This window comes from Carcharodon carcharias, chromosome 3 (assembly GCF_017639515.1).
Source record: "Carcharodon carcharias isolate sCarCar2 chromosome 3, sCarCar2.pri, whole genome shotgun sequence".
NCBI lineage: Eukaryota > Metazoa > Chordata > Chondrichthyes > Lamniformes > Lamnidae > Carcharodon > Carcharodon carcharias.
In genome coordinates, this window is record NC_054469.1 from 95,167,168 (window position 1) to 95,732,079 (window position 564,912).

Genomic DNA, 564,912 nt, shown 5'->3' on the forward strand with positions numbered 1-564,912 from the left:
CTGATGCTGAACGTTCAGTGCTCAGCAAAGGACTTAGTTTCATACCCTTACGCCCTCACCTCAATGAATTTCGGGCTCGGCATGATGCTGAACTCTTCTTCTGCTGTCTTCGTCTCCGGGCTCACTTCTTTGGGCAGCGGTCCTCTCCCAGTTCAACGGATCCTTTTACCCATCTCCAATATTCTCCCTCCACCTGGACCCCTCCCTCTGGATTCTTACCTTCTCTTGATCTTTTCATTGAGAACTGTCAGTGTGACATTAGTCATCTCAATTTCTCTGCTCCTCTCACCCATTCTAACCTGTCTCTCTCTGAACTTACTGCACTCCATTCTCTCAGGTCCAACCCTGACATTGTCATCAAACCCGCTGACAAGGGTGGTGCTGTTGTTGTCTGGCGCGCTGACCTCTACCTCGTGGAGGCTGAGCGTCAACTCGCAGACACTTACTCCGACCTCTCCCTGGACCATGACCCCATCACTGAACATCAAGCCATTGTTTCCAGGACTGTCACTGACCTCATCTCCTCTGGGGATCTCCCTCCCACAGCTTCCAACCTGATAGTCGCCCAACCTCGGACGGCCCGCTTCTATCTCCTACCCACAATCCACAAAGAGAACTGCCCCGGTAGACCGATCGTCTCAGCTTGCTCCTGCCCCACAGAACTCATTTCTCGTTATCTTGACTCTCTTCTCTCTCCCCTTGTCCAGTCCCTTCCCACCTACATCCGTGATTCCGCTGACACCTTACGTCACATCAAAAATTTCCAGTTCCCTGGCCCCAACCGCTTCCTCTTCACCATGGACGTACAATCCCTCTACACCTCCATCCCCCACCAGGATGGTCTGAGGGCCCTTAGCTTCTTCCTCGAACAGAGGCCCGAACAATCCCCATCCACCACTACTCTCCTCCGTCTGGCTGAACTTGTTCTCACGCTGAACAATTTCTCCTTCAACTCCTCTCACTTCCTCCAAATAAAAGATGTGGCTATGGGTACCCGCATGGGCCCCAGCTATGCCTGTCACTTTATGGGGTATGTGGAACATTCCTTGTTCCAGTCCTACTCCGGCCCCCTTCCACAACTCTTTCTCCGTACATCGATGATTACTTCGGTGCCACTTCATGCTCTCGTCGGGACTTGGAAAATTTATTAATTTTGCTTCCAATCTCCACCCCTCCATCATTTTCACGTGGTCCATCTATGACACTTCCCTTCCATTCCTTAACCTCTCTGTCTCAATCTCTGGTGATAGACTGTCCACCAATATCCATTACAAACCCACCGACTCCCACAGCTATCTCGACTACAGCTCCTCACACCCCGCTTCCTGTAAGGACTCCATCCCATTCTCTCAGTTCCTTCGCCTCCGTCGCATCCGTTCCGATGATGCTACCTTCAAAAACAGTTCCTCTGACATGTCCTCCTTCTTCCTTAACCGAGGTTTTCCACCCACGGTCGTTGACAGGGCCCTCAACCGTGTCCGGCCCATCTCCCGCGCATCCGCCCTCACGCCTTCTCCTCCCTCCCAGAAACATGATAGGGTCCCCCTTGTCCTCACTTATCACCCCACCAGCCTCCACATTCAAAGGATCATCCTCCGCCATTTCCGCCAACTCCAGCATGATGCCACCACCAAACACATCTTCCCTTCACCCCCCCATCGGCATTCCGTAGGGATCGCTCCCTCTGGGACACCCTGGTCCACTCCTCCATCACCCCCTACTCCTCAACCCCCTCCTATGGCACCACCCCATGCCCACGCAAAAGATGCAATACCTGCCCCTTCACTTCCTCTCTCCTCACCGTCCAAGGACCCAAACACTCCTTTCAAGTGAAGCAGCATTTCACTTGCATTTCCCCCAACTTAGTCTACTGCATTCGTTGCTCCCAATGTGGTCTCCTCTACATTGGAGAGACCAAACGTAAACTGGGCGACCGCTTTGCAGAACACCTGCGGTCTGTCCGCAAGAATGACCCAAACCTCCCTGTCGCTTGCCATTTTAACACTCCACCCTGCTCTCTTGCCCACATGTCTGTCCTTGGCTTGCTGCATTGTTCCAGTGAAGCCCAACGCAAACTGGAGGAACAACACCTCATCTTCCGACTAGGCACTTTACAGCCATCCGGACTGAATATTGAATTCAACAACTTTAGGTCGTAAGCTCCCTCCCCCACCCCACCCCACCCCCTTTCTGTTTCCCCCTTCCTTTTCTTTTTTTTCCAATAAATTATATAGATTTTCCTTTTCCCACCTATTTCCATTATAAAAAGAGAAAAAGAAAAAAAAAAATTTATTTATTTTATTTTTTTTTTACATCTTTTATGCTCTCCCCACCCCCACTAGAGCTATACCTTGAGGCCCTACCATCCATTCTTAATTAGCACATTCATTTAGATAATATCACCAACTTTAACTTTAACACCTATGTGTTCTTTTGTTTTATTGTTGTTGACATCTTTTGATGATCTGCTTCTATCACTGCTTGTTTGTCCCTACAACCACACCCCCACTCCACCTCTCTCTCTCTCTCTCTCTCCGCCCCCCACACACACACCTTAAACCAGCTTATATTTCAACTCTTTCTTGGACTCGAACTCAAGTTCTGTCGAAGGGTCATGAGGACTCGAAACGTCAACTCTTTTCTTCTCCGCCAATGCTGCCAGATCTGCTGAGTTTTTCCAGGTAATTCTGTTTTTGTTTTTGTTTTGGATTTCCAGCATCCGCAGTTTTTTTGTTCTTATCCCCAAACTGTTCATTACTTCCTTAAACTGTTGTGACATGAAATTTGACCCCTGATCTGATTGTATTTCCTTAGATCAACCATATCTTATGAAAAATTTAATTAACTCCTCCACAATCTTCTTAGTTGTAATATTTCTGAAAGGTATCGCTTCAGGAAACCTGGTAGGCACATCCATTATTGTTAATAAATACTGATTTCCACTTTTAGTCTTAGGGAGGGGTCCTACACAATCAATCATGACCCTAGTAAAAGGTTGTTCAAATGTTGGTATTGGAATTAAAGACACAGGCTTAATCACTGCTTGTGCTTTTCCTGTTACGTGGCAGATATGACAGGTTCTACAGAATTTGACAATATCCCTATGCAATCCTGGCCAAAAAAAAAACCTTTGTATCTTTTCCTGTGTTTTCCTAATTCTTAAATGTCCCCTCATTGGAATTTCATCAGCAATCCTCAGAATCTCATTTCTATACTCTAATGGGATAACAATCTGTTGCACCTCCCTCCAGCTTTCATTTGCTGAGATGTAATCCGACCTCCATTTTCTCATTAACATATTTCCTTGAAGATAACATACTGGAATACATTTTGCCTTGGTTTCTGAATAAGCTTTCTGATATAACTGTTTTAATTGCAAATCATTTTTCTATCACTCCACTAACCTCTTTGAGTTAAACACTTAACTGAACTGTCCTGCATTCATTCCTCCTGAAGAATGTTATCAAATACAGTGCCAGCTAATTGGATTTCAACACCTTCTTCTTGCCTTTGAACTGCCTGCTTATCTTGTTTGTTTTTTCTTCCCTATGGGCTTTTGATCTTGTTATGGCACAATCAGGAAACAATCCAGGATGTTCCTTCTGTAGCACTTCTGTTGAAAACACTTCTACAGGCTGTTCAACTGCCACAGGCATCACCAACATTTGCGATGCAGCTATATCATTACCCAGAATAAACTGAACCCCTGCAATGTGCAATTTTTCCACCACCCAACTATAACTTCACCTTCCTCCATTTGCTCTTTAAATTTACCTTCCACAATGCAATAGATTTAGCATTTTAATGAACCCGACTTATTATTACCTTCTCCTGCAGCACTCCCTCTGAACAACAAATATCATTGTCCCACAACATTAAGGATCGACTAGCCCCTGTGTCTCTTAATATTTTAACATCTTTACCGATTTCACCCCGTACACATGGAAAGGCTTTCCCTTCACATACAAAGTCTTTAAACATTCCTGCAACCTGCTGCTCAGAATTTTCTTGAATAAACTGTGTACACATTCCCACTCCTTTACCTTTCACTGATTCTCCCTGTTTCACCTGTACACAAGCCATTGGTTTCTCCTGTACCTGAACCTCAGAACCCACAGTACTTTTACTTCCAAAGATTTTCTGTACTCCAATAATTCCTACAGATTTTTCCTGCAACCTCCAATACACTGACTTTATGTGCCCCACTTTATTGCAATGAAAACACCTAAATTTTTGAATGTCACTTCTATCTTCAGCGCCTTCCTTTTTGTTCTGAGATAAAACTTCCTGTGAACTTGCAGCTACTCCTTCTATTCCCTGACTACCTGCCTTCCTTTCACCTTCTCACTTTTTATCCTTTTCCAATTTGAAAAGGTGACAGAAAAAAGTTTTAGCTCTATGAACTAACTCATCAGCTATCTCTGCTGCTTGTCTTACAGAATCAACCCTCTGTTCCTACACATGAGTTATCACTACCAAAGGGATTGAATCTTTAAATTCTTCCATAAGAATGACTTTCCTAAGAGCAGCATATGTAGTCTCTATTTTTAATGCCCGTATCCACCGGTCAAAATTACTTTGTTTTACTCTTTCAAACTCATTATAAGTTTGCCTATGCTATTTTGTCGTATTTCTAAATATCTGCCTGTATGCTTCAGGAACCAACTCTTATGCACTCAAAATAGCTTTTCTCACCACATCATAATTCACTAACGTTTCTTCTGAAAGCAAAGCATATACCTCAAGCTCCCTACCTAATAACTTAGATTGTAGTAATAACGCCCAGTAATCCTGTGGCCATTTCACCTGTTTAGCTAGCTTCTCAGATGAGATAAAGAATGCTTTAATATCTGTTTCCTCAAACTTCGGAAGAGCTTGTACAGATTTAAATATATCTCCACTGGATTCCACTCTATTGACAAATCCTTCCTCACCGACTGACGTCACTTTTCTAACTGCCAACATTTGCATTTGGAATTCTTTCTCTCTCTCTTTCTCTTTCCTCCTCCATCTTTGCAATTTCAAATTCCCTTTTAAGAGCCATTTCTTGGTCCTTTCCTTCTAATTCAAGCTTTTTCATTTGCAATTGAAGTCTCACTACCACCAGCTGTGACTTACTAGTGTCAGGTTTCACTTCCAACTATAGATGCTGTGCTATACTTTGAACTATATCAGATCTCCTAGCTCCTGCGGGTAACCCCAATTGTAACTTATCCGCCAACTCTGTTAACTTACTTTTGGTTATTTTCTTCAACTCACTCAGAGTTATCTCTTCTACTCCCAGACAAGTCTGAGCACTTGCCAAAGTCAGTTTGCAGGCTCACCACTTCTAAAACACCTCACCAACTCCTGAATTCAAAACGCCTTTCACATTCGTAAGCTTTAGGATCCACAAATTCCGAACCTATCAAGGAATTAGAAATATAATTTAATACCGGACAAGCCCCCAGATGTTATGACCAATGCAGTTGGTAAAGCAGAGTTATTTTTTTTTAAATCCCAGAGGGAAACTTTAAACAACTGTCATAACCAATAATTTTGAGTCTTATGTTTGAGATGCGAACTTAAATTCAGGAATCAGACCATTAGTTCTCGAGGTTTACATTAAACTAAATGAAACATTTTATTAATTCATACAAGTTAAAATATATGTACACATGGCTACAAATTACTACTGTCATAACTTTTAACAAATTCCCAAACTCATCCCCATTAAAGCAATGGCAATCCATAGACTTAACAAAACACCAGGCAAAGCATTTTTACCTTACAAATTCAAAATGAGGTTCTTTTCACTGTGGAGCCTGTTGGAGGCTTGCAGCTGCCTTTTGATCTTACATTGCCTCTTCCTTCACAGCAAAAGACTACTGAAGTTATACCTACCACCACTGATTGAATTCAAATTCTCATTGTCTCAACAGCCTCTTTGAACTCCACCTTTTAACAATGAAAATCCTTTCATAGTACCAATTTTATTAGTAATATAAACGTATGGCTTGGTAGCTGCTAGATGGGCATCAAGTTCTATTCAAAAAATGCAAATGCATGCTATCTCCCTTACTTGTCAAAACTAGTACAAATCAAAGCACCCAAACTAGCTGGCTTTAATCCAAATAAGCCATACCTGCAGACTAAACCTCTGTTTTAAAAGAAAAATGTTTTCGAAAATATTATATACATTAACATGGTACAATTTAAGCTTGTTATGGGCAAAGAAATAGACAAGTTGCAAAAAAATGTTTTGGATTGCGAGAGAGTTGATTTTAGTAAAATAAAGCAGGATCTGGCCAAGGTAAACTGGGAACAGCTACTTGTGGGGAAATCTACAGAAGGGCGATGGGGGGGAGGGGTGTTCAAAAAGGAAATGGGGAGGGTAAAGACCCAACATGTTCCCTCTAGGGTGATAGGAAGGAGTAACAAGCCCAGAGGACCATGGATGACCAGAGATATTCAGGATATGATGAGAAGAAAAAGAGAGGCTTTTAGCAGGTACAAGGGAAGCAAATCAGCGGAGGCATTAATGGAGTACAGACAGTGTAAGGTAGAACTTAAGAAAGCAATTAGGAGAGCGAAGAGGGGATATGAGAAAGCTCTTGCTGGTAAAAGTTGGGAAAATCCCAAGATATTCTATAAGCATATAAATAGGAAAAGGATAACCAGGGAAAGAGTAGAGCCCATTAGGGACCAAGGGGACAATTTATGGGTGGAGCCAGAGGACATCGGTAGGGTGCTGAACGAATGCTTCACATCCGTCTTCACCCAAGAGAATGAGGGTGAGGTTTTGAACTCGGGGAGAGAGACGGCGAGGTTCTTGAGCAAATTGTTATAGGGAGTGACAAGGTATTGGAGGTGTTGGCAGGCTTAAAAGTGGACAAATCTCCAGGTCCGGATGATATGTGTCCGAGACTGCTGAGGGAGGCAAGGGAGGAGATAGCAGGGGCTCTGACCCAAATTTTTAATTCCTCTCTGGCCACGGGGGAGGTGCCAGAGGACTGGAGAACAGCTAATGTGGTTCTGCTATTTAAGAAGGATTGTAGAGATAAGCCAGGGAACCACAAGCCAATGAGTCTCACGTCAGTGGTAGGGAAACTATTGGAGAAAATTCTGAAGGAGAGAATCCATCTCCACTTGGAGAGGCAAGGTTTGAGCAAGGATAGTCAGCATGGCTTTGTCAGAGGGAGGTCATGCCTAACAAATTTGATTGAATTTTTTGAGGAGGTGACCAGGTGTGTAGATGAGGGTAGTGCAGTTGATGTAGTTTATATGGATTTCAGCAAAGCCTTTGACAAGGTCCCACATGGGAGACTTATAAAGAAGGCAAATGCACATGGGATACAGGGTAATTTCATGAGGTGGATTCAAAATTGGCTTAGTTGTAGGAGACAGAGGGTGATGACAGATGGATGCTTTAGTGACTGGAAGCCAGTGTCCAGTGGCATACCACAGGGATCTGTGCTGGGTCCCCTATTTATATTTATATTTATATGAACGACATAGATGACTATATGGGGGGCTGGAATTAATAAATTTGTGGATGACATAAAGATTGGCCGTGTAGTTAACAGTGAGGTTGAGTGTCTTGGGCTACAGGAAGATATAGACGAGATGATCAAATGGGCAGATAAGTGGCAGATGGAATTTAACTCTCAAAAGTGTGAGGAGATACACTTTGGAAGGAGTAATTTGACAAGGAAGTATTCAATGAACGGCATGACACTAGGACGTTCTGAGGAACAAAGGGACGTTGGTATGTTTGTCCATAGATCTCTGAAGGCAGAGGGGCATGTTTGTGGGGTGGTGAAAAAGGCATATGGGACACTTGCCTTTATCAATCGAGACATAGATTACAAAAGTAGGGAGATCATATTGGAGTTGTATAGAACCTTGGTGAGGCCACAGCTGGAGTACTGTGCAGTTCTGGTTGCCACATTATAGGAAGGATGTGATTGCACTGGAGGGGGTGTAGAGGAGATTCACCAGGATATTGCCTGGGATGAAACATTTAAGTTATGAAGAGAAGTTGGATAGACTTGGGTTGTTCTCATTGGAGCAGAGCAGACTGAGGGGTGACTTGATCGAGGTGTACAAGATTATGAAGGGCATGGACAGGGTGGTTAGGGAGCAGCTGTTCCCCTTAGTTGAAGGGTCAGTCACGAGGGGACATAAGTTTGAGGTGAGGGGCAGGAGGTTTAGGGGGGATGTGGGGAAAACCTTTTTTAGCCAGAGGGCGGTGACAGTCTGGAATGCGGTGCCTGGGAGGGTGGTGGAGGCGAGTTGCCTCACATCCTTTAAAAATGATGAGCACTTGGTACGTCATAACATTCAAGGCTATGGGTCAAGTGCTAGTAAATAGGATTAGGTAGGTAGGTCAGGTGTTTCTCATGTGTCAGTGCAGACTTGATGGGCCGAAGGGCCTCTTCTGCACTGTGTGATTCTGTGATTCTGAATAGCTTCATGACACCGCCATCCCTCAGCTGATGTATCAGTATTCCTCTATGTTGAACACCACTTGGAGAAAGCACTGAGGATGGCAAGGGTGCAGAATGTACTCTGGGGACTTCAATGTCCATCACCAAGAGTGACTTGCTAGCACCACTACTGACCGAGCTGGCTGAGTCCTAAATGACATAGCTGCTAGACTGGGTCTCCTAGGCTCATAGACGTTTACAGCACCATCGTGTCTGCGCCAGTTAACAAAGATCTGACTACACTAACCCCATTTTCCAGCCCTTGGCCCATATTCCTGGAGGCAAGTGAATATCTAAATACTTCTTAAATGTCACAAGAATTTCTGACTCAGCCACCCTCTCAGGCAGTGAGTTCCAGACTCCCACCACCCTCTGGGTGAAAAAATTTCTCCTCAACTCTTCTCTTAGCCTTTTACCTCTTACCTTAAATCTATGCCCCCTGGTTATTGACCCCTCTACTAATGGAAAAAGTGCCTTCTGATTCACCCTATCTAAGCACCTCTTAATCTTATACACCTCTATCAGATCCCCTCTCAACCTTCACTGCTCCAAGGAAAACAACCCCAGCCTATCCAATCTTTCCTCATAGCTCAGATCGCCCAGCCCAGGCAGCATCCTGGTAAATCTCCTCTGCACCCTCTCCAGTGCAATCACAACCTTCCTATAATGTGGTGACCAGAATTGTACGCAGTACTCCAGTTATGGCCTAACCAGTGTTTTATACAGTTCCAGCATAACCTCCCTGCTCTTGTATTCTATGCCTTGGCTAAGGAAAGCAAGTATCCCATATGTCTTCTTAACCATCTTATCTACATGCCCTGCTACCTTCAGGGATCTATGGATATGCACACCAAGGTCCCTCTGATCTTCAGAACTTTCCAGGGTGCTACCATTTATAGTGTAATCCCTTGCCTTGTTAGCCCTCCCCAAGTGCATTATGTCACACTTTTCCGGGTTGAATTCCATTTGCCACTGCTCTGTCCATCTGACCAGTCCATTGATATTCTCCTGCAGTTTACAGCTATCTTCCTCACTATTTACCACCCTACCAATTTTTGTGTCATCCACAAACTTCTCAAACATACCCCCTACATTTAAGTCCAAGTCATTTATGTACACTACAACCAGCAAGGACCCCGGCACCGAGCCCTGTGAAACCCCACTGTATACCGACTTCCAGTTACAGAAACATCCCTCCACTATCATTCTCTGTTTCCTGCCTCTCAGCCAATTTTGGATCCAATGTGCCACTTTGAATTGGATCCCATGGGTTCTTACTTTCTTGATCAGTCTGCCATGAGGGACCTTATCAAAAGCCTTGTTAAAGTCCATATGGACCATATCAAATGTATCACCCTCAACAACACTCCTTAAAAAATTCAATCAAATTTGTTAAACACAACCTTCCCTTAACAAATCTTTTATGCTCTCCCCACTCCCACTAGAGCTATACCTTGAGTGCCCTACCATCCATTCTTAATTAGCACATTCGTTTAGATAATATCACCAACTTTAACACCTATGTGTTCTTTTGTCCTGTTGTCTGTGACTTCTTTTAATGATCTGCTTCTATCACTGCTTGTTTGTTCCTACAACCACACCAACCCCTTCCACTTCTCTCCCCCCACCCAAACTCCCCCCTCCCCGCCCCATCCCCAACATACCTTAAACCAGCTTATATTTCACCCCTTTCTTGGCTTCACTCAGTGAAGGGTCATGAGGACTCGAAACGTCAACTCTTTTCTTCTCTGCCGATGCTGCCAGACCTGCTGAGTTTTTCCAGGTAATTCTGTTTTTGTTTTTGTTTTGGATTTCCAGCATCCGCAGTTTTTTTGTTTTTATCTTAACAAATCCATGCTGACTATCCCTAATTAATCCGTGTCTTTCCAAATGCAAATATATTTGGTCCCTCAGAATTCTTTCTAGTTACTTGCCCACCACCGAGGTTAGACTGACTGGCCTGCAATTTCCTGGTCTATCCCTTCCCTTTTTAATAATGGGACAACGTCTTCAACCAATTCGATTCACTCCATGTGATATCAAGAAACAGCTGAAGGCATTGGATACTGTAAAGGCTATGGGCCCTGACAATATTCCGGCAATAGTATTGAAGACCTGTGCTCCAGAACTTGACGCACCCCTAGCCAAGCTGTTCCAGTACAGCAACAACACTGACATCGACCCAGCAATGTGGAAAATTGTCCAGCTATATCCTGTACACAAAGGGTAGGACAAATGCAACCTGGCCAATTACCGCCTCATCAGTCTAATCTTGATCATCAGTAAAGTAATAGAAGGGGTCAACAACAGTGCTATCAGGTGGCACTCCCTTAGCAATAACCTGTTCACTGACACCCACTTTGGGTTCTGCCAGAGCCACATAGCTCCTGACCCCATTACAGCCTTAGTTCAAACATGGACAAAAGAGCTGAACTCCTGAGGTGAGGTAAGAGTGACTGCCCTTGACATTAAGGCAGCATTTGACCGAGTGTGGCATCAAGGAGCCCTTGCAAAACTAGAGTCAATGGTAATCGGGGGAAAACACTCCACTGATTGGAATCATACTAGCAGAAAGGAAGATGGTTGTGCTTGTTGGAGGCCAGTCATCTCAGCTCCAGGGCATCACTGCAGGAGTTCCTCATGATAGTGTCCTAGGCCAAACCATCTTCAGCTGCTTCATGAATGACCTTCCTTCCATCATAAGGTCAGAAGTGGGGATGTTTGCTGATGATTGCAAAATGTTCAGCACCATCCATGACTCTTGAGGTACTGAAGCAGTCCATGTCCAAATGCAGCAAGACCTGGACAATATTCAGGCTTGGGTTGACAAGTGGCAAGTAACATTCACACCACACAAGTGTCAGGCATTGACCATCTCCAACATAGAGAACCCAACCATCGCCCCTTGATGTTCACTGGCTTTACCATCACTGAATCCCCCACTATCAACATCCTGGGGGTTACCATTGACCAGAAATTGAACTGGACTAGCCATATAATACTGCAGCTACAAGAGAAGGTCAGACGCTAGGAATCATATGACGAGTAACTCACCTCCTGACTCCCCAAAGCCTGTCCACCATCTACATGGCACAAGTCAGGAATGTGATGGAATACTCCCCACTTGTCTGGATGAGTGCAGCTCCCACAACACTCAAGAAGCTTGACACCATCCAAGACAAAGCAGCGCTTTGATTGGCATCACATCCACAAACATTCACTCGCTCCACCACCGACGCACAGTAGCAGCAGTGTGAACTGCAGGAATTCACCAAGGCTCCTTCAACATCACCTTCCAAACCCACAACCACTACCACAAGGACAAGGGCAGCAGGGGAACACCACCATCTGGAAGTTCCCCTCCAAGTCACTTACCATCCTAACTTGGAAATATTTCTCCATTCCTTCACTATTGCTGGGTCAAAATCCTGAAACTCCCTTCCTACCAGCACTGTGGGTGTGCCTACACCGCATGGACTGCAGCGGTTCGAGAGGGCAGCTCACCACCATCTTCTCAAGGGAAACTAGGGATGGGCAATAAATGCTGGCCAGCCAACGAAGCCCATATCCCATGAATGAAAATAAAAGCATAGCAAGAGCAATACATCTCCAGAAGCAGCTCAGCCTCTGTGCAAGTAAATTTTAGTCCTTTAATTGTTATCAACATACTGGTAATACTTGCCACATTGTGCTTCCCCTTGATAAGCGTGTGTGACTGATGTGTTCAAAATAATTAACTCCTTCTTCTCTATTCCTCTCCAGGAACAGGACTATGGAAGAAGGTTAGCTGCTGTATATCAAGAGGCTTGTGTGATTGAGGTGGCCCTCAGATCCAGTTCTTTAGCTATGGGAGTGACCTGGGTCTGCATATTTCCTGGCATTGAGTGGAAGAGAGAACCTTGTCATCTGCAATTGTAAAAGCCTTAAACAAAAAGCTATTTCCATGTGAACAGCAGCCAGCCCAAGGCCAAGGAGAGATTATGTTGCACACTGGAACCAAGGGCAACCCCCAGAAGATGGGTTCCAGGAGTTGTTCTCTGCTGGATCCGGTAGCCACACATTGTCTGTTGTTGAGAAAGTCACCACCTAATTTCTTTGCCTCTGGCTCCTTTCAGTGTGCCACAGCTGACTGAATCTCTCAGTTGGTTGCGCATAAATGTATAAGGAAGGTGATGAATGGGTTGTTTGTTAGGGCATTGTCATGAAGCTATTAATGTATACATTTTGGAAAATATTTTTCTTTTTAAATAGAGGTTTAGTCTGTGAGCGTATCTTAATTGGATTAAAGCCAGCTAGTTTGGTTGCTTTGATATGTACCAGTTTTGATATGTAAGAGAGATAGTGTGTATTTGCATTTTTTGAATACAACATTCAAGAAGTGGGGTGAAAATGATATCTATCCAGCAGATACCTAGCCATATGTTTATATTGCTAATAAAATTGGTACTATGAAAGGGGTTTCATTGTTAAAAGGAGTTCAAAGAGGTTGTTGATACAATAAGAATTTACATTCAATGGGGGCGATAGATATAACTTCAGCAGTTTTTGGGTGTGCAGAGCAGAGGCAATGTGAGATCAAAAGGCAGCTGTAAGCCTCCAACTGTCTCCACAGGAACCAAAATGAAAAGAACCTCATATTGAATTCATAAGGTGAAAATGCTTTGTCTAGTGTCTGGTTAAGCCTATGGGTTGCTGTTACGTTAATGGAGATTAGTTTGGGGATTTGTTAAAAGTTATGATAGTAGTAATTTGTAGCCATGTGTATATATATTTTAACCTGTGTAAATTAATAAAATGTTTCATTTAGTTTAATGTAAAACTTCGAGAACTGGTGGTCTGATTCCTGAATTTAGAGTCGCATCTCAAACGTAACACTTAAAATTATTGGTTATGACAGTTGTTTAAAGTTTCCCTCTGGGATTTTTAAATAACTCCATGTTACCAACTGCATCGGTCATAACAGGCATCAGCATATCAGCTTTCCCTGGCTATTGGATTCACTTTCTTGGCTGGCTTCCCACAGGTACAGGGTGCCATTGATGCCACACACACATGACAGTACTAGAACCACCAGATCAACCAGCAGGTCTTCTAAAACCTGAAGGATTTCATCACATCAATGTACAGCTGGCATGTAACCACAAGAAAAGGGTCATGCAGGTGTGTGCCATATATTCTATGAATTGTCAATGATGCAATTACACCATGGCAATCCAATATCAATCCAACCCACTTCATAGGAAGACACAGAATTAAAACAGTGTATAGTCTGGGGAGAAAGGATAACCTCTTCAAACTTAGCATAGCATGGAACACCACAAGTGAGGTGCAACAGCACTAAAAGAGGCACATGTGTATAAGGTGTATCATCTACAAAACCATTTGCATGTTGGAGATGCATTTCAGATGCCTAGATAGGTTTGGAGGCACCTTGAAGTACCCGACAGCAAGGGTTTCCAGGATCATAGTGGTGTGCTGCATCCTGCATAACAGTGTACAGCAGAGAGGATTAGAGGTGGAGCATGACCAAAGCACTCGTCAAGTATCTTTGATAAGGGGAATGCAGAAGAAGAAGAAGAAGGTGAGGACAAGGAGCAATATGAAGATGGGGTACCCATTGCTAAACCAGCCAGGTACATTGCTGCCTGGGATACCCTAATAGCTTGAAAGTTCTGCTCATGGTGACTCACCTCTGGCCTGATCCACCACCAACACCATCACTCCACCTCCCTCCTTTTGCATAAAACAGTCCTCCAACCATTCATTCACCCATTGAATGTCTGCCCAATGGGTCCCAACATGTATTGACATTCACCATGAAGCAAGTGAAAGGGAATGCTGGCACTTAGGACACATTGGGCAGGATGTGAAAGTGGTGCTAATTAATACATTTTGCATGTCATTACAAAAAAAGGAACTGACCAACATAACATTTTGTCAAACACCCATGTGATACCCTTGGTGATTTGCAATTGCTTTAACTTATGCTTCCTTCAGCAGAGGTACAGGCAGGCTGCACAGTTCCCTGCTATGACTGCTGAGATGCTTTTAACCTACAACCTCTAGGTTTCAGAGCCTCTGAAGGCCCGGCCAAAGACTGCTCTATCTGCACCTGTGCAGGGGCAGACTCAGCCATCAGGAGACAAGGCCGGATATTGGACATTGGCTGAAGGCAAAGGACAAGAAGTGAGAACACTTTGAGTGGAGCTTCCATTTCCATGCCCCTTTTGACATTATCCATCTCTTGGGTCTTTCCCACAGTACTCCTACTGCTCTGCTGGAGAGCAGCTTAATGAAGATCAGTGACATAGTGTAAGACCACAGATAAGATATATGTTTAAGACAGCAAAGATCTCCTGGGTGTGGTCATGGAGGCATTCCTATGGTTGACATTCGTGCAATTGCTTGCGACACTAAGCCATAGCTGTTGGAATTGAACTCCTCCAGCCTCTCTGCAATTGTCAGTACCTTGCAAAGTTGCTGCTTCTGCTCTGTTTTGCAATGAAGGCACTTGGGCTTCAGCAGGTAAACACAGCTGAACAGAACAGAACAGAGAACTGCACCAACCCACCACCACCCTCCAGTGATTGCAGACTCTCCACAGCTGTCCCTGTCACTAGCGCCTGCATGTGCTCACTTGTGAATTGTGAATCGCTTGGTAATAACCCAACTAACTCTTGAACTGGACCCACCAAAATTCGAGCATTTGCACTGCTGCATGATTGTATCTCCTGTGATGTACCTCAGAGGGATGAAGTCTTCTATTTGAATAATCATTGTCATGCATGCAGACTCTTGCTTGATATGTGAAAACACTGGAAGAAAAATGAATATTCCTGGCAAAATAGCAACCTTGACAATCACCATAATCAGGCTTCTCATAGATCGGTTATTGTTAAATAAAGTGAAATGATTGTCAATTCTGTCACCAGGCATCTGTGACTTCCTAGTTTCTCTACCTCCAATTGACAGCAATGCCAATTATCTCCATGGCCTCTGTCTCTGCATCTGTAAGCTGTGTAATTTGTGGCAGGCCAGCGCCAGTCATCTCCCTCCCCTTTGTGTTTTGCACTCTGTTCTCTTACAAAGAGTGAGTGATTTAAGGTCACTTATTCACCAGATGAATGCAGTGCAACTGGTGAATAAATGACATTAACACTCATGACTATCAGACAGATGTGCTACATTGCATAAGTTCTGGGTTGAGTGGCAGTGGTGAATAAATAGAGTGGCCATGGTGGAGGTGAAGAAGTGTATAGGAAATGAAGGGTGACTGCTCCTGCAACTAAAGTGGGTGTGAGGAGTCATATGATGGAGCACACTTGACAAATGTAGAGCAGGGAGAATGTACGCCACAGGAAGAAGGCTAATCAACATCTGTACTCACCTTTCATTAAACTGATTCCTGGTGATGGTACTCTCATGTATCTGCTACCCTTGTCCCTCCTCGGTGGTAGAGGTCATGGTTTGGAAGATGCTGTCAAAGGAGGCTTGTCCAGTGTATCTTGTTAGAAGGTACACACTGCTGTCACTGTGTGTTAGTGGTGGAGGGAGTGAATTTTGAAGGTGGTGGATGGGGTGCTGATCAAGCAACTGCTTTGTCCTGAATGGCATCAAGCTTCTTGATGTTGTTGAAGCTGCACACATCCAAGCAAGTGGTGAGTATTCCACCACACTCCTGACGTATGCCTTGTAGATGGTGAACAGGCTTTAGAGTCAGGCAGTGAGTTACTCGTTGTATAAGTTTGTCTCTGACCTGCGCTTGTAGTCAAAGTATTTATATGGCTGGTCCAGTTCAGTTTCTGGTCAATGATACTCCCAAGATGTTGATGGTGCTGGATTCAATGATGGTACTGCCATTGAATGCCAAGGGGAAATAATTAGATTCTCTTTTGTTGTAAATGGTCATTGCCTGGCACTTTTGTGGTGTGAATGTTACTTGCCACTTATTAGTACAAGCCTAGTGACTCCTCTTTGTGAAGAGTTTTCCCCAATTCCAATTCATTTCAACTTTGTTCAGGCTCCTTGATGCCACATTTATTCAAATGCTGCCTTGATATCAAGAACAGTCACTTCCTTCCCCTCTTAAATTCAATTCTTTTGACAAGTTTGTAGAAAGGCTGTAATAAGGTCAGGAGCTGAGTGGCCATGACAGAACCCAAACTGAGCAGTAGTGAGCAAGTTATTACTGTGTAAGTGCCACTTGAAAGTACCTTTCATCGCTTTGTTGATGATTGTGTTATGATATGGCAGGTGGTAACTGTCGGGCTGACCAACTCTCAAAGGGGAACTTGGCCAAGCTATCACAACAATTTTCAATTTGTAATTTTATTACGAATAGGTATGTGCACAGAAGTCAAAAGTAATGATTCCATTACTGCTTTTGAAGATTTTAAAATTAAAACATTGATTCACAGAAGAAGAGAAAACTTAAATACACAAGATTACAGTTACGCAGTTAAATTTAGTCTTACAACATTTCCCAAAAGATTTCTATTTAGCTAGATTCCCAAGTAAACATCCTTCTCCCAGGCAACAGCCCAAATAGATTCTTAATTGATAAAACATCCAATAATATTACCATAAGGCACCCACTGTTGCTATATGGGAGGTATATCACAGGGCTTCCCTCTCACTACACAATGGAAATCCAAGGCCTTTAACAAAACCTTGATTTCTGGAACAAGCAAGCACTTCTCTGAGGTGGCTAGAGGCTGCTTTTCACAAATCTATCTTCGCATAGCCTACCTTCCAAGATCTCACATGGCCACTCACTTCATGCAGTTTACAATCTTCTCTTAAATATATTTTAATCTTTAATCTTTGTTCTCACACCCCCTTTGAAAACTCAAACTCTTTCAAACATAAGATCTTTCATGCTTCCATCTTGTCTTTGCTTTTAGGTCAATAAAATTATGATATCCCCAATACTTGTTTACCTCCTGCAAAACACAAACATTTTCCTTGTTACCTTCTGATTCCCCTTTGAAATTCAAACAACTTCTTAACTTACCTACAAATGAAAATGTTAGTTCATCTATTTCCATTTCAAAATGCCTGCATTTACTATCATCCCTTTGATGATTTAAACCTTGCAGTCTGACTGTCTTCAGTTTAATTAAATTAGTCACACACATACACAACACACATGCAGCCTTCATAATTCTGCTTCAGTATCCCATGGTAATATTAGGAAAAATTATATTCTCTTTACAATTGAGAGTGGACTGATGGGCTGTTAACTGGCCAGATTGGATTCATCGTGCTTTTTGTGGACTGGACATGGGCAATTTTCCACATTGTCAGATAGATGCCATTGTTGATGTTGTCCTGGAACAGCTAGTTGTGTGGCTAGTTCTGGAGCACAGGGAACTGTGCAGCAGGTCAGAATTATTGTGAAGTTGGTCATGAGGAGTGTGAAGCAGGTCAGGATCATTTTGAAGCAGGCCAGAATCATTTTGAAGCAGACCAGGAGCAATGTGAAGCAGGTTGGGATCACTGTGAAGCAGATTGTGAGGAGGTGAAGCTGCTCAGGATCATTATGAAGAAAGTCAGGGTCACTGTGAAGCAGACCGGGAGGAATCAGGATCACTGTGAAGCAGACCAGAAGGAATCAGGATCACTGTGAAGCAGACCAGGACGGGTATGAAGCAAGTCGGGATCATTGTGAAGCAAGTCAGGATCACATGAAGCAGACTGGGAGGAATATGAAGTAGATTGGGATCACTGTGAAGAAGACCAGGAAGAGAGTCAAACAGGTTTAGTTCACTGTGAAATAGACTGAGAAGAGTATGAAGCAGATCAGAATCTCCGTGGAGCAGATTAGGAGGAGGATGAAGCAGATCAGGAGCACCGTGAAGCAGACTGGGAGGAGTATAAAGCAGATCAGGAGCATGTAAAGCAGATTAGGAGGAGAATGGAGTGGATCAGGATCACTGTGAAGCAGACTTTGAGGAGCATGAAGCAGGTCGGGATCACTGTGAAGCAAACTTGGAGGAGTATGAAGCAGATTGGGATCATTGTGTAGCAGGCTGGGAGGTCGTATGAAGCATATCAGGATTACTGTGAAGCAGACTGGGAGGCGTATGAAGCAGATCGGGATCACTGTGAAACATTCTGGGATGTGTATGACACAGGTCAACACTGGCATCTGCCCGGCTATGTGTAAAATTGTCCAGGTATGTCCTGTACACAAAATTCAGGACAAATCCAATGCAGCCAGTCTACTCTCAATCATCAGTAAAGCAATAGAAGGTGTCATCAACAGTGCTATCAAACGGCACTTGCTTAACAATAACCTGCTCACAAATGTTCAATTTGGGTTCTGCCAGGGCCACTCAGCTCCTGACCTCATTATAGCCATGGACAAAAGAGCTGAACTCCCAAGATGAGGTGAGAGTGAGTGTCCTTGACATCAAGGCCGCATTTGACATAGTATGGCATCAAGGAGCCCTCACAAAATTGGACTCAGTGAGAATCAGGGGGAATGCGCTCTGCTAGTTGGAGTTGTACCTAGCACAAAGGAAAATGGTTGTGCTTGTTGGAGGTCAGTCACCTCAGCTTCAGAACATCACTGCAGGAGTTCCTCAGGAGTTCCTTCAGCCCAACCATCTTCAGCTGCTTCATGAATGACCTTCCTTCCATCATAAGGTTAGAAATAGGGATGTTCGCTTATGATTGCACAATGTTCAGCACCATTTGCAACTCTTCAATATCCAGGCTTGGGCTGACAAGTGGCAAGTAACATTCACACCACACAAGTGTCAAGCAATGACCATCTCCAAGATGCACTGCAGGAATTCAGCAAAGTTCCTTCGACAGCACCTTGCAAACCAGTACCATCTAGAAGGACAAGGGCAGCAGATAGATGGGAATGCCACCACCTAGAAGTTCCTTTCCAAGTTACTCAACATCCTGACTTGGGAATATATCACCATTCTTTCACTTTTGCTTGTCAAAATCCTGCAGCTCCTTTCCTAACAGTACTCTGGGTGTACCTACACTACATGGACTGCAGCAGTTCAAGAAGGCAGCTGATCACCACCTTCTCAAGGGAAATTAGGAATGGGCAATAATTGCTGGCCCAGCCAGCGAAGCCCACATCCTGTGAGTTAATTTTTAAAAATCACTCCCCCGCACCCCCCTCCCCAATCATGTGTCCAGGCCTCCCTCCCATGCTACACTCACTACCACTCCACCAGTCATGCGTCTGTGTTGCAGTCTTCCCTCCCATGCTCACTCCCTCCTAGTCATGCCTCTGCCTTCCCCATTTCCACAGGTATTGTCTCCCATGCAGCAGTCTTTGCATAGCTTCATAAAAGCACCAAAGTCTCGCAGCAGCACTGTGAAAGGTAGGCAAAAAATCTGTCCGCATACCCCAAGGTCGCTAAAGATGTGAAGGTCGCTCGGTGCATGCCACTTATATCTGGTTGTGAAACAGATTGTTCTAATTATCTGCTGGCAGGGCATTTAAATTTGGAGGGAGATCATAATTCCAGAGTGTTGCATTTTTAATATGCATTCATGAGATGCAAAGGGATGCAAATGTAGATCCCGACATGGGTCAGCAGGAAGCTCGACCCACCATGAAAGTTGGGAGAACAAAATTCCAAACTAATTTCCAGCCGGCGGGAAACTAACTTTTGCTAGTCGGGGCAGAATATTCTGCCCGATGTGGCAATAACAGAAACCTGGCTGAAAGAAGGGCAGGACTAGATATTAAATATTCCTGGATGCAAGGTGTTCAATAAAGAGAAGAAAGGAAGGAAAGGAGGCAGTATTGATTAAGGAGAACATTGCAGAACATTGGAGAAGAGGAAGTCCCAAAGGGATCAAGGACAGAATCTATTTGACTAAAGATAAGGAATAAAAAAGATGCAATTACAATTGCTTGTCGTAATCTATAGGCCACCAATTAGTGGGAAAGATGTGGAAGAACAAATTTGCAAGGAAATTACAGAGAAGTGCAAGAACTATATTGTAGTTATAATGGGGGACTTTAATTATCCAAATATACACGAAGATAGTGGAAGTGGGCAAGAGTTTCTAGAGTGTGTTCAGAAGATTTTTCTACAACAGTATGATTCCAGTCTGAGTAAGAAAGCACTGCTGGACCTGGTTCTTGGGAATGAGGTGGGCCAAGTTAACCAGGTGTCAATAGGGGAACATTTATTGACAGTGATCATTGTATCATATGGTTAGGTTCACTATGGAAAAAGACAAGGAGCAATCTGGAGTAGGAATAATTATCTCAGGGAAAGCAATTTCAATGGGGTGAGAATGTAACTGGCTCAGATATATTGGAGTCAAAGATTAGCAGTCTAAAATTGTAACTGAACAATGGCTGCCTTTAAAGAAGATATGGTTCAATTACATTCAATGCATATTCCTACAAAGGGCAAAAGTAGCAGAAATAAATCCAGAGATCACTGGATGTCAAAAGAGACAGAGATAAAGATGAAGCAGAAAAAGTGTGCTCATGACAGATGTAAGCAGATAATACAACCACTCTGAATATAGAAGGTTCAGGGGGGAATTTAAAAAGTGAATAAGAGAAGCAAAGAGAAAGTAAGAGAAGAGACTGTCAGCTAACATAAAAGGGAATCCAAAAATCTTCTTTAGACATATGAAGAGGGAACACATGGTAAAAGGAGGAGTGGGGCTGATTAAGGACCAAAAAGGGGATTTACGCATAGAGGCAGGAAACATCGCTGAGGTATTAAATGAAGGAAGAAGATGCTGCCCACATAGTTCAGATACTTGAAGGATTTAAAATTGCTCAGGAGAAGGTATTGGATAGGCTGTCTCTACTTAAAGTTTAAAAGATACCAGGGTCGGATGAGATGCAACTAATGATACTGAAGGAAGTGAAAGTAGAAATTGCAGAAATTGCCATAATTTTCCAATATTCCATGGATTCAGAGGTGGTGCAGAGGATGGGAGAAATACAAATCTTACATCCTTGTTCAAAAAAGGATATAAAGATAAGCCCAGCAACTGCAGGCCAGTCAGTTTAACCTCAGTGGTAGGGAAGCTTCGAGAAACAATAATTCTTGACAAAATTAATAGTCACTTGGACAATTGTGGGTTAATTAAAGAAAGCCAGCATGGATTTGTTAAGGGAAAATCATGTTTAACTAACTTGCTTGAGTTTGGCAATGATGAGGCAATATGAGGTAATGTTGATGTGGTGTACATGGACTTCCAAAAGGCATTTTGATGAAGTGCTGCACAATAGATTTGTGAGGAAAGTTAAGAGCTCATGGAATAAAAGGGACAATAGTCGCATGGATGTGAAATTAGCTGAGTGACAGGAAACAAAGAGTAATGGTAAATGATTGCTTTTTCAGACTGGGGGAAGGTTTATAGTGGAGTTCCCTAGGCATCAGTGTTAGGAACCCTGCTCTTCCTGATATATATTAATGACCTAGACTTTAGTGTACAGGCACAGTTTCAAAATTTGTGATGATATGAAACTTGAAAGTATTGTGAACAATTAGGAGGAAACTATAAAATTTCAAAAGGACATAGGTTCGTGGAATGGTCAGACAAGTGGCAGATGAAATCTAATACAGAGAAGTGTGAAGTGATTCACTTTTGTTGGAAGAACGCAGACAGACAATATAAAATAAAGGATACAATTCTAAAGGAGATGCAGGAGCAGAGGGACCTGGGTGAACAAGTGCATAAATAATTGGAGGTGGCAGGACAGTCAGAGAGAGTGATTAATAAAGCATACGGCATCCTGAGCTTCATCAGTAGGGGCATAGAGTACAAAACCAAGAAAGTTATGATAAATCTTGAGGTAGTGCATCCAGTTCTGGGCAGCACCCTTCAGGAAGGTTGTGAAAGCATTAGAGGGAGTGCTGAAAAGACTCATGGGGATGGTTCCAGGGATGAGAAACTTCAGTTATGTAAAAAGATTGAGGAGTTGGGACTGTTCTTCTTGGAGAAGGGAAGATTAAGAGGAAATATGACAAAGGTACTCAAAATGATGAGAGGTTTGGACAAAGAAGATAGGAAGAAACTGTTGGTGGAATGATCAAGAACCAGAGACACAGATTAAAGGTAACTGGCAAAAGAAGCAATAGTGACAAGGAAAAACTTTTTCACGCAGCAAAGTTAGGATCTGGAATGCACTGCCTGAGGGTGCAGAAGAGGCAGGGTCAGTTGAAGCTTTCGAAGGGTACCTGGATCATTATCTGAAAGGGAAAGAGTTTCAGGGCTATGGGAATAAGGCAGGCGGAGCAGTACCAGGTGAATTGCTTCTTCAGAGGGCCAGCACATACATGATGGGCTGAATAACATTTCTGTGATGTAACCATCTAGGATTTGATGATTCTATAAGTCTTCAATACTATTGGCAGGATGTTTTCAGGTGTCATAGACTTTGTTGTATCTGGTGCCTTAGGTTGCAAACTAACAGCAGTGATGCTGGGGATCTCAGGAGGAGGCTGTGATGGGTCATCTACTTCTGGTTGAAGATGGTTGCAAATGTTTCAGTCTTCTCTTTTCCACTGACATATTGGGCTACCCCATCTTCGAGCATGGGTATATTTATCGATCTTCCTTCTCTGGTTAATTGGATATGGCAGAATTACAGAGCTTTGGTCTGATCAGTTGATTGTGGGATTGCTTTGCTCTGTCTATCACATGCTGCTTTTGCTGTTTGGCATGTATGTAGTCCTGTGCTGTAGTTTCACCAGGTAGCATCTCATTTTTAGGTATGCCTGCTGCTATAGTTGGCATGCTCGCTTACACTCCTCATTGATCCCCGGGTTTGAAGGTAATGTTAGAATGAGGGATATGCCAGGCCATGAGGTTACAGCTTATGAATACAATTCTGCTGCATCTGCTGGTCCAAAGCACTACATGGAAGCCCAGTTTTGAGCTGCATGATCTGTCCTGAAATTAGCCCATTTAGCATAACAACATAAGAACATAAGAAATAGGAGCAGGAGAAGGCCATGTGGCCCATCAAGCCTGCTCCTCCATTCAATATGATCATGGCTGATCTTGGGCCTGAACTCCACTTTCCTGCCTGTTCTCCTTATCCATTGAGTCCCTGACAGACCAAAAATATCTCTAACTCAGCCTTAAATATATTCAATAATCGTGCACCCACAATCCTCTGGGGTAGAGAATTCCAAAGATTCACAACCCTGTAAATGAAGAAATTGCTCCTCATCTCAGACCTAAATTATCAGCTCCTTATCCTGAAACTGCACATCCTTGTTCTAGATTCCCCAGCCAGAGAAAACAATGTCTCAGAATTTACCCTGTTATATGCCTTCATAATCTTGAGTATTTCAATCAGATCACTTGTCATTCTTCTAAACTCCAGAAAATATAGACCCAACTTACTCAAACTCCCTTCATAGGACATTCCCCTCATCCCAGGCCCAATCTAGTGAACCTTTGCTGAACTGCCTCCAAAACAAGAATCTCCTTCCTTAAATATGGAGGTCAGAATTGCACACAGTATTCCATATGTGGTTTCACCAAAGCCCCGTAAAATTGTAGCGAGACTTCTTTATTCTTGTTCTTCAATCCTCTTGCAAATAAAGTCCAACATGCCATTGCCTTCCTATTTGCTTGCTGCACCTGCATACTAACATTTTGTGTTGCTTGTACAAGTACGCTCAAGTCTCTCTGAATATCAACACTTACAAGTTTCACACCTTATAAAAATATTCTCCTTTTCTATTCTTTCGACTAAATTGAATAACCTTACACTTGCCCACATTACAATCCATCTTCCCACTGTTGCCCATTCATTTAATTTGTTTATATCTCTTTACAGTCTCTTTGTGTCCTCCTCACAGCTTGCGTTGCCACCTAGCTTTGTACTGTCAGCAAGTTTAGACATATTACTCTGTCTCTTCTTCTAACTCATTAATATAAATTGTAAATAGCTAAGCCCCAGCACTGATCCTTGCAACTCTCCACGGGTCACAGGCAACTTGAAAATGCCCCACTTATTCCTACTGTCTGCTTTCTGTCCAATCAACCAAACCTCTATCCGTGCTAATATATAACCCCCAACTCCATGCGCACTTATCTTGTGTATTAACCTTTTGTATGACACCTTATCAAAAGACTTTTGGTAATCCAAGTATACGACATCTACTGTTTATCCTCTTTATCTACCCTAATTACATCCTTAAAAGAATCTAATACATTTGTCAGACAGGATTTCCCTTTCATAAAGCTATCGTGACTTGTTCTAACCATGATACTTTACTAAGTGCATTGTTAAGACCTAGTTAATAATAGATTCCAGCATTTTCCTGACTGATTTCAAGCTAACTGACCTGTAGCTCTTTGTTTTCTTTCTCTCTCCATTCTTAAATAGCATTGTTACATTTGATAACTTCCAACCTGCTGGGACTGTTTCAGAATCTAAGAAATCCACTTTCACTGCATCAATCTCTTTTAGAATCCTTGGGTGTAGGCCATCAAGTTCCGGGGATTTGTCAGATTTTAGTTCCTTAAATTTCTCCAGGACTTTTTCTCTATTGATATTAATTGTCTTAATTTCCTCACTCATATCAGCACCTAAATTACCCTTTATTTCTTGTTCGTAACCTATGTTTTCTACTGTGAAGACAAACGCAAAACATTTGTTCAATGTCAAAAACAAAAACAGAATTACCTGGAAAAACTCAGCAGGTCTGGCAGCATCAGCGGAGAAGAACAAAGTTGACGTTTCGAGTCCTCATGACCCTTCAACAGAACTAAGTAAAAATAGGAGAGAGGTGAAATATAAGCTGGTTTAAGGGGTTGGGGGGGGGGGGGGGGGGGGGCGGGTGGTTGTAGGGACAAGCAAGCAGTGATAGGAGCAGATAATCAAAAGATGTCACAGACAAAAGAACAAAGAGGTGTTGAAGGTGATGATATTATCTAAAAGAATGTGCTAATTAAGAATGGATGGCAGGACACGCAAGGTACAGCTCTAGTGGGGGTGGAGTGAAATAAAACTAAGAGTGGAATAAAAGGTATAGATTTAAAAATAATGGAAATAGGTGGGAAAAGAAAAATCTATATAAATTATTGCCAATAGTGTAATGTCTGTATAAACTGCCTATAAATTACTCCTACCAGTGTTTTCTGACCCTTGCTATTCCTAATCTCCACCCATACTGATTCTACTTCCTGATTTTCTGAGCCAAGATCCTTTCTGCCTAATGTCTTTATGTCTTTCTTTATTATCAGTGCTACTCTCCTCTTTTTCCATTCTGCCTTTTCCTAATCCTGTGTACTCTGGAATATTTATTTCCCAATCTTGGTCATCTTGTATTCATGTCTCTTTTATCTTTTTTCATTTTTATTTGTGCCATTAGTTCTTCTATTTTATTGTGGACGCTGCACACGTTTAAATAAAGTGACTTCAATGTTTTTTAACTACAAAACCCTACATGGAATTTACTCTCCGATGCACTATTACATCCTGTCCCATTCAGCTTGTCTTTACCTACATCAATATACTTTTCTACTGCCTCAACTTATATCTTTGGATTTCTAAATCTTCCTTCACCTGGGCCCTCCTTTCCCTCAAAGCTATTTTTCCCTACCCTGACCTTATTTGCCAGTGCACTCCTTTGTTTGCATGCTTTATCCCTTCCTGTCACACTCTGGTTACCACGGTGATAAATCGCATTGTAGTACCACACAACATGATAGATGGTATCCTCAGAGTGGAGGTGGGACTTTGTCTCCAAAACGACTGTGCGGTGGCCACTCTTACATGCTGTCATGGACAGATGCATCTCTGACAGGTAGACTGGTGAGGGTGAGGTCAGGTAGACTTTTCCCTTTTGTTGGTTCCCTCACCATCTGCCACAGGTCCAGTCTAGTATATATGTCCATCAGGACTTGGTCAGTACTGGTGCTACTGAGCCACTTTTGGTGATGGGCAGTGAAGTCCCCACCCAGAGTTCACTCTGTGTCCTTGTTACCTTCTGTGCTTCTTCCAAGTGGTGTTAAACATAGAGGAGTACTAATTAATTAGCTGAGCGAGGGCAGTCAGTAGTAATCAGCAAGAAGCTTTCCTGTCTATGTTTTGCCTGATGCCATAAGACTTAATGGGATCTGGAGTCAATGTTGAGAACTCCCTGGACAACTCCTTTACAACTGTTTACCACTGTGCCACAACCTCTGCCCTGCCAGTGGAAGGGGACATAATCAGAAATGGTAATTGAGGTGTTTGGGATATTTGTTGAAAAGTATTATTCTGTGAGCCATTACTTGACTAGTCTGTGCAGCTTCGGACAAGTCCTCAAAATGTCTGAAAGGAGGACTTTACAGGGTTGACTGTATCCAGTGCTTTGGCCGATACCAGGTGGTCTGTCTGGTTTTATTATTTGTGAGGAGCCCATTTTTGAAAAATTGAAGGACATTGAACTTTGGACATTCTTCCTCATGAGATATTTTAAAAAGTTTGCAATATTAATTCAGACTGAGAATATGCCATTCAAGAAACCACGGGTCAAGATAGATGTCCGGCAGGGAACACTCGGCGAGGGAAGAGATACTTTATATATTTAATTTTACAAAGAACCACTGTTGCTGAGCTAAAGACTCTTGCTGACTGGTTAAAAACACCTAGCCCAAGAGAAGTATTCTTTGAACATCTTAGTCTTTAAATAAGCTTTCAGGGAGAATGAGTGTGGGGTGCCTTAGAAGTAGGCTGCAAGAAAAAGACTCTCTCTTTCCCTTTCTGCCCCACCTTTGTGTAAGCTTTCCTCAGAAATGTCTCATCAGGATAACTAAGCTGTTTTTTTGAGAGTTCACAAAGTTGCAATAACTAAGAGCCATCAAGGATAGTTTCACCAACAAATATGTCTGAAAGAACTTCCAAATCTATTGTGACCAGAATTCTGTTTGATCAACAGCACTAAGATCTCCTTGAATTTTATCCTTTTAAAATAAATGTTCCCATACTACAGCCTCTGCAGGGGTCTGTGTTTGTTTCGTCCTGTTTTATATTTGTGTGTGTGTGTATGGGGGCTCGAATATCTGTTTTGTCAAAAAAGGGGAAAATCAATACACTTCTAAACTAAAACTTGTATGTTAACCAGTTCAGTAACTTGTTTTTAAAAAGTAGTTTGTTGTATAATAAACCAGTATTTTTTGTGTTTACTGAAGGAAGCCTGGTTAGAGTCTTTTTATGCTGGGAATAATAGTATCAAAGGGTAATAATGGGCCAGTTTTGTGGGTGAGTTAAACAATTAAGCTATTGTTACGACCTCTGGAGAAGTGGGGCTAGAATTAACTGCACACTCCTTCTATCACAGTCTGTAACATAAGATTGGGGTCTTTTGCAGGATTTGAAATGCAGACGAGTGATTGGATGTAGATTAATAATCGTTGTTAAAGGATAAAAAGACAGATACCAGGTTTCTGATTCACTGGTAGCTGACATGGCTTTGGAAGCTGCTACGACTTGGTTAGACTCATTTTATGCTAGGAACAACGGTTTCAAAAGGTAACAATTGGCCAGTTTTGTGGGTGAACTAAACATTTAAATTAGTGTTAATACCTATGGAGAACTGGGGCTAGAATTAGCTGTGCACTCCTCCCATCATGGTCCATAATCTATTGTTTCTTGTAGCTGATTGTTACATGACTTGCTAGGCTATTTCATAGGATAGTTAAGAGTTAATCATGTTGCTGTGGGCTTGGACCAAACCGGGTAATTATGGCAAATTTCCTTCCCCTAAAGGACATGAGTGCACCAGATGGGTTTTTACAATAATCTGATGGTTTCGCTATTACTCAGACTAGTTTTTAATTCCAGATTTATTAATTAATTCAATATTTTAAATTCTACCAGCTACCATGCTGAGATCTGAACTCATGTCCCCAGAGCATTATGTTGAGCCTGTGGATTACTAGTTCAATAACATTACCAGTACACCGCCATCCCCTTGATGTCTGCTACACAGCTTAGAGACGTGAAATCTGTAAGAAAAAATATGATCAGCCAATCAAGTTTAAATGAGAGAATCTGACCTGATTTATTCCACGTTTGGCACAAGCAAATTCGCCTGCCCCTGCAGACCAGGTAAGATAGCTGATTTCCCTTACATCGGATATATGGCCTAGAAAAGGTAATTCAGCCCAACCAGTGGTGATTATGCTCTACTTGAGCCTCCTCCCATCTTTTCTCATCTAAATCTACTATCATAACCATTTGTTCCCTTCTCCCTGCTATTCTATCTAGTTTCCCCTTAAATGCATCTATACTATTTGCTTTAATCACTCCCTGTGGTAGCAAGTTCCATTCTTTGGGCAAATAAGTTTCTTCTGAATTCCCTATTTGATTTCTTGCTGACTATCTTATGTTGATGGCCTCTAGTAATCCTCTTCCCCACAAGAGCGATCATTCTCTCTGTATCCATTCTATCAAAACCTTTCATAATTTTAAAGAATTCTATTCAGTCACTCTTTAGACTTTTTTTTCAAGAGGGAGACTCAGCCTGTCAATCCTTTCCTGATATATATACCCACATAATTCTGGTATCATCCTTGGAAATCTTCTCTGTACCCTCTCCAGTGCCTCTCTATCTTTCTTTTAATGTATGGCAACCAGACCTGCATGTAGTACTCTAAGTGTGGTCTAACCAAGGTTCAATGCAGGTTCATCATAAATTCCTTACTTTTCAATACAAACCCTCTAGAAATAAAACCCTGTTCTTGGTTTTCTTTTTTAATAGCATTGCTAATCTGTGGTGCAACTTTTAGTGATTGATGTATTTGTCCTCCAAAATCCCTTTGTTCCTCCACCCCACCTAGATCTGCACCTTCCAAGTAATAAGTGACCTCCCTATTCTTCCTACCAAATGCACCGTCTCACATTCATCTCATGAACCTTATTTGGCAACTATGCAAGTCTATTAATGTGTTCCTGTAATTTATTGCAGTCCTCCTCAGTATTGACTAATCGTCCAATTTGGTATCATCCACAAATTTAGAACCCGTGACTTTGATTTCAAAGTCCAAATTTCATTAATGTAAATTGTGAACAACTGTGGTTCCAGCAATTATCCTTGTGGAACACCATTTCGCACTTTCTGCCACTCTGAATAACTACTCTTTATTCCCACTCTCTGTTTTATGTCATGAAGCCAGCTAGCAATCCATTCTACCACTCCTGACTTCACATTCTCTGAACTTATTCTTTAGTCTATTGTGGGCCATGTTATTGCAGGACTTTTAAAAATCCAGGTAAATTACATGTACTGCATAACCATTGTCTACTCTCTGTGTTACTGCCTAAAAAATTCAATTAAGTATTACTGGGAAAAGAGACATACTGAGAAAGCTTTTCATCTTGCACTCACCAGGACAGACACAAGAATACCAAATTTCAAAGGGAAGAACAATTTATAGTGATTGAGAAAAGGGTGTTGAAATTTTTAAAAGAGGGTTACATTTATTATATTTATACCGGTCTAAGTAAAATAATAAAATCTCTCCAACATTTATGTACACATGCACTCAGATTCACAAAAATAGATTACAGAGTGGGAAGATAGATTCAGTAATATTTTGAAATTCAATAAAGATCAAAATTATATAGTTTTCATAGGTTTTTGACTTGGGTGGAGTTTGGTCTTTCTAGGGTTAGCGTCATGACATTTTAAAGATGTAGTCGGATGATTTATCTGCACTTCTGGAGAAAGCAAATGTTGGGTTGATTTTCTTTTAAAATATCTACATGTGACATGTAGAAAGTCAAAAAGCAGACAGGGTTCCAATAGGTGGAGAGAGAGAAAGAGGCTCACACAGGGGCCTTGCCACTTTGGCATCTTTTCTGCTTCTGTCTCTGGCCTGGAGAAAACAGTTTCTTTAAACACAAGAGAGTTAGTTGGCTTGTCACATGATCCCCTCTCTCATCAACTGTCCAGTTACTCAAATATGTCCATATCCAGTGTATTCCAGCAGGATGGTTTCAGCTTGATTGATTACGGCTGGGTGAATTCCCTTCTTAGCTAGAATTAATTATCTGAGGTGATTACATCTGATAAGAGACCTGGATTTTTTGGGTATTATGAAGTACCAACAGGTTTCCATTTATTATTAAATATGGTTTGTGATTTCCTCTCTTTCAGCTGTCTGAACCATTGTTTTCCAGGCCCCAATCACCTTTGATTGGATCAGGATAAGATGCAAGATAAACAGGAGTGATGTATGCACAGAAGTAGTGACTTCTTGATTGCAAACACTTTTTATGACAAGGTAGAAGTATCTTTCTGCAACATGCAATGTAAAAGTGTGTGTTACCACAGCAACTCGGACTCCTTGGGGTTGACTTGATTGGCTGGACAGCCGGTATAGGTTAGATTGGTGCCAACAGCACAGGGTATGATTCCCATTCCACTTGGGGTGGATTTGGGACCTGTCTTCTTGCCCAACCTGCGGTGCAGACTGTGGTGCTGTGGGTTGGACCTGCCTTTGGGTGGATAACTCAAGAAGAAGGAGAAGTAGTATCTGAATTGTAATTCAACATACAATATTCAATGGAAGAATACAGTAGTTTAAATCTTGTTTTTCTGTGGCACTGCTAAAGGCTTCAGTTCACCTGCATGAATTGCTTATCCATACACTTCTGTGTTTCTTAATACATTCGACGTTTGGGTGCAAAATGGAGGGACATATTGTGCTTGGAGAAATAGTTACCCCTACAGCTTAAGTTGCGTCCTATGTTCACTTCCATACACCAACAGGACACATGCATTTACTTCAAATAAGGGAGGTATGTTAGTCAAAGCTCAGATTTTCATGTTCATTAAAACAATGCACATAGAAGTCCAAGAAGTAATAGTTAGCAAAATAATCAGAGACTATTGTTACTTATTGATTAACTAAGACAGTTTCAGCAGAGTGGAACCATAATTGTTCAACTGAAACAACTGACCAAAAATGATCAACATTAAATGAATTATATTTTATTTCGTACTGTATACATCATTAACTTCTGGCAAAGAATTAGCAAAACGTTCTTTTTCCAGTTATTTGAATTTAGGGTTTTTCATTTAAAAAAGTAAAGTACATTTAAGTAATTGAATCAAAACAGAGAATAAAAGCATATGGCAGCCAAACGAAATGAGTCTGAAATGAAAGAAAATGTAAAACAAAATAATCATGTGGTGTTAGCAAAATATTTATTATTGTCATATGCATTGTCACTAATTTTGCAGATTTGTGACAATGGCTTTGATCAACGACCTTTTCAATAAGAGGGTATTCAGCACTTTACCACAGCCTTAAACAACTGAAAAGTGATCTTCTTCAGGGAAACTTTAGAATTCATTTGTTGAGGTTTGTGTTTACTTTCAAGAGCTAGAAAGGCTTAAAACCTCAGTATTACTGGGGAACACGGGAAAGATATTTGGCCCATTTATCCAACCCTAAGAACGCCTGCTTGTGTGCTACTGAGTTATTTTTCTTACATCAGACTTTCTCTGAATACAATTCCTATTTGCTTTATGCAGAATATTAGGAAATAGAGGTTAAAGAGTAAATGGGGTTACTTTCATGATACAGTTTCATTTCCCTATCTATAAAAAGATTTGAAATAATTTATTGAGTAATAACTTTTCAAACATGAGCCTTTATTATTTTGGTTGCTGTCAACCAGTCCTGCTTTCATGAACTAGACATTTGTAAGTAAAGGAGTATATTAGGTCTTTGAAACAGAAATTTCTAACTTTATCAGGAACATCCTAAACATGTTATTTTTTAATTTAAATTTGGTTCTGAAAATAAAACTGATTACTAATTTTAAAAAAACTTCTGCCCTCTCCTGAAGGAGACCACCAGCAGCTCGCTTGCAAAGTAGTTTTTAAATCGCGTGAGCCTACACAGCGGGTGTGTGCAGATTATTCCATTGTGGACGGCATCACACATGAACCTGGTTCTATTCTCATCTGATATTCTCACATCTACACTTTCCAGGAGATATTACTGAGTAGCGAATTTTTTCTTTCCAATTCAAGCAGTGGTGAGGGCAACTATTGAGATAAATTGAGAACACAGTAAAATCAGCAGTTTTACCCCCAAATCTGACAATTATAATCTAATAGTTGGATATTACACTATATAAACTACCAATAATATTTCCATAATTTTAAAACGTTTCCGCACAAAGTATTCCTCTCAAAACCTAAAAGGTAAACAGTGACGTCTAATTTACCTTTTAGTCAATTTTGAGTTGCTCAAAGCTACTATCCCTGTCTTGATTACACATTGATCGGGATATTACTACTGACCTTCACCGTGAAGCGAGATCGACATATCCTTCAAAATGAACACTGCCTCTATAGTGTGGTTTTACAAAAACAGTATGTACAGTTTAGTTTACTCTGTATTTTTTTGTGAAAGGTTTCGTTTGGCCTATCTTTTTCTTAAATCTTGACGGGACGAAAACACATCTGCTTTTGAGATTAGAACAGCTAATAAGCGTCTTTCTGGATCAACTATGGACGTCAGAGGAGCAGACCACAGCTGGTAGTAAGCAATTCATCGACTGCCGGAGAACGGTTCAATCTGCTAGCTGGGCGAGTCTGCAAGGCGACTGTAAAGAGCTATCGTATCAAAGATAAATAACCTCCGTGAAAATTAATTCTGGGGTTTTAAGAAAGTGGGAATCCGAGGGGGAAGAAGCAATAAAGTGGAGGATTATAACTAGGCTCTTCCAGATATGATCAATTATGGCTCGGTTTAAACTTTTGGATCCGAGTGGAAACTTTCCGTCAGAGCTGCACAGGAAGACCTCTAAAGGCAGGATAAACCTGAGTGCTGCCGTCCCTTTTGGCTGCCGATTGCTGTCCCGTAATAAATATGTCTGGTTGTTCTAGGAGAGAACTCCTTATCAAAAGGATGCCTGCAGTGTTGCCATGTGCGTGCACAACTCAACCGGAAATTTGCAGGGAAAAAAAGCAAAGCGCGGAAAAATAATAAAGTGTAACCTTTGAAAAGCCAGACATCTATCAAAGTGGAGTAGTACAGGGAAGCACCAGGACCTGGAGCTCAGCGACTGTAACCATATACGTACACGATTCAGATCTGGGCACGCAGGACATTTTACATTACACCTACGGCTGGCCGCAAGTATTCTAGGAGGTAGGCGATGCTGACGTCTTGGACACATTTTATGTGTTCTCCCGAAATTGCACCATCACCAGTAGCATTTTGCAAGGCAAGAAGGAAAGCTTCAGAGTTTTAACCCTGTCCCTTCGGTCGCTACTCGGCGTGTGCGCGACTCAGATTGACTGCAATTTCCCACGCGTTGTGTGTGTGTGTGTGTGTGTATGGGGGTGGGGGGGAGGTGAATATTAATCCAGTTACCAGGTTCCTTCACCATTTGTACAAGGAGATTTTTGATGCGGTCGGGAGTTGGTTGAGGAAATTCAGATACACTTTATTCCGTTTGTAACTACGGATCGACTCCTCCCATCCACTCCACCCCACCCGTATGTTGCTAACGGCCACGGGCCGCTCGCGCACCGGCAGTAGTTCTTCTTTCTCCGGGAAGGGAGGGAGGAGGTTTGAGTTAGCGCGGGCGGGGTCGGTTGGTTCAGCCGCGTGTGCTCACGCGCAGCTGCAGTTACTTTTTCTTGGGGGGGAACAAAAGTTGGGATTGTGCGCGCGCACGCGGGCGAGACGTCGCCATTTTTTTAAAGTGGCCGTAGCGCGCGCTTACGCGCGCAGTGAAGGAGGAGTTACCGAGTGAGAGTGGTGAACTAGAGGGAGGGAGGGAGAGAGGGGTGGTTAGAGTCAATCAGTTAGTCAGGGTCGGGACAAAAATCAAATCATCTTGGCAGGACTAGGAACCAGGATTGAAGTGAGTTCTGGTTTTGCTTTATCTTTTACTTTTTGCTCCCCTACCTTACCTTGTGAATAATGTGCTCTTGTGTGTGTGTGTGTGTTAGTTTTCTTGTGTGTGCCTGGGAGGAGAGGAGCAGTTGGAAAGTGTTTTTACTGCATTGTGGAATGTCCGGCGTGCAGTGTGTAAAGTAGTGGTGAAGGGTGCCTGGCAGTGTTTTAAAGCCCGCATCATATGCATTTGAGTTGAAGAGGCGCTGCGGTCAGTGCACGTACGCAGTGGGGTACAGTCGGCACCCAATGGAGCTGGAAACCTGAGTTCAACTTCGTTTAAACAAGTACAGAACGCACAGACAAAACAACTTTTTTTTAAATGTAAGCTTTTGACTTAAATTTCGCTGTTACATTCCATTGCACCCTTCTATTGGTGAATCTAGTAGATGAAAAGGAACCAAAAAAGTTACGCGGGTGAAGAAGGCTAAATAAGTGCGAATTGTGCCATGTCGTTAAAACTTTTTTCGCAACCTGTTTTGCGATAACGCATTCTCCCGACTTTAGATACTTCGTTAATTAGAACTTGAGCAGGGCCTCGTGATTCTGAAATACCACAGGTATCCCTTTAAACATAGTTTACAAACTGTGGGCCCTGGAATAACGAGAGCTTGGAAAAGGGAAACGATGATGGGGTTAATAAACTGCTAAATATATGCGTTTTCTTTGGTGACATCTAAGCTATTGCTTGGAAAGTCTGGCACCTTTACTCATCGTGTGTGTTTAAGAGTTGTGCATTATTGCGTAGAATGTAACAGCGTTTTACAGCAAATGAAGAAGCAACTTTTTTCCTAAAAATGTTAACGTCACTTCCACTTGGGTGGAAAACTGCATTTGCTACTGATATTTAAAGTCAAACTGTAAGTCAAACTATTAGCTGCAAAAAGACTGGAAAAGATAGGTGTAAATGAAAATTTAAACACTGAACTGTGAAGCTTGAATATCTTCAGTATCGTTGAAATTCAAACTTTCTGAATGTGGGCTTAGACAGAAAACTGATGCAGCATTAAATTTTAGTTGAAAAGAAGTCTGACTAGATGAAACGACGTTTCAGGCGGTCAGCTCTACTTTCCCTTGATTGATTGTACTTAGTTTGTTTTGGGGGTGGGTATAGGTAAAGTTAAGATTGGCAATGGGAGATAAGATTGTGGTACTATTGATTCAAGGTAGTGAAGCCAAACCGTTTCACATGGCTGCTTGTTTAAAAAGTGCATATTTACTAATCTTACCAAGAATTATATACCTTTTTAAAACAAACAAAACTTGAATACAGAAATAGCTTTGTAAAGCCTTGCTGAACTTTTGGGAATTTTTAAAGGCCTGGAAAGTATTTCTTAATTCGTTTCTTGATGTCTGCTGGTTCAAAAGTACAGCTGAATCAGCAGTTTTGTGGAGAGTAGTTCTGTCTTAGTTTAATATAATGTAAACGTGACAATCCAGCAATTACCCAAACTTTTTGATAAAAACAAAGTGAACACCACACTTTTAAGATGATGTTTCATAGTTCTGTACACCGGTGTTGAGAGTGTCATCTGTCACCGTTTTATAATTCCATATTAATCACCTTGCTGTCATACCGGTAGGGTTGTAACTTTTTGATCGACATCAAACCCTAGCATGAGCAGTTGATTAGCTGATGAAATGGCTGATTCTAAAAAATGTAGATTAGTTGGCATTTCAAATTCTTGACCATGTTTCTTGAGACTGCTGGTTAATGCTTAATAAATTGCAGCTTAATTTAACTGTACCATATCTTTCCTGTAGTGTTGGTTTTTGATTCCTGATGTTCTGTCCATCTTTCTATTTTTAAAAAACCCTAACCTCACTACAAAATATTTGAAAATTAGAATAGCCCTGAACGTGGGCATGCTTATCGTTCTGATCAATGACGTTCTTTGGCACCTATGCTTAGGAATAGTACATCAGTTTTTCTTACTCAATGTCATCACATAAGTGCAATCATTCACTCTGTTTTATAGACTATCTTGGGCTAATTAATCAGTTGTCAAAACTCACCTTCCAAAGGAAGTATAATTTAGAATGGAGTTTGAACTTTGGTCCAACAGTAGCTATTGTGCTGCTGTTATCATGATTTCACTTGTCTTCAATGAATCTCTATGGCATGAAGATTAGTAATGGGTTCGTTATACAGAACCAATGTAGAATTATGGTACCGTGCAGTATTAGAAAAATATTGCTGGTTTAACAGTGAAGCTCAAAGCAATAGTTTTAATTCTTTTAATAATGAAAGTAGTAACATGTAACTTTTATAGGTGCTAATTTCTGTATGTACATTGTAAATAGGCAGGGTGGGTTGGTTTGTTGAAACATTGTTTTGTCTCCAGCTGACATCCCTTGCAGACTACCTGATAATAAGTTTGGACGATGGGGAGGTAAATAGTAGGCCATTTAGCCATTTGTGAACGCGCTTTGCCGTACAATACGATCATGGCTGATCGACCTCAATTCAATCTTCCTGCACTATCCCCATACCCTTTTGAAATTGATAGATGTTTGGGTACAGGCATGAAAATACTCAACGACCTGAGCATCCACCTCCCTTTTGGGTAGAGAATTTCAAACATCTGCTGCTCTTTGAAGAAATTTTTCCTCTTTTCTGTTCTAAATGGCTAACCCTTTTATTCTTAGACTGTGGCCCCTAGTGTCAGGTAGAGGCATCCTTCTAGCATCTACCCTGTCAAGCCCCTTAAGAATTTTGTGTCAATGAGATCAGCACTCATTCTTTTAAGCTCTATGGAATATATGCCTAGTCTACACAACCTCTCCTCATACTGCAATTCCTTCATCCCAGTAACCTTTGCACTCCCTCTAAGGCTAGTATGTCCTTCCAACATTGAACACAGTACTCCATGTGGTCTTAAGATCATGACTTTTTCACTCTTGCTGTCTGACCTGTTTGTAATAGAAGCTAACATACCATTTGGTTTCCTCAAATACCAATATTTCCCAGTCTTTTACCATTTGGAAGCAAAATCCACCTTTCTATTTTTCAGCTTATCAGTGACAGCTAGAAGGAACTTGTGAAGAGTCAGTTAGGTCTGACCTACTGATTGAATCATCAAAGTAATGGATAGTGGAATGTCTATGGATGTTGTTTATATAGACTTCCAGAAGGCATTTGATGAAATCCTTTATAACGGACAGTTCACTAAAGTTGGACCCCATGGAATTGAAGGCAAATTATTGAGCTGATTAGGAAATTGGTTGAGTAGCAGAAGGCGAATAATGGGTGTGTACTCACCCATGAGAACCCACTCTGGGAATTCTGCAGCGAGTAACTTACCTGATTCCACAAAGCCTATCAACCATCCACAATGCATAAGTCAGGAGTCTGATGGAATACTCTCCACTTGCCTGGATGAGTGCAGCTCCAGCAACACTCAAGAAGCTCCACGCTATCCAGGACAAAGCAGCCCGCTTGATTGGGACCCCATCCACCACCACCAATTTTTGCACTGCATACCGACGCACAGTGGCAGCAGTGTGTGCCATATACATGATGCATTGTAGGAACTCACCAAGGCTCCTTCACCAGCACCTTCCAAACCTGGGACCTCTACCACCTAGAAGAACAAGGGCAGCAGATGCATGGGAACACGGGAACACTATCAACTGCAAGTTCCCCTCCAAACCCCACACCATCCTGACTTGCAACTATATCGCCGTCCCTTCACTGTATCAGAATTCCTTAACAGCATTGTGGGTGTACCTACACCATATGGATTACAGTGGTTCAAGAAACTGGCTCACCACAACCACTTCATTGGCAATTTGGTTGGGCAGTGAATGCTGGCCTAACCAGTGATGCCCACATCTCATAAAAGCATTTTTTAAAAAAAGTAAGATGTGACTGCAATGATCTGTGCTGGGGCCTCAACTGGATGATGGACTTATAGACTACAGAAGCAAATTTGCTGACCTTTGTGCAATTGATGCTAGATTAATTTAGAACTGATTTTGATGGTACGTAAAAACGTACGAGATAGGAGTAGGCCATTCGGCCTCTAGAGTCTGCTCCGCCATTCAATAAGATCATGGTTGATCTGATTGTGACCTCAAATCCATATTCTACCTAACCCAGATAACCTTTGACTCTTGTTAGTCAAGAATCATGCACCTCTGTCTTAAAAATATTTATTGAACCTGCCTTCATCGCTGTCTGGGGAAGAGAGTTCCAAAGATTCATGACCCTCTGAGAGAAAACAATTCTTCTCATCTCCATCTTAAATGGGGGACACCTTATTTTTAAGCTGTGTCCCCTACTTCTCATCTCTTCCACAAGGAGAAACATCCTTTCATCATCTACCCTGTTAAGTCCCCTCATATCTTGTATGTTATCAGATCATCTCTCGTTCTTCTGAAACCCAGTGGATATAGGCCTAACCTTTCTTCATAAGAAAACCCCCACAGCCCATGTATCAGTCAAATGAACCTTCCGTAAACTGCTTCTACCTTATTTATATCCTTTTGTAAATAAAGAGACCAAAACCGTACTGCCAATGCCCTGTACAACTGTAGCAAATCATTCCTGCTTTTTTATCTCATTCCTCTTGCAATAAATGACAACATTCCGTTTGCCTTTTGCTGTATCTGCGTACTTTTTTTTGTGATGTATGTCCCAGGACACCCAGATCCTGCTATACCTTTTGAGTTCTGCAATCTCTCTCCACTTAAATAATATGCTGTTTTTCTATGCTTCCTGCCAAAGTGGACAAATTCACATTTTCCGACATTATACTCCATCTGCCAAATTTTAGACCACTCACTTTAACCTAACTATATCCCATTGTAGACTCCTTTTGTCCTCTTCACAACTTAGTCTCCTACCTATCTTTGTATCATTAAATTATCACCATACATTCGGTCCCTTCATCCAAGTCACTGGTATAATTGTAAATAGTTGAGCACTGATCCCTGTGGCACTCCACGTGTCACATCTCGCCAACCTGAAAAAGACCAATTTATTCCTACTCTCAGCTTCCTGTTAGCTAACCAATTTAGTTCCCATGCTAATATGTTACTGTCTAGACCATGAGCTTTATTTTGCATCTTTGTAATCTTTGATGTGGCACTTGGTTAAAGGCCTTCTGGAAAACTAAGTACAGCAAATCCACAGGCTCCCCCTTATCTACGTTGCTGGCTACTTCCTCAAAGAACTCCAATCAATTAATCAAACATGATTTCCCTTTCACAAAATCATGTTCACTCTGCCTGATTGCATTGAGATTTTTGAAGTGGCTTGCAGTAAGCTCCTTAATAATAGATTCCAGCATTTTCCCTATGACATGTTAAATGAACTGACCTGTTGCTTTTTGACTCCCTCCTTTCTTGAATAGACAAGTTACATGCGCTGTTTCCCAATCTGATGGGACCTTTGCAGAATCTATGGAATTTTGGAAAAGTAAAACCAATGCATCTACTATCTCAGCAACCAAGACCCTAGGATGAAGCCCATCAGGACCTTGGGACTTGTAGGCTTTTAGTCCTAATAATTTTCTCTACCTTTTTCCCTGGTGATTATAATTGAATCACAGAATCTTTACAGTGCAGAAGGAGGCCTTTCGGCCCAACGAATCTGCACTGGCTCTCTGAAAGAGCCTTCCACCTACTTCCCTGCCTTGTCCCTGTAAACTTGCACATTCTTTCTTTTCAAATAGTAACCCAGTTCCCTTTTGAACACCTTAATCAAATCTGCCTCTACCACCCTCTCAGGAAGTTGGTTCCAGACTCCAATCAGTCCCTGGGTGAAAGCATTTTACCTCGCCTCACTTTTACTTCTGTTGTCAATTATTTTGAATCTGTGCCCTCTAGTTCTTGATGCTCCCTTGAGTAGGAACAGTTTCTCACTATTTACCCTGTCCATACCCCTCAGGATTTTAAATACTTCTATCAAGTCTCTCCTTTTCTCCAAGGAAAACAGTCCCAGCCTTTCCAGTCTATCCTTGTAGCTACAGTTCTTCATCCTGGGAATCCAGAACTGGATGCAGTACTCCAGATGAGGTCTAACTAGTTCAACATGACTTCCTTACTCTTGTACACAATGCCCCTATTAATAAAGCCACAATACTATATGCTTTATTAATTGCTCTCTGAACTGCCCTGTTACCTTCGGTGACTTATGTACGTATACACTGAGGTCCCTCTGTTCCTGTACCTCTAGGCTTTCTCCCTTTATTTCATAATGTGTCTCCATGTTCTTCTTGCCAAAATGAATCACCTCACACTTCAGTGCATTGAACTTCATCTGCCATTTGTCTGTCTAATTCTCCAACATGTCTATGTCCTTTTGAAATTCAAGACTATCCTCATCACAGATGACAATGTTTCCAATCTTTGTATCTTATGCAGATTTTGAAATAATGCCCTGAACACAATATATGTCAGGAAGAGCAAGGGTCCCAACACTGACTCCTGGGGAACCCCACTACAAGCTTCCTCCAATCTGAAAAGCATCTGTTAACCGCTACTGTTTCCTGTCACTCGATCAATTTCTTATCCAAGTGCCTACTTTCCCTTTTTATTCCATGAGCTAGAATTTTGCTCACAAGCCTGTTGTGTGACACTGTATCAAATGCCTTTTGAATATCTATATACACCACATCAACAGCGTTGCCCTTATCAATTTTATATTACCAGCTCAAAAAAAAACTCCAGAAAGTTAGTTAAATATGATTATCCCTTAATGAATCCATGCTGGCTTTCCTTAATTATCCAGCACTTGTCTAAGTGACAATTGATATTGTCCTGAACTCTAGTTTTCTGTGGTAGGGAAACTTCAGGAGACTGGTCTGTAATTGCCGGCTTTATCCCTCATTTTTAAATGAGGGCGTAACGTTCTCAATTCTCGAGTCCTTTGGCACTGCCCCTGTGCCTAAGGAAGACTGGAAGATTGGAAGACCAGTGCCTCTGCAATTTCCACTTTCATCTCCCTCAGTATCCTTGGATGCATCTCATCTGGTCTTGGTACTTTATAAGTAAAGAGAGCCATTCTAACACCACCTCCTCCTCAAGTGTAAATTCTTCTAGTATACCAGTTACCTCCTTCCTTGCTTTGGCTTGGGTAGCATCTTCTTCCTTTGTAAAGACAGATGCAAAGTCTTTTAATACTTGCACTATTTCTCCTGCCTCCACATGCAATTCCCCTTTTATCCCGAATTGGCCCTACTTTTTCTTTTACTACCCTTTTATGATTTATATGTTTAAAGAAGACCTTGGGATTCCCTTTTATGTTAGCTGCCAGTCTCTCTTCACGTTCTCTCCTTCCTTTTCTTACTAGTTTTTTCAGTTCCCAGCTGGTCCTTCTATATTCAGTCTGATTCGCCATTGCATTTTCTACCTGACATCTGTTGTATGTGCACTTCTTCCTTTTCATTTTCACCTCTGTCTCTTTCATCATCCAGTGCCCTCTAGATTTATTTGTCATGTCTTTCCCCTTCAAGGGAATATACCATATTATCTGCAATACTGTTTCTTTGAAGGTGGCCCATTGGTCAGCCATCATCTTTTCTGCCAACATTTGATTCCAACTCACTCGACTCAGATGTATTCTCATTCCAACGGAATTGGCTTTCCCCCAATTAATTATCCCTGCTCTGGATTGCTCCTTGTCTTTTTCCATGTCCAAACTAAGCCTTATGATACAATGATCATTGTCTCCTAAATGATCTCCCACTGATATTTGATCCACTTGGACCAGGTCCAACAGTGCCAGACCTCTCATTGGACTGGAACATACTGCTGCCGAAAATTATCTTGAACACGTTCCAGAAACTCTGGCCTCTCATGTCCCTTTGCACGATTCCTATCCCAGTCTATATTTGGAAAATTCAAGTCCTCCATTATAATTATTCTAATTCTTGCATCTCTCTGTAATTTCTTTGCAAATTTGTTTCTCTACATCACTTTCACTGGTCAATATACTACACTGATCAATGTTATTGCACCTTTTTACATAGAAACTAGGAGCAGGAGTAGGCCATTCGCCCCATCGAGCCTGCTCCGCCATTCATTATGATCATGGCTGATCATCCAACTCAGTAGCCTGCTCCTGCTTTCTCCCCATATCTGTTGATCCCTTTCGCCCCAAAAGCTATATCTAACTCCTTCTTGAAAGCATACAATGTTTTGGCCTCAACTACTTTCTGTGGTAGCAAATTCCACAGGCTCACCATTCTCTGGGTGAAGAAATTTCTCCTCATTTCAGTTCTAAATGGTCTACCCCATATCCTCAGACTGTGACCCCTGGTTCTGGACTCCCCCACCATCGGAAACATCCTTCCTGCATCTACCCTGTTAGAATTATACAGGTTTCTATGAGATCCCCCCTCATTCTTCTGAATATAATCCTAATCAACTCAATCTCTCCTCATATGTCAGTCCTGCCATCCCAAGAATCAGTCAGGAAAACATTCGCTGCACTCCCTCTATAGCAAGTACATCCTTCCTCAGATAAACAGACCAAAACTGCACACGCTATTCCAGGTTTGGTCTCACCTAGGCCCTGTCCAATTGCAGCAAGACATCCCTGTTGCTGTTCTCAAATCCTCAGGCTATGAAGGCCAACATACCATTTGCCTTCTTTACCACCTGCTGCACCTGCATGCTTACCTTCAGCGACTGGTGTACGAGGACACCCAGGTCTCATTGCACATTCCCCACTCTCAATTTATAGCTATGCAGGTAATAATCTGCCTTCCTGTTTTTGCTACCGAAGTGCATAACTTCACATTTATTCACATTATACTGCATCTGCCATGCACTTTCCCACTCACTCAGCTTGTCCAAATAACACTGAAGCATCTCTGCATCTTCCTCACAGTTCACCCTCCCAACCAACGTTGTGTCATCTGCAAATTTGGAGATGTTACCTTTAATTCCCTCATCTAAATCATTAATATATATTGTGAATAACTGGGGTCCCAGCACCGAACCCTGCGGTACCCAACTAGTCACTGCCTGCCATTTGGAAAAAGACCTGTTTATTCCTACTCTTTTTGTTTCCTGTCTGCCAACCAGTTTTCTATCCATCTTAATACACTACCCCCAATCCCATGTGCTTTAATTTTACACGTCGGTCTCTTATGTGGGACTTTGTCGAAAGCCTTCTGAAAGTCCAAATAAACCACATCCACTGGCTCCCCTCATCAACTCTACTAATGACATCCTCAAAAAATTCCAGTAGATTTGTCAAGCATGATTTCCCTTTCATAAATCCATGCTGACTCTGTCCAATTCTGCCACTGTTTTCCACGTGCTCAGCTATTAAATCTTTTATAATGGACTCTAGAACTTTCCCCACTACTGACTTCAGGCTGACTGGCCTGTAATTCCCTGTTTTCTCTCTGCCTCCCTATTTTAAATAGTGGGGTTACATTAGCTACCCTCCAATCTGTAGGAACTGTTCCAGAGTCGTTAGAATCTCGGAAGATGACCACCAATGCATCCACTATTCCTTGAGCCACTTAAGTACTCTGGGATGTAGATTATCAGGCCCTGGGGATTTATCAGCCTTCAATCCCATCAATTTCTCCGACACCATTTATCTACTAATATTGATTTCTTTCAATTCCTCCCTCTCACTAAACCCTGTGTTCCCCAACATTTCTGGCATGTCATTAATGTCCTCCTTTGTGGAGACAGGACCAAAGTCTGTGTATAGTTGGTCAGCCATTTCTTTGTTCCCCATTATAAATTCCCCTGTTTCTGACTGTAAGGGACCAACATTTGCCTTCACCGATCTTTTTCTCTTCACATACTTATAGAAACTTTTACAGTCAGTTTTTATGTTCCCTGCAAGCTTTCTCTCGTGCTCTATTTTCCCCTTCTTAATCAATCCCTTGGTCCTCCTTTGCTGAATTCTAAACTGCTCCCAATCCTCAGGTCTGTTGCTTTTTCTGGCCAATCTGTATGCCTCTTCCTTGGATCTAATGCCATCTCTAATTTCCCTTGTAAGTCATGGTTTGGCCATCTTTCCTTTATTACTTTTGCGCCAGACAGGAATAAACAATTGTTGCAGTTCACCCATGCGCTCTTTGAACGTTTGTCATTGCCTATCCACCGTCATCCCTTTAAGTAAAGTTTCCCAATCTATCATAGCCAACTCACGCCTCATACCATCGTAATTTCCTTTACTAAGAATCAGGACCCAGAATCAATGACGTCACTCTCCAATTTGATGAAGAATTCTATCATATTATGGTCACTCATCCCCAAGGGGCCTTGCACAACTAGATTCCCAATTTTTTTTTTCTCATTACACAATACCCAGTTCTGGATGGCCTGCTCTCACATTGGTTCCTCAGTGTATTGGTCCAGAAAGACATCCTGTATACACTCCAGGAGTTCCTCCTCTACAGTATTGTTACTAATTTGACTTTCAAATCTATATGCATATTAAAGTCACCCATAATTACAGATGTTCCTTTATTGCATGCATCACTAATTTCCTATTTAATGCCATTCCTAACATCATCATCACTACAGTTTGGGGGTCTATATACAACCCCCACTAACGTTTTTTGCCCCTTACTGTTTCTCAGCTTTAACCATACAGATTCTACGTCGTCGGAGCTGATATCTTTCCTCACTATTGCGTGAATTTCCTCTTTAACCAGCAATGCAACTCCACTGCCTATTCCTTTTTGTCTGTCCTTCCTAAATACTGCATACCCCTGGATGTTCAGTTCCCAACCTTGGCCACCCTGCAGCATGTCTCCGTAATCCCGACTATATCATTGCTGTTTACATCTATTTGCATGGTTAATTCATCCACTTTATTGCGAATGCTCCTCGAGTTAAGGCACAAAGTCTTAAAGCTTGCCTTTTAACATGTCCCGTTCCCACTATTTTTCACTGAGGCCCTGTTTGATTCTTGCCGTTGACTTCTCTATCACTTTTCCTATTCTCTGTCTTTTGTTCTTGTCTTTGATTTCTCTTCCTCTGACTCCTTGCATAGGTTCCCATCCCCCTGCCATTTTAGTTTAAACCCTCCCCAACCACTCTAGCAAATGATCCCCCCAGGATGTCAGTCCCGGTCCTGCCCAGGTGTAACATGTTCAGTTTGTACTGGTCCCAGCTCCCCCAGAATCACAGTGCAGAAGAGGCCCCTCGGCCCATCGAGTCTGCACCAACACGTGAGAAACACTTGACTTACCTACCTAATCCTATTTACCAGCACCTTGCCCAAAGCCTTGAATGTTATGACGTGCCAAGAACTGGTCACAGTGCCCCAGGAATCTGAAACCCTCCCCTTCACACCATCTCTTCAGCCATGTATTCATCCGATATATCCCGCTATTTCTACTCTGACTGGCACCTGGCACTGGTAGTAATCCTGAGATCATTACCTTTGAGGTCCTGCTTTTCAACTTACTTCCTAACTCCCTATATTCTGCTTTTAGGACCTCATCCCTTATTTTTACCTATGCCGTTTGTATCAATGTGTACCATGACCACTGGCTATTCACCCTCCCCCTTCAGAATGTCCTCTAGACGTTCTGAGACATCCTTGAGCCTAGCACCAGGGAGGCAACATACCATCCTGGAGTCGCGTTTGCGGCCACAGAAATGCCTATCTATTCCCCTTACAGTTGAATCCCCTATAATTATTGCATTCCCACAATTTTTGCTCCTCCCCTGTGCAGTACAACTAACTGCGGGGCAACAAATTTGACTGTTGCTGCGTTCTCTTAAGAGGCAATTCCCCCCCAACAGTATCCAAAGCGGTATATCTGTTTTGCAGGTAAATAGCCACAGGAGATTCCTGCACTGTCTGCCTAGTCCTCTTGGTTCGTATGGTGGTCACCCATTCCCTTCCTCCCTGTGGACTCTTAGCCTACGGTGTGATCACTTCTCTATACGTGCTATCCACTATACTCTCTGCCTCGCGGGTGCTTCACAGTGTCCCCAGCCGCCGCCCCAGCTCCAAAATCCGGGGTTCCAGGAGCTTCAGCTGGAGACACTTCCTGCACACATCACGGCCCCGGGCTCTAGAAAAGTGCCCGGCTTCACAAATAGAGCATGAGGAGCACACCACGGCTCAGAGCTCTCCTGCCATGACTTACCCCTTTAAATTAAATTAAATCTTTTGGAACATACTTAGTATGGCTTACTTCTGGGCCCTTCTTCTTTGCTCCTCGTTGTTATTGATTATAGCCCCTACAATCGATGAACCATGAAATAAGACCTTAAAAACTATTAAGTAATAAAAGTAGTAAATGCTTACTCGGCCGTACTCACGGTACTCAAAGGATCAACTCGTTCCCTCCTCACTGAACTCCCTCAGTCACCCTTGCTCTCCAGGCTTCTCTCCCAGTCCCGCCTCTCGCGCGTCTCTCCCAGTCCCGCCTCTCGCGCGCCTCTCCCCGTCCCGCCTCCTCTCGCGCCCCTCTCCCCGTCCCGCCTCTTCTCGCGCCCCTCTCCCCGTCCCGCCTCCTCTCGCGCCCCTCTCCCCGTCCCGCCTCCTCTCGCGCCCCTCTCCCCGTCCCGCCTCCTCTCGCGCCCCTCTCCCCGTCCCGCCTCCTCTCGCGCCCCTCTCCCCGTCCCGCCTCCTCTCGCGCCCCTCTCCCCGTCCCGCCTCCTCTCGCGCCCCTCTCCCCGTCCCGCCTCCTCTCGCGCCCCTCTCCCCGTCCCGCCTCCTCTCGCGCCCCTCTCCCCGTCCCGCCTCCTCTCGCGCCCCTCTCCCCGTCCCGCCTCCTCTCGCGCCCCTCTCCCCGTCCCGCCTCCTCTCGCGCCCCTCTCCCCGTCCCGCCTCCTCTCGCGCCCCTCTCCCCGTCCCGCCTCCTCTCGCGCCCCTCTCCCCGTCCCGCCTCCTCTCGCGCCCCTCTCCCCGTCCCGCCTCCTCTCGCGCCCCTCTCCCCGTCCCGCCTCCTCTCGCGCCCCTCTCCCCGTCCCGCCTCCTCTCGCGCCCCTCTCCCCGTCCCGCCTCCTCTCGCGCCCCTCTCCCCGTCCCGCCTCCTCTCGCGCCCCTCTCCCCGTCCCGCCTCCTCTCGCGCCCCTCTCCCCGTCCCGCCTCCTCTCGCGCCCCTCTCCCCGTCCCGCCTCCTCTCGCGCCCCTCTCCCCGTCCCGCCTCCTCTCGCGCCCCTCTCCCCGTCCCGCCTCCTCTCGCGCCCCTCTCCCCGTCCCGCCTCCTCTCGCGCCCCTCTCCCCGTCCCGCCTCCTCTCGCGCCCCTCTCCCCGTCCCGCCTCCTCTCGCGCCCCTCTCCCCGTCCCGCCTCCTCTCGCGCCCCTCTCCCCGTCCCGCCTCCTCTCGCGCCCCTCTCCCCGTCCCGCCTCCTCTCGCGCCCCTCTCCCCGTCCCGCCTCCTCTCGCGCCCCTCTCCCCGTCCCGCCTCCTCTCGCGCCCCTCTCCCCGTCCCGCCTCCTCTCGCGCCCCTCTCCCCGTCCCGCCTCCTCTCGCGCCCCTCTCCCCGTCCCGCCTCCTCTCGCGCCCCTCTCCCCGTCCCGCCTCCTCTCGCGCCCCTCTCCCCGTCCCGCCTCCTCTCGCGCCCCTCTCCCCGTCCCGCCTCCTCTCGCGCCCCTCTCCCCGTCCCGCCTCCTCTCGCGCCCCTCTCCCCGTCCCGCCTCCTCTCGCGCCCCTCTCCCCGTCCCGCCTCCTCTCGCGCCCCTCTCCCCGTCCCGCCTCCTCTCGCGCCCCTCTCCCCGTCCCGCCTCCTCTCGCGCCCCTCTCCCCGTCCCGCCTCCTCTCGCGCCCCTCTCCCCGTCCCGCCTCCTCTCGCGCCCCTCTCCCCGTCCCGCCTCCTCTCGCGCCCCTCTCCCCGTCCCGCCTCCTCTCGCGCCCCTCTCCCCGTCCCGCCTCCTCTCGCGCCCCTCTCCCCGTCCCGCCTCCTCTCGCGCCCCTCTCCCCGTCCCGCCTCCTCTCGCGCCCCTCTCCCCGTCCCGCCTCCTCTCGCGCCCCTCTCCCCGTCCCGCCTCCTCTCGCGCCCCTCTCCCCGTCCCGCCTCCTCTCGCGCCCCTCTCCCCGTCCCGCCTCCTCTCGCGCCCCTCTCCCCGTCCCGCCTCCTCTCGCGCCCCTCTCCCCGTCCCGCCTCCTCTCGCGCCCCTCTCCCCGTCCCGCCTCCTCTCGCGCCCCTCTCCCCGTCCCGCCTCCTCTCGCGCCCCTCTCCCCGTCCCGCCTCCTCTCGCGCCCCTCTCCCCGTCCCGCCTCCTCTCGCGCCCCTCTCCCCGTCCCGCCTCCTCTCGCGCCCCTCTCCCCGTCCCGCCTCCTCTCGCGCCCCTCTCCCCGTCCCGCCTCCTCTCGCGCCCCTCTCCCCGTCCCGCCTCCTCTCGCGCCCCTCTCCCCGTCCCGCCTCCTCTCGCGCCCCTCTCCCCGTCCCGCCTCCTCTCGCGCCCCTCTCCCCGTCCCGCCTCCTCTCGCGCCCCTCTCCCCGTCCCGCCTCCTCTCGCGCCCCTCTCCCCGTCCCGCCTCCTCTCGCGCCCCTCTCCCCGTCCCGCCTCCTCTCGCGCCCCTCTCCCCGTCCCGCCTCCTCTCGCGCCCCTCTCCCCGTCCCGCCTCCTCTCGCGCCCCTCTCCCCGTCCCGCCTCCTCTCGCGCCCCTCTCCCCGTCCCGCCTCCTCTCGCGCCCCTCTCCCCGTCCCGCCTCCTCTCGCGCCCCTCTCCCCGTCCCGCCTCCTCTCGCGCCCCTCTCCCCGTCCCGCCTCCTCTCGCGCCCCTCTCCCCGTCCCGCCTCCTCTCGCGCCCCTCTCCCCGTCCCGCCTCCTCTCGCGCCCCTCTCCCCGTCCCGCCTCCTCTCGCGCCCCTCTCCCCGTCCCGCCTCCTCTCGCGCCCCTCTCCCCGTCCCGCCTCCTCTCGCGCCCCTCTCCCCGTCCCGCCTCCTCTCGCGCCCCTCTCCCCGTCCCGCCTCCTCTCGCGCCCCTCTCCCCGTCCCGCCTCCTCTCGCGCCCCTCTCCCCGTCCCGCCTCCTCTCGCGCCCCTCTCCCCGTCCCGCCTCCTCTCGCGCCCCTCTCCCCGTCCCGCCTCCTCTCGCGCCCCTCTCCCCGTCCCGCCTCCTCTCGCGCCCCTCTCCCCGTCCCGCCTCCTCTCGCGCCCCTCTCCCCGTCCCGCCTCCTCTCGCGCCCCTCTCCCCGTCCCGCCTCCTCTCGCGCCCCTCTCCCCGTCCCGCCTCCTCTCGCGCCCCTCTCCCCGTCCCGCCTCCTCTCGCGCCCCTCTCCCCGTCCCGCCTCCTCTCGCGCCCCTCTCCCCGTCCCGCCTCCTCTCGCGCCCCTCTCCCCGTCCCGCCTCCTCTCGCGCCCCTCTCCCCGTCCCGCCTCCTCTCGCGCCCCTCTCCCCGTCCCGCCTCCTCTCGCGCCCCTCTCCCCGTCCCGCCTCCTCTCGCGCCCCTCTCCCCGTCCCGCCTCCTCTCGCGCCCCTCTCCCCGTCCCGCCTCCTCTCGCGCCCCTCTCCCCGTCCCGCCTCCTCTCGCGCCCCTCTCCCCGTCCCGCCTCCTCTCGCGCCCCTCTCCCCGTCCCGCCTCCTCTGGCTGCCTGTACCAGAGTTGTCCTCTTGCTCTCTCCTCCTCTTTTCGTTCCTTACCTCTAGCCAGAGCAATTCCGTCCTTGGCCCCTCTGGAATAAAGTCTCTCTCTGGTACTGTAATGCTATGTTTAATCAATACTACTGCTTTCACCCCCCACCCCCTCTTTCTTCCTTTCCTGTCTCTTCTAAACACCATGTACCCAGGAATATTTAATGCCCAGTTCTGCCCTCCTTTCAGCTAGGTCTCTGTTTTAATAGTAATATCATAATTCCATTTGTCAACCTATGCCACCAATATTATTAATCACACTCTGTGCATTCACATACATGTACATTAACCCTGATTTAGCCTTTTTTACTTTCCTCCTTATTCTGACCCTATCTAATGACTTACTATTGCCTACTCTATTCTGTGAAACTCTTAAGTATTCCATCTACCTTGATACAACTCTGATATATCCCTGTTATCTGTAATGCTTCTCTACTTTCCACTGCCAGTTTTTCTTCTCTCCACTCTGAATTTTCCTTCACGTTCCCATCCTCTTGCCAATCTAGTTTAAACCCTTCCCACGGCACTAGCAAACCTCCCCGTGAGGACACTTGTCTCAGTCCTGTTAAGGTGTAATTTGTCCCTCTTGCACAGGTCTCACCTACCCTAGAAAAGGTCCAAATGCCTCAGAAATCTAAAGCCCTCCCTCCTACTCCATTTCTCCAGCTCTGTGTTGAACTGCTCGATCTTCCTAGTCTTATGGTCACAAGTGCATGGCACTGGGAGAAAAACTGAGATTACTGCTCTTCAGGTCCTGCTTTTTAATTCTCTTCCTAACTCCCTAAAATCTGCTTTCAGGACCTCACCCCTTTTTCTACCTTTGTCACTGGTCCCAATGTGCATCACAACCGACTCCTGGTTGTTCACCCTCCCAAAAAAGAATGTCCTGCTGGCGCTCTATGACACCCTTGACCCCGGCACCATGGAGGCAACATACCATCCTGGAGTCACGTGTATGGCTGCAGAAACGCTCCCCTAACTATGGAATCCCCTACCACTGTAGCTGATCCAGTCTTCTTCCTCCCCTCCTGTGCAGCTGAGCCACCTGTGATGCCATGAACTTGGCTCTTGCTACAGTCCTCTGAGAACCATATCACTCGCTAGTATCCAAAATGGAGTAATGGCTGGAGAGCGAGCTAGCCTTGAGATTCCTGCACTACCTGCCTGTTTCTCTTAGATACTCTGGTGGTCACCCATTTCCCCTCTGCCTGTGTATTACTTACCTGCAGTGTGACTACCTCTCTAAATGTGCTGTTCACGTAATACTCAGCTTTGCAGATGTACCACAGTGACTCCAGCCATCGCGCAACTTCTGCAACCCAGAGCTCGAGTTTCTGCTGCTGGTAACGCTCGCTGCAGATGTCGTCATTGAGGGCACTTTGTGCCTGCATGACTTCCCATGTCCTGCAGGATGCACATTCCACATGGCCGAGCTACACTGACATACCTTAAACTTTATATAAAGTGTTTACTACAGTATGGTATAATATAATAACTTGCCTGCCACTCATGAGTTGTCTCCTCTGTGCTGAATCTGGAAAGGACTATACTCAACAACCAATCAACTTATGGGACTCCTGTGATGTCACTTTTAGATTTTATCTGTAACTTGTATTCAGTTCCTCCCTCCCTTTCACCTGATTCAGCTATTTCTGGGTTTTTATTTGTATCCTCTACATTGAAGACAGGGAGAACCATTGGTTCATAAAAATCTAAAGGATATGGAACAAAAGCTGATGTTTGGAGTTCGGTTGCAGATCTGTTATGATCCCATTGAATGGCGAGCGAGTGGAACAGCTCAGGGTTAAGTAGCCTACTCCTGTTCCTATGTTCCTTCCAAAGTGGATAACTTTGGGTACGGTCCATGGGTATAGTCCTCAATGAACATTTTGCAACGGTCTTCACAATAGAAAAGGACAATGCAGGTATAGACGTCAAAGTAGAGGACTGTGAAATGTTAGAGGAAATTAACATGGCCAGGAGGTACTAGTGGCTTTGGCGGCCTTAAAATTGGATAAATCCACAGGCCTGGATGAGATGTATCCCAGGCTGTTGAGGAAGGCAAGGGAAGAGATACCAGGGGCGCTAGCAGTAATTTTCAAATAGTCTCCGGCCACAGGGGTGGTGCCAGAGGACTGGAGGACTGCTAATGTTGTCCCATTGTTAAAAAAGGGAGGAAGAGGTGGACCAGGAAATTACAGGCCAGTCAGTCTAACCTCAGTGGTGGGTAAGTTACTAGAAATATTTTTTCCCTCAGGATTCTATCTGCACTTGGAGAGACACGGATTAATCAGGGATAGTCAGCATGGATTTGTTAAGGGAAGGTCGTGTTTGACAAATTTGATTGAATTTTTTGAAGAAATTACCAGGAGTGTTGTTGAGGGTAATGTATTTGATTTGATCTATATGGACTTGAGCAAGGCTTTTGATAAGGTCGCACATGGCAGACTGATCAAGAAAATAAGAGCCCATGGGATCCAAGGTAAAGTGGCATGCTGGATCCAAAATTGGTTGAGAGGCAGGAAGCAGAGGGTGATGGTGTAGAGATGTTTCTGTGAATGGAAGTCTGTTTCCATTGGGGTTCTGCAGGGCTCAGTGCTTGGGCCCTTGCTGTTTGTGGCGTACATAAATGATTTGGTTTTAAATGTAGGGGGTATGATGAAGAAGTTCACGGATGACATGAAAATTGGTAGGGTGATAAATAGTGAGGAGGATAGCCGTAAACTGCAGGAGGATATCGATGGACTGGTCAGGTTGGCAGAGCAGTGGCAAATGGAATTCAACCCGGAAAACTTTGAAGTAATGCACTTGGGGAGGACTAACAAGGCAAGGGATTGCACAATGAATGGTAGGACCCTGGAAAGCACTGAAGATCAGAGGGACCTTGGTGTGCATATCCACAGTTCCCTGAAGGTAGGGCAGGTGGATAAGGTGGTTAAGAAGGCATATGGGATACCTGCCTTTATTAGCTGAGGCTTGGAATACAAGAGCAGGGAGGTTCTGCAGCAACTGTATAAAATGCAGCAACTGGAGTACTGCGTGCAGTTCTGTTCACCACATTGTCGGTAGGATGTGATTGCACTGGAGAGGGTGCAGAGGAGACTTACCAGGATGCTGCCTGGGCTGGAGGCTCTGAGCTATGAGGAAAGATGGAATTGGCTAGGATTGTTTTTCTTGGAGCAGTGAAGGCTGAGAGGGGACCAGATAGAGGTGTGTAAGATTGAAGGGCATAGATAGGGTGGACAGGAAGACATTTTTTCCATTAGTAGAGGGGTCAATAACCAGGGGGCATAAATTTAAAGTAAGAGGTATAAGGCAAAGAGGGGATTTGAGAAATTTTTTCACCCAGGTGGTGGTGGGAGTCTGGGACTCATTGCCTGAAAAGGTGGTTGATTTATAACTCTCAGAACATTTGAGAAGTATTTAGATATTCACTTGCATAGCCATAGTGTCCAGGGTGTCCTCGGGCTGGCATGGACAAGATAGGCCGAATGGCCTCCTCCTGTGCTGTAACTTTTCTATGGTTCTATGGCTATGGGCCAAGCACTGGAAAATTAGTGTAGTCAGATCTTTGTTGATCGGTGCAGACACGATAGGCTGAATGGCCTCCTGTGCTGTAGACGTCTAACCATGAGTATACATATCTCCACATATTAGCTGCCGTGTTGTTGCTCCGTCACTTGAGCCAGCATTTAACCCTTTGCAGACTCTGTCCTCTTAGCTTATCTTCCCACCTATCCTTGTAGCATCAGCAAACTTGGTACATTACTCTCAGTTCTGCCATCTAAGTCATTGATGCAGATGGTGAATATCTGAGATCTAAGCACTGATCATTGTAGTGCCCTGCTAGTTACAGCCTACCAACCCGCAAATGATCCCTTTATTCTTACTCTTTGCTTTTTGTCTATTAACCAATCCCCGATCTATAATATTATCCCCAATCCCGTGAACTCTACATTTTTGTAATAACCTGTTGTGTGGTACCTTATTGGATGATCTCTTGAAAATCCAAATGCATTGCGTCCTCTGGTTCTGCTTCATTCACCCTGTTAGTTGGAACCTCAGGAAACATGATTTCCCTTTTATAAATCTGTGACTCTAACAAATATTTGATCAATTTCTAAGTGTTCTGTTATTGTGCCCCTCATAAGATTCTGGTTATTGCTATCAGGTCAACTGACCTATAGGTCCCGGTTTCCTTGCTCCTTTCGTTCTTGAGTAATGAGGTTATGCTTGCTACTTTGCAATCCATGGAAACTGTTCTTGAATCTAGGGAATTTTGGAAGAACAAAATTAATGCTTCCACCATTACTATAGCTACCTTTTTCAAAACTCCAGGATGCAGATCACTTGGTCCAGGGATTAAATTCTGTTAAATTCTCCAGTATTATTTCTTTCATAATATTCTTGAGTTCATGTTCCATTCGGTCCTTGGTTTCCCAATGTTTCTGGAATGTTCTGCCTTTTAACATGTTGCTTTTGAGTAGTTTAGGGATTAATGCACAATTATGGTGGATAGCAACATAGCTATTTTCTTCATGTTTTGGATCTAAACTTACAGGTATCTCCCGTGATATTCAATGTTCCTTGAACCATTGCCCTCAGCACTTCAAGATCCACGCTTAATGCCATGTACTGCACTTGAATGCTATCTATCTCTCTTTCTGATGCTTCCTTGATTGGAGGCCCAAACAGTTCCTTCCTCTTAGTGGTACTTTTTCTTGTGTTGAACAAGTTCTCCTTTAACTCCACTCACCTCCTCCAAATAAAAAAAAATGTCGTTATGGGAACCTGTATAGGTCCTAAATATGCCTGCCCTTTTTGGGATACATGGAAAGTTTTGTTCCAGTTCTTCTCTGGCCCCCTCCCTCACCATTTCCCAGTACGTTGACTTAATGATGTTGAGTCCTGGTCTCTAGCCCTGAAGTGGAAAATGTAATGAACTTTGCTCTTAGTTTTCACCCAGCTCTCCCTGCCCATCCCCCCAACTCCACCCCCCTCCACCCACCACATGTATTTCCTTAAAGAAGTTGAGAAAGGTAAGACTCTATCTCCATTTCTGGGGATAGACTGCCCACTATCTACTAGTCCTCCAACAGACACCTCGAGTACACTTCCTCCCACCTGTTGTAAGAACTCTTGCATACTCTGCTTCTCCATCATGTTTGTTCCAATGATGCTACCTTCCATACCAGCACTTCTAACATGTCTTCCTTCTTCCTTAACTTTCCTCCCCACCAGTCAGGACCCCAAACATTTCTTTCAGGTGAAACAGCATCTCACTTGTGCTTCAGACTTGGTACACAATACTTGCTGCTCACCATGCAGGTTCTTTTACATTGGGGAGACCAAACAAAAGGTAAGTCTGGATGGGAATGGGATCACTAGAGGATGGATAGGATGAAATCACAGACATGATAGTGATGCGGCATGCGTATTTAATTGCTTTGTTTTCATTTTTACAAGAGAGATCACATGGACCTGACATTAGATAAGATTAGAAATGATATAACCAAATTTAAAATTGTGGCACTCTGATCCAAATAGATTACATTCATACATTTTAAAGAATCAAAGCAAGAGACAAACACACATTTAGAATGTTAGAGGACTGGTGGATAGCTAATGTAATACCTATATTTAAGAAGGGAGATAGAGCATCTCCAGGGAACTATAATTTAGATCGTTTAACATTGCTGTTATGAAAAACAATGGAATCCCTCCCAATGGAGAGAATAGAAAAACATCTAGAAACCACAAACATAATGAATAGTCAGCATGGATTTCACAAGCGGAAAACTTTGCTTGATCAACCTTGTTGAATTCTTTGAAGAGAAAGTAGATGAGGGTAATGATGATGGTAAATTATTGAGGTTTCTAAAAGGCCCTTGATAAGTGCCATGTAAGCCTGATGACTAAGGTCAGAGCTTGCAGAGTCAGGGGAAATGTGATAGAATGGATTGCTGACTGCTTTCAAGACTAAGCAGAGAGTATGGTTAAAAAGTAGCTCTTTAGAATTGCAGATGATAGAAAATAGGACCCCACAAGGATCAGCGCTGAGACCATTGCTCAGAATTTATTATTAGTGATTTAAACTTTGGAAATCTAAGCAATTTATAAATTTGTAAATGACACCAAATCGATGGAAGGTGGTGGATATTGTAGATGTTGGCGTATAAGTTGACCTTTGAAGTTTCAAAATCCCTCCAAAAATGGGAGTCAACTTATACGTAGAGTATGAAAATGAATTGCCAGGGTGACTGTAGGTGGTCGCCATTTTGAAATGCTGTTAGCATCTGACACAGAGTGGGTGAGTCTTAAATACCCACGTATCTTCGTAATGCAGCCTATATCGCTTATTTGATTCCTTGTATCCAGCTACAAGATACCAAATAAAACATACATTTGTGGGGTAAAAAATTGACTTTGGCCTCAAATGCAAGTATAGCACGTCATGGCCGAAAATGGGAGTCGACTTTCATGCCAAGTATGTGCAAAAACAAGATTTTTGGGACCTGAAAAATGGAGTTGTCTTGTACATCAGGTCAACTTATATGCTGAGATTTATGGTAATCAGTTCTGCGGAAGATCGCAAATTACAACAAGACATTTTTAGGCATATAATTGGCATATGAGTTTTAACACAAGTGAGGTTCTGCATGAGGTGAGAAAAATAAGGTACAATATTTGGAAGAAAGGAAAATAATCTAGTTGGGATAGAGGAGCAAAGGGATCTTGGAGTACGGATACACAAGTCATTAAAAGTAGTGAAGCAGGCTAACAAGGATGTTTTTAAGTATAAAAAGCACAACAAACCAAATATGAGGTTTTGTTTCTAGGTGGATAGAATTGTAGCAAAGCTTGCTTAGACCATACTTGGAGTACCGCGTATAATTCCAGTTGCCATATTATTTAAAAAGATATAGAGCTACGAGAAAGATTTGTAGTGATGATATCAGAAATGTAAGGATATACATCAGGAAAAAGATGAGCTCTCTATTTTTTCTCTTGGAAAAGTAAAGGCTGAGGGATGATCCAATAGAGGTCTTTAAAGTTATCTACTCGATCAAAACCTTTCATAGAGTAAACAGTGTTTCCAGAAGCAGAATGGTGCAGATGCTGGAAATCTGAAATAATGAAGTGCTAGAAATACTCAACAAGTCTGGAAAATATCTATGGAGAGAAACGGAGCTAATGTTTCAGGTCAGTAAGCTTTCATTGGAACACAAATGTTTCCACTTGTGGCATGGGGCAAAACTAGATACCGCCAAGAAATCTGATAGGGAATTCACAAGAAACTTCTTTACCCAGAATGGTGGGAATGGATGGGCGATGGCCTCCATTGCCCTCGGCCGATTGAAAGGAAGTCAGGTTCAGATCCCTGACTCTGGAGTGGCGGAGACGGGCGCCTCACGGCGTCCAGTGCAGTAACACAAACGATCCTGGAGAAGCCGGCAGGAGCCCCGGGGAGAGTGTTCTCTTTGTGAAGGGCAGGGTGCCCTGGAGTGGGTTCGCCCTGAGAGTGGGGCCCGTGCCTTGGAAAGCATCGCGGTTCCGGCGGTGTCCGGTGAGCTCTTGCTGGCCCTTGAAAATCTGGAGGAGATGGTGTAAATCTCGTGCCGGGCTGTACCCATATCCATGGCAGGTCTCCAACTGAACAGTAAAGATGCATTTAAGGGGAAGCTAGATAAGTATATGAGGAGAAGGGAACAGAGGGTTATGCTAATAGTTTGATGACAAAAATGGGAGGAGATTCAAATGGAGCAGAAAGGCTTGACATGGGCTGAATGGCCTGTTTCTGTACTGTTTGTTCTATGTGGAATCGCAGATTGGTGATCATTTTGAATGCTTTTGTTCAGTCCGCAAGTGTTATTATGAGCTTTGATCAGTTGGCACTTCAGTTTTTTTCCCAAAAATGTGCTTTATTCATAAGATGTATAAAAGTACATTATATGACAGTTTAATTTTCCATCTCAACCTGACCTCTGTTCATAGCCTCTTGCAATCTTACAACAAAGCTCAGTGCAACTTTGAGGAATAATACCTCACCTTTTGGGCCTGTAAATTCTAAGCTCTGGGGCATTGTAACTGGGGGTACCCCCAAAGATGCGCTGGGGACCCCCCTCCCATGCCTCTGGGACAGCCCCCACATAAGGATTGCACAGCAATCGCCTGGGAAGTTTAAATTTCTGTTGGGCAATTGCCCAATTTTATGGACTGCTATTAGGTCATCCCTCAGCCTTGACCTTTTGCCTGACTACCCCCCCCCCGCCCCCCAAACCACCACCACCACCACCTGGCCCCCTCAATCCTACCTACTTAGTTACAAACTTACCTTCTCCCTGGCTTCTCACAGTGGCCGGACCTTTAAACTTAGCTGCTGGTTTAAAAAACAAATGGGGGCATGTCTTCCTTACCTTTGACTCTCCTGCCCACAACGCAAGACCTCAGGCATTCACTACATGTAGTTCTCACCCAGCCTGAGTCGGAAGGTTGGGTGAGAAAGGAGAGGCTGAAATTCAAGCTTAAAAAAAAACTAGGAGTGGAGTGGCAATCCAACTCTGATTGCCACTCCACAGAAGTTATGGACCCCTATTTAGGCCTTGTGGCCTCATTGAGCTCTAAAACATGAGGTTGTGACCAATGTTGTCATTTTCTCGGACTACATATACTGCTAGGGGTTCTATAGTTATGCTTGGACCCATTCTTTTTTTACTTGCCCTCCTATCACCCTTTCGCCTTTTACTTTCATCCTTTCCTGTGTTTTTAATTACTCCTGCTTTCTGCCCTATTCACCAGAAGAGTCATACAGACTCGAAACGTTAACTGTATTCCTCTCCGTAGATGCTGTCAGACCTGCTGAGTTTTTCCAGGTATTTTTGTTTTTGTTTCAGCAATTTACTTGTACTACTTTCAATTTAGTCTACTGTATTTGCTGCTCACAATGCAGTCTTCTCTACACCGGGGAGACCAAATGGAGACTGGGTGACTGCTTTGCAGAATACCTCCACTCATTCTACAAGCATGACCCTGACTTTCCAGTTGCTTTTGCCAAGTGCCACTCTGTACCTTGTTTTGATGCTTTTGCTATTAACACTTCCTTTTCCTTTTGTTCCATGACACCATTGCAATTTAACCTCTCCCCGCCATCTGACCTCTTTTTTGTTCTGCCTGAGCCTCCCCACTGTCCCCCTGCCCCCACACCTTTTTCAGCAGCATATAACCAATCACATTTCTACCTCTCTTCCATTCTGAAGAAGATTCGTATTGGACTTGGAATGTTAACTCTTTCTCTCTCCATGGATGCTGCCAGACCTGCTCAGCTTTCCTAGCGTTTTCTGCCTTTATTTCAGACCTCCAACATTCGCTGTGTTTTGTTTTTATACTAGCAAATTAAACTGGGAGTCTATGATCGGCTTTAGTAGAGTTGTATTTAACCATGGTTTATAACCTCGTGGCCTGGCATATCCCCCCTCTCAACCATTGTCATCAAGCCAGGGACCAATCCTGGTTTATTGAGGATTGTCAGAAGAGCCTGCCAGGAGCAACACAGACATATCTAAATGAGGTGGCAATCTGATGAAGTTGCAACACGGACAACCATGCATTATATAAACCTTAGCAGCATCATGCTATACAGGATCTCACAACCAACCGATCAAATCAAAGCTCTGCAATCCTGCCACATGCAGTTGTGAATGGTGGTGAACGATTAAAAGCTAACTAGAGGAGGGGCCTCCACAATATTCTTATCCCCAATATTGGGGGAGCCCAGCATGTCAGTGCAAAAGACAAGACTGCAGCATTTGCAACCATCTTCACTGATCCCTGTCTTCTCCTGAGGTGCTCAGCATTACAGCCAGTTTGAATTCACTAAAGCCTCTTTGACAGCACCTTCCAAACCCACAACCACTAGAAGGACAAGGGCAGCAGATAGATGGGAACACTACTACCTGGAGGTTCCCCTCTAAGTCACTCACTACCCTGACTTGGAAATATATCGTTCCTTCACTGTCACTGAGTCAAAATCCTGGAGCTCCCTTCCTAACAGCACTATGGATGTACCTGCACCACATGGATTGCAGTGGTTCAAGAAGGCAGCTCACTACCACCTTCTCAAGGGCAACTAGGGATGTGTGATAAATGCTAGCCCAGCCAGCGAAACCGTCATCCTGTGAATGAATTTTTTAAATTATTCCACGTGTTATCAAGAAATGGCTGAGCACACTCGATACAGCAAAGGATATGGGCCTTGATAACATCCCAGCTGCAGTGCTGAAGGCTTGCGCTCCAGAACTATTCATTTAGTCAAGTGGTTCCAGTACAGCTACAACACTGGCATCTACCTGACAATGGAAAATCGGTCAGGTATGTCCTGTCTGCGAGAAGGACAAATACAATCTGCTCAATTACCACCTCATCAGCCTACTCACCCATCAACAGTGATCTCATCATCATTGCGATCATGTGGCACTTGCCAATAGCCTGCTTAGTGATGCTCACTGGGTTCCACCAGGATCACGAGCCTTCAGACCTTATTACAGCCTTGGTCCAAAAATCAGCAAAGAAGATGAGGTGAGACTGTGCGCTCTTGACATCAACGCAGGATTTGACCGAGTATGGCATTAGGGAGCCCTTGTAAAATTTGAAGTCAATGGAAATTGAGGGAACATTCTCTACTGGCTGGAGACATATAAAGCGCAGTAAAAAGATGGTTGTGGTTGTTGGAGGCCAGTCGTCTCAGTCGCAGAACATTGCTGATGGAGTTCCTCAGAGCAGTGTTTAGGCTGAACAATTTTTAGCTGCTTCATCAATGACCATCGACCTATCATAAGGTCAGAAGTGGGAATGTCCGCTGTTGTTTGTTCAGTTCAAGTTGCAATTCAAAGAATTATGGAATGTTGACAGCACAGAAGGAGAACCTTCAGCCCATTGTGTCTGTGCTGTATTTCTGCAAGGGCAATTCAGCTCATCCCATTTGCCTACCCTTTCTCCTTGGCCGGGCAAATTTTTCCTCTTCAGGTGCCTTTTTCAAAGCCCCTATTATATCTCCCTCCACCACACTGTCAGGTAGTACTTTTCAAATCCTAACCACTCTCTAACGATTTTTCACGTTACCATTTGTTCCTTTTCTAATCACCTTTCTAATCTAATTATCGGTGCCCTGATTCTCGACACTTTCACCAACGGATGATTTTTCGCTCTCGCTCACTGGCTCTGCTCTGTCTAAACCCCTGATAATTTTGAATACATATCAAATCTCTCAACCTTTTCTTCTGAGAAGAGCCTCAGCTTCTCTAACCTAAGTAATTGAAGTCATTCATACCAGGAACCATTCTCAAATCTTTTCTGTGCCCTCAAGTTTTTAATATCCTTCTGAAAGTATGATGACCAGAATTGGACATACTCCATTATTCCAGTTGAGGTGGAACCAGTGTTTTATAAAGGTTCTTCATCACTCCTTTGCTTTTGTATTTTCTGTTCCTATTTGTAAAACCCAGTATGACTTTGGAACCACTTTCTCAACCTCTCCTGCCAGCTTCAATGGGTGGTGAAAAATACCACAGATCTTTGTTTTCTTGCATTCCTTTTAGAATTGTGCCCTTTTATTTATTTCTTCCTCATCCTTCCGACTATAAAAATGTATCTCTTCACACTTCTCTGCATCAAATTTCATCTGTCACCTGTCACCATTCCACTAACCTTTCTATCACTATTCTCCCCACAGTTCATAATACTTCCAAGTTTTGTCATCTGCCGATTTTGAAATTGTGCGCTGCATACCCAAGTCTAGGTCAAAAATAAGCAGTGGTCCTAATAATAACCCCCAGGGAACCCATACTATACTTTTCTCCATTCTGAAAAATAACAGTGCACTAGTACTGTTTCCTGTCACTCTGCTAACATATCATGCTCCTGCTTTCCCTTTTTATGGGCTTGAACTTTGCTGGCAAACCTTATTAGGTGGCACTCCTCAATGCAGCAGTGAGGGCCAAGCAATGATCATCTCCAACAAGAGAATTTAGCCACCTTCCCCTCTTTTTCAATTCATTTACGGGATGAGAGTGTCACTGGCTCAGCCAGCGTTTATTTCCCACCCCTCAATGCCCTTGAGAAGGTGGTGGTGAGCTGCCTTCTTGAACCGTTGCACTTCTTGTGGTGCAGGTGCACCCACAATGCTGTTAGGGAGGAAGTTCTCTGATTTTGACATAGCGACAGTGAAGGAGCAGTGATATATTTCCAAGTCAGCTGGGTGAGCGGCTTGGAGGGGAACTCCAGGTGGTGTTCCCATGTGTTTGCTCCCCCTTGTTCTTTTCGAGGGTAGTGGTTGTGGGTTTGGAAGGTGCTGCCTAAGGAGCCTTTGTGAGATTCTGCAATGCATTTTACCATTGAAAGTCACAGGGTGACCGATAGATACTCACTTGTGGGGATGGTCATCGCCTGGCACATGTGTGGTGTAAATGTTACTTGCCACTTGTCAGCCCAAGCCTGGGAATTGTCCAGGTCTTGCTGCATTTAGACATGGACTGCTATAGTATCTGAGGAATCGTGAATGGTGTTGAACATTGTGCAATTATCAGTGAACTTCCCCACTTCTGACCTCATGATGGAAAGAAGGTCATTCATGAAGCAGCTGAAGATGGTTGGGCCAAGGACACGACCCTGAAGAAATCCTGCACTGATGTCCTGGAACTGAGATGACTGATCTCCAGCAAATACAACCATCTTCTTTCATGCAAGGTATGACTCCAACCAGCAGAGAGTTTTCCCCCCCGATTTCCATTGACTCCAGTTTTGCTAGGGCTCCTTGATGCTGCATTTGGTCAAAAGCTGCCTTGATGTCAAGGTAGTCACTCTTGCCTCACCTCAGGAGTTCAGCTCTTTTGTCCATGTTTGAACCAAGGCTGTAATGATGTCAGGAGCTGAGTGGCCCTGGTGGAACTCAAACTGAGCATCAGTGAGCAGGTTATTGCTAAGCAAGTGCTGCTTGATAGCACTGCTGATGATCCCTTTGTCATTTTACTGATGATGGAGAGTGCATTGATGGGGCCGTAATTAGCTGGGTTGGATTTGTCCTGCTTTTTGTGGACAGGACACACCTGGGCAATTTTCCACATAACCAGATAGCTGCCAGTGTTCGCTGTGCTGGAACAGCTTGGATAGGGGTGTGATAAGTCCTGGAGCACATGTCTTCAGTATGATTGCAGAATATTGTCAGGACCCATAGCCTTTGCAGTATCCAGTGCCTTCAGCTGTTTCTTGAGATCACGTGGAATGAATCAAATTGGCCGAAGAGTGGCATCTGTGATGTTGGAGACCTCCAGAGGAGGCCGAGATGGATCATCCACTTGACGCTTTTGGCTGAAGACTGTTGTGAACGCTTCAGCCTTATCTTTCTCACTGATGTGCTGGGCTCCTCCATCATTGAGGATGGCGATATTAATGGAGCCTCCTCCAGTGAGTTGTTTAATTGTCCACCACTATTCATGACTGGGTGTAACAAGACAGCAGAGCTTAGACCTGATCTGCTGGTTATGGAATCGCTTAGCTCTGTCTATCACTTGCTGCTTATGCTGTTTGACACACAAGTAGTCCAGTGCTGCAGCTTCACCAGGTTAACACCTATACATGCACTACATGGACTGCAGCGGTTCAAGAAGGCAGCTCCCCACTGCGTTCTCAAGAGCAACTAGGGATGGGCAATAAATGCTGAACCAGCCAGCGAAGCCCACATCCCTTGAATTAATTAAAACTCATTTTTAAGTATGTCTGGTTCTGCTCCTGGCATGCCCTCCTGCACTCTCTGTTGAACCAGGGTTGATCCCTTGGCTTGGTGATAATGGTAGCATGGGGGATATGCTGGGCCATGAGGTTACAGATTGTAGTCAAGTACAATTCTGCTGCTGCTGCCAGGCCTATGGATGCCCAGTCTTTAGTTGCTAGATCTGTTCGAAAGCCATCACATTTAGCATGGTGGTTAGTGCTACCCAACATGATGGAGGGTGTCCTCAATGTGAAGATGGTACATGGTCTCCACAAGGACTGTGTGGTGGTCACTCCTTCTGATACCGTCATGGACAGATGCATCTGCGGCAGGCAAGTTGTTGAGGATGAGGTCAGGTATGTTTTTCTCCCTTGGTTCCCTCACCACCTGCAGCAGACCCAGCCTAACAGCTATGTCCTTTAGGACTTGGGCAGCTCGGTCAGTAGTATTGCTGCTGAGTAACTCTTGCTGATGGACATTGAAGTCCCCAGAGTCCATTCTGCACCCTTGCCATCCTCAGTGCTTTCTCCAAGTGGTGCTTAACATGGAGGAATATTGATTCATCAGCTGACGGAGTGCAGTATGCATTAATGAGCAGGAGGTTCCCTTGCCTATGTTTGACCTGATGCCATGAGACTTAATGGGGTCCGGAGTCGATGTTGAGAACTCCCAAGGCAACACTCTTCTGACTTTATACCACTATGCTGCCAACTCTGTTGGGTCTGCCCAGCCAATGGGATATCCAGGGATGGTAATAGTGGCGTCTGGGACATGATCTGTAAGGTATGAGTCTGAGAGCATCACTGTCGGGCTGTTGCTTGACTCACCTATGAGACAGCTCTCCAAATTTGGCACTAGACCACAGATGTTAGTAAAGGAGGACTTTGCAGGGTCAACAGAGCTGAGTTTGTCTAGGTGTCTAGGTCGATGCTGGATGGTCCATCTGCTTTCATCCCATTCTATTGGCTTTTTAGCTGTTTGTTACAACTGGCTTGCTAGGCCATTTCAGAGGCCATTTAAGAGTCACCCATATTGCTGTGGATCTGGAGTCACATGTAGGCCAGACCAGGTGAGGACAGCAGATTTCTTTCCCTAAAGGACGTTAATGAGCCAGATGGGTTTTTACGACAATTGACAATTCAATTCATGGTCATCGTTCGACCTTTCCAGATTTGTTTTTATTGAATTCAAGTTCCACCATCTACCATGGTGGGAATTGAACCCTGGTTCCCTGAGCATTAACCTGGATCTCTAGATTACCAGTCCAGTGATAGAAGAACTAGAAGTGGGCAATTCAGCCCCTCAAGCCTGCCCCGCCATTCAATACGATCATGGCTGATCTCATTTCGGCCTCAACTCCAATTTCCCGCCCTCTCCCCGTAACCTTTCAACCCGTTACTAATTTAAAATCTGTCTCTCTCCTCAAATTTATTCAGCATCCCGGCATCCACTGTTCTGAGGTAGTGAATTCCACAGATTCACAACCTTTTGAGAAAAATAATTCCTCCTCGTCTCTGATTTAAATCTACCACCCCTTAGCCTAAAACTATTGCCTTTCGTTCTGGAATTCCCCACAAGGGGAAACATCCACTTCACGTCTACTTTGTCTATCCCCTTTAGCATCTTACATACCTCAATTAGATCTCCTCTCATCCTTCTAAACTTTAGCGAGTATAGGCCTAAACTGCTCAATGTCTCCTCATCAGACAAGCCCCACATCTCTGAAATCAATCTAGTGACCCTCCTCTGAATCGCCTCTAATGCAACTCCATGCTTCCCCCCCAGGTAAGGGGACCAAAACTGTGCACAGTACTCCAGGTGCGGTCTCACCAATGCCTTGTACAGTTGCAACAACACTTTTTCCTTAACAATAAATGCCAAAATTCCATTTGCCTTCCTTATTACCTGCTGTGCCTGCATACTAGCTTTCAGTGATTCATATACGAGGACACCCAGATCCCTCTGTACTGAAGCATTCTGAAGTTTCTCTCCATCTAACTAATAAGTTGTCTTTTTATTCTTCTGACCAAAATGGATATCCTCACACTTTTCCATGTTAAACTGCATCTGTCAAATTTTGGCCCATTCACCTAACCTGTCCATATCCATTTGTAATTTTTTTATTTCTTCATTGCAACTTGCTTTCCCACCTATTTTGGTATCATCTGCAAATTTAGCTATTAGTACTTTCTAACCCTGAATCCAAGTCATTAATATAGATTGTCAATAGTTGGGGCCCAAGGATCGAACCCTGTGGCACCCCACTAGTTATAGCTTGCCATCCAGAAAAAGACCCATTTATCCTGACTCTCTACTTTCTGTTGGTTAGCCAATCCTCTATCCAAGCTAATATATTACCCCTAACTCCGTGTTATCTTATCTTGTGTATTAATCTTTTGTGCGGCTCCTTATCAAAGGCCTTCTGGAAGTCCAGATATACTGCATTTACAGGATCCCCATTTTCCACTTTGCTTGTCACATCTTCAAAGAACTCTAGCAAATTAGTCAAACACAATTTACTCTTCATAAAGCCACGCTGACTCTGATGGATTGCATTTTGGCTTTCCAATTGCCCCGTTAATACTTCCTTAATAATGGATTCCAACAATTTCCCAACGACAGACGTTTAACTGGTCTGTAGTTTCCTACTTTCTGCCTCCCCCACTGCCTTTTTTGAATAAGGGTGTTATATTAGCATTTTTCCAATTCATTGGAACCTTTTCAGAATCCAGGGAATTTTGGAATGTTATTATTCCAACAGTAACAGGATTAGCAGTCCAGTGACAATACCACTACACCACAGCCTCCCCTGAATCTCTTGATTTTGCTACCCAATTGAGGTAATGAATGTCTTCTGTGGGTAACTTAATGTTTTATTGCTATTTTCCTGCTCCAATCAAAATTAGCAGACATTTGGAGCTTTGGTTTGCCATTTTCTAGTCCAACTAACCGACTGGGAAATATGATAAACTGCTGATCAGCAATCTAGAAACTTTTTAGTCTGCAGTGCTTTGTTCTAGCCATTCTGAAACAAACATCTTTGATTATGTTTAATATAATTTCCAAGTTTCCTCAGTAGTAGAGTGCAAGAGTACAACACAGCCACAGACACTATAGAGTCATTACAACATAGCCAGACACCATTTGGCTAACAAGCCCATGCAGGCTTTTTGGAGGAGCAGTCGGATCATCCCATCCCCCTGGTCTAAACACATAGCCCTACAAGTTTATTTCCCTCAAGTGCCCATCCAGTTTCCTTTTGAAATTCTCGTCTCTGGTTTCACCGCTCTCTCAGCCCCACAGGGTGGATGTGGAGAGGATGTTCCCTCTTATGGAAGAATCTAGAACTTGGGGTCACTGTTTAAAAATAAGGTGTCATTCATTGAATACAGAGATGAGGTGAAATTTTTTAACCTGAGGGTCATGAGTGTTTGGAACTCTTCCTGAAAAGGTGGTGGAAGCAGATTCTTTGAATATTTTTAAGGCAGAGGTGGATAGATTCATGGCAAGCACGGGGGTGATAGGTTATTGGTGGTAGGTGGGATGCAGATTTCAGGTTAACATCAGATTAGCCCCAGTCTTATTAAATGGTGGAGCAGGCTCGAGAGGCTGAATGGCTTACTCCCCCTCATCTGAACAGAATGAGTTTTAGGTAATTACCACTTAAGCATCCTATTTACATGCAGGTAGAAGTGTTTTGTGTGCCCATTTGTTAACTGCCATTTTATTCCCATATATGCTCATGTCATCACCCTCCCCAACCCCCCACACCTCTTGCTCAAAACCTTATGAACCCTCGTCTTTGTACTATCCATTAATGGGAGCAACCTTTGTCTACCTTATTCAAACCTGTTATAATTTTGCTAATCTCTATTACATCGCCCCTCAATCTCCTTTTCTCCAAGGAGAACAAGCACAGCATCTCCAGCCTAACCTTGTAGCTAAAATCCCTCATCCCTGGAACTTCTCTGGTAAATTCTCCTCTGCACCCTTGCATCTTCCTAACGTGTGCTGACCAGAACTGGATGGATGCAATGCCCTAGTTGTGGCCCAACCAGAGCTTCATAAAGTTAGCATAACTTCTCTTCTGTTGTACTCCTATGTCCTATTTATGAAACCCAAGATTCTATATGTTTTCCTAACTCCTCTCGCATTATATGCTGCCACCTTCAAAAATCTATGCACTTGAACTATCGGGTCCCTCTATCCCTACATGCACTCTAGAACGATATCATTAAATCTTTCCCTTCAGTCAAGTTGCATCACCTCACATTTTTCTGTATTAAATTCTGCCTGCTCGTTCAGGCTAGCCTATCTTTGTTCTATTGCAGTCAATGCTTTCATTGGCAATGTTTTAAATTTTGTTTTGTATTCCAATATCTAAGTTATTTGTATATATTGAAAGCGTGGTCCTAACACTGACCCTTGGGGGAACACTACTGCCGATGATCGTCCTGTCTTAAAAAACAACCGTTTGCCACTTGCTGTTTTTTGTCCTTAAGGCAGTTTTTATCCAAGCTGATGCTACTATTCCATGAGTCACAATATTGTTATCCAGCCTTCTATGTGGTATTTTGTCAAACCCTTAAAGTCTATACAGTCAACATCTCCCTCATTCCCTTCATCAACCTTTTGATATTCATCAAAAAAATTCAATTAGATTAGTCAAGCACGATCTACCTTTTATAAAGCTCTGCTGGCTCTGATTAATTGACTTGAACCCCTCCAAGTGCCTGTTGACTTTTTTTCCCCAATTATTGTTCTTAAATCCTTACACACCACTGAAGTTAAGCTGACCGGCCTGTAGTTAATAAGAATGTCCTTTCTTGAATTAGGGTACCATTTTTCATCCTCCACATGTCCCCCATATCTAGGTAAGATTAGAAGGTTATGGCAAGACCTTCTGCTATCTTCCCACCCACTTTCCTTAACCTGGGATGCAAGCCACCAGACCAGGCAACTTATTTACTTTAAGCATAGCCAGCCTTTCCAGTACCACCTGCCACCCAATTTTCATCCCATCTATTACCTCTACCATTTCCGTTTCGACCAATATTTTGTCAGCATCTTCTTAGTAAAGACCAGTACAAATTACTCAAAGGCGTCGGCAAGGCTAGAATGCTTAAAGCGTATAGCAACCTCTTTGTCGCAATGGGGACCTATCCACATCATATTTTGTGTGGATCAAAGACTTTTGGGTGCCCTTTTATATTAACTGCCATTTTATTCCCATATTCTCTCAATGGCAGTCTTATTTTCCTTCTCTACCACCCACCCCCTCCTCGGACATATAATATTTGGCTTGATTGCCATCTCAGTATGCATCCTACATTTTTTTGTTTCCTCATATCCTCTACCTCCCTCATCATCTAAGGAGCCCTGGTTCCCCTACCTTTTCCTCTTGTTAGAATGTACCTCAAACCTCACCTCAAAGATGAACCACTGTTCTGTTAAATATTTTCCTGTCAGCCTTTCGTTTCACTTTACCCTGGCTAGATCTCTTCTCATCCTGTTGAAGTTAGCTGTGTTCAAATTTAGAAGTTCAACTTGAGGTTGTTACTTGTCTCCATTACTAATGTAAACCTTGTGATACGATGATCACTCTTATTCAAGTGTTCTCCGGTGGACATTTTGTCCACTATGATTCTTGGCCCACCTCATTCCCCAACACAAGATTCAGCATTGTCCCCTTTCTAGTTGGATGAAGAACAAACTGGTCAAGGAAGTTTTCCTGAACACATTTCAGAAATTCCTCCACCGCCTTTTCCTTTACACTAACATTATCCCGATAGATAATTAGGTGATGTAAGTCCCCCACTATCATCACTCTATACCTCTTGCACATCTCTGGTGAGTTTGCTGCAGATTTACTCCTATACCTCTCTCAGTATTTGGAAATCTATAGAATACCCCCAGTAACAAAAAGAATTCTGTCCTTCTCCCGTTGAGGACAGCCTCTCTTTCTGACACTACATTGTCTTCTCTAATAAGTACTGCCACCCCACCTCCCTTTCTTCTCCGTCCCTATCTTTTCTGAACACTCTGTATCCATGAATATTAGATGACCAGTCCTCATGGCTTAAAAAGTGATGTTTCCAATATTGCCACTACATCATATTTATACTGGGCTATTTGTGCATGCAGTCTTATTCACCACACTTTTTTTTCTTTCATAGGTGTGGGCATTGCTTTCAAGGATCAGCATTTGTTGCCCACTCCTAATTGCTCTTGACCTGAGTGGCTTGCTAGGCCCTTAGGCTTTTCAGAGGGCAGTTAAGAGTTAACCTCATTGCCGACAGTCTGGAGTCACACGTAGGCCCGACTGGGCAAGGATGGCAAATTTCCTTCCCTTAAGGACATTGGTGAACCAGATGGGTTATTATAACAATTGATGATAGCTTCATGGTCATCATTACTGAGACTAGCTTTCAATTCCATTGTGGGATTTGAATCTGTGCCCCCAGAGGATTAGCCTGGGCCTCTGGATTACTAGTCCAGTGACATTATCATTATGCCACCATCTCCCCCATTTTGTGTAGCAAACATGTATTCTCAACCTGTCTCAGTATTCCTTATAGTCATCTTTAATCTGTTCCTATCTAATATGCTTCCACTTCTGGTACCATATAACAATCCTATTATTTTGTACACCTTCATTCTCTCTTCTACTTCTATAAGCTGGTACCCACCCTCCTGCCAATTTAGATTGAACTCTTCCCAACCATAATAGTAAACCTTTCTGTGAGGGCACTGGTTGTTGTCCTTTTTTAAAAAGCGCCTCTTGCTCCAGAAGTGGTCCCAATAATCTAAGAATCTAAAACTCTGCATCATGTGCCGTGCCTCAAGCCACACATTGATTCTTCCCTAACTTCATATTTGTACTCTCTCTGAATCGGAATTGTAGGTTAAGACATGTAGTCTATTAGTTTTATTTGTTCAGTTGGGGAGGTTGTTTTCTTGATTCCTGTACATACATTAATAAGCCCAATTATTGTTCATCTAGAATTGTCCAGATGATTTGGTTTAATGTAAAAGGAAAATAATAGATGATGAAAATACCCAGCAGGTCAGCCAGCATCTGTGGAGAGAGAACAGTGGTTCAGAGGTCATCATTTGTGGTGTACCTTTAAGAGATGTGGTCCTTTGTCAAATGTACAGTGTAAGGGATGTGATATAATGTAGCATGTGACTGTTGGCAGAAAGAACCTGCACTGTGTGTACATATAGAAGCTTGAATAAAGAGTCCACGTTATTTCTGCTCCTGTTTTGAGTGGCCATTGCCTTATGCATAGTATTTTACAGAGGTTAAGAAAACACAATATGGCAGCAGCCAGTGGGAATTTCAGCATCTCAACTTTTTAACCTTTTTGGAGACGTGCTAGCCACAGCCATTGCCAACTCAAGAAACCTTTAAGGCCCTGAATATTGGTGCCATCTACCCTGAGGTTAAGAACGCTCTTGAAACAACGGGGAAGGATGAAAGAGGTGCATGATAGTCATGCTAGAAACAAACTTTCTGAATTAGCTGGTAGGACAACAGTTGATTATATAGAATCCTGTAGCTGGTACATGAAGTACTGCGCAAGTCTCCAGGGTTCATCCAGAACCACATTCATACAAGGTTGCTGCTTCTAATCGTGCTATGTTTCATCAGTTTAGAGGTCAGAAGAGAATAGCTTATGATCCCAGATCAATGGAAGTCTATTGCAAACCAGACAACGTCAAAGACGAAGCCTGGGGCAGGTCTGTGCATTCTACTTAGAGAATTGTACATGTAAATCTGTTCCAGATTCCAAGACCTGTTATCTTGTTTTTGTCATATAAAGGGTTAATGTTGGATATGTAAATATATGGTCTACACCAATAATGTTAGATCACATGGTAACAGAGCGGAGAGAGAGTGAGTTCCATGTCGAGACTACTGCGTGAATAGCATCAAGTTAAATAAAACATAGTTTGCGAATGTATCCTCTCCAGCCTTTTCTTTAAGTCCACGGCTGTGACTATCACATACCAGATCAAAGACAACAATGTCAAAGTTTCTAGATCAGGTTCATTGATTAAGCCACCTTTATGTTACTGTGACTGATGAGTCTACATGTTTCTGTGTCTGTATAGCATTATATATATCTATCTCCTATGACTATTGTTGAAGTGTATATAGTTAACTTTTATCTATTTGGTGGGGGGGAAATATGTTTTTATTTGTAAAAATGTGATATTGTGATGCACTTTGTAAGAGATAAGAGATGTGTATGTTTCAAATGGACAGTGTCAGGGATGTGATGTAACACAGCATGTGGCTTCTGCATGTTAACAGCCTGAAGAAGGTACCTGTACATTGAAGACCTGTGTGTGTGTGTGTATATATGCAGAACCACCCTTGAATAAAGAACCCATATTATTATGTTATTGATCCCATTTTGAGTGGTCAGTGTCTTAATGCATAGTTGGAGCTATCACACAGGTTGTCTCTGCAGACATCACAGATATCATTCTGGAATGTTGTTAGAATTGATGAAACCTGTTATACCTCTAATTTTTTAGCAATTACAAAGGCAGGACAAGAAGGAAAAAGCAAAGGAAGGTTTGCCTTAAGGTGGAAGGGAGGTTAGCAAACAGGGATGATGGTACATTGCAAAAGGAGGCACTCGCTCTTGCCTTCTGGAGCCCTGAAGGAATCTATCCTTGATACTCTCTGTTACATGCCGCCCATAAGTCTCATCATCTTCAAGTATGTGGGCCAGATAATCCCTTTCTTGGCTGATGACAGCCAACTTTTTCCCTGCCAGCTGTTTGTTTCCCCATTTATAAATTATTCTGTACTTGATATTTCCGTAAAACTTTGATATCCTCTTTTTAAAAGCATAAAACCAACATTGTTGAATTGTTTCCCTTTTTCTTTGGCTTGACATTTTGTTTTTCTTGTGCCTATGGGCACTGTTCTTGCTGCCTGATGCCTTTTAAGTATTAGGAAATGCCAGTGATAATGGGACCCACATTCAAATAGGTTGTGTAATGGGCTAGATAATCTCTGATTGGACATTTGTTATGTAATAGTACAGCATATATGTGGATTATTAATAAGATTTTTCTTAAGTTCTGAATAAAATTTTGTGTTTTCATATAAAATTATAAGATAGCAGTAGCTGCAAATTTATAAATGTACTAAATCAGAATTTTGGGCATCAACTCCTGGTCAAAACCGAAAGCTGACATATTCAAAACTTTGTACCTGTTTTACTTTCAAAAATATGTCCTGCAAGTGTTGTTTAAGAACCAGACAAATGTGGTTTTGCAAGAGTGCATTGTTGATTTTTGGCAGTGTATATGACGTGTACTAGATTTCGCCACTGAGATCAACTGTGAAGTACAGTACTTTAAGTACCATGCTAAAAATAAGCTAGCTATTTTAGGCAGTGGCGGGGGGGGGAGAATGTATAGCTCTCTGATGCACCCTTGGTTTAGTGCAATCTTTATTATTTTCAGATTTAAATCCTCAATGGAAGTCACAGAATACTTTCCTGTGGCTAATAGTGAATGTAGCACCTCAGATTCTGTCCACTGTAATTAGACTATATGGGATCTTTTGCACATCACAAGTAAACCTCAGCATGGTGGCCTTGTCCTTTGGGATGCCACAACACAGCAAATTGAGGTAAAGTTGTAAGGTTGCCATTTAAGCCAGATAGCTGCAAGTTTCATTGTCTAGCCAGTCAAATTTACTGTTCTCAGCTTGGGAACAGATAGTGCTATAATTGACCAAGGAGCCCCTGTGCTAGGGTGAGAAAACAACTAGAATTCCTCCATCATTATTCTGTAACACCTTCTTTCAAAGATGCATTTGTAAACATGAGATCAGAATTGAACTGAGTTTTGATGCCTTCCATAGAAGAATAGCTTGCATGTATTAAATTATAAGCTTGCATAAAATGGCTATTTGGATGACATGCTGGACTGAGTGACAGCAACTGAATTATACTTCAGCATTCAATACTTTTGTAAGGTGAGCTCGACATGGAACTCCCTCTCTCCATGCTCTGTTACCATGTGATCTTATGTCATTGGTGTAGACCATATATTTATGTATCCAACATTAACCCTTTATATGACAAAAACAAGATAACAGGTCTTGGAATCTGGAGCAGATTTACATGTACAATTCTCTAAGTAGAATGCACAGACCTTCGTCTTTGATCTTGTCTGGTTTGCGATAGACTTCCATTGATCTGGGATCATGAGCTATTCTCTTCTGACCTCTATTCTGATGAAGTTGCAATGAAAAGTTAAATGTTTACATTTGTAATAAGTCTGATTTTCTTATCTTGGAGCTATCGAACAGGAGATCGTGTCTGCCAGCACTAGTAAAATTATTGTAAGTATGCTATTAATCTGTAATTGATTGCCCCAAGCTAAATGTGCTGTAGTTCTAAAGCAGGAACAAGATGGAAGCATAATGTAGACATGGGCAACTGGGCTTGGAGAAACCTGAACTGCACCAATTCACAGCCGTGTACAACCATATTGGCGACAACGGAGGGTTATGTAGCTAAAGATATCTTCACGGAGGATGAAACTGGTGGGGAAGTCCCCTGTGAAGATGCAAAATGAGTGAGGATAGAATTTTTTTTTATTTATATCTCAGTCAAATAAAAAACTTGTGCTTTAAAGTTTGCTTTAGTTATGGATTAGGAGCTTGACCTGATCCTTGCATTAATAACTGTAAGAAACAAGGAACAACGTGGATTTATGCATCACTTCCTCAATGTCTCAAACTGTTTTATTGCTAATGAATTAATTTTTGAAGTATAATCATAGTTATGTAGGCAAATATGGCAGCCAGTTTGTGCATTGGAAGACGTTCCATACCAGCAAAGGAGTGTGTGTTTTGGTGGTGTTGAGTGAATTTCAGCCAGGAGAGCGCATCTTTGCATCAACAGTAACCACACTTCAAAAGCACTTTCATTGGCTGTAGAGCATTTTGAGACATCTGATGGTTGTGAAAGGTGTGATATGAATGAGTGTGAGTCTGCTTTTTCTTTCAGTAGTGCTGTAGGATGTTGTATATCAAATTGAACAGGCTAAAGGGATCTTGGTTAATGGCTCATTGGGAAAAGAGCATCCTCAGTGCTACACTAAAGGATCAGCCTATATTATGTGCCTAAAAATGGTGATGGGCATTACGGTAAATAACAGATGGTTCTGAACGTCCCATCCTCAACTATGATGGGGCCAAGTAATTTGCTGTGAGGCAAAGCTGAGGTGTTTGCAAGTATCTTCAGCCAGAAGTACTGTGAACATTACGACTTGGCTTCCTCCTGCCATCCCTACTTTCATAGATACCAGTGTACAATCAATTCAGTTCACTCTACACATCTAAGAAGAAGCTAATACAAAAGCAAAATACTGTGGATGCTGGAAATCTGAAATAAAACCAGAACATGCTGGAAATACTAAGCTGGTGAGGCAGCATTTGTAGAGAGAGAAATGGTTAATATTTCAGATCAATGACTTCTTAAGTGGGATCTGCTCATGACCATTTGAGGTTCTGCCAAACTTTATGGTGGTGTCCACTTCAAATTAGTTTAAAGACCCATAATTCCCGAGGAGTGAAGTTTGTGTATGTGTGCGCATGTGGTTTTGAGAAAAAAAATGTTGGCTTATGCCTGTTTTCTTTTCAGTTTAAATACTGGTGTGTAGAAACTGAATACTTTCCTTGTGTTGTGACCTTAAAGTTTAAAGGAGGGGTGATGATTGAGGATATTGATGAAGTCTTCCAATTCTGCTTCTGTCCAAATATCCAAACGCCATCCAAATATCTGTAGTAACATATAAGGAGCTTGGGACACTTTTTAAAAACACTCTCCTCCCACACTGCCACGTATATGCTTGCTTAGGCTGGGGCAAGGTTTTTACCCATAGCTGTACCTTTGATTTGAAATAAAATTTATTATTGCATTTGGTTGTTTCTTTGTTAAATCTAAGTGTAATAACTGGATAATAGCTTCACCTGGTCTATCAGATTGAGGAAGTTTATTAAAGATATTGTGGACAGCCAGCGTACCCTTCTCTGTTTCTACACTCATACTTTCAATGTCCATTATAAAATATAGTGTTGGGGGTATGGGGTACAATTAGTGAGTTACCACCTCTCTATAAAGTGCTATGTGACTTTATTGTTACTAGGATGCTTCTGTGCTAAGGGGTTTCAATCTATGTCTCAAGAAAGCACAGATGATCCTGTGAGGAGGTGCATTAGCTTGGGGGGGAAAAATCGCTGAAATATAAAGTATATGTGAATTAAACTATTAATTATTTGAAGGTTAGCTTGCTGTTGCAGAATCAATTGGTGTGTATTTCCCTTGTTGCACAGTTGGACCTTTGGAAGTCAGTATCCTTTCATTTTTAAAAGAGTTGCAGATGTGAGACACATGCGCAATAAGTTACCTTATGCTAAGTTGTTAGAGTTTTTATTTTGGACATGAGGTATGGGAGATTTATTTATAATAAAATAACAAAGACACCTTATTTACAAATTTCAAGTGAAAATATTTAAAAATATATAATATATATACAGTCTCTGGTACTTGTGCTTCTTAAGGCAGAAAATTAATATTTTCCTTATGTTGTGACCTTTAAGTTTAAAGGAGGCATGATGATTATTGAGGATATTAATGAATTCTTCTAATTCTGCTTCTGTCCAAACATCCAAATATCTGTAGTGACACATAGGGAGTTTGGGACACTTGTTAAATACACTCTCCTCCCACTATACCGTGCATATTACATTCTGTATTTGCTTTTTAGGGTTTCCTCCTTTAGATAAGATTACTACAAGGTTGCATCACCTAATAAAGGAGTTAGTGAGAATGGAAAAAAAATGAGCCCCTGAAAACTAAAGAGTAACCCCATAAAATTGAAAAGTAAGCCTCAAATCTCAAGAAGAGCCCTTGAGGAGGAAAAAATTTTGACCCCTGATCAGGGCAGTATTTGACTAACTAATGCATTAAGGAACCCCTTCAAAATTAAGGTCAAGGGAAAAATCCATTTGAGCTTGAGTTAATCTGCCATATAGGAAAACAGTCATCATTATGAGGCATTCCTCTGAGCCTCAGGATGATGTGGAAGGAATTTTATAAAGTAGTTATCTTGGCCAAACCATTTTCAGCATGTGTCATCAATGCTCTTCCCTCTATTATAAGGTCAGAAGTGGGGATCAGTCAAAGTTTTTGATGTTCAGTTTAATTCACCACACTAATACTGAAGAAGCCCATGCTGTGCTGGAACAGGATCTGCACAGCGTCTGTGTTTGGGATGGCAAGTACCTGGGAGCATCTGTACTACAAGAGCCAGGCAATTACCATATATAAACAGAAAAACAAATCCCAATCTTAGATAACATCAACATCCTGTGGAGTTATTGTTGACCAGGAACTTAACTGAATCATTGGCAATAATAGCAATGCAGAGACTAGTTATTCCATGATAAATGGTACAACACCTGACTTTCGCAGCCTCTTCTAGCATCTGCAAAGTTTGTCAAGAGTATAATGGTGCGCTCCCATTTACAGATATATCTTCAGCAGTGCTGTCACAATTTGACACCGTCCAAGGGCATAGAAGTCTGGTTGATCAGTATCCCTCTTGTGCATCTCTCTTCGTGAGTTCCCCAATCCACTGCTTCTGCATTGCTAGTTTAATGTGCCTACAGTAAGAGCTATTGACACACAGCACTGCAGCAACTTAGTATCCCATGAAGGACTAAAGCAGAAACATCTTTGGTGTGCCATCATGTCCAACTAGAACATTATCTTGACAACACAAAATACTGTCCCTTCACAGTTGAATTAAAATCCTTCAATTTCTTACCTAGCACCTAGCACTGTCACAAGAATCGCATCAGTGAGGGAGACTTTGCCTGAGTGAGACAGAAACCGAGTGGGTAGAATTGGGAATTTTGATTCAAAGTGGGAATTTTGTACATAGGGGAAAGAGAAGGTTTACTGCAAGAAGTAAAGTGTGCTGAGTGGTGAGTTCAGTGAAGGGCAGGGAGGAGGTGCTTTTTTTCTTCTTTTTCAGCATCCAGTATTTAATTTCCATTGGGTGCAGCAAAAGAAGCAGGTAAATTAGTCACTGGTATTATTAGAAATTTAAGTATTGTATTGTTTCTTCAGTATTGTAAAGTTTACTGGCAGTGCCAAACCAATTGGGAGGTGTAGGCTTTATTAGTTATAAATTAGGAATTATTAGTTAATTAAACATATTGGAGATGGCAAGGCAGGTAACGTGCTGCGATTGCAGGATGTGGGAGCTTTTGGATACTGGTGATCCACAGCAAATACATCTGCAGTAAGTGTTAGCGGCTGCAGGAACTTTGACTCATAGTTAATAAGCTGGAGGGTGAGCTGCAGACACTACATCTCAGGGAGGGGGAAAGTTACCTGGACACTTGATTCCAGGAGACGGTTGCATCCCTTAGGATAGGGTCTTCTGGTTTGGTCAGTGGTCAGGAATAGGAGGGTGTGACTGCAAGTGAGGTAAATAAAGGGATCCACAGGGCAGGAGTGCAGGAGCCTTGGCCTTTGTAATTATCCAAGAGGTTTGAGTTTTTTTTGGCTAGTTTGGATGATAGTGAGGGCTGCAGGGTGGATGAGCTAACTGGCTATGGCACCTGGCTATGGCACTGTGGTACAGGAAACCAGTCAAGCAGGGGGAGTAACAAGGAATGCAGTGGTAACAGGAGACAGTATAGTCAGAGGAATTGACACCATTCTCCGCAGCAAAGAGCGTGAGCCCAGGCGGCTGTGTTGTCTGCCCGGTGCCAGGGTTCGGGACATCTGCTCGGGGCTGGATAGGAGCTTGCAGTGGGAGAGGGAGGACCCAATTGTTGTGGTCTATGTAGGTACCAGTGACATAGGCAAGACAAAGATGATGATTCTGCATAGAGGAGCTTGGCACAAAATTAAGAAGCAGAATTTCAAAGCTCATAATTTCTGGATGATTACCTAAGCCATGTGCAAATTGGCATATGACAAATCAGATTAGGGCGATTGAATGCATGGCTCAAAGATGGATGTGGGAGAAGTGGTTTCCGGTTCGTGGGGCACTGGCACCAGTACTGGGGAAAGTAGGATCTGTACCGTTGGGATAGTTTACACCTGAACCTTGCCGGGACCAGTGTCCTTGTGAGCAGCATAACTAGGGAAGTCGAGAGGATTTTAAATTAAGTAGTGGGGGCAAGGGATCAAATTTAGGAAGGTGTGATAAATCAGAGAGAGACTAGGCAAAAGAGAAAGGTGTTATTATGGGAAATGAAAAACATCCTGTGACAGGAACGGATAGAGAGTACAAAGCTAACAAATCAACAGATGAGACTAGAGGTTATAAAAAGAATAAAAGGATAAAACTCTAACTGAATGCATGAAGCATGCAAAACAAAACGGACAAATTGAGAGTGCACATAGAAATAAATAAGTACGATTTGATAGCCATTACAGAGACATGGCTGCAGGAGGACATGGCTTGGGACCTGAATATTGAAGGTATGGGACATTTAGGAAGGACAGGAAGTGAGGAAAAGGTGGAGGGTGGCTCTGTTTAAGGATGGTATTCGCACAATAGAGAGGGATGACCTAAGTTCAGGAAACCAGGATGTGGAAACGGAAATACCTGGAAAAACTCAGCAGGTCTGGCAGCATCTGGGAGAAGAACAAAGTTGACGTTTCGAGTTCTCATGACCCTTCAGCAGAACTAAGTAGAAATAGGAAAGGGGTGAAATATAAGCTGGTTTACGTTGGGAGGGAAGAATGGGGGTGCTGTTGTAGGGACAAGCAAGCAGTGTTAGGAGCAGATAATCAAAAGATGTCACGGACAAAAGAACAAAGAGGTGTTGAAGGTGGTGATGTTATCTAAAAGAATGTGCTAATTAAGATTGGAGTGCAGGACGAGCAAGGTAGCTCTAGTGGGGGTGGAGTGAAATAAACCATGGGTGGAATACATTTAAAAATAATGGAAATGGTTCTTGGTAATTTTATTACCACCAACTTTATAATTCCATATTATTTAAACTGGACACTCATTCTCAGACTACCGTGATGGGTTTTGAACTTGCATGCTTGAAATGACTGTTACATTAACTTAGCCACTACATTACCATTGCCACCATTTCTCTTGAAGCATGGCACTCTGACTGTAGCTTTCTCTTGGATAAAGATGAGGCAGACCACTTGCCACTTCAAAATGTCATCATTGAATAAGATGTTGATAAACTGGGACAAACTGTGGCAGATCTGATTGCCATCTCTTGGCAATAGCGGCAATTAGATCTGGTGAGGTGGGATTGCGTACATAAATAATTTGAATTTGTTATAAACCTTGCCCAGCTATTTCTCTTGGGTGTTACCCCAACAAACTAAATGAAGGCTCATGCAAAGCCTGTGCTCCAGATGAAACTGTTCCCTGAGTGTACATTTGACATCCCTGATATATCTGAACCCTTAGGTGTCTATTCTGCACTAAATGCTTTGCCACTTTGAATATATGCTCTCTCCTTATCCTTCCTTCCTAAATGTTATCATGTTTATGTGGGAGATGGTGGCGTAGTGGTAATGTCACTAGACTAGTAATCCAGAGGCCCAGGCTAATTTACTGGGCACATGGGTTCAGTTCCCATCATGGTAGCTGGTGCAATTTAAATTCAATTAATAAAATCTGGAATTGAAAGCTTGCCTCGGGAATGTTGACCACAAAACCATGATTGTTGTAAAAACCCATCTATTTCACTAATGTTCTTAACTGGTCTGGCCTACGTGACTCCTGATCCACAGCAATATGGTTGACTCTTAACTGCCCTTTGAAATGGCCTAGCACGCCACTTTCAAAGGCAATTGGGGATGGGTGACAAACGCTGGCCTTGCCTTTGATGCCCACAGCCCAAGAAAGAATGAAGGGAAAAAAAACCTCCCCATCAAATTTCAACTGATATCATCTTCTGAAATTGCTTACAGCCCCCATTAGTGAAACACATTGCAAAAATAGATGTCAAATTTTGATATGTGGCCCTCTTGCTTTAGTCTGGATAAATTTTACACACTAAGAACAGTTAAGGTCCCAACGCTGGCCCCTGGGAAGCATATGTGTTTACATCCCTTGGGTCTGAAAACATCTATTAACTACTATTCTGTTTTCTGTTCTTTAACTAACCTCTTACCTGTGCTGCCACATTTCCTTTAGTGCCCTGCACCTTCATTTTATCAACAAGCCTCTTATTCTTGTTGATTAAAATAAACCCAGTTCTCCACAGGAGAGACTTCTTTCTCAACTATCAGGCCAGTTTCTGTGTCAAGACTCTACGTACTTCCTGTTGCCTGTTTGTTTATTAAAAAGGTACACTTACTGCAACAAAGCCTAGTTATTGGTTATGAACATTTTGGCTTGCGTAAACTGGGGGCAAATCAAAGATGCAGTAGGAAATGAAAAAAATCTCGGATGGTCAAGTAGGTCTTCTGAAAGATTTTTCTGCTTTGTAAATAGTTAGCAGTATTATTAACTTGCATCTCAAGCGATTATTTACTGTGCCCAGTTTACCCTTTTTAACCTGAGTTGCCAGTGGAGTGTCCTTTGGTGTCTTTGCTTGAGGACAATTTGAAAACACATCCAAATTGGGGCAGTAATCTGATACTATTGGAATTGTAGTACTCTCCTTACAGATCTCCTTTGCACGTTATGTTCCTGCTGTGGAAGACTGCGTTTTTCATGGTTTTGATTTCAGCTGGCAGAGTACATGAAAATTCGGGCACTGGTTTCTGATCAGCCTTATTTGGTTTGGACACTGATCAGTTCTTAGCACTCTCATGCAAAACGTAGTCTTCCACTTCCATTTCGGGCAGCATATTCTCATCCCTTCAACCTTCACAAGTGACAGCTTGTATGCTCATTGAGTTGAACTTTTACATTGACTGCACTAAATCACTTTGGCAAATGCAGCATGGTTTGTTCACCCTCCAAAACCCAAGGCAAAAATATTTTTGCACAAAGATTACCAAAATGGATAAAATACATACTCTCTATCTATCTCTGGCTGGAAACCCAGGGGCTCAGCATAGTGTCATTTCAAAATTGCAATATTTTGCCAGATTTGGGAGGTATTGTCAACTGTGAGGAGGATAATGAAAGATCTCAAAGATGGTAGAGACAAGATGTTGCAATGGCGATTTAAATTTAATGTACAGAAGTGTGAAGTGATACATTTTAATATGAAAAATGAGGACAGGCAATATAAAATTAAGGGGACAATGCTAAAGAGTGTGCAGAAGTGACACCTCATGGTATATGTGCACAAATTGTCGAAGGAGACAGGGCAGATTGAGAAAGTGGTTAACAAAGCCCAGGATCCCATATGCTTTGCAAAAGATGCAGAGGGTGCAAGAACAAGGAAGTTACGATGAATCTTTCAAGAACAGTAATTCAGCCTCAAATGGAGTAATGCATCCAAAGAAGGATGTGAAGGCTTTACAGAGTATGCAGAAAAGATCTATAAGTGTGTTTCCAGGGATGAGGGACTTCAATTACATTGATAAATTGGAGAAGCTTGGACAATTCTCAGAAGAGAAAGTTGAGAGGAGATTTGATAAGTGCTCAAAATCATGAGGAGTCTGGACAAAGAGAGAAAATAACTGTTCCAATTGGCGTAAGGATTGAGAGCCAGAGGGTACTGATTTAAGCCAAGTGGCAAAAAAATCAGAGGCAACAGGAAACAATTTCTATGCAGCGAATGCTTAGGACCTGGAAAGCATTGTCTGTGTGTGTGCGTGTGTGTGGTGGGGCCTGACTGGGGTTTGAAAAGGAAATTGGAAAACCTGAAGAGAAAAATTGGAGGACTGTGCAGAAAAGGCAGGAGGAGAGAGGGACCTGTTGAGTTGTTCTTGTGGAGACCTGGCAGAGACATGGCAGGCCGAATGACCTATTTTTGTGCTATAACCATTCTGTGATTTTACTTTCCTCATTCCATAGTTTGAGCATTCTTGTATCTGGTATCTGAGTTCATTTAAGCTGCCATTTAGAGTTTACTGAATGTTTTTACATTCAGCCTATATTTTGCTGGTAGATCTTTCCTTATGATTTGGGACTATGCCCTTGCCCTCAACCACTTACAAAGGCCATTCGGTCACTGCTGAGTTAGACTCCAGCGTGTGGAGGTCTTTGTGTGCATTGTAGAAGAATAGGCATCTCAACTTTTCAGACTAGAAGTATCTCGGCGAATCAAGCTTCTACCAGCCTTCCTTTTTGCACATGGCTCATTTAAGTTTTATTTGCTTAGCATTAGAAAGATCAGTGCTGTTGTCATTGGCACCAGCCAAAATTCTGTACACTCATGCTTTGGCTCTACCTTCCACTCCAACCACTGTTTCTTATTGGACCAGATTTTTGGATATTTTTCTTCCATTTACTGAGCTAAGTTTCCAACACAATGTTTCCTCTATCAAAAATATCTCCTTGCATTCTAACATCATACAAACATATCCATCCCTTTGTTCTCCCTAGATTGACCAATCCAATGCACACCTGGCTGACATCCCATATTCTGCTTGAGGTGATGCAAAACGTTGCCCATCTTCTAATGCTTGCTAAGTTCAGTTGACCCATTACTACTGTCCTCTGACCTATATTAGTTTCTTGTTAAGTAGCACCTCGTTTTAATTCTCGACCTTGTTTCGAATTCCCCATGACTTTGCTCCCCTTCTGTCTGTGTATTCTCCTCCAGCCTCCGAACCCTGTGAGGTATTTGCAGTTCTCCAATTTTGGCCTCTTAGATATTCTTAATTTTAATAGCCTCACTGGTGGCTGTACCTTCAGGTGCCAAGCCCCTAAGCTCTGGAATTCATTCCCTGCCCAAAGTGTCTTGTCCCTCCAGCTCTCTTTCCTCCTCAACAGTCCTAAAAAACCTATTTCTTTGACCAAGCTTTGGGTCATTTGCAAAATCAAATCAAAGTTCTACAGTCCTGCCACAGGCAGTCATGAATGGTGGTGAACAATTAAACAACTAACCAGAGGAGGAGGCTGCACAAATATCCCCATCCTCAATGATGAAGGAGCCCGGCACATCAGTGCAAAAGGCAAGGCTGAATCAGTTGCAAGAATCTTCAGCCAGAAGGGATGATCCATCATGGCCTCCTCTTGAGGACCCCAGCATCTCAGTTATCTGTCTTAAAGCCAAATCAGTTCACTTCACATGATACCAAGAAATGGCTGAAGGCACTGGGTACTGCAAAGGCTATGGGCCTTGACAACATTCCGGCAGCAGTACTGAAGATTTGCGCTCCACAACTAGCCATGCCCCTAGCTAAGCTGTTCCAGTGTAGCTACAACACTGGCAACAACCTGACAATGTGGAAAATTGCCTAGATATGTCTTACACACAAAAAGCGGGGCAAATCCAGTACGGCCAGTTACTGTCCATCAATATGCTCTCTATCATCAGCAAAGTGATGAAAGGTTACTGTCAACAGTGATATCAAGTGACACTTAAACAGAAATAACATGCTCAGGAATGCTCAGATTTGGTTCCACCAGGACCACTCAGCTCCTGACTTGATTACAGCCTTGGTCCAAACATGGACAAAAGAGCTGAAATTGAAAGGAGGTGAGAGTGACTGACTTTGACATCAAGGCAGCATTAAACCTGGTGTAGCTTCAAGGAACCCTAGCAAAACCGAAATCAATGGGAACTCCTCTCTAGCACAAAGAAAGATGGTTGTAGTTGTTGGATGCCAATCATCTAGGTCTCGGAACATCCTGCAGGAATTTCTCAAAGAAGTGTTCTAGGCTCAACCATCATCATCTGCTTCATTAATGACTTTCCCTCTGTCGTAAGGCCAGCAGTGGGGATGTTCACGCATTATTGCACAAGGTTCAGTACCATTTGCTATCACTAAGACACTGAAGCATTTCAAGTCGATATGCAGCAAGACCTGGACAAGATTCGGGCTTCGGCTGCAAAGTGGCAAATGACATTTGTGCCACACGAATGCCAGGCAGTGACCATCTCCAACAAGAGAGAATCTAGCCATCTCCACTTGGCATTCAATGGCATTACCATTGCTGAACCCCCCCACTGTTAAACTGTACTGGGCCAGTTATATGAATATTATGGCTACAAAAGCAGGCCTGAGGCTGGGAATTCTGCAGTGAGTAACTTGCCACCTGATCTTCCAAAGCCTGTTCACCAGCTATAGGGCACAAGTCAGGAGTGTATTCCTTGCCTTATTTGGATGAATACAGCTCCAACAACAGTTCAGAAGCTTGACACCTTCCAGAACAAAGCAGCCCACTTGATTGGCACCCCACCCACCACCTTAAACATGACTGTCTCCACCACCACTGTGCAGCGGCAGCTATGTTTCCCGTATGCAAGGTGCATTGCAGCAACTTATCAGGCCTCCTTTGACAGCACTTCCCAAACCTGTGACCTCTACTACATAGGACAAGGGCTGCACATGGGAACACCCCCACCTGCATGCTCCCCTCCAATCCACACACCATCCTGACTTGGAACTGTATCACAGTCTCTTCACTGTTGCTCGGTCAAAAACCTGGGACTTCCTTTCTAACAAGACTGGGCGTACCTGCACCAGATGGACTGCAGCAGCACAAGAAGGCAGCCCACCACCACTACCTTGGGATAATTAGGGATGGGCAACCAATGCTTGTCTTGCCAGTGACACCCACATCCCATCAAAGAGTAAGAAAAAAACTCCTTTTTTGGCTCAGTGTCAAACTTTGCTTTGTAACACAAACCCCACGAGACCTAAAGAATAAAAATTGTTAGAAAAAAAGTGCACGAGACCAGCTAGTTCATGAAATCTGTCTAAAATAAACATGTAACTAAGTATTGTGACTGGTAATATTCCCACCCACTAACAGCTTTGTAACCTGGAAGATGCGGGGGAAAAATTTGAGCTAATTCAGTTAGAGAAATCCAGGTGAGTTCAGATTAAGGTAATCCAGGTGAGTTCAGATTAAGCCAACATCCCACCTGGCTTTAGTAAGTAATAATATTTATCATAGCAAGGAATTTGTCCAGTTCCCTTTTGAAATACTTATTCTGGCTTATCTGCTCTTGCAACAAACTTATTTAAAGTGTCAGTAACACACTGTGAAGAAAAAGTACATTACATTTAACATAGTTCTATACTTAAAGTAGATCAAACCCCTTGTTTTCCCTAACTTATCATGTTAAGACAGTTGTCCTTGTAGGTGAGTGAGTCCCTGAAAGTGTAGAAGTCCTGAGAGGCTATTGCAAACACACAATGTCAGGGTGGATAGGGAGGAAGGTCCAGTATAAAACTTAGAGCTATCGTGCACTTCAGATTGCACATCTGAAATATTGTGACCAGTCTGGTCTCAATGTTTGTTAGTTCCATTTGATCACCCAGGGGTCTGTCCCTGCACAGAGAAACCAGCATGGCTTTATGAAGGTTAGATAATAGAACTGACCTGGCTGAATTTTTTTTAAGAAATCTACTAATGTGGTAGATAAGAGTGTCTTTCAATATTAGTAACACGGTCTTCCTGAAAGAATCAAAGGTTTCAGACAGGAGACTTGACCACAGATGAAAGTGTAAAGATTGACATGGGTAAGGATTTGGTTAGGACAAAGAGAATGATAATAACCGCTTACTCTAATTGGCAGGATGTGATCAGTATTCTCCAAAGATCTGTGCCTGGGCCTCAGTTGCCTTTTTAGTGATGGCTTGGATGAAAACATAGGAAACCATGTATCTGTGTTGCAAAAACAGAATTACCTGGAAAAACTCAGCAGGTCTGGCAGCATCTGTTGAAGGGTCATGAGGACTCGAAACGTCAACTCTTTTCTTCTCTGCCGATGCTGCCAGACCTGCTGAGTTTTTCCAGGTAATTCTGTTTTTGTTTTGGATTTCCAGCATCCGCTGTTTTTTGTTTTTATCTTTGTATCTGTGTTGGCTGGCACTGCATGAGCCTCCCTCCATTCAATTGGAACAATCCCTGTCTACTGCACTATTAAATATATAACCAGGGAGGGCCTTGCTTAATACATCTCTTATTTCTGTTAGTACTGTGCACTGGGGTGAATGCTGAGACCCAGCAGCCTGACTTTATTTGATATTTATCCCTGTTCTTCTGGCAGTTATTTTCCTTTAACCCAAAATAATTTTTGTTTCAGTCTGATTAGATCTGTGCATGACCAGTTATCCACTTGGGTTTTGCTTTAACATTTACCTTTTCGATCATCCTAGAGACATGCACCCCTGTGTCTGCTCCTACCTCAGCACTTCTGCTGAATTCTCCTTCCATACCTTTGTCACCTCTGTGCTCATTTCAAATTTCTTCTCATCTCCTCTATGGAATAAGCTTCAGCTTATCCAATATCTGCCCACGCTATCCTGCAACAAGTCCTGCTCGCCCATCTGACTGACTTAGATTGGCTTTCAATTCTCCATCTTAAACTTAAAATTCCCATCCGCAAATGTAAATCCATTCATGGCCTTATTGTCCCCTTCTCTGTAACTTCCTTAAGCCCTTCAGCTCTCAGACTCTGCAGCCCTGGTCCCTTGTGCATTTTGCATTTGCTTCACTTTGTCTAGGTTCTAAACTCGAATGTCCTCTGTAATTCTCTCCTTTAAGACTATCCTTTAGAACTCACTTCTTGGCCAAACCTTTAGTCACGCCTCCTAATATTTACTTTGGCTCAACGTAGTTTTTATCTGAATCTTTTGTGAAGCATCTTAAGCTGTGTATGCTAAAGATTCTGTATAAATCATTATTGTAAATTAGAGGTAGATAGTAAAAAGAGTTGCTGTTCCTTTGCTGAGCTTTTGCATTGCAAAAGGGAAGGGGATGTTATCAGTGCAATGCATTGCTGACTGCTTCCATTGCCTAAAAGCCATTGCACAGCATCCACAGTATGGTTTCCCTCAAAAATAAGTTGTTTAACAGGGCAGTTAAGTGAACTCCAATTGATGTTTTTTTTTCTGGTCAAAGAATCAAAAAAGCCTGAAGTTTTTTTTTCCTAATTTGGCCTAAGAGACTTCTAAGGATGGAAACTGACAGCAAAGTAACTACATCTTGCAGGTTAAATTTAGTAGTGTAAAAAAAAAATCAAGTCCCCATGTTTTTGCTAAATAGCAAATGAGGCAGATGTTGGGTACTGAAATTTCTGTAGTGTGTTAAGGAACTGTCACGTTTTTCCTAATACTGTGGCATACTTGTGTACGTATGTGGCTAATTTAATTAAACGGGACACAATTAGAGTGCAAAGTTTAAATTATCAAAGGAGTTAGGTGTAAAACAGGTATTTGAAATGGAGATGAGTAAAGCTAGGGTGAGGTCAGCAGATATGGTGTGAATGAAACTTGCATTTTTAGGTAAGTGGAGAAGTGTTTGATATTTCAAAGGGACATGGAAAATGTCTACAACTGGCAAGATAAATAAGGCAATGTTATTACGTTGAGTTTCCCAGAAGCACTAGCCATAATGATGACATGAAAGATTGGTATATTCTGGGAAAAGTAACTTCTAAAGACAAGTGGAAACAATTGGACTTACAAATCGAAAGGGATAAAATGTATTTAAAGAGGGATGGAAGGCTGTGTGAATTGTGGCTGCGTGAGATCTTGAAAGGTGATTGTGTGAAACTGATTTGGAGGTTAGGGTAGGGGAAAGCCTCTCGCCATCTTGTAGAAGTTACTGTCCAATAACCAAAGTTGTGTTAAAAGCCTTTGGAATTCCTTTGTCCGGTGGGTGCTTGTGGTAATATTGCTGGATGACCTTATAAATTTGAAATCTATTTGGACTGTTTTAAAGGGGGTGTGTAGTTAGGATTCTAGTTAAGTAGAAATTTTGGGAACCGTGTGACTGTAAGTTTGTTGTTCTTTTGTTAATTGTTTTAATTTAACCTTTAAAATCTCTAAAGGTGGTAGCGGGCTCATTACTTCTGACTTCAGTGCACCGGCCTTCTTGTAATAAATACGAATTGGAAAATCGTTGTGATAGCGTGGCCAAGTTTCCCTTGTGGATTTGGTCAGCCTAGCAAATACCACCTGCCAAATCTTAATGAGTGAATTTCATAGAATTTCATTTGAAAAATATCTTAACTCCTTTTCGATAATTGCAAGTTCTATATGCACAACTCAGCATTATGTTGTAAGTTGTGAACTTGGTTGTTGCAAATGAAGTGAACTTGTGTAGTTAAGCAACCATGGTCAACAAGCTAGGTAGGGAACAATTTCCAGCTAAAAGAAAAAGTGAATGCAATAAGAAAGTGGAAAGTTCAGCCTGCAAGATTATAGAAAGCGGCAAATAGATATGAATAAAATAATGAGATACAAAAAGGATATAAAATAAGTTGCAAGGGATCTCAAAGTGAACAGCAAAGGTTGTTGGTCAATAATCTGAAGAGAATTTGCAGAGCTACGGGGAAAAAGCAACAAAGTGGGACTAGGTGAGTTGCTCTTGTGCAGACACAATGGGCTGAATGGCCTACTGTGCTGTAACCATTTTATGATTTTTATTTATAAATAAACTATGGCAAAAAGGGACTGTGGTCCCATTAAAGACAATGTTGGCAAGATTATAATAGAATCATACAGCACAAGATGATAATAAGCCAAGAGGAGGAACTTCTGATGAATTAAAAATTTTAAAGAAAAAATAATGGAGAAAAATAACGGATTTAAGATAGACAAATCTCCAGGATCTAATGGTGTTCATCCTAAGGTATTAATTATGTCATTGCATTCTTTGAAGCAAGGTAGAAGAAATTGCAAACTTGTTGATTCAGCAGCTGTGGCAGATTCTGGCAAGATTCTATCATTGGAAACAGTAACTGAACACTAGAACACAGTGTGCATTTGGTCAACTATGAGCTGATTGGAGAGTTACTGTAGATCTGTGAAAAGTAGGTCATGTCTGCCTATTATTGTTGAAATATTTGAGGCCAGCATGGTGGATAGGAAAGTGCCTATGAATGTTAGCTGTATGGTTTCCGGAGATCTTTTGATCACAGGTGGTTAGCAGCATATAAGGGACCACACAGAATTAGAAGGAAACTTATGAAATGGATCTGTAATTTGCTGTAAAGTAGGAGATAATTTAGGAGTAAAGTCAATATGCTGTGTTAGAATGTGGCAAGTGGTATGTGCTGGGGTCTCGACTGTGCCTCATCTTTTCAATATGCATCTAAGTAACTTGGATGAAGAAGTAAGCAGTTGTATATCCAAGTTTGCAGATGATACTGTTATCAGGCATAGTAATTGTTTGGAAGGAAGTAGAATGTTACAGCGAGAGAAAAAATGAAATGTTCTTGCAACAGTGAGAAACTAAGAATCGTTAAGGAAAAAGGTTTTAGTTGCCTTGTATCTGCTGATCACACATGGATTGCAGCGGTTCAAGGTGGCGGCTCCCCACTGCTTTGTTGAGGGCAGTTAGGAATGGGTAATAAATGCTGGGATAAAAACAAAAAAACTGTGGATGCTGGAAATCCAAAACAAAAACAGAATTACCTGGAAAAACTCAGCAGGTCTGGCAGCATCGGCGGAGAAGAAAAGAGTTGACGTTTCGAGTCCTCATGACCCTTCGACTGAACTGGCCTTTTCAGTGTCGCCCACATCCTGTGAAAGAAAAAAGGCTGGTGCACAGATGCAAAAAGGTGAATAGAATTTTAGCGTTACATTCAAGGGGTTTGGAATTCAAAAGCAAAGATTTAATGCTTCAAACAGACTTGTTTGACTCATCTGGAGTATGGCATTTAGTTTTGGGCACCTAACGTCAGGATAAATCTGGCATGGAAAGCACAAATTAACCTGAAATATACCAAGTCTTCAAATGTTAAATTGTGATAACAGGCTGTATGAACTTGGATTGTATTTACTTGAGTTTAGAAAATTGAGTGGCGACCTAATCAAGGCATTTGAGAAAGGAATTTAATATGGTAAATGGAGAAACTCTTTCCTCTGGTAGTATTCACAAAAGGACAGAATCTAAAATTGAAGGTGGATCAATGAGTGAAATGAGGAACGTTTTTAAACAAAGTCTGGTTGTGGATAATAGGTCAATCGAGATTTTCAATGTTTCTGGTGTCTAATTTCTTTGAAGGTATATGGAGCAAAAGATAGAACCGAGTTGAGATGCAGGTCAACCGTGAACTAATTAAATGGTGCATAGGTTCCTATTAAATTATTTAAAGAGATGGTAAATGAAATGTTCGGTAAATGAAAATGTATTAGAGACTGAATATGACCCAAAAGAGTGAATTTTATGCAAGCTATTTAATTTTTACTGGGAGTTGGATATTGCTGACAAGTCCATTCTGAGCTGCCTTTGAGAAGATGGTGAATAGCCTTGAACCACTGTAGTCTGTGTGATTAAACTACACCCACAATCTGTTAGGGTGTCACAGGATTTTGACCCAGCGATAATGGAGAGCAATATACTCATAATGGAGAGCAATATACTCATAATGGAGAGCAATATACTCATGCTGAAGTTGAATTTTTTAGCCCAGAAGTCAGGCAGTCAACTTGCACAGGGGTAGTATTTTCAAGGGAAAACTTGCATGATTGGTTCGAGCTCAAGTAAAACCAAGAAAGAGCATTACCATGGAATAAGCTTTTTCAATAATTTTGTAACTTTTTTATAATATTACAAACTACAGGTGTGTGTGTGTGTGTGTATATATATATATATCCCGGAAAAACTCAGCAGGTCTGGCAGCATCGGCGGGGAAGAAAAGAGTTGACGTTTCGAGTCCTCATGACCCTTCAACAGATATGACCCTTCCCTCCGGGACACCATGGTCCACTCCTCCATCACCCCCTACTCCTCAACCCCCACCTATGGCACCTCCCCATGCCCATGCAAAAGATGTAGCACCTGCCCCTTCACTTCCTCTCTCCTCACCGTCCAAGGCCCCAAACACTCCTTTCAAGTGAAGCAGCATTTCACTTGCATTTCCCCCAACTTAGTCTACTGCATTCGTTGCTCCCAATGCGGTCTCCTCTACATTGGAGAGACCAAACGTAAACTGGGCGACTGCTTTGCAGAACACCTGCGGTCTGTCCGCAAGAATGACCCAAACCTCCCTGTTGCTTGCCATTTTAACACTCCACCCTGCTCTCTTGCCCACATGTCTGTCCTTGGCCTGCTGCATTGTTCCAGTGAAGTCCAACGCAAACTGGAGGAACAGCACCTCATCTTCCGACTAGGCACTTTACAGCCTTCTGGACTGAATATTGAATTCAACAACTTTAGGGTCCCTCCTCCATCCCCACCCCCTTTCTGTTTCTTCCCCCTCCTTTTGCTTTTTTTTCCCCAATAATTTATATAGATTTTTCTTTTCCCACCTATTTCCATTATTTTTAAATCTTTTATGCTCCCCCACCCCCACTAGAACTATACCTTGAGTGCCCTACCATCCATTCTTAATTGGCACATTCGTTTGGATAGTATCACCAACTTCAACACCTCTGTGTTCTTTTGTCTATGACATCTTTTGATGATCTGCTCCTATCCTAACACCCTCCCCCACCCCTCCACTTCTCTCCCCCCTTTAAACCAGCTTATATTTCCCTCTCCTTGTAGAGAAAGATCAGTTCTGTTGAAGGGTCATGAGGACGCGAAACGTCAACTCTTTTCTTCTCCGCCGATGCTCCCAGACCTGCTGAGTTTTTCCAGGTAATTCTGTTTTTGTACAGGTATATATATTTCATCAAATGTAATATGAATATCTCGCAAATTAGCTACAAGACATCATGTTGAAATCCTTTAAAATCACTCTGATTACCATCTGCGCCTGTGACCCATTGACATCATGTTGCTAGTGAAAGGTGGTTGCATATTTCCATCCTTAATGTTCTTTTGCCTTCTGACATTCAGTTCCATATCTTTGGATACTGTCCCTGAGTGGTTTATTTGCATCTACATTCAAGCGCAACCGTATCAAGGAGGTGGGATTTGGACATGTCACAAATGAACAAACATTTTTTTTTAAGTAGTCCTGGTCTCAGATTTCAGACTAATTTGATCCTTCATCCAGCCTTTCTTGTGAACATGAATGACAGTGCCTTTCTGAAAATCCTCTTTGGGGAAATGTTTTGCTTGAATATCACCTTCGGCTTTAATTTTGTGCTATCAGAGATACATGATGGAACCACTATGAACCGCTTTTTTGTACGGCTATTTGACAAAAGGACGTTTTTTTCCCCATCAGTATTGGTAACGGCCTTGTTTGCTGGTATGTCAAAATTCATCGGTGTTTCATCCGTATTTTTAATGTAGACCAATCAATACATATTCTTCCCTCAATATTGGATGACAAATCAGTGGAATTTGGTGATTTTTATTGTCCAGCTGAAATGGCAGATGCTGTGAAATTTTTATTTTCTGACACTAAATTGTGCATTTTCTGAATCTTGCTGTCCACCACCTGACCCTACCCTAAAATTTTGGAATTGCATCTACCTTTGCATCTTTGAAGGCATAGAGCCAGGTGGCTGCTCGGGTGATATCATTTTGCCAATATTTGTTGAGCCTTTATGTCACTTTGTTTTTCAGTTTAAATTGAACTGTTCTTGTTCTTTCTCAATGGAATCGTGATGGATTATGCTGTACACATTAGTCTTGTTGTTAGGAGATTGCTGCTAGAACTGGTGGAGGGAAAATCTAAAGGTTCCCATGTGTGCCTTGAAATTAATGAACCATAGTAGTTACCATTGTGTGGTTACTAATCACAACGTGGTTTAATCCCTGAAAAACTAGGGTCAACTTTTTAACTAGGTATATGAAAAATTAGTTTTCCGGCCAAGTCATGGGGTCAATTTTTACATGAGATCAACTTTACATGACTTGTGTACAATATTTCCAAGATATGGTGTGGAACTTGATGCTCCCATGTATCTGCTGCCCTTGACCTTCTAGGTGATAGTGGTTGCAGGTTTGGGAGGTTCTGTTCAAGAAACCTAAGAGTTGCTGCAGCACATTGTGGTGACGTAGATTCAAGATAAGTGGCAGAAGTTGTGGGGGGGGGGGGGGGGGGGGGGGGGGGGGGGGGAGGGGTTTGGTGGGGGACGGGACATGAGGAAGAACTTTTTTACGCAGAGGGTAGTGGGTGTCTGAAATTCGCTGCCCAAGTTGGTGGTAGCGGCAGAAGCTTTAAACTCTTTTTAAAAAGTACCTGAATCTGCACCTAAAGTGCTTTAAGCTGCAGGGCTATGGGCCGGGTGCAGGAAGATGGGATGAGAAAGGGCACCTACGTGTCCTCAGGCTGGCATGGACAAGATGGGCCAAATGCTGTAACTTTTCTATGGTTCTACTGTGAGTTGTCCACATTGCTGCCATGTTGATGGCGGAGATAGTGAATCCTCCAAGTGGGAGATTGGAGTGCCAATCAAGCAGACAGCATTGCCCTGGGTGGTGCCAAGTTTCTTGGGTACTGGACTTGCATTCACCCAAGCAATAGGGAGTATTCTGTCACTCTTGTGCCTTGTAGCTGGTGCAAGTGCTTTGGAGAGTCAGAGGTATCATTCATCACCATATCTACACTGTGATGAACCCAAAGGAAAAAGGCAAAAAAAGGAAGAAAAACTCAGCTGTTAAAACAGAGATCGTGCCTCAGTTTCGGAACTATAATTCACATTTTGCCCTAGAGATTTTTGCACACGCGCAGATCATCCTTTTTCACGCTCTTCGGCTTCTGTGTATTTGTCAGTCAGAGAATAGCTGCACATGTGCAGTTTGTGTGTGTTGATGTCTTCAAGCCGGTAAATGGCCCTGTGCATGTTCGTGGTTTTTAAAAAAAAATTGTTCTAAGTTTGGAAACCAGCTCTGTGCTTGCACAGAAGAAATTAAAATGAAAGTGAAACAGTGCGAAAGAGGGTCAGATGACCCAGGCAAAATTGCCATTCTGCAGAGTGCCAGAAGAAGCTGGACACAGGAGAGGGACCAGGAGCAGGTCCCAAAACAAAGCCATCCCAAACCAGGGAGTGAGGCAGAAAGAGGTCCCAGGAAAACGGCCAAGTTAAGGGACAAGGACAGGAATCTAAAACAGATCCTGTTAAGTAAAGTTAAGAGTGAGGAGCAGAGACAACAGCTCCAAATGAGAGACCAGAGCTGCGAGGAGCAGACTTGGAACGAGGTGGGCTTGTGAGAAGCCAGAAGATCTGAAGAGACAGCTGAAGGTCAGTAACTCCTTACTAATGGGCCGTTGGAGCAATGGTGTTCTGTTTGGTGCAGCCAAATATCTGAGTGCGTGCATGTGGAAGGTGCAGCTTGAATGCACGTAGAGACCCGGGGAAAAGGTCAGAAAGAGAGTGAAATCCTGGAGTTGGATTCTAGTTGAAAATGTCAGAGAGGAAGTGTCATTTGGGAGAGAATCCCAAATTAAGTTCTTAGAGCGTAGAGATTGGAAACCCTCAGAAGGCAAGTGGTGAGGATGACAAAAAGTGTCTACAGAGGGATATAGATAGGTTAATTGAGTGGGGAAAAAACCTAGAAGATGGAATATAATGTGGGAAAATGTGAGGTTATGCACTTGGCAGGAAGAATAGAAGAGCTGAATATTATTTAAATGGAGAAAAGACTGCAGAAAGCTGCAGCACAGGGATTAGGGGGTTCACATGCATGAATCCCAAAAGGCTAGCAAACACATTCAGCAGGTAGTAAGGAAGGCAAAATGGAATGTTGGCCTTTATTTCAAAGGGAATGGAGTATAAAAATAGGGAAATCTTGCTAAAACTATACAAGGCACTCGTTAGACCACACCTAGAATACTATGAACAGTATTGGTCCCTTTATCTAAGGAAAGATATACTGGCAATGGAGGCAGTCCAGAGAAGGTTTACTAGGTTGATCCCAGGGATGGAGGGATTTTCTTATGAGGAGAGGGTGAGTTGTTTGGGCCTTTACTCATTGGAGTTAAGAAGAATGAGAGGCGACCTTATTGAAACATATAAGATTCTTGAGGGGCTTGACAGGTTAGATGCTGAGAAGTTGTTTCCCTTTGTGGGAGAGTCTAGGACCAGAGGGCATAATGTCAGATAAGGGGTCACCCATTTAAGACACAGATAAGGAGGAATTTCTTCTGAGGATAGTTAATCTGTGGAATTCTTTACCGCAGAGGGCTGTAGAGGCAGGGTCGGTAAGTATATTCAAGGTTGAGATAGACAGATTTTTAATCAGTAAAGGATTCAAAGGTTATGAGGAAAAGGCAGCAAAGTGGAGTTGAGGATTATCAGATCAGCCGTGACCTTGTTGAATGGTACAGCAGACTCGATGGGCCTAATGGCTTACTTATACTCCAACATCTTATGGTCTTAAGAGATTCAGTGAGACCGGCTGGCTCACATTGTGACAAGCAATTCAGGAGCTGATGAGATTCGTGGCATCCATCCATTGGAATATGGTGTGTCTGACCGTAGTTCATTCACCTATTTGTTTATATGTACTGCATACATAATGTGAATATTAGTGTTTAAGATACATAAATTGTGTTGTCTTGATGAATTTGTATATAGATCTGGAAAGGTATTATTGGAGTGGAGGAGTAGTGTAATATAGTTAATCTTTTCTCATTTAATAAATGTTTTATTTTGTTGTTAAAAGTTCATTCTGTGACTCTGTTCAGGAGCTGCCCTCCACAATTCTAAAGAAATAAAAGTTAGGATCTATCAAGCTAGGTTCCGCCCTGGGATCTGACTTGCTCAGTAGTAACACCACCTGGGATTATGAATTGGGGGCTCGTCTGGGATCTCGTAACTAGATGGGATCTCTTGTAGATTAGAAAGCTTTCAATTTCGGGGGGAGTGGAATCTGTGAATCCTTTGAGAAACAAGTACATGGAGGTGCCGAGGCACTGAGATACTGGGCATAAAACTTGGATTTGCTGTGAGGTATAATACATGCGCTGGAATTTAAAAATGGCTTTGACTGTTGCTGAGACTTTTCAGGGAGTAGAAGATACTTCAGTGGGATCATTTGAAATCCTTTACTAAAGCTAAACTGAGAGAGTTAGCAGATAAAATGAAGGTAGAAATAAAAGCGGGATATCTTAAGGATGATATGATTAAAGCGCTTACCCAACATTTAAAATTAAGAGGAGATGCCTGAAAGTGATGTGTCACAGCTAAAGGTAGCAAAAATTTAGTTGCAAATGGAACAGCTTGAGATAAAAAGAGACAGAGAAAGGCAAAAGCTTGTGTTGGAGGAAAAGGCAAGGGAAAAAGAGATGAAAAGATTTGAATTGGGGGGAAAAAAGAGAAATGAAAAATCCTGAACTAGAAAGAAGGAAAGAGATAAAGAAAAATTGAAAGAAATGGAACTGAAAAATTTTGAATTGGAAAAAGGAGAAAGAAAAAGATTGGAATGAAATGAAAATGGGAAAGCTTGAGCTTCAAAGAGAGAAAGAAATTAGATAACATACTTTGGCTAGGAAAAAGCTTAAAATAAAAGAAGGAAGAGATGATCATTCAGAGAATGATTGATTCATGTGAGGAATTTAATTTAACTTAAAAATCTTCATTTGTTGCCTAAATTTTCAGAGGGTGGAGTTGAAAAACATTTCACCTCGTTTGAAAAGATAGCTATGAAATTGAATTGGCCAAAAGATGGTTGGACCTTAATGTTACAAAGTGTCCTGTAAGGTACAGCTATGAATGTGTACCCTAGTTTGTCAGAGGAACAATCTGCAGATTATGAAGCAGTTAAAAAGGCAAAATTAAATGCTTATGAACTTGTTCTTGAAGCTTGTCAATTAAAGTTTAGGGCCATAAAGAAACCTAATCAGACATTTGTAGAATTTGCAAGAGAAAAAGAATGCTATGGGATCAATGGTTTTGATCACTGAAGTTAGAGAGAACTTTTGAGAATATAAGGGAAATCATGATTATGGAAGAATTACGAAATAGTACTCCCATAGCCTTTGAGACTTACTTAGATGACCGTCAAGTTTCAAAGATTCGAGAAGCAGCAGTTTTGGCAGATACCTATGATCTCTCACAGGCAGTTATGCAGGAGGAAATGGCCGTATGAGAATCAACAGGAAAATTGGAGGAATAGAAAATGTTAGTGGGAAAGATGATCGTTCTAGAGAGCAGACAAAAGAACGCCATAGTAATAGAGAAGATGTAAAGAAAATGTTATGTTTCTATTGTAGTAATCCTGGACATAGTAAAGCTAATTGCTGGAAATTAAACAGTTTAAATTACAGTACAAAAACAGAATTACCTGGAAAAACTCAGCATGTCTGGCAGCATCGGCGGAGAAGAAAAGAGTTGACATTTCGAGTCCTCATGACCCTTCAACAGAACTGATTAGGAATGCCTAAGGAATCCTCTGGAAAAGTTGCAGCCAAAAAGGAAATGATTATTAAAACAGTAACAGTGGTATAGGTGAAGCATGTTCCTTCAGAACTTACGGGAAAGGGGGATATGGCTCAGTATAGTCCAAAGAATTCTTCTTTGATAACAGGTTATATTTACAATACATGGAGGAGGCAGAGATGGATTATTTACTTGACACTTCTGGTTGAAAATGGTTGCAACCACCAATTTTGCCTTTTCCATTGTATTTGGGTTGAGCTGTACTATCATTGAGGATTGGATGTTCCTGAAGCAGCTACCTCTTCACTTCTTAACTGCCACCAGCGTTCATGATGATGCGGCAGGACTGCAAAGCTGTGATTTGATGTGTTCATTGGAGATTTCTTAGATCTGCCAATAACATGCTGTTTCTGTTGTTAAGCATGCATATAGTTCTGTGCTGTAGCTTCACCAGATTGGCACCTTCATTTTTAAATGTGCCTGCTGCTGCTCTGGCATGCCCTTCTACATTCCTCATTTGAACCAGAATTGGTCCTCTGGCTTGGTGGTAATAGTAGAATGAAGAATATGCCCGATACTGCAGATTGTGGTGGAATACAATTTTGCTGCTTTTTATTTTTAATGGAATATGAGTGTTGCTGGCAGAGTCAGCATTTATTGCCCATCCCTAAATGCCCTTGAGAAAGTGATGGTGAGCTGCTGCTGATGACCCACAGTGCTTCCATGGATGCCCAGTTTGGAGCAGCTAGATCTCTTGTTAATCTATGCCACTTAAGTACAGTGGTGGTGCCACACAACACTGTACTTGGAGCTCGTTCTTGGTGTGAAGATTGGGGCTTTGTGTTCAAGGACTGTGGCTCTGATCATTCCTGTCAAGGACACTAAAACCAGTAAAATGCAGTGAGTGGAGGACAGTTATGATTTAAGTTGTGCATAAGATCAATCCCATATGCTGGCAGTACTGTGGTCACTGGGTGAATTACCCAATCATCTTCATTCTGATCAAGGTTTGTAGAGTCACTGGTCACTGCGCAGGGCAATTCACTCCTAAAGTTACATAAGGCAGACTGCCTTGTGTCTGCTGTGGTAGCAGGCAGCAATGATTTGATGAAGTCAAGCACTGGTCACAAATTGGATTAACCATATTAATGATTAATTAATAATGGTTAGCATTGGGGTTAGTAATTAATAATAATTAACCGTGACATCAGTGTTATTGAGTGACTAAAGTATTACTCATTCCGAACTGTCACTGAGGTGTATACATTACCTTTTCCCAATGCTTTGTTAGAAATGGGTAGCTTTCAGGGGGAGTGACACACAGACTCAACAGGTTATGAACCAAACCATGGTAGCTGAGCTGGTGATCAACCACACTCTAAGGACATAACATAAGAAATAGGAACAGGAGTAGACCATTCGGCCCCTTGAACCTACTCCGCCATTCAATAAGATCATGGCTGGTCATCTTGTGTTTCAATTTCCACATTTACCATGTAACCCCAATAACCTTTGATTCCCTTGCCTAACAAGAATCTATCTACCTCTGCCTTAAAAATATTCAATGACCCCACCTCCACCACCTTTTGAGGCAGAAAGTTCCAAAGTCTCACAACCCTCAGAGAAAAAAATTCCCTTCACCTCTGTCCTAAAAGGGCAACCCCTAATTTTAAAACAGTGCCCCCTAGTTCTGGACTCTCCCACAAGAGGAAACATCCTTTTGACATCCACCTTGTCAAGGCTGTTGAGGATCATGTATACTTCAAACAAGTCATCCTTCACTCTTTTAAACTCCAGTGCAAACAAGTCCAGAGGAATGAAGTCCTGCTGGCAGATTCAGGGAGCCAAGGAAGAAATTGAAAAGTAAAACCTCAAAGATGGTAATCTCTGGAATACTTTGTATGACACCCACTAATGAGTACAGAGGTAGGCAGAAAATGCAGATGAATGCATGGTTGAAGAGACCATACAGGAGAGCGAGAGCTTCTTGGGGCATTGTGACATGTTCCGCAGGAGATGGGACCTATGCAAGTTGGGTGTTTACACTTTAATAGGGCCCAGTCCGATAGCCTGGTGGGGAGGCTTGTGAATGCTGGTGGAGAGAGTTCACATGGGCCTGAAAGGTATGGGAAGCTGAGCATAGATTCAAAAGGGAGAAAAGGAGAGCTGAAAATATGGTGAGGAAATTGGTAAGTCAGTATGGAAGGCAGTAAAACAAAGGCATGTCGCCTGGAGTTGGGGGGAGGAAAGAGGCCGTAAGGAAATGTCTGTCTGCCAGGGAATGGGAGGAAAGAGACCGGAGGGTCTGGCAGCCGGGGAGGGGGGGCGTGTGCGGAAATGAGACTGTGAGGGATCATCTGTCAGTTGTGGGGGGGGTGGGGGGTGGGGTGTGGATTTTGTGTGTTGGGGAAATACAGTATAAATGTTACTGACCCACTTTTGCTAACCCAACTTGCTTACAGAAGGGTTGTTGAGATATGCTACATTTCTACTCGACAAGATCCAGCAGAGCTTTCTTCCTTCTTTCCTTACATGGTACCAATCAATTGTTACGCATAATAGTAATCAAAACAAAGATGATTAGTAGCAAGATAAATTTCCAAGACTTTATCTTTACAAAATTTGCTGATTGGCCCCATGAATGAAAAAAAATTGAAATGTGGCCGCTTGCGTGAAAAGATGGGACACCCCTTTGCTTAGAATGATCATGAAATGAAACCATTTGGGTTAAACTAAGGAACAAAAAGCAACAAGCTCACTGCTGAGATAGACCTGCAAAGAATCAAAGGGAGTGAGAAGAGCAAATATGTAGGCAAATTGCTGAGAAGTACAGAAACAATAGGGCAGTGATGACTTTCAAGTACCCTGATATTAATTGGGATAAAATCAAAACATATTTTGGTTTGTGGGGGGGGGGGGGGGCAAAAGTCTTGAAATCCATTTAGGAGAACTTTTTTGCTCAAGCCCATCAAGAGAAAGGGCAATTCTGAACTTATTTTCTGAGTTGGGCAGGTGGAAGGGATATCAGCAGGTGAACACTTTGATGATAGTGATCATAATTCTGTTAAATTTAACATTGTTATGGTAAAGGATGAAGGAAAACGATCAAGATAGATGAAGAATAAAAGTCTCGAATTGGGGAAAGATAATTTTACTGAGCCAAGATGCGAATTGGCAAAAGTCCCATGGAAACAAATGTTTGAAGGTAAATCAATGTCTAAACAGTGGGAGGCATTAGAGAGAGGGGGAGGAAGAGATGTTGCCATAAAGAAAGGCTCCAAATGTAGAGCTCTTTGGATGTCAAAGTCCATACAGAGTCTGATAAACAAAAAAAGGCAAGACCCAATGCTGAAAGCTCATACTTCTCTAGGATTTCTTGAGTATTAGGAAGTGCAGGGGTGAAAGTAAAAAGGAGAAAAATGGCAAATGAGAAAAGGAAAACTCGAAGGTATTTCGCAAATACATAGAGCAAGAGGATCGCTAAGGAAAGAGGAGGGCTGATTAGAAACCTGTGGAGGCAGAAGATGTGGGTCTGGTTCTTAATACTTTTGCGCCTGCCTTTACAAAACTTGGGGGTGGGGTGAGCGGGGGTGGTGATGCAGAAATTATAGTTGAGGAAATATAGTTGTGTGTGAAATATTGAATAAGGCAAACACAATGAGAGAGGAAATATTAACATGTTTAGTATCTCTAAGTGGATAAATTGCCAGGCATGAAATAAATGCTAAGAGAAGCAAGAGAAGAAATAGCAGAGGTTTTCAAATCCTCTCCTGCTACCGACATGGTGCCAGAGGACTGCTAATGTTTTCCCATGGTTTACAAAAGGGGCAAGATGTGGGCAGAGTTCTCAGTGAGTACTTTGCTTCTGTTTTTGCTAAGGAGAAGGATGATGCAGACATTCTAGTTCAAGAGGAAGTGTGTGAAATATCAGATACAATAAGCATAATCAGAGAGGAAGTACTGGAGGTACAGTCATTATTGAAAGTAGATAAATCACCAGGGTTGGCTGGTTGTATTCCAGGTTGTTAAAGGAAACCAGGAAAGAAATAGTTGATGCTCTGAGGATCATTTTTTCTATGTACAGGTGAGGTACCAAAAGATTGGAGGTCTGCAAAAGGAATAGGCCAGAAAATTATAGGCCAGTCTGACTTTAGGAGTGGGAAAATTATTGAAATCAATTCTGAGAAACAGGATAAATTGTCACTTGAAAAGGCACAGATTAATCAGGGATAGTCATCATGGATTTGTTGGGGGAAGATCATGTCTTACTAAATTAATAGTTTTTTGAGGAAGTAAAAAGGAGGATTGATGAGGGTAGTGTGGTAGATGCTGTCAACATGGATTTTAGTAAGGCATTTGACATGGTCCCACATGGCAGACTGGCTAGAAAAGTGAGATCCCATGATATACAAGGGAATATAGCAAGTTAGATCCATAATTGCTTTAAGGACAGGAAACAAAGGGTAATGGTTGGATGGATGTTTTTGCGAGCAGAAAGAAATTTCCAGTGGCATTCCACTGAGCTCAGTGTTGGGGCCCTTGCTGTTTGTTGCATATATTAATGATTTAGACTTAAATGTGGGAGGCATGATTGGAAAATTTGCAGATGACACAAAAATTGGCAGTGTAGTTAATAGTGAAGAGCATAGCTGTTATCTCCAGAATATCAATGGTTTGGTTGAATGAGTGGAAAAGTGGCAAATGGAATTCAATCTGGAAAAGTGTGAGGTAATGCATTTGGGGTGGGAAACAAAACAAGGTAATATTCAATAAGCAGGAGGCTCTTGAGAGGGATTGAGGAAGTGAGACCTTGGAGTGCATGTCCGCAGGTCCCTGAAGGCGGCAGGACAGGTGGGCAAGGTGGTAAAGAAGGCATATGGCATGCTTTTCTTTATTGGACGAGTATAGAATACAAAACCAGGAATGCAGTGTTGGAACTGTATAAAACACTGGTTCGACCACAGCTGGAATTTTGTGTACAGTTCTGGTTGCCATGTTACCAGAAAACTATAATTGCTCTGGAAAGAATACAGAGGAGGTTTACAAGAATGTTGCCAAGGCTTGAAACTTGCAGCTACGAGGAAAGGTTGGATAGGCTAGGGTTGTTTTCCTTAGAACAGAGGAGGTGAAGGGGTGACCTAATTGATGTGTATAAAATTGAGGGGCCAAGATAGGCTCGACAGGAAGGAACTGTTCTCCCCCAGCTGAAGGGGTAATTATCAGGGGCATAGATTTAACGTGATTGGAGGGATTAGAAGGGACTTGAGGAAAAACTTTTTCACTCAGAGGATGGTGGGCATCTGGAATTCACTGCCTAATTTGGTGGCTGAGGCTAAAATGCTCAACTCATTTAAAAGGTACCTGGTATCTGCAAGGCTACAGACCAGGTGCTGGAAAGTTGGATTAAAAATGAGTGGCTAGTTTTTTTTGTCTAGCACAGACTTGATTGGCGGAATGACCTGTTACTGCACAATAACTTTTCCATGGTTCTATGGAAGGGATAAAGGCCAGTCAGCCTAAACTCGAGCAAATAATTGAAGAAGTTCTGAGGGACAGTGTAAATAATTTAGAAAGCTGCTGATTATTCAATATCAGTGTGGATTTATTAAGGGAAGATCATGTCTGACTGACTTGATTGAATATTTTGAGGTGGTAATGAGGAAGGTCAATAAGGGTAACTCATTTGTCATCTGCATGGATTTTAGCAAAGTTTTTTTTTGAAAAGGTTCCAAATTGCAGACTGGTCAGAAAAGTAAAAGACCATGGAATCCAAGGGAAAGTGAAAGTTGGTTCAAGATTGGCTTAGTGGCAAGAAGCAAAAGGTAACAGTTGGGTGTTTTTGTGACTGGAAGGCTGCTTCCAGTGAGGTTTTGCAAGGTTGAATAATGGGCCCCTTGTTTCTCATGGTATTTATTGAAAATTTAGACTTTAAGGGAGGGGTGATGATTAAGAAGCCTGTAACTCATGAAGAATTGTTTATTGCATGGAAGGACTCCAGGAATATATTGATAGTCAAGTGGGCAGAACAGTGGCAAATGGAGATCAATCCAAATAAGTTTGAGGTTATGGATTTGAGGAGGGAAAATATCACACAGGATTCCATAATAAATGGGAGGATTCTGAGAAATGTTGAGTAACAGAGGGACCTTGGTGTGTATATTCATAGATCACTGAAGGCAACAGGACAGGTATGTAGATAGTGGATGAGAATACATATGGGATACTCCTTTTTATTCCCTTTATCGAATATAAGAGTAGGGAGGTTGTGTTAAAGCTGTATAATATACAAGTTAGATTACAGCTAGAGTCCTGTGTACAGTTTTGGTCACCACATAACAGGAAGGATGTGAGCATATGAGAGGCACTTGGCTTGTGTTTTTTTTTCAACCATTGAAAACTTGACCCAAATGGCTTTGTTAGAAGCCACTAATCCTCCCACACTGAACTAATTTTTTCCCCAAATAGTGGTTCAGAACTTTGACTCTTGTATGAGTTGATAATTAATAACTTCAACTCCACCACCAATAAGATGGATTGCTGCTCCAATAATTCTTCAGATGTTGGCATGAGTTCCAACATAGCATACCTCTCATTCAGGCAGTATAATATTTGGGCTGCATCTTGACTGTGTCCCTGGTTATAATCTGAAGCAGGTTTAAGTTGCTTTAATTAACCTTGTGGTTGCAACAAGCTGTCATATTGTACCTGATCTCAGCTGTTTCAAATGCCGTCATATTTTTACTTTGAGTTGGCACGTCTTCTAAATGCAGACAAAATATCACCAGTTCTCCATTCAAGGTAGCTGAAGAAGCTATGGTTCTAGGAAACACTATAGCCTGTAACTAATGAGCCCTGGGACACCGTAACTAGTGGTTATCCAAAAGGTGCGCTGGGGAATTGCCTGGGAAGATCAAATTTCTGTTGGGCAATTGTCCTCCATTGGGAGCCGTCCGAAAGTACGATTTAAATTGCAAACTTAGGTGACTGTCTTAGGGCAACAGTTACCCATAAAAAGTTAGGAGATTTAGAACTACTTCTAACTTTTGGGTAACTATAGTGCTGGCCCCCTCCTTCCTCACCCTGATTATCCCCCCAACAGGGCTCACCACATACTCTGACCATCTCAATTAACCTTGACCAGCACCCCCCCACTCACCCCCGACTGCCCTCCCTGCTTCACCCACCCCTAACCGCCTGTGCCCCCCCCTGTCCTGGCAACAGATTCTGATATTTCAAATGCAAATTGCAATTGGCGAAAATAGAATTTCTGTAGTCTTTTGGACCAGTTTTTAAAAGAACATGCTGGAAGCTGGCCCTGCCCACACAGTTGGCCACGCCCCTGGAATGAATTGATTATAATGAGGAGTTTCTGCTAATTGCTCTTGCTCCTACAAAGTTCTAAAATTTAAGAGAACACTATTAGACATTTTTTTAAAAAGTTTTTGAATGTAATTTTTTAAACATGCCAGAACTGATTATTTTGCCCTAATGTAACTAACTTATGAATCTGTGTATTTGTTATTTTCTGTATTTAAATTGGGTCACTTACCTCAAATGCATCATACACACCTCTTTGTTTCACTACATTTTCTATTTCTCTTATCATGCACGGGGCCCTGGCTTTAGTTTCCCTAACTTGCCCACTTGTTGGAATGTAACCTGCACCTGAACCATCTGCTCAAAAATCACTCATTGTTCTGTTACAATTTTCCAAGTCAGAATTTGGATCCATTATACTCTTGACTAGATCTACTCTCATCCCATTGAAGTTAGCCCTCTTCCAATTTAGAAGTTCCACTTCAGATTGTTTCTTGCTCTCTTCATTACAAATCGAAACCTTTGATGTGATGATCACTTGTGCCCTTTAGGGAATGAAACCTGCCCTTTCCTGCCTGGCCTACACGAGCCTCTCCGGCACAGTAATTTGGTTGACCCTTAAATGCCCTTTGAAATGGCCTAGCAAGCCACTCAGTTGAATCAAACAGCTAAAAAGTCTAAAAGGCACAAAACAGGACAGACCAGCTGGCATCAACCTAGGCACCAGAAGCAACAATGGCAAACTCAACCCTGTTGACCCTGCAAAGTCCTCCTTATTTGCTTGCATCTGTGCCAAAATTGGGAGAGCTGCCTCACAGATTAGTTGAGCAACAGCCTGACATAGTCATACTTGCTGAATCAGCCCTTCCAGATAATGTCCCAGACTCTACCATCACCACCCCTGGGTATGCCTGTCCCACCGGCAGGACAGACCCAGCAGAGGTGGAGGCTCAGTGGTTTACAGTCTGGAGGGAGTTGCCCCGGGAGTCCTCACCATCAATTCTGGACCCCAGGAAGTCTCGTGACATCAGGTCAAACATGAGCAAGGATTGCACGTACTGCACCCCTTCAGCTGATGAGCCAGTACTCCTCCAAGTTGGACACCACTTGGAGGAAACACTGAGGGCGTGCAGAATGTACTATGGGTGGGGGATGGATGTCCATGGCTTGGTAGTGCAGCTACTGGCCTAGTCCTAAAGGATGTAACTGCTAGAGTGGGTCTGTGGCAGGTGGTGAGAGAACCAACAAGAGGGAAAAACCTACTTGATTTCATCCACTCAAACCTGCCTGGCTCAGGTGCACCTGTCCATGACTGTATCAGTAGGAATGACCACCGCATAGTCCTTTTGGAGACAAAGTCCTGTCTTTTCTTTGAGGATACCCTCCATCATGTTGTGTGGTACTGCCACTGTGCTAATTGGGACAGATTTCAAACAGGTGTAGCAACTCGAGACTGGGCAACCACGAGGTGCTGTGGGCCATCAGCAGCAGAATTGTACTCTTCCACAATCTGTAACCTCATGGCCTGCCATATCCCCAACTCCATTATTACCACCAAGCCAGGGATTAACCCTGGTTCAAAAAGAGCGCAAGAGGGCGTGCCAGGAGCAGCACTGGGCATACCTAAAAATGAGGTGTCAACCTGGTGAAGCTACAGCATAGGACTACTTGCGTGCCAAATAGCAGAAGTAGCAAATGTTAGACAGAGCTAAACGATTCCACAACCAATGAATCAGATCTAAGCTCTGCAAACCTGCCACATCCAGTCGTGAATGCTGGTGGACGATTAAACAACTCATTGGAGGAGGAGGCTCCACAAACATCCCCATCCTCAGTGATGGAGGAGCACAGCACAGCAGTGTAAAAGATAAGGCTGAAGCATTTGCAACAATCTTAGCCAGAAGTGCCAAGTGGATGATCCATCTCAGCCACTTCCGGAGCTCCCCAGCATCACAGATGCCTGTCTTCAGCTAATTCAGTTCACTCCATGGGATATCAAGAAATGGCTGAAGGCACTGGATACAGCAAAGGCTATGGTCCTTGACCATATTCCGGCGATAGTACTGAAGACTTGTACTCCAGAACTTGCCATGCCCCTAACCGAGCTGTCCCTATACAGCTACAATACTGGCATCTACCTGGCAATGTGGAAAATTGCCCAGGAATGTCCTGTACACACAAAGCAGGACAAATCTAGCCCGGTCAATTACTGCCCCATCAATGTACTCTCTGTCATCAGTAAAGTAATGAAAGGGGTCATCAACAGTGTTATCAAGTGGCACATGTTTAGCAATAATCTTACGGATGCTCAATTTGGGTCCTGCCAGGCCCACTCAGCTCCTGATCTCATCACAGCCTTGGTTCAAACATGGACAAAAGAGCTGAACTCCAGAGTTAAGGTGAGAGTGGCTGCTCTTGACATCAACGCAGCATTTGACTGAATGTGGCATCAAGGAGCCCTCGCAAAACTGGAGTCAATGGGAATCGGTGTGGGGTGGGGGGTTGGGGGGACTCTCCGCTGGTTGGAGTCATATCTATCACAAAGGAAGATGGTTCTGGTTGTTGGAGGTCAATCATCTCCGTTCCAGGACATCACTGCAGAAGTTGCTCAGGGTAGTGTCCTCGGCCCAACTATCTTCAGCTGCTTCATTGATGACTTTCCATCCATCATAACATCAGAAGTGGGGATGTTTGTAGATTATTGCACAATATTCACCATTCGCAACTCCTCAGGCATTGACACAGTCCATGTCCAAATGCAGCAAGACCTGGACAATATCGAGGCTTGGGCTGACAAGTGGCAGTTAGCATTCACACCACACAAGTGCAAGGAAATGACCATCTCCATCAAGAGAGAATTTAACCATTGCCCCTTGACATTCAATGGCATTACCATTGCTGCATCCCCCACTATCAACCTCCTGGTGGTTACCATTGACCAGAAACTGAACTGAACTAGCCATATAAATTCTACAGCTGCAAGAGCAGGTCAAAGGCTAGGAATCCTGCGATAAATAATCACTACCTGTCTCCCCAAAGCCTGTCCACCATCTACAAGAAACAAGTCAGGACTATGATGAAATACTCTCCACTTGCCTGGATGAGTGCAGCTTCAACAACACTGAAGAAGCTTGACACCATCCAGGGCAAAGCAGCCTGCTTGACTGGCACCCATCCACAAACGTTCACTCCCTCCACCACCAATGTACAGTAGCAGATGTGTGTACCATCTACAAAATTCATTGCAGGAACTTGGCAAGCCTCCTTCGACAGCACCTTCCAAACTCACGACCATATAGAAGGACAAGGGCAGCAGGTAGATGGGAGCACCACCAAATAGAATTTCCCCTCAAAGCCACTCATTATCCTGACTTGGAAATATATTGTTGTTCCTTCACTGTCGCTGAGTCAAAGTCTGGAACTCCCTTGCTCACAGCACTGTGGATGTAACTACAGCACAAGGATTTTTTAATTTTTATTAATTCATGTAACATGGGTGTTGCTGGTTAAGCCAGCATTTATTGTCGATCACCACCTTCTCAAGGGCAATCACCATGACGCCATCGCCACCCCTGCAGCAGTTTAAGAAGGCAACTCACCACCACTTTCGAGGGCACTGAGGCTTGGGCATTAAATGCTGGCCTAGCCAGCAGTGCCCACATCCCAAGAATGAATTTTTAAAAACTCAAATGTTCCTGCACAGGCATTTGGTCTATTTGGCCATCTCATTCGCCAGCACCAGATACTGCAATGCCTTGGTTCTAGTTGGACCACCAGCTCATGGTCAAGCAAGCTCTCCTGAACATATTTCATAAATGCCTCTCTCTCTCTCACCCTGTAATCTTGTTCCATACAACTTTTGGGAAATCAGCCTCCCAATCCCACTACTATATGATTCTTGCACATCTGTGATTTCTCTGTAGATTTACTCCTCTTTGGAGGAGTAATTGGAGATCAAAAGAATAACCTCAGTAGTGTGGTCATACCCTTTTGAATCTCAACAAAATGTATTCTGTCCGTGCTCCTCGAGGACATCCTCTCTTTCCAATGTTACATTGCCTTTCTTAGTCAGTACTGCTACCCCACCTTCCTTTTCCCTCCTGTACCTTTTCTGAACCTGTTGTACCCATGTTACGTCAATAGTCTTCACAATGTTTAAAGCCACGTTTCCATTGTTGCCACTAATCATGTCCAGGTGGCTATTTGCCCTTGTAGCTCACAACCATCACTCACCATACTTGATGTTCAATAGCATTACCATCACGGAATGCCTCACTATCAGCATCCTTGGGGTTACCATTGACCAGAAACTGAACTGGACTAGCCATATAAATACTGTGGCTACAAGACAGGTCAGAGGCTAGGGACAGTGCGACGAGTAACTCATCTCCTGATTCCTAAAAGCCTATCCTCGATCTACAAGGCACAAGTCAGTAATGTGATGGAATGCTTCCCATTTGCCTGGATGAATGCAGCTCCCACAACACTTAACAAGCTTGACACCATCCAGGACAAAGCAGCTCACTTGATTGGCACCCCTTCCACAAACATTCATTCCCTCTACCACTGATGCACAGTAGCAGCAATGTGTACCATCTACAAAATGCACTGCAGGAATTCACCAAGGCTCCTTCGACAGCACCATCCAAATCCATGACCACTACCATCTAGAAGGACAAGAGCAGCAGATAGATGGAAACATTGCCATCTAGAAGTTCCCCTCCAAGTCACTCACCATCCTGACTTAGAAATACATTGCTGTTCCTTCACTGTCGCTGGGTCAAAATCGTGGAACTCCCTTGCTAATGTGGGTGTATCTACATCATATAGAACAATAGAAAACTTACAGCACAGAAGGAGGCCATTTGGCCCATCTTGTCCATGCCAGCCCGAGGATACCCAGGTGCCCTTTCTAACCCCACCTTCCTGCACCCTGCCCAAAGCCCTGCAGCTTACAGCACTTTAGGTGCAGATCCAGGTACTTTTTAAAAGAGTTTAAAGTTTCTGCCTCTACCACCAACTTGGGCAGTGAATTCCAGCCACCCACTACCCTCTGCGTAAAAAAGTTCTTCCTCATGTACCCCCTGCACCTTCTGCCACTTATCTTGAATCTATGTCCCCTGGTTCTAGCATTCTCCACCAAGGGAAACAATTTTATCCTGTCCTCTCTATCTATTCCCCTCATAATTTTATACACCTCAATCAAGTCACCTCTCAGCCTTCTTTGTTCTAAGGAAAATAACCCCAAACCATCCAACCTCTCCTCGTAGCTACACTTTTCTAACCCTGGCAACATTCTTGTAAACCTCCTCTGCACTGTCTCCAGAGCTATTACGCCCTTCCTGTAATGTGATGACCAGAACTCCACACAATACTCCAGTTGTGGCCTTACCAGTGTTTTATACAATTCCAACATTATATCCTTACTTTTATAGTCTGTACCTCTGCCAATGAAGGAGAGTATTCCATATGCCTTCTTTACAACCTTGTCTACTTGAACTGCTGCCTTCAAGGACCTGTGTACTTGTATGCCAAAATCTCTCACTTCATCTACCCCTTTTAGTATATTCCCATTTATTTTGTAATCCCTGTAACTGTTTGACCTCCCTAAGTGTATGACCTCACACTTCTCTATGATAAAATCCATCTCCCACTTTACCGCCCACTCCACCAACCCATCTATATTGTTTTGGAGATTATGGCTATCCTCTACACTATCCACTATTCAGCCAGTCTTTGTGTCATCTGCAAATTTCCCAATCGTGCCCCCCGCGTTCATGTCCAAATCATTAATATATAACACAAACAGCAAGTGTCCCAACACCAAGCCCTGTGCAACACCACTTGAAGCAACCTTCCATTCGCAAGGACATCCATTGTCCATTACCCTTTGTTTCCTGTTACAAAGCCAACCTTTTATCCAATTTGCCACATTACCTTGAATCCCATAGGCTTTTACTTTTCTGACCAATCTGCCATGTGAGACCTTGTCAAATGCCTTGCTAAAATCCATGTACACAACATCCACTGCACTACTTTCATCAACCCTTCTTGTCAATTCCTCAAAGAATTCAGTCAAATTTGTGAGGCAAGACCTTTCTTTAACAAACCCATGCTGACCATCCCTGACTAGTCCATTCCTTTCCACACGATTGTTAATCCGAACTCTCAGGATTGATTCTACTAAATTGCTCACTGCTGATGTAAGACTAACTGGCCAATAATTATTTGGCATTTCCTTTGATCCCTTTTTAAACAGTGGAACTACGTTTGCGTTTCTCCAATCCTCTGGTACCTCCCCTGTATCTAGTGAAGATTGGAAAATCATCCTCAGAGCATCTGCTATCTCTTCCCTGACTTCCTTCAGCAGTCTCGGAAATAATCCATCTGGCCCTAGCGACTTATCAACTTTCAAGGATTTCAGCTTTCCGAGTGCTTCCTCTCTCTTTATGACTAGCCCGCCCAATATCTCGCAGTGTTCCTCCTGGATTACTATATCTACATTCTCCCTTTCCTTTGTAAACATGGAGACAAAATGTTCATTCAAACTCTTCCCACAGTCTCTGCATCTGCACACAAGCTTCCATCTTCATCTCTGATAGGTCCCACTTTTTCCTTAACTAACCTTTTAGCATTAATGTATTGGTAAAACATCTTTGGGTTATCTTTAACTTTACTTGCTAACCGTTTTTCATGCCCTCTCTTTGATTTCCTTATTTCCTTTTTCACTTTGTCCCTGCACTTCCTATATTTGTCCAGGCTATCTGCAGTGCTTAGTTCTTTGTGTCTTTCGTATGCTTTCTTTTTCTGTTTGATCTTCCCGTGTATTCCTCTAGACAACCAGGGAGGTCTAGATTTGGTGGACCTCCAACTCTTATTTTTGTAGGGGACACGTCTACTTTGTACCATTAGGACCTTGCTTTTTAGTGCTTCCCACTGGTTTTCCACTGTTTTATCCTCCAGCAGTGCTGTCCAGTCCACTTCAGCCAAGTCCCTTCTCATTTCTGCAAAAATTGCCTTCCCCCAGTTCAAGACTTTTACTCCTGCCTTATCTCTGTCCTTTTCCATGGTAATGCTAAATCTAACTGAATTGCGATCACTGTCCCCGATATGGTCACCAACTGTCACTTCACCCACTTGCCCTTCTTCGTTCCCCAAGACTAGGTCTAGAATTGCATCTCCTCTCATTGGGTTTGTCACTAATTGGTCTAAAAAATTTTCCTGGACACACTGCATGAATTTTTCTCCTCAGTGCCCCTCAAATTGTTTGAATCCCAGTTGATATTATGATAATTGAGGTCTCCTACTATTATTGCCCTCTCGTTCTTACAAGCAAAATTTGCCTACATATCTGTACTCCTATCTCCCTTTCACTATTTGGGGGTCTGTAGTATACTCCCAGTAGCGTGACTGCACCTTTTTTATTTCTAAGCTCAATCCATAAAACCTCGTTTGTTGACCCATTTAGTATATCATCACTTCTCACAACTGGAATTGATTCTTTAACCATTAATGCTACCCACCCCCCCTCTCCTTTTTTTATCTCCTACTCTAACGTGTCTGAAGACTCTATAACCAGGGATATTTAGCTGCCAGTTTTGTCCCTTCTTTAGCCAGGTCTCCATTTTAGCGATGACACCCTGCTGCCGTGTGTCTACCTGCGCCCTTAACTCATCTACCTTGGACTGCAGCGGTTCAAGAAGGCAGCTCACCATCACCTTCTCAAGGGAAACTAGGGATGGGAAATAAATGCTGGCCCAGCCAGCGAAGCCCACATCCCATGAATGAATAAAAGAAAAACTGTATTGACATATATACGTTTGAAACCTGTCTTTGAGGAATATAAAGATGGGGGCAGACTCTGAAGGACTGTTATGGTACCGCTTCGTTCTCTAGTGTTTTCCACATCCATGCTCCTTTGTGCACCTTAATCCTTTTTATACTTCATTGTGCTAGTGCCCACCACCACCCTGTCGGTTTCGTCCAATCCCGCCCCAACCACACTAGTGAACCTCCCGAAGGACGTTGGCCCCCATCCTGTTATGGTACAGCTCGTCTTTTTGATTGGTGATTCCTGCCTGAGATCTCGCTGACCCAGGAACCTGAGTCCCTCTATCCTGCACCATGCCTCAAGAAACTCATTGATTCCCCCCATCTTTCCGTTTGTACATTTGAGTATAGTAAATAGCTGAGACCCCAAGACTGATCCTTTTACTACCCCATTGTTAACTTGTCAATGTGCACTACCTGTTTATTGCTACTGTTTTGCCTGTGAATCCATTTTAATACAGAGCTCCCAACCACATGAGCCCTTGTATAAAACCCTTGTGTGACATTGTTGAAGGGCTTTTGAAAATCCAAATGCACTCCTTGCTTTATTCATCAAAATATGCAAGTGCTGCTGGTAAGGCCAGCCCTCAATGCCCATTACTAATTGCCTTTGCGAAGATGGTGGAGAGAGCTGCCATCTTGAATTGCTGCAGCCCATGAGGTGTAGGTACCTCAGTGCTGTTAGGGAGTTCTAGGATTTTGTATCAGCAACAGTGAAGGAATGCCGATATAGTTCTAGGCCAGGGTGGTGCGTGGCTTGGAGGGGAGCTTGGATGTGGTGGTGGTCCATGGAAATGCTACCTTTGTCCTTCTAGATGGTGGTGGTTGTGGGTTTGGAAGGCGCTGTTGAAGGTGGCTTGGTGGGTTCCTGCAGTGCACCTGTAGATGGTGCACACTGCTGCCACTGTGCATTGGTGGTGGAGGCAGCGAATGTTCATTGTGGTGTATGGGGTGCCACTTAAGTGGGCTGCTTTCTCCTCGATGGTGTTGAGCTTCTTGAATATTGTAGAAGCTGCACTTATCCAGGCAAGTGAAGAGTATTCCCTGACTTCTGCCTTGTAGATGGTAGATAGGCTTGATGGTAGATAGGCTTTGGGAGTTGGGAGGTGAGATACTTGGCTGCAGGATTCCTAGCCTCTGACTTGCTCTTGAAGCCACAGTCTTTATATGACCAGTCCAGTTCAGTTTCTGGTCAGTGGTGGGGGAATTTCATGATGGCAATGCTGTTGAACATCAAGGGAAAGTTGGCTAGATTCTTGTTGGAAATCGTCATTTCTGTGCACTTGTGTGGCACAAACATTAGTTGCAACTTATCACCCCAAGCCTGAATGCTGTCCTGGCCTTGTTGGAGGTGGGCACGGACTGCTTCAGTACCTGAGTTGCATAATACACAACACTCTGCAGAATCATCAGCTAATGCCTCCACTTCTGATCTTGTGTTGGAGGCAAAGCCATTGAAGCAGATGAAGATGGTTGGGCCTCAGACACTCCCCTGAGGAACTCATGCATTCGTGTCCTGAGATGATTGAGCCCCACAGCCATCTTGCTTTGTACTGTGTATGACTCCAACCAGTGGAGAGTTTGTGCATCCCCTCCCCTACTCCCCCACCCCTCCACCTCAGTTTCCATTAAGTTGAATTTTGCTAGGGCCATAACTTGATTAAATGCTACCTTGATCTCAAGGGCGGTCATTCTATTCCCACGTCTGGAATTCGGCTCTTTGCGGCATTAACTGAGTGGCTTGGCCCTGTGCGGCTAGTTGTGGAACACCAGAATTCATTGCTATTGCCAGAATGTTGTCAGGATCCATAGCCTTTGCTGTTTCCAGTGCCTTCAGCTTTTTCTTGATATCACATCATATGAAAGTAATTGGCTGAAGACTGGCATCTGTGATGCTGGGGACCTCAGGAGGAGCTGAGATGGATCATCCACTCAGCACTTCTGGCTGAAGATGGTTTAAATACCTCAGTTTTGTCTTTGCATTGTCGTGCTCGGTTCCCCTATCATTGAGGATGGGAGTGTTTTTGGAGCCTCCTCCGTTTAGTTGCCACCACCATTCATGATTGGATGTGGCAGAACTGCAGAGCTTTGATCCAATCTATTGGATTTGGGATCTGTCTATTATGCTGCTTCTGCTGTTTATCATGTATGTAGCCCTGTGTTGTAGCTTCACAACATGGACACCTCATTTTTGGATATGCCTAATGCTGCTTCTGGCATGTTCTTCTATACTCATTGAAGTATGGTTAGTTCTGTGGCTTTGCTGTTCTGTTGCCTCCACCTCTGAGCCCATTTCTTTGGCCAGGTGTCACCCTTCTGTGAAGCTGCCTCAGCCTGGATCCCTCCCTCTAGCTTCTTGCCCTCGATCTTTTTTTTGCGAAATGGTCAGCGTGACATTGGCCGACTCATTTTCTTTGCTCCCCTTGCTCACTAAACTATCTGAGTTTGAGCTTAGTGTATTTTATTCTTTTGTCCAGTCCTAACATTTGTCATCAAACTTGCTAAGAAGGTTGCTGCTGCTATCGTCTGGCAAACTCACCTCGACCAAGCAGAGACCTGACATTTCCTCATATCTCCCTTGGACCATGACTTCACCAATGAACATCAAGCCATCATCTCCAAGATTGTCACTGACCTCTCCCCATCTGAAAATCTTCTCTCCACAGAATCCAAGCTTATGAACCCACCCCCCACCCCCCACTTTAAACAACCTAGTTTCTACCTCTACCTCAAGATCCACAAACAAGACTGTCCTACTAGATCAATCATTTCAGTCTGTTCCTGCCCCACTCAACTTTTTTCTTCCTACCTCAACTTTTTCTTTCTCCCCTTGGCCAGTTTCCTCCAGTCTACATCTACCATTCTTCCAACATCCTCTGCCACTTTAATAGTTTCCAGTTTCCTGCCCCTAATAGTCTCCTTTTGACCATGCACATCCATCCCCACTGAGATTGAGGGTTTCCTCTTCTTCTTTAAACCACCACCACTCCCCTCCAGCTGGCTGAGCTTGCTCTCACATTGAACAACCTCTCTTATAACTCATTTCACTTCCTCCAAATAAAAGGTGTTACTCTGGGTACCCACATGGGTCGTACTATGCCTGCCTTTTTATGGGATTTGCAGAACATTCCCTGTTCTGGCCCTACTCTGCAACCTCCATACCCATCACCTCTCTTCCAGCACAATGACGTCTGCTTCTGCATTCACTCTGAACTTGGAAATTTCACCAACCTTGCTTACAATTTCCACCCTTCTCATACCTTCAATTGGTCCATTTCTGACTCTTCCCCTCATTCGTTGGCTTCTCTGTCTCCCATCTCTGAGGATTGGCTATGAACAAATATTCGTTATTAACCCACTGATGCCACAGCTACCTCTCAGAATTACAGAATTGTTATGGTGTAGGAGGAGGCCACTCGGCCCATTATTTCTGCACTGTCTGTCTGTGTATTTTAACTTAGTGCCAATCTCGTTCCTTTTTCCCGTAACCTTGCACATTGTTTCTATTTAAATAATCATTCAATTCCCTCTTGAATGCCTCAATTGAACCTGTCTCCACCACACTTCCAGGCATTGCATTCGAAACCCTAACTACTTGCTGTGTGAAGAAGTTTTTTCTCGCCTCGCATTTGCTTCTTTTGCAAAACACTTTAAAACTGTGCGTTCTCTATCCATTTATGAGCGGGAACAGTTTTTCCCTATCTACCCTGTCTAGACCCCTCATGATTTTGAAAACTTCTATCAAGTCTCCTTTTAGCCTTCTCTCCAAGGCAAACAGTTCCAACTTCTCCAATTTTTCTTCATAACTGAAATGTCTCAGCCCTGGAACCATTCTTGTAAACCTCTTCTGCACTCTCCAATGTGTTCACTTCGTTCCTATAGTGTAGCACTCAGAACTGTACACTAAACTCCAGCTGAGGTGTAACCAGTGTTTTTTATAAGTTTATCACAACCTCCCTGCTCGTGTACTCTTCGGTCCCTATTACTGAAACCTAGAATACTGTATGCTTTAGAAACATCTCTCCACCTGCCTTGCTACCTTTTGACTTATGTACATATATACCCAGATCTCTCTGCTTCTGCACACCCTTTAGTATCCTTTATTTCATACTGTCTCTCCATGTTCTTTGTACCAAAGTATATCACCTCACACTCCTCTGCATTGAACTTCATCTGCCACCTATCTGCCCACTCCACCAATGTGTCAATGTCCTTTTAAAGTTCTACACTGTCCCCCTCACAACTTACAATTCTCCCAAGTTTTGTGTCATCCGCAAACTTTGAAATTGTCTCAATACCGACCCCTGGGGAAATCCACTACAAACCTTCTTCCAGCCCAAAAATTACCCATTAACCATTCCTCTCTGTTTCCTATCCCTCAGCCAATTTTGTGTCCAAGTTGCTACTGTCCCCTGTATTTCATGACCCATAACTTTCCTCAACTCTATTGTTTGGTACTGTATCGACGCCTTTTGGAAGCCCATATACAACACATCAACGGCCTTGCCCTCATCAACCATCTCTGTTAACTCATCAAAAAAACTCAGCGAGTTAGTTAGATGTGATTTCACTTTAACAAATCCATGCTAACTCTTCTGAATCAATCCACAATTTTCCATATGACTACTAATTCTATCCTGAATAATCGTTTCTAGAAGTTTCCCCGCCATTGAAATTAAACTCTAAGATAAAAGCAAAAAACTGCGGATGCTGGAAATTCAAAACAAAAATAAAAATACCTGGAAAAACTCAGCAGGTCTGGCAGCATCTGTGGAGAGGAACATAGTTAACGTTTCGAGTCCATATGACTCTTCAACAGAACTAAGTAAAATTAGAAAAGGGGTGAAATATAAGCTGGTTTTAGGTGGGGGTGGCGGGGGCGGTTAGAGTTGGATAGAGGGCCAGTGTTAGGTGGAGATAGACAAAAGGGACAAAGAGGAGTTGAAGGTGGTGATATTCTCTAAGGAATGTACTAATTAAGGGTAGAAAGGACAAGCAAGGTACAGATTGCCCTAGTGGGGGTGGAGTGGGGTGAAGGGAAGGGATCAAAATAGGCTAAAAGGTAGAGATAAAACAATGGATGGAAATACATTTAAAAATAATGGAAATAGGTGGGAAAAGAAAAATCTATATAAATTATTGGGGGGAAAAAAGGGGGGGATTGGAAAGAGGGTAGGATGGAGGAGAAAGTTCATGATCTAAAATTGTTGAACTCAATATTCAGTCCAGAAGGCTGTAAAGTGCCTAGTCGGAAGATGAGGTGCTGTTCCTCCAGTTTGCGTTGAGCTTTACTGGAACAATGCAGCAGGCCAAGGGCAGCCATGTGGGTATGAGAGCAGGGTGGAGTGTTGAAATGGCAAGCGACAGGGAGGTCTGGGTCATGCTTGCGGACAGACCGAAGGTGTTCTGCAAAGTGGTCACCCAATCTGGTCTCTCCAATGTAGAGGAAACCGCATTGGGAGCAATGAATGCATTAGACTAAATTGAGGGAAGTGCAAGTGAAATGCTGCTTCACTTGAAAGAAGTGTTTGGGCCCTTGGACAGTGAGGAGAGGGGAAGTAAAGGGGCAGGAGTTACACCTTCTGCGGTTGCATGGGAAGGTGCCGTGGGAGGGGGTTGAGGTGTAGGGGGTGATGGAGGAGTGGACCAAGAGGGAATGATCCCTGCAGAATGCCGCTGGGGGTGTGAAGGGAAGATGTGTTTGCTGGAAATGACGGAGGATGATCCTTTGAATGTGGAGGCTGGTGGGGTGATAAGTGAAGACGGGCGGACCCTATCATGGTTCTGGGAGTGAGAGGAGGGTATGAGGGCGGATGCACGGGAAATGGGCTGGACACGGTTGAGGGCCCTGTCAACCACTGTGGGTGGAAAACCTCGGTTAAGGAAGAAAGAAGACATGTCAGAGGAACTGTTTTTGAAAGTGGCATCATTAGAATAGATGCGTTGGAGGTGAAGGAACTGAGAGAATGGGATGGAGTCCTTACAGGAAGCAGGGTGTGAGGAGCTGTAGTTGAGGTAGATGTGGGAGTCGGTAGGCTTGTAATGACTATTGGTGGACAGTCTGTCACCAGGAATTGAGACAAAGAGGTCAAGGAAGGGAGGGAAGTGTCAGAGAGGGACCACATGAAAATGATGGAGGGGTGGAAATTGGAAGCAAAATTAATAAATTTTTCCAGGTCCAGACAAGAACATGAAGCAGCACCGAAGCAATCATCACCATACGGGAGAAAAAGTTGTGGGAGGGGGCTGGAGTAGGACTGGAACAAGGAATTTTCCACATACCCCATAAAGAGACAGGCATAACTAGGGCCCATGTGGGTACCCACAGCCACACCTTTTATTTGGTGGAAGTGAGAGGAGTTGAAGGAGAAATTGTTCAGTGTGAGAACAAGTTCAGCCACACGGAGGAGAGTAGTGGTGGATGGGGATTGTTTGGGCCTCTGTTGGAGGAAGAAGCGGAGAGCCATCAGACCATCCTGGGGGAGATGGAAGTGTAGAGGGATTGAATGTCCATGGTGAAGAGGAGGCGGTTGGGGCCAGGGAACTGGAAATCGTTGATATGATGTAGGGTTTAGGTGGGAAGGGACTGGACCATGAAGAGAGAATGGAGTCATGATAGCAAGAAATTAGTTCCATGGGGCAGGAACAGGCTGACACAATCGGTCTGCCAGGCAGGCCTGTTCGTGGATTTTGGGTAGGAGTTGGAAGCGGGCCGTGCAATGTTGGGAGACCATCAGGTTGGAAGCTGTGGAAGGAAGACCTCCAGAGGACTTGAGGTCAGCGACAGTCCTGGAAACATTGGCTTGATGTTCAGATTAAACTGACTGATCTGTAATTGCAGGGCAGATCTTTACAACTGTTTGTAATTCTCCAGTCGTCCGCCACCTCCCCCAAAGCCAGGGAACTTTAAAAGATTATTGCCAGTGCCTCTGCAGTTTCACTCTCAATTCTTCGATATTCTCGGGTGCATCTCAGCTGGTCCTTGTCAACTTTAGGTACCAATGGCCTTTCCAATACCACCTCCTTATAAATTTTAAGCCTTCTTGTGACTGAGTTTCCTCCTCTGTCACCATGGCCTGGGCAACATCTACCTCATAGGTAAAGACAGATGCAAAGTATTCATTTAACATCTCAGCCATGCCTCTTGCCTCTGTGTAATTCCCATGTTTGGTCCCTAATTGGCCCTACTCCTTTTACTACTCTTTTACTTTGATGTGCTTATAGAATACTTTGGGATTTCCTTTTATGTTAGCTGCCCGTCTTTTTTCATAATTCCTCTTTGCTCCTCATATTTGCTTTTTCGCATCCTTTCTGAACCTTCTCTATTCAGCTTGGTTCTCAATTGTATTTGCTACCTGACACATGTCATAAGCACATTTTTTCTTCATTAACTTAATTTCTATCTCCTTTGCCTTCCGGGGAGTTCTGGATTTGTTTGTCCTACCCTTCCATTTTGAGGGAACATACTTTGACTGTGCCCAAACTATCTCTTATGAAGGTAGCCCATTGCTCAGCCACTGTTTTCCCCGCCAACCTTTGGTTCCAGTCTATCCAGTTCAGCTCCGTTCTTGCCTCATTGAAGCCCACTCTGTGCCAGTTGATTATTCTTACTCTGGATTGAACAATGTCATTTTCCACTGTCCTTGTAAACCTTAGAGGACAATGATCATTGTCTTCTAAGTGTTCCACTACTGCCACTTGACTTGCTTGGCCCACCTCATTCCCAAGAACCAGGTCTAGCAGTGTCTCCTTTCTTGTTGGACTGGACAAATAGTGCTGCAGGAAATTCTCCTGAGCACAATGTAGGAACGCTTGTCCCTCACTGCCCCTTACACTAACACTATCCCAGTCCATATATAAGTAAATAAAGTCCTCATTATAACTACTGTATGATGTTTACACCTCTTTGTAATTTCTTTGCAGATTCGTTCCTCTATATCCTTCCCATTAGCTGGTGGGCTGTATGTTGCATCGAGCAATGTAATTGCACCCTTGTTATTCCTTAGCTGTAGCCAAATCGACTCTGTTCTTGAGTCCTCTGACACATCCTCTTTCTCTATTACTGCAATACTCTCCTTAACCAAAAATGCCCCCCTCCTCCCCCTTTTCCTTTCCCATCTTTTCTGAACACCTTGTAACCAGGAATATCTGCCCTTCCTTAAGCCAGGTCCCCTTTATCGTCACAACATCATAATCCCACAAGGCTATCTATGCCTGTCACTCCCCAGTTTTATTAACTATACTCTGTGCATTCACATAAATGCAGTGTAACCCGAATTTAGACTTCATTACTTGCTCCCTTATTCCAGCTCCATCTATTAACTTTCTATTCTCTCTTTTGGTGCTATCTGCCTCTTCCAGCATCCTGGTATTACTTTCTCATAGTCTTGCCTGGTTTGCCACATACCTGCTGTTAGTTTAAACCCTCCCCAACAGTACTAGCAAAGCACTCAGCAATGAATTCAGTCCCAGCTCTGTTCAGGTGCAACCCATCTGGCTTGTACAGATGCTATCTCCCCAGAGCCAGTCCCAGTGTCCCAGGAATCTAAAGCCCTCCCTCCCGCACCGTCTTTCCAGCCATGCATTCATCTGCCTTATCCTCTTATTTCTGTACTTGCACGTGGCACTGTGAGTAATCTGGAGATTTCTACTTTTGAGGTCCTGCTTCCTAATTTTCTGCCTAGCTCCCTAAATTCCGATTGCATGACCACACCTCCCTTCCTACCTTTGTTGTTACTACCAATGTGGACCATGACCTCTGGCTGTTCGCCCTCCCCCACAATAATGGCCTGCAGCCGTTCTGTGACATCCTTGACCCTAGCACCAGGGAGGCACCAAACCATGCTGGAGTTGCATTGATGGCTGCAGAAATGCATGACTGTTCTCCCAACTAAAGAATCCCCTATCAGTACTGCCCTTCTACTCTTCTTCTCCCCCTCCTGTACAGCTGGGTCACCTGTGGTGCCATGAGCTTGGCTGTCCTCCAAGGATCCATTGCCCTCACCAATATCCAGAATGGAAAACGGATTAGTGAGCAGGACCTCTGGGGACTCCTGCACTACCTGCCTTTTTCTCTTGGACTGCCTGGCAGTCATCCATTCCCTATTTGCCTGCTTACCCCTAACTTGTGGTGTGATCACCTCTCTGAGTGTGCTGTCCATGTAGTTCTCTGCCTAACTGCACCTCAGAGACTCCAGCCACTGCTCAAGCTCTAAATGTGGAGCTGAAGCTTCTGCAGTTGTTGACACTTCCTGCACATCTGGGTCATGAGAAGTGTCCGTGACTCCCCACATGTTTGACTGAGCTGTCCTGTCGTGCCCTAACCGTAAACTCTTAAATCACTTCATTTACTATAACTTTTAGTTACTTTTATTTACTTTAACTTACTTTAACCTTACTGTTGTGCTATTAACAATAAACTGGAGATTACTTGAAAGTAGAAATCCTTCACTCTTGTTAAACTTCCCTGATCCCTGTTTCCTGCAAGGACAATACAGTAACTTCTTCCTCTTAAGTTGCCTGTTTCAAATTGTTTCGATTTGACAGCAGTGAGTTAATGGGGCAGGTATTCACGTCTACCGTGGGGAGTTTAGTTTTGACCTTGTTTCGCATTGGGTATCATGTAGGGTTGCATGACACTGGGGCCATTTTGGAGGTTGTCCCTCCTGCTCACCAACCCTCCAGCTTGCAGCTTACCTCTGTGTCCCTGCAACTTGAAGCTGCTTTCACTCTGAAGCTGCTCTTGTTGTTTATCTCCAGAGTCCTTAGTCACAGGAAGGGTTGAGGAGAGGGAAGCGGCAAGGGAGAGAGTTGGTGAGTGGAAGGGTCGGTCAATGACCCAGATGGTTGGTGAGCATGATATGTGGTTCAGTGAGCACCATGTGTGGGTAGAAGGAGAGGCCAAGGGATCAGGAGAGGCAATGAGTGGAGGATTGGCAAACAGGAGGCAGGTGGAAATATTTAGCATATTTTTTATTTCGAAATTAATTTTAAAATTTATTTCCTTTATCAATATAGCTATTACAGTACTTCCACTTACAAGGTATATTGTTTCTATACTGACTATAGTTTTTACTTTGGTTGCAATGGAAAAATCTGATTCACTTAATAATTTTTTGCTTGAAGTTGCACTTTATAGGAATGTTACTACAACTTTAAGCAAGGACTTAGTGTATTAATTTTAACCAGTTTTTCAATGTTCATTACATCTGTTCTGTTGATGCAGTCACCTTACCAGCGCTTCTGGGACGTTTGCCTTTTTCCTCAGAGGATCTCTCTCTCCCCCCATCACCATTTTTTGTTATTAATATTATTAATTATTAACCACCATGGTTGATATAGGACCTTTGACCATGCTTGTCCCTTCCCAGAATCATGAGAAGGTTCCCTTGAACTCGCCTTTCACCCCAAAACCCCATCTCTGTATTCAATGAATCATCCTTTTGCCACCTCCAGCGTGATGCCACCACCTGATGCATCTTTCTTTCATTACCCTTTCAAGCCTCAGATTGTTCCCTCTGACACTCTGGTCCAGTCAGTTACCCCCTCCTTTGTCATGATACTTTTCCATGCGAGTGCAGGAGGTGCAGGTCCTCCACTTTTACCACCTCTTTCCTCACTGACCGCTGCCCTAAGCATTCCTTCCAGGTGAAACAGCAATATATGTCTACTTTGAATTTGGTATTGCTGAAATCAACAGATGTTGTTGAAGCTTTTCGTCTTGCATGTATCAGGACAGATTCGCAAGAATCCAAATTTCAAAAGGCACAACAGTTTATACCGCATGAAAAAATGGGTGCTGATTGGTTGGCAAGTGGACTTTGGTAGAGGCATTGTCATGGAGAATGCACCAGGGAACAGCTAACTGTCAAACTTTTGTTTAAGTTCAAACAAGGCAGGTTGACTTTGGTCAAGACATTGCCATGGGGTATGAAACAGGGAATGGCTGTCCCCAAGCTTTTGTTTAGTTGGGAAAGTTGCAATACGTGGGAATGTACTTTCTGTTTACAAAGGACAGGGCTGTGTGCGTGAATATATGTAGATTCTAGCACATGTAAGTGAGCCACACTGAGCCTGACTGATGATCTTAAGTTGGGTTGTTAGTGTAATTCTTAGCACAATCAGGGTTGTTTAGCAAGTGTTGTTCAATCCTTGAATCACATCTAGTATTGGCACTATGCTCTGAGTTTTGCAAGCACGCCTAGTTGAGCACAGTCAGTACTTTGCCTTTTGTGAACAGCTAAAGGGAGGTGCTGCTTGATACGATCCACCAGTCATTGGGATCCATAGCCTACTTACATGACATCACACTGGCACTGAAGTTCATATGCCGCATTACTCATCTCAAATTTTTGAGACGCCTTACCCTTCCAGGGTAACCTGAGGTGGACTGGGCACTCTGAGTTCGAAAGTGGTGGCCTTAGGCTCATTCATGAGTTTGCACTATTTACAGCAAGCAATGATCTAATCACAGAAGCTTTAATGCCCATTTCAGCATCAAGCTTGCATGGTGAGCAAATGCCATGGGCCTTATTTACAAGTTTGCTGTCTGGCCAATCATAAAGCATGTGGAACTGTAGGAATCCTAACGTGTATATTGACCAGTGAAGGTGGGCTTGCGGTACACAGTGGTAGGGAACCCATTGGCAGATTTCTCAACAAGCACGACAAGGAATGGGAGCTTATTTGACTGCTCCATTTCAAAGGTGAAGTTGAGCGCAGGATGGAGCCCATTAAGGTGTGTAAGGAGGTTCTTATACCAGCTGCAACTTCAAATATAACAAACGTATCACCCATGTATCAGTGATAGGCAAGGAGCAGGAGGTTAGGGGTTGTTCCATCAGAGACAAGTTTCTCATGGAAACCAGTGAAGCTGCTGGCAAGAGCTGGGCCTAGAGAGGAGCCCACGGCAGCAGCTTGCGTTTGGACATACATGATGTTGTTAACACTGAGCCTAACTGCACGAGCTGCTGAGTTCATAAGTTCAATGAATACTTTCAATTTAGTGTACTGTATTAACTGCTCATATGAGGTCCTGTCACAGGTTGGGTGGCTAATTGGTAGAACACCTCAGTTCGGTCTGCATGCAAGAACCCAAGCCCCAAGCTTTTGGTTGCCAAGCACCACCAACTCCTTGTTTGTCATTTAATCTCTTTCGCCGTTCACCCTATCACTCTTTTTCCACCCTCCCCTCTTTCACTTGCTTAATACCCATTACATGTCGAACATTTCCCAGTTCTGATGAATGGTCATTGAGCTGAAATATTAACCCTATTTCTCTCTTGCCAGGTACTGCCTGACCTGCTAAGTGCTTTGTATGTGTTTTCTTTTTTATTTCAGAACTTCAGCATCCACAATATTTTGCTTTTGTATTGGTCCCATGGCTTGATGGTAATGGTAGAGTGAGAGACATCCTAGCCCGTGAGGCTATAGATTGTTGAAGCGCCTCATTGATGCCCGTTCTTGAGCTGCGAGATTTGTTCTGAATCTATCCCATTTAGTAGTGTGGTAGTGCCCTATAACACGGTGTGTATTGAAGTGTGAAGACAGGACTTTGGCTCCAAAAGGTGAGTGCTGTGGTCACTCTTTCTAGTACTGTCATGGATGCATCTGCTACAGGGAGATTGGTGAGGATGAGGTCATTAGGTTTTTTTTGTATCTTGGTTCTCTCACCGACTGCCACGGAACCAATCTGGCAGATAATGCCCCTCAGGACTTGGTCAACAGTGGTGCTACTGAGCTACCCTTTCGGCATTGAAGTCCTCCACCCAGATTTTAATTTGTGCCCTTGCTACGTTCAGTGCTTCTTCCAAGTGGTGTTCAACATGGAGGAGGTCAGATTTATTTCTTAATAGCTGAGGGAGAATGATAGATGGTAATCAGGATGTTTCCTTTCCATGAGACTTCACTGGGTTCACAGTCCATGCTGAGGATTCCCAGGGCCAGTCTCTCATGACTATATTGACACAACTGGTGGGTCTTTCCTGCCAATGGAACTAGACAAAGTGATGGTGATGGAGGAGTCTGGGACAGTGCCTGTAAGGAATGATCCGATCAGCATGACTGTTAGGCTGGTGCTTGACTACAGCTCTCCTAATTTTTGGCCTTAGTCTGCAGATGAGGGCTTTACAGTGTTGACTGGGTAGGGTGTCCCTTTGCTTTTGGTGTCTGGGTCAGTGCCAGGCACTCCATCTGGTTTTATTCTTCAACATTTTCGGTACTGGTTTGATATTAGTTTCATGTTACTGAGTGGCCTTGTAAGCTATTTCAGAAGGCAGTTAAGTGTGAAGCATGTTGCTGTGGGGCTGGGGCCGGAAGTAGGCCAGATCAGGTAAGGACGACAGATGTCCTTCCCTGAAGGACAGTAATGGACCAATGGGTTTTTGCACCAATCGGTGGTTTGTTATTGTCATTTTATTCCAGATTTATTAATTAAATTTAAATTCCCGATCCCGAAGGTGCTCTGGTGGGATTTGAACTTGTGTCCCTGGAGCAATACTCCAGGCCTCTGGATTACTTGTTCTGTAACATTACCGCTATGCTACCCATTACTGAATTGCTGCGTATTACTGTTGTTACTTATACCCTCTATGTACCCGACTAGTTACATCCTCAAAGCACTAATAGATTTGTCAAACATGATTACCCTTTCTTAAAACCATGTTGACTCTACCTAATCATTATGATTTTCCAAGTGCCCCTGTAACCACTTGATTCCAACATTTACCCAACAATTGACGTCAAACCAACTGGCAGAAGAACATAAGCAGAAGAAATAAGAGCAAGAGTTGACCATTCTGCCCCTCATCTATGCTCCTCTATTCAATCTGATCATGGCTGATCATCAGCCATAGCTCCACTTTCCTGCTGCCTCCTCAAATCCCTGATTCCCTGAGAGACCAAAACCTCTATCCAAGCCTTAAATATATTCAACAACGGAGCATCCACAACCCTCTGGGTTAGAGAATTCCAAAAATTCGCGGCCCTTTGAGTGAAATTTATACTCCTCTCAGTCCTTAAGATCAACCCCTTATCCTGAGACTCTGCCCCCTTGTTCTAGATTCCCCAGCCAGGGAAACCATCTCTGCGTCCTCCCCATTGAGCCCCTTCAGAATCTTGTATGATTCAATGAGGCACTTCTCATTCTTCTAAACTCCAGGCAATATGGGCCCAATTTACTTTGCCTCTTATCAAAGGACAGCCCTCTCATTCCAGATACCAATCTAATGAACCTTTGCTCCGACACCTCCAATATAGGTGTATTATCCTTGTGTCAGAGGCCAAAGCTACACACACTACTCCAGGTGTGATCTCAGCAAAGCCCTGTATAATTGTAGTAAGACTTCTTTATTCTTGTAATCAAACCCTCTTGCAACATAGGTCAGCATGCCTTCCTAATTGCTTGTTCTACCTGCATGCTAACTTGGGTGTCCTGGTACAAGGGTCACTAAGTCCCTCTTAATATTAACATTGCAATGGTGGGCTGCGTGTAAACAAGGAGGGTGATAATGTACTGGTGAAATGATAAAGTATGTAAAATAGAATGGAAGAGTGGGTTTGGAGGGAGTGCAATTTGGTGGGTTGGGGGAGGCTTGTGTCATGCCACAAAAATAAAACTAACTGGGATCAGCTAATAGTGAAAGGAGAAATAGGTAATGATGAAAACATATTAGCAAGTGAAATAGAATCAAATATACTCATTTATCAATATGGAAAAGACTGAAAGCAGGGGATAGCTTGTTTTAAAAAAAAATGGGAAAAGTAGTTTTTACAAAAAAGTTAAACTGCAAGTCTTGTGATGTCAGACTGGGGAACTGAACTTTATAGTTTAACAGGAGGGTCTTTATTTCATATCCATCTGCAGCCAGAATTCTGTTATTGTTAAGAATGGGAAATTAAAGTATTGGGATACTATATATTTAGCAGGAATAGAAAATATATAACAAGGAGGCTGAATAGCAATTTAAAAAAAAAGTTAATAATTTCAGTGGTAAGTCATAATTTAAACAGAGGAGGAGTAAGAATTCAAGTTCAATTTTTTTTTTAAAAAAGGCTTCATATTAGTACATAGTGCTTTACAGACCTAGACTGTGGAAAGAAAATAGAAAAGAAAATTTGCAGTTAGGTTAGATGGAGGACTCTGAATAACAGTCCAGATTTTTTTGTTCGTTCATGGGATAGGGGCATCGCTTGCTAGGCTAGTTTGTATTGCCCATCCCTTAATTGCCCTTGGGAGGTTGGTGGTGAACTGCCTTCTTGAACTGCTGCAGTTTATATGGCATAGGGACACAGTGTTCCAGGATTTTGCCCCAGCAACAATGAAGGAATGGTGATATATTTCCAAGTCAGGATGGTGAGTGGCTTGAAGGGGAACTTGCGGGTGGTGGTGTCCCCATTTGTTTGTTGCCCTTGTCCTATATGGTAGTGGTTGTGGGTTTGGAAGGTGCTGTTTAAGGAGGTTTGCTGAGCACTTGCACTGTATCTTGGAGATGGTGCACACTGCTGCCACTCTGCATCGGTGGTGGAGGGAATAAATGTTTGTGGATGAGGTGCCAATTAAGTAGGCTGCTTTGTCCTGGATGGTGTCAAGCTTCTTGAGTGTTGTTGGAGCTGCAATCATCCAGGCAAGTGGAGAGTATTCCATCACACCCCTGATTTGTGCCTTGTATATGGACAGGCTTTGGGGAGTCAGGAGGTGAATTACTCACCTCAGGATTCCTAGCCTCTGGCCTGCTCTTGTAGCCACAGTATTTATATAGTTAGTCCAGTTCAGTTTCTGGTCAATGGTAACCACCAGGATGTTGTTAGTGGGGGATTTGCTGATAGTAATACCATTGAATATCAAGGGCCGATGATTTGATTCACACTTGTTGGAGGCGGTCATTACCTGGCAGTTTGGCACAAATGTTACTTACAACTTGTCAGCCCAAGCCAGGATATTGTCCAGGTTTTGCTGCATTTGGACATGGACTGCTTCATTATCTGAGGAGTCATGAATGGTGCTGAGCATTGTGCAATCATCAACAAAATTCCCCACTTTGCCCTTATGGTGGAAGGAAGGTCACTGATGAAGCAGCTGAAAATGGCTGGGCCTAGGACATAAAAGGTAGGGACAGAAGTAGGTCATTCAGCCTATCGAGTCTGCATTCGTGAGGTCATGGCTGATCTGATAATCCTCAGCTGCAGTTTGCTGCCTTTTCCCCATAACCCTTGATTCCTTTACTGATTAAAAATCTGTCTATCTCAGCCTTGAATATAATTAACGACCCAGCCTCTACAACCCTCTGCAGCAAAGAAGTCCACGGAATGACTGCCCTCTGAGAAGAAATTCCTCCTCATCTCTGTTTTAAATAGGTGACCCCTTACTCTGAAATTATGCCCTCTGGTCCTAGACTTTCCCACAATGGGAAACAACCCCTCAGCATCTACCCTGTCAAGCCCCCTTAAGAATTTTGTATGTTTCAGTAAGGCCAACTCTCATTCTTCTGAGCTCCCATGAGTACAGGCCCAACTTACTCACCCTCTACTCATAAGAAAACCCCTCCATACCTGCGATCAACCTAGTGAACCTTCTCTGGATTGCCTCCAATGCACCTTTCCTTAGATAATGGGACCAAAACTTTTTACGGTATTCTAGGTGTGATCTTTTAGCAAGACTTCCCTATTTTTATACTCTATTCCCTTTGAAATAGAGGCAACATTCCATTTGCCTTCCCTACTATCTGCTGAACTTGTTTGCCAGCTTCTTGTAATTCATGCATGAGGACCTCCAGATACCCCTGTGCTTCAGCTTTCTGCAGTCTTTCTCCATTTAAATAATAATCACTCCTCTAATGTTCCTGCAAGGTGCATAACCTCACATTTTCCCACATTATATTCCATCTGCCAAGTTTTTGCCCACTCTCTTAACCTGCCTTTATCCCTCTGTAGACTCTGTCATCTTCACCTCTTGCCTTCCCGTCTATTTTTGTGTCATCCACAAACTTGGCGATAGTACATTTGCTTCCCTCATCTAAGTGATTAATATATATTGTAAATAATTGTGGCCCCAGACAGACCCCTGTGGCACTCCACTAGTTACAGGTTGCCATACTGAAAATGCCTACTTATCCCAACTATGTCTTCTATTAATTAGCCAACCCTATGTCCATGCTAATATACTATGCCATGGGCTCTTATCTTATTAAGTAGCCTTATGTGTGGTACCTTATCTAACATCTTTTGGAAATCCAAATATATTACATCTTCTGGTTCCCCTTTACCTATCCTGCTTGTTACCTCTTCAAAGAATTCTAATAAATTTGTTGGGTGTGATGAGGAACTCCTACAATGATGTCCTGGAACTGGGATGACTGATCTCCAGTAACCACATCCATCTTGCTTTGTGCTAGTTGTGACTCCAGCCAGTGGAGAGTTTCCCCCCCTGATTCCCATTGACTTCAGTTTTGCTAGAGCTCCTTGATGCCACACTTAGTCAAATGCTGCCTTGATGTCAAGGGCAGTCACATTCACTTCACCTCTGGAGTTGAACTCTCTTGTCCATCTTTGAACCAAGGCTGTAATGAGGTCAGGAGGAATGGTCCTGGTGGAACCCAAGCTGAGCGTCAGTGTACAGGTTATTGTTAAGCAAGTGCTGTTTAATAGCACTGTTGATGATCCCTTCCATTACTTTACTGATGATCAAGAGTAGACTGATGGGGCGGTAATTGGCTAGGTTGAATTTGTCCTGCTTTTGTGCACAGGACATACTGGGTCAATTTTCCACATTGCCATATAGATGCCAGTTTGTTTGCTGAACAGCTTGGCTAGGGGCGCAGCAGGTTCTGAAGCATAAGTCTTCAGTACTGTTGCTCGAATATTGTCAGGACTCATAGCCTTTGCAGTATCCAGTGCCTTCAGCTGTTCCTTGATATCATGTGGAGTGAATCGAATTGGCTGAAGACTGGCAATCTGTGATGCTGGGGACCTCTGGAGGATGCTGAAATGGATCATCCAGTCGGCACTTCTGACTGAAGATTGTTACAAATGCTTCAGCCTTAGCTTTTGCACTGATATCCTGGGCTCCTCCATCATTGAGGATGTGGATTTTTGTGGAGTCTCTTCCTCCAGTGATTTGCCTAATTGCCCACCACCATTCACAACTGGATGTGGCAGGACTGTAGAGCTTGGATCTGATTCATTGGTTGTGGAATCGCTTAGCTCTGTCTGTCATTTGCTGCTTACGCTGTTCAGCGTGCAAGTTGTGCTGTATTAAAGCTTCACCAGGTTGACATCTCATTTTTAGGTATGTTGGATGCTGCTCCTAGCATGCCCTCCTACACTCTTCATTGAGCAGTTATTTGAAACAGAGGGAATAAATGAGTAAATAACTGAATTCCTACAAATACGTACAGAACTCCTTTCTCATGGCATATCTTAATAGACCAAGGGTGGAGGCATTGCTGTATCTGTAATGAGCAATAATATGTATCAGGTAGTTGAGATTAATGCGGGTGAGCATGTTGGGAGTCATAATGTGAAATATAAGTTCACAGGGCATTAAAAGCAGCATCACTAGTTGATGTAGCTTTTTTTGAAAAGACACTGCAATTCTTGTTTTATTTCTAGGTATAGACTATTAAAGATGGGAGCTAATGATTGGTCTGTATAAAATCTAGGTCTACTTGTCTGCATGTTGTATAGCACACCGTTGGAAGGATTTATAGAGGGGACTATACTGTTTTTTGAATGTTGCCTTGTATGATGAACTAAGGGTAAAAGTGAACCTTCTTTCATTGGAACAAACACGATGACAACAACAATTTGCATTTATATAGCGCATTTAACACGATGATTCATCCCAAGGCGCTTCATAGGAATATTTTAAAATAAAGTAGGACACCAAGTCACATAAGGGGATATTAGGTCAGATGCAAAAAGTTTGGTCAAAGAGGTGAGTTTTACGAAGTGTCCTAAAGGAGGGAAAAGAGGTGGAGAGCCAGAGAGATGTGGGGGTGGGGTGGTGGCGGAATTCCAGAGCTTGCGGCTTAGGCAACTGAAGGCATGGCCTCCGATGGAGCAATTACGCTTGGGAATGTCCAAGAGGCCACAATTAGAAGAGTGCAGATATCAGAGGGTTGTGGGGCTTGAGGAAGTTAGAGATAGTGAGGGGCAAAACTATGGACGGATTTGAAAACAAGGAAGAAAGTTTTAAAACCAGGTCATTGGTTGACTAGCTGAAGGTGGCTGATATTACAGAGGTGGTAATAGGTGGTCTTAATAGTGACACAAATATGAAGTTGGAAGCTCATTTTGGGATCAAATGTGACGAGGTTGCAAACAGAGTGATTTAATCTCTGTTGCCAGGGAGAGAGCTGGTGTCAATAGCTAGGGAACAGAGTTTGGAGCAGGAACAGAAAACAATTATGGAGCAATATGGCGATGTTTTGAAATTGTATAAGGATGGGATTGGAAGGATGGAAGCAGATGATTTCCAGTCCAGGGTAAAGAATAAGGAGGAATTGTAAACCTAGGTTAAAACAGAGATTTGGAGCAGGAGAAACACTTTGAAACAAAATTGAGCCTCTGAAATTCACTTGAGGTTAATTGTTGAGACAGAAACTCAGTGTGGATGTTAGTCCAGGACTCAGGAGTAATAATCCAGTAAAATAACCATTACAGTATCATTATTATTTGTTTAATTTCATAGGATGGGGAAAATAAACCCCAATGTATAATCTTGGAAATGTGTGGCTCTACAATCATTTTTCCCTTTGTTTTTCCCTGCCTACCTCCCATCATTTTTCCCCCCCGCTTCTAATTAAATTGCAGGTTAGGAGCAACATATTATTTCTTAAGTGGTTTTGTACACCTCTGGGTTTGTTTTTGTCTTGGAAATAACGATTGTGTGTTCCTTGTCTGCAAGGACGAAGTTCTTTATGATGGACAGTGCCCATTCACTTTGTTGTAAAGTAACAAAACGTGCTGAGGAGCTTCAAAATAAATGGTTAATTTGTGTCCATTCCATTTCCTGCACCACTTTCCGACTCAGTAACACAATACCATAACCGTTGTCCTCACCTACCCAATCAGTCTTTGCAGAATGCATCATCCTCTGTCACTTGCATCACCTACCAGCATGATGATACCACCAAACACATCTTCCACTTCCTCCCTTTCAGCATTCTGAATGGACTATTCTCTCAACGATACCCTGGCTCAGTAGACGATCACCCCCTCACCTTCTCTCAGAACCTTCCCAGGCAAGTCTTGAAGGTGCAACAACTACAACTTTATCTTCTCCCTTCTCACCATCCAGGGCACCAAACACTTCTTCCAGGTGAAACAGCAGTTGACTTGTAATTTTCAATTTAACATATAGCGTTCACTGCTCACAATATAATCTCTATATTGTGGTAATCAATCGCAGATTGGGTGATCACTTGGTGGAACATGTTGATTAATCCCCACATTTATTCCTGCACTCCTGGTAGCCTGCAATTTTATATCTCCACTTGACTGACCTCTGTCTTATGCCTCCTACACTTCCTGTGAAGCTCAAGGAACAACACCTCACCATTCGTTTAGGCATTTGAGAGTCTTTGAGACTTGATATTAAGTTCAATGATTTCAGATCATAACCATTGCTTCTATTTTTTTTAATTTTGTTTTTGTTTTGAGTTCTTGAATGGCAGACGTTGGTTATGCTCTGCCCCATTGCACATCCTCTAGAATACATCTTTTGTTCAATAAAGCCAGGACATTCTGGAAATACTCAGCTGGTCTGGCAGGATCTGTGGAGAGAGAAACATCTCAGGTGGATGATCCTTTGTCAGAATCCACAATGCTTTTCTCTTATTTTTTGTTTCTTGTTCTATTACCCCATCCCCTTTTGCCTTGGTCCATCACCACTTTTGTCATTTTAATCTCTACCTTCCACCCTATCACAGACTTTTGCTTTGTTTCTGCCCCTCCCCCTGCCCTCGTCCTTGTTTAAAGCATTCTGGATCTCTAACATTTTCTCATTCTGGTCAAATGTCTTGAAAAGTTAACCCTGCTTCTTTCTCTACAAATGCTGTCTGAGCTGCTGAGTATTTTCAGCATGTCCTCTTTTCATTTTAGCCTTCCAGTATCCACAGTATTTTGCTTTTATTAATTTGTCACACCTTTATGTCCACACTAACTAGAAATGACACCCCCTTAGTAGTTATATTTACTAAAACAACTTGTTTTTATATAGCCACTCCAATGTAATAAAATCACAAAATCATGAGGGGGCCAAGCCCAGTAGGTAGGGAGAAACTGTTCCTGCTTGTAAAAGGACTGAGAACGAGAAGGCACAGATTTAAAGTGATTTGCTAAAGAAGCAAATGTGATGTGAAAAGAAGCTTTCTCACAAAGCAAGTAGTGTGAGCCTGGAATGCACTGCCTGGAAGTGTGGTGGAGGTAGGTTCAATCGAGGCATTCAAGAGGGCAATGGACGATTGTTTCTATTCAAATAATGTGTAAGGGTACAGGGAAAAGGCAGAACAATGGCACAAAATCATAATGCTCATTTAGAGAGCTGGTGCAGACATCATGGGCCGAATGGCCTCCTTCTGTGCCACAACAATTCTGTGATTCTATGATTCACTTCATAGGAGTGTTATGAAGCAAAATTTGACAAAGCCACATAAGGCTATATTAGGCCAGATGGCTAAAAAACTTGTTCAGAGGTAGGTTTTAAAGAGCCAATGTAGGTTAAAGAGCACAATGGTGACGGGTGAAAGGGACTTGGTGTGAGTAAGGACATGGGTTTGATTTATAACATCAAGTTTATGGTGGTTAGAGTATGGGAGGCTAACCAGGTGTACGTTGGAATAGTCAGGTCTAGATGCATCAAACACACGTAAGAGGGTTTCAGCAGCGGATGAGCTGACACAGGTCTGGAACCGGGCAATGTTAAGGAGGTAAAAATAGGAGACCTTAGTGATGATGCAGATCCTAGATTGGGAGTTCACCTTGGGGTCAGATATGACGCCAAAGTTGTGATCAGTGTGGTTCATCCTCAGGCAGTTGCCAAGGAGAGAGATGCAGTCTGTAGCTAGAGAATGGAGTTTGTATTGGGCTCAAATACCATGGTTTTGGTCTTCCCAATATTTGGAGAAAATTTGTGATTATCCAGTACTGGATGTTAGACAAGCAACAGTGATATAGTTGGGTGTCATAAGCATGCATGTGAAAACTAATGCTGTTTTTTGGATGACATTGCCAAGGGGCAGATCCTTCGAGACACCGAGAGGCAATGGTGTGAGAGTGGAAAGAAAAACCATTGCAAATGATAGTCTGGCTATGATTAGATCGTTAAGAACGGACCCAAGTGAATGCAGCCCCTTTCAGCTGGATGACAGTGGAGAGACATTGGAAGAGGGTGGTATGGTCAACTGTATCAAAGGCTGCAGACAGTTCAAGAAGAGCAAGGAAGAATAGTTTCATTCTGTTGCAGTCATGTAGGATGTCATTTGTGACTTTGAGAGCTGTCTGGTATTGTGGCAAGAACAAATATACTATTTAGGTGCTGCTCTTGAGAAGGAAATTTTTAACTTTTGTGTGCTCGCATAATTCCCATATCCTCAGTTATCTTAGGAGTTATCCCAGGTTGGTGGTGAGACACCAGCTTAAACCACGGCAGTTTTGGTACTAAAGCTAGTGGGTATGGAATCTCAATTTTGCCCATCTTTGTTATCCTTAATCTTTTTTGAACTGATATTCGATTTTCTCGTTTTTCACCTCACCGAGCTTGGCAATAGGAAAATGTCTTAAGTTTCATGCTTTTTTGTGAACCCTATAGGACTCCAGTCAAAGCCAAGCTGTTCAATCATGAATCATAATTTGGGTGTTGATTCAAGTTGAGATTCTCATGTGCAACTTTATTAAATGTCTTCAAAATCCAAATAAGTTTCTGTCCTCAACCTTATTGGTTAATCTCATGGTTTGGCAGGGCGAATGCTGAAAGGATGTTTCCCTTTGTGGGTCACCATTTAAAAAGGAGTCTTCCATTTAAAATGGATTTGAGGAAACAATTTTCTCTGGGGGTCATGAGTCTTTGGAACTCTCTTCCCCAGAGAGTGGTGGGGGCAGGGTCAATGAATATTTTTAAAGCTGAATAAGGTGGCTTCTTGATAGACAAGAGACTCCAAGGGCATAGGAATAGGAGGCAGGAAAGAAAGTGGAATTGAGGTCACAGTCAGATCAGCCACGATCTTATTCAGTGGTGGAGCAGGCTTGTGGGGCCAAATTGTCGGCTCATGCTCTTAATTTGTATGTTCGTAGTCCAGGAAAAGATTACAGTGATGACATTTTTAGAAGTTGTGTAGAACCCCTGTTGGGGGTGTAGGTGGTGGGGTTAGAGGGGTGTCGGGGCATGGTCAGTTAGTGGGGGGGGGTGTGTGGTTGGGGAGGGTGGGGGCTAGTTGAGGCCTGACATATTCGGGGCAGAGTGGTGTCCAGTAGGTTGGGGGGCGGGGGGTGTTGGGGGTGGTGGCTCAGTAGTTTAGTTGCTCAGGAGATAGAATTGGTTTTAATCCTTTAACATTTCCTGGGTAACTCTTCTGCTACCTTAGCCTAAACCATCTGAAGTCTCCGACTTTAAATTGCTGTTTCGGAGGGTTCCAGGCGTAGCGTAATTGCCCAAATGGAAGTTGAAACTTCCTAGGCAATTCCCATGTAGTCAGTGCACGGGGACTTCTGAGTGATTACCCAGTGCATCTTCCAGGGTACCTCTGGGGTATGACCATCCAGAGAAAGGAAGATTTGGGCTCTAAGACCAGAGGCAAGGGTACTAGTTAGAGTCCTGGATGGTGTCTCGTTTCTTGGATTGTTGCAGCTACAGTCATCCAGGTAAGTATTCCACTACATTCCTTTTTTTGGCCTTGCAAATTTATAGGTTCTGAGGGAGTCACTAATTTCTGAGAACGAAGTTCCTGACCTGCTTTTGGAGCCATTATGTTGATACGTTTGCTAAGGTCCTGGTGAATGATGTACTTCACATTGAATTCAAGAATTGCATTGAAAGTTAAGCATTCAAATGTGACTTAATTAGCATGCCTGCTGAGTGTCAGCTTGAAACCATTTTCCCTGATTCCTAAGAGTAGCTGTTCCTCGAGCAAAATTTTCAACTCATTGATCCTGACCATATTGTGCTTATCACAGATACGGCGATGGTGTTCTCTGAACCAGCTGCATGGTCAAAAGTTAGCTATCCTTGTAGTCAATCATTACAGTAAAGAACTTGGAATTCACTGAATGTTGTCTGTTTCTGCAGCTGAAATTGCCAGATTATTCTCAATATTGCTGTAAGGCGTGGATGCCATTTATGTGGACAATTCTTAGTTGAAGAGAAAAGTCAACATGGCTTTGGCCGGCTGTCCAGACTCTTTTCTACACCATCCCTACTATCAGGTTGGGCAATTACTTATTTATATTTGTTGGTGAAATATTTTATTCTATACCCTTTTATTTACATATGCATTAGTTAATAATTCTGGATAGTGATTATCTAATCTCAGTTCTGTTAATTCCTAGTCATCACCATTGCAAGTTTGGAAGAAAACAGAGCCCCTGTGATTGAAATATCACTGAAGCTGTGATTTCAAGAGAAACTCTGCAAATTTCTCCATAACTTAAAGCACTTGAATTCAAAATCTACCCTGATCATTCTTAGTTGAGCCCTCTTCAATAAAACTTTGTTTGAAGGTATACTGCCTAACCTTCCATACAGTATTCCTATATGGCTCTCGGACTCTAACTAGATAATGGAAGTTTGGGAAACATGTAGACAATAATGGCCACATCATAATTGGGAAGGACAAATAAGGCATAACCCACAGTAATAAATTGGTTAAAGTTGATTTCAAAGGAAAAATAAACTGAAAAATGTGGGGACTAATGGACATAGAACAACAGTGGGAAGCACTTAAAACAATGACAGAGTTTGTGGGGAGGGATCCCATGAAAAAGCAAGAGCAAAACTAGCCAGTTATGGCACACCGTGGATCAATAAAGAAATACAGGTAAAACTGGAACCAAAGGAAAATATATACACTAAATGCATAAACAATAAAGGCAAGAATTAGAATATCAATGTAAAAATATTCAAAGAAAGCAAATAAACAATTAGGAAAGCATAGAGAAACAATTAAATGATCAAGGAATTATAATGTATTATATGGACACAATGAAAATCAAGAGAGGGATTGGGACCACTAAAATATTAGCTCAATTAATTTGAGACCTGATATCATAGATTTTTCTAGCCAAAGGTTTTTAAGGGATGTGCAGCCAAGGCAGGTAAGTGGAGTTAAGATACAGACACATGATTGCTTACCTTAAAGGTAATGGAGTAATGGCAGAATTATTAACTACTGAGGCGAAGTAACGATTTAATAGGGAGACACGATGTTAAGAGGAGACCAAAGAAGATATAAAGAGATTTGAGATAGAAAGTAGGACGATAATTGATTAACGAATTGTATCTGAAGAGAATAATAGCCCAGATCCAGATAAGTAGCCTGGGTGGACAGTGAATGACCCCTTGTTCTCATTATCACCCCACCAGCCTCTGCATTCAAAGGATCATCCTCCGCCATTTCCGCCAACTCCAGCATGATGCCACCACCCTGACACTTTCAAATAGCATTATAGGAATGAAAATGTTGCTTGTAATTGCATTTCAGTAATTCCCTAAGAACCATTGGAGAAAATGTCTTGTTGTCTTTAACCATGAAACTATGCAATACAATCCCTCACAAATGGACAAAAATGGTTTAGATAACTCTCAACTTGCAGCTGCTATAGTACATTTTGGAAGGCTTTGTTTGTTTTGTTATACAGTTATACATGTGCCTAGGATGATGCCACCACCAAACACATCTTCCCTTCACACCCCTGGCAGGATTCCGCAGGGATCGTTCCCTCCGGGACACCCTGGTCCACTCCTCCATCACCCCCTACACCTCAAACCCCTCCCACGGCACCTTCCCATGCAACCGCAGAAGGTGCAACACCTGCCCCTTTACTTCCCCTCTCCTCACTGTCCAAGGGCCCAAACACTCCTTTCAAGTGAAGCAGCATTTCACTTGCACTTCCCTCAATTTAGTCTACAGCATTCGTTGCTCCCAGTGTGGTTTCCTCTACGTTGGAGAGACCAAACGCAGACTGGGTGACTGCTTTGCAGAACACCTTCGGTCTGTCCGCAAGCATGACCCAGACCTCCCTGTCGCTTGCCATTTCAACACACCACCCTGCTGTCATGCCCACATGTCTGCCCTTGGCCTGCTGCATTGTTCCAGAGAAGCTCAATGCAAACTGGAGGAAAAGCACCTCATCTTCCGACTAGGCACTTTTCAGCCCTCTGGACTGAATATTGAGTTCAGCAATTTTAGATCATGAACTCTCTCCTCCATCCCCACCCCCTTTTTGATCCCGCCCCCTCTTTTTTTCCTACAATTTATATAAAATTTTCTTTTCCCATCTATTTCCATTATTTTTAAATGTATTTCCATCCATTGTTTTATATCTACCTTTTAACCTATTTCGATTCCTTCACTCCACCCCACCCCCACTAAGGCTACCTTGCTTGTCCTGTTTTCTACCCTAAATTAGCACATTCCTTAGATAATATCACCACCTTCAACACCTCTTTGTCCTTTTATCTATGACATCTGTTGGTTATTTCCACCTATCACTGGCCTTCTATCCAGCTCTAACCTCCCCCCCCCCCGCCCTACCTTAAACCAGCTTATATTTCACCTCTTTTCTATTTTTACTTAGTTCTGCTGAAGAGTCATACAGACTCGAAACGTTAACTGTGTTCCTCTCTGCATATGCTGCCAGACCTGCTGAGTTTTTCCAGGTATTTTTGTTTTGGACGGTGAATGTGATCCCTATATATAAAAGGGAAATGCAATAAGTCCGGGGAGCTATAGATCAATTAGCTTAATGTTAGTGGTAGGAAAGATAATAAAATTCCTCAAAGATGTGTCATAACATCTAAAAACTGTAAATAGTAATGGACATGGGTTCTAAAAGGGAAGGGGGAGTGTGGACAAGTGGACATAATCTTAAAATCACCAGGCTATTCAGGAGAGAAGTTAGGAAACGCTACTTCACATGGCGATAGAAGTGTGAAGCAATTTCACAAGCAGAAAGCGCTGGCTCAATTAATTTGAGATCTGATATCACTAGATTTTTCTAGCCAAAGGTTTTTAAGGAATGTGGAGCCAAGGTAGGTAAATGGAGTTTTTTTTTTGCAAAAATATACTTTATTCATAAATCTTCAAAAACATTTCGAACCATTCAAAATCACCATTACAAAAATACAATCAGGTTCAACTTTTACAACATGAATCACAAGGTGTACAAACAATGAATATTACAGTCATTGGCAGACACTCATTTTAAGCTGTACAGCCTGAGGGGCTCTTTACAGTTCCCAGCCCCTCAGTGCACTGTGGCAGAAAGGTCTTAGGCAGCGACCCTTCCCCAAGGTAGGTAAATGGAGTTAAGAAACAAAAACAGAATTACCTGGAAAAACTCAGCAGGTCTGGCAGCATCGGCGGAGAAGAAAAGAGTTGACGTTTCGAGTCCTCATGACCCTTCGACAGAACTGAGGACTCGAAACGTCAACTCTTTTCTTCTCCGCCGATGCTGCCAGACCTGCTGAGTTTTTCCAGGTAATTCTGTTTTTGTTTTGGATTTCCAGCATCCGCAGTTTTTTTGTTTTTATAAATGGAGTTAAGATACTGACCAACAATTCTCATTTAATGCTGCATGGCCTACTCACGTTCCGATGTAGCTATAAACTGATCTCTTGAGGTACACATTTCAATTTTAAAATGTTGAATACATATTGCATATACAGTAGGACTGTTCCCAAAACCTGTTTTTTCATATTACTTGAGAAGTCATCAGACCTGAGTGATGGAGATTCCAGGAAACACTGCTGTTTGTTAATTCAGTCATGGTATTCAGGAACTCTAATTGGTGATTTTTATACATTGCAATATTTAATTTGTATTTTGTACTAAAATTAAAACTGAAGAAACAAAATAAATGACAGTTAATACCCTTTTACTGTGGCAAAATATCAGAAAAGTATTCAAATTGCTATCACTACAATGCATTCTGGTATTTCAATTTTAGAATTTTGAGGGAAATTTTTGAAACAAGAGTGCCCTCTGGTGTACTGACCAACATTGTCATTGTAAATTTTAAATTAGTGTAACATTTTGTTTGCTGTATGTTGTGTTGAAATTCAACTTTGTCAAATTCCTAATCACCCTGGACTGCATTAAAACATATTCACCTTTCTAGAGGATGTACTCACCAAATCAGATCTTCTGTTCAAACAATATTAGTGGTTGTCCAACGTGTATATGTGTGAAAGAACGGGAGACTGGATTATGCGATCTTTGCTCCACTTAAAGAAAGGTAGTGCAATTACTGGGATTATCTTCAGCAAAAAGCCCGACAACATGTTGTTTGCTCACACAACTTTTCCAAGCCTTTGCTTGTTACAAAATATTTGAGATTCTGGCACAGGTGAGGTATGTTCCTGCAAGGGAGAAAGGTAGGGCATGCAAAGCCAGAGTTCCCTAGATTACAAAAGAGGGAGTAAGTTGAAACAGAAAAAGGGTGCATATGACAGATGTCATGATGTTATGGTGATGCAAATAAAAACCAGGCTGATTGTAGAAAGTTTGGAGGGTGAGTGATAAAGGACATAAGAGTAGCAAAGGGCGAATATGGGAACTGACTGACCACTAATCCAAAAGTCTCCTACAGGCATATAAATAGTAAAATGATGGTAAGAAAAGGAGTTGGGCTGATCAGAAACTAAGAGGATCTTCACCTGGAGGCATATAGGGCATTGCTGAGGTACGAAATGAGGACTTTGTATCTGTCCTTACCAAGGAAGAAGACACTGCCAATGTCATAGTGAAAGAGGAAGTAGTTGAGACACTGGATGGGCTAAAAATTGATGGGACGTATTAGAAAGTCTGGCTGCATTTAAGGTTGTTAAGTCACCAGGACTGAATGGGATGGTGGAGGAATAAGGGTAGAAATTGCAGAGACAGTGGCTATAATCTTCCAATCATCCTTAGAGGCAGGAGTGGTACGAGAAGACTGGAGAACTGCAAGTGTTGCACGCTTGTTCAAAAAAAGTGTGCAAGGATAAGCCAAGCAATGGTCAAGTTTAACCTTCGGGACACAATAATTGGTGGGTAACACCAAATTAACACCAAACAAAGATGAGACACAAGTAACAGTAACTTGGGCAAGTGCGGGGGAGTTGAGGAAAGCTGGCGCAAATTTGTTAAAAGGCAAATCATTTTTAACATGATTTGAGTTTTTTATTTGGTAACTGAGGGTAATATGGTTGACATGTAAATGGACTTCCACAAGGCATTTAATAAATAAAAGGATTGCCAACAAAGTTGAAGCCAATGAAGTACAAGGCACAGTTGCAGCATAGATATGAATTTGGCTGGGTGATGGGAAACATTATTGGTGGATAGTTGTTTATTGCACTGAAGGAAGATATATAGTGAGGCTCTCGGAGTTGGTGGTACTATTATTGCTTTTCTTGATGGATATTAATCACCTTGACTTGAATGCACAGGACACTACTACAAAATTTTCAGATGGTGCAAAACTTGGATGTATTATGTGCTGTGAGGAGGATACTGATAGAGTTCAAGAGGACATGGACAGACTGGTGGGATGCACAGACATATGACAGAGAAAATTGAATACAGAGAAATATGAAGCAGTAAATTTTGATAGAATAAATCATGAGGCGATATTACGCCAAGGGCACAATTCTGAAGGAGGTTCAGAAACAAATGGGCAAATGTGTATACATCATTCAAAGTGGCTGAGCAGTTTGAGAAAGGGGTTTAAAAGACAAACGGCATCCTGAGCTTTATGAATAGAGGCAGAGGGTGTGAAATACAGGAGACTTTCCCTGGAGTACCGTGTACAGTTTTAGCCTCCTTACTTTAGGAGGGATGAACTTGCATTGGAAGCAGTGCAGAGAAGGTTCCCACGTCTGATTTCTAGGATGAAGGGATTGTCTTATGAGGAAAGGTTGAGCAGGTTGGGCTGAAACTCATTGGAGTTTAAAAGAATGAGAGGTGTGATCTTATTGAAACGCAAGATTCTGAGGGGGCTTGACAGGATAGATGACAAGGATGTTCCTCCCGTGGAGAAATCTGGAATTTGGGCACAGCTTCAGAATAAGTGGTCTTTTTTTAGGGTTGTTGGTCTTTGAAATACACTCCCCTGGAGACCGGGTCATTGCATATATTCAAAGCTAACTTAGACGAATTTTTGATCAAGGGAATCGAGGGTTATGGGGGCAGGCAGAGAAGTGTAGTTAAGGTCACAAACCTACCATCCATGGCCTTATTGAATGGCAGAGCAGGCTTGATGGGCCAAATGGTCAATCCTGCTTCAATATTTTTTGTACTCTTTCATGGGATGTGGGCATTGCTGGCGAGGCCAGCATTTATTGCCTAACCCTAATTGCCTTCAAGATGATGTTGGTGAGCCATCTGCTTGCACTGCTGCAGTCCATTGGTGTAGGAACACCCACAGCACTTTTAGAAAGGGAATTCCAGGATTTTGAGCCAGCAACAGTGAAGGAATGGTGGTATAGTTCTATGTCAGGATGGTGTGTGACTTGGAGGGAACTTGCAGGTGGTGCTATTTCCATGCATCTGCTACCCTTGTCCTTCTAGGTGGCAGAGGTTGTGGGTTTGGAAGGTGATGTCTAAGGAGCCTAGGTGAGTTGTGGCAGTGCATCTAGCACATGGTGCACACTGCTGCCACTATGTGTCATTGGTGGTGGGAGTGAATGTTTGTGGATGGGGTGCCAATCAAGTGGACTGCTTGGATGGTTTTGAACTTCTTGAGGTTTGTCGGAGTTGCACTCATGCAAGTGGAGAGTATTCCATCACACTCTTGACTTATGCCTTGTAGATTGTGGACAAGATTTGGGGAGTCGGGGTGAGTTACTTGCCACAGAATTCCCAGCCTTTGATCGGCTCTTGTAGTCACAGTATTTACATGGCTGGTCAAGTTCAGTTTCTCGTCAATGACAACCCCCAGGATGTTGATGGTGAGGGCTTCAGTGATGGTGATGCCACTAAATGTCAATTGTAATCTTTATTCTTTGGGAGGTGATCTTATGATGATGACCCTTTTATATATTATTGGCTCAGGCTCGACTGACATATTGTGCCCAAGTCTGGAGTCAAAACTTGCGGAATGATGTGAAAGTTTTTGAGAGGATGCAGAAAAGATTTGTGTGGTTCTATGGTGAAGGACTTCAGACGAGAACTAGAAAACACTTTCTGTTTGGTAATGGCATTAAATCAATGATGACAAGAAGAAAAACTTTTTTGCACAGTGAGTGATTAGAATCTGGAACAAGATCATAAGAAATAGGGAGTAGTAGACCACTTGGCCGATCGAGCCTGTTTGCCATTCAGTGTGACTATGGCTGTTCTTGGGCTTTAGTTCCATTTTCTTGCCTGCTCCCCTATCGCCCTTAACTCCGAGACACCAAAAATCTGTCGATCCCAGCCCTAAATATACTAAATGATGGAACACCCACAACCCTCTGGAGTAGAGAATTCCAAAGATTCACAACCATTTTGAGTGAAGGAATTTCTTCTCATCTCAGTCCTAAATGATTGGCCCCTTAAAACTGTGCCCCTGTGTTTTAGATTCCTCAACCAATGGAAACAATCTCCCTGTGTTCATCCTGTCAAGCCCCTTCAACATTTTGCAGGTTTCAATGAGATCACTTCTCATTCTTCTAAAATCCAGAGAAAATAGACCCAATTTACTCAGCCCCTCATCATAGGACAACCCTGCATCCCAGGGACCAATTTAGTGAATCTTCACTGTACCGTCTCCAATGCAAGTATATCCTTTTGTAAATGTGGAGACCAAAACTGCACAGTACTTCAGATGCAGTCTCACCAAAACCCTGTACAACTTGAGCAAGACTTCTTTATTCTTGTGCTCAAATCCCCTTACAATAAAGGCCAACATGCCATTGCCTTCCGAATTGCTTTACCTGCAGGTCAACTTTCTGCATTCCTTGTACCAACACACCCAAGTCTTCTGAATATCAACATTTGCAAGTTTGTCACCTCTAAAAAAAAAAAAAAAATTCTAGTTTTTAAAATTCTTATGACCAAAGTGAGCAACTTCACATTTCGCTATATTATACTCCATCTGCCATCTTGTTGCCCATTCACCTAACCTGCCTTTATCTCTTTGCAGCTTCTGTACTCCTTATAGCTTTTCTTTTCACCTAGTTTGGTATCCTCAGCAAATTTAGATATATTACTCCCTGTCTCTTCATCCAAGTCATAAATATAGATTGTAAATAATTAAGGCCCCAGCACTGATCCTTGCAGCACTCCACTATTCACAGCCTGCCAACTTGGAAAAAGTTCTCCTTATGCCCACTTTCTGTTTTCTATCTGTTAACCAGTCTTCTATCCATGCTAATATATTACCCTCAACTCCACGAGCCCTTCTTTTCCCTGTTAACCTTTTGTGCAGCAACTTATTGAATGCCTTTTGGAAATCCAGGGATACTATGTCTGCTGGTTCCTCTTTATCTACCTTACTAGTTACATTCTCAAAAAACTCCTAAATTTGTCAAACAGGATTTCCCTTTTGTAAAACCATGTTGACTTGTTCTCATCCTATGATGCTTTAAGTGCATTGTTAAGACTTTAATAATAGATTCCAGCTTTTACTCAACAACTGTTAGGCCAGCTGGCCTGTAGTTCGCTCTCTTCCTTTCTTGACAAGTGGTGTAACATTTGCCAACTTCCAATCTAGTGGGGCTGTTCCTGAATCTAAGGAATTTAGGAAAATCATAGTTTGCTTATCCGCTATCTCTGCAACTATCTCTCAGAACCCTAGGGTATAGGCCATCAGGTCCTGGAGATTTGTCAAATTTTGGTCCCTTAAGTTTTTCCAGTACTTTATCTCTGATATTAATTTCTCTAATTTCCTCACTCTTTGGCACCTAGGTTATCATCTATTTTTAGAATGGAACTTGTGTCTTATACTGTGAAGACAGACACACAATGTTTGTTTAAACTGCCATATCCTCATTCCCCATGATGATTCCTCCTGTCTCTGCTTCTAAGGGACCAACATTTACTTTAGCTACTCTGTTCCTGTTTATATACTTAAAAAAAAAACTCTTGGAATCTGTTTTTATATTTCTGGCTAGTTTACACTGATTCTAATTTTTCCATTTAAATCAACTTTTTGGTGGCCCTTTGCTGGTTTCTGAAACACTTCCAATTCTCAGACTTCATACTGTTCTTTGCAACATTATAAGCCTTAGTCTTTTAATACTATCCTTCACTTGCTGAGTGAGCCATTGCTGAGTTTTTGTTCTTCAATGTAATGTATTTTCCTTGAACATTTTGAATTGTTCATTCACCTCTTTACCCAAGTAACCTTGGCTAGTTCTCCCTCCATACCTATGTAATTGGCTATGTTTAAATTTAAGATTTTTGTTTGCAATTGGAATATGTCATTTCTCCCAGCAGTGTTTTCTGATTCTTGCTAATCCTAATTTCCACCCATACTAATTCTACCACATGATCTTCAGTGACCAGATCCTTTCTCACTAATGTCATTGCCATCTGTTACCATAAGGGCCACCCCTCCTTGTAGCCATGTTCCTGTAATGACAATTAGATCTAAATCATTTACCTCTATTTGTGCCACTAACTCATCTATCTTATTGCAGATGCTTCATGCACTGAGATAAAAAAAACCTTGAATTTCACTTTTTACTTCCCTGCAATGACATTCGCTGATGTCCATTTTTTGTTTAAATTCCCTGTCCCTTCCTGTCCCGCTCTGCTTGTCTTTACCCACATCACTATACTGCTCCAATACCTCGACTTTTGTGGGTTTCTAAGTCTCCTTCACCTGAATCCTTCCCACCCTACCATTAGTTTAAAGTCCTGTCCGCAAACCTAGTTATACAATTCGCCAGGATGCTAGTCCCAACTATCCATCCCAGCAGAATAGCTCTCTTTTCCCTGAGTACGGATGCCAGTGCCTCATGAATCGAAACCCCCTTCTTCCCATACCACTCCTTTGAGCCATGCGTTTTTTGTGATCTGTTTAACCCAATGCCAATTGGCACGTGGCTCAGGTATCAATCCAGAAAACTGCTCATAGACTTGAATACAACCAGTGAAATCTTCAAATTATTAGTATATTATACACTTTTGAAAGATAAAGGAGCAAAACACATGCCAACTAACCTCTCGCTGTTCGTGGCCCCGCTGCTCCTCTTGCACTGTCTTGCTGTTCGTGGCCCCGCTGCTCCTCTTGCACTGCCTTGCTGTTCGTGGTCCCTCTGCTCCTCTTGCATTCTCTCGCTGCTCATGGCCCTGCTGCTCCTCTTGCACTCTCTCGCTGTTCATGGCCCTGCTGCTCCCCTTGCATTCTCTAGCTGTTCGTGGCCCCGCTGCTCCCCTTGCATTCTCTAGCTGTTCGTGGCCCCGCTGCTCTTCTTGCACACTCTTGCTGTTCGTGGCCCTGCTGCTCTCTTTGCACTTTCTCGCTGTTCGTGGCCCCGCTGCTCCTCTTACACTCTTTCACTGTTGGTGGCCCTGCTGCTCCCCTTGCACTCTTTCGCTGTTCATGGCCCCGCTGCTCCCCTTCCTCTCGCTGTTCATTGCCCTGCTGCTCCTCTTCCTCTCTCTCACTGTTCGTGGTCCTGATGCTCCTTTTATATTCTCTAGCTGTTCATGGCCCCGCTGCTCCTCTTGTACCCTTAGTGTACTGCAGACAGAAACAATTGGAGCTTGCAAAAGGGAATTGGATAAAAACCTGAAGAGAGAAAATTTGGAAGGCTACGGGAAATTGTGGCGAGCTAAGTTGCTCATGCAGAGAGCTGCTACAGACACAAGGCTATAACCATTCTGAGATTCATTCTGTATGGAATGAGCATATCAGTTTTCAACAGAAAAGTTAATTGATTGGATGACTTTGAGGTAAGAGATGGCTCAGTGAATACTGCATGAAGCAGTTAGAGGCCTTAAACAAGAAAATGCTGACAGCCGGAGTGGTGCATAAGTAATCACCCATAGCACAGCAGTGAATGGATTGAATATATTGTCTATTATAAGTCAAATGTAATTCTGAAAAGTGGTATCTAAAGCCAAGGAAATGTTCTGATTGCCAAGAGAAGAAAGTTTGTGTTTACTTTGCAGAGCATTGTTAGGTTTGCTATGGATGTGACTGTCAGAAAATTTGCTGAGTGCTTTGTAAGGCAACATTAGAAATCTATTTGTAGTTGAGTATGTGAACTGTCACAGGCAATGGAGGAAAGCTGAGAGTGACTTGGTCAGATGACAGCAATAATAAAAACAAAAAAACTGCGGATGCTGGAAATCCAAAAACAAAAACAGAATTACCTGGAAAAACTCAGCAGGTCTGGCAGCATCGGCGGAGAAGAAAAGAGTTGACGTTTCGAGTCCTCATGACCCTTTGACAGAACTTGAGTTCGAGTCCAAGAAAGAGTTAAAATATAAGCTGGTTTAAGGTGTGTGTGTGGGGGGCGGAGAGAGAGAGAGGTGGAGTGGGGGTGTGGTTGTAGGGACAAACAAGCAGTGATAGAAGCAGATCATCAAAAGATGTCAACAACAATAAAACAAAAGAACACATAGGTGTTAAAGTTAAAGTTGGTGATGTTATCTAAACGAATGTGCTAATTAAGAATGGATGGTAGGGCACTCAAGGTATAGCTCTAGTGGGGGTGGGGAGAGCATAAAAGATGTTTTTTCTTTATAATGGAAATAGGTGGGAAAAGGAAAATCTATATAATTTATTGGAAAAAAAAAGGAAAGAAAGGGGGAAACAGAAAGGGGGTGGGGATGGGGGAGGAAGCTCACGACCTAAAGTTGTTGAATTCAATATTCAGTCCGGATGGCTGTAAAGTGCCTAGTCGGAAGATGAGGTGTTGTTCCTCCAGTTTGCGTTGGGCTTCACTGGAACAATGCAACAAGCCAAGGACAGACATGTGGGCAAGAGAGCAGGGTGGAGTGTTAAAATGGCAAGCGACATGGAGATTTGGGTCATTCTTGCGGACAGACCGCAGGTGTTCTGCAAAGCGGTCGCCCAGTTTACGTTTGGTCTCTCCAATGTAGAGGAGACCACATTGGGAGCAACGAGTGCAGTAGACTAAGTTGGGGGAAATGCAAGTGAAATGCTGCTTCACTTGAAAGGAGTGTTTGGGTCCTTGGATGGTGAGGAGAGAGGAACTGAAGGGGCAGGTGTTGCATCTTTTGTGTGGGCATGGGGTGGTGCCATAGGAGGGGGTTGAGGAGTAGGGGGTGATGGAGGAATGGACCATGGTGTCCCGGAGGGAGCGATCCCTACGGAATGCCGATAGGGGGGGTGAAGGGAAGATGTGTTTGGTGGTGGCATCATGCTGGAGTTGGCGGAAATGGCGGAGGATGATCCTTTGAATGCGGAGGCTGGTGGGGTGCTTGTCCTCACTTATCACCCCACCAGCCTCCGCATTCAAAGGATCATCCTCCGCCATTTCCGCCAACTCCAGCATGATGCCACCACCAAACACATCTTCCCTTCTTTTGTACTTTTGTTGTTGTTGACATCTTTTGATGATCTGCTTCTATCACTGCTTGTTTGTCCCTACAACCACACCCCCACTCCACCTCTCTCTCTCTCTCTCTCTCTCTCTCTCTCTCTCTATCTCTCTCTCTATCTCTCCGCCCCCCACACACACACCTTAAACCAGCTTATATTTCAACTCTTTCTTGGACTCGAACTCAAGTTCTGTCGAAGGGTCATGAGGACTCGAAACGTCAACTCTTTTCTTCTCCGCCGATGCTGCCAGACCTGCTGAGTTTTTCCAGGTAATTCTGTTTTTGTTTTTGTTTTGGTCAGATGACATGCTGGCATTTAGTTGTATGGGAGCCCACAATCAATTTGGAAGGAAAGATGACCTTAATTGAAGGGGAAAGGCAGCCACAGAGGATGAATTGTAAGGCACACCATGTGGAATTCTGAAGAAAGCAGAGTGGTGCAGCAAAAGCATGTTGGGCCCATAAATGAATGAACCAAAACTTTCTCTGCCATGGCATTAACTTTTCTTGTTAATCATTCAGTTGATCTCCACAATAAATGCAGCAAAATGGAAAAATGGTGTGGAGTAATGGCAACATGTCGATAGGTCATCTGTTTTAAAAGTGCAGATAGTCTTACATGAGGGCGCAGAAGAAAAAACTGGCCAAGTGGATTTGTCACAAGCCGGGGGTACTGTTGGCGTGCGAATTGAATTTGTTCAACTGACTGCAACACTTTTTTTTAAAACAGATTTTGCCATTGTAATTTCAGTTGGCTGATAAATTTGCTGCTCTTGACAACCAGTAAGAGGACGGCAGAAATTGGCTTGTGCCACTGAGGCATAGCTGAGGTACGAAATATGTAAATTCATATCTAATTTTACCAAGACCGAAGATGCTGCCCAGGCATGGTGAAAGCGGAGTTAGTTGAGATACTGTATATGCTAAAAACTGGTAGAGAAACTATTGGAAAGAAGAGCTGATAAGAAACCAGGACCGAATGGGATATATCCGAGGGTACGGAGGAAAATAGGGGAGGCAATTGCAGAGGTACTGGCTATAATCTTCCAGTGCTTCTCAAATAGTGGGATGATGCCAGAAGACTGGAGAATTGCAAATGTTACACCCTTGTTCCAAAAAGGTGTAAGATCAGAAGAAATAGGAGTAGGCTATTTGGCCTGAAGAATGTTTTTTGCAGCAAGTCGTTAGGACCTGGAATGCCCTGCCTGAGAGTGTGGTGGAGACAGATTAATTGTGGCTTTCAAAAGGGAATTGGTTAAGCTGCTGAAGAAGAAATTGCAGAGCTTTGGGGAAAAGGCTGGGGAAGTGGTAGCAACTGAGTTGCTCTTTCCAAGGACCCACATGGACAAGATGGGCTGAATAGCTGCCACTTTTGCTGTAAGCATACCATGATTATATAAACTTCACAACCAAAAATTATTATTTTTATGTTGACTTTTTCCTGCCAGCCGCAGCTTTCATTGGTTCAGTGCACTATACGGGAGATAATTTAGATATGAACTCGGAGCAGGAGTAGACCACTCGGCCCCTCGAGCCTGCTGTTTCATTCAATAAGATTATGGCTGATCTGAATTGTAACCTCAACCCCACATTGCTGCCTACCCCTGATAACCTATCACCCCCTTGTTAATGAAGAATCTATCTAGCTGTGCCTTAAAAATATTCAAGGACTCTCTTCTTCAAAAGGAGGTAGAAGCAGAGTTCTCAAGACTCACAACACTTAGATCGAGGAGAATTTTTTTCTCTGTGTATGGTGGAGGCAGAATCAATGAAGGCTTTCAAGTGGTTATTGAATGATTGTTTGTTTTTAAGCAATCTGCAGGGTTATGGGGAGAGGGCAGGAGAATGGCACTAGGTGAAATGCATATTCAGAGAGCTGGTGCAGACACGATAGGCCGAATGGCTTCCTGTGTTGTAACAATTCTGTAATTCTGTAATCTCAGCCTTAAATGAGCAGCCCCTTATTTTTAAACAGTGACCTGTAGTTCTGGATTTTTCCACAAGAGGAAACATCTTCTCCACATCCATCCTATCAAGACCCCTCAGGATCTTAAAAGTTTCAATTAAGTTGCTGCTTACTCTTCTAAATTCCTGTGGATACTAGCCTAACCTGCCCAACCATTCTTCATAAGACAACCCGCCCATTCCTGGTATTAGTCTAGTAAACCTTCTCTGAACTATTTGTAACGCATTTATATCTTTCCTTAAACAAGGAGACCAGTACTGTATACAGTACTCCAGATGTGATCTCACCAGTGTGCTGTACAACTGAAGCATAACTCCCTAGTCTTGTAATCAATTCCCCTCACAATAAATGATCACGTTCTGTTAGTTTTCCTAATTACTTGCTGTACCTGCATATTAACCTTTTGTGATTCATGCAGTAGGACACCCAGATCTCTGAATCTCTGAGCTCGCAATCTTTCACCGTTTAGATAATTTTCTTTTTTATTCTTCATGCCAAAATGAGCAATTTCACATTTGTCCACACTGTACCCCATTTGCCAGACATTTGTCCACTTACTTAACCTACCTGTGTCCCTTTGTAGCCCCTTTATGTCCTCTTCACAATTTACTTTCCTATCTATCTTTGTGGCATTAGCAAATTTAGCATCTATCCCTTTGATTCCATCATTCAAGTCATTGGTATAAATTGTAAAAAATTGAGACCCCAGCACTGGCCTCTGTGGCACACCACTCGTCACATCCTGTTAACCAGAAAAGACCCATTTATGGCAAATCTCTGCTTCCTGTTAGCTAGCCAATCTTCTGTCCGTGCCAATATACTACCCCCTACACCATGAACTTTTATTTTCCACAATAACCTTTGTTGTGGCACTTTATCAAATGCCTTCTGGAAATCTAAGTACATTACATCAACCGGTTCCCCTTTATTCACAGCACATGTGACTCCTAAAAGAACTCCAATAAATTGGTTAAGCATTAGTTATAAATCCTTTCTTCCAGAATTGCAGAGGTGACCACAAAGTGTTTAATTTTAAATATAAAAATATCAAGTAGCCATTCTGTTTATGCTGGAATTATGCTGTTGCTAATGGGCATTTTAACATATGAATTTCAAAAAGTTAGTGACAATCTTCATTATGCTGCAACAAAACAATTATTAAGCTGAGCAAGTATTTTCACTTGTGATTGGATTTTATTTTTATTCTTTGCCATTTACTCTTTTTGTCTATGCTTTCCACTATTTCTGTGGTAACATCTTGAATTGTTGTTGGTCACAAACCTTCAATTTTAAGAACAGAAAATGCTGGAAATGCTCAAGTCGGGTGGCTTCTGTGGAGAGAAAAACAATTCATGTTTCAGGTTTGTGACCTTTGGGTCACGGATTTAATATGTCAACTCGGCTTTGAACCGTTGGGAGAAAAAAACAGCAAAACCAAAGTTCTGCAGGCATGTGTGAAGTTTTGCCTTAAGCGTTTGTATTTTTTTATGTTGATACAGCTGCAGCAGCTTTTCTGTTCCTTGCATAACCATTGATTTCTGTCTTGAAACCTGGCAATTCTTGATCTGTTACCAAGATTATAATAATCAGTGTGGTTCCATTTCTATTTGATCAATTTTGGTCAGATGTAAATTACGTTTAAGTCGATTGGTCTGTGCGTAACATCTGACTCTGCTGGACTGAAAATTATGGATTTTTTTTCTACATTCTGTCAAAAAAAGGCTGCAGTTTTCCATGTATAGTTCACTACCATGCACTCTATTCAGCCATTCATTCTCACGAAAAAGAGGAATGAAGGCCTGTATTTCGACTTTTTGGAACACAGAACTTAGGAGCAGGAGTAGCCACTTAGCCCCTTGAGCCTGCTCCGCCACTCAAGATCATGGTTGGTCTGGTTGTTTTCTCAACTGCATTTTCCTGTGTGCCCCCCATAACCCTCGACTCCCCTGTCCACAAAACATTTAATTCAGCCTCAAATAAATTCAATGACCCAGCTTCCACAGCTTTGAGGAAGAGAATTCCACACATTAATGACCCTTTGAGGGAAAAAAAATGTCTCATCTCCGTCCTAAAAGGGAGACCTCCTACTCTTAAACTGTCGCCTACTTCTAGTATCTCTGACGAGGAAACATCCTCCTGGTATCTGTCCCATCAAGCCCCCACGGAACCTTGTGTTTCAATAAGATCACTTCTCCTAAACTCCAATGGATATAGGTCCAACCTGTTGAATCTTTCTTCATAAGATAATATCTGCCTGCTTTTCAGTATGGCTGATAGGTATAGATGCATCCTAGAAAATTACGTACAATGTACATGTTGACTCTGTGCAATCACAATTTAACTTCGCTGCTATGGGCAAAATATGAACCCAAAGCCAGATTTTTGATTGGTTGAGAGCTTCAAATTAATGATTTAAGAAGCAATTGGATACCATAGAAAATTTAACTAATGAATTTAATTATGATGGTGCATGTGTTTTATTATTCAAGTTTTTGAATGAAAAAGTGCTGCGTAGGGAATATTTTCAGAAAGCATTTTTGTTTTTTTGTGGGAACTCAGTCACCAGGTTGTGTAGTACTTCAGCATAGAGAAAGCTATTGTAAATGTGGTTACAACAATTTATAATACACATTGCCTTAAGGCATGATAAAAAATGTGCCAACAGGAAGTCACCCATATGTTGGATTTTGAATAAAATATTAATTATGACCTTATTTTCCATGCTGTGAATGGTGATTTGGTGCTTTACTGCAATCGGCCTTATGCTTGGTCATGGACAATATATTATGAAGAAAATGACTTAATGTGACTGAGTAAGTCAGGTTGTGTTTTTCCATAGTATTTGGGGATCTTCACTGGTATTTTGTATTTTTAGCATCAAATTCCTTGGTTTCACTTTTTCTCTCTCTTTCCCCCCGACCCCCCCCGGCCTTTCTCTACCACCTGCCCCACCCACCCCACCAAATCAGTGGTTGATGTGTGTTTTGGTTATGTCAGCACACCATTTAATTTCATCCTCCTTTTGAAAGATCAGAATGCAAAACAATACGGTAGGCAAAGCACCAGGTGTTCAGCATTCAATGAAATGGGAAGGTTATGGGATTCAATTGCATTCAGGTGGGATGTTAGATGATAGTACTCATGTCCCTGGGAATTGGGAGCAATATGAAGGTAAAATAAGCAAAATTATTTGGGCCATTTGGTTTGCTTTCACCTTGCCTTTCTGAGAAATTTGCATTTTCAAAGAATTGCAATCAATAACTTTATGAAATGTCAATCATATGTAGGATGTAATGTAGGACAAACTTGAATCACTTAATGCACAAATTTGCCAAATGCTTATGTTCTGAAAGGGTTTTCTAGATGTCCTGCTGCATAAGCATAGATTTCAATAACTTGGTTACGGTGCTAGGGAGTCTTAAAATTATTTTTGTGCTTCAGCTGTTTGGCTGCGTTGAGGTCACTATCCTCATTTTTATTTGCTCCATGCTGTTTGTTCGATATTATGGACATATATTTTTTGCCCCTCATCCAGGAGCTATCCATGGACTTGTGCACATGTGTTCTGCATCCAGTTACGATTCTACTTACTGTGGGGGGGAAAATAACTGCATTTTTATGAAAGCCGGTTTTCCTAAGCTGTGGTATTGTTGTTGGAAAAAATCTCTAATTGCACAAGCAGTGTTTTTAAATGGTTGCCCTTTTTATGAGCAGCATTATATGCAATTTCTCACCCCTGAACCAGGGGACTTTGTGGAAGCATGTTTTTGTTTTGTATGTGCAATGAGTCATGTTGTTAATGCACTTAGCTGAAATTATAACAAATGTATTGTGATATGATTCCATCCTAAAATGTTGACTCCATCACTGGAAACAACACTGGGATATCTGGTTTATGTGTCAGAGATATAAAGTACATTTTTAAATCTGGTTATGCATTTGATTTTTGCTTTCCATTTCAGGACAATGTTGACCGGACATCTCATAGGCCTAGAGAAGAAATTGGACCCAGTTTCCAAGCTTCCTGCAGTCGTAATTCACCTAACCATCAAGGTTAGTCTTTGCTGTTTAGTTATTTCTTTAAAATCCCTCATTCTGACAAGGGATTATCAGTGTTGTATAATAAAATTTTTGGGACATTGTGGTGGAGCTGAGCATTCCTCAATCAAGTTTTAAAATAAAAATGTTTGCATCAATCATGCTCTTTAACATAAGCAGCTGAGGAAACTGGTCAGTAGTTGGTTGGTTTACAATCCCCTTGGTTTATGGTCAGAGTTGGAACTCATGCATCTGATGGGATGAAAACATTTTTCAGTTGCATTCAATACATTTGTACACCTGTACCTGAGTAACAGTATTCTGCACAAACCGATAACATCACCTAAAGAGCCACCTAAAGGGTAACAGATCTAGCAATTAGAGGAAAAAATAGATTATCTGGATGTTAGTTTTGGTTCAGTGATAAGACCTCAGAACAAGGGAACATAACTTTTTAAAATTTGACCTAAGCCAGTTAGTAGTGAAAATGGGAAGCACTTTTTTCCCCTTGAGTAGTGTACATATGGTGCTATTTCCCAAATGGCTGTGATGCTGGGCCACTTGAAATATTAAAACTCTGATTTTTTGTTGTTGTTGTGTAAGGGTACGAAGGGATAGGAAACAATATGAATAATATAGTTGAGAACCAGGTTGAATATAAAAAGTTCAAAGGGGAAGAGAAAAAGAAATGAGAAACAGAGTATGAGAAGAGCTTGGCAGTTGACATGGAAGAGAATCCAAAGGTGTGTTTCTGCGTTTAAATAGCAAAAGGGTGATAAAAGGAGTTGCACAAGTTTGGGATCAAATAGGAGATTTATGCATGGAGTTCGGGGGCATGGCTTTGATGTAAAATGAATACTCTGCATCTATCTTTACCAAGGAAAAAGATGCTGCCAATGTCATAGTGGAAAACATGGTATTAAGTAGGCTGGCTATATTGTCAAGTCGCCAGGGCCGGATGCGATGCACCCAATGATACAGAGTAAGGGTGGAAATTGCAGAAACATTGGCCATAATCATCCAACCCTCCTCAAGTATTGGGGTAGTGCCAGAGGATTGGAGAATTGCTGATGTTAAACACATTTTTTAACATAAGTGTAAGGATAAGCCCAGCAACTATAGAGCAGTCAGTTTGACCTTGGTTGTGGGAACGCTTTTAGAAAGATAATTCAAGCCAATATTAACAGTCACTTTGACAAAAGTGGATGGATTAAAGAAAACCAGGATGGAGCTTTAAAGGGTAAATCATGTTCAACTAAATTTTGAGTTTTTGATCAGGCAACAGAGAAGTTGATGAGGATAATGCATTTAATGTGTACATGGACTTCCAAAAAGCATTTGATAAAGTGTCACATAGCAGGCTTGTCAGCAGAGTTGAAGCCCATGGAATAGGGATAGTGGCAACATAAATACCAAGTTGGCTTCTGACAGGGAACAGAGTGGTGATGAACAGTTGTTTTTCAGACTGAAGGAAGATGTATAGTGGTACTTCCCAGAAGCTGGTGTTGGGACCACTGCTTTTCTTGATCTGTATTAATGAATTAGACTTGGGTATGGAGGGCACAATTTCAAAATTTGTGGATGACAAAACTTGGAAGTATGGTGAACTGTAAGAAAGATATTGATAAACATCTAGAGGCTGGTTGAATGGGCAAACAAGTGAAATTTAATGCAGAGAAGTGTGAAGTGATTCATTTTGGTAGGAAGAATAAGAAGAGATAATATAAGATAAAGGGCACAATTCTAAAGTGGGTGCAAGACCAGAGGGAACTGGGGATATGTGTGCAAATCATTGAAGATGGCAGGGTTGAGAAAGTGGTTTATAACACCTAGGGAACGCTGGGCTTTATAAATAGGGGCATAGTGCACATAAGCAATGTAGTTATGATGAACCTGTACAAAAGCCTGGTTCGGCCTCAACTGGAATATTGTGTTCAGTTCTGGGTACCACACTCTAGGAAGGATGTTCAAGCTTTCAAGAAGGAGCAGAAAAGATTCGTGAGAATAGTTCCGGGAATGAAGAACTAAAGCTCTGTGGATAGATTTGAGAAACTGGGCTGCTTTCCTTTTAGAAGAGAAGATTAAGAGGAGAGTTAATAAGAGTTTTTCAAAATCATGAGGGGTTTGGACAAATTAGATAGGAAAAACTGTTCCCATAGCTGGAAGGGTCTTCTGTCAAAATTGATGAATGGCTGATCCTAAGGTTTTCTAAGATTCCCACCAGCATAAATTCTATTGTCTAGCCAGTTCAGTTTACACAGGTCTGTAAATTGCCAGGTCTGTAATTGCTGGGCTTATCCTTGTGCTCTTTTTTGAGCAAAGATGTAACATTTAGAATTCTCCCATCCTCCAGCACCGCCCCTATCTTTTAAGGAGAATTGGAAAAGGTTGAATACACTGGATAGTATGTAAACTATAGATCTTTGACAATGTGCCATCTGTGTCGTGTAAGACCTGCTCATCAGAGCAACTTATGTACCCTATCTGAGCTCTTCAGTGCAGCTTCAGCACTGGCATTTACCCAAAAATATAGGAAATACCACAAAAAGCAGATCAGACTTAACCCTGCTAATTACAACTTCAGTAGGCTCCTCCCACAAGCAATAAAATGATAAACTTGAACTACTAATAGGGCTATCAGCTGGCACCCGCTCACAAATAGCCTGCTTGATGCTCAATTTTGGTATGACCTAAACCACTTCAGTCCCGATCTCATAGCCTCTATCTGGATATGAACGTAATGAATGCCCAAAAAAAGCTAACAACTGCTTCAGCATCAAGGCAGCACTTGATTGACCATGTCATCAGTGAGCCCTAGCAAAACCTAGCTCAGTGGTCAAGGGTTACATTTTCTACTGGCTAGTATCATGTCCATGAGACGTGAAATTTAAGAAACTAGCTGAATCTGATACTAAAAGGAACAAATTGGAAGTTGAGGGAAAGTTCTGTAGCTGAAACAATCTTTAAAACAATTAAACTGCCGCAGGAATTCCCTTACCCGAACACTAAAACTAAAGGGCAAATTTTGATGCACAAATGTTTGTACAACAAATTAGAATTGGAGCTATAGGCTCAAGAGAGAGATCAGACAGATCAAAGCTGCTAGGGAAAACCTCTCTCTACCTGGTAACTGTCCAAACCTCCCAACCCCAGAACTTAGCTTTGAAGCTCTTAAATACACTTAGTTCCTTCCCAGATTTGAAGAGGGTACTAATTTTCCACTACTTTTGAGAAGGTAGCAGACAGCTACAATAGGTAACAGAAACCTGGACCCTTGTGATACAAGATCAGTTGACAAGGAAGGCCCAAACAGTCTATTCTGTGCTGACTCCTAAAATGTCCATTAGTTATGAACAGATCAAGGCTGCCATCCTTAGTGTTTATGAGTTAGCACTGGAGGCATATTGCCAGCAATTCCAGAATGCTCACAAGAAATTCTCACAGATCTACCTAGAGTTTGAAAGGCTAAAACAAAGTGTTCGACTGATGGGTCTGCTCTTTAAAATTACAGTGCACTTACAATGAGTTACGAGTCCTGATATTGCTAAAGGAATTTAAAAACTGCCTTCCCTTCAAGCTCAATGCACTTAGAGGATCAGAAAGTCCTCACAGCCTGGGATGCAGCAGTTACGGTGGATAGCTTTGACCTCACCATAGGTCTGACAACTCAGGCAGACCCTACCAAATCACCCCCAAAACCCTTAGAAAGATAAGGGAGAACTGGATAGGAAGACCTCTCACACCCAGAAAGGAAGGTGCAAATGTGGGGGTGAGAAGTCTTCCTCAAGCCTGAAAGGAGAGCTCCCAAAGACCGGTGTGTTCCCACTGTAACAAAATAGGACACTCCAGACCTGAATATTGGAAGCTAAAAGGGAAGCCCATGGGTTTTGTAGGGCTTCACAAGAGTAGTCCCAAGGAGGATAGCAAAATAGGTGGTGCCGCAGATCAGTCAAGGTCCCTCGCTGCAGAAACTAGCCTCTCCCTGGGTATTGCCCGATGCGTGGCTGAGCTGGACAAAATCCCTGAGAGCTACTTGAGGTTTGCCCTCCCAGGAACAGTGTCCCTGTACTCTTCCCAGGATGCGAGCAAGTCCATTGTACTGCTCCAGGACAAAGGGACTACTCAATTCTTAATTTTGGCAAAAAACCCAATTCTTCTCTCCCTGAAAGCCAACGCACTGATCAATGGAATGGGAAGAGGATATATATCTGTTCCCCTCCATCTGGTCCACCTACAGTGTGACTTAGTCTCGGGTCCAGTGACTGTAGGAATTACCTCTGAACTGTAAGTGGCAGGAATAGATTTCCTATTTGGGAATGATTGGCTTGCAGTCAGGTGGTAGCATCCCATATAATGCTAGACCAGTGAAAAAAGAGAAACTAACTAGCTGCAGGAGGAAGTTCGAGGGGAATCCTCCCCGATTGTGTGGTGACCTGGTCCCAAGCTAAGTGGGCAAGTCCAGATGATAAAGAACCAGTGCCCCATTGGGATGAACCGGAGGCCTGGTTAGTGGAGACCTTTTTCAAAAGCCTCTCTGAAGGGGACGATGCTCAGCTGAACCTCCCTGATTAAAAGCTGATTCTGAAGTAAAGCGCATAGCACAGACTGCCTGCTCTGAGGCAGAAGCCACCCAGGCCCCTGCATGTTGCTACTTGTGAGTTGGAGTAGTAATGCAAAAGTGGAGACGCCCACCCAGAAGGCCTGCGGATGAGGAGTGGATAATGCCCCACCAGAATACTGTTAGGAGATTATAAGAATTGCCCATGGTATCTTGCTGGTTGGGCATGTGGGTACCTGCAAAACTTTAGTCTGCCTAAGCAAGCACATATCCTGGCCTCGCCTCTGGTCTGATGTGGCGAATCCTTTGACCACATACTGAGACTGTGTGGGTCTGCTACCCAAAAACCAAGATCGGTTATCAATACCTTCTCACCGTAATGGATTTAGCCACCCAAATCCCCAAGACCGTCCCCCTCAAGAAAATCACAAAAGTCAGTGATCGAAGGGCTAACCCAGTTCTCTACTGGGTAAGGCTTGCTGAGAGAGATCCAGTTGGATCAGCGAACCAACTTCATGCCCTGAGTATTTCAGGAGGTTTTACGCAGTTTAAGAATAACCCAGCTGAAGTCATCGGCATATCACCCTCAGTCCCAAGGGCCGCTAGAACGATATTAGCACACCCTAAAAGCCATGATTCGGACTTACTGCTCTGAATATCTACATTACTTGGAAAAAGGGTTTAGGCTTCCTGTTCTTGGTACTAGGAACCTCCCCCCACCCCCCGCCCCAGACATGTTCACTGGCTTCAACCCCTTTGAATTAGTTTATGGGCATGAGGTGTGGGGTTGCCTGAAGCTACTAAGAGGCTTCTGGAGGCAAGGAGGACACCTCCATGTTGGAGTATGTCTCCACCTTCCAGGATCGGCTCCCCAATGCCTGTGCGGTGGCTAAAGAGCATTTAAAAGCTTCCCTGCAAACCATGAAAAAACAGGCAGATAGGCATGTCGAGGCCCAGACTCTCCAATCAGGAGACCATGTCCTAGTGCTGCTGCCCCTACCCACTGACCCTTTCTGAACCAAGTTCAGTGGCCTGTATTTTTTGGCCAAAAAAATCAGTGAAGTCAATTAACTGAACCACACCCTCGAAGGGAGGAAAAAGCACTGGTTATGCCACCTTTATAAAGAAATATTACAGTTGAGAGCCCAGTCAACCAGTGGGTGTTTGCCAGAGGGTGGAAATATCTGAGGGTAGCCAGGAGGAGTCAGAAGAGGGGAGGGGGGAGGGTGGGGGACCTCAGGGTCCGCTGCTTGAACACCACCACGAACCCCCCCCCCCTCCCCCCCGCCAACAACCAGCTACTAGGCTAGCAAACACTAGAGTTTTAGACTTAAATGTCCAGTTAACACATCTGACCAAAGAGCAGAGGGAGTATATGGCTGTCCTGCTCCAAAAATTTAAAGAATCCATAAGGAGCAGCCAGGGGATACCACCCTAACAGTCCACAACGTGGATGTGGGAGATGCCCCGCTGACAAAAAAAAACCCTACCTCCTGAACCCTGACAAGCTGGCTCAGGTCAGGCAGGAAATCCAGTACATGCGGGATAATGACATAATTGAGCCTAGCCAGAGGAATTGGGGCTCCCTCATTGTACTGGTCCCAGATGGATCAAAACGGCCCCGCCCATTTACTACTGGAAAGTAAATGCAGTAGCTAGGGCCGACTCCTATCCAATCCCACAGCTTGAGGATAGTATAGACCCAGTTTTCCTTCTCGACCATGGAGTGCCTTTTCTGATGTTTGTTAAGCTTTTTAAAAAATGGCCAATTGGATGCTCAATCCCGGAATCATCTTCCCGAAGTAGGACGGACCCTATCCCTAGATTGCTGGTGTTGATGGCCCACCTCAGCAAAATTGACCTTTTAAAAGGGTACTGGCAAGTCCCCATCTCTCCCAGGGTGAGAGAAATCTTGGCTTTTGTCACCCCGATGGCCTATACCTGTGTAATGTCATGCCCCAGGTCGTAGCTGGACTTCAGTATTATGCAGTGTACCTGGATGACTTGATCATTTAGTGACACCTGGAGTGACCACCTGGAGGCGGTGTTTCAGAATCTGAAAAGGGCAAACTTTGCAGTGAACTTGGCAAAAAGTGAGTTTGTAAAGGCCAAGGTAACTTACCTGGACATGTAGTGGGACAGGGAAACGTGCTACCCATGAAGCCAAAGTACCTTGGTCGATTTTCCTAATACCAGAAACTAGAGGGAAATGGAGCATTTTCTAGGAATGTGTGGGCTCTACCAGAAGTTTGTCCTGAGTTTTAGCACCCTAGTCACTTCACTAATAGATACAAAGAAATTCAAAGGTGGTTTGGACAGAAGTGTGCCAAGAAGCTTTTACAAAATGAAGAGCCATCCTGGTAAACGAGCCTGTGCTAGGCGCCCCAAACTTTAATAAACCTTTTAGGATGGCCATCAACACCAGCGATCGAGGGATAGGATCCGTCCTACTTTAGGAAGATGATTGCAGGATTGCGCATCCAATTGGCCCTTTTTTAAAAAGCTTAACAAACATCAGAAAATGCACTCCATGGTTGAGAAAGAAAACTGGGTCTCCTCTCTCTCCAGCATTTTGAAGTCTTTTTGCCATGAGCACTGAGAGATCCTAGTAAACACAGACCACAACACTTGAAATTGCTAGAAAAATTCAAAGCAACCAATGCCAGACTGTTCCACTGTAGATTGCTCATACAACCCTTTAACCTAAAAATTACCCACATAGTGGGGAAGAACAATGTTATTGCTGGTGCTCGACATTGAGTTTTAACCCGCAGATTTCAGCAGGGAACTGACATTGCACCTGCTATTGCTAGCTGTGTGTTTGACTTTCAAGTGTGAATGAGAGAATGAATGTATACCTTTTTTCCCTTTTGCAAGAGCTCATGTTTAAAGAAGAAAATAGAATTAAGTATTTTTCTTGAGGGTGGAAGGAATAAGACATGACAGATCATGAACTGTTTAAATCAAACCTTACTTTCTGCTTATTTATACATTTATTTGCTGGACCAAAAATATGGTTGCTACAGGTCACATGATTTGCAAGTTGGCTATAGTTCTGGAAATTTCCAACAGTAATTACAGGACAAAGCTCAATGCTCATCCTTGTGGAATCTCACCTGTCATTGTATGGACCCATCAGAACCAGGGAAATAAGGGAGCAGCAGATGGCCTGTCTGCCCAGCCTGGACTTAAAGCCAAGTGCAAACCATCAAAACTTGTTATACTTATGGAGGCATTAATAATCATCATGGATTTCTTAAGGTGAACAATGGATTTTGACCAGAGGCTTAGAAATGGATTGTTACCCTGAAACTGACTCATTGGTGGGCAATATAACATCACTGAAGCTCCTCTGGCCTCTGGAAAGTTTAAATGTTACATTCCTGGATTCCCAGGCAGTTTGCTGTCAACGCCAAAGCAGGGCTCAGACTGATGACAGAGCCTGCCACAAGTCTCAACCTCAAAGCCTGGTTCTCAAAGATTCTGCCATCGCCTGTAGAGTGGATTAAGTCTCTGGATACCTTCCTCATCTTGCTATATCATTGCTAACTTTTAAGGAATTCTGCAAATCATGCTTTCAGCTAGCTGAACCCACCTGAACTTTAACTCCTACTTGAAGGTACCCTCACTGGATTCTGACATTCACATGTCAGAGTCACTTTAAAATTGAGTTCAAAAACAGAGGGTTCAAAAACACGCCACAACCGGTTTCAGAAATTAAAACACCCCTGTTTCCAGACAAATGGTGAGAAAAGTAAAGGAGTTCAGTTTGCTTCTCTCCCCTGTCTGTAACACTAGTGTTATATCAGATACTAATACACAAGATAAGATCACAGAGTTAGGGGTAATATATTAGCTTGGATAGAGGATTGGCTAACCAACAGAAAGCGAGTCGGGATAAATGGGTCTTTTTCTGGATGGCAAGCTGTGACCTGGGTACCACAGGGTTTGGACCTTGGGCCCCAACTATTTACAATCTATATTTATGACTTGGATTCAAGGATAGAAGGTACTATAGCTCAATTTGCAGATGACACCAAAATAGTTGGGGAAGTAAGTTGCAATGAAGAAATAAGAAATTTACTAATGGAGATGGGCAGGTTAGGTGAATGGGCCAAAATTTGGCAGACGGAGTTTAACGTGGATAAGAGTGAGGTTATCTATTTTGGTCAGAAGAATAAAAAGGCGACTTATTATTTAAATGGAGAGAAACTTCAGAATGCTTCAGTGCAGAGGGATCGGGGTGTCATCGTGCATGAATCTCTGAAAGCTAGTATGCAGGTACAGCAGGTAATGAAAATAAAAACAAAAAACTGCGGATGCTGGAAATCCAAAACAAAAACAGAGTTACCTGGAAAAACTCAGCAGGTCTAAGAAGGGTTCTGTTGAAGGGTCATGAGGACTCGAAACGTCAACTCTTTTCTTCTCCACCAATGTTGCCAGACCTGCTGAGTTTTTCCAGGTAACAGCAGGGAATAAGGAAGGCAAATGGAATTTTGGCATTTATTGCTAAAGGAATAGAGTATAAAAATAGGGAAGTGTTGTTGCAAGTGTACAAGGCATTGGTGAGACCGCACCTGGAGTACTCTGCACAGTTTTGGTCCCCTTACTTGAGGAAGGATATAGTTGCATTGGAGGCGGTTCAAAGGAGGTTCTCTAGATTGATCCCAGAGATGTGAGGCTTGTCTTGAGGAGAGATTGACCAGTTTAAGCCTATGTTTGCTAGAGTTTAGGCCTATACTCGCTTGGATTTAGAAGAATGAGGGGAGATCTAATTGAAGTAAATAAGATGCTAAAAGGGATAGACAAAATAAACGTGGAGCGGATGTTTCTCCTTAAGAGGCATTCTAGAACGAGAGGCCATAATTTTAGGCCAAGGGGTGGTAGATTTAAATCAGAGATCAGGACGAATTATTTTTCTCAAAGGGTTGTGAATCTGTGGAATTCACTACCTCAGAGTGCAGTGGATGCCAGGACGCTGAATAAATTTGAGGAGATAGACAGATTTTTAATTAGTAACGGGTTGAAAGTTATGGGGAGAGGGTGGGAAATTGGAGTTGAGGCCGAAATGAGATCAGCTATGATCGTATTAAATGGCGGGGCAGGCTCGAGGGGCTGAATTGTCTACTCCTGCTCCTAGTTCTTATGTTCTTATGATGCTAAAGATGTCTGTTCATGCCAATCTTTGAAACTCAGAACTTCATTGCATCTTCATCTGCAGTTGCATCATTGGATTTCATCACTGGAACAAGTGGTGCTGTTCATAGTTAGGTGCCTTTTATACCACTGGCAATAATGAAGCAGTCCGTAGCTGCATCCAGCAGGACCTAGACAACATCCAGCTTTGGTTGACAGGTGGCAGCAATGACAGCGACCCAATCACTCCCCTTGACCTTCAACACTCTGCTGATCAAATCTTGCATCCATCAACACCCAAAGACTTGACTGGACCAACCCTGTCGACACTGGCCATAGGGCCATTATGGAAACAGAATACTTGCCGCAGCACATCCTTACCTCATCTGCAAAAATCAAACCTGGTATGTTATGAGACACTAATGTCTTTAGATGCAGCTGAAAAATTTAGACTATTTCATTTTGGATAACTATTTGCTTGATAGTCTCACCACACAACTCAGTACATCAGTGAAGGAATGGATGATACTATGGATACTCGCCAAGCTTTCATTAACAGCGCCTCCATAGTCTGTTCAATTTACATCAAGAAGGACAAGCAATAAAGTCCTAGGAGCACCAATCCCCCAGCTTCCCCTCTTAGCCACACACCATCCTGAATTATATGTTTGTTGCCAATTCTTCAATTTTGATGAGTTGGGTTTCTTGTTCTCTGCCTAACACCACTGTGGGAGCACCATCAACCCAAGGCCGTTAGTTTGAGAAGGGCTCCCAGCACCATCTCAGGATAGCAAGTAGAGAAATGTGTGTAGCCTTTCCAGTATTATTTGATTTGAGTTTTTTTTTGAAAATCCTAATCCTTGGTAACATAGTACATTTCTACTGCATCTTTGCATTGTATTATTTACATTCCACATGGTGCCCGAGGCTTACATGCATGACTCCAACTGCAGTCTAAGGCCTTTAAACAAGTGCAACAATAGCTCTTTTGTATTCCATGTCTCTAGGTACAAAATCAATTATTCATTGCCTTTCTTTTGTTGGTCAGTTTGTGCTTTCATAATTTACAATCCGCAAACTTGCTGCCTCATCCATTTAATGTCTTGCCACTTAGGATAGGGACAGTAATTATCTGTCCACATGGTCATGTTCCTCTGGATTCAATGAACTATTTTTGCCATAAGCCCCATGTAGCCTTGGTCAATAATTTTTAAAATCAATATAGATTTTCTTCATTTTCTATGTTGTTGCTTGACAGAATTTTCTAATAGTGGTCAAGCATAATCTGTCTTTTATAAATCTGTGCTGATCAGTCTTGATCAGCTCAGATTTCGCGAAGTGTTTTAACAATGTCATGTTATGTAGTTGATTAAAAAGGGAAAAAAAATAGAATGAGAGCAAACTGGCCAGCAATATAAAAGCAGATTGTAAGAGCTTTTATAAGTATATGAAAAGGAAAAGAGTAGCTAAAGTAAACATTGTCTGTTGGAATCAGACACAGGAAAAATCATCATGGGGATTGAGAAAACAGCCGAGGCAGTGAACACATATTTTGCCTGTTTTCACACAAGTTTAATTGCAGAAATACAGTAATCTAGGGGTTGAAAAGTGAGGAAATTAGGGGAATTAATATAAACAAATAAAATGTATTGGAGAAGCTTAAGGGACTAAATGCAACAAGTCCCAGGGGCCTGCTGACCTACACCCTAGGGTTTTAAAAGAGGTAGATACAGAGAAAGTGGATAAGCTGATAAACTGGCTGTGATTTTCCAGATTTCATCGGATTCGGGAACAGTTCCATAAGATTGGAAGTTGGAAAATGTTACTCCATTTTTCAAGAAAGGAGGGAGAGAGAAAACGGGGAACTGCAGAGCAGTTAGCCTAACATTAGTTGTTGGGAAAATGTTGGAATCTGTTAAGTAAGTGTTAACAATGCCGTTAGAAAAGTGTAGAATGATTAGTAAAAACATGTTGACTTGTTCTAATGGGAAATTCTGTTTAATAAATTTATAGGAGTTTTTTGAGAAAGTAACTAGTAAGGTAGATAAAGGGGGAACCAATAGGATGTAGCATACCTGGTTTTCCAAAAGACATTTGATAAGGTGCCACGCAAAAGGCACATCGACATGGTTAGGGCGCATGGAGTTGGAATATAATAATATAGATAGAGGATTTGTTAATGGAGAGGCAGCAGAGAGTGGGCATAAAGAGGAAATTTTCAAGTTGGTAGGTCGTGAATAGTGATGTACCATAAGGGTAAATACTGGACTTAGATGAAGAGACAGAGTCATGTATCAAAGATCAAAGTTTGCTGATGAAACAAAGCTAGATGGAAAGCTGAGCTGTGGGGAAGACAGAGGCTACTAAGAAATATAGATAGGTTAAGTGAGAGGCCAAACAGATGGCAGATGGATTATAATGCAGGGAATTGTTACGTTATTTACTTTGGTGAAAAGAATGGAAAAGCTGAATTTTTTTTAAAAGCTGAGAATCTTCCAAGTGTTGATGTTCAAAGATGTCTTCTTCAGAGGGTGTGCTTGTATAAGGGAGGCCAAATGTTAGCATACAGGCACAGCAAGCAATTAGGAAAGCAAATGGCATGTTGGACTTTATTGCAAGGGCATTGGAGTACAGGAGTAAGAAGTCTTGCTAGAATGGTACAGGGTTTTGATGAGACCACGTCTGGGGTACTTTGTACGTTTTGGTCTCCACATTGAAGAAACAATATACTTGCATTGGAAATGGTACAATCGCTAAATTAGTCCCTGCAATGAGGGGCTTGTCCCATGGTAGGCTGAGCAGATCTGGTCTCTTTTTCTCTGGAGCTCAGAAGAATAAGAGGCGATCTCATCAAGGTTCTGAAGGGGCTTGATAGGGTAGGCACTGAGAGATTGTTTCTGCTGGGCAGGGAATCTTAAACAGAGGCAGAGTCTTGGAGTAAGGAGACAATCATTTGGGACTGAGATGAAGAGAAATTTCTTCACTCAAATCGTTGTGAATCTTTCGAATTTTTACCACAGAAGGTTATGGATGCTCCACTGTTAAATACATTCATGGCTGGGATGAACAGACTTTTGGGGCCTCAGGGAATCTAGGGATATGGAGAATAAGGAGGAAAGTTGAGTTAAAGCTCAAGGTCAGCCATAACTGTTTTGAATGGCCGAGCAGGCTTAACAGGCCTTGTGGCCTACTCCTGCTTCTACTTACTTGTGTATAGATGCCAGGTTTTTGCCAACAACCCGAAGATATATAGGCTAAATAATTTCCTATCTTGTCTTGTCCCTCATTTTTAAAAAAAGGAAACATCACATTTGCTGCTACTTAATTATAATGTACAAATTTTCTTTCTACAGCATGGAAAAGTTATATTCATTGCCTTCACTATTTTTTTTCTAGTTTCCGACTGAAATCACTGGGATTTTGATAGCCTTGTGTTTGAATAATAACTTCAACTAAATGTTCTATATGTAACTTGGGTTCTACAATTTTAGTACACATCTATATGGAAACTGTTATGATCGATGTGGTTGGTAAAGCAGAGATATTTGAAAATCGCAGAGGGAAACTTTAAGCAACTGTCATAACCAATAATTTTAAGTGTTATATTTGAGATGTGACTCTAAATTCAGGAATCAGACTACCAGTTCTCACATTAAACTAAATGAAACATTTTATTAATTTATACAGGTTAAAATATTTATAAACAAGGGGAAATATTTTCTCTTCCCCCCCAGCGCCCCCCCCCCCCCCCCCCCCATTAGTGGGGGAAATGTGGGAGCGCCTCCAATTGGCACCCCCAGCAGGGGGCATGCTGCCACTTTACGTAGGTGGGCCAATTAAGGCCTGCCCAGTGTGACATCCACCAGGAAGCACTATGTGCTCCCTGTGCGGGCGGGGGTGATTCCTTCAGACGGGAGTACGCTCTTTCGCACATGGGCATGAAAGGGAGCGCACTGATCTCCCTGAGGCTAATTGCTGCCTCAGGGAGATCGGCTCCTAATTAAAATTTGCAATACAAATGATAGAAAAATTTCCCTGACATGTCCTCTTGTGACACTGTCACGAGTTGGGACATGCCCAGAACTTTTATTAAAAACCTTTATTAAAAATTTAAATAACCTCATCCCGCCCCTTAAGGTTGGATGGGCAGGTCCATTAATGATTTTAATTAGTTTCTCAATGGCCTCAATAGGGCGTGGGGTGGTATCCCGCATCATTTTATGTGTCGGCGAGCGAGCCCTGCTCCGCTCGCTGACCAGAAGATCCTGCCCATGACTACAAAATACTATTAGAACTTTTAACAAATTCCCAAACTAATCTCCATTCAGGCAACAGCAACCCATAGACTTAACCAGACCCCAGGCAAAGCATTTTCATCTTATGAATTCGGAATGAGGTTTTTTCCACTTTTGTTCCTGTGGAGACAGTGGTAGGCTCACAGCTGCTTTGAAGTTACATTGCCTCTGCTTTACACACACCACGTTGCTGAAATTATACCTAGCAAACCCATTGAATATAAATTCTCATTAAATCCCAATCTCTGAACTAAACCTCTCTAACAATAAAACCTCTTTCATAGTTCCAGTTTTATTAGTAACATAAACATATAGCTTGGCATCTTCTTGAATGTGCTGTTCAAAAAATGCAAATTCACACTATCTCTCTCACATATCAAAACTAGTACACATCAAAGCATCCAGACGAGCTGGCTTTATACCAATTAAGACACACCCACACATTCTATTTTAAAAGAGAAATATTTTCCAATAATATATACATCAATAGCTTCATGACAAAACAGACAAAATATTTTAGTACTCCTGCCACAGGTTACCTGCTCATTGATGCTCAGTTTGGGTTCTGCCAGGATCACCGAGTGCCTGATCCCACTACAGCTTTGGTCCAAACATGGACAAAAAAGCTGAACTCCAGATGTTGCGTGAGTGATTGCCCTTGATGTCAAAGCAGCATTTGACTGAGTGTGGCATGCAGTAGCCCTAGCAAAACTGAAGTCAAGCTCCCCACAGGTTAGAGTCATACCTGACTCAAAGGAAGATGGTTGTGGCTATTGGAGGTCAATCGTCTCACTTCAAGGACATCACTGCATGAGTTCCTCAGGTAGCGCCCTAGGGTTAACCACCTTCAGCAACTTCTTCAATGACCTTCACTCCATTATAAGGTTAGAAGTGAGGGTGTTCACTGAGGATTGCACAACGTTCACCATTTGTGACTCCTCAGATACTGAAGCTGTCAGTGCCTGTATGCAGCAAGACCCGGACAACAATCAGGCTTGGGCTGATAAGTGACAACTAACATTTGTGCCACCCAAGTGCCAGGCAATGACCATCTCCAATAAAAGAGAATCCAACCATTTCCCGTTGACATTCAGTAACGTTACCATCATTGAATCTCCCCAATATCAACATCCTGGGGGTTACCATTGACCAGAAACTGAACTGGATCAGCCATATAAATACAAAAGCATGTCAAAGACTGGGAATTCTGCAACGAGTAACTCACAATCTGATTCCCAAAAGCCTGTCCCCCATCTACAAAGCACACAGGAATGTGATGGAACACTCTCCACTTGCCTGCTTGAGTGCAGCTCCAACAAGAGCAACAACATTCAAGCTCGACACCATCCAGGACAAAGCAGCCCACTCGACTGCCACTCCATGAATCACCTTCAACATTCATTCCCTCGTAGCATTGTGTACAAGATGCACTGCAGCAACTCAGCAAGGCTCCTTCGACAGCACCTTCCAAATCCGTGACCTCTACCGCATAGAAGGACAAGGGGAGCAGATGCACTGAATCACCATCAAGTTGCCCTTCAAGCCACACCCTAACCTGACTTGGAACTATATTGCCGTTCATTCAGTCACTTGGTCAAAATCCTGGAACTCCATTCCTTTTTAACAGCATTGTGGGTGTATCTGTGCCATGTGGACTGCAGCGGTTCAAGAAACGGTCTCTCCACCCCCTTCTCAAGGTCAATTAGGGATAGGAAATAAATGCTGGCCTTGCCAGCAATGGCCACATCCCGTGAAAGAATTTATTTTTTTAATTGCCCACTGTAAGCTTATCTCCTTCACCTCTTAGTGGACTGAGTCCTATTGTGATCATCTTGAATATTAATATAATGGTTATTGCTGTGTGCTCGTTTTCTGTCATAGACTCTTAGTTGTTCTTATCTTTATTAGCTTTTCTATATATTTATGTTCCGACGCTTATTTTTTTACATTATATGCTTTCCTATGTTTTCCCTCAAATGCCAAATTTGATGTAATCTTTTCTGCTTGGTTCACCATCTCAGCCAAGAGTATACTTCATCTCTTTAATGGAAGAATAATTATATACCATCCTTTAAATATTTCCTGTTGCTGATCTATTTTCTGTTTTTTTTTCTAACAAAATACAGCATTAGCTTGCACTTACATTGATCTCGATGTGCAAGAAGATATGAAAAGTATTTGAGCATGGAGCAAGGAGAAAACAGCCAAATCTGGGGAATTGAAGAGGGCTTAGAGATTCTGATAATGGATGAATGGAACTAGATGGAGAGATGTAGATGGTTTAAAAAAATGTATAATAACTGAACAAGAAGCTGCCAATGTTAGACCAGTAGCATTGGGGAAATGGAGAGTTTCTGTGAATATAAGAGGAAATCAGCAAGTACAGTACAGTGTGGTCATAGACATTTGAACATAGCCAGTGGAAGGACAGAGTTATAGAACTCTGACTTCAATGGGATTTTGAGGTCAGCATCAAAAGGACAGCACTTGTCATTCATTACACTTACAGCTGATTACAGACATTTTAGGACTTTTGCCTGGCAGTCATTGGGAGTCCAAGAATGGAGTACACTCGGAATTTGGGATCTTTGTAATAAGGGCAAGATTTTTAATGAGGCGTAGAGAATCTAAACCAGGAATTAAGTTAGAATATTTAATTTGATGTGAAATCTTGTACAAAAAGTGAAATTGAGGGTAAGAAGGATGGGCTGGAGAGAAGTCAAAGGAAAGAAAAAATAAGCTCTCCAACAATAATTAAAATCTGATGACATGAGATTCATTCTGAAAGCATTTTCAGTGCAGGAGTGGTAGTTTGGTAGTAATTAAATCTTCAAAATTCATTTATACTTGTATTTTTCTGACATTGTTTGTTGGTATACTTTTAAGTGCAGTTTATTGGCAAGGTAACAACATAGTGAAGTTGGTGGTTGAGTAGAGCAAAGTGAACAGCAACTTCTGATTTCTGAACTTTAACTGTGCATGCGTAAACAAAAAGTTGGAGTCTAATATACTCCTTAATGATGAGCACAGGTAGCCTCACTGTTATCCCTACTATAAAGTATGGTCGTGGTGAATGAAAGCACAAGCTGTGACATTTTGGAAGGGTTGAAGATTGTGGAGAGTTCAGTTAAAGATGCCAGCTTACAGTGTTGGAGATATCAAATTCTACAGGTATTGGAGGCCTGGAGTATCGTCTTGGTTGTAAAAGTGGGTAATGTTGTCAAGGTAGAAAGAAACGCTTTGAATAAAAGTGGAGGGAGATGCTATCCAGTTCGGACACCTTTTTTCTGAACTTGAAAAGATTGTCATGTAAATTGAGGGAATTATGCCAAAGACATGAAGGCTCAAGAGGATGGCCTTGTTTTGATCTACCTTCAGCTAGAGGACGATTCAACTCCTATGAAGGTCATCATCGGGATCTTTTTCGGCATGGTGCTGATTGTCTATTTCTTCTCGGGCCTTGACCCCACTCCTGCTTGACCATATTACCAATTGTCTTGGATCGTGTCCTAGGGATAATCAGATAGTTTTGATCTTTGTAAGTCAATATATCTAACAATTATTAATTTGAAATGTTGCTGCATCAGTCATGAAAATAATTAAGTTTAAGTAAAATTATGTTGCAGGACAGGCAAAAGGAAACCTGTTTCTTTTTGAGTAGGTGATGAGCTATAGGTAGAAAAACTGAAATTTAAATAATTGTTTCTCTTCAGCCTGTTCGTTTTCTGTCTAGGCCATACTATATCGGTAAGCTGCATTATAGTGTTTACTGTATAAGTAAATACACTATGATACTGAATGTAAAATAACTCCTATTTTGTTGAACTGGAAATTTTGCATTTTTCAAAAATATACCATCAATGTACTTCCTTTTATTCACTAATCATGTCTATGTAAAAAGTGATTTTTTTGTGGTATGTTAGTTTGAGAAAATCGCTGAATCTGAGTGAATTGAGGGGAAGTTGAGGCACTTCTTTCGAAATGCAATCAAATGCAGGACTTCATTGCGCACACACACAATATAAAATAGTACAGTTAACATAATTTTGTCAACTAGCTTGTACTTGCCTTTAAATGCATGGTGCTGGATTGCACTTCCCTCAATCGTTGATTTACATCCCATGCGACAGAAGTGAAATTGTGGGTCTCCCTTAGAGCACAACTCTCCTCAAGATCACCTCTTAAACATTTTAAAAAAAATCTAGGTGTCAAGGCAAACCCAGGAATAGTTCAGCATTGTACACGATAATATTGCTTTCCTTGTATTTTCAGGCTCAGCAACTCTTCCATGCTAGTTCCCTCATTGACATCACCATGAACTCTAAGAAAGTTATGTATCAGATTTTGGACTAAGTGGTGATACTCTATTTGTAGAGATGAATGCAGTTTCACATGTCGTTGGGCCAGTTGGTTAATTCGTCACTATAGCGCTGAGCATTGTTTCCCATATATAAAGTTTTTACAGCACAAAAAAACAACCATTTGGCCCAGCAACGAGTCGGCCCAACAATTCTATGCCAATGTTCATGTTCCACATGTGCCTCCCCGCACTTCACTGAAACTCATCCCATCAACATAACCTGTTCTTTCTCCCTCATTTATTTAGCTTGTTTTACTTAAATGTTTCTATACTATTTGTCTGAATTATTTGTGTTATGTATTCTTAATGTTTCCTCGTGGCTTGGAACATTTGCTGTTGGAAATTACACTCTGTCTTTTCTGTGACTTTGCTAAATCTAATTCTCATGTTGGTTTCCAAAGGAGATTAACTTGTGCATGTCCACAAGTATCCACGTTCATCAACTGGTTTGAAACCATTGAAAAAAACAAAAACCTTGCGCATAATATGCCTTTCATAACTGAGATATTCCAAAACACTTCACAGTTAATGATGTACCTTTCTGAAATGTAGTCATTATCGCATAGATAATCTTGTGTACAGACAGTACTGAAAGAAATTCCAGATATCTGTTGGTGGATTTTTTTTAAAGGTTGACTGTTGGCCCAAGCACCCAGAGAAGTTCTCTGTTCCTCTTCAAATAGTACTGTCATGTATTTCATACCCACCTGAGCCAGTGGACAGAGCATTAGTTTAGCACCTCTCCCAAAAGTGGTATCTGTAAAGGTGTGGCAAAAGTACTGCAGTGAAGTATCAACTTCGTTCAAATCTTGAATGAGGCTTCCACCCATGACTTTGATTCAAAGGAAAGAGTATGGCCACTGAGTTAAGGCAGATGTTGGGATTTAATGTTTTGAACAAGCTTGTCAGATCCTTATTAATCTGTGACCAATTGTGATAAACCTCTGCTCAGAGGATCCAGATTCATATCCCTCTTCTTGTTTTGCATTTGACTCTGGAAATACTGTTGCTACTTTTATAGAAGGCTGGATTTGTTGCCAACGCTGTGCATGTGTGCTTAGAGCGTTTAACCCCATTATGTCATTGCGAGTGACAAAGTAGGCAGTGACCAGGACCAAAGATGGTGCTGTTCATTTCCTCATGGCTGTGTTTTAGACAGGTAGCCAGGAAGACGCACTTTTTCCACCTTGATCTTAGTGCCTGTCACTATCTAACTGAGGCCAGTAAAAGCCCTGCACTGGCAACAGTATGATCCATGTTTAAAACACCACCACCGCCCTTAAGAATGCATTTTAAATACATTAGCAGATACCTGCCCTTATTGTGTAAATAGTGTGGCATTCTAGACTGACATGTCACAATTATGTGGTGCTTAGGCAGTGACCAGTTTAAGGCCAACTTGAGCATTCACAATCTCAAAACACCATTTGTTACCTAATCTCCCTTTGAGATGCAGTTGTCAAACCATTAACTAAGCAAAGTAACATTTGAAGACTGCAGCATGCAACATGAGGTCCAATCGGTGTTGGCAGCCCTAGTTAATTAACATTTAAGCTAATGCATAAAAAGATAATCAACTGGTTTATTGAAAAATTATTACCACAAGCATTCAAAAACTTCCTGGCAGGCTGGGCACAGCGGAGTGACGTCATTGGATTTCTGTGCATGTGTAGAGAGGTATCAGTAGCTATCTTGCGTTGGCAAGAGATAGTGTTCATAAAAATGGAAGTATAATGTTGCTAATGGAACTTGAACTTTTAAAATGAATTGTACCAATCCAAATAACATTTATGTAAATTTTGTCAGATTAGTGCACTGAGCTGTGAAAAGGATCTAATAAGAACACTCCCTTGTGCATCATAGGAACCAGTAGTTAACTGAAAATACTTAATGAAATAATTTCTCAATAACAAATACCAAAGCAGCTTCAAAAATGTTAAATAAAAACAGAAAATGATGGAAAAACTCAGCTGGTCTGGCAGCATCTGCGGAGACAGAAACAGAGTTAATGTTTGAGTCAGTATGACTCTTAAGGGCTCTGAAGAAGAGTCACCTGGAGTTGAAACGGTAACTCTGTTTTTCTTTCTCCATAGATGCTGAGTTTTTTCTAGAATTTTCTCTTTATATTTCAGAGTTCCAACATCCGGAGTATTTTGCTTTTATTCAGAAATGTTATGCTCCTTTTTCTTTCCTTCCAGAAGATGATGTAGACCTGGAAGCTTTGGTGAATGATATGAATTCTTCATTTGACAGTTTGTATTCTATATGCTGTGCTCAGTCAGAAACAACTCCACTTATTCAAAATGGTCAGCTTGCCTATAGTCAGTTGGCAAGTTCAGGAACAAACTCACCACAGCCAACATCACCAAGGCAGAAGCTGCGACGTTCTCAGCCAATGCACATTCTGGCAGTCAGGTAAGGTGAAGAACAGTTTTTTTTTATGCTTCTACTGTATTTAGTTTACATTTGTCTACTATTCAAAGAATATTATACATTTTTTGTCACTTAAAGGAATACTTGAAAGTGAGGCCCTAATTTCCCCACAGGTCAGACAGCAATGTGGTTGACTCTTAAAAATGCCGTCTGAACAATGGGCAATAAATGCTGGCCTAGCCAACGATGCCCACATCCCATGAACGAATATCAAAAATTTATAAGTTTGTTTTTATCCCCATCTGATTTTTGCACTTAACTATTTTGCATCATTCAGGAACCTGTGTATTATAATTTTGTCATGTACAGGCACTGTTAGATAAGTATAAAGATGTAACCGTGATGTACCTCATTTACAAGTTTGAGATGTCAATAGGTAATTGCAAGTCTTCCAAGTCAACATTTACAAGTAGAAAATTATTTCAAACTTGCAAAACATTGAGGTATACGAAAGATGATGCTCAGAAATAAGAAGCTGCTGTTTATCACTTTTTCTAGCTGCATCCATGTGCCTTTGTCCTCTGAAAGCCTATTACTCATCTGTCCAATAATTCCATCTTAAAATTCTTGACTGGATTGAAGTGTTCATTGGATACTATGGATCTTCAACAGAATAATAGCAATATGGCTACCCTCACCAAAAAAAAAATTGTTAATGACAACTCCCAGTCGTCTTCAGAAAATTTCATGCCACCCTTCATACCAGATTTCTGTAAATTATTAGCAATTTAAATTATGTTGTGTGGATTCATGGCATATAGCTTCCACTGTGGCTGCTGCCAGTTCCTGGCTTTAAAATTTGCCTCGAGTGCTACAACACTTGTAACACTGTCTTCCATCATACAACATTATGAAATATGCAGCCTGCTCCAGACACAGTATAAGGCTTACTGTGATTAACTTCCTTCATAAAGACAATTATAAAAGCAGAATGTTGAATACCAAAGCTCGATTATCCTAGGTATTTAAATATATTGGAGTTAAGCACAGTGTAGAAGCAGCCCTCCAATCCCAGGTTAGATGGAGAATTGTGTGATCCATGCACAGGGAATGCACTTGTGGAATATAGATCTGTCTTGATTACCATGGCATCAATGTGTCTGGTGCCATCCAAAACTGACAACTTGCTTGAACCACCTGGAAAGAACTCTAATCAGCCTTCAGATTCCCAGACTGTGGCAGAGCTACTAAATGGTTACGTCACATTAGTCTACATACTTGTGGATGAAGTTTCCAGCTGTGGGATGTACTATATGAAATAAAATTCTAAATGTTAAAATAGATGGGAATGTCACCTTGGATAGGATAATAAAACTCATCAAACACATTTTCTTTGACGCTGACCTGTGTCCTTCTCGTACTTTTTCTTTGCCCCACTATTACTGGCTATGCTTTCAGCAGCCTTGGCCCCACACCTTGCTATTCCCACCCTGAGCTATTATGCCTCTCCATGTCCCTGTCTTTGTTGAAACTTTATTTTAACCCTTTGCTCTGATCAAGGTTTTAGTCAGTCGCTTCAAGTTGTCGCCTTTGACTCCGCATCCATTCCTTTCTTTGTACCATGGAGGTTTTCAGTATTGAAGATGCTGTATAGATTGAAGCAGGGGAAACTTGCTGAACATCTTTAATCTGTCCATGGTGTGTAGTTGTTGCTGGCAGGGCCAGCATTCACTGCTTGTTTCTAATTGCCCTTGAAAGTGGTGCTGAAACGCTTGAGTCCATCTCTTGAAGGGACCAATAGTGCAGCTAGGTAGGGAGTTCCAGGATTTTGACCCAACAACAATGATTAAACGGGGACATAAGTCAGGAGATATGGAGGGAAACTTACAGGTGATGCCCCCATGTGCTTGTTTCCCTTGTTCTAGGTGCTGTCGAAAAAGCCTTAGCAAGTCCCTGCATTGCATCTTATAGATGGTACACACTGTAGCTAGACTGTGGCTAGATGATGGAGGGAGGGAATATTTGAGGAGATGAATTGGGTGCCAATCAAAGGGAATGCTTTGTCCTGGAAGTTGCCGAGCTTCGAGTGTTGGAGCTGCATTCATTGAGGCACATGGCAAATATTCTGTCACTCTCCTGACTTTGTGCTCTATAGACAGTGGAACCACTTTAGTGAGTCAGGAGGTGAGTCACTTACTGCAGAATACCCAACCTCTGATTTGCTCTTGTTGCCACGCGTTTATGTGGCTGGTCCAGTTAACTTTGTCAGTAGTGACTCCCATGTTAATGGTTGGGGATTCAGTGATGATTTTAAACTGATTAGACTCTCTTAAATAAAAGCAAAATACTGCAGATGCTGGAAACCTGAAATACAAACAGAAAATGCTGGATAAACTCAGCAGGCTAACAGCATCTGTGGAGAGAGAAACAGTTAATTTTTAGACCCTGTATGACTCCTCTTCAGAGCTAAAGAAAATTAATAATGTGATAATTTATACTATTTAAGGGGGGGGTGAAGCGGATGAAACTGGGTAGAAGGTCAATGTTAGGCGAGGGCTAAAGAGAGATTGACAAAGATGTCATGGACACAAGACAAAGGGAGTGTTAATGGTAGTAGCAAGGGCTAAAGAAGGTGCTGATAGTGGCCTAAAGGTAAGAAAGCAGAATGTTTGAATAGCAGAACAAGAGTCAGCACTCTATGAAAGAACAACATGGAACAAGTAACAGCTGGCTCTTTGGGGGTGAGGTGGGGGGAGGTGGTTGGGGAAGAAGGATAGAAAAAGGGATAAAAACGGGGGATAAAACGATGAATAAATGAATAAAAATAAGTAAATAAAAAAATTTAGAAAAAGGATTAAAAAAGGGGTGAATGTAGAGGAGAGATTTCATGGCCTGAAGTTATTGAACTCTGTGTTAAGTCCAGAAGGCTGTAAAGTACCTAATCGGAAGAGGAGATACTGTTCCTCCAGTTTGCCTTGGCTTCACTGGAACATTGCAGCAGGCCAAGGCCGGTCATGTGGGCATGAGAGCAGGATGGTGTTGAAATGATAAGCGACAGGAAAGTCTGGGTCATGCCTGTGGATAGACTGAAGGTGTTCCGCAAAGAGGTCACTCAGTCTGCGTTTGGTCTCTCCAGTGTAAAGGAGACTGCATTGGGAGCAGTTAGACTGTCTCTTGTTGGAAATGGTCAATGCCTGGCACTTGTGTGGCAGGAATGTTACTTGTTACTTATTAGCCGAAGCCTTAATGTTGTCCAGGCCTTTGCGCATGTGGGTGCAGTCTGCTTCATTATCTGAGGAGTTGCAAATGAAGCTGAACACTGCAATCACCATAAAATACCTCCAGTTCTGACCTTATGGTGGCAGTAAGGCCAGAGATGAAGTAACTGATGAAAGGGGGGCCAGGACATTACCCTGAGGAACTCCTGTAGCAATATCCTGAGACTGAGATAATTGGCTTAGAACAGCCACAACCTCCCTTTGTGCTAGTTATAACTTGAATCATTGAATAGTTTCCCCCTTTTCTTTTTGACATCAATTTTACTAGGGTTGCTTGATGCCACACTTAGATAAGTGTTGTTTTGATCATGGCAGTCACCCTTGCTTTCCCTCTGAAATTTATCTGTTATGCCCTTGTTTGGACCAAGCCGAAAATGAGGCCAGGAGCTGAGTTGTGCTTGGAAAACTAATTTAATTTGATGGTTATATATTTAATATAAAACCAGGGCTCTTCCAAACTGAAGTTGTCATTGTAGGCACATCTTAGGATAAATAAAATGTCGCAAATAGTTGAGTAGGGGTGTAGCAATTGTGTAGGGTTTGTTCCTTCTCCTTGTACGGACTGCACCAAACATCATCTGTCCTCATTAGCTCCAAGCAGTTCTAGACATGTTCATGCCAAATAAGCTTTATGGTTGGTAATCTTTTGGACATCCATCCAAAACATTCAAGAAATTTCATCACAATCCTGCAATTGCTTCATGCTGCTATGATTGCAACTGCCTTCAGTGGGAGATCTGAAAGAGACATCTTCAAAATCCAGACCACATCAAGCAAGGCTGTGTGATCATCCCTGTTCTATTCACAATCTGCCAGATGGTGGCTATTCACCTCATCAAAGATCAGCTGCCCTCTGCTGTCAGTATTAAATGCCAACTAGATGGAAACTCTTTAACCGTAAACAAAAACAAAAATAGCTGGAAAAACTCAGCAAGTCTGACAGGATCTGTGGAGAGGAAGACAGTTAACGTTTCGGTCTGCATGGCTCTGATAAAGAGTCATAAGGACTCGAAACATTAACTTTCTTCCTCTCCACTGATGCTGTCAGACCTGCTGAGTTTTTCCAGCTATGTTTGTTTTTTGTTTCAGATTTCCAGCATCCGCAGTATTTTGCTTTTACTCTTTAACCTTAGTCGCCTCTGAGCCAAAGCTAAACTGACGACCATAAACGTGCATGATCGACAATTTGCAGACAACTGCAGTCTCGTTGCCCACTCTGCATCAGATTTGCAAGCCACTCTTGATCATCTCAATTCTACCTGACCTGTCCTTTAATATTGTTGAAATAAAACATGTACATCAACCTGCACCTGGTCAGCCAAATATTCCACCTCCCATATATGTTGAACGGGAGACTTTGGAATATGTTGAGCACTGCCCACACCTTGAGAGCCACCTCTCTGAAAAGGCCACTATTGACTGAGTCCCATACTAGATTAGCTGCACCAGCTCAGCCTTCTACAAACTATTGCAACAATTTGTTTGACAACAAAGAGCTCTGCAAGTCAACAGAAGTTCTTATGTACGGTGCACTTGGACTGTGCATTAGTGACACCTAAGTGCTAGATGAATTACATCAGCAACCCCTCCGCGCATCCTTTGGATTCAATGGGAGGAACGTTGAACAAGCGCTAGTGTCCTCCTTGAAGCCAGCTCCACAAGCATTTGGGCAAAACTCCTCCAAAGTCAACTTCAGCGGACTGGACACCATCTGAATGGCCAAAAACTCTTTCCCCACCAGGTCCTGTTTCCTCATTTCTCAAATGGCCAACGTTATGGGGGAGGACAAGGAAAACACTTCACAGACACTCAGAAGATCTCCTTGAAGCTCAGTAGCATCGACATTAATGAGGTACTTGCAAATAATCATTCTAAATGGCAGCAACTTGTTCTTCAAGCTGCATCATATTTTGAGTCACAATGTCTTGATGATAAGGCAGAGCAGAAAGAAAAGGAAGCAAATCCTGCACTCCACTGGCTCATGGGACACCCTGCCTCATGTGCCCAGAGATCTGTGGGTCAAGAATCTGCCTGTTTCAGTCACACGAAGACCCATGGCAGAAACTCTCAAACTTGAGTAAGTGTCTTCCTCAAATCGAGGGATGGCCAACAATAGTTTTGCAGTTGGAAGGGTACATTTTTTATTTACCGGTATTGGATCTTGCGGTCATTTGCAGGTCCAGATAGGAAATTTGCTATCTGGGAAAAGCTTCACCTCCTTCTGAGGAGGAATCTGATCAATTAGGCATTTGGGTGAAAATTTATATCTGGGTGACAATTTCTGGGGTGTTAGGAAGATAAGATCAAAGGTGTATATGGGTATGCAAATTGAACAATAGTTCAGTTCAATTCGGTCTTTGTTTCGCCACAGAATTGGATCATTTCTGGCTCACCTGTTCTTTTTGTTTTTCCAGATCTCCATACTTACTCGAGCCAACTTGTAGAGGCAGCTTCAGGCAGCCATGAATCAGGAGCAAATATCAAGTAGAAGAGTAGTAGGATGATTAAGAGGAGAGGGTAGGAAGACAAATGATATGATTGGGTGCTGGGGGGAATAGATTTTTCATGGAAAAATTAGTTGGGGATGTCAAGCGGATGTGGGCTGTGTACGAAAGGACACAATCTCATAGTTTTATATTCACTAAGAGTTGTGAGGGCTGGAGGAGGAAAAGCTGGTAACCCCATTCCAAAAGTCAATCTATGGGATACTAGTATGAATCAGGATTTTAAGTGAGCTATTTTCCTGAAGTGGACCTCTATGCTCAGTAGGGAAGAGTAAGTGCATGTTCAGCAGTCCAAAACTTGGAACCTAGGAATTACTATGGATTCAACAACAGATTTATATTTAGGAACAAAGGGAATAGGAGCAGTTGTACCATTCAGCTCCTCGACCCTGCTCCGCTATTCAACTAGATCATGGCTAATGTTTTACCACAAAGCCATTTACCTGCACTATCTCCATATCCCTTGATATCTTTAATATGTAGAAATCTATCAATCTTTGTCTTGAATATACTTGATGACTGAGTCTCCATGGCCCTCTGGAGTAGAGAATTCCAAAGATCCCCACCCCCCGAGTAAAGAAATTCTTCCTGATTTCAGTCCTAAATGGCTTACCTCTTATTTGACACTGTCTCCTGGTTCTAGACCCCTCCTGCCAGGGGAAACATCCTTCCTGCATGTACCCCATCAAGTTCTTAAGAATTTTGTATGCTTCAATGCGATAATCTTTCATTCTTCTAAATTCTAGAGAATATAGACCCAGTCTCTGCAAACTCTCCATATGGGACAACCGTTGGGTGATCAACCCAAATAAATGGGAAGGGTAGAAGGCTGTGCAAACAGCAGTATCGACCATTTCTTAAAATGAGACACCAACCCAGTAAAACTACAATACAGGACCACTAGCATGCTAATTATCAAATGTAGCCTCTTGGAGACAGCTAAGCGATTCCACAAGCAAGAGATTAGACAGCCAAAGACAATTAAGAAATTAATGAGAGGAGGTTCTAAGAACCTAGCATGTGTGAGGCGAAGCTGGCATCTATGAAAGCTCTTAAGTTCCAAATTATTTCATAGACAGTGAGTCTTTTGAAGTGGTCACATTTTTACAGGAAAATGAAGTAGTTAGTTTTCACACAACATGGTCCCATAAACAGCATTAAGAGCAGTGACCAGATAAGCTGTTTTGGTAGTATTAGCAGAAAGGATGAACGCTGTCTGGGACATCAGGAGAAATTCCTTTTTCTTTTGAGTAATGACATGGGATTTTTCACATTCAATGAAGAAAGCAGGTATTGATTTATAGTTTTATTTGAAAGATGGCCCCTCCGACAATGTTGCACTGGTGTTTGGCTAGAACAGAGCTTAAGTCCATGTACTGGCCCTTGCTTCAACAGCTTTTTGCTCAGGAGGAAAAAGTGCTCTGAAGTCATAATATTCAACAAGAAAAGGTCTAACTACCTTTCTCTAATCTTCAACTGCATCACTGCCACAGGATCCCTATCAACAACATCCTGGGAGTCATCAGTGGTCCTGAAGCTTAACTGAGCAGCCGCATTAATACTGTGGCTACAGAGGCTGGGCGGTACTCCTGACCTATCAAAAGTTCTCCAATCTACAAGGCTGAAGGCAAGTTTATAATGGAATACTCAGTGTTTGCCCACATAGGTATAGCTGCAACAGCTGTTCCATCCAGCACAAAGTTTTTTTTTAAATCTACCACTCCTTTTTCACTGAAATTAGCATCCACCCTCCATCATTGGTGCAATGTTTTATATAAAGAAAGCGTTGTAGCATCTTTCCAAACTTATTTCAATAATGCCTCCTAACTCTGCAACATCTTCCACCAAAAGGCACCACATTCACCTACATGTACCTGCTATTGTGAGCACATCATGTCATTCCTTCAGTGTGAGCCAAAATCCTGTTGTATTCAACTTAATACAATTTTAGGAATGTCATCATCAAAGGGCTGCAGTGGTTTGAGACGAAGGTCCATCTTGGGGCAATAGGCGATGAGCAATAAAGTATGACCTTGCTAGCATCACCTACATCCCAAGAAGATTGGGCAGAATTTTCCATTTATGAGACTTAAGTGTGGTGGCGGGTGGTTTCGGTGGAACCCGTCCGACTGGTGGGAACCTGCACCCGATTCTACGTTTGGAAGCTCGTTAATTTTGCACAAGCGACTAATGATCCAAATCACCTGGCAGATCAGGAACTGATTGGTCCGTCCGCCAGCTGGCGGGGTGGATGGCCTAGGCGCCACATTTAAACGCCAGTCCAACACACAATCTCACTCCCTCCAGCCCATCTGTCTTCAGGACATATGCAGAGATGTCTTCCAGCCTCAAAAAGGCAGTACCCCGCTTCACCGACCAGGCCCTCCTGGCCTTGATCAGAGGAATGAGGGTGCACAAGCATGTCCCCCATCCCAGGGATGGCTCCAGGAGAGCACAGCAGCCTCACTCCTCCGGCCTGGGAGGCCGTCGCAGAGCAGGTCAGTGTGGCTGGCAACTGTGCCCAAAATGCCACCCAGTGCAGGAAGGAGATGAATGATCTCATCCACTCCACCAGGGCAAGTCATCCTTCACCTCCCTCCGAGATCAAACTCTCATCAGGGCATCATGCACTCAAACGGCTACTCGCTTCAGGGATCTCGCACAACCAGTTGCAGTGGACACATATCAACACTCATGCTCTCATTGAGACTTTCACATCACCAGCATCCTGAGTATCATGTTGCTCACACTCCATCCCCTGGCCCTTCTGGGGAGGGCTGACCACACATGGGGAACATACATCTCACCCAACCTCTGCTCCATCCCTCTAATCACATGCCTTTCTTTCTTCATACAGGCCAGGCTGGCATGCAACAGGTGCAAAAGATCACAGACCAGGGGTGGGACAGCTGACACCATTACCCTCATTGAGCTTGAGGAGGCTACAGCCGAGTTGGCTGGGGAGGGCAAGAATCGCTCTTGTGGGGAAGGGGAGATTGGTGCCTCCCAACAACCTAGTATGGATCACAGCTCCATCACTGCATCAAATCCTGATAATCACAGTGACTCTCATGCAGTCTTGTATAGCTCATGCTCATTGATGGAAACTCTATTTTCTAGGCACCAGCAGATGGAGGCCCACAAGCCAGTCAAGCACCAGTGCAATCCCCCAGACCATGTCCGAAGAGGAAACTCTGGAAGGGCCGTCATGGCACTCTCCACCCTCCACCAGCTCAGAGAGAGACGTCAGTGGGGCACAGCTCTAGATTAGGCTTGGGCTCACTTTCTGGAGAACCCCCTACTGACATGTCCCTGAAGCAGTCAGAGTTAGGAACAGCCCAGGCCTTCAGCACTCTGAGGGCTGCTGAAGACCAGCCACCTGCTCAGTCCAAGTCAGATGATTAGCCTCTGGAAGCGGCTGCCAAATCCAATGCTGGAGATGCAATGACAGGCAGCGGAATATCAGGCGCAGATTCGACAGTCACTCAGCAGACCAGAGCAATGGAGGGGTCCGTGATGTCGTGCCTCTGACATGCGAGCGCCTCAAGGTCACCATAGGAAGGCTGGTGACCATCGTGTGGAGACTTTGGTCCAGCAGGTCTTGCTGGATTTGTGGTTGGCCCTTCACTCTATGGCCACACCCTGGTGGGCACCATCAAGATGTAGGTGCCATGGGGTTGAGGTGCCTTGACCTCCCTCCAGGTGCACCATCTCCTGCAGGAGTTAGGGCGGGGCCGTCAGGTACAGACGGAGGATGAGCATCATCTGGACACTCCGGGGGCCTCCTCTCAGGACTCCAAGGGTGTGCATTGGCTCACAGTCCCCTATGCCTGTGACCCCATCCACATCAGCTTCTCGGGCTGCCGAGGGCGCTTCTGCCCCTGAGCAGGTGACCCTTATCCTCCAGGCCTTAGCTCACCAGACAATGTCCGCCAAGGTCATCATGGACATCAGAACGTAGCAGTCAGCAGATTGCCTCCACCTCTGCTGCAGATGTCGGGGCTGCAACCAGGCGTAGCAGTAGGGTTAGGAAAGTTGAGAAAAATTGGTGTCACTTTTGGGTCACAGATGTGCTATACATGTAAAGAAATTGCACTTATGTGAATACCTTTGATGGTTATGTGACTGTTTTGGGCAACTGAAGGCATTGTGATTTCATTCTTTAGAACCCTCATTTAGCCATCCTGTCACTCAGTGATAGTGTCTCACTGCGATTAACATTCCTCTGATGTCAACCTCAGTAGAATTAGCCTCCACACAGTTGTGTGATGTCAGGGAGATGTGTTTAACTCTTTATTTGAAGTGTATTTTGTAAGCATTTCTAATGCTTCTTCCTCAAGGAACACCATTGAGTGAGAGCAGCAGCTCATCAGCATTGATATTCTGGCAGCATTTGTGTCTCCTCAGTGGTAGTGGCAGAAGATAAGGCAAGCAAGGGAGGAGGAAATACCTAGGCATGTCCGCATTTCAGTCGCAGCAGGGTTTGCATCATTGGATAGCGGCGAATTCTTCAAGGCTTCTGTCGTTCCTAAGTGATTTCTCAGTTCCCAGAGTAAGCTCACTCACAGGGCACAGCAGACCAAAGCAGAGATCATGGCCTGGTGATTCATGAGGTCAGAATGTGCAAGTGTGTATGCAGGACTCGTTCTCACTGCAAGTGGTTAGACATCCCTGAGATGAAAGGGAAGGACATTGAGGTCTAGGAGAGATGTGGTCATATGCCCCACTTAACTTTACTCTTCCTGGAACCTGTCAGCAATTCAAGTATCATGGGCACACCTGTCACGTCTTCCTTCCTCCATGGTGTGACTACACTTATAATGACCCTCAGCCTTCTGAGGTTCCTGGGCCTCCGGATCTTCATTCTCTGAGCTCTCATCCTGCTCCAGGTCATCCTCTGGCAGGGGTTCACCTTTGCATTGCCAGATTGTGAAGGGCGCAGTACACTCTGATGATGCAGGAAACCCTATCGGGATTATATTGGAGGAAACTATCTGAGCGGTCCAAGCATCTGAAGCGCATCTTTAGAAGCCCCGTGGTCCTCTCTATAAGGGAGCGCATGGAGCTGTGAGCAGAGTTGTACCTTTCCTCAGGACAACTCTGAGGGCGATGCACCGGTGTCATCAGCCAGCGTTTCAGCCAAGCTGCAATCCCTGCAGATGGAATGGCCCCTTGAAAGTCTCAGGCACCTGGGAGTGACTCAGGATTTAGGAGTCATGGCAACTCCCACGTACCGTGCATTACTGTACAGTATGTGCATCTGATGATCACAAAGCAGTTGTACGTTGATGGAATGGTAACACTTGTAGTTTATAAGCACTCGGGGTTGCTGACATGGAGCCCATAAAGCCACATGGCTGCCGTCTATTGCACACTGCATTCTTGGGAAGCCTGAGATGGCAGCAAAGCCAGTGTATCTTGTGTCCTGGCTATCTTCATCCAGAGCAAACCTGACATAATAAAAACACAAAATACTGGAAAAACTCAGCAGACCTCACAGCATCGGTGGAGAGAGAGAGACAAAGTTAACATGCCGAGTCTATGTGACTCTTCAGAGCTAAAGAGAAGTAGAAATGTGATAGATTTTATACTGTTTAAGAGGGGGTGGAGCAGGCGAAGCAAGATAGAAGGCTGGGGATAGGTGGGAGCTAAGAAGAAATTTGACGAGGGTGTCATGGATGCAGGACAAAGGGCGAGTTAATGTTAATGGTAAGGACTAATGGAGGTGGTGATAGTGGCAGAATAGCAGAATAAGGGTGAACACCCTGAAAGCACAATGTACAAGCAAGTGACAGATGGCCCTGTGGGGGGAGGTTAGGGAAAAAGGATAACAAAAAGTAAATAAAAATAGATAAATAAATAATGAAAATAAATAAATAAGAATAAAAATTAAAATATAAAAATGGGATTAAAAAGTAGAGTTGGAGGAGAGAGTTAATGGTCTGAAGCTTTGAACTCAATGTTAAGTCCAGAAGGCTGTAAGGTGCCTAATTGGAAGAGGAGGTGCTGTTCCTCCAGTTTGCATTGGGCTTCACTGGAACATTGCAGCAGGCCTTGGATGGACATGTGGACATGAGAGCAGGATAGTGCATTGAAATGGCAAGAGATAGGAAGGTCTTGGTCATGCTTGCAGACTGAGTGAAGGTGTTCCGCAAGTGGTCACCCAGTCTGCATTTGGTCTCCCTGACATAATGATGGGCTTTCCTGTAAAGGGCATTTGAGACTTCCTTTATATATCGATGTGTTGTGCATTGAGAAATGCCGCACACATCCCCTGTTGATCTTTGGAAATACCCAAAGACAAAAAAATTGAGTGCTGCGGTCACCTTCAAAGCCACTGGCCAGGGATACCCTCTAACTCCATGTGGCATCAGGTCTTCACGAGGAATACGGCATATGTGATGTACCAGAGCTTGGGACCAGCACAAACCTGCATGGCATTGCCTCACTCTCATTTGTAAATAAGAGACACTTCTCTGATAAACCTAGGTCTGGCAATTCACCTCCATTATCTAGGTGTCTTTTTCTGACCCTCCTGTTCATGCTCTGGCTCTACCTGACCACGGCCCTCAGGCATGGCCTCCTGCTGAGCTGAGCGTGGCATTGCCTCTCCCTTCTTTGCCTTCCCCAGTGCATTAGGACCCTAACAAAGGCAGCGTTGAGCCCTGGATCCAAATGTGCCTTTGTCTTCTTCCTGAAAGGAAACATTTGAAGACAATGATTCAAGGGGCAAGAAAATAAAACTCAGAGGATGGAAACATATGGAAACTGGCTTATTTGCATGGTAGCTGACTCCACCTTGTCCCTGAGACATTAGCACATACACAGAGGTGACCAAGATGGTATCACGGAAATGCAACATCCTGAGCCCTGTGTGGGATGCTAAGGTTTAATTGAGATGAGTGACCCAACTTAGCTTTGTGCTCCAATCTCTGATGTGGCTTATTATTGACCAGTCGTGGCCACTGAGTGGATGCACATTGGCCTGTTAAGAATGTTAAATCTGGTGAACATGTGACAGGCCTTCATTTATGGAATGCCATATATGATGCAGCAGTCCCTTCTTCACTATTGCCTGCATTCCCAAATTTTGCATTCCTGTGTTACTCTTGAGATGCAGCGACTGTGATGTGAAGCCACGGAGTTCTGAATAGCTCTTTAATCGTGCTAATGAAGCTTTCAGTGGCTTTCATCGCAAGGAGGCCTTGTGCCTTTCTTTCTAAGCAGGCTCCTGTTTATTTTTGCAGCAATAAGAGGGTGACCCCAGAAGCGCCCATTCATGTTTGACCTTCCCCCTCACTGCCATTCCACAGCCTTCCTATCCCATTTGCCCAGCTTGTGTTTGTCATCACCACCCTCACATCACAGCCCACTCCCCATTGAAGTGCTAGTTTTGAAAGTGGAGTTCTGCCTGACTACCGCTGCACAGTGATGTCCTTGTGGACAATGGTCTCAGCCACTGTGAGTAGAAGATCCCTGTACTCCCCACCCTGGCTGCAGTATTGGTCACTGTCTGAAAGTGGAGGCCTGCATGAGTACCACAGCACAGTGGTTCCTTTAGGGACAAAGTAGGCAAAGAGCAGGAGCAGACCAACCCTACAGCCCCAGCAGTGCGATGGTCATCGCAACAAGACAGGTGCAGCACTATGGCCGGTGGGCTATGTATGTTGCATTCACCTCGAAGTTACGAGTGAACTGAGGCCCGACTTGTGTACAGCATCCCATTTCATACGGATTTGATGTATGTAATTTTCTGCTGACGTGACGCAAGATTGGAAGGTGTGACAATATTGCAGCAAGCAGCTGTTCTAATAAGCATTTGAGATGTTAATGAATGCAGATGGTGTTCATGCCACTAGTCAGTGGGTTAACCAACCCACCATTAACCCGGCTTCAGGAACATTGCAAACTGTTCTTATGCCGTCGGATTTCCGACTTTTTTGTCAGCCATTGGATTCTCCACTCCCGCTTTCTGCAAAATCCACCATAGGTGGGATGCGAAAATTCCATCCATTGTGTCAGAATAAAAATGACTGTGCTGAGCTGGAAGCATTGAATCTGTAGATCAGACATTTTTTGTGGCAGAGGCAGGAAGTGAAAAAGCATCTGAATTTGTAGCTGTTAATTCATTTGCTAAAACTCCTATCTGTGCCTCATGGTGGTACCACCAGCACTAGAATAAGCAACAGACTTGAAAGGATTTGAAATTTTTTCAACTTTTAATGTGAAAAACTTCATAGGCATTGGAGATAGAAATTCAAAGACGAAACTAATGAAACATGCTAAGAAAGACTCATATGGGGATGAGAAGTATTAGAGGGGAGAGGACGATGCTGAGTAAGTTGCATAAAAATTGAGTAAATTGAGAAATAGACACATTGAGAAATGAGAAAAATATATAATTTAAACAGCCTGTGCATAGACAAACAAAAGTGAAGAGTAAGTATTAAAACTAAAGTAAATGGAGTGAGTATTAAGTGCGTATAGCAATACCACTATGCACCAAACAGCGGTAACTGGTTAATGACCTAGACTCTCTCAAGTTCTGTCGAAGGGTCATGAGGACTCGAAACGTCAACTCTTTTCTTCTCCGCCGATGCTGCCAGACCTGCTGAGTTTTTCCAGGTAATTCTGTTTTTGTTTTTAATGACCTAGAATACCCTGTTGAGTAGGGGTGGGAGAGCAATGGGCAGACAGGTATGCTTCCTGTTGGAGAGATGAAGTGCTAAATGAGGCAAGAGAGAAAAAAAATGGTATTGAAGGGAAAAGGAGAGAAGAAAATTTTTGTGACTGCTATTGACAAAGGGAAGGAGCAGATTCAGGCTTTGAAGTAGAACTGAATTAGATCACCTTTCCATTCCAGATGTATTTTTAAAAAAGGTTAGTGTCCATTGGCACTTTCCCAATAATTGAGGATGTAGTTGGAGATTTTTCAACTATGGAGTTTTGGATAGGAATTGGAATTTCATCTTCTGAAGCAAGCTTGTGAGGTAGAAGCTAAAGTAGCAGGCTTAAATTTCAGAATGTTTAAAAACATATATTTTATCATGGAGAAATTTATCATTCCACAAATAAAACTAGTTTTTCAGAGCCAGGGTGGTGGTTCAACAGTCATTTTGACTCAGTACACTAGTACAAACCCAGTTCCACCTCATTTAATATGACAAAACATTTTGTAGGCACTTCTTGATGAGACTAATTGAGTAAAAAGTGGAAGCTTATGTCAAGTGATTTTTAAAATTTCTGTCAGCAACCTGTGGAGGAGCAGGGAATCGTTGACACCCATTTCTGGAATTCCACGTTTAACACTGCAAAAATGGACACCATTGTAATGACAGTGGACCTTGACAGTTTTCTGTGATGATAACTTTAAAATCTGGGCCATTATGTTTTGTGAAGGTATTCAAGTTGTTGAAAATAGCAGCCCTGCAGATAGTTTTACCTGAAAACCATTTTGAGATTAACACATGAAATAAATTATCTTGTTTGCCCTTCGAGGTAAAGCTGACCATGTTCATCACCTGGGGTGATTGATACTATTCCAATAGGTGACTGCTAAGGCCAATTTGCACCCTGAAGATTCTGCTGCAAATAGGTCAAAGAATAGCAGACGATTGAGTTTTTGGCTCAGGATTTCCTCTCTTTACATTTTCTCCCTATCTCTGATATGTGCTTGCTTTTAAAGGAGGCCACATCGTATTTTATTTGGATGCGCCAGGTGCTGCAATCCTGGGCGAGCTTTTCTTCAGACTCAAATTCAATGTTAAATCATCTGAGTGAAGCCTTCAGAAAGCCCTTGTTGCATTTCCTGTATGAGAGTGCACCCCAGAGGAGATGCTCTAAACTAGTGTCATGCATTCTTGCTACATGACCAGTGCCTGAGTATCTGGCATTTTGTCTTATCAGCCTATCTTAAGAAACTTCCGAAGGTAGCTCAAGTGAAAATGTCTGAACTTCTTGGCATTACACTAGTACACAGTCCAAGTCTCATGTGTGTAGAGCAGAATGGGCAGGACTATTGCTTTGTTTGATGGGCTGACTTGGTCCTCTTCATTCCCAGATTAGTGTTCAAAGTCTGCAGAAGGCTACAGTTGCTTTGGCAATTATTGCATGTGTTTTGTCGCCAATATATACAGCTCAAGAAATAGATATATTTAGCAAAAATACCTTTGATCCCAGTTTAAGACCTTTTGTTGGATAGCAACAAGTAGGTTCTATTTGCCTAATTGTTTTATGGTAATACTAATAAAAAAATTACATTTATGAAGGAGACATGGATTTATATATTGCATTTCATAGCCAGAAAAACAATTTTGAAGTAATCACTTGCTTTGTTGACAAACATGGCGACCAGTTTTCACTTGGTAAGATTCCACAAACAGAAACAAATTGCCAATTAAATTATTTCCATGGTGTTCAAGGGATAAATGTTGCCCAGAACTGTAAAGGAGCTCCCACTTTTGTAAGTATTGTTGTGAAATCTTTGAGTTGAATAATGACGATTGGACTCCTGCTTCAGGACAAAAACAATTAAGGGACTTCCTTTGTAGATTCTTAAATCAGTGGCTTGCTGAGGCTTAGCTAGCATCTGCCATTGAAATAAATGCTCCAAATTATACTTGGAAGAGTAGGTAAATAAAGATTTTGCTGTTGCTTGTAGCATATGAAACTGAAGCTGTTATCACTGCATATCAAATAAGATTGTTCCCACCACCAGTACTGAAATAAAATCTGATTCAAACCACTAACAATGATTTGCCAAACTTAAAAATAACATTGTATGAAATGTTCAAGTAGCAGGGGTTGCGAGTTAAAATTAGAAATGGGAGAAAGTAGGTGGTACTTTTTCAACAAAGATATTTAAGTTGTGAAACAAATTAATGTAACATTAAAGATAGTGGAGCAGTCAGTATAAATGGACTCAAAACTATTTTCTAATGTGGAAACTGGAATACCACAATTTATCTTTTGTTTGTTTAAATTGGCTACCAGTTGAGCCACGCCTTAATTTTATAATTCTGATCCTTGTTTTCAAACTGCCAAATTACCTTGCCCCCTCCCTATTTCTGTAGTCTCCTCCAGCCCTCAGATATCTGTTCTCCTCTAACTTCCACCTCTTGGGCACTCCTATTTTAATTGTTCCACCATTGGTGGCAGTGCCTTCAAATGCCAAAGCCGTAAATAGAAGTTGTCATCATTGACCATAAGATGTTATCGCTTGAGATTTCAATTAGTGCCGCATCAGACACTGAATAGGATGGTTGAAACATCAGCCTTACTCCATTCCTCTTTCAAGAGAAAGATTTGACGAATCTAAGAAAGGTCACTTGTTTTTGTTGTTTTCCTTCACAAAGACTACAGCCTAGTGCGTCATTCATTGGGTAAGGGTAGGATGTAAGGATGACAGTGTATGGGGATGATGTAAGATTTTTTCACAAATAAAATTGAACAAACTGAAGCAGCAAAAAGATGTAAACAAAAAGAAGAAAACAGTAGAGAGAAAAATGTGAAAAAGATTGACTGAAAGATGGAATTTATCCATCAGCAATCAAAGCTGATTAACATAATTTATCTCTTTGTTTGAAACCTTTTTGTGCATGAATTGATTCATTAGTAATAATTGGCTGTGAGGTTCTTTGATGTCCTGGAGATGTGAGAGGGGGCAAGCAGGAATACATGCTATAGACAGCCAGGTGATCCGACAGCATAGATCAAAGCTCAAAAGTCTTGCCACATCAAATTGCGAATTGACAATTAAACAACCAACAGGAGGAGCAGGCTTCAAGAACATTTCCATCCTGATTGATTTCAGAGCACAGCACAGCAGGTTGAAAATGCTTCAGCCTTTGAAGCATTTTCAACCATCCTCAGCCACAAATGCAGAGTGGATGATCCAGCTGTGCCTGTTCCCGAACTCCCGAGCATCCATTTGATTCAATCCAGTTGATACTCACATGATTGGGCACCTGACAACATCTCATCTGCATTGCTGAAGACTTGTGCTCCAGAACTAGCTGAAGCCCTAGCCAACCTGTTCCAATACGGTTGCAACAATGGCATCTCCCCGAAATGTGGAAAGTTTCCATCATATGGCCTGTCCACAAAAATCGGGACAAATGCAATTCAATTACCACTCCATCAGTCTACTCCCAATCATAAACACAATGATGGAAGGTATTGTTGACCAGCAGCATTTACTCACCAATAACCTTCTCACCAATGCTTCATTTGAGTTCCACCTTGACTACCCAGCTCCAGGCTTCACTACAGCCTCAAGTGAGAGTGACTGTACTTGATATCAAGGTAGCGTTTGCCCGAGAATAATTTAAGTTGTTGGGAATTGGTGAGTCATACCTAACACAAAGGAAGGTGGTTGTGGCTGTTGAAAGCCCATCATCCCAATTCCAAGGCATTACTGCAGGAGCTACTAGGGGCCAACCATCTTGAACTAATCAAATGACCTTCTCTCCAGAATTGGGGATGTTTGCTTAATGAAGTTGCAAAAAGGACTAAACACTGCAGAGAGGAGGAAGCAGTCCATGCTTGCATGCAGCAAGACTTGTGCAATGTTCAGACTTGTGCTGAAGTGCCAGGTGATGACCATCTCCAATATAAAAGATCAAACTGTCTCCTTGAAATTCGAATCCCCCACTGTCAACATCCCGGGCTGGAGGGATATGATCGACCAGAAACCTGACTGGACCAGGCACAAACACTGTGGCGACAAGAGCAAGCCAGAGCCTGGGAATTGTATGATGAGCAAATCACCTCCTGACTCCCCAGAGCCTATTCACCATCTACATTGCATAATTCTGTAGTGTGATGGGATGCTTTACTTGCCTGAAGGAGTGCAGCTGCAACAATTCTTGAGGACATTAACACCACCTGGAACAAAGCCTGCTTAAAACATTCGCTCCCTCTCCCTGGGGTGCACAGCGGCAGCAGTGTGTACCATCTACAAGATGTGCAGCAGCAACTCACCAAGTTTCCTTTGACAGCATCCCAAAAACCCCAACCTCTATCATCTAGAAGAACAAGGGCAGCAGGTGCAGAGCCACCCTCAGTTCCTCTCCTGGTCATGTACCATCCTGACTTGGAACTATAATGGGTCAAATCTTCCAAAGAGTGTCAATCGCTGTTGGATTACCACTCTTCCCCTGTTTACTTCGTATGCATGAAGCTCCGAATTTCGCACCCAGGACTTCCAAACTCGGTGGATGGGCCAGTATTTATTGCCCATTCCTAATGGCTCTTGAGAAGGTGGTGATGAGCTGCATTCTTGAACCGCTGCATTCCCTATGGTGCAGGAACACCCACACTGCTGCCTTGGAGGGTGTTACAGGATCTTGATCCAGCGACAGTGAAGGAATGGTGATATATTCCCAAGTGAGGACGGTGGGTGGCTTGGAGGGCAGCTTCCCATGTGTCTGCCGCCCTTGTCCTTCTAGATGGTGGAAGTCGTGGGTTTGGAAGGTGCTATCTAAGGGGCTTGGTGAGTCCCCGCAGTGCATCTTTTTGATGGTACACACTGCTGCCACTGTTTGTTGATGGTGGAGGGAATGAATGTTTGTGGAAGGGGTGCCAATCAAGTGGGCTGCTTTGTCTTGGATAGTGTCAAGCTTCTTGAGTGTTGTTGGAGCTGCATTTATCCAGGCAAGTGGAGAGTAATCCATCACACTCCTGACCTGTGCCTTGTAGTTGATGGACAGGCTTTGGGAAGTTTGGTGGTAAGTTACTTGCCGCAGGATTCCTATCCCCGACCTGCTCTTATAGCCACGTTATTTATGTGGCTAGCCCAGTTCAGTTTCTGGTCAGTGATAACCTCTAAAATGTTGCAAGTAGGGGGTTTAGCAATGGTAATGCCATTGAATGTTAGGGGACGATGCTTAGATTCTCTCTTGTTGGAGATGGTCATTGCCTGGCACTTGTGTGGTGCAAATGTTACTTGCTACTTGTCAGCCTGAGCCTGGATATTGTCCAGGCCTTGCTGCATTTGGACATGGATTGTGGGTGAGGGGGTAGGTGCATTGGTCTTGGGGGCAGTAGCATGTCTTTCAACTCTTTGAGCCTGTTTCGCCAGTCAATAAAGATGTGGTCTCAATTGCAAGTTCCTTCTGCACCCCCATACCAGTTGACTCCGTTGCCTAACAAAAATCTGTCTAAATCTGCCTTGAATAAATTCAATGACCCAGCCTTCACTGCATCTTGTGGAAGAGAATTCCACATGCTAACGATCCTCCGACGAAAAAATTTATCCTTATCCCTATCTTAAATGGTAAACCTCCTGGGCAAATGTTTCCGGACCTGCCAGCTGGGGGTTTCATTGTGAACAGGAGCAGAAAATTCAGAGAGAGACCAAAAGTCAGATTCTCACTGCTGGAAAAATGAGTCAGAATTTTCCCTTCACTTTCATGGTTGAATGATGGTATGTCGGCTTTCTGGCTGATCCATTTTGAGGATGCTATTTGCACGTATTAGCGTATCACAAATACTCATTAAAAATGCAATTCGCCGGAATCATGTTCCCCTCCCGATTGTGTGCCACACCAGTGAGAAATTAGACTGGTCTGAATTGCGATCAGGTATAAATGGTGTGCAGCTTTTCAACCTCGATTCACTTGTGACTTTGAGGTGAGTGCGATATTCAAAGCCTACCTCCAGCAACGCTGCTCTAGTTCCTCAACGATGCCAGTTTGTCCCACATTGGTGGGCTGTGCATGGCAAGGCTGTTTGCTGTGGTTGTCTTAGATGTTGAGTTGGGCTGGGCTGCTCAACGTGGTTGCCACTCTACTCCAGCAGGACAGCATTGGGTGCTGAGAGTCTCAGGCAGGGCTGCACTGTAAGACAGAGACTGGCATTGTGACCAGGGTTTGAGGGGTGGGAGATGACAGAGACATGAGGGTGAAGAAAGCTTGGTAGGGTGGATGGGGGGGTGGAATGAAGTCAGAGACATGAGTGAAGAGAGCTTGGGAGGGTTGGAGGGAGGGATACAATGGCCGATAGAGGGTAGGTTGGGGGTGGGGAAGCTGGAACTGACAGGGAACAGTAGAATGCAGTCACGGAAGTGGGTGGATGTGATTCGATTTGCATGAAGGGGATAGGATATAGACACAGCAGAAAGTGGGGAGGTGGGCTTATTGTGCACAAGAGGAGCGGGTTGCACATAGTCAAGGAGATGGGTGGAAGGGAAACCATCTTGTGGTCATTCATGGAGGAGCTAAGTGAAAGACAGGTCATAGTCCCTGGGCTGATGCAAAGAGGTCAGGGGGAGAGATTAAAGACAATCCTGGGCCTCTGTGGGCCATGCTTCAAGGCTATATAGCATGCACGTTGTGTTTCTGCTCCAGGGAGAGGCAAGGCTCCCTGTGTGCTTAATCGGGATCAGACACAGCTTGGTGTGCAGGGCATGGTTATAGTCTCAGTCGATAGTGATGGGGATGTCTGGCTTGGTACAGGGCTGCAGGTGGGATGGGATGGTCATGGTCAGGGAAGCCATCTGCAGCCTGTAAATGGGGAAGATATAATAAAGGAGTTGGGGTGGGGGGGGTGTAGAATGGGTACTTGAAAGTCTCCGTGGGGTCGGGGGTGTCACCTCTGTGACCGTGCACACAGCCTAAAGATGGTGAGGGTTGAGTTCCACATGGGGACATCTCCAGTGATAGGTTCAGTGGGGAGGACAGGAATTTCCACAGCAATGACACATGGATTCAGGGTTACTGGAGGAGGCTGGAGAATCACTGTTGGGAGTACTACCTGCTCATCTTGAGGATCCAGGAAGCTTGAGGGACCCAAACTCTGATGGGGGAAGAGTCGAAACAGGTCTCAAAGTAAAAATGCAGCACCACCATCTTGAGACCCCAAAGTTATGCTGCAGTTTAAAATCAAAAAATCTACAGGGATGGAGCCCACGGCTGGACTTGGGCCCTAACAGGGGCACCCTCTCACTGCTTAGGGCAACAACATGGAAAAGGAGTCTGAGCTGATAGAACTCAGGTTGTGTTTATTGAAAAGGTGCAATTGGAACCACTGATATTTGGATGCCTTTAAAGTGAGACTGCAGGAATCATTGGGTTCACAATGAAGTTGTTCAATTTGAGCATTAACAGAGATGAATTTGAGAATGGAAGATGCAGCCAACCATGAAGGGAGCACAGCTGCTGGATATCTGCAAAATAATTAATGAAAGCCTCTAAGGTGCTTTTCTGCAATTGGCATGGCTAACAGACCAAAGGGCATCCAGTCATTCCAAAAGTTCAGGTTAGGCATGATCAGCATACCGCATCAGACATAGTAGGAATGCATTAGGTAAAGTTGAACATAACCTGGATGTGCTCAAGCCTCTTCCAACTTCTCCAAGATTAAGATATCAAGTGGCTGGGGTAGCATCTTGGTCACCTAGAGGTTGCATCTCAGCTGGAACACTGGAAAGGCGTGTAGCACAGATGCAGCTCTAGGGCACGATGATGGCTTTCTAGTCACCATTGGGAGATCTACTATAATTGCCCATTACTCTTTTAACCTTTTGGATCCATATGTCAACAGGGAGGAGGAGGATTGAATAATGGAGCCTGCGCTTAATGCTGCCGCCTTGATGGCAATGATCTGATTGAGGAGGAGACGCCGCCTAGCATAACTTCAAGAAGAGGCCCAGACTGAGGACTGTGGTCCAGGGAAGCCCCAGCAAAACCTGGAGGATGAGGAGGTCAAACCCATCCCATGGAGGTGACTCACAAGACCAAGGGTCTACCGAAGACGCTACTCCTATTTGGAGATAAGCAAGAGACAATGTCATGCGCGTCTGCGCTTAACAAGAGATATGGTGGCTCATATCTGCCAGATTCTGTTGGAGAAGCTAATGTCACATGGACTGGGAGGACACCCGCTGCCAGTGGCCCTGAAGGTCACCGCCTCACTCAATTTTATTCTTTTTGCCTGCGGATTGATCCAGGGATCCACTGAGGACCTATGTGGCATCTCTCAGTCCTCAACACACAAATTTATCAAGGAGGTGACAGATGCCTTCTTCAGAGAGGCTTATCATTATATAAAAACAAAAAACTGCGGATGCTGGAAATCCAAAACAAAAACATTCTGTTTTTGTTTAGGCTTATCATTATGTCAAGTTCACACTCTATGAAGTTAGCCAGACTGCTAGATTCCTGGGTCTCGCAACAATGTCTGGTTTCCCTAGAGTACAGGGTGCGATAGATTGCACAAATGTGGCTTTCAGAGCTCCATGGCAGCAGCCCCTGATGTTCCTTAACAGGAAAGGGTTCCACTCCCTCAACGTTCAACGTGTGTGATCATCAGAAACACTTCATGCACGTTTGTGCCAGGTACCCTCGGACTTAACATGACTTGTGCATCCTGAGGCACACCCAGGTGTCTCAGATATTTGAAGGATTGCAGTGCTTACAAGGCTGGGTGCTTGGTGATAAGGGCTGCCTGCTGAAACGATGGCTCATGACATCCATGCATTGTCTTCAGTGTCTCAGAGGAAGGGTACAAAGCAGCACATAGTTCCACTAGCTCTATCATAGAGCAGACCATTGGCATCCTGAAGATATATCTTCGATGCTTAGACTGCACGGGTTGGGCTCTGCAGTATTCTCCAGAGAGGGTGTCCTGCTGTGAGGCTGGAGGTGATGAGGGTCACAGGCAGAGGGGATTGGGATTGGCTGAACACTCACGGAGTCACGAGTAGATGGCCCCGGGGTGTCCAACATGCTCGTGGTCAGTTGCACCCTGAACATCCTGGCGCTTCAAATGGGACTTTACTTGCCAGAGGGAGACATGCAGCAGGCTGAGAATTTCTTGGATGTTGAAGAACTGGAAGGGCAGGAACCTGAAGAGGGCGCTGATGGGGTGCTTCCACATGAGGATGCAATCAAAGCCACAAGACGCTGAAGAAGTGTCCGTGACACACTTATAACCACAAGGTTTCAGGAGGAGTAAAGTGTGCCAAAGCACATTTCTCCCGTCCTTTATTGGTATGTCAGTGATCTGAAAGGCCTTTACAAACACTAACATTGAGAGCAATGTCAGTATTGGGCCTTGGACTTCAAACTCTCATGTTTCACCAGGCCCTGATCTTTGAAAGGTCAGTAGCCACTCTGGGGAGTGAAAGGCACCACAGGAGCGCAAAGCCTGCATCAAATGGACTTGATGCAGTTGTGGCCTCCTCTAATGAGACACTTCTTGCTGCCATAGAGATGCACTCGTGGCCAGAAAGACTGTCATGGCTGCATGTCTTGTGCTTTGGTAAAAACAATGAAGACAGCTATTTGATGATAAGACAAAGAATGGTAACCCTCCAATACAATTGAGCGTGTATAACCCCATAGTGTCTTTTAATGAATTTTCACTTCCTAACACAATTTGCAGTCACTTTCAATAAAGAGGTTGATACATTTCCCTGACATTGGACAAGGGGCAAGTAACTAACATGAGTCAGCTAGACATCACATGAACGTGAGGCTCACAAGAGGAGGTGAGCACAGAGTGAGCGCTCCGGTCACCCTCGCAATAAGAGGCCACATAGATGCGTATGCTTGATGCATTCAAATGACGAGAGCATTGTTGTGAACAGCAAATGTATTTATCAAGGTGCATGATATATACAGTGAGTGAACACCAGTGACCCAAAAGTCATATCAAGGTTTCTTTATCTTTCTAACCCATCCGCTGGAAAGATGGCGGCAAACTGTTCACTGCTACACCCTGCTGTCTTTTGATGACTTTGTCGGGCATCTTCTGAGGCCTGAAGGGCCCTGGCCTGTTTTGGATCTTCTGCTGTGAGGCTGGAGGTGATGGGGGGTCACAAGCAGAGGGGATTGGGATCGGCTGAACACTCACGGAGTCACGAGTAGATGGCCCTGGGGTGTCCAGCTGCTGGTGGTCCTTCCTGTGATGCCTGAGGAACCCCCCCATGACTCCTTGAGAAGGGGCACCTGGAGGGGTGGGGTGCATCGAGCCTGTCTCAACTAGCCACTGATGGATTCTACCAATGCCTATGGTGATGGAGTGCAGAGCTGTGTGCAAACTGGCAGAATCTGCTGGGCCAAGGTCTCCAAGGCTGACACCACCCTTCCTATGTAGGCCTCAAGGCCATTGCATGTTGGAGCCACAGCAGCAGAGAGAACACTGATGGACTCCTCCATCCTTCGCTGTAATCTGTTGGCTACCTCTCGCAACTCTGCCTGATGTTCCACAGTCTGTCTTTGCATCTCCAGGTTTGTGATGGCTGCTTCCAGAGGTTCATCCATCTGATTCTGCTTCTGCGGATGGCTGCTCTCCAGCAGTCCTCCAAATGCCAGAGTCCTGGGCTGTCACTGCCTCCAGTTGCTGTGGAAACGTGTCTATGAGGTGTTCACCAGAAAGTGACTCCAAGCCTAATGTAGATTTGTGACCTACTGGGGTGTGTGCCTCTGCTCTGATGCAGAGTGCAGATGAGCGCTGTGATGGGTCATCTTTAGATAGCTCCTTGGTATCCTCCTGTGAAGTGGCTTGGGGGCTGGGGCTTACATTGCCAGTGCAGGTCTTTCTAGATCTGCTGCTGCCGATAAGAGAGATTTAATTCATGAACAGGCTGAGTACAACATTGCACGTCACTCGTGAAAATGTCAGGGTGTGATCAACTCATGGAGCGCTTATCCCTACTGTTGTGCTGGGAGAGGCCAATCTCACCTTCCCTGCAGGAGTGATCTCTGTCGTCCCCTGCCAACTTGGTGGCATTCTCGAATTTGGGATCTTTTGGATGTTGGCTGTCCTTCCTTTTAGTCTGGGATCTCTTCCTCTTGTAGACATGAAGATAAATGAATGGAATGTGATGAGAAGGGATGAAGCAGGGGTTTGGAAGTATGTTTGCCTACTGTGTGCCAAGCAGCCCTGCAACCTTGGCCAACCCCTGCCTCTCCCTTTCCCTCTCCCTCTCCCTTTCCCTTTTCTCCCCCCCCACCCCCCCCACTCCCCAACCACCACCACAATAAGGGCTGAAGATGTTGTTTCTGCAGGATGATAGAGAATATGCTGGTGAATATTCTTTCAATGCTGATATTCCACCCATTAATATTGTGAGAGATTCCTGAATTGAGATGCTTTTGAGTGCATAATGCCATGTGAGAGTTTAAGCTGAAAGTTGACTTACCCTGGCAGTGTGGATGAGATCATTCATCCTCTTCCTGCACTGGATGGCATTTCTCCGGCAGTTGCCCGCAGAGCTGACTTTCATTACTGCCTCTTGGGCTAATGAGGTGAAGTTAGTGGATGTTCTGGATCCATCCCTAGGAAGAAGAATCTCCCGGTGCTGGCAGATACCTCTAGCCTCAGGGAGCTGTGGCTAAACCTTGATGCACTCTTCTTGTTCCTTGGGGTCACCTCTGGAATTTCCAACTACATAGCTGTGCTGTGTGTGTGCGCGTGTGCGCGTGCGCGCGTGCGCGCGTGCGTGCGTGCGTGTGTGTGTGTGGTTTAAATATGGTGCCCCGAACTTACGTCGAGTGAACCTTTTCTGAACTGCTTCTAATGCAGTTCTGTCTTTTTTCAAAACGGGAGACCAAAACTAAGACCCTCTACAGCTGCAGTAAAATGTTCCTACTTTTGTGTTCCATTTCTCTTGCAATAAATGCCAACATTCCATTTGCCTTCCTAATCATTTGTATCTGCTTACTAACTTTTCCTGAGTCATATACCAGGACACCCACATCCGTCTGTACCACCAAATTCTGCAATCCCTCTCCATTTAAATAGTATATTGCTTTTCTATTCTCCCTGCCAAAGTGGACAAGTTCACATTTTCCCATATTATCCTCCATATTCTAGATTTTTGCCCACTATCTTAGCCTGTCTGTATCAATTTGTGGACTCCCTGCCTCCTCTTCACAATTTACTTTCTTACCTATCTTGGTGTCATTGACAAAATTAGCTACCATGCATTTGGTCCCTTCGGTCGCTTCAATAATGTAGATTGTAAATAGTTGAGGCCCCAGTTCTAATCTCTGGCACTTCACTAGTTATAGCTTGTCAACCTGAAAAAGACACATTTATTCCTACTCTACTTCCTGTTAGCTAATCAATCATTTATCCATGCTAATATGTTAACCCATACACCATGTAATCTTGTCCTGTACCTTTCATTTGGCACCTTAACAAATGCCTTCTGAAAATTCAAGCACACCCCAACTACATATTTCCCTTTATCGATCTTGCTTGTTACTTCGACAAAAAACTAATAAATTAATTAAACACTATTTCCCTTTCACAAATCTATGTTGACTTTGCCTGATCAAATTATGATTTCCTAAATATCCTGCTATAACCACCTCAATAATGGATAATAGCAATCTCCCTATATCAGATGTTAGGCTAACTGGTTTGTAGCTTCCATCTTTCTGCCTCCCTCATTTCTTGAATAAAAATGTTACATTAGCATTTTCCAATCTTCTGGTGTGGTAGGTAAGAGGATGAGGGAGGTGGACAGTGGTGTAGCTACTCAGGAGTTAGAGCTGGTTTTAATCCTTCTAACATTTGCTGGGATGTGAGTTGGAGCCTTTTGAAGTCTCTGACTCTAACTCCAAGTTTCAGAGGGTTCCAGGCACACGGGAATTGCCCATCAGAAGTCTGAACTTCCTGCATGGTCAGTGCATAGTGACTTTGAGGGGTCCCCTAGCACGTTTTGGGGGGTACCTCTGGGGTACAACAGTCCTGAGGTCGGAGGTTCTGGGCTAATGCTATTCCTTCACTGTCTTGGTTTTGAAGTGTTGGAACTCTCCAGCAGCATTGGATGTATCTAAACCATAAGGACTGCAGCAGTTCAAGAAAGCAGCTCACCACTTCTCAAGGGCAATTAGGGATGGGCAATAAACAGTGATGCCCACATCCCATGAATAAATTAAAAAGCAACTTAAGCTGTTTATGTGCAACGGTAGGCTAGCACAATTTAATAAATATTTGTCTATTAACAATGCCATGAAATCAGACGAGTATATTGTATAATGTATTTTTCATACTTTCATGTTCCATGACATAACAGGAGCAATCTCACAAGAGATCACAACAGTATACTTCTAATTCAAAATTACTTCATTGATACTATTTGATTCAAACTTTTAACACTAAATTCCCTTTCTAATGTTGCTCATTGAAATAGTTTTGTAAAAGTGAAAAACAGTGCAAGCTTTTTCAGACTTGAGGTTGGGCACAAGCTATCAATAAATTGTAGTATTCATATCAATTGTAAAAGCTTCTTGTATTTCAGGTGGTAGAATGGCGTAAATTCTGCAGATACCCACTGATTGATGCAAAAGTTTACTTGCGAATTATTCAACTCAAATTTTTGTGTACAATCTTTTAATCTTAATGTACAGAAGACTTCAGGAAGATGATCAGCTCCGTACATCGTCATTGCCTGCCATCCCAAACCCTTTCCCAGAATTGTGCAGCCCCGCCAGCTCTCCAGTGTTGACTCCTGGTTCTATGCCTCAGGATCCACCTGCCCATAATCATGTGAGTATAATTGCATTTAATGCTGCTTCAAAATGTGAACCACTTTATACATAAATGAATCACCACGTATTTCTAGTGTGATAACTTATCTCCTAATTTTCTTGATAATGCCTGCAAGAAAGTTTCAAATTAATATTTTCAACTTATATTGAAAACAATAAATTCTTTGCATTTGGTAAAACGTGAACATAATCTGAGGTTACCAACAAATAAAAAGGCAGAGATTACTCCTCTTGAAGATCTGATGCCAGATGTTGTTTGTGTATATAATGACACTTCCTTCAGTATTCCCGCCTCCATGAGTCTGTCTGTAGCTCTCATGTATTGATTAAGTTGTCATTTATGTAAGTTGTTTGTATTATTATGGAACAATGTTTAGTTTAAATACTGTCTCGGCTGTTATTGGGTGTTCTCTATGGGAGATGTTTCTTCCAAGTGTGAAGGTAGTTTGCTGAGCAATCATGGATTTTTATTAGAACAATTGACGGTGCACTGTGCCCAGGTTAGCATCTGAGCACAGTTATAATGTGCTGGCATCTACCTGAGTTGGTATCAAGCACACTAACATATTGAAGCAGTACTTCAAAGTTGCTTGATAGAAACCTGCAATAGAACACAGCTAAGCTGGTCTTGCCTTTTAACTCGGGAATTTGGCCATCACATTAACAGTCCTGTCAACAACAACAACACTGAAGTGCAGTAAATCTTTTAGCCTACTTACTTTTCATATTTATGCCACCTGATGAAACATGCTTGTTTGCATTTTCAAGAACAAACAATCCGCACACAATTCAGTTCAACCATGTTTTCAGTGTCAAAACGTGTGACTGAGAATGCCTAGTATTGCTGCTAATGTGTATGTTCTTAAACCTGTCATTGTCCTACTCCCAGTGGTGCACTGAAAGGTGACAGGCTGCACTATGTGAGAATGGGAGTCTCTATGGATTGACAAGACCCTTCTCCCTCAAACTTGAGCACTGAGATGAATCCTTCTGTCTGCAGCCTTGCTCTGTGGTCATTGAGGTATCTCTGCAGACTTTAGGCAGTCCTAGTAAAGAGACTGGATTTGTTGACATTGAGGCAACAGTATAATCCCTGCCCATTCTTGCCATGCCCCTACTAGAAGGTGGTGATTCACTATGTCTTCTGGTTGGTGTGGCAGCAGACCTCATTATGCCAGTGAAAAAGTCTACCTCATGGCCATGGTCTGTGCACTCAAAACTGGAAGAGAGAACTTGTCTAGATCCCCTTCTGAGAATTTGATGGAAGACTATGCTGCAAAAGTCTGTGGAATTTCCACATACTCATGGTGGTTCTCACTTTTGCCAGATGGTTATCCAAATTAATGCACTCCATGGAACCACCATCCTATAGCAGTATCAGTACTATTGCCAATACACTTGATACTCGGAACATCCTTCTTTCTAAAATGAGTCCCATATATTCCAGATTACTATGCTCTGTGGCCAAGGCAGTGCAAGGTGGCACTCTGGAAACTGCATTCATAACTGTCATCCTTATCTTTATCCTTGCTCTCCTCTTCCCTTTCCCACTGTCTCATCCATTGTAATGCTTTCATGCTTAGTCTCTCTAGGTAGGACCATAGAGTTGTGTAACTTGGGTAGTAAGAATCAAAAGCACAATATTTTTTACATGGCATGAAACTTCGAAATGTTCATGTTGGGTGTATTAATACAATGACACAAAGTTAGCATGCAGGTACAGCAAGCAATTAGGAAGACAAATGTCATGTTGGCTGTTAATGCAAGGGTATTAAGTACAAGAATCAAGAAATTGTACAGGGCTTTAGTGAAAACCCACCTGGAATACTGTGTACTTTTGGCCTCCATGTTTAAGAAAGGATATACTTATTTTGGAGGTAGAGCAGTGAAGATTCATTAGATTGGTACCTGGAATGAGAGGGCTGTCATATGATGAAAGGCTGAGTAAATTGGAGCTTAGAAGAATGAGAGCGGATCTCATTGAAACATCCACGATTCTGAAGGGGTAGACACAGAGGTTGTTTTCCCTAGCAGGAGAACATAAAACATGGGGATACAGAATCAGGATAAGGGACCAATCATCTAGTACTGAGATGAGAAGAAAAGTCTATGGAATTCTCTACCCCAGAAAGTTGTGGTTGCTCTGTCATTGAATGCATTTAAGGTCGAGTTAGAAAGATTTTTGGGAATCGAGTGATAAGGGCAGAGGGTGGGAAAGTGGAGTTGAGGCCCAGGATCAGCCATGATTGTATTGAATGATGGAGCAGGCTGGAGGGATTATATGTTCTGCTCCTGCCCCTGCTTTTTATGTTCTTAACTGCTGTGCAAGGCTGCCCAGAATTTTTGAGGACTTGCTTAATCACAATCAAGTGATCACTTTAAGTGATCTGTTGTGGTTGTTATCAATCATCGTCTATAAGGAAGTAAAAGAAAGTCAGTTGTTTGGAACAATATGAACCAACCCCCAAGTGCCATCATGCATGCGCTGAGAGTATGATGGTGTGTATCAGCGAAAATGAAAATTGGTGGCATACTTAAACTCTTCACTTAAATATTTACAAAAGAGACTATTGAGGGCAAGATAACTCCTCAATTGGTTGAAGGCAAAATGAGCAATATGATGCAGTTGTAATGACAGTAGTGCTGTCAACATTCACTCTTTATTACCCTGTGAAACTGACAGCAACTTGTGGCATCCACATACAATTAAACTTGGAAATTCAGAACTTATCACTGATTCTCTGCTCCTCCACAGGATGTGCTATGGTCTCCGCAGATAGCAATCTTTAGAAATCACTGAACTGACAACTTGTCCTTTTACACTAACATTGCTGCTACAAAAACCCTGGTTAAAAAGGAGTAATTGGGTTTTTAATTGCATATGAAGTCATAACTCCTGCCTTTCTGCCCCTGGAAAACTAGTTTTGTATTTGTAGAATTTCTTTCTTTTCATTACAATTCAGTGCTTTTACTATAACCTTTCAAGTTTGATATTCAGCTTTTAATGTCTTATTTTGTCTCAAATTTATAAAAAATGAACAATATTTTACTTTCTGGTTTACTGTAAGAAAATCCTATAGGCTGATTGGCTGCCTACCCTGATGACATCACTGCTGGATGCCTGGATGTTGCTTCACTTGGCACCAGGTTCAGATTAACTTCAGAAAGGTGAAATCCATGCCACAGAGATTGCTAAGTCTTTGAGTAACTTTCTTCAAAGTCGTTGACGAGCGCTGTCGCTTCACCACTGATCACAAAATCCAGGCCAATAAATAAAAGCCTGGCATCAGAAAAGTTAGTCAGGCTAAAGGAAGGTGAAAGTGTTGGAATATCGAACACTGTCAAACTTGGACTCACCCCACAGTCTTTCTTAATGCAGAAGAATCATGATGGCCTCATTGCAGAACAAGCCACACTGCCTAACTCGACTTCGAAGGATTTTTTCTTTATAGAAGGTTGTTAACTTGCATTTTTGTTTGAAACCGTGTGGGTGCTTGTAGCTATAGGTCTTTTTCTGCAACTGTCCACTATTTCTCATTCATCGGTTGTCGGGCTCTCATTCAAAACCCGAAAAATTAATCGTATTTTAATTGGGCAATTTATGCAGCACCCTGCTTGCACTCAGGTTTCAGTCAGGCTAACTTGAACCATTTTCAATTCATTAAATATACAGTGTGAAGTTTTATATATGGCCATTCAATGATGTGTTTTGATGATTTGTGAGTCAGATGTGTTTTGAAGATTAATGGTCAGATATGGTAAATCAAAATAAACATCCTTGCAAAAAATTAGTAATTGAGTATTTTATAGTCACTTTCTCATTTTCTTCCCCCTCATTCAAGCATCAGTATTTTGATAGGTATAGCATTGAGCAAAGTGATAACACAGTAATAACAGGTGGTGGACAAGAATAATCCTCTAATCTGCAGTCTCCTACTTCTTTTAACCCTCCCCATTAATCTGGGTATGCTTCTGGAACGGCAACATTATGTACTTACAAGTGCTAGGTTCATATTTAATTTGCATTTATTTTCCCAGGATGCTTAAGATATAATTTAACAGTTCCAGAATGTTGCAGTTGACCCAGTTTCACCACACCAGATATACTAAGCTAAGTGTTACTTTGTAACTATTTTACAACAGCCAGCAAGTCTTTATGAATATGTATGACTTCTGATAGTATGAATATAGTATACTATGTATATTAATTTTTGTACCTTTTGGGCTAGCTTTTTCAAAATTAAGGTGCATACATTTTATTATTCATTTGAGTCTTTCTAGCTTGTTTTCAGTTCTATAATGGTTAATCGGGGTTTCATTACAAAGTTACCCACTGTCTTGAGTCCTGGGCCACTTTCACTTAAGCAATTCATCTTTTTCATGTATCCCATTGAATCAAAACCATCTGGTACATTTTAAAAACTTGCATCAAATATTTCTTAGAATACCTATTAAAAATTGATCTGAAGAAAACAATGTAATTAACAAAATCTTAAGTTGTATGTGCAGGTAGTTAAGTTAGTTTATTGTGCAAATTAAAACAGTTCCCAGTTTTATGAGACCATAAGCCATAGGAGCAGAAATTAGGCCATTCGGCCCATCAAGTCTGCTCCACCATTCAATCATGGCTGATAAGTTTCTCAACCGCCTTCTTCCCGTAATCTTTGATCCCCTTACCAATCAAGAACCTATTTATCTCAGTCTTAAATACACTCAATGACCTGGCCTCCACAGCCTTCTGCGGCAATGAATTCCGTAGATTCACCACTCTCTGGCTAAAGAAGTTTCTCCTCATCTCTGTTCTAAAAGCTCTTCCCTTTACTCTGAGGCTGTGCCCTCAGGGCCTAGTCTCTCCTACTAATGGAAACATCTTCCCCATGTCCACTTTATCCAGGCTTTTCAGTATTCTGTAAGTTTCAATCAGATTCCCCCTCATCCTTCTAAACTCCATCGAGTATAGACCCAGAGTCCTCCAACGTTCCTCATATGTTAAGCCTTTCATTCCTGGGATTGTTCTCATGAACCTCCTCTGGACCCTCTCCAGGGCTAGCACATCCTTCCTGAGATACGGGGCCCAAAATTGCTCACAATGTTCTAAATGTGGTCTTGACCAGAGCCTTATAAAGCCTCAGCAGCACATCCCTGCTTTTATATTCTAGTTTATGTTTTAGTGCAATGCTTTGAAATGTAATTGCTCACTTGTGGAAGTTTTGCCTTGACAAAATGGCTTACCTACTATTATTTATGTTTAAATTGTGAAATTTCTTTCAAATGTTCTAGTACTGAATAGATTTGACCTCTAGATTGCTATTAATATAAAATGCCTGTTGGTACTATACTAGGCAATCAAAATCTCATCACAGAAAACAGCTTCAAACTGTTTTGAAAATCATCAGCTTTGATTTAAATAATGGTCTTGAAGGTAAAACTCTGAAATTGGCATTGGTTTTCCATTTTGCACTAGGAGTGATTTAAAGACGCACAATTTTGATGATTAGCTAGACATATTTATCATTGGCTTTAGATATTTTTTTAAATGAAATTATTTTCATGGTTTCTGTTCTGGGGAGAAAATGTTTAAACCTCATCCAGATGGGAAACGTAGTGTTTACATTGTGTGTTTTGAGGATAAACTTTAGCGAAGGAAAATATTATATAGCATTGTTTGATTTACCAAACTGATTCCTGGGATGGCAGGACTGACATATGAGGAGAGATTGAGCCGGTTAGGATTATATTCGCTGGAGTTCAGAGGAATGAGTGGGGGGGGAATCTCATAGAAACCTATAAAATTTTAACAGGACTAGACAGTGTAGATGCAGAAAGGATGTTCCCAATGGTGAGGGAGTCCAGAACCAGGGGTCACAGTCTGAGGATATGGGGTAGACCATTTAGGACTGAGATGAAGAGAAATTTCTTCACCCAGAGAGTGGTGAGCCTGTGGAATTCGCTACCACAGAAAGTAGTTGAGACCAAAACAGTGTATGTTTTCAAGAAGGAGTTAGATATAGCTCTTGGGGCGAAAGGGATCAAAGGATATGGGGAGAAAGCGGGAGCAGGCTATTGAGTTGGATGATTAGTCATGATCATGATGAATGGCAGAGCAGGCTTGAAGGGCTGAATGGCCTTCTCCACCTATTTTCTATGTTTCTATGTAACTATTATCCAAGTCCTAGAAATATATGCTTCTGGAAAGAGTTCCAAAAATTATATGTATGGGATGAAACATTTAAACTCCTTCTAGTGACATTAAAAATGTAACTTGGTACAAAGCAGATTATAAGGTCCCTTGAACCTGTTATGCCCTTAAATACGATCATTTGCCTCAGCTCCATTTCCCTGCTTGCTTCCCATCTACCTTGATTCCGTGAGAAGCCAATAATCAGTATTACAGCCCTGAATATACTCTATGAAGCATCCACAACCATTTGGGCAGAAAATTCCAAAGATTCACAACCCTCAGTGAAGAAATTTCTCCTCTTAGTCCTAAATGATTGAACCCCCTTATCTTGAGAGTGTCCCAGTGTTCAAGATTCCCTGGCCAGGGGAAACAACCGCTTGTTGTTTGCCCTGTCAAACACCTTCAGAATCTTGTATGTTTCATTGAGATTGCCTCAGTCTTCTAATCACTCCAGAGAGTGAATGGCTCTCATTACTCAGTCACTCATCATAGGGACAACCCACTCATCCCAGGAACCAATCAAGTGAACCTTCGCTCTCTTGCCTTCTATGTGCTTCCTTAGCTTTGGAGACCAGACTGCATATAGTATTCCAGGTGTGGTCTCATCAACCCTATTTATACAATTGTGGCTTCCTTATTATTGTACTCGTCACCTTGCACTAAAGGCCAACATGCCATTTGCCTTCCTGATAGCATGCACGTACAGCAAGCAATCTTTTCTGTGTTCCTTGTACAAATACACTTGAGCCCCTCAAAATTAAGTTCGAATTTCCATACCTTTTTTAAAAAATATTCAGCTTTTCTATTCTTACCTAAATAAATAACCTCTCTTCCCCCCTGGGCGGACAAGGGTTAACATGGGACTTGAAAACTGTACCACCCATGGTATGATGGAGAGTGTCACAAGATAGTAGACTTTGAGTACAGTAGAAGAGTCTAGCAGAAGCCAACATGGAGACAGCATCATATAGAGTGGTACCTTGGAAAAGTATCTCGTTATGAGTTGTACCATATAAACCTCCAGACTTCTTAGTGAGACCCAAACAACCGTACAACATGGTGGCAGTGAAGGATGGACCCCAAAATCCTCAAAGCATGTAAAAGTAAAGAAATTGCTGTCTGACCTGGGAGAAGTGTATCTAAATCTAGATGTAGCTGGAGATCATCTAAAAAAGCTCCATTGTCAGACCTGAGTGAATGCAGCATCATGACACCTAGTGAGATCACAAAAGGCTGCGCAGATTCAAAAATAAGATTGGCTGAAAGGCAGTAGAATAATCCAGAGTGCAGATGAAACGAAGAACTGAATGAATGCAGAGTCAAGGGGCCTAGCCAGAACACAAAAAGGGTGAGCAAAATACAGTTAAAAGACAAAATCGGCAGCAATTGGGATCAACACTCGCATTCCAGAGTGTCACTGGAAGAAGGCTGTAGCGGATCTATAGGTGGCGCCATCACACAGTGGCTTAGCTCAAATGAAGGAAAGGAAAAATGGTTTTTAAATTTTTGGGCAGGTCTGAAAATCACCTTCCATTTGATTCCCAGGCCTACAAGAACCAAGTACCTGACCCAAACAACTTGTTTAAGGATTTCCTGGGGAACTGATTGCTTTGAAGAGTTGCGCCAGTGATCGCTGTGGGAACCTGCCAAGATGGGGGAAGTAGTGGTGATGGGACAGTTAATGCAGTGTCATCTTGGAAGAGAGAGAAAAAAATTAAAGCTATACTTCCCCCTTATGGAAAACGGCCATGGATAGTAAATTAATACTACAGATCAGTTTGGACTCATCCAAGGACCAAATCTAACAGAAAATTGGGTGTCCTAGGAAGAGACTTTTTAAACTACAGGAGTACATCGGGTCTAAGTCAGAAATCATAAGAAGACGAATTTAATACGTTTTTATACTTGTTTGGCCTATTTGCTGATGATGTAATCCCAATGGAAGATATTGAGGAATCCTCATCCAGCTTTGAGTTCTTAGAAGCCCTTGCGATTATTTTAATCTTCAAGTTGTGGAGCGCACTCAGCTTAAAAAGAGGCACAGAAAACCCCCTGTCAAGTGCCAAAGGAGAAAAATTCTACACTCCAGTAAATGACATGAGGGTAGCAGAGAAACACGCAACTTTCTGGGAGTCTCAAAAATAAGCAATTTTGGAAATCTTGAAACTGCAGCAGCAGGTGACAGTGTGGAGTGAGTAGCTGGCTCTGAACGAAGGAAAGCTCTCTGATATAATCCAAAAGAAACAAACCCCGGAAAAGAAAATTAAGTAAGACAGAAAATTGGTCATATAAAATCAGAATTGGAAGACTTGAAACACAGCATTCCAACAGGGTATGTATCTTGGAAAATGCATAATAAACTGAAATAATCAAGGATCAAAATTGTCCAAGGTCTGAACAAACAAATTTCTGAGGTGCCACAAAGGTGCAAAGAGGCTTTGAAAGAACCAGAAAGGTTGAATGTTGAAAAGAATACAATAAGTGATCATCTGAATCTTGTGCAGATTCAATACATATCTCCAGAGAAGCGCAAGGAGAAAATAACAACTCTGAATTCCATTGTTGATAATTGAAGTGGGAAGTACAGCCAGGCACAACAGCAGACAGAAAATGTACTTGAAGTTTTGGCCTTAAGAAGTTTTTGAAGAATCAATACATGCCCCTGGGAAAACATGCGTTAAAAAGATGCTGACTAATAGTTCCGATACAGCTTTTTATGAAGTATCAGTAGTGACAAAGTAATATACCGATGCACAGAGTGAGATGTAAGAGATGAACAAGAAAATGAACAGTTGAAAGAGCAGCTGATTGTCCTCAAAAGTCAAATTCAAAAAGGAACACAAGTCTTCATGCTGCTGAAGAAATGAAGACTGCCTTAACAGCAGAATGGAAGAACAGCAGAACAAAGTCGAAGATACTCTGAATCATAAAACTCGACGAAGAAATTGAGCTTTGCAAGAAAAGGAAAACCTGTTTAAGGACCTTCACATGCTACAAGGGTCCCTCAGGTCAACGTTTGTTCCTCTGGAAAATGACTAAGAGAAGCAAAATGAATTTGATGTCACTCTGAAGGAACTGAAGAACCAGTTGGCAGAGAAGACTCGGCCATGTTCTCTATTCCAGAAGGAAGCCAGAGGTAGAAGGGAGAGACTGAAGAGCTGAAGAATCAGCTGAATAGACAAGAGGAGGCATTGTAAGGAAAAGACATAGAACTTTCCAAGCTGTGAGCAGATAATGAAGCTATGAGTAGCAGAATCACAGAACTGAAACAAGTTAAGACTTCACCGGAGGCAGACCTGGCCAACAGTGAAACCAAAATGAAGGATGAGGACAAAGCTCTGCTGCTGACAGAGAAAGAAAAGACCAAAATAAGATCAGAAAATGCAAATCTGAAGCTTAAGGAAAAGTGCTGGATGTCTTGAACTTACTGAGAACTTATTGAGTTGTTGAAAAATGAAATTGTTGAAATAAAAATCAAGAACCTGTAATGATGAGAGAAAGTAGAATTTCTCACAAAGGAATGTGAAAAGTCTTGGAAACAATTAGCAGAAATGCAATTATAGAATGAGAGTTTCAAGAGTAGCACACAAGAATTAGGCTCTTCTAACTGAATACAGTCCAGTGTAGCAAACCAACATTCACATATGAAAGATGAGTTTGCTAATGAAAAATTAGAACTTGATGAACTTCAAGTATCAGAAGTACATATTAAGTATTCTGAAAAATGATAGATAACTCTAAAATAGACAACTGAACTCCCCAGAGTAGTTAAAAGCAAAATACTGCGGATGCTGGAAATCTGAAACAAAAACAAAAATAGCTGGAAAAACTCAGCAGGTCTGACAGCATCTGCGGAGAGGAACACAGTTGACATTTCGAGTCCATATTACTCTTCATCAGAACTAAGGAAATAGATTCTATTTCCTTAGTTCTGATGAAGAGTCATGCGGACTCAAAACGTCAACTGTGTTCCTCTCCGCAGATGCTATGCTGACAGACCTGCTGAGTTTTTCCAACCAATTTTGTTTTTGTTTCCCCAGAGTATTTGCTGAGCTGAATCTTTGCATCCATAAGCTTGAAAAATTATTAGGAAATAAGAGAATAAACAAATATTTGCCAGAAATTGTGAAATGAGGAAATGAAGGTTCCATTTTTTTTTTTGGAAATGTCAATTTCCAGGAAGAACATGGCAGACCCCACAGAAAAAAAAACCAAGTTCACTCTTGGAAAGAATGGAGTGAACATTCCCTTTGGAAAGAATGGGACAAACCCATGATGTTGAACAAGGCAGATGAGGTGTCAATAAAGAGAAATGCAAGTTGAAGGAGCACAAAAAACAAATCAAATGGAGAAATCCAAGTACTGGAAATACAGCATAATACAATTTCAACGCCAAACCAAGAAAGTCAACCCAATACAACTGAGACTATCACTCCTCCAAATGTGATAAGTATGGGACCTGGAAGAATTGTCAAATGTCCAAACCAGCTGAATATATAAAGCCAGAGACTTGAGGGGGGTGGGGGAGAAGGGATAGCAAGTCAAGAAGATTGTATTGTACATATATTTGGTTAAAGGCTTAGAACATAACATAAGAAATAGGAGCAGGAGTAGGCCATTCAGCCCCTCAAACCTGCCATACCATTCAATGAGATAATGGCTGATCTGCCCCAAGCCTCATTCCACTTTTGTGGCAGCTCCTTATAACCCTCTACTCTGATACTTAAAAACTCTATCTTACGTCCTCTTTAAATACTTTGTGATCTAGCCTCCACAACCTCAGTGAGTTGGGGGAAGTGCAGTATTAGGGTATTTGAGCAGATTATGTTTTAATGTGGGACTGAAGCACAGTACCACCCAAAATATTATGTGGATAGAAGACTGAGTACAGTAGAGGTGTCTGGCAGAACCCAATATGGAGACAGCACCCATGCAGGACTGTACCTTGAAGATTTATATAGCTCTGTGGTTATAGTTTATGTTCAGCCATACAAGCTTCCAGACCTCTTAATGAGACACCAAGCAGCCTTCCAACATTCCCTACATTATGCTCCATTGTCCACCCTGTTATCTGCTCATTTAACCTGTCTAAATCCCCCTCTGTGTCATCCTCAGTTTATGTTCTTTCCCAGATTTTTTATCATAAGCAAACCAAGAGTCTAGGTCTCTTTGTCTAAGTCACAAATGCAGATTGTGAATAGTCAAGGCCCCAAATCAACTGCATTGCTCTTGTGTTGCTCAGGGACATTACTGGAGAGTCTCTGAAATCCTATTTGAGAGTCTTTGTGCTGTTCATAACATTGAACTGTTATTTAAGAAGCTACTTTAACTTAATACCAGCAAATCAATTACTGTTCCCTTCTACTTAATTAGAAAAAATGCACTTGAAATGAAAAGTACTCACCGAAGTCTATCTTTTCTCTAATTCCACTGGTTTTAGCAAAGTGGGAATGAACTTTGCATTCGGTGACTTGTGTCAAATGTTCATCCGCTTAATTTTTTAAATATCAGGCGCAGCTTGTTCATAAAAGAACAAGTACATATCAAAAATAAAGTTTTAATTTAAATGTACTGTTATTGTATCGTGTGCTATGTGAAATGGATTATTTGAAAGTTGAGGACATGTTTTAATTTAAATTAAAACTAATTTAAATTACTTCAAATGGCACTATTAATTAGACTTTTTACTGCCTACTTTGTTTTTGGTATGTGAGCTTAAAATTATTTTGTCGTGTGTATGGTAATTCAAATTACAGTTGAGTACTTGTTTATAGTGCAGGTGGAATGTTGGCAAAAGAATTTCTTGCATTAGTTTCTATTGACTTATTTATTTAAAAAATCGCATAATATGCAATTGTTTTCCCAAGTTAACATCTTAAGTTATTGTAGAAGCCAAGTCCATATATTATTTTTAAAGGCAATTAAAAACTAATATTGAGAGCCATATATGGAGAGTGAGCCGGAGCATAAAAATGGACCTGGTGCCTTAGTTAAGTTTGAAAGGTTTGGCATGTGATCAAATGGTCTGTTTCTATTTGTCACATTCTGTGGTTCCATCACTGAAGTTTCTTTTTTATTATTTTATGGGATGTGGGCATCGTTTGTCACCCATTCCTAATTGCCTTTGAGAAGGTGGCATTAAACCACTGCCTTGAACTGCTGCAGGCAATCTGGCGCAGGTACTCCCACACTGCTGTGAGGAAGTGTTACAGGATTTTGATCCAGCAACAGTGAAGGGATGGCGATATACTTCAAATCAGGATGATGTATGGCTTAGAGATGAACTTAAAGTTGATGGTGTTCCCATGCACCTGCTGCCCTTGTACTCCTAGTTGGGAGAAGTTTGGGAAGTGTTATCCAAGGAGCCTTGGTAAGTTGCTGCAGATAATCTTGTATACAGTGCACACTTCTGCCATTGTGCATCGTTGGTGGAGAGTGAATGTTTAAATTGGTGCTTAGGACGCTGATCAAGTGGACTGCTTTGTCCTGGATGGTGTCAAACTTCTTGGGTTGTTGGAGCTGCACTCGTTCAAGCAAGTGGAGAGTATTCCATCACACTCACGACTTGTGCCTTGCAGATTGTGGACTGGCTTTAGACACCAGGGGATGAGTTACTCACCGCAGTATTCCCAACCTGTGACCTACTCTTGTAGCTGCAGTATTTGTGGTTGGCCTGGTTCAGTTTCTGGTGAATGGTAATGGCCAGGATGTTTAAAGTGGGAGATTCAATTATGGTATTGCCATTGAATGACAAAGGGGGATGGTTAAATTCTTGTTGAAGATAGTCTTCACCCACCACTTAGGTGGTGTGAATGTTTCTTGCCATTATCAACCCAAGCCTGAATGTTGTCTAGGTCTTGGTGCAAATGGACACAATGCTTCAGTATTTGAGTCATCGCAGGTGGTACTGAACATTATGCAATCATCTGCAAGTATCTGCATTTCCTGGCTAATGCGGGAAGGTCATTGATGAAGCAGCTGAAGGTGGTTAGACCGAGGACACTACTCTAAGGAACTCCTGCAGTGATGTCCTGGAGTTGAGGTGATTGACCTCCGACAACTACAACCATCATCCTTTGTGTTAGATATAACCCCAACCAGTCGGAGGATTTTCCCCCGATGCCCATTGACTTCAATTTTGCTAGAGCTCCTTGATGCTACATCTGGTCAAATGCTGCCTTTATGTCAAGGGCAGTCACTCTCATCTCATCTCTCAAGTTCAGCTCTTTGTCCATGTTTGGAACAAGGCTACAATGAGGTCAGGTGCTGAGTGACCCTGGCTGAACCCAAACTGAACACCAGTGAATAGATTATTACTGAGTGCTGCTTGATAGCACTTTCAATGACACCTTCCATCACTTTCTTGTTGAAAGGCTGATAAAGTGGTAATTGACCAAATTAGATTGGTCTTGTTTTTTGTGGACATGACAAACTTGGACAATTTTACACATTTTCGGGTAGATGCCAGTGTTATAGCTGTACTGCAGCAGCTTGGCTAGGGGTATGGCTAGTTCTGAAGAGCAAGTCTTCAGTACTATTGTGGGGGATGTTATCGGGGTCCATAGCCTTTGCAGTATCCAGTGCCTTCAACCGTTTTCTTGACATTATGTGGAGTGTATCAAATTGGCTGAAAATTGGCCTATTGTAACGCTGAGTACCTCAGAAGGAGGCCGAGATGAATCATCGACTTGGCACTTTTGGCTGAAGGTGGTTGCTAATGCTTTGGCCTTATCTTTTGGACTGATGTGCTGGTCTCCCCCATCATTGAGGATGGTGATATTTGTGGAGCCCCCTCTGTTCGTTGTCCAATTGTCCACCATCATTCATGACTGAAAATGGCAGGACTGTAGACCTTAGATCTGATCCATTGGTGTGGGATCGCTTAGCTGTCTATTGCATGCTCTTCCGCTGTTCCGGTGTTGTAGCTTCAGCTTGGCACCTCATTTTTATGCCTGGTGCTGCTCCTTGCGCATTGTTCTGCACTCTTCATTGAACGCAGCTTGATACTAATGGTAGAGTGAAGGATATGCTGGACCATGAGATTACGGATTATGGCTGAATATATTGTGGTTGCTGTAACCCACGTACCCTCATGGATGCCCAGTTTTGGGCTGTTAAATCTGTTCTGGATCTATATCGTTTAGCAAAGTGGTACTGCCACATAACATTATGATACATATGCTCAGAGTGAAGACTGGATGTTGTATCTATACTGATGAGAACGGTATGAAGATTTACTTTTAAATAAACCTCATGAATTTACTCTGGTGATATAATCTTAAGGTGGAATCGCAGAATCGTCCCAGATTTGCACTAAGTGCGGTAGTGGTCGGGTGTTTTACCCACTGGCTGCAATGGCAGCTTTTCACACCATATCATCCCAAACCCACCACATTAATTATGCATTCCCAGGGAACACTGTTTCCATGGTTGGCGGGCTCCCATTCGCCCGCCCACACCATCACCTCACCGCTTCATCATGCCAGGCGCCACATTTTAAGTGCAACCATGCACACATCTCTGTGCTCCCAGCCCAGGACTGCTGCAAAGAATACATGGCCCTGAAAGCCAAGAAGACCGCTGCAGCCCCCAGGTTTAATGAAGTGTCTCTCGAGTGCCATGAAGGCCTGCAGTGATGTCCTCTATCCCGTTCTGGCCGCAGGATGGGCAGCTGGATCACCAATCCGGCATGGGAGGAGGTGGCAGCAGTGGTTAGCGCCAATGGTCTTGCAGAAGACCCGGTGCCACAACAAGGGGTGGAGTGGCCCACATTATGCCCCTCACTCACTTTGAGGAACGTGCCGTCGTGCTGACTGTTGAGGATGTGGACCCTGCCTGCATCGAGGTTGGTGGCAAACACCCACCTGAGGATCCTGCATCACATTATTCCTCTCTCAATGCAACTGAGTGCTATCTTCCCTGCTTTTGACTCTGCTGCCATGCGCTAGTTATCTTTGGTTCACAGGGAGCTCTGCCAAGTGACTGACACCCTCAGCCAGTTAGTCTCTCAGTTCCATCTCCTCACCTTCAGCCAAGAGGACTCCTCCATTGAAGAGCTGGAAATAATCAGCCTGGGAGACCCGTCACAGTCCTTACCCACACCCTGCACCAGTGTAGAGAGAGAGAACTCACTGGGATCTAGATCTAGAGCAGGCTTGGGTTCACAATCTAGTGGTCACCACATGGATACATGTCCGGAGCAGGAGGAGCCAGACTCAGCCGAGCCTGCCAGCACTCTGAGGACTGCTGGGCAAGAGGCACCTGTGAGGTCTGAGTCAGATGACAAGCCTCTGGATTAGGTCTTCCAACTCATCCTGGAGAATTAGCAGAAGGCAGGGGAACATCACGCATTGCTGTTGGAAGCCCTCAACAGTGGCTCGTGAGTTGGAGGAGTGCATCCACCTGCTCCCTAATGAAATGTTGCCCCCGTGCGTGTATGGAAGTCTCATGGGGCGGATGGCGGATGCAATGGAGACCGTGGTCCAGCAGAACGCAAAAATGTGTGCGGACTTGCAGAAGGGTGAATTCCTGCGGTGGCAGCATGAGAGGGAAACTGGGCATCTCTACCTTCCTCCTGGTGTGCCTTCCCCTCAACGAGTCAGGCTGGGGCCCTTGGGCACCTGAAGGGCGGAAGAGTGGCAGCTGGACACCCCTGGATCAACCAGAGGGAGGCTACCCCCTCCCTCCAAATCCCCTTTGCCTGTGAGCCCCTCAGCTTTGTCCTCTGTCACCACACAGGGAGCAGCTGGCCCACGAGTGATTCTGGAGGGTGAAGAGTGTGTGTGTGGCAGGGCTTTTCGGAGCCTTGTGCGAACATTCTCCCATGCACACAGATCCTTCCCGTATCACACCTCATCTCAATGTCATGAGTATTTTCAATGCTGCCTGCTTTCAGTTGATCATCTGAGCTGACCTGCATTTCTGCCCACTCACTGATCACACTCCCATACTGTACCTGATCTCGCCCACCATCACTCTCGTTTCACTTTTGATTTGGACAGCATGGTGCTAATTCGGTTTTATTTTCGCTTCCCCGTCCTTTACCCTCCCCCAGTCACCCTTTTCCTTTTTCCCCATCACAGTTGATCCCCTCAGATCACTTTTCACCTCCCCTCCATGACCTACCAGCCACAACCCTTTTCATTCGGGGATGTCCTGGTGAATGTGCACATTCCTTTCCTTCGCAAAACTCCCACCCCAATGTACATTAACCTCCCTGACCTCTTCCTTCCCACCCCCCAAAGTCTGTGTCTGCCTCCAAGTCCCCACCAACCTCCCTTGCCGTCCCTTCTACAGCTACCATCGAACCCTCTCACCCTACTGCCTTACTCTGCCGTTGATCATTCCCAGCATCTCCTCATACCATGGCTGCCCTCATTTTTCTCCCCAGGAGGCAGTCATGGGCCCATCAGATCCCTTGTTCGTGCAGACATCACACTCCCCCTACCCCCGTTGGACTCCCTCAGCCAGCCTTACTCCTTCCTCCACCTTTACTACTTTCTCCATCCTTATTTTCTCCCATCTCCACACTCCTTCCCTGGACTCCCTCCCTCTCCGCACTCCTTCCCATCCCATTTACACCCACCTCCCCAGTTGTTGCTATCTTCCCCCATTACCCTCTCTCTACCCCCCCCCCCCCCCCCCAACTCTTTCCCTGGCACCTCTTCCTCTCCCAGTCGATCCTAGACCTTCCTCTTCCCCACCACCTCGATCACCATCTGTGATCCATGAGAATCCATCGTGTGTGCCATGGACGTTCCACCAGCTGTTGAGCTCCAGCATCATCTGCTCCTCAGATGTCCACAATGTGAACAAGGTCTTGGAGGTAAATCCCAACTTCTGCATGTCACAGTTGTCAAGACGTGTTCTGCGCCAGTGTGTTTTCCTGCTGACGTGGGCGGACGATCCATCGGGGAAGGGGGAGGATGGGTCCAGTGGCCTGGCCTTATAATGGCATGCTGATGTATTACAATGAGTTTCTTGACGTCTGATGTGGGGAATGCAGCCCGTTATTAACGGGCTGAGAGGACGATCGCAAACTGGTTTCACAATGTCATGAAACCGATTTTTGGCCTTCTCATCGTATTGTCCGCTCATTCCACCGAATACAGCTGACACCAGAGGACACGGAAAATTCTGCCCCTCAATACTGTAGCTTTCATCTCACATTTTTAACTGTAACCAATAGTTTGTTGGAACCTTAATTTTTGCCGTTTGCATTAAGGCCTCCTTGAACATGTTAGACTCCTCTTCTGCAGTCATTGTTACTTCCGCCTGCAGTACTGAAAGTGGTTCTTTACCTCTAATTGATTCCAACAAAAGCCAAGCATTTCAAGCAAAAATGGATGACAAGAAATTATGGATTTGATGGTAGAAAGGAGAAAAGTGAAACAAGTGAGAATCTGAATATAACAGACTGAACATGGAAATAAAAATGAAGTGCATAGAAGAAAAAGAAAAATGGCTGAATGACATGCAGTTCAATTGAGACAAATTAAAAATTGCATCCTAAGGAAATTGACCAACTTGCTAATGAAATTTCAGGAAAGAGAAGTTTGTAGCTTCAGTGGATATTTGAAAGTGAAGGATGGTTTAAATCTAATGGAAAAGCAGAAAATCAGGAAAAGCTGCAGTGAATACAGAAACGAATTGTATGACTATAACATTGACCTCAGCCTCCTATCAAAGATGAAGGTAGAGGCCCAGAAATTTTGCAAGAAGTGGAACTTGCACTGAAGAAGGAGAAGAATGGAAAAGCACTGGGATTGGTTGAAATACTGAAAGGGATTATTAAAATAACAAATGAACTGGAAACTTAAAAACTGACAATTATCGGCAACAAGATCTACGATGCTGGCATTACCCCTGAAGATCGAACTAAGTCTGCTTTTATCACTTTGCCAAAGAAATAGAGACAATAAAATGCGAGATACATTGAACAATCAGCTTAGATGAGTCATGTAGCAAAGGTCATCTTCAGAATCCCAATGGCCAGAGCTTGAGAGAAAATTAAATGAGAGATTTCAAACACTGGTTTTGTGAAAGATAAAGAAACACTAAATGTGATCTATCTTTCTGAAAACCTTGGCAGGAGGGGCTATCGAAATGCAAAACGGCCTTTAGCTATGTTTTATTAATTACTGAAGCATCTGATAAACTCCAACATTATCATCTTATAAAAATGTTGGAAGATTTTAAAAAAAAATTTGTTCATGAAATGCAGGTGCCGCTGACAAAACCAGCATTAATTGCCCATCCCTAATTACCCTTGAAAAGGTGTTGGTGAGCCACCTTCTTAAACTGCTGCAGTCCTTGTATTGTAGGAACACCCACAGTGCTTAGCAGGCTCGATGGACTGAATGGCCTATTCCTGCTCCTATATTCTTAGTACTGTTAAGAAAAGAGTTCCAGGATTTTGACCCAATGACAGTGAAGGAATGACAATACAGCTCCAAGTCAGAATGGTGTGTGGCTTGAAGGGAAAATTGCAGGTGGGTGGTGTTCTCATGCATCTGCTGCCCTTGTTCTTCTAGGTGGTAGTGGTCACAGATTTTGCTGTTAAAGGAGTCTTGGTGCATTGTTGCAGTGCATCTCATCAACAGCAGGAAGTAATCATCAATTCATCAAGAATATGTACTGGAATCAGGTTGTGACAGTCAGGTATGAGAACATTCATAAAGGAAAGTGTTAGATTTGGGCTTACACTCAGTTGCAAGAAAATGAACGTCACAGTCACGACAAAGAAAAGGGACATTCCAGTATGTAGCATCATACTAAATGGAAGCAAGTTGGAGCCAGTCAATCAATTCAACTATCTAGGAAGCACAGTAATATGCGATGTCAAAGCCATACTGAAATCCGAAAAACAATTAGATAAGCCAAAAATGTTCAGAGGTCAGTGCACTGTTGTTGTCTGGCGCACTGACCTCTACCTCGCAGAGGCTGAACGTCAACTCGCAGACACTTCCTCCTACCTCCCCCGGACCATGACCCCACCATTGAACATCAAGCCATTGTTTCCAGGACTGTCACTGACCTCATCTCTGGAGATCTTCCCTCCACATCTTCCAACCTCACAGTCTCCCAACCTCGGACAGCCCGCTTCTACCTCCTACCCAAAATCCACAAACACTACTGTCCCAGCAGACCGATCGTGTCAGCCTGTTCCTGCCCCATGGAACTCATTTCTCGCTTCGTTGATTCCATTCTCTCTCCCCTTCTCCAGTCCCTTCCCACCTACATCCGTGATTCCTCTTCCACCCTACATCATATCAACGATTTCCAGTTCCCTGGCCTCAACCGCCGCCTCTACACCATGGACGTCCAATCCCTCTACACCTCCGTCCCCCACCAGGATGGTCTGATGGCTCTCCCCTTCTTCCTCGAACAGAGGCCCGAACAATCCCCATCCACCACTACTCTCCTCCATCTAGCTGAACGTGTTCTCACACTGAACAATTTCTCCTTCAACTCCTCTCACTTCCTCCAAATGAAAGGTGTGGCTATGGGTACCTGCATGGGCCCCAGTTATGCCTGTCTCTTTATGGGGTATGTGGAATATTCCTTGTTCCAGTCCTACTCCAGCCCCCTCCCACAGCTCTTTCTCTGGTACATCGATGATTGCTTTGGTGCTGCTTCATGTTCTTGTCTGGACCTGGAAAAATTTATTAATTTCGCTTCCAATTTCCACCCCTCCATCATTCTCACATGGTCCATCTCTGACACTTCCCTTCCCTTCCTTGACCTCTCTGTCTCAATTTCTGGTGATAGACTGTCAACCAATATTCATTACAAGCCTACCGACTCCCACAGCTACCTCGACTACAGCTCCTCACACCCCGCTTCCTATAAGGAATCCATCCCATTCTCTCAGTTCCTTCACCTCCATCGCATCTGTTCTGATGATGCCACTTTCAAAAACAGTTCCTCTGACATGTCTTCTTTCTTCCTAAACCGAGGGTTTCCACCCATGGTGGTTGACAGGGCCCTCAACTGTGTCCGGCCCATCTCCCGCGCATCCGTCCTCACACCTTCTTCTCCCTCCCAGAACGATGATAGGGTCCCCCTTGTCCTCATTATCACCCCACCAGCCTCTACATTCAAAGGATCATCCTGCGCCATTTCCGCCAACTCCTCATGATGCCACCACCAAACACATCTTCCCTTCACCCATCCCGGCGGCATGTCGCAGGGATCGTTCCCTCCGGGACACTCTGGTCCACTCCTCCATCACCCCCTACACCTCAACCCCCTCCCACCGCAACTTCCCATGCAACCGCAGAAGGTGCAACACCTACCCTTTTACTTCCCCTCTCCTCACCATCCAAGGGCCCAAACACTTCTTTCAAGTGAAGCAGCATTTTGCTTGCACTTTCTTCAATCTAGTCTACTGCATTCATTGCTCCAATGCGGTTTCCTGTACACTGGAGAGACCAAACGCAGACTGGGTGACCGCTTTGCGGAACACCTTCAGTCTGTCCACAAGCATGACTGAGACCTCCCTGTCGCTTGCCATTTCAACACTCCACCATGTTCTCATGCCCACATGTCCGTCCTTGGCCTGCTGCAATGTTCCAGTGAAGCTCAACACAAACTGGAGGAACAGCACCTCACCTTCCGACTAGGTACTTTATAGCCTTCCGGACTGAATATTGAGTTCAACAATTTTAGATCATGAACTCTCTCCTCCATCCCCACCCTCTTTCTGATCCCCCTTTTTTTTCCAATAATTTATATAGATTTTTATTTTCCCACCTATTTCCATTATTTTTAAATGTATTTCCATCCATTGTTTTATCTCTACCTTTTAGCCTATTTCGATCCCTTCCCTTCACCCCACCCCCACTAGAGCTATCTGTGCCTTGCTTGTCCTGCTTTCTACCCTAATTAGCACATATTTTTTAGATTACATCACTGCCTTCAATACCTCTTTGTCCTTTTGTCTGTGACATCTTTTGGCTATCTCCACCTATCACTGGCCCTCGATCCAGCTCTACCTGCGCCCCCCCCCCCCCCCCCCCCGCCACAAACCAGCTTATATTTCACCTGTTTTCTATTTTCACTCAGTTCTGTTGAAGAGTCATATGGTCTTGAAACGTTAACTGTGTTCCTCTCCGCAGATGCTGCCTGACCTGCTGAGTTTTTCCAGGTATTTTTATTGTTGTACTAAATCAGTGAAAGGATCAATGAAGAAGAGCAAGGAGCTGACAGTGAAGGAAGCAGTTGGACAACATTAAAGACTGGCTTAACCAGAACTCAAACAATGAGGTCCTGCACGGTTTCTATGATCGAAAAGTTTGGAAGACCATAGTCGCCTGCGCCACTTGGCATCGCACTTGGACATTGAGGAAGAACTAGGTTCATTGTCATCTGTGTTCCTCAATTTTAAACCATTCGCATTCAGTCATGCAGAATCAGTTAATATTGCAACTATTCAGGCGTCAATAGCAAAGAGAAATGGTGAAAACATGGATAGCAGGCACTTGAGGTCAAAGAAGTTGTGGTTGATGTTTGAGTTTGGTAGATCAGAATTAAAAAGGGCACTCTTGCCTCGCAGGAAAAAATGCAAAGATTATTACCCTCTTGACACCCAGCTCTAATTCACTGTCTCAACTCCCTCCAGTGCCCCTGATTTGCCACACTGCTTGTCTGATGTCCAGCACTGGATGAGCAGCAGTTTCCTCAAACTAAATATTTAGAATTAAATAAAACATACAGCACAGAAACTGGCCAGTCAGCCAACTAGCCCTTACTGGCATGTATGCTCCACTGAGCTGCCTCCTGCCTGTCTTTCCTGCCTGTCTTTCCTGCCTGTCTTTCCTGCCTGTCTTTCCTGCCTGTCTTTCCTGCCTGTCTTTCCTGCCTGTCTTTCCTGCCTGTCTTTCCTGCCTGTCTTTCCTGCCTGTCTTTCCTGCCTGTCTTTCCTGCCTGTCTTTTTACTCTATTGAATAATCCTCTATTCCCTTCACCCCCATATGCTTACCCAGTCTTACCTTAAATCTATACTATTTTACTCAACCATTTTCTGTGGTGAGTTCCATATTCTCTTGATCCTGGGTAAAATTTCTTCTGAATTCTCAATTTGCTTTCTTAGTGATTATCTTCTGTTGATGGCCTCTGGTTTTGCTGTTCCCACAATTGGAAGTACTCGCTCCTTGTACCACCTTTTTAATATCCTTTTCAATGTCTCCATATCCTTCTTATTTGGCAAACAGAATTGCCTTTGGTTGTTGCCACAAATTCCATTCACCAGTCACCAACTCCATCGCTTTCCCTCACTGTGTCTGAGGGTGAACCAAATGGTTTGCAACCCTTGGCATCCTATTTGACCCTGCAATGAAATTTTTTACTTTATTCCTGCTCCATTTCCAAGACCTCCTACTTTCATCTCAGTAACATTGCCTGTCTCGGCCTGTTTTAGCTCACCTTCTGCTGTACTCATTCATGCCTTCACTATCTCTGGGGACTCGACTAATGCTATCCTGGGCAGCCTCCCACTAAACACACTCCATAAACTTAAGCTTATCCAAAATTTTGCTGCTCATATCATACCCATTACTCGTGCTCATTAACCTGCATTGGCTTCCAAGCAGAAAAGCCTAGATTTTAAAATTCTCATCTTTCCTTTCAAACCCTTTAGTGGGCTTCTCTCTCCCTATTAGTAGAACAATTGCCAACCATACTTGCCCAAGATCTATGTTCCTTCAATTCTGGCCTCTTGCACATTTCTGATTTTAATCCTGCAGGATTGGTTGCTGCACCAACAGCTGCCTAGGCCTGAAGCACTGGAATTTAGTCCCCCTATCTTCTAACACTGTTCATTGAGATGATGGGAGATCTGCAACCTAATTCCATACACCCTCCTTTACTCTATAGACCTTAACAGCTATGATGACTGAAAATTTATCAATCTGATTTCAAATTAACAATTGATCTGGCCTGAATTGCTGTTGACAGAAGAATAAGAAGAGCATTGCATCACTGCTCCATAAGTGTGCTTTTTTGCCTTGGAATGTGAGCAACACTGTTGATGTCATTTTTTTTTTTATTCATGTTCTCTGTCAGTGGTAGTGGACTTGCTGTTGATGATAGCATGACAGAAATGTGACTGATGGAAAATAAGAGCACAACAAATTGTATGTAGATGCTTGAATGTTAATTTGTAACTAGCTGTGGTTCTGTGGAACCATTCATTAAGTTTGAGGCTTTATAAGCACAATGATGCTGTACTTCGTATCATCACGGACATTATTTTATCAGTATTTGCTGTGGCCTTTTGGGTTTGGGAGCCACTGCTCCCTTTATTCACATTGTGGAGCAGTCCCACCGCAACCCAGTCAATCCTGTCCAGTTTTTTCACACCCTGGAAACTATTCCTCAACTATCTCCGCCCCCCCCATCTGCGCCCCCACCGAGTTCCACACATCCCATACCCTCAAACAGTCGTTTGGTAGTACAGAGCTTGAATATTGCTGAAAAGAGAGACATATTAATGAAGCTTTCCATCTTACACTCATCAGAACAAATACAAGAATGCCGAATTTCAAATGACCACGACAGTTTATACTACAGGAGAAAAGGTGTGTTGATTGGTTGGCAAGTTGACGCTGGCTGAGGCCTTGTCATAGAGGAAACAATGGGGAACTATTCAAACAAGGCTTGAATGGATTCCTTCTGTTGCAGAGATCGGGTCCCTGCATATGCATATGCTTGCTAGAAGCAATATATAACTGAGTCATGTTGCAATATATAAAATAAAAACAGAAAATGCTGGAAAAATTCAGCAGATCTGGCAGCATTTGTGGAGAGAGAGAAACTGTTAACTGAAGAAGTCATATGGACTCGAAGACTCTGTTTTCTCTCTCTGCAGATGCTGCCAGACCTGCTGAGTTTTTCCAGTATTTTCCGTTTTTATTCCTGATTTCCAGCATCTGCAGTATTTTGCTTTTATCAGTCATGTTATATACGCTTGTTCAAAATTTGAACAACAGGTTAAGTAAGCCTTTTTGCACTGCTACGATGCAGTGGCAACATCAGTGGTATTTTCCACTATCAGGATGCTGCCATCAATCCAAAAAGATACTTTTCCTACCACACAATTGGGCCACGCCATGTATGAATTTCAGTGTTGGTGTGATGCCCAGGTATGTAGGCTACATGTCCCAGCGATTGGCTGATCAAATCAAACAGCATGTTCCTTTGGTTGTTTGTAATGGGTAGAGTGCAGACCGTACTCAACTAGCCCACCCAAACAAAACCCAAAACACAATGTCTGCTTTTAGATTCCGTGACTGGGCAGAGTTTGTTGTACAATCTGGAGGCTGCGAGGAGCTGCACAAATAATCAATTGAAAATAATCAGTTGAGTTCATATGGTGGCTTGTGCCATACATTCATACACAGGAATCCATTCTCTGAAAATGGAAGAAATATGTTCAAGCCTTGCACGTTTTTTGAATCATCTGGGATATTAGGAAGCCTAAGGTTCTCCATTGCTTTTTCCATGGCAAAGTCTTGGCCAATCAATAACCGACTTGCCAACCAATCAGCACTCTTTTCTACTGTGCTATAAATTATTGTGATCGTTTGAAAGTTGGCATTCTTACCTGATTAATACAAGTCAAAAAGCTTCAGCAAAATGTCCCTCCTTTGAGCAATACCCTCAAACTCAGACCTCCTGGTTCTCCAGAGTATAGATACCTTTTCTTCCCATTTGCACCTCATCCCACCTTAATCTTGCATTCACCACAAATTTCTAAAAACCCATTATTTTCCTCACCTTAATTTCAAAAGCCTGCTTTACTACCTGTTTATTATCCAAATTCCGTACCACCAACAGTACAGCATCTCAATGCTTTTCCATCTTCCTGCAAGGTTTTATTCCCTTCTGTCACTCAACCAAACTCTTCACCCAGTTTTGAAGTCTCGACAAATTTCACTGACTAATTCTCTTTGAAAACAAATTTTCTACTTGAAGCAAAGTTCAAATTTTCTGTCCCATAAGTTGCATTTATTCCATTAGATTCCATGTGTACCCTCTACAAGGGCAACTCCTTGGCTCATTTTCTGCTAATGCTTCATCCTGAACCATCTTCTTATTTTTTTAAATCAATGGTGATTTTCCATTGCCTTCCACTCCCAGGGGAAGGGCAAGGATGCCAATCCCAAGTCTACTTCATCTGGAGTAGGAATTGATCCTGGGCTTCTGGTATGATTCTGAACTGTATGCCAGCCCCTCTAGTCAACTGAACTAACCAGCCCTCTAAGTCGCATTTATATAATTGTCTTTAACGTATGAAAACAACTCTGTGCTTTGCAGTAGTACGATCAGAAAAAAAACAGAAAAGCTTGGGGTCAAGAAAGGAAGAGTTAGGAGGAGGGTTATAAGCACCTAATGTGTGATGCTCACCAACATATGTACAACACAGGCAGACTAACAGTTTTTTAATGAAATTTACATTTATTGTATATAAAGTGCTAAATTATATCTAATTTGTAAAAATGTTCAAATTATATTTGTCAATTACATATGCATTTGTAATTTTGTGTTAACATTCGTTCTCTCTTCACAATTCTTTAATCATACATAAATCATAAATTATTCAATATAATTTCACTTTTCAGTCAAATTAATTTTGTTCTATTCCATATATTTTTTCTTCCACTTCATACTTCTAACCAGAATTCCTTTATTTCAGATAACACCTGAAAACCATGTAATCCTTGCTCTTTGACAAACAGGTTTCTGGACAAATATCAATACAATGAAATTTGCGCCTGAAATACTACAAAACTTCAATGTAGTATTCACAAAATGCATTTGGGTTTATTGAATTTAAAGACACTTTAGCATTCCCTCTGTCAGTGAGCAAAAGCATGGAGAGTTGAAATAGACAGATCTTGATGCCGAAGGTACCAGACCATCAGATGGTGCTGTGACCAATTGAAAACCTCATCATGGAGTAGAGGTCCAGCAGTAGGCATGTCTCGAATTTGTTCCACCGTTCATTGAGGTGATGGCTGATCTGTGACCTAACTCCATATACCCACCTTTTCCCCTTAATACTTTTGGTTACCAATCTCATTTCAAATTATCAATTGACCTAGCATCAAGTGCTGTTTGTGGAAGAGCATCACTCGTTGCATGTATTAATGTTTCCTAATTTCACTCCTGTGAGATCTAGCTCCAATTTTTAGGCTATGTCCCCTAATTCTAGTTACCCCAGTTTGCAACAGTAGCTTTTCCTCTTGTTCCTCAATTGGTTCTGCTTAATATCTTAAATTTTGATCACATCACACGCAAACTTCAAATTCCAGGGAATACAGCCCTAGTTTGTAATCTCTTTGTAATTTAATTCTTGGAGCCCAGGTCTCATTCTGATAAATCTATGATTCACTCCATCCAAAGTCAGTGCATAATTTCTAAGGTGAGGTGCCTAGAACCCCTCCCTCTAGTCTGATTGTGGCCTTAAAAGAATTTTGTATAGCCATAGTATAACTTCTACCCCCCTTGTATTTTAGCCCTCCAGATAGGATGTCCACTGTTCAGCATTTTTGATTTATTTTCTGTACCTGTCCATGATGTTTTAATGATTCCCAAGCTCCACTGTTTCTAACTTTCCACCATTCACTTAATCTATTGATATCTTCGTAATTTTATGCTTCCATCTACACAGATTTCAATGCTGTTCATCTTTGCGGCATTGGTAAACTTGGATATCTGGCTCTATCCCTTCAAAGTCGTAATATATATGGTGCATACTTGTAGCCCCAACACAAATTCCTGTTGGCTTCCTCTGGTTATATCCTCTCAAATTAGAATACCTGCCCATAATCCCTACCATCTCTTGCTGCTTGGCCAATTTCATAACTTGGTCAATGATTTGGTTTAAAGTCAATGGGCTTCTATTTTAGCTAATCATCTCTAATGAGAGATGTTATCAAATCCTAAAGAAAGTCCATATAAATTACATTTATAACCATTCCTCTGTTCATTATTTTAGCCACCTTTTCAAATCCAGATTGTCAGGCGTGACCTATTACAAATGGATGTTGGCCATCTCTGATCAGCTAAAATTTTCCAGGTGTACAGTTTCCCCCTATCCTTAATTACCCTTAATTATAGACTTTAGTCAGTTCCTGAAGACAAATGTTAGGTAAAAGGTCAATAATTTGCTGTTTTCCCTCACTTGCCTTACATAGCTGAGTGATATGCAGTTTTTCAATCTAAAGAAATAGTTCCCAAGTCAAGAGAGCTTTGCAGATGCTCTAACGATAATCTTCTAGTGGTCTAACTTTTTTCCTTTATAACTCTGGGATGGAAACCATCAAGTCCTGAGGATTTGTCACGCTTTAGTACCATTATTTCTTCTTTGTAATTATTTTTTTGATGTGAATTTTGGTCAGTCTCTGAACCTAATCCAATTTGGTTTCCTTGTGATTTCCAGCATCATTACCTCTTCTTTTCACTGTAAATAATGGCACAGTAATTATTCAACATGCCTGGCATTTCCTTATTTTCATTGGCCAGTGAATCCAACTAACACTAAGCTGTAGCAGTTCACTTCCCCTGTCTGCAGCTTCTACCATCAAGAAAGCAAGGCAGCAATATCATGGGAATATTATCACCTTTAAATTCACCTTCAAATCCCATGTCATTCTGACTTTGGTATTATATCATTGTCATTCATCAAGGTTGGATCAATATCATAGAATCTCAGTGCAGAAGAGGCCCTTCGGCCCATCGAGTCTGCACTGACACGTGAGAAACACCTGACCTACCAACCTAATCACATTTACCAGCACTTGGCCCATAGCCTTAAATGTTAGGACATGCCAAGTGCTCATCCAGGTACTTTTTAAAGGACAGAAACAAAAATACCTGGAAAAACTCAGCAGATCTGGCAGCATCTGCGGAGAGGGATACAGTTAATGTTTCGAGTCCAAATGACTCTCCATCAAAACGAATGAAAAATAGAAAAGAGGTGAAATATAAGCTGGTTTAAGGGGGGTGGGACAAGTAGAGCTGGATAGAGGGCCAGTGATAGGTGGAGATAGACAAAAGGACAAAGAGGTGTTGACGGTGATATTAGCTAAGAAATGTGCTAATGGGGACTTTAAGCGTAGAAAGCAGGATGAGCAAGGGTCAGATAGCCCAGTGGGGGTGGGGCGTTGGGGGTGGTGGTCGAAATAGGCTAAACAGTAGAGATAAAAAAAATGGATGGAAATACATTTAAAGATAATGGAAATAGGTGGGAAAAGAAAAATATATATAAATTATTGGAAAAAGGAGGATCGGAAAGGGGCTGGGGTTGGAGGAGAGAGTTCATGATCTAAAGTTGTTGAACTCAATATTCAGTCGGGAAGGTCAGAAGATGAGGTGCTGTTCCTCCAGTTTGCGTTGAGCTTCACTGGAACATTGCAGCAGGCCAAGGGTGGACATGTGGGCATGAGAGCAGGGTGGTGTGTTGGAATGGCAAGCAACAGAGAGGTCTGGGTCATGCTTGTGGACAGACCGAAGGTGTTCCGCAAAGCGGTCAACCAGTCTGCGTTTGGCCTCTCCAACGTAGAGGAAACCGCATTTGGAGCACCGAATGCAGTAGAGTAAATTGAGGGAAGTACAAGTGAAATGCTGCTTCACTTGAAAGGAGTGTTTGGGCCCTTGCTTGGTGAGGAGAGGGAAAGTAAAGGGGCAGGTGTTGCACCTTCTGTGGTTGCATGGGAAGGTGCCGTGGGAAGGGGTTGAAGCATAGAGAGTGATGGTGGAGTGGACCAGGGTGTCCCGGAGGGAACGATCCCTGCGACATGCCGCCGGGGTGGGTGAAGGGAAGATGTGTTTGGTGGTGGCATCATGCTGGAATTGGCGGAAATGGTGCAGGATGAACCTTTGAATGTAGAGGCTGGTGGGGTGATAATGAGGACAAGGGGGACCCTATCATCATTCTGGGAGGGAGAAGGTGTGAGGGCAGATGCTCGGGAGATGGGCCGGACATGGTTGAGGGCCCTGTCAACCACCATGGGTGGAAAACCTCGGTTTAGGAAGAAGGAAGACATGTCAGAGGAACTGTTTTTGAAAGTGGCATCATCAGAACAGATGGGATGGAGGCGAAGGATCTGAGAGAAGGGGATGGATTCCTTATAGGAAGCGGGGTGTGAGGAGCTGTAGTCGAGGTAGCTGTGGGAGTCGGTAGTATTGTAATGAATATTGGTGGACAGTCTTATCACCAGAAATTGAGACAGAGAGGTCAAGGAAGGGGAGGAAAGTGTCAGAAATGGACCATGTGAAAATGATGGAGGGGTGGAGATTGGAAGCGAAATTAATAAATTTTTCCAGGTCCAGACGAGAGCATAAAGCGGTACCAAAGCAGTCATCGATGTACCAGAGAAAGAGTTGTGGGAGGGGTCCTGAGTAGGACTGGAACAAGGAATGTTCTACATACTCCATAAAGAGACAGGCATAACTGGGGCCCATGCGGGTACCCATAGCCACACCTTTTATTTGGAGGAAATGAGACGAGTTTAAGGAGAAATTGTTCAGGGAGAGAACAAGTTCAACCAGACTGAGGAGAGTAATGGTGGATGGGGATTGTTCGGGCCTCTGTTCGAGGAAGAAGCGGAGAGCCATCAGACCATCCTGGTGGGGGATGGAGATGAAGAGGGATTGGACGTCCATGGTGAAGAGGAGGTGGTTGGGGCCAGGGAACTGGAAATTGTTGATATGATGTAGGGCATCAGAGGAATTGCGGATATAGGTGGGAAGAGACTGGAGAAGGGGAGAGAGGAGGAAGTCAAGATAGCAAGAAATGAGTTCCATGGGGCAGGAACAGGCTGACACGATCGGTCTGCTGGGACAGTCCTGTTTGTGAATATTGGGTAGGAGGTGGAAGCGGGCCGTCGGAGGTTGGCAGACTATGCGGTTGGAAGCTGTGGAGGGAAGATCTCAGAGGAAATGAGGTCAGCGACAGTCCTGGAAACAATGGCTTGATGTTCAATGATGGATTTTAAAGAATGTGAGGCAATCTGCCTCTACCACCCTACCAGGCAGTGCATTCCAGACCATCACCACCCTCTGCGTAAAACAAGTTTTTTGTCACATCCCCCTAAACCTCCTGCCCCTCACCTTGAACTTATGTCCCCTTGAAACTGACACTTCCACTAAGGGGAACAGCTGCTCCTATCCACCCTGTCCATGTCCCTCATAATCTTGTACACCTCGATCAGGTCGCCCCTCAGTCTTCTCTGCTCCAATGAAAACAACCCGACTCTATCCAACCTCTCTTCATAACTTAAATGTTTCATCCCAGGTAACATTCTGGTGAATCTCCTCTGCAACCCCTCCAATGCAATCACATCCTTCCTATAATGTGGCAACCAGAACTGCACACAGTACTCCAGCTGTGGCATCACCAAGGTTCTGTACAACTCCAACATGACCTCCCTCCTTTTGTAATCTATGCCTCGATTGATAAAGGCAGTGTCCCGTATGCCTTTTTCACCACCCCACTAACATGCCCCTCTGCCTTCAGAGATCTATGGACACCCACACGTCAAGGTCCCTTTGTTCCTCAGAACTTCCTAGTGTCATGCCATTCATTGAATACTTCCTTGTCAAATTACTCCTTCCAAAGTGTGTCAAGTCACACTTTTCAGGGTTAAATTCCATCTGCCACTTATCTGCCCATTTGACCATCCCGTCTATTTCTTCCTGTAGTCCAAGGCACTCAACCTCACTGTTAACCACCTGGCCAATATTTGTGTCATCCACAAACTTACTAATCCTACCCCCCCATAGTCATCTATATCGTTTATATAAATGACAAATAATAGGGGACCGAACACAGATCCCTGTGGTATGCCACTGGACACCGGCTTCCAGTCACTAAAGCATCCTTCTGTCATCACCCTCTGTCTCCTGCAAGTAAGCCAATTTTGAATCCACCTCATGAAATTACCCTGTATCCCATGTGCATTTGCCTTCTTTATAAGTCTCCCATGTTGGACCTTGTCAAAGGCTTTGCTGAAATACATATAACTTACATCAATTGCACTACCATCATCTACACACCTGGTCACCTTCTCAAAAAATTCAATCAAATTTGTTCGGCATGACCTCCTTCTGACAAAGCCATGCTAACTATCCCTGATCAATCCTTGCCTCTCCAAGTGGAGATAGATACCCTTCTTCAGAACTTTCTCCAATAGTTTCCCTACCACTTAGGTGAGACTCACTGGAACAAACTTCCTAAGACTGTTGTGGAGAATCATCAGCACAAAAAATTAAGTGGCTCAAGAAGGTCTGCCAAAACTACCTTTGGGGTGCTTGTGATGGGCAATAAAAATGACCTTGCCACTTCACCCACATCCCAGGAACACTTGGAAGAGAAACCAAAGGCTTTTGGAGAATACCCCTACTCTGTTCTTAACAAGTCCTTAAGTGGTATATGAACAGTGACTGAATACCTGTATCGTCTTATGGTCAGGAGGATTAAGAGAATTCATAGATAAAGCAAAAAACTGCGGATGTTGGAAATCCAAAACAAAAACAGAATTGCCTGGAAAAACTCAGCAGGTCTGGCAGCATCGGCAGAGAAGAAAAGAGTTGACGTTTCGAGTCCTCATGACCCTTCGACAGAACTAGGCGAATCCCAGGAAGGGGTGAAATATAAGCTGGTTTAAGGTGGTGGGGGGGTGGGGTTGGGTGGGGGGAGAGAAGTGGAGGGGGGTGGTGTGGTTGTAGGCAAAAGCAGTGATAGAAGCAGATCATCAAAAGATGTCACAGACAGCAGAACAAAAGAACACAGAGGTGTTAAAGTTGGTGATATTAGGGCCCTACCATCCATTCTTAATTAGCACATTCGTTTAGATAATATCACCAACTTCGACACCTATGTGTTCTTTTGTTCTGCTGTCTGTGACATCTTTTGATGATCTGCTTCTATCACTGCTTTTGCCTACAACCACACCACCCCCCCTCCACTTCTCTTCCCCCACCCAACCCCACCCCCCCACCACCTTAAACCAGCTTATATTTCACCCCTTCCTGGGATTCGCCTAGTTCTGTCGAAGGGTCATGAGGACTCGAAACGTCAACTTTTTTCTTCTCCGTCGATGCTGCCAGACCTGCTGAGTTTTTCCAGGTAATTCTGTTTTTGTTTAAGAGAATTCATGTCTCTTTCTCACTGGCCATCATGGTGATTCCAGGCACAATGCACTCAGGCATATGGGAAGATTGCCTCCAGCTCTGACAGTGGGAACTTTGACCGATTTTTAAAAAAATGGTATTTGGGAGTTGCTGACTATGCCTGCATTTATTGCCCATCCCTAATTGCCCTTGAGAAGGTGGTGGTAAGCCCCCTTCTTGAATTGCTGCAGTCCATGTGGTATAGGTACACCCAATGAGCTGTTAGGAAGAGAGTTCCAGGTTTTTTTTTATCCAGTGACAGTGAAGGAACGGCGATATAGTTCCAAGTCAGAATGGTGCGTGTCTTGGAGGGGAACTTGCAGGTCATGATGTTCCCATGCATCTGCTACTTGTTCTCCTGGATGGTAAAGGCTGTGGGTTTGGAAGGTGTTGTCAAAGGAACCTTGGTGAGTTGCTGCAGTACATCTTATATTTGGTACACACTGCAGCCGCTGGTGGTGGGGAGAATGAACGTTTAAGGTGGTGTGCCAATTAAGCGGGCTACTTTGTCCTGGATGATGTCATGCTTTTTTGAGTATTATTGGAGCTGCACTCATCTAGGCAATTGGAGAGTATTCCATCACACTCCTGACTTGTGCCTTGTATATGTTGGACAGTCTTTGGTGGGTTACTCGCTTCAGAATTCCCAATCTGACCTGCTCTTATAGCCACAGTATTTATATGGCGGGTCCAGTTTATTTTCATGTCAATGGTAACTCCCAGGCTGTTAATGGTAAGGAACTCAGCAATAGTTGAATATCAAGGGAAGATGGTTAGATTCTCTTATTGGAGATGGTTATTGCCTAGGAGTTGTGTGCTGTGAATGTTATTGTCACATATCAGCCCAGGCCTGCAAGTTGTCCAGGTCTTGCTGCACTTCTGCAGTACTGTGTAGAGTTTTGGTGTCCTTTTTTGAAAAAGGATAGAATTGTATTAGAAGCAGTTCAGAGAAGCTTCACTTGACTCATTCCAGGGATGAGGGCTTATCTTAAGAAGCAAGGTTAAACTGGTTGGGCCTTTACCCATTGGAGCTTAGAAGGTTGAGAGGTGATCTTATTGAAACATAAAATAAGATCCTGAGGGGACTTAACAGGATGAATGCTGAGAGGATGTTGTGGGGAAACTAGAATTAGGGGACACCATTTAGGAATAAGACGGAGATGAAGAGAAATTTATTTTCTTGGTGGGTTGTCAGTCTATGGGAATTCTCTTCCCCAGAAAGCAGTGGAGGCTGGATCATTGAATTTATTCAAGGCTGAGTTGTTTAGATTTTTGATAGACAAGGGAGTCCAGGGTAAGAGTTGAGACCACAACCAGATCAATCACAATCTTATCAAAAGGCAGAGCAGGCTTGAAGGGCCAAATGGCCTCCTTTGCTCCTAAGTCTTATGTTGCTGTGTTGCATTTGGGGCACAGACTGCTTCAGTATCTGAGAAGCCACGAATGGTTCTGGACATTGTGCAATCATCAGCAAACATCTCCATTCTGACCTTACGATGAAGGGATGGTCATTGATGAAGCAGCTTGCCACTTGCCAAATATCTCAAATGAATATAATTATGACTGGGTAAACTACTTATGCTATCGTGCTCTAATTTTCCCTTATCCAGTATGCGATCTTAGGCTTTGGAGAGTTTTCTGCTCGCCCAGCAATCTGGTGACGGCTGCCATCTTGCAATACAGATGAAACATGGCAAGTTTCCTTTTCAACTCAAGATTCTTAATTCCTCCAAAGTATCCGAACAGGCAGACTTGGTTTAGCATCTCATCCAAACTACAGCAAAACGTTACCCTTGATTTTTTTTTGTGCCCAAGCTGTGAAGTAAAACAAATGTATGGAACAAGAGGATATATAAGCAAAATGTGCTCTTCCCTTCCCCCAGATTGATTTGAATACTAGCCATTCATCACTTAATGAGCTGCCTTGGTTAAGAATAGACATAATTTGTTTGATTTTCACCCCTCCACCCGCCACCCTTGCCTGGTAAGATTGGTGGTTGGGAAGAGTTAAGGTCAGGCTGAATCCGCTTAATCGTCTTAAGCAGCACCATTCCCACCCAGTGAGAGCAAATCTTCACTGGTGTCAAAATGGCCAAGCCTCCTGCTGCAAGCAGGCAGAACCTAATTTAAATTTAAAAGTTGTGGGCCAATGCAGCAACATTGACAACAATACCATTTTTTTTTTAAACCGTGACTTGGTGCTGAACTTGCTAGCAGACTGGTGAGATGTAACAGGGAAGCCAGGAGACATCAGACTAAGTAAGGTCATTTTTATTCTTGGGTCAGAATCCTTGAAAGGCAGGAGGAGCAGGAATGAATCCTTATGTCTCTCTCGCTGGCTCCTCCCTCTCCTGTCACACTGGTGTCTGTTTGAGAACCACCACCTGCTTTCCATCCCCAGCATTTACCTTGGGTCAGGCCCATTCCTTAGGTCCATGAATATGTTGGCATCCGCATCAATTCCCACTCCAACCCATTGACCTTGACAACATTCCCACCAGTTTCAAGGGGGGCAATAATTTCAAATGGGGCTCTGCAGTTAAAATAGCCTGAGTTTGCTTTGATACTCATGCACTTTTCCTGTCCCCCATGCCTTTAATATTGGGGCCAACATACCTTCTTTGACATTTCTCTGACTGCATTCTCTCTGTTTAAATGTAGATTTATTTAGAGTTGTGCTTGTGTCAGGAAATTTATAATGCCAATTAGCCTTATTTCTTCCTTTGAAAACTAATTATTACTCAGTTTATGTACTCTGGGAGCGAGGCCTTGATGTAAAAGAAAGGCTTTCATTTATACAGTGCTTTTTTCAATCAAATCACTTAATAGCCAATGAAGTATTTTTGAAGTGTAGTTGCTGCTGTAATGTAGGAAAAGCAGCAGCCAGTTTGCACACGACATCTCTCTCAAACAGCAATCTAATGACTAGATAATCTGTTTTTGTGATGCTGATTGAGGGATAAATATTGTTCAAAATACTGGGAAAGCTCCCTGGTCGTATGGGTCTTTAAATTTATCCAAACAGGCAGACTTGGTTTAGCATCTCATCCAAACTACACTAAAACGTTACCCTTGATTTTTTTTTGTGCCCAAGCTGTGAAGTGAGACTCGAACTCTGAATCTTATCGGTTGGAGGTGAGACTGTGACCAACTGAGCCACAACTGACATAAGATAAAGGACCTTTGTTCATATGGTCAGGCTCAGTTAGTGGCGCACATTCCTTGTGGAAATGTCATGGAACATTTATATATAATTTAGGCTGACACACCATCACTGCTGTACTGTCTTTGTCATTTAAGGCATGGAAGGAGGTCATTCAGCCCATTGAGACTATGGCGGCTGCACACACAGCAATCCTGTCAGTTCCACTGCCTGCTTCGTCCCTGTAGCCTTGCAAGTTTATTTCCTTCATGTGCCCATCCAGTTTCATTTTGAGATCATTGATTGTTTGACATCCACCATCCTTGTCAGCAGTAAGTTCCAGGTCCTCGTTTGTTGCTTAAAAGGGTTCTCCCTTGTATTCGCCTTCACTTGCCTAAAATCTTAAATCTTTGTACAATTAGCTAATGGAAAGAGCTTTACCTGGTCTACTTTATCTAAACCTATCATCTTGTACATCTCTATCAAATCTCGCACCCCCCCCCCCCCCATCTCCTTTGCTCCAAGGAGAACAATCGCAACCTTTCCCACCTAACCTGGTAACAAAAACCCCAATCTCTTGAATCATTTTGGTAAATCTTCTTTGCCACATCTCAAGGACCTTCACATCTTTTCTAAAGTGTGGTGAACAGAACTGGAAGCAATATTCTAGTTGGAGCTCTACCAGAGTTTTACATAGGTTCAGCATAACTTCCCTGCTTTTTTTTCTCAATTCCTCTATTTTTGAAGATTGCATGTTTTGCTAATCTTCTCTCAATATGTCAATACTGACAAAATATTAAATTGTAACTTAGGATGTATGAGATACCTGGGCAGTGTTTGAAAACTGAGCAAGTGTGACAAGTATCCCAGACAACATTTATTCCTGTTTGTGGGACCCAAAAGTGTGCGGCTGCATTTGTTTGCAAAACAGTTATTGCATAAAAGTAGTCAATTGGTTGAGAAGGGTTTAAAATGTGAAAGGCTTCAAAAATGCAGATCACTAACAATGATTAGTCTTCAAAACCTTAGGAGTGTTTACATTTTTCATGTCTAAACGGAAACCAGCACATCATACTGCTTGTTGTTCATGTATTGGTAAGAGACAACAAACCCTCTTTACTCCTGTGCTCACGTGACCTCATCACTATTGAGTAAGGATTGTTCTATATCTTTAAGGAATGGGAACCTTTGCTGTGTTTTTCAGTTTGGAGCTCGAGGCCAATTACAGGGCTTATACCACTGCTGCAGTAAAATCTGTGAAAGCAGCACTAATAGAGAGCAAGCCAGGTTCTACCTGGTTGGATTGCTCAGTACCTTGCCAAATTGTACATTTCGGCTGTAAGTCATTAGGGAAGATGACTAAATGTTTTTTTTAATAAAACCTCAGAACAAATGATCAAGCTCTGTAAGTTACGGTTTAATCTATGAAAAAGTAGACAAGAAGATGTTTTTCAACATTATTAGATCCCATCTTAAAAATGGGAATATGTAGAATAAATATATTTTTGATGTGGTTTATCCGGGCTGTTTTGAACTGATTGGTTTAGAAGAGCTGAATGAGATGTTGCTTGCAGAAGCATTTTATAAATGCAGTAGGTTCATACTCTGACTACTCCGTCAGTGAAGAACAACAGAAGCAGTTGAATGCCAGAGAAGGGAGGTTATCTTCTACCTTAAAGTATATTGCCAATCAGATCTATTTACCCTCAATCATTTGGATTCTAATGCCTTCTTCACAGGCTTAAATTCACTAGGTAGGCCATGATTAACTTCTGCAAAGAGGATCTGCAGCCGAATAGCAAGGCAGGCTGGATGCTGGCAGTAAGTCTGACAGCTGCCTGGACCTTTCTTGCCTTGGGCTATTTTCAGGGTATGTTCGAGACATCAGTAGCATCAATCAATCTGCAGTCCAGTGCTGCCTAAACAGGTGCCCAATGAATTGTTTGTATAAGCCTAGGCAAAAGGCAGCGCTAGTTTTATTTTGTGTAAATGTCAAGCTTCCCCACAATTCTGAGTATATTTGCACATGTTCTTTACATGGTGCACATATATGTATCTCATATTTGTAAACAAGGCATTCCATTTGCTCAACTTTTGCCTTTTGTGTTGCCATTAACAGAATAATACATATGAATGTACATTTCTCTGACGGTCTTGATGACATCATTTTACAACAGTCCACCAATCTCCCATTGTTTGCTGCTATTTAACAAGTCAAGAGTTGGATTTTGCAATCTGGGTTCACTATGTCTCTTTTATCCATTGACAGGAGCAGAACTGAGGTAAAATGAAGTTTAGAGCTCCAATTGATGCCACTCCTATACCTGTGTTCTTGCCTTAAATAAATAATACCTAGAATTCCTATTTTGTTTATTCATTCATGGGATGTGGGCGTCGCTGGCTAAGCCAGCATTTATTGCCCATCCCTAATTGCTCTTGAGAAGATGGTGGTGAGCTGCCTTCTTGAACTGCTGCAGTCGCTGTAGGACTTTGCAGGACAGAGTTTGTTGGTGTCATTTCTGGTGCCTAACCCAACACCAAGTGGTTTGTCCAGTTTCATTCCTTATAGACTTAGTAATTTGCTAGGCAATTTAAGAGTCAACCAGATTGGTCTGGAGTCACATGTATGCCAAACCAGTTAAGGACTGCAGATTTCCTTCCATAAAGGAGATTTGTGAATCAGATGGGTTTTTACAACAATTGACAATGGTTTCATGGTCATAATTAGACTTTTAATTCCAGACTTCTATTGAATTCATATTCCACCATCTGCCGTTGTGGGATTGGATCCCAGGTCCCCAGAGCATTACCCTGGTGTTGTCACTGAATTACTAGTCCAGTGACAATGACTGACTGCCTCCCTAGTACAATATCACTATTTCTCTCAGTAAACCAGACCAATTATCTTCAGTAACAAAAGTAGAACAGACTGGCAATATTGTATCCTTTATTTCACTGAGGTTTTTTTTTTGGAGGCAAGTTGCCAATTTTATTTCCTCCAGTTCTTTCATTGGTGTTTTTGCGAGGGAAAGAAAGGAAATCGGTGGGATACTCCTTTCATGTGTTCATTTAGCAATGTTGTGATGGGCAATGTCAGTTTGAGAGTCTTACTTAAGTAGAATTCTTAATATTAAACTGAGTAAATGATGAACAAATACTTCATAACATTGTTAATTTATTGGAAAGACACTTCTGGCAAAGCTTATATGTTGGGAGGAGTGATGAGTTTTCAGCTTTTTTTTTTGGAAAGTTAGACCTGTTTTAGCATGATTCCACAGTACCATTTCTATATTTCCTCATTAGGTTACCTTCTCTAGTTGTTCTCAAAAGTACATTTATTTTGTCTAAATCGCTAGAACATGTATTGTGACCCTCATAAAATACCTTAAGTAAAATGTGATTATTAGACTCAGTAGATTTGGAAAGAAATAAAGTAACAGTTGTTGAATCTACATTTATGATTTCCTTTTCTGCATGAATTGGGAGAGAAGTACTTCCAAATGTTATTTTTTTGTATTTGTTACATGATTTAAAAATACTAGTTTAACTGAGATTGCAGTTATGGTTTTCTTGCCACTTGTGACATTACCAGATTTTTGTTTCCTTTTAAAGTTTTGTTAAAGCCTCAGTGCTGCATGCCTAAGTGTTAATTTGACTATTGTAGCTGTTTTATGTATTTTATTGTATGTTGCTTGTTCTGTTTTAGTACACTGTTAATGTATATTTCTAAGAGTCTCTCGAGAAGCTGGATTAAATATCCAGAGCATATCTGATTTATTGACTTTTGAAGTATGTTTACATTGATGATATAGAGGATTGGGACTGTGAATAAGATATCTGAGTTGGTAAAATCAAATAACTTGTGTTTTTGTTATAGTCGAATTTTTAAACTGGACCTTTCTACAATGCAATTTCTAGTTTAAAGGACCGAGGGTTAAATGTCAACACACCAATTAAGAAAACTGGCTCTATCAAAACCATCTATTGGGTGACTGATGCAATATAATTTTGAAAAATTGAGATTTTGCTGGGAACATCTGTGCTGTGCATTTGCATTCATGTTACTGAGTATCTAAAATAAGCTGTTTGCATTTATGACAGCACACAGACAAGCTGCTTTATTTAAGCAGCCTATAATACTATACAGTAACAGATTACAGCAACTGGTTTAAACAAAGATGTCATTCTTAGCTTTGGTAACTCTCTTGCTTCTGAGTTGATGGTTGTGGGTTCAGGACCCATTTCAGACACTTGAAAATATAATTTAGGCTGACACTCCAATGCAGTCCTGAGGTAGTGTTATAATGTTGAAGATGTCATCTTTCAGATAGGAGATTAAACAGAGGACTTGCTTTCTCTCTCGGGTGGATGTGAAAGATCCTATGGCTCTATTCAAAGAAGGGCAGGGATGTTCTCATGTCCTGGCTAACACTTATTCATCATCCACCACAATTAAAACTGATTATCTGCTTATTTATCTAATTTGATATGTGTACCTGCTCTGCACAAATTAACTGCCACATTTTCCCATAACAATGACTATACTTCAAAGTACACCCTTGTACTTTGTAGATTGTAGCCTTGGGACATCATGACTTTGTAAAAAATGATATATGAGTGCAATTTTTTTCAGTGTATAAATGAGTTAAGCTGAGTTTAAACAATTGGAAAATTAATTACAGAAACAGATTAAAATGGTTTAAAGATTGTCTAGTTTTACAGTAAGTACAAAACGCAACCAATTACCTTTGTATCTGGCAGTTATTCAATTATACTTTTCATAGTATGCAGTGTGCTGAGATATGGTCATACATTTGACATCATTTATACATTAAGAAGAATCTGGATAGTTTGTTAATCATTTCTAATAATCATTAATGATCAGAATCAGCGTGGCCTTGTTGTAAGCACTCCCATCTGTCAGAAGGATAAGGGTTCAAATCCTGTTCCAGGACATGAGCTTGTAATCTAGACCGACACTTCAGTGCAGATCTGGGCATGCTGAATGATTACAAGTGCTGTCCCTTTGGCTGAGAAATTAATAGATTTGCTAAAAGATCCCAGGGTACTTTAAAGCAAGGGATTCTCCTGATGGTTGGAATAGTTTTGTGTTTATGTGGACAATTGTTTCTGTTGGAGAAGTTAGGAGATGTGTGTGTTATCTACAAGATGCACTGCAGGAATTCACCAAGGCTCCTTTAACAGCACCTTCCAAACCTACGACCACTTCCATCTAGAAAGAAAAGGGCAGCAGATAGATGGGAACACCACTGCCTGGAAATTCCCCTCCAAGAAACTCACCATCCTGACTTGGAAATATATCGCTGTTCCTTCACTGTCGCTGGGTCAAATCCCTGGAACTCCCATCCTAATAGCACTGTGGGTGTACCTACACCACATGGACTGCAGTGGTTCAAGAAGGCAGCTCACCACCACCTTCTTAAGGGCAACTGGGATGGGCGCTAAATGCTGGCCCAGCCAGCGAAGCTCACATCCCATGAATGAATAAAAAAAAGTTATCTGAGGGCTGAACTAAGTTAGATATTGGATTGTTCTTTCCTCAGAGCAGTGGACCAATGAATCAGGTTTCCAGATCTTGCAATGGACATTGATTCATTGTATTTTTTCAAGCAATGGACCTGTTTTTGTTTGGGTTGGAAACCTTGCACAGGAGGTAGGTACCCTGTGATATAAATGAGTGTCATTGTGATCTCTCAGAGCAGTTTCAATCATACAAAGGGGACAGGGAGGATTTTTTTTCAGTATCTTTTTCCACAGTTGTCTTGGTTTTTTGATCAGTTTCTTTTCCTCTCAAAGGAGATTAAATGATCCTGGGTGCATATGGTTGACCAGTGGATCTTTTCCCTGTCCATCATTTTCATATCTGCCAAAATTAATTCCTTAACTGACACGAAAAGGGAATCAACTGGGCATTCATTTTGTTGCTATTTGTACCTTGCTAGATGAAAATTACCTGCTGCATTTGCCTCTATAACATTTCCTATGTAATTTGCTTACACTGTCCACCACCGATACACTTTGGCAGAGGTGCATACCAGAGGATGCAATGCAGCACCTCTCAAGCCTATGGCCTTTACCACCTAGAAGGAAAAGATGCATGGGTTTAATATCTTCTGCAAGCCCCCCTCCAAGTTACCATTCTTATTTGGAAATATATTGTCATTCCTTCATCATTAAGTCAAAATCCTAGAACTTCCTATCTAACAGCATTTTAGAAGTACATATTCCGCATGGACTACAGTGGTTCAGAGGCAGTTCATCACCACTTTCTCAAATGTTTTGAAATGCTCAGTCAATCTTGGAGATGTGCCAAAGCACTAGAAATACATTGATATCATTCCTCCTCACTCTTAATTTTTCTGTAAATAATAGTAGCATATATCGAAGCTTTAGTGCAAGTTTCACTGAAGATGTCCATGTTTACATTCAAGTAAAAGTTGATGCTTGCATTTGGAGCTTTTGTCCTCTTAACACAGGAAGAAATTCTTTAGCTTTCCATTTTCTTTTCATTCACAAGATGTGCATGTCACTGGCAAGGCCAGCATTTATTACCCATAGCTTACATTTGAGAAAGTGATGATGAACTGCCTCTGAACCACTGTAGTCCATGCGGAATATGTACTTCTAAAATGCTGTTAGATAGGAAGTTCTAGGATTTTGACTTAATGATGAAGGAATGACAATATATTTCCAAATAAGAATGGTAACTTGGAGGAGGGCTTGCAGATGATATTAAACCCATGCACTTTTTCCTTCCAGGTGGTAAAGGCCATAGGCTTGGGAGATGTTGCATTGCATTCTCTGGTATGCACCTCTGCCAAAGTGTATCGGTGGTGGAGAGTGTAAATGTTTAAGGTGATGGATAGGGTGCCAGTCAGGTGAGCTGTTTTGTCCTGGACTGTTTTGAGCTTCTTTTGTGTTATTGGAGCTGTATTCATTGAGGCAAGTGACTTGTGCCTTGTTGGTGGTGAAAAGATTTGGTTAGTCAGCGTGGTGAGCTACATACTGCAAAATACCAACCTCTGACCTGCTCTGGTAGCTAAAGTGTTTATGTGACTGTTATAGTTAAGTTTCTGGTCCATGGTGACCCTGCCCCCCCCAGAATGTTGGTGGGGATTTCAGTGATGCAAAGGCCATTGAATGTCCAGGGGAAGACCCTTGTTGAAGGTGATCATTGCCTGATGCTTGTATTGCATACAGTTTCCTTGTCACTTATCAGCCCAAGCCTGTATGTTGTTTATGCCTTGCTGTATGTGGGCACGGACTGCTTCATTATATGAGGCACTGTGAAAGGTACAAAGGACTATTCAATCATCAGCGGACATCCCCACTTTTGACTTAATAATTGAGAGAATGAAGTGACTGAGGATGGCCTGGCCTGGGACACCAACCTGAGGAATTCCTGCAAGTGCATTCTGGGCCTGAGATGATTGGCTTTTAACAACCACAAACACCTGCCTTTGTGCTTGGTATGACTCCAGCCAGCAATGTGTTTCCCCTCAATTCCCACTGGATTAAATTTCAATAGGGCTCCTTAATGTCACACTCGGGCAGTCACTGTCAGCTAACTTCTGCATGTTTGGGCAAAAGCTGTAATGAGAATTGGAGCCAAGCGATCTAGCCAGAACCCAATACAAGCATCAGTGAGCAGGTTATTTGTGAGTAATTGCTTCTCAATAGAACTGTCGACAACACCTTCCATCACTTAGCTGATGATTGAGAGAAGACTAATGGGGCAATAGTTGGCTGGTTGAGATTTGTTGTCCTGCTTTTTGTAAGCTTAAGCAGGACACACCAAGGCAATTTTTCACTTTGTCAAATAGGTGCCAGTGGTTAGCCAAGCTGTTCCTGTAGAGCTATTTCTGGAGCAAAAGTCTTCAACAGCTAGAGCCAGCATGCTGTAAGGGCGCATAACTTTTGCTATACATCGTGTACCTAGTCATTTCTTCTGAAACAAATTGGTTGAAGATTGGTGTATACAATGGTCGGGGGGTCCGTAGGAGGAAGCTGAGATGGATTGCCCCCTTGACACTTATGGTTGAAAATGGTTGCAAATGCAAATGTCTAGAGTTTAAGATGAAGGGCAATTCTGAGGGCATGAAAGCATAGCTGGCTAAAGTGAACTGGCAATTTAGATTAAGGGATAGGTCAATAGAAATGCAGTGGCAGACATGGGAGGGGATATTTAAGAATACACAGAATAGATGAAAAAGAAAAATTCCAAGGGGAAGACCCACCATTTGTGGCTAACTAAAAAAGTTAAAGTATCAAACTTAAAGAAAAAACATATAATCGTGCAAGGATGGGTGGCAGGTCAGAAGTCTGGACAAAATATAAAAAAAAACAAGAATGGCTAAAAGATTAATAAGGAAGGAAATATTACTGTGAGTTTAGAGTATGAGAGAAAGCTAGCGAGAAATATAAAGACAGATGGGAAGAGCTTCTGTAGATATTTTAAAAAGAAAAGAGTTAAAGTGAGCGTTGGTCCAATAGAAATGAGTCTGGGGAATTAATAATGGAAAATAAGGAGTTGGTAGGTGAATTAAACAGATATTTTGCATCACTATAGAGGATACAAGTAATATCCTAGAAATAGCTGTAAGGGTGGAACTCAAGTAGTGGTACTGAGTAATTTGTTGGAGCTGCGAGCTGACATCTCTCTGGGTCCTGATGGACTTCATCCTAGGGTCTTAAAAGAAGTGGCTAGTAAGATAATTAATGTGTTGGTTTTAATTTTCCAAAATTCACTAGGTTCAGGGAAGATTCCATTAGATTGGAAAATAGTGAATGTAACTCCTTTCTTCAAAAGGGAAGGGAAGCAGAAAGCAGGAAACTGCAGGCCAGTTAGCTTAACATCTGTCATAGGTAAAATGTTAGAAGCTATTATTAAAGACATAATAGCAGGGCACTCGGATAAATTCAAGGTAATCAGGCAGAGTCAATATGGTTTTGTGAGGGAAATCAAATTTATTGGAGTTCTTTGAAGAAGTAATATGTGCCGTGAATAAAGGGGAACTGTTGAATGTACTGTACTTAGGTTCCCAGAAGGCATTTGATAAAGTGCCACATCAAAAGTTATTGCGGAAAATAAAAGCTCATGGTGTCAGACGTAACATATTGGCATAGATAGAAATGTAGCTAGTTGACAGGAAGCCTAGAGTAGGCATAAATGGGTCTTTTTCTGGTTGGTAGGATGTCATGAGTGGTGTGCCACAGAGATCAGTGCTGGGGCCTCAACTTCTTACAATTTATATAAATTTCTTGGATGAAGGGACAGAAGGTATGGTTGTTAAATTTGCTGATGACACAAAGATAGGTAGGAAAGTAAGATGTGAAGAGGACATGAGGCTACAAAGGGATATAGATAGGTTACGTGAGTGGGAAAGATCTGGCAAATGGAGTATAATGTGGACAAATGTGAAATTGTCCATTTTGGCAGGAATAATAAAAAAGAAGCACATTACCTAAATTAAAGATTGCAGAGCTCTGAGATGCAGAGCGACCTGGGTGTCCTAGTGCATGGATCACAACAGGTTAGTATGCAGGCACAGCAAGTAATTAGGAAAGCTAATAGAATGTTATCACTTCCTGTGGGGGTAATTGAATACAAAAGTGTTGAGGTCATGCTTCCCATTGGTGAGACCATATCTGGAGTACTGTGCACAATGTTGGTTTCCCTATTTAAGGAAGGCTATAAATGCTTTGGAAGCAGTTCAGAGAAGGTTTACTAAACTAATATCAAGAATGGGCAGGTGGCTTTATGAGGGAAGATTGGATAAAGGCTGTAAGTTTGTATCTGCTAGAATTTAGAAGAGTAACAGGTGGTGTGATTGAAATGTGTCAAGATCCTGAGGGATCTTGACAGGGGTGTTTGTGGAAAGGATGCTTCCTCTTGTGGGAAAATCTAGAACTAGGGGTCACTGTTTAAAAATAAGAGGTAAACCATTTGAAACAAAGACGAGAAATTTTTTTTATCAGAGGATTGTGATTCTTTTGGTACTCTGTTCCTCAAAAGATGGTGGAAGCAGTCTTTGATTATTTTTAAGGCAGAGCTAGATAGATTCTTGATAAGGAAAGGAGTGAAATGTTAACGGGTAGGTGGGAATGTGGAGTTGAGGTAACAATCAGATCAGCCATGATCTTATTGAATGATGGAGCAGACCAGTGCTCCTAATTCATATGTTCATGAGCTAGTCTGTGTTGTTGCTTCACCAGATTTGAACCTTGTTTTCAGGTACATCTGTTGCTGCTCATGGCATGCCCTCCTACACATCTCATTGAACCAAGGTAGGCCCCTAGCTTCATGATAAAGTGAGGGATCTGTGGGCCATGAGATTTCAGATTGTGGTGGAATACTGCTGCTGCTGATGATGACCCACTGTGCTTCATGAATGTATGGTTTTGAGCTACTATAGTCAATGCCACCTAGCACAGTGATAGTGCCACACCTCACGATGGAGAGCGTCCTTGTTGTGAAGATGGAACTTCACTGCATGGTCCTTGTGAAGATGATCAGTCCTATGAATACTGTCGTGGGCAGATGCATCTGCGACAGGTAGCTTGATGAGAATGAGGTCAAGTTGGTTTTTCCCTCTTGTTGGTTCTCTCGTCATCTGCCGCAGGCCCAGTTTGGCAGCTTCAAGAGCCTTTTCATCCTCAATTACGGCAGAACCCAGCAAGGGTAAAAGATGAGGGCTAAGCTTTTGCAAACATTTTCAGCCAGAAGGGTTGAGTGAATGGCCCATCTTGGCCTCCTTTTGATTGATTAAAATCAGAAATTCCAGCGTTTGCTGCCTCATTGCACGTTGCAATTTTGCTGGACCCCAGATATTTCAATGTTTCCTCTAAGCTAAGTGGCAACACAGCAACCTGAAAGTCCCTATACAGCCTGCATAAAGTCGGCTTCTAAGTTACTGTGTATTCGACTGCACAAAAAATTTAAAGGAGTTGGCACTTAAATCGCTGAACATTCCAAAAGGAAAGTGGGTGTGTTGGTCCAGCACAGAGAACTTGATGATCTGCTGTTCATGTTTGAAAGTTTGAACTGTTGGTATTTAAGAAATATCTCAGACCAACTCGAGCAGGTTAGGTCTTGGAGTTCTGACAAAGGTATATAAGGCTCCCTGTAAGAGGGAATTCTTATTGGTGCTTTTAATTGTTGTGTATTTTTGACAGACTTTATGAACAGTGGGGGATAGTTTACTGTTGACACTCTGGCTTTAAATGTACATAGATTGACATCTCTGACTCATTTAGTCCAGCAATGATTCTGAATTTGGCCTGTACAGGTACAGACCCTTGAAATCTGGGAAGGCTGTAATGAAGTGGTGGATTTGCACATGCACAATTGCTTCAAACTCTTGTGGGTCACTTCAACTCTCTCCAGTTGTAGTTATCCGTTGTTAGTAAATGCACCTCAGTTTAAACAAGCCAGATTCAACAACAGCTTCTCAATTTCCATTCCTTAATTTTAGATAGGGAAACAAAATTTTGAAGCAATGTTAAAATCTGTCCAACTGCTGTGTGCAGTCACTGCTTAAAAGTAAAATAAGGGTGAGGTTTTATGTTGATTTATATCTTTTGCAAAACCAATAGTTTGTGATCGCTAGTGATCCAGAATCATAATCAGTGCTACAGGTGACTAAACCTGACAGTGCTGCAGAAGTGCAGTGCATAAATTGCTTTTAAAATTACATCAGTTACCACAAAGCTCTCCATTGTGTGGGGAAAGTTGGCAAACATGCTAGATTATAAACTTCATGTTTGCTTTTATCCAGATTTCTAAACCTTTTTGTTTTCATTAATATGTTAATATGTCTGAGATTCTTCATGACATCATATGTGGGTTCTCTTGAAACATTCTCAAATTGGCTAGAACGGCAAAGTAAATTGGAACACTGTAATGATCTGTGTGGGAACTGATTACATCAGCCAGAAAAGGTTACTCTGATTGGTCAGCATGCATGGTTTGATTCACTATCTAACTGACTGTGTGTACTAACCCTTTGTGGAGCTACCAAGTCCTGTACACACCCTAGAGTAATGTAATATCTTTCAATACTAGTCAGTGCTTGGAGTATGTGACAGGTACAGTAATCCATTGATACATTATAACATCCTGAGTGTGCTACATTACTGAAAGGGTTTGCAAGAGACAAAGAACCCTAGCTAAAGCAGCAGGCTTAACTTTAAAATGCCATCCTGTTCTCCTAACTGCTATCTTTTCCAAGCTGAGGTAAGATATTCATAGCAAATTACCCTGAAGGTTTCCTTCATATCATATTCTGATGTCATGTGTCTTTGTTGGTGTGAGCTGATAATACTAACAGGACTGTCTAAATCCAGTTCATATTAGCCTTCAATTGCTTTCTTCAGTTAATGTCAGGGGGAGGGGTGATAGAAATCAAGTTATTACCATACAGCTGATTGATTTGCCACAGTTGACTGTTTTAAAGTCCTTTAAAAATGTAACAGAATGATTAACATTTGAAATGTTTGGCAGAGGGAAAGCATTGTCTGTAGTCGAAAATCTTGTAGTTTTGAATAAACTTAATGGTGAGTGGAAATTAGTTTCAAAATTTCTGCTTCTGTATTTCTTGCAATAACTTAATTATTACAATAACCATATTTAAAATATTGAACAATGGGTGTACATTGCTTAACCAACTTTTTATTGTATAACAACAGTAGTTCCTTTTTTTTGGTAGGTTATTAAAGTTTTCAGCGAAGATGGAACAAGCAAGGCAATTGAACTTCCATCTGAAATGACTGCCAGAGATGTGTGCCAGCTGTTGATATATAAATGTCATTGTGTTGATGATAACAGCTGGACATTAATTGAACATCATCCACATCTAGGTCTAGGTAAGATTATCAAAATGCTAAATGAATTTAGGTACCATCATTCATTTTTATCATTTGGCATAGAAAAGTAAAGCCAAAACAAAAACACTTGACAGTCACGGCTTCATAGATGTGTTTCACATCAATGCAGTTAAATATTTATAGATGCTGGTATGGAGAGCAGCAGGAGTGAAACATGAGAAATATGTTGATTAAGGTCTTGGGTACTGTGTGCACAAGTGAGTTAGGGCTGAAGTGATTTTTTTTCTGAATGCATTACAACTTGCAATTTGTGTATCCTGTTTAGACCACACATTTTTCTCATTTTGAAATTCATTTAAGAACATCTTGCCTGAGCTGTCATTGTTTTCTTGTAATTCTCATTGATGCATAGTTTAGTGTTGCATACCTTCTTTACCTTGAGATGACTACATCGAAGAGTTCAGAGCTAGATCACAGATGGAGACATGCTATGGTTCATTATTTTATGTTTAAGTAGTAATGGTAAAATAATACTTGGGAAGTAACCAAGAACACGGAGGTAGGTAGCTTGAAAAATCCCTGATGTACCTCAGAGACTCTGTGCCACTTGCGTATCACCTTCAGAATACATAATTACAAGCTACAAATGGCATAATCTTTTTAAAGTTACTTATGTTAATATTTTGCACCAATTCATATGGAAACATGCAGCATTTCTGCTCAAACTGCTCTGGCTATGCTACATGAATTAACAAGCTAAAAAGCACCAAATTTCTATTCTAGTCCATTGGTGAAATATGTGCAGGAATCATCTTATTAATTTGACTGTTGAAATATATGTCCTTCATGACCCTAGAGTTGCAGAACTGGTGGTGCGACAAGCTTGTGAGTAGTAATTTGCAGTGCTTTTCTTTGGTAGTGACAAGGCTCTGGTTAAGAAGTTATGTGAACTTAACAAAAATTGTGTGAGGTGACATTTTATGTAAGATATTTCGAAGATGCTGCCCATCTTCTGGAGACTGAATTAAATCACTGCCGTGTTCCCATCTAAATGAGTCTTCATTGGTATAGGCATACGGAATGGTCACTTCTAAGGTCTTGACAAAATTTACAGATGCTGTAGACTTTAATCTCATCTCTTGTCTGAAATGATGCATGTTATTTTGAGATTGTCTGGAAGCATTTTCACTTAATGTAAAAGCAAAGATGAAAGAAAGGGAAAGAAAAATAAGTAAAGCAGAACAGTAGTGATAGAAATGAAAAATTGAAAACATAAAAATGCAAGAACAAGCAAAGAAAATGGAAAAAAAGCTGCAAGGTAAGTTATAATGGCAGCAACATAAACTGGTAAATTTTACTAGTTTGATCAGAATTTTACATGAGTGTTACTTTGGCTTGATATGCACTTGTCTCAGTTGTTCAGTAGTTCATTTCAATGCAAGTGGAATATCTTTAAAACTAATATTGAGCATACAGAATAAATACCTTAATATACTTCAGTTGTGCTGAGTGGGTTATACTAGTTACATTGAGAAATGACTCAATTGTGCACAAGCGGCATTAAATGAAGAAGGACATGTGATCATGTATGTTCCTGCTCTTTAGGAATACTGTAGGATACAGTCCCACTTCAGCATGTAGGGTGCATTGTTGAAAATATTATCCTTTGGATGGGATATTGCAGAGATCCTACTTGGGTATAAAAAAGAGCCAAGAGTTGACTTAATATCCTGGACAGCTTTCACCCAATGCCACATGTGGATTAACTGTTACTTAGTTTGCTTGCTGTTTCTGGTAGCTTGTTGTGTACAAATGAGCACCGTGTTGGTCGACAAAATGGTGAATATGCATGAAAAATAATTCTGTGCCTGTAAACCACTTTAGGGCATCCTTAGACATGAAAGGCCCAGTATAAGTACAAATTCCATCTTTCAGGGAACTATTGGAAGCATAAAAGCAAAATAATGTGGATGCTGGAAATGTGAAATAAAAACAAAATGCTGGAAAAACTCAGTATCTGGCAGTATCTGTAGGGAGAGAAGCAGAGTTAACATTTTGAGTCTGTATGACACTTCAGAGCTAAGGAGAAGTAGAAATGTGATACATTTTATACTCAAAGAGTATAAAATCCAATATCTGTTATTTACAGTGACATTATATCTCCATGATTTCTCTTGTCATACTCTGAGAAATTTACCACCTAAATTCTGTTAAACATTTTTACAGAAAGATGTTTGGAAGACCATGAAGTGGTAGAACAAGTGCAATCCATGTGGACAATGGGAAATCAAAGCAAATTTTTATTCAGAAAAAACTATGCCAAATATGAATTTTTTAAACATCCAACAGTAAGTACCTTTTCACCTTCTAACTGATATTTAAAATGTCTTAGCCATATTTTTGAATAATTTATGCCTTAACCAGTCTTAACTTTGAAAGTGATTTAGTACATGTTTTTGCACAGGCTTGTATCATATGTTGTAAAAACTGTAATAACATTAAGGAAATATCCTTTTTATGCAATATTGTGAATTTATTTTTGGAAAAGATGCGAGCACAAGCAGTTAAACATAAGAGGCTCAATTTATTCCTTTATAATTAACTTCTGAATTTAAACCAATTCAGAATTTTTTTTTTTTCTTTATTAAAAACACATGTGCGGGTTTAAATCTGGTAGCATAAAGCAAGCTTACAATTGTTGACTGTTCCAGGTGTCTGTTCTTTCTTTCTATGGTCGTGTTGGAATTTAAGAAGACCTGAATCTTAAGGTTTTCAAATGTGAAATGTACCAGAATACCTGTTAACTCACTCCTTGCTGCTGAGGGATCCAGCCGGAGATGGGCTGAGGCAGAAAAGGTGACAGAGGCTTTACAGTGGTGGAAATAGGCCATCGTTGTGACAGATTGAATTTGGGGTCAGGAATTCAGGATCAAATAGATCACCGAGGCTCCTAACAGTCTGGTTCAGTTTGAGACACTAACCAGAGAGAAAGATGGAATCAGTGGCAAGGGAACACAGTTTGCAGCAGGGTCACAGTCAGTGGCTTTGAGCTTCCCAGTGTTTACTTGATGGAAATTTTTGCTCATGGACAATGAGCTTGTAAGAGGGCATGTGGATGGACCAGGAAAGGAAGAAACTAACAAAAGCTGCAACATTAAAGCTAGGGCATGGGCAATCAGTAGAACCTTGGTTTGGTGGCCAAGGGAAGAAAGGGATCTCAAATTCAATGACTAAAGTGCATAGCTCCTTGTGTTTGTTGGTGAGGGTGGAGGTGCCAGGTAGGAGAGGCTTAAGGAGACTAATGTTAGTTGGGTGGTGGGGAAGAATGCTGCTGTTATCTTTGTATTCCAGGATGATTCTTTGGCAAGAAGTTTTGGAAGCAGACAGCATGGCCAGAAAGTTTGAAGTGGTCCAGTAGATCTTATGATTAATGGCTGAACAAGTTGTGCACCGTAAATGTTCAAATATATGTCCTTAGACTTGAGCAAAGATGAGGATTGTATTGGTGGGAGAGAAGTTTTACTGTGGACAAGTCCACCAGTAATGGACAAAGGTGTGATTGAGTAAATCTGTAACCAACTTACAGAAGTATCATGCCAGATGGAGGGCTAAAAGCCAGGCATTTTTAAGTTTGAAAGTGTCTTGCAAGTAACTTGGGAAATAGTTTTTACTGGGACATATGCAGAAGAAAGTGAGGTTAGAAGGAGCAGTGATCAGAGAGACATTGCCTTGTCTGTAATTGAGAGGAGGGAAATAAAGAGGTTATGTATGACAGCTGATTGCGAGGTTATATAGAATGTAGTGCAGTGAACTCGGAGGAGAGATGACAAGGTGTCTTAATATGGAGGCTGATATTAGAGGATGAGCGCAAAGGCTAAAGAAGGAAGGCAATAAGTATCTGAGAAACATGACATTGGGCTTAGGTGGACCATACAGAATGAGGAATTTCAAGGAGAGAAGATAGGTAACACAAGTTCAGCTGCTCAAAGGAAGGGAAAATGAGGTGTAGGAAGAGAGAACTGGGTGGAATTGGTGATAAGGTCATTGTAGTTTGGGCAGGACAGGTAATGGCCAGTTGATCCACCCAAAGGTTTAGGGGCCCATGTTCACAGAACACTGAAATGTAGTTCAAAAGCAAAATAATGCTGGAAAATCAGAAATAAGAACCCAAAATGCTAGAAATACTCAACAGGTCAGGCAGCACCTGTGGAGAAAAACAGTTAAGGTTGACCTTCCATCAGAACTGAGTATTTCTAGAGTTTTCTGATTTCAAATTAAAATGTAGCTAGGGTACAAAACAAAAGGATAATGGTATTGTTAGACTTCATTTTTAGAGGGCTAGAATATAAAAGGGAAGTTTTGGTGTAGCTGTACAAAGTCCTGGTTAAACCTAATTTTTCTTTGCTTTCATGAGATGTGGGTATCGCTGGCTCGGCCAGCATTTATTGCCCATCCTTAAATTGTCCTTGAGAAGGCGGTGCTGAGCTGCCTTCTCGAACTGCTGCAGTCCATGTGGCGTAGGCACACCCACCATGCTGTTAGGGAGGGAGTTCCAGGATTTTGACCAATGACAGTGAAGGAACGGCGATATATTTCCAAGCTAGGATGGTGACTGGCTTGAAGGGGTTCTTCTATGAGGTGGTGATCCCATGTATCTGCTGTCCATGTCCTTCTAAATGGTAGCAGTTGTGGATTTGGAAGGTGCTGTTGAAGTGAGTTCCTGCAGTGCATCTTGTAGATGGTACAAACTGTTACCATTATGCATCGGTGGTGAATGTTTGTGGGTAGGGTGTCAATTGAGAAGGCTGCTTTGTCCTGGATGGTGTCAAGCTTCTCATGTTGTTGGAGCTGCACTCATCCAGGCAAGTGGCAGAGTATTCCATCACACTCCTGACTTGTGCCTTGTAGGCAGTGCACAGGCTTTGGAAAGTCAGGTGAGAGACTCGCTTCGGGATTCGTAGTCCCTGATGGGCTCTTGTAGCCACAGTATTTATATGACTAGTCCAGTTCAGTTTCTGGTCAATGGTAACTCCCAGGATGTTGATAGTGGGGAAAGTCAGTGATGGTAATGCCATTGAATGTCAAAGGGCGATGGTTAGATTCTCTCTCGTTGGAGCTCGTTATTGCCTGGCACTTGTGTGACTCAAATGTTACTTGCCACTTGTCAGCCCAAGTCTAGATGCTGTCCGAGACCTGCTGCATTTGGACATGGACTGCTTCAGTATGTGCGGAGTCGAAAATTGTGCAATCATCAGCGAACATCCCCACTTCTGACCTGATGATGGAAGGAAGGTCATCGATGAAGCAGCTGAGGATGGTTGGGCAGAGGACACTACCCTGAGGAACTCCTGCATTGGTGCCCTGGAGCTGAGCTCATTGACCTCCAACTACCACAACCATCCTCCTTTATGCTAGGTATGACTCCAAGCAGTGGAGAGTTTTTCCCTGATTCCTGTTGATTGCAGTTTTGCTAGGGCTCATTGATGCCACACTCAGGCAAATGCTGCCATGATGTTAAGGGCAGTCGCTTTCACTTAACCTCTGGAGTTCAGCTCTTTTGTCCGTGTTTGAACCAAGGCTGTGAAGAGGTCGGGAACCAAGTGACCCAGGTGAAACCCAAACTGACCATCAGTGAGCAGGTTATTGCTAAGTAAGTGCCTCTTGATAGCCATGTTAATGATCACTTTACTGATGATTGAGAGTGGACTGATGTGGTGGAAGTTGGCCAGGTTGGATTTGTCCTGCTTTTTATGTACAGGACATACCTTGCAATTTTCCACATGCTGGGTGGATGCCAGTGTTGTAGCTGTACTAGAACAACTTAGCTAGGGGCACAGCTAGTACTGGAACAGGAGTCTGAAGTACTAGTTGCAGAATGTTCTCATAGCCCATAGCCTTCAGCCGTTTCTTGGTAGCATGAATTGAATTGGCTAAAGCCTGGCATCTGTGATGCTGGGAACTCAGGAGGAGGCCCAGAGGGATCGTCTGCTCAGCACTTCTAGTTGAAGAGTGATGCAAATGGTTTAGCCTTGTCTTTTGCACTGATGTGCTGAGCTCCTCCATCATTGAGGCTGGGTATATCTGTGCAACCTCCACAACCAGTTGGTTGTTTAAGTGTCCATCACCATTTGACTTGATGTAGTAGGACTGCACCATTTAGATCTGATCCATTGACTGTGGGATCTCTTGGCTTTGTGTGTGGCATGCTGCTTCCTCTGTTTGACATGCAAGTAGCCCTGTGTTGTAGATTCACCAGCTTGAAACCTCATTTTTAGGTATGCCTGGTGCTGCTCCTGGCATGCCCTCCTGCACTCTTCATTGAACCAGAGTTAATTCCCAGCTTGATGATAATGGTAGAGTTGGGGATTTTTTTTTTATTCATTCACAGGATGTAGGCTTCGCTGGCTGGGCAAGCATTTACTGCCCATCCCTAATTGCCCTTGAGAAGGTGGTGGTGAATTGCCTTCTTGAACCGCTGCAGTCCATGTGGTGTAGGTACACCCACAGTACTGTTAGGAAGAGAGTTCCAGGATTTTGACCCAGTGACAGTGAAGGAACAACGATATATTTCCAAATCAAGATGGTGAGTGACTTGGAGGGGAACTTCCAGGTGGTGGCGTTCCCATCTATCTGCTGCCCTTGTCCTTTAGGTGGTATTGGTTGTGGGTTTGGAAGGTGCTGTCAAAGGAGCCTTGGTGAATTCCTGCAGTGTATCTTGTAGATTTCTGCTGCTACTATGTGTCGGTGGTGTTTGTGGAAGGGGTGCCAATCAAGTGGGCTGCTTTGTCCTGGATGGTGTCAAGCTTCTTGAGTGCTGTGGGTGCTACACTCATCTAGGCAAGTGGAGAGTATTCCATCACACTCCTGACTTGTGCCTTGTAGATGGTAGATATGCTTTGGGGAGTTGGGTTACTCGTCGCACGATTCCTAGCCTCTGACCTGCTCTTGTAGTCACAGTATTTATATGGCTAGTCCAGTTCAGTTTCTGGTCAATGGTAGCCCCCAGGATGTTGATAGTTGGGGAGTCAGTGATGGTAATGCCCTTGAACATTAAGGGGCGATGGTTGGATTTTGTCTTGTTGGAGATGTCATTGCCTGACACTTGTGTGGTGCAAATGTCACTTGCCACTTGTCAGCCCAAGCCTGGATATTGTGCAGGTCTCACTGCATTTGGACATGGACTGCTTCAGTATCTGAGGAGTCGTGAATAGTGCTGAACATTGTGCAATCATCAGCGAACATCTCCACTTCTGACGTTATGATGGAAGGAAGGTCATTGATGAAGCAGCTGAAGATGGTTGGGCCAAGGACCATTTGGGCCATGAGGTTACAGATTGTGTTTGTATGCAATTCTACTGTTGCTGATGGCCCACAGCACCTCGTGTATGCACAGTTTTGAGTTGCTAGATCTGTATCACATTTTAGCACCGTGGTAGTGCCACACCAACACAATGGAGGATATCCTTAATGGAAAGATGGGACTTCATCTCCACAGTGACTTTGTGATGGTCTCTCCTACCAATATTGTCATGGACAGATGCATCTGGAGTACTGTGTACTGTTTGGCCAGCATACCTTGAAAGGATATATCATTTTGGATGGAGAACAGTGCAAAATTTCCAGAATGTTACCAGCACTCCAAGTTTAGATTATGGTTATGAGGAGAGATTATGCAATCTAGGCTTGAATTCACTGGAATAGAGGTTAAAGGGGAGATTTTGTTGAGGTTTTGGGGGTTTTTGAAAGAAAATGATAGGATAGGTGGAGAGAAACTTTTTCCACTGATGTGGAGGGAGTCTAGGATAAGGGGGAAAACCTTAAAAGTCAGAGCCCAGTGTTCGTGGGATAAGTTAGGAAAACCTTTTACATAAAAGGTGAATTGTGGAATTCTCTCCCACAAAAAAACAGCAAATGCCAGCTCTAAATAATTTTAAATGTGAGATTGATAGATTTTTGTCAAGTAAGTGTATGAAAGGTCATGGAACCAAGGCAGGTGGATGGTATTAATATACATATTGAGGGGCTGAATGGTGCAGTCCTAATCTAATGTTCCAATGTGCTCCATGCACAACAGATGTTGGGCTCAGTGATATATCATTCCTTAGTCTGCCCATGTGCTCCATTTTAAAAATTGGTGTTCTGTTCTCAACGTGGGGCAGTACTCTCATTTTAATAATTCCCTGAAGGTAGTAATAAATAGTGACCAATTTTACTGAGCCAATTCTTTGGTTACGCTTGGATGAAGTTCAGCCAGGCCCCATTTGGAATTTTTAGTACTTCCTCAGTCCATAGTAATTCAACTTTGTGGCAGAGACTGCTCACAGCTTCCTATGTGTATATGATAATTTATCATATTATCTATTATCTCTTGGTCATTTGAGTTGGGCTCAGAGGTTTCAGTTGCTCTTTTCACCTTTTAGCTGTGAATATATTTGTAGAAATACATGACTTTTTCCCATGCTCCATGCTATTTTAGCCTGTAGTTCAGTTGTTCCTCACCTCTTTCACCTTGTTTTTTTATTCATCTAGCCCACCATGTTATCTGTAGCTTTATACATTAGGAACAATCACTCTTTTTGCTCTCATTCCTGCATTATTTCACTGGCGACTTATAACAGTCTTTGACTTTGTGAAGAGTCATACGGACTCGAAACGTTAACTGTATTCCTCTCTGCAGATGCTGTCAGACCTGCTGAGTTTTTCCAGGTATTTTTGTTTTGACTTTTTATCACTCTCCTTGTTACGTATCAATTTTGTACTCTTTAATATTTCTAAATATAATCCACTGTTTTTCATTTTGACTATGTTGTACTATTCAGTTTCTTTAGCACATTCCCTCAAAATTTGGATAATTATCTGAAGAGAAAAAAATTGCAGGGCTACAGGAAAAAGACAGGCTAGTCAGATTAAGTGCATTGCTCTTGCAGAAAGCTGATACAGGCTTGGTGGGCTGAGTGGCCTCTGTGCTGTAACCATTCTGTGATTCTATGAAAATCTGTCTTCCTAAAATTGAACGTTTCTATTGTACTCACTCTCTTTTCTATCTTCACCCTAAACTTAATGCCACCCTGTTGTGGTCATGGCTGTCATTCGCTGACTCTACCATCTCTTGCCTGTTAGATAATATCAAAACCAAACTCATCCATTCTCACGTAGGCTACTTGGCCAAATGTTCAATGTAACAATCCATACTGTGTTGAGGATCATGTTTGAGCTTCCATTGTACCCTATATATATTCCCAAATTTTCCTGATAAATTAAGATCTTGTATAAAACAGCATAAAATATTTGATTGCAAGATTCTTGATCCACTTCCCTAGAGGCTGATCGTTAGTTTCCTTTTCTCCTTCTCTTTTCCCCCTTGCCCTCTATTGACTGACATAGGTACATCTCGGTTATAATCAAGTTCCCTTTCAGATGAAAGGCTTCATCCCCTCAAACAGAAATTAGGAAACTGGACAAGCTGGCATATGAAGTCCATGTATAGAATAAAAATGAAATTGGGGGTACATAACAAGTACTTTGTTTATGTTTGCAGAAGAGCAGAAGGTTGGGAGCAGGTAAATCAAATTATTTAAAAGCAAAATGGGATATTTTGAAATTTTTAAAGGGGAAGTATTCTGGCGATCATTAGGTTAAAGGGAGAACATTGTGCCAGGACCTGGCAAGAAACGTTCACCTGATCATGAGGGAAATGGGGGATAAAATAGTGTAGACTCTAGAAGTAATATTTATGGGTCCCCTTGAGTGCAAGTGTCTGCCAGAGGACTGGGGATTGGCCAATTTTAACATCCTTTTGCAAAAAGAGAAACATAGTTAATCTGGGTTGTCCCAGACCTTTTGCTTTAACTACTATGGGGAAAATGTTGGAATCGTCAACTTTGGTGAAATTGCTAAATATTGATGAGAAAAGAATTAGAAACTGCCAACACAAATTTCAGAAAAGAAGATTGTGCTAACAAACCTGATAAGAGTTCTTGTTGGAAGTGACAGATAGTGGTTGGGGAAATGCAGAAGATGTGGTGCACAAATGCTTTCAGAAAATCTTTGCCACAGTGCTATGCACAGAGTGCTTGAGAAGGACTAGTTTGAGTGGTTGGAAATAGGTAGCTGTGGTTCACAGGATCCTGTTCTGTAATAATTTCTGTTGATTTGCATCAATAATTTCAATACAAGGTAGTGGGTATTGGAACTAAATTTGCAGACAGTATTAAAATAAGATAATGGTAAATAATTGAGAACCAAAGGAAGCCACAAGGGATACTGAAAAAAAATGTTGAAATGTGCAAAAAGAAGTAGTAGAGGGAATTCAGAAATTTTGTTTTCAAAAATCCTGTGGATGGGAGGGAGCTTTGTTGATGTGCAAAAGCAAAAGAGTTTGATATAAAGGTAAGGTATAAAAGCACTTCAAGTTGTTAAAAAGGCCATTAAATAGCAGATGAATATTAGGTTTAATGGTGAAGTGTGTTAAATATTAAAAAATTGAATTGTAGCTGAGCATCTACAAGACCAGCAGTTGGAGTACTGTGTTCACTTTTGGGCTGCATGTAATAAAAAGAATGTTGAAGCACTGGAGAGGGTACAACAGCTTTATTCGAATGCTGCTTAGTGTAAGGAATTGGGGTATTTTTCATCAGGACAGAAGAAATTAAGGGTTTGATTTGAAAGAGATGTTTCAAGTTATGAAGGGAAGAACAGAATAACCAGTGAACTTGGGATGAATTGATAAACTCGACTGGGGAGGAAATACAGGCGGGGGGGCAGCAGTTTTAATTAAGGAGAAAATTAGTGCTAAAAGAAAATTGATTTTGAAGAGTCAAAGAATCTACTTGGTGTTGAGAAACACTAAATAAAGTATTATGCTACTGGCTGTATACTATAACTCATCAAATATAGAAAAGGAGATCAATGAGCACATTTGCAAGGAAGTTACTGAGATGTGCAAAACTATGGAATTGTGGAAATGGGAGTCTTTAATTGCCCAAATATTAAATGGGCCAGTGATTATACTAAGGGAGGAATTTGTGAGGTCTTATCTGATGAAATTTCTTGATCAAAATGTTTCCTGCCAATGAGGGAGGCATTCCTGGATCTAGTGTTAGGAATGAATTGGGTCAAGTGGAGAATGTCGCACTGGGGGAGCATCTCTGGAATAACAATCAGTGTCATATGGTTTTGATTAGTTATGCAGAAGGAGAGGGGGCAATCTAGAATAAAAACACAACTGGAGAACAGCTAATTTCAGTGAATGGAGTTGAGATCTGTTCTGGATAAACTGAAGTCAAAGACTAAACAGATATAGGTCAGTTAGCAGCCTTTAAAAAGATAATTGGTTACAGTACAGGTATATTTCCAAAAGAGGGAAAAGAATGGGGACTAAAGCATGAGCTGTCTGGATGATGGAGTTAGAATGGGATGAAGTTTGAAAAAAGGGGGAGGGGCTTGATATTACAATGGAGAATTGGGCTAAATATAAAAAGTACAGAAGAGAAATGAAAAAGAGCACAAGAGAATTGAGACTAAAATCCTAGAACCTTTTCAGGTGACCATGTTCCTATTAACAGGAAAATGGTAGAAATGTTTTGAAATCCTTTTGATTTTTGCACCATGTATCCTTCGTCCATTAATTATTCATGCTGCTAGGTGTTGTAACTGGATGTGTAGATTAAGCATGAAGGCTTGGGTGTTGTTTTACAACTCTGCTCCCTGCAATTCCCCCTGCAAGATGGTCAACCATCTTATTAGCAACTTGTCTTATGTCTGGCACTGATCATACTGAGATGATGGTGATGAATTGTGAACAGCGTTGGGGAATGAATTCATGGCCTGTTAGTTGGGAGGCAACCACCTCTTCTGCTGAATTAAATTGTTTAAAGTTTGTTAGGTTTTTTGTTAATAAAATCTAACCAATGGCAAGGAACTTTGTATAACTTATAATGGAACATGTTTATTGACCAAGGTTTGAAAAATATTCTGTTTGGACAGAGCTTCTTTCCAGAGCAAATGGTAGCTTGTTGCCAGGAGTTAAATGGAAGTAGCCCACATTCACAGATTTTGCAGGTAAGTGTATTATATTTTGAAGTATGTTGCACAAAATGTTTTTCTAAAGGATTGTGCATGTTTCTAATTGGTAATCAAAGCAAGATATATAGTAAGGTTGAAATAACTTGACGTAAATAGGGGCAGCGAATAGACAGTAACAATGGTTTTGAAAAGCCTAAAGAGTCTAGGAAGAAGCCAAGCCTGAGGTAGGTAAGGATTGTCAAGTTTTACGGTTCTGTGGAACAATGAGATACGGCAGGAGTTGTGCAAGATTTGATTTTCAAGGCAGTTTTAGTGGGAAGAATGTGTAGATTAATTTTAATTAATTAGAAGGAACACAACAAACTTCAGGCAAGCACCATCCATAGTCTCCATAAAATACAGATAAACAGAGGAGGTAAAGAGAGGGAGGTTCAAGGCTAGAGGGGCTGTGATTTTTTTGATTCATTCACGGGATGTGGGATTTATTGCCCATCACTAGTTGCCCTTGAGAAGGTGGTGGTGAGCTGCCTTCTTGAACCGCTGCAGACCATGTGGTATAGGCACACCCACAATGGTGTTAGGAAGGGAGTTCCAGGATTTTGACCCAGCAGCAGCGAAGGAACTGCTTCACGGCAATGTATTTCCAAGTTAGGATGGTGAGTGTCTTGGAGGGGAACTTCCAGGTGGTGGTGTTCCCATCTATCTTCTGCCCTTGCCCTTCTAGATAATAATGGTCGTGGGTTTGGAATGTACTGTCTAAGCAGCCTTGGTGAATTGCTGCAGTGCATCTTGTAGATGGTACACACTGCTGCGTCGGTGGTGGAGGGAGTGAATGTTTGTGGATGTGATGCCAGTTAAGTGAGCTGCTTTGTCCTCGATGGTGCCAAGCTTCTTGTGTTGTGGTATCTGCACTCATCCAGGCAAGTGAGGAGTATTCCATCACACTTCTGACTTCACAGAATCTTAACAGCACAGAAGAAGGCCATTTGACCCATCGTGTCTGCACTGACTCTCCAAATGATCATTATTACCTGGTGCCATTCCCCATACTCTTGCACATTGTTTGTATTTCTATCCAAATAATCTAATGCCCTCTTGAATGCCTGTATTGAACCTACCTCCACCACGCTTCCAGGCAGTGCATTCCAGACTTGAACCACTCGTTGTGAAAAAACCTTGGCTCCTTCATTCATGTGTTAATTTCCTTTTAAGTCCCTAGCCAGCCCTACTGCTCCTTTTACCACCCTTTTACTATTAATATGTCTATAGAAGGCTTTTGGGATTTCCCTTTATGTTGGCTGCCAGTCTTTTCTCGTACCTCTTTGCTTCTGATATGCTTTTTCATCTCCTCTGAACATTGTATTCCTTTTGGTTCTCAATTGTATTTTCTACCTCACATCTGTCATATGCACAATTTTTCTTCTTTCTTAATTTCAATCTCCTTTTTCATCCAGGGTGCTCTGGATTTGTTTGCCCTACCTTTCCTTTTCAATGGAATAAACCTCAACTATGCCTGAACCAATTATTTCTTGAAGGTAGCCCAGTGTTCAGCTTCAGTTTTTCCTGCTAGTCTTTTGTTCCAGTCTGCCTGGCCCGGCTCCATTCTTGCCCCATCGAAGTTGGTTCTTGTCCAATTAATTATTCTTACTCTGGATTGCCTATCATCCTTTCTGTCATCATCCTAAATGTACAATACAATGATCACTGTCGCTTAAATGTTTCCCCACTGACACTTGATCTACTTGGCTGACCTCATTTCCAAGAACCAGGTCCAGCAAGTGCGTCTTTTCTTATTGGGTTGGACACATACTGCTGTAGAAAATTCTGAACACAATCTAGGAACTTTTGCCCTCTCTGCCGTTTACACTACCAGTCTGCATTCGGGTAATTAAAGTCCCCCATTATAGCTATTCTATAATGCTTGCATCTCTCTAATTTCCCTGCAGATTTGTTCTTCTGCATCCTTCTCACTATTTGGCAGTCTACAGTCTACATCGAGCAATGTAGTTGCACCCTTTTTGTTCCTTAGCTGCAGCCAAATTGATTCTGTCCTTGAACCCCCTGGGACATCCTCTTTCTCGAGCACTGCAATGCTCCCCTTAACCAATACTACCATCCTGCCTCCTTTCCTTCCATATCTCTTCTGAACACCTTGTACCCAGGAATATTTCACACAGTACTGCCCTTGAGCCAGGTCTCTTATCGCCACAACATCATACATGGCTAAAACAAAAACAGAATTACCTGGAAAAACTCAGCAGGTCTGGCAGCATCGGCGGAGAAGAAAAGAGTTGACGTTTCGAGTCCTCATGACCCTTCGACAGAACTTCAAGTTCTGTCGAAGGGTCATGAGGACTCGAAACGTCAACTCTTTTCTTCTCCGCCGATGCTGCCAGACCTGCTGAGTTTTTCCAGGTAATTCTGTTTTTGTTTTGGATTTCCAGCATCCGCAGTTTTTTTGTTTTTATCATACATGGCTATCTGCACCTGTAATTCCCCAATCTTATATACTACACTCCATGCATTCACGTACATTCATTGTAACCCTGATTTAGATTTTGATACTTTCTCCCTTACCTGACTTTACCTATTAACTTACTATTCTCTATACTAGTGCTGTCTGTCCCTCCCAGTATTTTGTGCACCCTGGTATTCCTCTCAAATATTTTCTCTTAGTTCCCACCCCCCTGCTGAGTTAGTTTAAAGCCCTCCCAACAACACTAGCAAGGAACTCAGTGCCAGCTCTGTTCGAGTGCAACTCATCTAGCTTGTACGGGTGCTACCTCCCCCAGAGCCAGCCCCAGTGTCCCAAGAATCTAAAGCCCTCTCTCCTGCGTTATCTTTCCAGCCACACATTCATCTGCCTTATCCTCCTATTTTTGTACTCGCTAGCACGTGGCACCGGGAGTAATCCAGAGATTATTACATTTGAGATCCTGCTGGCCAATATTATACCTAGCTCCCTAAATTCTGATTGCAGGACTACACCCCCCTTCCTACCTAAGTCATTGGTACCAATGTGGACCATGACCTCTGGCTGATCACTCTTTCCCAGAAAAATATTGCACAGTTGCTGTGACATCCTTGACCCTGGCAACAGGGAGGCAATATACCATCCTGGAGTCACATCTATGGCCACAGAAACACCTGTCTGTTCCCGTAACCAATGAATCCCCGATCACTATAGCCCTTCCTTTCTTCTTCCTCCCCTCCTGTACAAGGCACTCGTGCCACAAACATGGCTCTGCCTGCACTCTGAGGAACCAGCACCTTCACCAGCTTCCAAAACAGAAAACCAATTTGTGAGCAGGGCCCCAGGGTACTCCTGCACTACCTGCCTACTTCTTTTGGACGCCTGGCGGTCACCCATTTCCTCTGTCTCCAGGCCCTTGAGCTGCGGTGTAACCACCTCTCTGAACATGTTATCCATGTGGCGCTCAACCTCACAGATGCACCACAGTGACACCAGACACCTCTTGAGCTCTGAAACCCAAAGCTCAAATTTCTGCTGACAACACTTCCTGCACATGTGCTCAACTAGGATACTGGTAGCATCCATGACTTTGCACATATTGCAGGACACACATTTCACTCAACTGAGCTGCCCTGCCATGCCTTAACTCTACCTCCCTTAAGTTAACTTTATTCTACTTTGGATTATTTATATTACTTTATTATATTGGTCCTAAACTTCCCTTATTCCTGGCGCTCCTCTGTTAAGTCCAAGTTTAGCAATTTGTTTAAAAATATTGCACTTTTCTAATTTCCTCACCAGTTCCATCTTACCAAGGGCCACCACTCTTTTTTCTGAGGGAAGGTAGAAAAAGAAAGGAGCACCTCCTCCCTTCTCACTGAACTCCCTCAGTCACCAAACTCCAACTGAAGCATTTGATTGCAGCCAAAAACTGCACTCCGGTGCAAAGCCAGCACTATAATATCCCTACTTCTATACTCTCTGAACCTAGCCTCTGAAAACCTGATTAAGCCATTTGTCTAATTAACTAGCTGCAGCTGCAAGCAGAGCCTCCATGAGTCCTGTTTTAAGGCTGGACTAAAACCCACCTTCCAACCCTAACAGCAACTTTTAGTTAATTGCTAAATTAAAGAAAGACTGGACTATAGATAGAATTTAACCCTTAAACTCCCTCAGTCACCAAACTCCAACTGAAGCACTTGACTGCAGCCAAAATCAGCACTCCAGCGCAGACTTGTGCCTTCTTGATGGTGGATAGGCTTTGGGGAATCAGGAGGTGAGTTGCTCGTTGCAGGATTCCGAGCCTCTGACCTGCTCTTGTAGCCACAGTGTTTATATGGCTAGTCTAGTTCAATTTCTGGTCAATGGTAACCCCCAGGGTGTTGATATTGGGGGATTCAGTGATAGTAATGCCACTGAATGTCAGGGGATGATTGTTAGTTTCTCTCTTGTTGGAGATGGTCATTGCCTGGCACTTGTGTAGCACAAATGTTACTTGCCATTTGTTGGCCCAAGCCTGGAAAGTGTCCGGGTCTTGCTCCATTTGGACATGGACTGCATCAGTATCTGAGGAGTGCTCAAATGGTGCTGAGCATTGTTCAATTATCAGCAAACATCCCCATTTATGACATTATGATGGAAGGAAGGTCATTGCTGAAGATGGTTGGGCCTAGTACACTACCCTGAGGAACTCCTGCAGCAGTGTTCTGGAGCTGAGATGACTGGCCTCCAACAACCACAACCATTTGTGTTAGGTATGACTCCAACCAGTGGAGGGTTTTACCCCTGATTCCCATTGACTCCAGTTTTCCTTGATGCCACACTTGGTCAAATGTGGCTTTGATGTCAAGGGCAGTCACTCTCACCACACCTTGGGCGTTCAGCTCTTTTGTATGTGTTTGAACCAAGGTTGTATTAAGGTCAGGAGCTGAGTGGCCCTGGCAGAATCCAAACGGCATCAGTGAGCAGGTTATTGCTAAGCAAATGTCGCTTGATAGCACTGTTGATGAGCCCTTCCATTACTTTATTGGTGATGGTGAGTAGACTAATGAGGCGATAATTGGCCCGGTTGGATTTGTCCTGCTTTTTGTGTACAGAACATGCCTGGGCAATTTTCCACATAGCCGGGTAGATGCCAGTGTTGTAGCTGTACTGTAACAGCTTGGCTAGCTCTGGAGCACAAGACTTCAGCACTATTGCCAGAATATTGCCAGGGCCCATAGCCTTTGCACTATCCAATGCCTTCAGCCATTTCTTGATATCATGTGGAGGCAATCGAATTGGCTGAAGACTGGCATCTGTGATGCTGGGGACCTCCAGAGGAGGCCGAGATGAATCATCGACTTGGCACTTGTGGCTGAAGATTGTATTAAATTCTTCAGCCTTGTCTTTTGCACTGATGTGCTGGGATCTCCCATCATTGAGGATGGGGATATTTGTGGAGCTTCCTCCTCCAGTGGGTTGTTTAATTGTCCACCACCTTTCATGACTGGATGTGGCAGGATTGCAGAGCTTAGTTCTGATCCGTTGGTTGTGTAATCACTTAGCTCTGCCCATCATTTGCTGCTTATTCTGATTGACATGCAAGTAGTCCTGTGTTATAGTTTCACTAGATTGACACTTCAATCTTAGGTATGCATGGTGCTGCTCCTGGCTTGCCGTCCTGCACTCCTTATTGAACCAGGAATGATCCCCTGGCTTGATGCTATTGATAGAGTAGGGGATATGCTGGGTCATGAGGTTACAGATTGTGTTCGAGTACAGTTCTGCTGCTGTTGATGGCCCACAGCGCCTCGTGGATGCCCAGTCTTGAGTTGCTAGATCAGTTTGAAATCTATCCCATTTAGCATGGTGGTCGTGCCACACAACATGATGGAGGGTATCCTCAGTGTGGAGGTGGGATTTTGTCTCCACATTGACTGTGCGGTGGTCACTCCTACCAATACTGCCCGTAAGTACAAGTAGTATATGTTTAAGCTTCCCAGATAAAGAGACATCAAAACAGGATTAGATCATTTATTTCTTTGGTCATGGGTTGGGTGTCCCTGGAATGGCCAACGTTCCTGAGTGCCAATGAAGTGAGTGGCTCACCAAGCCAAATCAGAGGGCAGTTAAGAATCAACCATATTGCTCTGGGTCTGGAGTCACATGTAGACAAGACTGGATAAGGATGGCAGATTTCTTTCCCTAAAGGACTGTGAAGGTTTTACAACAATCAGTGCTATTGTCATGGTCACCATTATAGAGAGTAGCTTTATATTCCAGGTTTATTAATTGAACTTAAATTCCAGCAGCTGCTGTGGTGGGATTTGAACCTGTGTCCCCAGAGTATTAGCCTGGGCCTCTGGATTGCTAGTCCAGTGCCATTACCACTATGAAATTACTTTCCCATTAATCATTTACTCCACTGAGTCTGCTCCTGTTGTCATGACAGCTCTTTGGCTTTTTTAACCTCAGTTCCTGTTCTTTATTATTGATAAGCGTTCATAAAATTGCATCTCGAGGAATAGATGTTTACAGCACACTTCGCCAATTTGCAAGGCTATCAGGAAAGAGCAGGAGAGTGGGACTAATTAGTTAGCTATTCCAAAGAGCTGACACAAACACAATATACCAAGTGGCTTTGTGTGCTTTTTGATTCTATGAAAAATGTTTATGCGCAGGCTATTCGCTAAAGCAGTCCAAAACCTGTTCCACTGCCCTTCACTTGAGTGGACCCTGCATTATCAGCTGCTTCAAATGTTTATTTACACTGCACTTAATGCATTGATGGCAAAGCAGTTCATGCTGTAACAATTAAATATCCAGTAACCTTTCTTCTCAATCTTTTAGTGACAATTTTAAAATGATGACTCCTCGTCAGTGACTCCCAAACCTGAAGATGTTTACTTTTTGCCAAATCAAAATTCTCCGTGTTTTAAAATGCTTTCTATGAACCAGTTAAATTAATCCCAATATTTCAATTCTCTGCTCATAGTTACATCCATAGACTGGAGAGTACGTACCTCAGAGTCAGTATCAGGATAAAGGGTTAGCATTTGAATACGATGAGGATATTTTTCATTCAGCGGGTTGGGGAATCTTTGGAATTGTCTACCCCAGAATGCTGTGAATGCCTAGTTGATGCATATGTTCAAAACTGAGATCAATAGATTTTTTGGGCAGTAAGGGAAACAAGGGGTATGTGAGTATGGCAGGAAATTTGTAGTTGTAATGGTTCAGCCATGATCATATTGAATGGTGGTGCAAGCTGCAGGGCCCATGTGGCCTACTTCTCCTATTTTTTTTATATTATTTGTAGTTTCACCCTGCAGAATCTACATGCTGCATGGTTTAACATCCTTTCTGAAGGGAATTTCACAATGTGGACCTCAGACAGCTGAAGGTGCAGCTACTCAAAGTGAGTCAAGGAAAGGAGCGTTGCACAAATGTTGAGCGTAATAGAAATAGTGTTTTTGAGAGGAGAGGGCTGAAAGATGTTACAGAGAGGCTCTGGCAAGGCCACAAGTGATTCACACACATGAATCTGATTTCAAGGTGGAGGTTTTGGGGATCAAGCCAAAATCGGTCAGCAAGCACCACTTAATTGGTGAGAGGAAGCTCGTGTAGGATAGTTACAAGCTGTAGCATTGTACATGAGCTGAAACTTATGGAAGGTGGAGAATTGAGGCTAATCAGGGGAGTCAAAGGGTGAGGGAGAGTTGTCAGCATGTCTGACAGCATCAGTGGAGAGAAAAACAGAGCTCATGTTTCAGGTCGGTGACCTTTCAAGAATTTTCCTTTGCAGTGTTCCCAAAATCCTGTGACCATCATGTGCTTCTAGACCTTGGAGCTTCCCTCAAATTACAGCTGGACTATGAAACTCCATCCCTGTGCTGTGGCCCTGTGCTTCCAGATGCTCGAGGCGCTCTTCCTCTTTGCATATATATAGTTCAGTTTCCCTGATGTAACAATCTTGCTCTTAAAAAAACTTTTAATTTTACTGTGAATAATATAATGGGAGATCTGCTGGTCTACTAAATCTTGCATGTGGTGTGCATTTGCTTTCCACAAATATTTATGCACTCATTCTTGAATAAAAGTATTTTTGATCTACATTTTAAAACAATAATGCTAGTATAAATCTTGTTACAGAACTTCTTGAGCTCTAGCAGTTGCCCAGAAATTCAAGGATCCTTGCATGTAAGGGAAGTGGGAAGAAAGTCTTGGAAGAAGCTGCATGTGTTTATGCGAAGATCAGGACTTTACTTTTCCTCAAAAGGAACTTCAAAGGTAAGCCATAGTTTAGAGTGTTTATATCTATAAGAGGACAGTTTTGGGAGAGGAGGTTACTCGTAGGTTTTTTGTTTCCTACTGACAAAGTCCAGGACTCATAGTGTAGGACAGGACCAAAGTTGAAATGAATCAGACAATGAATGCAAGAGCTATCACAGACTGAGTGGCGATGAATGGTGTCTTTCTGTGCTGTCTTCTTCAGTGATTTCATGACATCCAATAAGGCAAAGCCTTGAAATGGCCAGATGATTAAATGGATAAATAGACCACATGGCATAATGCTGGATTGTACTGGCCAATAAGGTTACAATTGCATTCATACATCTCTGATATATCTGTAGTATCCTTCAGTGGCACTGGGCTATATGATGATCAGTGGAAATCTTTGGAGCATGTGTTGCATAGAAGACCAGTATTTGTTGTTTCACTGACCTGTGAATGGACTCCATGTCACTTGATCTCATTGGCCTCCTTTGACTTTGTTTTGAGAAATCAATTTTATCAGAGTGTGTGCTATTAAAACTGGATTTGGTGTGCATTAAGCTGTGGCTTGCATTACTAATAACGTTACTGTCTACAGTAGATTTCCTACTTGCTTGCTGATTATCTGTCTTGCCACGTGATTAGAAGATGCCAATAATATCCTAGACCATAAAGGAAAAAGCTTGCATTTTTATCGTGCTTTATTACTCCCTCAGAAGGTCCCAACGTACATCTCAACCAATTATTCGCTTTTGACACAATAGTAGCTGCTATTATACGGGCAATGGGATACACCCACTCTATAAACAACACATTAATCAGACTTTTTTCTGTTGGCAGTTGAAGGAGAATACTGGAGAACTCCCTGCTTTTTTTTTCTGGAAAATGCCCTGAGACCTGTGGTATTTGCCCATTTCCAGAGTTTTCAACAATATCAGGGGAAACATGCCCTTTTGTAGGTTTTAAGTTGATTTGTTATGATTTCTGTAATGACTGTTATATGGGGCCTTATAAAGTGCAAGTGCAACAGTGTTGGTGACATCAAGCTGGAAATGAACGTGCAATTGATGCCATCGTCAAATGTGCTGGGAAGTCTCTTTGCTGAATCAATTTCTGACTATCATTTTTAAGCCTTTCATATGAAAAATCATTACTTGGTACCAAAGGATTTCCAGCACCATCTTCAAGAGAGGGATGGGACTAGGGGAGAGTGTGGTTCAAAAGTAAGAAACTTGTCCTTTTGGAAATGAGAATGACATATATTTTCAGAAATGCAAGGCCTGTGCCATCAGCATAAAGGTTTGAAGACAATTGAAAATATTGTCCTTTCTTCTGACGAGCATTAAAATAAATTTCAGAAATTTTGACAGTTTTCTCATGTGCAACCTTGGTTTAATACCACTGGCAACAGTGTATTCTTAAAAAGAGTGATGTAAAACTGTTTTGTGTACTTTTAAAATTTAGTTCAAAGGTGCAATCCCTATGTTGGATATCATGTTCACAGAATCACAGAATTGTTACGTGCAGAAGGAGGCCATTCAGCCCATCGTGTCTGCACCGGCTCTCTGAGCATTTTAACTTTGTGCCAATCTCCTGCCTTTTTCCCGTAACCCTGCACATTAATATTTGAATAATCATCCAATTCCCTCTTGAGTGCCTCAATTGAACCTGCCTCGACCACACTTCCAGGCAGTGCATTCTAAACCCTAACTACTTGCTGTATGAAGAAGTTTTTTTCTCACCTCGCATTTGTTTCTTTTGCATAACACTTTAAAACTGTGCCCTCTGATTCTCGATCTGTTTACAAGTAGGAACAGTTTCTCCCTATCAACTCTATCCAGACCCCTCATGATTTTGAAAACTTCTATCAAGTCTCCGCTTCACTTTCTCCTCTCCAAAGAAAACAGTCCCAACTTCTCCAATCTTTCTTCATTACTGAAGTATATTATCCCTGGAACCATTCTCGCAAATCTCTTTACTTTCTCCAATGTGTTCATATCCTTCCTATAGTGTGGCGCCAAGAACTGTACACAATACTCCAGCTGAGGTCTAACCAGTATCTTATATAAGTTCATCAAAATTTCCCTGCTGTTATACTCTATGCTCCTATTAATGAAGCCTAGAATACTGTATGCTTTAGAAACAGCTCTCTCTACCTGTCCTGCCACCTTTAATGACTTATGTACATACACACCCAGATCTCTCTGCTCCTGCACACCCTTTAGAATAGTATCCTTTATTTTATACTGTCTCTCCATGTTCTTTATACCAAAGTGCACCACCTCACACTTCTCCGCATTGAACTTCATCTGTCACCTATCTGCCCACTCCACCAATGTGTCAATCTCCTTTTGAAATTCTACACTGTCCCCCTCACAGTTTACAATTCTCCCAAGTTTTGTGTCATCAGGGAAAGTAAGGGTCCCAATACTGACCCCTGGGGAACTCCACTACAAACCTTCTTCCAGCCCAAAAAACACGCATTAATCACTACTCCCTGTTTCCTATCGCTCAGCCAATTTTGTATCCACATTGCTACTGTCCCTGACCTATAACTTTCCTCACAAGTCTGTTGCCTGGCACTGTATCGAACACCTTTTGGAAGTCCATATACACCACATCAACGGCCTTTCCCTCATCAACCATCTCTGTTACCTCTTCATTTCTCCAGTCTTCTAGCACCTCCCCCCGAATCCAGGGAACATTGAAAAATTATTGTCGGTGCCTCTGCAATTTCCACTCGCACTTTCTTCGATATTCTTGGATGCATCTCATCTGGTCCTGGTGCCCTATCAACTTTAAGTACCAACAGCTTATCCAATACCACCTCCTTATCAACTTTAAACCCACCTACTGACTGAGTTTCCTCCTCTGTCACCATGGCCTGGGCAGCATATACCTCATAGGTAAAGACAGATGCAAAGTATTCATTTAACACCTCAGCCATGCCTCTTGCCTCTGTGTAAATCCCCTTTTGGTCCCTATACGACCCTACTCCTCTCTTTACCACCATTTTACTGTTGATGTGCTTTGGGATTTTCTTTTATGTTAGCTGCCAGTCTTTTTTCATAATCCCTCTTTACTTCTCATATTTGCTTTTGCACGTCGCTTCTGAACCTTCTGTATTTGGCTTGGTTTTCAATTGTATTTGCTACCTGATACCTGTCGTAAGCACGCTTTTTCTTTAACTTAATTTCTATCTCCTTTGTCATCCAGGGAGCTCTGGATTTGTTTGTCCTACCTTTCCCTTTCAAGGGAACATACCTTGACTGTGCCCAAACCATCTCTACGTTGAAGGTAGCCCATTGTTCAGCTACTGTTTCTCCTGCCAACCTTTGGTTCCAGTCTATCTGGTCCAGCTCTATTCTTGCCCCAGTCTGCTAGTTGATTATTCTTACTCTGGATTGATCAATGTTCCTTTCCACAGTCATTCTAAACCTTATGATACAATGATTACTGTCTCCTAAATGTTCCCCCACTGTCACTTGATCTACGTGGCCCAGCCTGTTCCCAAGAACCAGGTCTAGCAGTGCCTCCTTTCTTGTTGGAAATTCTCCTGAACACAATGTATGAATGCTTGTTGCTCATTACCCCTTACACTACCACTATCCCAGTCTATATACAAGTAATTAAAGTCCCCCATTATAACTACTTTACGGTGTTTACACCTCTTTGTAATTTCCTTGCAGGTTTGTTCCTCTATATCCTTCCCACTAGATGGTAGTCTATATATTACACTGAACAACGTAATTACACCCTGCTTCCTAAAGGACCTAATCCATAAAAGTATTTGTTAAATATCTATCTTAATTATACAAGTTATAGGATTTTGCTTGCTGTAAACATTTAACCTCTTCATTGGAAAATGAATGCTCAGTGTTGAAAGCTGATGATTTTGATGCACAATCTCAAAGTTTAAATGTGTGCTTTGTTAGTCACTTTCTTGAACAAAGGCTGTGGGCCCTGACAAAATCCCCATTGTAGCACTGAAGACTTCTGCTACACAGCCATGTCCCAGCTGTTCCAGTGCAGCTACAACACTGGCAGCTACCTAACAATGTGGAAACTTATCAATTACCACCTCATCAATCTACTTTCAATCATCATCAAAATAATTAAAGGTGTTGTCAACAGTGCTATCATGTAACACTCAGTCAGCAATAATCTACTTGCCAGTGCTCAAGTTTGGGTTTCACCAGGTCCACTTGGCTTCAAACCTCGTTGCAGCCTTGGTCCAATCTTGGTAAGCCACCTCCTGATTCCCCAAAGCCTGTCCATCATCTACAGAGCACAAGTCAGGAGTGTGAAGGAACACTCCCCATTTCCCTGGATGAGCACAGCTTCAGAAACACTCAAGAATCTCAACATCATTCTAGGACCAAGCAGCCCGCTTGATCGGCATCCCACCTGCTACTGACACAGCAGTGTGTACCATCTACAAGATGCAATGCAGCAACTTGCCAGGACTCCTTCAACAGTACTTTCCAAAACTGCAATCTTTGTCATTTAGAACAACAAGGGCAGCAGATGCAAGGAAACATCACCACCTGCAGGTTTCCCTTCAAATCACACACCAACCTGACTTGAAAATATATCTCAGAGCCACAATCCTGGAACACTCTCCCTAATAGCGCTGGGGGTGTACCTGCACCACATAGACTGCAGTGATTCAGTTCAAGGAAGGTTTACTGGACTCATACTAGGAATGAGTGGATTGCTTGATGAGTAAAGGTTGGACAGGTTAGACTTGTATCCACTGGAGTTCAGAAAAGTAAGAGGTGACTTGATTGAAACCTTTATGATCCTGAGGGGTCTTGACAAAGTGGCTATGGAGAGGATGTCTCCTCTGGGAGAATCTAGAACTCGGGGTCACTCTTTAAAAATAAGGAGTCGCTCCTTTAAGACAGGTGAGGAGAAATTTTTTCTGAGGGTTGAGAGTCTTTGGAACTCTTCCTCAAAAGGCAATGGGAGCAGAGCCTTTGAATATTTTTAAGGCATAGCTAGATAGATACTTGATTAACAAAAGGATGAAAGGTTATCGGGGCAGGAATGTGTGGGTTGAGATTACAACCCGATCAACCATGATCTTACTGAATGGCAGAGCAAGCTCGAGGGCAGAGAGTCTTACTGCTCCTAATTCATATGTTCAAGAAGGTGGCTCCTCACCACTTTCTCGAGGGCAATGAGGTATGGACAATAAATGCTGGCCTTGCCAGTGATGCCCAATTCCATGAACAAATAAAAAAGAAGTTTGTATTAATTATGGCCACTGTTTTGCAAATTCTAAACATTTTTCATCTTGCCATTTGCACAGGAACCAAGACATCTTCAGCTGTTAGCAAACATTGAAGACAATAATGTATTTTCATTAGTAGCTGGCAAGAAAACATACAGTGCACCATCAGACTATGGTTTTTGTATAAAGGTACTTTTTCTGACTAGATTATTTGTGCAAATACTTCGTGTTTGTTTTATGTTTGGACTTGCGATTTTGCATTATTTATAAACATCTAATATTTCCTCTGCAGCACAGAAGTTCCCCAGTAAAAACGATGTTTTAGTGAATTATTTATTTGCTATGCTGTACATTATTTCCCTTGACTTCAAATTTCTATATTGAACATAGGGCTAAATGTTCTACAAGTACATTCAACCAAATATTAACTCAATTGTCAATATCACATGAAGTATTCTGAAAGCATTTTTTGACCTGCTTTGGTGAAAACCGGTATGGAATTAATAATTTTTGCAAATCCAGATCTGGCTGGACCACATAAAGCACTATCAGATTCTGCTCTCTTTGCTAAAATTGTTCACTATTGCAACATCACCCTAGAATACAAAGGTAACCCCAAGCTTCTTTTGTCTGCTTCAAATGGTTGTCTTAATTCCCTTTCCTCTGTGCCCTCCACCCTCACCTCCAACAAGTGCAAGGAGGTCATGAGCTTTGGATTGTGTCACTCTTAGTGACAATCAGCTGCCTCTGCCATTCTCTCTATTCCACTAGCCCAGCACACTAAACTTCCTCTAAAATTCCCACATGCTTTAGCCCTGAACTTGCATCTTTCTCTACTTTCTCTTCAATCTCCCCTTATACTGGAGCTCATCTTGTCCTGGACTGCTGACCACACAGCTTCCCTTCCTGGTTCCCAAGTTAGCAGATATTGTTAACAGTGCTCTCTCTTCAGGTATTGTTCCTCCTTTAAATCTGCCATTATTACATCTCTCCTCAAAACATACTCCTTGACCCTGCTGTCCTAGCAAACTGCCATCTCACTTTCCTCTCCAAAGCCCTTGAGCATATTTTTACCTTTAATATCCATACCTATCTTTCCCAGAACTATATGCTTGAACCGCACCCCCCCCCCCCCCCCCCCCCCCCCCCCCCACCAAATTGGTTTCCACCCCTGTCAAAGGACCAAAACTGCTCTTATTTAGTTATAAATGACTTTCCATGTGACTGACTAAGGTGAATTATACCCTCTTGTCCTTCTCGACCTGTCTGTAGCATTTCAAATGTTTGATTACACCATCCTCTTCCAACCCCTTTCCACTGTCATTCAACTGGTTGGGACAGCAGAGGCCTGGTTCCATTTTTATCTATCTAATCAGAGTATCACTTGCAAGGCTTCTCTTCCTGTTCTTGCACCATGACCTCTGATGTCCCCTAGTGACATTGTTTGAAAATGCAGCATTAGTTTCCACATGTACATTGATGAAACCCAGCTCTGGCTCAACACCAGTTCTCCCGACTCCTCCACTGTTAAATTATCAGGCTACTTATCCAGTATTGGATGAACAGAAATTTCCTCCAATTAAATATTCAGAAGTCAAAAGCCATTCTCTTTGGTCCCCACTCTAAACATATTCCCATAGCTACTGACTCCATTCCTTTCCCTGGCACCTATCTGAGACTAAACAAGACCATTTGCAGTCTTAGTTTCACATTTAATCCAAGATAAATTTATGACCACATATCCATACTGGGTAGCATCATCTGACTTCGTCCCAACTCAGCTCATCATGCCTTTGTTACTTCTGGTCCTGACTAATCCAATGCATTGCTGGCTGGCCTTCCATATTCTACCCTCTAGACTTGAGATCGTCCTAAATTCTGCATCCGTCTTTATTCGCATGAAGTCCTGTTTACCCATCACCCATATTCACTGACTTGCACTGCTTGACCAGGTGCCAGTGTCTCTCTTTTAAAATCCTCATCCTTACTGTATCCCTCCATTGCCTTGCCCTTCCCTGCCTCTTAACATCTCAAGCCCCAAACCTTCACAGTAAGACAAGCAATGAAAGAGTATGAGAGGAGATTGACAGTTAATATAAAAGGAATACTAAAGTCTTCTATAAGCATATAAATAGCAAAGGGGCAGTAACAGGAGTGGGACTGATTCAGAACCCAAAAGGGAATTTTCAATAGAGGCAAGGTGCATGCTACAAAATGGTGCTGAGGTACTAAATGAGTACTTCGCATCTGTCTTTACTAAGAAAGAAGGTACAGCTCAAGTGATTAAGAAAGAGGAGGTAATCGAGACAGTGGATAGATTAAAAATTGATAAAGAGCAGTTATTAGAAAAGCCAGATTTTCTTAAAGCTGATAAGTCACCAGGACCAGACCAGATACATCCGAAGATACTGAGCAGTTGAGGTGGAAATTGTGCAAGCACTGGCCATAATCTTCTAACCCTCCTTAGATAATACGGAAGCATTAGAGGGTGCAGAGAAGATTCACAAAAATAATTCCAGAGATGAGACACTTCAGTTATACTATGTGGATAGATTGGAGAAGTTGGGGGTGTTCTCCTTCGAGAAGAAAGGATTAATAGGAGATTTGATACAGGTGTTCAAAATCATGAGGTATCTGGACAGAGAAGATAAGGGAAAGCTCTTCCTGTTGGCAGAAGGATTGATGACCAGAGGAGTCATAGAGTCCCTGTCTCTCTGTCGCTGTCTCACTCACTCTCTCTGGCTTGCTCTCACACTCTCTCTGGCTTGCTCTCACACTGTCTCTGGCTCGCTCTTGCAAGCTGTCTCTCTCTGGCTCACTCCCTCTGGTTCACTCTCGCGTGTCCGCCTTCTGGCTCACTCGCTCTTGCGCACATCCTCTGGCTGGCTGGCTCGCAGGCATGAGCATCCTGTAGCTCGCTCGCTCACTCTCGCACGTGTGCACACCCTTTGGCTCACTCACTCTCGTGGGCGCACCTTTTGGCTCACTCGCTCACTCTCGTGTGTGCGCCCTTTGGATCACTCTCTTGCTCGCTCTCGTGCGCGCGCCCTTTGGCTCACTCTCTTGCTTGCTCTCGTGCGCAGTCCCTTTGGCTCACTCTCTTGCTCGCTCTCGTGCGCGCACCCTTTGGCTCACTCTCTTGCTCGCTCTCGTGCGCAGTCCCTTTGGCTCACTCTCTTGCTCGCTCTCATGCACGTGCCCTTTGGCTCACTCTCGCGCTGTTGTGCGCACATCCTCTGGCTTACTTGCTCGCTCTCGTGCGCGTTCCCTTTGGCTCACACTCTCGCTCTCGTGCGCGTGCCCTTTGGCTCAATCACTTGCTCTCGCGCCCATGCCCTCTGGCTCACTTCCTCGCTCTGCATGTAGTGTAGATACACCCACAGTGCTGTTCAGGAGGAAGTTCCAGGACTTTGACCCAGTGACTGTGAAGGAATGACAATAAATTTCCAAGTCAGGATGGTGTGTGGCTTGGAGGGGAACTTCAGGTGGCGGTGTTCCCGCTGTATATTAAATTCCATCTTCCTCCTCTCTGCCTGTTCTGCTCTTCTATCTAGGTTCAATTGCTGTTGAATAGTATCATCCTCCCTGTGCTGCTCCTCTAAGTTTGATACCATTGGCAACTTTTGAAATTGTGCTCTGAATTCCAATATGCAATATTTCTGTATATCAAAAAACAAATGATCTCTTACTTCATCAAAGGATTCCATTCGATTAGTCAAGCACAATATGCCTTTTAAAGGTCCATGCTATGTCTCCTTAATGAATTCAAAATCTCTCCAAGTGGCTGCTATTTTTTTCCCCCTGATTATTGGTTCTAAAACTTTATCCACCATTGATGTTAAATTGACTGACCTGTAATTGCTAAGTGTATCTTTATACCCTTTCTTGAACAAAGGCGTCACATTTGCCACTCTCAATTCTCTGGCACCTCCCCCACACCTGGGAAAGATTATAATGCTATGGCAAGCCCTTCTGCTATCCTGCCTCCCATTTCCTTTAGCAACCTGGGATGCAAGATCCAGACCAGGTGATCTATCCACTCAAAGCATAGCCAGCCTTTCCGATACCTCCTGCCTCTTAATATTCCATTACTTTTATCATCTCCGCTTCTTCTAATATTTTGTCAGTATCTTCTTCCATTGTAAACACCAACACAAAGTATTTATATATTCTAGCCTTGTGCCACTAAGCATCTATCAGCCTCTTTGTCCACTCCACCTCTTACTAACTGCTTATTGTTTAGATCCCAGTAGAAGATTTTTGGCTTCCCTTTTGGTTTAACTGACCTTATTTTATTGTTGCATTATTTTCCTCCTCTTTTCCCTTCTCAACTTATTGTATTTTGCCTGGTAAAAACAAAAAACTGCGGATGCTGGAAATCCAAAACAAAAACAGAATTACCTGGAAAAACTCAGCAGGTCTGGCAGCATCGGCGGAGAAGAAAAGAGTTGATGTTTCGAGTCCTCATGACCCTTCGACAGAACTAAGTGGAAATAGGAAAGGAGTGAAATATAAGTTGGTTTAAGGTGTGTGTGTGTGTGTGTGTGTGTGTGTGTGTGGGGTGGGGGGGGGTGTGGGTTGGGTGGGGGGAGATAAATGGAGGGGGTGGTGTGGTTGTAGGGACAATCAAGCAGTGATAGAAGCAGATCATCAAAAGATGTCACAGATAACAGAACAAAAGAGCACATAGGTGTTGAAGTTGGTGATATATATCTAAACGAATGTGCTAATTAAGAATGGATGGTAGGGCACTCAAGGTATAGCTCTAGTGGGGGAGGGGGAGCATAAAAGATTTAAAAATATTTAAAAATAATGGAAATAGGTGGGAAAAAGAAAAATCTATATAATTTATTGGGAAAAAAAACAAAAGGAAGGGGGAAGAAACAGAAAGGGGGTGGGGATGGAGGAGGGAGCTCAAGACCTAAAGTTGTTGAATTCAATATTCAGTCCGGAAGGCTGTAAAGTGACTAGTCGGAAGATGAGGTGTTGTTCCTCCAGTTTGCGTTGGGCTTCACTGGAACAATGCAGCAAGCCAAGGACAGACATGTGAGCAAGAGAGCAGGGTGGAGTGTTAAAATGGCAAGTGACAGGGAGGTTTGGGTCATTCTTGCGGACAGACCGCAGGTGTTCTGCAAAGCGGTCGCCCAGTTTACGTTTGGTCTCTCCAACGTAGAGGAGACCGCATTGGGAGCAACGAATGCAGGAGACTAAGTTGGGGGAAATGCAAGTGAAATGTTGCTTCACTTGAAAGGAGTGTTTGGGCCCTTGGACGGTGAGGAGAGAGGAAGTGAAGGGGCAGGTGTTACATCTTTTGCATGGGCATGGGGAGGTGCCATAGGTGGGGGTTGAGGAGTAGGGGGTGATGGAGGAGTGGACCAGGGTGTCCCGGAGGGAACGATCCCTACGGAATGCCGATGGGGGGGTGAAGGGGAGATGTGTTTGGTAGTGGCATCATGCTGGAGTTGACGGAAATGGTGGAGGATGATCCTTTGAATGCGGAGACTGGTAGGGTGATAAGTGAGGACAAGGGGGACCCTATCATGTTTCTGGGAGGGCGGAGAAGGTGTGAGGGCGGATGCGCGGGAGATGGGCAGGACACGGTTGAGGGCCCTGTCAACGACCGTGCGTGGAAAACCTCGGTTAAGGTAGAAGGAGGACATGTCAGAGGAACTGTTTTTGAAGGTAGCATCATCGGAACAGATGCGACGGAGGCGAAGGAACTGAGAGAATGGGATGGAGTCCTTACAGGAAGCGGGGTGTGAGGAGCTGTAGTCAAGGTAGCTGTGGGAGTCGGTAGGCTTGTAATGGATATTGGTGGACAGTCTATCACCAGAGATTGAGACAGCGAGGTCAAGGAAGGGAAGGGAAGTGTCAGAGATGGACCACGTGAAAATGATGGAGGGGTGGAGATTGGAGGCAAAATTAATAAATTTTTCCAAGTCCCAACGAGAGCATGAAGCAGCACTGAAGTAATCATCGATGTACCGGAGAAAGAGTTGTGGAAGGGGGCCGGAGTAGGACTGGAACAAGGAATGTTCCACATACCCCATAAAGAGACAGGCATAGCTGGGGCCCATGCGGGTACCCATAGCCACACCTTTTATTTGGAGGAAGTGAGAGGAGTTGAAGGAGAAATTGTTCAGTGTGAGAACAAGTTCAGCCAGACGGAGGAGAGTAGTGGTGGATGGGGATTGTTCGGGCCTCTGTTCGAGGAAGAAACTAAGGGCTCTCAGACCATCCTGGTGGGGGATGGAGGTGTAGAGGGATTGGACGTCCATGGTGAAGAGGAAGCGGTTGGGGCCAGGGAACTGGAAATTGTTGATGTGACGTAAGGTGTCAGAGGAATCACGGATGTAGGTGGGAAGGGACTGGACAAGGGGAGAGAGAAGGGAGTCAAGATAACGATAAATGAGTTCTGTGGGGCAGGAGCAAGCTGAGGCGATCGGTCTACTGGGAGAGTTCTGTTTGTGGATTTTGGGTAGGAGGTAGAAGCGGGCCGTCCGAGGTTGGGCGACTATCAGGTTGGAAGCTGTGGGAGGGAGATCCCCAGAGGAGATGAGGTCAGTGACAGTCCTGGAAACAATGGCTTGATGTTCAGTGGTGGGGTCATGGTCCAGGGAGAGGTAGGAGGAAGTGACTGTGAGTTGACGCTCAGCCTCCGTGAGGTAGAGGTCAGTGCGCCAGTTGAATTCAACAACTTTAGGTCTTGACCTCCATCCCCACCCCCTTTCTGTTTCTTCCCCCTTCCTTTTGTTTTTTTTCCCAATAAATTATATAGATTTTTCTTTTTCCCACCTATTTCCATTATTTTTAAATATTTTTAAATCTTTTATGCTCCCCCTCCCCCACTAGAGCTATACCTTGAGTGCCCTACCATCCATTCTTAATTAGCACATTCGTTTAGATATATATCACCAACTTCAACACCTATGTGCTCTTTTGTTCTGTTATCTGTGACATCTTTTGATGATCTGCTTCTATCACTGCTTGCTTGTCCCTACAACCACACCCCGCCCTCCACTTCTCTCCCCCCACCCAACCCACAACCCACCCCCCACACACACACACACACACACACACACTTAAACCAGCTTATATTTCACTCCTTTCCTATTTCTACTTAGTTCTGTCGAAGGGTCATGAGGACTCGAAACATCAACTCTTTTCTTCTCTGCCGATGCTGCCAGACCTGCTGAGTTTTTTCCAGGTAATTCTGTTTTTGTTTTGTATTTTGCCTGGTCTTGTTTGAAGAATTCGCTGACATGCACCAAACACCACCTCTTGTCTCATCATATTCTATATCTCCCTCATTATCCAAGGAGCACTGGCTTTGGTTTCCTTACCCTTTGCCCTGGTTGGAATGTACCTAGCCTGTAGCTGAAACGTCACCTCCTCAGAGATCTCCCATAATTCTGTTACAGTTTTTCTTGTCAGTCTTTGGTTGATATCAATTTGAGGTGGTTGGCAAGAGAAGCAACAGTGACATGAGGAAAACTGAGTGGTCAGGATCTGGAATGCACTGCGTGAGACAGTGACAGAGGTTCACTCAAGGCTTTCAAAAGAGAATTGGATAATTATCTCCAGAGAAAGTGTTTGCAGGGCTAAGGGAGAAGGCAGTGAAGGGGGATTAGATGAGTTGCTTTTGCAAAGACCTGGCACAGACACAATGGTGCAGCAGTTATGATTGGGAATGTACAAGAGGCCAGAATTGGAAAAGTGCAGATATTTTGGAGAATTATGGTGTTGGAGGAGATTACAGAGGTAGGGAGGGGCAAGGCCATGGAGGGATTTGAGAATAAGAAAGAGAATTTTAAAATCAAGACCTTGCTTGACTAGAAGCCAATGTAGGTCACGCACAGCAAAGATAGGAGAATGGGACTTGCTGTGAGTCTCTCCATTGTTACATTGGGTTGACTGGCCTGTAGTTGCCAGATGTATCCCTATCCCCGTTTTTAAATGGGTTAATATTTGCAAGACTCCAGCCCTCAGGCACCACTCCATTTCCAAGGATTGTGGCCAGAGCCTCTGCAACTTCCACTCTAAATTTTCCTCGTTAACTTAGGATGCATCCTAACTGGACCAGGTAACTTTTCTACTTTGAAAATGGCCGAGTTTTTATTTACATCCCACCCAATATCAGTTAATTTACACATTGACTACTGTTATAATTCCCCTTAGATACCAATAACTTAAAACAAGAGATTTGAATTCCCAGTGACCAACTTAAAGGAATTGCACAACAAGATATCAAGTTTTAAGACTTCACTGTAACAAACAAAATAAAAATTAACATTATATTTAGTAAGTGACTAATACAGAAAAGATATCTCCCCTCTTAACTTTTAACACAACCAAAATTCTCATGCTATGGCTATACTTCACTGCCCGCACCCTGCAGAATTGCAGTTTTTATAGAAACCAGTCCACCAACATTCCCAGCTTTCATTGGGTTTGCTTCTCTCTTTTTGCTGAGTCATAACGTCTGCTTTTGGAGAAGTCATGAACTGAATACCAGCAGTAAGGCCTGCTTTGACAATCCCCGCCCCCAACCCCGGACAAATCTTCCAGATTCCTTCAATTGTGACAAGATGTGTCTCTTTGACTAGAGACCATCTTCCCCCTGTATTCTGCCTGACTGTCAGAAAAGCCACAGTCTCCTCTGCTGACCACACTAGTTGCTGTCCTTTGTTTCTCTGTGAGACCTCTCACGTGCGTGCTCTCCCGACTACCCCCTGCCCCCTTGACCGGCCCCAGCTACTCCCACCACCCCGCCCCCTTGACTGGCCCTGACTAGCACCCCCTTGACTGGCCCTGACTACCGACTTGCCCACTTAGCACTTGCCACCCTATGCATACACTCATCAATCCACTCACCTGTTCACGAATATTCAAACTGGATCTTTAAACTTGCCATACGGCAACAAAAAAAGTGTGTATTCTGTCATCCCTCGATTCTGCTTGCTGCGTTGGAGCTCTTCGAGTGATACTGCAGTTGGTGTTTCTGAAAAAGCCGGGTTTGGAAGATCCCAGAAGAATAGCGGAGTAAGGTTGAGTTGGGGGAATGTTCAAGTGGAGTTGCAATCCGATGATGATTGCTGCTGCTCAGAAGATCTGGGCCTTTGTCTCTCTCTCTTGCTCGCTTAGAAATCATGGAGACAGAAAGGTCTTGCTCTTAGTAACTCTTGACTTTAACCCTCGTGCCTCCATTGTAACCAAACAACTTGACCTATTGCTGAGCAGAACTGATAATAGATCACATGACCTTCACAACTGTATTTTACTTTGTTTTAAATCATCTCTTTAAATTATAATTGTAAAAAAGACCTACATTAGCAACATTATGTCGGTGCTCCAGGAACAGAAAGCGCAGCTGGCTGCTACGCACTAACCACATAGCCCACACATTGCTCCTCATTTATATCTTAGAAGAAACCTGAGTTGTCTGCTCAGGTAGAAGCTCATGTTGCTGTCTACCCCCGGGGAATTGACGTTGCCTACATAAGACCACTTGTTGGTGCTGCAGAAATGAACTTGTTACCCTATATCTTTTGTCATCCGGGGATCTCTAGCTATGAGTGCCTTCCTTTTCCCTCACTGAAATGTATCCATTCTGTACCCAAGCCAATCTCCCCTTTGAAGGCCTAACAATTTTTGATTCCAGTACACCTGGACCTGATAACTTTTCAACTTGCTGAAGTTGGACCCCCTCCAGAAGTATTTCAATGCTTGATTGTGCTGTCATTTTCCATAGCTATTTTAAATTAGATTTGTTCCCCAACTACTCTCCCACTGAAACATGCTCCTCTCGCCCCACCTCATTTCCCAGAACTAGATTGGCACTGCTCCTTTTCTTGTTAGGCTGCAATTAGATTAATCAAAAAAACGCTTTCTTATACACAATGCAGGAATTCCTCCCCCTCTAGCCCACATTAAGATGACTACTTAGTAATCCATGCAATTTTCTGTAATTTGCCTGCAAAATTTCTCCCCGTCTCCATCCTACAATTTGATGGCCTATAGTACATACCTAGTAGCGTAAGTGTTCCTCTTTTGCTCTTTACTCTAACCAAATACAGTTTCTGGTCCATCAATTACATCATCGTGTCCAGTGCTGTAATTCTTCTTTTGATCAATGTAGCCACCCAAGCTCTTTTTTTTCATTCCCTATCTTTTCTGAAAACCTTGTGTCCGGTGTTGTTAAATTCCCAGCTCTTTACTTTGAGCCAGGTTTCTGTTATTGCACTATCATGATCCCATTTGGTGACTTGTGCCTTTTCAACCTAATCTAAGTGTTCCGTGCATTTATGTATATGCATTCTAAAATGGGTTTGAAGTTCTTTGCATTTTCCCTTGCCTGATGCCTCCTATTTCTGAACTCTTAAGTTACTCCAGTGCTATTTGTCTCTCCCAGTCCTCTGCATCTTGTTTCTCTTTTCTGTATTATGATAAAATTTATCTCTCAATCAACATCACAAAAAAATTATCTAGTCTTTATCACATTGCTGTTTATGGGAGTTTGCTGAGCACAAATTGGCAGCGTGTTTCCTAAATTACTATGACTATGCTTCAAATGTAACTTAATTGGTTGTAAAGCACTTTGAGCCATCAGGTGGTCATGAAGTGTTGTATAAATGCAATCTTTAATTTTTCATCCAGCTGCTCAGCTGCCTGCCATATTAGTTTAAACTCTACTGCGCAGTATTGGTTTATCTTCACATGAGAACATTAATCACAGCTCTGTTAAGAAGCAATACATGCATGTGAACAGTCACAATGCCCCAAGAATCTGAAACTCTTCCTCTTGCAACATTTCTCCAGCCACGCATTAATCTGTCTTAGCCTACCATTCCTATACTCAATAGTGCATGGCGCTAGGAGTAATCCAGAGATTACTACCTTTTGAAATCCTCCTTTTTAACTTTCTCTCTAGCTCCTGAAACTTTGACTGTTGGACCTCAACCCTTCTATTTCCTATGTCATTGCTTCCCACACGGACCATGACTTCGACAACAGATCGAAACGCCTGTTGATTCCCCCGACTATGGAATCCTCTATGACCACTCGATTTCTACACTTTTCTTTCAGTGCCAATCTGTGCTGTCATTTGCCTTATTGTGCCATGGGTGTGCTTTAGACTGCACAGGTGTCAAGCTGGTGAAGCTATAACACAGGACTGCTTGCGTGTCAAACAGTATAAGCAGCAAATGATAGACAGAGCTAAGCGATCCCAAAACCAACAGATCAGATCTAACCTCTGCAGTCCTGCCAGATCCAGTTCTGAATAGTGGTGGACAATTAAACAACTCACTGGAGGAGGAAGCTCCATAAATATCCCCACCTTCGATGATGGGGGATCCCAGCACATCAGTGCAAAAGATAGGGCTAAAGCATTTGCAACAATCTTCAGCCAGAAGTGCCGAGTGGATGATCCATCTCGGCCTCCTCCTGAGGTCCCCAGCATCACAACACACAAAAAGCAGGACAAGTCCAACCCAGCCAATTACCGCCCCATCAGTCTACCCTCGATCACCAATAAAGTAATGGAAAGGGTCATCAGCAGTACTATCAAGCGGCACTTGCTTAGCAATAGCCTGCTCGCTGACGCCCAGATTCGTCCTGCTTTTTGTGTACAGGGCATACTTGGACAATTTTCTACATAGCCAGGTAGATGCCAGTGTCGTAGCTATACTGGAACAGCTTGGCTATGGTTGCAGGAAGTTCTGGAGCACAAGTCTTCAGTACTATTGCCAGAATAGGCAATATTCTAGGGGCCCGTAGCCTTTTCAGTATCCAGTACCTTCAGCCATTTCTTTATAACACATGGAGTGAATCGAATTGGCTGAAGACTGGCATCTGTGATGCTCCTGACCTCATTACAGCTTTGGTTTGAACTTGGACAAAAGAGCTGAACTCGTGAGGTGAGAGCGATTACCCTTGACATCAAGGCTGCATTTGACCGAGTGTGGCATCAGGGAGCCCTAACCAAACTGAGTCAATGGGAATCGGGGGGTAAAACTCTCCAGCGGTTGGAGTCATACCCAGCACAAAGGAAGATGATTGTGGTTGTTGGAGGTCAGTCATCTCAGCTCCAGGGCATCACTGCAGGAGTTCCTCAGGGTAGTGTCCTCAGCCCAACCATCTTCAGCTGCATCATCAATGACCTTCCTTCCATCAGAAGGTCAGAAGTGGGAATAATTGCTGATGACTGCACAATGTTCAGCACCATTCACGACGACTCAGATACTGAAGCAGTCCATACCCAAATGCAGCATGACCTGGACAACATCCGGGCTTGGGCTAACAAGGGGCAAGTTACATTTGCGCCACATAAGTGCCAGGCAATGACCATCTCCAACAAAAAAGAATCTAACCATTGCCCCTTGATGTTCAGTGGCATAACCATCACTGAATCCCTCACCATTAACAAATTGGGGGTTACCGTTGACCAGAAACTGAACTGGACTAGCCATATAAATACTGTGGCTACAAGAGCAGGTCAGAGACTAGGAATCCTGCGATGGGTAACTGACAACCTGACTCCCCAAAACCTGTCCACCATCTGGAAGACACAAGTCAGGAGTGTGATGGAATACTCCCAACTTGCCTGGATGAGTGTAGCTCCCAAAACATTCAAGAAGCTTGACACTGTTCAGGACAAAGCAGACTGCTTGATTGGCACCACATCCACAAACATTCACGCCTACCACCACTTACGCACAGTAGCATCTACAAGATGCACTGCAAGAATTCACCAAGGCTGCTTAGACAGCACTTCCTAAACCCACGACCACTGCTATCTAGAAGGACAAGGGCAGCAGACTGATGGGAACACCTTCACCTAGAATTTCCCCTCCAAGCCACTTACCATCCTGACTTGGAAATATATCACTGATCCTTCACTGTCGCTCGATCAAGATTCTGGAACTCCCTAACAACACTGTGGGTGCACCTACACCACATGCACTGCAGTGGTTCAAGAAGGCATCTCACCACCACCTTCTCAAGTGCAACTAGTGATGAACAATAAATGTTGGCCCAGGCAGCGAAGCCCACAATCCTGTGAATGGAATAAAAAAAACTGTACCAAGATATCATCAACCCACCAATATTTAATACTGAAAATTGGTTTGAGAGTTCCACAATCCCAGAATTCCTGTACTTGCCAGCTTCTTTCTACCTTGCCCCACTTACTATTTTTGTGAACCCTCTGTAGCTGCAGGGTGAACAGCACCTTGAACTTGCACTCTGGTAATTTAGCTTCCCACATGCTGGGCAGTGACTCCATCCACTCTTCCAACTCAAACCCTGAGATCAAATTAGTAACTGGAGCCACTTTGTGCACAGAGATAAAAACAAAAAAACCTAGTTCTGTCGAAGGGTCATGAGGACTCGAAACGTCAACTCTTTTCTTCTCCGCTGATGCTGCCAGACCTGCTGAGTTTTTCCAGGTAATTCTGTTTTTGTTTTCCACTTTGTGCACACATGGCTATCCAGTACACCTGAAGCATCTTGAAGTTTCCACAGGAATTGCAGACAATGGGTCCCATATTTCTTAAAGAAAATCCCTTTTAGATTTAATTACTTACTCTGATTATTTATATATTTACTGTTACCTCTTGTTTTACAGCACTTAGGACCTCCTTCCAACTCTGCATGAAATTTTCCTGCTCACCAAATTCCTATTTCCATTTTGTTTAGCAACCTCTCTGTTTAGCAGATATAGTACTTTGAGTTCTGTGCATACAGCTTTTATCTTCACATCAATTTTTAGAAGAGATTCAATTAGTCTGTACTTTGATTGGAGCAATGAAAGTTGCTGGATGATTAGTCATGGTTTCAGTGCACTAAAAGGAAATTTTTCACGTTCTGTAAGAAGTAATAGTATGGATGACTGGAGTTTCCTTGTCCAATGCAGCCCATAAAAATGAGGAATGAAACAAAGGACCTTCGATTGTTATGTGCCGAAGATGAGCAGAGCAGAACATGTTGGATGACAGCCTTTCGACTCCTCAAGGTATTGATTTGTTACTTTTAATGTTCAATGAAGTGATTACCACACCCTTAATGTTTTCTGTTTCCTTCATTGCACCACATTCAGTGACACACTTCCCGCAATCTTGTCAGACAAGGTGGTACACAACCAGAGGCAGCAGCACTTAACTGGCAGCGGGTAAGACAGGGCTGCATGTCCTTACCCTCAAGGAGCAGACAGTGCTTGCCATCATTGGAATGGCCATGGCTGAGGTTATGGCCTGTCATAGGACTGAAAGTATAGAAGGTGACTGTCTCCTTATAACTACTTCTCCTTCTCACTTCCCACATCTTCCTCACCCCACAATATCTTCTGATTTAGAAGCTGCAGATTGTGTAAGCAAGCACCTCTTACTTTCTGCCATAACCCTTCTCCCACCTTCACTGCAACTCTACCATTTGCCTTTCTCCTTTCATATATCCAAGAACTTCATTGTCGCAGAAACCACTCAATAGTGTGTTGTAGTGAAAGTTCAGACTTTAGTCTTGCAAGTTCTGCTAAAACTGCTCCTTTGTAAGCTCAGCTTACTGCCATGCAAGCATAGGCTACTGCCACTATGACTACAAGTACCACTGTTTAGGGGGCTTCACAACAACCACAGAGGTGCCATCCAGGGGAATGGCAGTGACTTCATGGAGCATGAGTCTGTTGTCCCCTCTCAGCTTCTGTACTCCTACTGCCACTCTGCCCAGAGCTTTTGCTGTTGTCCGTCAGCCAGCAGGCTGCTGCTGACCATGCCAAGAGGTAGCAGTCCAAATCTGGACCTTCTAGGCCCAGAGTTACTCAAGTAATCCTCCAAGGCCATCTGCAGCTTCCTCAACTGAAAGTCAGCAGCTTTTCACTAGCTATGCCTAAGCCACTGTGTTAGCAACATGTAGCAGTACTAGGATAGCACAAGGAAGGCAGGGACTAAGGAAACGTGCGAGGGTAATTCATTGGCATTTGTGTGCAATGTGGCATGGTTTGATATGTTTATTTTCTGTTGATTTTTATATTTGCTTTGTGGCCAAGTGGATGCTATGATGGTCAGGGACAAAGAGAAGGTATGGAGTGGGACTATTGAGGAATTGGTCATGTTCACAGGTATCACAGTTGGATGAGTTGTTCACAGGAAGATAAGGTGTGAGACTGTTGGTGAATGGGGAATTGGTGTTTCCTACACTTGTATCACAGTTGGACGAGTTGTTCACAGACAACCCTGCTAGAAAGTGGCTGTCTAGGTTACGTCCTCCCTTTCCCTTCCTCTTCAGCTGGTTGCCGTTTAGACGCTGGCAAGGGTTGCTCCTTCATGATGGCAGAGTTGTATAGCAGACCATCATGAATTTTAGTACCCACTTTGCTGTATATTGCAAGGCTCCTTCAGATCAACCAGACAGTGGAAGTGTTGTCTCAACATTCCAATGGTCGGCTCTGCATCTTTCATTGTATGCAATGTATACATGTCATGCACATGTGCCCGGATTGGGTACTGGACTCATCAGTGATGACTCTTGTAGCCCAGTAGGCAGCTTTACTTTGTCATGGTAGCTCAAATACAGGTGATACAGTGGACTGTCGCAGAATGAAAGCATCATGAATTCTGCCAGATTACCAGCATTGACCACCATAATTTGCTGTTTGTATGATTGCATACCAAATGCATGTTGAGAGTGGAATCCCCATTAGCTTTGGTACATCTCAATTGACATGGGGCATCCACAAAGTGCCAAACGTGATGTCAATGCACCTTATTCCTTGGTAGAAGCCAACAATCCTAGTGAAGCCACATGCTCACTCCACCTGCTGTTTCCTGACAATTTAGGAGTAAAATGTAGTCTACTCTCTTTAAATACAGAACATCACTGACCTCCCTTAAGTAGTGGATGGCAAACTGAGTTGCAGATATCTCTAGCTCAAGCTTGGAAGGAGCCCAATGCACAAACGTTAATGGCCACAGTCACTTACACAGCCACTAGTAATTCCATCCTCACCCTGCTTTGAGGTTGTCATCATAGCTGCAGCAGGTGGCAGATTTCAGTAAGGATGTCCTTACTGAAATGTAAATGTTTCTCACACACTTACTTGCTGAGATTCAGGAAATTCCCTGAATGTCCTGGGTGGATATGGCCTGATTCTGAGAGCCTATGACCTTATATTTCTCCCCCTTGTAGCAGCTTCTTCTGCTCTGCCTGCCCTCTGTTCATTCTCTGTCATGCTGTTTTCCAAGGGGATTGCCTACCACTGCACCCAGCTGGGAGCAAATGGTTTTTTCAGAAGGCAAGAATCAAGTCCTTCAGAATCACCAAACCACACTCTGTGGACTTTAGCAACCTTAAAGAACTTTTGAAAACACGAAACATTTCTACAAGTTCAACCATCCATGGGGATTTGTCAGTAACTGACTTGAAAGTAGCTGATCACTTTAAACAGCATTGGTGGGGAACCTCCCTGCTGCTGAACGTGTTCAGCCGTGCGTGATAAAGGGAGGGCAGTAGCTGGACCATTGAGCTCCAAAATGGCAGAGCTGGCATCACATCAGCATTGTACGCTGATTGACATCATGATCTGCATACTTTTGGCTGGCACATGCGCTAATGCCTGCACCAGTATGACATCCGGTGTGACTCACACTAGAGGCGTATGCATGCACTATGGACGACATTTGAGTCTCCAAGGTTGCTCAGCCTTGCGCATCCAAATTTTGCATTGGTAATAATTAAATCTCTTGGTTAGGAAATAGATATGGACTCGTGATATCTGAAAGTTTTCTCTTCGTGAAGTATGCATTTCCTTTTTAAAGTTAGCATTTTTTTCTCTCCTGTAGTATGGCATCCTATTGTATCAGAACTATCGGATTCCTCAACAAAGGAAAACAATATTATCCCACTTCTCCACACCAGTGGTAGGTCACCTTCTCTTAAAAACAACCTCTCCTAAATTGTTGTTTTTTTTCCCATTATTGTGGTATATTTTTGAATGTTTTAAGTTAATCATTTTAAAGTGCTTGCGGTATTCAGCAAATCATGCAGATTTAGAACACTATTTTGTTTCTGTCATTATTCCTTTCAGAGAAGCATATCAGAAAATTCCTTGGTAGCTATGGACTTCTCTGGACACACAGGCCGAGTCATAGAAAATCCTGCAGAGGCCCAAATTGCAGCCATGGAAGAAGGTCAAACATGGAGGGTAAAGACAATTACTTTTTTTGGGCCTGGACAGCTGAAAGCACTATCATTAATGACAAGGCAATGGGAGAGAAGATTTGTAAGAGGTTGGAATCAGGTGACTAGTTTGTTGGATTGGAATGAGGCAATAGAAGGAATTAAATACCACGATGACTATTTTCAATTTCAAACTTTGGACTGAAGCTCACTGTAGGTCAGTGATGGGTGTGTGGTTATGGGATGTGACATAGAAATTTGAGTTTTAGATGAGTTGAGATTATGAAAGCCAGGTGATGAGAAGTTGATTGAGAGCAGTGAAATGATAAAGGAGGTGAAATAATAAAGGCAGGAGCAAGAGTTTCATTGAAAATGGTCTGAGGTCAGGACAAGTGAGTTGCTGTTAGAGATGCAATTATGGTGGTTTTACGGCTGAGACTTTCAACTTGGAGTTGAATATAATGACAAAGTTACGACAAGTCTGATTCTGCCTGAAATAGTGATTGGGGACGGGTTTAAACCAGTGGGAAGGGTATAGAGTTTCTGCACATTATCAAAGCCATTGGATTCAGTCTACCTAATATTTAGCTAGAGGATACCATGGATGACCCAAAATTGGCTGTCGAGCAAGTGGTGGAACAGCACAAACAGTGGAGGAAAGGGGAGGTAAAACTGTGTGTCTGATCCCATATGTAGGTGATGGCCCAATGAGCAGTAAGTGATTAGCAAAGAGTTCATTCTGGGTGACTCTGGACTTGACAGTGCGGGGTGGGAAGAAAAGCCATTGCTGGTGAGCTCTGCCTGTGATTAGATGAGAGTGTGGAAGCAAGCAGCAACAACTTGCATTTATATAACATCATTCATATAGTAAAGCATTCAAGACATCTCATCGGAGCATTGTCAAACAAAATTTGACAGCAATTTACATAAGGTGACATTGCAGCAGATAACCAAAAACTTGGTCTAAGGGGTAGGTTTTCAGGTGTGTTGGAAAGGAACAGAGCGAGATTGAGAGGTTTAGGATAGGAATTCCAGAGCTTAGGCCTTAGGCAGCTGAAACTACAACCGCTAATGGTGGAACAGTTAAAACAGGGGTGTTGAAGAGGCCAGAATTGGAAGAGCACAGACATCTCAAATAATTGTAGGGCTTTAGGAAGTTATAGAGATGGGGAAGGGTGAGGACATGGAGGGATTTGAAAACCAAGATGAGAATTTTTGAATTACAGCATAGCTGCACTGGGAGCCAATGTAGGTTAATGAGCACAGGAGTGATACATGTGTAAGGGACTTGATGTGAGGTAGGATTTGAGCAACAGGAAGGAAATGGCTTTCCCACTATTTAATTAGAGGAAATTTCTACTGATCCTGTACTGGATGACAGGCAAGCAGTCTGACAATGTGAAGAGAAGTGGTTTTGGGTACCATCAGCTTATATATGTGGGACCAGGCTTATGCATTCTGAGGGACAGCATCTAGATGAAAAATAGGGGTCCAAAGATGGATCTTTGAGTAACTCCAGAGGTAGTTGTGTCGGAATGGGAAGAGAAGCCATCGCTTATGGTTTTCTAGCTACATCGGCAGCAGGTCAATGAAAAATTGTAGATAATTGGGTTGTAACAAGTTAATTAGTGATCTCAAAAAGGCAGATGGGCTGCTAATTTCCGCGCCTGCTTGCCTTCCGTAATTTAGGAGGCAGATGTGATAATACTGTATGGCCGATGCATATCATCGTTCCCTATTTCACATTTGCATGGGGGTCAGCTACCTGACTTGATGTAAAAATCCAACCAAATGTTTCAGGTTGATGACCTTTCATCAGAACTAATAGATTTTTACTAAGATAAAAGCAAAAAACTGCGGATGCTGGAAATCCAAAACAAAAAAACTCAACAGGTCTGGCAGCATCTATGGAGAGGAACACAGTTAACATTTCGAGTCCATATGACTGTTCAACAGAACTAAGTAACAATAGAAGGAATGTGAAATACAAGCTGGTTCAAGTGGCGGGGGGCGCAGTGGTTAGAGCTGAATAGAGGGCCAGTGATAGGTGGAGATAACCAAAAGATGTCATAAACACAAGGACAAAGAGGTGTTGAAAGTGGTGATATTATCTCAGGAATGTGCTAATTAAGGGTAGAAAACAGGACAAGTAAGGTACAGATACATTTAAAAATAATGGAAATAGGTGGGAAAGTTTTGCAGAACACCTTCGGTCTGTCCGCAAGCATGACCCAGACCTCCCTATTGCTTGCCATTTCAACACACCACCCTGCTGTCATGCCCACATGTCTGTCCTTGGCTTGCTGCATTGTTCCAGAGAAGCTCAACGCAAACTGCAGGAACAGCACCTTATCTTCCGACTAGGCACTTTACAGCCTTCTGGACTGAATATTGAGTTCAACAATTTTAGATCTTGAACTCTCACCTCCATTCCCACCCCCTTTCCGATTTTCCCCCCTCCCTTTTTTCCCCAATAATTTATATAGATTTTTCTTTTCCCACCTATTTCCATAATTTTTAAATGTATTTCCATCCATTGTTTTATCTCTACCTTTTAGCCTATTTCGATTCCTTCACTCCACCCCACCCCCACTAGGGCGATCTGTACCTTGCTTGTCCTGCTTTCTACCCTTAATTAGCACATTCCTTAGACATTTTTCGGCTATCTCCACCTATCACTGGCCCTCTATCCAGCTCCACCCTTCCCCCCTCCCCTAAACCTGCTTATATTTCACCTTTCTTCTATTTTTACTTAGCTCTGTTGAAGAGTCATACGGACTCGAAATGTTAACTGTGTTCCTCTCCGCAGATGCTGCCAGACCTGATGAGTTTTTCCAGGTATTTTTATTTTTGTAATAGCGTTTTACTGTTGTTTGTGATTCAGTTCAGGATGGTTTGGCCAGCTGAAAGGCTCATATCCTCCAAATATATGTTAGTATTGTTAATTTTTAAATGGTTAAAGAATTTTGTCATGATATAATGACAGTGGTGTTTCAAACATTTTTACCTACAGAAACGTAGTCAGCGGATGAACACTCTGGGTAGTTCAAGTCCTTTACATCCCCCCACGCTCAGCCACAGTAAGTTGCATGTAAATTGAAAAATTCTATTTAATCTACTTAATAGTGAAACTCACATTGTGAAAGTTTGATGAAACTTGAACCTGTATGACTAATTTCTTTAAATGTTCAGCTATTCACAGAACTCAACCATGGTTTCACGGCCACATCTCTCGAAAAGAGGCTCATAGTATGATCGAAAAACAGGGGCCTGTGGATGGGTAAGGAGAAATACAAGGGGGAAAACAATTATTACAGCTGTGTATCCAAGAAGCATCTCTATTCTGCAACTTGTGCCCATGTACAGTGCTTTTAATAGAAAGCAAACATTTTAGGAAGTTATTGAAGATCAATAATTCAATAGAAACATTTTCTAGATTGTTTGCACAAACCTATTTAATTATTAAAAAGATAATATTTTTACTCTTTAAGCATTATACTTTATTAACTTTGTTATTCATAACAAATTGTTTTCAAAAATGCATCTTCCAATTTACTGTCGGTAACGAAAGTGCTGTTTGGATGAATAGCAAACAAAAACAAAAATGGGCATCAGTTTTCTCTGGGAATATGTTCACTGCTTTGCACAATTACCTTTAATCTGTACCAGATGGGCAATATGCCTTCGCCATCAAGTACCCGATTCTGAGTATTGTATTTTCTGTTGGAGCTGAAGTTTGTTCTTTTTAGTTTTGCAGATTCTTTCCTATTTCATTACTTTTGTTCTGCTTTTCTTTGTTTATCTATCCCACTTTTCTCCCTGATTTTTTTTTTCGCCTTAATGTTGTGTCCAGTTGCAATTTTGGTCTCGAAGCTATGAGTCATGTTAAAACAGGTTCAGCAGATGTGTCTGTTTAGCCCAGCTAAGATTTCCAAAATCATTGCGTGTTACACCTTGAACAATTTTGCTTCATACGCAGCAGTTACTTTGGACAAGATGATGAGGCCAAACTGCTACCATCAACAGAAGACCATAAGGCTTGAAAATGAGAAGATGAAATGGAATTGTAACCAGTTTGCCAGTTTCTATTTATTTATCCAAGTACATAAGCCATCTAATGTACATCCAGTTTTATCTACCTATACGCAGTGAAATAACCCAGTAAATACTATGATAAAAGCAAAATACTGCGGATGCTGGAAGTATGAAACAAAAACAGAAAATGCTGGAAAAACTCAGGCCTAACAGCATCTGTGGAGAGAAAAACAGAGTTAATGTTTCAAGTCCTTACGACTCTTCTTCAGAGCTAAAGAGAAGTAAAAATGTGATGAAATTTATACTGTTTAAGAGGGATGGAGCTAGATAGAAGGCCAGCAATAGGTGGGGGCAAAGAAAAGATTGACAAAAATGTTATGAACAAAAGGACAAAGGGGTGTTAATGGTAGTGGTACTGGCTAAAGGAGGTGCTGATGGTGGCATTAAGGTAACAAAGCAGAATATGATAATAGTAGGACAAGGGTAAGCACTCTGGAAAGAACTACATGAACAAGCGACAGATGGCCCTTGTGGGGTGAGGGGAGGGGACGGTGGTCAGAAAAAAGATCGAAAATAAGACAAAAGGTGGGAATAAAACAATTAATAAAAATGAAAATAAATAAAAATGTAGATTAAAAAAATAAAAATGAATATTGAAAAAAAGGATGATAAAGGGATGAGGATGGAGGAGAGAGTTCATGTGGTTGACAGGGCCCTCAACCACGTCCGACCCATCTCCTGCACCTCTGCCCTCATACCTTCCTCTCCCTCCCAGAACCATGATAGGGTCCCCCTTGTCCTCACTTTTCACCACACCAGCCCCCGCATTCAAAGGATCATCTCTGCCATTTCCGCCAACTCCAGCCTGATGCCACCACCAAACACATTTTCCCTTCACCTCACCTATTGGCATCCTGTAGGGACCGTTCCCTCCGGATACCCTGGTCCACTGCTGCATCACCCAAACACCTCATTCCCCTCCCATGGCATCTTCCCATGTAATCACAGAAGGTGCAACACCTGCCCCTTTACTTCCTCCCACCTTGCTGTCCAAGGGCCCAATCACTCCTTTCAAGTGAAGCAGCATTTCACTTGCCCTTCCCTCAATTTAGTCTACTGCATTGGCTGCTCCCAATGCGGTCTCCTCTTCATTGGAGAGACCAAACACAGACTGGGTGACTGCTTTGCGGAATGCCTTCCATCTGTCCGCAAGCATGACCCAGACCTTCCTGTCACTTGCAGTTTCAACACACCATCCTACTGTCATGCCCTTCCTTGGTCTGCTGCAATGTTCCAATGAAGCCCAACGCAAATTGGAGGAAATGCACCTCCTCTTCCAATTAGGCACTTCAGCCTTCTGGACTTAACGTTGAGTTCAACAGCTTCATACTATGAACTCTCTCCTCCATCCTTACCCCTTTTTTATCCTCTTCTTTTCATTGTTCATTTTTAATTTTTTATTTTTATCCACATTTTTATTTTTATTTATTTTCATTTTTATTAATTGTTTTATCCCCACCTTTTGTCCTATTTTTGATCTTTTTCCCCCACCACTGTCCCCTCCCCCACCCCACCCCCACAAAGGCCATCTGTCACTTATTCATGTTCTTTCCAGAGTGCTTACCCTTGTTCTGCTATTATCATACTCTGCTTTCTTACCTTAATGCCACTACTATTAACACCCCTTTGTCCTTTTGTTCATGGCATCTTTGTCAATCTCTCCTTTGCCCCCACCTTTGGCCTTCTATTCAGCTTCACCTGCTCCATCCCTCTTGAACAGTATAAATTTCATCACATTTTTACTTCCCTTCAGCTCTAAAAAAGAGTCGTATGGACTCGACGTTAACCTTGTTCTTCTCTCCACTGATGCTGTTAGACCTGCTGAGTTTTTCCAGCATTTTCTGTTTTTGTTCCAGTAAATACTATGTTGACCATTGCCATGTAAAAAATAAAGTTGCATTTTATCATGTCCACAGGCAAATAATGGGACTAAGCCGTCTAATATATTTTCTCTAATGCAAGTTATTCACTATCTCTTTGTGCTTTGTCATGAGAAAGCTCCGCAGCTACTGATACCGTCATGATTCTTTGGCTACCTGGTTCTTTGAAATGTCATTCCCATGATTACTTTAGGGGGCCTGTTGGATGGTCCAGCAGTGGCCTCATTTGAGAGGCAGCATCCTCCATGTGTATCTATTTATGCCAAGCCCTAATATTCAGGCCCTTTGCATATTTCAGGATCTAAGAGACTGCTGACTAGCATTGAATCTTGAATCAAGTTTCGCTCAATCCAGTTTCCCGGCCTGTTAAATCCTTCCTTGCAAGACTTCTGTAACATGCAGCCTTGGGTTTCAGATGATTCAAGAGAAAATAAAAGATAAACTGCACTTGACCTCTGGCATGCAGATAGCTATGGAGATACCATGCACTCAATGGTGACCTGCGGTGCTCTGAAGTGGTCATTTTGCCACTGCTTGAGCGCACAAACAAAATATTGCAAATTCTGTAAATCAGAAATACGAATAGAAAATGCTGGAAATAATCATATTAGGCAGCATCCGTGGAAAATGGAATCGATTTCCACAGATCCTGTCTGACCTGCTGAGTGTTTCCAGCATTCTCTGTTTGTTATTGCACATATGTGGGCAGCTTCACATTTGCTAAAAGGTTTTGCCGTATCCTTTCTGCATTATCAAATATTGGTGCGAAGTACTGCCCTTCTCTGTACGCAGACCCAATTTGCCATATAACAGCTCAGCAAAGTCTCAAATTGTTACTCTGGTTAATTGTCTTCTATTTCTCCACTGCCCCTGTACTTCTCCCCAACTTGGGCTTCTTGTATCACCTGATGCTGCCCCCTCATTCAGGCTTACTAAACACGGCTGAGCTGGTTACCTGTATGAGAAGGATTGATTGCTGGTTTTTAGTCAACACTAAGGATTGATGCTTCATTTTGGGAATCTTCCAAATTTCCCAAGGAAATGAGATGAGGAACATGTATTAGGATGGCAGCTATAAAGAATTCTGTCAAACAGCAATGAGATTTTCTATAGTACTATGTGTGGTGTTAGAAGCGTAATTCTGTGCACCTAACCAAGTCGTCTTTGGAGCCATAGGCCATGTGTGATGAGTTTGAGAGAGCAATAGATTGCTTGAATTCTGAACGTGCAGATGAGTGATACTGCATTTTAGGTGAGAGCGAGAACTTGACAGCATGCATCCTGTAACTGTACTTGGAGTAAGATTAGATATTAACCTAATTCTGGTCAAAGGGTTAAAATAAGTTTCATTTAACAGACATGACAATGATTTAGATTTTTTAAACTCATTTGCAATCAGTCATTTCTCTGAGGAATATGCCAAGAAGAAGGGCCAAGCTATTGAATTTAAATACAAACATTTTATGGGGCACATTTGAATATATATTTTTGGCAGTTCTTTAGGAGTTTAGCAGATAGTTATTTAAATTTACTTGGTCACAAGCTTTATTGTTGGAAGGTCATTCTCAACCTCTGGTTCAAATTGAAAGGTCTGTTTGAAACCCTTAAAAAAGAGTGAAGCAAGAGAGTCTTTGTGGGTGGGGAAGAAAAAAATTCACTTGTTCTCTCATTACAATTGTTTGATGGTTAAGGTCATAGTTCTGTGTTATTTGCTGAATTCTAAAGTTGATGGAGGTTGCCTAAGGGCACAAAAAATTAGTAAGCCAGAAAGAAGTGAAGAGGATTCTGATTGCTGCACAAATTATAAATTTTCCCAGCTATCTAGACTAGTGAAAATGCTATGAAACATAAGGGGCAAGGACTCAGTCCATGAATGCTTTGAGAAGTTGACCCCAAAAATATCTTGATTTAAAAATAACAAATTTCAACCCACTCGTAGCCCAATTTTGGCAATATACCTGAAGCCTGAGAACTGTTTACTCATTTTCTCCCACGAGATACAGGTGGCAGAATATATTCAATTGCTCAACCGAAGTATTTTCTTAATTTACCCTTGACATGAGGGTGTCAGTTAGCTCAAAATTACAGTATTGATGGGACTATTGCTGCTCTGCCTCCATTGTTCACTGATTTATTTTCTGTGCTTACTGTACATTGTACCTACAATTTTAATAAGTGGTAATCATTTTGATTTTTTTCATGTAGGTTATTTCTTCTGAGAGATAGTCAGAGTAACCCAAAGACATTTGTGCTAACATTGTATTGTCAACAGAAGATCAGGCATTTCCAGATATTACCAGTAAGTTTTTGATTATTTTTCTAAATGTTTTGGATTTATGTTATTGTCTCCCTTTTATAATCCATAAGTAATTCATAATTCAGTCTTTTACGGGCAAGCGCTTTGCGGTAGTTCCAACTGACAACACTAAAATAAAATTGCTTCCAGCTATTTGTAACTGATAAATACTGTAGACATATTAACTAATACTGACTAAACTCCACTCTCAAAAGAGAATTCCACATGGCACCAAGTGATGTTTATCATCATTCAACATTTCTTAGCCTGCCGTTCAACATTGTCAGTTTTTGCTTATTTAAGTTGATTTCCTGTGGCATCGCAGACAAGGGAGTCGAGACTAATGGGTATTTCTAGGTTAGAGGATAGGGAGATAATTGAAAATTGTAAGGGAAGAGAAGAGAATTGCAAGAGAAGAGGGGTGATGTGGAAATGGTGGGAGACAGAAGAGGGGGAAGAGGAAAGGAAAAGGGGGAGGGAGATGGCGAATTGGAAAGAAATGAGAAAGAGGAAAGTAAAGGTTAATAGGTGGGAGATCAGAGAAGAATAGAGAAGAGGGAAAGGGTGAGTTCGGGAGCAAGGTAAGGATGCTGAAGGAGAGGGAGACTGGGGACAGGATGAGAAGGGAGTGGACTACATCTGGGAGTATGGGGTGGAGGAGTGTATAGGAAGACAGAGAGTAGGGAATGAATGGAAGGAGGAAAATTGGGGAAGGGTTAGAAGTGGAAAGGTTAGATGAGGGCAAAGAAAATGTGAGCCAGTGGAAGTGCGGGGGCAAGAGGTAGGTTGAAGAATAGTCGAGATGAGAGGGAAGTGGAAAAATGAAGGACAGAGATGCAGGAGAAGCCTATATGTTGGACTGTGACTGTATTTTGTAACATTGATGGAGTGGTAGGCCTATGAACTAATTTTTATCAGGGTTGGGAATACCAGAGTTTTGATTTTTACCATTCCCAGGAGAGACTTCATCGTATTTTGAGCCTAGTTAAAAGTTGAGGTTCTGGCTTCTGATTTCTATTGGGGGCAGTATGAGTAGTTGGCGGATGGATTGAAGATTGTGTGCCATCTGACACATTCTGCTTTGGCCTGGGGAGGGCCTCAAACCTGAGATGATTAAATGCTCTTTCATTCTCCAGTAGTGCAGGAACTAGAGATTGACAGAATTGAGGACCTGTACTGCTGGTCAAAGTTAAATATTATGGTGCTTTGAATCATTATCTTCAGGGTATCAGTTGTAACTTTATACATGTTACTTTAGAAATATTTGTGCTAATTCTTTATAGAATTACTAAGTTCTACTGAAAATATGGAAGAATTTAACCTTATTTGACACTTTGTGATACTGTATGAGGAATTTTGAACTATAGTGGAACATTAAAATGTTCATTAAGAGTCCATAGTTAATAAATGTCTCCTGTCAGTAGGACTCAGTCATCTCTTGTAACAAATAATGTACATCTATCTTATAAAACAATGGTTGAAGGTGTGTAGTACCAGTTTTGATCATTTATAGTTTTTTTTACAGTGTTTATTGCATGTTATTCATTTTTTATTCAATAATTTTTTCCCCATAGTTTGAAGAGAATGGACAACTTGTCTTCAGTCTTGATGATGGAAATACCAAGTTTACTGATCTTATCCAGCTTGTTGAATTTTATCAATTGAACCGAGGAATCCTTCCTTGCAAACTAAAGCATTACTGTTCCCAGATTTCCTTATAACTGTTGATTGTTGTTTACTGATTTGAATTAACTATAGCAGACTTGAATTGCTACCTGATTCTCTGCGTCGACTCTGGAGTCTTTTGGAGAAAATGAACTGCATTCATTTAACAGAACTGTGAAATCCAATAAAAACATTCATTGAAGACTAAAATTGAGACTATAACTTCTTGTTCACAAAATATGTGGTAATACAGAAGAAGACATGGGCTGAGCAATTAAGTATTTGCAAGTTTCAATAATCACTTTGTAGAAACTGAAAAAGACCCTCAAGATGAACTACAAACATATAAAAGATTTGTTTGTGACAACAAAAACTTGACTATAGTACCTGCTTTGGAGTAATCTTGGTACTGACTTTGTATTTTTTTAAAAATGGGCGACCCATTTGCTCATTCAAAAAAAAAGAAAAATAGACATCATCCCATTGCTGAAGAGACATTTCCTTTCCTACAGCACTTAATGTTTCTTTTACTTCCATAATGCAGCTTCTTATGAGTAATGTTCAAGTGTAGAGATGATGAAAGAATGGGACAAATCATATGGCTACTGCTTTTGGAAGTTAAAATCGCTCTTGTCATATAATAGGTTGATCAAAAATGCAGATCCAACCCATTTTACTGCTGTGAAATAATGTGTTTAAATCACGTTTTGAAACAATGATGCATTGAAGTTAAATCAATTTTAAGTACTTTCTGGAGATAACTGAAAAGCTAAAAACATTTTAATAACTATGAATTTAGACACGAGAGGGGTAATTTTTACTTTTACTTTAGGTGCAGGTGGAAGGTGGCAGTGCCTGATAGTTTGCCTGTTATCCGCCCTTCATTGACTGAAGTGGAGTGGGAAATCAGGTGGGGTGTAAAATGGGCAACCGATTGGTAACCTTCGGTTGATCCAAAATGAAAATTACCTCCAGCACTCTTGTATTAGTCCAGATCTTTGACAAGTACTCAGATTTAATCTTGTTTTCTGAGAATTTGCTCCTCAGCACTGGATACCATATCCACTCTGAGGTTTAACTAATCGTTTAACCACATGTGGAATTGGTTTACTGCATTGTTTTATCTCCCAGAGAGTTCTGTTGTCTAGCTCTGGTAATCAAGGTCATTCACGTTGTACAGGTCAATGACCTTTTATTGTTAGCCCACAGCAATAAAACTTTATTACTGTATTTAGATTGCACAGGAGCACTACAAAACAAATGTTTTCAAAATGTACAAAATCCATTCTTAAAAAAGGCAGCATATTTTTACGAAATCATGCATTTCAGATGGTAATGTTGTAAAAGTACCAAATTGGTGTTCAAATACAATTCTAATGAAACAAGTATGAAGGCAGCCCTGTTTTAAGAGAATCTGTAGATGTTGAACACTATAGTTTACAAATTACAATTTCAATTAGTATTTGTTCTATTGATTTTCTTTCAAAACCTGTCAACTTATTGAAGGTGAGGCTTGATTTGAGTTTAAGGGCATCGTACACTTGCCTTTATCATAAGTAAATGATTTTCATTATTTTCTGCTGTGTTGTATTTGTTGCAAAAGTGCCCCTTTCAAAGAAAATGTTGCCTAATGTACCACCACCCAAGAATATACATGCATGCTTTTGTAATAAGTTGCATAAACTGCTCCACACAGCCAATGCTGGCCTGAAGGCATTTAACTTTAACAAAATATCACTGGTTCCAAAAATAATATTCCAAAAATGTTGTGTATTTTTGAAACCAGGCTCCAGATACCTTATCTGTAAACACTTGGCCAGAATTTTTAAATCAGTATTGCATCTCATTGCATATTTATGAATGTAAATTATATTTAAATTTAGAGGTGGAAAAGGTGTTTAGGATGCGTTCTGATAAAGTGTAGTGTCTGACGGTTTGAACACTCAATAGTTATTCATCAATTAGCCTCATCCATTAGTTCAGCAGATAATATGCATATACTATTAATTATATTCTTATTATCAGCTTTACTGAGTTCCTGTATTGAAATTCTGGCAGACTCTTCAATTTGACTGGGCCCAACAGGTTCAGCTGGCTGTCAATACCAGAAGCCAATGATATTTTATTTTTGTATTTGTGATATGAATGTACAGTAAAAGGGGACTCTCAGGGTTGATGAAGCCTGTTGATTTTTTTCCTTGGCCTGTGGAAAAAAAATCCTGATGTAGCATGGCTTAAGGAGGATATACCAAACATATTTGGTTATTAACATCTACATTGACTTGTGCGTCTATATTTAACAGCAAGCTAATTCACCCATCAAACTGAAAATAGGTAATGCACTTCAATTTGTATGGGTCTGCCCCTCTTTTTTTGCATGAAGATTTAACCAACCATTTGACCAATCAATGCACCTTTTCCAGTGATAGGATTTGCTTATCACAGATTAAATTTGACACAATGCAAAAACTGATGACTATGAAATGGAATACAGCAAACCTTTCTTTCAGGGAATGCTTGAAGGTATTAACTTTTTAAATGAAAATCTGTATTCATAATATGCTTTGCTTCTTGATGTAAATAGCGGTAAGGCTTGTGAACATAACTGTAACTGTTCAGGTATTTTTGTATAAATAAGGGACTGATATATTCTGTTTATTGTAATTAGAAATAAACATTAATGCAAACTTGCTCATTTACAACTACTTAGTTCAGATCTCCAGCCTCTTCCTTTTGATTTCCAGTAACTTAATTTTGCCTCATATTTGTGCAAGTGATCCATTTAATGGTGAACCACAAGAGCGGTGGTTTGAGCATGGAGAAAACTCCACAGATCTCATTTCCAGAACTGGTTTCCCCTCGTGCTCCACCATTCTCTCTCCTAATTCCCTCTGTGTCTGATGATAGCTCCTAGTTTATTTTTTCCTGTGGGCTCAATATACACTCTTTGTTAACCTGTGACCCAAGGCAGTAAGTATCAGCAGGCCAACATGCTCATGGGGAATATCATGTCTAAACTCAGTTTTATTGTGACCTGACATCTACTTTCCTATAGCAGTTTCTAAATAAAGAACTGGAAACTGGACTACGTTTTCTCACTTGATTTAAAGTTGCAAATTCTCTCTTGTACCCTGGCTGAGATTAATTTACTCAGCACAAACTGGGGGTTGAAGTTGGGACTTCCTAGTCTGTCTGAGCTTGTAATATACCATGTAATGCTTTATATAGCCCCATTGCCCACCCCACCACCGCCCCCACCCCCCCCCCCCCCCCCCCCCCCCAAATCCCTGCACCCCCCCCCTCAAAAAAATAAAGCTAAACTGTAGCACTTAACCCATATGCCTGTAGAAAATCACATTTTGACAAGAGATCTGTAAATTATTTGACTGATTTGTCAAATTGGAGAATATTTCTCTCTCTCAATTAATACGGTTATAATTTAATTTTAACTTTCAACCTCCTATGTTTACTTTGCAGATTGGACAAAGGAAAATTTACTGTCAAATAACAGCACTAATAAGTTAAAATTGCAGGAGATTGGATTTCAATTTAATACTTGGCAGTGTATAATACATTATTAGTTTCTCTTTGTTGGGGGTCAGGGAAGAGATGCAAAAACAATGGGAAGAGATTTTGTATCAGTAGCAAACAAACTGTGTTCACAATTCATTGTGTTTAGAGCTGCCCACAGGTCTTTCACAAGATTTTGAGCAGCAGTGTATAGGTATCAAGAGATCTGGGACCTGTATGAACAGGACAAGCAGCAGCATGTCTCTCCATTCAATCAGACTGAAGAATCCTTACTGAAGCGTGCAGAGGCTAAACCAGGATGTGTATGTTAGTATATCTAATTCTGTCTAAAATCATGTATGATAAGTAAATGAAAAGAGGGAGAGAAAAATGGGATTAGGAGATGAAAACGTAACCAATGTATTATGTATAAATAATATGATGATCCTCGTAAAGACCAATGATTTTCGGAAGTTATCTTAATAGCTGAAAGAATGACATGACAAGATTTCACATTTTAAAATATTTACAGTAACAACTGTAAATCTCTATTGATTAAACTCTATCTTTGTAGGCAACCTATACCTTAAACCACAGAATAGAATAACCCTTATTAGCACAACCGGTAAAAAAAAACACACCTTGCAGGTATACGTTACACTGCCCATTAAGTAGGCATTCAATTCTCCTGAAATCTGTCCAAAGTGATTCTTTGTTCCTGAGGGCTTACTTATGTTCTTTTCCTTTCTCAACCTGGTAACTTCTAACTCCAGAACTGTCCTTAAAGTTGAGAATTACCGAAGATCCTCCCTGTAATGCAAGCTCAGCGAATCTATCAGCTTCATTGTAACTAGTTCACTAATTTGGTCTTTAAAATCTCTTTTTCTCTCTGTCTCTTTTTCTCTGGCTGGAATTTTCCATGCCTGCAAGCGTCGGGCATGTCCAGCAGCATGAGCAGACAATATAGCGAGAAGGCCAAAAATCAGTTTCACGATATGAAACCACTTTGTGATTGGCTGCTTGATGGCAGGCCACGTTCCCCACCATTGGACATGGGAACTTCATCGTAATACCTCAGCCTATCATTATAAGGCCGGCCCGCCAGACATCATCTCTTCTTTCCGCACCCCCCCCACCACACTGGATCGTCTGCCCACATTAGTGGGAAAACATGCCAACGTGTTTCGCAACAGCACATAAAAGGCGTGCAATTGACAGGCTGTACTTCGCTTGGGAGATCAAGGTTTGTTTGCCCACCTTGCTTCAGTCAGCATTCGCAGTCATCAGCGCCAGGCTACGCAGACAGCACCACGTCACTTTTAGGAGGGCTTACTGGTAGGTGTCTACCACCAGGTCGGCCATTTGTGGGCGACTTTTCAATGGCTGCAGGGCAAAGTCTTGCTTGGGGAAGGGAGAGAAGTGACCTCAGGCAAGGGAAGATGCTGCCGGACGAGAGCTGTTCTGGGGAAGGAAGGTAGCCCAGGATGTGTGTGGGGCACATGTTAATTTGTGCAAGTGACCTCAAAATGGTGAGGGCTGAGGAGGCAGTCTCCAGAGGAAATGAGGCAAGATGGACATGAGGGTATGTGTGAGAGAATGGGTGGTGATGTCCCTTGAGCTGGTAGAGAGAGAGATGCCAGTGACTGTGTGATGGGCTTGTGTATGTGAGTTTAGAGTGATGAGATCTATCTGCATTGGATGTGCAACATCGGCACTGATCACCACTACCATCGCCTACCAAGCCAGAGTGGTTATGTAACTGCCCCCCCTGCAGCCAGAGTGGGGGTAGAGGACATCACAGCGGCCATCCATGGCGTCCAATAGGTGCTCAAGGGCTGCGGTTGTCTTGCCTTTCAGGCCCATGGGCAGAATTTTTCATCCTGTGGGCGCATGCGCCCCCAACCCGATGGGGGTAAAATAGTACGCAAATGACGTCAGGTGAGCATCCTGATGTCATCGTGCACTTGTGTGATATTTCGCTCAGCAAGTGCCAGGGCATCACCTGCCATTAATTAAGCAGCCACTTAAGGCCCTTAACAGTCCAATTATCTATGATTTTTTTGTTGCCTGTGCAATTTTCTGCTCGTCACACGGGCGAAACAGGCAGGCAGCCAGCCAACATGTTCTCAAACCTCATTCAAGGCTGGCATAAAAAGGGTCAGCAGCATTGCCAGTGTGAGTAGTGAGGGATTTTGGAGATAGTTTGCAGCTGGTTCATTCTTGGTACTTGGCAGTTTCATCTCTGTTAGGGGCTTCATTCTTAGCATTTCCAGGCTTCGTTTCAGGACTCCTTGCTGTCCTGCTGCTGGAGGATTCAGACCATGTGGTATCACAACCTTCCCTTATTCTGGTAATGGGGATTGTGGTCTCTGCTGGAGGCACCTCCTTTGAGGAGGAAGAGAGGGGCAGAAGGGAGAGGAGACCACGTGTCCCTATGCAGCTTCCATGGGAGGGACCAATGGGAGGAGAGGCGCAGGCACAAGGTGCGTAGGGCCAGCAGGTAGTCCAAGGCGGAAGGGGCTGCAGAAGATTCCACTATCCTGCTGCCAGAGTTTACAAGCCGCAATGCAGCTACCTCCAATATGTCTGAGGTGCAATGCCAAACAAGGCTCTGCCTCTCAAAGGAGAGCGTGACCTCCATTTGCCAGGTGATTGGGCCTGAGATCAGCTCCAACTGTGGGTGGGCACCCCGTGACAGTGACTCTGAAGATTGCAGTGGCCCTCAACTTCTATACCTCTGGCTCTTTCTAAGGGTCAGTGGGGGATCTTTGTGCAGTTTCCCAATCAGTTGCCCACAGTTCTGTCAAGCTGATGACAGAAGCTATGTTCAGGCGGGTACTGACCTTTTATTCTTTACCATACAGAGGAGGCCAGCCAGGCTGAGCAAGCCAGAGGGTTTGCAGTGATTGCTGGGTTCCCCTGCATCCAGGGTGCAATCAACTGCAAACATGTGGCCATCAAGGCACCAGCAGGTCAACTGGATGGGATTCCACCCTATGAATGTGCAGATAGTGTGTGACCCACAGGATGCAGAGTCTGCAAGGTACCCAGGCAGCTCCCATGACACGTACATCCTGAGACAGTCCTAGGTGCCGAGGCTCTTCAGTGCTCCAGCCCAATTGGATGGAGGCTGCAGTGTGACAAGGGCTATTACTTGAAAAAGTGGCTTATGACACCTCTCTGGCATCCAAGAACAGAGCCAGAGAAGTGTTACGAGTCATGCCTCCACAAGGGTGGTGGTAGAGAGGACCACCAGTCTCGAGATGCGCTTCCTCCGGTGCCCGGATCGTTCAGGGGGAGCACTACAATAGCTCCTAGAGATAATGGTTGCATGCTGTGCTCTCCAGAATCTGGCACTGGCAAATGGGGACCCACTGAAGGGAGAGGATCTTGACACAGCTCCACGGGCCACGGATGATGAGTCCAGTAGTGAGTCAAAAGAGAAGCACGGTGAGGAGAACGCTGAGGGCGCGGAGCCAGGCCTCAGTAACATCTAGCGATCCAATGCTCTTTCAGCTCGGCTACCAGAGATCAGCTTCAAACACATGCCAGGGCTGCTGCCTCCATCCTGGATGTCTGAAAGGACCCTTTCATTTGAACCCAAAGAACACTGTGCAATAAAGTTCAGAGCCACCTATGTCCAGCATTATATACTGGCGTACCCTGCACCAATGAAATAAAAAGGTGAAGCATACTCAGACCATGATGACAAAAACATAATTTATGTCATTCTGACAGTTCAATAATCTTAACAGAAACATTTCTGGTATTCAACATCAGACTAGTTTACATATAGTAAACAAAAACGAACATAAAATCACCCGTGACCTGTCCCCCTTGACCTCATGGTGCCTTCAGCTTACGTTTGCGCATGCTACATTTAGGTGCTCCCCCGTTGCTGGCACCAATATTGGAGACAGTCTGCTGACTCTGCTGTCCTGTTGACCTTGATGACCTTGGTGGTCGTCCTCTGGCCAGTGGAGCCAGTGCTGACCCCGCCTGGAGGGAAGTGGCCAGTGCCATGGCTGGTAATTCCCCAGTTGCTGCAGCCTCATCGGATGCCACGGTCACTGGCAGAGGAGCTGCTGTCACCATCCAGAGTACCCTGTGTAGAGCCCGCAGAGACGACAGGCAACTCATACGCCAACAAGAGGTAACTATGGGCTTCCCTACACATCTTTGATGGACGGGCACTCAGCCAGGATACTGAGTGCCTCATTCATCTCCCACCCTGAAACTGACCACTTGAGGTCATTGCCTATGTGAGGGCTTGCATGCAGGTCTGAGCACAACCCCAGAAACTGCTTGTTCTGTCCCTGAAGCTGCCTCTCCATGAGAGGCATTGGAGGAAGCAGTGCACTCGGCCAATACTGTGCTCACGCTCCGCATGGAGTCCTCCATCATGGAAACCATAGCATGCACACCCTCGTGGATCTTCACTAGACCCTCTCGTACATCTCACTGGACATCCAGCAACTGCTGCCAAATGGACGACTCGAGATGCTCATCATCAGCCTTCGTCTGAGCATTGTCCTGGTCCCCAGCTGTTCTCCAGCTGCAGGCATCCTGGGCACTCTCTACCTGCGTCAGCATCTCAAGCGATTGTGAAGTGCCCTCACCACAGTGCATCATAATACTAGCCACTGCTCTAATGCCCACTGAGGTGCTGGTATCTGCGCTGGTGCCTGCTTCAGAGAGTGGGTGTGGCACAGGTGCAAATTACGCCTGGTGGTCCTCCGGTGTCAGGGGTGTCCCTTTCAGATCCGCAGAGCGAACACCTGCTGGCAAATCTAAAAGGGAGAAGAAGGATGTGAAATTAGTTAAAGCCATCACACTGTCACTGTGCATGTCAGACACCCTGGTGAGACAATAGAGATCTGCATCATGGTGCCATCATCTTCCAATGGTCAATGGGGACTCCTGGTTCGAGGTTCACATCAAATGAAGAGACTGCACTAGAATAAAAACAAAAATACCTGGAAAAACTCAGCAGGTCTGACAGCATCTGTGGAGAGGAACACAGTTAACGTTTCCAGTCCGTATGACTCTTTAACAGAACAGTTCTGTTGAAGAGTCATACGGACTCGAAACATTAACTGTGTTCCTCTCCACAATTGCTGTCAGACCAGCTGAGTTTTTCCAGGTATTTTTGTTTCTGTTTTGGATTTCCAGCATCTGCAGTTTTTTGCTTTTAGATTACACTAGAATGGTTGCACAAGCAGAAACTGTCACCTTTGTGCGCCGCACCCTTACATTTGTCTGGCACCTCCACCTCACCATGCCCGGTTGCACATGGGGCGTGCTGGCACTCAAGCTCTAGGGTGTCTTGCTCATACCTTGGGAGGATTAGGAGGCTAGCGGGTCCTCTGCTGGTCCGCAAGCTCTCTATATTGTTGTGGGTCGTCTTCTCCTGAAACAACAGAGGAGCATTGATTATTTCACTCTGCTCCTGCAGCGCCATTACAGCCTGGCTAACCCCAGCTGAGGGATACAAGTTAGGGCACGTCCGAGTTGTGGCCTTCAAGCTGCAAGGCACTCAGTCCAAGCAGTCAGGGCTCAGCCCCTTGGCCAGCTCCAGTATGACTGACGATTGGTACTCAGACTCTTGCACCCCTGAGGTCCACTGGGGGACGGCCAGACCTTAACACATCTGCACATTGATCTATGCCAACACAGTACCCACACCATCGTGAGCACACAAGGGCATTGAAGCGCTTCTGGCACTGCACCCAGAAGCATGGCACCATGTGATGGCTGCTAACCAGTGCTGCCACCACCTCCCATGCTCTCTTGCTGAGTTTCAGTGGCCTCCTCCTCCCATCCCTGGGGACAAGGGTGTCTATCCTGGCAGCCACCTCCTCTTGGAGGATGACGAGGCACTCATCAGAAAAGCAGGGAGCCAAGTGCTTAACCAACCTGCCCTCCTGCCTGCCGTGTCCAGCTGCACTCGGGTCCATAGCGCCGGCTAAGGGAATGTCCTCCGTGGCAACATTCCAGGTGCTGCCTGGGCCGCTTTTAAACCAGCTGCTGGTTCACCATTGCACCCAGCAGCTGACAGGGTCCTGCACCCGCTCAGCCCTTGCCAGCCAGGGCGGAGCCACGTTTCATGCTAGGCGGTCCTAATTTGGCCCGCCAGTGTGAAATCGCGGTCAGGACGAATCACGGGCAGTTGTCCGTTGCCCTGAACTGACCCACTGTGCCCACCTGATGGGCAAATACTGCCCCATGTCGCCTTTGCTCCACTGGGCTGGAAGTGCTGAGCGAGGCTGAACTATAAATGTGGTGCCCGGTGTGATGAAGTGGCGAGGTGACGGAGCCAGCTGGCCATTGAAACGGCGTGGATCCCAGGAATACATAATTAATGTGGTGGGTTTGGGACAAGACGGCATGAAAACCCACGATTACAGCCAGTGGGCAGTGCGTCATTTACCTGCCCATTACAGCAGTTCATGAAAATCTAGGATGATTCCGCCCTTTGTCTCTGGCTCTGTTTGTCTCTCCTCTCTCCCTCTGCGTCTCTCTCCTTCTGTGTTTCTCTTTCTCTCTCTCTCTCTGTCGCTCTCTCTCTGTCGGTTGCTCTCCCTCTGTCTGTCTGTCTCTCTCTCTCTCTCTCACTCTGTCAATCTCTCTCTCTCTCTCTCTCACTCTCCCTCTCTCTGTCACTCCATCTCTGTCTGTCATTCGCTCTCTCTCACCCTCTTCCTCTCTCTCTCTCTCTCTGTCGCTATCTCTCTCTCTCTCTGTCGCACTCTCTCTCCCTATCTCTCTGTCACTCTCCCTCTCTGTTGCACTCTCACTCGCTCTCTGTTTCTCGTTTGCTCTCTCGCCCTGTCTGTCTCTCTCTCTCTGTCATTCTCTCTGTCTTTCTGTAGATCTCTATCTCTCTGTCGCTCGCTCGCTCGCTCTCCCTCTCGCTCGCTCACTCTATCGCTCGCGCTCCCTCTCTCTGTCTCTCGCTCTCTCTTCGCTTGATCTCGCTCTCTCTTCACACTTCGCTTGCTCTCTCTCTGTCGCTCTCTCGGTCTATCACTCTCTCTGTCATTCTCTCTGTCGCTCACGCTCCCTCTCTCTGTTGCTCACTCTCTCTTCACTCACTATCACTCGCTCTCTCTCTGTTGCTCGCTCTCTGTCTCTGTCACTCTCTCTCTCGCTCTATCGCTCTCTCTGTCGCTCGCTCTTTCTCTGTTACTCGCGCTTTCTCTCTGTCGCTTATGATTACTCTCTCTCTCCCTCTGTCGCTTGCTGTTTCTCTGTCGCTCATTCTTTCTCTCTCTCTATCACTTGATCTTTCTCTCTATCACTTGGTCTCGCTATCGCTCTCCCTCTCTCGCTGTCGCTCATCCTCTGTTGCTCACTCTCGCTCGCTTTTCGCTTGCTCTCTCTTGCTCACTATCTCTATCACTCGTGCTCCCTCTCTCTGTTGCTAGCCCTGTCTTCACTCTCTGTCACTTGCTATCTCTGTCGCTCGGTCTCTATGTCGTCGCTTTCTCTGTTGCTCTCTCTCTCTCTCTGTTGCTCACTCTCCCTGTCACTTGCTCTCCCTGTCGCTCACTCTCCCTGTCATTCGCTCTCTCTGTCGCTCGCTCTCCCTGTTGCTCGCTCTCCCTGTCGCTCACCCTCCCTGTCGCTCGCTCTCCCTGTCGCTTGCTCTCTCTGTCGCTCGCTCTCTCTTTGCTCTCTCTCTCTTTCTCGCGATCTCTCTCTGTCACTCTCTCTGTTGCTCGCTCTTTCTCTGTGGCTCACTCTTTCTCTGTTACTCGTTCTTTCTCTCTGTCGCTTGTGCTCACTCTCTCTCTCTCCCTCTGTCGCTTGCTGTTTCTCTGTCGCTCGTCCTTTCACTCTCTCTATCCCTTGATCTTTCTCTCTATCACTCACACTCGCTGTCGCTCTCCCTCTCTCGCTGTCACTCATCCTCTGTCACTCACTCTCGCTCGGTCTTCGCTTGCTCTCGCTCTCTTGCTCACTCTTCCTATCACTCGCACTCCGTCTCTCTGCCGCTAGCCCTCTCTTTATTCTATGTTGCTCACTCTCTCTTTGCTCGCTCTGTCTTCACTCGCGATTTGTCTGTCTCGCTCTTTCTCTGTCACTCGCTCTTTCTCTCTCTGTTGCTCGTGCTCTCTCTCTGTCACTTGCGCTCTCTCACTCTGTCGCTAATGCTCTCTCTCTGTTGCTCTCTCTCTCTCTCTGTCACTCTCGCCCTCTCTCTCTCTCACACTCTGTCGCTCTCGCTCTCGCTCTCCCTGTCGCTCTCGCTCTCCCTGTTGCTCTCGATCTCCCTGTTGTTTTTGATCTCTCTGTCGCTCTCGCTCTGTCTGTCCCTCTCCATCTCTCTGTCGCTCTCATTCTCTCTGTCACTCATGCTGTCTCTGTTGCTCTGCTCCCCCTCTCTTTCTCTCTGTCGCTCATCCTCTCTCTCTGTCGCTCGGACTCTCTCTCTGTCGCTCGCACTCTCTCTCTGTTGCCTGCCCTCTCTCTCTGTCGCTCGCCCCTTCTCTGCCGCTCTCTCTCGCTCTCTCTCTGTTACTCGCTTTCTCTCTCTGTTGCTCTCGGTGTCGCTTGCTGTCTCTCTCTCTTGCTTGCTCTTTCTTCGCTCGCTCTCTCACACATGCGATTTCTCTCTCTCGCTCTCTCTCTCTGTCGCTCTTTCTCTGTCACTCGCTCTTTCTCTCTCTGTCGCTTGCCTTCTCTCTCTCTCGCTCATGCTCTCTCTGTAGCTTGTGCTCTCTCTCTGTCATTCACCCTCCCTCTCTGTTGCACTCTCACTCGCTCTCTGTCACTCGCCTTCTCTCTCTGTTGCTCATTCTCTCTCTCTGCCGCTCGCTGTCTCTCTCTGCTGCTCTCTCTCTGTCGCTCTCTCTCTCTATCGCTCTCACCCTCTCTCTTGCATTGTGTTGCTCTCGCACTCTGTCACTCTCACTCTCCCTGTCGCTCTCGATCTCCTTGTCGCTCTCGCTCTGTCTGTCGCTCTTGTTCTCTCTGTCACTCATGCTCTCTCTGTTGCTCTCATTCCCCCTCTCTCTTTCTCTCTGTCACTCACCCTCTCTCTCTGTCGCCCGCCCTCTCTCTCTGTCGCTCGACATCTCTCTGCCGCTCTCTCTCTCGCTCTCTCTCTGTTACTTGCTTTCTCTCTCTGTTGCTCTCTGTGTCGCTGGTTTCTCTCTCTCTATCACTCTCTCTCTCTCTTGCTCTTTCTTCGCTCGCTCTCTCACACACGTGATTTCTCTCTCTCGCTCTCTCTCTCTGTCGCTCGCTCTCTCGCTCTTTATCTCTCTGTCGCTGGTGCTTTCTCCCTGTCGCTCGCTCTTCCTGTCGCTCGCTCTCCCTGTCGCTCGGTCTCCCTGTTGCTCGTGCTCTCTGTTGCTCGCTCGCTCTCGCTGTCAATCTCCCTGTCGCTGTCGCTCTCTCACTCTGTCTCTTGCCCTCTATCTCGGTCGCTTGTGCTCTCCCTGTCGCTCGTTCTCCCTGTCGGTGCGCTCTCTCTGTTGCTCGGTCTCTCTGTCACTCGCTCTCTCTGTTGCTTGCTCTCGCTGTCAATCTCCCTGTTGCTGTCGTTCTCTCTCTCTGTCACTCGCCCTCTCTATCTGCCACTCTCCCTCTCTCTCTGTCGCTCGCCCTCTCTCTCTGTCACTCGCCCTCTCTCCCTGTCGCTCTCTCGCTCTCTCCCTGTCGCTCTTGCGATCTCTCCCTGTCGCTCGCTCTCCCTGTCACTTGCTCTCCCTGTTGCACCCTCTATTGCTCTCGCTCTCTCTGTCATTCATGCTCTCTGTCGCTCTCGCTCTCTCACTGTCGCTCACCCTCTCTCTCTGTCGCTCGCCTTCCCTCTCTATCGCTTGGTCTCTCTGTCGTCGCTCTCTCTGTCGCTCTCTCTATGTTGCTCGTGCTCTCTGTAGCTCGCTCTCTCTGCCAATCACTCTCTCTCTCGCTCTCTCTCTCGCTCACTCTCTCGTTCGCTCGCTCTCTCGCTCGCTCGCTCTCACTGTCGATCTCCCTGTTGCTGTCGCTCTCTCACTGTCGCTCACACTCTATCTCTGTCGCTTGTGCTTTCTCTCTGTTTCTCGCTCTCCCTGTCGCTCACTCACCCTGTTGCTCACTCTCCCTGTCACTCACTCTCTCTTTCGCTCGCTCTCTCTGTTGATCACCCTGTCGCTGTCGCTCTCTCGGTCTGTAGCTCACCCTCTCTTTCTGACACTCTCTCTCTCTCTGTTGCTCTCTCTCTCTGTCGCTCTCCCTCTCTCTGTCGCTCGCCCATTCTCCCTGTCGCTCGCATTCTCTCTCTGTCGCTCATGCTCTCTCTCTGCCGCTCGCTCTCTCTCTCTGCCGCTCACTCTCGGTCGCTCTCTCTCTCTCTGTCACTCTCGCCCTCTCTCTCTCCCTCTCTGTCGCTCGCCATCTCTCTCTTTCACTCGCCCTCTCTCTCTGTCGCTCGCCATCTCTCTCTGTCACTCGCCCTCTCTCTCTGTCGCCCACCCTCTCTCTCTGTCGCCCGCCCTCTGTCTGTCGCTCGCCCTCTCTCTGCCACTCTACCTGTCGCTCTCTCTCTGTTACTCGCTTTCTCTTTCTGTCGCTCTCTCTCACTTGCTCTCTCTCTCTATCGCTTGCTTGCTCTTTCTTTGCTCGCTCTCTCACACACGCAATTTCTCTCTCTCGCTCACTCTCTCTGTTGCTTTCTCTCTCGCTCTTCCTCTGCCACTCGCTCTTTCTCTCTCTGTCACTTATGCTCTCTCCCTGTCACTCGCTCTCCCTGTCGCTCACTCTCCCTGTCGCTCGCTCTCCCTGTCGCTCACTCTCCTTGTTGCTCGCTCTCCCCGTCACTCGCTCTCCCTGTCGCTCGCACTCCCTGTCGCTCGCTTTCCCTGTAGCTTGCTCTCCCTGTCGCTCGCTCTCCCTGTCACTCGCTCTCCCTGTTGCTCGCTCTCTCTGTCGCTCGCTTGCTCTTTCTGTCTCTCGTCTGCTCTGTCTGTTGCTCGCTCGCTCTGTAGCTCACTCTCCCTGTCGCTTGCTTTCCCTGTCGCTCACTCTCTCTGTCCCTCGCTCTCTCTGTCGCTCGCTCTGTCTGTCGCTCGCTTGCTCTGTCTGTCTCTCGTCTGCTCTGTCTGTCGCTCGCTCGCTCTGTCTGTCGCTCGCTCTGTCTGTCGCTCGTTCTGTCTGTTGCTCGCTCTCTCGCTCGCTCTCTCGCTCGTTCCCTCTCTCGCTCACTCGATCTCACTGTCCGTCTCCTTGTCGATGTCGCTCTCTCGCTCTGTCGCTCGCCCTCTATCTCTGTCGCTTGTGCTCTCTCTCTGATGCTCACTCTCCCTGTCACTCGGTCTCCCTGTTGCTCGCTCTCCCTGTCGCTCGCTCTCCCTGTCGCTCGCTCTCTCTGTCGCTCGCTCCTTCTCTCGCTCACTCATTCTCGCTGTCAAATTCCCTGTCGATATCGCTCTCTCGCTCTGTCGCTCGCCCTCCAACTCTGTCGATTGTGCTCTCTCTCTGTTGCTCACTCTCCCGGTTGCTCGTTCTGCCTCTCGCTCATTTTCCCTGTTGCTCACTTTCCCTGTCGCTCGTTCTCTCTGTCGCTCGCCTTCTCTTTCTGTCGCTCACCTTCTCTCTCTGTCGCTCGCCTCTCTCTTTGTTGCTCATGCTCTCTCTCTGTCGCTCTCGCCCTCTCTCTCTCTCGAACTGTGTCATTCTCGCACTCTGTCGCTGTCGCTCTCGCACTCTGTCCCTCTCGCTCTCCCTGTCGCTCTCGCTGTCCCTGTCGCTCTCGCTGTCCCTGTCGCTCTCGCTCTCCTTGGTGCTCTCGATCTCCCTGTCGCTCTCGATCACTCTGTTGCTCTTGCTCTCTCTGTCACTCATGCTCTCTCTGTTGCTCTCACACACCCTCTCTCTTTCTCTCTGTTGCTCACCCTCTCTCTCTGTTGCCCGCCCCCTCTCTCTGCCGCTCTCTCTCTCGCTCTTTCTCTGTTACTCGCTTTCTCTCTCTGTCGCTCTCCTTCTCTTACTTGCTCTTTCTTCACTTGCTCTCTCACATACGCGATTTCTCTCTCTCGCTCTTTCTCTGTCCCTTGCTCTTTCTCTCTCTGTCGCTTGCTCGCTTTCTTTGTCTAGCTCCGTGTGGCTGTCGCTCTCTCTCTCTGTCACACTCTCTCTCTCTCACTTTCTCTCTCTCTTTTGCCTGCTTTTCCTTTGCTCACTCTTTCACACATGCGATTACTCCCTCTCGCTCGCGCTCTCTGTTGCTCTCTCTCTTGCTCTTTCTCTCTGTCACTTGTGCTCTCTCTCTGTCGCTTGCTCGCCCTGTTGCTCGCCCTCCCTGTCGCTTGCTCGCTCTCTCTCTCGCTCGCTCTCTCTCTCGCTCGCTCTCTCTGTCGCTCGCTCTCTCTGTCGCTCGCTCGCTCTCTCTGTCGATCTCTTGCTCTGTCGCTTGCCCTCTATCTCTGTCGCTTGTGCTCTCTCTCTGTTGCTTGATCTCCCTGTCGCTCACTCTCCCTGTCCCTGCGCTCTCTCTGTCGCTGCGCTCTCTCTGTCGCTCTCTCTCCCTCTGTAACCCGCTCTCTCCCTCTGTCGCTCTCTCTCTCCCTGTGGTTCTCTCTCTCTCTCTGTCACTCCCTATTGCTCTCGCCCTCTCTGTCTCTGCCGGTTTCTCTGTCTGTTGCTTTGTCTCCCTCTCTCTCTCTGTTTCTCCCTCACTCTCTCTGCCACTCGCTCTCCCTGTCGCTCGCTCTCCCTGTCACTCGCTCTCCCTATTGCTCGCTCTCCCTGTCGCTCGCTCTCCCTGTCGCACGCTCTCCCTGTCGCACGTTCTCCATGTCGCTCGCTCTCCCTGTCGCTCGCTCTCCCTGTCGCACGCTCTCCCTGTCGCACGTTCTCCATGTCGCTCGCTCTCCCTGTCGCTCGCTCTCTCTGTCGCTCTCTCTCTTGCTCTTTCTGTCACTTGTGCTCTCTCTCTGTCGCTTGCTCTCCCTGTTACTCGCCCTTCCTGTCGCTTGCTTGCTCTCTCTGTCGACCTGCCTGTCACTGTTGCTCTCTTGCTCCGTCGCTTGCCCTCTATCTCTGTCGCTTGTGCTCTCTCTCTGTCGCTTGATCACCCTGTCGCTCACTCTCCCTGTCCCTGCGCTCTCTCTGTCGCTGCGCTCTCTCTGTCGCTTGATCTCCCTCTGTCGCCCGCTCTCTCCCTCTGTCGCTCTCTCTCTCCCTGTGGTTCTCTCTCTCTCTCTGTCACTCCGTATTGCTCTCGCTCTCTCTGTCTCTGTCAGTTTCTCTGTCTGTTGCTTTGTCTCCCTCTCTCCCTCTCTCTCTGTTTCTCCCTCACTCTCTCTGCCACTCGCTCTCCCTGTCGCTCGCTCTCCCTGTCGCTCGCTCTCCCTGTCGCACGCTCTCCCTGTCGCACGCTCTCCATGTCGCTCGCTCTCCCTGTCGCTCGCTCTGTCTGTCGCTCGCTCTGTTTGTCACTCGCTCTGTCTGTCGCACGCTCTGTCTGTCGCACACTCTGTCTGTCGCTCGCTCTGTCTGTCGCTCGCTCTGTCTGTCGCTTGCGCTCTCTGTCGCTCGTGCCCTCTTCACTTGCTCTCTCTTCGCTCGCTCTCTCTATCGCTTACTGTCTCTGTCGCTCGCACTCTCTCTCTCGCTCACTCTCTCTGTCGCTGTCTATCTCCCTGTCATTGTCGCTCTTTCGATCTGTCGCTCGCCCTCTCTCTCTGTCACTCGTGCTCTCTCCCTGTCGCTCACTCTCCCTGTCGCTCGCTCCCCCTGTCTCTCTCCCTGTCGCTCGCACTCCCTGTCGTACGCTCTCTCTTCACTCGCTCTCTCTATCGCTCGCTCTCTCTGTCGCTGTCGATCTCCCTGTCACTGTCGCTCTTTCGATCTGTCGCTCGCCCTCTATCTCTGTCACTTGTGCTCTCTCCCTGCCGCTCACTCTCCCTGTCGCTCACTCTCCCTGTCGCCGTGCTCTCTCCATCGCTCGCTCCGACAGTCGCTCACTCTCTCTGTCACTCGCTCCCTCTTTGCTCACTCTCTCTTCGCTTGCGCTCCCTCTTCGCTCACGTTCTCTCTTCACACGCGCTCTCTCTGTTGCTTGCCCACTCTCTCTGTCGCTCGCCCACTCTCTCTGTCGCTCGCCCACTCTCTCTGTTGCTCACCCTCTCTTTCTGTCGCTCGTCCTCTCTCTCTGTCGCTCTCATGCTCTCTCCCTGTCGCTCAGTCCCCCATCGCTCGCTCTCCCTGCCGCTCGCTCTCCCTGTCGCACGCTCTCCCTGTCGCTTGCTCTCCCTGTTGCTTGATCTCCCTGTCACTCGGTCCCGCTGTCGCTCGATCTCCCTGTCACTCGCTCTGTCGCTCTTGCTCTCTCTCTGTCGCTCATCATCTCTGTCTGTCACTTGCCTTCTCTCTTTGTCGCGCACCCTCTCTCTCTGTCACTCTCATGCTCTCTCCCTGTCACTCAGTCCCCCTGTCGCTCGGTCTCCCTGTCACTCGCTCTCTCTGTCGCTCGCTCTCCCTGCCGCTCACTCTCCCTGTCGCACGCACTCCCTGTCGCTCGCTCTCCCTGTCGCTCGATCTCCCTGTCGCTCGGTCTCCCTGTCGCTCGATCTCCCTGTACCTCGGTCCCCATGTCGCTCGATCTCCCTGTCGCTCGATCTCCATGTCGCTCACTCTCTCTGAACATCGTTCTCCCTGTCACTCACTCTCCCTGTCACTCTGTCTGTCGCTCTCGCTCTCTGTCTGTCGCTCACCCTCTCTGTCTGTCGCTTGCCCTCTCTCTCTGTCGCTCTCCCATTCTCCCTGTCGCTCGCATTCTCTCTCTCTGTTGCTCTCGCCCTCTCTCTCTCCCTCTCTCTGTCACTCGCCCTCTCTCTGTGTTGTTCGCCTTCTCTCTCTGTCGTAGGCCTTCTCTCTCTGCCGCCCACCCTCGCTCTCTGTTGCTTGCCCTCTCCCTCTGTCGCCCACCCTCTCTCTCTGTCGCTCGCCCTCTCTCTGCCCCTCTACCTGTCGCACTCTCTCTGTTGCTCGCTTTCTCTCTCTGTCACTCTCTCTCTTGCTTGCTCTCTCTCTCTATCTCTTGCTTGATCTTTCTTCGATCGCTCTCTAACATACGTGATTTCTCTCTCTCGCTCACTCTCTCTGTTGCTTTCTCTCTCGATCTTTCTCTGCTGCTCGCTCTTTCTCTCTCTGTCACTTGTGCTCTCTCCCTGTCGCTCGTTCTCCCTGTCGCTCGCTCTCCCTGTCGCTCGCTCTCCCTGTCGCTCACTCTCTCTGTCGCTCGCTCTCTCTGTCTGTCTCTCGTCTGCTCTGTCTGTCGCTTGCTCTGTCTGTCGCTCGCTCTGCCTGTTGCTCACTCTCTCTCTCGCTCGCTCCCTCTCTCGCTCACTTGATCTCGCTGTCCATCTCCTTGTTGATGTCGCTCTCTCGCTCTGTCCTTCGCCCTCTATCTCTGTCGCTTGTGCTCTCTCTCTGTTGCCATCTCTCCCTGTCGCTCGTTCTCCCTGTCACTCACTTTCTCTGTCACACGCTCTCTCTATCGCTTGCTCTCTCTGTCGCTCGCCCTCTCTTCGCTCGCCCTCTCTATCTGTTGCTCGCTCTGGGTCGTTCGCTTTCTCTGTCGCTCGCTTTCTCTGTCGCTCACTCTCTATTCGCTGGCTCTCTCTTCTCTCGCTCTCTCTTCTCTTGCTCTCTCTGTCGCTCGCTCTCGCTGTCGATCTCCCTGTCACTGTTGCTTTCTCGCTCTGTCACTCTTCGTCTCTCTCTGTCGCTCTTCGTCTCTCCCTGTCGCGTGCCCGCTCTCCCTGTCGCTCGACCTCTCTCCCTGTCACCCTCTCTCTCTCTCTGTCACTTGCAATCTTTCTCTGTCGATCTTGCGCTCTCTCCCTGTCGCTTGCTCTCCCTGTCGCTCGCTCTCCCTGTTGCTCGCTCTCCCTGTCACTCGCTCTCCCTGTCGCTTGCCCTCTCTGTCGCTCTCTCTCCCTGTCACTCGATCTCCCTGTCACTTGCTCTCTCTGTCGCTCGCTCTCTCTGTCACTCTCTCTCTGTTGCTCTCGCTCTATCTCTCTGTTGCTCACCCTCTCTCTCTGTCGCTTGCCTTCTCTCTCTGTCACTTGCCCCCTTTCTCTATCACTCATGCTTTCTCTCTGCCGTTCGCTCTCTCTCTCTGCTGTTCGCTCTCTTGGTCGCTCTCGCCCTCTCTCTCTCTCGCACTGTCGTTCTTGTATTCTGTCGCTGTTGCTCTCGCACTCTGTTGCTCTCGCTCTCCCTGTCACTCTCGCTCTCCCTGTCGCTCTCGCTCTCCCTGTCACTCTTGCTCTACCTGTCGCTCTCGCTCTCCCTATCGCTCTCAATCTCTCTGTTGTTCTTGCTCTCTCTGTCACTCTTGCTCTCTCTGTTGCTCTCACACCCCCTCTCGCTTTCTCTCTGTTGCCTGTCCTCTCTCTCTGTCACTTGCCCCCTCTTTGTTGCTCTCTCTCTCACTCTTTCTCTGTTACTCGCTTTCTCTCTCTGTCGCTCTCTCTCTGTTGCTCGTGCACTCTGTCGCTTGCTCTCTATTTGCTCGCTCTCTCTGCCATTCGCTGTCTCTCTCTCTCTCTCTCGCTCGCTCTCTCGTTCGCTCTCTCTCTTGCTCGCTCGCTCTCACTGTCAATCTCCCTGTCGCTGTCGCTCTCTCGCTCTGTCGCTCACACTATATCTCTGTCGCTTGTGCTTTCTCTCTGTTTCTCGCTCTCCCTGTCACTCACTCTCTCTGTCACTCACTCACCCTGTTGCTCACTCTCCCTGTCACTCACTCTCTCTTTCGCTCGCTCCCTCTGTTGATCTCCCTGTTGCTGTCGCTCTCTCGCTCTGTCACTCACCCTCTCTTTCTGACACTCTCTCTCTCTGTCGCTCTCTCTCTGTCCCTCTCCCTCTCTCTCTGTCGCTCGCCCACTCTCCCTGTCGCTGGCATTCTCTCTCTGTCGCTCATGGTCTCTCCCTGCCGCTCGCTTCTCTCTCTGCAGCTCACTCTCGGTTGCTCTCTCTCTCTCTGTCGCTCTCGCCCTCTCTCCCTCTCTCTGTCGCTCGCCTTCTCTCTCTGTCACTCGCTTTCTCTCTCTGTCGCTCTCTCTCTCACTTGCTCTCGCTCTCTATCTCTTGGTTGCTCTTTCTTCGCTCGCTCTCTTATACACGCGATTTCTCTCTCTCGCTCATTTTCTCTGTCGCTTTCTCTCTCGCTCTTTCTCTGCCGCTCGCTCTTTCTCTCTCTGTCACTTGTGCTCTCTCCCTGTCGCTCGCTCTCCCTGTCGCTCGCTCTCCCTGTCGCTCGCTCTCCCTGTCGCTCGCTCTCTCTGTCGCTCTCTCTCTGTTGCTCTCGCTCTATCTCTCTGTTGCTCACCCTCTCTCTCTGTCGTCGCCTTCTCTCTCTGTCTGTCGCCCTCTCTCTCTGTCGCTCATGCTCTCTCTCTGTCGCTCATGCTCTCTCTCTGCCGCTAGCTCTCTCTGCTGTTCGCTCTCTCGGTCGCTCTCGCCCTCTCTCTCTCTCGCACTCTGTCGTTCTTGCATTCTGTCGCTGTTGCTCTCGCACTCTGTCGCTCTCGCTCTCCCTGTTGCTCTCACACCCCCTCTCTCTTTCTCTCTGTTGCTCTCCCTCTCTCTCCATCGCTCACCCTCTCTCTCTGTCGCTCGCCCTCTCTCCCTGCCGCTAGCCCTCTCTCCCTGCCACTCGCCCTCTCTCCCTGCCGCTCACCCTCTCTCCCTGCTGCTTGCCCTCTCTCCCTGCTACTCACCCTCTCTCACTGTCGCTCGCCCTCTCTCTCGGTCACTCGCTTTCTCTCTCTCTTGTGAACTCTGTCGATCTCTCTGTCGCTGTCGATCTCACTGTCACTCGCTCTCTGTCGCTTTCTCTTGCTCTGCCGCTCTCTCTCTCGCTTTCTCTCTGTCGCTCGCTCTCTCCCTCTGTCTCTCGCTCTCACCCTCTGTCGCTCTCTCTCTCTCCCTGTCTTTCTCTCTCTCTCCCTGTCTTTCTCTCTCTCTCCCTGTCATTCTCTCTCTCTCCCTGTCACTCTCCCTGTCACTCTCTGTCGCTCTCTGTCGCTCTCTGTCGCTCTCTCTCGCTCCCTATCGCTCTCGCTCTCTCTGTCTCTGTCGCTTTCTCTGTCTGTTGCTTTGTCTCCCTCTCTCTCTCTCTCTCTGTTTCTCCATCTCTCTCTCTCTGTCCCTCTGTCACTCTCTCTCTGTCACTCACCCTCTCTGTCACTCGCTCTCTCTGCCACTCGCTCTCCCTGCCGCTCGCTCTCCCTGCCACTCGCTCTGTCTGTTGCACGCTCTGTCTGCCGCTCGCTCTGTCGGTCGTTCGCTCTACCTGTCGCTCGCTCTCCCTGTCGCTCGCTCTCCCTGTTGCTCGATCTCCCTGTTGCTTGCGCTGTCTGTCGCTCATGCTGTCTGTCCCTCGCGTTGTCTGTCGCTCGCGCTGTCTGTCGCTCGCGCTCGCTTCGCTCACTCTCTCTGTCGCTCGCTCCCTCTGTCGCTCACACATTCTCGCTATCAAATTCCCTGTCGATATCGCTCTGTCGCTCGCCCTCCAACTCTGTCCTTTGTGCTCTCTCTCTGTTGCTCGCTCTCCCTGTTGATCATTCTCACTCTCGCTCACTTTCCCTGTTGCTTACTTTCCCTGTCGCTCGCTCTCTCTGTTGCTCACCCTCTCTCTCTGTTGCCTGCCCTCTCTCTCTTTCGTTTGCCCTCTCTCTGCCGCTCTCTATCCCGCTCTTTCTCTGTTACTCGCTTTCTCTCTCTGTCACTCTCTCCCTCTTGCTTGCTTTTTCTTCACTCGCTCTCTCACACACGCGATTTCTCTCTCTCGCTCTTTCTCTGTTGCTCGCTCTTTGTCTCTCTGTCGCTCGCTCTCTCTGTCAATCTCCCTGTGGCTGTTGCTCTCTCTCTCTGTCACTCTCTCTCTCTGTCGCTTTTTCTCTCTCTTGCTTGCTCTTTCTTTGCTCACTCTCTCACACACGTGATTTCTCCCTCTTGTTCGCTCTCTCTCCTGCTCTTTCTCTCTGTCACTTGTGCTCACTCTCTGTTGCTTGCTCACCCTGTTGCTCGCCCTCCCTGTCGCTTGCTTGCTCTCTCTGTTGCTCTCTCTCTCTGTCACTCGCCCGCTCTCTCTGTCAATCTCCCTGTCGCTGTCGCTCTCTTGCTCTGTCGCTTGCCCTCTATCTCTGTTGCTTGTGCTCTCTCTCTGTCGCTTGCTCTCCCCGTCGCTCTCTCTGTCGCTGCGCTCTCTCTGTCGCTCGCTCTCTCTGTTGCTGCACTCTATCTGTCACTCACTCTCTCCGTCGCACTCTTGCTCTCCCTCTCTCTCTGTCACTCGCCCTCTCTCTCTGTCGCTCACTCTCTCTCCCTGCCACTCACGCTTTCTCCCTGCTACTCACCCTCTCTCCCTGCTGCTCGCCCTCTCTCCCTGCTACTCACCCTCTCTCCCTGTCGCTCGCCCTGTCTCTTGGTCACTCGCATTCTCTCTCTCTCACTGTCTCCATCGATCTCTGTCGCTGTTGCTTTCTCTGTCGCTCGATCTCTGTTGCTCTCTCTCCCTCTGTCGCTCGCTCTCTCCCTCTGTCGCTAGCTCTCTCCCTCTGTCTCTCGCTCTCTCCCTGTCACTTTCTGTCGCACTCTCTCGCTCTCTCTCGCTCTCCCTGTCTCTGTCGCTTTCTCTGTCTGTTGCTTTGTCTCCTTCTCTCACTCTCTCTCTGTTTCTCCCTCACTCTCTCTGCCACTCGCTCTCCCTGTCGCTCGCTCTCCCTGTCACTCGCTCTGTCTGTCGCTCGCTCTGTCTGTCGCTCGCTCTGTCTGTCGCTCGCTCTGTCTGTCGCTCGCTCTCTCTTCGCTCGTTCTCTCTGTCGCTGTCGATCTCCCTGTCACTGTTGCTCTTTCGATCTGTCGCTCGCCCTCTATCTCTGTCACTCGTGCTCTTTCCCTGTCGCTCACTCTCCCTGTCGCTCACTCTCCCTGTCACTCATTCTCCCTGTCGCTGCGCTCTCTCCATCGCTTGCTCTCACCGTCGCTCACTCTCTCTGTCACTCGCTCCCTCTTTGCTCACTCTCTCTTCGCTCATGCTCCCTCTTCGCCCGCGCTCTCTCTTCACTCGCTGTCTCTCTGTCGCTCGCTCTCTCTGTCGCTCGCCCACTCTCTCTGTCGCTTGCCCACTCTCTCTGTCGCTCGCCCACTCTCTCTGTCGTTCACCCACTCTCTCTGTCGCTCGCTCTCTCTTTCTGTCGCTCGTCCTCTCTCTCTGTCGCTCTCATGCTCTCTCCCTGTCGCTCGATCTCCCTGTCGCTCGCTTTCTCTGTCGCTTGCTCTCTCTGTCGTTCGCTCTCGCTCTGTCGCTCTCCCTCTCTCTCTGTCGCTCGCCCTCTCTCTCTGTCGTTCGCCCTCTCTATCTGTCGCTCGCTCTCTCTGACGCTCGCTCTCTCTGTCGCTCGCTCTCTCTGTCGTTCGCTCTTGCTCTGCTGCTCGCCCTCTCTCCCTGCCACTCGCCCTCTCTCCCTGTCGCTTGCCCTCTCTCCCTGCCGCTCACCCTCTCTCTCTCTCTGTTGCTCATCCTCTCTCTCTCTGATGCTCGCCCTCTCTCCCTGCCTCTCACCCTCTCTCCCTGCTGCTCACCCTCTCTCCCTGCTACTCACCCTCTCTCCCTGTCGCTCGCCCTCTCTCTCAGTCACTCGCCTTCTCTCTCTCTTGCCAAATCCGTCGATCTCTCTGTCACTCGCTCTCTGCCGCTCGTTCTCTCTCCCTATGGTTCTCTCTCTCACCCTGTCACTGTCTCTTGCTCTCTGTCGCTCTCTGACGCTTTCTCTCGCTCTCTCTCGCTCCCTATAGCTCCCTATTGCTCTCGCTCGCTCTGTCTCTGTCTCTGTCACTTTCTCTGTCTGTTGTTTTGTCTCCCTCTCTCGCTCTCTCTCTCTGTTTCTCCCTCTCTCTCTCTGTCCCTTTGTCACTCTCTCTCTGTCGCTCGCCCTCTCTGTCACTCGCTCTCTCTGCCGCTCGCTCTCCCTGCCGCTCGCTCTCCTTGCCGCTCACTCTCCCTGCGCCTCACTCTGTCTGCCGCTCGCTCTCCCTGTCGTTCGATCTCCCTGTCGTTCGCTCTCCCTGTCGCTCTCTCCCCCTGTCGCTCGCTCTATCTGTCGCTTGCTCTGTCTGTCATTCGCTTTCCCTGTCGCTCGCTCTGTCTGCCGCTCGCTCGGTCTGTCGCTCGCTCAGTCTGTCTCTCGCTCACTCTGTCGCTCGCTCTGTCTGTTGCTCGCTCACTCTGTCGCTCGCTCACTCTGTCGCTCGCTCACTCTGCTGCTCGCTCTCTCTGTTGCTCGCTCTCTGTCGCTCTCTCTCGCACTGCCACTTTCTCTCTCGCTTTCTCTCAGTTGCTCGCTCTCTCCCTCTGTCACTCGCTCTCTCCCTCTGTTGCTCGCTCTCTAGCTCGCACTCTCCCTCTGCTGGTCGCTCTCTCCCTCTTTCGCTCGCTCTCTCCCTCTTTCACTCGCTCTCCCCCTCTGTCGCTCGCTCTCTCTCCCTGTCATTCACTCTCTCCCTGTCATTCTCTGTCTCTCCCTGTCGCTCTCTCTTGCTCTCTCTCACTCTCTCTCGCTCCCTGTTGCTCTCGCTCTCTGTTTCTCTGTCTCTTTCTCTGTCTGTTGCTTTGTCTCCCTCTCTCGCTCTCTCTCTGTTTCTCCCTCTCTCTCTGTCCCTCAGTCACTCTCTCTCTGTCGCTCGCCCTCTCCGTCACTTGCATTTTGTCACTTGCTCTCTCTGCCACTCGCTCTCCCTGCCGCTCGCTCTCCCTGTCACTCGCTCTCCCTGTCGCTCGCACTCCCTGCCGCTCGATCTCCCTGCCGCTCGATCTCCCTGTCGTTCGATCTCCCTGTCGCTCGATCTCCCTGTCGCTCGATCTCCCTGTCACTCACGCTGTCTGTTGCTCGCGCTCTCTGTCGCTCGCTCCCTCTCTCGCTCACTCATTCTCGCTGTCGAATTCCCTGTCGATATCGCTCGCTCGCTCTGTCGCTCGCCCTCCAAATCTGTCGCTTGTACTCTCCCTCTCTTGCTCGTTCTCCCTGTTGCTCGTTCTCCCTCTCGCTCACTTTCCCTGTCGCTCACTTTCCGTGTCGCTCGCTCTCTCTGTCGCTCACCCTCTCTCTCTGTTGCTCGCCTTCTCTCTCTGTCGCTCGCCTTCTCTCTCTGTCGCTCATGCTCTCTCTCTGTCTCTCATGCTCTCACTCTGCCGCTCGCTCTCTCTCTCTGCTTCTTGCTCTCTCGGTCGCTCTGTCGCACTCTCTCTGTCGCTCTCGCCCGCTCTCCATCTCACACTGTGTCGTTCTCACGCTATGTCACTGTCGCTCTCGCACTCTGTCGGTCTCGCTCTCCCTGTCGCTCTCGCTCTCCCTGTCGCTCTCGATCTTCCTGTCGCTCTCGCTCTCCCTGTCGCTCTCGATATCTCTATTGCTCTTGCTCTCGCTGTCACTCATGCTCTCTCTGTTGCTCTCACACACCCTCTCTCTTTCTCTCTGTTGCCCGCCCTCTCTCTCTGTCGTTCGCCCTCTCTCTGCCGCTCTCTCTCTCTCGCTCTTTCTTTGTTACTCGCTTTCTCTGTAGCTTTCTCTCTCTCTCGCTTGCTCTTTCTTCACTCGCTCTCTCACACATGCGATTTCTCCCTCTCGCTCGCTCTCTCTGTCGGTCTCCCTCCTGCTCTTTCTCTCTGTCACTTGTGCTCACTCTCTGTCGCTTGCTCGCCCTGTTGCTCGCCCTTCCTGTTGATTGATCACTCTGTCACTCGCTCTCTCTGTTGCTTGCTCTCTCTGTCGATCTCCCTGTCGCTGTCGCTCTCTTGCTCTGTTGCTTGCCCTCTATCTCTGTCGCTTGTGCTCCCTCTCTGTCGCTTGCTCTCGCTGCCGCTCTCTCTGTCACTGCACTGTCTCTGTCGCTGCGCTCTCTCAGTTGCTCGCTCTCTCTGTCGTCACACTCACTGTCGCTGCACTCTCCCTGTTGCTCGCTCTCTCTGTGTCGCACTCTCGCTCTCCCTCTCTCTCTGTCGCTCGCCCTCTCTGTCGCTTGCCCGCTCTCTCTGTTGCTCACCCTCTCTCTCTGTTGCTCGCCTCTCTCTCTGTCGCTCGCCCTCTCTCTCTGTCACTCACCCTCTCTCTCTGTTGCTTGCACTCTCTCTCTGTCGCTCGCCCTCTCTCCCTGCCACTCGCCCTCTCTCCCTGTTACTCATCCTCTCTCCCTGTCGCTCGCCCTCTCTCTCGGTCACTCGCCTTCTCTCTCTCTCGCTGTCTCCGTCGATCTCTGTTGCTGTTGTTCTCTCTGTTGCTTGATCTCTGTTGCTCTCTCTCCCTCTGTCGCTTGCTCTCTCCCTCTGTTGCTCGCTCTCTCCCTCTGTCGCTCTCTCTCTCTCCCTGTTGCTCTCTCTCTCTCCCTGTCTTTCTCTCTCCCTCCCTGTCATTCTCTCTCTCTCCCTGTCGTTCTCTCTCTCCCCCTGTCACTCTCTGTCGCTCTCTGTCACTCTCTGTCGCACTCTCTCGCTCTCTCTGGCTCCCTGTCACTCTCGCTCTCTCTGTCTCTTTCGCGTTCTCTGTCTGTTGCTTTGTGTCCCTCTCTCACTCTCTCTCTGTTTCTCCCTCACTCTCTCTGCCGCTCGCTCTCCCTGCCGCTCGCTCACCCTGTCGCTCGCTCTCCCTGTCGCATGCTCTCCCTGTTGCACACTCTCCCTGTCGCTCGCTCTCCCTGTCGCTCACTCTCCCTGTCACTCGGTCTCCCTGTCGCTCGCTCTGTCTGTCGCTCATGCTCTCTGTCGCCCGTGCTCTCTGTCGCTTGCTCTCTCTTCGCTCACTCTCTCTATCACTCGCTCCCTCTTTTCTCACTCTCTCCTCGCTCGCGCTCCCTCTTCGCTCGCGATCTCTCTTCACTTGCTGTCTCTCTGTCGCTCGCTCTCTCTGTTGCTCTCCCACTCTCTCGATCGCTCGCCCATTCTCTCTGTTGCTCGCCCTCTCTTTCTGTCGCTCGTCCTCTCTCTCTGTCGCTCTCATGCTCTCTCCCTGTCGCTCGGTCTCCCTGTCGCTCGGTCTCCCTGTTGCTCGGTCCCCCTGTCGCTCGGACCCCCTGTCGCTTGGTCCCCCTGTCGCTCGAGCTCCCTGTCGCTGCACTCTCTCTGTCGTTTGCTCTCTCTGTCGTTCGCTCTCGCTCTGTCGCTCTCCCTGTCTCTCTGTCGCTCGCCCTCTCTGCCGCTCGTCCTCTCTCCCTGCCACTCGCCCTCTCTCCCTGCTGCTCGCCCTCTCTCCCTGCCGCTCGCCCTCTCTCTCTCTCTGTCACTCGCCCTCACTCCCTGCCTCTTACCCTCTCTCCCTGCTGCTCGTCCTCTCTGCCTGCTACTCACCCTCTCTCCCTGTCGCTTGCCCTCTCTCTCGGTCACTCGCCTTCTCTCTCTCTCTCTCTCCGTCGATCTCTGTCACTGTTGATCTCTCTGTCACTCGATCTCTGTTGCTCTCTCTCCCTCTGTCGCTCGCTCTCTCCCTCTGTCACTCGCTCTCTCCCTCTGTCACTCTCTTTCTCTCCATGTCTTTCTCTCTCTCTCCCTGTCATTCTCTCTCTCTCCCAGTCACTCTCTGTCGCTCTCTGCCACACTCTCTCGCTCTCTCTCACTCTCTCTCGCTCCCTGTCACTCTCGCTCTCTCTGTATCAGTCGCTTTCTCTGTCTGTTGCTTTGTCTCCCTCTCTCACTCTCTCTCTCTGTTTCTCCCTCACTCTCCCTGTCGCTCGCTCTCCCTGTCAAACGCTCTCCCTGTCGCACGCTTTCTCTGTCGCTCGGTCTCCCTGTCGCTCGGTCCCCCCGTCACTCGGTCTCCCTGTCGCTCGGTCTACCTGTCGCTTAATCTCCATGTCACTCACTCTCTCTGAACATTGATCTCCCTGTCACTCATTCTCCCTGTCGCTCACTCTGTTGCTCTCGCTCTCTCTCTGTCGCTCACCCTCTCTGTCTGTAGCTTGCCTTCTCTCTCTGTCGCTTGCCCTCTCTCTCTGTCGCTCGCCCTCTCTCTCTGTCGCTCGCCCTCTCTCTCTGTCGCTCTCTCTCTCTGTCGCCCCCCCATTCTCCCTGTCACTCGCATTCTCTCTCTGTCGCTCATGCTCTCTCTCTGCCGCTCGCTCTCTCTCTCTGCTGCTCACTCTCGGTCGCTCTCTCTCTCTCTGTCGCTCTCGCCCTCTCTCTCTCCCTCTCTCTGTTGCTCACCTTCTCTCTCTGTCACTCACCCTCTCTCTCTGTTGTTTGCCTTCTCTCTCTGTCGTTCACCTTCTCTCCCTGCCACTCGCCCTCTCTCTGCCATTCTACCTGTCGCTCTCTCTCTGTTACTCGCTTTCTCTCTCTGTCGCTCTCTCTCTCGCTTGCTCTCTCTCTCTATCTCTTGCTTGCTCTTTCTTCGCTCGCTCTCTCACACACGCGATTTCTCTCTCTAGCTCATTCTCTCTGTCACTTTCTCTCTCGCTCTTTCTCTGCCGCTCGCTCTTTCTCTCTCTGTCACTTGTGCTCTCTCTCTGTTGCTCGCTCTCCCTGTCGCTCGTTCTCCCTGTTGCTCGCTCTCCTTGTCGCTTGCTTTCCTTGTCGCTCGCTGTCCCTGTCGCTCGCTCTCCCTGTCGCCGTGCTCTCTCCATCACTCGCTCCCTCTTTGCTCACTCTCTCTTTGCTCGTGCTCCCTCTTTGCTCGCGCTCTCGCTTCACTCGCTGTCTCTCTGTCGCTCGCCCACTCTCTCTGTCGCTCGCCCACTCTCTCTGTCGCTCGCCCACTCTCTCTGTCGCTCGCCCTCTCTCCCTGCCGCTCGCCCTCTCTCCCTGCTGCTCGCCCTCTCTCCCTGCCACTAGCCCTCTCTCCCTGCCGCTCACCCTCTCTCTCTGTGTTGCTCGCCCTCTCTCTCTCTCTGTCGCTCACCCTCTCTCCCTGCCTCTCACCCTCTCTCCCTGTCGCTCGCACTCTCTCTCACTCGCTGTCTCCGTCGATCTCTGTCGCTATTGATTTCTCTGTCGCTCGCTCTCTGTTGCTCTCTCTCTCTCTCTGTCGCTCCCTCTCTCCCTCTGTCGCTCCCTCTCTCCTTCTGTCGCTTGCTCTCTCCCTCTGTTGCTCTCTCTCTCTCCATGTCTTTCTCTCTCCCTGTCGTTCTCTCTCTCTCCCTGTCACTCTCTGTCGCTCTCTGTCGCTCTCTGTCGCTCTCTGTCGCTCTCTGTCGCACTCTCTCGCTCTCTCTCACTCTCTGTCGCTCCCTGTCGCTCTCACTCTCTCTGTCTCTGTCGCTTTCTCTGTCTGTCTCCCTCTCTCAGTCTCTCTCTCTATTTCTCCCTCACTCTCTCTGCCGCTCAGTCTCCCTGTCGCACGCTCTCCCTGTCGCTCGGTCTCCCTGACGCTCGATCTCCCTGTCGCTCGATCTCCATCTCACTCACTCTCTCTGAACATTGTTCTTCCTGTCACCCATTCTACCTGTCGCTCGCTCTGTCGCTCTCGCTCTCTCTCTGTCACTCACCCTCTCTGTCTGTAGCTCGCCTTCTATCTCTGTCGTTCGCCCTCTCTCTCTGTCGCTCGGCCTCTCTCTCTGTCGCTCTCTCTCTCTGTCGCTCCCCCTTTCTCCCTGTTGCTAGCATTCTCTCTCTGTCGCTCATGCTCTCTCTCTGCCGCTCGCTCTCTCTCTCTGCTGCTCACTCTCGGTCGCTCTCTCTCTCTCTGTCGCTCTCGCCCTCTCTCTCTCCCTCTCTCTGAAGCTCGCCTTCTCTCTCTGTCACTCGCCCTCTCTCTCTGTCGTTCGCCTTCTCTCAATCGCTCGCCATCTCTCTCTGTCACTCTCTCTGTTACTTGCTTTCTCTCTCTGTTGCTCTCTCTCTCGCTTGCTCTATCTCTTTATCTCTTGCTTGTTTTTTCTTTGCTCACTCTCTCACACACGCGATTTCTCTCTCTCGCTTACTGTCTCTGTTGCTTTCTCTCTCGCTCTTTCTCTGCCGCTCGCTCTTTCTCTCTCTGTCACTTGTGCTCTCTCCCTGTCGCTCGCTTCCTGTCGCTCGCTCTACCTGTCACTCACTCTCCCTGCCGCTCGCTCTCCCTGCCACTCGCTCTGTCTGTCGCTCGCTTTCCCTGTCGCTCGCTCTCTCTGTCGCTCGCTCTCTCTGTCGCTCGCCCTCTCTTCGCTCGCCCTCTCTTCGCTTGGCCTCTCTTTGCTTGCTCTCTCTTCACTCGCTCTCTCTTCGCTTGCTCTCTCTTCGCTCACCCACTCTATCTGTCGCTTGCTCTCTCTGTCGCTCACTCTCTCTTCGCTCGCTCTCTCTTTGCTCGCTCTCTCTTCGCTCGCTCTCTCTTCACTCGATCTCTCTGTCGCTCGGTCTCGCTGTCGATCTCCCTGTCGCTGTTGCTCTCTCGCTCTGTCACTCTTCCTCTCTCCCTGTCGCTCGCCCAGTCTCTCTGTCGCTCGCCCTCTCTTGCTATCACCCTCTCTCTCTCTCTGTCACTTGCAATCTTTCTCTGTCAATCTTGTGCTCTCTCCCTGTCGTTCGCTCTCCCTGTCGTTCGCTCTCCCTGTCGTTCGCTCTCCCTGTCGCTCGCTCTTCCTGTCGCTTGCTCTCCCTGTCATTTGCTCTCCCTGTCACGCGCTCTCCCTGTTGCTCGCCCTCTCTGTGGCTCTCTCTCTGTTGCTCTCACTCTATCTCTCTTTCGCTCACCCTCTCTCTCTGTCACTCGCCCTCTCTCTCTGTCGCTTGCCCTCTCTCTCTGTTGCTCATGCTCTCTCTCTCTCTCGCACTCTGTCATTCTTGCGTTCTGTCGCTGTTGCTCTCGCACTCTGTCGCTCTCGCTCTCCCTGTCGCTCTCGCTCTCCCTGTCGCTCTTGCTCTCCCTGTTGCTCTCCCTGTCACTCTCGCTCTCCCTGTCGCTCTTGCTCTCCCTGTTGCTCTCCCTGTCACTCTCGCTCTCCCCGTCGTTCGCTCTCCCCGTCGTTCGCTCTCCCCGTCGCTCGATCTCCCCGTCGCTCGATCTCCCCGTCGCTTGATCTCCCCGTCGTTCGATGTCCCCGTCGCTCGCGGTCTCTGTCGCTCTCCCTCTCTCTCTGTTGCTTGCCCGCTCTCTCTGTTGCTTAGCCTCTCTCCCTGCCTCTCACCCTATCTCCCTGCTGCTCGCCCTCTCTACCTGCCGCTCGCCCTCTCTCTCTCTGTCGCTCGCCCTCTCTCCCTGCCTCTCACCTCTCTCCCTGCCGCTTGCCCTCTCTCCCTGCTGCTCACCCTCTCTCCCTGCCGCTCGCCCTCTCTCCCTGCTACTCACCCTCTCTCCCTGCCGCTCGCCCTCTCTCCCTGCTACTCATCCTCCCTCCCTGTTGCTCGCCCTCTCTCTCGGTCACTCACCTTCTCTCTCTCTCGCTGTCTCCATCAATCTCTGTCACTGTTGATTTCTCTGTCGTTCACTCTGTCTGTCGTTCGCGCTCACTGTCGCTCGCTCTTGCTTCACTCGCTCTCTCTGTCGCTCACTCCCTCTCTAGCTCATTCATTCTCGCTGTTGAATTCCCTGTCGATATCGCTCTCTCGCTCGCCCTCCAACTTGTCACTTGTGCTCTCTCTCTGTTGCTCGCTCTCCCTGTCGCTCGTTCTCCCTCTCGCTCACTTTCCCTGTCGCTCACTTTCCCTGTCGCTCGCTCTCTCTGTCGCTCACCCTCTCTCTCTGTCGCTTGCCTTCTCTCTCTGTCGCTCACACTCTCTCTCTGTCACTCATGCTCTCACTCTCCGCTCGCACTCTCTCTCTGCTGCTTGCTCTCTCGGTCGCTCTGTCACTCTCTCTCTGTCACTCTCGCCCTCTCTCTCTCCCACACTGTGTCGTTCTCACACTCTGTCACTGTTGCTCTCGCACTCTGTCGCTCTCGCTCTCCCTGTCTCTCTCGCTCTCTCTGTGGTTCTCACACCCCCTCTCTCTTTCTCTCTGTTGCCTGCCCTCTCTCTCTGTTGCCCGCCCTCTCTCTGCCGCTCTCTCTCTCGCTCTTTCTCTGTTACTCGCTTTCTCTCTCTGTCGCTCTCTCTCTCTTGCTTGCTCTTTCTTCACTCGCTCTCTCACACACGCGATTTCTCTCTCTAGCTCTTTCTCTGTCGCTCGCTCTTTCTCTCTCTGTCGCTCGCTCGCTCTCTCTGTCAATCTCCCTGTGGCGGTCGCTCTCTCCCTCTGTCACTCTCTCTCTCTGTCGCTTTCTCCCTCTCTCTCTTGCTTGCTCTTTCTTTGCTCACTCTCTCACACACGCGATTTCTCCCTCTCGCTCGCTCTCTCTGTCACTCTCTCTCTTGCTCTTTCTCTCTGTCACTTGTGCTCTCTCTCTGTCACTTGCTCGTCCTATTGCTCACTTCCCTGTCGCTTGCTCGCTCTCTCTCTCTCTCGCTCTCTCTGTCGCTTGCTCACCCTGTCGCTCACTCTCCCTGTCGCTCACTCTCCCAGTCGTTGCTCTCTCTCTGTCGCTATGCTTTCTCTGTCGCTGCGCTCTCTCTGTCGCTCACGCTCTCTGTTGCTCGCTCTCACTGTTGCTGCACTCTCTCTGTCGCTCGCTCTCTCTGTCGCTCTTTCGCTCTCCCTCTCTCTCTCTCGCTTGTCCTCTCTCTCTGTCGCTCAGCCTCTCTCTCTGTCGCTCGCCCTCTCTCTCTGTTGCTTGCCCTCTCTTTCTGTCACTCACCCACTCTCTCTGTCGTTCGCCCACTCTCTCTGTTGCTCGCCCTCTCTATCTGTCACTCGCCCACTCTCACTGTCGTTCGCCCACTCTGTCTGTTGCTCGCCCACTCTTTCTGTCGCGCTTATGCTCTCTCTCTGTCGCTCTTATGCTCTCTCCCTGCTGCTCGCTCTCCCTGTCACTCGCTCTCCCTGCCGCTCGCTCTCCCTGCCGCTCACTCTCCCTGCCGCTCGATCTCCCTGCCGCTCGATCTCCCTGCCGCTCGATCTCCCTGCCGCTCGATCTCCCTGTCGCTCGATTTCCCTGTCGCTTGGTGTCCCTGTCACTCAATCTCCCTGTCGCTCGGTCTCCGTGTCGCTCGATCTCCATGTCATCGATCTCCATGTCACTCACTCTCTCTGAACATTGTTCTCCCTGTCTCTCACTCTCCCTGTCACTTGCTCTGACACTCTCACTCCCTCTCTGTCGCTTACCCTCTCTGTCTGTCGCTCGCCTTCTCTCCCTGTCGCTCGCCCTCTCTCTCAGTCGCTCGCCCCCTCTCCCTGTCGCGCTCTCTCTGTCACTCTCATTCTCTGTCTGTCGCTTACCCTCTCTGTCTGTTGCTCGCATTCTCTCTCTGTTGCTCGCCCTCTCTCTCTGTCACTCTCGCTCTCTCTCTGTTGCTCACCCTCTCTGTCTGTCGCTCGCCTTCTCTCTCCGTCGCTCACCTTCTCTGTCCGTCGCTCACCCTCTCTCTCCGTCGCTTGCCTTCTCTCTCTGTCACTCGCCTTCTCTCTCTGTTGCTCACCTTCTGTATCTGTCGCTCATGGTCTCTCTCTGTCACTTGCGCTCTCTCTCTCTCTCTGCCGCTCACTTTCTCTGTCCGTCGCTCACCCTCTCTCTCCGTCGCTCACCTTCTCTCTCTGTCACTCGCCTTCTCTCTTTGTCACTCGCCTTCTGTATCTGTCGCTCATGGTCTCTCTCTGTCACTTGCGCTCTCTCTCTCTCTGCCGCTCACTTTCTCTCTCTGTTGCACTCTCTCTCTGTCGCTCTCTCTCTCCCTATCGCTCTGTCTCTCCCTGTCGCTCTCGCTCTCCCTGTTGCTCTCGCTCTCCCTGTTGCTCTCGTTCTCTCTGTCATCTTGCTCTGTCGCTCTCGCTCTCCCTGTCGCTCTCGCTCTCCCTGTCATTCTCGATCTCCCTGTCGCTCTCGATCTCCCTGTCGCTCTCACTCTCTCTGTCACTCATGCTCTCTCTGTTGCTCTCACACCCCCTCTCTCTTTCTCTCTGTTGCTCACCCTCTCCCTCTGTTGCCCACCCTCTCTCTCTGTCGCTTGCCCTCTCTGTCACTCGCTCTCTCTGCCAGTCGCTCTCTCTGTCACTCGTGCTCTCTGCCGCTCTCTGTCATTCACTCTCTCTGCCACTCGCTTTCCCTTCCCCTCTCTCTCCCTGCCGCTCGCTCTCCCTGCTGCTCGCTCTTGCTGCCGCTCGCTCTCCCTGCCGCTCGCTCTCCCTGCCGTTTGGTCTGTCTGTCGCTTGCTCTGTGTGTCGCTCGCTCTGTCTGTCACTCGCTCTGTCTTTCGCTCGCTCTGTCTGTCGCTCGCTCTCGCTTCGCTCGCTCTCTCTGTCGCTCGCTCCCTCTCTCGCTCACTCATTCTCGCTGTCGAATTCCCTGTTGATATCGCTCTCTTGCTCTGTCGCTCGCCCTCCAACTCTGTTGCTTGTGCTCTCTCTCTGTTGCTCGCTCTCCCTGTCACTCGTTCTCCCTCTCGCTCACTTTCCCTGTCGCTCACTTTCCCTGTCGCTCGCTCTCTCTGTCGCTCGCCTTCTCTCTCTGTCACTCGCCCTCTCTCTCTGTCACTCATGCTCTCTCTCTGTCGCTCATGCACTCACTCTGCCGCTCGCTCTCTCTCTCTGCTGCTTGCTCTCTCGGTCGCTCTGTCACTCTCTCTCTGTCGCTCTCGCCCTCTCTCTCTCTCGCACTGTGTCGTTCTCACACTCTGTCACTGTCGCTCTTGCACTCTGTCGCTCTCGCTCTCCCTGTCGCTCTCGCTCTCCCTGTCGCTCTCGCTCTCCCTGTCACTCTTGCTCTTCCTGTCGCTCTTGCTCTCTCTGTCACTCATGCTCTCTCTGTTGCTCTCACACCCCCTCTCACTTTCTCTCTGTTGCTCTCCCTCTCTCTCTGTTGCCCGCCCTCTCTCTGCCACTCTCTCTCTCGCTCTTTCTCTGTTACTCACTTTCTCTCTCTGTCGCTCTCTCTCCCTTGCTTGCTCTTTCTTTACTCGCTCTCTCACACTCGCAATTTCTCTCTCTCGCTCTTTCTCTGTCGCTCGCTCGCTCTCTCTGTCAATCTCCCAGTGGCTGTCGCTCTCTCTCTCTGTCACTCTCTCTCTCTGTCATTTTCTCTCTCTCTCTTGCTTGTTCTTTCTTTGCTCACTCTCTCACACACGTGATTTCTCCCTCTCGCTCGCTCTCTGTCAAACTCTCTCTTGCTCTTTCTCTCTGTCACTTGTGCTCTCTCTCTGTCGTTTGCTCGCCCTGTTGCTCGCCCTCCCTGTCGCTTGCTCACTCTCTCTCTCGCTCGCTCTCTCTGTCGATTGCTCACCCTGTGCTCACTCTCCCTGTCACTCACTCTCCCTGTCCCTGTGCTCTCTCTGTCAGTGCACTCTCTCTGTCGCTGCGCACTTTCGCTGCGCTCTCTCTGTCGCTCGCTCTCACTGTTGCTGCACTCTCTCTGTCGCTCGCTCTCTGTCGCACTCTCGCTCTCCCTCCCTCTCTGTTGCTCGCCCTCTCTCTCTGTTGCTTAGCCTCTCTCCCTGCCGCTCACCCTCTCTCCCTGCCGCTCGCCCTCTCTCCCTGCCTCTCACCCTCTCTCCCTGTTGCTCGCCCTCTCTCTCTGCTACTCATTCTCTCTCCCTGCCGCTCGCCCTCTCTCCCTGCTACTCACCCTCTCTCCCTGCCGCTCGCCCTCTCTCCCAGCTACTCATCCTCTCTCCCTGTCGCTCGCCCTCTCTCTCGGTCACTCGCCTTCTCTCTCTCTCGCTGTCTCCATCAATCTCTGTCACTGTTGATCTGTCTGTCGCTCGATCTCTGTTGTTCTCTCTCCCTCTGTTGCTCCCTCTCACCCTCTGTCGCTCACTCTCTCCCTCTGTTGCTCTCTCTCTCTCTCCCTGTCATTCTCTCTCTCTCCCCGCCCTCTCTCTGCCACTCTCTCTCTCGCTCTTTCTCTGTTACTCACTTTCTCTCTCTGTCGCTCTCTCTCCCTTGCTTGCTCTTTCTTTACTCGCTCTCTCACACTCGCAATTTCTCTCTCTTGCTCTTTCTCTGTCGCTCACTCGCTCTCTCTGTCAATCTCCCTGCGGCTGTCGCTCTCTCTCTCTGTCACTCTCTCTCTCTGTCGCTTTCTCCCTCTCTCTCTTGCTTGCTCTTTGTTTGCTCACTCTCTCACACACGCGATTTCTCCCTCTCGCTCGCTCTCTGTCACTCTCTCTCTTGCTCTTTCTCTCTGTCACTTGTGCTCTCTCTCTGTCACTTGCTCGCCCTGTTGCTTGCCCTCCCTGTCGCTTGCTTGCTCTCTCTCTCACTCGCTCTCTCTGTCGATTGCTCTCCCTGTCGCTCACTCTCCCTGTCGCTCACTCTCCTTGTCCCTGCGCTCTCTCTGTCAGTGCGCTCCCTCTGTCGCTGCACTCTCTCTGTCGCTGCGCTCTCTCTGTCGCTCTTTCTCACTGTCACTCGCTCTCCCTGTCACTCGCTCTGTCTGTCGTCGCTCTGACTGTCGCTCGCTCTGTCTGTCACTCTCTCTGTCTGTCGCTCACTCTCTCTGTCGCTCGCGCTCTCTGTCGCTTGCTCTCTCTGTCACTCGCTCTCTCTGTCGCTTGCTCCCTCTCTCGCTCACTCATTCTCGCTGTTGAATTCCCTGTCGATATCGCTCTCTCGCTCTGTCGCTCGCCCTCCAACTCTGTCACTTGTGCTCTCTCTCTGTTGCTCACCCTCCCTGTTGCTCATTTCCCTCTCGCTCACTTTCCCTGTCACTCACTTTACCTGTCGCTCTCGCTCTCTCTGTGGCTCTTGCTATCTCTGGCACTCATGCTCTCTCTGTTGCTCTCACACACCCTCTCTCTTTCTCTCTGTTGCCTGCCCTCTCTCTCTGTCGTTCGCCCGCTCTCTGCCGCTCTCTCTTTCGCTCTTTCTCTGTTACTCGCTTTCTTTCTCTGTCGCTCTCTCTCTCTTGCTTGCTCTTTCTTCACTCGCTCTCTCACACACGCGATTTCTCTCTCTCGCACTTTCTCTGTCGCTCGCTCTTTCTCTCTCTGTCGCTCGCTCGCTCTCTCTGTCAATCTCCCTGTGGCTGTCACTCTCTCTCTCTGTCACTCTCTCTCTCTGTCGCTTTCTCTCTCTCTCTCTTGCTTGCTCTTTGTTTGCTCACTCTCTCACATATGCAATTTCTCCCTCTCGCTCGCTCTGTCACTCTCTCTCTTGCTCTTTCTCTCTGTCACTTGTGCTCTCTCACTGTCACTTGCTCACCCTGTTGCTCGCCCTCCCTGTCGCTTGCTCGCTCTCTCTCTTGCTCGGTCTCTCTGTCGCTTGCTCCCCCTGTCGCTCACTCTCCCTGTTGCTCACTCTCCCTGTCCTTGCGCTCTCTCTGTCACACTCTCGCTCTCCCTCTCTCTCGCTCGCCCTCTCTCTCTGTCGCTCACCCTCTCTCTCTGTCACTCACCCTCTCTCTCTGTTGCTCGCCCTCTCTCCCTGCTTCTCACCCTCTCTCCCTGTCGCTTGCCCTCTCTCCCTGCCTCTCACCCTCTCTCCCTGTCGCTCGCCCTCTTTCTAGGTCACTCGCCTTCTCTCTCTCTCGCTGTCTCCATCAATCTCTGTCACTGTTGATCTCTCTGTCGCTCGATCTCTGTTGCTCTCTCTCCTTCTGTTGCTCGCTCTCTCCCTCTGTCGCTCGCTCTCTCCCTCTGTCGCTCCCCTCTCTCCCTGTCTTTCTCTCTCTCTCCCTTTCACTCTCTGTCGCTCTCTGTCGCACTTTCTCGCTCTCTGTTGCACTCTCTCGCTCTTTTTCGCTCCCTGTCACTCTCACTCTCTCTCTGTCGCTTACCCTCTCTGTCTGTCGCTCACCTTCTCTCTCTGTCGCTCGCCCTCTCTTTCTGTCACTCGCCCCCTCTCCCTGTCACGCTCTCTGTCACTCTCGCTCTCTCTCTGTCGCTCACCCTCTCTCTCCGTCGCGCACCCTCTCTCTCCATCGCTCGCCTTTTCTCTCTGTCACTCGCCTTCTCTCTCTGTCGCTCGCCTTCTGTATCTGTCGCTCATGGTCTCTCTCTGTCATTTGCGCTCTCTCTCTCTCTGCCGCTCTCTTTCTCTCTCTGCCGCTCGCTCTCTCAGTCACTCTGTTGCTCTCTCTCTCTGTCGCTCTCTCTCTCTGTCACTTTCTCTCTCTCTCACCTGCTTCCTCTTTCTTCGCTTGCTCTCTCACATATGCAATTTCTCCCTCTCGCTCGCTGTCTTGGTTGCTCTCTCTCTCTCGATCTTTCTCGCTTGTGCTCTCTCTCTGTCGCTCGCTCGCCCTGTTGATCACCCTCCCTGTCACTCGCTCGCTCTCTCTCTCTCACTCGCTCTCTCTGTCGCTGCGCTCTCTCTGTTGTTCGTTCTCTCTGTCGCATTCTCGCTCTGTGGCTCTCCCTCTCTGTCGCTCGTCCTCTCTCTCTGACGCTCGTCCTCTCTCTCTCTCTGTCGCTCACCCTCTCTCTCCGTCGCTCGCCCTCTCTCTCCTTCGCTCGCCTTCTCTCTCTGTCGCTCGCCTTCTCTCTCTGTCGCTCGCCCTCTCTCTCTGTCGCTCACCTTCTCTCTCGTCGCTCGCCCTCTCTCTCTGTCGCTCACTCTCTCTCTCTGTCGCTCACTCTCTCTGTCACTCGCTCTCTCCTTCTGTTGCTTGCTCTCACCCTCTGTCGCTCGCTCTCTCCCAGTCGTTCTCTCTCTCTCTCTCTCCCTGTTGTTCTCTCTCTTTCCCTGTCACTCTCTTTCGATCTCTATCGCTCTCTGTCGCTCTCTGTCGCTCTCTGTCGCTCTCTGTCGCTCTCTCTCGCTCCCTGTCGCTCTTGCTCTCGCTCTCTCTGTCTCTGTCGCTTTCTCTGTCTGTTGCTTTGTCTCCCTCTCTCGCTCTCTCTCTCTGTTTCTCCCACTCTCTCTCTGTCCCTCTGTCACTCTCTCTCTGTCAATCGCCCTCTCTGCCGCTCATTCTCCCTGCCACACGCTCTCCCTGCCGCTCGGTCTCCCTGTCGCTCGCTCTCCCTGTCACTCGCGCTATCTTCGCTCGCGCTCTCTTCTCTCGCTCTGTCTTCGCTCGCCCTCTCTTCGCTCGCTCTCTCTTTCGCTCACTCGTTCTTGCTGTCGATCTCCCTGTCGATGGCGCTCTCTCGCTCTGTCACTCGCCCTCTATCTCTGTTGCTAGTGCTCTCTCTCTGTTGCTCACTCTCTCTGTTGCTCACTCTCCCTGTCACTCACTTTCCCTGTCGCTCACTTTCCCTGCACTCACTTTCCCTATCACTCGCTCTCTCTGTCGCTCGCTCTCTCTGTCGCTCGTTCTCTAAGTCGCTCACTCTCTCTTCGCTCGCTCTCCCTGTTGCTAGTTCTCTCTGTCACTCGCTCTCTCTTCACTCGCCCTCTCTATCTGTCGCTCGCTCTCCCTGCCGCTCGGTCTCCCTGTCGCCTGCTCTCCCTGTCGCTCGCTCTCCCTGTCGCTCGCTCTCCCTGTTGCTCGCTCTCCCTGTTGCTCGCTCTCTCTGTCGCTGGCTCTCTCTGTCACTGGCTCTCTCTGTCGCTTGCTTACTCCTCGCTCGCTTTCTCTTCACTCGCTTTCTCTTCGCTCGCTCTCTCTTTGCTCGCTCTTTCTTCGCTCGCTCTCTCTTCACTCTCTCGCTCTGTCGCTCTTCCTCTCTCCCTGTCTCTTGCCCTCTCTCCCTGTCACTCGCTTCCTCTCTCTGTCGCTCTTGCACTCTCTCTCTGTCGATCTTGCGCTCTCACCCTGTCGGTCACTCTCCCTGTCGCTCGGTCTCCCTGTCACTCGTTCTCCCTGTCGCTCGCTCTCCCTGTTGCTCTCTCTCCCTGTCGCTCGCACTCTCTGTCGCTCGCTCTCTCTGTTGCTCACTCCCTCTGTCGCTCGCTCTCTCTTTGCTCACCCTCTCTATCTGTCACTCACTCTCCCTGTCACTTGCTATCTCTGTCGCTTGCTCTCTCTGTCGCTGGCCCTCTCTGTTGCTTGCTTACTCTTCGCTCGCTTACTCTTCGCTCGCTTTCTCTTCGCTCGCTCACTCTTCGCTCGGTCTCTCTTCTCTCGCTCTCTCTGTCACACTCTCTCTCTCGCTCTCACTCTGTCGCTCTCATTCTCTCTTTCTCTCACTTTCTCTCTCTGTTGCATGAACCTTTCTCTGTCACGCTTGCGCTCTCTCTCTGTCGATCTCGCGCTCTCTCTCTGTCGCCCGTGCTCTCTCTCTGTCACCCGTGCTCTCTCTCTGTTGCCTGCTCTGTCGCTCTCGCTCTCCCTGTCGCTCTCGATCTCTGTGTCGCTCTTGCTCTCTCTGTCACTCATGCTCTCTCTGTTGCTCTCACTCCCCCTCACTCTTTCTCTCTGTCATTCACCCTCTCTCTCTGTTGCTCGCCCTGTCTCTCTGTCGTCTGTGCTCTCCCTCTGTTGCCCGTGCTCTCTCTCTGTCACCCGTGCTCTCTCTCTGTCGCCCGTGCTCTCTCTCTGTCACCCGCGCTCTCTCTCTGTTGCCCGCCCTCTCTCTCTGTTGCCCACCCTCTCTCTCTGTTGCTCGCCCTCTCTCTGCCACTTTCTCTCTCGCTCTTTCTCTCTTGCTTGCTCTTTCTTCGCTCATTCTCTTACACACATGATTTCTCTCTCTTGCTCTCTCTCTGTCGCTCTCTCTCTCACTCTTTTTCTGTTGCTCGTTCTCTCTCTCTGCCGCTCGCTCTCTCAGTCACTCTGTCACTCTCTCTCTGTTGCTCTCTCTCACTGTCGCTCTGGCCCTTTCTTTCTCGCCCTCTCTCTCTCGCAGTCTGTCACTCTCACTCTCCCTGTCGCTCTTTTGCCTGCCCTCTCTCTCTGTCGCTCACCCTCTCTCTGCCGCTCTCTCTCTCACTCTTTCTCTGTTACTCACTTTCTCTCTCTGTCGCTCTCTCTATCGCTTGTTCTCTCCCTCTGTCCCTCTCTCTCTCTGTTGCTTTCTCTCTCTCTCTTGCTTGCTCTTTCTTCGCTCTCACACACGCGATTTCTCTCTCTCATTCTTTCTCTGTCACTTGCTCTTTCTCTCTCTGTCGCTCGCTCGCTCTGTCACTCGCTCTCTCTGTTGCTTGCTCTCTCTCTCTCTTGCTTGCTCTTTCTTCGCTCACTCTCTCTCACACGCAATTTCTCTCTCTCGCTCTCTCTCTCTGTCGCTCTCTCTCTCGCTCTTTCGCTGTTGATCGCTCTTTCTCTCTCTGTCGCTTGTGCTCTCACCCTGTCGCTCGCTCTCCCTGTCACTCGCTCTCCCTGTTGCTCCCTCTCCCTGTTGCTCACCCTCCCTGTCGCTCGCCCTCCCTGTCGTTCGCCCTCCCTGTCGCTCGCTCTCCCTGTCGCTCATTCTCCACGTGATCTCCCTGTTGCTCTCTTGCTCTGTCGCTGCGCCCTCTATCTCTGTCGCTTGTGCTCTCTCTCTGTCACTTGCTCTCTCTGTCACTTGCTCTCCCTGTTGCTCACTCTCCCTGTCGCTGAGCTCTCTCTGTCACTGCACTCTCTCTGTTGCTGTGCCCTCTCTGTTGCTCGCTCTATCTGTTGCTCGCTCTCACTATTGCTCGCTATCTCTGTCGCTCGCTCTCTGTGTTGCTCGCTCTCCGTGTCGCTCGCTCTCTCTGTCACTTGCACTCTCTGTCGCTCGCTCTCTCTGTCGCTCGCCCTCTCTGTCGCTCGCCCTCTCTCTCTGTCGCTCGCTCTCTCTGTCACTCACTCTCTCTCTTGCTCGCTCTCCCTGTCGCTCGCCCTCTCTCTCTGTCGCTCGCCCACTCTCTCTGTCGATCTCCCTGTCGCTGTCGCTCTCTTGCTCTGTCGCTCGCCCTCTATCTCTGTCGCTTGTGCTCTCTCTATGTCACTTGCTCTCCCGATGGCTCACTCTCCGTTTCACTCACTCTCCCTGTCACTGTGCTCTCTCTGTCACTCGCTGTCTCTGTCGCTCGCTCTCTGTGTCACTCTCTCGCTCTGTCGCTCTCCCTCTCGCTTTCTCTCTGTAGCTCGCTCTCTCACTCTACCGTTTGCTGTCTCACTCTGTCGCTCGATGTCTCCCTCTTTCGCTCGCTGTCTCCCTCTTTTGCTTGCTCTCTCCCTCTGTCGCTCACTCTCTCCCTCTGTCGCTTGCTCTCTCCTTCTGTCGCTCGCTCTCTCTCCCTGTCGTTCTCTCTCTCCCTGTCATTCTCTCTCTCCCTATCGCTCTCTCTCGCTCTCTCTGTCGCTTTCTCTGTCTGTTGCTTTGTCTCCCTCCCTCTCTCTCTCTAGGTTTCTCCCTCTCTCTCTGTTCCTCTGTCACTCTCTCTCTCTGTTGCACCCTCTCTCTGTTGCTCGCTCTCCCTGCCGCTCGCTCTCCCTGCCGCTCGCTCTCCCTGCCGCTCACTTTCCCTGTCGCTCGCTCTCCCTGTCACTCGCCCTCTCTCTCTGTCGCTTGCCTGCTCTCTCTGTTGATCTCCCTGTCGCTGTCGCTCTCTTGATCTGTCACTCGCCCTCTATCTCTGTCGCTTGTGCTCTGTCTCTGTCACTTGCTCTCCCTGTTGCTCACTCTCCCTGTCGCTCACTCTCCGTGTCGCTGCGCTCTCTCTGTCGCTCACTCTCTCTTTCACTCTCTCGCTCTGTCGCTCTCCCTCTCACTTTCTCTCTGTAGCTCGCTCTCTCCCTCTGCCGCTCACTCTCTCCCTCTGTCGGTTGCTGTCTCCATCTTTCGCTCGCTCTCTCCCTCTGTCGCTCGCTGTCTCCCTCTTTTGCTTGCCCTCTCCTTCTGTCACTCTCTCTCCCTGTCATTCTCTCTCCCTGTCATTCTCTCTCTCCCTGTCGTTCTCTATCTTTCCCTATCGCTCTCTCTCGCCCTCTCTCGCCCTCTCTTGCTCTCTCTCGCTCTCTCTGTCTCTGTCGCTTTCTCTGTCTGTTGCTTTGTCTCCCTCTCTCTCTCTCTAGGTTTCTCCATCTCTCCCTGTTGCACCCTCTCTCTGCCGCTCACTCTCCCTGCCGCTCGTTCTCCCTGCCGCTCGCTCTCTCTGCTTCTCGCTCTCTCTGCCGCTCGCTTTCGCTGCCGCCCACTCTCCCTGTTGCCCGCTCTGTCTGTTGCCTGCTCTGTCTCTTGCCTGCTCTGTCTGTCGCCCACTCTCTCTGTCACTCGCTCTCTCTGTCGCACGCTCTCTCTTCGTTTGCTCTCATTTCGCTCACTTTCTCTTCGCTCGCTCTCTCTTCGCTCGCTCTCTCTTCGCTCGCTCCCTCTGTTGCTCGCTCTCTCTGTTGCTCTCTCGCTCTGTTGCTCTCCCTCTCCCTCTGTCGCTCGCCCTTTCTCTCTGTTGCTCGCTCTCTCCCTCTGTCGCTCGCTCTCTCCTTCTGTCGCTCTCTCTCCCTGTTGTTGTCTCTCTCCCTGTCGTTCTCTCTCTCTCCCTATCGCTCTCTCTCACTCTCTCTCGCTCTCTCTCGCTCTCCCTTACTCTCGCTCTCTCTGTCTCTGTCGCTTTCTCTGTCTGTTGCTTTGTCTCCCTCTCTCTCTCTCTAGGTTTCTCCCTCTCTCTCTGACCCTCTGTCACTCTCTCTCTGTCGCACCCTTTCTCTGTCGCTCGCTCTCTCTGCTGCCCACTCTCCCTGCCGCTTGCTCTCCTTGCCGCTCGCTCTCTCTGTCCCTCGCTCTCTCTGTCACTCACTCTCTCTGTCGCTCTTTCGCTCTGTCGCTTGCCCTCTCCCTCTGTTGCTTGCCCTCTCTCTCTGTCGCTCACCCTCTCTCTCTGTTGCTCACCCTCTCTCTCTGTCGCTCGCCCGCTCTCTCTGTCGATCTCGCTGTTGCTGTCACTCTCTTGCTCTGTCGCTCGCCCTCTATCTCTGTCGCTTGTATTCTCTCCCTGTCACTTGCTCTCCCTGTCGCTCACTGTCCCTGTCACTGCGCTCTCCCTGTCGCTGCGCTCTCCCTGTTGCTGCACTCTCTTTGTCGCTGCGCTTCCTCTTTCGCTGCGCTCTCTCTGTTGCTGCGCTCTATGTGTCGGTGCACTCTCTCTGTCGCTCGCTCTCCCTGTCGCTGGCTCTCCCTGTCGCTCTTTGTTGCTGCGCTCTCTCTGTCACTGCGCTTTCTCTGTCGCTGCGCTCTCTCTGTTGCTGCGCTCTATGTGTTGCTGCACTCTCTCTGTCACTCGCTCTCCCTGTCGCTCGCTCTCCCTGTTGCTCTGTCGCTGTGCTCTCTCTGTCACTGCGCTCTCTCTGTCTCTGTGCCCTCTCTGTCGCTCACTCTCTCTGTCGCTTGCTCTGTCTGACGCTATCTCTCTCTGTCACTCGCTCTCTCTGTTGCTCGCTCTCTCTTTCAGTCGCTCTCTCCCTCTGTCGCTCGCTCTCTCCCTCTGTCACTCGCTCTCTCCCTCTGTTGCTCGCTCTCTCCCTCTGCCGCTTGCTCTCTCCCTCAGCCGGTCGCTCTCTCCCTCTTTCGCTCGCTCTCTCCCTTTTTCGCTTGCTCTCTCCCTCTTTCGCTTGCTCTCTCCCTCTGTCGCTCGCTCTCTCCCTTTGTTGCTTGCTCTCTCACTCTGTCGCTCGCTCTCTCCCTCTGTCACTCGCTCTCTCCCTCAGCCGGTTGCTCTCTCCCTCTGCCGGTTGCTCTCTCCCTCTTTCGCTCGCTCTCTCCCTCTTTCACTCGCTCTCTCCCTCTGTCGCTCGCTCTCTCCCTCTGTAGCTCGCTCTCTCACTCTGTCACTCGCTCTCTCTCCATGTCGTTCGCTCTCTCTCTGTCATTCTCTGTCTCTCCCTGTCGCTCTCTCTTGCTCTTTCATGCTATCTCTTGCTCCCTATCGCTCTCGCTCTCTCTGTCTCTGTCACTTTCTCTGTCTGTTGCTTTGTCTCCCTCTCTCGGTCTCTCCCTGTTTCTCCCTCTCTCTCTGTCCCTCAGTCATTCCCTGTCACTCGCCCTCTCTGTCACTTGCTCTCTGTCGCTCGCTCTCTCTCCCGCTCGCTCTCTCTCCTGCTCGCTCTCTCTGCCGCTCACTCTCCCTGCCGCTTATCTCCCTGCTGCTCGCTCTCCCTGCTCCTAGCTTTCCCTGTCGCTCACTCTCCCTGTGGCTCTCGCTCTCCCTGTCGCTCTCGCTCTCCCTCTCGCTCTAGCTCTCGCTCTCCCTGTCACTCTTGATCTCCCTGTCACTCTCGCTCTCTCTGTCACTCATGCTCTCTCTGTTGCTCTCACTCCCCCTCGCTCTTTCTCTCTATTGTTCACCCTCTCTCTCTGTTGCTCGCCCTCGCTTTCTGTCGCCCGTGCTCTCTCTCTGTCACCCGCCCTCTCTGTCGCCCGCCCTCTCTCTCTGTCGCCCGCACTCTCTCTCTGTTGCCTGCCCTCTCGCTCTGTCGCTCGCCCTCTCTCTGCCGCTCTCTCTCTCGCTCTTCCTCTGTTATTTGCTTTCTCTCTCTGTCCCTCTCTCTCTTCCGCTTTCTCTCTCTCTCTCTCTCTTACTTGCTCTTTCTTCACTCGTTCTGTCACACACGTGATTTCTCTCTCTCGCTCTCTCTCTGTCGCTCTCTCTCGTTCTTTTTCTGTTGGTCACTCTTTCTCTCTCTGTCGCTTATGCTCTCTCTCTGTCACTCACTGTCTCTCTCTGCCACTCTCTCTCACTGTTGCCCTAGCCCTCTCTCTCTCGCCCTCTCTCTCTCTCACTCTGTCACTCTCGCTCTCCCTGTCGCTCTCGGTTTCCCTGTCGCTCTCACTCTCACTGTCGCTCTCGCTCTCAATGTCACTCTCGATCTCTCTGTCGCTCTCGATCTCTCTGTCGCTCTCGATCTCTCTGTCGCTCTTGATCTCTCTGTTGCTCTTGCTCTCTCTGTCACTCATGCTCTCACTCCCCCTCTCTCTTTCTCTCTGTCGCTCACCCTCTCTCTCTGTTGCTCGCCCTCTCTCTCTGTTGTCCACCCTCTCTCTCTGTCGCTTACCCTCTGCTGCTCTCTCTCTCGCTATTTCTCTGTTACTCGCTCTCTCGCTCGCTCTCTCTGTCGCTCTCTCCCTCTGTCCCTCTCTCCCCCGTCACTTTCTCTCTCTCCCTCTCTTGCGTGCTCTTTCTTTGCTTGCTCTCTCACACACGTGAATTCTCTCTCTCGCTCTTTCTCTGTCGCTCGCTCTTTCTCTCTCTGTCGCTCGCTCGCTCTCTCTATCGCTCGCTCTCTCTTCACTCGCTCTCTCTTCGCCTGCTCTCTCTTCAATTCACCCTCTCTATCTGTCGCTCGCTCTCCCTGTCACTCGCTCTGTCTGTCGCTCGCTCTCTCTGTCGCTCGCTCTGCCTGTCGCTCGCTCTTCCTGTCGCTCGCTCTCCCTGTCACTCGCTCTCTCTGTCGCTCTCTCACTCTATCGCTCTCCCTCTCCCTCTGTCACTCGCCCTTTCTCTCTATCGTTCACCCTCTCTCTCTCTGTCGCTCTCCCCCTCTCTCTCTCTTGTCGCTCACCCCCTCTCTCTGCCGCTCGGCCTCTTTCTCTGCCACTTGCCCTCTGTCCCTGTCCCTCGCACTCTCTCTCTGTCGCTCACCCTCTCTCCCTGTTGTTCGCCCTCTCTCAGTCACTCGCCTTCCCTCTCTCTCGCTGCCTCCATCCATCTCTCTGTCGCTGTCGATCTCTTTGTCACTCGCTCTCTGTCGCTGTCTCTCACTCTCCTGATCTCTCTCTCTTGCTTTCTCTCAGTTGCTTGCTCTCTCCCTCTGTCGCTCGCTCGCTCCTTCTGTAGCTCGCTCTCTCCCTCTGCCACTCGCTCTCTCCCTCTGTTGCTCGCTCTCTCCCTCTGTTGCTCGCTCTCTCCCTCTGTCGCTCGCTCTCTCCCTCTGCCGGTCGCTCTTTCCCTCTTTCGCTCGCTCTCTCCCTCTTTCGATTGCTCTCTCCCTCTTTCGCTCACTCTCTCCCTCTGTCGCTCACTCTCTCCCTCTGTAGCTCGCTCTCTCACTCTGTTGCTCGCTCTCTCTCCCTGTTGTTTGCTCTCTCTCTGTCGTTCTCTGTCGCCCCCTGTCGCTCTCTCTTGCTCTTTCTTGCTCTCTCTTGCTCCCTATCGATCTCGCTCTCTCTGTCTCTGTCGCTTTCTCTGTCGCTTTGTCTCCCTCTCTCGCTCTCTCCCTGTTTCTCCCTCTCTCTCTGTCCCTCAGTCACTCTCTGTCGCTCGCCCTCTCTGTCACTTGCTCTCTGTCGCTCGTGGTCTCTCCTGCTCGCTCTCTCTGCCGCTCGCTCTCCCTGCTGCTCGTCTCCCTGCCGCTCGCTGTCCCTGCTCCTAGCTCTCCCTGTCGCTCGCTCTCCCTGTGGCTCTCGCTCTCCCTGTCACTCTCGCTCTCCCTGTGGCTCTTGCTCTCCCTGTGGCTCTCGCTCTCCCTGTGGCTCTTGCTCTCCCTGTCAATCTCGATCTCCCTGTCGCTCTCGCTCTCTCTGTCACTCATGCTCTCTCTGTTGCTCTCACTCCCCCTCTCTCTTTCTCTCTGTCGTTCGCCCTCTCTCTGTTGCTCGCCCTTTCTCTCTGTCACCCGTGTTCTCTCTCTGTCGCCTGCCCTCTCTCTCTGTTGCCCTTGCTCTCTCTCTGTTGCCCGCCCTCTCAATCTGTTGCTCGCCCTCTCTCTGCTGCTCTCTCTCTCGCTCTTCCTCTGTTATTTGCTTTCTCTCTCTGTCCCTCTCTCTCTTTCGCTTTCTCTCTCTCTCTCTCTCTTGCTTGCTCTTTCTTCACTCGTTCTGTCACACATGCGATTTCTCTCTCTTGCTCTCTCTTTGTCGCTCTCTCTCTCGCTCTTTTTCTGTTGCTCGCTCTTTCTCTCTCTGTCGCTTGTGCTCTCTCTCTGCCGCTCTCTCTCACTGTCACCCTCGCCGTCTCTCTCTCACTCTCTCTCTCTCGCACTCTGTCGCTCTCGCTCTCCCTGTCGCTCTTGCTCTCGATCTCCCTGTCGCTTTCGCTCTCTCTGTCATTCATGCTCTCTCTGTTGCTCTCATGCCCCCTCTCTCTTTCTCTCTGTTGCTCACCGTCTTTCTCTGTCACTCGCCCTCTCCCTGTCGCTTGCTCTCTCTTCGCTCGCCCTCTCTATCTGTTGCTCGCTCTCACTTCGCTCGCCCTCTCTATCTGTCGCTCGCTCTGTCTGTCCCTCCCTCTCCCTGTCGCTCGCTCTATCTGTCGCTCGCTCTATCTGTCGCTCGCACTATCTGTCGCTCGCTGTCCCTGTCGCTCGCTGTCCCTGTCGCTCGCTGTCCCTGTCGCTCGCTCTGCCTGTTGCTCGCTCTCCCTGTTGCTCGGTCTCCCTGTCGCTCGCTCTCTCTGCTGCTCTTATTCTCTCTCACTCATGCTCTCTCTGTCACTCATGCTCTCTCTGTTGCTCTCCCTCTCTCTTTATCTCTGTTGTTCACCCTCTCTTTCTGTTGCTCACCCTCTCTCTGTCACCCGCGCTCTCTCTCAATTGCCCGCCCTCTCGCTCTGTCGCTCGCCATCTCTCTGCTGCTCTCTCTCTCGCTCTTTCTCTGTCACTCGCTCTTTCTCTCTCTGTCGCTCGCTCGCTCTGTTGCTCGCTTTCCCTTTTGCTCGCTCTCCCTTTTGCTTGCTCGCTCTATCGCTCGCCCTCTCTGTCGCTCGCTCGCTCTCACTGTCGCTGTCTCTCTCTGTCACTCTCTCTCTCTCTGTTGCTTTCTCCCTCTCTCTCTTGCTTGCTCTTTCTTCGCTCGCTCTCTCACACATGTGATTTCTCTCTCTCGCTCTCTCTCTCTGTCGCTCTCTCTCTCGCTCTTTCGCTGTCGATCGCGCTTTCTCTCTCTGTCGCTTGTGCTCTCTCTCTGACACTCGCTCTCCCTGTCGGTCGCTCTCTCTGTCGGTCGCTCTCTCTGTCGCTCGCTCTCTCTGTCGGTCGCTCTCTCTGTCACTCGCTCTCTCTGTCGCTCGCTCTGTCGCTCGCTCTGTCGCTCGCTTTCTCTGTCACACTTTTGCTCTGTTGCTTGCCCACTCTCTCTGTCGCTCACCCTCTCTCTCTGTCACTCGCCCTCTCTCTCTGTCACTCGCCCGCTCTCTCTGTCGATCTCCCTGTCGCTGTCGCTCTCTTGATCTGTCACTCGCCCTCTATCTCTGTCGCTTGTGCTCTGTCTCTGTCACTTGCTCTCCCTGTCGCTCACTCTCCCTGTCGCTCACTCTCCCTGTCGCTACGCTCTCTCTGTCGCTTGCTCTCTCTGTCACTCTCTCGCTCTGTCGCTCTCCCTCTCGCTCTCTTCCTCTGTCACTCACTCTCTCCCTCTGCCGCTCGCTCTCTCCCTCTGTCGCTCGCTGTCTCCCTCTTTCGCTCGCTCTCTCCCTCTGTCGCTCTCTCTCCCTGTCGTTCTCTCTCTCCCTGTTGTTCTCTCTCTCTCCCTATCGCTCTCTCTCGCTCTCTCTTGCTCTCTCTGTCTCTGCCGCTTGCTCTCTCTGCCGCTTGCTCTCTCTGCCGCTTGCTCTCTCTGCCGCTCGCTCTCCCTGCCGCTCGCTCTCCCTGCCGCTGCCTCTCCCTGTTGCTCGCTCTCCCTGCCGCGCACTCTCCCTGCTGCTCGCTTTCCCTGCCGCTTGCTTTCCCTGTCGCTCGCTCTCCCTGTTGCTCACATTCCCTGTCGCTTGCACTCCCTGTCGCTCGCTCTGTCTGTCACTCGCTCTGTCTGTTGCTCGCACTGTCTGTCGCTCGCTCTGTCTGTCGCTCGCTTTCTATTCGCTCGCTCTCATTTCGCTCACTCTGTCTTCACTCGCTCTCTCTTCGCTCACTCTTTCTTCGCTCACTCTCTCTTCTGCTCGCTCTCTCTGTTGCTTGCTCTCTCTGTCGCTCTCTCACTCTGTCGCTCTCCCTCTCCCTCTGTCGATCGCCCTTTCTCTCTGTCGCTCACCCTCTCTTTCTCTGTCTCTCGCCGTCTCTCTCTCTCATTGTTGATTGCCCTCTCTGTCTGTTGCTCGCCCTCTCTCCCTGCCCCTCGCCCTCTCTCCCTGTCATTCACCCTCTCTCGGTCAATCGCCTTCTCTTTCCTTCGCTGCCTCTGTCGATCTCTCTGTCACTGTCAATCTCTCTGTCACTCCCTCTCTGCCGCTCTCTCTCTCGCTTTCTCTCAGTTGCTCGCTCTCTCCCTCTGCCGCTTGCTCTCTCCCTCTGTCGCTCGCTCTCTCCATCTGTCGCTCGCTCTCTCCCTCTGTAGCTTGCTCTCTCCCTCTGCCGGTCGCTCTCTCCCTCTTTCGCTCGCTCTCTCCCTCTGTCGCTCTCTCTCTCTCTCTGTCGTTCGCTCTCTCTCTGTCATTCTCTGTCTCTCCCTGTCACTCACTCTCGCTCCCTGTTGCTCTTGCTCTCTCTGTCTCTGTGGCTTTCTCTGACTGTTGCTTTGTCTCCCTCTCTCACTCTCTCTCTGTTTCTCCCTCTCTCTCTGTCCCTCAGTCACTCTCTCTCTGTCGCTCACCCTCTCTGTCACTTGCTCTCTGTTGCTCGCTCTCTCTGCCGCTCGCTCTCTCTGCCGCTTGCTCTCCCTGCGCCTAGCTCTCCCTGTGGCTCACTCTCCCTGTGGCTCGCTCTCCCTGTGGCTCACTCTGCCTGTGGATCGCTCTCCCTGTCGCTTGCTCTCCCTGTTGCTCGCTCTCCCTGTTGCTCTCACTCCCCCTGTGGCTCTCGCTCCCCCTGTCGCTCTCGATCTCCCTGTCGCTCTCGCTCTCCCTGTCGCTCTCACTTTCTCTGTCACTCATTCTCTCTCTGTTGCTCTCACTCCCCCTCTCTCTTTCTCTCTGTCGTTCACCCTCTCTCTCTGTCGCTCGTGCTCTCTCTGTCACCCGTGCTCTCTCTCTGTCGCCTGTGCGCTCTCTCTGTCACCTGCGCTCACTCTCTGTCGCCCGCCCTCTCTCTCTGTCACTCGCCCTCTCTCTGCTGCTCTCTCTCTCTCGCTCTTCCTCTGTTACTTGCTTTCTCTCTCTGTCCCTCTCCCTCTTTCGCTTTCTCTTTCTCTCTCTTGCTTGTTCTTTCTTCGCTCGTTCTGTCACACACGTGATTTCTCTCTCGCTCTCTTTCAGTTGCTCTCCCTCTCGCTCTTTTTCTGTTGCTTGCTCTATCTCTCTCTGTCGCTTGTGCTCTCTCTCTGTCGCTCGCTCTCTTTCTGCCGCTAGCTCTCTCAGTCGCTTTGTCACTCTCTCTCTGTTGCTCTTTCTCACTGTCGCCCTCACCCTCTCTCTCTTGACCTGTCGCTCTCGCTCTCCCTGTGGTTCTCGCTCTCCCTGTCGCTCTCGCTCTCCCTGTCGCTCTAGCTCTTGCTCTCCCTGTCACTCTTGATCTCCCTGTCGCTCTCACTCTCTCTGTCACTCATGCTCTCTCTGTTGCTCTCACTCCCCCTCTCTCTTTCTCTCTGTCGTTCACCCTCTCTCTCTGTTGCTTGCCCTCTCTCTCTGTCACCCGTGCTCTCTCTCTGTCACCCGCCCTCTCTGTCACCCACGCTCTCTCTCTGTTGCCTGCGCTCTCTCTCTGTTGCCAGCCCTCTCGCTCTGTCGCTCGCCCTCTCTCTGCTGCTCTCTCTCTCGCTCTTCCTCTGTTATTTGCTTTCTCTCTCTGTCCCTCTCTCTCTTTCGCTTTCTCTCTCTCTCTCTCTCTCTTACTTGCTCTTTCTTCACTCGTTCTGTCACACACGTGATTTCTCTCTCTCGCTCTCTCTCTGTCGCTCTCTCTCTCGCTCTTTTTCTGTTGGTCACTCTTTCTCTCTCTGTCGCTTGTGCTCTCTCTCTGTTGCTCTCTCTCTCTGCCGCTCTCTCTCACTGTTGCCCTAGCCCTCTCTCTCTCGCCCTCTCTCTCTCTCTCGCACTGTCACTCTCGCTCTCCCTGTCGCTCTCGGTTTCCCTGTCGCTCTCGCTCTCACTGTCGCTCTCGCTCTCACTGTCGCTCTCAATCTCTCTGTCGCTCTTGTTCTCTCTGTCGCTCTTCATCTCCCTGTTGCTCTTGCTCTCTCTGTCACTCATGCTCTCACTCCCCCTCTCTCTTTCTCTCTATCGCTCACCCTCTCTCTGTTGCTCGCCCTCTCTCTCTGTTGTCCACCCTCTCTCTCTGTCGCTTGCCCTCTGCTGCTCTCTCTCTCGCTATTTCTCTGTTACTCGCTCTCTCGCTCTCTCTCTGTCACTCTCTCCCTCTGTCCCTCTCTCTCTGTTGCTTTCTCTCTCTCTCCCTCTCTTGCGTGCTCTTTCTTCGCTTGCTCTCTCACACACGTGAATTCTCTCTCTCTCGCTCTTTCTCTCTCTGTCGCTCGCTCGCTCTCTCTGTCGCTCGCTCTCTCTTCGCTCGTTCTCTCTTCGCTGTCTCTCTCTTCAATTCGCCCTCTCTTCGACTCACTCGCTCTCCCTGCCGCTCGCTCTATCTGTCACTCGCATTATGTGTCGCTCGCTCTGCCTGTCGCTCGCTCTTCCTGTCGCTCGCTCTCCCTGTCGCTTGCTCTCCCTGTCACTCGCTCTCTCTGTCACTCTCTCCCTCTATCGCTCTTCCTCTCTGTCTGTCACTCGCCGTTTCTCTCTATCGCTCACCCTCTCTCTCTGTCGCTCTCCCTCTCTCTCTCTCTCGTCGCTCGCCCCCTCTCTCTGCCGCTCGGCCTCTCTCTCTGCCACTTGCCCTCTGTCCCTGTCCCTCGCACTCTCTCTCTCTGTCACTCACCCTCTCTCCCTGTCGTTTGCCCTCTCTCGGTCACTCATCTTCCCTCTCTCTCGCTGCCTCGGTCGATCTCTCTGTCGCTGTCGATCTCTCTGTCACTCGCTCTCTGTCACTGTCTCTCGCTCTCCCACTCTCTCTCTCGCTTTCTCTCAGTTGCTTGCTCTCTCCCTCTGTCGCTCGCTCGCTCCTTCTGTAGCTCGCTCTCACCCTCTGCCACTCACTCTCTCCTTCTGTTGCTCGCTCTCTCCCTCTGTTGCTCGCTCTCTCTCTCTGTCCCTCTCACTCTCCCTGTCGCTCTCGGTCTCCCTGTCACTCTCGCTCTCACTGTCGCTCTCGATCTCTCTGTCACTCATTCTCTCTCTGTTGCTCTCACTCACCCTCTCTCTTTCTCTCTGTCGCTCGATCTCTCTGTCACTCGCTCTATCTGTAGCTCACTCTCTCAGACGCTCGCTCTCCCTGTCGTTATCTCTCTCTCCCTGTCGTTCTCTCTCACTCCCTGTCGCTCTCGCTCTCTCTGTCTCTGTGGCTTTCTCTTTCTGTTGCTTTGTCTCCCTCTCTCTCTCTCTCTCTCTCTAGGTTTCTCCCTCTCTCTCTGTCCCTCTGTCACTCTCTCTCTGTTGAACCCTCTCTCTGTCGCACCCTCTCTCTGCTGCTCGCTTTCCCTGCCGCTCGCTTTCCCTGTCGCTCGCTTTACCTGTCGCTTGCTCTCCCTGTCGCTCCCTCCCCCGTCACTCGCTCTGTCTGCCGCTCGCTCTCCCTGTTGCTCGCTCTCCCTGTCGCTCGCTCTCCCTGTCGCTCGTTCCGTCTGTCGCTCGCTCTGTCTGTCGCTCACTCTCTTTGATGCTCGCTCTCCCTGTCGTTCTCTGTCTCCCTGTCATTCTCTCTCTCTCTGTCTCTGTGGTTTTCTCTGTCTGTTGCTTTGTCTCCCTCTCTCTCTCTCTAGGTTTCTCCCTCTCTCTCTGTCCCTCTGTCACTCTCTCTCTGTTGAACCCTCTCTCTGTCGCACCCTGTGTCTGCTGCTCGCTCTCCGTGCCGCTCACTTTCCCTGCTGCTCGCTTTCCCTGTCACTCGCTTTTCCTGTCGCTCGCTCTCCCTTTCGCTCCCTCCCCCTGTTGCTCGCTCTGTCTGCTGCTCGCTCTCCCTGTCGCTCGCTCTCCCTGTCGCTCGCTCTGCCTGTCGCTCGCTCTCCCTGTCGCTCGCTCTGTCTGTCGCTCGCACTGTCTGTCGTTCGCTCTGTCTGTTGCTCGCTCTCTCTGTCGCTCGCTCTAGCTGTCGCTCGCTCGCTCTGTCTGTTGCTTGCTCCCTCTCTCGCTCGCTCCCTCTCTCATTCGCTCGTTCTCGCTATCGATCTCCTTGTCAATGTAGCTCTCTCGCTCTGTCACTCACCCTCTCTCTGTCGCTCGCCCTCTCTCTCTGTCGTTCACCCTCTCTCCCTGTCGCTCGCCCTTTCTCTCTGTCGCTCGTGCTCTCTCTGTCACTCACCCTCTCTCTCTGTCGCTTGCCCTCTCTTTCTCTCGCTCGCCATCTCTCCCTGTTGCTCGCCCTCTCTCTCTGCCGCTCGCTCTCCCTGTCGCTCGTTCTCCCTGTCGCTCGCTCTCCCTGTCACTCGCTCTCCCTGTCGCTCGCTCTCCCTGTCGCTCGCTCTCCCTGTCGCTCGCTCTCCCTGTCGCTCTGTCTCCCTGTTGCTCGCTCTCCCTGTGTCTCGCTTTCCCTGTTGCTCAATCTCTCTTTCGCTCGCTCTCCCTGTCGCTCGCTCTCCCTGTCGCTCGCTCTCCCTGTTGCTCATTCTCCCTGTCGCTTGCTTTCCCTGTCGCTCGCTCTCTCTTTCGCTTGCTCTCCCTGTCACTCGTTTACCCTGTTGCTCGCTCTCCCTGTCGCTCACTCTCCCTGTCGCTCGCTCTCCTTGTCGCTCATTCTCCCTGTCGCTTGCTTTTCCTGTTGCTCGCTCTCTCTTTCGCTCGCTCTCCCTGTCACTCGCTCTCCCTGACTCTCACTTTCCCTGTCGCTTGCTTTCCATGTCGCTCGCTCTCCCTGTCGCTCGCTTTCCCTGTCGCTCGCTCTCCCTTTCGCTCACTCTCACTGTCGCTCCCTTTCCATGTCGCTCACATTCACTGTTGCTTGCTTTCCCTGTCGCTCGCTCTCTCTTTCGCTCGCTCTCCCTGTCGCTTGCTCTCCCTGTCACTCATTCTCCCTTTTGCTTGCTTTCCCTTTCTCGCGCTCTCTCTTTCGCTCGCTCTCCCTGTCGCTTGCTCTCCCTGTCTCTCGGTTTCCCTGTCGCTTGCTTTCCCTGTCTATTGCTTTCCCTGTCGCTCGCTTTTCCTGTTGCTCGCTCTCTCTTTCACTCGCTCTGCCTGTCACTCGCTCTCCCTGACTCTCACTTTCCCTGTCGCTTGCTTTCCATGTCGCTTGCTCTCCCTGTCGCTCGCTTTCCCTGTCGCTCGCTCTCCCTTTTGCTCACTCTCACTGTCGCTCCCTTTCCATGTCGCTCACATTCACTGTCGCTTGCTTTCCCTGTCGCTCGCTCTCTCTTTCGCTCGCTCTCCCTGTCGCTTGCTCTCCCTGTCACTCATTCTCCCTTTTGCTTGCTTTCCCTGTTGCTCGCTTTCTCTTTCGCTCGCTCTCCCTGTCGCTTGCTCTCCCTGTCTCTCGGTTTCCCTGTCGCTTGCTTTCCCTGTCTATTGCTTTCCCTGTCGCTCGCTTTTCCTGTTGCTCGCTCTCTCTTTCGCTCGCTCTCCCTGTTACTCGCTCTCCCTGACTCTCACTTTCCCTGTCGCTTGCTTTCCATGTCGCTCGCTCTCCCTGTCGCTCGCTTTCCCTGTCGCTCGCTCTCCCTGTCGCTCACTCTCACTGTCGCTCCCTTTCCATGTCGCTCACATTCACTGTTGCTTGCTTTCCCTGTCGCTCGCTCTCTCTTTCGCTCGCTCTCCCTGTCGCTTGCTCTCCCTGTCACTCATTCTCCCTTTTGCTTGCTTTCCCTGTTGCTCGCTCTCTCTTTCTCTCGCTCTCCCTGTCGCTTGCTCTCCCTGTCTCTCGGTTTCCCTGTCGCTTGCTTTCCCTGTCTATTGCTTTCCCTGTCGCTCGCTTTTCCTGTTGCTCGCTCTCTCTTTCGCTCGCTCTGCCTGTCACTCGCTCTCCCTGACTCTCACTTTCCCTGTCGCTTGCTTTCCATGTCGCTTGCTCTCCCTGTCGCTCGCTTTCCCTGTCGCTCGCTCTCCCTTTTGCTCACTCTCACTGTCGCTCCCTTTCCATGTCGCTCACATTCACTGTCACTTGCTTTCCCTGTCGCTCGCTCTCTCTTTCGCTCGCTCTCCCTGTCGCTTGCTCTCCCTGTCACTCATTCTCCCTTTTGCTTGCTTTCCCTGTTGCTCGCTTTCTCTTTCGCTCGCTCTCCCTGTCGCTTGCTCTCCCTGTCTCTCGGTTTCCCTGTCGCTTGCTTTCCCTGTCTATTGCTTTCCCTGTCGCTCGCTTTCCCTGTCGCTCGCTCTCCCAGTCACTCGCTCTCCCAGTCACTCGCTTTCCCTGTCGCTCGCTCTGTCTGTTGCTCGCTCTGTCCCTCACTCTGTCTGTCGCTCGCTCCCTCTCTCGCTCGCTCCCTCTCTCATTCACTCGTTCTCGCTGTCGAACTCCTTCTCGATGTAGTTCTCTCGCTCTATCGCTCACCCTCTCTCTGTCGCTCGCCCTCTGTCTCTGTCGTTCACCCTTTCTCCCTGTCGCTTGCCCTTTCTCTCTGTCGCTCGCCCTCTCTCTCTGTCACTCGACCTGTCTCCCTGTTGCTCGCCCTCTCTCTCTGTCGCTCGCTCTCCCTGTCGCTCATTCTCCCTGTCGCTGATTCTCCCTGTCGCTCACTTACCCTGTTGCTCGCTTTCCCTGTCGCTTGCTCTCCCTGTCACTCGCTCCCCCTGTCACTCGCTCTCCCTGTCGCTCGTTCTGTCTGTCGCACGTTCTGTCTGTCGTTCGCTCTGTCTGTCGCTCGCTCTACCTGTTGCTCGCTCTGTCTGTCGCTCGCTCTCCCTGTCGTTCGCTCTCTCTGTCGATCTCCCTGTTGCTCTGTTGCTCTGTCGCTCGCCCTCTATCTCCGTCGCTTGTGCTCTCTCTTTGTCACTTGCTCTCCCTGTCATTCGCTCTACCTGTCGCTCGCTCTCCCTGTCGCTGCGCTCTCACTGTCACTGCACTCTCTCTGTCGCTGTGCCCTCTCTGTCACTCACTCTCTCTGTCACTCGCTCTCTCTGTCACTCTCTCGCTCTGTCGCTCGCCCTGTCTCTCTGTCGTTCGCCCTCTCTCTCTCTCGTTCGCCCTCCCTCTCTGTCGCTCGCCTGCTCTCTCCGTTGATCTCCCTCTCGCTGTCGCTCTATCTCTGTCGCTTGGTCTCTGTCTCTGTCACTTGCTCTCGCTGTCACTTACTCTGCCTGTCGCTCACTCTCCGTCACTCACTCTCCCTGCCGCTCGATCTCCCTGCCACACGATCTGTCTGCCGGTCGCTCTGTCTGCCGCTCGCTCCGTCTGTCTCTCGCTCTGTCTGTTGCTCGCTCTGTCTGTCGCTCGCTCTCTTTGTCACTCGCTCACTCTGTCGCTCACTCTGTCTGTCGCTCGCTTTCTTTGTCACTCGCTCACTCTGTCGCTCACTCTGTCTGTCGCTCGCTCTCTTTGTCGCTCGCTCTCTGTCGCTCTCTCTCGCACTGCCACTCTCTCTCTCGCTTTCTCTCAGTTTCTCCCTCTCTCCCTCTATCGCTCATTCGCTCCCTCTGTCGCTCGTTCTCTCCCTCTGTCGCTCGCTCTCTCCCTCTGTCGCTCGATCTCTCCCTCTCTAGCTCACTCTCTCCCTCTGCTGGTCGCTCTCTCCCTCTTTCGCTCGCACTCTCCCTCTTTCGCTCGCTCTCTCCCTCTGTCGCTCGCTCTCTCCCTTTGTATCTCGCTCTCTCACTCTGTCGCTCGCTCTCTCTCCCTGTCATTCGCTCTCTCTCTGTCATTCTCTGTCTCTACCTGTCGCTCTCTCTTGCTCTCTCTCACTCCCGGTTGCTCTCGCTCTCTCTGTCTCTGTCACTTTCTCTGTCTGTTGCTTTGTCTCCCTCTCTCGCTCTCTCTCTGTTTCTCCCTCTCTCTCTGTCCCTCAGTCACTCTCTCTGTTGCTCGCCCTCTCTGTCACTCGCTCTCTCTGCCGCTCCCTCTCCCTGCCGCTCGCTCTCCCTGTCGCTCGCTCTCCCTGTCGCTTGCTCTCGCTGCCACTTGCTCTCCCTGTTGCTCGCTCTGTCTGTCGCTCGCTCTGTCTGTCGCTCTCCCTGTCGCTCGCTCTCCCTGTCGCTCCCTATCCCTGTCGCTCGCTCTCCCTGTCACTCGTTCTGTCTGTCGCTCGCTCTGTCTGTTGCTCGCTCTGTCCCTCACTCTGTCTGTCGCTCGCTCCCTCTCTCGCTCGCTCCCTCTCTCATTCACTCGTTCTCGCTGTTGAACTCCTTCTCGATGTAGTTCTCTCGCTCTATCGCTCACGCTCTCTCTGTCGCTCGCCCTCTGTCTCTGTCGTTCACCCTTTCTCCCTGTCGCTTGCCCTTTCTCTCTTTCGCTCGTGCTCTCTCTGTCACTCGCCCTCTCTCTCTGTCGCTCGCCTTCTCTCTGTCACTCGACCTCTCTCCCTGTTGCTCGCCCTCTCTCTCGGTCACTCGCTCTCCCTGTCGCTCATTCTCCCTGTCGCTCATTCTCCCTGTCGATCACTTACCCTGTTGCTCGCTTTCCCTGTCGCTTGCTCTCCCTGTCGCTCGCTCCCCCTGTAACTCGCTCTCCCTGTCGCTCGTTCTGTCTGTCGCACGTTCTGTCTGTCGTTCGCTCTGTCTGTCGCTCGCTCTACCTGTTGCTCCCTCTGTCTGTCGCTCGCTCTCCCTGTCGTTCGCTCTCTCTGTCGATCTCCCTGTTGCTCTGTTGCTCTGTCACTTGCTCTCCCTGTCATTCGCTCTACCTGTCGCTCGCTCTCCCTGTCACTGCACTCTCTCTGTCGCTGTGCCCTCTCTGTCACTCACTCTCTCTGTCACTCGCTCTCTCTGTCGCTCTCTCGCTCTGTCGCTCGCCCTGTCTCTCTCTCGCTCGCCCTCCCTCTCTGTCGCTCGCCCGCTCTCTCCGTTGATCTCCCTCTCGCTGTCGCTCTATCTCTGTCGCTTGGTCCCTGTCTCTGTCACTTGCTCTCGCTGTCACTTACTCTGCCTGTCGCTCACTCTCCCTGTCGCTCACTCTCCCTGCCGCTTGATCTCCCTGCCACACGATCTGTCTGCCGGTCGCTCTGTCTGCTGCTCGCTATGTCTGTTGCTCGCTGGGTCTGTTGCTCGCTCAGTCTGTCGCTCGCTCCGTCTGTCTCTCGCTCTGTCTGTTGCTCACTCACTCTGCCGCTCACTCTGTCTGTCGCTCGCTCTCTCTGTCGCTCGCTCTCTGTCGCACTGCCACTCTCTCTCTCGCTTTCTCTCAGTTACTCGCTCTCTCCCTCTGTCGCTCATTCGCTCCCTCTGTCGCTCGTTCTCTCCCTCTGTCGCTCGCTCTCTCCCTCTGTCGCTCGCTCTCTCCCTCTCTAGCTCACTCTCTCCCTCTGCTGGTCGCTCTCTCCCTCTTTCGCTCGCACTCTCCCTCTTTCGCTCGCTCTCTCCCTCTGTCGCTCGCTCTCCCTGTCGCTTGCTCTCGCTGCCGCTCGCTCTGTCTGTCGCTCGCTCCGTCTGTCGCTCGCTCTGTCTGTCGCTCTCCCTGTCGCTCGCTCTCCCTGTCGCTCCCTAGCCCTGTCGCTAGCTCTCCCTGTCACTCGTTCTGTCTGTCGCTCGCTCCGTCTGTCGCTCGCTCTCTCTCTCGCTCTCGCATGTGCTCTCTCTCTGTTGCTCGCTCTCCCTGTCGCTCATTCTCCCTGTTGCTCGCTCTCCCTGTCGCTCGCTCTCTCTCTCACTCTCGCTTGTACTCTCTCTCTGTTGCTCGCTCTCCCTGTCACTCGCTTTCCCAGTCTATCGCTTTCCCTGTCGCTCGCTTTCCCTGTCGCTCGCTTTCCCTGTCGCTCGCTCTCCCTGTCGCTCGCTCCCCCTGTCGCTCGCTTTCCCTGTCGCTCGTTCTGTCAGTCGCACGTTCTGTCTGTCGTTCACTCTGTCTGTCGCTCGCTCTCCCTGTGTCTTGTTTTCCCTGTTGCTCGCACTCTCTTTCGCTCGCTCTCCCTGTCGCTCGGTCTCCCTATCACTCGCTCTCCCTGTCTCTCATTCTCCCTGTCGCTCGCTTTACCTGTCGCTCGCTTTCCCTGTTGCTCGCTTTCCATGTCGTTCGCTTTCCCTGTCGCTCGCTCTCCCTGTCGCTTCCCTGTCTGTCGTCGCCCCGTCTGTCGCTCGCTCTCTCTCTCGCTCTCACTGTGCTTCCTCTCTGTTGCTCGCTCTCCCTGTCGCTCATTCTCCCTGTCGCTCGCTTTCCTTGTAGCTCGCTCCATCTGTCGCTCGCTCTCTCTCGCTCTCGCTTGTGCTCTCTCCCTGTCGCTCCCTCTCCCTGTCGCTCCCTCTCCCTGTCGCTCGCTCTGTCTGTCGCTCGCTCTCCCTGTCGCTCGCTCTCTCTCTCACTCTCGCTTGTACTCTCTCCCTGTTGCTCGCTCTCCCTGTCGCTCATTCTCCCTGTCGCTCATTCTCCCTGTCATTCACTTACCCTGTTGCTCCCATCTCTCTTTCGCTCGCCCTCTCATTCGCTTGCTCTCCCTGTCACTCGCTCTCCCTGTCGCTCGCTCTCCCTGTCGCTCGTTCTGTCTGTCACACGCTCTGTCTGTCGTTCGCTCTGTCTGTCGCTCGCTCTTCCTGTGTCTTGTTTTCCCTGTTGCTCGCTCTCTCTTTCGCTTGCTCTCCCTGTCACTCGGTCTACCTGTCACTCGCTCTCCCTGTCTCTCATTCTCCCTGTCGCTCGCTTTCCCTGTCGCTCGCTTTCCCTGTCGCTCGCTTTCCCTGTCATTCGCTCTCCCTGTCGCTCGCTCTCCCTGTCGCTCGCCCTGTTTGTCACTCGCCCCGTCTTTCACTCGCTCTCTCTCTCGCTCTCGCTGTGCTCCCTCTCTGTTGCTCGCTCTCCCTGTCGCTCATTCTCCCTGTCGCTCGCTTTCCTTGTCGCTCGCTCCATCTATCGCTCGCTCTCTCTGTCGCTCTCGCTTGTGCTCTCTCCCTGTCGCTCCCTCTCCCTGTCGCTCCCTCTCCCTGTCGCTCGCTCTGTCTGCCGCTCGCTCTCCCTGTCGCTCGCTCTCTCTCTCACTTTCGCTTGTACTCTCTCTCTGTTGCTCGCTCTCCCTGTCGCTCATTCTCCCTGTCGCTCGCTTCCCCTGTCTATCGCTTTCCCTGTCGCTCACTTTCCCTGTCGCTCGCTTTCCCTGTCGCTTGCTCTGTCTGTTGCTCGCTCTGTCCGTTGCTCTGTCTGTCGCTCACTCCCTCTCTCGCTCGCTTACTCTCTCATTCACTCATTCTCGCTGTCGAACTCCTTCTCGATGTAGGTCTCTCGCTCTATCGCTCACCCTCTCTCTGTCGCTTGCCCTTTCTCTCTTTCGTTCATGCTCTCTCTGTCACTCGCCCTCTCTCTCTGTCACTCGCCCTCTCTCTCTGTCGCTCGACCTCTCTCCCTGTTGCTCGCCCTCTCTCTCTGTCGTTCGCTCTCCCTGTCGCTCATTCTCCCTGTCGCTCATTCTCCCTGTCGCTCACTTACCCTGTTGCTCGCATCTCTCTTTCGCTCACCCTCTCATTCTCTTGCTCTCCCTGTCGCTTGTTCTCCCTGTCACTCGCTCTCCCTGTCGCTCGCTCCCCTGTCACTCGCTGTCCCTGTCACTCGTTCTGTCTGTCGCATGCTCTGTCTGTCGTTCGCTCTGTCTGTCGCTCGCTCTCCCTGTGTCTTGTTTTCCCTGTTGCTCGCTCTCTCTTTCACTCGCTCTCCCTGTCACTCGGTCTCCCTGTCACTCGCTCTCCCTGTCTCTCATTCTCCCTGTCACTCGCTTTCCCTGTCGCTCGCTCTCCCTGTCGCTCGCTTTCCCTGTCGCTCGCTCTCCCTGTCGCTCGCTCTCCCTGTCGCTCGCTTTCAGTGTCGCTCGCTCTCCCTGTCGCTTGCTCCCCCTCTCGCTCGCTCTCCCTGTCGTTCGTTCTGTCTGTCGCACGCTCTGTCTGTTGTTCGCTCTGTCTGTCGCTCGCTCTCCCTGTGTCTCGTTTTCCCTGTTGCTCGCTCTCTCTTTCGCTCGCTCTCCCTGTCGCTCGGTCTCCCTGTCACTCGCTCTCCCTGTCTCTCATTCTCCATGTCACTTGCTTTACCTGTCGCTCGCTCTCCCTTTCGCTCGCTCTCCCTGTTGCTCACTTTCCCTGTCGATCCCTCTCCCTGTCGCTCCCTCTCCCTGTCGCTCGCTCTGTCTGTCGCTTGCTCTCCCTGTCGCTCACTCTCTCTCTCACTTTCGCTTGTACTCTCTCTCTGTTGCTCGCTCTCCCTGTCGCTCATTCTCCCTGTCACTCGCTCTCCCTGTCGCTCGCTTTCCCTGTCGCTCGCTTTCCCTGTCGCTCGCTTTCCCTGTCGCTCGCACTCCCTGTCACTCGCTCTCCCTGTCGCTCGCTTTCCCTGTCGCTCGCTTTCCCTGTCGCTCGCTTTCCCTGTCGCTTGCTCTGTCTGTTGCTCGCTCTGTCCGTTGCTCTGTCTGTCGCTCGCTCCCTCTCTCGCTCGCTCATTCTCTCATTCGCTCGTTCTCGCTGCCGAACTCCTTCTCGATGTAGGTCTCTCGCTCTATCGCTCACCCTCTCTCTGTCGCTCGCCCTCTCTCTCTGTCGTTCACCCTCTCTCCCTGTCGCTTGCCCTTTCTCTCTTTCGCTCATGCTCTCTCTGTCACTCGCCCTCTCTCTCTGTCACTCGCCCTCTCTCTCTGTCGCTCCACCTCTCTCCCTGTTGCTCGCCCTCTCTCTCTGTCGATCGCTCTCCCTGTCGCTCATTCTCCCTGTTGCTCATTCTCCCTGTCGCTCAATTACCCTGTTGCTCGCATCTCTCTTTTGCTCAACCTCTCATTCGCTTGCTCTCCCTGTCGCTTGTTCTCCCTGTCACTCGCTTTCCCTGTCGCTCGCTTTCCCTGTCGCTCGCTCTCCCTGTCGCTCGCTCTCCCTGTCGCTCGCTCCCCTGTCGCTCGCTGTCCCTGTCACTCGTTCTGTCTGTCGCACGCTCTGTCTGTCGTTCGCTCTGTCTGTCGCTCACTCTCCCTGTGTCTTGTTTTCCCTGTTGCTCGCTCTCTCTTTCGCTCGCTCTCCCTGTCACTCGGTCTCCCTGTCACTCGCTCTCCCTGTCACTCATTCTCCCTGTCGCTCGCTTTCTCTGTCGCTCGCTCTCCCTGTCGCTCGCTCTCCCTGTCGCTCGCTTTCAGTGTCGCTCGCTCTCCCTGTCGCTCGCTCCCCCTGTCGCTCGCTCTCCCTGTCGTTCGTTCTGTCTGTCGCACGCTCTGTCTGTTGTTCACTCTGTCTGTCGCTCACGCTCCCTGTGTCTCGTTTTCCCTGTTGCTCGCTCTCTCTTTCGCTCGCTCTCCCTGTCGCTTGGTCTCCCTGTCACTCGCTCTCCCTGTCTCTCATTCTCCATGTCACTTGCTTTACCTGTCGCTCGCTCTCCCTTTCGCTCGCTCTCCCTGTTGCTCACTTTCCCCGTCGATCCCTCTCCCTGTCGCTCCCTCTCCCTGTCGCTCGCTCTGTCTGTCGCTCGCTCTGTCTGTCGCTCGCTCTCCCTGTCGCTCGCTCTCTCTCTCCCTGTTGCTCGCCCTCTCTGTCACTCGCTCTCCCTGTCGCTCATTCTCCCTGTCGCTCATTCTCCCTGTCGCTCGCTTTCCCTGTTTCTCGCTCTCCCTGTCGCTCGCTCTCCCTGTCGCTCGCTCTCCCTGTCCCTCGCTCTCCCTGTCACTCGCTCCCCTGTCGCTCGCTCTCCCTGTCACTCGTTCTGTCTGTCGCACGCTCTGTCTGTCGTTTGCTCTGTCTGTCGCTCGCTCTCCCTGTGTCTTGTTTTCCCTATTGCTCGCTCTCTCTTTCGCTCGCTCTCCCTGTCACTCGGTCTCCCTGTCACTCGCTCTCCCTGTCACTCGTTCTGTCTGTCGCTTGGACTGTCTGTCGCTCGCTCTCCCTGGCGCACGCTCTCCCTGTCGCTGGCTCTCCCTGTCGCACGCTCTGTCTGTCGCTCGCTCTGTCTGTCGCTCGCTCTGTCTGTCGTTCGCTCTGTCTGTCGCTCGCTCTCTCTGTTGCTCGCTCAAGCTGTCGCTCGCTCTGTCTGTCGCTCGCTCTGTCTGTTGCTCGCTCCCTCTCTCGCTCGCTCCCTCTCTTATTCCCTCGTTCTTGCTATCGATCTCCTTGTCGATGTAGCTCTCTCGCTCTGTCGCTCACCCTCTCTCTGCCGCTTGCCCTCTCTCTCTGTCATTCACCCTCTCTCCCTGTCACTCGCCCTTTCTCTCTGTTGCTTGCCCTCTCTTTCTGTCGCTCGCCATCTCTCCCTGTTGCTCGCCCTCTCTCTCTGCCGCTCGCTCTCCCTGTCGCTCGTTCTCCCCGTCGCTCGCTCTCCCTGTTGCTCGCTCTCCCTGTGTCTCGCTTTCCCTGTTGCTCGCTCTCTCTTTCGATCACTCTCCCTGTCGCTCGGTCTCCCTGTCCCTTGCTCTCCCTGTCGCTCATTCTCCATGTCGGTTGTTTTCCCTGTCGCTCGCTCTCTCTTTCGCTCTCTCTCCCTGTCACTCGTTTTCCCTGTCACTCACTCTCCCTGTCGCTCGCTCTCCCTGTCGCTCATTCTCCCTGTCACTTGTTTTCCCTGTTTCTCGCTCTCTCTTTCACTCGGTCTCACTGTCGCTCACTCTCCCTGTCTCTCGCTTTCCCTGTCGCTTGATTTCCCTGTCGCTCACTTTCCCTGTCGCTTGCTCCCACTGTCGCTCGCTTTCCCTGTCGTTCGCTTTCCCTGTCGCTCGCTCTCCCTGTCGCTCACTCTCCCTGTCGCTCGCTTTCCATGTCGCTCGCTTTCCCTGTCGCTCGCTCTCCCTGTCGCTCGCTCTCCCTGTCGCTCGCTTTCCCTGTCTTTCGCTTTCCCTGTCTTTCGCTTTCCCTGTCGCTCGCTTTCCCTGTTGCTCGCTCTGTCTGTCGCTCCCTCTGTCCGTCGCTGGTCAGTCTGTCACTCGCACTTTCTGTCGCTCACTCTGTCTGTTGCTCGCTCTGTCTGTTGTTCTCTCTGGCTGTCGCTCGCACTGGCTGTCGCTCGCTCTGACTGTCGCTCACTCTGTCTGTTGCTCGCTCCCTCTCTCATTCACTCATTCTCGCTATCGATCTCCTTGTCGATGTAGCTCTCTTGCTCTGTCACTCACCCTCTCCATGTCGCTCGCTCTTCCTCTCTGTCGCTCGTGCTCTCTCTGTCACTCGCCCTCTCTCTCTGTCGCTCGCCCTCTCTCTCTGTCAGTCGCCCTCTCTCCCTGTTACTCGCTCTCTCTCTCTGTCGCTCATTCTCCCTGACGCTCATTCTCCCTGTCGCTCATTCCCCCTGTCGCTCATTCTCCCTGTCGCTCACTTACCCGGTTGCTCGCTCTCTCTTTAGCTCGCTCTCTCTTTAGCTCGCTTTCTCTTTGGCTCGCTCTCCCTGTCGCTCGCTCTCCCTGTCGCTCATTTTCCCTTTCGCTCGCTTTCCCTGTCGCTCGCTTTCCCTGTCGCTCACTTTCCCTGTCGTTCGTTTTCCCTGTCGTTCGCTTTCCGTGTCGCTCGCTCTGTCTGTTGCTCGCTCTGTCTATCGCTCGCTCTGGCTGTCGCTCGCACTGGCTGTTGCTCGCTCTGTCTGTCGCTCGTTCTTTCTGTCGCTCGCTCCCTCTCTCGCTCGCTCCCTCTCTCATTTGCTCGTTCTAGCTATCGATTTTCTTGTTGATGTAGCTCTCTCGCTCTGTCATTCGCCCTCTCTCTGTCGCTCACCCTCTCTCTCTGTCATTCACCCTCTCTCCCTGTCGCTCGCCCTTCCTCTCTGTCGCTCATGCTCTCTCTGTCACTCGCCCTCACTCTCTGTCTCTCGCCCTCTCTCTCTGTCACTCGCTCTCTCTCCCTTTTGCTCGCGCTCTCTCTCTGTCGCTCGCTCTCCCTGTCACTCATTCTCCCTGTCACTCATTCTCCCTGTCGCTCATTCTCCCTGTCGCTCACATACCCGGTTGCTCATTTTCTCTTTAGCTCGTTTTCTCTTTCGCTCGTACTCCCTGTCATTCGCTCTCCCTGTTGCTCGCTCTCCCTGTCGCTCTCTCTCTCTGTCGCTCGCTTTCCCTGTCACTCGCTTTCCCTGTTGCTCCCTCTCCCTGTCGCTCGCTCTGTCTGTCGCTCGCTCTGTCTGTCGCTCGCTCCCTTTCTTGCTCGCTCCCCCTCTCAATCTCGCTGTCGATCTCCTTGTTGATGTAGCTCTCTCGCTCTGTCACTCGCCCTCTCTCTGTCGCTCGCACTCTCTCTCTGTCGCTCGCACTCTCTCTCTGTCGCTCACCCTCTCTCTCTGTCTCTCACCTTTTCTCCCTGTCACTCGCCCTTTCTCTCTGTTGCTCGAGCTCTCTCTGTTGCTCGACCTCTCTCTCTGTTGCTTGCACTCTCTCTTTTTGCTCGCCCTCTCTCTCTCTCTTGCCCTCTCTCTCTCGCACTCTGTTGCTCTCGTTCCCCCTGTCGCTCTCACTCTCCCTGTCGCTCTCGGTCTCCCTGTCACTCTCGCTTTCACTGTCGCTCTCGATCTCTCTGTCGCTCCCGATCTCTTTGTTGCTCTTGCTCTCTCTATCACTCATGGTCTCTCTGTTGCTCTCACTTCCCCTCTCTCTTTCTCTCTGTTGCTCACTCTCTCTCTCTGTCGCTCGCTCTGTCTGTCGCTCGCTCTCTCTGTCTCTGTGGCTTTCTCTGCCTGTTGCTTTGTCTCCCTCTCTCTCTCTCTTTCTAGGTTTCTCCCTCTCTCTCTGTCCCTCTGTCACTCTCTCTTTGTCGAACCCTCTCTCTGTCGCACCCTCTCTCTGCCACTCGCTCTCCGTGCCATTCGCTTTCCCTACCATTCACTTTCCCTGTCGCTCGCTTTCCCTGTTGCTCGCTCTCCCTGTCGCTCGCTCTCCCTGTCGCTCGCTCTCCCTGTCACTCGCTCTCCCTGTCGCTCGCTTTCCCTGTCGTTCACACTCCCTGTCGCTCGCTCTCCCTGTCGCTCGCTCTCTCTGTTGCTCGCTCTGTCTGTCGCTCTCTCTGTCGCTCGCTCTCCCTTCGCTCGCTCTCTCTGTCGCTCTCTCTCTCTGTCGCTCTCTTGCCCTGTAGCTCCCCCTCTCTGTCTGTCGCTCGCCCCCTCTCTCTGTCACTCGCCCTCTCTCTCTGTCGCTCGCCCTTTCTCTCTCCCTGTCGCTCACCCTTTCTCTCTCTCTGTCGTTCGCCCTCTCTCTCGCTCTCCCTGTTGCTCGCTCTCTCTGTTGCTTACTCTCCCTGTCTTTCGCTCTCCCTGTCGCTCGGTTTGTCTGTGGCTTGCTCTCCCTGTCGCTCACTCTCCCTGTGGCTCGCTCTGTCTGTCGCTCGCTCTGTCTGTCCCTCACTCTGTCTGTCTTTCGCTCTCTGTCGATCTCCCTGTTGCTCTCTTGCTCTGTCGCTCGCCCTCTATCTCTGTCGCTTGTGCTCTCTCTCTGCTCTTGCTCTCCCTATCATTCACTCTCCCTGTCGCTCACTCTCTCCGTCGCTGCGCTCTCACTGTCACTGCACTCTCTCTGTCGCTGTGCCCTCTCTGTCGCTCGCTCTCTCTGTCACTTGCTCTCTCTGTTGCTCTCTCACTCTGTCGCTTGCCCTCTCTCTCTGTCGCTTGCCCTCTCTCTCTCTCACTCGCCCTCTCTCTCTGTCGCTCACCCTCTCTGTCTGTAGCTCGCCCTCTCTCTCTCGCTTGCCCTCTCTCTCTGTTGCTCGCCCGCTCTCTCTGTCAATCTCCCTGTCACTATCACTCTATCTCTGTCACTTGGGCTCTGTCTCTGTCACTTGCTCTCGCTGTCACTTACTCTCCCTCTCGCACTGTCTGTCGCTCGCTCACTCTGTTGCTCGCTCACTCTGTCACTCGCTCACTCTGTCGCTCGCTCTTTCTGTCGCTTGCTCTCTCTGTCGCTCGCTCTCTGTCGCTCTCTCTCGCACTGCCACTCTCTCTTGCTTTCTCTCTGTTGCTCGCTCTCTCCCTCTGTCGCTCATTCGCTCCCTCTGTAGCTCACTCTCTCCCTCTGCTGCTCGCTCTCACTCTTTCGCTCGCTCTCTCGCTCTGTCGCTCGCTCTCTCCCTCTGTAGCTCGCGCTCTCCCTCTGTCGCTCGCTCTCTCTCTGTCATTCGCTCTCTCTCTGTCATTCTCTGTCTCTCCCTGTCACTCTGTCTTGCTCTCTCTTGCTCTCTTGCTCTCTCTCACTCTCTCTCGCTCCCTGTTGCTCTCGCTCTCTCTGTCTCTGTCACTTTCTCTGTCTGTTGCTTTGTCTCCCTCTCTCGCTCTCTCTCTGTTTCTCCATCTCTCTCTATCCCTCAGTCACTCTCTCTCTGTCGCTCGCCCTCTCTCTCTGTCGCTTGCCCTCTCTCCATGTTGCTCACCCTCTCTCCCTGTTGCTCGCCCTCTCTTGATGTCGCTCTCTCTGTCTGTTGCGCGCTCTCTCTCTGTTGCTTGCGCTCTCTCTGTCGCTCACCCTCTCTCCCTGTTGCTCATCCTCTCTCTCTGTCGCCCGCCCTCTCTCTTTGTCGCTCGCCCTCTCTCTGTCGCTCGCCCTCTCTCCCTGTTGATCACCCTCTCTCCCTGTTGCTCGACCTCTCTCTCTGTCGCTCGCAGTCTCTCTGTCGCTCGCCCTCTCTCTGTCGCTCGGCCTCTCTCCCTGTCACTCGCCCTCTCTCCCTGTTGCTTGACGTCTATCTCTGTCAATCACGCTCTCTCTGTTGCTCACCCTCTCTCTGTCGCTCTCACTCTCTCCCTGTCACTCGCCCTCTCTCCCTGTCGCTCACACTCTCTCCCTGTTGCTCGCCCTCTCTATCTGTCGCTCACCCACTCCACCTGTCGCTCACCCTCTCTCTCTGTCGCTCTCATACTCTTTCCCTGTTGCTCTCGTGCTCTTTCCCTGTTGCTCTCGTGCTCTCTTTCTGTCACTCATGCGCTCTCCCTGTCGCTCACTCTCCCTGTCGCTCATTCTCTCTGTCGCTTGCTCTCCCTGTCACTCACTATCCCTGTTGCTCCCTCTGTCGCACTCACTGTCTCTGTCGTTCATGCTCTTTCTGTCACTCTCCATCTCTCTCTGTTGCTCGCCCTCTCTCTCTGTTGTTCACCCTCTCTCTCTGTCGATCTCCCACCCTCCATGTCACTCACCCTCTCTCCCTGTGGCTCACCCTCTCTCCCTGTCGCTCACTTTACTTATTGCTCGCTTTCCCTGTTGCTCGTTTTCCCTGTCGCTCGCTTTCCCTGTCCCTCGCTTTCCCTGTCCCTCCCTTTCCCTGTCCCTCGCTCTCCCTGTCCCTCGATCTCCCTGTCCCTCGCTTTCCCTGTCCCACTCTTTCCCTGTCCCTCACTTTCCCTGTCCCTTGCTCTCCCTGTCACTCGCTCTGTCTGTCGTTCACTCTGTCTGTCGTTCGCTCTGTCTGTCGCTCGCTCTGTCTGTCGCTCGCTCTGTCTGTCGATCGGTCTCCCTGTCGCTCGCTCTCCCTGTCGCTCGCTCTCCCTGTCGCTCAGTCTCCCTGTCGCTCGCATCACCCTGTCGCTCGTTCTGTCTGTCGCTCGTTCTGTCTGTCGCCCACTCTGTCTGTCATTTGCTGTCTGTCGCTCGCTCCCTCTCTCGCTCGCTCCCTCTCCCGCTCTCGCTGTCGATCTCCTTGTTGAGGTAGCTCTCTCGCTCTGTCGCTCGTCCTCTCTTTGTCGCTCTCACTCTCTCTCTGTTGCTCAACCTCTCTCCCTGTCGCTCGCCCTTTCTCTCTGTCGCTCGTGCTCTCTCTGTTGCTTGCCCTCTCTCTCTGTCGCTCACCCTCTCTCTCTCGCACTGTGTTGCTCTCAGTCTCCCTGTCACTCTCGCTTTCACTGTCACTCTCGATCTCTCTGTCGCTCCCGATCTCTCTGTTGCTTTCACTACCCCTCTCTCTTTCTCTCTGTTTCTCACTCTCTCTCTCTGTCGCTCGCTCTCTCTTTCGCTCGCTCTGTCTGTCACTCGGTCTCTCTGTTGCTCACTCTCTCTGACGCTCACTCACCCTGTCGTTCTCTCTCTCTCCCTGTCATTCTCTCTCTCTCCCTGTCGCTCTCGCTCTCTTTGTCTCTGTGGCTTTCTCTGTCTGTTGCTTTGCCTCCCTCTCTCTCTCTCTCTAGGTTTCTCCCTCTCTCTCTGTCCCTCTGTCACTCTCTCTCTGTCGAACCCTCTCTCTGTCGCACCCTCTCTCTGCCGCTCACTCTCCGTGCCACTCGCTTTCCCTATTGCTCACTTTCCCTGTCGCTCGCTCTCTCTGTAGCTCGCTCTCTCTGTCACTCGCTCTCTCTTCGCTCACTGTCTCTTTGCTCGCTCCCTCTGTCGCTCTCTCTCCCTGTCGCTCTCTCGCCCTGTAGCTCCCCCTCTCCGTCTGTCACTCGCCCCCTCTCTCAGTCGCTTGCCCTCTCTCTCTGTCGCTTGCCCTTTCTCTCTCCCTGTCGCTCGCCATCTCTCTCTCTCTGTCGTTCGCCCTCTCTCTCGCTCTCCCTGTCGCTCGCGCTGTCTGTGGATCCTCTCCCTGTCGCTCACTCTCCCTGTCGCTTGCTCTCCCTGTCGCTCGCTCTGTCTGTGGCTCGCTCTGTCTGTGGCTCGCTCTCCCTGTCGTTCGCTCTCTCTGTCAATCTCCCTGTTGCTCTCTTGCTCTGTCGCTCGCCCTCTATCTCTGTCGCTTGTGCTCTCTCTCTATCACTTTCTCTCCCTGTCATTCACTCTCCCTGTCGCTCACTCTCTCTGTCACTGCGTTCTCACTGTCACTGCACTCTCTCTGTCGCTGTGCCCTCTCTGTCGCTTGCTCTCTCTGTCACTCGCTCTCTCTGTAGCTCTCTCGCTCTGTCGCTTGCCCTCTCTCTCTTTCCCTCGCCCTCTCTCTCTGTCGCTCGCCCTCTCTCTCTCTCGCTCGCCCTCTCTCTCTGTCGCTCACCCGCTCTCTCCATTGATCTCCCTCTCACTGTCGCTCTATCTCTGTCGCTTGGGCTCTGTCTCTGTCACTTGCTCTCGCTGTCACTTACTCTGCCTGTCGCTCACTCTCCCTGTCACTCACTCTCCCTGCCGCTCGCTCTCCCTGCCGCTCACTCTCCCTACCGTACACACTGTCTTGCGGTCACTCTGTCTGCCGCTCACTCTTTCTGTTGCTCGCTCGGTCTGTTGCTCGCTCAGTCTGTCGCTTGCTCAGTCTGTCTCTCGCTCTGCCTGTCGCTCGCTCTGTCTGTCGCTCGCTCACTTTGCCACTCGCTCACTCTGTCGCTCGCTCATTCTGCCGCTCGCTCTGTCTGTCGCTCGCTCTCTCTGCCACTCGCTCTCGCACTGCCACTCTCTCTCTCGCTTTCTCTCAGTTGCTCGCTCTCTCCCTCTGTCGCTCACTCTCTCCCTCTGCTGCTTGCCCTCTCCCTCTGTCACTCGCTCTCTCCCTCTGTCGCTCGATCTCCTTGTCGATGTAGCTCTCTCGCTCTGTCACTCGCCCTCTCTCTGTCACTCGCCCTCTCTCTCTGTCGTTCACCCTCTCTCCCTGTCGCTCGCCCTTTCTCTCTGTCACTCGCCTTCTCTCTCTGTCGTTCACCCTCTCTCTCTGTCGCTCGCCCTCTCTCCCTGTTGCATGCCCTCTCTCTCTGTTGCTCGCTCTCCCTGTCGCTCATTCTCCCTGTCACTCATTCTCCCTGTCACTCATTCTCCCTGTTGCTCACTTACCTGGTTGCTCGCTCTCTCTTTCGCTCGCTCTCTCTTTCACTCGCTCTCCCTGTCGCTCGCTCTCCCTGTCACTCATTCTCCCTGTCGCTTGCTCTCCCTGTCGCTCACTCTGTCTGTCGCTCGCTCTCTCTTTTGCTCGCTCTCCCTGTCGCTCGCTCTGTCTGTCGCTCGCTCTGTCTGTCGCTCGCTCTGTGTGTTGCTCGCTCCCTCTCTCCCTCGCTCCCTCTCATTCTCACTATCGATCTCCTTGTCGATGTAGCTCTCTCACTCTGTCGCTTGCCCTCTCTCTCTGTCATTCACCCTCTCTCCCTGTCGCTCACCCTTTCTCTCTGTTGCTTGTGCTCTCTCTGTCACTCACCCTCTCTCTCTGTCGCTCGCCCTCTCTCCCTGTTGCTCGCCCTCTCTCTCTGTTGCTCGCTCTCCCTGTCGCTCATTCTCCCTGTCGCTCATTCTTCCTGTCGCTCACTTACCCAGTTGCTTGCTCTCTCTTTCGCTCACTCTCTCTTTCACTCGCTCTCCCTGTCGCTCGCTCTCCCTGTTGCTTGCTCTCCCTGTTGCTTGCTCTCCCTGTCGCTCATTCTCCCTGTCGCCTGCTCTCCCTGTCGCTCGCTCTCCCTGTCGCTTGCTATGTCTATCGCTCGCTCTGTCTGTCGCTCACTCCCTCTCTCGCTCGCTCCCTCTCTCGCTCTCACTGTCGATCTCCTTGTTGATGTAGCTCTCTTGCTCTGTCGCTCACCCTCTCTCTGTTGCTTGCACTCTCTCTCTATTACTCACCCTCTCTGTCTGTCGCTCGCCCTCTCTCTCTGTCGCTCGCCCTCTCTCCCTGTTGCTCGCCCTCTCTCTCTGTTGCTCGCTCTCCCAGTCGCTCATTCTCCCTGTCGCTCATTCTCCCTGTCGTTCATTCTCCCTGTCCCTCACTTACCCGGTGGCTCGCTCTCTCTTTCGCTCACTCTCTCTTTCACTCGCTCTCCCTGTCGCTCGCTCTCCCTGTCGCTCGCTCTCCCTGTCGCTCGCTCTGTCGCTCACTCTGTCGGTTGCTCACTCCCTCTCTCACTCGCTCCCTCTCTCGCTCTCACTGTCGATCTCCTTGTTGATGTAGCTCTCTCGCTGTGTCGCTCACCCTCTCTCTGTTGCTTGCACTCTCTCTTGCTCACCCTCTCTTCCTGTCGCTCGGCCTTTCTCTCTGTCGCTCGTGCTCTCTCTGTCGCTCGCCCTCTCTCTATGTCGCTTGCAGTCTCTCTCTGTCGCTCGCCCTCTCTCTCTGCCGCTCGTCCTCTCTCTCTGTCGCTCGCCCTCTCTCCATGTTGCTCACCCTCTTTCCTTGTCGCTCGCCCTCTCTCCCTGTCACTCTCTCTCTCTGTCGCTTGCTCTGTCTCTGTCGCTCGCGTTCTCTCTGTCGCTCACCCTCTCTCCCTGTTCTTCGCCCTCTCTCTCTGTCTCTCACGCTCTCTCTCTGTCGCTCGCACTCTCTCTCTGTCGCTCGCCCTCTCTCTCTGTCGCTTGCCCTCTCTCCATGTTGCTCACTCTCTCTCCCTGTCACTCGTTCTCTCTCCCTGTTGCTCTCTCTCTCTGTCGCTCGCTCTCTCTCCCTGTCGCTCATCCTCTCTCTCTGTCACCCACCCTCTCTCCCTGTCGCTCGCCCACTCTCCCTGTCGCTCACCCTCTCTCCCTGTCGCTCGCTCTCCCTGTTGCTCGCTCTCCCTGCCGCTCGCTTTCCCGGTCGCTCGCTTTCCTTTTCGCTCGCTTTCCCTGTCGCTCGCTTTCCCTGTCCCCCACTTTCCCTGTTGCTCGCTCTCCCTGTCCCTCGCTCTCCCTGTCCCTCGCTTTCCCTGTCCCACGCTTTCCCTGTCCCACGCTTTCCCTGTCCCTCGTTCTCCCTGTCCCTCGCTCTGTCTGTCGCTCGCTCTGTCTGTTGCTCGCTCTGTCTCTCGCTCGCTCTGTCTCTCGCTCGCTCTGTCTCTCACTAGCTCCCTCTCTCGCTCACTCCCTCTCTCGCTCGCTTGTTCTCGCTCTCGATCTCCTTGTCGATGTAGCTCTCTCGCTCGCCCTCTCTCTGTCGCTCGCCCTGTCTCTCTGTCATTCACCTTCTCTCCCTGTTGCTCGCCCTCTCTCTCTGTCGCTCATGCTCTCTCTGTCGCTGTCCCTCTCTCCCTGTTGCTCACCCTCTCTCTCTGTCGCTCGCTCTCCCTGTTGCTCATTCTCCCTGTCACTCATTCTCCCTGTTGCTCACTTACCCTGTTGCTCGCTCTCTCTTTCGCGTGCTCTCTCTTTCGCTCACTCTCCCTGTCGCTCACTTTCCCTGTTGCTCGCTCTCCCTGTCGCTCGCTTTCCCTGTCGATTGCTTTCGCTGTCGCTCGCTTTCCCTGTCGCGTGCTCTCCCTGTCTTTTGTTTTCCTTGTCGCTCGCTTTCCCTGTCGCTCGCTCTGTCTGTCGCTCGCTCTGTCTGTCGCTCGCTCTGTCTGTCGCTCGCTCTATCTGTCGCTCGCTTTGTCTGCCACTCGCTCTGTCTGTCACTCGCTCTGTTTGTTGCTCCCTCTCTCATTCGCTCATTCTCGCTGTCGATCTCCTTGTCGATGTAGCTCTCTCGCTCTGTCACTCGCCCGCTCTCTGTCACTCGCCCTCTCTCTCTGTCGATCACCCTCTCTTACTGTTGCTCGCCCTTTCTCTCTGTCGCTCGCGTTCTCTGTCACTCGCCCTCTCTCTCTGTTGCTCGTGCTCTCTCTGTCGCTACCCCTCTCTCCCTGTTGCTCGCCCTCTCTCTCTGTCGCTCGTTCTCCCTGTCGCTCATTCTCCCTGTCGCTCATTTTCCCTGTCGCTCACTTACCCTATTGCTCGCTCTCTCTTTCAGTCGCTCTCCCTGTCGCTCGCTCTCCCTGTCGCTCGCTCCGTCTGTCGCTCGCTCCCTCTCTCGCTCGCTCCCTCTCTCACTCTCGCTGTCGATCTCCTGGTTGATGTAGCTCACTCGCTCTGTCGATCGCCCTTTCTCTGTCGCTCGCCCTCTCTCTCTGTTGCTCGCCCTCTCTGTTGCTCAAACTCTCTCTCTGTCGAGCGCCCTCTCTCCATGTTGCTCACCCTCTCTCCCTGTCACTCTCTCTCTCTGTTGCTCGCTCTCTCTCTCTGTCGCTTGTGCTCTCTCTGTCACTCACCCTCTTTCCCTGTCGCTCACCCTCTCTCCCTGTCGCTCTCTCTCTCTGTTGCTCGCTCTCTCTCTCTGTCACTTGCCCTCTCTCTGTTGCTCACCCTCTCTCCCTGTTGCTCGCCCACTCTCGCTGGCACTCGTCCTCTTCCCTGTCACTCACCCTATCTCTGTCACTCGCCCTCTCTCCCTGTTGCTCGCCCAATCTCCCTGGCACTCGTCCTCTCTCCCTGTCGCTCGCCCTCTCTCCCTGTCGCTCGCCCTCTCTCCCTGTCGCTCGCCCTCACTCCCTGTCACTCGCCCTCTCTCTCTGTCGCTCATGCAGTCTCCCTGTCGCTCGCCCTCTCTCTGTCGCTCGCCCTCTCTCCCTGTCACTTGCCCTCTCTCCCTGTCGCTTGCCCTCTCCCTCTGTCGCTCACCCTCTCTACCTGTCGCTCACCTTCTCTCTCTATCGCTCATGCATTCTCCCTGTCGCTCGTTCTCTCTGTCGCTCATGCACTCTCCCTGTCGATCACTCTCCCTGTCACTCGCTCTGCCAGTCACTCGGTCTCCCTGTCACTCGCTTTCCCTGTTGCTCTCTCTGTCGCTCTCGCTCTCTCTGTCATTCATGCTCTCTCTGTCACTCTCCCTCTCACTCTGTCGCTCGCTCTCCCTAACGCTCGCTCTCCCTGTAACTCACTCTCCCTGTTGCTCCCTCTGTCTCTCTCGCTCTCTCTGTCATTCATGCTCTCTCTGTCACTCTCCCTCTCTCTCTGTCGCTCGCCCTCTCTCCCTGTCACTCACCATCTCTCTCTGTCACTCACCCTCTCTCTCCGTCGCTCACCCTCTCTCTCTATCAGTCATCCTCTCTCTCTGTCGCTCACCTTCTCTTCTGTCGCTCACCCTCTCTCTCTGTTGCTCACACTCTCTCTCTGTCAGTTGCCCTCTCTCCCTGTCGCTCAGCATCTCTCTCAGTCGCTCACCCTCTCTCTCTGTCGCTCACCCTCTCTGTCGCTCGCCCTCTCTCTCTGTCGCTCGCCCTCTCTCTCTGTCGTTCACCCTCTCTCCCTGTTGCTCTCGGTCTCTCTGTCACTCTCACTCTCACTGTTGCTCTCGATCTCTCTGTTGCTCTTGCTCTCTCTGTCACTCATGCTCTCTCTGTTGCTCTCACTCCCCCTCTCGCTTTCTCTCTGTCGCTCTCGATCTCTCTGTTGCTTGCCCTCTCTCTCTGTTGCCCACCCTCTCTCTCTGTCGCTCCCTCTCTCTTGCTCTTTCTCTGTTACCCGGTCTCTCTCTCTGTCGCTCTCTCCCTCTGTCCCTCTCTCCCTCTGTCGCTTTCTCTCTCACTCCATCTCTTGCTTGCTCTTTCTCCGCTCGCTCTCTCACACACGTGAATTCTCTCTCTCGCTCTTTCTCTGTTGCTCACTCTTTCTCTCTCCGTCGCTCGCTCGCTCTGTTGCTTGCTCTCCTTGTCGCTCGCTCTCTCTGTCGCTCGCCCTCTCTATCTGTCACTTGCTCTCTCTTCGCTCGCCCTCTCTATCTGTCGCTCGCTCTCTCTTCGCTCGCCCTCTCTCTCTGTCGCTCACTCTCTCTGTCGCTCGCTCTCTCTGTCGCTCGCTCTCTCTGTCGTTTGCTCTCTCTGTCGCTCACTCTCTCTGATGCTCGCTCTCCCTCCCTGTCATTCTCTCTCTCTCCCTGTCGTTCTCTCTCTCTCCCTGACGCTCTCGCTCTCTCTGTCTCTTTGGCTTTCTCTGTCTGTTGCTTTGTCTCCCTCTCTCTCTCTCTCTAGGTTTCTCCCTCTCTCTCTGTCCCTCTGTCACCCTCTCTCTGCCGGTTGCTCTCATTGTCGCTCGCTCTCTCTGTCACTCGCCCTCTCTATCTGACGCTTGCTCTCCCTCCCTGTCGTTCTCTCTCTCTCCCTGTCATTCTCTCTCTCCCTGTCACTCTCGCTCTCTCTGTCTCTGTGGCTTTCTCTGTCTGTTGCTTTGTCTCCCTCTCTCTCTCTAAGTTTCTCCTTCTCTCTGTCCCTCTGTCACTCTCTCTCTGCCGCTCACTCTCCATGCCGCTCGCTTTCCCTGCCGCTCGCTTTCCCTGCTGCTCGCTCTCTCTGTCGCTCACTCTCTCTTCGCTCGCTCTCTCTGTCGCTCTCTCGCCCTGTCGCTCTCTCGCCCTGTCGCTCTCCCTCTCTGTCTGTCGCTCGCCCCCTCTCTCTGTTGCTCGCTGTCTCTCTCTGTCACTCGGCCTCTCTCTCTCTCTGTCGCTTGCCTTCTCTCTCTCTCTCTCGCACTCTGTTGCTCTCGCTGTCCCTGTCACTCTCACTCTCCCTGTCACTCTTGCGCTCTCTGTCGCTCTTGATCTCTCTGTCACTCTCGGTCTCTCTGTTGCTCTTGCTCTCTCTGTCACTCATACCCTCTCTGTTGCTCTCACACCCCCTCTCTCTTTCTCTCTGTCGGTCACTCCCTCTCTCTGTTGCTTGCCCTCTCTCTCTGTTGCCCACCCTCTCTCTCTGTTGCTCGCCCTCTCTCTCTGTTGCCCACCCTCTCTCCCTGTCGCTCGCTCTCTCTCTGCTGCTCTCTCTCTCGCTCTTTCTCTGTTACTCGGTCTCTCTCTCTCTCGCTCTCTCCCTCTGTCCCTCTCTCCCTCTGTTGCTTTCTCCATCTCTTGCTTGCTCTTTCTTCGCTCGCTCTCTCACACACGTGAATTCTCTCTCTCGCTCTTTCTCTGTTGCTCAGTCTTTCTCTCTCTGTCGCTCGCTCGCTCTGTTGCTCACTCTCCTTGTTGCTCGCTCTCTCTGTCGCTCGCCCTCTCTTTCTGTCGCTCGCTCTCTCTTCGCTTGCCCTCTCTATCTGTCGCTTGCTCTCTCTTCGCTCTCCCTCTCTATCTGTCGCTCACTCTCTCTTCGCTCACCCTCTCTATCTGTCGCTCGCTCTCTCTTCGCTCACCCTCTCTATCTGTCGCTCGCCCTCTCTTCGCTCGCCCTCTCTATCGGTCGCTCGCTCTCTGTCGCTTGTTCTCTCTGTCGCTCTCTCTCTGTCGCTCTCTCGCCCTGTCGCTCTCTCACCCTGTCGCTCTCCCTCTCTGTCTGTCGCTCGCCCCCTCTCTCTGTCGCTCGCTGTCTCTCTCTGTTGCTCGCCCTTTCTCTCTCCCTGTTGCTCGCCCTCTCTCTCTGTCGCTCGCCCTTTCTCTCTCTCTCTTACCCTCTCTCTCTCGCACTCTGTTGCTCTTGCTCTCCCTATCGTTCTCACTCTCCCTGTCACTCTCGCTCTCACTGTCGCTCTCGATCTTTCTGTTGCTCTTGCTCTCTCTGTCACTCATACTCTCTCTGTTGCTCTCACACCCCCTCTCTCTTTCTCTCTGTCGCTCACTCTCTCTCTCTGTTGCTCACCCTCTCTCTCTGTTGCCCTCCCTCTCTCTCTGTTGCTCGCCCTCTCTCTCTGTTGCCCACCCTCTCTCTCTGTCGCTTGCCCTCTCTCTGCCACTCTATCTCTCTCGCTCTTTCTCTGTTACTCGGCCTCTCTCTCTGTCGCTCTCTCCCTCTGACCCTCTCTCCCTCTGTCGCTTTCTCTCTCTCTCCTTCTCTTGCTTGCTCTTTCTTCCTCTCTGTCACTCGCTCTCTCTGTTGCTCTCTCACTCTGTCGCTTGCCCTCTCTCTCTGTCACTCGCTCTCTCACACATGTGAATTCTCTCTCTCGCTCTTTCTCTGTTGCTCACTCTTTCTCTCTCTGTCGCTCGCTCGCTTGCTCTGTTGCTCGCTCTCCTTGTGGCTCACTCTTTCTGTCGCTCACCCTCTCTATCTGTCGCTCGCTCTCTGTCGCTCGCTCTCTCTGTCACTCGCTCTCTCTGTCGCTCGCTCTCTCTGTCGCTCACTCTCTCTGATGCTCACTCTCCCTCCCTGTCATTCTCTCTGTCCCTGTCGTTCACTCTCTCTCCTTGTCGCTCTCGCTCTCTCTGTCTCTGTGGCTTTCTCTGTCTGTTGCTTTGTCACCCTCTCTCTCTCTCTCTCTAGGTTTCTCCCTCTCTCTCTGTCCCTCTGTCACTCTCTCTCTGCCGCTCGCTATCCGTGCCGCTCGCTTTCCCTGCTGCTCGCTTTCCCTGTCGCTCGCTCTGGCCGCCGCTCGCTCTGTCCACCGCTTGCTCCGTCCATCGCTTGTTCTGTCCACCGCTCGCTCTGTCTGCCGCTCGCTCTGTCTGTTGCTCGCTCTGTCTGTCGCTCGCTCTGTCTGTCGCTCGCTGTGTCTTTCGCTCGCTCACTCTGTCGCTCGCTCTGTCTGTCGCTCGCTCTGTGTGTCACTCGCTCTGTCTGTCGATCGCTCTGTCTGTCGCTCGCCCCCTCTCTCAGTTGCTCGCCCTGTCTCTCTGTCACTCGCCCTTTCTCTCTCCCTTTCGCTCGCACTCTCTCTCTCTCTGTCGCTCGCCCTCTCTCTCACTCTCCCTGTGGCTCGCTCTCCCTGTCTCTCGCTCTCCATGTCGCTTGCTCTGTCTGTCGCTCTGCTCTCCCTGTCACTCACTCTACCTCTAGCTCGCTCTTCCTGTGGCTCGCTCTGTCTGTCGCTCGCTCTGTCTGTCGCTCGCTCTGTCAGTCTGTCGCTTTCCCTGCCGCTCACTTTCCCTGTCGGTCACTTTCCCTGTCGCTCGCTGTCCCTGTCACTCGCTCTCCCTGTCTCTCGCTCTGTGTGTCGCTCGCTCTGTGTGTCGCTCACTCTGTGTGTCGCTCGCTCTGTCTGTTGCCTGCCCCCTCTCTCAGTCGCTCGCCCTCTCTCTCTGTCGCTCGCCCTTTCTCTCTCCCTGTCGCTTGCACTTTCTCTCTCTCTCTGTTGCTCGCCCTCTCTCTCGCTCTCCCTGTGACTTGCTCTCCCTGTGGCTCGCTCTGTCCGCCGCTCGCTCTGTCTGCCGCTCGCTCTGTCTGTCGCTTGCTCCCTCTCTCCGTTGCTCGTCCTCTCTCTCTGCCGCTCGCTCACTCTGTTGCTCGCACTACCTGTCGCTCGCTCTCCATGTTGCTCGCTCTGTCTGTCACTCGCTCAGTCTGTCGCTCGCTCTGTCTGTTGCTCGCCCCCTCTCTCAGCCGCTCACCCTCTCTCTCTGTCGCTCGCCCTTTCTCTCTCCCTGTCGCTCGCACTCTCTCTCTCTCTGTCGCTCGCCCTCTCTCTCACTCTCCCTGTGACCCGCTCTACCTCTGGCTTGATCTCCCTGTTGCTCTCTTGCTCTGTTGCTCGCCCTCTATCTCTGTCGCTTGTGCTCTCTCTGTCACTTGCTCTCCCTGTCACTCGCTCTCCCTGTTGCACAGTCTCCCTGTTGCTGCGCTCTCACTGGCATTCGCTTTCTCTGTCGCTGTGCCCTCTCTGTCACTCGCTCTCTCTGTCGCTCTCTCACTCTGTCACTTGCCCTCTCTCTCTGTCGCTCGCTCTCTCTGTCGCTCGCTCACTTTTTCGCTCTCTCGGTCTGTCACTCACCCGCTCTCTCCGTTGATCTCCCTGTCGCTGTCGCTCTATCACTGTCACTTGGGCTCTGGCTCTGTCACTTGCTCTCGCTGTCACTTACTCTCCCTGTCGCTCGCTCTCTATTGCTGTGCTCTCTCTGTTGCTCGCTCTCCCTGTCGTTCACTCTCCCTGTCGCTCGCTCTGTCTGTAGCTCGCTCTCTCTGTCGCTCGCTCTCTCTGTCGCTCGCTCTCTCTGTCGCTCGCTCTCCCTGTCGCTCGCTCTGTCTGTCGCTCGCTCTGTCTGTCCACCGCTCCCTCTCCCTGTCGCTCACTCTCCCTGTCGCTTGCTCTCCCTGTCGCTCGCTCTGTCTGTCGCTCGCTCTCTCTGTCGATCTCCCTGTTGCTCTCTTGCTCTGTCGCTCACCCTCTATCTCTGTCGCTTGTGCTCTCTCTCTGTCACTTGCTCTCCCTGTCACTCGCTCTCCCTGTCTCTCACTCTCTCTGTCACTCGCTCTCTCTGTCGCTCGCTCTCTCTGTCGCTCGCTTTCCCTGTCGCTTGCTCTCTCTGTCGCTCGCTCTCTCTGTCGCTCGCTCTCTCTTCGCTCGCTTTCTCTGTTGCTCTCTCACCCTGTCGTTCTCCCTCTCTGTCTGTCGCTCGCCGTCTCTCTCTGTCACGCACACTTTCTCTCTCCCTGTTGCTCGCCCTCTCTCTCTCTCTGTCGTTCGCCCTCTCTCTCCCTCTCTCGCCCTCTCTCTCTCGCACTCTGTTGCTCTCGCTCTCCCTGTCGCTCTCACTCTCCCTGTCACTCTCGCTCTCACTGTCACTCTCGATCTCTCTGTTGCTCTTGCTCTCTCTGTCACTCATACTCTCTCTGTTGCTCTCACACCCCCACTCTCTTTTTCTCTGTCGCTCACTCTCTCTCTCTGTTGCTCACCCTCTCTCTCTGATGCCCACCCTCTCTCTCTGTTGCTCGCCCTCTCTCTCTGTTGCCCACCCTCTCTCTCTGTTGCTCGCCCTCTCTCTGCCGCTCTCTCTCTCACTCTTTCTCTGTTACTCGCTCTCTCTCTGTCGCTCTCTCCCTCTGTCCCTCTCTCCCTCTGTCGCTTTCTCTCTCTCTCCCTCTCTTGCTTGCTGTTGCTTCGCTCGCTCTCTCACACATGTGAATTCTCTCTCTAGCTCTTTCTCTGTTGCTCACTCTTTCTGTCTCTGTCGTTCGCTCGCTCTGTTGCTCGCTCTCCTTGTCGCTTGCTCTCTCTGTCACTCGCGTTCTCTTTGCTCGCTCTCTCTTTGCTCGCCCTCTCTATCTGTCGCTCAATCTGTCTGTGGCTCGTGCTCTCTGTCGCTCACTCTCTCTGACGCTCGCTCTCCCTGTCATTCTCTCTTTCTCCCTGTTGTTCTCTCGCTCTCCCTGTCACTCTCGCTCTCCCTATCTCTGTGGCTTTCTCTGTCTGTTGCTTTGTCTCCCTCTCTCTTACTCTCTCTAGGTTTCTCCCTCTCTCTCTGTCCCTCTGTCACTCTCTCTCTGCTGAACCCTCTCTCTGTCGCAACCTCTCTCTGCCGCTCGCTCTCCGTGCCGCTCGCTTTCCCTACCGCTCGCTTTTCCTGTCTGTCGCTTTCCCTGTCGCTCGCTCTCCCTGTCGCTCGCTCTCCCTGTCGCTCGCTGTCTCTGTCGCTTGCTCTGTCTGTCGCTCACTCTGTGTGTCACTCGCTCTGTCTGTCGCTCGCTCTTTCTGTCACTCACTGTGTCTGTCGCTCGCTCACTCTGTCGCTCGCTCACTCTGCCGCTTGCTCTGTCTGTCGCTCGCTCTGTGTGTTGCTCGCTCTGTCTGTCGCTCGCTCTGTCTGTCGCTGGCTCTGTCTGTCGCTCGCCCCCTCTCTCAGTCGCTCGCCCTCTCTCTCTGTCGCTTGCCCTTTCTCTCTCCCTGTCGCTCGCACTCTCTCTCTCTCCCTGTCGTTCACTCTCCATGTCGCTCGCTCTGTCTGTCGCTCTGCTCTCCCTGTGACTCGCTCTACCTGTGGCTCACTCTGTCTGTCGCTCACTCTGTCTGTTGCTCGCTCTCTCTGTCGATCTCCCTGTTGCTCTCTTGCTCTGTCGCTCGCCCTCTATCTCTGTCGCTTGTGCTCTCTCCCTGTCGCTCACTCTCCCTGTCACTGCGCTCTCACTGTCACTCGCTCTCTCTGTCACTCACTCTCTCTATCGCTCGCTCACTTTGTTGCTCCCTCGTTCTGTCGCTTGCCCTTTCTCTCTGTTGCTCACTCTCTCTCTCTGTCGCTCGGCCTCTCTCTCTGTCACTTGCCCTCTCTCTCTGTCACTTGCCCTCTCTCTCTGTCACTCACCCTCTCTCTCTGTCACTCGCCCGCTCTCTCCGTCGATCAGCCTGTCGCTGTCACTCTATCTCTGTTGCTTGGGCTCTGTCTCTGTCACTTGCTTTCAATGTCACTTACTCTCCCTGTCACTCACTGTCCCTGTCACTGCACACTCTCTGTCGCTCGCTCTACATGCCGCTCACTCTCCCGACCGCTCGCTCTCCCTGCCGCTCACTCTGTCCGCCGCTCGCTCTGTCCGCCACTTGCTCTGTCTGCCGCTCACTCTGTCCACTGCTCGCTCTGTCTGCCGCTCACTCTGTCTGACGCTCGCTCTGTCACTCGATCTCTCTTTCGCTCGCTCTCCCTGTCGCTCACTTTCCCTGTCGCTCGTTCTCTCTTTCGCTTGCTCTCCCTGTCGCTCGCTCTCCCTGTCGCTCGCTCTCCCTGTCTCTCGCTATCCCTGTCGCTCGCTCACCCTGTTGCTCGCTCTCCCTGTCGCTCGCTTTCCCTATCGCTCGCTCTCCTTGTCACTTGCTCTCCCTGTCTCTCACTTTCCCTGTCACTTGCTTTCCCTGTTGCTCGCATTCCCTGTCGCAGGCTCTCTCTGTCACTCTCCCTTTCTCTCTGTTGCTCGCCTTCTCTGTTGCTCGCCCTCTCTCTGTCGCTCGCGCTCTCTCTCTGTCGCTCGCGCTCTCTTTGTTGCTCGCTCTCTTTCTCTGTTGCTCGCCCTCTCTCTCTGTCGATCGCCCTCTCTCCATGTTGCTCGCCCTCTCTCCCTGTTGCTCGCGCTCTCTCTGTCGCTTGCCCTCTCTCTCTGTTGCTCGCCTTCTCTCTCTGTCACTCATTCTACCTGTCGCTCACTTACCCTGTTGCTTGCTCTCTCTTTCATTTGCTCTCCCTGTCGCTCGCTCTCCCTGTCGCTCGCTCTCCCTGTCACTCACTCTGTCTGTCGCTCACTCTGTCTGTCGCTCGCTCTGTGTGTCGCTCACTCTCACTGTCGCTCGCTCCCTCTCTCGCTCGCTCCCTCTCTCGCTCTCGCTGTCTATCTCCTTCTTGATGTAGCTCTCTCGCTCTGTTGCTCGCCCTCCCTCTGTCGCTCACCCTCTCTCTGTCGCTCACCCTCTCTCCCTGTCACTCGCCCTTTCTCTCTGTCGCTCGCTCTCTCTCCCTGACACTCGCCCTCTCTCTCTGTTGCTATCGATCTCTCTGTCGCTTGCCCTCTGTCTCTGTCGCTCGCGCTCTCTCCCTGTCACTCTCTCTCTCTGTTGCTCGCTCTCTCTCTCTGTCGCTCGCGCTCTCTCTGTTGCTCGCCCTCTCTCCCTGTCACTCTCTCTCTCTGTTGCTCGCTTTCTCTCCCTGTCGCTCTCTCTCTCTGTTGCTCGCTCTCTCTCTCTGTCTCTCGCGCTCTCTCTGTTGCTCACCCTCTCTCCCTGTCGCTCATCCTCTCCCTCTGTCGCTTGCCCTCTCTCCCTGTTGCTCGCCCACTCTCCCTGGCACTCGCCCTCTTTCCCTGGCACTCGCCCTCTTTCCCTGTCACTCACCCTCTCTCCCTGTCGCTCGACCCCTCTCCCTCTCACTCGTGCTCCCTCTGTCACTCGCCCTCTTTCCCTGTCACTCGCCCTCTCTCTCTGTCGCTCGCGCTCTCTTTGTCACTCGCCCTCTTTCTCTGTCGCTCGCCCTCTCTCCCTGTTGCTCACCCTCTCTCCCTGTCGCTCTCGTGCTCTTTCCCTGTCTCTCTCATGCTCTTTCCCTGTTGCTCTCACGCTCTCTCTCTGTCGCTCATGCACTCTCCCTGTCGCTCGTTCTCTCTGTCGCACACTCTCCCTGTCACTCATGCATTCTCCCTGTCACTCGCTCTCCCTGTCGCTCGCTCTACCTGTCGCTCGCTCTCCCTGTCTCTCGCTCTCCCTGTCGATCCCTCTGTCGCTCTCGCTCTCTCTGTCGTTCATGCTCTCTCTGTCACTCTCCCTCTCTCTCTGTTGCTTGCCCTCTCTGTTGCTCGCCCTCTCTCTCTGTCACTCACCCTCTCCCACTGTCGCTCGCCCTCTCTCTCTGTCACTCACCCTCTCTCCCTGTCGATCGCCCTCTCTCCCTGTCACTCACCCTCTCTCCCTGTCTCTCGCTCTCCCTGTTGCTCGCTCTCCCTGTCTCTCGCTCTCCATGTCGCTCGCTCTGTCTGTCGCTCGCTCTGTCTGTTGCTCAGCCCCTCTCTCAGTCACTCGTCTTCTCTCTCTGTCGCTCGCACTTCCACTCTCCCTGTCGCTCGCACTCTCTCTCGCTCTCTGTCGCTCGCCCTCTCTCTCCCTCTCCCTGTGACTCGCTCTGTCTGTCACTCGCTCTCCATGTCGCTCGCTCTGTCTGTCGCTCGTTCTCCCTGTCGCTCGCTCTGTCTGTCGCTCGCTCCCTGTTGCTCTCTTGCTCCATCGCTCGCCCTCTATCTCTGTTGCTTGTGCTCTCTCTCTGTCATTTGCTCTCCCTGTCACTCGCTCTCCCTGTCGCTCACTCTCTCTGTCGCTGCGCTCTCACTGTCACTGCGCTCTCTCTGTCGCTGTGCCCTCTCTGTCGCTCGCTCTCTCTGTCACTCGCTCTCTCTGTCGCTCGCTCTCTCTGTCGCTCGCTCACTTTGTCGCTCCCTCGTTCTGTCGCTTGCCCTCTCTCTCTGTCACTTGCCCTCTCTCTCTGTCGCTCGCCCTCTCTCTCTCTGTCACTCGCCCGCTCTCTCTGTCGATCTCCATGTCGCTGTCACTCTATCTCTGTCGCTTGGGCTCTGTCGCTCACTCTCCCTGTCGCTCGCTCTCCCTGTCGCTCCCTCTCCCTTTCGCTGCGCTCTCTCTGTTGCTCGCTCTCCGTGCCACTCGCTTTCCCTGCCACTCACTCTCCCTATCGTTCGCTCTCCCTGTCACTCACTCTCCCTGTCACTCGCTCTCCCTGTCGCTCGCTCTCCCTGTCGCTTGTTCTCTCTGTCGTTCGCTCTGTCAGTCGCTCGCTCTCTCTTCGCTTGCTCTCTCTGTCGCTCTTTCGCCCTGTCGCTCTCTCGCCCTGTCGTTCTCCCTCGCTGTCGGTCACTCGCCCCCTCTCGCTGTCGCTCGCCATCTCTCTCTGTCACTCGCCCTTTCTCTCTCCCTGTCGCTCGCCCTCTCTCTCTCTCTGTCGGTCGCCCTCTCTCTCTCTCTCTCGCCCTCTCTCTCTTGATCTCTGTTGCTTTCGCTCTCCCTGTCGCTCTCACTCTCCCTGTCACTCGCTCTCACTGTCACTCTCGATCTCTCTGTCGCTCTCGATCTCTCTGTTGCTCTTGCTCTCTCTGTCACTCATATTCTCTCTGTTGCTCTCACATCCCCTCTCTCTTTCTCTCTGTCGCTCACTCTCTCTCTCTGTCGCTCACTCTCTCTCTCTGTTGCTCACCCACTCTCTCTGTTGCCCACCCTCTCTCTCTGTCGCTCGCCCTCTCTCTGCCGCTCTCTCTCTCTCGCTCTTTCTCTGTTACTCGGTCTCTCTCTCTGTCGCTCTCTCCCTCTGTCCCTCTCTCCCTCTGTCACTTTTTCTCTCTCTCCCTCTCTTGCTTGCTATTTCTTCGCTCGCTCTATCACACATCTGATTTCTCTTTCTATCGCTCGCTCTGTTGCTCGCTCTCCTAGTCACTTGCTCTCTCTGTCACTCGCGTTCTCTTTGCTCGCTCTCTCTTCGCTCACCCTCACTATCTGTCGCTCGCTCTCTCTTCGCTTGCCCTCTCTATCTGTCGCTTGCACTCTCTGTCACTTGCTCTGTCTGTCGCTCGCTCTCTCTGTCACTCACTCTCTCTGACGCTCACTCTCCCTGTCATTCTCTTTCTCTCCCTGTCGTTCTCTCTCTCTCCCTGTCTCTGTGGCTTTCTCTGTCTGTTGCTTTGTCTCCCTCTCTCTTTCTCTCTCTAGGTTTCTCCCTCTCTCTCTGTCCCTCTGTCACTCTCTCTCTGTTGAACCCTCTCTCTGTCGCATCCTCTCTCTGCTGCTCTCTCTCCGTGCCGCTCGCTTTCCCGACCGCTCGCTTTCCCTGTCGGTCGCTTTCCCTGTCGCTCGCTCTCCCTGTTGCTCGCTCTCCCTGTCGCTCACTCTCTCTCTCACTTGCTCGCCCTCTCTCTCCGTCGCTCGCCCTTTCTCTCTCCCTGTCGCTCACACTCTCTCTCTCTCTCTGTTGGTCGCCCTCTCTCTCGCTCTCCCTAAGGCTCGCTCTCCCTTTTGCTCGCTCTGTCCACCGCTTGCTCTGTCCGCCACTCGGTCTGTCCGCCGCTTGCTCCGTCTGCCACGCGCTCTGTCTGCCGCTCGCTCGGTCTGTCGCTCGCTCTGTCTGTTGCTCGCTGTGTCTGTCGCTCGCTCACTCTGTTGCTCGCTCACTCTGCCGCTTGCTCTGTCTGTCGCTCGCTCTGTGTTTCGCTCACTCTGTCTGTCGCACGCTCTGTCCGTCGCTCGCTCTGTCTGTCGCTCGCCCACTCTCTCAGTCGCTCGCCCTCTCTCTCTGTCGCTCGCCCTTTCTCTCTCCCTGTCGCTCTCTCTCTCTCTCTTTCTCTCTGTCGCACGCTCTCTATCGCGCTCTCCCTGAGGCTCGCTCTCCCTGTCGCTCACTCTCCATGTCACTCGCTCTGTCTGTCGCTGTGCTCTCCCTGTGACTTGCTCTACCTCTGGCTCGCTATTCCTGTGGCTCACTCTGTCTGTCGCTCGCTCTGTCTGTCACTCACTCTGTGTGTCGCACCCTCTCCCTGTCGATCGCTTTCCCTGTCGCTCGCTCTGTCTGTCGCTTCCTCTCCCTGTCACTCACTCTGTCTGTCGCTCGCTCTCTCTGTCGATCTCCCTGTTGCTCTCTTCCTCTGTCGCTCGCCCTCTATCTCTGTCGCTTGTGCTCTCTCTCTGTCACTTGCTCTCCCTGTCACTCGCTCTCCCTGTCGCTCACTCTCTCTGTCGCTGCGCTCTCACTGTCACTGCGCTCTCTCTATCGCTATGCCCTCTCTGTCGCTCGCTCTCTCTGTCACTCGCTCTCTCTCTCTGTCGCTCTCTCGCTCTGTCACTTGCCCTCTCTCTCTGTCGCTCGCCCTCTCACTCTCTGTCGCTCGCCCTCTCTCTTTCTCGCTCGCCCTCTTTCTCTGTCGCTCGCCCGCTCTCTCCATCGATCTCCCTGTCGCTGTCGCTCTATCTCTGTCACTTGGGCTCTTTCTCTGTCACTTGCTCTCGCTGTCACTTACTCTCCCTGTCACTCACTCTCTCTGTCGCTCGCTCTACAGGCCGCTCGCTCTCCCTGCCGCTCGCTCTCCCTGCTGCATGCTCTCCCTGCCGTTCGCTCTCCCTGCCGCTCGCTCTGTCTGCCGCTCGCTCTGTCCACCGCTCGCTCTTTCCGCCGCTCGATCTGTCCGCCGCTCGCTCTGTCCGCCGCTCGCTCTTTCTGTTGCTCGCTCTATCTGTCGTTTGCTCTGTCTGTCGCTTGCTCTGTCTGTCATTGGCTCTCTCTGTCGCTCGCTCTCCCTGTCGCTCGCTCACCCTGTCGCTCGCTCTGTCTGCCGCTCGCACTGTCCGCCGCTCGCTCTGTCCACCGCTCGCTCTGTCCGCCACTCGATCTGTCCGCCGCTCGCTCTGTCCGCCGCTCGCTCTTTCTGTTGCTCGCTCTATCTGTCGTTTGCTCTGTCTGTCGCTCGCTCTGTCTGTCATTGGCTTTCTCTGTCGCTCGCTCTCCCTGTCGCTCACTCTCCCTGTCGCTCGCTCTCCCTGTCGCTCCCTCTCCCTGTCGCTCGCTTTCCCTGTCGCTCGCTCTCCCTGTCGCTCACTCTGTCTGTCGCTCGCTCCGTCTGTCTCGCTCTCTCTCGCTCTTACTTGTGCTCTCTCTCTGTTGCTTGCTCTCCCTGTCGCTCATTCTCCCTGTCGTTCACTTTCCCTGTTGCTCACTCTCTCTTTCAATCGCTCTCCCTGTCGCTCATTCTACCTGTAGCTCCCTTTCCCTGTTGCTCACTCTCTCTTTCGCTCGCTCTCCCTGTCGCTCACTCTCCCTGTCACTCGCTTTCCCTGTCGCTCGCTCTCCCTGTGGCTCGCTCTTCCTGTCGTTCGCTTTGTCTGCCGCTCGGTCTGTCCGCCGCTCGGTCTGTCCGCTGCTCGCTCTGTCTGCCACTTGCTCTGTCTGTCACTCACTGTGTCTGTCGCTCGCTCACTCTGTCTCTCGCTCACTCTGCCGCTCGCTCTGTCTGTCGCTCGCTTTGTGTGTCGCTCGCTCTCTCTGTCGCTCGCCCTTTCTCTCTCCCTGTCGCTCGCACTCTCTCTCTCTCTCTCTGTCGCTCGCCCTCTCTCTCGCTCTCCCTGTGGCTCGCTCTCCCTGTCGCTCACTCTCCATGTCACTCGCTCTGTCTGTCGCTCTGCTCTCCCTGTGACTCGCTCTACCTGTGGCTGGCTCTGTCGGTTGCTCGCTCTGTCTGTCGCTCCCTCTCCCTGTCGCTCGCTCTCCCTGTCGCTCACTCTGTCTGTCGCTCACTCTGTCTGTCGCTCGCTCTCTCTGTCGATCTCCCTGTTGCTCTCTTGCTCTGTCGCTCGCCCTCTATCTCTGTCGCTTGTGCTCTCTCTCTGTCACTTGCTCTCCCTGTCACTCGCTCTCCCTGTCGCTCTCTCTCCCTGTCGCTGCGCTCTCACTGTCATTCGCTCTGTCTGTCGCTCGCTCTCTCTGTTGATCTCCCTGTTGCTCTCTTGCTCTGTCGCTCGCCCTCTATCTCTGTCGCTGTGCCCTCTCTGTCGCTCGTTCTCTCTGTCACTCGCTCTCTCTGTCGCTCACTCTCTCTATCGCTCGCTCACTTTGTCGCTCCCTCGCTCTGTCGCTTGCCCTTTCTCTCTGTTGCTCACTCTCTCTCTCTGTCACTCACCCTCTCTCTCTGTCACTCGCCCGCTCTCTCCGTCGATCACCCTGTCGCTGTCGCTCTATCTCTGTTGCTTGGGCTCTGTCTCTGTCACTTGCTCTCAATGTCACTTACTCTCCCTGTCGCTCACTCTCCCTGTCACTGCACACTCTCTGTCGCTCTCTCTACATGCTGCTCGCTCTCCCGACCGCTCGCTCTCCCTGCCGCTCACTCTGTCCGCCGCTTACTCTGTCCGCCACTTGCTCTGTCCGCCGCTCGCTCTGTCTGCCGCTCGCTCTGTCTGACGCTCGCTCTGTCTGTCACTCGCTCTCTCTTTCGCTCGCTCTCCCTGTCGCTCATTCTCCCTGTCGCTCACTTTTCCTGTTGCTCGTTCTCTCTTTCGCTCGTTCTCCCTGTCGCTCGCTCTCCCTGTCGCTCGCTATCCCTGTCGCTCGTTCACCCTGTCGTTCGCTCTCCCTGTCGCTCACTTTCCCTGTCGCTCGCTTTCCCTGTCGCTCGCTTTCCCTGTCCCTCGCTTTCCCTGTCGCTCACTTTCCCTGACCCTCGCTCTCCCTATCCCTCACTCTCCCTGTTGCTCGCTCTGTCTGTCGGTCGCTCTGTCTGTCGGTCGCTCTGTCTGTCGTTCACTCTGTCTGTCACTCGGTCCCTCTCTCGCTCGCTCCCTCTCTCACTCGCTCATTCTCGCTGTCGATCTCCTTGTCGATGTAGCTCTCTCGCTCTGTTGGTCGCCCTTTCTCTGTCGCTCACCCTCTCTCTCTGTCGTTCACCCTCTCTTCCTGTCGCTTGCCCTTTCTCTCTGTCGCTCGCGCTCTCTCTGTCACTCACCCTCTCTCTCTGTCGCTCGCCCTCTCTCTGTCGCTCGCCCTCTCTCCCTGTCACTCGCCCTTTCTCTCTGTCGCTCGCTCTCTCTCCCTGACGCTCGCCCTCTCTCTCTTTCGCTCAAGCTCTCTCTGTCGCTCACCCGCTCTCCCTCTCTCTCTCTCTGTCGCTCACTCTCTCTCCCTGATGCTCGCCCTCTCTCTCTGTCGCTCACACTCTCTCTGTCGCTTGCCCTCTCTCCCTGTCACTCTCTCTCTCTGTTGCTCGCTCTCTCTCTCTGTCGCTCACGCTCTCTCTGTTGCTTGCCCTCTCTCCCTGTCACTCTCTCTCTCTGTTGCTCGCTTTCTCTCCCTGTCGCTCTCTCTCTCTGTTGCTTGCTCTCTCTCTCTGTCTCTCACGCTCTCTCTGTCGCTCACCCTCTCTCCCTGTCGCTCATCCTCTCTCTCTGTCGCTCACCCTCTCTCTCTGTTGCTCGCCCTCTCTGTTTCTCGCCCTCTCTCTCTGTCATTCACCCTCTCTCTCTGTCACTTGCCCTCTCTCTCTGTCACTCACCCTCTCTCTCTGTCGCTCACCCTCTCTCTCTGTCACTCAGCCTCTCTCTCTGTTGCTCACCCTCTCTCCCTCTCGCTCATCCTCTCTCTCTGTTGCTCACCCTCTCTCTTTTGCTCTCTCTCTCTCTCTGTTGCTCACCCTTTCTCCCTGTTACTCGCCCTTTCTCTCTGTCGCTCATGCTCTCTCTGTCGCTCGCCCTCTCTCTCTGTCACTCACCATCTCTCTCTGTCACTCACCATCTCTCTCTGTCACTCAGCCTCTCTCTCTGTCGCTCATGCTCTCTCTTTTGCTCTCTCTCTCTCTGTTGCTCACCCTCGCTCCCTGTCGATCGCCCTCTCTCCCTGTCGCTCACTCTCCCTGTCGCTCGCTCTCTCTGTCGTTCGCTCTCTCTGTCGCTCGCTCTCACTGTCACTTGCCCTCTCTCCCTGTCGCTCGCCCTCTCTCTCTGTCGCTCGCTCTCTCTCCCTGACGCTCGCCCTCTCTCTCTGTCGCTCACACTCTCTCTGTCGCTCGCCCTCTCTCCTTGTCCCTCTCTCTCTCTGTTGCTCGCTCTCTCTATCTGTTGCTCGCGCTCTCTCTGTTGCTCGCCCTCTCTCCCTGTCACTCTCTCTCTCTGTTTCTCGCTTTTTCTCTCTGTCTCTCACGCTCTCTCTGTCACTCACCCTCTCTCCCTGTCGCTCATCCTCTCTCTCTGTCGCTCGCCCTCTCTCTGTCACTCGCCCGCTCTCCCTGTTGCTCGCCCACTCTCCCTGTCACTCGTGCTCCCTCTGTCGCTCGCCCTCTTTCCCTGTCGCTCGCCCTCTCTCTCTGTCGCTGGCGCTCTCTCTGTCACTCGCCCTCTCTCTCTGTTCCTCGCCCTCTCTCCCTGTCGCTCTCGTGCTCTTTCCCTGTCGCTCTCATGCTCTTTCCCTGTTGCTCTCGCCCTCTCTCTCTGTCGCTCGCGCTCTCTGTCACTCGCCCTCTCTCTCTGTCGCTCGCCCTCTCTCCCTGTCGCTCACCCTCTCTCCCTGTCGCTCGACCCCTCTCCCTGTCACCCGTGCTCCCTTTGTCACTCGCCCTCTTTCCCTGTCGCTCGCCCTCTCTCTCTGTCGCTCGCGCTCTCTCTGTCACTCGCCCTCTCTCTCTGTCCCTCGCCCTCTCTCCCTGTCGCTCTCGTGCTCTTTCCCTGTCGCTCTCATGCTCTTTCCCTGTTGCTCTCGCGCTCTTTCTCTGTCGCTCATGCACTCTCCCTGTCACTCATGCATTCTCCCTGTCACTCGTACTCCCTGTCGTTTGCTCTCCCTGTCACTCGCTCTCACTGTCACTCGCTCTCCCTGTCACTCGCTCTCCCTGTCTCTCACTCTCCCTGTCGATCCCTCTTTCGCTCTCGCTCTCTCTGTCATTCATGCTCTCTCTGTCACTCTCCCTCTCTCTCTGTTGCTCGCCCTCTCTGTTCCTCGCCCTCTCTCTCTGTCACTGACCCTCTCTCTCTGTCGCTCACCCTCTCTCTCTGTCACTCACCCTCTCTCCCTGTCGCTCATCCTCTCTCTGTCACTCAGCCTCTCTCTCTGTCACTCACGCTCTCTCTTTTGCTCTCTCTCTCTCTGTTGCTCACCCTTTCTCCCTGTCACTCGCCCTTTCTCTCTGTCGCTCATGCTCTCTCTGTCACTCACACTCTCTCTCTGTCACTCACCCTCTCTCTCTGTCGCTCACCATCTCTCTCTGTCACTCAGCCTCTCTCTCTGTCGCTCATGCTCTCTCTTTTGCTCTCTCTCTCTCTCTCTGTTGCTCACCCTCTCTCCCTGTCACTCACTCTCCCTGTCGCTCGCTCTCCCTGTCGCTCACTCTGTCTGTCGTTCGCTCTCTTTGTCGCTCGCTCTCACTGTCGCTTGCCCTCTCTCCCTGTCGCTCGCCCTCTCTCTCTGTCGCTCGCTCTCTCTCCCTGACGCTCGCCCTCGCTCTCTGTCGCTCGCACTCTCTCTGTCGCTCGCCCTCTCTCCCTGTCACTCTCTCTCTCTGTTGCTCGCTCTCTCTATCTGTTGCTCGCGCTCTCTCTGTTGCTCGCCCTCTCTCCCTGTCACTCTCTCTCGCTGTTGCTCGCTTTCTCTCTCTGTCTCTCACGCTCTCTCTGTCGCTCACCCTCTCTCCCTGTCGCTCATCCCCTCTCTCTGTCGCTCGCCCTCTCTCTGTCACTCGCCCTCTCTCCCTGTTGCTCGCCCACTCTCCCTGTCACTCGTGCTCCCTCCGTCGCTCGCCCTCACGTCGCTCTCGCGCTCTCTCTCTGTCACTCATGCACTCACCCTGTCGCTTGTTCTCTCTGTCGCTCACTCTCGCTGTTACTCATGCATTCTCCCTGTTGCTTGCTCTCCCTGTCGCTCACTCTCCCTGTCGCTCGCTATCGCTGTCACTCCCTTTCCCTGTCGCTCGCTCTCCCTGTGGCTCGCTCTCCCTGTCGTTCGCTCTGTCTGCCGCTCGGTCTGTCCGCCGCTCGGTCTGTCCGCCGCTCGGTCTGTCCGCCGCTCGCTCTGTCTGCCGCTCGCTCTGTCTGCCACTTGCTCTGTCTGTCACTCACTGTGTCTGTCGCTCACTCACTCTGTCGCTCGCTCACTCTGCCGCTCACTCTGTCTGTCGCTCGCTCTGTGTGTCGCTCGCTCTATCTGTCGCTCGCCCTGTCTGTCGCTCGCCCCCTCTCACAGTCGCTCGCCCTCTCTCTCTGTCGCTCGCTCTTTCTCTCTCCCTGTCGCTCGCACTCTCTCTCTCTCTCTCTCTCTGTCGCTCGCCCTCTCTCTCGCTCTCCCTGTGGCTCGCTCTCCCTGTCGCTCACTCTCCATGTCGCTCGCTCTGTCTGTCGCTCTGCTCTCCCTGTGATTCACTCTACCTGTGGCTGGCTCTGTCTGTCACTCGCTCTGTCTGTCTCTCGCTCTGTCTGTCGCTCGCTCTGTCTGTCGCTCCCTCTCCCTGTCACTCGCTCTCCCTGTCGCTTGCTCTCCCTGTCGCTCGCTCTCCCTGTCGCTCGCTCTGTCTGTTGCTCGCTCTCTCTGTCGATCTCCCTGTTGCTCTCTTGCTCTGTCGCTCGCCCTCTATCTCTGTCGCTTGTGCTCTCTCTCTGTCACTTGCTCTCCCTGTCACTCGCTCTCCCTGTCGTTCACTCTCCCTGTCGCTGCGCTCTCACTGTCATTCGCTCTGTCTGTCGCTCGCTCTCTCTGTTGATCTCCCTGTTGCTCTCTTGCTCTGTCGCTCGCCCTCTATCTCTGTCGCTGTGCCCTCTCTGTCGCTCGTTCTCTCTGTCACTCGCTCTCTCTGTCGCTCACTCTCTCTATCGCTCGCTCACTTTGTCGCTCCCTCGCTCTGTCGCTTGCCCTTTCTCTCTGTTGCTCACTCTCTCTCTCTGTCGCTCGGCCTCTCTCTCTGTCGCTTGCCCTCTCTCTCTGTCACTCGCCCTCTCTCTCTGTCACTCACCCTCTCTCTCTGTCACTCGCCCGCTCTCTCCGTCGATCAGCCTGTCGCTGTCACTCTATCTCTGTTGCTTGGGCTCTGTCTCTGTCACTTGCTCTCAATGTCACTTACTCTCCCTGTCGCTCACTCTCCCTGTCACTGCACACTCTCTGTCGCTCGCTCTACATGCCGCTCGCTCTCCCAACAGCTCGCTCTCCCTGCCGCTCACTCTGTCCGCCGCTCGCTCTGTCTGCCACTTGCTCTGTCCGCCGCTCGCTCTGTCTGCCGCTCGCTCTGCCTGACACTCGCTCTGTCTGTCACTCGCTCTCTCTTTCACTCGCTCTACCTGTCACTCATTCTCCCTGTCCCTCACTTTCCCTGTTGCTTGCTTTCCCTGTTGCTCGCTTTCCCTGTCGCTCGCTCTCTCTGTCACTCTCCCTTTCTCTCTGTTGCTCGCCTTCTCTGTTGCTCGCCCTCTCTCTCTGTCGCTTGCACTCTCTCCCTGTCGCTCGCCCTCTCTCCCTTTCACTCACCCTCTCTCCCTTTCTCTCGCTCTCCCTGTCGCTCACTCTCCCTGTCGCTCGCTCTCCCTTTCGCTCGCTGTCCCTGTCCCTCGCTTTCTCTGTTGCTCGCTTTCCCTGTCGCTCGCTTTCCCTGTTCCTCACTTTCCCCGTCGCTCACTCTCCCTCACCCTCGCTTTCCCTGTCGCTCGCTTTCCCTGTTGCACCCTTTCCCTGTCGCTCGCTTTCCCTGTCGCTCGTTTTCCCTGTCCCTCGCTTTCCCTGTCGCTCGCTTTCCCTGACCCTCGCTCTCCCTGTCGCTCACTCTCCCTGTCGCTCGCTCTCCCTGTCGCTCGCTCTGTCTGTCGCTCGCTCTGTCTGTCGCTCGCTCTGTCTGTCGTTCGCTCTGTCTGTCACTCGCTCCCTCTCTCGCTCGCTCCCTCTCTCGCTCGCTCCCTCTCTCGCTCGCTCTCGCTGTCGTTCTCCTTGTCGAGCTCCTTGTTGATGTAGCACTCTCGCTCTGTCGCTTGCCCTCTCTCTGTCGCTCACTCTCTCTCTGTCGCTCGCCCTCTCTCCCTGTCGCTCTCTCTCTCTGTTGCTCACTCTCTCTCTCTTTCGCTTGCGCTCTCTCTGTCGGTCAGCCTCTCTCCCTGTCGCTCGCCCTCTCTCTCTGTCGCTCGCCCTCTCTCTGTCGCTCGCTCTCTCTCTGTCACTCACCCTCTCTCTCTGTCGCTCGCCCTCTCTCCTTGTTGCTCACCCACTCTCCCTGGCACTCGGCCTCTCTCCCTGTCGCTCGCCCTCTCTTCCTGTCGCTCGACCCCTCTCCCTGTTGCTCGTGCTCCCTCTGTCACTGACGCTCTCTCCCTGTCGCTCGCCCTCTCTCCCTGTCGCTCGTCCTCTCTCTGTCGCTTGCCCTCGCTCCCTGTCGCTCGCCCTCTCTCTCTGTCGCTCGCGCTCTCTCTGTCACACGTCCTCTCTCTCTGTCACTCGCCCTCTCTCCCTGTCGTTCGCCCTCTCTACCTGTCGCTTGCCCACTCTCCATGTCGCTCACCCTCTCTCTATGTCGCTCTCGTGCTCTTTCCCTGTCACTCTCGTGCTCTTTCCCTGTTGCTCTCACGCTCTCTCTCTCTGTCGCTCATACAGTCTCCCTGTCGCTCGTTCTCTCTGTCGCTCGCTCTCCCTGTCGCTCAAGCATTCTCCCTGTCACTTGCTCTCCCTGTCGCTTGCTCTCCCTGTCACTCGCTCTTCCTGTTGCTCGCTCTACCTGTCACTCGCTCTCCCTGTCTCTCACTATCCCTTTCAATCCCTCTGTCGCTCTTGCTCTTTCTGTCGTTCATGGTCTCCCTGCACTCTCCTTCTCTCTCTGTTGCTCACCCTCTCTGTTGCTCGCCCTCTCTCTCTGTCGCTCACCCTCTCTCTCTGTCGCTCACCCTCTCTCTCTGTCGCTCACCCTCTCTCTCTGTCGCTCACCCTCTCTCTCTGTCGCTCACCCTCTCTCTCTGTCGCTCACCCTCTCTCTCTGTTGCTCACCCTCTCTCTCTTTCACTCACCCTCTCTCTCTGTCGCTCACGCTCTCTCTGTTGCTCGCCCTCTCTCTCTGTCGATCGCCCTCTCTCCATGTCACTCACCCTCTCTCCCTGTCGCTCACCCTCTCTCCCTGTCACTCACCCTCTCCCCCGTCTAATGCTCTCCCTGTCGCTCGCTCTCCCTGTCGATCATTCTCCCTTTCGCTCACTCTCTTTGTTGCTCGCTCTCCGTATCGTTCGTTCTCCCTGTCGCTCACTCTCCCTGTCGCTCGCTCTCCCTTTCGCTCGCTGTCCCTGTCCCTCGCTTTCCCTGTTGCTCACTTTCGCAGTTGCTCGCTTTCCCTGTCGCTCACTCTACCTCTCCCTCGCTTTCCCTGTTACTCGCTTTCCCTGTTGCTCGCTTTCCCTGTCGCTCACGTTCCCTGTCCCTCGCTTTCCCTTTTGCTCGCTTTCCCTGTCCCTGGCTTTACCTGTCCCTCGCTCTCCCTGTCCTTCGCTTTCCCTGTCCCTTGCTCTCCCTGTCCCTCGCTCACCCTGGCGCTCGCTCTGTCTGTCGCTCGCTCTGTCTCTCGCTCGCTCTGTCTCTCGCTCGCTCCCTCTCTCGCTTGCTCTTTCTCGCTGTGGATCTCCTTGTCGATGTAGCTCTCTCGCTCTGTCGCTTGCCCTCTCTCTGTCACTCGCCCTCTCTCTCTGTCATTCACCCTCTCTCCCTGTCGCTCACCCTTTCTCTCTGTCGCTCACACTGTCTCTGTCAGTCGCCCTCTCTCTCTGTTGCTTGCCCTCTCTCTCTGTCGCTCGCTCTCCTTGTCGCTCATTCTCCCTGTTGCTCATTCTGCCTGTCGCTCAATTACCCTGTTGCTCGCACTCTCTTTCGCTCGCTCTCCCTGTCGCTCGCTTTGTCTGTCACTCGCTCTCCCTGTCGCTCGCTCTCCCTGTCGCATGCTCTCCCTGTCGCTTGCTCTCACTGTTGCTCTCTCTGTCCGTCGGTCGCTCTGTCTGTCGTTCGGTCTATCTGTCACTCGCTCCCTCTCTCGCTCGCTCCCTCTCTCGCTCGCTCATTCTCGCTGTCGATCTCCTTGTCGATGTAGCTCTCTCGCTCTGTTGCTCGCCCTCTCTCTGTCGCTCGCCCTCTCTCCCTCTCCCTTGCCCTTTCTCTCTGTCGCTCGCGCTCTCTCTGTCACTCTCCCTCTCTCTGTCGCTCGCCCTCTCTCCCTGTTGCTCGCGCTCTCTCTTTCGCTTGCCCTCTCTCTCTGTTGCTCGCCCTCTCTCTCTGTCACTCATTCTACCTGTCGCTCACTTACCCTGTTGCTTGCTCTCTCTTTCGCTTGCTATCACTGTCGCTCGCTATCCCTGTCGCTCACTCTCCCTGTCGCTCGCTCTGTCTGTCGCTCGCTCTGTCTGTCGCTCGCTCTGTGTGTCGCTCGCTCTCACTGTCGCTCGCTCCCTCTCTCGCTCGCTCCCTCTGTCGCTCTTGCTGTCGATCTCCTTGTTGATGTAGATCTCTCGCTCTGTTGCTTGCCCTCTCTCTGTCGCTCACTCTCTCTCTGTCGCTCGCCCTCTCTCCCTGTCGCTCTCTCTCTCTGTTGCTTGCTCTCTCTCTCTTTCGCTTGCGCTCTCTCTGTCGCTCAGCCTCTCTCTCTGTCGCTCGCCCTCTCTCCCTGTCGCCCGCTCTCCCTGTCGCTCGCGCTCTCTGTCGCTTGCTCTCCCTGTCGCTCGCTCTGTCTGTCTCTCGCTCTGTCTGTCGCTCGCTCTCTCTGTCTGTCACTCACTCTCCTTGTCACTCACTCTCCTTGTCGCTCGCTCTGTCTGCCGCTCGCTCTGTCTGCCGCTCGCTCTGTCTGTTGCTCGCTCTATCTTTCGCTCGCACTCTCTCTGTCGCTCGCCCTCTCTCCTCGTTGCTCACCCACTCTCCCTGGCACTCGGCCTCTCTCCCTGTCGATCGCCCTCTCTTCCTGTCGCTCGACCCCTCTCCCTGTTGCTCGTGCTCCCTCTGTCGCTGACGCTCTCTCCCTGTCGCTCGCCCTCTCTCCCTGTCGCTCGTCCTCTCTCTGTCGCTTGCCCTCGCTCCCTGTCACTCACCCTCTCTCTCTGTCGCTCGCACTCTCTCTGTCACTCGCCCTCTCTCCCTGTCGTTCGCCCTCTCTACCTGTCGCTTGCCCACTCTCCATGTCGCTCACCCTCTCTCTATGTCGCTCTCGTGCTCTTTCCCTGTCACTCTCGTGCTCTTTCCCTGTTGCTCTCACACTCTCTCTCTCTGTCGCTCATACAGTCTCCCTGTCGCTCGTTCTCTCTGTCGCTCACTCTCCCTGTCGCTCAAGCATTCTCCCTGTCACTTGCTCTCCCTGTCGCTCGCTCTCCCTGTCGCTCGCTCTCCCTGTCGCTCGCTCTACCTGTCACTCGCTCTCCCTGTCTCTCACTCTCCCTGTCAATCCCTCTTTCGCTCTCGCTCTCTCTGTCGTTCATGCTCTCTCTGTCACTCTCCCTCTCTCTCTGTTGCTCGCCCTCTCTGTTCCTCGCCCTCTCTCTCTGTCACTCACCCTCTCTCTCTTTCGCTTGCCCTCTCTCTCTGTCACTCACCCTCTCTCTCTGTTGCTCACCCTCTCTCTCTGTCACTCACCCTCTCTCCCTCTCGCTCATCCTCTCTCTCAGTTGCTCACCCCCTCTCTGTCGCTCGCCCTCTCTCCCTGTCGCTCATCCTCTCTCTCTGTCGCTCGCCCTCTCTCTCTGTCACTCACCCTTTCTCTCTGTCGCTCACGCTCTCTCTCTGTCACTCAGCTTCTCTCTCTGTCGCTCATGCTCTCTCTTTTGCTCTCTCTCTCTCTCTGTTGCTCACCCTCTCTCCCTGTCGATCGCCCTCTCTCCCTGTCACTCACCCTCTCTCCCTGTCGCTCACTCTCCCTGTCACTCGCTCTGTCTGTCGTTCGCTCTCTCTGTCGCTCGCTCTCACTGTCGCTTGCCCTCTCTCCCTGTCACTCGCCCTCTCTCTCTGTCGCTCGCTCTCTCTCCCTGACGCTCGCCCTCGCTCTCTGTCGCTCGCACTCTCTCTGTCACTCGCCCTCTCTCCCTGTCACTCTCTCCCTCTGTTGCTCGCTCTCTCTATCTGTTGCTCGCGCTCTCTCTGTTGCTCGCCCTCTCTCCCTGTCACTCTCTCTCTCTGTTGCTCGCTTTCTCTCTCTGTCTCTCACGCTCTCTCTGTCGCTCACCCTCTCTCCCTGTCGCTCATCCTCTCTCTCTGTCGCTCGCGCTCTCTCTCTGTCCCTCGCCCTCTCTCTCTGTCCCTCGCCCTCTCTCCCTGTCGCTCTCGTGCTCTTTCCCTGTCGCTCTCATGCTCTTTCCCTGTTGCTCTCGCGCTCTTTCTGTCGCTCATGCACTCTCCCTGTCACTCATGCATTCTCCCTGTCACTCGTACTCCCTGTCGATTGCTCTCCCTGTCACTTGCTCTCCCTGTCACTCGCTCTCCCTGTCACTCGCTCTCCCTGTCTCTCACTCTCCCTGTCGATCCCTCTTTCGCTCTCGCTCTCTCTGTCATTCATGCTCTCTCTGTCACTCTCCCTCTCTCTCTGTTGCTCGCCCTCTCTGTTCCTCGCCCTCTCTCTCTGTCACTCACCCTCTCTCTCTGTCACTTGCCCTCTCTCTCTGTCACTCACTCTCTCTCTCTGTCGCTCACCCTCTCTCTCTGTCACTCAGCCTCTCTCTCTGTCGCTCATCCTCTCTCTCTGTTGCTCACCCTCTATCTGTTGCTCACCCTCTCTCCCTGTCGCTCACCCTCTCTCTCTGTCACTCACCCTCTCTCTCTGTCGCTCACCCTCTCTCTCTGTCACTCAGCCTCTCTCTCTGTCACTCAGGCTCTCTCTTTTGCTCTCTCTCTCTCTCTGTTGCTCACCCTTTCTCCCTGTCACTCGCCCTTTCTCTCTGTCGCTCATGCTCTCTCTGTCGCTCGCCCTCTCTCTCTGTCGCTCACCCTCTCTCTCTGTCGCTCACCATCTCTCTCTGTCACTCAGCCTCTCCTCTGTCGCTCATGCTCTCTCTTTTGCTCTCTCTCTCTCTCTCTGTTGCTCACCCTCTCTCCCTGTCGTCACTCTCCCTGTCGCTCGCTCTCCCTGTCGCTCGCTCTGTCTGTCGTTCGCTCTCTCTGTCGCTCGCTCTCACTGTCGCTTGCCCTCTCTCCCTGTCGCTCGCCCTCTCTCTCTGTCGCTCGCTCTCTCTCCCTGACGCTCGCCCTCGCTCTCTGTCGCTCGCACTCTCTCTGTCGCTCGCCCTCTCTCCCTGTCACTCTCTCTCTCTGTTGCTCGCTCTCTCTATCTGTTGCTCGCGCTCTCTGTTGCTCGCCCTCTCTCCCTGTCACTCTCTCTCTCTGTTGCTCGCTTTCTCTCTCTGTCTCTCATGCTCTCTCTGTCGCTCACCCTCTCTCCCTGTCGCTCATCCCCTCTCTCTGTCGCTCGCCCTCTCTCTGTCACTCGCCCTCTCTCCCTGTTGCTTGCCCACTCTCCCTGTCACTCGTGCTCCCTCCGTCGCTCGCCCTCTTTCCCTGTCGCTCGCCCTCTCTCTCTGTCGCTCGCGCTCTCTGTCACTCGCCCTCTCTCCCTGTCGCTCGCCCTCTCTCCCTGTCGCTCACCCTCTCTTCCTGTCGCTCTCGTGCTCTTTCCCTGTCGCTCTCGTGCTCTTTCCCTGTTGCTCTCGCGCTCTCTCTCTGTCACTCATGCACTCACCCTGTCGCTCGTTCTCTCTGTCGCTCACTCTCCCTGTCACTCATGCATTCTCCCTGTCGCTTGCTCTCCCTGTCGCTCACTCTCCCTGTCGCTTGCTATCGCTGTCACTCGCTTTCCCTGTCGCTCGCTCTCCCTGTGGCTCACTCTCCCTGTCGTTCGCTCTGTCTGCCGTTCGGTCTGTCCGCCGCTCGGTCTGTCCGCCGCTCGGTCTGTCCGCCGCTCGCTCTGTCTGCCGCTCGCTCTGTCTGCCACTTGCTCTGTCTGTCACTCACTGTGTCTGTCGCTCACTCACTCTGCCGCTCGATCACTCTGCCGCTCGCTCTATCTGTCGCTCGCCCTGTCTGTCGCTCGCCCCCTCTCGCAGTCGCTTGCCCTCTCTCTCTGTCGCTTGCTCTTTCTCTCTCCCTGTCGCTCGCACTCTCTCTCTCTCTGTCGCTCGCCCTCTCTCTCGCTCTCCCTGTGGCTCGCTCTCCCTGTCACTCACTCTCCATGTCGCTCGCTCTGTCTGTCGCTCTGCTCTCCCTGTGACTCACTCTACCTGTGGCTGGCTCTGTCTGTCGCTCGCTCTGTCTGTCGCTCGCTCTGTCTGTCGCTCCCTCTCCCTGTCACTCGCTCTCCCTGTCGCTTGCTCTCCCTGTCACTCGCTCTCCCTGTCGCTCGCTCTGTCTGTTGCTCGCTCTCTCTGTCGATCTCCCTGTTGCTCTCTTGCTCTGTCGCTCGCCCTCTATCTCTGTCGCTTGTGCTCTCTCTCTGTCACTTGCTCTCCCTGTCACTCGCTCTCCCTGTCATTCACTCTCCCTGTCGCTGCGCTCTCACTGTCATTCGCTCTGTCTGTCGCTCGCTCTCTCTGTTGATCTCCCTGTTGCTCTCTTGCTCTGTCGCTCGCCCTCTATCTCTGTCGCTGTGCCCTCTCTGTCGCTCATTCTCTCTGTCACTCGCTCTCTCTGTCGCTCACTCTCTCTATCGCTCGTTCACTTTGTCGCTCCCTCGCTCTGTCGCTTGCCCTTTCTCTCTGTTGCTCACTCTCTCTCTCTGTCGCTCGGCCTCTCTCTCTGTCACTCACCCTCTCTCTCTGTCACTCGCCCGCTCTCTCTGTCACTCACCCTCTCTCTCTGTCACTCGCCCGCTCTCTCCGTCGATCAGCCTGTCGCTGTCACTCTATCTCTGTTGCTTGGGCTCTGTCTCTGTCACTTGCTCTCAATGTCACTTACTCTCCCTGTCGCTCACTCTCCCTGTCACTGCACACTCTCTGTCGCTCGCTCTACATGCCGCTCGCTCTCCCAACAGCTCGCTCTCCCTGCCGCTCACTCTGTCCGCCGCTCGCTCTGTCCGCCACTTGCTCTGTCCACCGCTCGCTCTGTCTGCCGCTCGCTCTGCCTGACACTCGCTCTGTCTGTCACTCGCTCTCTCTTTCACTCGCTCTACCTGTCACTCATTCTCCCTGTCCCTCACTTTCCCTGTTGCTTGCTTTCCCTGTTGCTCGCTTTCCCTGTCGCTCGCTCTCTCTGTCACTCTCCCTTTCTCTCTGTTGCTCGCCTTCTCTGTTGCTCGCCCTCTCTCTCTGTCGCTCGCACTCTCTCCCTGTCGCTCGCCCTCTCTCCCTTTCACTCACCCTCTCTCCCTTTCTCTCGCTCTCCCTGTTGCTCGCTCTCCCTTTCGCTCGCTCTACCTTTCGCTTGTTCTCCCTGTTGCTCGCACTCCCTGTCGCTCGCTCTCCCTGTCGCTCGCTCTCTTTTTCGCTCGTTGTCCCTGTCCCTCGCTTTCTCTGTTGCTCGCTTTCCCTGTCGCTCGCTTTCCCTGTTCCTCACTTTCCCCGTCGCTCACTCTCCCTCACCCTCGCTTTCCCTGTCGCTCGCTTTCCCTGTTGCACCCTTTCCCTGTCGCTCGCTTTCCCTGTCACTCATTTTCCCTGTCCCTCGCTTTCCCTGTCGCTCGCTTTCCCTGACCCTCGCTCTCCCTGTCGCTCACTCTCCCTGTCGCTCGCTCTCCCTGTCGCTCGCTCTGTCTGTCGCTCGCTCTGTCTGTCGTTCGCTCTGTCTGTCACTCGCTCCGTCTCTCGCTCGCTCCCTCTCTTGCTCGCTCTCGCTGTCGTTCTCCTTGTCGATCTCCTTGTTGATGTAGCACTCTCGCTCTGTCGCTTGCCCTCTCTCTGTCGCTCACTCTCTCTCTGTCGCTCGCCCTCTCTCCCTGTCGCTCTCTCTCTCTGTTGCTCACTCTCTCTCTCTTTCGCTTGCGCTCTCTCTGTCGCTCAGCCTCTCTCTCTGTCACTCACCCTCTCTCCCTGTTGCTCGCCCTCTCTCCCTGTCGCTCGCCCTCTCTCTGTCACTCGCCCTCTCTCCCTGTCGCTCGCCCTCTCTCTTTGTCGCTCTCTCTCACTCGCCACTCTCTCTCTCGCTTTCTGTCAGTTGCTCTCCCTGTCGCCCGCTCTCCCTGTCGCTCGCTCTGTCTGTCGCTCGCTCTGTCTGTCGCTCGCTCTCTCTGTCTGTCACTCACTCTCCTTGTCACTCACTCTCCTTGTCGCTCGCTCTGTCTGCCGCTCGCTATGTCTGCCGCTCGCTCTGTCTGTTGCTCGCTCTCTCTTTCGCTCACACTCTCTCTGTCGCTCGCCCTCTCTCCCTGTCACTCACCCTCTCTCTCTGTCGCTCGCCCTCTCTCCTTGTTGCTCACCCACTCTCCCTGGCCCTCGGCCTCTCTCCCTGTCGCTCGCCCTCTCTTCCTGTCGCTCGATCCCTCTCCCTGTTGCTCGTGCTTCCTCTGTCGCTGAGGCTCTCTCCCTGTCGCTCGCCCTCTCTCCCTGTTGCTCGTCCTCTCTCTGTCGCTTGCCCTCGCTCCCTGTCACTCGCCCTCTCTCTCTGTCGCTCGCGCTCTCTCTGTCACATGTCCTCTCTCTCTGTCACTCGCCCTCTCTCCCTGTCGTTCGCCCTCTCTACCTGTCGCTTGCCCACTCTCCATGTCGCTCACCCTCTCTCTATGTCGCTCTCGTGCTCTTTCCCTGTCACTCTCGTGCTCTTTCCCTGTTGCTCTCACGCTCTCTCTCTCTGTCGCTCATACAGTCTCCCTGTCGCTCGTTCTCTCTGTCGCTCGCTCTCCCTGTCGCTCAAGCATTCTCCCTGTCACTTGCTCTCCCTGTCGCTCGCTCTCCCTGTCGCTCGCTCTCCCTGTCGCTCGCTCTACCTGTCACTCGCTCTCCCTGTCTCTCACTCTCCCTTTCAATCCCTCTGTCGCTCTTGCTCTTTCTGTCGTTCATGGTCTCCCTGCACTCTCCCTCTCTCTCTGTTGCTCACCCTCTCTGTTGCTCGCCCTCTCTCTCTGTCGCTCACCCTCTCTCTCTTTCACTCACCCTCTCTCTCTATCGCTCACGCTCTGTCTGTTGCTCGCCCTCTCTCTCTGTCGATCGCCCTCTCTCCATGTCACTCACCCTCTCTCCCTGTCGCTCACCCTCTCTCCCTGTCACTCACCCTCTCCCCCGTCTATTGCGCTCCCTGTCGCTCGCTCTCCCTGTCGATCATTCTCCCTTTTGCTCACTCTCTTTGTTGCTCACTCTCCGTATTGATCGCTCTCCCTGTCGCTCACTCTCCCTGTCGCTTGCTCTCCCTTTCGCTCGCTGTCCCTGTCCCTCGCTTTCCCTGTTGCTCACTTTCGCAGTTGCTCGCTTTCCCTGTCGCTCACTCTCCCTCTCCCTCGCTTTCCCTGTTGCTCGCTTTCCCTGTTGCTTGCTTTCCCTGTCGCTCACGTTACCTGTCCCTCGCTTTCCCTGTCGCTCGCTTTCCCTGTCCCTGGCTTTACCTGTCCCTCGCTCTCCCTGTCCCTCGCTTTCCCTGTCCCTTGCTCTCCCTGTCCCTCGCTCACCCTGTCGGTCGCTCTGTCTGTCGCTCGCTCTGTCTCTCGCTCGCTCTGTCTCTCGCTCGCTCCCTCTCTCGCTTGCTCGTTCTCGCTGTGGATCTCCTTGTCGATGTAGCTCTCTCACTCTGACTCTCGCCCTCTCTCTGTCACTCGCCCTCTCTCTCTGTCGTTCACCCTCTCTCCCTGTCCTTCACCCTTTCTCTCTGTCGCTCACACTCTCTCTGTCAGTCACCCTATCTCTCTGTTGCTCGCCCTCTCTGTCGCTCGATCTCCTTGTCGCTCATTCTCCATGTTGCTCATTCTGCCTGTCGCTCAATTACCCTGTTGCTCGCTCTCTCTTTTGCTCGCTCTCCCTTTCGCTCGCTCTGTCTGTCACTCGCTCTCCCTGTCGCTCGCTCTCCCTGTCGCACGATCTCCCTGTCGCTTGCTCTCACTGTTCCTCGCTCTGTCCGTCGCTTGCTCTGTCTGTCGCTCGCTCTGTCTGTCGTTCGCTCTATCTGTTGCTCGCTCTATCTGTCGCTCGCTCCCTCTCTCGCTTGCTCCCTCTCTTGCTCTCACTTTCAATCTCCTTGTTTGTGTTGGTCTCTCGCTCTATCGCTCACCCACTCTCTCTGTCATTCTCTCTCTCTCCCTGTCGCTCACCCTCTCTCTCTGTCGCTCACGCTCTCCCTGTCGCTTTCTCTCTGTTGCTCGCTCTCTCTCTGTCGCTCGTGCTCTCTCTTTCGCTCGCCCTCTCTCCCTGTCTCTCGCCCTCTCACTCTGTTGCTCGCCCTCTCTCTGTCGCTCGCCCTATCTCTCTGTTGCTCGACCTCTGTCCCTGTCACTCACCCTTTCTCTCTGTCGCTCGTGCTCTCTCTGTCGCTCGCCCTCTCTCTCTGTCGCTCGCCCTCTCTCACTGTCAGTCGCCCACTCTCTCCATCGACCTCCCTGTCACTGTCGCTCTCTCTCTGTCATTTGAGCTCTGTCTCTGTCACTTGCTCTTGCTGTCACTTACTCTCCCTTTCGCTCACTCTCTCTGTCGCTCACTCTCCCTGCCGCTCGCTCTCCCTGCCGCTCCCTCTCCCTGCTGCTCACTCTCCCTGCCGCTTGCTCTGTCTGCTGCTCGCTCTGTCCGCCGCTCGCTCTGTCTGCCGTTCACTCTGTCCGCCGCTCAATCTGTCTGCTGCTCACTCTGTCTGTCGCTAACTCGATCTGTCGCTCGCTCGGTCTGTCGCTCGCTCTGTCTGTCGTTCGCTCACTCTGTCGCTCGCTGTCTCTGTCGCTGACTCTCTGTTGCTCTCTCTCACTCTGCCACTCTCTCTCTCGCTTTCTCTCAGTTGCTCGCTCTCTCCCTCTGTTTCTCGCTCTCTCCCTCTGTAGCTCGCTCTCTCCCTCTGCTGCTCGCTCTCACCCTCTGTCGCTCGCTCTCCCCCTCTGTCGCTTGCTCTCTCCCTCTCTAGCTCAGTCTCTCCCCCTGCTGGTCGCTCTCTCCCTCTTTCGCTCACTCTCTCCCTCTTTTGCTCACTCTCTCCCTCTGTCACTCATCCTCTCTCTCTGTCGCTCGCCCTCTCTCCCTGTCGCTCTCGTGCTCTTTCCCTGTCGCTCTCATGCTCTTTCCCTGTTGCTCTCGTGCTCTTTCTCTGTCGCTCATGCACTCTCCCTGTCACTCATGCATTCTCCCTGTCACTCGTACTCCCTGTCGTTTGGTCTCCCGTCACTCGCTCTCACTGTCACTCGCTCTCCCTGTCGCTCGCTCTCCCTGTCTCTCACTATCCCTGTCGATCCCTCTTTCGCTCTCGCTCTCTCTGTCATTCATGCTCTCTCTGTCACTCTCACTTTCTCTCTGTTGCTCGCCCTCTCTGTTCCTCGCCCTCTCTCTCTGTCAATCACCCTCTCTCTCTGTCGCTTGCCCTCTCTCTCTGTCACTCACCCTCTCTCTCTGTCGCTCACCCTCTCTCTCTGTCACTCAACCTCTCTCTCTGTCGCTTACCCTCTCTCCCTGTCGCTCATCCTCTCTCTCTGTTGCTCACCCCCTCTCTGTCGCTCGCCCTCTCTCCCTGTCGCTCATCCTCTCTCTCTGTCGCTCGCCCTCTCTCTCTGTCACTCACCCTCTTTCTCTGTCGCTCACCCTCTCTCTCTGTCACTCAGCCTCTCTCTCTGTCGCTCATGCTCTCTCTTTTGCTCTATCTCTCTCTCTGTTGCTCACCCTCTCTCCCTGTCGATCGCCCTCTCTCCCTGTCACTAACCCTCTCTCCCTGTCGCTCACTCTCCCTGTCGCTCGCTCTGTCTGTCATTCGCTCTCTCTGTCGCTCGCTCTCACTGTCGCTTGCCCTCTCTCCCTGTCGCTCGCCCTCTCTCTCTGTCGCTTGCCCTCTCTCTCTGTCGCTCGCTCTCTCTCCCTGACGCTCGCCCTCGCTCTCTGTCGCTCGCCCTCTCTCTGTCGCTCGCCCTCTCTCCCTGTCACTCTCTCTCTGTTGCTCGCTCTCTCTATCTGTTGCTCGCCCTCTCTCCCTGTCACTCTCTCTCTCCGTTGCTCGCTTTCTCCCTCTGTCTCTCACGCTCTCTCTGTCGCTCACCCTCTCTCCCTGTCGCTCATCCTCTCTCTCTGTCGCTCGCGCTCTCTCTGTCACTCGCCCTCTCTCCCTGTTGCTTGCCCACTCTCCCTGTCACTCGTGCTCTCTCTGTCGCTCGCCCTTTTTCCCCGACGCTCGCCCTCGCTCTCTGTCGCTCGCGCTCTCTCTGTCGCTCGCCCTCTCTCCCTGTCACTCTCTCTCTCTGTTGCTCGCTCTCCCTATCTGTCGCTTGCGCTCTCTCTGTTGCTCGCCCTCTCTCCCTGTCACTCTCTCTCTCTGTTGCTCGCTTTCTCTCTCTGTCTCTCATGCTCTCTGTGTCGCTCACCCTCTCTCCCTGTCGCTCATCCTCTCTCTCTGTTGCTCACCCTCTCTCTGTCACTCACACTCTCTCCCTGTCGCTCGCCCTCTCTCTCTGTCGCTTGCCCTCTCTCTCTGTCGCTCGCTCTCTCTCCCTGACGCTCGCCCTCGCTCTCTGTCGCTCGCCCTCTCTCTGTCGCTCGCCCTCTCTCCCTGTCACTCTCTCTCTGTTGCTCGCTCTCTCTATCTGTTGCTCGCCCTCTCTCCCTGTCACTCTCTCTCTCTGTTGCTCGCTTTCTCCCTCTGTCTCTCACGCTCTCTCTGTCGCTCACCCTCTCTCCCTGTCGCTCATCCTCTCTCTCTGTCGCTCGCCCTCTCTCTGTCACTCGCCCTCTCTCCCTGTTGCTCGCCCACTCTCCCTGTCACTCGTGCTCTCTCTGTCGCTCGCCCTTTTTCCCTGTCGCTCGCCCTCTCTCTCTGTCGCTCGCGCTCTCTGTCACTCGCCCTCTCTCTCTGTCGCTCGCCCTCTCTCCCTGTTGCTCACCCTCTCTCCCTGTCGCTCGACCCCTCTCCCTGTCACTCGTGCTCCCTCTGTCGCTCGCCCTCTTTCCCTGTCGCTCGCCCTCTCTCTCTGTCGCTCGCGCTCTCTCTGTCACTCACCCTCTCTCCCTGTCCCTCGCCCTCTCTCCCTGTCGCTCTCGTGCTCTTTCCCTGTCGCTCTCATGCTCTTTCCCTGTTGCTCTCGCGCTCTTTCTCTGTCGCTCATGCACTCTCCCTGTCACTCATGCATTCTCCCTGTCACTCGTACTCCCTGTCGTTTGCTCTCCCTGTCACTCGCTCTCACTGTCACTCGCTCTCCCTGTCACTCGCTCTCCCTGTCTCTCACTCTCCCTGTCGATCCCTCTTTCGCTCTCGCTCTCTCTGTCGTTCATGCTCTCTCTGTCACTCACCCTCTCTCTCTGTCGCTTGCCCTCTCTCTCTGTCACACCCTCTCTCTCTGTCGCTCACCCTCTCTCTCTGTCACTCAGCCTCTCTCTCTGTCGCTCACCCTCTCTCCCACTCGCTCATCCTCTCTCTCTGTTGCTCACCCTCTATCTGTTGCTCGCCTTCTCTCCCTGTCGCTCATCCTCTCTCTCTCTGTCGCTCGCCCTCTCTCTCTGTCGCTCACCCTCTCTCTCTGTCACTCAGCCTCTCTCTCTGTCACTCACGCTCTCTCTTTTGCTCTCTCTCTCTCTGTTGCTCACACTTTCTCCCTGTCACTCGCCCTTTCTCTCTGTCGCTCATGCTCTCTCTGTCGCTCGCCCTCTCTCTCTGTCACTCACCCTCTCTCTCTGTCACTCACCATCTCTCTCTGTCACTCAGCCTCTCTCTCTGTCGCTCATGCTCTCTCTTTTGCTCTCTCTCTCTCTCTGTTGCTCACCCTCTCTCCCTGTCGATCGCCCTCTCTCCCTGTCACTCACCCTCTCTCCCTGTCGCTCACTCTCTCTTTCGCTGGCTCTCCCTGTCGCTCGCTCTGTCTGCCGCTCGCTCTGTCTGCTGCTCGCTCTGTCTGTTGCTCGCTCTCTCTTTTGCTCGCACTCTCTCTGTCGCTCGCCCTCTCTCCCTGTCACTCACGCTCTCTCTCTGTCGCTCGCCCTCTCTCCTTGTTGCTCACCCACTCTCCCTGGCACTCGGCCTCTCTCCCTGTCGCTCGCCCTCTCTTCCTGTCGCTCGACCCCTCTCCCTGTTGCTCGTGCTCCCTCTGTCGCTGACGCTCTCTCCCTGTCGCTCGCCCTCTCTCCCTGTCGCTCGTCCTCTCTCTGTCGCTTGCCCTCGCTCCCTGTCACTCGCCCTCTCTCTCTGTCGCTCGCGCTCTCTCTGTCACACACTTTCTCTCTCTGTCACTCGCCCTCTCTCCCTGTCGTTCGCCCTCTCTACCTGTCGCTTGCCCACTCTCCATGTCGCTCACCCTCTCTCTATGTCGCTCTCGTGCTCTTTCCCTGTCACTCTCGTGCTCTTTCCCTGTTGCTCTCAGGCTCTCTCTCTCTGTCGCTCATACACTCTCCCTGTCGCTTGGTCTCTCTTTCGCTCACTCTCCCTGTCGCTCAAGCATTCTCCCTGTCACTTGCTCTCACTGTCGCTTGCTCTCCCTGTCACTCGCTCTCCCTGTCTCTCACTCTCCCTTTCAATCCCTCTGTCGCTCTTGCTCTTTCTGTCGTTCATGGTCTCCCTGCACTCTCCCTCTCTCTCTGTTGCTCACCCTCTCTGTTGCTCGCCCTCTCTCTCTGTCGCTCACCCTCTCTCTCTTTCACTCACCCTCTCTCTCTGTCGCTCACGCTCTCTCTGTTGCTCGTCCTCTCTCTCTGTCGATCGCCCTCTCTCTCTGTCGCTCGCTCTCCTTGTCGCTCATTCTCCCTGTTGCTCATTCTGCCTGTCGCTCTATTACCCTGTTGCTCGCTCTCTCTTTCGCTCGCTCTCCCTGTCGCTCGCTCTGTCTGTCACTCGCTCTCCCTGTCGCTCGCTCTCCCTGTCACACGATCTCCCTGTCGCTTGCTCTCACTGTTGCTCGCTCTGTCCGTCGCTTGCTCTGTCTGTCACTCACTCTGTGTGTTGCTCGCTCTGTCTGTCGCTCGCTCTGTCTGTCGTTCGCTCTGTCTGTTGCTCACTCTATCTGTCGCTCGCTCCGTCTCTCGCTTGCTCCCTCTCTTGCTCTTGCTTTCAATCTCCTTGTTTGTGTTGGTCTCTCACTCTGTCGCTCACCCTTTCTCTGTCGCTCACCCTCTCTCTCTGTTGCTCACCCTCTCTCCCTGTCACTCGCCCTTTCTCTCTGTCGCTCGTGCTCTCTCTGTCGCTCGCCCTCTCCCTCTGTCGCTCACCCTCTCTCTCTGTCATTCTCTCTCTCTCCCTGTCGCTCCCCCTCTCTCTCCGTCGCTCACACTCTCCCTGTCGCTCTCTCTCTGTTGCTCGCTCGCTCTCCCTGTCGCTCGCTCTGTCTGTCACTCGCTCTCCCTGTCGCTCACTCTCCCTGTCGCACGCTCTCCCTGTCGCTTGCTCTCACTGTTGCTCGCTCTGTCCGTCGCTTGCTCTGTCTGTCGCTCGCTCTGTGTGTTGCTCGCTCTGTCTGTTGCTCGCTCTGTCTGTTGTTCGCTCTGTCTGTTGCTCGCTCTATCTGTCGCTCGCTCCCTCTCTCACTTGCTCCCTCTCTTGCTCTAGCTTTCGATCTCCTTGTTTGTGTTGGTCTCTCACTCTGTCGCTCACCCTTTCTCTGTCGCTCACCCTCTCTCTCTGTTGCTCACCCTCTCTCCCTGTCACTCGCCCTTTCTCTCTGTCGCTCGTGCTCTCTCTGTCGCTCGCCCTCTCCCTCTGTCGCTCACCCTCTCTCTCTGTCGTTCTCTCTCTCTCCCTGTCGCTCGCCCTCTCTCTCTGTCGCTCATGCTCTCCCTGTCGCTCTCTCTCTGTTGCTCGCGCTCTCTCTCTGTCGCTCGCGCTCTCTCTTTTGCTCGCCCTCTCTCCCTGTCTCTCGCCCTCTGACTCTGTTGCTCGCCCTCTCTCTGTCGCTCGCCCTATCTCTCTGTTACTCGACCTCTGTCCCTGTCACTCGCCCTTTCTCTCTGTTGCTCGTGCTCTCTCTGTCGCTCGCCCTCTCTCTCTGTCGCTCGCCCTCTCTCACTGTCAGTCGCCCGCTCTCTCCATCGACCTCCCTGTCACTGTTGCTCTATCTCTGTCATTTGAGCTCTGTCTCTGTCACTTGCTCTTGCTGTCACTTACTCTCCCTGTCACTCACTATCTCTGTCGCTCACTCTCCCCGACGCTCGCTCTCCCTGCCGCTCCCTCTCCCTGCTGCTCACTCTCCCTGCCGCTTGCTCTGTCTGCTGCTCGCTCTGTCCGCCGCTCGCTCTGTCTGCCGTTCACTCTGTCCGCCGCTCAATCTGTCTGCTGCTCACTCTGTCTGTCGCTAACTCGATCTGTCGCTCGCTCGGTCTGTCGCTCGCTCTGTCTGTCGTTCGCTCACTCTGTCGCTCGCTGTCTCTGTCGCTGACTCTCTGTTGCTCTCTCTCTCTCTGCCACTCTCTCTCTCGCTTTCTCTCAGTTGCTCGCTCTCTCCCTCTGTTTCTCGCTCTCTCCCTCTGCTGCTCGCTCTCACCCTCTGTCGCTCGCTCTCTCCCTCTTTCGCTCACTCTCTCCCTCTGTCGCTCGCTCTCTCCCTCTGTCGCTCGCTCTCTCCCTCTCCAGCTCACTCTCTCCCTCTGCTGGTCGCTCTCTCCCTCTTTCGCTCGCTCTCTCCCTCTTTCACTCGCTCTCTCCCTCTGTCACTCGCTCTCTCCCTCTGTCGCCTACTCTCTCCCTCTGTAGGTCACTCTCTCCCTCTGTTGCTCGCACTCTCTCCCTGTCATTCGCTCTCTCTCTGTCATTCTCTGTCTTTCCCTGTCACTCTCTCTCGCTCTCTCTTGCTCTCTCTTGCTCTCTCTCACTCCCTGTTGCTTTCGCTCTCTCTGTCTCTGTCACTTTCTCTGTCTGTTGCTTTGTCTCCCTCTCTCGCTCTCTCTCTGTTTCTTCTCTCTCTCTCTATCCCACAGTCACTCTCTCTGTGTCGCTAGATCTCTCTGTCACTTGATCTCTGTCGCTCGCTCTCTCTGTTGCTGGCTCTCTCTGCCGCTCGCTCTCCCTGTGGCTCGCTCTCCCTGTGGCTCGCTCTCCCTATGGCTCGCTCTCCCTGTTGCTCGCACTCCCTGTTGCTCACTCTCTCTGTCTGTTGCTCACTCTCCCTGTCGCTCGCTCTCCCTGTCGCTCGCTCGGTCTGCCGCTCTCTATGTCTGCCGTTGGCTCTATCTGTCGTTCGCTCTGTCTGTCGCTTACTCTGTCTGTCGCTCGCTCTCCCTGTCACTCCCTATCCCTGTCGCTCGCTCTCCCTGTCGCTCGCTCTCCCTGTCGCTCGCTCTGTCTGTCGCTCGCTCCGTTTGTTGCTCGCTCTCTCTCATTCTTGCTTATGATCTCTCTCTTTCGCTCACTCTCCCTGTCGCTCATTCTCCCTGTCGCTCACTTTCCCTGTCCCTCACTCTCTCTTTCGCTTGCTCTCCCTGTCGCTCGATCTCCCTGTCGCTCGCTATCCCTGTCACTCGCTCTCCCTGTTGTTCACTTTCCCTGTCACTCGCTCTCCCTGTCACTCGCTCTCCCTGTCCCTCACTTTCCCCGTTGCGTGCTATTCCTGTTGCCCGCTTTCCCTGTCGCTCGCTCTCTCTGTCACTCTCCTTTTCTCTCTGTTGCTCGCCTTCTCTGTTGCTCACCTTCTCTCTCTGTCACTCGCACTCTCTCTCTGTCACTCGTGCTCTCTTTGTTGCTCGCTCTGTTTCTCTGTTGCTCACCCTCTCTCTCTGTCGATCGCCCTCTCTCCATGTCACTCACCCTCTCTCCCTGTTGCTCACCCTCTCTCCCTTTCACTCACCCTCTCTCCCTGTCTCTCACTCTCCCTGTCGCTCGCTCTCCCTTTCGCTCACTCTCCCTGTCGCTCGCACTCCCTGTCGCTCCCACTCCCTGTCGCTCGCTCTCCCTTTCGTTCGCTGTCCCTGTCCCTTGCTTTCCCTGTTGCTTGCTTTCCCTGTCGCTCGCTTTCCCTGTTCCTCGCTTTCCCTGTCGCTCACTCTCCCTCTCCCTCACTTTCCCTGTCGCTCGCTTTCCCATTTGCTCCCTTTCCCTGTCGCTCACTTTCCCTGTCCCTGGCTTTCCCTGTCCCACGCTCTCTCTGTCCCTCGCTTTCCCTATACCTCGCTCTCAATGTCCCTCGCTCTCCCTGTCGCTCGCTCTGTCTGTCGCTCGCTCTGTCTGTCGCTTGCTCTGTCTGTCGCTTGCTCTGTCTGTCGCTTGCTCCCTCTCTCACTCGCTCCCTCTCTCGCTCGCTCGTTCTCACTGTCGATCTCCTTTTTAATGTAGCTCTCTCGCTCTGTCGCTCGCCCTCTCTCTCTCGTTCACCCTCTCTCTCTGTCGTTCACCCTCTCTCCCAGTCGCTCGCCCTTTCTCTCTGTCGATCACGCTCTCTCTGTCACTCGCCCTCACTCTCAGTCGCTTGCCCTCTCTCCCTGTTGCTCACCCTCTCTCTCTGTCACTTGCCCTCTCTCTCTGTTGCTTGCCCTCTCTCTCTGCGCTCGCTCTCTCTCCCTGACGCTCGCCCTCTCTCTCTGTTGCTTGCCCTCTCTCTGTTGCTCGCCCTCTCTCCCTGTCGCTCTCTCTCTCTGTTGCTCACTCTCTCTCTCTGTCGCTCGGGCTCTCTTTGTTGCTCGCTCTCTTTCTCTGTTGCTTGCCCTCTCTCTCTGTCGATCACCCTCTCTCCATGCCACTCATGCGCTCTCCCTGTCACTCACCCTCTCTCCCTTTCACTCACCCTCTCTCCCTGTCTCTCGCTCTCCCTGTCGCTCGCTCTCCCTGTCGCTCGCTCTCTTTTTCGCTCGCTGTCCCTGTCCCTCGCTTTCTCTGTTGCTCGCTTTCCCTGTCGCTCGCTTTCCCTGTTCCTCACTTTCCCCGTCGCTCACTCTCCCTCTCCCTCGCTTTCCCTGTCGCTCGCTTTCCCTGTTGCACCCTTTCCCTGTCGCTCGCTTTCCCTGTCGCTCACTTTCCCTGTCCCTCGCTTTACCTGTCACTTGCTTTCCCTGACCCTCGCTCTCCCTGTCTCTCACTCTCCCTGTCGCTCGCTCTGTCTGTCGGTCGCTCTGTCTGTCGTTCGCTCTGTCTGTCACTCGCTCCCTCTCTCACTCGCTCCCTCTCTCGCTCGCTCATTCTTGCTGTCGATCTCCTTGTCGATGTAGCTCTCTCACTCTGTTGCTCGCCCTCTCTCTGTCGCTCGCCCTCTCTCTCTGTCGTTCACCCTCTCTCCCTCTCCCTTGCCCTTTCACTCTGTCACTCGCGCTCTCTCTGTCACTCGCCCTCTCTCTCTGTCGCTCGCCCTCTCTCTCTGTCGTTCGCCCTATCTCCCTGTTGCTCGCGCTCTCTCTTTCGCTTGCCCTCTCTCTCTGTTGCTCGCCCTCTCTCTCTGTCACTCATTCTACCTGTCGCTCACTTACCCTGTTGCTCGCTCTCCCTGTCGCTCGCTCTCCCTGTCGCTCACTCTCCCTGTTGCTCGCTTTGTCTGTCGCTCGCTCTGTCTGTCGCTCGCTCTGTGTGTCGCTCACTCTCACTGTCGCTTGCTCCCTCTCTCTCTCACTCCCTCTCTCGCTCTCGCTGTCGATCTCCTTGTTGATGTAGCTCTCTCGCTCTGTCGCTTGCCCTCTCTCTGTCGCTCTCTCTCCCTGTTGCTCGCTCTCTCTCTCTTTTGCTAGCGCTCTCTATGTCGCTCAGCCTCTCTCTCTGTCACTCGACCTCTCTCCCTGTTGCTCGCCCACTCTCCCTGGCACTCGGCCTCTCTCCCTGTCGCTCGCCCTCTCTTCCTGTCGCTCAACCCCTCTCCCTGTTGCTCGTGCTCCCTCTGTCACTCACCCTCTCTCCCTGTCGCTCGCCCTCTCTCCCTGTCGCTCGCCCTCTCTCTGTCACTCGTCCTCTCTCCCTGTCGCTCACCCTCTCTCCCTGTCGCTCGCTCTCTCTGTCACTTGCTCTCCCTGTCGCTCGCTCTGTCTGCCGCTCGCTCTGTCTGCCGCTCACTCTGTCTGTTGCTCGTTCTCTCTTTCGCTCTCACTCTCTCTGTCGCTTGCCCTCTCTCCCTGTCACTCACCCTCTCTCTCTGTCGCTCGCCCTCTCTTCCTGTTGCTCGCCCACTCTCCCTGGCACTCGGCCTCTCTCCCTGTCGCTCGCCCTCTCTTCCTGTCGCTCGACCCCTCTCCCTGTCGCTCGTGCTCCCTCTGTCGCTCGCCCTCTCTCCCTGTCGCTCGTCCTCTCTCTGTCGCTTGCCCTCGCTCCCTGTCACTCGCCCTCTCTCTCTGTCGCTCGCGCTCTCTCTGTCACACGCCATCTCTCTCTGTCACTCGCCCTCTCTCCCTGTCGTTCGCCCTCTCTACCTGTCGCTTGCCCACTCTCCATGTCGCTCACCCTCTCTCTATGTCTCTCTCGTGCTCTTTCCCTGTCACTCTCGTGCTCTTTCCCTGTTGCTCTCACGCTCTCTCTCTCTGTCACTCATACAGTCTCCCTGTCGCTCGTTCTCTCTGTCGCTCGCTCTCCCTGTCGCTCATACACTCTTCCTGTCACTTGCTCTCCCTGTCGCTTGCTCTCCCTGTCACTCGCTCTCCCTGTCGCTCACTCTACCTGTCACTCACTCTCCCTGTCTCTCACTCTCCCTTTCAATCCCTCTGTCGCTCTTGCTCTTTCTGTCGTTCATGGTCTCCCTGCACTCTCCCTCTCTCTCCGTTGCTCACCCTCTCTGTTGCTCGCCCTCTCTCTCTGTCGCTCACCCTCTCTCTCTGTCGCTCACCCTCTCTCTCTGTCGCTCACCCTCTCTCTCTGTCACTCACCTTCTCTCCCTGTCACTCTCTCTCTCTGTTGCTCGCTCTCTCTATCTGTTGCTCGCCCTCTCTCCCTGTCACTCTCTCTCTCTGTTGCTCGCTTTCTCTCTCTGTCTCTCACGCTTTCTCTGTCGCTCACCCTCTCTCCCTGTCGCTCATCCTCTCTCTCTGTCGCTTGCCCTCTCTCTGTCGCTCGCCCTCTCTCCCTGTTGCTCGCCCACTCTCCCTGTCACTCGTGCTCCCTCTGTCACTCGCCCTCTTTCCCTGTCGCTCGCCCTCTCTCTCTGTCGCTCGCGCTCTCTGTCACTCGCCCTCTCTCTCTGTCGCTCGCCCTCTCTCCCTGTCACTCACCCTCTCTCCCTGTCGCTCTCGTGCTCTTTCCCTGTCGCTCTCGTGCTCTTTCCCTGTTGCTCTCGCGCTCTCTCCCTGTCACTCATGCATTCTCCCTGTCGCTTGTTCTCTCTGTCACTCACTCTCCCTGTCACTCATGCATTCTCCCTGTCGCTTGCTCTCCCTGTCGCTCACTCTCCCTGTCACTCGCTATTGCTGTCGCTCGCTTTCCCTGTCGCTCGCTCTCCCTGTCACTCGCTTTCCCTGTCGCTCGCTCTCCCTGTGGCTCGCTCTCCCTGTGGCTCATTCTCCCTGTCATTCGCTCTGTCTGCCGCTCGGTCTGTCCGCCGCTCGGTCTGTCCGCCGCTCGCTCTGTCTGCCACTTGCTCTGTCTGCCACTTGCTCTGTCTCCCGCACGCTCTGTCTGTCACTCGCTCTGTCTGTCACTCACTGTATCTGTCGCTCACTCACTCTGTCGCTCGCTCACTCTTCCGCTCGCTCTGTCTGTCGCTCGCTCTGTGTGTCGCTCGCTCTGTCTGTCCCTCGCTCTGTCTGTCGCTCAGCCCCTCTCTCAGTCTCTCGCCCTCTTTCTCTGTCGTTCGCCCTTTCTCTCTCCCTGTCGCTCGCACTCTCTCCCTCTCTCTGTCGCTCGCCCTCTCTCTCGCTCTCCCTGTGGCTCGCTCTCCCTGTCGCTCACTCTCCATGTCGCTCGCTCTGTCTGTCGCTTGCTCTGTCTGTCGCTCGCTCTCCCTGTCGCTTGCTCTCCCTGTCGCTCGCTCTCCCTGTCGCTCGTTCTGTCTGTCGTTCACTCTGTCTGTTGCTCGCTCTCTCTGTCGATCTCCCTGTTGCTCTCTTGCTCTGTCGCTCGCCCTCTATCTCTGTTGCTTGTGCTCTCTCACTGTCACTTGCTTTCGCTGTCACTCGCTCTCCCTGTCGTTCACTCTCCCTGTCGCTGCGCTCTCACTGTCATTCGCTCTGTCTGTCGCTCGCTCTCTCTGTTGATCTCCCTGTTGCTCTCTTGCTCTGTCGCTCGCCCTCTATCTCTGTCGCTGTGCCCTCTCTGTCGCTCACTCTCTCTATCGCTCGCTCACTTTGTCGCTCCCTCGCTCTGTCGCTTGCCCTTTCTCTCTGTTGCTCACTCTCTCTCTCTGTCGCTTGCCCTCTCTCTCTGTCACTCACCCTCTCTGTCTGTCACTCACCCTCTCTCTCTGTCACTCGCCCGCTCTCTCCGTCGATCACCCTGTCACTGTCGCTCTATCTCTGTTGCTTGGGCTCTGTCTCTGTCACTTGCTCTCAATGTCACTTACTCTCCCTGTCGCTCACTCTCCCTGTCACTGTACACTCTCTGTCGCTCTCTCTACATGCTGCTCGCTCTCCCGACCGCTCGCTCTCCCTGCCACTCACTCTGTCCGCCGCTCGCTCTGTCCGCCACTTGCTCTGTCCGCCGCTCGTCTGTCTGCCGCTCGCTCTGTCTGACACTCGCTCTGTCTGTCACTCGCTCTCTCTTTCTCTCGCTCTCCCTGTCGCTCATTCTCCCTGTCGCTCACTTTCCCTGTCGCTCGTTCTCTCTTTCGCTCGTTCTCCCTGTCGCTCGCTCACCCTGTCGCTCGCTCTCCCTGTCGCTCGCTTTCCCTGTCGCTCGCTCTGTCTGTCGTTCGCTCTCTCTGTCGCTCGCTCTCACTGTTGCTTGCCCTCTCTCCCTGTCGCTCGCCCTCTCTCTCTGTCGCTCGCTCTCTCTCCCTGACGCTCGCCCTCGCGCTCTCTCTGTCGCTCGCCCTCTCTCCCTGTCACTCTCTCTCTCTGTTGCTCGCTCTCTCTATCTGTTGCTCGCCCTCTCTCCCTGTCACTCTCTCTCTCTGTTGCTCGCTTTCTCTCTCTGTCTCTCACGCTTTCTCTGTCGCTCACCCTCTCTCCCTGTCGCTCATCCTCTCTCTCTGTCGCTTGCCCTCTCTCTGTCGCTCGCCCTCTCTCCCTGTTGCTCGCCCACTCTCCCTGTCACTCGTGCTCCCTCTGTCGCTCGCCCTTTTTCCCTGTCGCTCGCCCTCTCTCGCTGTCGCTCGCGCTCTCTGTCACTCGCCCTCTCTCTCTGTCGCTCGCCCTCTCTCCCTGTTGCTCACCCTCTCTCCCTGTCGCTCTCGTGCTCTTTCCCTGTCGCTCTCGTGCTCTTTCCCTGTTGCTCTCGCGCTCTCTCTCTGTCACTCATGCACTCACCCTGTCGCTTGTTCTCTCTGTCGCTCACTCTCCCTGTCACTCATGCATTCTGCCTGTCGCTTGTTCTCTCTGTCACTCACTCTCCCTGTCACTCATGCATTCTCCCTGTCGCTTGCTCTCCCTGTCGCTCACTCTCCCTGTCGCTCGCTCTCCCTGTCACTCGCTCTCGCTGTCGCTCGCTCTCCCTGTCGCTCGCTCTCCCTGTCACTCGCTTTCCCTGTCGCTCGCTCTCCCTGTGGCTCGCTCTCCCTGTGGCTCGCTCTCCCTGTCGTTCGCTCTGTCTGCCGCTCAGTCTGTCCGCCGCTCGGTCTGTCCGCCGCTCGCTCTGTCTGCCACTTGCTCTGTCTGCCACTTGCTCTGTCTGCCGCACGCTCTGTCTGTCACTCGATCTGTCTGTCACTCACTGTGTCTGTCGCTCACTCACTCTGTCGCTCGCTCACTCTTCCGCTCGCTCTGTCTGTCGCTCGCTCTGTGTGTGGCTCGCTCTGTCTGTCGCTCGCTCTGTCTGTCGCTCGCCCCCTCTCTCAGTCGCTCGCCCTCTTTCTCTGTCGCTCGCCTTTTCTCTCTCCCTGTCGCTCGCACTCTCCCTCTCTCTCTGTCGCTCGCCCTCTCTCTCTCTCTCCCTGTGGCTCGCTCTCCCTGTCGCTCACTCTCCATGTCGCTCGCTCTGTCTGTCGCTCAGCTCTCCCTGTGGCTCGCTCTCCCTGTGGCTCACTCTCCCTGTCATTCGCTCTGTCTGCCGCTCGGTCTGTCCGCCGCTCGGTCTGTCCGCCGCTCGCTCTGTCTGCCACTTGCTCTGTCTGCCACTTGCTCTGTCTGCCGCACGCTCTGTCTGTCACTCGCTCTGTCTGTCACTCACTGTATCTGTCGCTCACTCACTCTGTCGCTCGCTCACTCTTCCGCTCGCTCTGTCTGTCGCTCGCTCTGTGTGTCGCTCGCTCTGTCTGTCGCTCAGCTCTCCCTGTGACTCGCTCTACCTGTGGCTGGCTCTGTCTGTTGCTCGCTCTGTCTGTCGCTCCCTCTCCCTGTCGCTCGCCCTCCCTGTCGCTCGCTCTCCCTGTCGCTCGCTCTGTCTGTCGCTCACTCTGTCTGTTGCTCGCTCTCTCTGTCGATCTCCCTGTTGCTCTCTAGCTCTGTCGCTCGCCCTCTATCTCTGTTGCTTGTGCTCTCTCTCTGTCACTTGCTTTCGCTGTCACTCGCTCTCCCTGTCGTTCACTCTCCCTGTCGCTGCGCTCTCACTGTCATTCGCTCTGTCTGTCGCTCGCTCTCTCTGTTGATCTCCCTGTTGCTCTCTTGCTCTGTCGCTCGCCCTCTATCTCTGTCGCTGTGCCCTCTCTGTCGCTCGTTCTCTCTGTCACTCGCTCTCTCTGTCGCTCACTCTCTCTATCGCTCGCTCACTTTGTCGCTCCCTCGCTCTGTCGCTTGCCCTTTCTCTCTGTTGCTCACTCTCTCTCTCTGTCGCTCGGCCTCTCTCTCTGTCGCTTGCCCTCTCTCTCTGTCACTCACCCTCTCTCTCTGTCACTCACCCTCTCTCTCTGTCACTCGCCCGCTCTCTCCGTCGTTCACCCTGTCGCTGTCGCTCTATCTCTGTTGCTTGGGCTCTGTCTCTGTCACTTGCTCTCAATGTCACTTACTCTCCCTGTCGCTCACTCTCCCTGTCACTGTACAATCTCTGTCGCTCTCTCTACATGCTGCTCGCTCTCCCGACCGCTCGCTCTCCCTGCCGCTCACTCTGTCCGCCGCTCGCTCTGTCCACCACTTGCTCTGTCCGCCGCTCGTCTGTCTGCCACTCGCTCTGTCTGACACTCGCTCTGTCTGTCACTCGCTCTCTCTTTCGCTCGCTCTCCCTGTCGCTCATTCTCCCTGTCGCTCGCTTTCCCTGTCGCGCGCTCTCTCTGTCACTCTCCCTTTCTCTCTGTTGCTCGCCTTCTCTGTTGCTCGCCCTCTCTCTCTGTCACTCGCGCTCTCTCTCTGTCGCTCATGCTCTCTTTGTTGCTCGCTCTCTTTCTCTGTTGCTCGCCCTCTCTCTCTGTCGATCACCCTGTCTCCATGCCGCTCACCCGCTCTCCCTGTCACTCACCCTCTCTCCCTTTCACTCACCATCTCTCCCTGTCTCTCGCTCTCCCTGTCGCTCGCTCTCCCTTTCGCTCGCTCTCCCTTTCACTCGTTCTCCCTGTTGCTCGCTCTCCCTGTCGCTCGCTCTCCCTTTCGCTCGCTCTCCTTTTCGCTCGCTGTCCCTGTCCCTCGCTTTCTCTGTTGCTCGCATTCCCTGTCGCTCGCTTTCCCTGTTCCTCACTTTCCCCGACGCTCACTCTCCCTCTCCCTCACTTTCCCTGTTCCTCACTTTCCCCATCGCTCACTCTCCCTCTCCCTCGCTTTCCCTGTTGCTCACTCTCCCTGTCGCTCGCTCTGTCTGTCACTCGCTCTCCCTGTCGCTCGCTCTCCCTGTCGCACGCTCTCCCTGTCGCTTGTTCTCACTGTCGCTCGCTCTGTCCGTCGCTTGCTCTGTCTGTCGCTCGCTCTGTGTGTCGCTCGCTCTGTCTGTCGCTCGCTCTGTCTGTCGCTCGCTCTGTCTGTCGTTCGCTCTGTCTGTTGCTCGCTCTATCTGTCGCTCGCTCCCTCTCTCGCTTGCTCCCTCTCTTGCTCTCGCTTTCGATCTCCTTGTTTCTGTTGGTCTCTCGCTCTGTCGCTCACCCTTTCTCTGTCGCTCACCCTCTCTCTCTGTTGCTCACCCTCTCTCCCTGTCACTCACCCTTTCTCTCTGTCACTCATGCTCTCTCTGTCGCTCGCCCTCTCCCTCTGTCGCTCACCCTCTCTCTCTGTCACTCACGCTCTCCCTGTCGCTCTCTCTCTGTTGCTCGCTCTCTCTCTCTGTCGCTCGCGCTCTCTCTCTGTCGCTCGCGCTCTCTCTTTCGCTCACCCTCTCTCCCTGTCTCTCACCCTCTCTCTCTGTCGCTCACCCTCTCTCTGTCTGACGCCCTCTCTCCCTGTCGCTCGCCCTCTCTCCCTGTCGCTCGCCCTCTCTCCCTGTCGCTCGCCCTCTCTCCCTGTCGCTCACCCTCTCACTCTGTTGCTCGCCCTCTCTCTGTCGCTCGCCCTATCTCTCTGTTGCTTGACCTCTGTCCCTGTCACTCGCCCTTTCTCTCTGTCACTCGTGCTCTCTCTGTCGCTCGCCCTCTCTCTCTGTCGCTTGCCCTCTCTCACTGTCAGTCGCCCGCTCTCTCCATCGACCTCCCTGTCACTGTCACTCGATCTCTGTCACTTGAGCTCTGTCTCTGTCACTTGCTCTTGCTGTCACTTACTCTCCCTGTCGCTCACTCTCTCTGTCGCTCGCTCTACATGCCGCTCGCTCTCCCGGCCATTCGCTCTCCCTGCCGCTCTTTCTCCCTGCCGCTCGCTCTCCCTGCTGCTCACTCTCCCTGCCACTTGCTCTGTCTGCCACTCGCTCTGTCGGCTGCTCGCTCTGTCCGCCGTTCACTCTGTCCGCCGCTCAATCTGTCTGCTGCTCACTCTGTCTGTCGCTAACTCGATCTGTCGCTCGGTCTGTCGCTCGCTCTGTCTGTCGTTCGCTCACTCTGTCGCTCGCTGTCTCTGTCGCTGGCTCTCTGTTGCTCTCTCTCACTCTGCCACTCTCTCTCTCGCTTTCTCTCAGTTGCTCGCGCTCTCCCTCTGTCTCTCGCTCTCTCCCTCTGTAGCTCAGTCTCTCCCTCTGCTGGTCGCTCTCTCCCTCTTTCACTCGCTCTCTCCCTCTTTCGCTCACTCTCTCCCTCTGTCGCTCGCTCTCTCCCTCTGTCGCTCGCGCTCTCCCTCTGTCGCTCGCTCTCTCCCTCTGTAGGTCGCTCTCTCCCTCTGTTGCTCGCACTCTCTCCCTGTCATTCGCTCTCTCTCTGTCATTCTCTGTCTCTCCCTGTCGCTCTCTCTCGCTCTCTCTCGCTCTCTTGCTTTCTCTCGCTCTCTCTCGCTCCCTTTTGCTCTTGCTCTCTCTGTCTCTGTCACTTTCTCTGTCTGTTGCTTTGTCTCCCTCTCTCGCTCTCTCTCTGTTTCTCCCTCTCCCTCTGTCCCGCAGTTACTCTCTCTCTGTCTCTCGATCTCTCTGTCACTTGCTCTCTGTCGCTCGCTCTCTCTGCTGCTCGCTCTCCCTGTGGCTCGCTCTCCCTGTGGCTCGCTCTCCCTGTGGCTCGCTCTCCCTGTCGCCCAATCTCTCTTTCGCTAGTTCTCCCTGTCGCTCGCTCTCCCTGTCGCTCGCTCTACCTGTCGCTCGCTCTCCCTGTCACTCGCTTTCCCTGTCCCTCACTTTCCCTGTCACTTGCTTTTCCTGTTGCTCGCTTTCCCTGTCGCTCGCTCTCTCTGTCACTCTCCTTTTCTCTCTGTTGCTCGCCTTCTCTTTTGCTTGCCCTCTCTCTCTGTCGCTCATGCTCTCTGTCTGTCGCTCGCACTCTCTTTGTTGCTCGCTTTCTTTCTCTGTTGCTCGCCCTCTCTCTCTGTTGATCGCCCTCTCTCCATGTCACTCACCCTCTCTCCCTGTTGCTCACCCTCTCTCCCTTTCACTCACCCTCTCTCCCTGTCTCTCGCTCTTTCCTGTCGCTCGCTCTCCCTGTTGCTCGCACTCCCTGTCGCTCGCTCTCCCTGTCGCTCGCTCTCCCTTTTGCTCGCTGTCCCTGTCCCTCGCTTTCCCTGTTGCTCGCTTTCCCTGTCGCTCGCTTTCCCTGTTCCTCGCTTTCCCTGTCACTCACTCTCCCTCTCCCTCGCTTTCCCTGTCGCTCGCTTTCCCATTTGCTCCCTTTCCCTGTCGCTCGCTTTCCCTCTCCCTGGCTTTCCCTGTCACTCGCTTTCCCTGTCCCTGGCTTTCCCTGTTGCTTGCTTTCCCTGTCCCTGGCTTTCCCTGTCCCTCTCTCTCCCTGTCCCTCGCTTTCCCTGTACCTCGCTCTCAATGTCCCTCGCTCTCCCTGTCACTCACTCTGTCTGTCGCTCGCTCCCTCTCTCACTCGCTCCCTCTCTCGCTCGCTCGTTCTCGCTGTAGATCGCCTTGTCGATGTTGCTCTATCTCTGTCACTTGGGCTCTGTCTCTGTCACTTGCTCTCGCTGTCACTTACTCTCCCTGTTGCTCGCCCTCTTGCTCTGTTGCTTGCCCTCTCTCTGTCGCTCGCCCTCTCTCTCTGTCTCTCGACCTCTCTCCCTGTCACTCGCCCTTTCTCTCTGTCGCTCGTGCTCTCTCTGTCGCTCGCCCTCTCTCACTGTCGCTCGCCCGCTCTCTCCATCGATCGCCCTGTCGCTGTTGCTCTCTCTCTGTCACTTGGGCTCTGTGTCTGTCACTTGCTCTCGCTGTCACTTACTCTCCCTGTCGCTCACTCTCTCTGTCGCTCGCTCTACATGCCACTCGCTCTCCCGGCCACTCGCTCTCCCTGCCGCTCGCTCTCCCTGCCGCTCAATCTCCCTGCTGCACGCTCTCCCTGCCGCTCACTCTCCCTGCCACTTGCTCCGTCTGCTGTTCGCTCTGTCCGCTGCTCTCTCTGACCGCCGTTCGCTCTGTCCGCCTCTCAATCTGTCTGCTGCTCGCTTTGTCTGTCGCTCACTCGGTCTGTCACTCGCTCGGTCTGTCGCTCGCTCGGTCTGTCCCTCGCTCTATCTGTTGCTCGATCACTCTCGCTCGCTGTCTCTGTCGCTCGCTCTCTGTTGCTCTCTCTCGCTCTGCCACTCTCTCTCTCGCTCGCTCTCAGTTGCTCGATTTCTCCCTCTGTCGCTCGCTCTCTCCCTCTGTCGCTCGCTCTCTCCCTCTGTCGCTCGCTCTCTCCCTCTGTAGGTCGCTCTCTCTGTCTGTCACTCACTCTCTCCCTCTGTCACCCATTCGCTCCCTCTGTAGCTCACTCTCTCCCTCTGCTGCTCGCTCTCTCCCTCTGTCGCTCACTCTCTCCCTCTGTCGCTCGCTCTCTCCCTCTCCAGCTCACTCTCTCCCTCTGCTGGTCGCTCTCTCCCTCTTTCGCTCGCTCTCTCCCTCTTTTGCTCGCTCTCTCCCTCTGTAGGTCGCTCTCTCCCTCTGTTGCTCGCACTCTCTCCCTGTCATTTCTCTCTCTCTGTCATTCTCTGTCTTTCCCTGTCACTCTCTCTTGCTCTCTCTTGCTCTCTCTTGCTCTCTCTCACTCCCTGTTGCTCTCGCTCTCTCTGTCTCTGTCACTTTCTCTGTCTGTTGCTTTGTCTCCCTCTCTCGCTCTCTCTCTGTTTCTCCTCTCTCTCTGTCCCACAGTCACTCTCTCTGTGTCGCTAGATCTCTCTGTCACTTGATCTCTGTCGCTCGCTCTCTCTGTCGCTCACTCTCTCTGCCGCTCGCTCTCCCTGTTGCTCGCACTCCCTGTTGCTCGCTCTCTCTGTCTGTTGCTCACTCTCCCTGGCGCTCGCTCTCCCTGTCGCTCGCTCGGTCTGCCGCTCGCTATGTCTGCCGTTGGCTCTATCTGTCGTTCGCTCTGTCTGTCGCTCACTCTGTCTGTCGCTCGCTCTCCCTGTCACTCCCTATCCCTGTCACTAGCTCTCCCTGTCGCTCGCTCTCCCTGTTGCTCACTCTCCCTGTCGCTCGCTCTGTCTGTCGCTCGCTCCGTCTGTTGCTTGCTCTCTCTCATTCTTGCTTATGCTCTCTCTCTTTCGCTCACTCTCCCTGTCGCTCATTCTCCCTGTCGCTCACTTTCCCTGTCGCTCACTCTCTCTTTCGCTCGCTCTCCCTGTCGCTCGCTCTCCCTGTCGCTCGCCATCCCTGTCGCTCGCTCTCCCTGTTATTCACTTTCCCTGTTGCTCGCTCTCCCTGTCACTCGCTCTCCCTGTCCCTCACTTTCCCTGTCGCGTGCTTTTCCTGTTGCCTGCTTTCCCTGTCGCTCGCTCTCTCTGTCACTCTCCTTTTCTCTCTGTTGCTCGCCTTCTCTGTTGCTCGCCTTCTCTCCCTGTCGCTCACACTCTCTCTCTGTCGCTCGTTCTCTCTCTGTCGCTCGCCCTCTCTCCCTGTTGCTTGCCCACTCTCCTTGGCACTCGCCCTCTCTCCCTGTCACTCGACCTCTTTCCCTGTCGCTCGCCCTCTCTCCCTGTCGCTCGCCCTCTCTCTGTCGCTCGCCCTCTCTCCCTGTTGCTTGCCCACTCTCCTTGGCACTCGCCCTCTCTTCCTGTCACTCGACCCCTCTCCCTGTCGCTCATGCTCCCTCTGTCGCTCACCCTCTCTCCCTGTCACTCGACCTCTTTACCTGTCGCTCGCCCTCTCTCCCTGTCGCTCGCCCTCTCTCTGTCGCTCGCCCTCTCTCCCTGTCGCTCGGCCTCTCTCTCTGTCGCTCAAGCTCTCTCTGTCACTCACCCTCTCTCTCTGTCGCTCGAACTCTCTCCCTGTCGCTCGCCCTCTCTAACTGTCGCTCGCCCACTCTCTCTGTCGCTCACCCTCTCTCTCTGTTGCTCTCGTGCTCTTTCCCTGTCGCTCTCGTACTCTTTCCCTGTTGCTCTCGCGGTCTCTCTCTCTGTTGCTCATGCACTCTCCCTGTCGCTCGTTCTCTCTGTCACTCGCTCTCCCTGTTGCTCATGCACTCTCCCTGTCACTCGCTCTCCCTGTCGCTTGCTCTCCCTGTCACTCGCTCTCCCTGTCGCTCGCTCTACCTATCTCTTGCTCTCCCTGTCTCTCGCTCTCCCTGTCCATCCCTCTGTCGCTCTCGCTCTCTCTGTCGTTCATGCTCTCTCTGTCACTCTCCATCCCTCTCTGTTGCTCGTCCTCTCTGTTGCTCGCCCTCTCTCTCTGTCGCTCACCCTCTCTCTCTGTCGCTCGCCCTCTCTCTCTCTCACTCACCCTCTCTCTCTGTTGCTCACCCTCTCTCTCTGTCACTCACCCTCTCTCTCTGTCGCTCACGCTCTCTCTGTTGCTCGTTCTCTCTCTCTGTTGCTCGCCCTCTCTCTCTGTCGCTCACCCTCTCTCCCTGTGGCTCACCCTCTCTCCCTGTCACTGATCCTCTCTAGCTTTCTCTTGCTCTCCCTGTTGCTCGCTCTCCCTTTCACTCGCTGCCCCTGTCCCTCGCTTTCCTTGTCCCTCGCTTTCCCTGTTGCTCGCTTTCCCATTTGCTCCCTTTCCCTGTCGCTCACTTTCCCTGTCCCTTGCTTTCCCTGTCGCTCACTTGCCCTGTCCCTCGCTTTCCCTGTCGCTCGCTTTCCCTGTCCCTCGCACTCCCAGTCCCTCGCTTTCCCTGTCCCTCGCTCTCAATGTCCTTCGCACTCCCTGTCGCTCGCTCTGTCTGTCGCTCGCTCTGTCTGTCGCTCGCTCCCTCTCTCACTCGCACCCTCTCTTGCTCGCTCGTTCTCGCTGTCGATCTCCTTGTCGATGTAGATCTCTCGCACTGTCGCTCACCCTCTCTCTCTGTCGTTCACCCTCTCTCCCAGTCGCTCGCCCTTTCTCTCTGTCGCTCAAGCTCTCTCTGTCACTCGCCCTTACTGTCTGTCACTCGCCCTCTCTCCCTGTTGCTCGCCCTCTCTCTCTGTCACTTGCCCTCTCTCTCTGTTGCTTTGCCCTCTCTCTCTGTCGCTCATTCTCCCTGTCGCTCACTTACCCTGTTGCTTGCTCTCTCTTTTGCTCGCTCTCTCTTTCGCTCGCTCTCCCTGTGGCTCGCTCTCCCTGTCGCTCGCACTCCCTGTCGCTCGCTCTGTCTGTCGCTCGCTCTGTCTGTTGCTCACTCTGTGTGTTGCTCGCTCTGTGTGTCGCTCGCTCTATCTATCGCTCGCTCCCTGTCTCGCTTGCTTCCTCTCTCGCTCTCGCTGTCGATCTTCTTGTTGATGTAGCTCTCTCGTTCTGTCGCTCGCCCTCTCTCTGTCACTCACCCTCTCTCTCTTTCGCTCACCCTCTCTCCCTGTCACTCGTCCTTTCTCTCTGTCTCTTGTGCTCTCTCTGTTGCTAGCTCTCTCTCCCTGACGCTCGCCCACTCTCTCTGTTGCTCATGCTCTCTCTGTTGCTCGCCCTCTCTCTCTGTCGATCGCCCTACCTCTCTGTCGCTCGAACTCTCTCCCTGTTGCTCGCCCTCTCTCTCTGTCACTCGCCCTCTCTCCCTGTTGCTCGCCCTCTCTACCTGTCGCTCGCCCACTCTCTCTGTCGCTCACCCTCTCTCTCTGCCGCTCTCGTGCTCTTTCCCTGTCGCTCTCGTGCTCTTTCCCTGTTGTTCTCATGCTCTCTCTCTCTGTCGCTCATACACTCTCCCTGTCGCTCGTTCTCTCTGCTGCTCGCTCTCCCTGTCGCTCATGCACTCTCGCTGTCACTTGCTCTCCCTGTCGCTCGCTCTAGCTGTCGCTCGCTCTCTCAGTCTCTCGCTCTCACTGTCGATCCTTCTGTCGCTCTCGCTCTCTCTGTCATTCATGTTATCCCTGTCACTCTCCCTCTCTGTTGCTCACCCTCTCTGTTGCTCGCCCTCTCTCTCTGTCACTCACCATCTCTCTCTGTCCCTCGCCCTCTCTCTCTGTCACTCAACCTCTCTCTCTGTCGCTCACCCTCTCTCTCTGTCACTCACCCTCTCTCTCTGTCGCTCACGCTCTCTCTGTTGCTCGCCCGTTCTCTCTGTTGATCGCCCTCTCTCCATGTCGCTCACCCTCTCTCCATGTCGCTCACCCTCTCTCCCTGTCGCTCACCCTCTCTCCCTGTCGCTCACCCTCTCTCCGGGTCACTCACCCTCTCTCCCTTTCACTCGCTGTCCTTGTCCCTCGCTTTCCCTGTTGCTCACTTTCGCTGTCGCTCGCTTTCCCTGCCCCTCGCTTTCCTTGTCACTCACTCTCCCTCTCCCTCGCTTTCCCTGTCACTCGCTTTCCCTGTTGCTCGCTTTCCCTGTCGCTCGATTTCCCTGTCCCTCGCTTTCCCTGTTGCTCGCTTTCCCTGTCCCTGGCTTTCCCTGTCCCTCGCCCTCCCAGTCCCTCGCTTTCCCTGTCCCTAGCTCTCCCTGTCGCTCGCTCTGACTGTCGCTCGCTCTGTCTGTCGCTCGCTCTGTCTCTCGCTCACTCTGTCTCTCGCTCGCTCCCTCTTTCGCTCGCTCGTTCTCGCTGTGGATCTCCTTGTCGATGTAACTCCCTCGCTTTGTCGCTCACCCTCTCTCTGTCGCTCGCCCTCTCTCTCCGTCGTTCACCCTCTCTCCCTGTTACTCGCCCTTTCTCTCTGTTGCTCATGCTCTCCCTGTCAGTCGCCCTCTCTCTCTGTCACTCGCCCTCTCTCCCTGCTCCCTGTTGCTCGCCCTCTCTCCCTGTTGCTTGCCCTCTCTCTCTGTCGCCCGCGCTCTCACTGTCTCTTGCCCTCTCTCTCTGTTGCTCGCCCTCTCTCTCTGTCGCTCACTCTCCCTCACTTTCCCTGTCGCTCGCTTTCCCATTTGCTCCCTTTCCCTGTCACTCACTTTCCCTGTCCCTGGCTTTCCCTGTCCCACTCTCTCCCTGTCCCTCGCTTTCCCTATACCTCGCTCTCAATGTCCCTCGCTCTCCCTGTCGCTCACTCTGTCTGTCGCTCGCTCTGTCTGTCGCTTGCTCTGTCTGTCGCACGCTCTGTCTGTCACTCGCTCTGTCTGTCACTCACTGTATCTGTCGCTCACTCACTCTGTCGCTCGCTCACTCTTCCGCTCGCTCTGTCTGTCGCTCGCTCTGTGTGTCGCTCGCTCTGTCTGTCCCTCGCTCTTTCTGTCGCTCAGCCCCTCTCTCAGTCTCTCGCCCTCTTTCTCTGTCGTTCGCCCTTTCTCTCTCCCTGTCGCTCGCACTCTCTCCCTCTCTCTGTCGCTCGCCCTCTCTCTCGCTCTCCCTGTGGCTCGCTCTCCCTGTCGCTCACTCTCCATGTCGCTCGCTCTGTCTGTCGCTCAGCTCTCCCTGTGACTCGCTCTACCTGTGGCTGGCTCTGTCTGTCGCTCGCTCTGTCTGTCGCTCGCTCTGTCTGTCGCTTGCTCTGTCTGTCGCTCGCTCTCCCTGTCGCTTGCTCTCCCTGTCGCTCGCTCTCCCTGTCGCTCGTTCTGTCTGTCGTTCACTCTGTCTGTTGCTCGCTCTCTCTGTCGATCTCCCTGTTGCTCTCTTGCTCTGTCGCTCGCCCTCTATCTCTGTTGCTTGTGCTCTCTCACTGTCACTTGCTTTCGCTGTCACTCGCTCTCCCTGTCGTTCACTCTCCCTGTCGCTGCGCTCTCACTGTCATTCGCTCTGTCTGTCGCTCGCTCTCTCTGTTGATCTCCCTGTTGCTCTCTTGCTCTGTCGCTCGCCCTCTATCTCTGTCGCTGTGCCCTCTCTGTCGCTCACTCTCTCTATCGCTCGCTCACTTTGTCGCTCCCTCGCTCTGTCGCTTGCCCTTTCTCTCTGTTGCTCACTCTCTCTCTCTGTCGCTCGGCCTCTCTCTCTGTCGCTTGCCCTCTCTCTCTGTCACTCACCCTCTCTGTCTGTCACTCACCCTCTCTCTCTGTCACTCGCCCGCTCTCTCCGTCGATCACCCTGTCACTGTCGCTCTATCTCTGTTGCTTGGGCTCTGTCTCTGTCACTTGCTCTCAATGTCACTTACTCTCCCTGTCGCTCACTCTCCCTGTCACTGTACACTCTCTGTCGCTCTCTCTACATGCTGCTCGCTCTCCCGACCGCTCGCTCTCCCTGCCACTCACTCTGTCCGCCGCTCGCTCTGTCCGCCACTTGCTCTGTCCGCCGCTCGTCTGTCTGCCGCTCGCTCTGTCTGACACTCGCTCTGTCTGTCACTCGCTCTCTCTTTCTCTCGCTCTCCCTGTCGCTCATTCTCCCTGTCGCTCACTTTCCCTGTCGCTCGTTCTCTCTTTCGCTCGTTCTCCCTGTCGCTCGCTCACCCTGTCGCTCGCTCTCCCTGTCGCTCGCTTTCCCTGTCGCTCGCTCTGTCTGTCGTTCGCTCTCTCTGTCGCTCGCTCTCACTGTTGCTTGCCCTCTCTCCCTGTCACTCGCCCTCTCTCTCTGTCGCTCGCTCTCTCTCCCTGACGCTCGCCCTCGCGCTCTCTCTGTCGCTCGCCCTCTCTCCCTGTCACTCTCTCTCTCTGTTGCTCGCTCTCTCTATCTGTTGCTCGCCCTCTCTCCCTGTCACTCTCTCTCTCTGTTGCTCGCTTTCTCTCTCTGTCTCTCACGCTTTCTCTGTCGCTCACCCTCTCTCCCTGTCGCTCATCCTCTCTCTCTGTCGCTTGCCCTCTCTCTGTCGCTCGCCCTCTCTCCCTGTTGCTCGCCCACTCTCCCTGTCACTGGTGCTCCCTCTGTCGCTCGCCCTTTTTCCCTGTCGCTCGCCCTCTCTCGCTGTCGCTCGCGCTCTCTGTCACTCGCCCTCTCTCTCTGTCGCTCGCCCTCTCTCCCTGTTGCTCACCCTCTCTCCCTGTCGCTCTCGTGCTCTTTCCCTGTCGCTCTCGTGCTCTTTCCCTGTTGCTCTCGCGCTCTCTCTCTGTCACTCATGCACTCACCCTGTCGCTTGTTCTCTCTGTCGCTCACTCTCCCTGTCACTCATGCATTCTGCCTGTCGCTTGTTCTCTCTGTCACTCACTCTCCCTGTCACTCATGCATTCTCCCTGTCGCTTGCTCTCCCTGTCGCTCACTCTCCCTGTCGCTCGCTCTCCCTGTCACTCGCTATCGCTGTCGCTCGCTCTCCCTGTCGCTCGCTCTCCCTGTCACTCGCTTTCCCTGTCGCTCGCTCTCCCTGTGGCTCGCTCTCCCTGTGGCTCGCTCTCCCTGTCGTTCGCTCTGTCTGCCGCTCAGTCTGTCCGCCGCTCGGTCTGTCCGCCGCTCGCTCTGTCTGCCACTTGCTCTGTCTGCCACTTGCTCTGTCTGCCGCACGCTCTGTCTGTCACTCGATCTGTCTGTCACTCACTGTGTCTGTCGCTCACTCACTCTGTCGCTCGCTCACTCTTCCGCTCGCTCTGTCTGTCGCTCGCTCTGTGTGTGGCTCGCTCTGTCTGTCGCTCGCTCTGTCTGTCGCTCGCCCCCTCTCTCAGTCGCTCGCCCTCTTTCTCTGTCGCTCGCCTTTTCTCTCTCCCTGTCGCTCGCACTCTCCCTCTCTCTCTGTCGCTCGCCCTCTCTCTCTCTCTCCCTGTGGCTCGCTCTCCCTGTCGCTCACTCTCCATGTCGCTCGCTCTGTCTGTCGCTCAGCTCTCCCTGTGGCTCGCTCTCCCTGTGGCTCACTCTCCCTGTCATTCGCTCTGTCTGCCGCTCGGTCTGTCTGCCGCTCGGTCTGTCCGCCGCTCGGTCTGTCCGCCGCTCGCTCTGTCTGCCACTTGCTCTGTCTGCCACTTGCTCTGTCTGCCGCACGCTCTGTCTGTCACTCGCTCTGTCTGTCACTCACTGTATCTGTCGCTCACTCACTCTGTCGCTCGCTCACTCTTCCGCTCGCTCTGTCTGTCGCTCGCTCTGTGTGTCGCTCGCTCTGTCTGTCGCTCAGCTCTCCCTGTGACTCGCTCTACCTGTGGCTGGCTCTGTCTGTTGCTCGCTCTGTCTGTCGCTCCCTCTCCCTGTCGCTCGCCCTCCCTGTCGCTCGCTCTCCCTGTCGCTCGCTCTGTCTGTCGCTCACTCTGTCTGTTGCTCGCTCTCTCTGTCGATCTCCCTGTTGCTCTCTAGCTCTGTCGCTCGCCCTCTATCTCTGTTGCTTGTGCTCTCTCTCTGTCACTTGCTTTCGCTGTCACTCGCTCTCCCTGTCGTTCACTCTCCCTGTCGCTGCGCTCTCACTGTCATTCGCTCTGTCTGTCGCTCGCTCTCTCTGTTGATCTCCCTGTTGCTCTCTTGCTCTGTCGCTCGCCCTCTATCTCTGTCGCTGTGCCCTCTCTGTCGCTCGTTCTCTCTGTCACTCGCTCTCTCTGTCGCTCACTCTCTCTATCGCTCGCTCACTTTGTCGCTCCCTCGCTCTGTCGCTTGCCCTTTCTCTCTGTTGCTCACTCTCTCTCTCTGTCGCTCGGCCTCTCTCTCTGTCGCTTGCCCTCTCTCTCTGTCACTCACCCTCTCTCTCTGTCACTCACCCTCTCTCTCTGTCACTCGCCCGCTCTCTCCGTCGTTCACCCTGTCGCTGTCGCTCTATCTCTGTTGCTTGGGCTCTGTCTCTGTCACTTGCTCTCAATGTCACTTACTCTCCCTGTCGCTCACTCTCCCTGTCACTGTACAATCTCTGTCGCTCTCTCTACATGCTGCTCGCTCTCCCGACCGCTCGCTCTCCCTGCCGCTCACTCTGTCCGCCGCTCGCTCTGTCCACCACTTGCTCTGTCCGCCGCTCGTCTGTCTGCCACTCGCTCTGTCTGACACTCGCTCTGTCTGTCACTCGCTCTCTCTTTCGCTCGCTCTCCCTGTCGCTCATTCTCCCTGTCGCTCGCTTTCCCTGTCGCGCGCTCTCTCTGTCACTCTCCCTTTCTCTCTGTTGCTCGCCTTCTCTGTTGCTTGCCCTCTCTCTCTGTCGCTCGCGCTCTCTCTCTGTCGCTCATGCTCTCTTTGTTGCTCGCTCTCTTTCTCTGTTGCTCGCCCTCTCTCTCTGTCGATCACCCTGTCTCCATGCCGCTCACCCGCTCTCCCTGTCACTCACCCTCTCTCCCTTTCACTCACCATCTCTCCCTGTCTCTCGCTCTCCCTGTCGCTCGCTCTCCCTTTCGCTCGCTCTCCTTTTCGCTCGCTGTCCCTGTCCCTCGTTTTCTCTGTTGCTCGCATTCCCTGTCGCTCGCTTTCCCTGTTCCTCACTTTCCCCGTCGCTCACTCTCCCTCTCCCTCACTTTCCCTGTTCCTCACTTTCCCCATCGCTCACTCTCCCTCTCCCTCGCTTTCCCTGTTGCTCACTCTCCCTGTCGCTCGCTCTGTCTGTCACTCGCTCTCCCTGTCGCTCGCTCTCCCTGTCGCACGCTCTCCCTGTCGCTTGTTCTCACTGTCGCTCGCTCTGTCCGTCGCTTGCTCTGTCTGTCGCTCGCTCTGTGTGTCGCTCGCTCTGTCTGTCGCTCGCTCTGTCTGTCGCTCGCTCTGTCTGTCGTTCGCTCTGTCTGTTGCTCGCTCTATCTGTCGCTCGCTCCCTCTCTCGCTTGCTCCCTCTCTTGCTCTCGCTTTCGATCTCCTTGTTTCTGTTGGTCTCTCGCTCTGTCGCTCACCCTTTCTCTGTCGCTCACCCTCTCTCTCTGTTGCTCACCCTCTCTCCCTGTCACTCACCCTTTCTCTCTGTCACTCATGCTCTCTCTGTCGCTCGCCCTCTCCCTCTGTCGCTCACCCTCTCTCTCTGTCACTCACGCTCTCCCTGTCGCTCTCTCTCTGTTGCTCGCTCTCTCTCTCTGTCGCTCGCGCTCTCTCTCTGTCGCTCGCGCTCTCTCTTTCGCTCACCCTCTCTCCCTGTCTCTCACCCTCTCTCTCTGTCGCTCACCCTCTCTCTGTCTGACGCCCTCTCTCCCTGTCGCTCGCCCTCTCTCCCTGTCGCTCGCCCTCTCTCCCTGTCGCTCGCCCTCTCTCCCTGTCGCTCACCCTCTCACTCTGTTGCTCGCCCTCTCTCTGTCGCTCGCCCTATCTCTCTGTTGCTTGACCTCTGTCCCTGTCACTCGCCCTTTCTCTCTGTCACTCGTGCTCTCTCTGTCGCTCGCCCTCTCTCTCTGTCGCTTGCCCTCTCTCACTGTCAGTCGCCCGCTCTCTCCATCGACCTCCCTGTCACTGTCACTCGATCTCTGTCACTTGAGCTCTGTCTCTGTCACTTGCTCTTGCTGTCACTTACTCTCCCTGTCGCTCACTCTCTCTGTCGCTCGCTCTACATGCCGCTCGCTCTCCCGGCCATTCGCTCTCCCTGCCGCTCTTTCTCCCTGCCGCTCGCTCTCCCTGCTGCTCACTCTCCCTGCCACTTGCTCTGTCTGCCACTCGCTCTGTCGGCTGCTCGCTCTGTCCGCCGTTCACTCTGTCCGCCGCTCAATCTGTCTGCTGCTCACTCTGTCTGTCGCTAACTCGATCTGTCGCTCGGTCTGTCGCTCGCTCTGTCTGTCGTTCGCTCACTCTGTCGCTCGCTGTCTCTGTCGCTGGCTCTCTGTTGCTCTCTCTCACTCTGCCACTCTCTCTCTCGCTTTCTCTCAGTTGCTCGCGCTCTCCCTCTGTCTCTCGCTCTCTCCCTCTGTAGCTCAGTCTCTCCCTCTGCTGGTCGCTCTCTCCCTCTTTCACTCGCTCTCTCCCTCTTTCGCTCACTCTCTCCCTCTGTCGCTCGCTCTCTCCCTCTGTCGCTCGCGCTCTCCCTCTGTCGCTCGCTCTCTCCCTCTGTAGGTCGCTCTCTCCCTCTGTTGCTCGCACTCTCTCCCTGTCATTCGCTCTCTCTCTGTCATTCTCTGTCTCTCCCTGTCGCTCTCTCTCGCTCTCTCTCGCTCTCTTGCTTTCTCTCGCTCTCTCTCGCTCCCTTTTGCTCTTGCTCTCTCTGTCTCTGTCACTTTCTCTGTCTGTTGCTTTGTCTCCCTCTCTCGCTCTCTCTCTGTTTCTCCCTCTCCCTCTGTCCCGCAGTTACTCTCTCTCTGTCTCTCGATCTCTCTGTCACTTGCTCTCTGTCGCTCGCTCTCTCTGCTGCTCGCTCTCCCTGTGGCTCGCTCTCCCTGTGGCTCGCTCTCCCTGTGGCTCGCTCTCCCTGTGGCTCGCTCTCTCTGTCTGTCGCTCACTCTCCCTGTCGCTTGCTCGCCCTGTCGCTCGCTCGGTCTGCCGCTCGCTATGTCTGCTGCTGGCTCTATCTGTCGTTCACTCTGTCTGTCGCTCACTCTCCCTGTTGCTCGCTCTCCCTGTTGCTCGCTCTCCCTGTCGCTCCCTCTCCCTGTCGCTCGCACTGTCTGTCACTCGCTCCGTCTGTTGCTCGCTCTCTCTCGTTCTTGCTTATGCTTTCTCTCTGTTGCTCGCTCTCCCTGTCGCTCATTCTCCCTGTCGTTCACTTTCCCTGTTGCTCACTCTCTCTTTCGCTCACTCTCCCTGTCGCTCATTCTCCCTGTTGCTCACTTTCCCTGTCGCCCAATCTCTCTTTCGCTAGTTCTCCCTGTCGCTCGCTCTCCCTGTCGCTCGCTCTACCTGTCGCTCGCTCTCCCTGTCACTCGCTTTCCCTGTCCCTCACTTTCCCTGTCACTTGCTTTTCCTGTTGCTCGCTTTCCCTGTCGCTCGCTCTCTCTGTCACTCTCCTTTTCTCTCTGTTGCTCACCTTCTCTTTTGCTCGCCCTCTCTCTCTGTCGCTCACGCTCTCTGTCTGTCGCTCGCACTCTCTTTGTTGCTCGCTTTCTTTCTCTGTTGCTCGCCCTCTCTCTCTGTTGATCGCCCTCTCTCCATGTCACTCACCCTCTCTCCCTGTTGCTCACCCTCTCTCCCTTTCACTCACCCTCTCTCCCTGTCTCTCGCTCTTTCCTGTCGCTCGCTCTCCCTGTTGCTCGCACTCCCTGTCGCTCGCTCTCCCTGTCGCTCGCTCTCCCTTTTGCTCGCTGTCCCTGTCCCTCGCTTTCCCTGTTGCTCGCTTTCCCTGTCGCTCGCTTTCCCTGTTCCTCGCTTTCCCTGTCACTCACTCTCCCTCTCCCTCGCTTTCCCTGTCGCTCGCTTTCCCATTTGCTCCCTTTCCCTGTCGCTCGCTTTCCCTCTCCCTGGCTTTCCCTGTCACTCGCTTTCCCTGTCCCTGGCTTTCCCTGTTGCTTGCTTTCCCTGTCCCTGGCTTTCCCTGTCCCTCTCTCTCTCTGTCCCTCGCTTTCCCTGTACCTCGCTCTCAATGTCCCTCGCTCTCCCTGTCACTCACTCTGTCTGTCGCTCGCTCCCTCTCTCACTCGCTCCCTCTCTCGCTCGCTCGTTCTCGCTGTAGATCGCCTTGTCGATGTTGCTCTATCTCTGTCACTTGGGCTCTGTCTCTGTCACTTGCTCTCGCTGTCACTTACTCTCCCTGTTGCTCGCCCTCTTGCTCTGTTGCTTGCCCTCTCTCTGTCGCTCGCCCTCTCTCTCTGTCTCTCGACCTCTCTCCCTGTCACTCGCCCTTTCTCTCTGTCGCTCGTGCTCTCTCTGTCGCTCGCCCTCTCTCACTGTCGCTCGCCCGCTCTCTCCATCGATCGCCCTGTCGCTGTTGCTCTCTCTCTGTCACTTGGGCTCTGTGTCTGTCACTTGCTCTCGCTGTCACTTACTCTCCCTGTCGCTCACTCTCTCTGTCGCTCGCTCTACATGCCACTCGCTCTCCCGGCCACTCGCTCTCCCTGCCGCTCGCTCTCCCTGCCGCTCAATCTCCCTGCTGCACGCTCTCCCTGCCGCTCACTCTCCCTGCCACTTGCTCCGTCTGCTGTTCGCTCTGTCCGCCGCTCTCTCTGACCGCCGTTCGCTCTGTCCGCCTCTCAATCTGTCTGCTGCTCGCTTTGTCTGTCGCTCACTCGGTCTGTCACTCGCTCGGTCTGTCGCTCGCTCGGTCTGTCCCTCGCTCTATCTGTTGCTCGATCACTCTCGCTCGCTGTCTCTGTCGCTCGCTCTCTGTTGCTCTCTCTCGCTCTGCCACTCTCTCTCTCGCTCGCTCTCAGTTGCTCGATTTCTCCCTCTGTCGCTCGCTCTCTCCCTCTGTCGCTCGCTCTCTCCCTCTGTCGCTCGCTCTCTCCCTCTGTAGGTCGCTCTCTCTGTCTGTCACTCACTCTCTCCCTCTGTCACCCATTCGCTCCCTCTGTAGCTCACTCTCTCCCTCTGCTGCTCGCTCTCTCCCTCTGTCGCTCACTCTCTCCCTCTGTCGCTCGCTCTCTCCCTCTCCAGCTCACTCTCTCCCTCTGCTGGTCGCTCTCTCCCTCTTTCGCTCGCTCTCTCCCTCTTTTGCTCGCTCTCTCCCTCTGTAGGTCGCTCTCTCCCTCTGTTGCTCGCACTCTCTCCCTGTCATTTCTCTCTCTCTGTCATTCACTGTCTTTCCCTGTCACTCTCTCTTGCTCTCTCTTGCTCTCTCTCACTCCCTGTTGCTCTCGCTCTCTCTGTCTCTGTCACTTTCTCTGTCTGTTGCTTTGTCTCCCTCTCTCGCTCTCTCTCTGTTTCTCCTCTCTCTCTGTCCCACAGTCACTCTCTCTGTGTCGCTAGATCTCTCTGTCACTTGATCTCTGTCGCTCGCTCTCTCTGTCGCTCACTCTCTCTGCCGCTCGCTCTCCCTGTTGCTCGCACTCCCTGTTGCTCGCTCTCTCTGTCTGTTGCTCACTCTCCCTGGCGCTCGCTCTCCCTGTCGCTCGCTCGGTCTGCCGCTCGCTATGTCTGCCGTTGGCTCTATCTGTCGTTCGCTCTGTCTGTCGCTCACTCTGTCTGTCGCTCGCTCTCCCTGTCACTCCCTATCCCTGTCACTAGCTCTCCCTGTCGCTCGCTCTCCCTGTTGCTCACTCTCCCTGTCGCTCGCTCTGTCTGTCGCTCGCTCCGTCTGTTGCTTGCTCTCTCTCATTCTTGCTTATGCTCTCTCTCTTTCGCTCACTCTCCCTGTCGCTCATTCTCCCTGTCGCTCACTTTCCCTGTCGCTCACTCTCTCTTTCGCTCGCTCTCCCTGTCGCTCGCTCTCCCTGTCGCTCGCTCTCCCTGTCGCTCGCCATCCCTGTCGCTCGCTCTCCCTGTTATTCACTTTCCCTGTTGCTCGCTCTCCCTGTCACTCGCTCTCCCTGTCCCTCACTTTCCCTGTCGCGTGCTTTTCCTGTTGCCTGCTTTCCCTGTCGCTCGCTCTCTCTGTCACTCTCCTTTTCTCTCTGTTGCTCGCCTTCTCTGTTGCTCGCCTTCTCTCCCTGTCGCTCACACTCTCTCTCTGTCGCTCGTTCTCTCTCTGTCGCTCGCCCTCTCTCCCTGTTGCTTGCCCACTCTCCTTGGCACTCGCCCTCTCTCCCTGTCACTCGACCTCTTTCCCTGTCGCTCGCCCTCTCTCCCTGTCGCTCGCCCTCTCTCTGTCGCTCGCCCTCTCTCCCTGTTGCTTGCCCACTCTCCTTGGCACTCGCCCTCTCTTCCTGTCACTCGACCCCTCTCCCTGTCGCTCATGCTCCCTCTGTCGCTCACCCTCTCTCCCTGTCACTCGACCTCTTTACCTGTCGCTCGCCCTCTCTCCCTGTCGCTCGCCCTCTCCCTCTGTCGCTCGCTCTCTCCCTCTCCAGCTCACTCTCTCCCTCTGCTGGTCGCTCTCTCCCTCTTTCGCTCGCTCTCTCCCTCTTTTGCTCGCTCTCTCCCTCTGTAGGTCGCTCTCTCCCTCTGTTGCTCGCACTCTCTCCCTGTCATTTCTCTCTCTCTGTCATTCTCTGTCTTTCCCTGTCACTCTCTCTTGCTCTCTCTTGCTCTCTCTTGCTCTCTCTCACTCCCTGTTGCTCTCGCTCTCTCTGTCTCTGTCACTTTCTCTGTCTGTTGCTTTGTCTCCCTCTCTCGCTCTCTCTCTGTTTCTCCTCTCTCTCTGTCCCACAGTCACTCTCTCTGTGTCGCTAGATCTCTCTGTCACTTGATCTCTGTCGCTCGCTCTCTCTGTCGCTCACTCTCTCTGCCGCTCGCTCTCCCTGTTGCTCGCACTCCCTGTTGCTCGCTCTCTCTGTCTGTTGCTCACTCTCCCTGGCGCTCGCTCTCCCTGTCGCTCGCTCGGTCTGCCGCTCGCTATGTCTGCCGTTGGCTCTATCTGTCGTTCGCTCTGTCTGTCGCTCACTCTGTCTGTCGCTCGCTCTCCCTGTCACTCCCTATCCCTGTCACTAGCTCTCCCTGTCGCTCGCTCTCCCTGTTGCTCACTCTCCCTGTCGCTCGCTCTGTCTGTCGCTCGCTCCGTCTGTTGCTTGCTCTCTCTCATTCTTGCTTATGCTCTCTCTCTTTCGCTCACTCTCCCTGTCGCTCATTCTCCCTGTCGCTCACTTTCCCTGTCGCTCACTCTCTCTTTCGCTCGCTCTCCCTGTCGCTCGCTCTCCCTGTCGCTCGCCATCCCTGTCGCTCGCTCTCCCTGTTATTCACTTTCCCTGTTGCTCGCTCTCCCTGTCACTCGCTCTCCCTGTCCCTCACTTTCCCTGTCGCGTGCTTTTCCTGTTGCCTGCTTTCCCTGTCGCTCGCTCTCTCTGTCACTCTCCTTTTCTCTCTGTTGCTCGCCTTCTCTGTTGCTCGCCTTCTCTCCCTGTCGCTCACACTCTCTCTCTGTCGCTCGTTCTCTCTCTGTCGCTCGCCCTCTCTCCCTGTTGCTTGCCCACTCTCCTTGGCACTCGCCCTCTCTCCCTGTCACTCGACCTCTTTCCCTGTCGCTCGCCCTCTCTCCCTGTCGCTCGCCCTCTCTCTGTCGCTCGCCCTCTCTCCCTGTTGCTTGCCCACTCTCCTTGGCACTCGCCCTCTCTTCCTGTCACTCGACCCCTCTCCCTGTCGCTCATGCTCCCTCTGTCGCTCACCCTCTCTCCCTGTCACTCGACCTCTTTACCTGTCGCTCGCCCTCTCTCCCTGTCGCTCGCCCTCTCTCTGTCGCTCGCCCTCTCTCCCTGTCGCTCGGCCTCTCTCTCTGTCGCTCAAGCTCTCTCTGTCACTCACCCTCTCTCTCTGTCGCTCGAACTCTCTCCCTGTCGCTCGCCCTCTCTAACTGTCGCTCGCCCACTCTCTCTGTCGCTCACCCTCTCTCTCTGTTGCTCTCGTGCTCTTTCCCTGTCGCTCTCGTACTCTTTCCCTGTTGCTCTCGCGGTCTCTCTCTCTGTTGCTCATGCACTCTCCCTGTCGCTCGTTCTCTCTGTCACTCGCTCTCCCTGTTGCTCATGCACTCTCCCTGTCACTCGCTCTCCCTGTCGCTTGCTCTCCCTGTCACTCGCTCTCCCTGTCGCTCGCTCTACCTATCTCTTGCTCTCCCTGTCTCTCGCTCTCCCTGTCCATCCCTCTGTCGCTCTCGCTCTCTCTGTCGTTCATGCTCTCTCTGTCACTCTCCATCCCTCTCTGTTGCTCGTCCTCTCTGTTGCTCGCCCTCTCTCTCTGTCGCTCACCCTCTCTCTCTGTCGCTCGCCCTCTCTCTCTCTCACTCACCCTCTCTCTCTGTTGCTCACCCTCTCTCTCTGTCACTCACCCTCTCTCTCTGTCGCTCACGCTCTCTCTGTTGCTCGTTCTCTCTCTCTGTTGCTCGCCCTCTCTCTCTGTCGCTCACCCTCTCTCCCTGTGGCTCACCCTCTCTCCCTGTCACTGATCCTCTCTAGCTTTCTCTTGCTCTCCCTGTTGCTCGCTCTCCCTTTCACTCGCTGCCCCTGTCCCTCGCTTTCCTTGTCCCTCGCTTTCGCTGTTGCTCGCTTTCCCATTTGCTCCCTTTCCCTGTCGCTCACTTTCCCTGTCCCTTGCTTTCCCTGTCGCTCACTTGCCCTGTCCCTCGCTTTCCCTGTCGCTCGCTTTCCCTGTCCCTCGCACTCCCAGTCCCTCGCTTTCCCTGTCCCTCGCTCTCAATGTCCTTCGCACTCCCTGTCGCTCGCTCTGTCTGTCGCTCGCTCTGTCTGTCGCTCGCTCCCTCTCTCACTCGCACCCTCTCTTGCTCGCTCGTTCTCGCTGTCGATCTCCTTGTCGATGTAGATCTCTCGCACTGTCGCTCACCCTCTCTCTCTGTCGTTCACCCTCTCTCCCAGTCGCTCGCCCTTTCTCTCTGTCGCTCAAGCTCTCTCTGTCACTCGCCCTCACTGTCTGTCACTCGCCCTCTCTCCCTGTTGCTCGCCCTCTCTCTCTGTCACTTGCCCTCTCTCTCTGTTGCTTTGCCCTCTCTCTCTGTCGCTCATTCTCCCTGTCGCTCACTTACCCTGTTGCTTGCTCTCTCTTTTGCTCGCTCTCTCTTTCGCTCGCTCTCCCTGTGGCTCGCTCTCCCTGTCGCTCGCACTCCCTGTCGCTCGCTCTGTCTGTCGCTCGCTCTGTCTGTTGCTCACTCTGTGTGTTGCTCGCTCTGTGTGTCGCTCGCTCTATCTATCGCTCGCTCCCTGTCTCGCTTGCTTCCTCTCTCGCTCTCGCTGTCGATCTTCTTGTTGATGTAGCTCTCTCGTTCTGTCGCTCGCCCTCTCTCTGTCACTCACCCTCTCTCTCTTTCGCTCACCCTCTCTCCCTGTCACTCGTCCTTTCTCTCTGTCTCTTGTGCTCTCTCTGTTGCTAGCTCTCTCTCCCTGACGCTCGCCCACTCTCTCTGTTGCTCATGCTCTCTCTGTTGCTCGCCCTCTCTCTCTGTCGATCGCCCTACCTCTCTGTCGCTCGAACTCTCTCCCTGTTGCTCGCCCTCTCTCTCTGTCACTCGCCCTCTCTCCCTGTTGCTCGCCCTCTCTACCTGTCGCTCGCCCACTCTCTCTGTCGCTCACCCTCTCTCTCTGCCGCTCTCGTGCTCTTTCCCTGTCGCTCTCGTGCTCTTTCCCTGTTGTTCTCATGCTCTCTCTCTCTGTCGCTCATACACTCTCCCTGTCGCTCGTTCTCTCTGCCGCTCGCTCTCCCTGTCGCTCATGCACTCTCGCTGTCACTTGCTCTCCCTGTCGCTCGCTCTAGCTGTCGCTCGCTCTCTCAGTCTCTCGCTCTCACTGTCGATCCTTCTGTCGCTCTCGCTCTCTCTGTCATTCATGTTATCCCTGTCACTCTCCCTCTCTGTTGCTCACCCTCTCTGTTGCTCGCCCTCTCTCTCTGTCACTCACCATCTCTCTCTGTCCCTCGCCCTCTCTCTCTGTCACTCAACCTCTCTCTCTGTCGCTCACCCTCTCTCTCTGTCACTCACCCTCTCTCTCTGTCGCTCACGCTCTCTCTGTTGCTCGCCCGTTCTCTCTGTTGATCGCCCTCTCTCCATGTCGCTCACCCTCTCTCCATGTCGCTCACCCTCTCTCCCTGTCGCTCACCCTCTCTCCGGGTCACTCACCCTCTCTCCCTTTCACTCGCTGTCCTTGTCCCTCGCTTTTCCTGTTGCTCACTTTCGCTGTCGCTCGCTTTCCCTGCCCCTCGCTTTCCCTGTCACTCACTCTCCCTCTCCCTCGCTTTCCCTGTCACTCGCTTTCCCTGTTGCTCGCTTTCCCTGTCGCTCGATTTCCCTGTCCCTCGCTTTCCCTGTTGCTCGTTTTCCCTGTCCCTGGCTTTCCCTGTCCCTCGCCCTCCCAGTCCCTCGCTTTCCCTGTCCCTAGCTCTCCCTGTCGCTCGCTCTGACTGTCGCTCGCTCTGTCTGTCGCTCGCTCTGTCTCTCGCTCACTCTGTCTCTCGCTCGCTCCCTCTTTCGCTCGCTCGTTCTCGCTGTGGATCTCCTTGTCGATGTAACTCCCTCGCTCTGTCGCTCACCCTCTCTCTGTCGCTCGCCCTCTCTCTCCGTCGTTCACCCTCTCTCCCTGTTACTCGCCCTTTCTCTCTGTTGCTCATGCTCTCCCTGTCAGTCGCCCTCTCTCTCTGTCACTCGCCCTCTCTCCCTGCTCCCTGTTGCTCGCCCTCTCTCCCTGTTGCTTGCCCTCTCTCTCTGTCGCCCGCGCTCTCTCTGTCTCTTGCCCTCTCTCTCTGTTGCTCGCCCTCTCTCTCTGTCGCTCACTCTCCCTCACTTTCCCTGTCGCTCGCTTTCCCATTTGCTCCCTTTCCCTGTCACTCACTTTCCCTGTCCCTGGCTTTCCCTGTCCCACTCTCTCCCTGTCCCTCGCTTTCCCTATACCTCGCTCTCAATGTCCCTCGCTCTCCCTGTCGCTCACTCTGTCTGTCGCTCGCTCTGTCTGTCGCTTGCTCTGTCTGTCGCTCGCTCCCTCTCTCACTCGCTCCCTCTCTCGCTCGTTCTCGCTGTCGATCTCCTTGTCAATGTAGCTCTCTCGCTCTGTCGCACGCCCTCTCTCTGTCGCTCACCCTCTCTCTCTGTCATTCACCCTCTCTCCCAGTCGCTCGCCCTTTCTCTCTGTCGATCACGCTCTCTCTGTCACTCGCCCTCACTCTCAGTCACTTGCCCTCTCTCCCTGTTGCTCGCCCTCTCTCTCTGTCACTTGCCCTCTCTCTCTGTTGCTTGCCCTCTCTCTCTGTCACTCATTCTCCCTGTCGCTCACTTACCCTGTTGCTTGCTTTCTCTTTCGCTCGCTCTCTCTTTCGCTCGCTCTCCCTGTGGCTCACTCTCCCTGTGGCTCACTTTCCCTGTCGCTCGCTTTCCCTGTAGCTCGCTCTGTCTGTCGCTCGCTCTGTCTGTCGCTCGCTCTGTCTGTCGCTTGCTCTGTGTGTCGCTCGCTCTGTCTGTCGCTTGCTCTGTGTGTCGCTCGCTCTGTGAGTCGCTCACTCCATCTGTCACTCTCTCCCTCTCTCGCTCTCACTGTCGATCTCCTTGTTGATGTAGCTCTCTCGCTCTGTCGCTTGCCCTCTCTCTGTCGCTCACCCTCTCTCTCTTTGCTCACCCTCTCTCCCTGTCACTCGCCCTTTCTCTCTGATGCTCGTGCTCTCTCTGTTGCTCGCTCTCTCTCCCTGATGCTCGCCCTCTCTCTCTGTCGCTTGTGCTCTTGCTGTCGCTCGCCCTCTATCCCTGTTGGTCTCTCTCTCTGTTGCTCACTCTCTCTCTCTGTCACTCGCGCTCTCTCTGTCGCTCACCCTCTCTACCTGTCGCTCACCCTCTCTCTCTGTCGCTCGTCCTCTCTCTGTCGCTCGCCCTCTCTCCCTGTTGCTCGCCCACTCTCCCTGGCACTCGCCCTCTCTTCCTGTCACTCGACCCCTCTCCCTGTCACTCATGCTCCCTCTGTCGCTCACCCTCTCTCCCTGTCACTCGACCTCTTTCCCTGTCGCTCGCCCTCTCTCCCTGTCGCTCGCCCTCTCTCTGTCGCTCACCCTCTCTCCCTGTCGCTCGCCCTCTCTCTCTGTCGCTCAAGCTCTCTCTGTCACTCACCCTCTCTCTCTGTCGCTCGAACTCTCTCCCTGTTGCTCGCCCTCTCTACCTGTCGCTCGCCCACTCTCCCTGTCGCTCACCCTCTCTCTCTGTTGCTCTCGTGCTCTTTCCCTGTCGCTCTCGTACTCTTTCCCTGTTGCTCTCGCGGTCTCTCTCTCTATTGCTCATGCACTTTCCCTGTCGCTCGTTCTCTCTGTCGCTCGCTCTCCCTGTTGCTCATGCACTCTCCCTGTCACTCGCTCTCCCTGTCGCTTGCTCTCCCTGTCACTCGCTCTCCCTGTCGCTCGCTCTACCTATCTCTTGCTCTCCCTGTCTCTCGCTCTCCCTGTCGATCCCTCTGTCGCTCTCTCTGTCGTTCATGCACTCTCTGTCACTCTCCCTCTCTCTCTGTTGCTCGTCCTTTCCGTTGCTCGCCCTCTCTCTCTGTCGCTCACCCTCTCTCTCTGTCACTCACCCTCTCTCTCTGTCGCTCACGCTCTCTTCTGTTGCTCGTTCTCTCTCTCTGTTGCTCGCCCTCTCTCTCTGTCGATCGCCCTACCTCCATGTCGCTCACCCTCTCTCCCTGTGGCTCACCCTCTCTCCCTGTCACTGACCCTCTCTAGCTTTCTCTTGCTCTCCCTGTTGCTCGCTCTCCCTTTCACTCGCTGCCCCTGTCCCTCGCTTTCCTTGTCCCTCGCTTTCCCTGTTGCTCGCTTTACCTGTCGCTCGCTTCCCCTGTTCATCCCTTTCCCTGTCACTCACTCTCCCTCTCCCTCGCTTTCCCTGTTGCTCGCTTTCCCATTTGCTCCCTTTCCCTGTCGCTCGCTTTCCCTGTCCCTCGCTCTCCCTGTCCCTCGCTCTCCCTGTCCCTCGCTTTCCCTGTCCCTAGCTCTCAATGTCCCTCACACTCCCTGTCGCTCGCTCTGTCTGTCGCTCGCTCTGTCTGTCGCTGGCTCTGTCTGTCGCTCGCTCCCTCTCTCACTCGCTCCCTTTCTCGCTCGCTCGTTCTCGCTGTCGATCTCCTTGTCGATGTAGCTCTTTCGCACTGTCGCTTGCCCTCTCTCTCTGTCGCTCACCCTCTCTCTCTGTCGTTCACCCTCTCTCCCAGTCGCTCGCCCTTTCTCTCTGTCGCTCAAGCTCTCTCTGTCACTCGCCCTCCCTGTCTGTCGCTCGCCCTCTCTCCCTGTTGCTCGCCCTCTCTCTCTGTCACTTGCCCTCTCTCTCTGTTGCTTTGCCCTCTCTCTCTGTCGCTCATTCTCCCTGTCGCTCACTTACCCTGTTGCTTGCTCTCTCTTTTGCTCGCTCTCTCTTTCGCTCACTCTCCCTGTGGCTCGCTCTCCCTGTGGCTCGCTCTCCCTGTGGCTCGCTCTCCCTGTCGCTCGCACTCGCTGTCGCTCGCTCTGTCTGTCGTTCGCTCTGTCTGTTGCTCACTCTGTGTGTTGCTCGTTCTGTGTGTCGCTCGCTCTATCTGTCTCTCGCTCCCTGTCTCGCTTGCTTCCTCTCTCGCTCTCGCTGTCGATCTCCTTGTTGATGTAGCTCTCTCGCTCTGTCGCTCGCCCTCTCTCTGTCGCTCACCCTCTCTCTCTGTCGCTCACCCTCTCTCCCTGTCACTCGTCCTTTCTCTCTGTCTCTCGTGCTCTCTCTGTTGCTCGCTCTCTCTCCCTGACGCTTGCCCACTCTCTCTGTCGCTCGTGCTCTCTCTGTTGCTCGCTCTCTCTCCCTGATGCTCGCCCTCTCTCTCTGTCATTTGTGCTCTCTCTGTTGCTCACCCTCTCTCTCCGTCGTTCACCCTCTCTCCCTGTCACTAGCCCTTTCTCTCTGTTGCTCATGCTCTCTCTGTCAGTCGCCCTCTCTCTCTGTCGCTCGCCCTCTCTCCCTGTTGCTCGCCCTCTCTCCCTGTTGCTTGCCCTCTCTCTCTGTCGCTCGCGCTCTCTCTGTCTCTTGCCCTCTCTCTCTGATGCTCGCCCTCTATCTCTGTCGCTCACTCTCCCTGTCGCTCACTTACCCTTTTGCTCGCTCTCTCTTTCGCTCGCTCTCTCTTTCGCTCTCCCTGTCGCTCTCTCTCCCTGTCGCTCTCTCTCCCTGTCGCTCTCTCTCCCTGTCGCTCGCTCTCCCTGTCGCATGCTGTCCCTGTCACCCGCTCTCACTGTCGCTCACTCTGTCTGTCGCTTGCTCTGTCTGTCGCTCACGCTGTCTGTCACTCGCTCGGTGTGTTGCTCGCTCTGTCTGTCGCTCGCTCTATCTGTCGCTCGCTCCCTCTTTCGCTTGCACCCTCTCTTGCTCTCGCTGTCGATCTCCTTGTTGATGTAGGTCTCTCGCTCTGTCTATCGCCCTCTCTCTGTTGCTCGCCCTCTCTCTCTGTCACTCACCTTCTCTCCATGTCACTAGCCCTTTTCTCTGTCACTCGTGCTCTCTCTGTCGCTCGCCCTCTCTCTCCCTGTTGCTCATGCTCTCCCTGTCGCTCTCTCTCTCTGTTGCTCACTCTCTCTCTGTCGCTCGCGCTCTCTCTTTCGCTCGCCCTCTCTCCCTGTCATTCACCCTCTCTCTCTGTCGCTCGCCCTCTCTCTGTCGCTCACCCTCTCTCTGTCTGATGCACTCTCTCCCTGTTGCTCGCCCTCTCTACCTGTCGCTCACCTTCTCTCTCTATCGCTCTCGTATTCTTTCCCTTTTGCTCTCGTGCTCTCTCTCTGTCGCTCATGCACTCTCCCTGTCCTCGCTCTCTCTGTCGCTCGCTCTCCCTGTCGCTCATGCACTCTCCCTGTCGCTCGCTCTCCCTGTCGCTCGCTCTCCCTGTCGCTCGCTTTCCCTGTCGCTCGCTTTCCCTGTTGCTTGCTTTCCCTGTCCCTCGCTTTCACTGTTGCTCGCTTTCCCTGTCCCTCGCTTTCCCTGTCCCTCGCTTTCCCTGTCCCTCGCTCTCCCTGTCCGTCGCTTTCCCTGTCGCTCGCTCTGTCTGTCGCTCGCTCTCCCTGTCGCTCGCTCTGTCTGTCGCTCGTTCTATGTGTCGCTCGCTCTGTCTGTCGCTCGCTCTGTCTGTCGCTCGCTCTGTCTGTCGCTCGCTCTGTCTGTCGCTCGCTCTGTCTGTCGCTCGCTCCCTCTCTCACTTGCTCCCTCTCTCGCTCGCTCGTTCTCGCTCTCGATCTCCTTGTCGATGTAGCACTCTCGCTCTGTCGCTCGCCCTCACTCTGTCGCTTGCCCTCTCTCTCTGTCATTCACCCTCTCTCTCTGTCACTCGCCCTTTCTCTCTGTCGCTCGCGCTCTCTGTCACTCGCCCTCTCTCCCTGTTGCTCGCCCTCTCTCTCTGTCGCTCATTCTCCCTATCGCTCACTTACCCTGTTGCTCACTCTCCCTGTCGCTCGCTCTCACTGTCGCTCGGTCTGTCTGTCGCTCGCTCTGTCTGTCGCTCGCTCTGTCTGTCGATCACTCTGTCTGTCGCTCGCTCTGTCTGTCGCTCGCTCTGTCTGTCGCTCGCTCTGTCTGTCACTCGCTCTGTCTGTCGTTCGCTCTGTCTGTCGCTCGCTCTGTCTGTCGCTCGCTCTGTGTGTCGCTCGCTCTGTCTGTCACTCGCTCTGTCTGTTGCTCTCTCTCTCTCTCTGTCGCTTGAGCTCTCTCTTTCGCTCACCCTCTCTCCCTGTCGCTCACCCTCTCTCTCTGTTGCTCGCCCTCTCTCTGTCTATTGCCCTCTCTCCCTGTTGCTCGCCCTCTCTCTCCGTCATTCACCCTCTCTCCCTGTCTCTCGCCCTATCTCTCTGTTGCTCATGCTCTCTCTGTCAGTCGCCCTCTCTGTTTCTCGCCCTCTCTCCCTGTTGCTCGCCCTCTCTCCCTTTTGCTCGCCCTCTCTCTCTGTCACTCGCGCTCTCTCTGTCTCTTGCCCTCTCTCTCTGTTGCTCGCCCTCTATCTCTGTCGCTCACTCTCCCTGTCGCTCACTTACCCTTTTGCTCGCTCTCTCTTTCGCTCGCTCTCTCTTTCGCTCTCCCTGTCGCTCTCTCTCCCTGTCGCTCGCTCTCCCTGTCGAATGCTGTCCCTGTCACCCGCTCTCACTGTCGCTCACTCTGTCTGTCGCTTGCTCTGTCTGTCGCTCACGCTGTCTGTCACTCGCTCGGTGTGTTGCTCGCTCTGTCTGTCGCTCGCTCTATCTGTCGCTCGCTCCCTCTTTCGCTTGCACCCTCTCTTGCTCTCGCTGTCGATCTCCTTGTTGATGTAGGTCTCTCGCTCTGTCTATCGCCCTCTCTCTGTTGCTCACCCTCTCTCTCTTTCGCTCACCCTCTCTCCCTGTCACTCGTCCTTTCTCTCTGTCTCTTGTGCTCTCTCTGTTGCTAGCTCTCTCTCCCTGATGCTCGCCCACTCTCTCTGTCGCTCATGCTCTCTCTGTTGCTCGCCCTCTCTCTCTGTCGATCGCCCTACCTCTCTGTCGCTCGAACTCTCTCCCTGTTGCTCGCCCTCTCTCTCTGTCGCTCGCCCACTCTCTCTGTCGCTCACCCTCTCTCTCTGCCGCTCTCGTGCTCTTTCCCTGTCGCTCTCGTGCTCTTTCCCTGTTGTTCTCATGCTCTCTCTCTCTGTCGCTCATACACTCTCCCTGTCGCTCGTTCTCTCTGCCGCTCGCTCTCCCTGTCGCTCATGCACTCTCGCTGTCACTTGCTCTCCCTGTCGCTTGCTCTCCCTGTCACTCGCTCTCCCTGTCGCTCGCTCTAGCTGTCGCTCGCTCTCTCAGTCTCTCGCTCTCACTGTCGATCCTTCTGTCGCTCTCGCTCTCTCTGTCTTTCATGTTCTCCCTGTCACTCTCCCTCTCTGTTGCTCACCCTCTCTGTTGCTCGCCCTCTCTCTCTGTCGCTCACCATCTCTCTCTGTCCCTCGCCCTCTCTCTCTGTCACTCAACCTCTCTCTCTGTCGCTCACCCTCTCTCTCTGTCACTCACCCTCTCTCTCTGTCGCTCACGCTCTCTCTGTTGCTCGCCCGTTCTCTCTGTTGATCGCCCTCTCTCCATGTCGCTCACCCTCTCTCCGGGTCACTCACCCTCTCTCCCTTTCACTCGCTGTCCCTGTCCCTCGCTTTCCCTGTTGCTCACTTTCGCTGTCGCTCGCTTTCCCTGTCCCTCGCTTTCCCTGTCACTCACTCTCCCTCTCCCTCGCTTTCCCTGTCACTCGCTTTCCCTGTTGCTCGCCTTCCCTGTCGCTCGATTTCCCTGTCCCTCGCTTTCCCTGTTGCTCGTTTTCCCTGTCCCTGGCTTTCCCTGTCCCTCGCCCTCCCAGTCCCTCGCTTTCCCTGTCGCTCGCTCTGACTGTCGCTCGCTCTGTCTGTCGCTCGCTCTGTCTCTCGCTCGCTCTGTCTCTCGCTCGCTCCCTCTTTCGCTCGCTCGTTCTCGCTGTGGATCTCCTTGTCGATGTAACTCCCTTGCTCTGTCGCTCACCCTCTCTCTGTCGCTCGCCCTCTCTCTCCGTCGTTCACCCTCTCTCCCTGTCACTCGCCCTTTCTCTCTGTTGCTCATGCTCTCCCTGTCAGTCGCCCTCTCTCTCTGTCACTCGCCCTCTCTCCCTGCTCCCTGTTGCTCGCCCTCTCTCCCTGTTGCTTGCCCTCTCTCTCTGTCGCTCGCGCTCTCTCTGTCTCTTGCCCTCTCTCTCTGTTGCTCGCCCTCTCTCTCTGTCGCTCACTCTCCCTCACTTTCCCTGTCGCTCGCTTTCCCATTTGCTCCCTTTCCCTGTCACTCACTTTCCCTGTCCCTGGCTTTCCCTGTCCCACTCTCTCCCTGTCCCTCGCTTTCCCTATACCTCGCTCTCAATGTCCCTCGCTCTCAATGTCCCTCGCTCTCCCTGTCGCTCACTCTGTCTGTCGCTCGCTCTGTCTGTCGCTTGCTCTGTCTGTCGCTCGCTCCCTCTCTCACTCGCTCCCTCTCTCGCTCGTTCTCGCTGTCGATCTCCTTGTCAATGTAGCTCTCTCGCTCTGTCGCACGCCCTCTCTCTGTCACTCGCCCTCACTGTCTGTCACTCGCCCTCTCTCCCTGTTGCTCGCCCTCTCTCTCTGTCACTTGCCCTCTCTCTCTGTTGCTTGCCCTCTCTCTCTGTCACTCATTCTCCCTGTCGCTCACTTACCCTGTTGCTTGCTCTCTCTTTCGCTCGCTCTCTCTTTCGCTCGCTCTCCCTGTGGCTCGCTCTCCCTGTGGCTCACTTTCCCTGTCGCTCGCTTTCCCTGTAGCTCGCTCTGTCTGTCGCTCGCTCTGTCTGTTGCTCGCTCTGTCTGTCGCTTGCTCTGTGTGTCGCTCGCTCTGTCTGTCGCTTGCTCTGTGTGTCGCTCGCTCTGTGAGTCGCTCACTCCATCTGTCACTCTCTCCCTCTCTCGCTCTCACTGTCGATCTCCTTGTTGATGTAGCTCTCTCGCTCTGTCGCTTGCCCTCTCTCTGTCGCACACCCTCTCTCTCTTTGCTCACCCTCTCTCCCTGTCACTCGCCCTTTCTCTCTGATGCTCGTGCTCTCTCTGTTGCTCGCTCTCTCTCCCTGATGCTCGCCCTCTCTCTCTGTCGCTTGTGCTCTCTCTGTCGCTCGCCCTCTATCCCTGTCGGTCTCTCTCTCTGTTGCTCACTCTCTCTCTCTGTCACTCGCGCTCTCTCTGTCGCTCACCCTCTCTACCTGTCGCTCACCCTCTCTCTCTGTCGCTCGTCCTCTCTCTGTCGCTCGCCCTCTCTCCCTGTTGCTCGCCCACTCTCCCTGGCACTCGCCCTCTCTTCCTGTCACTCGACCCCTCTCCCTGTCACTCATGCTCCCTCTGTCGCTCACCCTCTCTCCCTGTCACTCGACCTCTTTCCCTGTCGCTCGCCCTCTCTCCCTGTCGCTCGCCCTCTCCCTGTCGCTCACCCTCTCTCCCTGTCGCTCGCCCTCTCTCTCTGTCGCTCAAGCTCTCTCTGTCACTCACCCTCTCTCTCTGTCGCTCGAACTCTCTCCCTGTTGCTCGCCCTCTCTACCTGTCGCTCGCCCACTCTCCCTGTCGCTCACTCTCTCTCTCTGTTGCTCTCGTGCTCTTTCCCTGTCGCTCTCGTACTCTTTCCCTGTTGCTCTCGCGGTCTCTCTCTCTATTGCTCATGCACTTTCCCTGTCGCTCGTTCTCTCTGTCGCTCGCTCTCCCTGTTGCTCATGCACTCTCCCTGTCACTCGCTCTCCCTGTCGCTTGCTCTCCCTGTCACTCGCTCTCCCTGTCGCTCGCTCTACCTATCTCTTGCTCTCCCTGTCTCTCGCTCTCCCTGTCGATCCCTCTGTCGCTCTCTCTGTCGTTCATGCACTCTCTGTCACTCTCCCTCTCTCTCTGTTGCTCGTCCTTTCTGTTGCTCGCCCTCTCTCTCTGTCGCTCACCCTCTCTCTCTGTCACTCACCCTCTCTCTCTGTCGCTCACGCTCTCTTCTGATGCTCGTTCTCTCTCTCTGTTGCTCGCCCTCTCTCTCTGTCGATCGCCCTACCTCCATGTCGCTCACCCTCTCTCCCTGTGGCTCACCCTCTCTCCCTGTCACTGACCCTCTCTAGCTTTCTCTTGCTCTCCCTGTTGCTCGCTCTCCCTTTCACTCGCTGCCCCTGTCCCTCGCTTTCCTTGTCCCTCGCTTTCCCTGTTGCTCGCTTTACCTGTCGCTCGCTTTCCCTGTTCATCCCTTTCCCTGTCGCTCACTCTCCCTCTCCCTCGCTTTCCCTGTTGCTCGCTTTCCCATTTGCTCCCTTTCCCTGTCGCTCGCTTTCCCTGTCCCTCGCTTTCCCTGTCCCTCGCTCTCCCTGTCCCTCGCTTTCCCTGTCCCTAGCTCTCAATGTCCCTCACACTCCCTGTCCCTCACACTCCCTGTCGCTCGCTCTGTCTGTCGCTCGCTCCCTCTCTCACTCGCTCCCTCTCTCGCTCGCTCGTTCTCACTGTCGATCTCCTTGTCGATGTAGCTCTTTCGCACTGTCGCTTGCCCTCTCTCTCTGTCGCTCACCCTCTCTCTCTGTCGTTCACCCTCTCTCCCAGTCGCTCGCCCTTTCTCTCTGTCACTCAAGCTCTCTCTGTCACTCGCCCTCACTGTCTGTCGCTCACCCTCTCTCCCTGCTGCTTGCCCTCTCTCTCTGTCACTTGCCCTCTCTCTCTGTTGCTTTGCCCTCTCTCTCTGTCGCTCATTCTCCCTGTCGCTCACTTACCCTGTTGCTTGCTCTCTCTTTTGCTCGCTCTCTCTTTCGCTCACTCTCCCTGTGGCTCGCTCTCCCTGTGGCTCGCTCTCCCTGTCGCTCGCACTCCCTGTCGCTCGCTCTGTCTGTCGTTCGCTCTGTCTGTTGCTCACTCTGTGTGTTGCTCGTTCTGTGTGTCGCTCGCTCTATCTGTCTCTCGCTCCCTGTCTCGCTTGCTTCCTCTCTCGCTCTCGCTGTCGATCTCCTTGTTGATGTAGCTCTCTCGCTCTGTCGCTCGCCCTCTCTCTGTCGCTCACCCTCTCTCTCTGTCGCTCACCCTCTCTCCCTGTCACTCGTCCTTTCTCTCTGTCTCTCGTGCTCTCTCTGTTGCTCGCTCTCTCTCCCTGACGCTCGCCCACTCTCTCTGTCGCTCGTGCTCTCTCTGTTGCTCGCTCTCTCTCCCTGATGCTCGCCCTCTCTCTCTGTCATTTGTGCTCTCTCTGTTGCTCACCCTCTCTCTCCGTCGTTCACCCTCTCTCCCTGTCACTAGCCCTTTCTCTCTGTTGCTCATGCTCTCTCTGTCAGTCGCCCTCTCTCTCTGTCGCTCGCCCTCTCTCCCTGTTGCTCGCCCTCTCTCCCTGTTGCTTGCCCTCTCTCTCTGTCGCTCTCGCTCTCTCTGTCTCTTGCCCTCTCTCTCTGTTGCTCGCCCTCTATCTCTGTCGCTCACTCTCCCTGTCGCTCACTTACCCTTTTGCTCGCTCTCTCTTTCGCTCGCTCTCTCTTTCGCTCTCCCTGTCGCTCTCTCTCCCTGTCGCTCGCTTTCCCTGTTGCTTGCTTTCCCTGTCCCTCGCTTTTACTGTTGCTCGCTTTCCCTGTCCCTCGCTTTCCCTGTCCCTCGCTTTCCCTGTCCCTCGCTCTCCCTGCCCCTCGCTTTCCCTGTTGCTCGCTCTGTCTGTCGCTCGCTCTCCCTGTCGCTCGCTCTGTCTGTCGCTCGTACTATGTGTCGCTCGCTCTGTCTGTCGCTCGCTCTGTCTGTCGCTCGCTCTGTCTGTCGCTCGCTCTGTATGTCGCTCGCTCCCTCTCTCACTCGCTCCCTCTCTCGCTCGCTCATTCTCGCTCTCGATCTCCTTGTCGATGTAGCACTCTCGCTCTGTCGCTCACCCTCACTCTGTCGCTTGCCCTCTCTCTCTGTCATTCACCCTCTCTCTCTGTCACTCGCCCTTTCTCTCTGTCGCTCGCGCTCTCTGTCACTCGCCCTCTCTCCCTGTTGCTCGCCCTCTCTCTCTGTCGCTCATTCTCCCTATCGCTCACTTACCCTGTTGCTCACTCTCCCTGTCGCTCGCTCTCACTGTCGCTCGGTCTGTCTGTCGCTCGCTCTGTCTGTCGCTCGCTCTGTCTGTCGATCACTCTGTCTGTCGCTCGCTCTGTTTGTTGCTCGCTCTGTCTGTCGCTCGCTCTGTCTGTCACTCGGTCTGTCTGTCGCTCGCTCTGTCTGTCGCTCGCTCTGTCTGTCGATCACTCTGTCTGTCGCTCGCTCTGTTTGTCGCTCGCTCTGTCTGTCGCTCGCTCTGTCTGTCACTCGCTCTGTCTGTCGTTCGCTCTGTGTGTCGCTCGCTCTGTCTGTCGCTCGCTCTGTCTGTCGCTCGCTCTGTGTGTCGCTCGCTCTGTCTGTCACTCGCTCTGTCTGTTGCTCTCTCTCTCTCTCTCTGCCGCTTGAGCTCTCTCTTTCGCTCACCCTCTCTCCCTGTCACTCACCCTCTCTCCCTGTTGCTCGCCCTCTCTCTGTCTATTGCCCTCTCTCCCTGTTGCTCGCCCTCTCTCTCCGTCGTTCACCCTCTCTCCCTGTCTCTCGCCCTATCTCTCTGTTGCTCATGCTCTCTCTGTCAGTTGCCCTCTCTCTCTGTTTCTCGCCCTCTCTCCCTGTTGCTCGCCCTCTCTCCCTTTTGCTCGCCCTCTCTCTCTGTCACTCGCGCTCTCTCTGTCTCTTGCCCTCTCTCTCTGTTGCTCGCCCTCTCTCTCTGTCGCTCACTCTCCCTGTCGCTCACTTACCCTTTTGCTCACTCTCTCTTTCACTCGCTCTCTCTTTCGCTCGCTCTCCCTGTCGCACGCTCTCCCTGTCACTCACTCTCACTGTCTCTCACTCTGTCTGTCACTTGCTCTGTCTGTCGCTCGCGCTGTCTGTCACTCGCTCGGTGTGTTGCTCGCTCTGTCTGTCGCTCGCTCTATCTGTCGCTCGCTCCCTCTCTCGCTTGCTCCCTCTCTTGCTCTTGCTCTCGATCTCCTTGTTGATGTAGGTCTCTCTCTCTGTCTATCGCCCTCTCTCTGTTGCTCGCCCTCTCTCTCTGTCGCTCACCTTCCCCCCCTGTCACTAGCCCTTTCTCTCTGTCGCTCATGCTCTCTCTGTCGCTCGCCCTCTCTCTCTCTGTCGCTCACGCTCTCCCTGTCGCTCTCTCTCTCTGTTGCTCGCTCTCTCTCCGTCGCTCACGCTCTCTCTTTCACTCGCTTTCTCTCCCTGTCGTTCACCCTCTCTCTCTGTCACTCGCCCTCTCTCTGTCGCTCGCCCTCTTTCTGTCTGACGCACTCTCTCCCTGTTGCTCGCCCTCTCTCCCTGTTGCTCGTCCTCTCTCCCTCTCGCTCACCCTCTCTCTCTGTCGCTCGCCCGCTCCCTGTCGCTCGCCCTCTCTCCCTGTCGCTCGCTTTCTCTCCCTGTCGCTCGCCCTCTCTACCTGTCGCTCGCCCTCTCTACCTGTCGCTCACCTTCTCTCTCTACCGCTCTCGTACTCTTTCCCTTTTGCTCTAGTGCTCTCTCTCTGTTGCTCATGCACTCTCCCTGTCGCTCGCTCTCCCTGTCGCTCACTCTTCCTGTCGCTCACTTTCCCTGTCACTCGCTTTCCCTGTTGCTTGCTTTCCCTGTCCCTCGCTTTCCCTGTTGCTCGCTTTCCCTGTCCCTCGCTTTCCCTGTCGCTCGCTTTCCCTGTCCCTCGCTCTCCCTGTCCCTCGCTTTCCCTGTCCCTCGCACTCCCTGTCGCTCGCTCTGTCTGTCGCTGGCTCTGTCTGTCGCTCGCTCTGTCTTTCGCTCGCTCCCTCTCTCACTCGCTCCCTCTCTCGCTCGCTCGTTATCGCTGTCGATCTCCTTGTCGATGTAGATCTCTCGCACTGTCGCTTGCCCTCTCTCTCTGTCGCTCACCCGTTCTCGCTGTCGTTCACCCTCTCTCCCAGTCGCTTGCCCTTTCTCTCTGTCGCTCAAGCTCTCTCTGTCACTCGCTCTCACTGTCTGTCGCTCGCCCTCTCTCCCTGTCGCTCGCCCTCTCTCTCTGTCACTTGCCCTCTCTCTCTGTTGCTTTGCCCTCTCTCTCTGTCGCTCTTTCTCCCTGTCACTCATTTACCCTGTTGCTTGCTCTCTCTTTTGCTCGCTCTCTCTTTCGCTCGCTCTCCCTGTGGCTCGCTCTCCCTGTCGCTCGCACTCCCTGTCGCTCGCTCTGTCTGTCGCTCGCTCTGTCTGTTGCTCACTCTGTGTGTTGCTCGCTCTGTGTGTCGCTCGCTCTATCTGTCGCTCGCTCCCTGTCTCGCTTGCTTCCTCTCTCGCTCTCGCTGTCGATCTCCTTGTTGATGTAGCTCTCTCGCTCTGTCGCTCGCCCTCTCTCTGTCGCTCACCCTCTCTCTCTTTCGCTCACCCTCTCTCCCTGTCACTCGTCCATTCTCTCTGTCTCTCGTGCTCTCTCTGTTGCTAGCTCTCTCTCCCTGACGCTCGCCCACTCTCTCTGTCGCTCATGCTCTCTCTGTTGCTCGCTCTCTCTCCCTGATGCTCGACCTCTCTCTCTGTCACTCGTGCTCTCTCTGTTGCTCACCCTCTCTCTCCGTCGTTCACCCTCTCTCCCTGTCACTAGCCCTTTCTCTCTGTTGCTCATGCTCTCTCTGTCAGTCGCCCTCTCTCTCTGTCGCTCGCCCTCTCTCCCTGTTGCTCGCCCTCTCTCCCTGTTGCTTGCCCTCTCTCTCTGTCGCTCGCGCTTTCTCTGTCTCTTGCCCTCTCTCTCTGTTGCTCGCTCTCTCTCTCTGTCACTCGTGCTCTCTCTGTTGCTCGCTCTCTCTCTCTGTCGCTCGCGCTCTCTCTGTCACTCACCTCTCTCTCCGTCGTTCACCCTCTCTCCCTGTCACTAGCCCTTTCTCTCTGTTGACCATGCTCTCTCTGTCAGTCGCCCTCTCTCTCTGTCGCTCGCCCTCTCTCACTGTTGCTCGCCCTCTCTCCCTGTTGCTTGCCCTCTCTCTCTGTCGCTCGCGCTCTCTCTGTCTCTTGCCCTCTCTCTCTGTTGCTCGCCCTCTCTCTCTGTCGCTCACTCTCCCTGTCGCTCACTTACCCTTTTGCTCGCTCTGTCTTTCGCTCGCTCTCTCTTTCGCTCGCTCTCCCTGTTGCTCGCTCTGTCTGTCAATCGCTCTCCCTGTTGCTCGCTCTCCCTGTCGCTCGCTCTCCCTGTCGCACGCTCTCCCTGTCACTCGCTCTCACTGTCGCTCACTCTGTCTGTCGCTTGCTCTGTCTGTCGCTCGCGCTGTCTGTCACTCGCTCGGTGTGTTGCTCGCTCTGTCTGTCGCTCGCTCTATCTGTCGCTCGCTCCCTCTTTCGCTTGCTCCCTCTCTTGCTCTTGCTGTCGATCTCCTTGTTGATGTAGGTCTCGCTCTGTCTATCGCCCTCTCTCTGTTGCTCGCCCTCTCTCTCTGTCGCTCACCTTCTCTCCCTGTCACTAGCCCTTTCTCTCTGTCACTCGTGCTCTCTCTGTCGCTCGCCCTCTCTCTCTGTCGCTCGCCCTCTCTCTCTGTCGCTCACCTTCTCTCCCTGTCACTAGCCCTTTCTCTCTGTCACTCGTGCTCTCTCTGTCGCTAGCTCTCTCTCTCCCTGTCGCTCACGCTCTCCCTGTCGCTCTCTCTCTCTGTTGCTCACTCTATCTCTGTCACTCGCGCTCTCTCTTTCGCTCGCCCTCTCTCCCTGTCGTTCACCCTCTCTCTCTGTCGCTCGCCCTCTCTCTGTCGCTCGCCCTCTCTCTGTCTGACGCACTCCCTCCCTGTTGCTCGCCCTCTCTACCTGTCGCTCACCTTCTCTCTCTATCGCTCTCGTACTCTTTCCCTTTTGCTCTCGTGCTCTCTCTCTGTCGCTCATGCACTCTCCCTGTCCTCGCTCTCTCTGTCGCTCGCTCTCCCTGTCGCTCATGCACTCTCCCTGTCGCTCGCTCTTCCTGTCGTTCGCTCTCCCTGTCGCTCACTTTCCCTGTCGCTCGCTTTCCCTGTTGCTTGCTTTCCCTGTCCCTCGCTTTCACTGTTGCTCGCTTTCCCTGTCCCTCGCTTTCCCTGTCCCTCGCTTTCCCTGTCCTCGCTCTCCCTGTCCCTCGCTTTCCCTGTCGCTCGCTCTGTCTGTCGCTCGCTCTGTCTGTCGCTCGCTCTGTCTGTCGCTCGCTCTGTCTGTCGCTCGTTCTATGTGTCGCTCGCTCTGTCTGTCGCTCGCTCTGTCTGTCGCTCGCTCTGTATGTCGCTCGCTCCCTCTCTCACTCGTTCCCTCTCTCGTTTGCTCGTTCTCGCTCTCGATCTCCTTGTCGATGTAGCACTCTCGCTCTGTCGCTCGCCCTCACTCTGTCGCTTGCCCTCTCTCTCTGTCATTCACCCTCTCTCTCTGTCACTCGCCCTTTCTCTCTGTCGCTCGCGCTCTCTCTGTCACTCACCCTCTCTCCCTGTTGCTCGCCCTCTCTCTCTGTCGCTCATTCTCCCTATTGCTCACTTACCCTGTTGCTCGCTCTCCCTTTCGCTCGGTCTCACTGTCGCTCGCTCTGTCTGTCGCTCGCTCTGTCTGTCGCTCGCTCTGTCTGTCGCTCGCTCTGTCTGTCGATCGCTCTGTCTTTCGCTCGCTCTGTTTGTTGCTCGCTCTGTCTGTCGCTCGCTCTGTCTGTCGCTCGCTCTGTCTGTCGCTCGCTCTGTGTGTCGCTCGCTCTGTCTGTCACTCGCTCTGTCTGTTGCTCGCTCTCTCTCTCTGTCGCTCGAGCTCTCTCTTTCGCTCACCCTCTCTCCCTGTTGCTCATCCTCTCTCTCTGTTGCTCGCCCTCTCTCTGTCTATCGCCCTCTCTCCCTGTTGCTCGCCCTCTCTCTCCGTCGTTCACCCTCTCTCCCTGTCTTTCGTCCTCTCTCTCTGTTGCTCGCCCTCTCTCCCTGTTGCTCGCCCTCTCTCCCTTTTGCTCGCCCTCTCTCTCTGTCGCTCGTGCTCTCTCTGTCTCTTGCCCTCTCTCTCTGTTGCTCGCCCTGTCTCTCTGTCGCTCACTCTCCCTGTCGCTCACTTACCCTTTTGCTCACTCTCTCTTTCACTCGCTCTCTCTTTCGCTCGCTCTCCCTGTCGCACACTCTCCCTGTCACTCGCTCTCACTGTCTCTCACTCTGTCTGTCACTTGCTCTGTCTGTCGCTCGCGCTGTCTGTCACTCGCTCAGTGTGTTGCTCGCTCTGTCTGTCGCTCGCTCTATCTGTCGCTCGCTCCCTCTCTCGCTTGCTCCCTCTCTTGCTCTTGCTCTCGATCTCCTTGTTGATGTAGGTCTCTCTCTCTGTCTATCGCCCTCTCTCTGTTGCTCGCCCTTTCTCTCTGTCATTCACCTTCTCTCCCTGTCACTAGCCCTTTCTCTCTGTCGCTCGTGCTCTCTCTGTCACTCACGCTCTCCCTGTCGCGCTCTCTCTCTGTTGCTCGCTCTCTCTCTGTCGGTCGCCCTCTCTCTGTCTGACGCACTCTCTCCCTGTTGCTCGCCCTCTCTCCCTGTTGCGCACCCTCTCTCCTTCTCGCTCACCCTCTCTCTCTGTCGCTTGCCACTCCCTGTCGCTCGCCCTCTCTCCCTTTCACTTGCTATCTCTCCCTGTCGCTCGCCCTCTCTACCTGTCGCTCGCCCTCTCTACCTGTCGCTCACCTTCTCTCTCTATTGCTCTCATACTCTTTCCCTTTTGCTCTCGTGCTCTCTCTCTGTCGCTCTTGCACTCTCCCTGCCCTCACTGTCTCTGTCGCTCGCTCTCCCTGTCGCTCATGCACTCTCCCTGTCGCTCGCTCTCACTGTCTCTCACTCTCTCTGTCACTTGCTCTGTCTGTCGCTCGCGCTGTCTGTCACTCGCTCGGTGTGTTGCTCGCTCTGTCTGTCACTCGCTCTATCTGTCGCTCGCTCCCTCTCTCGCTTGCTCCCTCTCTTGCTCTTGCTCTCGATCTCCTTGTTGATGTAGGTCTCTCACTCTGTCTATCGCTCTCTCTCTGTTGCTCGCCCTCTCTCTCTGTCACTCACGTTCTCTCCCTGTCACTAGCCCTTTCTCTCTGTCGCTCGTGCTCTCTCTGTCGCTCGCCCTCTCTCTCTCTGTCGCTCACGCTCTCCCTGTCGCTCTCTCTCTCTGTTGCTCGCTCTCTCTCTGTCGCTCGCCCTCTCTATGTCTGACGCACTCTCTCCCTGTTGCTCGCCGTCTCTCCCTGTTGCTCGCCCTCTCTACCTGTCGCTCACCTTCTCTCTCTATCGCTCTCATACTCTTTCCCTTTTGCTCTCGTGCTCTCTCTCTGTCGCTCATGCACTCTCCCTGTCCTCTTCTCTCTGTCACTCGCTCTCCCTGTCACTCATGCACTCTCCCTGTCGCTCGCTCTCCCTGTCGCTCGCTCTCCCTGTCGCTCACTTTCCCTGTCGCTCGCTTTCCCTGTTGCTTGCTTTCCCTGTCCCTCGCTTTCGCTGTTGCTCACTTTCCTTGTCCCTCGCTTTCCCTGTCCCTCGCTTTCCCTGTCCCTCACTCTCCCTGTCCCTCGCTTTCCCTGTCGCTCGCTCTGTCTGTCGCTCGATCTGTCTGTCGCTTGGTCTGTCTGTCACTCGCTCTGTCTGTCTCTCGTTCTATCTGTTGCTCGCTCAGTCTGCCGCTTGCTCTGTCGCTCGCTCTGTCTGTCGCTCGCTCCCTCTCTCGCTCGCTCGTTCTCGCTCTCGATCTCCTTGTCGATGTAGCTCTCTCGCTCTGTCGCTCACCCTCACTCTGTCGCTTGCCCTCTCTCTCTGTCATTCACCCTCTCTCTCTGTCACTCGACCTTTCTCTCTGTTGCTCGCGCTCTCTCTGTCACTCGCCCTCTCCCTGTTGCTCACCCTCTTTCTTTGTCGCTCGCGCTCTCTTTGTCACTTGCCCTCTCTGTTGCTCGCTCTCTCTCTCTGTCGCTCGCTCTCTCTACCTGTCGCTCACCTTCTCTCTTTGTCGCTCTCGTGCTCTTTCCCTGTTGCTCTCGTGCTCTTTCCCTTTTGCTCTCACGCTCTCTCTCTGTCACTCATGCACTCTCCCTGTCACTCGCTCTCTCTGTCGCTCACTTTCCCTGTCGCTCGCTTTCTCTGTTGCTCACTTTCCCTGTCCCTCGCTTTCCTTGTCCCTTGCTGTCCCTGTCCCTCGCTTTCCCTGTCCCTCGCTCTCCCTGTCCCTTTCTCTCCCTGTCCCTCACTCTCCCTGTCCCTCGCTCTGTATGTTGCTCGCTCTGTCTGTTGCTCGCTCTGTCTGTCGCTCGCTCTGTCTGTCTCACGGTCTGTCTGTCGCTCGCTCTGTCTCTCGCTCGCTCCTTCTCTCGCTCGCTCCCTCTCTCGCTCGCTCGGTCTCGCTCTCAATCTCCTTGTCGATGTAGCTCTCTCGCTGTGTCGCTCACCCTCTCTCTTTTCCTTGCCCTCTCTCTCTGTCGTTCACCCTCTCTCTCTGTCGCTCGCCCTTTCTCTCTGTCGCTCACGCTCTCTCTGTCACTCGCCCTCTCTCTCTGTCGTTGGCCCTCTCTCTCTGTCACTTGCCCTCTCTCCCTGTTGCTCGCCCTGTTTCTCTGTCGCTCGCGCTCTCTTTGTCACTTGCCCTTTCTCTCTGTTGCTCGCCCTCTCTCTCTGTATCTCGCTCTCCCTGTCACTCATTCTCCCTATCGCTCACTTACCCTGTTGCTCGCTCTCTCTTTCTCTCACTCTCCCTGTCGCTCGATCTCCCTGTCGCTCGCTCTACCTGTCGCTCGCTCTCACTGTCGCTCATTCTGTCTGTCGTTCGTTCTGTCTATCGCTCGCTCTGTGTGTCGCTCGCTCTGTCTTTCACTCGCTCTATCTGTGGCTCGCTCCCTCTCTCGCTCGCTCCCTCTCTCGTTCTCACTGTCGATCTCCTTGTTGATGTAGCTCTGTCGCTGTGTCGCGCGCCCTCTCTTTGTCGCTTGCCCTCTCTCTCTGTCGCTCACCCTTTCTCCCTGTCACTCGCCCTTTCTCTCTGTCGCTCATGCTCTCTCTGTCGATCGCCCTCTCTCTCTGTCGCTCACCCTCTCTCTCTGTTGCTCGCTCTCCCTGTTGCTCGCCCTCTCCTTCTGTCACTCACGCTCTCTCTGTCGCTCGCCCTCTCTCCCTGTAGCTCTCTCTCTTTGTTGCTCGGTCTCTCTCTCTGTCGCTCGTGCTCTCTCTTTCGCTCACCCTCTCTTCCTGTCGCTCACCCTCTCTCTCTGTCTGTCGCCCTCTCTCTCTGTAGCTCGTCCTCTCTCCCTGTCGCTCGCCCACTCTCCCTGTCGCTCTCCCTCTCTACCTGTCGGTCACCTTCTCTCTCTATCGCTCTCGTACTCTTTCCCTTTTGCTCTCGTGCTCTCTCTCTGTCGCTCATGCACTCTCCCTGTCCTCACTCCCTCTCTCGCTCACTCCCTCTCTCGCTCACTCGTTCTCCGTCTCGATCTCCTTGTCGATGTAGCTCTCTCGCTCTGTCGCTCGCCCTCACTCTGTCTCTTGCGCTCTCTCTGTCACTCGCCCTTTCTCTCTGTCGCTCGCTCTCTCTCTGTCACTCGTCCTCTCTCCCTGTTGCTCGCTTTCTTTCTCTGTCGCTCGCGCTCTCTTTGTCGCTTGCCCTCTCTCTCTGTTGCTCGCCCTCTCTCTCTGTCGTTCATTCCCCCTATCGCTCACTTACCCTGTTGCTCGCGCTCTCTTTCGCTCGCTCTCACTGTCGCTTGCTCTGTCTGTCACTCGCTCAGTCTGTCGCTCGCTCTGTCTGTTGCTCGCTCTGTCTGTCGCTCGCTCTGTGTGTCGCTCGCTCTGTCTGTCGCTCGCTCTGTTGCTCGCTCTCACTCTCTGTCGCTCAAGCTCTCTCTTTCGCTCACCCTCTCTCCCTGTCGCTCACCCTCTCTCTGTGTTGCTCGCCCTCTCTCTGTCTGTCGCCCTCTCTCCCTGTTGCTCGCCCTCTCTCCCTGTTGCTCGCCCTCTCTCTCTGTCGCTCACTCTCCCTGTCGCTCACTTACCCTTTTGCTCACTCTCTCTTTCACTCACTCTCTCTTTCTCTCGCTCTCCCTGTCGCTCGCTCTCCCTGTCGCTCGCTCTCGCTGTCGCTCGCTCTCCCTGTTGCTCGCTCTCCCTGTCGCACGCTCTCCCTGTCACTCGCTCTCACTGTCGCTCACCCTGTTGCTTGCTCTGTCTGTCACTCGCTCTATCTGTCACTCGCTCCCTCTTTCGCTTGCTCCCTCTCTTGCTCTCGCTGTCGATCTCCTTGTTGATGTAGGTCTCTCGCTCTGTCGATCGCCCTCTCTCTGTCGCTCGCCCTCTCTCTCTGTCGCTCACCTTCTCTCCCTGTCACTAGCCCTTTCTTTCTGTCGCTCGTGCTCTCTCTGTCGCTCGCCCTCTCTCTCTCTGTCGCTCACGCTCTCCCTGTCGCTTTCTCTCTCTGTTGCTCGCTCTCTCTCTCTGTCGCTCGCGCTCTCTCTTTCGCTCGCCCTCTCTCCCTGTCATTCACCCTCTCTCTCTGTCGCTCGCCCTCTCTCTGTCGCTCGCCCTCTCTCCCTGTTGTTCGCCCTCTCTCCCTGTTAATCACCCTCTCTCCCTGTCGCTCACCCTCTCTCTCTGTTGCTCGCCCACTCTCTGTCACTCGCCCTCTCTACCTGTCGCTCGCCCTCTCTACCTGTCGCTCACCTTCTCTCTCTATCTCTCGTACTCTTTCCCTTTTGCTCTCGTGCTCTCTCTCTGTCGCTCATGCACTCTCCCTGCCCTCGCTCTCTCTGTCGCTCGCTCTCCCTTCACTCATGCACTTTCCCAGTCGCTCGCTCTCCCTGTCGCTCGCTCTCCCTGTCTCTCACTTTCCCTGTCGCTCGCTTTCCCTGTTGATTGCTTTCCCTGTCCCTCGCTTTCGCTGTTGCTCGCTTTCCCTGTCCCTCGCTTTCCTTGTCCCTCGCTCTCCCTGTCCCTCGCTTTCCCTGTCGCTCGCTCTGTCTGTTGCTCGCTCTGTCTGTCGCTTGCTCTGTCTGTCGCTCGTTCTATGTGTCGCTCACTCTGTCTGTCGCTCGCTCTATCTGTCGCTCGCTCTGTCTGTCGCTCGCTCCCTCTCTCACTCGCTCCTTCTCTCGCTCGCTCATTCTCGCTCTCGATCTCCTTGTCGATGTAGCTCTCTTGCTCTGGCGCTCGCTCTCACTCTGTCGCTTGCCCTGTCTCTCTGTCATTCACCCTCTCTCTCTGTCACTCGCCCTTTCTCTCTGTCGCTCGCACTCTCTCTGTCACTCGCCCTCTCTCCCTGTTGCTCGCCCTCTCTCTCTGTCGCTCATTCTCCCTATCGCTCACTTACCCTGTTGCTCGCTCTCCCTTTCGCTCGCTCTCACTGTCGCTCGCTCTGTCTGTCGTTCGCTCTGTGTGTCGCTCGCTCTGTCTGTCACTCGCTCTGTCTGTCGCTGGCTCTGTCTGTCGCTGGCTCTGTCTGTCGCTCGCTCTGTGTGTCGCTCGCTCTGTCTGTCACTCGCTCTGTCTGTCGCTCGCTCTGTCTGTCGCTCGCTCTGTCTGTCGCTGGCTCTGTCTGTCGCTCGCTCTGTGTGTCGCTCGCTCTGTCTGTCACTCGCTCTCTCTGTTGCTCGCTCTCTCTCTGTCGCTCGAGCTCTCTCTTTCGCTCACCCTCTCTCCCTGTCGCTCACCCTCTCTCTCTGTTGCTCGCCCTCTCTCTGTCTATCACCCTCTCTCCCTGTTGCTCGCCCTCTCTCTCCGTCGTTCACCCTCTCTCCCTGTCACTCGCCCTTTCTCTCTGTTGCTCATGCTGTCTCTGTCAGTCGCCCTCTCTCTCTGTTGCTCGCCCTCTCTCCCTGTCGTTCACTCTCCCTGTCGCTCACTTACCTTTTGCTCACTCTCTCTTTCACTCGCTCTCTCTTTCGCTCGCTCTCCCTGTCGCTCGCTCTGTCTGTCGCTCGCTCTCCCTGTCGCTCGCTCTCCCTGTCGCTCGCTCTCCCTGTCGCTCGCTCGGTCTGTCACTCGCACTGTCTGTCACTCGCTCGGTGTGTTGCTCGCTCTGTCTGTCGCTCGCTCTATCTGTCGCTCGCTCCCTCTTTCGCTTGCTCCCTCTCTTGCTCTCGCTGTCAATCTCCTTGTTGATGTAGGTCTCTCGTTCTGTCGATCGCCCTCTCTCTGTCGCTCGCCCTCTCTCTCTGTCGCTCACCTTCTCTCCCTGTCACTAGCCCTTTCTCTCTGTCGCTCGTGCTCTCTCTGTCGCTCGCCCTCTCTCTCTCTGTTGCTCACACTCTCCCTGTCACTTTCTCTCTCTGTTGCTCGCTCTCTCTCTGTCGCTCGCGCTCTCTCTTTCGCTCGCCCCCTTTCCCTGTCATTCACCCTCTCTCTCTGTCGCTTGCCCTCTCTCCCTGTTGCTCGCCCACTCTCCCTGTTGCTCACCCTCTCTCCCTGTCGCTCACGCTCTCTCTCTGTCGCTCGCCCACTCTCTGTCACTCGCCCTCTCTACCTGTCGCTCGCCCTCTCTCTCTGTCGCTCACCTTCTCTCCCTGTCACTAGCCCTTTCTCTCTGTCGCTCGTGCTCTCTCTGTCGCTCGCCCTCTCTCTCTCTGTCGCTCACGCTCTCCCTGTCGCTTTCTCTCTCTGTTGCTCGCTCTCTCTCTCTGTCGCTCGCGCTCTCTCTTTTGCTCGCCCTCTCTCCCTGTCATTCACCCTCTCTCTCTGTCGCTCGCCCTCTCTCTGTCGCTCGCCCTCTCTCCCTGTTGTTCGCCCTCTCTCCCTGTTAATCACCCTCTCTCCCTGTCGCTCACCCTCTCTCTCTGTTGCTCGCCCACTCTCTGTCACTCGCCCTCTCTACCTGTCGCTCGCCCTCTCTACCTGTCGCTCACCTTCTCTCTCTATCTCTCGTATCTCTCTATCTTTCCCTTTTGCTCTCGTGCTCTCTCTCTGTCGCTCATGCACTCTCCCTGCCCTCGCTCTCTCTGTCGCTCGCTCTCCCTTCACTCATGCACTTTCCCAGTCGCTCGCTCTCCCTGTCGCTCGCTCTCCCTGTCTCTCACTTTCCCTGTCGCTCGCTTTCCCTGTTGATTGCTTTCCCTGTCCCTCGCTTTCGCTGTTGCTCGCTTTCCCTGTCCCTCGCTTTCCTTGTCCCTCGCTCTCCCTGTCCCTCGCTTTCCCTGTCGCTCGCTCTGTCTGTTGCTCGCTCTGTCTGTCGCTTGCTCTGTCTGTCGCTCGTTCTATGTGTCGCTCACTCTGTCTGTCGCTCGCTCTATCTGTCGCTCGCTCTGTCTGTCGCTCGCTCCCTCTCTCACTCGCTCCTTCTCTCGCTCGCTCATTCTCGCTCTCGATCTCCTTGTCGATGTAGCTCTCTTGCTCTGGCGCTCGCTCTCACTCTGTCGCTTGCCCTGTCTCTCTGTCATTCACCCTCTCTCTCTGTCACTCGCCCTTTCTCTCTGTCGCTCGCACTCTCTCTGTCACTCGCCCTCTCTCCCTGTTGCTCGCCCTCTCTCTCTGTCGCTCATTCTCCCTATCGCTCACTTACCCTGTTGCTCGCTCTCCCTTTCGCTCGCTCTCACTGTCGCTCGCTCTGTCTGTCGTTCGCTCTGTGTGTCGCTCGCTCTGTCTGTCACTCGCTCTGTCTGTCGCTCGCTCTGTCTGTCGCTGGCTCTGTCTGTCGCTCACTCTGTGTGTCGCTCGCTCTGTCTGTCACTCGCTCTGTCTGTCGCTCGCTCTGTCTGTCGCTGGCTCTGTCTGTCGCTCGCTCTGTGTGTCGCTCGCTCTGTCTGTCACTCGCTCTCTCTGTTGCTCGCTCTCTCTCTGTCGCTCGCCCTCTCTCTGTCTATCACCCTCTCTCCCTGTTGCTCACCCTCTCTCTCTGTTGCTCGCCCTCTCTCTGTCTATCACCCTCTCTCCCTGTTGCTCGCCCTCTCTCTCCGTCGTTCACCCTCTCTCCCTGTCACTCGCCCTTTCTCTCTGTTGCTCATGCTGTCTCTGTCAGTCGCCCTCTCTCTCTGTTGCTCGCCCTCTCTCCCTGTCGTTCACTCTCCCTGTCGCTCACTTACCTTTTGCTCACTCTCTCTTTCACTCGCTCTCTCTTTCGCTCGCTCTCCCTGTTGCTCGCTCTGTCTGTCGCTCGCTCTCCCTGTCGCTCGCTCTCCCTGTCGCTCGCTCTCCCTGTCACTCGCTCGGTCTGTCACTCGCACTGTCTGTCACTCGCTCGGTGTGTTGCTCGCTCTGTCTGTCGCTCGCTCTATCTGTCGCTCGCTCCCTCTTTCGCTTGCTCCCTCTCTTGCTCTCGCTGTCAATCTCCTTGTTGATGTAGGTCTCTCGTTCTGTCGATCGCCCTCTCTCTGTCGCTCGCCCTCTCTCTCTGTCGCTCACCTTCTCTCCCTGTCACTAGCCCTTTCTCTCTGTCGCTCGTGCTCTCTCTGTCACTCGCCCTCTCTCTCTCTGTTGCTCACACTCTCCCTGTCACTTTCTCTCTCTGTTGCTCGCTCTCTCTCTGTCGCTCGCGCTCTCTCTTTCGCTCGCCCCCTTTCCCTGTCATTCACCCTCTCTCTGTCGCTTGCCCTCTCTCCCTGTTGCTCGCCCACTCTCCCTGTTGCTCACCCTCTCTCCCTGTCGCTCACGCTCTCTCTCTGTCGCTCGCCCACTCTCTGTCACTCGCCCTCTCTACCTGTCGCTCACCCTCTCTACCTGTCGCTCACCTTCTCTCTCTATCGCTCTCGTACTCTTTCCCTTTTGCTCTCGTGCTCTCTCTCTGTCGCTCATGCACTCTCCCTGTCCTCGCTCTCTCTGTCGCTCGCTCTCCCTGTCGCTCGCTCTCCCTGTCTCTCACTTTCCCTGTTGCTCGCTTTCCCTGTTGCTTGCTTTCCCTGTCCATCGCTTTCGCTGTTGCTCGCTTTCCCTGTCCCTCACTTTCCCTGTCCCTCGCTTTCCCTGTCCCTCACTCTCCCTGTCCCTCGCTTTCCCTGTCGCTCGCTCTGTCCGTTGCTCGCTCTGTCCGTTGCTCGCTCTGTCTGTCGCTTGCTCTGTCTGTCGCTCGCTGTGTCTGTTGCTCGTTCTATTTGTTGCTCGCTCAGTCTGTCGCTCGCTCTGTCGCTCGCTCTGTCTGTTGCTTGCTCCCTCTCTCGCTTGCTCCCTCTCTCGCTCACTCATTCTTGCTCTCGATCTCCTTGTCAATGTAGCTCTTTCGCTCTGTCACTTGCCCTCACTCTGTCGCTTGCCCTCTCTCTCTGTCATTCACCCTCTCTCTCTGTCACTCGACCTTTCTCTCTGTCGCTCGCGCTCTCTCTGTCACTCGCCCTCTCTCCCTGTTGCTCGCCCTCTTTCTTTGTCGCTCGCGCTCTCTTTGTCACTTGCCCTCTCTGTTGCTCGCCCTCTCTCTCTGTCGCTCATTCTCCCTATCGCTCACTTACCCTGTTGCTCGCTCTCTCTTTCGCTCGCTCTCACTGTCGCTCGCTCTGTCTGTCGCTCGCTCTGTCTGTCGCTCGCTCTGTCTGTCGCTCGCTCTGTCTGTCACTCGCTCTGTCTGTCGCTCGGTCTGTCTGTCGATCGCTCTGTCTGTCACTCGCTCCCTCTCTCGCTCGCTCCCTCACTCGCTCGCTCGTTCTCGCTCTTGATCTCCTTTTCGATGTAGCTCTCTCGTTCTGTCTCTCGCCCTCTCTCTGTCTCTTGCCCTCTCTCCCTGTCGCTCAGCCTCTCTCCCTGTTGCTCGCCCTCTCTCTCTGTCACTCACCTTCTCTCTCTATCGCTCTCGTGCTCTTTCCCTGTCTCTCGTGCTCTTTCCCTTTTGCTCTCGCACTCTCTTTCTGTCACTCATGTACTCTCCCTGTCGCTCGCTCTCTCTGTCGCTCGCTCTCCCTGTCGCTCATGCACTCTCCCTGTCACTCGCCCTCCCTGTATTTCGCTCTCCCTGTCACTCACTTTCCCTGTTGCTCGCTTTCCCTGTTGCTCACTTTCTCTGTCACTCGCTTTCCCTGTCCCTCGCTTTCCCTGTCCCTCGCTCTCCCGGTCCCTCGCTTTCCCTGTCCCTTGCTCTCCCTGTCCCACGCTCTCCCTGTCCCTCGCTCTCCCTGTCGCTCGCTCTGTCTGTCGCTCGCTCTGTCTGTCGCTCGTTCTGTCTGTCGCTCGCTCTGTCTGTCGTTCGCTCTGTCTCTCACTCGCTCCCTCTCTCGCTCCCTCCCTCTCTCACTCGCTCGTTCTCGGTCTCGATCTCCTTGTCGATGTAGCTCTCTCGCTCTGTCGCTCGTCCTCTCTCTGTCGCTTGCCCTCTCTCTCTGTTATTCACCCTCTCTGTCGCTTGCTGGTTCTCTCTGTCACTCGCGCTCTCTCTCTGTCGCTCGCCCTTCTCCCTGTCGCTCGACCTCTCTCTGTCGCTCGCCCTTTCTCCCTGTTGTTCACCCTCTCTCTCTGTCGTTCAACCTCTCTCTCTGTCGTTCACACTCTCTCTCTGTTGCTCGCCCTCTCTCTGTCGCTCACCCTATCTCTGTCGCTCGCCCTCTCTCCCTGTCGCTCGCCCTCTCTCCCTGTCGCTCGCCCTCTCTCTCTGTCGCTCTCCCTCTCTACCTGTCGCTCACCTTCTCTCTCTATCGCTCATGCCTTCTCCCTGTCACTCGTTCTCTCTGTCGATCATGCACTCTCCCTGTCGCTCACTCTCCCTGTCACTTGCTCTGCCTGTCACTCGATCTCCCTGTCACTCGCTTTCCCTGTCGCTCCCTCTGTCGCTCTCGCTCTCTCTGTCATTCATGCTCTCTCTGTCACTCTCCCTCTCTCTCTGTTGCTCGCCCTCTCTGTTGCTCACCCTCTCTCTCTGTCGCTCATGCTCTCTCTGTCGCTCACCCTCTATCTCTGTCGCTCTCGCTCTTTCAGTCATTCATGCACTCTCTGTCACTCTCCCTCTCTCTCTCTTGCTCGCCCTCTCTGTTGCTCACCCTCTCTCTCTGTCGCTCACCCTTTCTGTCTGTTGCTCGCCCGCTCCCTGTCGCTTGCCCTCTCTCCCTGTCGCTCGCTTTCTCTCCCTGTCGCTCGCCCTCTCTACCTGTCGCTCGCCCTCTCTACCTGTCGCTCGCCTTCTCTCTCTGTCGCTCTCGTACTCTTTCCTTTTTGCTCTCGTGCTCTCTCTCTGTCGCTCATGCTCTCTCCCTGTCCTCGCTCTCTGTCGTTCACTTTCCCTGTCGTTCGCTTTCCCTGTTGCTTGCCTCCCTGTCCCTCACTTTCACTGTTGCTCACTTTCCCTGTCCCTCGCTTTCCCTGTCCCTCGCTTTCCCTGTCCCTCGCTCTCCCTGTCCCTCGCTTTCCCTGTCGCTCGCTCTGTCTGTTGCTCGCTCTGCTTGTCACTCGCTCTGTCTGTCGCTCGTTCTATGTGTTGCTCGCTCTGTCTGTCGCTTGCTGTGTCGCTCGCTCTGTCTGTCGCTCGCTCCCTCTCTCGCTCGCTCCCTCTCTCGCTCGCTCGTTCTTACTCTCGATCTCCTTGTCGATGTAGCTCTCTCGCTCTGTCGCTTGCCCTCGCTCTGTCGCTTGCCCTCTCTCTCTGTCATTCACCCTCTCTCTCTGTCACTCGACCTTTCTCTCTGTCGCTCGCGCTCTCTCTGTCACTCGCCCTCTCTCCCTGTTGCTCGCCCTCTTTCTTTGTCGCTCGTGCTCTCTTTGTCACTTGCCCTCTCTGTTGCTCGCCCTCTCTCTCTGTCGCTCATTCTCCCTATCGCTCACTTACGCTGTTGCTCGCTCTCTCTTTCGCTCTCTCTCACTGTCGCTCGCTCTGTCTGTCGCTCGCTCTGTTTGTTGCTCGCTCTGTCTGTCGCTCGCTCTGTCTGTCGCTCGCTCTGTCTGTCGCTCTGTCTGTCTGTCGCTCGGTCTGTCTGTCGATCGCTCTGTCTGTCACTCGCTCTGTCTCTCTCGCTCGCTCCCTCACTCTCTCGCTCGTTCTCGCTCTTGATCTCCTTGTCGATGTAGCTCTCTCATTCTGTCGCTCGCCCTCTCTCTGTCGCTTGCCCTCTCTCCCTGTCGCTCGCCCTCTCTCCCTGTCGCTCGCCCTCTCTCTCTGTCACTCACCTTCTCTCTCTGTCACTCTCGTGCTCTTTCCCTGTCTCTCGTGCTCTTTCCCTTTTGCTCTCGCACTCTCTCTCTGTCACTCATGTACTCTCCCTGTCACTCGCTCTCCCTGTATTTCACTCTCCCTGTCACTCACTTTCCCTGTCGCTCGCTTTCCCTGTTGCTCACTTTCTCTGTCACTCGCTTTCCCTGCCCCTCGCTTTCCCTGTCCCTCGCTCTCCCTGACCCGCGCTTTCCCTGTCCCTCGCTCTCCCTGTCCCAAGCTCTCCCTGTCCCTCCCTCTCCCTGTCGCTCGCTCTGTCTTTCGCTCGCTCTGTCTGTTGCTCGTTCTGTCTGTCGCTCGCTCTGTCTGTCGTTTGCTCTGTCTCTCACTCATTCCCTCTCTTGCTCGCTCCCTCTCTCGCTCACTCGTTCTCACTCTCGATCTCCTTGTCGATGTAGCTCTCTCTCTCTGTCGCTTGCCCTCACTCTGTCGCTTGCCCTCTCTCTCTGTCATTCACCCTCTCTCTCTGTCACTCGACCTTTCTCTCTGTCACTCGCACTCTCTCTGTCACTCGCCCTCTCTCCCTGTTGCTCGCCCTCTTTCTTCGCCGCTCGCGCTCTCTTTGTCACTTGCCCTCTCTTTTGCTCGCCCTCTCTGTTGCTCATTCTCCCTATCGCTCACTTACCCTGTTGCTCGCTCTCTCTTTCGAATGCTCTCACTGTCGCTCGCTCTGTCTGTCGCTCGCTCTGTCTGTCGCTCGCTCTGTCTGTCGCTCGGTCTGTCTGTCGATCGCTCTGTCTGTCACTCGCTCCCTCTCTCGCTCGCTCCCTCACTCTCTCGCTCGTTCTCGCTCTTGATCTCCTTGTCGATGTAGCTCTCTCATTCTGTCGCTCGCCCTCTCTCTGTCGCTTGCCCTCTCTCCCTGTCGCTCGCCCTCTCTCCCTGTCGCTCGCCCTCTCTCTCTGTCACTCACCTTCTCTCTCTGTCACTCTCGTGCTCTTTCCCTGTCTCTCGTGCTCTTTCCCTTTTGCTCTCGCACTCTCTCTCTGTCACTCATGTACTCTCCCTGTCACTCGCTCTCCCTGTATTTCACTCTCCCTGTCGCTCACTTTCCCTGTCGCTCGCTTTCCCTGTTGCTCACTTTCTCTGTCACTCGCTTTCCCTGCCCCTTGCTTTCCCTGTCCCTCGCTCTCCCTGACCCGCGCTTTCCCTGTCCCTCGCTCTCCCTGTCCCAAGCTCTCCCTGTCCCTCCCTCTCCCTGTCGCTCGCTCTATCTTTCGCTCGCTCTGTCTGTTGCTCGTTCTGTCTGTCGCTCGCTCTGTCTGTCGTTTGCTCTGTCTCTCACTCATTCCCTCTCTTGCTCGCTCCCTCTCGCTCACTCGTTCTCACTCTCGATCTCCTTGTCGATGTAGCTCTCTCTCTCTGTCGCTTGCCCTCACTCTGTCGCTTGCCCTCTCTCTCTGTCATTCACCCTCTCTCTCTGTCACTCGACCTTTCTCTCTGTCACTCGCACTCTCTCTGTCACTCGCCCTCTCTCCCTGTTGCTCGCCCTCTTTCTTCGCCGCTCGCGCTCTCTTTGTCACTTGCCCTCTCTTTTGCTCGCCCTCTCTGTTGCTCATTCTCCCTATCGCTCACTTACCCTGTTGCTCGCTCTCTCTTTCGAATGCTCTCACTGTCGCTCGCTCTGTCTGTCGCTCGCTCTGTTTGTTGCTCTCTCTGTCTGTCACTCGCTCTGTCTGTCACTCGCTCCGTCTGTCGCTCGCTCAGACTGTCGCTCGCTCTGTGTGTCGCTCACTCTGTCTGTCGCTCGCTCTGTCTGTTGCTCTCTCTCTCTCTCTGTCGCTCGAGCTCTCTCTTTCGCTCACCCTCTCTCCCTGTCGCTCACCCTCTCTCTCTGTTGCTCACCCTCTCTCTCTCTGTCGCCCTCTCTCCCTGTTGCTCGCCCTCTCTCTCCGTCGTTCACCTTCTCTCCCTGTCACTCGCCCTTTCTCTCTGTTGCTCATGCTCTCTCTGTCAGTCGCCCTCTCTCCCTGTTGCTCACCCTCTCTACCTGTCGCTCGCCCACTCTAACTGTCGCTCACCCTCTCTCTCTGTGGCTCATGCTCTCTCCCTGTCGCTCTTTCTCTCTGTCGCTCGCTCTCCCTGTAGCTCGCTCTCTCTGTTGCTCGGTCTCCCTGTCACTCGCTCTCCCTATCGCTCGCTCTCCCTGTCGCTCGCTCTGTCTGTCGCTCGCTCTCACTGTTGCTCGCGCTGTCTGTCACTTGCTCTGTGTGTCGCTCGCTCTGTCTGTCGCTCGCTCTGTGTGTCGCTCGCACAGTCTGTCAATCGCTCTGTCTGTCGCTTGCTCTGTCTGTCACTCGCTCTGTGTGTTGCTCGCTCTATTTGTCGCTTGCTCCCTCTCTCGCTTGCTCCCTCTCTTGCTCTCGCTGTCGATCTCCTTGTTGATGTAGGTCTCTCGCTCTGTCACTCGCCCTCTCTCTTTACACACCCTCTCTCTCTGTCGCTCGCCCTCTCTCACTTTTGCTCACCCTCTCTCCCTGTCGCTCGCCCTCTCTACCTGTCGCTCGCCCACTCTACTTGTCACTCACCCTCTCTCTCTGTCGCTCATGCACTCTCCCTGTCGCTCTTTCTCTCTGTCATTCACTCTCCCTGTCGCTTGCTCTGTCTGTCATTTGCTCTCCCTGTCGCTCGCTCTCTCTGTCGCTCGCTCTCACTGTCGCTCGCTCTGTCTGTCGCTTGCTCTGTCTGTCGCTCGCTCTGTTTGTCGCTCAATCTGTGTGTCACTCACTCTGTGTGTTGCTCGCTCTATCTGTCACTCGCTCCCTCTCGCTTGCTCCATCTCTTGCTCTCGCTGTCGATCTCCTTGTTGATGTAGGTCTCTCGTTCTGTTGCTCGCCCTCGCTCTGTCACTCGCCCTCTCTCTGTGTCGCTCACCCTCTCTCCCAGTCACTTGCCCTCTCTCTCTGTGGCTCACACTCTCTCTGTTGCTCGCCCTCTCTCCCTGTCACTCTCTCTCTCTGTTGCTCGCTCTCTCTGTCGCTCGTGCTCTCTCTTTCGCTCACCCTCTCTCCCTGTTGCTCACACTCTCTCTCTGTCACTCGCCCACTCTCTGTCTGTCGCCCTCTCTCTCTGACGCTCGCCCTCTCTCCCTGTCGCTCGCCCTCTCTCCCTGTCTCGCCAACTCTCCCTGTCGCTCGCCCTCTCTCCATGTCGCTCGCCCTCTCTCCCTGTCGCTCGCCCTCTCTCCCTGTCGCTAGCTCTCTCTCCCTGTCACTCGCACTCTCTCCCTGACTCTCGCCCACTCTCTCTGTCGCTCGCCCTCTCTCCCTGTCGCTCACCTTCTCTCTTTGTCGCTCTCGTGCTCTTTCCCTGTTGCTCTCGTGCTCTTTCCCTTTTGCTCTCACGCTCTCTCTCTGTTGCTCATGCACTCTCCCTGTCACTCGCTCTCCCTGTCGCTCACTTTCCCTGTCGCTCGCTTTCTCTGTTGCTCACTTTCCCTGTCCCTCGCTTTCCCTGTCCCTTGCTCTCCCTGTCCCTCGCTTTCCCTGTCCCTTGCTCTCCCTGTCCCTCGCTCTCCCTGTCCCTCACTCTCCCTGTCCCTCGCTCTGTATGTTGCTCGCTCTGTCTGTTGCTCGCTCTGTCTGTCGCTCGCTCTGTCTGTCTCACGGTCTGTCTGTCGCTCGCTCTGTCTGTCGCTCGCTCTGTCTCTCGCTCGCTCCTTCTCTCGCTCGCTCCATCTCTCGCTCGCTCGTTCTCGCTCTCGATCTCCTTGTCAATGTAGCTCTCTCGCTGTGTCGCTCACCCTCTCTCTGTCGCTCGCGCTCTCTCTGTCACTCGCCCTCTCTCTCTGTCGCTGGCCCTCTCTCTCTGTCACTCGCCCTCTCTCCCTGTTGCTCGCCCTGTTTCTCTGTCGCTCGCGCTCTCTTTGTCACTTGCCCTTTCTCTCTGTTGCTCGCCCTCTCTCTCTGTCTCTCGCTCTCCCTGTCACTCATTCTCCCTATCGCTCACTTACCCTGTTGCTCGCTCTCTCTTTCTCTCACTCTCCCTGTCGCTCGCTCTCCCTGTCGCTCGCTCTACCTGTCGCTCGCTCTCACTGTCGCTCATTCTGTCTGCCGCTCATTCTGTCTGTCGCTCGCTCTGTGTGTCGCTCGCTCTGTCGTTCACTCGCTCTATCTGTCGCTCGCTCCCTCTCTCACTCGCTCCCTCTCTCGCTCTCACTGTCGATCTCCTTGTAGATGTAGCTCTGTCGCTCTGTCGCGCGCCCTCTCTTTGTCGCTTGCCCTCTTTCTCTGTCGCTTACCCTTTCTCCCTGTCACTCGCCCTTTCTCTCTGTCGCTCATGCTCTCTCTGTCGATCGCACTCTCTCTCTGTTGCTCACCCTCTCTCTCTGTTGCTCGCTCTCTCTCCCTGTTGCTCGCCCTCTCCTTCTGTCACTCACGCTCTCTCTGTCGCTCGCCCTCTCTCCCTGTTGCTCTCTCTCTTTGTTGCTCGCTCTCTCTCTCTGTCGCTCGCACTCTCTCTTTCGCTCACCCTCTCTTCCTGTCGCTCACCCACTCGCTCTGTCGCTCGCCCTCTCTCTCTGTCGCTCGCCCTCTCTCTGTCTGTCGCCCTCTCTCTCTGTAGCTCGCCCTCTCTCCCTGTCGCTCACCTTCTCTCTCTGTCGCTCTCGTGCTCTTTCCCTGTTGCTCTCATGCTCTTTCCCTTTTGCTCTCGTGCTCTCTCTCTGTCACTCATGCACTCTCCCTGTCGCTCGCTCTCCCTGTCATTCGCTCTCCCTGTCGCTCACTTTCCCTGTCGCTTGCTTTCCCTGCTGCTCACTTTCCGTGTCGCTCGCTTTCCCTGTCCCTCGCTTTCCCTGTTGCTCGCTTTCCCTGTCCCTCGCTCTCCCTGGCCCTCGCTCTCCCTATCACTCACTCTGTCTGTCGCTCGCTCTGTCTCTCGCTCGCTCCATCTCTCGCTCGCTCCCACTCTCGCTCGCTCGTTCTCGCTCTCGATCTCCTTGTCGATGTAGCTCTTTCGCTCTGTCGCTCGCCCTCTCTCTGTTGTTCACCCTCTCGCTCTGTCGCTCGCCCTTTCTCTCTGTTGCTCGCGCTGTCTCTGTCACTCGCCCTCTCTCTCTGTCACTGGCCCTCTCTCTCTGTCACTCGCCCTCTCTCCCTGTTGCTCGCCCTCTTTCTCTGTCGCTCGCGCTCTCTTTGTCGCTTGCCCTCTCTCTATGTTGCTCGCCCTCTCTCTCTGTCGCTCATTCTCCCTATCGCTCACTTACCCTGTTGCTCGCTCTCTCTTTCGCACGGTCTCACTGTCGCTCGCTCTGTCTGTCGCTCGCTCTGTCTGTCGCTCGCTCTCCCTGTCACTCATTCTCCCTATCGCTCACTTACCCTGTTGCTCGCTCTCTCTTTCGCTCGCTCTCCCTGTCTCTCGCTCTCCCTGTCGCTCGGTCTCCCTGTCACTCACTCTCCCTGTCGCTTGCTCTGTCTGTAGCTCGCTCTCCCTGTCACTCGCTCTCTTTGTCGCTCGCCCTCTCTCTCTGTTGCTCGCCCTCTCTCTCTGTTGCTTATTCTCCCTATCGCTCACTTACCCTGTTGCTTGCTCTCTCTTTCGCTCGCTCTCACTGTCGCTCGCTTTGTCTGTCGCTCGCTCTGTCTGTGGCTCGCTCTGTCTGTCACTCACTCTGTCTGTCGCTCGCTCTGTCTGTCGCTCGCTCTCCCTGTCACTCATTTTCCCCATCACTCACTTACCCTGTTGCCCGCTCTCTCTTTCGCTCGCTCTCCCTGTCGCTCGCTTTGTCTGTCGCTTGCTCTGTATGTCGCTTGCTCTGTCTGTCGCTCGCTCTATCTGTTGCTTGCTATGTCTGCCTGTTGCCCACCCTCTCTCTCTGTCACTCTCCCTCTCTCTGCTGATCTCTTTCTCTCACTCTTTCTCTGTTACTCGGTCTCTCTCTCTGTCGCTCTCTCCCTCTGTCCCTCTCTCCCTCTGTCGCTTTCTCTCTCTTTCCATCTCTTGCTTGCTCTTTCTTCGCTTGCTCTCTCACACACATGAATTCTCTCTCTCGCTCTTTCTCTGTTGCTCAATCTTTCTCTGTCACTCGCTCGCTCTGTTGCTTGCTCTCCTTGTCGCTCGCTCTCTCTGTCACTCGCCCTCTCTATCTGTCGCTTGCTCTCTCTTCGCTCGACATCTCTATCTGTCGCTCGCTCTCTCTTCGCTCGCTCTCTCTATCTGTCACTCGCTCTCTCTTCTCTCGCCCTCTCTCCCTGTCACTCGACCTCTCTCTGTCGCTCGCCCTCTCTCCCTGTCGTTCACTCTCTGTCTCTGTCGTTCACCCTCTCTCTCTGTCGTTCACCCTCTCTCTCTGTCGTTCACACTCTCTCCCTGTCACTCCCCCTCTCTCCCTGTTGCTCGCCCTCTCTCCCTGTCGCTCGCCCTCTCTACCTGTTGCTCACCTTCTCTCTCTATCGCTCATGCATTCTCCCTGTCGCTCGTTCTCGCTGTCGCTCATGCACTCTCCCTGTCGCTCACTCTCCCTGTCACGCGCTCTCCCCGTCACTCGCTCTCCCTGTCAATCGCTTTCCCTGTCGCTCCCTCTGTCGCTCTCGCTCTCTCTGTCATTCATGCTCTCTCTGTCACTCTCCCTCTCTCTCTGTTGCTCGCCCTCTCTCTCTGTCGCTCGTGCTCTCTCTTTCGCTCACCCTCTATCCCTGTCGCTCTCGTTGTCTCTCTGTCATTCATGCAATCTCTGTCACTCTCCCTCTCTCTCTGTTGCTCGCCCTCTCTGTTGCTCGCCCTCTCTCTCTGTCACTCGCGCTCTCTCTCTGTCGCTCGCCCTCTCTCTCTGTCGTTCACCCTCTCTCCCTGTCGCTCTCGGTCTCCCTGTCACTCTCTTTCCCACTGTTGCTCTCGATATCTCTGTCGCTCTCGATCTCTCTGTTGCTCTTGCTCTCTCTGTCACTCATGCTCTCTCTGTTGCTCTCACTCCCCCTCTCGCTTTCTCTATGTCGCTCTCTCTCTCTCTGTTGCTCACCCTCTCTCTCTGTTGCCCACCCTCTCTCTCTGTCGCTCACTCTCCCTATCGCTCACTTACCCTGTTGCTCGCTCTCTCTTTCGCTCGCTCTCACTATCGCTCGCTCTGTCTGTCGCTTGCTCTGTCTGTCGCTCCCTCTGTCTGTTGCTCGCACTGTCTGTCGCTCGCTCTGTCTGTCGCTCGCTCTCCCTGTTGCTCATTCTCCCTATCGCTCACTTACCCTGTCGCTCGCTCTCCCTGTCGCTCGCTCTCCCTGTCGCTCACTCTCCCAGTCGCTTGCTCTGTCTGTAGCTCGCTCTCCCTGTCACTCGCTCTCTTTGTCGCTCGCCCTCTCTCTCTGTTGCTCACCCTCTCTCTCTGTCGCTTATTCTCCCTATCGCTCACTTACCCTGTTGCTTGCTCTCTCTTTCGCTCGCTCTCACTGTCGCTCGCTTTGTCTGTCGCTTGCTCTGTATGTCGCTTGCTCTGTCTGTCGCTCGCTCTATCTGTTGCTTGCTCTATCTGTCAGTTGCCCACCCTCTCTCTCTGTCGCTCTCCCTCTCTCTGCTGATCTCTCTCTCTTGCTCTTTCTCTGTTACTCGGTCTCTCTCTCTGTCGCTCTCTCCCTCTGTCCCTCTCTCCCTCTGTCGCTTTCTCTCTCTTTCCATCTCTTGCTTGCTCTTTCTTCGCTTGCTCTCTCACACACATGAATTCTCTCTCTCGCTCTTTCTCTGTTGCTCAATCTTTCTCTGTCACTCGCTCGCTCTGTTGCTTGCTCTCCTTGTCGCTCGCTCTCTCTGTCACTCGCCCTCTCTATCTGTCGCTTGCTCTCTCTTCGCTCGACATCTCTATCTGTCGCTCGCTCTCTCTTCGCTCGCTCTCTCTATCTGTCACTCGCTCTCTCTTCTCTCGCCCTCTCTCCCTGTCACTCGACCTCTCTCTGTCGCTCGCCCTCTCTCCCTGTCGTTCACTCTCTGTCTCTGTCGTTCACCCTCTCTCTCTGTCGTTCACCCTCTCTCTCTGTCGTTCACACTCTCTCCCTGTCACTCCCCCTCTCTCCCTGTTGCTCGCCCTCTCTCCCTGTCGCTCGCCCTCTCTACCTGTTGCTCACCTTCTCTCTCTATCGCTCATGCATTCTCCCTGTCGCTCGTTCTCGCTGTCGCTCATGCACTCTCCCTGTCGCTCACTCTCCCTGTCACGCGCTCTCCCCGTCACTCGCTCTCCCTGTCAATCGCTTTCCCTGTCGCTCCCTCTGTCGCTCTCGCTCTCTCTGTCATTCATGCTCTCTCTGTCACTCTCCCTCTCTCTCTGTTGCTCGCCCTCTCTCTCTGTCGCTCGTGCTCTCTCTTTCGCTCACCCTCTATCCCTGTCGCTCTCGTTGTCTCTCTGTCATTCATGCAATCTCTGTCACTCTCCCTCTCTCTCTGTTGCTCGCCCTCTCTGTTGCTCGCCCTCTCTCTCTGTCACTCGCGCTCTCTCTCTGTCGCTCGCCCTCTCTCTCTGTCGTTCACCCTCTCTCCCTGTCGCTCTCGGTCTCCCTGTCACTCTCTTTCCCACTGTTGCTCTCGATATCTCTGTCGCTCTCGATCTCTCTGTTGCTCTTGCTCTCTCTGTCACTCATGCTCTCTCTGTTGCTCTCACTCCCCCTCTCGCTTTCTCTATGTCGCTCTCTCTCTCTCTGTTGCTCACCCTCTCTCTCTGTTGCCCACCCTCTCTCTCTGTCGCTCACTCTCCCTATCGCTCACTTACCCTGTTGCTCGCTCTCTCTTTCGCTCGCTCTCACTATCGCTCGCTCTGTCTGTCGCTTGCTCTGTCTGTCGCTCCCTCTGTCTGTTGCTCGCACTGTCTGTCGCTCGCTCTGTCTGTCGCTCGCTCTCCCTGTTGCTCATTCTCCCTATCGCTCACTTACCCTGTCGCTCGCTCTCCCTGTCGCTCGCTCTCCCTGTCGCTCACTCTCCCAGTCGCTTGCTCTGTCTGTAGCTCGCTCTCCCTGTCACTCGCTCTCTTTGTCGCTCGCCCTCTCTCTCTGTTGCTCACCCTCTCTCTCTGTCGCTTATTCTCCCTATCGCTCACTTACCCTGTTGCTTGCTCTCTCTTTCGCTCGCTCTCACTGTCGCTCGCTTTGTCTGTCGCTTGCTCTGTATGTCGCTTGCTCTGTCTGTCGCTCGCTCTATCTGTTGCTTGCTCTATCTGTCAGTTGCCCACCCTCTCTCTCTGTCGCTCTCCCTCTCTCTGCTGATCTCTCTCTCTTGCTCTTTCTCTGTTACTCGGTCTCTCTCTCTGTCGCTCTCTCCCTCTGTCCCTCTCTCCCTCTGTTGCTTTCTCTCTCTTTCCACCTCTTGCTTGCTCTTTCTTCGCTTGCTCTCTCACACACATGAATTCTCTCTCTCGCTCTTTCTCTGTTGCTCAATCTTTCTCTGTCACTCGCTCGCTCTGTTGCTTGCTCTCCTTGTCGCTCGCTCTCTCTGTCACTCGCCCTCTCTATCTGTCGCTTGCTCTCTCTTCGCTCGACATCTCTATCTGTCGCTCGTTCTCTCTTCGCTCGCTCTCTCTATCTGTCACTCGCTCTCTCTTCTCTCGCCCTCTCTCCCTGTCACTCGACCTCTCTCTGTCGCTCGCCCTCTCTCCCTGTCGTTCACTCTCTGTCTCTGTCGTTCACCCTCTCTCTCTGTCGTTCACCCTCTCTCTCTGTCGTTCACACTCTCTCCCTGTCGCTCCCCCTCTCTCCCTGTTGCTCGCCCTCTCTCCCTGTCGCTCGCCCTCTCTACCTGTTGCTCACCTTCTCTCTCTATCGCTCATGCATTCTCCCTGTCGCTCGTTCTCGCTGTCGCTCATGCACTCTCCCTGTCGCTCACTCTCCCTGTCACGCGCTCTCCCCGTCACTCGCTCTCCCTGTCAATCGCTTTCCCTGTCGCTCCCTCTGTCGCTCTCGCTCTCTCTGTCATTCATGCTCTCTCTGTCACTCTCCCTCTCTCTCTGTTGCTCGCCTTCTCTCTCTGTCACTCGTGCTCTCTCTTTCGCTCACCCTCTATCCCTGTCGCTCTCGTTGTCTCTCTGTCATTCATGCAATCTCTGTCACTCTCCCTCTCTCTCTGTTGCTCGCCCTCTCTGTTGCTCGCCCTCTCTCTCTGTCACTCGCGCTCTCTCTCTGTCGCTCGCCCTCTCTCTCTGTCGTTCACCCTCTCTCCCTGTCACTCTCGGTCTCCCTGTCACTCTCGTTCCCACTGTTGCTCTCGATATCTCTGTCGCTCTCGATCTCTCTGTTGCTCTTGCTCTCTCTGTCACTCATGCTCTCTCTGTTGCTCTCACTCCCCCTCTCGCTTTCTCTATGTCGCTCTCTCTCTCTCTGTTGCTCACCCTCTCTCTCTGTTGCCCACCCTCTCTCTCTGTCGCTCACTCTCCCTATCGCTCACTTACCCTGTTGCTCGCTCTCTCTTTCGCTCGCTCTCACTATCGCTCGCTCTGTCTGTCGCTCGCTCTGTCTGTCGCTCGCTCTGTCTGTTGCTCGCTCTGTCTGTCGCTCGCTCTGTCTGTCGCTCGCTCTCCCTGTTGCTCATTCTCCCTATCGCTCACTTACCCTGTCGCTCGCTCTCCCTGTCGCTCGCTCTCCCTGTCGCTCACTCTCCCGGTCGCTTGCTCTGTCTGTAGCTTGCTCTCCCTGTCACTCGCTCTCTTTGTCGCTCGCCCTCTCTCTCTGTTGCTCACCCTCTCTCTCTGTCGCTTATTCTCCCTATCGCTCACTTACCCTGTTGCTTGCTCTCTCTTTCGCTCGCTCTCACTGTCGCTCGCTTTGTCTGTCGCTTGCTCTGTATGTCGCTTGCTCTGTCTGTCGCTCGCTCTATCTGTTGCTTGCTCTATCTGTCAGTTGCCCACCCTCTCTCTCTGTCGCTCTCCCTCTCTCTGCTGATCTCTCTCTCTTGCTCTTTCTCTGTTACTCGGTCTCTCTCTCTGTCGCTCTCTCCCTCTGTCCCTCTCTCCCTCTGTTGCTTTCTCTCTCTTTCCATCTCTTGCTTGCTCTTTCTTCGCTTGCTCTCTCACACACGTGAATTCTCTCTCTCGCTCTTTCTCTGTTGCTCAATCTTTCTCCCTCTGTCGCTCGCTCGCTCTGTTGCTTGATCTCCTTGTCGCTCGCTCTCTCTGTCACTCGCCCTCTCTATCTGTCGCTTGCTCTCTCTTCGCTCGACCTCTCTATCTGTCGCTCGCTCTCTCTTCGCTCGCTCTCTCTATCTGTCGCTCGCTCTCTCTTCGCTTGCCCTCTCTCCCTGTCACTCGACCTCTCTAACTGTCGCTCACCTTCTCTCTCTCTCGCTCTCATGCTCTTTCCCTGTAGCTCTCGTGCTCTTTCCCTTTTGCTCTCACGCTCTCTCTCTGTCGCTCATGCACTCTCCCTGTCACTCGCTCTCCCTGTCGCTCGCTTTCTCGGTTGCTCACTTTCCCTGTCCCTCGCTTTCCATGTCCCTCGCTCTCCCTGTCCCTCGCTTTCCCTGTTCCTCGCTCTCCCTGTCCCTCGCTCTCCCTGTCCCTCACTCTCCCTGTCCCTCGCTCTGTATGTTGCTCGCTCTGTCTGTTGCTCGCTCTGTCTGTTGCTCGCTCTGTCTGTCGCTCGCTCTGTCTGTCTCACGGTCTGTCTGTCGCTCGCTCTGTCTGTCGCTCGCTCTGTCTCTCGCTCGCTCCTTCTCTCGCTCGCTCCCTCTCTCGCTCGCTCGTTCTCGCTCTCGATCTCCTTGTCGATGTAGCTCTCTCGTTGTGTCGCTCAACCTCTCTCTGTCGCTTGCCCTCTCTCTCTGTCGCTCACCCTTTCTCTCTGTCGCTCGCGCTCTCTCTGTCACTCGCCCTCTCTCTCTGTCGCTGGTCCTCTCTCTCTGTCACTCACCCTCTCTCCCTGTTGCTCGCCCTCTTTCTCTGTCGCTCGCGCTCTCTTTGTCGCTTGCCCTCTCTCTCTGTTGCTCGCCCTCTCTCTCTGTCGCTCGTGCTCTCTCTGTCGCTCACCCTCTATCCCTGTCGCTCTCGTTGTCTCTCTTTCATTCATGCAATCTCTGTCAGTCTCCGTCTCCCTCTGTCACTCGCCCTCTCTCCCTGTCGCTCTTTCTCTCCGTCACTCGCTCTCCATGTCGCTCGCTCTCCCTGTCGCTCACTCTCCCTGTCGCTCGCTCTCACTGTCGCTCGCTCTGTCGCTCTCGCTCTCTCTGTCGTTCATGCTCTCTCTGTCACTCTCCCTCTCACTCTGTCGCTCGCTCTCCCTATCGCTCGCTCTCCCTGTCACTCACTCTCCCTGTTGCTCCCTCTGTCTCTCTTGCTCTCTCTGTCATTCATGCTCTCTCTGTCACTCCCCCTCTCTCTCTGTCGCTCACCCTCTCTCGCTGTCGATCGCCCTCTCTCTCTGTCGCTCGCCCCCTCTAACTGTCGCTCACCTTCTCTCTCTCTCGCTCTCGTGCTCTTTCCCTGTAGCTCTCGTGCTCTTTCCCTTTTGCTCTCATGCTCTCTCTCTGTCGCTCATGCACTCTCCCTGTCGCTCACATTCCCTGTCGCTCGCTTTCTCTGTTGCTCACTTTCCCTGTCCCTCGCTTTCCCTGTTCCTCGCTCTCCCTGTCCCTCGCTCTCCCTGTCCCTCACTCTCCCTGTCCCTCGCTCTGTATGTTGCTCGCTCTGTCTGTTGCTCACTCTGTCTGTCGCTCGCTCTGTCTGTCTCACGGTCTGTCTGTCGCTCGCTCTGTCTGTCGCTCGCTCTGTCTCTCGCTCGCTCCTTCTCTCGCTCGCTCCCTCTCTCGCTCGCTCGTTCTCGCTCTCGATCTCCTTGTCGATGTAGCTCTCTCGTTGTGTCGCTCACCCTCTCTCTGTCGCTTGCCCTCTCTCTGTGTCATTGACCCTCTCTCTCTGTCGCTCGCCCTTTCTCTCTGTCGCTCACGCTCTCTCTGTCACTCGCCCTCTCTCTCTGTCACTCGCCCTCTCTCCCTGTTGCTCGCCCTGTTTCTCTGTCGCTCGCGCTCTCTTTGTCACTTGCCCTTTCTCTCTGTTGCTCGCCCTCTCTCTCTGTCTCTCGCTCTCCCTGTCACTCATTCTCCCTATCGCTCACTTACCCTGTTGCTCGCTCTCTCTTTCTCTCACTCTCCCTGTCGCTCGCTCTCCCTGTCGCTCGCTCTCCCTGTCGCTCGCTCTCCCTGTCGCTCGCTCTACCTGTCGCTCGCTCTCACTGTCGCTCATTCTGTCTGTCGCTCGTTCTGTCTGTCTCTCGCTCTGTGTGTCACTCGCTCTGTCTTTCACTCGCTCTATCTGTCGCTCACTCCCTCTCTCGCTCGCTCCCTCTCTCGCACTCACTGTCGATCTCCTTGTTGATGTAGCTCCGTCGCTCTGTCGCTCGCCCTCTCTCTCTGTCGCTCACCCTCTCTCTGTCTGTCACCCTCTCTCTCTGTAGCTCGCCCTCTCTCCCTGTCGCTCGCCCACTCTTCCTGTCGCTCGCCCTCTCTACCTGTCACTCACCTTCTCTCTCTGTCGCTCTCGTGCTCTTTCCCTGTTGCTCTCATGCTCTTTCCCTTTTGCTCTCGTGCTCTCTCTCTGTCACTCATGCACTCTCCCTGTCACTCGCTCTCCCTGTCATTCGCTCTCCCTGTCGCTCACTTTCCCTGTCGCTCACTTTCCCTGCTGCTCACTTTCTGTGTCGCTTGCTTTCCCTGTCACTCGCTTTCCCTGTTGCTCGCTTTCCCTGTCCCTCACTCTCTCTGGCCCTCGCTCTCCCTATCGCTCGCTCTGTCTGTCGCTCGCTCTGTCTCTCGCTCGCTCCATCTCTCGCTCGCTCCCTCTCTCGCTCGCTCATTCTCGCTCTCGATCTCCTTGTCGATGTAGCTCTTTCACTCTGTCGCTCACCCTCTCTCTGTTGTTCACCCTCTTGCTCACCCTTTCTCTCTGTCGCTCGTGCTGTCTCTGTCACTCGCCCTCTCTCTCTGTCGCTGGTCCTCTCTCTCTGTCACTTGCCCTCTCTCCCTGTTGCTCGCCCTCTTTCTCTGTCGCTCGCGCTCTCTTTGTCGCTTGCCCTCTCTCTCTGTTGCTCGCCCTCTCTCCCTGTTGCTTATTCTCCATATCGCTCACTTACCCTATTGCTCACTCTCTCTTTCGCTCGCTCTCACTATCGCTCGCTCTGTGTGTCGCTCGCTCTGTCTGTCGCTCGCTCTGTCTGTCGCTCGCTCTCCCTGTTGCTCATTCTCCCTATCGCTCACTTACCCTGTCGCTCGCTCTCCCTGTCGCTCGCTCTCCCTGTCGCTCGCTCTCCCTGTCGCTCACTCTCCCGGTCGCTTGCTCTGTCTGTAGCTCGCTCTCCCTGTCACTCGCTCTCTTTGTCGCTCGCCCTCTCTCTCTGTTGCTCGCCCTCTCTCTCTGTCGCTTATTCTCCCTATCGCTCACTTACCCTGTTGCTTGCTCTCTCTTTCGCTCGCTCTCACTGTCGCTCGCTTTGTCTGTCGCTTGCTCTGTATGTCGCTTGCTCTGTCTGTCGCTCGCTCTATCTGTTGCTTGCTCTATCTGTCAGTTGCCCACCCTCTCTCTCTGTCGCTCTCCCTCGCTCTGCTGATCTCTCTCTCTTGCTCTTTCTCTGTTATTCGGTCTCTCTCTCTGTCACTCTCTCCCTCTGTCCCTCTCTCCCTCTGTCGCTTTCTCTCTCTTTCCATCTCTTGCTTGTTCTTTCTTCGCTCGCTCTCTCACACACGTGAATTCTCTCTCTCGCTCTTTCTCTGTTACTCAATCTTTCTCTATCTGTCGCTCGCTCGCTCTGTTGCTTGATCTCCTTGTCGCTCGCTCTCTCTGTCACTCGCCCTCTCTATCTGTCTCTTGCTCTCTCCTCGCTCGACATCTCTATCTGTCGCTCGCTCTCTCTTCGCTCGCTCTCTCTATCTGTCGCTCGCTCTCTCTTTGCTCGCCCTCTCTCCCTGTCACTCGACCTCTCTCTGTCGCTCGCCCTCTCTCCCTGTCGTTCACTCTCTGTCTCTGTCGTTCACCCTCTCTCTCTGTCGCTCCCCCTCTCTCCCTGTTGCTCGCCCTCTCTCCCTGTTGCTCGCCCTCTCTACCTGTCGCTCACCTTCTCTCTCTATCGCTCATGCATTCTCCCTGTCGCTCGTTCTCTCTGTCGCTCATGCACTCTCCCTGTCGCTCACTCTCCCTGTCACGCGCTCTCCCCGTCACTCACTCTCCCTGTCACTCGCTTTCCCTGTTGCTCCCTCTGTCGCTCTCGCTCTCTCTGTCATTCATGCTCTCTCTGTCACTCTCCCTCTCTCTCTGTTGCTCGCCCTCTCTCTCTGTCGCTCGTGCTCTCTCTGTCGCTCACCCTCTATCCCTGTCGCTCTCGTTGTCTCTCTGTCATTCATGCAATCTCTGTCACTCTCCGTCTCTCTCTATTGCTCGCCCTCTCTGTTGCTCGCCCTCTCTCTCTGTCACTCGCGCTCTCTCTCTGTCGCTCGCCCTCTCTCTCTGTCGTTCACCCTCTCTCCCTGTCGCTCTCGGTCTCCCTGTCACTCTCGTTCCCACTGTTGCTCTCGATCTCTCTGTCGCTCTCGATCTCTCTGTTGCTCTTGCTCTCTCTGTCACTCATGCTCTCTCTGTTGCTCTCACTCCCCCTCTCGCTTTCTCTATGTTGCTCTCTCTTTCTCTCTCTGTTGCCAACCCTCTCTCTCTGTCGCTCTCCCTCTCTCTGCTGATCTCTCTCTCTCGCTCTTTCTCTGTTACTCGGTCTCTCTCTCTTTCGCTCTCTCCCTCTGTCCCTCTCTCCCTCTGTCGCTTTCTCTCTCTTTCCATCTCTTGCTTGCTCTTTCTTTGCTCACTCTCTCACACACGTGAATTCTCTCTCTCGCTCTTTCTCTCAATGTTTCTCTCTCTGTTGCTCACTCGCTCTGTTGCTTGCTCTCCTTGTCGCTCGCTCTCTCTGTTGCTCGCCCTCTCTATCTGTCGCTTGCTCTCTCTTCACTCGCCCTCTATCTGTCGCTTGACCTCTCTCTGTCGCTCGCCCTCTCTCCCTGTCACTCACCCTCTCTTTCTGTCACTGCCCACTCTACCTGTCGCTCACCTTCTCTCTCTATCGCTCATGTATTCTGCCAGTCGCTCGTTCTCCCTGTCGCTCATGCACTCTCCCTGTCGCTCAATCTCCCTGTCACTCGCTCTGCCTGCCACTCGCTCTCCCTGGCACTCGCTTTCCCTGTCGCTCCCTCTGTCACTCTCGCTCTCTCTGTCGTTCATGCTCTCTCTGTCACTCTCCCTCTCTCTCTGTTGCTCGCTCTCTTTCTCTGTTGCTCATGCTCTCTCTGTCGCTCACCTTCTATCTCTGTTGCTCTCGTTGTCTCTCTGTCATTCATGCACTCTCTGTCACTCTCCCTCTCTCTCTGTTGCTCGCCCTCTCTGTTGCTCGCCCTGTCTCTCTGTCACTCGCGCTCTCTCTCTGTCGCTTGCGCTCTCTCTGTTGCTCGCGCTCTCTCTCTGTTGCTCGCGCTCTCTCTCTGTTGCTCGCCCTCTCTCTCTGTCGCTCGCCCTCTCCCTGTCGCTCGCCCGCTCTCCCTCTCGCTCGACCCCTCTCCCTGTCGCTCGTGCTCCCTCTGTTGCTTGCCCTCTCTCCCTGTCGCTCTTTCTCTCCGTCGCTCGCTCTCCATGTCGCTCGCTCTCCCTGTCGCTCACTCTCCCTGTCACTCACTCTCCCTGTTTTTCCCTCTGTCTCTCTTGCTCTCTCTGTCATTCATGCTCTCTCTGTCACTCCCCCTCTCTCTCTGTCGCTCACCTTCTCTCTCTGTCGCTCTCGTGCTCTTTCCCTGTAGCTCTTGTGCTCTTTCCCGTTTGCTCTCGTGCTCTCTATCTGTCACTCATGCACTCTCCCTGTCGCTCTCTTTCTCTGTCGTTCGCTCTCCCTATCGCTCATGCACTTTCCCTGTCGCTCGCTTTCGCTGTCGCTCGCTCTCCCTGTCGCTCACTTTCCCTGTCGCTCGCTTTCCCTGTGCTCACTTACCCTGTCACTTGCTTTCCCTGTCCCTTGCTTTCCCTGTCGCTCGCTTTCCCTGTCCCTCGCTTTCCCTGTCCCTCGCTCTGTCTGTTGCTCGCTCTGTCTGTTGCTCACTCTGTCTGGCGCTCGCTCTGTCTGTCGCTCGCACTGTCTGTGGTTCGTTCTGTCTGTGGCTCGCTCTGTCTGTCGCTCATTCTGTCTGTCGCTCGCTCTGTCTCTCCCTCGCTCCCTCTCTCGCTCGCTGACTCTCTTGCTCGCTCGTTCTCGCTCTCGATCTCCTGGTCGATGTAGGTCTCTCGCTCTGTCACTCACCCTATCTTTGTCGCTTGCCCTCTCGCTCTGTCATTCACCCTCTCGCTCTGTCGCTCACCCAAATTCTCTCTGTCGCTCATGCTCTCTCAGTCACTTGCCCTCTCTCTCTGTTGCCCACCCTCTCTCTCTGTCGCTCTCCCTCTCTCTGCTGATCTCTCTCTCTCGCTCTTTCTCTGTTACTCGGTCTCTCTCTCTGTCGCTCTCTGCCTCTGTCCCTCTCTCCCTCTGTCGCTTTCTCTCTCTTTCCATCTCTTGCTTGCTCTTTCTTTGCTCACTCTCTCACACACGTGAATTCTCTCTCTCGCTCTTTCTCTGTTGCTCACTCTTTCTCTCTGTGTTGCTCACTCGCTCTGTTGCTTACTCTCCTTTTCGCTCGCTCTCTCTGACGCTCGCCCTCTCTATCTGTCGCTAGCTCTCTCTTCACTCGCCCTCTCTATCTGTCGCTCGCTCTCTCTTCGCTCGCCCTCTTTCCCTGTCGCTCGACCTCTCTCTGTCGCTCGCCCTCTCTCCCTGTCGTTCACCCTCTCTCTCTGTCGTTCACACTCTCTCCCTGTCGCTCGACCTCTCTCTCTGTCGCTGCCCTCTCTACCCGTCGCTCACCTTCTCTGTCTATCGCTCATGCATTCTCCCTGTCGCTCGTTCTCTCTGTCGCTCATGCACTCTCCCTGTCGATCACTCTCCCTGTCACTAGCTCTGCCTGTCACTCGCTCTCCCTGTCACTCGCTTTCGCTGTTGCTCCCTCTGTCGCTTTCACTCTCTCTGTCATTCACGCTCTCTCTGTCACTCTCCCTCTCTCTCTGTTGCTCGCCCTCTCTCTCTGTCGCTCGTGCTCTCTCTGTCGCTCACCCTCTATCTCTGTCACTCTCCCTCTCTCTCTGTTGCTCACCCTCTCTCTCTGTCGCTCGTGCTCTCTCTGTCGCTCACCCTCTATCTCTGTCACTCTCCCTCTCTCTCTGTTGCTCACCCTCTCTGTTGCTCGCCCTCTCTCTCTGTCACTCGCCCTCTCTCTGTCGCTCGCCCTCTCTCCCTGTTGCTCGCCCACTCTCCCTGGCACTCGCCCTCTCTCCCTGTCACTCGCCCTCTCTCCCTGTCGCTCGACCCCTCTCCCTGTCGCTCGTGCTCCCTCTGTTGCTCGCCCTCTCTCCCTGTCGCTCGCCCTCTCTCTGTCGCTCGCCCTCTCTCCCTGTCGCTCGCCCTCTCTCTCTGTCGCTCGCGCTCTCTCTGTCACTTGCCCTCTCTCTCTGTCGCTCGCACTCTCTACCTGTCGCTCACCCTCTCTCCCTGTCGCTCGCCCTCTCTACCTGTCACTCACCCACTCTACGTGTCGCTCAACCTCTCTCTCTGTCGCTCATGTACTCTCCCTGTCGCTCTTTCTCTCTGTCGCTCACTCTCCCCGTCGCTCGCTCTCCCTGTCGCTCCCTCTGTCTCTCTCGCCTTCTCTGTCATTCATGCTCTCTCTGTCACTCTCCCTCTCTCTCTGTCGCGCGCCCTCTCCCTCTGTCGCTCACCCTCTCTCTCTGTCGCTCACCCTCTCTCGCTGTCGATCGCCCTCTCTCCCTGTCGCTCACCATCTCTCTCTGTCACTCACCCTCTCTCTCTGTCGCTAACCCTCTCTCTCTGTTGCTCGCCCGCTCTCTCTGTCTCTCGCCCTCTCTCTCTGTTGTTCACCCTCTCTCCCTGTCGCTCTCGGTCTCCCTGTCGCTCTCGCTCCCACTGTTGCTCTCGATCTCTCTGTCGCTCTCGATCTCTCTGTTGCTCTTGCTCTCTCTGTCAATCATGCTCTCTCTGTTGCTCTCACTCCCCCTCTCGCATTCTCTCTGTCGCTCTCTCTCTCTCTCTGTTGCTTGCCCTCTCTCTCTGTTGCCCACCCTCTCTCTCTCTGTCGCTCTCCCTCTCTCTGCTGATCTCTCTCTCTCGCTCTTTCTCTGTTACTCGGTCTCTCTCTCTGTTGCTCTCTCCCTCTGTCCCTCTCTCCCTCTATCGCTTTCTCTCTCTCTCCATCTCTTGCTTACTCTTTCTTCGCTCGCTCTCTCACAAATGTGAATTCTCTCTCTCGCTCTTTCTCTGTTGCTCAATCTTTCTCTCTCTGTCGCTCGCTCACTCTGTTGCTTGCTCTCCTTGTCGCTCGCTCTCTCTGTTGCTCGCCCTCTCTATCTGTCGCTTGCTCTCTCTTCGCTCGCCCTCTCTGTCACTCGCTCTCTCTTCGCTCGCTCTCTCTATCTGTCGCTCGCTCTCTCTTCGCTAGCCCTCTCTGTCACTCGACCTCTCTCTGTCGCTCGCCCTCTCTCCCTGTCGTTCACTCTCTCTCTCTGTCATTCACCCTCTCTCTCTGTCATTCACACTCTCTCCCTGTCACTCGCCCTCTCTCCCTGTTGCTCGCCCTCTCTCACTGTTGCTCGCCCTCTCTACCTGTCGCTCACCTTCTCTCTCTATCGCTCATGCATTCTCCCTGTCGCTCCTTCTCTGTGTCGCTCATGCACTCTCCCTGTCGCTCATTCTCCCTGTCACTGGCTCTCCCCGTCACTCGCTCTCCCTGGCACTCAATTTCCCTGTCGCTCCCTCTGTCGCTCTCGCTCTCTCTGTCATTCATGCTCTCTCTGTCACTCTCCCTCTCTCTCTGTTGCTCGCCCTCTCTCTCTGTCGCTCGTGCTCTCTCTGTCGCTCGCCCTCTCTCTCTGTTGTTCACCCTCTCTCCCTGTCGCTCTCGGTCTCCCTGTCACTCTCGTTCCCACTGTTGCTCTCGATCTCTCTGTCGCTCTCGATCTCTCTGTTGCTCTTGCTCTCTCTGTCACTCATGCTCTCTCTGTTGCTCTCACTCCCCCTCTCGCTTTCTCTATGTCGCTCTCTCTCTCTCTCTGTTGCTCGCCCTCTCTCTCTGTTGCCCACCCTCTCTCTCTGTCGCTCTCCCTCTCTCTGCTGATCTCTCTCTCTCGCTCTTTCTCTGTTACTCGGTCTCTCTCTCTGTCGCTCTCTCCCTCTGTCCCTCTCTCCCTTTGTTGCTTTCTCTCTCTCTCCATCTCTTGCTTGCTCTTTCTTCGCTCGCTCTCTCACACATGTGAATTCTCTCTCTCGCTCTTTCTCTGTTGCTCACTCTTTCTCTCTCTGTCGCTCGCTCGCTCTGTTGCTTGTTCTCCTTGTTGCTCGCTCTCTCTGTCGCTCGCCCTCTCTATCTGTCGCTTGCTCTCTCTTTGCTCGCCCTCTCTATCTGTCGCTCGCTTTCTCTTCGCTCGCACTCTCTCCCTGTCGCTCGACCTCTCTCTGTCGCTCGCCCTCTCTCCCTGTCGTTCACCCTCTCTCTCAGTCATTCACACTCTCTCCCTGTCAGTCGCCCTCTCTCCCTGTCGCTCGCCCTCTCTCTCTGTCGCTGCCCTCTCTACCTGTCGCTCACCTTCTCCCTCTATCGCTCATGCATTCTCCCTGTCGCTCATTCTCTCTGTTGCTCATGCACTCTCCCTGTCGCTCACTCTCCCTGTCACTCGCTCTGCCTGTCACTCGCTCTCCCTGTCACTCGCTTTCCCTGTCGCTCCCTCTGTCGCTCTCGCTCTCTCTGTCGTTCATGCTCTCTCTGTCACTCTCCCTCTCTCTCTGTTGCTCGCTCTCTCTCTCTGTGGCTCGTGCTCTCTCTGTCGCTCACCTTCTATCTCTGTTGCTCTCGTTGTCTCTCTGTCATTCATGCACTCTCTGTCACTCTCCCTCTCTCTCTGTTGCTCGCCCTCTCTGTCACTCGCGCTCTCTCTCTGTCGCTCGCCCTCTCTCTCTGTCGCTCGCCCTCTCCCTGTCGCTCGCCCTCTCTCCCTGTTGCTCGACCCCTCTCCCTGTCGCTCGTGCTCCCTCTGTTGCTCGCCCTCTCTCCCTGTCGCTCTTTCTCTCCGTCGCTCGCTCTCCCTGTCACTCGCTCTCTCCGTCGCTCGCTCTCCCTGTCACTCGCTCTCACTGTCACTCGCTCTGTCGCTCTCGCTCTCTCTGTCGTTCATGCTCTCTCTGTCACTCCCCCTCACTCTCTGTCACGCACCCTCTCCCTCTGTTGCTCACCCTCTCTCTCTGTCGCTCACCCTCTCTCGCTGTCTATCGCCCTCTCTCTCTGTCGCTCGCCCTCTCTACCTGTCGCTCACCTTCTCTTTCTGTCGCTCTCAAGCTCTTTCCCTGTAGCTCTTGTGCTCTTTCCCGTTTGCTCTCATGCTCTCTCTCTGTCACTCATGCACTCTCCCTGTTGCTCGCTTTCTCTGTCGCTTGCTCTCCCTATCGGTCATGCACTTTCCCTGTCGCTCGCTTTCCCTTTCCCTTGCTTTCCCTGTCCCTCGCTCTCCCTGTCCCTCGCTTTCCCTGTCCCTCGCTCTCCCTGTCCCTCGCTCTCCCTGTCGCTCGCTCTGTCTGTTGCTCGCTCTGTATGGCGCTCGATCTGTCTGTCGCTCGCACTGTCTGTGGCTCGTTCTGTCTGTTGCTCACTCTGTCTGTCGCTCACTCTGCCTTTCCCTCGCTCCCTCTCTCGCTCGCTGACTCTCTTGCTCGCTCGTTCTCGCTCTCGATCTCCATGTCGATGTAGGTCTCTGGCTCTGTCACTCGCCCTATCTCTGTCGCTTGCCCTCTCTCTCTGTCATTCACCCTCTCGCTCTGTCACTCACCCAAATTCTCTCTGTCGCTCACGCTCTCTCTGTCACTCGCCCTCTCTCTCTGACACTCACCCTCTCTCCCTGTTGCTCGCCCTCTTTCTCTGTCGCTCGCGCTCTCTTTGTCGCTTGCCCTCTCTCTCTATTGCTCGCCCTCTCTCTCTGTCGCTCGCTCTCCCTGTCGCTCATTCTCCCTATCGCTCACTTACCCTCTTGCTCGCTCTCTCATTCGCTCGCTCTCACTGTCACTTGCTCTGTCTGTCGCTTGCTCTGTCTGTCGCTCGCTCTGTCTGTCGCTCACTCTGTGTGTCACTCGCTCTGTCTGTCGCTCGCTCTGTCTGTTGCTCACTCTGTCTGTCGCTCGCTCTGTCTGTCGCTTGCTCTGTCTGTCACTCGCTCTGTGTGTCACTCGCTCTGTGTGTCGCTCGCTCTGTGTGTCGCTCGCTCTGTCTGTTGCTCGCTCTCTCTCTATGTCGCTCGTGCTCTCTTTTGCTCACCCTCTCTCCCTGTCGCTCACCCTCTCTCTCTGTTGCACGCCCTCTCCCTGTCTGTCCCCCTCTCTCCCTGTTGCTCGGCCTCTCTCCCTGTCGCTCCCCCTCTCTCCCTGTCGCTCGCCCTCTCTCCCTGTCGCTCGGCCACTCTCCCTTTCGCTCGCCTTCTCTCCCTTTCGCTCGCCTTCTCTCCCTGTCGCTCGCCCTCTCTCCCTGTCGCTCACCCTCTCTCTCTGTTGATCACCTTCTCTCTCTGTCGCTCTCGTGCTCTTTCCCTGTCTCTCATGCTCTTTCCCTTTTGCTCTCGCACTCTCTCTCTGTTGCTCATGCACTCTCCCTGTCGCTCCCTCTCTCTGTCGCTCGCTCTCCCTTTCGCTCATGCACTCTCCCTGTCGCTCGCTCTCCCTGTCCCTCGCTTTCCCTGTCGCTCGCTTTCCCTGTCCCTCGCTTTCCCTCTCCCTTGCTCTCCCTGTCCCTCGCTTTCCCTGTCCCTCGCTTTCCCTGAACCCTCGCTCTCCCTGTCCCTCGCTCTCCCTGTCCCTCTCTCTCCCTGTCCCTCGCTCTCCCTGTCCCTCGCTGTCCCTGTCGCTCGCTCTTTCTGTTGCTCGATCTGTCTGTTGCTCGCTCTGTCTGTCGCTCGTTCTGTCTGTCGCTCAGTCTGTCTGTCACTCGCCCATTCTCTCTGTCGCTTGCCCATTCTCTCTGTCACTCGCCCTCTCTCTGTCACTCGCCCTCTTTCTCTGTCGCTCGCGCTCTCTTTGTCGCTTGCCCTCTCTCTCTGTTACTCGCCCTCTCTCTCTGTCGCTCGCTATCCCTGTCACTCATTCTCCCTATCGCTCACTTACCCTGTTGCTCACTCTCTCTTTCGTTCGCTCTCACTGTCGCTCGTTCTGTCTGTCGCTTGCTCTGTCTGTCGCTCGCTCTGTGTGTCGCTCGCTATGTGTGTCGCTCGCTCTGTCTGTCGCTCGCTCTGTCTGTTGATCGCTCTGTCTGTTGCTAGCTCTGTCTGTCGCTCGCTCTGTCTGTCGCTTGCTCTGTCTGATGCTCTCTCTCTCTGTCGCTCGCTCTGTCTGTCGCTTGCTCTGTGTGTCGCTCGCTCTGTGTGTCGCTTGCTCTGTCTGTCGCTCACTCTGTCTGTTGCTCGCTCACTCTCTCTGTTGCTCGTGCTCTCTCTTTCGCTCACCCTCTCTCCCTGTTGCTCACCCTGTCTCTCTGTCGCTAACCCTCTCTCTGTCTGTCGCCCTCTCTCCCTGTTGCTCGCCCTCTCTCCCTGTCGCTCGCCCTCTCTCCCTGTCGCTCGCCCTCTCTCTCTGTCGCTCACTTTCTCTCTCTGTCGCTCTCGTGCTCTTTCCCTGTCTCTCGTGCTCTTTCCCTTTTGCTGTCGCACTCTCTCTCTGTCGCTCATGCACTCTCCCTGTCGCTCGCTCTCTCTGTCGCTCACTCTCCCTGTCGCTCATGCACTCTCGCTGTTGCTCGCACTCCCTGTCACTCATTTTCCCTGTCCCTCGCTTTCCCTGTCCCTCGCTCTCCCTGTCCCTCTCTCTCCCTGTCCCTCTCTCTCCCTGTCCCTCTCTCTCCGTGACCCTCACTCTCCCTGTCACTCGCCATGTCTGTCGCTCGCTCTGTCTGCCACTTGTTCTGTCTCTCACTCGCTCCCTCTATCGCTCCCTCTCTCGCTTGCTCGTTCTTGCTCTCGATCTCCTGGTCGATGTAGGTCTTTCGCTCTGTCGCTCACCCTCTCTTTGTCGCTTGCCCTCTCTCTCTATTATTCACCCCCTCTCTCCCTCTTCCTCGCCTTCTTTCTCTGTCGCTCGCGGTCTCTTTGTCGCTTGCCCTCTCTCTCCGTTGCTCGCCCTCTCTCTCTGTCGCTCGCTCTCCCTGTCGCTCATTCTCCCTATTGCTCACTTAACCTCCTGCTCGCTCTCTTTCACTCGCTCTCACTGTCGCTTGCTCTGTCTGTCCCTCGCTCTGTGTGTCGCTCGCTCTGTGTGTCGCTCGTTCTTTCTGTCGCTCGCCCTGTCTGTTGCTCGCTCTGTCTGTTGCTCACTCTGTCTGTCGCTCGCTCTGTCTGTCGCTCGCTCTGTCTGTCGCTTGCTCTGTCTGTCGCTCACTCTGTGTGTTGCTCGCTCTGTGTGTCGCTTGCTCTGTCCGTCGCTCGCTCTGACTGCTGCTCGCTCTCTCTCTCTGTTGCTCCCACTCAGTTTCGCTCACCCTGTCTCCCTGTCGCTCACCCTCTCTTTCTGTCGCTCGCCCTCTCTCTGTCTGTCGCCCTCTCTCCCTGTTCCTCGGCCTCTCTCCCTGTCGCTCGCCCTTTCTCCCTGTCGCTCACCCTCTTTCTCTGTCGCTCGCCCTCTCTCCCTGTCGCTCGCCCTCTCTCCCTGTCACTCGGCCACTCTCCCTTTCGCTCGCCCTCTCTCCCTGTCGCTCGCCCTCTCTCTCTGTCGCTCACCCTCTCTCTCTGTTGCTGGCCCTCTCTCTCTGTCACTCGCCCTCTCTCCCTGTTGCTCGCCCTCTTTCTCTGTTGCTGGCCCTCTCTCTCTGTCATTCGCCCTCTCTCTCTGTCGCTCGCTCTCCCTGTCGCTCATTCTCCCTATTGCTCTCTTACCCTCCTGCTCGCTCCCTTTCGCTCGCTCTCACTGTCGCTTGCTCTGTCTGTCGCTCGCTCTGTCTGCCGCTCGCTCTGTGTGTCGCTCGTTCTTTCTGTCGCTCGCTCTGTCTGTTGCTCGCTCTGTCTGTTGCTCACTCTGTCTGTCGCTCGCTCTGTCGCTTGCTCTGTCTGTCGCTCACTCTGTGTGTTGCTCGCTCTGTGTGTCGCTCGCTCTGTCTTTTGCTCGCTCTGTCTGTCGCTCGCTCTGTGTGTCACTCGTTCTTTCTGTCGCTCGCTCTGTCTGTTGCTCGCTCTGTCTGTTGCTCACTCTGTCTGTCGCTCGCTCTGTCTGTCGCTTGCTCTGTCTGTCGCTCACTCTGTGTGTTGATCGCTCTGTGTGTCGCTTGCTCTATCTGTCGCTCGCTCTGTCTGCTGCTCGCTCTCTCTCTCTGTCACTCCCACTCTGTTTCGCTCACCCTGTCTCCCTGTCGCTCACCCTCTCTTTCTGTCGCTCGCCCTCTCTCTGTCTGTCGCCCTCTCTCCCTGTTGCTCGGCCTCTCTCCCTGTTGCACGCCCTCTCTCCCTGTCGCTCACCCTCTCTCTCTGTCGCTCACCCTCTCTCTCTGTCGCTCGCCCTCTCTCCCTGTCTCTCTCCCTCTCTCCCTGTCGCTCGCCCTCTCTCTCTGTCGCTCACCTTCTCTCTCTGTCGCTCTCGTGTTCTTTCCCTGTCTCTCATGCTCTTTCCCTTTTGCTCTCGCACTCTCTCTCTCTAGCTCATGCACTCTCCCTGTCGCTCGCTCTCTCTGTCCCTCGCTCACCCTGTCACTCGCTCTGTCTGTCGCTCGCTCTGTCTCTCACTCGCTCCCTCTATCGCTCCCTCTCTCGCTTGCTCGTTCTCGCTCTTGATCTCATTGTCGATGTAGCTCTCTCGCTCTGTTCCTCGCCCTCTCTCTGTCGCTTGCCCTCTCTCTCTGTTATTCACCCTCTCTCTCTGTCACTTGCCCAATTCTCTCTGTCGCTCACGCTCTCTCTGTCACTCGCCCTCTCTCTCTGTTGCTGGCCCTCTCTCTCTGTCACTCCTCCTCTCTCCCTGCTGCTCGCCTTCTTTCCCTGTCGCTCGCGCTCTCTTTTTCGATTGCTATCTCTCTCTGTTGCTCGCCCTCTCTCTCTGTCACTCGCTCTCCCTGTCACTCATTCTCCCTATTGTTCACTTACCCTCTTGCTCGCTCTCTCTTTCGCTTGCTCTCACTGTCGCTTGCTCTGTCTGTCGCTTGCTCTATCTGTCGCTTGCTCTTTCTGTCGCTCGCTCTGTGTGTCACTCGCTCTGTGTGTCGCTCGCTCTGTCTGTCGCTCGCTCTGTCTGTTGCTCGCTCTGTCTGTTGCTCACTCTGTCTGCTGCTCACTCTGTCTGTCGCTTGCTCTGTCTGTCGCTCGCTCTGTGTGTCGCTCACTTTGTGTGTCCCTCACTCTGTCTGTCGCTCGCTCTGTCTGTTGTTCGCTCTCTCTCTGTCGCTCGCGCTCTCTTTCGCTCACCCTCTCTCCCCCTGTCGCTCACCCTCTCTCCCTGTCGCTCACCCTCTCTCTGTCTGTCGCCCTCTCTCCCTGTTGCTCGGCCTCTCTCCCTGTCCCTCGCCCTCTCTCCCTGTCGCTCGCCCTCTCTCCCTGTCGCTCACCCTCTCTCTCTGTCGCTCTCGTGCTTTTTCCCTGTCTCTCATGCTCTTTCCCTTTTGCTCTCGCACTCTCTCTCTGTTGCTCATGCCCTCTCCCTGTCGCTCGCTCTCTCTGTCGCTCGCTCTCCCTGTCGCTCATGCACTCTCCCTGTTGCTCGGTCTCCCTGTCCCTCGCTTTCCCTGTCCCGCGCTTTCCCTGTCTCTCGCTCTCTCTGTCCCTCGCTTTCCCTGTTGCTCGCTCTCCCTGTCGCTCATTCTCCCTGTTGCTTGCTTTTCCTGTTGCTCGCTCTCTCTTTCGCTCGCTCTCCCTGTCACTCGCTCTCCCTGACTCTCACTTTCCCTGTCGCTTGCTTTCCATGTCGCTCGCTCTCCCTGTCACTCGCTTTCCCTGTTGCTCGCTCTCCCTTTCGCTCACTCTCACTGTCGCTCCCTTTCCATGTCGCTCACATTCCCTGTCGCTTGCTTTCCCTGTTGCTCGCTCTCTCTTTCGCTCGCTCTCCCTGTCGCTCGCTCTCCCTGTCACTCATTCTTCCTTTTGCTTGCTTTCCCTGTTGTTCGCTCTCTCTTTCGCTCACTCTCCCTGTCGCTCGCTCTCCCTGTCTCTCGGTTTCCCTGTCTCTCGGTTTCCCTGTCGCTTGCTTTCCCTGTCGCTCGCTCTCCCTGTCGCTTGCTTTCCCTGTCTATTGCTTTCCCTGTCGCTCGCTTTCCCTGTTGCTCACTTTCCCTGTCGCTCGCTCTCCCTGTCGCTCGCTTTCCCTGTCACTCGCTCTGTCTGTTGCTTGCTCTGTCCCTCGCTCTGTCTGTCGCTTGCTCCCTCTCTCGCTCGCTCCCTCTCTCATTCACTCGTTCTCGCTGTCGAACTCCTTCTCGATGTGGTTCTCTCGCTCTATCGCTCACCCTCTCTCTGTCGCTCGCCCTCTGTCTCTGTCGTTCACCCTTTCTCCCTGTCGCTTGCCCTTTCTCTCTTTCGCTCGTGCTCTCTCTGTCACTCGTCCTCTCTCTCTGTCGCTCGCCCTCTCTCTGTCATTCGCCCTCTCTCCCTGTTGCTCGCCCTCTCTCTCTGTCGCTCGCTCTCCCTGTCGCTCATTCTCCCTGTCGCTCATTCTCCCTGTCGCTCACTTACCCTCTTGCTCGCTTTCCCTGTCGCTCGCTCTCCCTGTTGCTCGTTCTGTCTGTCGCACGCTCTGTCTGTCGTTCGCTCTGTCTGTCGCTCGCTCTACCTGTTGCTCGCTCTGTCTGTCGCTCACTCTCCCTGTCGTTCGCTGTCTCTGTCGATCTCCCTGTTGCTCTGTTGCTCTGTCGCTCGCCCTCTATCTCTGTCGCTTGTGCTCTCTCTTTGTCACTTGCTCTCCCTGTCATTCGCTCTACCTATCGCTCACTCTCCCTGTCGCTGCGCTCTCACTGTCACTGCACTCTCTCTGTCGCTGTGCCCTCTCTGTCGCTCACTCTCTCTGTCACTCACTCTCTCTGTCGCTCTATCTCTGTCGCTTGGTCTCTGTCTCTGTCACTCGCTCTCGCTGTCACTTACTCTGCCTGTCGCTCACTCTCCCTGTCGCTCACTCTGCCTGCCGCTCGCTCTCCCTGCCACACGCTCTGTCTGCCGGTTGCTCTGTCTGCCGCTCACTCTGTCTGTTGCTCGCTGGGTCTGTTGCTCGCTCAGTCTGTCGCTCGCTCAGTCTGTCTCTCGCTCTGTCTGTCGCTCGCTCTGTCTGTCGCTCGCTCTCTTTGTCACTCGCTCACTCTGTCGCTCACTCACTCTGCCGCTCGCTCTGTCTGTCGCTCGCTCTCTCTGTCGCTCGCTCTCTGTCGCTCTCTCTCGCACTGCCACTCTCTCTCTCGCTTTCTCTCAGTTTCTCGCTCTCTCCCTCTGTCGCTCATTCGCTCCCTCTTTCGCTCGTTCTCTCCCTCTGTCGCTCACTCTCTCCCTCTCTAGCTCACTATCTCCCTCTGCTGGTCGCTCTCTCCCTCTTTTGTTCACACTGTCCCTCTTTCGCTCGCTCTCTCCCTCTGTCGCTCGCTCTCTCCCTCTGTATCTCGCTCTCTCACTCTGTTGCTCACTCTCTCTCCCTGTCATTCGCTCTCTCTCTGTCATTCTCTGTCTCTACCTGTCGCTCTCTCGTTCTCTCTCACTCCCTGTTGCTCTCGCTCTCTCTGTCTCTGTCACTTTCTCTGTCTGTTGCTTTGTCTCCCTCTCTCGCTCTCTCTCTGTTTCTCCCTCTCTCTCTGTCCCTCAGTCACTCTCTCTCTGTTGCTCGCCCTCTCTGTCACTCACTCTCTCTGCCGGTCCCTCTCCCTACCGCTCGCTCTACCTGTCGCTCGCTCTCCCTGGCGCTTGCTCTCGCTGCCGTTCGCTCTCCCTGTTGCTCGCTCTGTCTGTCGCTCGCTCTGTCTGTCGCTCGCTCTGTCTGTCGCTCTCCCTGTCGCTCGCTCTCCCTGTCGCTCTCTCTCCCTGTCGCTCGCTTTACCTGTCGCTCGCTCTCCCTGTCGCTCGCTCCCCCTGTCGCTCGCTCTCCCTGTCGCTCGTTCTGTCTCTCGCACGCTCTGTCTGTCGTTCGCTCTGTCTGTCGCTCGCTCTCCCTGTGTCTTGTTATCCCTGTTGCTCGCTCTCTCTTTTGCTCGCTCTCCCTGTCACTCGGTCTTCCTGTCACTCGCTCTCCCTGTCTCTCATTCTCCCTGTCGCTCGTTTTACCTGTCGCTCGCTTTCCCTGTCGTTAGCTTTCCCTGTCGTTCGCTCTCCCTGTCGCTCGCCCTGTTTGTTGCTCGCCCTGTCTTTCACTTGCTCTCTCTCTCACTGTAGCTGTGCTCCCTCTCTGTTGCTCGCTCTCCCTGTCGCTCATTCTCCCTGTCGCTCGCTTTCCTTGTCACTCGCTCCATCTGTCGCTCGCTTTCTCTGTCGCTCTCGCTTGTGCTCTCTCCCTGTCGCTCCCTCTCCCTGTCGCTCGCTCTCCCTGTCGCTCACTCTCCCTGTCGCTCGCTCTCCCGTCGCTCGCTCTCCCTGTCACTCGTTCTGTCTGTTGCACGCTCTGTCTGTCGTTCACTCTGTCTGTCGCTCGCTCTCCCTGTGTCTTGTTTTCCCTGTTGCTCGCTCTCTCTTTCGCTCACTCTCCCTGTCACTCGGTCTCCCTGTCACTCGCTCTCCCTGTCACTCGTTCTGTCTGTCGCATGCTCTGTCTGTCGTTCGCTCTGTCTGTCGCTCGCTCTCCCTGTGTCTCGTTTTCCTTGTTGCTCGCTCTCTCTTTCGCTCGCTCTCCCTGTCGCTTGCTTTCCCTGTCGCTCGCTCTCCCTGTCGCTCGCTTTCAGTGTTGCTCGCTCTCCCTGTCGCTCGCTCCCTCTGTCGCTCACCCTCCCTGTCGTTTGCTCTGCCTGTCGCTCGCTCTCCCTGTGTCTTGTTTTCCCTGTTGCTCGCTCTCTCTTTCGCTCGCTCTCCCTGTCGCTCGGTCTCCCTGTCACTCGCTCTCCCTGTCTCTCATTCTCCATGTCGCTTGCTTTACCTGTCGCTCGCTCTCCCTGTCGCTTGCTCTCCCTGTCGCTCACTCTCCCTGTCGCTGGCTCTCCCTGTCACTCAATCTCCCTGTCGCTTGCTTTCCCTGTTGCTCACTCTCCCTGTCACTCACTCTCCCTGTCGCTCACTTTCCCTGTCGCTCGCTTTCCCTGTTGCTCGCTTTCCCTGTCGCTCGCTTTGCCTGTCACTCGCTTTCCCTGCCCCTTGCTTTCCTTGTCCCTTGCTTTCCTTGTCCCTTGCTTTCCTTGTCGCTCGCTCTGTCTGTCGCTCGCTCTGTCCGTCGCTCGCTCTGTCTTTCGCACGCTCTCTCTGTCGCTCGCGCTCTCTTCGCTCGCTCTCTCTGTTGCTCTCTCGCCCTGTCACTCTCTCGCACTCTGTTGCTCTCGCTCTCTCTGTCACTCTCACTCTCCCTGTCGCTCTCGATCTCCCTGTCACTCTCGGTCTCACTGTCGCTCTCGATTTCTCTGTCGCTCTCGATCTCTCTGTTGCTCTTGCCCTCTCTGTCACTCATTCTCTCTCTATTGCTCTCACTCCCCCTCTCTCTTTCTCTCTGTCGCTCACTCTCTCTCTCTGTCGCTTGCTCTGTCTGTCGCTCGCTCTCTCTGTCGCTCACTCTCTCTGACACTCACTCTCCCTGTCCTTCTCTCTCTCTCCCTGTCGTTCTCTCTCTCTCCCTGTCACTCTCGGTCTCTCTGTCTCTGTGGCTTTCTCTGTCTGTTACTTTGTCTCCCTCTCTCTCTCTCTCTCTCTCTAGGTTTCTCCCTCTCTCTCTGTCCCTCAGTCACTCTCACTCTGTCGAACCCTCTCTCTGTTGCACCCTCTCTCTGCCGCTCGCTCTCCGTGCCGCTCGCTTTCCCTGCCGCTCACTTTCCCTGTCGCTCGCTTTTCCTGTCGCTCGCTCTACCTGTCACTCCCTCCCCCTGTCGCTCGCTCTGTCTGCTGCTCGCTCTCCCTGTCGCTCGCTCTCCCTGGCGCTCGCTCTGTCTGTCGCTCGCTCTGTCTGTTGCTCGCTCTCTCTGTCGCTCGCTCTCTCTGTCGCTCGCTCTCCCTGTCGCTCGCTCTCCCTGTCGCTCACTCTCCCTGTCACTCGCACTGTCTGTCGCTCGCTCTCCCTGGCGCACGCTCTCCCTGTCGCTGGCTCTGACTTTCGCACGCTCTGTCTGTCGCTCACTCTGTCTGTCGTTCGCTCTGTCTGTCGCTCGCTCTCTCTGTCGCTCGCTCTAGCTGTCGCTCGCTCTGTCTGTCGCTCGCTCTGTCTGTTGCTCGCTCCCTCTCTCACTCGCTCCCTCTCTTATTCGCTCGTTCTCGCTATCGATCTCCTTGTCGATGTAGCTCTCTCGCTCTGTCGCTCACCCTCTCTCTGTCGCTTGCCCTCTCTCTCTGTCATTCACCCAGTCTCCCTGTCACTCGCCCTTTCTCTCTGTTGCTCGCCCTCTCTTTCTGTCGCTCGCCATCTCTCCCTGTTGCTGGCCCTCTCTCTCTGCCGCTCGCTCTCCCTGTCGCTCGTTCTCCCTGTCGCTCGCTCTCCCTGTCGCTCGCTCTCTCTCTCGCTCGCTCTGTCTGTCGCTCTCTCTTCCTGTTGCTCGCTCTCCCTGTCGCTCACTCTCCCTGTCGCTCGCTCTCCCTGTCGCTCGCTCTCCATGTTGCACACACTCCCTTTCGCTCACTCTGTCTCTCGTTCGCTCTCCCTGTCACTCGTTCTCCCTGTCGCTCGCTCTCCCTGTTGCTCGCTCTCCCTGTGTCTCGCTTTCCCTGTTGCTCGCTCTCTCTTTCGCTCACTCTCCCTGTAGCTCGGTCTCCCTGTCCCTTGCTCTCCCTGTCGCTCATTCTCCCTGTCGGTTGTTTTCCCTGTCGCTCTCTCTCTCTTTCGCTCGTTCTCCCTGTTGCTCGTTTTCCCTGTCACTCACTCTCCCTGTCGCTTGCTCTCCCTGTCGCTCGCTCTCCCTGTTGCTCGCTCTCCCTGTCGCTCATTCTCCCTGTCGCTTGTTTTCCCTGTTTCTCGCTCTCTCTTTCACTCGCTCTCCCTGTCGCTCGCTCTCCCTGTCTCTCGCTTTCCCTGTCGCTTGATTTCCCTGTCGCTCACTTTCCCTGTCGCTTGCTCCCACTGTCGCTCACTTTCCCTGTCGCTCGCTCTCCCTGTCGCTCACTCTCCCTGTCGCTCGCTTTCCATGTCGCTCGCTTTCCCTGTCGCTTGCTTTCCCTGTTGCTCGCTCTCTCTTTTGCTTGCTCTCCCTGTTGCTTGCTCTCCTTGTCGCTCGCTCACCCTGTCGCTCGCTCTCCCTGTCGCTCATTCTCCCTTTCGTTTGTTTTCCCTGTTGCTCGGTCTCTCTTTCGCTTGCTCTCCCTGTCGCTCGCTCTCCCTGCCGCACTCTCTGTCTGTGGCTCACTCTCCCTATCGCTCGCTCTCCCTGTCACTTGCTCTCCGTGTCAATCGCTCTCCCTGTTGCTCGCTATGTCTGTGGTTCACTCTGTCTGTCGCTCGCTCTGTCTGTCGCTCGCTCTACCTGTCGCTCGCTCTGTCTGTCGCTCGCTCTCCCTGTCGTTCGCTCTCTCTGTCGATCTCCCTATTGCTCTCTTGCTCTGTCGCTCGTCCTCCATCTATGTCGCTTGTGCTCTCTCTCTGTCACTTGCTCTCCCTGTCATTCGCTCTACCTGTCACTCACTCTCCCTGTCGCTGCGCTCTCACTGTCACTGCACTCTCTGTCACTGTGCCCTCTCTGTCGCTCACTCTGTCTGTCACTCACTCACTCTGTCGCTCTCTCGCTCTGTTGCTCGCCCTCTCTCTCTGTCGCTCGCCCGCTCTCTCCGTTGATCTCCCTCTCGCTGTCGCTCTATCTCTGTCGTTTGGTCTCTGTCTCTGTCACTTGCTCTCGCTGTCACTTACTCTGCCTGTCACTCACTCTCCCTGTCGCTCACTCTGCCTGCCGCTCGCTCTCCCTGCCGCACGCTCGGTCTGCCGGTCGCTCTTTCTGCCGTTCGCTCTGTCTGTTGCTCGCTGGGTCTGTTGCTCGCTCAGTCTGTCGCTCGCTCAGTCTGTCTCTCGCTCTATCTGTCGCTCGCTCTGTCTGTCGCTCGCTCTCTTTGTCACTCGCTCAGTCTGTTGCTCACTCACTCTGCCGCTCGCTTTGTCTGTCGCTCGCTTGCTCTGTCACTCGCTCTCTGTCGCTCTCTCTCGCACTGCCACTCTCTCTCTCACTTTCTCTCAGTTGCTCACTCTCTCCATCTGTAGCTCGCTCTCTCCCTCTGTCGCTCGCTCTCTCCCTCTTTCGCTCGCACTCTCCCTCTTTCGCTCGCTCTCTCCCTCTGTCGCTCGCTCTCTCCCTCTGTCGCTCGCTCTCTCCCTTTGTATCTCGCTCTCTCACTCTGTCGCTCGCTCTCTCTCCCTGTCATTCTCTCTCTCTCTGTCATTCTCTGTCTCTACCTGTTGCTCTCTCTTGCTCTCTCTCACTCCCTGTTGCTCTCGCTCTCTCTGTCTCTGTCACTTTCTCTGTCTGTTGCTTTGTCTCCCTCTCTCGCTCTCTCTCTGTTTCTCCCTCTCTCTCTGTCCCTCAGTCACTCTCTCTCTGTTGCTTGCCCTCTCTGTCACTCGCTCTCTCTGCTGCTTCCTCTCCCTGCCGCTCGCTCTCCCTGCCGCTCGCTCTCCCTGTCGCTCGCTCTCCCTGTCGCTCGCTCTGTCTGTCGCTCGCTCTGTCTGTCGCTCGCTCTGTCTGTCGCTCTCCCTGTTGCTCGCTCTCCCTGTTGCTCCCTATCCCTGTCGCTCGCTCTCCCTGTCACTCGTTCTGTCTGTCGCTCGCTCCGTCTGTCGCTCGCTCTCTCTCTCGCTTTCGCTTGTGCTCTTTCTCTGTTGCTCGCTCTCCCTGTCGCTCATTCTCCCTGTCGCTTGCTTTCCCTGTCGCTCGCTTTCCCTGTCGCTCGCTCTCCCTGTCGCTCGCCCTGTCTGTCGCTCGCTCTCTCTCTCGCTCTCGCTGTGCTCCCTCTCTGTTGCTCGCTCTCCCTGTCACTCATTCTCCCTGTCGCTCACTTTCCCTGTCGATCGCTCCGTCTGTCGCTCGCTCTCTCTCTCGCTCTCGCTTGTGCTCTCTCCCTGTGACTCCCTCTCCCTTGTCACTCCCTCTCCCTGTCGCTCGCTCTCCCTGTCACTCGCTCTCCCTGTCGCTCGCTCTCCCTGTCGCTCGCTCTCCCTGTCGCTCGCTTTCCCTGTCGCTCGCTCTCCCTGTCGCTCGCTCTCTCTGTCGCTCGCTTTCCCTGTCGCTCGCTTTCCCTGTCTTTCGCTTTCCCTGTCGCTCGCTTTCCCTGTTGCTCGCTCTGTCTGTCGCTCCCTCTGTCCGTCGCTGGTCAGTCTGTCACTCGCACTTTCTGTCGCTCACTCTGTCTGTTGCTCGCTCTGTCTGTCGTTCTCTCTGGCTGTCGCTCGCACTGGCTGTCGCTCGCTCTGACTGTCGCTCACTCTGTCTGTTGCTCGCTCCCTCTCTCGCTCGCTCCCTCTCTCATTCACTCATTCTCGCTATCGATCTCCTTGTCGATGTAGCTCTCTTGCTCTGTCACTCACCCTCTCCATGTCGCTCGCTTTTCCTCTCTGTCGCTCGTGCTCTCTCTGTCACTCGCCCTCTCTCTCTGTTGCTCGCCCTCTCTCTCTGTCAGTCGCCCTCTCTCCCTGTTGCTCGCTCTCTCTCTCTGTCGCTCGTTCTCCCTGTCGCTCTTTGTCCCTGTCGCTTATTCCCCCTGTCGCTCATTCTCCCTGTCGCTCACTTACCCGGTTGCTCGTTTTCTCTTTAGCTCGCTCTCTCTTTCGCTCGTACGCCCTGTCATTCGCTCTCCCTGTCGCTCGGTCTCCCTGTCGCTCTCTCTCTCTGTCGCTCGCTTTCCCTGTCACTCGCTTTCCCTGTTGCTCCCTCTCCCTGTCGCTCGCTCTCCCTGTCGCTCGGTCTCTCTGTCGCTCACTATGTCTGTCACTCGCTCTGTCTGTCACTCGCTCTGTCTGTCGCTCGCTCCCTCTCATGCTCGCTCCCCCTCTCACTCTCGCTGTCGATCTCCTTGTTGATGTAGCTCTCTCGTTCTGTCGCTCGCCCTCTCTCTGTCGCTCGCACTCTCTCTCTGTCGCTCACCCTCTCTCTCTGTCGCTCACCCTCTCTCCCTGTCGCTCGCCCTTTCTCTCTGTCGCTCGTGCTCTCTCTGTCGCTCGCCCCATCTCTCTGTTGCTTGCCCTCTCTCACTGTCGCTCACGTTCTCTCTCTGTCGCTAGCCCTCTCTCACTCTCTCTCTCGCCCTCTCTCTCTCGGACTCTGTTGCTCTCGCTCTCCCTGTCACTCTCGGTCTCCCTGTCACTCTCCCTCTCACTGTCGCTCTGGATCTCTCTGTCACTCTTGATCTCTCTGTTGCTCTTGCTGTCTCTGTTGCTCTCACTCCCCCTCTCTCTTTCTCTCAGTTGCTCACTCTCTCTCTCTGTCGCTCGCTCTCTCTGAAGCTCGCTCTGTCTGTTGCTTGCTCTCTCTGTTGCTCATTCTCTCTAACGCTCGCTCTCTCTGTCGTTCTCTGTCTCTCCCTGTCATTCTCTCTCTCTCCCTGTCGCTCTCGCTCTCTCTGTCTCTGTGGCTTTCTCTTTCTGTTGCTTTGTCTCCCTCTCTCTCTCTCTCTCTAGGTTTCTCCCTCTCTCTCTGTCCCTCTGTCACTCTCTCTCTGTTGAACCCTCTCTCTGTCACATCCTCTCTCTGCCGCTCGCTCTCCGTGCTGTTCGCTTTCCCTGTCGCTCGCTCTCCCTGTCGCTCGCTTTCCCTGTCGCTCGCTCTGTCCGTCGCTCGGTCTGTCTGTCGCTCGGTCTGTCTGTTGTTCGCTCCCTCTCTCACTCGCTCCCTCTCTCATTCGCTCCTTCTCGCTGTCGAACTCCTTCTCGATGTAGCTCTCTCGCTCTGTCACTCGCCCTCTCTCTCTGTCGCTCACCCTCTCTCTCTGTCGCTCGCCGTCTCTCCCTGTTGCTCACCCTCTCTCTCTGTCGCTCGCTATCCCTATCGCTCATTCTCCCTTTCGATCATTCTCCCTGTCACTCACTAACCCTGTTGCTTGCTCTCTCTTTCACTCACCCTCTCTTTCGCTTGCTCTCCCTGTCGCTCACTCTCCCTGTCGCTCGCTCTGTCTGTCGCTCGCTCTCCCTGTCATTTGCTCTCCCTGTCGCTCACTTTCCCTGTTGCTCGCTCTCCCTCTCGCTCGCTCACCCTGTCGCTCGTTCTCCCTGTCGCTCATTCTGTCTGTCGCTCGTTCTGTCTGTCGGTCGGTCTGTCTGTCGCTTGCTCCCTCTCTCGTTCGCTCCCTCTCTCGCTCTCGCTGTCGATCTCATTGTTGATGTAGCTCTCTCGTTCTGTCACTCGCCCTCTCTCTGTCGCTCGCACTCTCTCTCTGTCGCTCGCACTCTCTCTCTGTCACTCACCTTTTCTTCCTGTCACTCGCCCTTTCTCTCTGTTGCTCGAGCTCTCTCTGTCGCTCGACCTCTCTCTCTGTTGCTTGCACTCTCTCTTTGTTGCTCGCCCTCTCTCTCTCTCTCTCTAGCCCTCTCTCTCTCGCACTATGTTGCTCTCGTTCTCCCTGTCGCTCTCACTCTCCCTGTCACTCTCGGTCTCCCTGTCACTCTCGCTTTCACTGTCGCTCTCGATCTCTCTTCGCTCCCGATCTCTTTGTTACTCTTGCTCTCTCTATCGCTCATGCTCTCTCTGTTGCTCTCACTTCCCCTCTCTCTTTCTCTCTGTTGCTCACTCTCTCTCTCTGTCGCTCGCTCTCTGTGTCGCTCGCTCTCTCTGTCTCTGTGGCTTTCTCTGTCTGTTGCTTTGTCTCCCTCTCTCTCTCTCTCTCTAGGTTTCTCCCTCTCTCGCTGTCCCTCTGTCACTTTCTCTCTGTCGGACTCTCTCACTGTCGCACCCTCTCTCTGCCAGTCACTCACCGTGCCGTTCGCTTTCCCTACCGTTCACTTTCCCTGTCGCTCGCTTTCCCTGTTGCTTGCTCTCCCTGTCGCTCGCTCTCCCTGTCGTCGCTCTCCCTGTCGCTCGCTCTCTCTGTCACTCGCTCTCTCTTCGCTCACTCCCTCTTTGCTCGCTCTCTCTGTCGCTCTCTCTGCCTGTCGCTCTCTCGCCCTTTAGCTCACCCTCTCCGTCTGTCACTCGCCCCCTCTCTCAGTCGCTTGCCCTCTCTCTCTGTCGCTTGCCCTTTCTCTCTCCCTGTCGCTCGCCATCTCTCTCTCTCTGTCGTTCGCCCTCTCTCTCTCGCTCTCCCTGTGGCTCGCTCTGTCTGTTGCTCACTCTCCCTGTCGCTCGCTCTCCCTGTCGCTCGCTCTCCCTGTCGCTCAATCTCCCTGTCGCTTCATCTCCCTGTCACTCGCTCTGTCTGTGGATTGCTCTGTCTGTGGCTCGCTCTCTCTGTCATTCACTCTCTCTGTCAATCTCCCTGTTGCTCTCTTGCTCTGTCGCTCGCCCTCTCTCTCTGTCGCTTGTGCTCTCTCTCTTTCACTTTCTCTCCCTGTCATTCGCTCTCCCTGTCGCTCACTCTCCCTGTCACAGCGTTCTCACTGTCACTGCACTCTCTCTGTCGCTGTGCCCTCTCTGTCGCTTGCTCTCTCTGTCACTCGCTCTCGCTGTTGCTCTCTTGCTCTGTCACTTGCCCTCTCTCTCTTTCCCTCGCCCTCTCTCTCTCTCGCTCGCCCTCTCTCTCTGTCGCTCGCCCGCTCTCTCCATTGATCTCCCTCTCGCTGTCACTCTAACTCTGTCGCTTGGGCTCTGTCTCTGTCACTTGCTCTCGCTGTCACGTACTCTGCCTGTCGCTCACTCTCCCTGTCACTCACTCTCCCTGCCGCTCGCTTTCCCTGCCGCTCACTCTCCCTACTGTACGCACTGTCTTGCGGTCACTCTGTCTGCCGCTCACTCTGTCTGTTGCTCACTCGGTCTGTTGCTCGCTCAGTCTGTCGCTTGCTAAGTCTGTCTCTCGCTCTGTCTGTCGCTCGCTCTGTCTGTCGCTCGCTCACTTTGCCACTCGCTCACTCTGTCGCTCGCTCATTCTGCCGCTCGCTCTGTCTGTCGCTCGCTCTCACTGCCGCTCGCTCTCGCACTGCCACTCTCTCTCTCGCTTTCTCTCAGTTACTCGCTCTCTCCCTCTGTTGCTCATTCGCTCCCTCTGTAGCTCACTCTCTCCCTCTGCTGCTTGCCCTCTCCCTCTGTCACTCGCTCTCTCCCTCTGTCGCTCGATCTCCTTGTCGATGTAGCTCTCTCACTCTGTCACTCGCCCTCTCTCTGTCACTCGCCCTCTCTCTCTGTCGTTCACCATCTCTCCCTGTCGCTCGCCCTCTCTCTCTGTCGCTCGCCCGCTCTCTCCGTTGATCTCCCTCTCGCTGTTGCTCTATCTCTGTCGCTTGGTCTCTTTCTCTGTCACTTGCTCTCGCTGTCACTTACTCTGCCTGTCACTCACTCTCCCTGTCGCTCACTCTGCCTGCCGCTCGCTCTCCCTGCCGCACGCTCGGTCTGCCGGTCGCTCTGTCTGCCGTTCGCTCTGTCTGTTGCTCGCTGGGTCTGTTGCTCGCTGGGTCTGTTGCTCGCTCAGTCTGTCGCTCGCTCAGTCTGTCTCTCGCTCAGTCTGTCTCTCGCTCTGTCTGTTGCTCGCTCTGTCTGTCGCTCGTTCTCTTTGTCACTCGCTCACTCTGTCGCTCACTCACTCTGCCACTCGCTCTGTCTGTCGCTCGCTCTCTCTGTCCTTGCTCCCTGTCGCTCTCTCTCGCACTGCCACTCTCTCTCTCACTTTCTCTCAGTTGCTCACTCTCTCCCTCTGTCGCTCGCTCTCTCCCTCTCTAGCTCACTCTCTCCCTCTGCTGGTCGCTCTCTCCCTCTTTCGCTCGCACTCTCCCTCTTTCGCTCGCTCTCTCCCTCTGTCGCTCGCTCTCTCCCTTTGTATCTCACTCTCTCACTCTGTCGCTCGCTCTCTCCCTGTCATTCGCTCTCTCTCTGTCATTCTCTGTCTCTACCTGTCACTCTCTCTTGCTCTCTCTCACTCCCTGTTGCTCTCGCTTTCTCTGTCTCTGTCACTTTCTCTGTCTGTTGCTTTGTCTCCCTCTCTCGCTCTCTCTCTGTTTCTCCCTCTCTCTCTGTCCCTCAGTCACTCTCTCTCTGTTGCTTGCCCTCTCTGTCACTCACTCTCTCTGCTGCTCCCTCTCCCTGCCGCTCGCTCTCCCTGTTGCTCGCTCTGTCTGTCGCTCGCTCTGTCTGTCGCTCTCCCTGTTGCTCGCTCTCCCTGTTGCTCCCTATCCCTGTCGCTCGCTCTCCCTGTCACTCGTTCTGTCTGTCGCTCGCTCCGTCTGTCTCTCGCTCTCTCTCTCGCTCTTGCTTGTGCTCTCTCTCTGTTGCTCGCTCTCCCTGTCGCTCATTCTCCCTGTCGCTTGCTTTCCCTGTCGCTCGCTTTCCCTATCGTTCGCTTTCCCTGTCGCTCGCTCTCCCTGTCGCTCGTCCTGTCTGTCACTCGCTCTCTCTCTCGCTCTCGCTGTGCTCCCTCTCTGTTGCTCGCTCTCCCTGTCGCTCATTCTCCCTGTCGCTCACTTTCCCTGTCGCTCGCTCCATCTGTTGCTCGCTCTCTCTCTTGCTCTCGCTTGTGCTCTCTCCCTGTGACTCCCTCTCCCTTGTCACTCCCTCTCCCTGTCGCTCGCTCTCTCTGTCGCTCGCTCTCTCTGTCGCTCGCTCTCCCTGTCGCTCGCTCTCTCTGTCGCTCGCTCTGTCTGTCGCTCGCTCTCTCTGTCGCTCGCTCTCCCTTCGCTCGCTCTCTCTGTCGCTCTCTCTCCCTGTCGCTCTCTTGCCCTGTAGCCCCCCCTCTCTGTCTGTCGCTCGCCCCCTCTCTCTGTCACTCGCCCTCTCTCTCTGTCGCTCGCCCTTTCTCTCTCCCTGTCACTCACACTTTCTTTCTCTCTGTCGTTCGCCCTCTCTCTCGCTCTCCCTGTCGCTCACTCTCTCTGTCGCTCGCTCTCCCTGTCTTTCGCTCTCCCTGTCGCTCGGTCTGTCTGTGGCTTGCTCTCCCTGTCACTCACTCTCCCTGTGGCTCGCTCTCCCTGTCGCTAGTTCTCTCTGTCGCTCGCTCTGTCTGTCGCTCACTCTGTCTGTCATTCGCTCTCTTTCGATCTCCCTGTTGCTCTCTAGCTCTGTCGCTCACCCTTTATCTCTGTCGCTTGTGCTTTCTCTCTGTCACTTGCTCTCCCTATCATTCGCTCTCCCTGTCGCTCACTCTCTCCGTCGCTGCGCTCTCACTGTCACTGCACTCTCTCTGTCGCTGTGCCCTCTCTGTCGCTCGGTCTCTCTGTCACTTGCTCTCTCTGTTGCTCTCTCACTCTGTCGCTTGCCCTCTCTCTCTGTCACTCGCCCTTTCTCTCTGTCACTCGCCCTCTCTCTCTCTCTCACTCGCCCTCTCTCTCTGTCGCTCACCCTCTCTGTCTGTAGCTCGCCCTCTCTCTCTCTCGCTTGCCCTCTCTCTCTGTCGCTCGCCCGCTCTCTCTGTCAATCTCCCTGTCACTGTCACTCTATCTCTGTCACTTGGGCTCTGTCTCTGTCACTTGCTCTCGCTGTCACTTACTCTCCCTCTCGCTCTGTCTGCCGCTCGCTCACTCTGTTGCTCGCTCACTCTGTCACTCGCTCACTCTGTCGCTCGCTCCTTCTGTCACTTGCTCTCTCTGTCGCTCGCTCTCTGTCGCTCTCTCTCGCACTGCCACTCTCTCTCTTGCTTTCTCTCTGTTGCTCGCTCTCTCCCTCTGTCGCTCATTTGCTCCCTCTGTAGCTCACTCTCTCCCTCTGCTGCTCGCTCTCCCTCTGTCGCTCGTTCTCTCGCTCTGTCGCTCGCTCTCTCCCTCCCTAGCTCACTCTCTCCCTCTGCTGGTCACTCTCTCCCTCTTTCGCTCACTCTCTCCCTCTGTAGCTCGCTCTCTCCCTCTGTCGCTCGCTCTCTCTCTCTGTCATTCGCTCTCTCTCTGTCATTCTCTGTCTCTCCCTGTCACTGTCTTGCACTCTCTCGCTCTCTTGCTCTCTCTCGCTCTCTCGCGCTCCCTGTTGCTCTCGCTCTCTCTGTCTCTGTCACTTTCTCTGTCGGTTGCTTTGTCTCCCTCTCTCGCTCTCTCTCTGTTTCTCCATCTCTCTCTATCCCTCAGTCTCTCTCTGTCACTCGCTCTCTCTCTGTCGCTTGCGCTCTCTCTGTCGCTCACCCTCTCTCCCTGTCTCTCTTTCTCTCTTTCGCTCGCCCTCTCTCTCTGTCACTCGGGCTCTCTCTCTGTCACTTGCCCTCTCTCTCTGTCTCTCGCCCTCTCTCTCTGTCGCTTGCCCTCTCTCCATGTTGCTCACCCTCTCTCCCTGTCTCTCGCCCTCTCTCGATGTCGCTCTCTCTGTCTGTTGCGTGCTCTCTCTCTGTTGCTTGCGCTCTCTCTGTCGCTCACCCTCTCTCCCTGTTGCTCATCCTCTCTCTCTGTTGCCCGCCCTCTCTCTTTGTCGCTCGCCCTCTCTCTGTCGCTCGCCCTCTCTCCCTGTTGATCACCCTCTCTCCCTGTTGCTCGACCTCTCTGTCGCTCACAGTCTCTCTGTCGCTCGCCCTCTCTCTGTCGCTCGGCCTCTCTCCCTGTCACTCGTCCTCTCTCCCTGTTGCTTGACGCCTCTCTCTGTCACTCACGCTCTCTCTGTTGCTCACCCTCTCTCTGTCGCTCACCCTCTCTCCCTGTCACTCGCCCTCTCTCCCTGTCACTCACACTCTCTCCCTGTTGCTCGCCCTCTCTACCTGTCGCTCGCCCACTCCACCTGTCGCTCACCCTCACTCTCTGTCGCTCTCATGCTCTTTCCCTGTTGCTCTCGTGCTCTTTCCCTGTTGCTCTCGTGCTCTCTTTCTGTCGCTCATGCACTCTCCCTGTCGCTCACTCTCCCTGTCGCTCATTCTCTCTGTCTGTCACTTGCTATCCCTGTTGCTCCCTCTGTCGCACTCACTGTCTCTGTCGTTCATGCTCTTTCTGTCACTCTCCATCTCTCTCTGTTGCTCGCCCTCTCTCTCTGTCGATCTCCCGCCCTCCATGTCGCTCACCCTCTCTCCCTGTGGCTCACCCTCTCTCCCTGTCGCTCACTTTCCTTGTCGCTCGCTTTCCCTGTTGCTCGTTTTCCCTGTCGCTCGCTTTCCCTGTCCCTCGCTTTCCCTGTCCCACTCTTTCCCTGTCCCTCACTTTCCCTGTCCCTTGCTCTCCCTGTCACTCGCTCTGTCTGTCGTTCGCTCTGTCTGTCGTTCGCTCTGTCTGTCGCTCGCTCTGTCTGTCGCTCGCTCTCCCTGTCGCTCACTCTCCCTGTCGCTCACTCTCTCTGTCGCTCACTCTCCCTGTCGCTCGCATCACCCTGTCGCTCGTTCTGTCTGTCGCTTGTTCTTTCTGTCGCCCACTCTGTCTGTCATTCGCTGTCTGTCGCTCGCTCCCTCTCTCGCTCGCTCCCTCTCCCGCTCTCGCTGTCGATCTCCTTGTTGAGGTAGCTCTCTCGCTCTGTCGCTCGTTCTCTCTTTGTCGCTCTCACTCTCTCTCTGTTGCTCACCCTCTCTCTCTGTCGCTCACCCTCTCTCCCTGTCGCTCGCCATTTCTCTCTGTCGCTCGTGCTCTCTCTGTCGCTTGCCCTCTCTCTCTGTCGCTCGCCCTCTCTCTCTCTCTCACCCTCTCTCTCTCGCACTGTGTTGCTCTCGGTCTCCCTGTCACTCTCGCTTTCACTGTCGCTCTCGATCTCTCTGTCACTCCCGATCTCTCTGTTGCTTTCACTACCCCTCTCTCTTTCTCTCTGTTTCTCACTCTCTCTGTCTGTCGCTCGCTCTCTCTGTCGCTCACTCTCTCTGACGCTCACTCACCCTGTCATTCTCTCTCTCTCCCTGTCATTCTCCCTCTCTCCCTGTCGCTCTCGCTCTCTTTGTCTCTGTGGCTTTCTCTGTCTGTTGCTTTGTCTCCCTCTCTCTCTCTCTCTCTTTCTAGGTTTCTCCCTCTCTCGCTGTCCCTCTGTCACTCTCTCTCTGTCGAACCCTCCCTCTGTCGCACCCTCTCTCTGCCGCTCGCTCTCCATGCCACTCGCTTTCCCTATCGCTCACTTTCCCTGTCGCTCGCTTTCCCTGTCGCTCGCTCTCCCTTTCGCTCGCTCTCCCTGTCGCTCGCTCTCCCTGTCGCTCGCTCTCTCTGTCGCTCGCTCTCTCTGTCACTCGCTCTCTCTGTCACTCGCTCTCTCTTCGCTCACTCTCTCTTTGCTCGCTCTCTCTGTCGCTCTCTCTCCCTGTCGCTCTCTCGCTCTGTAGCTCAACCTCTCCGTCTGTCACTCGCCCCCTCTCTCAGTCGCTTGCCCTCTCTCTCTGTCGCTTTCCCTTTCTCTCTCCCTGTCGCTCGCCATCTCTCTCTCTCTGTCGTTCACCCTCTCTCTCTCGCTCTCCCTGTGGCTCGCTCTGTCTGTCGCTCGCTCTCCCTGTCGCTCTCTCTGTCTGTGGATCGCTCTCCCTGTCGCTCGCTCTCCCTGTCGCTCGCTCTCCCGGTCGCTCACTCTCCCTGTCGCTTGATCTCCCTGTCGCTCGCTCTGTCTGTGGCTTGCTCTGTCTGTGGCTCGCTCTCCCTGTCATTCACTCTCTCTGTCAATCTCCCTGTTGCTCTCTTGCTCTGTCGCTCGCCCTCTATCTCTGTCGCTTGTGCTCTCTCTCTGTCACTTTCTCTCCCTGTCATTCGCTCTCCCTGTCGCTCACTCTCCCTGTCACTGCGTTCTCACTGTCACTGCACTCTCTCTGTCGCTGTGCCCTCTCTGTCGCTTGCTCTCTCTGTCACTCGCTCTCTCTGTTGCTCTCTCGCTCTGTCGCTTGCCCTCTCTCTCTCTCGCTCGCCCTCTCTCTCTGTCGCTCGCCCGCTCTCTCCATTGATCTCCCTCTCGCTGTCGCTCTATCTCTGTTGCTTGGGCTCTGTCTCTGTCACTTGCTCTCGCTGTCACGTACTCTGCCTGTCACTCACTCTCCCTGTCACTCACTCTCCCTGCCGCTTGCTCTCCCTGCCGCTCACTCTCCCTACCGTACGCACTGTCTTGCGGTCACTCTGTCTGCCGCTCACTCTGTCTGTTGCTCATTCGGTCTGTTGCTCGCTCAGTCTGTCGCTTGCTAAGTCTGTCTCTCGCTCTGTCTGTCGCTCGCTCTGTCTGTCGCTCGCTCACTTTGCCACTCGCTCACTCTGTCGCTTGCTCATTCTGCCGCTCGCTCTGTCTGTCGCTCGCTCTCACTGCTGCTCGCTCTCGCACTGCCACTCTCTCTCTCGCTTTCTCTCAGTTGCTCGCTCTCTCCCTCTGTTGCTCATTCGCTCCCTCTGTAGCTCACTCTCTCCCTCTGCTGCTTGCCCTCTCCCTCTGTCACTCGCTCTCTCCCTCTGTCGCCCGATCTCCTTGTCGATGTAGCTCTCTCGCTCTGTCACTCGCCCTCTCTCTGTCACTCGCCCTCTCTCTCTGTCGTTCACCCTCTCTCCCTGTTGCTCGCCCTTTCTCTCTGTTGCTCGTGCTCTCTCTGTCACTCACCCTCTCTCTGTGTCGCTCGCCCTCTCTCCCTGTTGCATGCCCTCTCTCTCTGTTGCTCGCTCTCCCTGTCGCTCATTCTCCCTGTCGCTCACTTACCCGGTTGCTCGCTCTCTCTTTCACTCGCTCTCTCTTTCACTCGCTCTCCCTGTCGCTCACTCTCCCTGTCACTCATTCTCCCTGTCGCTCGCTCTCCCTGTCGCTCACTCTGTCTGTCGCTCGCTCTCTCTTTTGCTCGCTCTCCCTGTCGCTCGCTCTGTCTGTTGCTCACTCTGTCTTTCCCTCGCTCTGTCTGTCGCTCGCTCTGTCTGTTGCTCGCTCTATCTGTCGCTCGCTCTGGCTGTCGCTCGCTCTGTCTGTCGCACGCTCTGTGTGTTGCTCGCTCCCTCTCTCGCTTGCTCCCTCTCTCATTCACTCGTTCTCGCTATCGATCTCCTTGTCGATGTATCTCTCTCGCTCTGTCGCTCGCCCTCTCTCTGTCGATTGCCCTCTCTCTCTGTCGTTCACCCTCTCTCCCTGTCACTCGCCCATTCTCTCTGTTGCTCGTGCTCTCTCTGTCACTCACCCTCTCTCTCTGTTGCTCGCCCTCTCGCCCTGTTGCTCGCCCTCTCTCTCTGTTGCTCGCTCTCCCTGTCGCTCATTCTCCCTGTCGCTCATTCTCCCTGTCGCTCAATTACCCAGTTGCTCGCTCTCTCTTTCGCTCCTTCTCTCTTTCACTCGCTCTCCCTGTCGCTCGCTCTCCCTGTTGCTTGCTCTCCCTGTCGCTCATTCTCCCTGTCGCCCGGTCTCCCTGTCGCTCGCTCTCCCTGTCGCTTGCTCTGTCTGTCGCTCGCTCTGTCTGTCGCTCACTCCCTCTCTCGCTCGCTCCCTCTCTCGCTCTCACTGTCGATCTCCTTGTTGATGTAGTTCTCTTGCTCTGTCTTTCACCCTCTCTCTGTTGCTCGCACCCTCTCTCTATTGCTCACCCTCTCTGTCTGTCGCTCGCCCTCTCTCTCTGTCGCTCGCCCTCTCTCCCTGTTGCTCGCCCTCTCTCTCTGTTGCTCGCTCTCCCTGTCGCTCATTCTCCCTGTCGCTCATTCTCCCTGTCTCTCACTTACCCGGTGGCTCGCTCTCTCTTTCGCTCGCTCTCCCTGTCGCTCGCTTGCTCTGTCGGTTGCTCACTCCCTCTCTCATTCGCTCTCACTGTCGATCTCCTTGTTGAAATAGCTCTCTCGCTGTGTCGCTCACCCTCTTTCTGTTGCTTGCACTCTCTCTCTGTTGCTCACCCTCTCTTCCTGTCGCTCGGCCTTTCTCTCTGTCGCTCACGCTCTCTCTGTCGCTCGCCCTCTCTCTCTGTCGCTTGCGGTCTCTCTCTGTCCCTCGCCCTCACTCTCTGTCACTCGCCCTCTCTCTCTGTCGCTCGCCCTCTCTCCATGTCGCTCACCCTCTCTCCCTGTCGCTCGACCTCTCTCTCTGTCGCTTGCCCTCTCTCCATGTTGCTCACTCTCTCTCCCTGTCACTCGTTCTCTCTCCCTGTTGCTCTCTCTCTCTGTCGCTCGCTCTCTCTCCCTGTCGCTCATCCTCTCTCTCTGTCACCTGCCCTCTCTCCCTGTCGCTCGCCCACTCTCCCTGTCACTTGCCCTCTCTCCCTGTCGCTCGCCCTCTCTCCCTGTCGCTCACCCTCTCTCCCTGTCGCTCGCTCTGTGCGTCGGTCACTCTCCCTGTCGCTCGGTCTCCCTGTTGCTCGCTCTCCCGGCCGCTCGCTTTCCCGGTCGCTCACTTTCCTTGTCGCTCGCTTTCCCTGTCGCTCGCTTTCCCTGTCCCCCACTTTCCCTGTCGCTCGCTCTCCCTGTCCCTCGCTTTCCCTGTCGCTCGCTTTCCCTGTCGCTCGCTTTCCCTGTCCCTCGCGTTCCCTGTCCCTCGCTTTTCCTGTCCCTCGCTCTCCCTGTCCCTCGCTTTCCCTGTCGCTCTCTTTCCCTGTCGCTCGCTTTCCCTGTCCCTTGCTTTCCCTGTCCCACGCTTTCCCTGTCCCACGCTTTCCTTGTCCCTCGCTCTCCCTGTCCCTCGCTCTGTCTGTCGCTCGCTTGTCTCTCGCTCGCTCTGTTTCTTGCTCGCTCTGTCTCTCACTAGCTGCCTCTCTCGCTCGCTCCCTCTCTCGCTCGCTTGTTCTCGCTCTCGTTCTCCTTGTCGATGTAGCTCTCTCGCTCGCCCTCTCTCTGTCGCTCGCCCTGTCGCTCTGTCATTCACCTTCTCTCCCTGTTGCTCGCCCTCTCTCTCTGTCGCTCATGCTCTCTCTGTCGCTACCCCTCTCTCCCTGTTGCTCACCCTCTCTATCTGTCGCTCGCTCTCCCTGTCGCTCATTCTCCCTGTCACTCATTCTCCCTGTTGCTCACTTACCCTGTTGCTCGCTCTCTCTTTCGCGTGCTCTCTCTTTCGCTCACTCTCCCTGTCGCTCGCTTTCCCTGTCGCTCGCTCTCCCTGTCGCTCGCTTTCCCTGTCACTCGCTCTGTCTGTCGCTCGCTCTGTCTGTTGCTCGCCCCCTCTCTCAGCCGCTCACCCTCTCTCTCTGACGCTCGCCCTTTCTCTCTCCCTGTCGCTCGCACTCTCTCTCTCTCTGTCGCTCGCCCTCTCTCTCACTCTCCCTGTGACTCGCTCTACCTCTGGCTTGCTCTTCCTCTGGCCTGCTCTGTCTGTCGCTCACTCTGTCTGTCACTCACTCTCTCTGTCGCTCGCTCTCCCTGTCGATCTCCCTGTTGCTCTCTTGCTCTGTTGCTCGCCCTCTATCTCTGTCACTTGTGCTCTATCTCTGTCACTTGCTCTGCCTATCACTCGCTCTCCCTGTTGCTCAGTCTCCCTGTAGCTGCGCTCTCACTGGCATTCGCTTTCTCTGTCGCTGTGCCCTCTCTGTCACTCGCTCTCTCTGTCGCTCTCTCACTCTGTCACTTGCCCTCTCTCTCTGTCGCTCGCTCTCTCTGTCGCTCGCTCACTTTTTCGCTCTCTCGGTCTGTCACTTACCCGCTCTCTCCGTTGATCTCCCTGTCGCTGTCGCTCTATCTCTGTCACTTGGGCTCTGTCTCTGTCACTTGCTCTTGCTGTCACTTACTCTCCCTGTTGCTCGCTCTCTGTCGCTGTGCTCTCTCTGTCGCTCGCTCTCCCTGTCGCTCACTCTCCCTGTCGCTCGCTCTGTCTGTCGCTCGCTCTCTCTGTCGCTCGCTCTCTCTGTCGCTCGCTCTCCCTGTCGCTCGCTCTGTCTGTCGCTCGCTCTGTCTGTCCACCGCTCCCTCTCCCTGTCGCTCACTCTCCCTGTCGCTTGCTCTCCCTGTCGCTCGCTCTGTCTGTCGCTCTCTCTCTCTGTCGCTCGTTCTCTCTTCGCTCGCTCTCTCTGTCGCTCTCTCGCCCTGTCGTTCTCCCTCTCTTTCTGTCGCTTGCCCCCTCTCTCTGTCGCTCGCCGTCTCTCTCTGTCGCGTGCCCTTTCTCTCTCCCTGTTGCTCGCCCTCTCTCTCTCTCTGTCGTTCACCCTCTCTCTCCCTCTCTCGCCCTCTCTCTCTCGCACTCTGTTGCTCTCGCTCTCCCTGTCGCTCTCACTCTCCCTGTCACTCTCGCTCTCACTGTCACTCTCGATCTCTCTGTCGCTCTCGATCTCTCTGTTGCTCTTGCTCTCTCTGTCACTCATACTTTCTCTGTTGCTCTCACACCCCCTCTCTCTTTTTCTCTGTCGCTCACTCTCTCTCTCTGTTGCTCACCCTCTCTCTCTGATGCCCACCCTCTCTCTCTGTTGCTCGCCCTCTCTCTCTGTTGCCCACCCTCTCTCTCTGTTGCTCGCCCTCTCTCTGCCGCTCTCTCTCTCACTCTTTCTCTGTTACTCGCTCTCTCTCTGTCGCTCTCTCCCTCGGTCCCTCTCGCCCTCTGTCGCTTTCTCTCTCTCTCCCTCTCTTGCTTGCTGTTGCTTCGCTCGCTCTCTCACACATGTGAATTCTCTCTCTAGCTCTTTCTTTGTTGCTCACTCTTTCTCTCTCTGTCGTTCGCTCGCTCTGTTGCTCGCTCTCCTTGTCGCTTGCTCTCTCTGTCACTCGCGTTCTCTTCGCTCGCTCCCTCTTTGCTCGCCCTCTCTATCTGTCGCTCACTCTGTCTGTGGCTCGTGCTCTCTGTCGCTCACTCTCTCTGACACTCGCTCTCCCTGTCATTCTCTCTTTCTCCCTGTTGTTCTCTCACTCTCCCTGTCGCTCTCGCTCTCCCTGTCTCTGTGGCTTTCTCTGTCTGTTGCTTTGTCTCCCTCTCTCTTACTCTCTCTAGGTTTCTCCCTCTCTCTCTGTCCCTCTGTCACTCTCTCTCTGCTGAACCCTCTCTCTGTCGCACCCCCTCTCTGCCGCTCGCTCTCCGTGCCGCTCGCTCTCCGTGCCGCTCGCTTTCCCTACCGCTCGCTTTCCCTGTCTGTCGCTTCTCCCTGTCGCTCGCTCTCCCTGTCGCTCGCTCTCCCTGTCGCTCGCTGTCTCTGTCGCTTGCTCTGTCTGTCGTCGCTCTGTGTGTCGCTCGCTCTGTCTGTCACTTGCTCTGTCTATCTCTCGCTCTGTCTGTCGCTCGCCGCCCTCTCAGTCGCTCACCCTCTCTCTCTTTCGCTCACCCTTTCTCTCTCCCTGTTGCTCGCACTCTCTCTCTCTCTGTTGCTCGCCCTCTCTCTCGCTCTCCCTGTGGCTGGCTCTCCCTGTCGTTCGCTCTGTCCGCCGCTCGGTCTGTCCGCCGCTCGGTCTGGCCACCACTCACTCTGTCTGCCACTTGCTCTGTCTGCCGCTCGCTCTGTCTGTCAAACACTGTGTCTGTCGCTCGCTCACTCTGTCACTCGCTCAGTCTGCCGCTCGCTCTGTCTGTCGCTCACTCCGTGTGTCGCTCGCTCTGTCTGTTGCTCGCTCTGTCTGTCGCTCGCTCTGTCTGTCGCTCGCCCCCTCTCTCAGTCGCTCGCCCTCTCTCTCTGTTGCTCGCCCTTTCTCTCTCCCTGTCGCTCGCACTCTCTCTCTCTCCCTGTCGCTCACTCTCCATGTCGCTCGCTCTGTCTGTCGCTCTGCTCTCCCTGTGACTCGCTCTACCTGTGGCTGGCTCTGTCTGTTGCTCGCTCTCTCTGTCGATCTCCCTGTTGCTCTCTTGCTCTGTCGCTCACCCTCTATCTCTGTCGCTTGTGCTCTCTCTCTGTCACTCCCTCTCCCTGTCACTCGCTCTCCCTGTCGCTCACTCTCCCTGTTGCTGCGCTCTCACTGTCACTCGCTCTCTCTGTCACTCACTCTCTCTATCGCTCGCTCACTTTGTCGCTCCCTCGCTCTGTCGCTTGCCCTTTCTCTCTGTTGCTCACTCTCTCTCTCTGTCGCTCGGCCTCTCTCTCTGTCACTCACCCTCTCTCTCTGACACTCGCCTGCTCTCTCCGTCGATCACCCTGTCGCTGTCGCTCTATCTCTGTTGCTTGGGCTCTGTCTCTGTCACTTGCTCTCAATGTCACTTACTCTCCCTGTCGCTCACTCTCCCTGTCATTGCATACTCTCTGTCGCTCGCTCTACATGCTGCTCGCTCTCCCGACCGCTCGCTCTACCTGCCGCTCACTCTGTCCGCCACTCGCTCTGTCCACCACTCGCTCTGTCCGCCGCTCACTCTGTCCGCTGCTCGCTCTGTCTGCCGCTCAGTCTGTCTGACGCTCGCTCTGTCTTTCGCTCGCTCTCCCTGTCGCTCATTCTCCCTGTCGCTCACTTTCCCTGTCGCTCGTTCTCTCTTTCGTTTGCTCTCCCTGTCGCTCGCTCTCCCTGTCGCTCGCTATCCCTGTCGCTCACTCACCCTGTCGCTCGCTCTCCCTGTCGCTCGCTTTCCCTATCGCTCGCTCTCCCTGTCACTTGCTATCCCTGGCCCTCACTTTCCCTGTCGCTTGCTTTCCCTGTTGCTCGCTTTCCCTGTCGCAGGCTCTCTCTGTCACTCTCCCTTTCTCTCTGTTGCTCGCCTTCTCTGTTGCTCACCATCTCTCTCTGTCGCTCGCGCTCTCTCTCTGTCGCTCGCGCTCTCTTTGTTGCTCGCTCTCTTTCTCTGTTGCTCACCCTCTCTGTCGATCGCCCTCTCTCCATGTCGCTCGCCCTCTCTCCCTGTTGCTCGCGCTCTCTCTGTCGCTTGCCCTCTCTCTCTGTTGCTCGCCCTCTCTCTCTGTCACTCATTCTACCTGTCACTCACTTACCCTGTTGCTTGCTCTCTCTTTCGCTTGCTCTCCCTGTCGCTCACTCTGTCTGTCGCTTGCTCTGTCTGTCGCTCGCTCTGTCTGTCGCTCGCTCTGTGTGTCGCTCGCTCTCACTGTCGCTCGCTCCCTCTCTCGCTCGCTCCCTCTCTCGCTCTCACTGTCGACCTCCTTGTTGATGTAGCTCTCTCGCTCTGTTGCTCGCCCTCCCTCTGTCGCTCACCCTCTCTCTCTGTCGTTCACCCTCTCTCCCTGTCACTCGCCCTTTCTCTCTGTTGCTCGCTCTCTCTCCCTGACACTCGCCCTCTATCTCTGTTGCTGTCGCTCTCTCTGTCGCTTGCCCGCTGTCTCTGTCGCTCGCGCTCTGTCTGGCGCTCACTCTGTCTGACGCTCGCTCTGTCACTCTCTCTTTCTTTCGCTCGCTCTCCCTGTCGCTCATTCTCCCTGTCGCTCACTTTCCCTGTCGCTCGTTCTCTCTTTCGCTCGCTCTCCCTGTCGCTCGCTATCCCTGTCGCTCGCTCACCCTGTCGACCTCTCTCCCTGTCACTCGCTTTCCCTATCGCTCGCTCTCCCTGTCACTCGCTCTCCCTGGCCCTCACTTTCCCTGTCGCTTGCTTTCCCTGTTGCTCGCATTCCCTGTCGCAGGCTCTCTCTGTCACTCTCCCTTTCTCTCTGTTGCTCGCCTTCTCTGTTGCTCGCCATCTCTCTCTGTCGCTCGCGCTCTCTTTGTTGCTCGCTCTCTTTCTCTGTTGCTCGCCCTCTCTCTCTGTCGATCGCCCTCTCTCCATGTCGCTCGCCCTCTCTCCCTGTTGCTCGCGCTCTCTCTGTTGCTCGCCCTCTCTCTCTGTCACTCATTCTACCTGTCGCTCACTTACCCTGTTGCTTGCTCTCTCTTTCGCTTGCTCTCCCTGTCGCTCACTCTCCCTGTCGCTCGCTCTCCCTGTCGCTCGCTCTCCCTGTCACTCACTCTGTCTGTCGCTCTCTCTGTCTGTCGCTCGCTCTGTGTGTTGCCCGCTCTCACTGTCGCTCGCTCCCTCTCTCGCTCGCTCCCTCTCTCGCTCTCACTGTCGACCTCCTTGTTGATGTAGCTCTCTCGCTCTGTTGCTCGCCCTCCCTCTGTCGCTCACCCTCTCTCTCTGTCGTTCACCCTCTCTCCCTGTCACTCGCCCTTTCTCTCTGTCGCTCGCTCTCTCTCCCTGACACTCACCCTCTCTCTCTGTTGCTATCGCTCTCTCTGTCGCTTGCCCGCTGTCTCTGTCGCTCGCGCTCTGTCTGCCGCTCACTCTATCTGACGCTCGCTCTGTCACTCGCTCTCTCTTTCGCTCGCTCTCCCTGTCGCTCATTCTCCCTGTCGCTCACTTTCCCTGTCGCTCATTCTCTCTTTCGCTCGCTCTCCCTGTTGCTCGCTCACCCTGTCGCTCGCTCTCCCTGTCGCTCGCTTTCGCTATCGCTCGCTCTCCCTGTCACTCGCTCTCCCTGGCCCTCACTTTCCCTGTCGCTTGCTTTCCCTGTTGCTCGCTTTCCCTGTCGCAGGCTCTCTCTGTCACTCTCCCTTTCTCTCTGTTGCTCGCCTTCTCTGTTGCTCGCCATCTCTCTCTGTCGCTCGCGCTCTCTCTCTGTCGCTCGCGCTCTCTCCCTGTTGCTCGCCCACTCTCCCTGGTACTCGCCCTCTTTCCCTGTCGCTCACCCTCTCTCCCTGTCACTCGACCCCTCTCCCTGTCACTCGTGCTCCCTCTGTCACTCGCCCTCTTTCCCTGTTGCTCGACCTCTCTCTCTATCGCTCGCGCTCTCTTTGTCACTCGCCCTCTCTCTCTGTCGCTCGCCCTCTCTCCCTATCGCTCACCCTCTCTCCCTGTCGCTCTCGTGCTCTTTCCCTGTCGCTCTCGTGCTCTTTCCCTGTTGCTCTCACGCTCTCTCTCTGTCGCTCATGCACTCTCCCTGTCGCTCGTTCTCTCTGTCACTCACTCTCCCTGTCACTCATGCATTCTCCCTGTCACTCGCTCTCCCTGTCGCTTGCTCTCCCTGTCACTTTTTCTCCCTGTCGCTCGCTCTACCTGTCGCTCGCTCTCCCTGTCTCTCGCTCTCCCTGTCGATCCCTCTGTCGCTCTCGCTCTCTCTGTCGTTCATGCTCTCTCTGTCACTCTCCCTCTCTCTCTGTTGCTTGCCCTCTCTGTTGCTCGCCCTCTCTCTCTGTCACTCACCCTCTCCCTCTGTCGCTCGCCCTCTCTCTCTGTCACTCACCCTCTCTCCCTGTCGAGCGCCCTCTCTCTCTGTCACTCACCCTCTCTCCCTGTCTCTCGCTCTCCCTGTCGCTCGCTCTCCCTGTCTCTCGCTCTCCATGTCGCTCGCTCTGTCTGTCGCTCGCTCTGCCTGTCGCTCACCCCCTCTCTCAGTCACTCGTCTTCTCTCTCTGTTGCTTGCACTTCCACTCTCCCCGTCGCTCGCACTCTCTTTCGCTCTCTGTGGCTTGTCCTATCTCTCCCTCTCCCTTTGACTCGCTCTGTCTGTCACTCGCTCTCCATGTCGCTCGCTCTGTCAGTCGCTGGCTCTGTCTGTCGCTCGTTCTCCCTGTCGCTCGTTCTCCCTCTCGCTCGCTCTCCCTGTCGCTCGCTCTGTCTGTCAGTCGCTCTCTCTGTTGATCTCCCTGTTGCTCACTTGCTCCATCGCTCGCCCTCTATCTCTGTTGCTTGTGCTCTCTCTCTGTCATTTGCTCTCCCTGTCACTCGCTCTCCCTGTCGCTCACTCTCCCTGTGGCTGCGCTCTCACTGTCACTGCGCTCTCTCTGTCGCTGTGCCCTCTCTGTCGCTCGCTCTCTCTGTCACTCGCTCTCTCTGTCGCTCGCTCTCTCTGTCGCTCGCTCACTTTGTCGCTCCCTCGCTCTGTCGCTTGCCCTCTCTCTCTGTCACTTGCCCTCTCTCTCTGTCGCTCGCCCTCTCTCTCTCTGTCACTCACCCACTCTCTCTGTCACTCGCCCGCTCTCTCCATCGATCTCCATGTCGCTGTCACTCTATCCCTGTCGCTTGGGCTCTGTCGCTCGCTCTCCATGTTGCTCACTCTCCCTGTCGCTCGCTCTCCCTGTAGCTCCCTCTCCCTTTCGCTGCGCTCTCTCTGTCGCTCGCTCTCCGTGCCACTCGCTTTCCCTGCCACTCACTCTCCCTATCGTTTGCTCTCCCTGTCGCTCACTCTCCCTGTCACTCGCTCTCCCTGTCGCTCGCTCTCTCTATCGTTCGCTCTCTCTGTCGCTCGCTCTCTCTGTCGCTCGCTCTCTCTGTCGCTCGCTCTCTCTTCGCTTGCTCTCTCTGTCGCTCTCTCGCCCTGTCGCTCTCTCGCCCTGTCGTTCTCCCTCGCTGTCTGTCACTCGCCTCCTCTCGCTGTCGCTCGCCATCTCTCTCTGTCACTCGCCCTTTCTCTCTCCCTGTCGCTCGCCCTCTCTCTCTCTCTGTACCTCGCCCTCTCTCTCTCTCTCTCTCGCCCCCTCTCTCTCGCACTCTGTTGCTTTCGCTCTCCCTGTCGCTCTCACTCTCCCTGTCACTCGCTCTCACTGTCACTCTCGATCTCTCTGTCGCTCTCGATATCTCTGTTGCTCTTGCTCTCTCTGTCACTCATACACTCTCTGTTGCTCTAACATCCCTCTCTCTTTCTCTCTGTTGCTCACTCTCTCTCTCTGTTGCTCACCCACTCTCTCTGTTGCCCACCCTCTCTCTCTGTCGCTCGCCCTCTCTCTGCCGTTCTCTCTCTCTCGCTCTTATTCTGTTACTTGGTCTCTCTCTCTGTCGCTCTCTCCCTCTGTCCCTCTCTCCCTCTGTCACTTTTTCTCTCTCTCCCTCTCTTGCTTGCTATTTCTTCGCTTGCTCTCTCACACACGTGAATTCTCTCTCTCGCTCTTTCTCTGTTGCTCACTCTTCCTCTCTCTGTCACTCGCGTTCTCTTCGCTCGCTATCTCTTCGCTCACCCTCTCTATCTGTCGCTCGATCTCTCTTCACTCACCCTCACTATCTGTCGCTCGCTCTCTCTTCGCTTGCCCTCTCTATCTGACGCTTGCTCTCTCTGTCGCTTGCTCTGTCTGTCTCTCGCCCTCTCTGTCGCTCACTCTCTCTGACGCTCACTCTCCCTGTCATTCTCTCTCTCTCCCTGTCGTTCTCTCTCTCTCCCTGTCGCTCTCGCTCTCCCTGTCTCTGCGGCTTTCTCTGTCTGTTGCTTTGTCTCCCTCTCTCTTTCTCTCTCTAGGTTTCTCCCTCTCTCTCTGTCCTTCTGTCACTCTCTCTCTGTTGAACCCTCTCTCTGTCGCAACCTCTCTCTGCCGCTCGCTCTCCGTGCCGCTCGATTTCCCAGCCGCTCACTTTCCCTGTCGGTCGCTTTCCTTGTCGCTCGCTCTCCCTGTTGCTTGCTCTCCCTGTCGCTCACTCTCTCTCTCACTTGCTCGCCCTCTCTCTCCATCGCTCGCCCTTTCTCTCTCCCTGTTGCTCGCTCTCTCTCTCTCTCTCTGTTGGTCGCCCTCTCTCTCGCTCTCCCTATGGCTCGCTCTCCCTGTTGCTCACTCTGTCCGCCGCTCGCTCTGTCCGCCACTCGGTCTGTCCGCCGCTTGCTCTGTCTGCCACGTGCTCTGTCTGCCACTCGCTCGGTCTGTCGCTCGCTCTGTCTGTTGCTCGCTGTGTCTGTTGCTCGCTCACTCTGTTGCTCGCTCACTCTGCCGCTTGCTCTGTCTGTCCCTCGCTCTGTGTGTCGCTCACTCTGTCTGTCGCTCGCTCTGTCTGTCGCTCGCTCTGTCTGTCGCTCGCCCACTCTCTCAGTTGCTTGCCCTCTCTCTCTGTCACTCGACCTTTCTCTCTCCCTGTCGCTCTCTCTCTCTCTCTCTCTGTGTCGCACGCTCTCTAACGCGCTCTCCCTGTGGCTCGCTCTCCCTGTCGCTCACTCTCCATGTCGCTTGCTCTGTCTGTTGCTCTGCTCTGCCTGTGACTCGCTCTACCTCTGGCTCGCTATTCCTGTGGCTCGCTCTGTCTGTCGCTCGCTCTGTCTGTTGCTCACTCGGTGTGTCGCACCCTCACCCTGTCGCTCGCTTTCCCTGTCACTCGCTCTGTCTGTCGCTTGCTCTCCCTGTCACTCACTCTGTCTGTCGCTCGCTCTCTCTGTCGATCTCCCTGTTGCTCTCTTGCTCTGTCGCTCGCCCCTCTATCTCTGTCGCTTGTGCTCTCTCTCTGTCACTTGCTCTCCCTGTCACTCGCTCTCCCTGTCGCTCACTCTCTCTGTCGCTGCGCTCTCACTGTCACTGCGCTCTCTCTGTCGCTATGCCCTCTCTGTCGCTCGCTCTCTCTGTCACTCGCTCTCTCTCTGTCACTCTCTCGCTCTGTCGCTTGCCCTCACTCTCTGTCGCTCGCCCTCTCACTCTCTGTCGCTCGCCCTCTCTCTTTCTCGCTCGCCCTCTCTCTCTGTCACTCGCCCGCTCTGTCCATCGATCTCCCTGTCGCTGTCACTCTATCTCTGTCGCTTGGGCTCTTTCTCTGTCACTTGCTCTCACTGTCACTTACTCTCCCTGACACTCACTCTCTCTGTCGCTCGCTGTACAGGCTGCTCCCTCTCCCTGCCACTCGCTCACCCTGCTGCTCGCTCTCCCTGCCGCTCGCCCTCCCTGCTGCATGCTCTCCCTGCCGTTCGCTCTCCCTGCCGCTCGCTCTGTCTGCCGCTCGCTCTGTCCGCCGCTCGCTCTGTCCACCGCTCGCTCTGTCCGCCGCTCGATCTGTCCGACGCTCACTCTGTCCGCCGCTCGCTCTTTCTGTTGCTCGCTCTATCTGTCGTTTTCTCTGTCTGTCGCTCGCTCTGTCTGTCATTGGCTCTCTCTGTCGCTCACTCTCCCTGTCACTCGCTCTCCCTGTCTCTCATTCTCCCTTTCACTTGCTTTACCTGTCGCTCGCTTTCCCTGTCGCTCGCTTTCCCTGTCGTTCGCTCTCCCTGTCGCTCGCCCTGTTTATTGCTCGTCCCGTCTTTCACTTGCTCTCTCTCTCACTCTCGCTATGCTCCCTCTCTGTTGCTCGCTCTCCCTGTCACTCATTCTCCCTGTCGCTCACTTTCCTTGTCACTTGCTCCATCTGTCGCCTGCTCTCTCTGTCGCTCTCGCTTGTGCTCTCTCCCTGTCGCTCCCTCTCCCTGTCGTTCCCTATCCCTGTGGCTCATTCTCCCTGTCGCTCGCTCTCCCTGTCACTCGCTCTCCCTGTCGCTCGCTTTCCCTGTCGCTCGCTTTCCCTGTCGCTCGCTTTCCCTGTCGCTTGCTCTGTCTGTTGCTCGCTCTGTCCGTTGCTCTGTCTGTCGCTCGCTCCCTCTCTCGCTTGCTCACTCTCTCATTCACTCGTTCTCGCTGTCGAACTCCTTCTCGATGTAGGTCTCTCGCTCTATTGCTCACCCTCTCTCTGTCGCTCACCCTCTGTCTCTGTCGTTCACCCTCTCTCCCTGTCGCTTGCCCTTTCTCTCTTTCGCTCATGCTCTCTCTGTCACTCGCCCTCTCTCTCTGTCACTCGCCCTCTCTCTCTGTCGCTCCACCTCTCTCCCTGTTGCTCGCCCTCTCTCTCTGTCGCTCGCTCTCCCTGTCGCTCATTCTCCCTGTCGCTCATTCTCCCTGTCGCTCACTTACCCTGTTGCTTGCATCTCTCTTTCGCTCACCCTCTCATTCGCTTGCTCTCCCTGTCGCTTGCTCTCCCTGTCATTCGCTTTCCCTGTCGCTCGCTCTCCCTGTCGCTCACTCTCCCTGTCGCTCGCTCTCCCGTCGCTCGCTCTCCCTGTCACTCGTTCTGTCTGTCGCACGCTCTGTCTGTCGTTCGCTCTGTCTGTCGTTCGCTCTCCCTGTGTCTCGTTTTCCTTGTTGCTCGCTCTCTCTTTCGCTCGCTCTCCCTTCGCTCACTTTCACTGTCGCTCGCTCTCCCTGTCGCTCGCTCCCCCTGTCGCTCGCTCTCCCTGTCGCTCGTTCTTTCTGTCGCACGCTCTGTCTGTCGTTCGCTCTGTCTGTCGCTCGCTCTCCCTGTGTCTCGTTTTCCCTGTTGCTCGCTCTCTCTTTCGCTCGCTCTCCCTGTCGCTCGGTCTCCCTGTCACTCGCTCTCCCTGTCTCTCATTCTCCATGTTGCTTGCTTTACCTGTCGCTCGCTCTCCCTGTCGCTCGCTCTCCCTGTCGCTCGCTCTCCCTGTCGCTCACTCTCCCTGTCGCTGGCTCTCCCTTTCCCTCAATCTCCCTGTCGCTTGCTTTCCCTGTTGCTCACTCTCCCTGTCACTCACTCTCCCTGTCGCTCACTTTCCCTGTCGCTCTCTTTGCCTGTCACTCACTTTCCCTGTCCCTTGCTTTCCTTGTCCCTTGATTTCCTTGTCCCTTGCTTTCCTTGTCGCTCGCTCTGTCTGTCGCTCGCTCTGTCTGTCGCTCGCTCTGTCTTTCGCACGCTCTCTCTGTCGCTCGCTCTCTCTTCGCTCGCTCTCTCTGTTGCTCTCTCGCCCTGTCGCTCTCTCGCACTCTGTTGCTCTTGCTCTCTCTGTCACTCTCACTCTCCCTGTCGCTTTCGATCTCCCTGTCCCTCTCGGTCTCACTGTCGCTCTCGATCTCTCTGTTGCTCTCGATCTCTCTGTTGCTCTTGCCCTCTCTGTCACTCATTCTCTCTCTGTTGCTCTCACTCCCCCTCTCTCTTTCTCTCTGTCGCTCACTCTCTCTCTCTGTCGCTTGCTCTGTCTGTCGTTCGCTCTCTCTGTCGCTCGCTCTCTCTGTCGCTCGCTCTGTCTGTCGCTCACTCTTTCTGACACTCACTCTCCCTGTCCTTCTCTCTCTCTCCCTGTCGTTCTCTCTCTCTCCCTGTCACTCTCGGTCTCTCTGTCTCTGTGGCTTTCTCTGTCTGTTACTTTGTCTCCCTCTCTCTCTCTCTCTCTAGGTTTCTCCCTCTCTCTCTGTCCCTCTGTCACTCTCACTCTGTCGAACCCTCTCTCTGTTGCACCCTCTCTCTGCCGCTCGCTCTCCGTGCCGCTCGCTTTCCCTGCCGCTCAGTTTCCCTGTCGCTCACTTTTCCTGTCGCTCGCTCTCCCTGTCGCTCCCTCCCCCTGTCGCTCGCTCTGTCTGTCGCTCGCTCTCTCTGTCGCTCGCTCTCTCTGTCGCTCGCTCTGTCTGTTGCTCACCCTTTCTGACACTCACTCTCCCTGTCCTTCTCTCTCTCTCCCTGTCGTTCTCTCTCTCTCCCTGTCACTCTCGGTCTCTCTGTCTCTGTGGCTTTCTCTGTCTGTCACTTTGTCTCCCTCTCTCTCTCTCTCTCTAGGTTTATCCCTCTCTCTCTGTCCCTCTGTCACTCTCACTCTGTCGAACCCTCTCTCTGTTGCACCCTCTCTCTGCCGCTCGCTCTCCGTGCCGCTCGCTTTCCCTGTCGCTCGCTTTTTCTGTCGCTCGCTCTCCCTGTCGCTCCCTCCCCCGTCGCTCGATCTGTCTGCTGCTCGCTCTCCCTGTCGCTCGCTCTCCCTGGCGCTCGCTCTGTCTGTCGCTCGCTCTGTCTGTCGCTCGCTCTGTCTGTCACCCGCTCGCTCTGTCGCTCGCTCTCCCTCTCGCTCGCTCTCCCTGTCGCTCGCTCTCCCTGTCGCTCACTCTCCCTGTCGCTCGCACTGTCTGTCGCTCGCTCTTCCTGGCGCACGCTCTCCCTGTCGCCGGCTCTCACTGTCGCACGCTCTGTCAGTCGCTCGCTCTGTCTGTCGTTCGCTCTGTCTGTTGCTCACTCCCTCTCTCGCTCGCTCCGTCTCTTATTCGCTCGTTCTCGCTATCGATCTCCTTGTCGATGTAGCTCTCTTGCTCTGTCGCTCACCCTCTCTCTGTCGCTTGCCCTCTCTCTCTGTCATTCACCCTCTCTCCCTGTCACTTGCCCTTTCTCTCTGTTGCTCGCCCTCTCTTTCTGTCGCTCGCCATCTCTCCCTGTTGCTCGCCCTCTCTCTCTGCCGCTCGCTCTCCCTGTCACTCGTTCTCCCTGTCGCTCGCTCTCCCTGTCGCTCGCTCTCTCTCTCGCTCGCTCTGTCTGTCGCTCTCTCTTCCTGTTGCTCGCTCTCCCTGTCGCTCACTCTCCCTGTCGCTCGCTCTCCCTGTCGCTCGCTCTCCATGTTGCACACTCACCCTTTCGCTCGCTCTGTCTCTCGCTCGCTCTCCCTGTCACTCGTTCTCCCTGTCGCTCGCTCTCCCTGTTGCTCGCTCTCTCTTTCGCTCACTCTCCCTGTCGCTCGGTCTCTCTGTCCCTTGCTCTCCCTGTCGCTCATTCTCCCTGTCGGTTGTTTTCCCTGTCGCTCTCTCTCTCTTTCGCTCGCTCTCCCTGTCGCTCGTTTTCCCTGTCACTCACTCTCCCTGTCGCTTGCTCTCCCTGTCGCTCGCTCTCCCTGTCGCTCGCCCTCCCTGTCGCTCATTCTCCCTGTCACTTGTTTTCCCTGTTTCTCGCTCTCTCTTTCACTCGCTCTCCCTGTCGCTCGCTCTCCCTGTCTCTCGCTTTCCCTGTCACTTGATTTCCCTGTCGCTCACTTTCCCTGTCCCTTGCTCCCACTGTCGCTCGCTTTCCCTGTCGCTCGCTCTCCCTGTCGCTCACTCTCCCTGTCGCTCGCTTTCCATGTCGCTCGCTTTCCCTGTCGCTTGCTTTCCCTGTCGCTCGCTCTCTCTTTCACTTGCTCTCCCTGTTGCTTGCTCTCCTTGTCGCTCGCTCACCCTGTCGCTCACTCTCCCTGTCGCTCATTCTCCCTTTCGTTTGCTTTCCCTGTTGCTCGGTCTCTCTTTCGCTTGCTCTCCCTGTCGCTCGCTCTCCCTGCCGCACACTCTGTCTGTGGCTCGCTCTCCCTATCGCTCGCTCTTCCTGTCACTTGCTCTCCCTGTCGCTCGCTCTCCCTGTTGCTAGCTATGTCTGTGGTTCGCTCTGTCTGTCGCTCACTCTGTCTGTCGCTCGCTCTGTCTGTCGCTCGGTCTCCCTGTCGTTCGCTCTCTCTGTCGATCTCCCTATTGCTCTCTTGCTCTGTCGCTCACCCTCCATCTATGTCGCTTGTGCTCTCTCTCTGTCACTTGCTCTCCCTGTCATTCGCTCTACCTGTCGCTCACTCTCCCTGTCGCTGCGCTCTCACTGTCACTGCACTCTCTGTCACTGTGCCCTCTCTGTCGCTCACTCTCTCTGTCGCTCACTCTCTCTGTCACTCACTCTCTCTGTCGCTCTCTCGCTCTGTTGCTCACCCTTTCTCTCTGTCGCTCGCCCTCTCTCTCTCTCGCTCGCCCTCTCTCTCTGTCGCTCGCCCGCTCTCTCCGTTGATCTCCCACTCGCTGTCGCTCTATCTCTGTCGCTTGGTCTCTGTCTCTGTCACTTGCTCTCGCTGTCACTTACTCTGCCTGTCGCTCGCTCACCCTGTCGCTCACTCTCCCTGTCGCTCATTCTCCCTTTCGTTTGCTTTCCCTGTTGCTCGGTCTCTCTTTCGCTTGCTCTCCCTGTCGCTCGCTCTCCCTGCCGCACACTCTGTCTGTGGCTCGCTCTCCCTATCGCTCGCTCTTCCTGTCACTTGCTCTCCCTGTCGCTCGCTCTCCCTGTTGCTAGCTATGTCTGTGGTTCGCTCTGTCTGTCGCTCACTCTGTCTGTCGCTCGCTCTGTCTGTCGCTCGGTCTCCCTGTCGTTCGCTCTCTCTGTCGATCTCCCTATTGCTCTCTTGCTCTGTCGCTCACCCTCCATCTATGTCGCTTGTGCTCTCTCTCTGTCACTTGCTCTCCCTGTCATTCGCTCTACCTGTCGCTCACTCTCCCTGTCGCTGCGCTCTCACTGTCACTGCACTCTCTGTCACTGTGCCCTCTCTGTCGCTCACTCTCTCTGTCACTCACTCTCTCTGTCGCTCTCTCGCTCTGTTGCTCACCCTTTCTCTCTGTCGCTCGCCCTCTCTCTCTCTCGCTCGCCCTCTCTCTCTGTCGCTCGCCCGCTCTCTCCGTTGATCTCCCACTCGCTGTCGCTCTATCTCTGTCGCTTGGTCTCTGTCTCTGTCACTTGCTGTCGCTGTCACTTACTCTGCCTGTCGCTCACTCTCCCTGTCGCTCACTCTGCCTGCCGTTCGCTCTCCCTGCTGCACGCTCGGTGTGCCGGTCGCTCTGTCTGCCGCTCGCTCTGTCTGTTGCTCGCTGGGTCTGTTGCTTGCTCAGTCTGTCGCTCGCTCAGTCTGTCTCTCGCTCTGTCTGTCGCTCGCTCTGTCTGTCGCTCGCTCTCTTTGTCACTCGCTCACTCTGTCGCTCACTCACTCTGCCGCTCGCTCTGTCTGTCGCTCACTCTCTCTGTCACTTGCTCTCTGTCGCTCTCTCTCGCACTGCCACTCTCTCTCTCACTTTCTCTCAGTTGCTCACTCTCTCCCTCTGTCGCTCGCTCTCTCCCTCTCTAGCTCACTCTCTCCCTCTGCTGGTCACTCTCTCCCTCTTTCGCTCGCACTCTCCCTCTTTCGCTAGCTCTCTCCCTCTGTCGCTCGCTCTCTCCCTTTGTATCTTGCTCTCTCACTCTGTCGCTCACTCTCTCTCCCTGTCATTCGCTCTCTCTGTCATTCTCTGTCTCTACCTGTCGCTCTCTCTTGCTCTCTCTCACTCCCTGTTGCTCTCGCTCTCTCTGTCTCTGTCACTTTCTTTGTCTGTTGCTTTGTCTCCCTCTCTCGCTCTCTCTCTGTTTCTCCCTCTCTCTCTGTCCCTCAGTCACTCTCTCTCTGTTGCTTGCCCTCTCTGTCACTCGCTCTCTCTGCTGCTCCCTCTCCCTGCCGCTCGCTCTCCCTGTCGCTCGCTTTGTCTGTCGCTCGCTCTGTCTGTCGCTCTCCCTGTTGCTCGCTCTCCCTGTTGCTCCCTATCCCTGTCACCCGCTCTCCCTGTCACTCGTTCTGTCTGTCGCTCGCTCCGTCTGTTGATCGCTCTCTCTCTCGCTCTCGCTTGTGCTCTCTCTCTGTTGCTCGCTCTCCCTGTCACTCATTCTCCCTGTCGCTTGCTTTCCCTGTCGCTCGCTTTCCCTGTCGTTCGCTTTCCCTGTCGCTCGCTCTCCCTGTCGCTCGCCCTGTCTGTCGCTCGCTCTCTCTCTCGCTCTCGCTGTGCTCCCTCTCTGTTGCTCGCTCTCCCTGTCACTCAATCTCCCTGTCGCTCACTTTCCCTGTCGCTCGCTCCGTCTGTCGCTCGCTCTCTCTCTCTCGCTCTCGCTTGTGCTCTCTCCCTGTGACTCCCTCTCCCTTGTCACTCCCTCTCCCTGTCGCTCGCTCTCTCTGTCGCTCGCTCTCCGTGTCGCTCGCTCTCCCTCTCACTCTCGCTTGTGCTCTCTCTCTGTTACTCGCTCTCTCTTTCGCCCGCTCTCCCTGTCGCTCGCTCTCCCTGTCGCTCGCTTTCCCTGTCGCTCGCTCTCCCTGTCACTCGCTCTCCCTGTCGCTCGCTCTCCCTGTCGCTCGCTTTCCCTGTCACTCGCTCTCCCTGTCGCTCGCTCTCTCTGTCGCTCGCTTTCCCTGTCGCTCGCTTTCCCTGTCTTTCGCTTTCCCTGTCGCTCGCTTTCCCTGTTGCTTGCTCTGTCTGTCGCTCCCTCTGTCCGTCGCTGGTCAGTCTGTCACTCGCACTTTCTGTCGCTCACTCTGTCTGTTGCTCGCTCTGTCTGTCGTTCTCTCTGGCTGTCGCTCGCACTGGCTGTCGCTCGCTCTGACCTTCGCTCACTCTGTCTGTTGCTCGCTCCCTCTCTCGCTCGCTCCCTCTCTCATTCACTCATTCTCGCTATCGATCTCCTTGTCGATGTAGCTCTCTTGCTCTGTCACTCACCCTCTCCATGTCGCTCGCTCTTCCTCTCTGTTGCTCGTGCTCTCTCTGTCACTCGCCCTCTCTCTCTGTTGCTCGCCCTCTCTCTCTGTCAGTCGCCCTCTCTCCCTGTTGCTCGCTCTCTCTCTCTGTCGCTCGTTCTCCCTGTCGCTCTTTGTCCCTGTCGCTCATTCCCCCTGTCGCTCATTCTCCCTGTCGCTCACTTACCCGGTTGCTCGTTTTCTCTTTAGCTTGCTCTCTCTTTTGCTCGTACTCCCTGTCATTCGCTCTCCCTGTCGCTCGGTCTCCCTGTCGCTCTCTCTCTCTGTCGCTCGCTTTCCCTGTCACTCGCTTTCCCTGTTGCTCCCTCTCCCTGTCGCTCGCTCTCCCTGTCGCTCGGTCTCTCTGTCGCTCACTATGTCTGTCACTCGCTCCGTCTGTCGCTCGCTCTGTCTGTCGCTCGCTCTGTCTGTCGCTCGCTCCCTCTCTTGCTCGCTCCCCCTCTCACTCTCGCTGTCGATCTCCTTGTTGATGTAGCTCTCTCGTTCTGTCGCTCGCCCTCTCTCTGTCGCTTGCACTCTCTCTCTGTCGCTCGCCGTTTCTCTCTGTCGCTCATGCTCTCTCTGTCGCTCGCCCCATCTCTCTGTTGCTCACCCTCTCTCACTGTCGCTCACGTTCTCTCTCTGTCGCTAGCCCTCTCTCTCTCTCTCTCTCGCCCTCTCTCTCTCGGACTCTGTTGCTCTCGCTCTCCCTGTTGCTCTCACTCTCCCTGTCACTCTCGGTCTCCCTGTCACTCTCCCTCTCACTGTAGCTCTCGATCTCTCTGTCACTCTTGATCTCTCTGTTGCTCTTGCTGTCTCTGTTGCTCTCACTCCCCCTCTCTCTTTCTCTCTGTTGCTCACTCTCTCTCTCTGTCGCTCGCTCTCTCTGAAGCTCGCTCTGTCTGTTGCTCACTCTCCCTGTTGCTCATTCTCTCTAACGCTCGCTCTCTCTGTCGTTCTCTGTCTCTCCCTGTCATTCTCTCTCTCTCCCTGTCGCTCTCGCTCTCTCTGTCTCTGTGGCTTTCTCTTTCTGTTGCTTTGTCTCCCTCTCTCTCTCTCTCTCTCTAGGTTTCTCCCTCTCTCTCTGTCCCTCTGTCACTCTCTCTCTGTTGAACCCTCTCTCTGTCGCATCCTCTCTCTGCCGCTCGCTCTCCGTGCCGTTCGCTTTCCCTGTCGCTCGCTCTCCCTGTCGCTCGCTCTCCCTGTCGCTCGCTTTCCCTGTCGCTTGCTCTGTCCGTCGCTCGGTCTGTCTGTCGCTCTGTCTGTCTGTCGCTCGGTCTGTCTGTTGTTCGCTCCCTCTCTCACTCGCTCCCTCTCTCATTCGCTCCTTCTCGCTGTCGAACTCCTTCTCGATCTAGCTCTCTCGCTCTGTCACTCGCCCTCTCTCTCTGTCGCTCACCCTCTCTCTCTGTCGCTCGCCGTCTCTCCCTGTTGCTCACCCTCTCTCTCTGTCGCTCGCTATCCCTGTCGCTCATTCTCCCTTTCGATCATTCTCCCTGTCACTCACTAACCCTGTTGCTTGCTCTCTCTTTCACTCACCCTCTCTTTCTCTTGCTCTCCCTGTCGCTCACTCTCCCTGTCACTCGCTCTGTCTGTCGCTCGCTCTCCCTGTCATTTGCTCTCCCTGTCGCTCACTTTCCCTGTCGCTCACTCTCCCTGTCGCTCGCTCACCCTGTCGCTCGTTCTCCCTGTCGCTCATTCTGTCTGTCGCTCGCTCTGTCTGTCGGTCGGTCTGTCTGTCGCTTGCTCCCTCTCTCGTTCGCTCCCTCTCTCGCTCTCGCTGTCGATCTCCTTGTTGATGTAGCTCTCTCGCTCTGTCGCTCGCCCTCTCTCTGTCGCTCGCACTCTCTCTCTGTCGCTCGCACTCTCTCTCTGTCACTCACCTTTTCTCCCTGTCACTCGCCCTTTCTGTTGCTCGAGCTCTCTCTGTCGCTCGACCTCTCTCTCTGTTGCTTGCACTCTCTCTTTGTTGCTCGCCCTCTCTCTCTCTCTCTCTCTAGCCCTCTCTCTCTCGCACTCTGTTGCTCTCGTTCTCCCTGTCGCTCTCACTCTCCCTGTCGCTCTCGGTCTCCCTGTCACTCTCGCTTTCACTGTCGCTCTCGATCTCTCTGTCGCTCCCGATCTCTTTGTTGCTCTTGCTCTCTCTATCACTCATGCTCTCTCTGTTGCTCTCACTTCCCCTCTCTCTTTCTCTCTGTTGCTCACTCTCTCTCTCTGTCGCACCCTCTCTCTGTCGCACCCTCTCTCTGCCCGTCGCTCTCCATGCCGTTCACTTTCCCTACCGTTCACTTTCCCTGTCGCTCGCTTTCCCTGTTGCTTGCTCTCCCTGTCGCTCGCTCTCCCTGTCGCTCGCTCTCCCTGTCGCTCGCTCTCCCTGTCGCTCGCTCTCTCTGTCGCTCACTCTCTCTGTCGCTTGCCCTCTCTGTCACTCGCTCTCTCTTCGCTCACTCTCTCTTTGCTCGCTCTCTCTGTCGCTCTCTCTCCCTGTCGCTCTCTCACCCTGTAGCTCCCCCTCTCCGTCTGTCAATCGCCCCCTCTCTCAGTCGCTTGCCCTCTCTCTCTGTCACTTGCCCTTTCTCTCTCCCTGTCGCTCGCCATCTCTCTCTCTCTGTCGTTCGCCCTCTCTCTCTCGCTCTCCCTGTCGCTCGCTCTCCCTGTCGCTCACTCTCCCTGTCGCTTGATCTCCCTGTCGCTCGCTCTGTCTGTGGCTTGCTCTGTCTGTTGATCGCTCTCCCTGTCGTTCGCTCTCTCTGTCAATCTCCCTGTTGCTCTCTTACTCTGTCGCTCGCCCTCTATCTCTGTCGCTTGTGCTCTCTCTCTGTCACTTTCTCTCCCTGTCATTCGCTCTCCCTGTCGCTCACTCTCCCTGTCACTGCGTTCTCACTGTCACTGCACTCTCTCTGTCGCTGTGCCCTCTCTGTCGCTTGCTCTCTCTGTCACTCGCTCTCTCTGTCACTCGCTCTCTCTGTTGCTCCTTCGCTCTGTCACTTGCCCTCTCTCTCTTTCCCTCGCCCTCTCTCTCTGTCGCTCGCCCTCTCTCTCTCTCACTCGCCCTCTCTCTCTGTCGCTCGCCCGCTCTCTCCATTGATCTCCCTCTCGCTGTCGCTCTATCTCTGTCGCTTGGGCTCTGTCTCTGTCACTTGCTCTCGCTGTCACGTACTCTGCCTGTCACTCACTCTCCCTGTCACTCACTCTCCCTGCCGCTTGCTCTCCCTGCCGCTCACTCTCCCTACCGTACGCACTGTCTTGCGGTCACTCTGTCTGCCGCTCACTCTGTCTGTTGCTCACTCGGTCTGTTGCTCGCTCAGTCTGTCACTTGCTAAGTCTGTCTCTCGCTCTGTCTGTCGCTCGCTCTGTCTGTCGCTCGCTCACTTTGCCACTCGCTCACTCTGTCGCTCGCTTATTCTGCCGCTCGCTCTGTCTGTCGCTCGCTCTCACTGCTGCTCGCTCTCGCACTGCCACTCTCTCTCTCGCTTTCTCTCAGTTACTCGCTCTCTCCCTCTGTCGCTCATTCGCTCCCTCTGTAGCTCACTCTCTCCCTCTGCTGCTTGCCCTCTCCCTCTGTCACTCGCTCTCTCCCTCTGTCGCCCGATCTCCTTGTCGATGTAGCTCTCTCGCTCTGTCACTCGCCCTCTCTCTGTCACTCGCCCTCTCTCTCTGTCGTTCACCCTCTCTCCCTGTCGCTCGCCCTTTCTCTCTGTTGCTCGTGCTCTCTCTGTCACTCACCCTCTCTCTCTGTCGCTCGCCCTCTCTCCCTGTTGCATGCCCTCTCTCTCTGTTGCTCGCTCTCCCTGTCGCTCATTCTCCCTGTCGCTCACTTACCCGGTTGCTCGCTCTCTCTTTCGCTCGCTCTCTCTTTCACTCGCTCTCCCTGTCGCTCACTCTCCCTCTCACTCATTCTCCCTGTCGCTCGCTCTCCCTGTCGCTCACTCTGTCTATCGCTTGCTCTCTCTTCTGCTCACTCTCCCTGTCGCTCGCTCTCCCTGTCGCTCGCTCTGTCTGTCCCTCGCTCTGTCTGTCACTCGTTCTGTGTGTTGCTCGCTCTGTCTGTCGCTCGCTCTGGCTGTCGCTCGCTCTGTCTGTCGCTCGCTCTGTGTGTTGCTCGCTCCCTCTCTCGCTCGCTCCCTCTCTCATTCACTCGTTCTTGCTATCGATCTCCTTGTCGATGTAGCTCTCTCGCTCTGTCGCTCGCCCTCTCTCTGTCGCTTGCCCTCTCTCTCTGTCGTTCACCCTCTCTCCCTGTCACTCGCCCATTCTCTCTGTTGCTCGTGCTCTCTCTGTCACTCACCCTCTCTCTCTGTCGCTCGCCCTCTCGCCCTGTTGCTCGCCCTCTCTCTCTGTTGCTCGCTGTCCCTGTCGCTCATTCTCCCTGTCGCTCATTCTCCCTGTCGCTCAATTACCCAGTTGCTCGCTCTCTCTTTCGCTCCTTCTCTCTTTCACTCGCTCTCCCTGTCGCTCGCTCTCCCTGTTGCTTGCTCTCCCTGTCGCTCATTCTCCCTGTCGCCCGCTCTCCCTGTCGCTCGCTCTCCCTGTCGCTTGCTCTGTCTGTCGCTCGCTCTGTCTGTCGCTCACTCCCTCTCTCGCTCGCTCCCTCTCTCGCTCTCACTGTCGATCTCCTTGTTGATGTAGCTCTCTCGCTCTGTTGCTCACCCTCTCTCTGTTGCTCGCACCCTCTCTCTGTTGCTCACCCTCTCTGTCTGTCGCTCACCCTCTCTCTCTGTCGCTCGCCTTCTCTCCCTGTTGCTCGCCCTCTCTCTCTGTTGCTCGCTCTCCCTGTCGCTCATTCTCCCTGTCGCTCATTCTCCCTGTCGCTCACTTACCCGGTGGCTCGCTCTCTCTTTCGCTCGCTCTCCCTGTCGCTCGCTCTCCCTGTCGCTCGCTCTCCCTGTCGCTCGCTCTGTCTGTCGCTCGCTCTGTCGGTTGCTCACTCCCTCCCTCACTCGCTCCCTCTCTCGCTCTCACTGTCGATCTCCTTGTTGATGTAGCTCTCTCGCTGTGTCGCTCACCCTCTTTCTGTTGCTTGCACTCTCTCTCTGTTGCTCACCCTCTCTTCCTGTCGCTCGGCCTTTCTCTCTGTCGCTCGCTCTCTCTCTGTCGCTCGCCCTCTCTCTCTGTCGCTCGCGCTCTCTCTGTCGCTCACCCTCTCTCCCTGTCGCTCGCCCTCTCTCTCTGTCGCTTGCCCTCTCTCCCTGTCACTCTCTCTCTCTGTCGCTTGCTCTCTCTCTGTCGCTCGCGCTCTCTCTGTCGCTCACCCTCTCTCCCTGTCGCTCGCCCTCTCTCTCTGTCGCTTGCCCTCTCTCCATGTTGCTCACTCTCTCTCCCTGTCACTCGTTCTCTCTCCCTGTTGCTCTCTCTCTGTCGCTCGCTCTCTCTCCCTGTCGCTCATCCTCTCTCTCTGTCACCCGCCCTCTCTCCCTGTCGCTCGCCCACTCTCCCTGTCACTCGCCCTCTCTCCCTGTCGCTCGCCCCCTCTCCCTGTCGCTCACCCTCTCTCCCTGTCGCTCGCACTGTGCGTCGGTCGCTCTCCCTGTCGCTCGCTCTCCCTGTTGCTCGCTCTCCCTGCCGCTCGTTTTCCCGGTCGCTCGCTTTCCTGGTCGCTCGCTTTCTCTGTCGCTCGCTTTCCCTGTCCCCCACTTTCCCTGTCGCTCGCTCTCCCTGTCCCTCGCTTTCCCTGTCGCTCGCTTTTCCTGTCCCTCGCTCTCCCTGTCCCTCGCTCTCCCTGTCCCTCGCTTTCCCTGTCCCATGCTTTCCCTGTCCCATGCTTTCCCTGTCCCTCGCTCTCCTTGTCCCTCACTCTCCCTGACCCTCGCTCTCCCTGTCCCTCGGTCTGTCTGTCGCTCGCTTGTCTGTCGCTCGCTCTGTCTGTCGCTCGCTCTGTCTCTCACTAGCTGCCTCTCTCGCTCGCTCCCTCTCTCGCTCGCTTGTTCTCGCTCTCGATCTCCTTGTCGATGTAGCTCTCTCGCTCGCCCTCTCTCTGTCGCTCGCCCTGTCTCTCTGTCATTCACCTTCTCTCCCTGTTGCTCGCCCTCTCTCTCTGTCGCTCATGCTCTCTCTGTCGCTACCCCTCTCTCCCTGTTGCTCACCCTCTCTCTCTGTCGCTCGCTCTCCCGGTCGCTCATTCTCCCTGTCAATCATTCTCCCTGTTGCTCACTTACCCTGTTGCTCGCTCTCTCTTTTGCGTGCTCTCTCTTTCGCTCACTCTCCCTGTCTCTCGCTTTCCCTGTCGAGCACTCTCCCTGTCGCTCACTTTCCCTGTCACTCGCTCTGTCTGTCGCTCGCTCTGTCTGTTGCTCGCCCCCTCTCTCAGCCGCTCACCCTCTCTCTCTGTCGCTCGCCCTTTCTCTCTCCCTGTCGCTCGCATTCTATCTGTCTCTGTCGCTCGCCCTCTCTCTCACTCTCCCTGTGACTCGCTCTACCTCTGGCTTGCTCTTCCTGTGGCCCGCTCTGTCTGTCGCTCACTCTGTCTGTCGCTCGCTCTCTCTGTCGCTCGCTCTCCCTGTCGATCTCCCTGTTGCTCTCTTGCTCTGTTGCTCGCCCTCTATCTCTGTCGCTTGTGCTCTCTCTCTGTCACTTGCTCTCCCTATCACTCGCTCTCCCTGTTGCTCAGTCTCCCTGTCTCTGCGCTCTCACTGGCATTCGCTTTCTCTGTCGCTGTGCCCTCTCTGTCACTCGCTCTCTCTGTCGCTCTCTCACTCTGTCACTTGCCCTCTCTCTCTGTCACTCGCTCTCTCTGTCGCTCGCTCACTTTTTCGCTCTCTCGGTCTGTCACTCACCCGCTCTCTCCGTTGATCTCCCTGTCGCTGTCGCTCTATCTCTGTCACTTGGGCTCTGTCTCTGTCACTTGCTCTCGCTGTCACTTACTCTCCCTGTTGCTCGCTCTCTGTCGCTGTGCTCTCTCTGTCGCTCGCTCTCCCTGTCGCTCACTCTCCCTGTCGCTCGCTCTGTCTGTCGCTCGCTGTCTGTCCACCGCTCCCTCTCCCTGTCGCTCGCTTTCCGTGTCGCTTGCTCTCCCTGTCGCTCGCTCTGTCTGTTGCTCGCTCTCTCTGTCGATCTCCCTGTTGCTCTCTTGCTCTGTCGCTCAACCACTATCTCTGTCGCTTCTGCTCTCTCTCTGTCACTTGCTCTCCCTGTCACTCACTCTCCCTGTCTGTCACTCTCTCTGTCACTCGCTCTCTCTGTCGCTCGCTCTCTCTGTCGCTCGCTTTCCCTGTCACTTGCTCTCTCTGTCGCTCGCTCTCTCTGTCGCTCGTTCTCTCTTCGCTCGCTCTCTCTGTTGCTCTCTCGCCCTGTCGTTCTCCCTCTCTGTCTGTCGCTTCCCCCTCTCTCTGTCGCTCGCCGTCTCTCTCTGTCGCGCGCCCTTTCTCTCTCCCTGTTGCTCACCCTCTCTCTCTCTCTGTCGTTCGCCCTCTCTCTCCCTCTCTCGCCCTCTCTCTCTCGCACTCTGTTGCTCTCGCTCTCCCTGTCGCTCTCACTCTCCCTGTCACTCTCGCTCTCACTGTCACTCTCGATTTCTTTGTCGCTCTCGATCTCTCTGTTGCTCTTGCTCTCTCTGTCACTCATACTCTCTCTGTTGCTCTCACACCCCCTCTCTCTTTTTCTCTGTCGCTCACTCTCTCTCTCTGTTGCTCACCCTCTCTCTCTGATGCCCACCCTCTCTCTCTGTTGCTCGCCCTCTCTCTCTGTTGCCCACCCTCTCTCTCTGTTGCTCGCCCTCTCTCTGCCGCTCTCTCTCTCACTCTTTCTCTGTTACTCGCTCTCTCTCTGTCGCTCTCTCCCTCGGTCCCTCTCTCCCTCTGTCGCTTTCTCTCTCTCTCCCTCTCTTGCTTGCTGTTGCTTCGCTCGCTCTCTCACACATGTGAATTCTCTCTCTAGCTCTTTCTCTGTTGCTCACTCTTTCTCTCTCTGTCGTTCACTCGCTCTGTTGCTCGCTCTCCTTGTTGCTTGCTCTCTCTGTCACTCGCGTTCTCTTTGCTCGCTCTCTCTTTGCTTGCCCTCTCTATCTGTCGCTCACTCTCTCTGATGCTCGCTCTCCCTGTCATTCTCTCTTTCTCCCTGTTGTTCTCTCGCTCTCCCTGTCGCTCTCGCTCTCCCTGTCTCTGTGGCTTTCTCTGTCTGTTGCTTTGTCTCCCTCTCTCTTACTCTCTCTAGGTTTCTCCCTCTCTCTCTGTCCCTCTGTCACTCTCTCTCTGCTGAACCCTCTCTCTGTCGCACCCCCTGTCTGCTGCTCGCTCTCCGTGCCGCTCGCTTTCCCTACCGCTCGCTTTCCCTGTCTGTCGCTTCTCCCTGTCACTCGCTCTCCCTGTTGCTCGCTGTCTCTGTCGCTTGCTCTGTCTGTCGCTCGCTCTGTGTGTCGCTCGCTCTGTCTGTCGCTTGCTCTGTCTATCGTTCGCTCTGTCTGGCGCTTGCCCCCGTCTCAGTCGCTCACCCTCTCTCTCTTTCGCTCACCCTTTCTCTCTCCCTGTCGCTCGCACTCTCTCTCTCTCTCTCTCTCTGTTGCTTGCCCTCTCTCTCGCTCTCCCTGTGGCTCGCTCTCCCTGTCGTTCGCTCTGTCCGCCGCTCGGTCTGTCCGCCGCTCGGTCTGGCCGCCACTCACTCTGTCTGCCACTTGCTCTGTCTGCCGCTCGCTCTGTCTGTCACTCACTGTGTCTGTCGCTCGCTCACTCTGTCAATCGCTCAGTCTGCCGCTCGCTCTGTCTGTCGCTCTCTCTGTGTGTCGCTCGCTCTGTCTGTTGCTCGCTCTGTCTGTCGCTTGCCCCCCTCTCAGTCGCTCGCCCTCTCTCTCTGTCGCTCGCCCTTTCTCTCTCCCTGTCGCTCACTCTCCATGTCGCTCGCTCTGTCTGTCGCTCTGCTCTGTCTGTTGCTCGCTCTCTCTGTCGATCTCCCTGTTGCTCTCTTGCTCTGTCGCTCACCCTCTATCTCTGTCGCTTGTGCTCTCTCTCTGTCACTTGCTCTCCCTGTCACTCGCTCTCCCTGTCGTTCACTCTCCCTGTCGCTGCGCTCTCACTGTCACTCGCTCTCTCTGTCACTCACTCTCTCTATCGCTCGCTCACTTTGTCGCTCCCTCGCTCTGTCGCTTGCCCTTTCTCTCTGTTGCTCACTCTCTCTCTCTGTCGCTCGGCCTCTCTCTCTGTCACTCACCCTCTCTCTCTGACACTCGCCTGCTCTCTCCGTCGATCACCCTGTCGCTGTCGCTCTATCTCTGTTGCTTGGGCTCTGTCTCTGTCACTTGCTCTCAATGTCACTTACTCTCCCTGTCGCTCACTCTCCCTGTCACTGCACACTCTCTGTCGCTCGCTCTACATGCCGCTCGCTCTCCCGACCGCTCACTCTGTCTGCCACTCGCTCTGTCCACCACTCGCTCTGTCCGCCGCTCACTCTGTCCGCTGCTCGCTCTGTCTGCCGCTCACTCTGTCTGACGCTTGCTCTGTCTTTCGCTCGCTCTCCCTGTCGCTCATTCTCCCTGTCGCTCACTTTCCCTGTCGCTCGTTCTCTCTTTCACTCGCTCTCCCTGTCGCTCGCTCTCCCTGTCGCTCGCTATCCCTGTCGCTCACTCAACCTGTCGCTCGCTCTCCCTGTCGCTTGCTTTCCATATCACTCGCTCTCCCTGTCACTCGCTCTCCCTGGCCCTCACTTTCCCTGTCGCTTGCTTTCCCTGTTGCTCGCTTTCCCTGTCGCAGGCTCTCTCTGTCACTCTCCCTTTCTCTCTGTTGCTCGCCTTCTCTGTTGCTCGCCATCTCTCTCTGTCGCTCGCGCTCTCTCTCTGTTGCTCGCGCTCTCTTTGTTGCTCGCTGTCTTTCTCTGTTGCTCGCCCTCTCTGTCGATCGCCCTCTCTCCATGTCGCTCGCCCTCTCTCCCTGTTGCTCGCGCTCTCTCTGTAGCTTGCCCTCTCTCTCTGTTGCTCGCCCTCTCTCTCTGTCACTCATTCTACCTGTCGCTCACTTACCCTGTTGCTTGCTCTCTCTTTCGCTTGCTCCCTCTCTCGCTCGCTTCCTCTCTCGCTCTCACTGTCGACCTCCTTGTTGATGTAGCTCTCTCGCTCTGTTGCTCGCCCTCCCTCTGTTGCGCACCCTCTCTCTCTGTCGTTCACCCTCTCTCCCTGTCACTCGCCCTTTCTCTCTGTCGCTCGCTCTCTCTCTCTGACACTCGCCCTCTCTCTCTGTTGCTATCGCTCTCTCTGTCGCTTGCCCGCTGTCTCTGTCGCTCGCGCTCTCTCTGTCGCTCGCCCTCTCTCCCTGTCACTCTCTCTCTTTGTGGCTCGCTCTCTCTCTCTCTGTCGCTGGCGCTCTGTTTATTGCTCGCCCTCTCTCCCTGTCACTCTCTCTCTCTCTTGCTCGCTTTCTCTCCCTGTCACTCTCTCTCTCTGTTGCTCGCTCTCTCTCTCTGTCTCTCGCGCCCTCTATGTCGCTCACCCTCTCTCCCTGTCGCTCATCCTCTCTCTCTGTCGCTCGCCCTCTCTCTGTCGCTCGCCCTCTCTCCCTGTTGCTCGCCCACTCTCCCTGGCACTCGCCCTCTTTCCCTGTCGCTCACCCTCTCTCCCTGTCACTCGACCCCTCTCCCTGTCACTCGTGCTCCCTCTGTCACTCGCCCTCTTTCCCTGTCGCTCGACGTCTCTCTCTGTCGCTCGCGCTCTCTTTTTCACTTGCCCTCTCTCTCTGTCGCTCACCCTCTCTCCCTGTCGCTCTCGTGCACTTTCCCTGTCGCTCTCATGCTCTTTCCCTGTTGCTCTCATGCTCTCTCTCTGTCGCTCATGCACTCTCCCTGTCGCTCGTTCTCTCTGTCGCTCACTCTCCCTGTCACTCATGCATTCTCCCTGTCACTCGCTCTCCCTGTCGCTTGCTCTCCCTGTCACTCGTTCTCCCTGTCGCTCGCTCTACCTGTCGCTCACTCTCCCTGTCTCTCGCTCTCCCTGTCGATCCCTCTGTCGCTCTCGCTCTCTCTGTCGTTCATGCTCTCTCTGTCACTCTCCCTCTCTCTCTGTTGCTTGCCCTCTCTGTTGCTCGCCCTCTCTCTCTGTCACTCACCCTCTCCCTCTGTCGCTCGCCCTCTCTCTCTGTCACTCACCCTCTCTCCCTGTCGATCGCCCTCTCTCCCTGTCACTCACCTTCTCTCCCTGTCGCTCGCTCTCCCTGTCTCTCGCTCTCCATGTCGCTCGCTCTGTCTGTCGCTTGCTCTGCCTGTCGCTCACACCCTCTCTCAGTCACTCGTCTTCTCTCTCTGTCGCTCGCACTTCCACTCTCCCCGTCGCTCGCACTCTCTCTCGCTCTCTGTGGCTCGTCCTCTCTCTCCCTCTCCCTTTGACTCGCTCTGTTTGTCACTCGCTCTCCATGTCGCTCGCTCTGTCTGTCGCTTGCTCTGTCTGTCGCTCGTTCTCCCTGTCGCTCGCTCTCCCTGTCGCTCGCTCTGTCTGTCGCTCGCTCTCTCTGTCGATCTCCCTGTTGCTCTCTTGCTCCATCGCTCGCCCTCTATCTCTGTTGCTTCTGCTCTCTCTCTGTCACTTGCTCTCCCTATCACTCACTCTCCCTGTCTGTCACTCTCTCTGTCACTCGCTCTCTCTGTCGCTCGCTCTCTCTGTCGCTCGCTTTCCCTGTCACTTGCTCTCTCTGTCGCTCGCTCTCTCTTTCGCTCGTTCTCTCTTCGCTCGCTCTCTCTGTTGCTCTCTCGCCCTGTCGTTCTCCCTCTCTGTCTGTCGCTTCCCCCTCTCTCTGTCGCTCGCCGTCTCTCTCTGTCGCGTGCCCTTTCTCTCTCCCTGTTGCTCACCCTCTCTCTCTCTCTGTCGTTCGCCCTCTCTTTCCCTCTCTCGCCCTCTCTCTCTCGCACTCTGTTGCTCTCGCTCTCCCTGTCGCTCTCACTCTCCCTGTCACTCTCGCTCTCACTGTCACTCTCGATTTCTCTGTCGCTCTCGATCTCTCTGTTGCTCTTGCTCTCTCTGTCACTCATACTCTCTCTGTTGCTCTCACACCCCCTCTCTCTTTTTCTCTGTCGCTCACTCTCTCTCTCTGTTGCTCACCCTCTCTCTCTGATGCCCACCCTCTCTCTCTGTTGCTCGCCCTCTCTCTCTGTTGCCCACCCTCTCTCTCTGTTGCTCGCCCTCTCTCTGCCGCTCTCTCTCTCACTCTTTCTCTGTTACTCGCTCTCTCTCTGTCGCACTCTCCCTCGGTCCCTCTCTCCCTCTGTCGCTTTCTCTCTCTCTCCCTCTCTTGCTTGCTGTTGCTTCGCTCGCTCTCTCACACATGTGAATTCTCTCTCTAGCTCTTTCTCTGTTGCTCACTCTTTCTCTCTCTGTCGTTCACTCACTCTGTTGCTCGCTCTCCTTGTTGCTTGCTCTCTCTGTCACTCGCGTTCTCTTTGCTCGCTCTCTCTTTGCTTGCCCTCTCTATCTGTCGCTCACTCTCTCTGACGCTCGCTCTCCCTGTCATTCTCTCTTTCTCCCCGTTGTTCTCTCGCTCTCCCTGTCGCTCTCGCTCTCCCTGTCTCTGTGGCTTTCTCTGTCTGTTGCTTTGTCTCCCTCTCTCTTACTCTCTCTAGGTTTCTCCCTCTCTCTCTGTCCCTCTGTCACTCTCTCTCTGCTGAACCCTCTCTCTGTCGCACCCCCTGTCTGCCGCTCGCTCTCCGTGCCGCTCGCTTTCCCTACCGCTCGCTTTCCCTGTCTGTCGCTTCTCCCTGTCACTCGCTCTCCCTGTTGCTCGCTGTCTCTGTCGCTTGCTCTGTCTGTCGCTCGCTCTGTGTGTCGCTCGCTCTGTCTGTCGCTTGCTCTGTCTATCGTTCGCTCTGTCTGTCGCTCGCCCCCGTCTCAGTCGCTCACCCTCTCTCTCTTTCGCTCACCCTTTCTCTCTCCCTGTCGCTCGCACTCTCTCTCTCTCTCTCTCTCTGTTGCTTGCCCTCTCTCTCGCTCTCCCTGTGGCTCGCTCTCCCTGTCGTTCGCTCTGTCCGCCGCTCGGTCTGTCCGCCGCTCGGTCTGGCCACCACTCACTCTGTCTGCCACTTGCTCTGTCTGCCGCTCGCTCTGTCTGTCACTCACTGTGTCTGTCGCTCGCTCACTCTGTCAATCGCTCAGTCTGCCGCTCGCTCTGTCTGTCGCTCGCTCTGTCTGTTGCTCGCTCTGTCTGTCGCTCGCTCTGTCTGTCGTTTGCCCCCTCTCTCAGTCGCTCGCCCTCTCTCTCTGTCGCTCGCCCTTTCTCTCTCCCTGTCGCTCACTCTCCATGTCGCTCGCTCTGTCTGTCGCTCTGCTCTCCCTGTGACTCGCTCTACCTGTGGCTGGCTCTGTCTGTTGCTCGCTCTCTGTCGATCTCCCTGTTGCTCTCTTGCTCTGTCGCTCACCCTCTATCTCTGTCGCTTGTGCTCTCTCTCTGTCACTTGCTCTCCCTGTCACTCGCTCTCCCTGTCGTTCACTCTCCCTGTCGCTGCGCTCTCACTGTCACTCGCTCTCTCTGTCACTCACTCTCTCTATCGCTCGCTCACTTTGTCGCTCCCTCGCTCTGTCGCTTGCCCTTTCTCTCTGTTGCTCACTCTCTCTCTCTGTCGCTCGGCCTCTCTCTCTGTCACTCACCCTCTCTCTCTGACACTCGCCTGCTCTCTCCGTCGATCACCCTGTCGCTGTCGCTCTATCTCTGTTGCTTGGGCTCTGTCTCTGTCACTTGCTCTCAATGTCACTTACTCTCCCTGTCGCTCACTCTCCCTGTCACTGCACACTCTCTGTCGCTCGCTCTACATGCCGCTCGCTCTCCCGACCGCTCACTCTGTCTGCCACTCGCTCTGTCCACCACTCGCTCTGTCCGCCGCTCACTCTGTCCGCTGCTCGCTCTGTCTGCCGCTCACTCTGTCTGACGCTTGCTCTGTCTTTCGCTCGCTCTCCCTGTCGCTCATTCTCCCTGTCGCTCACTTTCCCTGTCGCTCGTTCTCTCTTTCACTCGCTCTCCCTATCACTCGCTCTCCCTGTCACTCGCTCTCCCTGGCCCTCACTTTCCCTGTCGCTTGCTTTCCCTGTTGCTCGCTTTCCCTGTCGCAGGCTCTCTCTGTCACTCTCCCTTTCTCTCTGTTGCTCGCCTTCTCTGTGGCTCGCCATCTCTCTCTGTCGCTCGCGCTCTCTCTCTGTTGCTCGCGCTCTCTTTGTTGCTCGCTGTCTTTCTCTGTTGCTCGCCCTCTCTGTCGATCGCCCTCTCTCCATGTCGCTTGCCCTCTCTCCCTGTTGCTCGCGCTCTCTCTGTCGCTCGCTCCCTCTCTCGCTCGCTCCCTCTCTCGCTCTCACTGTCGACCTCCTTGTTGATGTAGCTCTCTCGCTCTGTTGCTCGCCCTCCCTCTGTTGCTCACCCTCTCTCTCTGTCGTTCACCCTCTCTCCCTGTCACTCGCCCTTTCTCTCTGTCGCTCGCTCTCTCTCTCTGACACTCGCCCTCTCTCTCTGTTGCTATCGCTCTCTCTGTCGCTTGCCCGCTGTCTCTGTCGCTCGCGCTCTCTCTGTCGCTCGCCCTCTCTCCCTGTCACTCTCTCTCTTTGTGGCTCGCTCTCTCTCTCTCTGTCGCTGGCGCTCTGTCTATTGCTCGCCCTCTCTCTCTGTCACTCTCTCTCTCTCTTGCTCGCTTTCTCTCCCTGTCACTCTCTCTCTCTGTTGCTCGCTCTCTCTCTCTGTCTCTCGCGCCCTCTATGTCGCTCACCCTCTCTCCCTGTCGCTCATCCTCTCTCTCTGTCGCTCGCCCTCTCTCTGTCGCTCGCCCTCTCTCCCTGTTGCTCGCCCACTCTCCCTGGCACTCGCCCTCTTTCCCTGTCGCTCACCCTCTCTCCCTGTCACTCGACCCCTCTCCCTGTCACTCGTGCTCCCTCTGTCACTCGCCCTCTTTCCCTGTCGCTCGACCTCTCTCTCTGTCGCTCGCGCTCTCTTTTTCACTTGCCCTCTCTCTCTGTCGCTAGCCCTCTCTCTCTGTCGCTCACCCTCTCTCCCTGTCGCTCTCGTGCACTTTCCCTGTCGCTCTCGTGCTCTTTCCCTGTTGCTCTCACGCTCTCTCTCTGTCGCTCATGCACTCTCCCTGTCGCTCATTCTCTCTGTCGCTCACTCTCCCTGTCACTCATGCATTCTCCCTGTCACTCGCTCTCCCTGTCGCTTGCTCTCCCTGTCACTCGTTCTCCCTGTCGCTCCCTCTACCTGTCGCTCGCTCTCCCTGTCTCTCGCTCTCCCTGTCGATCCCTCTGTCGCTCTCGCTCTCTCTGTCGTTCATGCTCTCTCTGTCACTCTCCCTCTCTCTCTGTTGCTTGCCCTCTCTGTTGCTCGCCCTCTCTCTCTGTCACTCACCCTCTCCCTCTGTCGCTCGCCCTCTCTCTCTGTCACTCACCCTCTCTCCCTGTCGATCGCCCTCTCTCCCTGTCACTCACCTTCTCTCCCTGTCTCTCGCTCTCCCTGTCGCTCGCTCTCCCTGTCTCTCGCTCTCCATGTCGCTCGCTCTGTCTGTCGCTTGCTCTGCCTGTCGCTCACACCCTCTCTCAGTCACTCGTCTTCTCTCTCTGTCGCTCGCACTTCCACTCTCCCCGTCGCTCGCACTCTCTCTCGCTCTCTGTGGCTCATCCTCTCTCTCCCTCTCCCTTTGACTCGCTCTGTCTGTCACTCGCTCTCCATGTCGCTCGCTCTGTCTGTCGCTCGCTCTGTCTGTCGCTCGTTCTCCCTGTCGCTCGCTCTCCCTGTCGCTCGCTCTGTCTGTCGCTCGCTCTCTCTGTCGATCTCCCTGTTGCTCTCTTGCTCCATCGCTCGCCCTCTATCTCTGTTGCTTGTGCTCTCTCTCTGTCATTTGCTCTCTCTGTCACTCGCTCTCCCTGTCGCTCACTCTCCCTGTCGCTGAGCTCTCACTGTCACTGCGCTCTCTCTGTCGCTGTGCCCTCTCTGTCGCTCGCTCTCTCTGTCACTCGCTCTCTCTGTCGCTCGCTCTCTCTGTCGCTCGCTCACTTTGTCGCTCCCTCGTTCTGTCGCTTGCCCTCTCTCTCTGTCACTTGCCCTCTCTCTCTGTCGCTCGCCCTCTCTCTCCGTTGATCTCCATGTCGCTGTCACTCTATCTCTGTCACTTGGGCTCTGTCGCTCGCTCTCCATGTCGCTCACTCTCCCTGTCGCTCGCTCTCCCTTTCGCTCCCTCTCTCTTTCGCTGCGCTCTCTCTGTCGCTCGCTCTCCGTGCCACTCGCTTTCCCTGCCACTCACTCTCCCTATCGTTTGCTCTCCCTGTCGCTCGCTCTCCCTGTCGCTCGCTCTCTCTATCATTTGCTCTCTCTGTCGCTCGCTCTCTCTGTCGCTCGCTCTCTCTGTCGCTCGCTCTCTCTGTCACTCGCTCTCTCTGTCGCTCGCTCTCTCTTCGCTTGCTCTCTCTGTCGCTCTCTCGCCCTGTCGCTCTCTCGCCCTGTCGTTCTCCCTCGCTGTCTGTCACTCGCCCCCTCTCGCTGTCGCTCGCCATCTCTCTCTGTCACTCGCCCTTTCTCTCTCCCTGTCGCTCGCCCTCTCTCTCTCTCTGTCGCTCGCCCTCTCTCTCTCTCTCTCTCGCCCTCTCTCTCTCGCACTCTGTTGCTTTCGCTCTCCCTCTCGCTCTCACTCTCCCTGTCACTCGCTCTCACTGTCACTCTCGATCTCTCTGTCGCTCTCGATATCTCTGTTGCTCTTGCTCTCTCTGTCACTCATACACTCTCTGTTGCTCTCACATCCCCTCTCTCTTTCTCTCTGTTGCTCACTCTCTCTCTCTGTCGCTCACTCTCTCTCTCTGTTGCTCACCCACTCTCTCTGTTGCCCACCCTCTCTCTCTGTTACTCGCCCTCTCTCTGCCGTTCTCTCTCTCTCGCTCTAACTCTGTTACTTGGTCTCTCTCTCTCTGTCGCTCTCTCCCTCTGTCCCTCTCTCCCTCTGTCACTTTTTCTCTCTCTCCCTCTCTTGCTTGCTATTTCTTCGCTCGCTCTCTCATACACGTGAATTCTCTCTCTCGCTCTTTCTCTGTTGCTCACTCTTTCTCTCTCTGTCGCTCGCTCGCTCTGTTGCTCGCTCTCCTTGTCGCTTCCTCTCTCTGTCACTCGCGTTCTCTTCGCTCGCTCTCTCTTCGCTCGCCCTCTCTATCTGTCGCTTGCTCTCTCTGTCGCTTGCTCTGTCTGTCGCTCGCCCTCTCTGTCGCTCAATCTCTCTGACACTCACTCTCCCTGTCATTCTCTCTCTCTCCCTGTCGTTCTCTCTCTCTCCCTGTCGCTCTCGCTCTCCCTGTCTCTGCGGCTTTCTCTGTCTGTTGCTTTGTCTCCCTCTCTCTTTCTCTCTCTAGGTGTCTCCCTCTCTCTCTGTCCTTCTGTCACTCTCTCTCTGTTGAACCCTCTCTCTGTCGCAACCTCTCTCTGCCGCTTGCTCTCCGTGCCGCTCACTTTCCCGGCTGCTCGCTTTCCCTGTCGGTCGCTTTCCCTGTCGCTCGCTCTCCCTGTTGCTCGCTCTCCCTGTCGCTCACTCTCTCTCTCACCATCTCGCCCTCTCTCTCCGTCGCTCGCCCTTTCTCTCTCCCTGTCGCTCGCACTCTCTCTCTCTGTTGGTCACCCTCTCTCTCGCTCTCCCTAAGGCTCGCTCTCCCTGTTGCTCGCTCTGTCCGCCGCTCGCTCTGTCCGCCACTCGGTCTGTCTGCCGCTTGCTCTGTCTGCCACGTGCTCTGTCTGCCGCTTGCTCGGTCTGTCGCTCGCTCTGTCTGTTGCTCGCTGTGTCTGTCGCTCGCTCACTCTGTTGCTCGCTCACTCTGCCGCTTGCTCTGTCTGTCGCTCGCCCTGTGTGTCGCTCACTCTGTCTGTCGCTCGCTCTGTCTGTCGCTCGCTCTGTCTGTTGCTCGCCCACTCTCTCAGTCGCTCGCCCTCTCTCTCTGTCACTCGCCCTTTCTCTCTCCCTGTCGCTCTCTCTCTCTCTCTCTGTCACACGGTCTCTATCGCGCTCTCCCTGTGGCTCGCTCTCCCTGTCGCTCACTCTCCATGTCGCTCGCTCTGTCTGTTGCTCTGCTCTGCCTGTGACTCGCTCTACCTCTGGCTCACTATTCCTGTGGCTCGCTCTGTCTGTCGCTCGCTCTGTCTGTTGCTCACTCTGTGTGTCGCACCCTCTCCCTGTCACTCGCTTTCCCTGTCGCTAGCTCTGTCTGTCGCTTGCTCTCCCTGTCACTCACTCTGTCTGTCGCTCGCTCTCTCTGTCGATCTCCCTGTTGCTCTCTTGCTCTGTCGCTCGCCCCTCTATCTCTGTCGCTTGTGCTCTCTCTCTGTCACTTGCTCTCCCTGTCACTCGCTCTCCCTGTCGCTCACTCTCTCTGTCGCTGCGCTCTCACTGTCACTGCGCTCTCTCTGTCGCTATGCCCTCTCTGTCGCTTGCTCTCTCTGTCACTCGCTCTCTCTCTGTCGCCCTCTCGCTCTGTCGCTTGCCCTCTCACTCTCTGTCGCTCGCCCTCTCTCTTTCTCGCTCGCCCTCTCTCTCTGTCGCTCGCCCTCTCTCTCCATCGATCTCCCTGTCGCTGTCACTCTATCTCTGTCACTTGGGCTCTTTCTCTGTCACTTGCTCTCGCTGTCACTTACTCTCTCTGTCGCTCGCTGTACAGGCCGCTCGCTCTCCCTGCCACTCGCTCTCCCTGCTGCTCGCTCTCCCTGCCACTCGCTCTCCCTGCAGCATGCTCTCCCTGCCATTCGCTCTCCCTGCCGCTCGCTCTGTCTGCCGCTGGCTCTGTCCGCCGCTCGCTCTGTCCACCGCTCGCTCTGTCCACCGCTTGATCTGTCCGCCGCTCACTCTGTCCGCCGCTCGCTCTTTCTGTTGCTCGCTCTATCTGTCATTTGCTCTGTCTGTCGCTCGCTCTGTCTGTCATTGGCTCTCTCTGTCGCTCGCTCTCTCTGTCGCTTGCTCTCCCTGTCGCTCCCTCTCCCTGTCGCTCACTTTCCCTGTCGCTCGCTCTCCCTGTCGCTCGCTCTCCCTGTCGCTCGCTCTGTCTGTCACTCGCTCCGTCTGTCTCGCTCTCTCTCGCTCTTGCTTGTGCTCTCTCTCTGTTGCTTGCTCTCCCTGTCGCTCATTCTCCCTGTCGTTCACTTTCCCTGTTGCTCACTCTCTCTTTCACTCGCTCTCCCTGTCGCTCATTCTCCCTGTAGCTCACTTTCCCTGTTGCTCACTCTCTCTTTCGATCGCTCTCCCTGTCACTAACTCTCCCTGTCGCTCGCTATCGCTGTCGCTCGCTCTCCCTGTCGCTCGCTCTCCCTGTCACTTGCTTTCCCTGTCGCTCGCTCTCCCTGTCGCTCGCTCTCCCTGTCGCTCGCTCTCCCTGTCAATCGCTTTCCCTGTCGCTCGCTCTGTCTGCCGCTCGGTCTGTCCGCCGCTCGGTCTGTCCGCTGCTCGCTCTGTCTGCCACTTGCTCTGTCTGCCACTCGCTCTGTCTGTCACTCGCTCTGTCTCTCACTCACTGTGTCTGTCACTCGCTCACTCTGTCGCTCGCTCACTCTGCCGCTCGCTCTGTCTGTCGCTCGCTCTGTGTGTCGCTCGCTCTGTCTGTCGCTCGCTCTGTCTGTCGCTCGCCGCCTCTCTCAGTCGCTCGCCCTCTCTCTCTGTCGCTCGCCCTTTCTCTCTCCCTGTCGCTCACACTCTCTCTCTCTCTCTCTCTCTCTCTGTCGCTCGCCCTCTCTCTCGCTCTCCCTGTGGCTCGCTCTCCCTGTCGCTCACTCTCCATATCGCTCGGTCTGTCTGTCGCTCTGCTCTCCCTGTGACTCGCTCTACCTGTGGCTGGCTCTGTCTGTTGCTCGCTCTGTCTGTCGCTCCCTCTCCCTGTCGCTCGCTCTCCCTGTCGCTCGCTCTGTCTGTCGCTCGCTCTCTCTGTCGATCTCCCTGTTGCTCTCTTGCTCTGTCGCTCACCCTCTATCTCTGTCGCTTGTGCTCTCTCTCTGTCACTAGCTCTCCCTATCACTCGCTCTCCCTGTTGCTCAGTCTCCCTGTCGCTGCGCTCTCACTGGCATTCGCTTTCTCTGTCACTGTGCCCGCTCTGTCACTCGCTCTCTCTGTCGCTCTCTCACTCTGTCACTTGCCCTCTCTCTCTGTCGCTCGCTCTCTCTGTCGCTCGCTCACTTTTTCGCTCTCTCGGTCTGTCACTCACCCGCTCTCTCCGTTGATCTCCCTGTCGCTGTCGCTCTATCTCTGTCACTTGGGCTCTGTCTCTGTCACTTGCTCTCACTGTCACTTACTCTCCCTGTCGCTCGCTCTCTGTCGCTGTGCTCTCTCTGTCGCTCGCTCTCCCTGTCGCTCACTCTCCCTGTCGCTCGCTCTGTCTGTCGCTCGCTCTCTCTGTCGCTCGCTCTCCCTGTCGCTCGCTCTGTCTGTCGCTCGCTCTGTCTGTCCACCGCTCCCTCTCCCTGTCGCTCGCTCTCCCTGTCGCTTGCTCTCCCTGTCGCTCGCTCTGTCTGTCGCTCGCTCTCTCTGTCGATCTCCCTGTTGCTCTCTTGCTCTGTCGCTCACCCTCTATCTCTGTCGCTTGTGCTCTCTCTCTGTCACTTGCTCTCCCTGTCACTCACTCTCCCTGTCTCTCACTCTCTCTGTCACTCGCTCTCTCTGTCGCTCGCTCTCTCTGTCGCTCGCTTTCCCTGTCACTTGCTCTCTCTGTCGCTCACTCTCTGTCGCTCGCTCTCTCTTCGCTCGCTCTCTCTGTTGCTCTCTCGCCCTGTCGTTCTCCCTCTCTGTCTGTCGCTTGCCCCCTCTCTCTGTGGCTCGCCGTCTCTCTCTGTCGCGCGCCCTCTCTCTCTCCCTGTTGCTCGCCCTCTCTCTCTCTCTGTCGTTCGCCCTCTCTCTCCCTCTTTCGCCCTCTCTCTCTCGCACTCTGTTGCTCTCGCTCTCCCTATCACTCTCACTCTCCCTGTCACTCTCGTTCTCACTGTCACTCTCGATTTCTCTGTAGCTCTCGATCTCTCTGTTGCTCTTGCTCTCTCTGTCACTCATACTCTCTCTGTTGCTCTCACACCCCCTCTCTCTTTTTCTCTGTCGCTCACTCTCTCTCTCTGTTGCTCACCCTATCTCTCTGATGCCCACCCTCTCTCTCTGTTGCTCGCCCTCTCTCTCTGTTGCCCACCCTCTCTCTCTGTTGCTCGCCCTCTCTCTGCCGCTCTCTCTCTCACTCTTTCTCTGTTACTCGCTCTCTCTCTGTCGCTCTCTCCCTCGGTCCCTCTCTCCCTCTGTCGCTTTCTCTCTCTCTCCCTCTCTTGCTTGCTGTTGCTTCGCTCGCTCTCTCACACATGTGAATTCTCTCTCTAGCTCTTTCTCTGTTGCTCACTCTTTCTCTCTCTGTCGTTCACTCGCTCTGTTGCTCGCTCTCCTTGTCACTTGCTCTCTCTGTCACTCGCGTTCTCTTCGCTCGCTGTCTCTTTGCTCGCCCTCTCTCTCTGTCACTCGCCCTCTCTCTCTGTCACTCGCCCGCTCTCTCTGTCGATCACCCTGTCGCTGTCGCTCTATCTCTGTTGCTTGGGCTCTGTCTCTGTCACTTGCTCTCAATGTCACTTACTCTCCCTGTCGCTCACTCTCCCTGTCACTGCACACTCTCTGTCGCTCGCTCTACATGCCGCTCGCTCTCCCGACCGCTCGCTCTCCCTGCCGCTCACTCTGTCCACCGCTCACTCTGTCCGCCACTTGCTCTGTCCGCCGCTCGCACTGTCTGCCGCTCGCTCTGTCTGTCACTCGCTCTCTCTTTCGCTCGCTCTCCCTGTTGCTCATTCTCCCTGTCGCTCACTTTCCCTGTTGCTCATTCTCTCTTTCGCTCGCTCTCCCTGTCGCTTGCTCTCCCTGTCGCTCGCTATCCCTGTCGCTCGTTCACCGAGTCGTTCGCTCTCCCTGTCGCTCACTCTCCCTGTCGCTCGCTCTCCCTGTCACTCGCTCTCCCTGTCCCTCACTTTCCCTGTTGCTTGCTTTCCCTGTTGCTCACTTTCCCTGTCGCTCGCTCTCTTTGTCACTCTCCCTTTCTCTCTGTTGCTCGCCTTCTCTGTTGCTCGCCCTCTCTCTCTGTCGCTCGCACTCTCTCTCTGTCGCTCGCGCTCTCTTTGTTGCTCGCTCTCTTTCTCTGTTGCTCGCCCTTTCTCTCTGTCGATCGCCCTCTCTCCATGCCGCTCACCTGCTCTCCCTGTCACTCACCCTCTCTCCCTTTCACTCACCCTCTCTCCCTGTCGCTCGTTCTCCCTTTCGCTCGCTCTCCCTTTCGCTCGTTCTCCCTGTTGCTCGCACTCCCTGTCGCTCGCTCTCCCTTTCGCTCGCTGTCCCTGTGCCTCGCTTTCTCTGTTGCTCGCTTTCCCTGTCGCTCGCTTTCCCTGTTCCTCACTTTCCCCGTCGCTCACTCTCCCTCTCCCTCGTTTTCCCTGTCGCTCGCTTTCCCTGTTGCACCCTTTCCCTGTTGCTCGCTTTCCCTGTCGCTCACTTTCCCTGTCCCTCGCTTTCCCTGTCGCTCACTTTCCCTGACCCTCGCTCTCCCTGTCCCTCACTCTCCCTGTCGCTCGCTCTGTCTGTTGGTCGCTCTGTCTGTCGGTCGCTCTGTCTGTCGTTCGCTCTGTCTGTCACTCGCTCCCTCTCTCGCTCTCTCCCTCTCTCGCTCGCTCATTCTCGCTGTCGATCTCCTTGTCGATGTAGCTCTCTCGCTCTGTTGCTCGCCCTCTCTCTGTCGCTCGCCCTCTCTCTCTGTCATTCACCCTCTCTCCCTGTTGCTTGCCCTTTCTCTCTGTCACTCGTGCTCTCTCTGTCACTCGCCCTCTCTCTCTGTCGCTGGCCCTCTCTCCCCGTTGCTCGTGCTCTCTCTTTCGCTTGCCTACTCTCTCTGTTGCTCGCCCTCTCTCTCTGTCACTCATTCTACCTGTCGCTCACTTACCCTGTTGCTTGCTCTCTCTTTCGCTTGCTATCCCTGTCGCTCGCTCTCCCTGTCGCTCGCTCTCCCTGTCGCTCGCTCTCCCTGTCGCTCGCTCTGTCTGTCGCTCGCTCTGTCTGTCGCTCGCTCTGTCTGTCGCTCACTCTGTGTGTCGCTCGCTCTCACTGTCGCTCGCTCCCTCTCTTGCTCACTCCCTCTCTCCCTCTCGCTGTCGATCTCCTTGTTGATGTAGCACTCTCACTATGTTGGTCGCCCTCCCGCTGTTGCTCACCCTCTCTCTGTCGCTCACCCTCTCTCCCTGTCACTCACCCTTTTCCTCTGTCACTCGCTCTCTCTCCCTGACACTCGCCCTCTCTCTCTGTTGCTCTCGCTCTCTCTGTCGCTTGCCCTCTCTCCCTGTCGCTCGCCCTCTCTCTCTGTCGCTCGCCCTCTCTCCCTGTCTCTCTCTCTGTTGCTCGCTCACTCTCCCTAATGCTCGCCCTCTCTCTCTGTCGCTCACACTCTCTCTGTCGCTTGCCGTCTCTCCCTGTCACTCTCTCTCTCTGTTGCTCGCTCTCTCTCTCTGTCTCTCACTCTCTCTCTGTTGTTCGCCCTCTCTCCCTGTCACTCTCTCTCTCTGTTGCTCGCTTTCTCTCCCTGTCGCTCACCCTCTCTCCCTGTCGCTCGACCCCTCTCCCTGTCACTCGCGCTCTCTCTGTCACTCGCCCTCTCTCTCTGTCCCTCGCCCTCTCTCCCTGTCGCTCTTGTGCTCTTTCCCTGTCGCTCTCATGCTCTTTCCCTGTTGCTCTCGCGCTCTTTCTCTTTCGCTCATGCACTCTCCCTGTCGCTCGTTCTGTCGCTCACTCTCCCTGTCACTCATGCATTCTCCCTGTCACTCGTACTCCCTGTCGTTTGCTCTCCCTGTCACTCGCTCTCCCTGTTACTCGCTCTCCCTGTCGCTCGCTTTCCCTGTTTCTCACTCTCCCTGTCGATCCCTCTGTCGCTCTCGCTCTCTCTGTCGTTCATCCTCTCTCTGCCACTCTCCCTCTTTCTTTGTTGCTCGCCCTCTCTGTTCCTCGCCCTCTCTCTCTGTCACTCACCCTCTCTCTCTTTCGCTTGCCCTCTCTCTGTCACTCACCCTCTCTCTCTGTCCCTCACCCTCTCTCTCTGTCACTCAGCCTCTCTCTCTGTCGCTCACCCTCTGTCCCTCTCGCTCATCCTCTCTCTCTGTCGCTCGCCCTCTCTCTCTGTCACTCACCCTCTTTCTCTGTTGCTCACCCTCTCTCTCTGTCACTCAGCCTCTCTCTCTGTCGCTCACGCACTCTCTTTTGCTCTCTCTCTCTGTTGCTCGCCCTGTCTCCCTGTCACTCACCCTCTCTCCCTGTCGCTCATCCTCTCTCTCTGTCGCTCGCCCTTTCTCTCTGTCACTCACCCGCTCTCTCTGTCGTTCACCCTCTCTCTCTGTCACTCATCCTCTCTCTCTGTCGCTCATGCTCTCTCTTTTGCTCTCTCTCTCTCTGTTGCTCACCCTCTCTCCCTGTCGATCGCCCTCTCTCCCTGTCACTCACCCTCTCTCCCTGTCTCTCGCTCTCCCTGTCACTTGGTCTCCCTGTCTCTCGCTCTGCATGTCGCTCGCTCTGTCTGTCGCTCGCTCTGTCTGTCGCTCGCTCTGTCTGTTGCTCGCCCCCTCTCTCAGTCACTCGTCTTCTCTCTCTGTCGCTCGCACTTCCTCTCTCCCCGTCGCTCGCACTCTCTGTCGCTCTCTGTCGCTCGCCCTCTCTCTCCCTCTCCCTGTGACTCGCTCTGTCTGTCACTCGCTCTCCATGTCGCTCGCTCTGACTGTCGCTCGCTCTGTCTGTTGATCGTTCTCCCTGTCGCTCGCTCTCCCTGTCGCTCGCTCTGTCTGTTGCTCTCTCTCTCTGTCGCTCGCCTGCTCTCTCTGTCACTCGCCCGCTCTCTCCGTCGATCTCCATGTCGCTGTCACTCTATCTCTGTCGCTTGGGCTCTGTCGCTCGCTCTCCATGTCGCTCACTCACC

The 564,912-nt window shown here is 49.7% G+C and overlaps 1 protein-coding gene and 1 long non-coding RNA gene across 8 annotated transcripts; one reads left to right on the top strand and one right to left on the bottom strand.

The window, feature by feature from the left end:
• Positions 1-5,241: 5,241 nt before the first annotated feature.
• LOC121275873 lies at positions 5,242-32,895 on the bottom strand. Its single transcript, XR_005942583.1, has 3 exons — positions 32,744-32,895; positions 28,379-28,430; positions 5,242-5,404 (listed from the first exon to the last, which is right to left on the bottom strand). It is a non-coding gene; the product is annotated as an uncharacterized LOC121275873 (long non-coding RNA).
• A 105-nt stretch (positions 32,896-33,000) lies between these two features.
• grb10b (growth factor receptor-bound protein 10b) lies at positions 33,001-308,478 on the top strand. 7 transcript variants are annotated; one of them, XM_041183630.1, is made up of 17 exons: positions 33,001-33,596; positions 137,407-137,543; positions 155,744-155,834; positions 176,367-176,583; positions 204,688-204,826; positions 253,058-253,214; positions 255,402-255,523; positions 265,161-265,235; positions 273,307-273,444; positions 278,744-278,854; positions 292,581-292,679; positions 295,501-295,578; positions 295,746-295,862; positions 298,851-298,917; positions 299,030-299,117; positions 304,018-304,111; positions 305,683-308,478. In XM_041183630.1, the coding sequence occupies exons 2-17, from the start codon at positions 137,493-137,495 to the stop codon at positions 305,827-305,829; spliced, it is 1,791 nt and encodes a 596-aa protein (XP_041039564.1). In that variant the 5' UTR covers positions 33,001-33,596; positions 137,407-137,492; the 3' UTR covers positions 305,830-308,478. The 7 variants fall into 7 exon arrangements, with proteins under 7 accessions (XP_041039564.1, XP_041039565.1, XP_041039570.1 ...); XM_041183631.1 differs by lacking the exon at positions 33,001-33,596 and adding an exon at positions 34,238-34,317; XM_041183632.1 differs by lacking the exon at positions 33,001-33,596 and adding an exon at positions 34,344-34,673.
• Positions 308,479-564,912: the final 256,434 nt, after the last annotated feature.

Excerpts from the sequence above, each read along its gene's own strand:
- grb10b (XM_041183630.1), top strand. The coding sequence starts at position 137,493 with ATGGCTTTGGCCGGCTGTCCAGACTCTTTTCTACACCATCCCTACTAT. Across the intron at positions 265,236-273,306 it reads CACATTCACAGATTTTGCAG|AACTTCTTGAGCTCTAGCAG; the intron begins GTAAGTGTATTA and ends ATCTTGTTACAG. Across the intron at positions 295,863-298,850 it reads AAGAAGGTCAAACATGGAGG|AAACGTAGTCAGCGGATGAA; the intron begins GTAAAGACAATT and ends TTTTACCTACAG.